This window comes from Podarcis gaigeae (genome assembly GCF_964106915.1).
Source record: "Podarcis gaigeae genome assembly, chromosome: 11".
Lineage (NCBI taxonomy): Eukaryota > Metazoa > Chordata > Lepidosauria > Squamata > Lacertidae > Podarcis > Podarcis gaigeae.
In genome coordinates, this window is record NC_139687.1 from 42,282,394 (window position 1) to 42,790,734 (window position 508,341).

The window sequence follows — 508,341 nt, forward strand, 5'->3', positions numbered from 1 at the left end:
CATAGAAGAGAATGCCACAACCTCCCTGTAGGAAGTTTCATAGAAGATAAAAAGTTGGGTCACTTCTCCAGAACTGCCACCTAGGTCTTCCATTCATCCTAAATGAATATGGTTTTCACTCATCACACTTAAATAGGGTAGGCACTGGATTGTGAAATGTAAGACATACACACTGTTAGCATTCATTGTGGATCCCCTAGAGAAGGAATGAGTCTTGGTTATATAATTTAGAAAAACAAACTATTAACATGAATTGTTTTTTGTTGTTTTTTTAGATCTGCCAATTTAAAACAGAAGCATCAAACTGTATCAGCATTTTTGCTCGCCTTGTTCTTTCGTTGTTCCCATTTTTTTGGTACTCCACTCACTCCAAAACTTTGAGTCATTATGAGCGCACCGAACGTCTACAGTATAGGTTGTACAATCCCACAGATTAGTGAGTTCAATTGTTGCGCTGTCTTCTTCCATGAAGTAATCTTTCTGGAAATTGGACAGAATAACAGTTTTCCTTCAAAGAACACAGCAAAAATCATAGGTGGCAAAATATAAATACCGTGGTCTCTCTTGCTATCACTTGCATCCGTATTCTTACATTCCTCACCCCCCACCCCAAGTGTGGCTCAGATGGTAAATTCTGCATGCCCAAAATTGGCATGCATTCTTGGCTCCTTCAATAAAATAACTGCTTACCAAAAGACAGCGCGCGTGCGCACACACACACTTATGGCAAGTTCATGGAGAATGGAGAATGTGGAAATGGAAAAGGTTCAGAAAAGGGCAACCCAATTTATTAAGTGGATGGATAAACTCTCCTTTGAGGAAAAGTTAAAGCATTTGGCAATTTATAGTTTAGAGAAAAGGCAAGTAAGAAGAGATGTGATGAAAGTGAATGTTCCAGCCAAAAGTTGGAAGATTCAAGACAGAGAAAAGGAAAGGGAAAGGGAAAGGGATAGGGATAAGGGAGGGGAGGGAAGGGTAGGAACTATGGAACTCGCTGCTACAGGCAGTATGTCTCAGAATATCTGTTGCTGTGATTCACAAGTAGGGAGGCATTCAAGTTCTGTTTTGGGACTTCCCATAGGCTTCTGGTTGACAGACTACTCTGAGAAGGAGGAGACTGGACTGGATGGGCCCCTTTGGCATCATCCAGCAGAGCCCCTCTCATGTTCTTAGCTATTCTTACTCTTCTCACAAAAACTGATTTATCTGCCTTTCACCTGGAACTCCAAGAAGGAATTATTCACCAGGAATCAGAATAACAAAATGTCACAAAGGACCTGGGGATGTGGCAGCCATGCCCTTGACTGACTTTGAAGCTGCGAGACACCAGACAAAATAGGGGCACAATTGACAGGTTAAGAATACAGTCAGAATGTCACCCAGATAAGGATGAGCATCTACATTCCACTACCTCGGTAAACTACTAGCTGATACTACGAGGATCAGACTGAGAAGATGAGGCCAACCTGGACAACAACAATAACCCCTGTGTGGTGGCCTTCCATGCTGTTTTTGAGATGAGTGTGGGAAGTGTTCTAACTGTGTGTGCAGAATGAGGCAAACAATTTTAGGATAGAATACATAAAAAGATTCATTAGAGGTCTTGCCCACTGCCTGTAGTCATATGAGCTGGAAAAATTGCTACTCACGATTCAACTCACCATGCCATTTTCCTTTATGGATTTATAACGAATTTGGCACCTCGTATTGTTCTCGGCACTTCGAGGCATTCGAGATTTTTTCCAATGAACTCTTAGCTTTGGCGGCATCCCTGGAACTGTTTCTATTTTAGTTATCTGAGGAGGATCAGACTTCACTGGAATTGAGAAAGAAAGCTCTCATGCTTTCAATACTAACAATTTTACAACCAATCCTACCGGCAGCAGCAAGAGAGATTCTGCTGGAATGGAGAGTGGGGTAGGCTGCACACTTGAACCCCATTGCAGAATTTATATTTCATTTCTAAACACAGCTATAAAAAGATAATTAAATTACTTCTGTTCACTGGAGGGGGACTGATGAACCAGATCAATGTCATGCAACACCACTGCCACACTTGGAATTAAACCCAGCTGGGTTAGAGGTAGAGGCAGATTATTGTTGTTGTGCAACACTAGTGTTTTCATTGAACGTTTTTATGCATATTGCTTGCGGAGACGTTCAACAGGCAGTCTTGTAGCTGATTAGCTGTAATATATTGAAATGAATAAAATGAAGCAGGGGGATTGGAAGTGTTTTTACCTTTGCTATTAAGATTATGGTGTTCTCTATTTGTTGTGGTTTTAAGCAGTTTTAAAAGTTGTAAGCACTGAACTGTGGCCAAAATAGGCAACACCTCATTTATGTGGGGTTTATGTTCTGGGCCTCTGCATCCGTCAGCAGAATGCACATAAATGGAGAGTCCTAGTGGCTTGCAAGGAGACTCTCTTCTGGCTCTGGGGAGGGTCTACTTGAGAGCCAGGAGGACTCTCCAGAGTGCTCCCCACTGCTGCGCTCCTGGCACCATGTGTGTGTGCGGTCACACAAAGATAGAGCACACACAAATGGGGCGTTGCTTGTACATCTAATACAAATATTGCCTCTCTGGGGTCTGAGGCAAAGGTCTTCTACATCATTTGCTACCTGATCCTTCTACAGGAGATCTGAAGGATCAAGCCTAGGAGCTGCACACCAAATTTAATGACTTTCCAAGACAAAACCATTTGACCTTCAACAAGCTGATACTCTAGTGTAAGATGTGCCATCACAAAATGTCACTAACCAAAGCCAGAGTACATATTGAACCCCTAATCCTAATAGCCATACAGGTATTGCATTCACCATGAGTTCTGAGGCTGTCCAATCACAGAGATCTCAGCCATCTGTCATGGATGCTTTAGCTGAGATTCCTGCATTGCAGGCGGTTGGACTAGATGACCCTTGGGTCCCTTCCAACTCTAAGATTCTATGAATGTTGGAATTTCCCACTCATTCAAGTTGGGGGGTTGGAATTGGCTTGACACTTTGATTGCGTAGCGGAAAACCTCATTAGTTTTCTGTGCCTTTCTACCTTCAGCCTCCCTCCTTGCATCCTACCCTCTAGCAGTTTTAAGAGCTGTTTGAAAGGCCTTGTGCATACATCAGAGCTGGACTACAAAACAGTTGTTTAATTCAGGAAAAGAATAACCACGCCAAGTAGACATGAAAGTGACAAGTAGGCTTGTCTCCTTCAAAAGGCAACTGATTTGTACTGCTAAGGGAAGAAGCGAGATAATGTGGAAATGTAGCTATGCATTATATTATGGCACTGCTTATGAGCCATATTGCAGGAAACTATGGACCACTTAGAAACAAAAAGCTGAATTTGTCCAAAGTGGTAATGCGTATAAATGAAAGCATGGAAAGGTTTCCAAGAGATGAAGCTTTTCAAAATCCGCATAGGAATGTAGATTTATGCAAAATAGAATTCTTCAGCAGGGTGCTGTCAGTGTACCAGAGAGATTGGGCTGGTACCCTAAATGTTCCTGGTAAATTAAGAGTATTAAAGTATTAATGCCTGCTGCCTCCTTCTCAAAGCCTAGGAAGCTTCTGCTCTGCTTATGGAGGGAGGTGCAATGCTCCAAGGGGGTCCAAGAGCCCTTCTACCATCTTCCCTAAGCCCACTTGGCTTTGGTAAGGAGGCAGCAGGGCTCCAGTATCCTGTCAGAGGCCTGGAAACTCCTTCCCAAAGCCCGGGAAGCTTCTTCCCAGCTTAGAAAGGGAGGCACAATGTTCATGCGCATGGCGTTGTCCTGTCCCAATCACACTTGGAAGCTGGCACCTTTGGCGCTAAATGTTATCCTACGAAAATCTTCACTGCATGCCACTGGAATTCTTTTATCTCTGCAGTAGCAAAAGATGTATTGCATAAGAACTGGTTGCTCAAACACAGTCTATGTTTCTCATATTTTAAACTGCTTATGAACTTACAAATTGTTGTAGAAATTATGCAAACAGGCTCTGAGGTTGCTTCCCCCAAGCTATTTCTTGCCGTCACCCGGACACGATATTCCCGAGCAGAAATTGGTTGATTGAATAATGTACACAAAGCACTTTTGGTTGAGCAGCTTAGTATCTCATCGCCTAATGTCGAAGCCCCTTTCGCTGAGCAGTTTTCTTCCTCATTCGGTGCTAACATCCTGTTTGTGAAAAATGCAGGCAGTGGGAAGAAGAAGAAAATTAGTAAATATTTTTTGGGGAAGAAGTGGTTAAGAAGCTCACATTTAGAATCAAATCCAGGACTGAAATATGTTGAGCACAATTTAGAAAAGAACAGTAAAAGGTGAATTATGCTTTTAATAATGACAACCGAAAGTTGAGAACATTCAAGTGCCACAGATTTCAACAGAAGAAATTTAAAGCATGGGTTTTCCCTCCCATAGAAATTAATAGGATGAAAATATCCTGCAGCCAACCAAGAAGCAGTACGAGATTCTTGATTAAGATCTTACATGCATATTTATTTTATTTTATTTTTAAAAATATCTTTGTATGCATTGGTAACCACACACAGCTACTTTGAAGATTAAAAAAAAAGTGTTCTGGGACAGTAAGTTAAACTTTTTCCTCTCTTACCCCTCTCCCACAGAGCTATTAGTTCTACAGGTGAAAAATCAGACATGGGTGGGAGTTAATTTAGATCAAAGAAAGGGCAAAGGAGAAAATGATAAACTTGCTCTCCATCTAAGGCTGCTAACCTGAGAGAAGGCATGCTAAAAAAGAAAAAGAAAACAACCCTATGGGAGATCTACATCACAGATGTCCCATGTATCGTCTGAAGTATTGTTAGGCCTGGGTCACCACCATAAAAGTGCTCAGCTGTATACCAGCCAGAAAACCCAACGTCCCTACCACTTACCCTGCTAAGGACATGGAGGTAGCTTGTGCTTAGCAGCTGGAGCTGAGTATTGCCTCTTACTGCATCTTCCTGACCACATATCCCCAATTAAAAACAAAAATTATTATTTGCATTGTCAGTGTGGAAACACTATGGATAGTAATAAAGTTCTAGGCTGGATATAGTCAAGGGTTTTTATAAGCAGTACAGGTGGCAAAGAGAGAAGCACAATTCCTTTTCCTATAGATATGAGTTAAGGCTGTACCACCATTGTCATTTGTCAAGCACATATGGCTGTTTTTGGAAGCATTATTAAAAAAACCCAACAACCTCAGAACAAAAGCTGACTGTGAGATACACATGGAACAAAATTATTTCTTTTCTACTCTGAAAAAAATGTTATTGCAGTGAATAGATATTGAAAAGAAGATGGCATACAGTGAATGCACATGGGTGAAGACTTTTTGTGGGCTGTATCCAACCTTTGTTATAATTACAGACCCATTGAATTTAATAGACATAAAAGGATAGATATATGACACATATGAGTGCAAAGAGGGGCAGAAAGTAAAACTTTATGGTACAGGCCACCCCCAAGCCCTGCCAAGCTTGTGCATGGGATTCCAAGGGTCTTGGTCCTCACCATGGGCTGTGCTCCTTTGGAGAATTGAATGTGTAGCAGAGACTGTCATAGCTTTAATAGATATGATTTATTCACATATTAACACCAGAGTTTGGAAGGAAGGAGTCCAGATCTTACAGCATGGTCATCTCAAGAAGGGTTTGTTTCCCTCAGCAGTGCAGCACTTGAGCCCAAGGCATCTCTCCCAGGCTGCTTTCAGCCAACCTGCCCAAGATGGATCTCAGTCTTTTTTTCTCACCATTCTTCTTCCCAGCACACCTTGCTCTTTTCCTGTCACCTCTCTCACACACAGTTACGCTGGCAACCTTTCTCTGCCCAGCCCAAGGATTCCTCTTAGATGGGCAGTCAACACTTTGCCATGTTAACAGTTTTGCTCTTCACTAGCTTGGCCAGGCTGATTGCATAAACCAGCATAGGAATTCTTTGTCTGACACAGTTCTGCAGCTTGTATTTTCATTCATATCCCAAATAATCAAAATCCTACCATTTATAGGGTTTACGGCAGTCCCCACCCAAACTTCCAGCTATATATAGATAGCTGTTGTAGAGTTATTTATTAGCAGGTTGTATGGCTTTATTCCTCTTAATCTCACTGTATTTCTGAAAATTTAACAACCCTGGAATTCATTTTTGGATAAAATGCATTTTGTGTTCTGCCACAGACCCCATGGAAGCCATTTTGTACTGTGCCACAGCATACCCACAGCAACCACTTCATGACTGGTACCCACACCCCTTTATATAATATTAGTAGCCAAACTCTTAGCACTTACTGTTTAGTGAGAGTATAGACTGTTTCAGGGTCCCTTTCATATGTCCAGACACAAGTAAGAGTTGAGGCACGTTTGTAATAAAATAAGCAGGCAATAATTTCAGGAGGCTGTGGAGGAGCTGCGAGCAAGAAAGGAAAAACAACAGATTTCTCAGGCATTTGAATGACCAGTTTCGTTTGGTAAAAAGACTTTAAACTATTTGGCATCAGTAAAATCTTACAATTTATATCTTTTAAAATATTACACCCACAAGGATCCCATTCTGTGTAAATATTGTCAAAAAATTTCAAGTATTATCTTCATCTATTTTTAAAGAAAAATAATTTAGATCAGATATACTAACAGCAAAACACAAAACAACACAGTAGTGATGAAAAAATGAACAAAGAAGGGTTCTACCTCGTCCCTTTAACAGATTCATGTGTTGTCTACCACCCCTCAGACTTGACATACACATTTTTTCTTTAAAAAGTAAGTTTTATTAAAGATTTTCTTGGTTTACAAAAGTATGTGCATTGTCTCTTTTTTCAGGTTGTAAAATCTTTTCTACAGATCAGTTACATTTGTTATGAGACATTAGTGTTGAGTACAGTATAAGGTCGGGGAAGAAGTGGGGGGGAGGGGTGATTGCGAAATTTATATTCTTTTATTATAGTGTATGTGTGGGGTTTTGTGTCAGCGTCAACTGGATAACATGTTTTAATTCCCCACATAGTTTTTCATAATATGGCATCTTGGACTTTTTGCCATTATACAACAACTTTGGAGCCAGTTTAGACTTCATACATTTGCCAGCTTTCTTTGTGCCACTCAGGGCCAAATTAGACTCAGCACTAAGCAAGTCAGTGTGTGTTTGCTTTTCGAAAAGCAGATATGGTTTTGAACTGTAGCACACAAGGAACGCAGGTTTAACTTTTCCACGCCCAGCTGTGGTATCAACAGCTGGCCAAAACCACCTCTTTAGCCCTAGGAGGAAGTTCTTATTTGGGATTTAGTCCAGTTAAATTAGATGTTTTAACCTGTTTATAGTGTATATAGATCGCCCGCCTTCATTCAAGTCAGCAGGAGGAAGTTGATACTACTGATTTCAATTTTAAAAAATGTCTGTAGGTTTAGGATTGCAATCTAATGATAAGTACAGAAAAGGTTCAACTTACCTAGGGAACAGAATCCATAAGGCATGATTAAGATCCAAAGTGAGGCTTGGAATATTTTATTTAGAATCATTGTGTGTGGGCAGAAAACGCTGTAACAAAATTAAGATTGTTTTCTCCGTTCAGGTCTGGAGCACTCCTGTATTATATAGTACAGGCATCATCCCCCCCACCCACTTACACATGTTGCACTCGCGCATGACCATGAGTCTGCACCGTGGAAAGAAAGAAAGAAAGAAAGAAAGAAAGAAAGAAAGAAAGAAAGAAAGAAAGAAAGAAAGAAAGAAAGAAAGAAAGAAAGAATAGATAGATCCATACCAGGAACTGGCAGGAGAGAGCTGGAGAGTCCTTGTGGTTTACAAGAAGACCCTCCCCAGAGCCCAAAGAAACACCAGTATGGGCGGGAGGAAGCCTTGAGCACTGAGGGCTTTGTTTAGGCTACCAGCTAGCAGTCAGCAGCCTCCAGCCGGAGACTCTAGATATTTTGGTCTGGATTGGAGAGAGGGTGGGGGAGAGAGCCTGGAGAACAGGGGGAAATAGGCATTTAGGGACTTTTTTAAAAAGTGCCCCCCACTTTATGTGATTTCACTTATGCACGTGGGGCCCCGGAATGTAACCCTTGCATAAGTGGTGGGTGGAATATACATGTATACGCTGTAGTGAAATTAAGATTTTTCTTCTCCAACAAGGTCAGAAATGCTCCTGTATGATATAGTATATATTTCTATCAGGTGAACAAACAGTATAGTTTATAATGAAAATAAAATTGTTTGACATATCTTCCCTCAGCTACATTTCCAAAGGAACCAGAAACCATCATTCTACTATTACTTCACACATTTCAGAGTTGACTCCTGAAAATAGATTTCAGGGCTGAATTTTTTGCTCTCTCTCTCTTTTTTAAGAGTCCTATTGCTGTAACACAGAACTTGTGAAGCAGGCTTCCTATTTATTGGGGTCAAACGATTTAGAAAAAACCTGCAAACCACAAAGCAGTATTGCCACCATTATTGCTACTCCCCACAATCCCAGTGCTCCTAGCCAGTTTTTCAACAGTAATGCATGTATGTATAGTATAGTCCCTGGGATCTTAGTGGTTATAATGATTATCCCCTCTCCTGTTGCTATTTAGCTGCCACATCCCATTGGCCCCTCCTGCTCAGTTGGTAGAACTTGAGACTCTGAATCTCAGGTCATGGGTTTGAGCCCCACGTTGGGCATAAGCTTTCTTTTTGCTCCCTCGGGAAACAATGGGGCAAGAAAAAAGTCTCCTCTGCCAACACTGCCCTACATTTGGCACCAGCATGGATGCAGGAGTTGCCAGGAGGAGGCATACAGCATGCCATCCTTAAGGACTCCACTCCAGATTTGTTAAATCCATTATGGGGAATGGAAAAATCAGGTTGCTACCTCCGAGTATAGGGCGGTATATAAATTCAATAAATAATAATATATATATTTTCAGCTCACTGTTAATTCATGAGTCAATTGCTTCCATTCTATGATGTTCATTATTTGTAGGAATAATGGAATCATAGAACTGTAGCGTTGGAAGGGATCCCGAGGTTCATCTTGTCCAATTCCCTGCAATGCAGGAATCTCAGCTAAAATGGCCATCCAAGCTCTGCTTAAGAACCTGCAAGGAAGGAGAGTCCACAACCTTCTGAGGGAGACTGCTCCAAAGTTGAACAGCTCTTACTGTCAGAAAGGTTTTCCTGAACCTTTGTCAGAATCTCCTTTCTTGTAACTTGTGGGATTTACATTTTTCTTTTCTTTTATACTATCTAATGCAAAAAACCCCAACCCTTTAGAATTAAAGAGTTCCCAATCCAGGATTAAAAACTGAATGAAGCTTACTTTTGGTTACTCCAAGCTTTGATCATGACCATCATGAGGTGGTGAAAGTCATCCTTTTGTTGCTGTTGTTAAAAAATCAGGAGTCAGGAACACTTCACCTACTGCAAAGCTTCGACAGACTTACCAGTAGAACTTGACCTACTATCTGCCTACTCCTGGTAGAAGACAAATTCCAGTGCGGAACAGGCTGCCTACACATCCCCCCCCCCCCAAGGCAACTTTGCTTTTTTAAGGGTTGCCGGGAACTGGGATAAATTTCAGTGCCCAAAATTCTTAGGTGGGAAGTAAGTTCTTCAAATGTACTTTAAAGGTATTGCACATCAACTTGAGAGTTATTGAAAGATAAACATGTGCACATGGGTCAGACCAAAGCCCTTTAAAGCCACACCTATCCAAAAGTTCTTAAAAGATAATTTATGTCCTGTTTTGAGGGTCTGGGGTCAGGAATCCAAAGTTGTGAAGAACGAATCGAAGCGTCTTCTCTACCATAGCTGTCAACGTTTCCCCTTTTTCAAGGGAAATTTCCTTAATAGGATTCCTCGCAAGAAAAAGGAAAAGTTGACAGCTATGTTCTCTACCCAATGGATCTTTCAAGTCCTCCACTGGAACTCTTAATATCAACAGCACAAAGCAAACAAAAAACCCCGCTGAGTTTGGGCACTATGAAAACAGCATTAGAAAGAAAGAAAGAAAGAAAGAAAGAAAGAAAGAAAGAAAGAAAGAAAGAAAGAAAGAAAGAAAGAAATCTGGGGAAGTGCAGGAGGCGGGGGTGGGAAGAAGTGTACAATGACGGGGAGTGGGAGAATGAAAAAGCAAATGTGGCGCTCAAAGCCAAAGGACTCTTGAGGGCGTAAGATGAGTAAGAAGCTGCCATTGCGCAATAAAAGATGCAGGAAAGGAAGGGAAGCGAGAGGAGCATCTTTTCGGTTTCAACAACTGCCTAGAAGCAAGGCGGGGAAGGGTCAGTCGAGCCAGGGAAAGGAGTGTGTGAAGAGGGGGAAACCTCGGGGCACAGTCCACTCACTGCTCCTGGGGCTCCCCTACCTCCTCAAGCTACAGCAGCCTGCCACATGGTCTCTGCCAGAGCCTGAGGCTGAGCTTTATATGTCTTCCCCGCCCACCATGTTCCTTCTCTCCCTCTAGGCAGGCCTCATCGGCCTCCAAACTGGGAGAATAGTTGTGGAGACTTCCAGTTCTAACCCACGCGGAGCTCTGCTGAAATGATTGAAAAGCATTAAAAATGTACTCAATGAACTGAGGTTCTGCTCCCCACCCCCACCCTGTAATGTCCTTCTTTTCGGGGAGATGAAAAGATGGGCTAGAATGCATTGCGACTAAAAGTGTAGCTACTTAAGGAAAGGAGAGCGAGGGAGGAACACCACCACATGCGCAGATGTGGAATTATTTTTAGTTATAAAGTAAGAGTTGTGCCCATCACCTCAGACAAAATGGAGTGGAAGGCCACGTAGACTGAACTTGTAACTACAGAGGACATGCCGATTAATTCTTGGTGGACTTATAAATGACGCTGCCTTCCCGTTTTGGGAGTTTATAAAAATATTAATTGCATAGCCTTGTTTTGTTTTTGGTGAATGTGCCTCTATTGCATTATATGTTTATTTTTAAATACGCTGTGAAGACTTTTCCCCTAATAAATTGTCGTCATCTAAAGAGGTGAATGATGCGACTGAGGCATTATTTACGGCTTTTTGCTGGCATGTTATTTCAGAAAGAGAAATTCATCCATAACAAAATTGCTATGTTGCTTCTTGTGAAAACAGTCCTGAAAGTCCTTCTTGTGAAAGTCCCGAGGGCTAGTCTTACTATTAGGCCAAGCGAGGCAACGACAAGACACATGAAAGGACCTCAAATTCTTAGTTATTATTGCATTTTTACTGTGAGGGGAAACATAGTTGTCTTTTGCACCAGCCTGGAATAAGAAGTGTGAAGAGCCATATCTGCCCATTTTTTAGAGCAGAAAGCAGTTCATTTCTTTATAGAGATGCTTTTCAGAGACAGGGCACTGCTCAACCAGGAACTTAAATATATTGTTGTGTGATAAATTTAGTTATATTCAGGGATGCCAACTTGAATAAAATATTGTGGGGGGGGGGAGCCCCACCCCACATAATCAAGCACAAGACATGGCACACGAACCCCATCTGAATGGCAATGCCGATCAACTTTTGGCTGGTGACCCCCTCACATATTTCAGCTGGGGTGAAGGGACCTCGGCCCCCTATGGTTACTTTGTTGGTTTTCTCTGATTTTAGTACCTTCTGAATAGGTTCTGAAGGGCTATTTTATGTACCGTATTTTTTGCTCTATAAGACTCACTTTTTCCCTCCTAAAAAGTAAGGGGAAATGTGTGTGAGTCTTATGGGGCGAATGCAGGCTGCGCAGCTATCCCAGAAGCCAGAACAGCAAGAGGAATTGCTGCTATCACTGCGCAGCGATCCCTCTTGCTGTTCTGGCTTCTGAGATTCAGAATATTTTTTTTCTTGTTTTCCTCCTCCAAAAACTAGGTGTGTCTTGGTGCGTCTTATAGAGCGAAAAATACGGTAGTTCTTACAACTTTCATAATGGCCCCCACAATAGTATTGGGGTGCATAAAATGACTAATGGATATGAAGTTGCTATGCAATTTACAGGCTTGCACAAGCATCTTACATGAGGTTAGCATTTGTTCATTCCACCGAGATTTGCTCAGGAAAACTTCAGTGTTGACTGTGCTAATTGTATGGATGGTTTGCTGCAATTCAGGAAAGCAAGCTGTATTTCCTTGGGGGCAGGGAAAAACAGAAGGAATTTAATTGTTTGCTTCTGTATTTTTAAAATGAGCAATCGTACCTTAGCTTGCAGTGTTTCCTATAAGAACCTTGGATGGTAAAAATGTTTTCCCAAGATACCAAGTAAACTGCGTATTTTCAGAAAAATGTCCTAGACATGACTACATGCAACAAAGCAGAAGTCTAGAGTTCATTTAAAGACTATAGGAAAGGCCAGGTGGTTGAGTAGGAGTGTTTGGTGCTGCTCTCTGAAGGCACTTGAACAGCACCTGCTCCCCTATAAATGAAAGTGGGGAAATGATTTGGGCCAAGAAATACCAACAGCCGTCTGGGGAGGAATCATGGCGGGTTAGAAGTTCCCTGTTGACAGCTCATCAGCAGAGATAATTATGTGGTGATTAATGATAGCCAAGCCATAAATCTTGGTTATCACATTATCTCTGGAGAAAAGAGCTTGCTTTTCCATGGCAGGGACTGAGAAACTTTCCAGGGACCCATACGTAGGGCGGTGAGTGACCAACAGCGGAAGAAAAACAATTTGTCTAAATGGTACATGCTAGTCCTAGGGTTCTTCCAAATCTATTATTATAGCAACAGTTGCAATTTATTCATTTTGGGGGGGTTACTGCAAAATGCAACTATTGACACATCATTCTGCTTTATTTAAGTAGTTTTATGAGTACAGTGGTGCCCCGCAAGACGAACGCCTCGCAAGACGAAAAACCCACTAGACGAAAGGGTTTTCCGTTTTGGAGGCGCTTCGCAAAACGAATTTCCCTATGGGCTTGCTTCGCAAGAAGAAAGCCCATAGGGAAATCTCCGGGGACCTCTTTTAAATGCTAGCGGTGGGGAGCAAAGCCTTTCCCCCCCCCTCCGGCCTTCAGAAGAGGTCCAGGAAGGCCGGCGGGGGCCGAAAGGCTTTGCTCCCCACCGCCAGCATTTTAAAAGCAGTCCGGGATAGCAGGGAAGCGCTTCCCGCTATCCCAGATGGCTTTTGAAGGCAGGCAGGGGGGAGCAAAGACTTTTGCCCCCCGCCCGCCTTCAGAAGAGGTCCTGGACCTCTTCTGAAGGCGGGCGGGGGGCAAAGGTCTTTGCTCCCCCCCTGCCTGCCTTCCGGGAGAGCGGAGAAACGCAGCGCTTTCTCCGCTTTCCCGGACGGCTTTTGAAGGCAGGTGGCGGGGGGGAGTAAAGACTTTCGCCCCCCACCGGCCTTCAGAAGAGGTCCAGGACCTCTTCTGAAGGCTGGTGGGGGGCGAAAGTCTTTGTCCCCCCTGCCTGCCTTCCCGGGGGCTTTTAAATCGCCCCGGGACAGCGGAGAATTCCTCCGCTGTCCCGGGGCGATTTTAAAATGCTGGCGGGCAGCAGCGCTGCCGCCCGCCAGCATTTTAAGATCACCCCAGACAGTGGAGAAATCCTCCACTGTCCCGGGGTTTTTTAAATGCTGGCGGGCGGCAGCGAAGGCTTCGCTGCCGCCCGCCAGCATTTTAAAATCGCCCCGGGAGCGGAGAAGTCTCCGCTGTCTGGGGTGATCTTAAAATGCTGGCGGGCGGCAGCGCTGCTGCCCGCGAAGCCTTCGCTGCCGCCCACCAGCATTTTAAAAACCCCGGGACAGCGGAGGACTTCTCCGCTGTCTGGGGTGATCTTAAAATGCTGGCGGGCGGCAGCGCTGCTGCCCGCCAGCATTTTAAAATCGACCCGGGAAGTCTCCGCTGTCCCGGGGGCTTTTAAAATGCTGGGGGACGGCAGCGAACGCTTCGCTGCCGCCCGCCAGCATTTTAAGACCGCCCCGGGACAGCGGAGAAGTCTCCGCTGTCCCGGGAAGGCAGGCGGGGGGGGGGGGCAAAGACTTTCGCCCCCCACCGGCCTTCAGAAGAGGTCGGGGGACAGACTGTCCCCGGACCTGGTCTGAAGGCGGTTTCCATAGGAACGCATTAATTGATTTTTAATGCATTCCTATGGGAAACCGTGCTTCGCAAGACGAAAAACTCACAAGACGAAAAGACTTGCGGAACGAATTAATTTCGTCTTGCGAGGCACCACTGTATTAAAGAAAAATGGGTGAACATCAAGAACTGAACTTAACTTCAGCTTATAGCCACTCTGACCATTACTGAATTTCAAGCAAGTTTCTTTTTTGACATCCTCAATCATGGTCAGTGTTTGCTGCTGAAAGTGTTACCAATGCACTTTCAGGCTGTATTTTTCATGCACTTTCAGGCTGTATTTACCAATGCACTTTCAGGCTGTATTTTTCATTAGATACAATTACTGAAAATGTCAAAATCTTTGTCAAGCTCACCTATATGTTCTCACATCCAAGTGTGACAAAACCATACAAGTTTTTTGAAACTTTTGTCCTGGGCACCAGCTCAATCTGCTAAGGAAACAGGGTGATGTGTATTGCAATGTCATCAAAAGGAAACGCCTGCACAGTAGCAGCTGCAGTTGTGTACAGTACTAGATGAAAGTTTTAATTCCAATGTACTTTCAATGTAAGAGGGGGGAAAGAACACTGTGCAGCAGGGGAGAACAGAAAATACAGGGTGTATTGCCAACATTGACACCAATGTACAAAAGTCCACTTTGACCATGAATATTGTTTGCAGTCAATTTGTAACCGTCATACAAGCCATGGTGGTACTATTTTTTTGAAAGGTTTGAGGGAATTTGGGAAAAGCAGGAAGTGTTAAGCTTTCTCTTTGCCTTAATACCTGCATGTCAAAAAGCACAGGGCGGTGTGATTATTATGTACTGCACAGAACATGATCCTAAGTTTTTATTTAGTGTTTTTACAATAATTTACAACAGTTCCTTGTGGCAAACTGGTGTTATTTCACACAACCATTGAACAGATCAGTAAAATAAGTAATTCAAAAACAAATTAAAACTCCTGTATGTTTATCCCAATCACCTTTCCTGAACAACAGGGAGCAGAACATTAACAATTTCTTGAACATTTTAAAGTCACAATCCTAAGCACATTTACTTAGAAGCAAGTCGCACTGAAATCACAGGGATTTAATAAAATAAATGTGTTTAGAAACCAGCCAGTTTCACACATAACCATTTTGTTCGGAAGATTTAGCATGGTAAATTAAGAACGTTGTTCCATGACAGATGGTAGCCTCAATCCCATGACTCATCAGGTGCACTTATATTTGATGCTGTAAATCCTCCACCTCCTCCGCTGTAGTGATTCTCTTTGCCATGGTAAACCTACATTAAATCAAAGTTGAGCAGATTTTCAAAAGTATATATTGCAATGAGAAGGTATGCAACATGATTACTTTTCTTCTTGAAGTACCTGCCAGATTCTGGCTGCCCAGAGATCAGAAAACTTATAGCCATCAGTAATGAACACAAAATATTCTGAAATAAATAAGCTCTATACATTTGTGGTCTGAAGGACCTGAAGGACCAGGTGGGCAGCCTGGGAGTCATTTTGGACTTGCATCCATGGAGGCGCAGGTTAATTCTGTGTCCAGGGTGGCTGTCTACCAGCTCCTTCTGGGACGCAGGCTGAGATCCTACCTGCCTGCAGACTGTCTTGCCAGAGTGGTGCATGCTCTAGTTATCTCCCGCTTGGACTACTGCAATGCGCTCTACGTGGGGCTACCTTTGAAGGTGACCCAGAACCTGCAATTAATCCAGAATGCGGCAGCTAGACTGGTGACTGGGAGTGGCCGCCAGGGCCATATAACACCGGTCCTGAGAGATCTGCATTGGCTCTCAGTACGTTTCCAAGCACAATTCAAAGTGCTGGTCTGACCTTTAAAGCCTTAAACGGCCTTGGCCTTGTATACCTGAAGGAGAGTCTCCATCCCCATCGTTCAGCCTGGACACTGAGATCCAACGCCGAGGGCCTTCTGGCAGTTCCCTCATTGAGAGAAGTGAGGTTACAGGGAACCAGACAGAGGGCCTTCTTGGTAGTGGCGCCCGCTCTGTGGAACGCCCTCCCATCAGATGTCAAGGAAATAAGCGGCTATCCTATTTTTAAAAGACATCTGAAGGCCGCCCTGTTTAGGGAAGTTTATAATATTTAATGCTGTATTGGTTTTTAACACTTGATTGGGAGCCGCCCAGAGTGGCTGGGGAAACTCAGCCAGATGGGTGGGGTATAAATAATAAGTTATGATGATGACGATGTTCACAATTTATCTGTTTAATCTGTATTCAGAGATATACTACATTATAAACTGGTCTTGTGCACAATAGCCCTAAGAAAATGACAAACTATACCACAACTCAACCAATACCAGTGCCATTGATACTTTCATTTGGTAAGTTGTCAGATACAAATTTACTTACTATACTTGCAAATACTTGTTACCCTCTTGATTGATGTAACTGCAGCATGTTTATGTCTATAGAGAACCTGAACCTATGGACCATTGCCATTGCACAGACTGCTCATATCATATCACCAAGAGAGTCCTGTAACAATATGAAGGCTCTCTATGCTCCACTCAAGATATTACATTACTGCTGAGAGACTGAAAATGGCAACACAGGCTTTCTGCGGTAGCTGCCACAGAGAAATCTTAATGCAAAACTAGTTTTTAACACCACATTAAAGGGAGTTAATTCCTGTTCCCACTGCTAGTTTTAGCATCTCTACGCAAGGCAGCACCTTGTTTAAACTTACATTATTAAACCAGAGCCATGAGAAAATAGCATCTGTATACAGAAAACCCCTAAGCCCCTGCCCCACTCTGGCAAATGTGATGAGCTCCCACCCACCCCTGATCTAGAACCTGAAGTGGTAACAGTGGATTGCTTCTAACCTCACAGGAAACAGCAGAAAAGCACTGTCTGCTTGCTTTTGCTGCATATGCATATTCCCTGGGAAGAGGTGTCTGCAGAGAAAGCAAACAGATGTCTTTTTCCCCTGAATCCCCGGGGTAGAAGAATCGCTTAAGGAAGGCTGATCCTTGGAAAATGGGTTATTTCCCCCCTCCCCCTGGAAGCACATGCTGAGCAGGGGTTAAGCTTGGCTCAGGTTTGCTGAATGCAGCTCTCACAGGGGATAAAAAAGCAAGTTTTTGAAAGGATGAGCTTTTCTGTTTTCCCTCTTTTCTAGGAAGCACCACTTACTTGTGCAGCAGCTGAAGCAACCTTTAACAGAGGGGCCCTTCAGAGAGCAGTTTGGCAAACTGTTCTCTTTTGCGCCTCCCACTCACCATATAACCTCCCTGGGGCTACCTTTAACAGAGGTGCTGCTGCAGAGAGTGGCTGGGTAAACTGCTCTCTGAAGCACTCCTCCCCCCCTTTATTAAAGCTTTCTGGAGTGAGATGTTAAGATGGGGAGAGGGGGCTGAGGTGCTTCAGAGAGCAGCTTGTTTAAAAGTGTTCCTCAAGACTCTAAAAACTTTCAAGATTACCCATTATCCAAAATAAAGTTTTCAGTGGTTCTGCTTAAGATTTACCTTTCGAGAGTCAACAGATGCAAACATGTTTCCCCTTGGACTGCTAAAGCCAATTCCACCAGAAGTACAAGCAATCTCTTCTAGCCACACTGGTACTTCTTGCTGAGCCTTCAAAGAAACGTGATAGTGTGTCATTTGTTTTGTGACTTTCAGTTAAGTAGTAATAATAAAAGCAAATTTGCAGAACAAAAAAACTTACATCTGCAAGCACTTTGACTAGAGGCTGTGCAATAGGACTGTCTGAATTAGCATCAAAGAAAGAAGTTGCTTTGCCAATATTACCACAACGCCCAGTTCGTCCAATCCTATGAACATATTCATCAATTGTGGAAGGTAGATCAAAATTTATGACATGTTGAACATTTTCAATATCCAGACCTCTTGCTGCCACTGATGTAGCAACAAGAACAGGGCATTTTCCAGAACGAAAATAATAAAGAGCTTCTTCTCGCTCTCTCTGTTCCCGATCACTGTAAATAGAAAAATAATTACATCTCTTTCAAACGTGAGTGAAGTTCAGTGATTCTAATACACAAGTAAACACCAGCAATATTCTTATTCAAATGCATATTTGCCAAGTTAAACATGTAACTAAAAGCTATTATGTAATGATAAATGGCAGGAGAGGCCAACTTTGCAGATATTTAGGGTCATTCAAAGTTAGCAGCGTATACGGCATGGCAAAACACATTTCATTTGTTCTGAGCATAAGTTAACGTATATTCTATTACAATTTTATTATTACAAAACTTTACAGCTAATGGCTTTTGGGGGGGCATTTCTTACTGTTTATCATAAAGTATAATTCTTGTCTCAAACAGTTGTGTGTTTCTACAGAGCTCAGAGAAATAAAGCAGTATATGAAAAGAGGAAAAATCTAAAGAGTGTCTATCAGCTCCTATCATGACTAGTTCAAAAGTCATTTCATGAAATATTTATTCCAACTTTTAGAATCCCCTATACGGTAAGTTCCAGCTTGTAAGAGGCTGGGAAACAAGTACATGAAACTTACTCTTCAGCTGTAGTTACCATAAACATATTGACAGTTATTAACAATGTACAATAGTTATTTAATTAAACAAAAGCATATCTCATCTTTCAAAAAACAATGTTTTATTGACTTTGTATCAAAATACACAAATAAAATAAAAGTTAAAACCATTTAGAAGATTGTAATCACTTTAATTCACAGACAAGCCAAGATTTATACTCCAAACATCCCTATGCATTCTCTGATGCTTTGGAGGCCTTTGTGTACAAGAGCAATCCTCCAGACTCTTCACTAGCTTCAAACTGGGTGGGGAGCTGTGGCACTCCTCTCGTGTCAAGCTGTCAACAACTGGAAATATTCAGGGCAGCAAGAACCTCACTACCTTTAGAATTTTGGAGAAGCTAAAAACATTATTCCGGGGGGGGGGGGGGGGGGAGGAGAACACCTACCCTTTTCCAAGCTCAAAAGTGTATGAACCTCCACTAGGTTTGAAAGTGGTAAATGTGTATTAATATGCATGTAACCTGCTGGTGATTTTGCTTCATGTACCAAGCTGGGAGCAAAGAGTACATTGTAAAAAAGCAGCTGAAGTCCAGTATCATGCCACGCTTTTGAGTTTCGGCTCAGATACAGTACAAACCACTGTTGCTTGTCCACTTGTGGCAATGTTGCCTTACAAGAAAAACAGGCATGCACAACTGTTTAACAAGTCTTTTGCTACCAACCTTTATGCATGGGAAGTAGCCATACATCCAAAATAAAACAGGAAGTAAATTCAGGAAGAAAGAAATGAAACCAACTGAGAACGTAGGTTTGGATTAGTATAAAGACCATAGAGTTAAAAGTCCAGATCCGACTGCAATCTAAAATGTTGAAAGCAATAGGGAGAGAAACAGGAAAAACAAACAGTTGTAAAGAAGATACCTTGTGTAAGTTGCTTGTGTCATGTGTTCTAGCCTACATACTGTTGAAAAGATTTCCTTTGCGTCTCTGGGCTGGTTTGGTACATAATACCCATAGAAGTTTGGCCAATACTCTTGGCAAACATTCAGGGTTTGTTCTTGGGTTTGCTTTTGCAATCTGTGTCTACTCTATATTCATTTTTTGCGGGTAGGGGGAAGCAAAACCTCCTCAGAGCAAGTCTTTCACATAGGAGAAAAGGAGAATAGTACCCACAGTGTGACATCCACTCCAACAATATTTGATTAAGCGAGGCATTCTATCCATGTCACATGTACCAATGACTTATGATATGGTGCTATATGGATGAGCCTTAACTAGCTTCCCTCCCCTTCCACAACCAGGAGGTGGCATACTGTTGAAATAAGTTTCACTTTAAATAAACTCATTTCAGTATTATGTTCAAACCAGAGATGACAGTTCTGTAACTCATGGCATGAAGCTTGTTTTAAACAAGCACCTCTGATGGGAGCATAATTCTAAGCTAAATTACTTAAAAAGTAAAAATAATATCAGAAGCCCTTCTCCTTACTGTATGGGAGGAAGTGGAAGTGTGCACGTCAGACTTTTTTTGCTCAGGGTTTTGAGCACATAGCTGTCAACTTTCAGATTTGAAAATAAGGGATCAGCAGCCTCACCTGTCCCAGGGACAGTCTACGGGATGTCTAACAATCCGGGATAGCAGCGGGAAACGGAGTTGGAATAAGGGAATTTCCCATAAAAAAGGGAAGGTTGACAGCTATGGATGAGCACACTCCAATAAACCATGTTATGGTACAAGGTGCAAATGCAGTTTTCAAGTCATCTAGATACAAAGAAAATTCTGCATTGCATCCTACTATGGAATGGTGCACTTACCAAGTTATGCAAGCCCAGACGTTTGAAACAATGCCTGAATGTTTTTCTGTGTTTGAAAAAGACCACTTTAGAATTGACAAAGAAATGATATGTCAGGATACCTTTTTATTGTATGGAATAGCACACTAGTTGTACTGATAAATTTATCCTTGTATGTTTACCGTGAAGCTGAGAAAGAACACTATTCCAAATAAGCTGAAGCCACCAGTCTCATACCTTACAAAGCTCCTCCTGAACATAAAAAAGCTACCTCAAGTGCAATAAAGACATGCTGCTACTTCATTAAGACAGCATACTTCTGAATCCAATACTTTTATATGGTGTGCTGAGGCTATACTGAACTGGCATCTCCTTACTAAAGAACGGTAGGATAGATTGAAAATAAGGGCAAAGTAATATACACTGCAGGCAATGAAAAGGGCAAATTGATGGTTAGGATAATTAAGAACAGACATACCATATAATGGGGCAAGTAAAGAAGCATCTTGCCCCCGTGGAAGGAAAGAACTTTCTCTCTCTTTTTAAAAAAATCAATGCAGTTAGCTATTTGAATGTCACCAGCTTATAGGGTGCTTTAAAAGTAATTGAATCATGATTTACTATGAATATATACTTACCCATGGATACTTGTTGTTGCTATGTTTTCTTGGCAAAGGAATGTTGCAATAAAGTCTGCTTTTTTCTTAGTTTCCACAAACACCATGGTTCGCTTATCACCTTTACAAAGGCAGACATAATGTTAAGATATATCTATTCAAATAAAATAGTAAATCAATAGTTTTCAAGTGCCAGTAGTAATTCTGATGCCCATTTTAGTAAGATTGTTAAAAATCTAGTTTCTTTGCTTTTCAGTATTTTACGTTAAGCTACTAGACATTTACTCATCCCAGCTTTTCTCAAGTAACCCTCCTTAAAATATCATCTTTAGCTTCAGATTGAGAGGACTGCTTTATTTTTAGCTTTCTGGAGAATGTTTAGTAATTTTAGGCATTTTATGAGTAACAGTTATTAATAGTACTTTACCATATAACTTTCTACCATTTAGCACAGAGTATGCTTGGAATGAAGCCAGTAGTTTCAGTAATTCCCACCATACTATATTTAGGAAAGTCGAGCTGGATCTGGTTAAGGGTCCATCTAGTCCAGCATCTCAGAGGCCAACCAGATTACTCTGGGAAGCCAAGCAATCCATGAAGGCACATACACTCTCTCTCTCTCTCCTGTTCTGGCTCCCTAGCAACTGGTACTGAGAAGCATGCTGCCTCTGAAATCTTCAGACAGTAACTACTAGTCATGGTAAGATGCAAAAGCAAGACTTGTAGCCTATACAAATAGGTTTTAAGGGACACACAGCAACAATCTTAAACGTTAACCAGTATAAAGTCAAATAAAAGCATAGAAAAAAATACAAAATTCCAAATTGCACTTCCAATTAATTCTGTAATAGCTAGACAGAGAATGGATATTAGAATGACTGGCAGTATTTAAGGAAAGGACAATATTTTTGTCTGAGATCAAGGTGTTGCGAAACCCTAAAACCCAAGGCCAATTTGAAAATTAAAAGACCTCTCTCGTTAACTTCCTAAATACAGCAATCTGGATTAAGCAACATTACACTTTTTTTTTTTAACTACAATCCATAAATAAAGGTATATAGCTCATGGTTCTGCTCTCATAGAGTTGTATCGAACATTAGACATACTCCAATTAATAGTTTTCCATACATAGCATTTCAGATTCCTAAGTATTTTAGGGAGAAGGATACAACTTGCACAAATCTATTCCAAATAAAAATAAGTTATTTTACTGATGAATAGGAAAATTTATACTTTTAGCCCTGATTTCACACTGGTCCAAAAAAGTTTGGTTTGACCAAGAAGCAGGCTATCCTTATCTCTCTAATGATCTCATCTACACATTCCACATAGTACATTAAAAAAACAACACTATATTGCCCAGTTCCACAACTTTTTTGTTTTAAGGGGCTTAAGAGCTGACAACTAAAGTGTAACAAAATTCTGGGTTGATTGGTTACATTTCATTATCTTTCTAAGAGAAGAGACCAGTTACATGGTAGTTACCTGTGCCATTGAGAATCTCAACAAGCTTCTCTCTCTTGTCATACTGATTCACTTTAAGTATTGTCTGCTGAACATCACTGCAGGCTCCACCTACTTGTCCAACAACAACAAATAAGTACTCTGCCTTCAAGAATTCTCCAGCTAGCCTTTAAAATGAACAAATAAATCAAGTTAACTTGGAAGTAACAGTTAAGTTGAGGAGAATCAGAGAAATAGCTTGGATAGTAAGGTGTATATGCAAGAAAGTGTATATGCAAGAAGTGTATATGCAAGAAAGCAAAAGTTAACTATCAGTCAGCTAGTTCTACAAAACACATTCATATGTTCATATTATATATAGTGCATGCATTTTCCAATACTATGTTCCAAAACATAACCAACCTGCACAATTGACAGTGACTCTTCATATGTGTAACAGTCAGATAAATAAATGCCTCTCGTATTAAATGTGCAGGTGTGGACCTTTTGGAAAAACTCATGTTGAAATGTTCTCACTCTTATTAGTGATTTAAAGTTTAGGATTCATGTTTTTAAAATGAACATACCCACTGGCAGAGGAAGAGGAGCGCGGGGGGAGCGCACCACCCCCAGCAGCGCAATCCCAGTAGGGTGCCATTGCGGCTCCCCCCCACCGCCATGTGCTCCACCCCCCAGTGCTAGAGCATGAAGCTCCGCCACTGAACATACCTCTGGATTTCTTCAGGGAAAGTGGCACTAAACATTAGTGTTTGCCGGTTTTCCTTTGATGGCATGCCTGGAGATGAAATTAATTTCTTCATATCTGGGCCAAATCCCATATCCAGCATACGGTCTGCTTCATCTAACACCAAATATTGTAGCTTCCTCAGCCCAATCTAAAGAAATTTAAAGTTAACCCAAAAATGAAGAAAAACTGACTTCCATTGTATGCGACAACTATACAAACATAACATGGTACAGTATTTTTTTAAAAAACTGCAACACTTTTCATCCTACTCCCTTCGCTATAATGCTCAGCATAATTAAACTCCAGATGAAAGTATACATTAACTTCTACAACATGGTTGCCACCTAGCGGCAGCAGTAGATTCCAGGTGTCAGGCTGCTACATTTAGACAGGAACTGGTTCACTTCACACACAGTACAGCTACATCAGTGTTACCCACAGAAAACTCCACTAGTTACTCCACTAGAGTTCTACGACAGCAGGTGCTTCTGCAACAGCATATTGACTCAAGAGATTACAGCTAACACATGCACATTTCAGCAGTAACCTTGGTAAGCATTTTATTTTATCACAGGTATCTGAGTTGCAAACAGCATCTGTATACTGTACACTGCCAACATAGATAATACAGTAAGAGCACAGCACTTGTTCTTCTGCCTAGGTCAGTGCTAGGCCACACTTAACAAAATATTTCATATTTGTTTTGTGTCCATATGTCTGAGCAATTGTAGTAAACCAGTGCCATAAAGGCAATTAAAATGTATTTCCATATTACTTAGTTGATGGGTCCCCAATTTTAAATTTTCCGTGTTTTGTTCTAAGTATTACTATAAACCACTTGGTTTTTTTAATTATATAGTGGATTATCAATATTTGTTGTAATGAGAAAACACTTCAATTTATGGGGGGGAAAACATTAGCACACAGATCTCACCTTTTCTCTGCCTATGAAATCCAAAAGCCTTCCAGGGGTAGCACACAATATATTACAACCTTGCATTATCTGACGAAGTGAATGACCTGTTTGTGTTCCTCCATAAGTCACAACTGGTCTTATACAAGTTCTAGGCACAAGAAAATATATTGCATTCCTCATTTAGTGATAATAGTGAACACATTTCAATGTCTCAATACCCACTTACATATTGACATAACACCATGGCCTTAACAAAGCTGCATTATCTTTCTTTGTATTTTATATTAATTGTTATCTCCTGTACTACAGATTTAATTCAAATATAAAATCCACTGAACAACCACATGCCCTTTGTGCATTTTAACAGGGCTTGAATTGCACATGATGAGGGAAACTCACTGAAAATGCATGGAGACTGTACTGCAGGAGTGTTTGATGGATTGAACCCAAAGTTACATAATCACATTTTAAACACCCCCTGAATTTGCAAAAAGCATTTTGCTAATCTGATTTTGGAATCAAGCAGGCTATTTACTCTTTTAAAAACATAGCTATCAATATTTGAACACTATTCAATTTTAACAGAGACTGTCAAATCATTTCTGAAAAAAACAAATATAAGAAAATACAACACAATGGCTGTTCCGTCAAGATTGAACTCCAGAAGAGCATTAAGATATATTGCATGGTAAAGATAACACTGTCACTCTAATAAGATGTTAACCATTTTAAGTACTGCTTATAGAACAGGGGTTTGACTATATAGGAATTGAATCTGGGATATCTAAAGATATCCAATATTAATTTATACTGGAGTCGGTGATACTTCTCTCCAACTCAATTTCCTGAAGGTATGAATTAAGAGTTCCTGAATGGCTATTACTTTTACACATCAGTATGATGTAGCTGCTGTGGGGTCACCTGTGGTTTGTTTGGGAGAAACAAACCACAAGGTCTGGTGTGCACATCAGTGCTAAGCCAATGCTCTGCTTCGTTTTTCTCTATACCAGAGGAGGGTTCCACGAATGAGCAGTATGCATCAGCATATATCTGCAATAAAACAGACCATGACTTTCCTACAGATCATGCCTCAATGCTTTCAATACTACTTTATTTCTGATAGGAAGTTTCAGGTGTTTACATTGCCTTCCATAGACCAATGCAAACAGACCTAGTAAGTGCATTCTTATAGGGTCAGATCCATCATTTAACATGCAGCTTGTGGAAGCTATTCACTATGATGTTTAAACTTCAAGAACATATTCAGAGTCATGCAAAGCTGGTAATAGGCCCAGGCTAAATGGGAAATGTAGGTCCCATTTAACCAAAGCCCCCCACCCCATTGCCTCTACCAGGGGTACTCGGGAGTAGGCCTCCTCAAAATCATGGGCCTATGCCAACCGGCCCACCTACCTCCCCCTCTGGTTTTTGCCCTCACATGTTTATCATCAAATTCCCCTTTTCAGTACAGTATACGTATTTATGAAGCAAGCATTTTGCTCATGTCAGAGTAATAGAAGTCAGAATACATTTGGCAATTTCCTTCACCAAACAGGTTCACATTTCACCACACCAACTTTGCAGGGGTTCCTTAATTACACAAACAGCACTTTTACAACCAAAATTCACTTACTAAACACACACTACTATCTTTGAGATTTAGCTTGTTCAAACACTTACCCATGTGCAAATTTTCTTGATTCCAGAAAGATCTGGTTTATCAGTTCTCTAGTTGGAGCTACAATTATACATTCTGGTTGTTGCTGTTGTTCAAATTGAGTGGCAGTAACTCCATCACGCATCATATGAGCCAAAATTGGTATAAGAAAAGCTGCCTAAAGGGCAAATATATTATAGTTGACAAGTTTCTCACCCCCCAAAAAAGGAAAAAACCAGGATGTGTTCTCTAATCTCAGTGTAAAGAAGCCCACAGAAAGGAAAATTAGCAGAACACGTTCAAAAATAACTATGTGACTATGGTCCATCATCTTTCTTTTCCCTCCTTCCTATCAATAAATAAATACATTTCTGAGAGGCAAATTTAGGATAATTCTTGCTTGAATGAGTAGATCAAAGCACAATACACTAATACGCCAAAAGATGAGGCTGTTTATTCACTTCAGATGGAACTAAAGTATAGACCTAACTAAAGGCAGCAGCAGCAAAAGAGATGTATTAAAATGTTCAACCAGTATACCAAATATGCACATTTTGACAACAAATTAAGATATTCACAGAGCACCTGTACTGGGAAATATGAACCATTGCACCAGTGGACATGACAGGATTCCCCCTTATTTTCCTTCTCCTAACGCTCCAGAACAGATTTTGGGAGGGAAGCAGAGAGTAAGAGTACCGGTAAGTGCTATGTGCCCATGCAAGGCACCACAACTGAATACTGTCCATTATGTATTTTTTAATGCTATCTGTAACATGCTTAAAGTAGGAAAAACCCAATTTAGCCTGATAAAGTGTTTATTAAGTGAAAGCAACTCTTTTCACAATGAATATAGTTTCTAGTATTTCTAGAAAGTGACACTTATTTTCTTATGTTTGTACGAAGTGAACTTTTTTCTAATAGTTTTTCATAATATAAATTAAGATGAGTTATAGGCACTTCAAAAATATGTTTTTCAAAGACAAAACCAAAATGGGATTTTGGTTGGGACCCAAACATAACATTCACAGAGAACTTATTTTTGTTGACCCACCATTTAAGACTCCCACAGTTCATTACTGGATCCCTACCAGTGATTCAGAAATCACCACTTCAAGTCCATCTTGGGAATGGATTGAAATGCCAAGACAGACTCACCCACTGGGCAAAGTAAATAACCTGGAAATTAAATGCTTAAAAACCAAGTGTCAGATTATTATTGCAGCCCCAAATCCTCCACCTCAAATAGCAGAATCTATCATTTTATACTTACTGTTTTTCCAGATCCTGTCTGGGCACATGCCATTAAATCACGCCCTGCCATTATAACAGGAATACTGTATTTCTGCACTGGAGTAAGTTTAAGATATCCAGTTCTAGCAATGTTCTTCATTAATGTTGGACATAGATTAGCTTCTTCAAAGGTCTAAGAACAGAATGGACATGTTAATAGCAAATAAAATTGAGAAAGCTAAGCAAATCAATACTAGCATCAAAAAAGGACAAAAAGAACATAAAGTAGCATTTTCTTGTTATCCCTAGCAACAAATGAGTTGAAATTAAGTGAATCAGTAGGTCCTTAAGTACTGTCCTTGAAGTACAGAAATATTTTTAAAATAAAAAGGCAATTCAAGTTTTGCACTGTCTCTGGAATAGCAAGGCAGATGCTAAAAAACATCTTTTCTAGGAGAAAGAGTACCATAACCTAGGGGTTACCACTAGCTCTCCTTATGTGCTCTTATTTTAACACAACCTGCAACCTCAAAACTGAGCAGGTGGCCAGACTTAATGATACCTCTAAACCAAAGACTTTTCGATGAATCCATTCTTTCTTAAAATAGCAAATCATTTGTAAACTGTAACCATTCACTGCAGATTGCAAGACAGGAGGCCTCCTGCAGATAACATCTCTCCAGGAGGTCCATTCTGTATTATGTAGGAAACAGAACTTTAGCAGGGCAGCACAAACTCTTTGGAACTCTTCCTTGTTATACACAACAGCTGCAGTCTCAATGCCTACTGAAGACCTCCCTTTTTCAACAAGCCTTTTCAGTGAAAAAGTCTATCCCAGTCTCTATCAGCTTTGAAATGGCTTACATATGCCTTATTGTTTATGTTTTTATTGTTCAGATGTTTTGGAGCATTTCATAGGATGTAATTCATAAATAAAACAAAATAAATTTAAAGTGTGTTATTGAGGGCTTCCCTAAGCATCTTTTGTATCTACACAGTCCAGAGAGCAATATAAATGTAGGTTGAGCTAATCAGTTACAGGAACTAATTTTAACACTCTAGGTCTTACAGATTCTTTTTTGTATAACTATTTTTGAAGCTTATAGGATCATGTGGGGCTGGGCAGAGTAGGACACAGATCCACTTTTTTTAAATAAAACAAAATCAATTATTTCACTATATTTCTCAAATCAGCAAAGGAGAAAACAAGTTGCTGGTACATGAAATTTCTCCTCAAATCTGCAGAGTCTGGCAAAAAGAGCACTGTACACACAAAGTGGTTTCTTTATATGGCATCGCTGGCATTTAAAAATGACATGACAGAAAACTGTAAATACAGCACAGGACACACTAGTAGTTACCAATTCTTTCTTTTAACCTTGTAACATAAAATCAACTGCGAGTACAGCTGATACCAATCAACAGCATTCAGTCTGAAAGGTACCTTACAATGGACTTTCTCCACATTAATATGAGGTGAAAGGATTACTGTTCTAAAGGAGTTCAAGAAGAAAATCTTGACCTGCTAACTTTTTTAAGATCAGGAAAAGCAAAAGTCAAGTTGAATTGATGAGTTTTTTAGAAGGCAAAGCAGCAAGTGAGCCTATGACCATAGTCCAATATTTTAAGTATATGGGTATCAAACAACCCAAAACTTTGGTGACTTTGCACAACTGTTCAGTCTCTTGAGACTAACAAAGTTACTTGTTAGAAATATTTAAAGCAGCAGCACTAACCAGTATTGCTGGTGGGGGGTCATGTCCTGAAACTTCCACAAGAATGTTATCATATTTGTCAAAGTTTATCCCTGTCTGGTAATGTGCAAAGATGGCTTCTTCTTCTTCTGGTGGTGGTGGTGGTACGTATGTCACCTTTGGACCTGTAAACACAAGAGTACAAGTTAGATTTAATCCTTAAGAAGCAAGTGTGCTAGCTATACAAAATTTCTCCATTTCGTTATGTTTTGGGCAACATTCACCAATGTCTGCTTGCTTGGTGCACCGGAAATCTGCTTGCAGAATGCAACTTCCAGTTTCAATTCTCCCCCTTCAACCCCCACACTCTGCTCTAAGAGTGTCTCCCAAACTCTGGAACAGATTTTGGGGGCACATTATGAGCTGCAGGGAGATGAAGGATAAGCCCCACTGTGCCAGTACATGTCTGCAAGCATTAGGTTGGATGCCACCATCTGAGCACAGAATTTCTAGTAACATACATTTTGGGTACAACACAACCATACCTTCATTTTCACAACCACCACAATCATTTTGTGACAATGCTTTTCAGACTGTTTTACTTTCATCACTAAAAAACCTTAGTGACAAAATCAAGATTGAGTTTTTTTCTAAAATAAAATAGCTAGTGGATTCCTTGAATCCTATGAGCTTCTGGAAAGAAACAATATGGATAACAACATGTACTAGTACACTCTAGTATTCTTCCTTTTATAATACATACATCTCCAATTATATGCACTATTTTAAATGTTTGCATGACAAGGAAACAGTATTGAATACTGGCTGTAATAGTAAAACTAATCAGGAAAGAGTGGGAATAATTGGTGATTTGAGAATGGACACAACTAAGTAATTAAATATATTATCATTTTTGAAAGTACTATTATATTTAAAAACTTATTCTGTGAAAAAGCAATAGCCACCTGAAGTGTGACATCTGGATGTAATCGTGACCATTTAATTTTTATTCCCAAAAGGTAGGTAGAAATGCTCTAGATATTTCAGTCATAATGTGCCATTAGGTATTTTAAAAGTTAAAAGCGGGAGCTGTCTTTACGTTCATGAACATCAGTAATCAATCAATTTTCTTAATATCTCTTGCCACTTAATTTGCTCTAATTCAACGTACCAGCACCATCACCTGCTTCTGAATCACCATCCGATTTCCACATACCTTAAGCGAAATGAATGTTTGAAAGAAAACACTATCAGTAATAATAATAATAATAATAATAATAATAATAATAATAATACATTTTTATTTATACCCTGCCCTACCTGGTTCAGAAAACCGGGCTCAGGGCAACTAACAACAAATTTAAAACACTTAATTGATGCAACAAAAAGCAGCATAAAATACAGTATAAAACGTGAATAACAATAAATTCAGGATTCAAAAATCAATTTAGGGGGAAATCCATCCAATAAACATTAGATGATCACCAGGGCTAGCTGGCTAAATTAGTCCTACTTGGGCCAGTGAGGAGACCAGGGGAGAATTAGCTGTGGGATCCCAGAGCGGGTAATCTTTATAAAAAGGGGAGGGGGAGGGAAGGAAGGGGAATATGTGGAATAGCTCTGTCTTATAGGCCCTGCGGAAGGAAGTTAAATCCTGCAGGGCACTGGTCTCATGGGACAGAGCATTCCACCAGGTCAGAGCCATCACTGAGAAGGCCCTGGCCCTGGTGGAGGATAATCTGACTTCCTTAGGGCCTGGGACCTCTAAACTATGATTATTCATGGACCTTAAGAGGCGGTCCCGTAAATACGAGGGCCCTAAGCCACAAAGGGCTTTAAAGGTCAAAACCAGCACCTTAAACCTGACCCGATACACCACTGGGTGACAGTGCAACTGGTAAAGCACTGGGTGAAATTGCTCCCAAGGCAAGGGTAGCCCCAAGTAGAGTGAATTACAGTAGTCAAGGCTGGAGGTGGCCGTCGCATGGATCACTGTGGCCAGATTGGGGCGGGAGAGGTAAGGGACCAACTGCTTAATGCGGCGAAGGTGGAGGAAGGAAACAGCCAGATATTTTTTTAAGTTGCTTATATCTAAATAATTATTTATTATTGCAACGTGCATACTGTTTTTCATTCAGAGAATACAGAACACGTTACACAACAATTAAAAAGTACAACACAAACAATTAATATTCCAGAAACCCATTACCACTAAATTCAAAACTGAAGAACTAGCATTAGCAGCTAGGAAAATACCACAGCGAAGAGTCTTTAATCGTTAGTGAAAGCATGTAACTGTTTATTGCCACCTCTCCACAGGGAATAGGTAGTTGCTGCCACAGGGAATTCCTGCTGATATAAAGCAGGTCATAGCACAGCCAACAGGCCATCTCCATAGACCTTAGTGACCAGATGGGAAAAAGTAATTTGAGTAACCTAGTCCTGAGCTGAACCTGTTAAAAGGAAATCCCACACAATACATTACACTAGTTCAATCATCCAGTTACCAATCCATGGATCACGCTATTTCTGTTCAGTAACTGGGCACAGTGATCAAAACCAGTAGCTGCTCTTATTTACTGAGGTCACCTGGGCCTCTAGTGACAATGATGTTGCAAGGACCATCCCTAGAATGCAGGCCTCTCCCTTCTTTCCCATCCAAAACAAACAAGTTCCCCACTTGCTCACAGGGTCTCCATCTTATCAGGATTCCCTTTGAGTTTATTGGCCCTCATCCAGGTACCAGCTCATGTACCAGCATGGCTTCTCTAAACTCAGATGTGATAGAGAAATAGAGCTGTGTCTCATTAGCCTACTGGTGCTCAAATCTCCTCAAATTCACTTTCAATGACTTTATATAGATGTTAAATAGCATTGGAGACAATGTAGTATCTTGTTACCCCCACCCCCATATTACTTTCTGGAACCCAACATGCAGGAAGGAGATGAACCACTAATACAGTACAGTGACTCCAACATCCCATTATCACAGTCAGTCATGGACGATACCATGGCTGAAGGTCTCAAAAGCTGCAGAGAAAATCAAAAGTAGATGATCCAGTAGCTAAGGAATCAGGAACCTAATAGGAGAGCCAGAAGAGGGAATGGCCTGCACACATGTATACCCTCTACACTTACAGTGACCTCCTTCAAGCACCATATATTTCTTTGCCCATGGTGACTGTAACAGGGACATCATAACCATTCTCTCCCTGCTCTCCTTGCCCAGGTATATCCCAATCCAGACTCCCAGTCTGTGAACACCCAACCACACACACCAACAATGCTACACTTAACACACCCATATACCCAAAACTCAATCGCACCAGACACATACCTCTTCCAAAACCTCCAATTACTTCTTCGTTGCTTCCTCTGTAGCCACCTGTTTAAAATGTTGAAAGGAATTGTTAAAGATAAAAGCAGTTTTAACAATACCATTAGAAAGGATTGGGCAATTATATTGCAGATCCTTATGCTAGGAATTCAAAGTGAACAGATATGGGACTTGGCTGGATCGAGACAGATTATCAGGCACCAAGGTTAGTAATAAACAAAATAGTTATGCTTAGAGACAAAAAAAGTCAAAATAGAAATGTTTTATGTGAACAATGGATTCTTACCTCTGCCTCCTCTGCCTCTGTTTTCAGAGTCACCTGAAAAACAAATGCATAATTGGAAGAATGTGGTTACAAATGAAGCGCAATATAAAACCAATCACCAGTCAATTTATTGGTTTCTAGATTGTGCATGTCTATAAGCTACCATTTTAGTCACATCAACTGCCAACAATTCCATGCAATTTTCAAATCAATACCACCACAGAGACAAAGGGAATAAAGCCAACTATATATATCAAATTTCACTTTTAATTCTTACCAGTTGAAGCACCAAACCCTCCTCTTTTGGAACCAAATCCACCAAAAGTCTGTCTTCTATCTTGTTTCTCTGTTTCATCATCTGTTATAATTGAACCCAAACATAAGGATTTCTTCTGTTTTACAAGTTGAAAAGGTTTTCATGCAATGGTAGAATATAAACATTTTAAATGTTAAAAGCAACTTTTCTAAAATAGCACTCTCCAGCCCACATAAACTACTAGTATTTAAAAAACAACTACTGTATTAGCATTAAAAAATACATCTTACCTAGTAAAAGAATTATAATATAGACTGATTAAATGAATAAAAACTGAAATCATACCTAATTCACTCAAATCCTGAAAAAGTGTATTTTTGAATGTTTTGTGTTCATAGCTCACCTTACATTAATTACCAGGGATAGATCAATTTGAAATAAACTTGTACTGTGGTTCTTTTCTTTTATTCTTATAAAATGCATGGGTTTAAGTTATTAAGAAACACTGCCACATTTTCTTCATACCACTCATTTGTAGGTGAGTTCTCTCCTAGATGTGCACTGACATATTTTCCCCTATATCTTATGCTCATTTCACCATGTAATCCTTATCTTCTTCTGGTCCAACATTACAATTTTAAAAGTTTATATACATCTGGGAGAAAAACAAATATTGGTCTTAATCTGTTGGTAACTAATGACTCTTCAAGACAGTGAGTCCATGTAAAGGTTTTTTTCCTCCCCAAATAAGAGTATTTGTGTAAGGTATATATAAAAAAAATCTTAACCACAAAACCCATCTGACATATTTTCATTTCTAGACTCTCCAGGCTAGACTGAATAATTACATTTTACTTGGTTACTAACACAATTAAAAACTATAGAGCTTACTTCCAAATCGCCCAAATCCTCCTCTGCCAGATCCTCTTCCACCCCTATTGCCACCAGCAATCATTCCTTGAGAACAAAAATACAACAGTATTTGATCAATAGTTTTCTGATCTTAAAAGAACTTATGTTCCAAAACCAGCAAGGAAGAAAAAGCAAGCATGGGAATTCTAAGCTTTGTTGTTTTTAGGGCTTTACCTCCTCTCCTAGGAACTTCTCTGTTTGACTGGCTTTCTTGATCATCATCAACTGCTTCTATGACAAAAATAAAATAAGCAATAAAAAATTATCAGTTCTGCAGGTACTTAAAAGTTATCTTAAGGATGTAAGCAAAGCTCACATTTATCTTTCAATTTATTAAAAAACAGGTATTTTTTATTATTAAATTCATACACCGCCCTTCATCAGACAATCACAACTTATTTCTCTATACCAAACATGTGCAAATATTATTGTACTATTGCTGGGGTTATATATTTCCTCACAAAAGCGACAGCACGCTGAGGTCCTAAGCTGTATAATGCTATATGGTCAAAACTAGCACTTTGAACTGAGCCTGGAAACTGATAGGCAAGCAGGCATGTCAGAATTGCTATTTTATGTTCAGACCCTCCTGCCACAATCAACAATCTGGCCAAATTCTGCATTTTCCAAACCATCTTCAAGGGCAGCCCCATGTATAATACTGTACATTGAGGCTGCATTTTGATATTTAAAGGTTCAATATTTTAGTGTTGTACTTTAATCTTGTTTTTTTTAAGTCGTATTTGTTCAACTTGTTTTTATTATTGATTCTTAGCTGCCCTGAGCCCGGCCTTGGCTGGGGAGGGCAGGGTAATAATAATAATAATAACAATAACAATAATAATACTAACAACAACAACAACATTGCAGTAATCCAACCTAGGTTTCCAGAGCTTAGCCATCCAGAAAAGTATCACGGTCAATTTTATCAAAAGTTACTGAAAACTCAAGCAGAAATAACAGGGGCACACTTCTCCTGTCCCTCTCCCAACAGAGGTAATAATACCAGGCAACCAAGGCAGTTTCCATGGTAAAACAGGGGCTATACAGTACATTGGAACTGTATTGCTTTGTATTTAGTCTAGAAAATATATTTTAATGAGATTTTAAAGTATATCAACAGATAGAGGACTCTGGGGAGGTTTGAAACTGTACCTCTCTCAAAGCTTGAAAACTTCCTTTCTTCAAATCTATTTCCAGATGTAGCTATAGAAAGCAAGAGAAAGCCATGTGTTCTACAAGTCCATTCACTCACATTTCAAAGCACACATGAACATTTTAAGTAGCCCTGAGGAACATTAGCATTTATTCCCAGAATTTCTATCCCTCACTAGTGCCTGTCCTTCCCTCTTCTTGGCCCACTGTCTCCACTGGCTGCCTATAATTCATACATATTTAATATGGCAGAGAAACAGGTAAAGTCACATGACTATATTGCATGCCAAAAGTAAACTGCTTATTTTCTACTTTTTGATACATTTTTAGCACAATCCAAAGGACATCAACTTAGAAGTATGCCTTACTGGATTCAGTGAGGCAACTCCCCAGGTAAATGTCCATAGGGCTATAACCTCAAATTGATATTTCACTCCCTCTCCCCTGCAAAAAAACCCTACAATACAAAGCAATGGTTCCCAAAATGTGGTCCATAGACCACTAGAGGCCTGGTGATCTGCAGCATGTCTGCAATAAATATTTATGTTGATTTTAACTGTATCTTTGTTTTTATTGTATTACAAGAAATAAAAGCAGCAATAAAAATTAAATTAAATGCAATTAATTTGACACAATGTATTACAATTGCTACAACTGGCAGAAAAATCATTAAGTGGTTCAACAAGACCCTCAGCAATTTTCCACCAGTCCATAGAGGTAAAGGTTTGGAACCACAGGTAAAAGATATATAGACACACGTTTCAGTTGAACCAGAATGAATACTCAAAGCATCCTCATATTAAACATTACACTGATTTCAATTATCATGATTTACATTTACCATTAAGAATATCTTTTTATCAAATTACACTATCAGCTCTCTCATGAAATGCCTTAATTTTTATCAAATAACTTTATGCACACTAGAGCTTTTTCAAAGTTCAAATGTTGACCAAGTTAGTTCAACATTTAAAAGCGTGGTTAGGATTAAGATAAAACTGCAGAAGCCAGCAACAACCAACATCCGCATGTGATAAACACAAGTTTGACCAATCAATCTACCTCGGTTTCCAAAAGTCCTTCCACTTCCAAATCCACCTGTTGGTTTGTCTTCTCCATTTGGTTTTCCACCAACACCTGACAAATGTTAAAAGATTTGTTTACCACAGAGGATTACTTTCTCTACTTTGTTTAGATATACAGTGGTACTTTGATTTAGGAACAACCCTGTTTACCAACTATTCGGTTTACGAACTCTAAAAAACCGGAAGTAGTGTCCTGGTTTGCGAACTTTACCTCGGTCTAAGAATGGAAGCCGAATGGTAGAAGGGCACTGGTGGCAGGAGGCCTTATTAGGGAAAGCACACCTAGGTTTAAGAACGGTTTCGGTTTAAGAACGGACTTCTGGATTGGATTAAGTTCGTAGACTGTTCAGTATGAACTAGTTTGCATAAGATGGTAAACCAATGTGCAGGCTCCCAGAGGGCCCTGCAGTCACTTTGCTCTTCAGTTGTCATTTTCACTGTCAAGCTGTGTTGAACTGAACTAAGACAAGGTTTACAGCTTGTGGTTAGCAAGAAGAGAACTATGAACTCTAGCTTTAAGCTCAACACAGTGCAGCAGTAAGGACTAGTGAAGGGCAACGCTGCTACAATCTCCTATGGGAGTCCAGACATTGGTGTGGCCTCAACAAGGAATAGTTTGGCCTACTGTGTGTTGCAAGCCTGCTCTATGGCTCAGTTCAGACATTGATGCAAAACAATTACCGTACTCACATCACTGCAATGCTTCCTTATTACAACATATCGCTAAACTTCGATCTAGTACTAATAGCAGAGATTAGCACCCAACTTGTGTGCCGGTCTACCCTTGCACTGCCCAAATACTTCAATCCTTTGCTTAGTGGGAAACTTGCTTGTACTTCTGACAATTATTTAATGTTATTTCTGAATGTAGCCAATGGCTGCATTTAGTTGGGTCTTATCTTGATTTAATACAGCCATTTTTCTCCTCCCTTTACATAACCCAGAAATATTTTTTTACAGCTAACACTGCAATCCTAATGTTTGCCTACCCAGAATGCCTACTGAATTGCAATGGGGCTTACCCACAGGTATATGGAGCTAGGATTGCAGCCCAGGTTTCCCTTCAAACTATGATGAATGGCTTCCAAACAAGCCAAACTATGAAGCCAGAGCATAAAACTGGCTTTATATTCTTGCTTGTTTGAAGTAAGGAATAGTGAGCTTCCAAATTAACTAATGCCTTCTTGGCTCATACATGCAGTTTTTCAAAGGTATATGTGTGCATACCTGGCTCACAACACAATGAAAGAACTCACTAAGTGATGTTAGCCACCCTGAGCCAGGTCTTGGCTGGGGAGGGTGGGGTATAAATAAAAATTTACTTACTTACTAAGTATCTCCTATGCCCTTTCCCATACAAAGCTGTCTATGTAAATTCTCTGACCCACATACCAAAGGGATCTCATCTCCCCATCTGGCCAGCAGTCATTCTCTCAACAGCCAAAATTAGGCTTCATAAAACTCACCTAATACAGCTGATCAGAGGCTTTTTTCTAAACTAAACACTGGGCAGCCATTTCAGGGGAAGGGTCACAGTTGAGATGGTGATGGATGAAAAGGTTTCACTCTGTACTGTGACTTCTGTCTCCCCAAAATAGGCACCCCTGTTAAGCTTGTATTGGCTCCAATAAAAACACCTTTTCCTAGCCTAATTGTAGCAGAAAAGGGAGATTAATGTGCAATACTGAATGTGTGCATGCATGCATGCTATGTGTGTTTGCATGTGTAGCACAATATAGGGTGGCCCCACCCATGTTAATTTAGACCATGCCACCACTGGCATATGGCCCCCAGAAAGCTGGCCATTGGGGAATTTCAGGCTGAAAAAGGCTCCCCACCCCTCCAACAGGCAAAAAGAATGTTTAATTTTAAAGTGTTCAGTGAAGTATCATAGCATCACTCATGGCCACAATTGTTTTCCAAAACCACCATACATGCAGTGAAGACACATACCAACATTAAGTTACATTACTGTGCCCAATGAAAAGCAAAAGGTGCGCATGCACAACATTAAGAGACATATTTAGAGAGCCCGATATGATTTATATTTCCTAGAACACAAATGGGAATATACAGATATATTTACCTCCAAACGTACGACCCCAAGGAGCTGCATTTTCAGTGGAACCACGTCCTAAAAAGAAGTTATTATGTTGGACATTTTGAAGATGTTCATAAGGTACATGTTCAGAAGTATGGTTAAATATTAACAGATCTGCTGAAAACTCAAATACTTATGAAAAGGTAAGCATAAAACTATTAACAAGTTGGCAGTGGTTCAATGCACAAACTTTCAAATGACAAAACTTAATAAATTATACTGATGATAGAACCTTCTGGCTTCACATACTAAGTTATCTTAAAGCATAAATACCCAACAAAACATCTATTTATCTTTAACCACTTTGCCAATATTCTTGGGGGTTTAATTTAGCTATTACCTGTATTCTTCTATTGTGCTGAGTATTTAAATATTAAATATTCATGCAATTAAACATCTTGGGAACTAAATTCACATTGGCTGCAATAAACACAAGTAATTATCCATAAACTGACATAATGGGGGAAGGAGGGAATCCAAGAATTACTCAGCATTCTCGACAAAAGGTAGAAATATCTGACTCTCCATTCAAGGAAAAAATCCTAGATGAATGGACTTTTTAGGACCAACAAAAAAATCAAAGCAATGTGCAGACTACTTCACAAAGCCCGTTTGTTCTCCAGGTGCAGTCTAACTTCGTATGCAGCACACTTCTATACATGTTTCCTTAGAAGTATTCAATGAAGCTTTGGACTGTAGCTCAAGTCCACAAACTATCTCTACATTGTTTAAATGTGCCAATTCATGTAAAAGGTAAAGGTAAAGGTACCCCTGCCCGTCAGGTCCAGTCGTGACTGACTCTAGGGTTGCGCGCTCATCTCGCTCAAGAGGCCGTGAGCCAGCGCTGTCCGAAGACACTTCCGGGTCACGTGGCCAGCGTGACGAAGCTGCATCTGGCGAGCCAGCACCAGCGCAGCACACGGAAACGCCGTTTACCTTCCCGCTAGAAAGCAGTCCCTATTTATCTACTTGCACTGCAAGGTGCTTTCACGGTGATTCGAACCACCGACCTTCCGATCGGCAAGTCCTAGGCACTGTGGTTTAACCCACAGCGCCACCCGCGGTCCCTGCCAATTCATGTAACATTGTGCAAATAGGGGCTAGTACTAAATAAATAACAATAACTCACTTCTTACAGAACAGAAGAGGGACAAAACTGAGTTTTAAGTAAGATTTTTTAAAGAAGCAAACATAATTTATTCAAAACTTAAGTTTCATCAATCTAGATCAGGCATAGGCAAACTCCGGCCCTCCAGATGTTTTGGAACTACAATTCCCATTATCCCTAGCTTACAGGACCAGTGGTCTGGGATGATGGGGATTGTAGTCCCAAACATCTGGAGGGCCAGTGTTTGCCTATGCCTGGTCTAGATGGTAGCACTGATTGTAGATAGCTGGCTACAGTATTCCAGATTAATCAGACAGTAGTTCTTAATTACTATTTTTCTCCTTAATGGAAACCGTCAAAGTAATATAGGTAGCAGACTTGGTACTGCAGAAGAGGAATTAATTTACCCTTTCTCACAGCAGGAAAATTGCCTCCAATATATTTCCTGCTGCAAATAAGTTTTCTGTCTTAAAAAGTAAAAGATTTTCTTCACCATTACTGTTTTATTCAATTGCAAATTTATGCAGACCAATTCAAAAGGATCAACTTATATTTAGCCCAATTCACTCTACAGCCCAGCTGTAGGGCTTTCAAACCCCTCAGGTGAACTTAATTTCAACAATACCATAATTAAACTCATAGCTGATCTCATACAAGACTTCATAGTCAACCCACTTTAGCAGGCTTCAACTGTTAGGAACACTTGACTACAAAGTTTTTGGTACCAGCTTTTTCTAGACAGAATATTCCTTTTTAAAGTCTTTATCACATACCTGGCGGGGTTGCATTCTGATTGAAATTGCATGAGGTTTCATTTGCTCCTGTAGACAAGCTGCCCTACAATAAAATAAAAATAATTTTATTATTTGTACCTCGCCCATTTGACTGGGTTGCGTGAAGAGTGAAGACCATGCTGCAACTACTATACCAACCATTCCCCCCCCCCGCCCCAAGTATAGTCTACTAGAGCCTTGTTTTTAACTACTCAACTGATCACCAGAGGATTTCAGAGTCACATTTTTAAAAAAATTGGTAGAAGGATGGAGTGTCCAAGCCTTACTCAAGCAACCCATAATGTGTCTATGTTTGGCATGGAGAAAGACACTTTTCCTACTCCCTGCTTAATATAGCAGCGATGGAAAACTTCTGTAGAAAGGGATGGAGCATTTGATGCCTCCAGCTGTATATTGTCTTTTTATATTTTTAGATTTCTTTAATCAATTGATATCCCACTCTTCCTCCTAATGGAGTCCGAAGTGGTAAGACTCCTCATAAGCATCCAGCAGGCAAACCTTCTACATGTATAGCAGAAAAACAAGGCATGCTAGTAAAGATGGGGCAAAGCCATCTGTGCATTTGACACCAACCTAAGCATCTATGCTAGAAGCATGCAAGGTACAGCAGCCCCCTGCACATCCAGCCCAAGTACAAGCAGAATGACTTGCAGCAGAGACACAAATCACATCATTTCTCCACTGCACTTCTACACTGCACATGTAGAAAAATGAGGCCTCTTCCTGCATGCTCAGCATATAAACATAGAAGAGCTGCTCACATGGATAGTATAGTACTGGATCAAATATGAAAAAATATCCCCTTCTATTCCATGAACGTTCAAGCCACCATCCACATAACAGATGCTTGGGGCAGGGGGAGAGAGAAGAGGAAGAAAATAAACCAAGGTGACAGCGAAGTTCAGTGACAAAATAAGGCAATAGCTCAATCCTCTGCATGCTTGCTTCTAACAAGGTCAAAATCAAATAAAAGTGTCGCATTCTTAAGTTAACTCTGTATAGAAGTGCATCCTAAAGCTACATCCAAAGAGCAGCTTCCGATCGTGATTATTGCTCAAAAAAGCAAAGCGAAAGTACCTAAGAATTAGGCTTTGTCTACATATGTGTAGCATGAAGTAGGACTGAAGTACAAAAGTAGAATAGCCTGTGCCACTTAAAAAACAAAACAAAAAACCCTTTCCAGCAAATAAGATGATAACTAGGCCAGAATAGCTCTCCTTAATGTACACTAGTTTACTTCCAGGGGAGATCAGTTCATATTACAGTCAAGCAGTATCTAAATGTTATCAAAACAAAACCAAGAAATAAAAACACGGCACTCTCAAGTGGGTCTTAAAAAGTCCTGGAGCTCAATCAATAGAGTTGCCACACGTCCAGAATTTCCCAGAAATAGCCAGCAATCGGCTGTTGGAAGCAGTGTCCGGGCCCAATTCGCTGAAACCTCTGGGAAAATCTGCATGTATGATCACCAATGTCGACAGTGTCATTTTTGGCAATTTTTCTTTAAAATTTAAAATATCTCAAAAACTTCAAAAAATAAAATAAAAAGCTCAAAAACTTTTCTGCCTGGATTTTCACTTTTTGAAATATGGCAACCCAATGGAATCTCCCCTCCCATTTTTCCACCAACCCACTCACACCCAAAGAGACACATTTACAGAACTACAAAGCAATGAGGAATGAGGAGGAACCTCTTCACTCATCCTGATTTGTGGATTCCCTGGGCAACCCACCAGCTTTTCGAAGCTGAGCTGAAAGTGGGGCAAAGCACTCCTGCCACCTCCGCTCGTGGTACTGCTCCTGTTGTCATCTGTGATCTCCTCGTCCCAGTCTTCCTCCTCCATAGTGGTACCCTCAGATATAACCTACTCCGAATCGGCCCTGTGATTTGGGAGAGGGGGGGGGAACCATGAACACGTGAAACAAGAACAGCGGAAGAAGCGGCCTCTCTTGAACCCCAACGCCACGTTCGCATCACCTCAGACTGAACTACTGGCTGCAGTCCCGTCCCCCCCATGGGCGTAGTCAAGGGGGGCGAGTGCCCCCCGGAATACTTAATTAACCAATTACATCGGTCCTGCTACGTCCATACCCACCCCGTCCAAAGCCTGCCCCACCCCGCAGTTCTCCTCCCCACACCTGTCCCAGGCCAACGCCCCTTTTCTCTGCCTTCTCACTCCGGCTTCAAGCAGCCCGCCACGAGGCGGGGCCCGGGCGACGGACCTGTTCCCGCCCAAAGCTCGGCTCACTGTCTACCGCTACCCGTCTTCTCCCCGTCGGAAGGGGAGAAGGGAGGCCGGACCGTTAACCCCGCCCAGCCAGCGCCGGCCCGCGCGACGGCTCTATTAACGCCTCCCCTGACGCGAACGGAACGCCTCGTCACCTACCAACCAGGCAGCACGTGCCGCAGCTGCCGCCGACGCCGACGCGGCTCTCGCTGCTTACCCTCCTCAGCCCCTCCCCCCTCCGTACGCGCGCACTCGCCCTCGCCGCTGCTCCAGCCCCTTGCCGGGGCTCCGGTCACGTGCCGCTTTCGCCTTCGCTGCCTTCCTCACCTCCCCGCAACACCCCCACCAATAAGCAGGGCCGCTGGGGCTCAGGAGAGCTGCTCAAGGCGCGGGAGAGGGGAGGTTAGGGCAGTAGCGTAAAAAAAAAAAAAACGGAGCTCCCAGCCTGCGCTTCTGACGTAGCGCACCTCACCCCCGTTCCTTTTTTTTTTCCTGCGAGAGTTGCGGTTTGTCGCCGCCGCGGCGCGCGCGCGCACATTCAGGGGGGGGGAAAGACGAAGACTTTGCCCTCAGGGCGTTTCCTAGCAAACTTTGTGAAGAGTTTTGTTTTTTGTTTGCTTGCTTGCCTACGAATGCAATCGACGCAGTGTGCTTTATTTGGAAATCTAGCCCCGTCGAGTTAAGTGGGACTTGGTGCATCCGCTCTTAGTTAAGTGTCCATAGCACGGCAAAGCCTTTGTACTTTTGCCAGCTTTCATGCTACTGCTGGTGGTTTTGGTTTCGTTTCTTTTATTCCTGGAAAAACGAAAGTCTCGCTGTGTCTGAAGTTTCGTTACTTCGTTACTCCCCACAGGCTTCTGGTTCATGCTATAAAAACTTGGGAGTTCATTCCGCCCCACTGAAGGAAGGGCGTGCGTGGCCGTCTGAGGCAACAGGAGGGGACAGCTTGGTGCTAGTTAATTATTTCTAAGACTCTGAAAAGTTCCAACTTTCTTGCCTTCAGTTCTACTTTACCTTAAAAAAACACAAAAAACCCAAACCTGCTGCCACAATAGGGCTTGTTTGTTTTAATTTTTGGAACCTGCCAGGTGGTATCAGTCGACGTCTCCTCAGAAGTAAGTCCCTCTTGAGTTGCTCCCAAGTTACGCACAGGATGGTAGCTTCAACAAGATAAGACCTGCTGAGAAGTGAAGTGGGAGACATAGTGTGCTATTGAAGACAAGCTGGGCTCAGCTACATCCGGTACAGTATTCCCAAATGGACCCCAAAGTTGTGAAAGGCACATTTGTTACAGGAATTCTAAGGTCTTCTATTTATATATATAAAATAAATGTTCATAAATGTACAAGGCAAACACATACATAAGTATATAAACCATAGTATAGAAATAGTACAGGAGAACAATCCTGAAGCCATTTTGACTCTCCCAAATTGACCTCAAATATTTTTCTGCAAGGAGGAAGGAAATGGGAAAAGCTTTCCAATTATATTTGGATTGTAGGGGCTTACACCTCCCTGTAAATACAGTCGGGCAAATATCTGTTAAGATGAGCACACTATCAATATGCGTAACAGATTCAGGAACTAAGTACCGGTATTTACCATCTCAAAGGAATGGCCAGGATGCCCAGAAAAGGCAATCAGATAAGGCATTATCAGGTATCCTGGCAGACAGGAAAGAAGCAACATACTCATTTCTGCTGGGGACTACCTCTTCCTGTGATGTATGTATGATGTTTTGGGGGATGGTCTTGATCTACAGGGTAGGCAATTTCAAAAGTCTATATAAGAGTGGGGGACCCTGTCTCAACAGTTTAATAAAGATCATGCTTACTAGCTGCTTTGCTTCTCAATATTCTCTGGTTGGCATCTGTTATTTTCTCCTACCGATAGAAAACCTACATAAGGACTCTATACGGCCTCTTGGATACCCATAAGGGATAAAGGAGCAGTTTTTCCTTATAACGCACTAAAACCACAGTTTAAAGCAGAGACAGAGGAAACAGCGGGAGCAAACGTGAAAAAAGTTAAAATATAAAAAGGACCAATGTGCCAGATCTGGTCTACTGTATAACAGGGAAGGCTCATGAGTGTGCTTGTACACCACCGCTTCCTGCTCTGAAGGCATGTCTCGCTGCAGACATGTAAAGTCACTATGCCAATAAACACAACTTCTGGTGAAGGGAACAAGATAAGTTGCTACTAGGTGCAAAAATGAGATGTTCCTTTGTCCTAGCAACCCTCAGCACAACCTGAAATAGTTTGGGAGCTGGGCCTAAGGCTGCCAGACACCTGCCTGCACTCCATTAATAATACAAACTATAAATGTTGGAACTTTGACATCATGCCCAGGTTTCCATCTCCTCCCTCTTTGTTTACCTATAATGTAGGTAGATAGGAGGTCTGGAGCATTCAAAAGCTTGCTATTTTGTGATACTTTGGTTGAACCTAATGAAGGTATTGCTTTACAATGGTTTTTTAATTATTTCTACTGGACTAGCACAACTCTCGATTCTCCTCCATCCCCCTTGCTAAGGAATTTTTACCTGTCTGACACAAAAGCCAGATGCACTACAGGGCCATATTTTGCCAGTACTGTAATAAAGGCGCTGGCCACTTTTGTTGGCAGACTGAGCATGTGCCTTGGAACTGCAACTGCTTTGCTAAGGAAGATGAGTAAGTTATATTTTGGGAAGGTTTGTCTTCTATAAGTTCTAAGCAACCTCAGTTCCCCAGAACTCAGTTTAAAGAAGTTTGTATAAACTTCTGTGAAACACCCTGAAATCTTGTGATGAAGGGCGGCATGTAAATTAATTAAATAAAATTATTAATAACAATACTAATAAATTTACTATATAAATAATACAGGGGTGAAAGTATACCTAGAGCATTTATTGTTAGGAGTGCCACCTTCAGGTAGGAGAGCATTTAACAGATTGGATGCAGAAATTCAAACTACTTTGTATAAAAAGTTCTGCTGGTTAAGCATTTATTTTACTTTTAGTACATGTTCAAAGGCATATGAATAATTCCAGGGAAATGTGACAATCCCCTCTATGCCTATTGAGATGACAGCTTTTTCCAGCTGGACTCCCAGGAAGTATTTTCTAGTTAAGTTCTTCAGCAGGAAAAACTTCACCTCACAGACTGCCACTGAAGGGGTGAGATTCCTGCCAATAAAAAGATTGGTAAGTCTAGGGCTAAAATGGGTGGGGTGCCTGTGGTTATAGCCTCAATCAACCTTTGTCAAACATGTGAGAGTTCATATATTGAGGGAGGATATGTGTCATGATAATGTCCCTGGACTGATGTTGCAAAAGATTGCGGAAAATAATTTTGCAGTGTTAAGAGTCTTTTACTGTAACACATGACACATTTAAGAATTGCTGACACGGATGTAATTTCCTCCTAATCACAAAAACATGTTCAGAATTATAGTTAGCATTGCAGACTCTAGCAAGTGGAGCCCTAGAGCCTAGAACAGTGGTTCCCAAAGTGGTCTGGGAACCATGGTTTGTGAGCTTCAGTCAGGTAATCTGTAAATAACATTTACAATTTTGAATTATATGGAATTCAAAGTATACTACAATAAAATGCAATTTAAAAAAATAAAAGAAGCAATTAAAATGATAATGCATCTAACACAGGCATAGGCAAACTCTGGCCCTCCAGGTGTTTTGAGACTACAATTCCCATAATCTCTGACCACTGGTCCTGTTAGCTAGGGATGATGGGAATTGTAGTTCCAAAAAAAACGGAAGGGCCAGAGTTTGCCTATGCCTGATCTAGCACATTGAATTACAATTGCTACAACAGGAGAAAAACTGTTTGGTGGTCTGCCAAGTGGCCCAGATCAGTGGTTATCAAACTCCACCCCCACCCCCCACACTTGAAAATTGTTGAGAGTTTTAGCAGACTATTTCATGATATTTTCCTGTTTGTTGTAATGTGCTGTGCTTGATGCTATATGATTTTTATTCATATTTTTACACACAATTTTGTGGTTTAAGCTACTAATGAATATGCAGTCTTAATCACCACCATCCTGATTATAGTTGGTTTCAGCCAGACAGCAGAAGTTGATGACTTCCATAGAATTCAAAGCACAATTATACAAAGCTCAAATTAAATATTAAATGACCCAAGGTAAACTATTCAGTTCTGATATCTGACAAACCTGTTCTTTATAAAATGCTAAAAAAATGTCTGGCTTTGCAGGAATGGCTGTATATATGTGTGGTATGGCTCTCTTCAGCAGATCAATACTCTCTTGGACTACTTTGTCTCTGGCCATCTGCTGCTTTTACTCGCTTTTGGTTCTGACTGCCTCCTTTTGCCAGCTGATTGGCAGGAAACAATTCAGCTGGCTAAGGTAGCAGTACTGTGATGAGAAAGCATGCACTGTTGAATTTCTGCCAGGCATGCAAAACTTAAAGCTGGAGGTGATGATGTACACATAAACACCTACTGCTTATATGCCAAAATGGCTTCTAAGCAGTTTACAACAATAAAATCAGATACTCAGGTTGGGGGTGTTATTATTTATTGCATTTATATACCAACTTTCTGCCAAGCTGATGTACAGTTTTGTACTAAAACAAAACATGTATCAATATAGCCTGGGGCTAATGGTCTTTACCTTTCTGCCTCACTCTCTTCTACTTACATTGGAAGCATATTTGTATGTGGAACCCAGCAAAAAACCACACATGACTGCTTCTTGCACACAGCGAAAAGTGCTCTTCACCAATAAGGATTGTGCCTCATTTGAAAAAATGATTGGTTGCATAACAGATTCACCATGGCAATTCTCCACAAGTAGCAAAAGCAATGTGCAAGTTTGTTTTTCAGCTCTTAAATCTGAAGTACGGTATATACTAGAGTGTGTACTTTTAGTGTATTCAAGTGTCAGCTCAGCTGAATGGTGGCGGTAAGTATATAAAAAACATATATGTGTATGAGTTTTTGTGCTGCATAATTTATTGATTTATTAAATTTGTATACTGCCCTTTATCTACAGATCTCAGGGTAGCTGGCAATATAAAACTACAAAATACATGATAAAAGCAAGAATTAAAACAACAACCAATAACCAATAACCTCCTCTCCTGCATCCTACGTTTAAAATGGGTATCGGATAGTAATCAGCCAAAGGCCTGGCTGAAGAAGAATGCTTTCAATTGACATCTAAAGGTACCGTATTTTTCGTCCCATAGGACGCTCCGTCCCATAGGACGCACCAACTTTTTTGGGGGGGAAATAAAGGGAAAAATTTTTTCCTTTATTTCCCCCCCAAAACCAGGTCGGGGAACAGTGGGATGGCGGTGCTGCGCCTCCCCGCTGTCCCCCGAGCTTGTGGGGCTGGCCCATGTCTGCCTGGCACGAGGGGCGCTCTGCTTCAGGGCCCCCCGCGCGTTGGGCGGCAGGCTACAGTCCGCAGCATGGGGAACCCTCTGTTTCAGGGCGCCCCACGCGCCCCCCGGGTGCGCAAGGCTTGCCAACACCAGCGCGGAGCACGGGGCGTCCTCCAAAGGGCGCCCCGTGCTCCCCGCTGCAGGCTGCTGCCCGCAAGCCTTGCGCTCCCGGGGGGGGGGATCCCCCGGGTGCGCAAGACTTGCCAACACCAGCGCGGAGCACGGGGTGGCCTCCGAAGGGCGCCCCGTGATCCGTGCTGCCAGCTGCCGCCCGCAAGCCTTGCGCTCCTGGGGGGAGATCCCCCGGGTGCCCAAGGCTGGCCAACACCAGCGCGGAGCACGGGGCGGCCTCCAAAGGGCGCCCCGTGCTCTGTGCTGCCGGCTTCCGCCCGCAAGCCTTGCGCTCTCGGGGGGAGATCCCCCGGGTGCGCAAGGCTAGCGGACACCTGCGCGAAGCACTGGGCGTCCTCCAAAGGGCGCCCCGTGCTCCCGGCTGCCGCCCGCAAGTCTTGCGCTCACGGGGGGGGATCCCCCGGGTGCGCAAGGCTTGCCGACACCAGCGTGGAGCACAGGGCATCCTCTGGAGGGTGCCCCGTGCTCCGCACTGCAGGCTGCCGCCCGCAAGCCTTGCGCGCCCGGGGGGAGATCCCGGGGGGCGTGCAAGGCTTGCGGATAGCTTCCTGGAGCCTGGAGAGCGAGAGACGTCGGTGCGCACCGACGCCTCTCACTCTCCAGGCTTCAGCGAAAGCCTGCATTCGCCCCATAGGACGCACACACATTTTCCCTTCATTTTGGGAGGGGGAAAAGTGCGTCTTATAGGGCGAAAAATACGGTATATAATGAAAGTGTCAGCCAAACATTCCTGGGGAGAGCATTCCACAAGTGGGGTGCCACTGCAGAAAAGGCCTGGTCTCATGTTGCTACCCTCCAGAACTCTTGTGGAGGCATATGAAGAAGGGCCTCAGAATATGATCTGCAGGGTCTGGGTTGGTTCACCTGGAGAAATGCAGTCCTGAGCCATTTAAGGCTTTATAGGTCAAAACCTGCACTTTGAACTGGACCCAGAAGCTAATTGCCAGCCAGTCAATTATAAAATGCATGTTGCTGTTACAAATGAATCAAATAAAATTAATTAAACTGAAAACAACAAAACGGCAGAGAAGACATCGTAGTGGTGGCGTGGTTCACCAAGCACTAATCCAGACTAGCTGCCTGGGGCCGTGTGTGGGCTCCTGGAGAGGTACCGTACCTTCAGCTGATTTGTTTTCTTCTCCCTGGTCTTTTTAAAAAATAAACCTTGGCTTAGCTTGGTGTGGTTGCAGGTACAAAAAGGTCCAGGGAGAAACAAAACAGCCATGAGTTCCTTCCTGGGAGCTCACAGGTTCACATAGTTCCAGTAAGTCAAAGTTTAACTTGCCTTCTTGTACAAAACAGTTCAGTACAGTATAGCTCTTCCTTTCCGGTGTTGGTCGCTGCCTGCGGAGATGTGCGAAAATGGCACCTCGTAAGGGCAAGGAAAAGAAGGAAGAACAGGTTATCAGTCTGGGACCACAGGTGGCTGAAGGAGAGAATGTGTCCATGTAACTGACCTGTCTGGCAAGGAAACAATCTGCCAAGTAACTGGTGGCATGAAAGTGAAGGATGAGTCTTCTTATGCTGCTATGTTGGCTGCCCAGGATGTAGCTCAGAGATGCAAGGAGCTGGGAATCACTGCAGGTGGAAATAGAAGAAAGACTCTAGGGCCTGGAGCCCAGTCAGCCCTCAGAGCTCTGGCTCCATCTGGCATGAAGATAGGGCGCATTGAGGATGTCACCCCGTCCCTTCAGACAGCACTCGCGGAAAGGGTGGTCGCCATGGTCACTATCTGTAAACAGTAGCAGTTATTTTTCATCTTTAAAGCTTTCCAATAATAATAATAAAAACAAGCCAGCCACTACATATAAAAAAAGATTAAAATACAGAAACCCCAAAGCCAGAAATAACATTGAAAGCTAGTATAATTATTTTTGTAATTTAGAAACTTAACAGGAATCCCTAATGTGATAACATGGGGAAAGCTTTGCAGAACATCTAATAAAACAGACTGATGTGCTGACAATTATAAATCCACCACTAATGCGCTATTAATGTATCAATGACATGTTGCAGAATACACCAGCTAAAGCAAAATAAACGGTCTGGAGGGATCCTGTGTAGAAATCCAGGAAAATTTTATTGCAGTTATTTGCAAGGAGCATATTTACCCACAGACTCCTCAAAAAGTAGAAGCAAAGCAGAAGTCTGCTTGTGTGGGGAAAAGGTGAAGTTTTAAAGTTATTTTAATTTGTGAATGCTTCCTGTGCTAAAAGGTCGGTGGGGGAGCTTTAATATTATTGTTCCATATTTCAAATTGGGGGTGTGGCTGAGATATATCCCTTGCCCTTAAAGGTAAAGGTAAAGGTACACCTGACCATCAGGTCCAGTCGTGGCCAACCATATACAGTCCTTAAGTAGGTTCTTTATTAGTAGGAGAAAATAACAGAGGCCAACCAGAGAATATTGAGAAGCAAATCAGCTAGTAAACATAATCTTTATTAAACTGTTGCAACAGGGTCCCCTGCTCACCCCACACAGGGAGGGAGGAGAGGAACCTAGAACAATGGTATGAAAGCTCTTATATAAACATTTGAAAATTGCCTCCCCTGTAGCTCAAGACCACCCCCCAAAACATACATACATATACCACTGATGTCTACAGCAAAAAACCTGTCTGCCAGGATACCTAGTAATGGTCACTGATTGCTTTTACCTGGACATCCTGGCCATTCCTTTGAGATGGTAAATACTTAGTTCCGGAATCCCTTACGCATATTGATAGTGTGCTCAGCTTAACAGATACTTGCCAGACTGTATTTACAGGGAGGTGTAAGCCCCTACAATCCAAAGACAATTGGAAAGCTTTTCCCATTTCCTTCCTCCTTGCGGAGAAATATTTGAGGTCAATTTGGGAGAGTCAAAATGGCTTCAGGATTGTTTTCCTGTATGTACTATTTCAGACACATGGTTTATATATGAGACCTTAGAATTCCTATAACAATATTATGCCTATATCGCAAGGGTGGGAATTAACAGTGGCATATAAAAACCCTGCAACATAGTTTGGCATTGTCATCTCCTTATTGCAAGCTGAATGGGGTGGATGCTGTGTCACATAAGAATAACCTTGAAATATTCCAGTTTCTATCTTAATTTCTAAGATGGTGGGGCACTGACAATAGCTGCTTACATTAAATACCTGTTAATGTAACAGAGTTTTTAATATCTTAGTGAAGATTGGGAGAAGGGATGCAACCATCTAGTATGGGGGGGGGGGGCTGAAGTTGATAAGCTGACTACTTAGGGTGGGGTGGGGGTGGGGAGAGTCTTTTCAGAAATGTCCGACCTTTATAGGTGAAATACATCTCCGAAACCGGTCTCCAGTACAACCCTGCACATTTCCCACGTTATCAGGATTTCTTTCAGAGCTGTAGATGCATTTGAGAGCCTTGTGGCACCTAACAGATTTCCTTGCGCAAGCTTTCGAGGATATTGCAGGCCACTTCCGTGGTGATGTCCCAACCTGTGTGTGTATGTCCGCAAACAAACTTGGGTCTTTGATCCGGGTAAAATAAAGCCTAGCTTCGCCCCTGTCTCCTGAAATCACTGCACACCGGAGAACACGTCAGAAGAGGATATTATTATTATTATTATTATTATTATTATTATTATTATTATTATTATTTTGCTGGTTGAAAAGGATAGAATACATTCAATTTTACAGTATATTAAACTTCATCTAACTTGAACATAGGAACGGACCAGGCAAAATAAATGACCAATTTCTGAAGCAGAAATTACAATTTGGCTGGTGCCATTATGAAACTGCTGGCATTTTATCATGTTCTTAACATAACATTGCCTGTCTATTAATGTCAGAAGAGATTCTGTTCCAAAACAACTCCAGATGGCACATCTGGCAAGTCACCTTTGTGAGGAAAGGACTGGAAAATGCTAATCACTGTATCTGCCATCTGCCTCTCAAAATGAACGGGTTGCACCCACTTCGCTCCTTACACAGGCGCGCCGTCCTGCGCTTCCACCCCTCTTAGCAGTGGGAAATAACGAGACCTTAAACTCGAAAAGGGAAGCCGGCGTGTGTCACTCTTGAGATGTTACATCTCTGCAGCTGGCTTAGCTCTATGGCCGCAGCGTGGGAGCCGCTCTATGTCGACATCTCTATGGTGGATCCCATGCTTCGGATTCCGTTCGTTTGGATGGCGGATGTGCCGATGGAGGACTGAAGGAGTCCGCTCTATCGGTGCTGAGAGCAGCAAAAGTTCTTCCTGTTTACAGCTTTCGACTGGAAATGACTCAAGCGAGGCAGCAGCCTCGTACCGGTGAATGGTGGCAGACTGAGATCAGGCGGAGCGGAGTCCAGGTACAGAATCTGCATCAGATTTCATTTAAACTTGCGTTAAATATATATATAATAATAATAATAACACACACACACACACACACACACACACACACACACACACACACACCACCCGCCCCCCGATCACCAGCTTTTAGACTGCAGTCCCTGTGCCTCCTTACCTAGGAGCAAGGTCCGCGGAACTCAGCGAGACCTGCTACTGAGTAAGAGCGCGAAGGGGTCAGTTGCTCGTGTGGTCAAGTGCCTGCTCTAATATAGCTGACATTTGCAAATAAATGTGTTATCGGTTGTTAGAAGAAGGCAACGGCTTATTTAGCTAGAGAAAACAGGAGTCCGTCTCTTTCTTGCTCTCTCCTCAGATCTCAAGTTGAAAGAGATCTGCGGGATTTTGGTAGCGCAACAGAGGTTTTTTTTTTAAAAGCGCTCCTTTATTTGTGTGGGTGAAGGAAAAGAATCCAAGTTTGAAATCTCAAGTTCTGTTTGTGGTGTAGCCAGAAGTAAAGAATCTTTAAGTCTCACTAATTTCGGGAGAATGTTAAATATATCCCACACTGCCCCATTGAAATAAATGGAACTTAAGCATGCTTCATCTTTTGTTTGGATAATCGTCCTTTAACAAGGCTGGTTTGATTCTTATCGCTGCCAGTTCCATAGCTGCATTACCCCACTGCAGGGTCTTTGTACCCAGAAATAAGCTTTGGGCACCCCCAGATCTTCAACTGCTGCCGCTCTGCATGTTTTGGGGAACAAAACTCTGTATGAGTTCATGCCTGAAATGCATTGTAAGGAATAGGTTTTAAAAGCTTTGACATGCATGTTCAGACAGCATTACGACATCTCCCTCTGTCAGTAGGATATGGTTTGAGGTAGCTCAAAACGGGTGGGGTGTGGGGTGGCCAAGAGCCCATTTCCTTATTTGTAAGTGGATAGACAAGGATAGGCAAAAAGGAAGCTTTGGAGCAGATGGTAGAATTCTGGAAGGGATAGCAGAAGTGTATGATTTGTGTGGGCCAGGGCTTATCTTGGGGTGTAAAGGCTTAATTCCTATGAGCTGGCTTGATGGCACAGGGTAAAAGTGTCCCTCTGCCCATCCCCCCTCAAAAAAGCTGGGAGATCTTTTAGGGACAGTCTTCCAGCCAAGCGAATATATGATCTGGGCAGGGGTGAGCATTTATTTTTGGTCAAAGGCTACATTATATCAAGAGTAATCTGGCTCCTACAGATTAGAATGTCTGATTCGATGCCCTATTGTGCTTGATGAGGTTACCCTCAAGTATACAGATAATTTTGTTTAAAATATATACAAAAAAGCAGAGCAGCTACTGTTCTGGAAATCAAGTAAAAATAATTCCATGTTGTCTTTAGTGTGTTGCACATACAAATTATTCATTTATGAAAATAATTATGAATCACCTTTCACTCCAGAAGGGGGCACCAAGGTAATTTAAAATTTACAGAAGCCTACCAATTTGTTTTCAGACACCTATTGGTTTGGAGGGATATTTCTCCCAAAGCCATACAACTATGGAAATAGAGTTTTTAAAATATTTTAATCAAATAAAATACTGTTGTTTCCAATTGTTCTGAAGCTATATAGAAAGAGAGCGAAAGCACTGTTAAGTATAAAATTACAGGGGAAACAGACAGACAAGTCTTTGATGGGGTGGGAAGCATGGGGCAGTTTTAGATGGCATCAGGGTCGCCAGCCTGTGATTTAGGGTGTTCCAAAGCTTATTTTGAAGAGCAGATATTTGCAAACGTGTTTATTCAGTTTGCTTACACACATCCAGTGTTGAACCAAGCAGCAACTTCCTCTTTATTTGAAACAACTGAGATTTTGAGATTTTTCCAACTCAGATGTTGACCTCAGTTTTATGGATTATGTCAGTTAAACTTTCAGATGCTATTGTGAAGATTATGTACTAACATACTTAACATAGTAGAGGATTAGAATTTATTCAAAGTGAACATTATTAAATGCAAATCAGGAAGGGGTGTAATAAAAAACAGACCTACAGGATATTGCAGCTAACAAGCTTTGAACTTGCAACTCCAAAATAACTCTACGCCTCCTCTCAAGGAGATTTCCCAGAAAAAACGACTACTATACATTTTTATAGCTTTATACAATCAGCTTAAGATCAGGTAGCTTCCTCAATTCTGTGACCGTTAAACATCAGCACCAGTATTTGCATTGTTATCTTTTAACTCCGAATCCCATGACTCCGATTTTTCTACTCATTGAATCAGCTAGTTTCTGGGGGAGGGGTTTCTTATCAGTTAAAAATATGCTGGACCTTCTGTGGAAAATGGATTTCTATTTCCAGTCTTCCACTTCTCCTGTAGAAACAATACACTGAGACCTAACCTCTCCTGATAGTATGTTAAATTTTCCACACTGTTTTTCGGTCATTGTCCCACTTGAACATTTTACTACTTAGGCTACGATCCTGTGCACTCTTACCTGGGTGCCATTGATCTCCATGTGACCTACTTCTGTGTAATCATTCACAGCATTGTTCGTCCAGAACTCTTGTGGTTTAATTTTTGAATGAAAAACAAACCAGTGTATTTTAAAGCCCTGCCAATGGGGAACAATCATATAAATTGTTCATTTAAAGCAGGCATGGGGAATCTCAGGCCTTCTAGTTGTTGCTGGACTTCCAGTTTACATCAGCCCCAGGCAGCCCAGCCAATGGTCGGGATAATGGGGTTTGTAATCGAACACCTTCTGGTGGACCACAGTTTCTCCACCCCGATTTAAACCATTTTGCCAAAGAAATGTCAAAACATAAATCTTAGATGCTTATTGAAAGGTTATCTATGCTACAGTGAGGCAATTTTAGACTCAGAGCTTAATAAACTTAAGGGAGGTCCTGTCTTCCTGAAGAAATAATATTTGAGGAAATGCAGTGATGATCACTTGCAATAACTTACTTATTTCACTTTCTTTAAGGTTTTAATAATTTACTGCATTTGGTAGAAGATCATTCTCCAGATATGGAAGAAGATACTAGTCCTCTTCTGGTCCCTGTTGGAGGTGATGAAAATGACATTGGGGCCCTCAATATTCAGTTTAACCCTGAAGACTTTAAGTACAAAAGGTGAGAGGAAATAAATACCGTAGTTTTCGCTCCAAAACACGCACTTTTTTGCTCCTAGAAAGTAAGGGAAAATGCCTGTGCGTGTTAAGGAGCGAATGCACGGATCGGAGCCATGGCTGCCGTCAGTCAAGCAGAGCGGAGCCGCTTACACACTCTACGAGGCTCTCTCGCTTTGCTTGCTTTAAAGCGACCTGGAGCCGGGGAGGAGGGAGGGAAGGAGAGCCATGGCAGCAAAGCGGGCAGCAGCCGCTTACACGGGAGGAGGGACAGACGCTAGCAAAGGTCCGTGCGCTCTCTAAACAGAGCAATGAGGCTGCAGAGGGACGGCAGGAAAGATAAAATTTAAGCAACCAGCAGCAAAATAAAACCAACCTCGAGCTCTGAGCCACGCAGTGAAAACCAGGAAGTTAAAGAAAAAAGGCTGGGGATGAGGGAGAGGGGAAAACTTCGCAAATCCCCGCGTCTCAGCTGATCCGCTGGGAGGGAGCAGCTTGTTTTCAGGCAGGATAGATTCGAGCATTGTCTGGGTCCTAGTGCCCCTATCACTTTTTTTGTGCTCCATTCTATTGCTGCTGGTGGCTGCTTATCACTCAGGCTGCAAGGAGGAGCGCTTTTACACAGCTAATGGTGAATCCCCTGCAATCCAAGTCCTCCTCACTTGCTCAAATCTATTCTGCCTCAAAACAAGGAGCGGAAGGAAAGGGCTTCAAACTGTTAAATGGAAAAAAACCCAGGCACAGGGCAAGTACCTTAAGTATACCTTTAAAGCAACAGTGCTCTTTCCCTCCCTCCTCCCCGCTCAGCTCACCGAAAAGCTCCTTCTCCACGCGTGCTCCTTGTCCCTTGAGTGCTTTTCCTTCCCTCCCCACTTAAAACGTGGTTACAAAGCACGGGTCCACATGGATCCTCAGGATTTTTGCATTGGGCTACCCCAAACTCACCATCAGATCACATGTCTGTGGCCACAGCATGAACCATAAAAATCATGCACCCACTGTTTTGTTCAGAATATTTTTTTCTTGTTTTCCTCCTCTAAAAACTACGTGCGTGTTATGGTCAGATGCGTGTTATAGAGCGAAAAATACGGTACTTAAGATCTCTTTTACTGCTATTCATTAGTATTTTTGGTCTGGCTTCATATTTTCTTCATTTTGATGCTAGTTCCAGCAATTTATCCTCCAGCTCAGTAACCTCTTAACTTGAATGTTACTTGTAGAATGGCTATAACAGTTGTGTTGCATCAGGATATCTGCTGGATTTAGGTACAATGTATTATGATTTGAACTGAATAGGTGTCTTGCTGCTGTCCCCTGGAATCTAAAGGAGTTCCTGAGTTTCCCACATACCATAGCAGTAGCATTGATTGGGAAAAAGTCGAAAGGCATGTTTGAGTATTTGCCTGAAGACACAAATGCTAAACTTGTCCATAGAGACGGGGGCAAGCTCCATCTTCCATTACAATAAACTTTATTGTCACTGTCCCATACAGAACAATGAAATTGAAAACAATCTATATCAGACATTCAAAACCCAACAAGCCTGCTATCCCAGCTATCCCAGCCTGGTTAGCCCCCTAAAAACTCTGATACCCCATAATTAAATACAATATACTCCCATAGAGACTACCTTACACTGCGTTTAAAACAAAAATCACATTTGGATAGAAACTGTTTGTCAGGCGGCTAGTCCTAGTCTTTATAACCCTGTACCTTCTTCCAGAAGGCAGAAGCTGAAAGAGATCGTTTTCCTGGTATACCGGCATGTTTCCTGACTGCTCTATTGGGCAGGAGTACTTTGAGCAGGAGAGGTCTACAGGTTTTTTTTTTACTCTCATTCACCTGAACATGAGTAAAACCCTTTGTGTTATCAGTGACCCTGACAAAGCAGGCTCCCCTGATCTACTCACATTCAAGCAAACTCCCCCATGGACCTATATTGCTCAACACAGACAAGGTCAGGAGATGGGGCTTGCATGCATTTCCCCACCCCCAACGCCACCCCCCTTACACAGATTCAGGCAAACACACCTAAAGCTTAGGAGCATTGAACATGCCTTTAAGTTAAGTGGCATTGTGTTCTGTTCCAATCACAGCTTGCAGATGCAATTTGCAAAGTGCAATATCAAGGCTTGTTGACCCTTCACAGGGTCAAGCTCCACAAAGAAGACTTTGTGATCAGCTGTGATTTGGGGTGGCTTGATGCAAAGAGAAGGCAGTGCTCCTGCATCTTTAATCGCTACGCAGAAGAGGGAATTTAGGCGGGTGTAGCTTGTCACAAGACCTGATAAATTATGTGTGTGAATCAGCTCTAAAGAGCAGCAGAGGTGGGGAATATAATTTTGCAGTAATAATTAGCAGTGTGTTTTTGGAAAGTTAGGAAGCTTGTGGCCCACCAGCTGATACTTTTTGAGAATACTTGTTCTTGTAGCCTTAGATTGACGTGTGCTTGGGGGGTAATTTGCTATACGTCAAAAGAGCATACAGTCGAAGTGGGCGGGTGGGTAATAGAAGTCTGCTTGGGAGCCACTTAGTGCTGCCTCAGTTTGGGAGGTCTTCAAGGTAATGTTTAATCCATATTGTTCAAATGTTGATACTGTTCCCTTGGTTTCCTTAAGTAGAAGCTGCTTGAGTATATGTAAATTGCTATTTTGGGGGACAGTTTCATTGGTATTTAGTTAGCTGGAGTGACACTGTTGTGGCTAAAAGAAAAAAAAGTGTTTGGCTTTTGTGGTTCTTTCCTTCCATAATTGATACCATCTTTGTGGTTATGATGTGGTTCCATGCAACAAATGATTCAGAGCAAGTGAGATTGTATCTTTTCAAATAAGCTAACTGATTTATAAAGATATGAGTCAACTCTTTGTGTCTTTTAAAAAACTATTATAATTTTGAATTTGATTTGTAAGCAATGTTGAGGTTTTCAGTCAGTGTTGCTGTCTTTTAGGCAGGCTTCAAGCCTAGCCACCTCCCTGACATTTTTCTGTATAGAGGAAATTTTTTCAAGCAGAGCCTGTGAAAGCTTAAAGGTAAATTTGTTAGGTGCTACAGAACTCTATTATATTTGTATGAAGGGAATATTCAGCCATGTGAACACCATTCTGCATTCCCTCTAAATAAGCAGGTGGCTGAGAGTCCACCTGGATCCAGCATTGCTGCTGGAGGTGTAAATGACCCCTGCAGCTAAGAGTGTACTTTACTAGCTTTTACACTTGAGAGCCAGTGTGGTGTAGTGGTTAAGAGCAGTAGACTCGTAATCTGGTGAACCAGGTTCGCGTCCCCGCTCCTCCACATGCAGCTGCTGGGTGACCTTGGGCTAGTCACACTTCTTTGAAGTCGCTCAGCCCCACTAACCTCACAGAGTGCTTGTTGTGGGGGAGGAAGGGAAAGGAGAATGTTAGCCGCTTTGAGACTCCTTCAGGTGGTAATAAAGCGGGATATCAAATCCAAACTCCTCTTCTTCTTTAGCTGGTACACCAGATGTAGTCATTAAAGTCCATGGATAATCTGGCTATAATGACTCATGCATTGGATTACTGCAATATGCTGTATGAGGGGCTGCCCTCAAAGCTGCTTTGGAAGTTGCAGCTAGTGCAGAATGTGGCAGCTAGATTGCTGAGCAGAGAGAATTTGCAGTAGGAGAGTGTTTCATGATCATACAACATCAATTTTGATGGGGCTGCCTGTGTGCTGGCAAGCAAAATTCAAGGTGTTTTTGTTAACCTAAAAGGGTCCATTCAGCTTTAAGCAACTACTCTCCCAAACAGACCTGCTCACAAATTGAGATCTTCAGCAGAGGCCCTCCTGGTGGTACAGCAGCCAGCTAAGGTTCATTATGGCATCAGCCTGAGCTTTCTTTGTGATGACACCTAAATTGTGCTTCCAGTATTAAAGGCAGTGTACTGGGGGACATAAGCAAGAAAATGCTACTTTACTCATGTCTGACTCATAGGCTTTTGATAAGGATCTGGTTGGACATTGTGGGAACCAAATGCTGGACTCTTTTGTTTCATTATCAACCTCTAATGTTAGTCTTCTGTTGATTATGGCTTTAAAGACTATTACGTTTTTTTATTTCTCTTCCAGGCCATTCCATATAGAACCTACAAATATTGTTACTGTGAATGATGATACGCAGAGAATTACAGATGAAGCTTCAGCAATGAATAAGCGGATTCATTACTACAGCAGGCTTGCGTCGCCCTCAGATAGAGCACTGGTATGCAAAAGACAAGTTATTGCAAAACTCCCATGTGTGGGAGCGCCAAACAAACTATCAGGTGTAACCAAGGTTTGCCCGGCTTACCACTCATGGCTTGTTTGGCCAAGACAAGCCCCAAGTTCAGGTTCACATAAAATACTAAGCTGGACTAAGTCCCAGTACTTAGTCCCTAGCAGTGCAGCAGGATGGGGAGAGAAGCAAAGAGGCAGCAGCTTTTGTAACTGTACATCAGCCCACTTACTCATTCACACTTAACCATGGTTTGGCTTATCACTGGGCTGATTAACACCATCCATTCAAAGCACATGGCGCCCTCCCCCAAAAATAATTATGGGGACTGTAGTTCAAGACTGCTGTGAATTGTAGTTCTGTGAGGGGGTAAACTACAGTACCCAAGCTGCTTTAGGAGAAACCATGTGCCTTAATTGTATAATATGGGAATGAGTCAATTGTCTTATTAAATATTATAGCTTGGGCTACCATATTATGGACGCTCAACTAGGACTAAACTCCATTTAATTCATTTGGATTTACAGTACTTTTAGGATTGTAAGTGTTGGACTGCAGACATGGGCACTTAACATTTCTCTCTTTTTTTCATTCTTTTACTTTTGCCAGGTTTTTTCCCCTTTCAGTTTTTAAAAGCTCCCCTCCCACACAACACATAAGCTCAAATATTAAATAACATTGGCACATTTCAAGTAATGTCTGTTGAACTCAATGGGCAGAACTTGCTTAATACTGGGATTGGAGTGCCTTCTTGAATTCTTCAAATGCAGGAGTACTGTATTGCAACACCAGAGACTTACACTGTCACTAAGACCTTGTGTTCTCATCTTTTGTTAGGTGGCTCCTGATCACGTACTTCCTGCTCCAGAAGAAATCTACGTGTATAGTCCATTAGGAACGGCTTACAAAATAGATGGCTGTACGGATGGTTACGGCAAAAACTCAAGCATAGTAACTATGTATGTGAAATGCTTTCCAAGCATGGTAGATATGAAGTACATTATTCGTCACAAATTCATAATATGTAGAAAAAGCTTCTGCAATCAGTTTTAGTTTCTCATATTTTTACGTGTGCATGTTTTCGTCCCTCAGATTTATGATCTGGAATACAATGATGGGTACATCTATATTAAGTATTCCCTGGGGAATAAAACAGGTAAGGCAACTTACAGGTGTGTCAAGGTCAATCTTAATGCAGCAGTGTGTGGGTGTAATTTAATTTGCACCAATGTCACAATTTGCTAATGCTTTCTCTTTTTTTTCATTTTAAAAAACAGGCTGGATTTACCTCTGGAATAGTTATTATTTTGTTAATGGGAGTATTGACACTTTACTGTTGCTACAGAGTTGTGAAATCGAGGACAATGATACGTAAGTATGAGTTTCAGTTGTATTTATTTGTGTGATTGTGGTGTTCTGCTACAGGGACTTATTTCCACATTGACTTTTGCAGTGTAGGCAGTGGGACGTGTTCTATAGCACATGCTCAGTTCTCATGATGCACCCCGATCCTAGAGCAATTTCACCTAGGTGTGTATACCTGAAAGTGTGCATTAAAACACCCAATTCCATTGTGGCTGTACATAGCCAGGGAATACTGCTCACTGCTTCTAGTGCTCTTTCAATAAGGAAAACATTCCTGATATCCTGGAGTAGCTCTTAAACAGGCCTGGCATTGGCACATGACCCTCTTGGGCAGCTGCTGGCTTCTCAGCAGGGCCCACCATCAATGCACTAGAACCTGCCCTTGGTATCTTCTCTGGGAGCCACCATCTTAATGTATTGCTGCGCCCAGGAGTTGAGGACATTACAATACTTGTACTTACAGGACCGCCTCTCCTGGTATGTCCCGCAGAGGACCCTAAGATCATTGAATAATAATAGCTTAAAGGTCCCGGTCCCTAAGGAAGCCAACTATCCTCCAACAGGGCCAGGGCTTTTTCAGTGACGGCTCCGACCTGGTGGAATGCTCTGTCCCACGAGACTAGGGCCCTGCAGGACTTGATCTCCTTCCGCAGGGCCTGTAAGATCCTTTTCCGCCTGGCCTTCAGTTTGAATTAGCCGGATCCTCTATTCCCTTTTCCCTTTCCTCTTCTATGAAGAAACCCTTTCTGAGATCCCACATTTAAATTCTTCCCCGGTCTCCTTGCTGGTCCTAGTAGGACCAACTTGGCCAGTTAGCTCTGGTGATCATTTGATGTCTACTAACTGGGGTTTTTTTCCTCCCCAAAATGACCCCTGAATTTTTGAATTTTATTGATATTGATGCTGCATTTTATGTTGTATTTTATGCTGTTTTTAAGTTGCATTTTAATCAATGTTTTATATTTGCTGTTAGCCTCCCTGAGCCCCGTTTTTAAACCAGGAAGGGCGGGGTATTTTATATATATATATATATATATATATATATATATATATATATAGTGACCCTAAGCTGTTCCTGCCTGTTGTAGGATGGGTTCCATCAGACAGAGATTACCGAGAACTCCTTTTCATCAGGAGCAGTTCAAGCTGAATCTGCTTGATAATGGAACACTTGCTCTGTGCAATGCCACTTTGTTCTGAAAGCAAGCTATTAACCTTTTGCTATAAATGGCAATGAATAAGGGCTACTGTACGTGGGTAGGCTGTGTGGCAGGGACGTAGGAGTCCAATGCAACAGTGAGGAACCTTTGGTGCTCTAGGTGTTGCTGGACTCCAATTCCCATCAACACCAGCCAGCATTGTCAATAATAATAATAATAATAATAATAATTTGTACCCCGCCCATCTGGCTGGGTTCCCCCAGCCACTCTTGGTGGCTTCCATAGAAACCAAAAATACAGTAAAATATCACACATTAAAAACTTCCCTGAACAGGGCTGCCTTAAGATGTCTTCTGAATGTCAGGTAGTTATTTATCGCTTTGACATCTGATGGGAGGGCGTTCCAGAGGGTGGGTGCCACTACCGAGAAGGCCCTCTGCCTGGTTCCCTGTAGCTTTGCTTCTCGCAATGAGGGAACCGCCAGAAGGCCCTCGGTGCTGGACCTCAGCGTCAGGGCAGAACGATGGGGGAGGAGACGCTCCTTCAGGTATACTGGACCGAGGCCCTTTAGGGTTTTAAAGGTCAACACCAGCACTTTGAATTGTGCTCGGAAACGTACTGGGAGCCAATGTAGGTCTTTCAAGACCAGTGTTATGTGGTCTCGGCGGCCACCCCCAGGCTAGGGTTGATGGGAATTGTAGTCCAGCAATGTTTGGAAGCCCACAGGTTCCCCAATTGTGGTTTCGTAGACCTACACAGAGTCACATTTCCTGTAGTGCTGGCCAAAGGATTTTGGTTTCCCTTATCTTGCCACATACTGCAGTGACAGGAAAAGCCACAACTGATCTCACTGTTGTATCTTGCCCCCGTATTTCTGTTAGTTCCTTTGTTACTTTGTAAAGGTATCGCCTCCCTCTTGTGCGTGGGTGCACCGTTTTTACTACAAAAGGATCCCCATTTAGTGAATTAGGGTTGTATCCATGAGTAACTTAGGTCCATTAATTCCAGTACTATGCCTGCTCATCAGTTGGATACAATCCCTGAGTTTGCTATTGATACATAGCTTTAACTTAATGCAATGTTTACTAGGTCTCTGGCTCTTAATAATTATTAACTTAGCAAAAATCTGATTTCATGTTTTTCTGTGCCATTCCTGCAACCTTCACTTGGCAATCCTATGCGCAGTCCACCCAATATCTTAAAATCAAATTTATAAATCCCAACTGTACACAAGGTTCAGTTCAGTGCTGTGCCTTTTCTGGACAAAATTCTCCCACCAGAGGAACCAATTAAGAACAATAAACATCTAGTCTGGCATCTATTCTCACCATGGGCAAACAGATGCTTGTGGGAAGCCCTCAAACTGACCATGAGCACAACAGTGCACTGCCCACCTGCGATTTCCAGCAGCTGGTACTGGGAGGGACATTACTCATCTCCCTTGTTTTTAGAAGGCAAGTGAAAACATGCCTTCTAATACATCAGCAACCCTTCTTCTGTTTGCTGCTTGGTCGTTGCTTTAAATGCTATAATTTTATTTTAGATATTTTTGTTGCTATTTTAAAAACGTAAGCTACCTTTATTTTTGCAAATAACTTTAAAAGCAGTAGGCTTTTATTTCACTTTGTTAGGATGTTCAGCATCATTTGTTGAGAATCTGTGATATCTTAATGTTTAGGAATCTTCAGAATGCAAAGTATGTGTAAGCAGTAATGATGAGATTATTGAATTCTAGTATTAACTCTATGCTTGATGTGTTTCCCCCAGCTTTAATAGATACCTCAACTTGGGAATTCCCAGATGTTTGCAAGTATTACTTTGGATCATTCGGTCAATGGTCTAGCCTTTTGTTTTCGTTGGTATCCCTTATTGGAGCCATGGTGGTTTACTGGGTCCTCATGTCCAATTTCCTTTACAACACGGGGATATTTATTTATAGTAAGTGTGAACTTTTCTTTTAATTCCTTGCAGCTGGGCCTTGGTTTTTCCTCTTCAACATTGTACATTGTGGTGCCCTGGAACTAATTTAAATGTTATGAAAACATGCAGGTCCTTATATTTTTTGGCCATCTTTTGAGATCTGAGCATCATTCTCATGTGACCTCCCCCCACCTAGTGCTCTCCAGATGTTTTGGGTTATAGACTGACTTGGGTTACACTCCAAAACATCTGAAGGGCAGCAGTTTGGGGAGGCTGTTCAATGTTAACATTTTAATTTAACTATATCTTACATATATGCATTTATATACATCTTAAATATGTTTCCATACTATCTCAGATGCATCATAGGAGTATATTTTAGAAGGCTGTTTAAATTGGTTTGGCGTTTGCACTAATCCTAAACATGTAAGCAAGTCTTAATTTGCCTTTTAGTAAATCAGAGTAGGCATAATTGGCCTATGTTTTAAAGTGGGCCACAGTCTTTCTTCATTGCAGCAACAGCAGGTGTTTTAAGCTATTTATCCAGCAGATGGCAATGTAGTTCACTAAGAAAAGTTAGAGAAAGCTAAGATGCAGAATCACAGGGCTTTCTTTAAAAAATCCTCCTTGGACTCTTGTAAGTATCTTTAAATAGATTACGCTGTTGTTGTTTTTTTAAAAGTTCTTGCTACCTAATGATTGCAGGGATATACTTGACAAAGTAATGACAAAAACACAAAAGGGTTTGGAACAAGCTTGCAAGTGAGCAAAGGTCTAGACATAACCAGAGCCAGCACTGCAGCGAGATCAGGCTGCTGTCCAGGGCCCACTGATCTAGTGCAAACCTGATAGAAATTCCTTACTGCTTTCCTGAAACTTGGGAGACAAGCAAGGAAGGATGAATTGAGGGTAATGGAACCGAAGCAAATGACATATTCTTACGAGGGAAAGAGGCTCATTGCCTGGACACAATTTTACTCTGCAAAATTTCTGGATCTGGTATTTTCAGAGTTCTTGTAAGCATTAATTCTTTGGCTAGTTTATAATTTAAAAGTTGTATTTGATGTGAGACTTTAATGTGGTATTACAGTATAAGGTTAGGGGAGAAGAGGTGGGGAGAGAGAAGGAGGGGTAGTAAACTTGCTACCGTATTTTTTGCTCTATAGGATGCACCCAACCATAAGACGCACCTAGTTTTAGAGGGGGAGAACAAGGAAAAAAATTTCCCTCCCTCTCTGCGCAGCGTCCCTTGAGCTAAGCGGCAGGAGAAGCGGAGCCCCTTCCATTTCTCCTCCTGCTTCACTGAAGGGGCAATGCGCAGAGAGGGAAAGCTGTGCAGAGCCTCTCCAGCGAAGCGAAGCCAGGAGAACAAGAGGGATCGGTGTGCACCCATCCCTCTTGCTCTCCTGGCTTCAGCGAAAGTGACGCGAAGCCTCCGGAGTGCAGCGGGAGCTCCCACTGCGCTCCGGAGGCTTCAGGCAGCTATCCCTGAAGCCAGGAGAGGAAGGGAGTCGGTGTGCTGCGCTCTGGAGGCTTCACGTTGCTTTCCCTGAAGCCATGGAGCCTGCATTTGCTCCATTAAGATGTACACACATTTCCCCTTAATTTTTGGAGGGGGGAAAGTGTGTCTTATGGAGCGAAAATACGGTAGTTTCCATTGGCATTGAGAGAGGTTGGGGAGTCCCAGGGCATGGCTGGTTGCCTTCAGTGGACTGCAGTGAGTTTTGTTTGCTTTTCATCACTCCACCCCACTGGCTTGCAATCCCAGGTCTAACCTGGGTGCCCTTTTTCCTGACCTGGAAGCTCCCTCTCCCAATTATTTCGTTGTGCTTACACAGAAGCAAGGGGGAATTGCTGTGCATGTGGACCTCTCACTTCATATGTCCAAGGGCATTGTAAACAAGGTCCAGTGGTGGTGGTGGTGGTGAACATTGGCACAAATTCAGTGTTGTAGATCAGGGATGGGGAACCCGGTGCCCTCCAGATGTTGTTGAATTGATTGGGCTTGATGGGAGTTGGGAGTTTAACAACATCTGGAGGAGTAGAACAGAACTGTGGGAAGGTTGTGTTTTTTTTTTGTTAAAACCTAAAACGACACTGCAGCTTCAGAAATAGTAGTCCTCTGCATGTTGCTTTCAGCATGCATCCTGTTTGTTCCAAAATACACCTCGGAAGAAACTAGCTGCAGGGCTGAGATGTTCCTAAGTTGTTTGTCTTCCTTCCCCTCTTTAGATTATGCTCATCATATTAATGTAACGGATATTGTTCCTGGCACAAATGGGAGCACTAAAGGTAAGTTTCCAATCCCCCTTCCCTAATTCTCTCTCTCTCTCTCTCTTTCAATAAATAGTATTTATACTGACATTCAAAGCATCTTTCAATATTTAAAAAACATTATTTTAGAATATAAAGTAATGAAAGCAAACTGCTTCAAAGTGATAGATAAAATACAATAAAATACTTTTAGAATCAGAGGGATGCATCTCCAAGAGATTTTATGCAGTAGTTAGGTCTATCCTGAATGACTAACATTCACCAAAAATAAAATTGGCTGAATATAGTAAAATATTGCAGAAGTTTCTTTACCAGGCTTATTTAAAAACCACATTAATAACAATCCTGATTGCAAATAGTAACTTCCAAAAACATAATTTATAAGGTTCTGTGTTTGCATCAAAACCTGTGTGAAAAATAATAATCAGTTTGTCACTCCCTTCCCCCTCAATCCAGAAAAGAGTTTCATGTCAATTACTGCAGTACTGTCAACTTTCTCTCAAAACAGTAACTATTATGCAGACAATGGAGAGCAAACAGACTTGCAAAAATAACGCTGATGACTCGCTCGTGTCCATTGGCTTTTCTGAAACATGACCAACTGCTTTGTGCTTAAGGGCATTGTAACCGGCTTGGCATGCAGCCAGTGTGGGATGAAAAGATTTGCTCTAGGAAAATTCCACAGAATACTTAGTTAGACCATGCTCTGCACATAAATCACAGCTGTTTACTAATGACAGCTGCTTGCCTCAGACCCCAGAAATGGTAATCTTGTACTTCACAGATCACTGACTAAGGTCACATGACAATAGCAAGTTAGAGTGCTTTAACCTGAATCTGAATCAATCACATCTAAAGTGGGTGGGGACAGATTGAATGAATAAAAGGAATGTGCAGGTGAGCCGTACTGAAAATCCCTCCTTGCTGTTTACTTCTCTATTGTTGGCATCCTTCTGTTTAAAGAGAGGGGTGTGCCTCTGGGGGAGAAGTCAAACCGCTGCATTAGCAGCACTGATGTGACCTCCCTGGGCATAGCCTCACATAAAGCACAACCTGTTCAGGGTGTCTGTTGGGCCAGCATCTTAATTAAAAAAAGGCCCTTAAACTGTGTGTTGGCTGCTTTGTTTGGCATGTTCTCATGTCAGCAACCCATAGTCCAGGAAGAAATTACACTGACATGTGAACGCTGTATACCAATAGTTGCCAACTTTTTTTGGGTCCAGGGGCACATGTGGAATTTTGAGAAAGGCTGATGTCAGGGGTGTAGCTTAATGCAGTGGCATGTGGTCAGTGGGCTAGGGGGACCAGGCTATTTCCCTAAATGTTCCTGGTAAATTAGAGCAGGGGTCAGCAAGCTTTTTCAGCAGGGGGCTGGTCCACTGTCCCTCAGGCCTTGTAGGGGGCTGGACTATATTTTGAAATAAAAATAAAAATGAACAAATTCCTATGCCCCACAAATAACCCAGAGATGCATTTTAAATAAAAGCACACATTCTACTCATGTAAAAACACGCTGCTTCCCGGACCGTCTGCGGGCTGGATTTAGAAGGCGTTGGGCCAGATCCGGCCCCTGGGTCTTAGTTTGCCTACCCATGAATCAAAGTATTAAAGCCTCATTCTCAAAGCCCAGGTAGCTTCTGCTGGCTTAGGGAGGCAGATGCGATGCTCACGTGCTCAACTTTGGAATATCGCAATGTCACACATGTGACGTCGCCCCACCCCAATTGCCATCTCAAGTTAGCACCTCTGGCCCTAACTGTTCCCTTATGAAAAAAATCACTGCATGCCACTGGTTTAATGCAAAATGGCTGCCCACTGCAGAAGAGCACACTTTCCTCTTGTCTTCTTAAGAGAAGCAAATTCCATAGATATTCCTTATATTGTTTTCTGCAAAGGGTTGTGGGTGAGTGTGAAGAGACAACATACAGGTATTCAGCAGCCAAAACAGCCATCTGTTCCCCTAAATTACGGATGTGGAATCTGACTCTCTAAATCTTGTTGGACTGAAGTTCCCATCAGCCCCAGGTAGCATAACCAGTGGTCTGGGATGATGGGAACTGCAGTCCCAAGATCTGGAGAGCCACTGGCTGCCTTAAATGGAGAACCCAAGTGTGTTGTTCTATTTGTCCCTAAGTCACACCACAGTAGGCATCTTACTCATTTTGATGTTTAGGCTCTGGTTTCCCCTCCTTGTTATGCTTTCCTTGAAGTAAACCACTGCTTGTTTCCCTTTTGGTTCTACAGTAATCTGCCCAGGTGATGCAGGCAAGGAAGTACCAGGAAACAGAACCTGGATGCTTTCTTCTACCGATGATTCAGGATTTGAGGAATTTGAACGGCTATGGAGCAAATCGAAAACGGTCCCTCTTTACTTGGGCATCCTTGTTCTGCTATTGAATTTCAAGTCTCCCTCTTTCTTTGCCAAATTCAATGTCTTAGGTAGGCCATGATTTAACTGGAGAATGTACAGTATGTGTTGGGGCAGAATGCCTCACAGTTACCACAAGACCTGAAATGTTTCCCCATTGAATATCCACTGTTTTCACTTAATCGGTTAGTCAATATTGCATCATTTTCCCTGAACTCAGGGCCAGACTACACTTTACACAACAGATCTGTGATCAGAGCTCTCCCAATGTCTTTTGTAAAGCTTAAAACGTGGGTGGGCAGTCTTTTTTCTGTTGAGGGCTGCTTTCTGTCAGGGATTGCATACTCATGGTGGGCAAGACTGAAGCCAGCAGTGGGCGGAGCCAGTGCCAAAAGAAGGCGGAGTCACTCTTTCTCTTCGACCTGCCCTGCTAAATAGGCTGTTGGAAGAGGGGCACATCACTCTTCCAGTACCTTTTTAATGCAAGAAGCTTGTGTTTAAAGGCAACCAATTCTTTTTATTTATCCTTTGCTCTTCAGGAAATTCATTTCCCAGAACTTCAGGGTTTATAAATTTCATTCAGGAATTCTGTTATTTTCTCTCCCTCTTTCCCCCACCCTTTTACAAATTTCTTAGATTTAGAGCAGCCAATAATAATAATAATTTATTTATACCCCGCCCATCTGGCTGGGCTTCCCCAGCCACTCTGGGCAGCTTCCAACAAAATATTAAAATACAGTAATGCATCAAACATTAAAAGCTTCCTTAAACAGGGCTGCCTTTAGATGTCTTCTAAAAGTCTGGTAGCTGTTGTTCTCTTTGACATCAAGTAAACATGCATTAACATGATTTTCTGACCCCCTCTCCATGTGTTCTCTTGTTCAAACCTGGCTGAATAAGATGCAAAATAATTTTATCTCGGTTGCATTAATCTCAAAGCTGATTTGCAAGTGAAAAACAAAACACAGAAAAGGGCAAGTGGAGAGGGAAGGATCAGAGGCAGGGGAGCTCTTTTGGGTTGGTCCAAGCTAGAGATCGAAAAACAACACTTCTGCTCCTACTTAATTTAAATGTATCTGAGTGACTTGTGGTTTCCTCCCTTCCCTTATTGCAGGTACCGTTTCAGTCATTTACCTAGTTATCCTCGTTACTGTGAAAGCTGCTCTCTTGGGATTCCATTTAGAATTTGACTGGTTTAAATCAACCACATATTTTGTACCAGGTAAACTTTTTTTAATATATAAAACAGCCATCAGTATTGACTTTAAAACACTCCATTTTAATCATTTGATAAGATGAAAGTGGTTTCGAATGTATTCTTCAGCCCCTGTATATAATTCCTTTTGAATTGGTTACCAGTACAGTGCAGGCTACTATATCACTTTTGGAATTAATTGCAACAAACGTAGATTGAGTTGGAACAACAGGGTGTAGGTGACCATTTATGCACTGGTCATTTGCAATTTATAAGAGCCATTAACCAAGGAGCAAAATGCTCAAGCATGTCATGTAGTTTAAATATTTTAAATGAGGCCTTTAAAGAAAATGGGGATGCTTGGAGTGTTGTTGGACTCCAACTCCCAACACTCAGGCCCTTGGCCATAGTGGCTGGAGCTGATGGGAATTGGGAGTGCAGCAGTAGCTAGGGGACCACAGCTTCCCCATCCCTGATTATAATTTATTGGACCCAATATCATCTCAATAATAACAGTAGTACTTAAGAAAAGAAATAACCCCTTTTTTTTGCTCCATAAGACACACTTTTCCCCTCCTAAAAGTAAGGGAAAATGTGTGTGCGTCTTATGGAGAGAAAGCAGGTGGGAGGCTCTGCTCAGCGCTCCCTTTAAAGAGCCGCGCCTAACGTTTGTGTGGCTCTTGGGGGCTTTTCCGCGAGGTGGGAGAAGGGACTGACAGGCTGCCCTCTGTCCCTTCCCACACCTCCCAGAAAAGCCAGCAAGAGCCGCTGCCAGGCTCTGCTCAGCACTCCCTTGTAAGAGCTCCCTTTCGTCGCTCCTCCCGCTTTGCTGGGAAGCCAGCAGAACAAGAGGCGCTGTGCAGCTATCGCTCTTGCTCTGCTGGCTTCAACGAGAGCTGTGCAGTTTGCTCTGCTGGCTTCTCAGTGAAGCTGGAGGAGTGACGGAAGGGTTTAAAGCAAGGAAAGCGAGAGCCGCTTACATGCTCTGCGCAGAATAGGTGCGTCTTATGGTCAGGTGCGTCTTATGGAGCGAAAAATATGGTACATCAGTACCTAGTGCAATTCTTGCTGCATAATCCTTACAACAAGCCTGCCAGGAGGGCTGATATGATCACCCTCTATTACAGGTGCAACAATTTTAGTGTAAGCAATTGAGGTTTGACTAAGGCCACAAAGCAAGTTTCATGACTGAACTGATTTACCCTCCCACCATCAAGTGCTCTTTCATTTATGCTCTTAAGCACTTTGCTAGCACCAGCCCTGCAAACATCAGGCCACCAGAACTCCCCCACACACCAGGGTCTCTTCTGCTTTGCTCTCACACCTGCATCCGTATATGGCTTTTCCTCTCCTTCAGCTTCTCAGTTCTGCCAAAGAGATGGAGGGGAGAGGAATTGACTACTGTATTTGAATGGGTAGAGAATTCCTTTCCTCATTTGACACAGTCTCAATTCAGGAAGGGCATCAGGTGGAACAAGGGCTGTCCTCTCCCCTCTTTTCTGTGATCAGGCCTCTAGCTGTGTGGGATCAACTAGCCCTATTAACCTTCTTGCCCATAGTGATGCCTAGGAGGATCAGTGTGGGGAGGAAGGAGAAGAGCTCCATCCAAGACTTGGCAACACTTTCAGGGTCTCCCCCATGCAGCTGAATCTACTCGGATGTGGGGAAAAGGTTGCATAAGAAGCACACCCAGGTCTGACCATTCCAGAGTGATTTCAGCACTGCATGAAGGTTGGGTTTTCTGGCCAGAGGCTGTGGGTGGGTTGACTTTTCCAGCTTGCTAGCACCTGGAGCTTGCATTGGCACTAGTCAAAATGCTCTTGAGGCCATTAGCCTCTTTTTCTTCCTCCAGAAGGCTTGTAATGAGGCATCAGGGACCTTCACTAGGAGTCTCATTCTGCTGCCAAAAAAGAGCTCTGAAGAACTTGCTTTCTTCATGTGGTGTCTGATTAGAATTAGGTACCCTTTTCGCCTGGGGAATCATTATGTCAGTTGCTAACATTTAATTAATTCTTGCTAGGGGCAGTAGAAAAACCCTTTCTGCCCACTCCCCAGTGAATTTCAGAGGGGTTCAGCCCCACCCTACCCTGGTAATACATTTGCTTTAGAGAACAGTTCAGCTGTTCTCCAAGTCACAATAGATCAGTCATCATAAACCCAAAGAGAACTTCTGGCGACTGTTCCCAACACAGCTTTCCTCCACAGAAAAACACATGTGGAAAATATTGTACAGTGGTACCTCTGGTTACATACTTAATTGGTTCTGGAGGTCTGTTCTTAACCTGAAACTGTTCTTAACCTGAGACACCACTTTAGCTAATGGGGCCTCCTGCTGCCGCCGCGCCGCCAGAGCACGATTTCTGTTCTCATCCTGAAGCAAAGTTCTTAACCCGAGGTACTATTTCTGGGTTAGCGGAGTCTGTAACCTGAAGCGTCTGTAACCTGAAGCGTATGTAACCCGAGGTACTACTGTATAAGTAGTCCATGTTCATGTTCTAGTGAATGGAACTAATTCCATTCCAACATCGTCTTCCCGCAAATGCCATTGTCATCAGTTTGTTTATCTGTAAAACTTGCATCCTGTACTTCTGTCAGAAAACCCCAGAACACCTGCTGCAAATACATACATAAAGCACAACAATAATAAAGCATCACATAGGTTGTCCTTTCACTACAGAGGCTAATATTGCCGTCTTAAAAGCCTGCACAAAAAGCTGGTCTTCAGGGAGCGCCAAAACACAGTGAAGGGAAGGGCCATAGCTCAGTGAGAGAGAGCATCTGCTTTGAATGCAGAAGGTCCCTGGTTGAGTCCATGGCATTTCCAGGTAGGGATAGGAATGTCCCCTATCTGAAACCGTGGAAAGCTGCTGCTAGTTAGTGTAGACCAGGCTTCCTCAACCTTGGTCCTCCAGATATTTTGAGACTACAATTCCCAGCATCCCTGACCGCTGGTCCTCCTAGCTAGGGATCGTGGGAATTGTAGGCCAAAAAAACATCTGGAGGGCCGAGGTTGAGGAAGCCTAGACATTACTAAACTACATGGACCAGTCATCTGCCTTGGTTTGAGGAAGCTGATGCCCTTGTAGTCTTCAGAGGAAGGGCATACCACAAATGGGGTGATCTTGCTAAGAAGGCTATCTGATGGGCAGTTGATCTTGAAATTTCACTTGAGGAACTAAGGAACATAAGGAACTACCAGCAGGATATCAAGTCATGGGTTAGATTATGTGTTTGGTTGAGGGGGGTGCATTTCTATAGATTTGAGGGGTGTCCCCCCCTTACAGTTAGCAGTATTTTATGAGGTAAATAGCAGAGTTCCTCTAGGGAAGGAAGGAAAAGAGCTATGTTAAATTGAAAGGTATTACAGGAAGAACGGGACGCAGGTGGCGCTATGGGTTAAAGCCTCAGTGCCTAGGACTTGCCGATTGAAAGGTCGGCGGTTCGAATCCCTGCGGCGGGGTGCGCTCCCGCTGCTCGGTCCCAGCGCCTGCCAACCTAGCAGTTCGAAAGCACCTCTGGGTGCAAGTAGATAAATAGGGACCGCTTACCAGCGGGAAGGTAAACGGCGTTTCCGTGTGCGGCTCTGGCTCGCCAGAGCAGCGATGTCACGCTGGCCACGTGACCCGGAAGTGTCTCCGGACAGCGCTGGCCCCTGGCCTCTTAAGTGAGATGGGCGCACAACCCCAGAGTCTGTCAAGACTGGCCCGTACGGGCAGGGGTACCTTTACCTTTTACCTATTACAGGAAGAAATGTTTTAAACTGGGCCACTCGGGGAAACCAGCCTGTAGGTGCGGCTGGCTGTGAGCAAGGAGAGTTTCTTTCTCATCTTCTTAAGTGTGTGCCTCACACAAAACACCACATGAAATCTAGTCTCGAGATAGAAAACTGTATCTATCCATCAGCTATCTCCTCCTCCTACCTGTTTGTAGTTATTCAATAATTTAGATTTTTGTCCTGTTCTTCTACCAAGGAACTCAGGGTGGCATATATGGTTCCCCTAACCCTAACCCCCCCATGCCTTTTTATCCTCAAAACAAACCTTCAAGGTAGGTTAGTCTGACAGATGATGACTGGCCCACGCTCACCTGGTAGGCTTCATGGCTGAGTGGGAATTTGAAGTTTTTTCCTCTGGTCCTATAATCCACTACTCTGCCCAATCTAGTCAGTATACTACGCTGGGTCTCTCAGCTGGCTTGCCCCATAACAACGTTGGCAGGAAGTGGATAGGAGAAAAGCCCTTTTCCCCTTCAACCCACTCTGTGATGGGACGGAATACGTGAGGGAAATAATTCTCTTATATTCCCAGGTTAATTTCTCTTATCTATCTCACACATATACATTATTATTAACTATTTCAGTGTTCTAAAGAGGGTTGAAATTAGTATATGAACATGTTCCACAAGTTATTTTTCTGGAGTCCTCCCACTCAGTTTACTTGGAGAGTGAGCCAGGACAGAAGCAGACTAGCCCAACTCCCTGAAGGCCACAGGGCTGCAGCTGTTGCGGAGAGAGAGGAAGCACTGCATGCCTTTGTTCTATTATGTATAAACTTTAGCGCAGTTAAAATACTATTTAACAAATGCCTTCTCTAATCTACTTTCAGTATTCTTGTTTCCCGCCTTTCTCTCTTGTGTGTCTCTCTCAGTATAGGAAGGAATGCTAAGGGGCTGTCTTCATGGAGGCAGTTGCCCCATGGTGGCCAATTCAGAGGCAACCGTGTGCACATAGCAAGGTTAAATATATGACATTTATTATCCCACCAATACAACCCCCTCCTTTTTGTGGTTTCAGTTGATAGGGAGGCAGCGTTGAAATGCAAGAAAGCTGGCTTGTGCCGTTGTCTGTCACAATCGTTGTCTGTTAGGCTTGCACTTGCAAGAGCTGATGTAATTTAGTGACCACATAATGTGATCTCCCAGCTCAAATGCTATGAACTCGCTAAGCAACTTGCTCTCTTTCAGCCCCTCCCAGTGAAATGGAAAGTTAAACTTCCAGTTTATGATGAACTGCTTCCCCCCCTTTGCGAAGCTCAGGGTGCAGCATAAATTAACCTGTCAAAAATACTTTCTCCTTTTCAGGAGAAACTTGAAATACCGATTTGTTGAGCTTACCATGTAGAAAAAAGGAGTTACAGTGACCCATTTTTTTTTGTCAGTCATGTTCTGCTTTATAATTTAAGTTGTACAATTTTGTAACATACCACCATTTAGAGAAATAGAGTATTACAAAACTGGGCCAGATTTATTACTGCCCCATATAACGGTGAGTGCCTCAGTTTTAAGTGCTTCAATACAGATGGCAGAACCTAATATGGTTCTGTATTCCTTTTTTTGTATATTTTTTATAGGCGATGGACAAAATTCATAAAACTAAGGTCATTTCTCATTAAAAGCAAAAAGAGTTGCTGCTTGCTATAATGCAAAACATATGTAACTTTGACAAATTTGTAAGGAGTCCACACCGAGATTCCGGATTTGCGGTTTGGAAAATGTTTCTCCCCTCTTCTCCCATCCCCTATAATAGTGTAAATAATGACGCTAAAAAGGTTTCCTAGTCAATGGCTGACCTTTGCGGTAAACATCATTTCCCATCCAAACAATGAAATATGGAGTGATTGAACTTTAGTTTGACAGCAGGGATAGGAAAAACCATTTGCGCTGCTAGAGAGATGCGCACTCCTCTTAGTCCTCTTTGGTAAAGATCCAAATAGAAAATATGCCTCTGGGACAAAACAGATAACAAGAACAGCCGCAGACAAATAGCTTGTGTGGGCCACAGTGGCATACAAACTCCATGGAGATGGTCCAGTTTGTGCCATATGCATATTCATACCTGAGAGAGTTCATTTTACCTGTGACTGCAGTTGCATCGATTTCAGCTTAGCTTGATTTAGCATGCAGCAGAGAGCTGTTCCCTGACAGCCCTCCAGATGTCCTTCGTCAGAAAACACTGCTCAGATTTTGCTGTTTACTGGCACACTTAATCTGTGAATGTTTATAGTCTGCATGGTTATCCAAACAGAGCAGGGTAGTGGGTGGAGGGAAGAGGGCTGGAGAATGATGCGGCTTTGATGAATTGTTTGTGAATTGGAACAGATGTCAAGCCAAGCAAACTGCCTTTTGGTGAATCCAGATTTTTTTTAACTTTAATCAGACCAGTCCTACAAACTTTGCAAGTTCACCCCTGGCATTCTGTTAGATCGTGGGTGGGCAAGGTGGCTCATCTTTCAACATCCATCCCTGAATCTGAAGCAGGCAGGGCAGTTACCCCATGTTTCTACCCATTTTTATGAAACGGAAAGAGCACACTGGACACAATCTGCACAGCCACTAGGCTAGGGCAACAGTAAAAAGAAAAGGGTGGTGGTGGTTAGAATAGTAGTCTTGGTGGCAGATTGGTGCATTATTCTGCATAAATTTCCTAGGTTGTTGTTGTTGTTTTCCAAAATACAGGCATTTTGTCAGTCTTTTAAAAATCGTTTTTCTGGGTTGTTGTTTTTAAAAAAATATTATATTAAACCATTTATTTATTTAAATAACCCTGTAACCCATGGTACATCATTTTCACAATACAAATGTAGGGGGAGAACAATCTTTGTTCATTTCATGAGTAGAAAAATAATGCCTCTTATTTATCCCAGCAGGATCAGTCCACAGAGTCCTATGTGTGTATGGTGGAATCCCACAGCCACCTTGTCCATTGAATAAATGTATACCATTGAGCTGCAAAATCGTCCTCATACTGAGCCATTCTCAAAGCTTGGGATTGTTTAGTTAGTATTTCTGCCAAAATGGTTTGCCAGATGTAATAACACTCCCCCCACCACCTACAAAAACCAAGTCTGCAAAATGGTTGTGGCATTTGTTGAAGGAGCTAGATGAGCACTCCAGCGCCCAACTGGTACAGCAAGGAAACGTTTAGCCACAAAATTACATTTCTGTTACTCAACAGTAAAAAACATAATTTTTAAAAGGTACATAATATGAATTGGGTAGTGAGAAGAAGAAACAAGTTGGTGTTTTTGGCTGTTAAATGAGAAATGGAAAGGTGGCACTCACCAAGAAGTACAAAAAAACCGGGGATTAAGATTATTGATGGTTAAAACATGAAACAGAACTTCTGAACGTTAAAAATCCTTGTTTAAAAATACATGTGCAAGTTGGGTGGGTTTTTTTTTAAAAAAAGTTGATTAATTTGTGGCTGTTCAAATGTTTATAAAGCAGGGGTCAGCAAACTTTTTCAGTGGGGGGCAGTCCACTGCCCCTCAGACCTTGTGGAGTGCTGGACTATATTTGGGGGGCGAGGAATGAACGAATTTCTATGCCCCACAAATAATCCAGAGATGCATTTTAAATAAAAGGACACATTCTACTCATGTAAAAACACGCTGATTCCCGGAATGTCCGCAGACCGGAGTTAGAAGGTGATTGATAAACTTGCCTGTTGGGGAATAGATAGAAGGCTCCTGTGGCTTATCTCCCAACTTCATGTCGGGTCCGTGGCCAGGGTGAGATTATCCCCTGCTAGAGACCTGACTAACCCAGTGCCAGTAAATAAAGGTGTACGCCAGGGTTGTATTTTAGTGCCTCTTCTTTTTAACTTATTTATCAGTGATATGAGGAACCCATTAGCCGTCTCACAAAAATTTATCCATACCCCTCGTATAGCAGATTACCGTTGTCCTTTACTTCTCTACGCAGATGATGCGGTACTACTCTCTTACTCCAGAGTGGGTTTAAGGAGGGCACTAAAGATTTTTGCGACATATTGCCATTCTAATCATCTGTCTATCAACCACACCAAGTCCAAAGTACTGATATTTTCAAGGAGTCGAAAACTTTATTCATGGAAACTGGAGGGCACAAAAATCGAACAAGTACATAAATTTAAATATTTAGGAATTTATTTTCAATATAATTTAGGGTGGAAAGCGCACGTTGAATATCTTCAAAACAAGACAAAAGCCCTATCACACTCCCTCCTCCGTTTTTTCTACTCTGAGGGGGCCTTATTCATCCCTGCGGCCTTGAAAGTGTATAGCATCAAAGTGATGGCCACAATGGCCTATGTTGCACCTTTATGGGCTGCCTTTGCAAACCTCTCACCTTTAGAGTCACTTCAAAGCCAATTCTTACGCCGACTTCTAAAATTACCAACATGCGTAAGTAATGCGGCTATTCGCTTAGAAATGAAGATCCCCTCAGTGGAGTTAGTTATATGGAGGAGAGTTTTGATTTATTGGATATCCCTATGGCATAAACTCCTGAACCACTATCTCATTCAATGCATGTGGCGAGATGACTTCACAAATTTGTGGTCAGGAAAAATCCATGCCAAATTGCTGTCCTATGAGATTTCGCCCATGGAATTGCTCAAACTGGATCTAAATGTGGCAAAAAGGTGTATAAATCAAAGGCTGGATGATGCGGAGCTATTCCAAAATTTCGTAGCTGGTGGTGGAGCCTGCTCGCCGTTAACTTTCGGCATAACCCCTATCTACCGCGCTCCATCCTACTTAACATCGCTTATGGCCGCGTCTCACCGATATGCCTTCATTAGAGCTAGGTTCAATGTCTTTCCAACAAACGTGCTGAGACATAGATTCACTAAGGGCCAAGTCCCTTCAATGTGTGCATGTGAAATGAAAACATCTGAATCTCTACATCATGTTATGTTTATCTGCCCTTTGTACAGTTCAGTCCGTGCTAGTATACTAAACTCCATAATTCAGCCTATGGCTGACAAACCAGTAGACCTACAGCTTGCCTGGGTTCTTCAAGATGTGGATCCTTATATTACCCTACAGGTTGCTAAATTCCCAACAGCCGTCCTCTCGTACAAGAGACGGAATGGAATGTTAGCTGATTATTGATAGTTATAAGAATTTTCTATAATGACATCAGATATCGATTTTAGTGTAGTGCCTAAAATTTTTAATCTAAATCTTAAATTTTTCTTATGAATGGCTAACATCTGTCCTTGTGAGTTGTGAACTGTGTTATACTACTTGTGGTTTGTACGAGTCCGCTGTTTTATTTGATTTGTTTTGTTGTGTTGTGTTTCATGATGGGTGTAAAGCCGAATAAACATTTTGATCGATTGAGAAGGTGATTGGGCCGAATCCTGCCCCCAGGCCTTAGCTTGCCTACCCATGGCTTAAGGTTTAGTAAACCTGTTGACGTCTTTTCTCCGTTGATCAGCATCCCCCTCTCAAAGCTTGCATTGGCTGTCACTAACCACTATGCCTGACACTAATGCAGTCAAATTTCAAATAACAACCATAACCATATTTTTCCAACATGCAAACTGGGTTTTCTTGGGGGAAAGCTATTTCCTTTTGATAGAAGTGCTTTGTTAAAAAAAGAAAAAAGAATTGTGCAGCAACTACATAATAATTTTGTTCCACCCATCCTCCATAGAGACCCTTACACTCAGGGTTAGTGTTTTGCTGTTGCCTATCAATTTCTGAACTTCAAAATTCCCATGCCTGAATTAGTGTCATTTTGCAGGCGGTGGAGTGGGGAGGAATAATATGACGCAGACCATAATGAGCGGTTACAAATCCATTTGGATGATTCTTACTTTTAGGACAGAAAAGTTGAATTTAAAGTAGGCTAAACGAAACGTGTTTTTCCCATGCATGTGTTTGTTGGTAATCAAGAAGGGAAAACTTCCAAGGGCAATTAGGAATACAGTATCCTGGAGACAGATGTGCATTGTATTGTCTTAAGAGGAGCCATCTCCTTACAGTAATAAGTGCCAGGACAGAGCTTTATCGCATTTGTGCAAGGGCAGAGAAACAGCAGGAACTCTGAAAGAAATGACCTCCTGCAGCTGACATCAAAAGCAGCAAGCTAATCCAATATAGAGCACAAATGCTTATTGGAAGGCATTTCTCTGGCTCCTCTCCCATTTGCCAAAACTGATTATATCCCACCCTGAACCCATTTGTTCCATCATGTAGATTGAACGGTGTGTTCAGAGTGGTAAATAGAACAGAGACAGTTAAAGGGAGTTATACTGAATATATGCTTTTTAAAAAATGCTGCCTTGGACCCCCATATTGGAGGAAGAATGTAAGTTAGACATTCTGCTAATAAAAGGAATACAGGCTTTATATTTAATATATACAAGGTGTCAGGTCCATAAGTAATTCCCCATTTCCCGTCACTAATTTCATAGAATCATAGACTTGTAGAGCTGGAAGGGACCACGATCCTTAGATTAAGAGTCTCATGTTGTACGGACTATGCTATCAGTTTGATGTTAATTACCAACACGTTGTTGCAATGTGAGTCGGTGGTATTCAGACGGGGGGGGGGGGTGGATATTAAACACAAAAGTTCCTCCCTCCTCTGCCCAAGATCAGGAATTGACGTTGGTTCAATGCATTCTCTCCTCATTCATGTTCCCTTCATAACATACAGAAGTGTTTCCCAGAGTTTTTGAAAGTAACCCAGGATATCAAATCACTTTTCTCTAGTGGTTTCAATATTCAGAAGGACATGTGAGAAAACATGTGTAGCCAAGGACCATTCTTGATCTCGTGGCACAGGATTAAAGAATTCAGTTTTCTGACATCCTTCAAGCCTTTGTTGCAATTCCTGAAAGAAGTTTTGAACAGTACATTCTAAAAATTAGAACGCTTTCAAGACTTTCTGCCAATACTGCTGCTTCTTTTTTTGTAACATCTGAGCAGTATACCCAATAAAAACAGTCATGTTGGAGCATTGGTATTGCACATGTGCTATACTACACACACACACACACCATTCATAAAATTTTGTGAGACCTGACAATAAGCTTTCAAGTTATATTGAAAAGAAGTGCTTTAATCCCTGCTTCAATAGTTCCTTATTTACTTCCTGCGCTACTGAATTTGGTGTTTCATTTTTCACTATAGATAACTTTATTTTAGATTTTCTCGACAGTCAGAGCAGATTCAGGCCTTGCTCAGATGCAACAACAAAACAAGGTTTATTTTGAGCCTTAAGGATGCATGCTTCCTTCCCTACCCCTAAAATAATTAAAGTACAGACGTACCTTGGAAGTTGAACAGAATCCGTTCTGTTGAACAGAACAGAATGGAAGTCCATTCAACTTCCAAAACGGTCAATGTCCAAGGCGTGGCTTCTGATTGGCTGCAGGACCATCCTGCAGCCAAACGGAAGCTGCGCCGGATGTGTGGCTTCTGAAAATTGTTTGAAAACTGGCACAATCACTTCCGTTTTTTTATCGTTCAGGAGCCAAAACGTTCAAGACGTACAGGCATCTGGCTTCTAAGTTTACACTGTATTCATTTCTGCCAATGAGCTGCATCAGCCCTCAGCAAATGGGTGGTTTGCTCAAATTTGTTAACAAAGCAATTTGTCAAGCTGCTTGTTTGATATGTGTTTGGCTATTACTGTTCCTTTTCCTTTTACCATGCTTCCCCCTTCAAGAGATTATTGAAGTTTCTCCTATATGGCACAGCTGGAGCCTTAAAATTGGCCACAGAACCAGGTCCAGGAATCAGTAAAGTGAGAGAGCAGTGGTACCTATTATAGTGGTGTTGGCAGCCATTTTGTTAATTATAATTTATTTTTGTTTCTCCAGAGTTCAGGACTCTGTTTCCTCAGCTTACAGGGGTGCTGACTCTGGCCTTCTTTATTCATAATTGTGTAATTACACTGCTTAAGAACAACAAGAACCAGGAAAGCAATGTAAGTACAGCACGAGGGATTTGTATCTACATATAATGAACCACTCTTGTCTGAGCTGCTTTTGCATACTAGATATGATGTGCACAGATAAAAGAACTCGCATTCTTGGTCCTTTCCCCAAGATTCTGCCCTGCTCCTTTATGTTGCATTGCTTGTGCGTATCTTAACCGTTGGCTGGGTGAATTGGTGGGGAGGTACATGCAGGAACAACCTGTGCATACAGCAATTGGCTACTGTTGGGGTTAGATCCACATCTGAATCCTGAAGTTAGGAGCCATAAGACAGGGAGTAGCAGCATGCATATTATGTAGGTGAACGGAATGCCTCAAAAGAATTTGAAATGTAGATGGAATGTGTTTTCTTTTCGCATGTTCTCTCGAATAGACAAAATGGCAGCCCCCAGACTGAAATTCATGAACTAAAATGGGTTGCAAACCTTTGCCAGAGTTTAACATGGGTGGCCGACTTATTTTGCTCTGAGGGCTTCTCTTAATTTGTTCATTTGCATGAAACAAAGACATCCTGCATATCCTTTTCCTGGGCATGCTAGATAACTAATCTCCCCTAATGCGTGTGCAGTCTTCTCATTCTGAAATTATCATCCATCAAATCTGGGAAAGTTAGTATCACTTCTAAAGATAAGTTGATATAAACAGCCAAAGAGTTGAAAAAAATCATTAGGAAATGGGGCTTTACTGCGCTGGCCTTTTCCATACTTCAAGCGTATTTGTCATTACAACTCTAAGCTAGCTTGAGGTTGTTATGAAGGCAGCAAAAGATATTAGCTGAGATAAGTGTGGAGCATTTACTGATCAGGCAGGGTTCTTTTTCGCCCGTGATGAAGTATGTTTGGTTTTTATTATTTATATTCTGAGCCAGCACCTGTTCTGATAAGTTAATTATGACTCTGGTTCCATTTGTTTTTGGTAGTGCCCAATTCACTTCCCCGCAAAAAATAGCATGTTGGGGAAATGGCTAGGTTTCTTCTCTTGGACATCTTTGTGTAAGAATTATATTTTTTTAGTTGTATGAAGAAGTACTCAATTGCATGAGTCCCCACCTGAAGTCTTAAGTGGTAAAGTCAGATCACTTATTCTATTGTTTGCAAGAACTAGGCTGTTAGATGTGTCCATCCCACACCCCACACCCCTGGTAACATGTTTAAACCATGTCTTTGACACAGATAAAATCTCTACCATGTTATCCAAGGTCTCATATGGAGGGTTTATTTAGCAAACTGAGCCATAAGATAGCCCTTCTTCATCACCCTTCTCTGTGTGGGGTGAGTGGGGAAAGATTCATCAATATAACAACCAGAAGAGTATCCCGTTAATATGCTGCAGGTTTGATAAAATCAAACCTATTGTGAAAATCATAGTTGTGCTCTGAGGTTGCACTTTTATACAGTTTCATACAAGAGGATTTTATAACAATGATTTTGCTCTGTGCCAGTTTCTATGACATCATAATGCCTCTTGAGGACTGGAACTGGAAAAATGATTGAACTGAGCAACAAAAATAAGCAGGAGTATAGAATGCTTTCCATACGTGGAGAAGCAAAAAACCACTGGGGTCCTTGAACTTAGAAAATGAATGACTAAGAAGGGATTTGATAGAAGCATATAAACCCACAAATAGGTTGAAATGGATAAATAGGGAATGCAAGAGTTTGGTTTTGTTTGTTTTTTCTTTGCTTTGCTTCATACTAGAATTAAAAGGCACCAAATGAGATTTATATGCCGCCAGTTCCAACTTCTCCATGCTTTGACCACACTGGCTCTTCTAACACTTTCATAAACTAATACTAACAATCAAATGACACAGTTCATAATCTGTGACACAGTTCTAATTAAGCTAGTGTGGGACAATGGTGAGAGTTTTGGAATAAGACTAGTGAGACCCAGGTTCAGATCCAGCAATGAAGATTACTGGGTGACCTTGATGAAGCGTTCTGGGTGACTTGGTGTAATCTGCTTCAAAGGGTTGTTTCGAAGATTAAATTAGATAGGAGCATGCCATATATTCTGACTTCTCCTGCCTTCCCTCCATGGAGTTCATAAATATAATAAAACAAGCAAGCAGGCCCAAGCCTGTTTCCTCTGTCTGTTCCTTACATTCTTTCATACTCTTTAGTGATTTTGGCCAAATCCTGGAAGTCGTTGGTTTACATCTAGTCTGTGAAGCTATCCTGGTCAGAGTTTCTGACTGCGTCCACCTCTGAGGAAAACCTGTGTGGCTCTTGCCAATTTCCCTCAGTTGTACTTGTCATGGGGATTACAAACAGTGACTCACAGACCTTTACCAGCAACTTATTTCTTCTCCTCCTCCTCCTTCCTTAATAATATATTCTCCATCTTATATCAAGATGATACCTTCACGCTCCCTCGTCCTGCCAGGCCCAAGAGCCCTGTTTGTGGGTAAGGCATTAGGAGAACGTGTTCCAAAACCACTGCAGGGATTAAGTGGGAATCCTGCGTTTTAAGGCTGCCTATGTATTCTTCACATTTTTATTCTCTTCCCCCTTCCCTTTCTTCCCTTGATTCCATCTCCCAAGGAATGCTTACACAATGTATTGGGCCACAGCCAGCGTTTTATGATGTGTTTGTACAGTTCTTTGCATGGTGGGCTGCTGATCTGTGTCTGGCGTTCTAGACGGTGACACAATACATTGTAATAACAGCAGTCAAGGTCTGGTCACTCGGCAGGTTGACTCCTGTATCCTCCATCAGCCTTGTAATTTTAAACAGTTGCCTGTGGCGAAGAACAACGGCCTCCAGGCAACAAGGCACAGGCGCTCTTGCTTTCTCCACCCTGCCTCACTTTTCCCACCTGCATTTCCTTCTTGTTTCTCCCACTGTTCAGCTGGAAATGCAATGCTTGGGTGGCTTCAAGAGAGGTTTGGACAAATTCATGGAGGATAAGGGCTATCAATGGCCGCTAGCCCCAACGGTGATGCTTTGTCAGAGGCAGTACAGTGGTACCTCTGGTTATGAACTTAATTTGTTCCTGAGGTCTGTTCTTAACCTGAAACCATTCTTAACCTAAGGTACCACTTTAGCTAATGGGGCCTCCTGCTGCCATCGCCATGTGATTTCTGCTCTCATCCTGAGGTAAAGCTCTTAACCCAAGGTACTACTTCTGGGTTAGCGGAGTCTGTAACCTGAAGTGTTCATAACCCGAGGTGTTTGTAAGCCGAGGTACCACTATAATGCTTCTGAGTACCAGTTGCTGGAAACCACAAGAGGGAAGAGTGCTCTTGCACTCAGATCTCGCTTTTGAGGGTTTCCCATAGGCAGCTAAGTGGTCACTGTAAGAACAGGATGCTGGACTAAATAGGTCATTGGCCTGATCTTGTTGTGTTCTTAATGTCAAGAGAGGAAAAGAATGCTCTGGGATTAGATATGTGCAGATTTTATTTTTTTAAAAAATCAATTTCAGTTTATAATGTATATATTTTCATTACTGTTGATCTTATTCATACTTCTTCTTTTTTAAAAAAAATATATGCTTATTTTAGCCTTGACCTTTATTAACTACCGTATTTTTCGCCCCATAGGACACACTGGCCCATAGGACGCACCTAGTTTTTTTGGGGAGTAATAAAGAAAAAAAATATTCCCCCCCCCAGGTGCGGGGCTGGGGCGGGGGAAGCCCGAGCTTCCCCCGACCCCAGCCCCCAGAACAGGCTGCTATCAACTAGCTGTGGGAGAGCCGCGCGACTTCGCACGGCTCTCCCATGGCTAGCGGAGCGCTGCGAGAAGCCCGAAGCTTGGGGCTCTCCGCTAACCGTGGGAGAGCCGCACGACTTCGCTGCGTCTCCCACGGCTAGCAGATAGCTTCCTGAAGCCTGGAGAGTGAGAGGCGTCGGTGCGCACCGACCCCCCTCGCTCTCCAGGCTTCAGCGAAAGCCTGCATTCTCTCCATAGGACGCACACACACATTTCCCCTTCATTTTTGGAGGGGAAAAAGTGCGTCATAGGGCGAAAAATATGGTATTTAATGGGTATTTTAAATGTTTTGTAAATTCTGGTAAAACAAATGTTTTATGACCCATCCTGTTCTTCTGAATTGTTTTTTAGCTAATTTTAATATTGTATTTTTGTATTGTTTTGACCAGCCCATAGTGAAGGGTGGATAAGAAATCCAATGAATAGTAGGAATAATATTTAGTAGAGCTGGTGGTAGGCAATCATACCTCTGAAAATATATTCACTAAGCAGGAAATGTACTGTGATTGTCTTGTCAAGAGTGCAGGCCCATAGCTTCAGCTCTGCGTTCAGAAGGACTGAGGTGTCTCTAGTTAAAGGAACATTGGACAATATCAGGCTAAATGAACTTGGTCTAAGCCCGCTTCACTTACGTCCATAAACATGCTTACATAGTCAGGGCTGCTAACTGAAAAACGTGTCTGAGGGTGAACTTCGACAGAATTTGACAGCTTTTACCAGACACTAACAGACCCTGCTATCTTGTTTGATCTTTTGTTTAGTTTCTAGCCCTCATCATTGCAGAGGTATATTTAAAAACATGTAGGTGATGTTTAAAAAGGCATTTCTGTTTGGGGTTTTGAGGATGTATGCCATCTGTGGCTGTATATGTTTGTTCCTTGCTCACAGCCGCTAGTCAGTTTTTCCTAACTGTATGCCATATTTTTCGCACTAGATTTTGGGAGGGGGAAATAAAGGTAAAAAAATTTATTTTTTTCCCCCGCGCGGGGCTGAGGCGAGCTTCACCCTCCCCAGAACGGGACTCAGAGCCATGCCGAAGCTGCGCGCAGCTTTGGCATCGCTCTGGGAGCTTGCGGGGCTGGGGGAGGAGGAAGCCCTCCGCCAACCTCCAAACCATGTCAGGAGAGAGCGGGAGGGCGCGCTGCGCCTCTCCTGCTGTCCCCCGAGTTTGCGGGGCTGGCGACGGGGAGGAGCAGGCTTCTCCCCCCGCCAACCTTCTAACCAAGTCGGGCGACAGCGGGATGGCGGCGTTCCGCCTCCCCGCTGTCCCCCGAGCTTGTGTGGCTGGCGGTGGGGCTCTCCTGAAGCCTGGAGAGCGAGAGGGGTCAGTGCGCACCAACCCCTCTCGCTTTCCAGGCTTCAGCGAAAGCCTGCATTCGCACCATAGGACGCACACACATTTCCCCTTCATTTTTGGAGGGGAAAAAGTGTGTCCTATAGTGCGAAAAATACGGTACTCCTCTTCCCCATTACTGATCTGCGTTTTCTCTTGCTACTACCCATTGCTACAATAGCAAAATCCACAATAAATGAAGCATTGAATACAGTTGGACTCGACTTCCAATTAAACATGCATAGGATTGTGGCCTCTGTATGTATCCATCTCTATTTGCTGCTATGAGGGTAGTTTTTTAAAAAATTATTAAAATGCACTATTTGACTCCATCCAAAGAGGTTTTTGTGGCAAGATCTGTTTGTGTGGTGGGTGCTTTTAAGTTATTTTGTTTTGTTTCCTGCACAGCAACTCTCTTGTGCTCCTTGTACAACTGGGGAGCTCTCTCTCTCTGTGTTTTAGTGTTAGAAGCAGCTTCCAATAGGTTTAATATAAAAGTACAGACTTTTTTTTTTTTTACTTTCAATACAACTCCTCCCATCATGATTTAATTATTCTGTTAACATTTACCATTTCTTGTGGAGCTGTGTTCCTATTCTACATATTACTGGAAAATGTTCTTTTCTCAAAGTACTGTCATTGCATTGTATCCTCATAATACTTAAAATTAAGATGGAAAACAATAAGTTCTGGTCTCATTTACCCAAATGGAAATGGGGATATTCAAATCATATGCTTTCATTAACTTTGGTGGTGGTGGGGATAGTTAATTTGAGAAAGGAGCTTCATAAGACTAAAGTTCTGCCAAATTACGCAGTTTTGTCTTGGCTGATTCCCCCCCCCCCTGCTTTGTTTTTTTAAACTGCAGGTCAGAGATCTTTCCATTGCCTATTTTCTGGTGGGTTTAACTTACCTCTATGTTGGGATATTAATCTTTGCTGCCTTTCCATCTCCACCATTATCTAAAGAATGCATAGAACAGGTAAGGAGGAACTTTATTGTATACTGACCATGTTGTGAGGTGCATAGAATCAATATTGCTGCTTTCCTTGTTCTTTTTAGTTCCCTCTCTTTTCAATTGATTCCAATCTCCTTAGCATAAACACTGTACACATTTGATGGCACTAAGCCAGAATTGTGGACAAGGGCACACATAAAGCAACACTGGGTTTGTCTAGCAAAGGCTGTGCTGATTTGGTGGGAAAACACGTTTGTGCGGAAACAACGCTGGATTAGTTTCTTAAACTGTGAACTGATTCTGGTGATTACATCTTGGCTTAAGAAGCTGATATGTGAACAAGCCTTTTCCTGGCGTGCAGTTAGTTACCAGCTTCAGAGAAGCCACAATCTTTTTTTCTTCTATTTTTTAGTTATTTTTTTCTTTGGTTTTTAAACAACAAAAACAAACTTCAGAACAGACATTCAATATTTTACTCTGATTAGCCTGCCAAAAATCCAGATTATAGCCCACATTCTAGGCAAGCCAGGAACTTAAACCACAGTCTGAAGTTTGTTTAAGTTCCCAGTTCAGATGAAATGGGACAGCATGGCACATTAAGACCTTTGGTTTAATTGTGGCCCATGGGAGGGGGAGGCAAGCATGGGCAAAATATTCATTACATATCTCTGCCTGTTCAGGTGAGATACGATTGTCCAAACTGGCTCACTGTCTAAAGTGAGACAACAGTTCCTAGCAGTAGGTCGAGTTTTATATGGGCACCTGCAGCTGCAAATCCAGGAACAAATCAAATTCGTAGGTACCACAAGGGTTGTCTAGTCCAACCACCTGCAATGCAGGAATCCATAGGAATACTGTATCTGAAACTGAAAAAAGTCAACAGAGGAAATATTAAGGGGAAGTTCAAAATAGGAGGACTATTGCTAGTCACTATGTGATTTGCCTCAGCCAAGAAAATCCCTCCTCCTTCCTCTAAATCAAGTGTAAGACCTGAAGTCTGCAGCCTGCAGAAAATAAAGAGACCAAAATTCACATGCATGGAGTTAGCATAATCTAGCCAGACATTGTTGGACTCCAGCTCCCTTTAGCCCCAGCCAGCATGGCCAGTGGCCAAGGATGATGGTACTTGTAGTCCAAAATGTTTGAATGGCAAACTGATCTAGGGTTGCGGAATACTGGTCTAGCCATATCCATAGGTATGGCTTCAAACAAATATCTGAGGTGGTCAAGAATGGTTGGTTTGCTTTGGCATGGCTGCTGTTGTGTAAGCAAGACCATAACTTTCTGGCTTGTACTACATTTACAAGAAATTTCAAAGCAGGCAATAGATAAGGATCTTGCCTCTTGTTTTGAGTTAGAACAGCCTATTCTCACTAACACTCGCGGTGCCAAACAAATGGTCCCCAAAATAGCTATTTATTTGAATTCCCCTGCCATCTAGAAAAAAAATAAAGCGGCAATTTTCACTTTGTTTTTATTCATATGAAGTTGCGATGCATGTATAGAGAAGATGCAAGAAGATACATTGGAATGGTTTTGTCAATCTATATATGCTGTTTCTAATTCGATCCTAATTTGTGTATTGGGAGCTAAAATGGCAACACCACTACATATCTAAGTGCACTACATATGCCTCTTTAGCAGTTTAGTCATGCCAGCCACATGACCCAGAAAACTGGACAGATGCCAGCTCCTTCGGCCTGAAAAGCAAGATGAGTGCCGCACCCCATAATTGCCTTTGACTGGACTTAACCATCCAGGGGTCCTTTACTTTTTTTTTTTTTTAAAAAAGTACATATGTACTGCTAGCATAGCGTATGATACACCACTAGGACATCTATGGGCCTCGGAGTATAAGAATTTGCCCCAGGTAGTAACTGGATATTATGACCTTCTTATATATGGGCTCTATATTCACTTTTTAAATTCAGGGAACTAAACTACTGTGACTAATTGGGTTATGTTTGGGGTGTATATGTATGTGTAAGGACGCGGGTGGCGCTGTGGGTTAAACCACAGAGCCTAGGACTTGCCGATCAGAAGGTCGCGGTTCAAATCCCTGCGACGGGGTGAGCTCCCGTTGTTCTGACCCAGCTCCTGCCCACCTAGCAGTTCAAAAGCACGTCAAAGTGCAAGTAGATAAATAGGTGCCGCTCCGGCGGGAAGGTAAACGGCGTTTCCGTGCGCTGCTCTGGTCTGCCAGAAGCAGCTTAGTCATTCTGGCCACATGACCCAGAAGCTGTCTGTGGACAAACACCGGCTCCCTCGGCCTATAGAGCGAGATGAGCGCGCAACCCCAGTCGGCCACGACTGGACCTAATGGTCAGGGGTACCTTTACCTTTTTATATTCACTTTTTAAATTCAGGGAACTAAACTACTGTGCCTAACTGGGTTATGTTTGGGGTGTATGTGAGTTCTGTTTGAGAGAGAGGGTTTTAGCTGGGGCATAAGCATCTCCAGTACAGGAAACCTAACAAATATGGATGACGATTGTAGCATAGCCTGTACAAATTGTATACATGAGAATGACTGCTGTTGATTTAGAAAATCCGCATGTGCATAATTGTGGAAGCAGAAGAAGGTACACACCATAACTGTCATTGTTGCTATCTCATTAGCCATTTCTTCTGTCAGAATTTTTTAGACAACTTCCCCAGTAATGACATCATGTCATTTCTGGCAAGAATATTCCTGCTGTTCCAGATGGTGACTGTGTATCCACTGCTTGGATACTTGGCACGAGTTCAGCTATTTGGACACCTCTTTGGAAATGTTTACCCGAGGTAAAGACCGCTCTTTTTGCATGCATCTGCCTTCTGCCTGACCACGATCACTGCCGTTCCTGGACACATCGCTGCTTCTCACTTGCATCCGTCCAGGCAGTCATTTGGTATTGAGTAATAGTAGCTTCCCACTTGCAATCCTTCTGCAGCCCAGGGTGCGGGTGGCTCTGTGGGTTAAACCACAGAGCCTAGGGCTTGCTGATCAGAAGGTCAGCAGTTTGAATCCCCGCAACGGGGTGAGCTTCCATTGCTTGGTTGCTTGGTCCCTGCTCCTGCCAACCTAGCAGTTCGAAAGCATGAAGTGCAAGTAGATAAATAGGTACCACTCTGGCGGGAAGGTAAACTCTGCTCTGGTTCGCCAGAAGCAGCTTAGTCATGCTGGCCACATGACCCGGAAGCTCCCTCGGCCAGTAAAGCGAGATGAGCGCCGCAACCCCAGAGTCGTCCGCGACTGGACCTAACGCTCAGGGCTCCCTTTACCTTTACCTAATAGCAGCTTCCTACTTGAAATCCTTCTGCAGCCCAGGAGCTGCATCATGTTATTCAGGAATTGAAAAGAGGTAATCCAGTACCTATTTAACATATCAATGGCTGCTTTTGAGCCACCCTTCAGACACTTTAAGAGTGTCAAGTGACTGGCATCTAAACCTCCCTGGTACAATAAGATGAAGTTCCCTCTTTCAAAAACTGAAGCTGTTCAGTGTGGGACGGTCCTTGGTCCTACCCTACCCTGTCTGCCAAGTCTGCTTTAAAATGATGCACCCATCTTCAGACTTCATTTGCTTGCCTTCAATGTTATGTCATGCAATGAACTCCGTTGTACATTTTCTTATCTTCATCTTTGAACTCCAGCATACTTCCTGCAGGACAGTCTGCCCTGATTTTCATAGTCTTTGCAATTCAGAACCAACGTTTTCTTTTAAGTCCCAGAACTTGCAGATGTGGAAACTGCTGTTTTATAGCTCCTGGCAACAGAACTCCAGAAAAGATGTATAAAAACCAGATAGCTACAATTTTGGAGTGAAAATGCAGTTTTTTAACTACCCCTATTTGGCAATAAGTTCAGAACCCATCTTAGTTATATCTAAGGAAGAATTAAGCAGTTTATCCACTGCTCAGTAACACATTACTGACAACTTAGTTTTGTTTAGAAACACATTGTTCCTGGTCTGATTCCTAAGTGGGGTCTGTCAGCTGTCCAAAAGTTTCAGCTTTATCGGATGCCAAATATAAGTGTGTACTTCCTGATGGGGATGGGATAACTGGAGTATATTACACCCATGTTTTGGCATCTATACAGGCATCGTAATGGTCTTCAGACTCAACTTAGACTAATGGGTAGGGAGGCTTTAATGACTTGAGCTCAGCTTTTCCTCCTCTACGTCCTAACCTAAATGCTAAGGTCTACCTAGTGTATGCTTACAACCAGGCATTCCAAAGGTGCCCCAGTCCCCTACTGTAGCGTAATAAGTACCGTATTTTTCGCTCTATAACACGCACCTGACCATAACACGCACATCGTTTTTAGAGGAGGAAAACAAGGGAAAAAACATTCTGAATGAAACAGTGGATGTATCATTTTTGTGCTTCATGCTGTGGCCATAGACATGTGATCTGATGGTGAATTTGGAGTGACCCAATGCAAAGATCCTGAGGATCCATGTGGATCCATGCTTTTTAACCACGTTTTTGCACCATTGCAGCCCCAGGCAACAGTGGGTGCATGATTTTTTTGGTGCAGGCTGTAGCCATGGACATGCTATGTGATCTGATGGTGAATTTGGGGTGACCCAATGCAAAGATCCTGAGGATCCATGTGGATCCATGCTTTTTAACCATGTTTTTGCACCATTGCAGCCCCAGGCAACAGTGGGTGCGTGATTTTGGGGGGGCAGGCTGTAGCCATGGACATGCTATGTGATCTGATGGTGAATTTGGGGTGACCCAATGCAAAGATCCTGAGGATCCATGTGGATCTATGCTTTGTAACCACATTTTAAGTGGGGAGCGAAGGAAAAACAAAGAAGGGACATGAGAGGGGTGTGCAGAGAAGCAGCTGGCTAAGAATGCAGGAGAGGGATTTAACGGGAGGGAGGAAAGAAAGGCAAAAGTTTCCCCCCACCCAAGCCAGCCACCTCTCTCTCTCTCCCTCTCCCTCTCCCTCTCCCTCTCCCTCTCCCTCTCTCTCTCTCCCTCCCCCCCCTCTCTCCCTCTCTCCCAGCAGCACCGGAACACAGAGAGGAATTAGAAGGAACGACACTCTGCTTTCCCCTCTGCTTGCCTGGAGGGGAGGGGCTTTCCCTGCTCTTTGTTCCGTTTCAGCAAACACAGCAACGAAACAGAGGAGGGTGGGCAGTAAGACCCTGAGGCAGAATGCAGAAAAGCAGCCGCTTCCTCTTTTCAGGTTTCCCTTCTCCGTGAAGCGCGATTTGATTTTTGCCTGATTTTTCGGCTCCAGGGACCACACATTCGCTCAGTAACACGCACAGACATTTCCCCTTCCTTTTTAGGAGAAAAAATCTGTGTGTTATAGAGGGAAAAATACGGTAACTCACAATTAGCTACCCTTACATGGCACCCAATATCTGTTGCTCGAAGCAGTCACAGTCTATGATGTGGTGCTATGGTTGGAGTGTAGGGCAGTATTTATCTAAATAGTTGCGCTACTGCAAGGATTAGGGCTAGTGCAATAGGATGTCCCCCTCTTCCTCTGCGCTCACCCCACACCACCTCCCAAGAACCAGAGACTACCTTTGCATTTTAAGATGGGAACAGGGGAGGGAGTCTGATTCTTTCTAAGTCTTAATACATTGCAATATTCCAAAAAAGTGAAATTAACACCTTGGGAGGAAAGGTTTTTAAAGGATATGTTTCTCATGTTCTGAATTTGCAGAGACTTACGAAGCAACCTAGTAGATTGTATATATAAAGGTTTTTATCTTTTATTTAAATATCAAAACATACCATTTTTAAGCACATGTCGTTCTAGGTTTCCTAGAAGTTTCTGAATCAGTATTTCAAACAAGTTCATTGCTTTGCTTGCATTCAGAGATTGGTCTTTTTGAGAATGTGAAAATTCTTTCTAGTTAGGAAAAAAATATATCTTTCCAGTTAGAGAATTCAGAGGAGTACAATAAACCTTCCCATTTGTACCATAAGAGATCTAGTTTAATGAACATTGTTCCTAGTCATGAACCTTGAAAAGCCAAACATTTATTTAATCTAAGAAAAAATGCTCAAGATTTGCTTGTGTAGATGCATTTAGTGTAATGCTTTCCACTCTTCCGAAGATTCTTCCTCTGGTACTCATTAGTCTGCTTGCTCAGCTCAAATCATTTCCTGGATCGAAAGCACTGCTTTTCATGTGGGAGTTCTGTTCTAGAGTCTTTGGGTTTGGAGTAGTTGCGGGGATTGTTTTCATGTTTTGCTTTTTTTTAATATAAAAAAACCTGCGTTCAAAAAAAAAAAAACAAAAACCCCACCACCGAACCCTTGGGGTGCTGCATACTCCACAAGCTACATTGTTTTCAGAAGAATTGCCAAATCATACATACCCTATTTGGGAATGAGCTGGCAAGTCCAAGCATTCAAGAGAACTTTTTAGGATCTGGCACTCGGTGGCTTCAGTAGATGTCAGGCTTGCTGCGGGTAAAATTAATTGCCTTTAGCATATGAGTCATAGAAATGGAAAGACTTTCACAAGCTTACTGAAGCGAGTAAAGAATGTTGTTTTTGCAGCAACACACAATGTAGATGACTTGATTTTCCTCTTCTCTTGCAGTTTCCTACACGTGCTGGTTTTGAATATAGCCATGGTAGGAGTTGGAGTCGCGATGGCTGTGTTTTACCCAAACATAGGAGGAATCATAAGGTACTCCTGTATTTTGCGTTTGGTCATTATGCCATACAAATGGCTTCCTGAAGGCAGGTACAGACTGCTGGTCAAAGTGCAGATTGTAAATTTGTAATAGCAGAAGGCAAAGTCAGCATTTGTTCAGGGAAGCCTAAGAAAACAAAGAATCATCATGTCCTGTTGACAAATGCAGTAGAACGAGAAGGCAGAATTTTCAAGTACTAGAGTAAACTGTACAATTTCAGCCCATTGGGGGATGGGGGTGCCACTTTTAATGCTCCCTATCATGAAATAAATAGTGCATTAGAGTGTCGGGGAGGGATGAAGCTTCTGTCCTTGCCAACTCCCGGTTGTGCTAATTTTCTACTTGCAAGGAGCTTTCCACATGCAGTAATTTTCAAAAGCCTGATTCGGCTGCCTGCAGTCAGACATGATACAGAGTCCAGGGGTCAGCAAACTTTTTCAGCAGGGGGCCGGTCCACTGTCCCTCAGACCTTGTGGGAACTGATTTTGAGGGGGGGGGGGAATGAACGAATTCCTATGCCTCACCAATAATCCAGAGATGCATTTTAAATAAAACACGCTGATTCCCGGACAGCCCACAGGCCGGATTTAAAAGGCAATTGGGCCAAATCCGGCCCCTGGGCCTTAATTTGCCTACTCATGGTACAGACCATTCTGTCACCTCAGAACTCCATTTTCTCATTCCTCCCTAATTCAGCTGCATGCATAGACGAAGCATCACATTGCAACCATCACATAGAAGAGATTTACCATGAAGCCCGTAAAGACAACCATACTAGCTGGATCCGGGAAACTCTTTTGCCCTGGTATAGTTGGGTCAGCTGCATCATTCTCCCAAGTGGCCAGGGGGCTTTTGCCACACATCTGCTTCAGCTGTATAGTAAAATATATGATAGGATGTGTGATGAAATGGTAGTCTGCATGTAACTGGGCGGCCCGTTGGCACACTAGCATCAGTAGGTGAGGAGAGTCTCCCAAAAATTAGTACAGTAAGCCTGCAACATATGTGGGGGTTGTGTTCCAGGGATGGTGCCTAAACTGAATGCACACAAGTTACAAGAGCTTCCTGTTCTTCGTAGCTTATTTCCTTAGATCTTGGCCAAGCCCTTACAGAATCACTATTGAATAAAATGGAGTTTGCACAAGTAGAGTTACAGTTCAAAACCAGCTGCCCTTTTCACATTTTTCCAATTGCATAAGGCAGGGGTGGGGAACTGCAGGCCTTGGAGCCAAATGCAGCCCTCTAGGCCAGTGGCAGAGCAAGCTGATAGGGTGCCTGGGGCAGGGCCAGCCAGGACAGGACGCTCTGCAGGGCCTGTGAGGAGTCTGCCTGCCTCCTCCCACTCAACCACCCTATAGCTGAGGGGGAGGCAGCGGACGGACTGTTTGGGGCAGCACGGAGCCTGTGGGTGCCCAAGCCACCTCGTCTCCTAGGAGAGCCGCGTGGCTCAAGTGTGCTGCAGGCCCTGCAGTGAGTGCTGCCTGGCATTTTGTCACCCCCCTCAGTGGTGACATCCGGGATGGCCTACCCCCACCACACACCCCTTCCTCTGTTCCTTCTGTAGGCCTCTGCTTGCCCTTGGCTCACCCCAGATCACACCCCTCACTGACCCTGCTCAGCACTCCCTCCCTGAGTGTTTTTGCCTGGCTGGAATGTGTCCCTTAACTCTGATAATGTCTCTTCCTAGTTGGAATGGACTGTGTCGAAACTAGCCTACCGTACAAAGGTACAATTTTACATTTATTGTCCCACCCATTTTTGGCTCTAGCTTGGCCCACCACTGGCATCTGGCCCTCGGATGATTTCATAGGGGTGAATGTGGCCCTCTGTCTGAAAAATGTTCCTCACCCCTGCTGCAAGGGAAGATAGGGGCAGCTGATAAGACGAAACTGAAAGGATTTTGCTATATTGCTCTGCCCATAGCAGCCATTTAATATTTAGCCATACTTCAACTGCTTCTCCTCTCATTGTGGACTGAGGGCTGGGTTTTTTCCCTACAATAAAATTTCTAAGGCAGAAATCCTATGCCCACTTACATGGGAATAAACCCCCGTAAACTGAGGGGGATTTACCTCTGAATAGATTTCTAAGGAGTTGCACTATAAAAAGGTTAAGATCAAACTTTTGGTTTCCCCACCCCTCCTCAGGTATTCTGGAGCAGCTTGCGGCTTGGCCTTTGTATTTGTGTATCCATCACTCATCTACATGATCTCTTTGCATCGGGAAAATCGACTGACGTGGTTGGCTATAGTTGTCCATAGTACGATAATCCTTCTGGGAGTGGCTAACTTAATTGCACAGTTCCTAATGTGAACCTAAATCTTAAGGTCAGTTTCTTTTTCAAGAGAAGATTCAATAGGTTACCTTGAGCAACAGCATTGTAAAAACTGTGGACTGCCTATCTGTGGGGGCCGAATTCTTCCAAAGAAAAGCTGTACTTTAAAACAAAACGTCTCTTCAAGAAATGGATGGTATACATTGGAACACATAGTACAGCGTGGCAAACTGAACAGCCCCAGTGAATTTCTGATGAAACATCAAGTAGAAGTGCAATTGGGATTAATTAAGCTTAAGTTCTTAGGTAAATGCATATATTTTTTTTCAAAGGGAAAAAGGCACATGATAAACTTTATATATAGAAACGGTTGGTTGACTTTTCTTGCAGCATATTTCACACAGTGGTGACATCAGTATTATATGTCAAAACAAGTGGTTTGAAATCCTTTGCAAGTGAAATGTAGCACAGATCAAATTGAAGAACATAACTTTTTTAAAAGCTGTAACCGTTGCCTTTTAGAAAATGTAATGTACATGGTTCTTGAAAATGGACTGTTGCTGTACTATACCTGGATATGCATAAGAATTCTTTTTTTTTGATGTTTCAAGGCAAGTAGAAATATGTTTTACCTTTCCAACATGGAAGGGATTATTTGTAAAACTCTAGTGTTTGTGATTAGTACTTGAAGGCCGTTTCTAGGAAGGTTTCTGGGAGGGGATGGTAAGATTGGCATGCATGCATGCATGCATGCACAAAGATTGGTCACAATGCTCTTCATACATTTTTAGAGTACTGATTTGACTTTTTAAAAACCTGTGCAATCCAATAGTTACCATACACTGAATCAAGAGATCTGCTGGCAGAATGGCCACGGCACCCCCAGTTTGCTCAGCCCAGTAGGGGAGGAAGTAAATACAGAAGAAGAATCTATATGAAAACAATGGAAAGTGGCATACACAGCTGTACCAATCCCAGAAGCTTAACTGCAGCCTACACCACCACTTGCATGCTGCCTATACTCAGAAGCTGCCAAAGAACCTGCATGATCAGGGTGGATGCCATCAGCCTGCCTCCCAGCATCACAGCACTCAACACCAGAAGGCACCTACTCCAGTAGCCCTAGTGACTCATTGCTGAGGCACGGGTTTGGGAAGCAGGAGATGGGAGTTTGAGCCTCAACAGGAGCTGACATTCCCCTGTTCACCTCTTGCACACCTGGGGTGGGGGGGAGAACCAAAGCAAATGTCAGGGGCAAAAGAGAGGGAGCTGTTGTGCAAGGAGCTGGGCACTCCGCTCACCCTTCAAATAGTGGCTAACGGGGAGGGAGCCCCACACATCTGCTGCACAGTTCAGCCACTGGATTCCTCTGCCAAAGTGTCCCAAGAAGCTTATGCACCTTGCCTTGCTGTCCAGGGCAGCAGATGATCAGCCCAGGGAGCTCACCCTTCTAATAGTGGCTAATGGCGAGGGAGCCCCACACAGCTGCTGCACAGTCCAGCTACTGGATTCCTCTGCCGAAGTGCCCAAAGAAGCTTATGCACCTTGCCCTGCTGTCCAGGGCAGCAGATGATCAGCCCAGGGAGCTCACAGAGAAGTGGGCAGGCTCCTAGGAGCCAGAGCAAAGAGGCACATTTTTTGCACCACCTAGACCTGCACCCTCGGTGGAGGCCAATCTAACCAACCCCTGCTTGGGGACAACCCTATTCTAGGAAGGGGGAAAAGGCCTAGCCTACCGTATCTCAACCAATCACCAAGAGTGTTGCATGAGCCAATAGCCTGCTCCTAGATGGGCCAACCAGCCTTTCTAGCCCACCCTCAGCAAGCCATGTGACTAATCCACTCTCAACACATGATGGCTGAATAGGAAAGCCATGCCAGGTAACATCCCAGCAGGACTCTTCCTCTTCATACAAAGTTTGGGGAATGAGAGAGTCTCTACCCCAATAGCCCATCAAGTTCCCTGCCCTCCCCAAGTCCCAGCCTGAGACCAGCTGATGCCAGGGTGAATTGCATCCTAAATAGGGTCTCTTCCCCCCCTCTATCTGTATGAGGCTCTTCCATATTGACAGACTGTGAGAGGGGAAGGGTAGGTGTGCCTGGCAACCAACCGGAAAGGACCTTGTACTTTTCTCTCTGTTCCTCTGCTGTGGGGCAGAATGGCTGGCAGCCGACACACAACCTTCACTGCCAAGAAGAGATGCTGATGAAGGCCACTAACGACAGATCGCTTTAGGAAGGGATACAAATTAATGGAGAGAGAGGGGTTCTTTGTCATGATGACTACATTCAACTTTCAGGTTAACTGCTGGAGGGTAGGAGCAGGAGAGAACTGTTGGAGTCATGTTCTGCTCATGGGGCTCCAAGAGGCCCCTGATGTGGACAAATTGGGGAACAGAATGCTGATGATCTTTTGGTTCTGATCCAACGACTCTGTTTATGATTATCTTATACTCTTAACAGCAGCAAGGTATGCTCAAAGTAACAAGAGTTGGCTGCAGTTATACTTCATATCTAGATTCCTCTTTCACAAAATCCATTATTTAAAGGACTCTGCTGGCGGAGGCCTTGTTAGTTTCAATAGAGACTACACCAGTGTCATGTTTTCAGGGTCCACATGCCTGTCTTCTGGAGTAAATGTCAATGTGATTGCTTTTTTCATAAGATCCGGACTTTTTAAAGTGTGCTTATGTTGGACACTTGTTGTGACATGATAGCATTGATGCACATCCTGGAAAAGTTCCAAGATTTCCTAGATCAGGAAATTCCCTAAAGTTGGGAAACTGCTTTTGTCACCACTCTATCCTCTATCTATGCATTCTATTTAAACATAATAGAACTCACATATACGTAGGTGGAAACTAGGGACAGAAGGTGTCTGAAGAAGTGCCAGGGTTTTTTTTACTGGCACAATCTGTTGCGCTGCGCACAGGAGGCAGTTGCTGCAACCTGGGACCTGATTTTCCTCTAGTCCTCAAGGAGGCCTTCAATTGAAGCAGGGAGCAAATTAGCCAGTTTATTGCATAGCCTTGTATGCACTAATCCAGGATTCTTAGGCAGTGCCAGCAGATGGGGACAAACTCCCTAGTGCAGGCATCCCCAAACTCTGCCCTCCCAGCTGTTTTGGGACTACAATTCCCATCATCCCTGACCACTGGTCCTGTTAGCTAGGGGTGATGGGAATTGTCCCAAAACATCTGGGGGGGGCAAGTTTGGGAATGCCTGCCCTAGTGCCACTGCCATTTGGTTCCTTGGTTTGGCATTGGTGTCTCTTCAAAGAAATGACATGAAACAAGAATATGAGAAACTGTAAAGAAACAGACAATAAAATAAACTGGTGCTATTTTAATGGTTTAAAAGTGTACTTTTATCTTGCATGCAGAATACAGTTTTGATTTTTGTCATGTAGAATGGAAGATGGATAACTTGCACCCTGTTGTTACATGTGCCAGCAAAAGATAAGAATACTTGGGTGGTCATGTGTACTTGGCCATTGTTGGAACACATTTTACACACTTGCGTTTTGAGAAGTTTGGTTTGCTAAGCTACAAAAATTAATAATGAGGTTCTGTCTCTTGAGAACTGTACTGAAGTCTCAGCACAGCTGGGACAAACCATAATTAAAGGTTATTAGATTTTGGAGGATGCTCTTTCCATTTAAGTTAACGGCTGCTGAGTCGTTTTAGTGGGAGGGGGAAATGCCCTCAAACTTTGCCTTTGTCTCCCACCCAAAGCTCTTAATAATTACCCTATTATAATTCCCTGAAAGGGGCATTTATTGCAAGTAATTAAACAGCAACCTCTAGGTTATAGATGTAAGCAAGCTGAGCAAAAAAAACACCATTGATGCTATTCCAGCCAGTCCTTTTACTGCAGCTTCTTTGTGATAGAGCTAAATGCTTTGCATCTTAATTTGACTGGGATAACCAAATCAGTTGTACTTTGGGCTTAAGAATATGATATACTGCCTGTTTTGTTTAAGAGGTTCCATCTGCTGCTAAAATCATGTGTCTTTTGTGCCCTTTTCTGATTCTCTCAATGACTGGTGTTTCCTCAAAATTTGACAAATACATGAATGTGGGAGAAGGCGATCTACTGTATATTTGGGGAAGTTGTTCGCTATACATCTGGAGACCTCTTAAGATAATTATAACCAAGCGTGAATGGCTCCTCCCAAGACTGAAGAGCAGGTTTTTGTCTGTTTGGTTAACGTTGGATGCCACTTCGAATCAAGATGGCAAACTGAGTCCTTCAAAACTGCACTGCATTTTGTTGGTTTCTTAAAATTGCTGTTGTACACAATGCTGCTGGCTGACTAAAAACTGAAGCATAATGCTGTTTGCTTCTTATGCTGTATGTGTGCACACGTATATAGTATCGTAACAAAATTTGCAGCCAGGATTGGGTATGCTGGAGAAGCAATGCATCTGGTCTTTCAGGGGTGGAGTCTGTCCCTCTGGTCATTATTGTAGCATATATGATAGATTTGAGCGCATGCATATATATATATATATATATATATATATATATATATTGAACAAAATAAAGTAAATCAAAAGTGCATAAAGAGAAAAAAGTATAAAAAACCCTAGGTTTATTATATCACAAACAAATGCAATTCCATATATGTTTGTCTAGTATATGGTTATACAAGTGTTATTATCATCCCAATACATATATGGTTATTTATAACCTACTTTTTAAAAAAAAAATATCACATTCCAAATATAGTCGTACCTTGGAAGTCGAACAAAATGAAATCCGTTCTGGAAGTCAGTTCGACCTCCAAAACGTTCGGAAACCAAAACGCAGCTTCTGGCCGCAGAAGCCCCATTGGACATTTGGCATCCAAAAGAACGTTAAAAAACCTGAACACTTCCGGGTTTTGATTGTTTGGGATCCAATTTGTTTGGGAGCCAAGACGTTGTATCATCATACTTCTCAACTGTTGAGTCTACGACTGTAAGCAATCTGTTCATAAGTTGCAAGTGTTGTCGTATCTTCAACCTGTTGACTGAAGAGGGCCATAGATTTATCTTTCCAGTGCATTAATACCAGTCTTTTGGCTGCAGTAAAAGCACAAAGGATCCATTTACGTTGTACCGTTGTCAGATCCTATGTAGTAGGTACGTAAGAGAGAGATGTGAAGTGGGAGGAGCAGAGACAGCTGCACCGGCAGAGTCTCATATTGCTTGAGAAGGACACGGGAGATAAGAAGGCTTAGGCAGCTGTAGGAAGCTGGGAACCTTCAGTTCCAACTGTCATAGGAGCAAGACCTGTGCTTCTTAGGCCTGGCACTACCGAGCAGCCTTGTTTCTTCTAATAAAGAGTTCACTTGCTCCGTGTGATTTATTTCTGACCCCCTCCTGGCACCAATATTGCAGGATCAGGACTGTGTCTGAGAAAACGTGAGCGATGCCAGCCTTGCAAAGCAGCTGCATGTTATATTCCTTTTTTCTGGGGAGAGAGGTGAGTTATCATAGTATATGACAATCTTTAGTTTAAAAAGTTCCTTGATGAATGATGGCTTATCTGCTAATCAGCATTGTTAGTTTCCTTAGCCTTACTCCACCCTTCACCGAAGCCCATTTTCTTCCTTTCTTTTCCTGAACTTAACTTTTCCTTGGGCAGCTCCAGTGGATCGTGTCCCAGCTTGTCTTCTAGCAACATGTCACACGGGTTATTTAGTTGGAGGGTGTTTTTCCCCTGAGAACCAAATTACTGCCTTATTTTTAAACATAAGCCTACAGAAAAAGTAGAGCACTTGCACTGAAAAAAAAGAAAATATCTTGAAAATCATATGCATATAGGGCAGCCGAATGCTCCCATCAGATGCAAACGCCTGCTAACTAATGCAGGTTACTTTGGCCTTATGAAAACAAACAGAACAAGAATGGGCCCAGAGCTGATGTGACATTTTCATTGTAAGTGGGGTTTGGCATAATTAAGAAAATGGTGGTGATTAGAAGCTTTCTTGGCAGTGAGCTCCTGCTTCTTGCCATGTCAGAAGCCTTCAAAGTGCTAATAGTTAAACAGAAAATGTCTGTAGTGAGGTATTTATATCTGCATGTTATTTCTTATTTATATCTGTATGTTACTTCTTGGCTATGCACAGGGAAAAAAGCATACACTTCATGCACACAATGGCCTAATTCAGTAAAATAAAAATGTGTAACAGATTGCTCAGTTTGCTCAAGAAAAGCTTTGAGACAGCTGCTGCAATGAAGAGGTTTAAGTAACACTGCTGTCTGTTTTTTAATTTGACAAGCCCTAAAGGGGTGCATAAACAAACCTGTCCCTTTATTTTTGCAGTTTCCTCCAGATACCCATGGAAAGTCTACAGCCAGTGGTATCTCTCTCAGCAACAAACCTCCATGTCTGAGAGAGTGCAGGACAGCTGGGAATTTTTTGAACAGGTAGTGACACAGGGTTGGTTTGGGAAATCAGTGATTCTTTAAACCTGGAAGCACCTGGATTGTGGTGTTCATAGCACCTTGGCTTAACCTGCCTATAGTTCCCTCAACCCACCAGTCCCAAAGAGATGGAGCCAGTGCCTGACTCAACAATGCTCAAATTTTTGAACGCCGTGACCTGCAACACATATGCATAACTGGATCAAGGTGACCAGGTTTAGATAATTAACTTAAAACCTATCACAAGGTCTTCAAATGTGCATGTTTCAGAGCTGATTGTTCTAGGATAGAAAACAGTTTATACTTGATAAAGCAGTGTGAATTTGCATTCTCCCTATATCAAAGGGGTAAATGAGAGACAATGTGCCCACTCATTGGAGAATGATGGTCAATCTCTCCCCTAGCCTCCTAGAAATACCAGCTGCTAGTGCAGGACTTACTGTACTTATTGCACACCTTAGCAGCCTGGCTTGCACACAGTTCTCTTGAGTATAGAATAATTAAGCATGTTTTTGGGATGGTGCACATAGCTGTTTGTGAGTTATGGGCAGGGAGACCAAATCCCAATGCATTCATAAAGCTCACTGTGTAATATTGGGCCAGTCACACACCACCTCAGCCTAACCTACCTCATAGGCTTGTTGTGAAGATAAAGTAGGCAAGAGCTATGCACACCATCTTGAGTTCCTTGAAGGACAGGTAGGGCGTACATGTAAAAATGTATTTTAAAAAATTACAGAGAGCAGCAGACCAGGCAAAGCAGCATCCTTGCAGTTTCACATAAGCCCTGTGCCAGCAGCCCAATACAATAAGACACATTCCGTCATTTCATATTGTTGGAGCAGGGAGAAGAGCTGCCAATACAGGTTTTCTGTACCTCCATTTCTGAGTGGGATATACTGGCTGACAGGTGAGAGCTTTGGATTTCAGCAACAGTAAACTTCAGGTTTTGCAACCATTCTTTAAAAAAATGATTTTAAACTCTTAAAAGCAATGTCCAGGTTAAGTGCCTTCTTGACCATAACTCTTGGCCACCGTATGCCCTTCAACAACAGGCTCAAGCCATGCATCCATCCACTTTGCAACAGATGATAATGATGGATTTCACAGAGTTAAAAGCAGACAGCTGTTGCGAAACGCATTTATAACTAATTTATTGCAGTCGCAACGATGTGGACAAATTTAAAATGTTTCAAGCAGTGGGACTGAAAGCAATACATGTGATTCAGCTATGGTTTTGGTTTGGAACAAGAGATGGGATTTAATCCTTTATTGTCTGTGTGTGTCCCCCCCCCCCCCCCCGGCCAATCCTCTTGTCAAATATTATTTTGCCTGATCAAAATATCCAGAATAGGGTGTATTTTGAAGCTGTAGTACAGGGGTACCTCGCAAGACGAAATTAATTTGTTCTGCAAGTTTTTTCATCTTGCGAATTTTTCGTCTTGCGAAGCACGGATTCCCATAGGAATGCATTGAAAAACAAACTTGCAAGACGTTTTCGTCTTGCAAAGCAAGCCCATAGGGAAATTCGTCTTGCGAAGCAACTCAAAAAACGAAAAACTCTTTCGTCTTGCGAGTTTTTCATCTTACGAGGCATTCGTCTTGTGAGGTACCACTGTATCTGAAATACAAAACAACCATGATATTTGGTGAAACTCTGAACTTGCTTCGCCAACCAGGTGCTCTCCAGATGTTGACATGGCCATGCTGACTAGGGCTGATAGGAGTGGTGTAATCTAAAACATCTGGAGGTCACCAGTTTGGTGAAGGGTAAAGTTCTAGGATCAAGGATATCATAGTAAAATAAGGGACATGTGCCTAACGTGCAAGTTATTCTCTGGACTGCTATGTCCTTTTATGATTTTTTTAAAAGAACAATTTACAGCTTTTGGGAAGAACAAGTAGTTCCACCAATTAATGAACTCTCTGCCTGTTTTTTATTAACACAATGGGCTGCAAACTAGGTGACTAGTGGTAGATTTTTAATAATAATAATAATAATACAAAATACCAGTCTTGTTAAGCCCAGAGCGAAGGAGGAGGAAATGGATCCAAACATAGTTGGAAATCCAAGGAAAGGAAAAATGCCATCAATAATACACCCTTAAAAGAAGACCACCTCAGCTTCTGTCCTAAGGGTAAGTGACCCTGCATGTAAGTGACTTTATTCCTCCTTTTTACAGGCATATCAGCCTCTCTAGAGAGGCAGGCAGTTTGCTGCTATTCCCTTTTACAGCATACAAAAGATACTCCTCTCTCATGGCCAGAGCTGAAATAAGGGCATCCAGGAGCAGTTTTGTACTCTCATTGGCTTACCCCCCATCTTCTAGTTGTGTGACGGGGGGAGTAAGGATTGCCATTTAACCAGAAGAAAGACCCTGGATCTTGGACAGGTTTTGTTTAGGCCAATTTTCAGAAATGTAAGGCTGAGTTCTCATTTACCAGTCATTTTATTTTCTTAAAGCTGTATATACTGTAGAGATTGTAGCTTCTGAATTGGACTTTACACCTAAACCCACCTGAAACTGTTAGGCTCTGCTTCCTGGCCCTAGCCTGGTGTTAGGTTGACTGATGTCATCTGCTAGCAGTCCCAGGACTAGTGATGGTGATACAGGTTTAGTTCATGGGGAAGCAGTTTGCACAATCAAATCGGATGCATAAAAGCATTTGGGCTCTGATTTTTTTCTTTTAATTCTTGGCGTAAGTTAATCCATATGCAAATATCCCCTCGATAGCCAGCTGACTAATTGTTAAGATGCTTTGTTTTGCTACTATCTGTTTTGTGTTTCCGTTAGGACAATCCCTTAATACTAGTCAATGAGCAATTTAAAATGTGTAATGGCCTTAAATTAATTGGCATAAGCCCATGATCAACACCCACCCTGAAGAAGGAGATATCACAAGCTGATTAATTTACTCTGCAAATTGGCTCAAAAGCAACTAGATCTCCTTCTTCCTAGTTTTTATTCTCAATGTTTCATCTCTTCCCCCACCTTCCAGTCAGCATCAAATGCCACACACTGTTCCAAGTTTCCCTTCTATAAGCTGCAGCCATTTACAGAAAAGCAAGGGAGAAAATAAGTGATTCTTTAAATATGCTATATATTTTGCTTCTGTCGACCAAAGATGCAACATCTGAAGCCAGCATGAAGTGCTGTAAGCCTTGGAAGCAATGTTGGGAGGCCAAGGACCATGTGGACATGGAACTGTTTCTTTCTCCAAGAGCCACAGATGTGGAGCCTGCTAGACAGATGGGAGAGGGATGTGTTGTTGAACATTTATCTACTCACACAAAAGTCCCAAGGCAACACAGGCACTTGGGATCATAATGAGGATTTGGAAAAATTGTTGGAATACTTGGATTGCATGAAAGGGGGGGGGGGAATAGTTTGACAGTTAGCAACATACACAATCCAGCACTAGTTCCAAGAGAGAGAAAATTGGCTTTGCAAAGAGTCGGTCCCACTGAGCCAAGATCCTTCCTGCATCCACAACTGCTGCTGCTCTAGCCAGACTATATATAAAGGCTTAAAATCCCTAGTTTGAGTTTTTAGGAAATTTCTTCAGATGTAACCATCAGCAACCACCATTCTTTATGGCTTTGTAATTCTCATGAGGCACAGGTGTGCCTGAGATGGCTGCTTGCAAAATTAAGTTCATATTGCACAAGGAATGCTTTATCTATAAACTACGATAAGACGCAGGTCATTGTATATGGGAAGTGCCCTAAAAAGCATTTTTGGCACCTGAATGAACACATCATAAACCAAGTAAATGGTATCTGAAGAATGAACACATCATAAACCAAGTAAATGGTATCTGAAGAAGTGTGCATGCACACGAAAGCTCATACCAAGAACTAACTTAGTTGGTCTTTAAGGTGCTACTGAAAGGATTTTTTTTTGTTTTGACTATGGCAGACCAACACGGCTACCTATGTGTAACAAGTAAATATGTTTAAATATCTGGGATTGATTTATTCAGAAACGGCATCTTGGAATACACAGCTATCCAATAATAAATTGCAAGCCTTTTCTCTCTTTTTCGGTTGGGGAAACCTCTCCTTGTTTTCTCCCCACGGCGACACTATGCCTGCTAGTAAACGCTACAGGGACCCAAAGGATGTAGCTCTCTCACGGGTTTCCAAACAATCTAAAATAGAGGACTTTTTAAACAAATCTGCTTTATAGTTCCAACAAAAAAGGTTTTCTCCCCTTGAAGATGATTGTGAGTGTGAGAAGAGTATTCAAGGTGAGAGCGTGGTACTGGATCCAGCAATAGGGCAAGTTGATCCTGTGCTGCTAAGAGATGAAGGAATAACAAGTAGGGAGAGCACCCAATTAACTCTAATTGCAAGAACGGTTGAGCATATCTTCCAACAAATTAGAGGTATTGCCTCTCAAATAACACAATTATCCAAAGAGGTCCACAGTTTATCAGTTAATAACAAGCAGGCATTAACAGAACACCATAGTACCAAAGTGAATTGGCAACAACCAGAGCAGACCCCTAAGCTTGACATAGAATGTGCAGAGGCTCTTAAAACAAACTCTTTTTATTTAACCTTCCAACCAAAAAAGATCTGCATGACAATTTGTGGAAGGCCAGATCAAACTCCTAACTGGAAAGGCGCCCAAACGACATTTATCAGACTTACTTGGCATTGGACTTACAGAGATCGACTTAGTTAGGACTGAACCCTTGAATACCACAAATCAAATCCAAAAAATTATGTTAACTTTTTCCTCTACTAGACTGCCCTCACTGATTCACAAGCTAAAATTCAGATTGTCAAGCAGAGGAGTTTTTCCAACCTGGGTATTTCGCAAATCTATTGTTGCACCCTTATGTAAGATGAGGACTGGTGCTTCAGAGGGGTCCACAAAAACAAAGCCTGGATCCCCAATGGAAGTAATGACATCACACAAAAAACTTGACAGGTGGGGAGGAAACAGACATGCCTGAGTTGAATTCGCAGGATCATGCCCAACATCAAAATAATCAGGTGAGCCAAAAGGAACAGCCGATCCCTCTAGACAATCATCTTCAGGAATCTGAGCACTCTGTAAATCCTTTGGAAGAGGATTTTCTCAGCTCATATATGTTATATGTTATATGTTGCATGTTGTCGACATGCAAATGGCTTGGTTACAATCTACTGTTTCTAGGGCAGCAAGGCAGGAAATCGCCACACAGATGCTACAGGAAAGGGCATCACCAACAAGTTTCTCTAACACACTTGCAAAGGTGCCATTTAATAGCCCTTCACATTGTCCGCTGTTGCCAACAGCAGTCAGGCACATACGGTGAGGACATAGCTACTTGCTACATGAGGTAAGAGCATCTGAATGTCACAGCTTTTTCGGAGGTGAGGAAATCTCCACAAGGATCCTGCTTTGGGCAAGGGTAGCACGTACATCAGCTTTGTGTTCTGTTGCATTCAGCAGGGCTTCCTTCTGAGTACATCTGTGTTGGATCAGGGTGTAATTTCAAAAGCAGAAAAAAATGCATGCCAAAAACTCATTTTGCAGCCAAGATTCGTAAGGTATAGATTTCCTATCTTTGCAACTTCTAAGGTGGCCAGATGCAAACGAGAGCAGGGCTCCTGTACTTTAAAGAGTTGTGCAGAAGAGAGGATTTCAGAATCTGTCAATGGCAAGTGTCACCTGCTGATAAAGGTGCAGGGACCCTCTAACCTTTTGCATCTTACTTCCATTGCACTTCAGACTGTACCTTTCATTCTCCCACAGGCAAACTCCCTATGGTGACTCTAAAACTAATGCAGCAACAACAGCTGCCTGTTAAAAACTAGCATAGATGAACACAAGGGGTCTTTTCTACGTGGAGGCATTATGGCATAGGAACTGGCTGTCATGTCTGGAAGGCTCTCAGGGCCAAGCTACACTCCTGTTAAAACATCCGCCTTCTGAGGCTCAACACTTGGTAAGTGGAGGAAAGGCAAAGTCCTGCATGCTATGTCTGCTGAAATTCTCTCTTCTACACAGCACTTAAAGGTGCAGGAGCACAGTTCTCTTTTGCACCTGGGCATGCTATACAGAAGGCACACAATCCAGCATCTAATCAGAGGCAGATTTAGGGCAGTGCTACCGGTTCTGCCTTTTGAACTATGGTGCTGGAGGAGACTCTTGAGAGTCCCATGGACTGCAAGAAGATCAAACCTATCCATTCTGAACGAAATCAGCCCTGAGTGCTCACTGGAAGGACAGATCCTGAAGCTGAGGCTCCAATACTTTGGCCACCTCATGAGAAGAGAAGACTCCCTGGAAAAGACCCTAATGCTGGGAAGGATTGAGGGCACAAGGAGAAGGGGACGACAGAGGATGAGATGGTGGGACAGTGTTCTCAAAGCCACCAGCATGAGTTTGACCAAACTGTGGGAGGCAGTACCTGGCGTGCTCTGGTCCATGGGGTCACAAAGAGTCGAACACGACTAAACAACAACAATCGGTTCTGCTGCACTGGGTGCCGAGCCGAGGGGGCGCTGCAGGGCATCATAACTATGGCATAGTGAATTGAATTGAATAGAATAGAATGCCAGAGGTGAGGGGCACCAAATTATGGCCTTGCACAGGGTGCCACAAATATTTGGAAGACCAAAGTCTGCCCCTGATCTGTATTTCCAGGTGGAAACGGACCTCTGTCCAAGGGATTTTGTCTGAGCAATAATGCAAAGCAGCAGCTGATGATTCCTGTCTTCTGCTAGAGAGAGTTCAGTGTGGAAAGCAAGGAACTTGGCTGCTGAAAGGTGACATGTAGTGTTTGGGAGCAAGTCCAGCAATGACTTTTTCGTGGTGAACTTGGATTAGTTGAGTGGAGGTGTTAAGAACATGAGGCTAAGGCAAAAAAATTCAATGAGCTAGTGTTAGGGTTGCCACCTTTTTTATTTTTCTGGCAAGGTTTCTGTGTCTTTGAACAGCTGCATGGACAGGAAAGAATTCAACATGGACTGTTTCCCCCCACACCCAGCATGGAGAGGCCGAATTGAGCTTTTTTAATTATTATTATTCATTAATTACATGCTGGTGTCAAACAGAGTCAAACAACGTCTGAAAAGCCACAGGTTCCTCATCCCCTCTCTTAGGTGAAGGGCTGTAGCTGAGTGACAGAGGACATGTTTGAGTAATTCCATGAATTCGTCAACCTACAGATCTATTTTTCATTTTCATATATATATAGTTAACATGTTTTACGTCATTTTAAAGATAATTTTTCAACATTTTGTGATCTAGCAACAGTTTTTCAAAATGGAATTTTAGACCAAAAGCATGATATGCAAGATGATTCAGAATTTCTGCATTTCCCACCCCACTAAAGTTCTGTTTAAGACTTCTCCAAAAAATAGACAAAAGGTTAATGACTTTTGTTGCATTGATCATTTTGCTTTCTCATTTGATGAACTGACAAAATAGGGTAGGAACAAAATCAGATGAGCTCACCTTGGCTGATTATGTAACATTGCTCACAAACCACACACAAATGAAAAATCTATATATTTTTAACTCCATTCTCTTATTTGATGGTCTTAGCATTAAGAAAATGTGATGTTACCTGAAATGTGTTTTACTGGCAACATTTCTTCTAAACTATTTTACATAGCATCAATGTGCTGTGTCATGTGTGCCATTTCAATCTCTTGCTAGCTGGGGCTGTCATAATTCATTCCTGAGAATGTTGTGATTCTTAGGCCCATTATTTGTACCATACCATCAGATGTAGGGTATTTTATGCAGTTTTACAAAAATAAATAGGTGTGAGCCATCAAGAGGCCTAAAAGATGACTAAACCAAATAAGGGTAAGGCTGTACAGTATGTAGCAACTAGCTGCATTGACTACTGTATACTCTGCCTTCACAGTCAGAGACAGTATATATGCTTCTGAATTCCAAGTTGATAAAAATCACAGAAAGGGAGAGTGCTGTTGTGCTCAGATCCTACTTGCAGGCTTCTCATGGGTGAGAACAGGATGTCTGGACTAGATGGGCCATTGGCCTGATCCATCAGGATTCTTCTTCTATTTTTATGTTCTGTAAGAACTAAAGTACAGTACTGTCCTTTGCTTCTTTTGTTTAGGTTTTGAACTTCACATGCTTTCACGATAACATAAGGTATGCTAACATCTTCAGTATAGTTCTGCTCCCAATTAGCAAGAAAATCCAGTACAGCAATACAGCCAGGATTCCGCCCACTTCTCAGCTCATCAGGTTTGTTTCAGTTATGCTGAATGTAATATAAAGACAAGTACTGCAGTGCAGACTATGGGTACCTAAGCTTTCAGGACCAATTCAAAAGGCAATTTACAAAACTGATTTACAGAAATGGCTTAAGCATTCATCCTTATTGCCAACGGATGCGCAAAAGAGATCAAGTTATTGTAAGGCAAATGTAATATTTCTGTGCCACCTTATGCGACATTGCATATGTAGTGCAACTGGCAAGGAAATGAAGATTGCAGCTCAAGATTAAGGTCTTCAGGAAGAGGCTGGATGGCCATCTGTTGGGGACAGTAGCATCCTTGCGATGGGGCAGAGCTGCCCTCCTCATACTGGCAATGCTACAGCTTGCCTGGATGTGGCAGGGTAGAACAAGGTTGATGAATGGGTGCACCGAAGGGAGTACCAGATTGTCTCAGCCAACTCACCCACTCAGCTTTGACGTCCTGCCCTGCCCCACCTATGTATGCTGCAGTCACTTTGGTGTCATGAAGACATCTCCGCCCCACTCCACAGCCTGCTACCTGTTTTGGAGTGCTCTCACATTGGATATGAGTGGGAGGTTGGGTTAGGTGACCCACAAGGCACCCTCCAACTTCTATCTAAGTCCCAGTGGGGGAAGTTCCTGATCCCAAGAGGAGCTTCATATGCTCAGTGATTCACATCCTCAGTGTGATTGTGTAGGCTGGTTCCCACAATAACTACATTTGGCTGAAAGTGGATTTGCGCTTTTTTTTTATGTAAATGCTTTGGCATATGACCCTTAAAGCAGTTTCCGAACAAACCACAGTGGCTGATACAACAGAGGACTGTGAGAATCACATTGTGAAATCTGTTTTTAACTTAATCTTGTGGGTTTCCTCCTCACTGCATCACGTGACGTCAATTATTATTTTGATATTGTAACAAAATTCAGCGAGTGCTGGGAGTTGTATGTCCACATATGAGAAGTTTGAGTTTGGTCCAATGGACTTTTATTAGTGTTTTAAAATGAAAATGGTTGTGAACTAATGAGTTCCCTTGGTACAGCTGGCAATGGAAAAAAATATTCTTATGTTTATGGGTCAACACAAAGCCTTGCTGACCTCTGTGAGCACAGATGAATAGTATTATTAGAAGCTCTGAAAATCCTGCCCTACAGAGATGCTTCTCATAAATTTTAAGGCTATATTTATCAAAGCATGGTATATGCTGCATCCATGCTTGTTGCAGTTCTCTAGGATCTTACAGATGCTGGGTTGCGTTTGTTTTGCAGATATACATATGCTAATTCAGTGAGTGTAATCCAGATGTCATCTTTTCCATAAATATTTCCACTCCAGAAGAATGGCAGTTTCCCAGCACCAAATGTTTGCGGGAAACAATGGACCATATTCAACTATACAGTTTTGCTAGTGGGAGCCTGTGCAAGAAGTTCCACTAGGGCAACTTGCGCTTTTTTCTCTCCTTCTCCCAGGTACACCCCCCCCCCATCTCTGTGGGGTTGGGAGATTCCCCCAGAGCAGTGTCAGAGAGGAGGAAAAGCGAGATTGTGAAAATACTTGCGCTGGTGGAGCAGATGCGATACTGCGACATTGAATCTCACCTACAGATTCTTGCTATGGGAAACACAACAAAATTGTGAGTATTGAAGCAGTGGAATAGCACTTGTGTTCATAGCCTCCTGTTAGGCAGTGCCTCAGACATCACTGCAAGAAGCATCATAAGCCTACCTCCAGGAGCCATTTTAAAAAACGCATCATCATTTCAGAACACATTTTTGCTTCCCCCTCGCTACTCTTACCACTCAAGGATCTGTGCCTAGAGTTTAGACCTATCTTTTATGCAGGTTTAGAAGCCCCTCTCAAAGTTATTTCTTGTTTTGCCTTATGAGCAGTGTAATTTTAAAAGCTTTTAATTATTTGAATCTGTTATAACTTGTAACTGAGTAGAGTATTAGACTGTCCTATATTCTTTAAAAAAATGTTTTGTAATATTTGTATTATTTACTCTTTTGTAAGTAGTCTTGGGAATGTCAAGTGGCCCTTGAAGGGTGAGATATAAATGTCAGAAATAACTAAAGTGTGATTAGACTAATCTGCCTGGAACTAAGTGTAGTTACCCAGAACTCATGAATCGAAATAAAGATTGCAAGCACTTAATAGTTTAACTCCAGCGATCTTATTGTCGTAATAGTATGCACATTGCATAAACTTCTTAATTATTATTTTTTACAATCCAAAGTGATTCTTGTAATGTCCACTAGATTGTATGCCATGATACTGACTCATTATCTGAGTGCCTGTATAGCTAAAACATCCTTGCACAAGAGTGGACGTATCAGCAGGTTTATTAAAATGGAGAAGTGGAGGGGAATGGTAATGGAATGACTGGTTTAGTTGGATGCAGGAACAGGAGCTCTCCGCATTGCAACATTTTGTTCTACGGCCCACTAGTGACTAGTCATTTAGATATCACATATAAGGAAAGGCAGAAGAGAAATTCGGCTTTGTAGAAAGTGCTTGAACAATCATTTCTGTAATTTTATTTGCATTTATTTATTTGTTTGTTTGTTTGTTTGTTTGTTTGCATGGAGACCTGTAGTTGTTGTTAAATTATTTTTACTGTTAATCCATTTCTCTATTGTGTCATCCTAGTTACCACTTTGCCAACTGAGCTCCATTTTCACAGCGCATGAGGCCATTTTCACTTAAACCAGATTCCCCCCACATATAATTCAGCTGCAAAATGTTGGTTATTGCTAGAATGCAATTTCAGTCATGTAATATTGTAAATTTTTTTGCTTTCTATGCCTTGCTAACAATATTAACAAGTAGCATATTCCAGACTAAAAAGCGTTCTTAATGACATACTATGGAAAATGTCCTGAACCTGAACTTGAAGGATCAGGAAACAATACAAGGAATCTTTAATGTTTATAATTCGAGAAGTTGTCAGTCTGCTAAATCCTGTTTGACATTGCTCTGTTGCCTTGTAGGTTGACAATCTATTGCTCAACTATTTCTTGTAAGTGTCGGTGAGGTTGTAAGGTGAAATAGTTTGGACATGATGCTTGAATGCTGAGAATGTTGCATTGATTAGTTTTGTTGTAGCACAGGGGTCAGCAAAGTACAGCCCGTGGGCTGGATCAGGCCCGCAAGGGTCGTTAACTCGGTCCGGCCGCTGTCTGAGCTCCTTGGAAAAAAAATACAAAAAAGAGCGAAGCTGATGTGCGTTTTTGCGCAAAGTCCTCCTTCAGGAGGTGCAGGAGGAGGAAAAGGAGGCAGAGTTGCCCCTGGTGGGAAAAGAGGCACCATCCAGGGTGGGGGAGGAGGCGAGAAATTTATGGGGGGAGGGAAAAGAGAGAGGGTGGGGAGAACAGGCTGTGTGGCAGCGATCTGGCCTCCACTGCTGGCGGGAGGGCCCCCATCCCACCCCCAAAGCGTGGAAGAGGTGCTGCAAGCAGGAGGCCCAGCAGGCCACAACACAGCACCAAACCCAGGCAAGGACCCCCCCATCCAAACAATGACTATCATCAGTGCAGGTAAGAATTATTATTTTTTTAAAATTTTGATCATCTACAATACTGTCTGGCCTGCCTGGTGCTCTTGCATGGAATGTGTCCTTTTAAAATGCATCTGTGGGTTATTTGTGGGGCCTGTCTGGTGAGCATAGTGTGCATAATAATTTGTTCATCCCCCCCCCCCCGCCAAATATAATCCAGCCCCCCCACAAGGTCTGAGGGACAGTGGACTGGCCCCCTGCTGAAAAAGTTTGCTGACTCGTGTTTTAGCATCAAAGGACTAAGTGGTAGTTTTGAAATGCCTGTAATAAATACATACTCAGAAATATAGAATAATGGAAAAATTTGAGGAGATTATTATTATTATTAAGAATTTTATTGAAAATTTTAAAACCAGTTACCAAATACAGTGCTGTCTTCCAGTACAAATACATATTCAGATGTTATGCAGTCAATTCTATATGTTACATAACCATATTCTATATAACAATTGCAGTCGAAGTTTCAGCTGGGCAAGGGGGTAAAATTTCTGTGGCAAAATATCATTTTTTTATGTTGACAACAACCACAGCAACAACACCCTTCCTTAGAGAAAAACATAGTTCCCCTGATATGGTCATTGAATTGGTGTGTATGGAACAGCCTTCCTTTCAGCTAAAATGCAGTATTTCCAGATTGTACAGTGTTAGGTCTGTTATTATCAGTGAGTGAATCACTGATCTCTTGGTTTTATAACTGATTTGCATACTACAATCTCTTGCATTCAAAACAGATAATTAAGATGACAAGGCATGGATTGCAAAACATTTTAATAAGGGTAATCAACTTATTTCCACATCCCACGCACTTTTCCAATAAGATTTTAGACAATAAAATCAGAGAGCCAACACTTCCTGGAATTTGAAAGCACATTTGAAATAGAATTCCTCTTGCTATATATAAAAAATTCAGAGTTGCATACACATTTCGGACTCTTCTGCTGTCCCACTATGTCAGTGGAGTAATTTATGTATTTTATATCTCAACAAACCTTATTACAATATAGATTGAGATATAAAAGTTCAGCTAGTAAGTTCCAGGGCTTTACAGTGATTCAGAGTCAACGTTTCTGACCAAGACCCATCGCAATCCATTGCAGCTGGGACTCCCCAGTACGTGTTGGGTTTTATTTAATGCAAGTGTAGCTATATAGACAGATGTAATGGAAAACACGTGTCCAATCTCCCCCTTGCATACTTTTATTAAACTTAAACTACCCCCCTGAATTTTATTTTATTTTTAAAAAATACTTCTTTCATTTGTATTTTTAAGAACTGACAGACAGGGCGAGGCGGGGGGGAGTGATAACAAAAATCACATCTCCTCCTCCTAATGCCCGTGACCGCTTCCGGCAAACTGTGAGGAGAAAAAGTGCGCGCGCGCGTACCCATCAGGAGCGTAGGGGGCGGGAAATGAATGGCGATTGCCAGCCTCCTGCTGGGCGGCGCGGCCTGGAGAAACGTACCTGAAACGTCGGAAAGAGAGCTCTGATTGGCCGCGTCGGAAATCAACGAAAAAGAAAGGCAAGAACGACTGGGCGGGGCAAAGATGATGGGCATGACGGGGGTGGGAGAGAATCGCTCGGCGGCGGCGGCGTCGCGAGCCGGAGCACGCCGGCGGTGTGGGCGGAGCCTGCGCGAACCCCGCCTCCCCTCCCTTCCCTTAAAGCACCAGCCCGTCCTCCGCGAGGGCCGCATAATAGTGGCGGCACCTCAGGAGGCGCTTTGTGGTGCCGTTGGGGGGAGAGAGGGAGCGTGCTCCGCGACACCCGCCACCCCCTCCTCCTCCTCGTTTCCTCCCTCGTCGCCTCAGCTGGCCCTGTGGCTGGATGCGGCTGAGCTCCCAGCCTCCGCGCCCCTGCCGCTGTTCGTGAGCCCGGCGCGGTCCAGACGGAGTCCCGGGCGCCGCCGCGATGTTTGACAAGACGAGGCTCCCTTATGTGGCGCTGGATTTGGTGTGCCTGATACTGGGTACGTCTCGGCCGGCCGGCCGCCCTGAGGGGAAAGGGGAGGAGGGAGGCGGCTGCGGGGAAAGGGAGGCTTGACGCCGGGGATGCTCCTTCGCTACGCGCTTCTTTTCCCTCTCCCGTCCCCCCCCCCTTCACACAACACCCTTGTTTCGCGGGGCGGGCGCTGCTTTTTTGCGAGCTGTTTCGCGAACTACGCCTGAGAGCAGCATTCGCATATGTACATATATATCCCGTACCTATATTGATATCCGGTGTGTGGAGTTTCACATGCGGTAGGAAAAAAACTCGCGTTTAATACGCGCTTGAAATATGGGTGCGTGTGTACATACATACATATGCGATACGTGTGTCCGGGTCTGCTTGGCTTCCATTGCATGTCAAGGGGCTAAACTTAGCTTTTTCCCACCTCCCGCCGCCAAGGCTGTGAGGAAGGCTTGGAAAAAGAGGGCGGTGGGGCAGTGGGCTGCAAACACCGTACTTGCTTCCCCCATGTGCTCTGCCATCTTCCCCGCTTGCCATCACATTTTATTGTCACTGCTCTTTTCTCTGTGCTTCTTCCATCCCTAAACTCACCTAAATTCGGAAGTCAACCCCCAATTGTCTCACCTGAAGAAACTTGGTCACTGCAGCTTCTTCTGTCCATAGCAGGATTGTGTAGAGTGGACTGATGTAAGAATTGGTTTGAATCACTAGTGCACACCGAAAATTAAGAAACCTGCCTCTGTACACTGATAGTAGGTAGGACAGCGCTGGTAGAGTTTGTTGTCATGAAGCTGAAGTTTACTGGAAAACTGATGATATCATTTCCCTCCTATCTGGACAGGCTTGTATTTTTTTTAAAAAAAGGAATAGTGAACAGTTGTCTATAGCTGCTGTTTGTCATCCTTACAAGCTGTGAAGAAATAGGTCTTCCCATTTCGGTCACAAGATGTGAACACTCATTTCTAGGCTTTATTTTCTGAATATTATTTTCCCTTTTTCTGATCAAATGAGGAAATGAATATCTATTAGAGCTAACTGGAAAAAAGTGAGTAGTGTACAGGTTTTCTTTTCTCAAGAATCGTAAGATTTCTTACCATTTTGTATTAGGCAGTTTTATGTTGTGTGGCCTTAGACAGCCTTGTTATGATAAAGATTGTGACTTAAATGTAATTTTGGTACTAAATGATCAATTGCCTTCATAGCTAAATGTTTAGAGACTTTACCGTACCTTGGCGAGTGGTACTCTTAGTTTGCTAGACACTCATCATTTAATTACTAGGAATGATGACATATCTATAGTTGATGAGTACTGGCAGTTTGACCAATTCTAAACATACAGATTAAACTACAGTAGTTGAAAATTTGTCACAATGCAAGAAGAGAGAGTGAGGGAACTTCTTGCTGTGTCTATTCTGGCATTTTAATTGAAAGAATGAGGGAATTTCTGTGCAATTGTCTTCTGTCACAGTTAACATAAGATCTTGAGCTATGTCTTACCTTATCTATTTGAAATCCTTTCCAATTCTGACAGCAGGCAGCAAAGAGGTAACAGGCCAATTTCAGTGTGACCATTTTTCTGCATGGGAGAATATATGAGAAAAGTCTGTACCTCTGAATACTGTAAAGGAAAAACCTGCAAAGAGGAGTGAACAGGAAACTAGTATCCTGTTTGTGGCATGCTGTTATAAAATCCATGCAGGTTTCTTTCTTTTGCTAATAAATTATATTGCTAGTGGTTATGCATTTGAAAGGCCTTGGTTTTTACCATGAACCCAGTAGCTGGTTTAAGGCTAGTTTGTACGCCGCTTAGGGAGTGGTTTATAAATCTTCTAAATAAAAATTCAATCTCAGATCTCCATCTTTTTTTATATTGACCGACCTTACAGGGTTACTGTAATACTTTCAAGTTCATGTATATGTGAAGCTTCTTGAATTAAGTGCTATACAAATGCTTTATAATAATAATGATATACATTTCTCCCAATGGAGAAAAGTTTCTGGAACTGGTTTTATATCTGCCAGCTAATGCATCTGAATAAAAAAAGGATGCATACAGCATCTTTTTTTCTTTTTCTTTTTCTTTTTTTTTAGTACATGCTCCTTACTTGAATGCAGTGTATAATTCATGGATGACCATTTAACTGAAAAAGGGAGAGTTAATGTGTGGTTTTCTTCAGGTTCAGTGGCGTTCAACATTTGGATGAAATAGTTGATAATACTTCCAGAAGCTCAATTCAGATATGTTAAGCCATGTTTAAGCAAGTTGAACAATTGTTGGCAGGGCATAAGCAATGGCTTCTGATGAGCTAGCAAACCAGAACTGGAAAACATGGTTTAAAGTGGGTACATGAACCAGGGTTTGTGATAACGAAGATTGCATTCCCCCAGCAGCAAAGAGTGGGCAGAAGGTAATACAGTAGTTCTTTGCAAGCTGCAAACCTGAGATTCCAAGGGATTATATTGCAACAAAATTAATAATTTACCCATGTATACTTGAGGTTACGATGGGCGATATGATAATTATATCTCAAGTGGTGATGTCAGTTGTATCTTGCATAATTCTGTTTCAAGCATCAAAGGTGGTTACAGTGCTGTAGATTATCTCTCATGTCTTACGAAGTGAAATGGTAGCTCTTGTTGGGTGGCACCATTATACAGGTGACACCCAGCTGTATTTCTTCTTGTCATCAGAATCAGGTGAGGTCATGTAGGTGCTGGACTAGTAGTCTCTGATCACTGTAGTGGGTTGGTTGAGGGTGTATAAATTAAAAGGGAATCCTGATAATACAGATGCTTTAGTTTGGTGGTTCCTGGCTCCAGGAATTATGTGAATGACCTGTTCTTGACAGTGCTGCTCTCTGCTTGAAAGAACAAGTGTGTAGGTTGGGAGTGTGTGTGCTCGCGCACTGTTGGATTCTACAATGTGACACTACATTGCAGCAGCAGCATGGAATGCTTTCCACCAGCTATGGCTGTTTCTGCATAGGGATACTCTGGCCACAGTAATCCCTGCTATTAATAATGTCTCATTTGGATTACTATAATGCTGTCTACTTGGGGCTGTTCTTGAAGATGACCTGGAAACTCCAAGTAGTGCAAAATGAAGTGGCTTGGCTTCTGAGTGGAGTTCCCACATCTGTTTTTAAAAGATTTGCACAGGCTGCCAATACATTCCCAGTCTCAATTTTAAGGTGTTACAGATGACTCATAAAGCCCTGAATGGTTTGGTATCTAAATACTTGAAAAAGAACTTCTCCCTATATAGTCCTAATTTAGCAGGGTTGCTCTCCTTATCGTCCTGCTTGTGGGAGCTTTATAACTGGAGCTGACGAGATGGTTCCCCTGCCTTGGAACTCTTTGCTTTATGAAATCTTGCTAGAATATTCATTGCTGTTATTTCAGTCTGAGCTTAAAACCTGATATATTTGGATTTCTGATCTTTAAAAAATGAATTTTTACCTTCTTTTGTGATTTTAGTGATGCTGATAGGGTTATTTGGCTGAATTTGGTGTTACCCTGCCCTGAGATATTCAGATTAAGGGCTGGATATAAATAGCCTAGCTATGGGTCTAATACCTGACCTGCTTCTTACATTACTTAATTTCAGAGACATGAAATAGCAGGATACCTATTTCTGTGTGCTCAAGAATACTGAATGGTTTTTTGTTGTTGTTGTTTTACAAGAGTGGTTATGATGTTAATTCAAGAGAGTGGTAAGAGACAAAGAGCATAATAACATAAGAAGTGTTCATTGAATCAGACCAAAGACCTACCTCATCCTACATCCTGGTCCTCATAGTTGCCAGTCGCCCTGTGGCATGGCTTTCATGTAGTAGCTTGTAGGTGTGCATGAAATTCTTGTTGCTTGTCTGCCAGGCTCTTTATATTTTGGCTGCTGCCAGCAGGAATCTGATAGGGTGAAACCAGTGGGAGATCTGTGGTTGGTTTCTGTTGGAGTGCTTTGCACAGCAGTCCAAAAGGAAAGATTTTTAAAGACCGGATTGGTTAAATTACTTGGGGATTTTTGCGTTCTACAGGTTTGGAGTTCACTTTTGTGTTAACCTCAGTCTTTAAACATTGATGATATTTTGTATTGCAATCTCAGATTTTAAGTGTACTCTTACCTTTGGTAAGTAGAAGTAATGTAGTGTAGGCTCCACCAGGAATTACTCCAATTATGGTAGGATTGCTTTTATTTTGTCTAGTTCTCAGCTAAAGGAGACCTTTGGCCAAAAAATATTCTGGTGGGTTGTGCTCCATGTTCATATTCTGTCATCCAACACCCAATCACAATATATTTTCCTTTCTGGAGATTTCCCCCCCAAATATGCCTTAGTTGTTTGAGCTTGTTCCCTGGGTCAGGGACTGGCAGATTTCAGGTTTGCAGGATGTGCTGTGTCTGTGTCTTTCTTGTCTGTGTGCCTGTTTGTTTTTACTAGAACTTTCAAGATCCACCAACCACAGCCAAGCGCTAGGTAATAGGTTGTGTTGTGTTGTGTTGTGTGTGTGGACATATATTTATGGGAGAAAGCCCTTTAGTTGTTGTGGGTGGTTTTTTAAATAAAAAATAATACTGGGATTCAGAAACCCTTAGATCTACCAGTACATGCTGAACTGCCTATTGATTACCGCTGGTCTGAGTAAAAAAAAATAATTGATGCTGCTTATTCTGATCGATGCTGTTTATTCTGTGTTTTTAAATGGTATGTTCTTAATTGGAACATGTGGAAGTGGCTAATAACATTTGTGTGGATATCACCCATTAGGGCCATGTGTTAGGAAAGCTGTTTGATCAGCTTCAGTATCTCTACCTTGAAGTCTGGCCCTTTGGAGTATTCAAAGTGCATGCAAAGTGCTGCGTTGTGGGACAGCTTTGGGAGAAGAAAAGGCTAAGAGTAAACTCTACAGAAATCCGGAGTAGAGTTTTTAAGGCAGTTGGATGTCTTGTACGCCTCCTTCCAGCAACTCCTGCAGCCAAGCTGGTTCCAAATGTTATTGCTTTGCTTTGTTTTGGACCACATCAGCAAGGCTGAGAGGGGGGGGGGCATCTTGGTGTCTGGGTAACCTAAGACTTCCATACACACAGCCCAGGCCTCTGCTTCACAGAGGAGATGCACTCCATTGTCTCTCAAGACAGACAGGTGCCAACAACAGTGTGAAGTGTCTTGAACATTCAAAATGCTAAGAATTATAAGCTCTTAATTTATTGCTGAAAGACCATATTTATTTGTAGCTGAAGTCCCATGTTACATATGTTGTTCAGTAGGGAAGTTATGAATCCAGTATTTTGAAGGATACAAGTAGAATAATTCTATGTGCCATTTTCTAGAAAACACAAAGACTCACACTGTATTTAGCAATTGGGGCTATAGTTCTACCCTATAGAAACACTTGGCTCTAGATGCAATGAGGAAATACATTTTTCCTATTTCCTGTCAATGACTCTAAATTACTGCTTTCCTAATGCAGCTGATGAAACAATTCTGGTGTTTAATTTACATTTGGCTTTAATTATGATGTTTGCTTCCAAAGCTGCGAGTAATTTAAGTTCCACTGCACTTCAGGTTTGCTTGCCTACTTTCTGTAAAAATGCTGCTGCAGGGTGACTAAGGCTGCGGTCCTATACCCATTCACCTGGAATTAAGCCATACTGAGATCAATGGGACTTCTGAGTAGACATGTCTCGTGTTTTATTGTGGAATACTGCTGATGGGGCCCAAAAAACAGGTTGTGTGTTACGGCTGCCTGATTATCCTTTCAGGGGGTATAGTAAAGGAGAAGCAGTGGGGAGGGGCATCTAATCCTTTTCCAGCTAGTTGTTTCCCTTATTCTGCCTCCCGCCCCCCGTAACATCTCCCATAGTGTGTTAAGTGTGTAAAGTGTGTATGCCCCTTCCCATTTAAAATTGTGGCAAGAAAACAGGAGGTAGCAAAAAATTTAGTTTCCCACACTTTCCGCTGCATTTCCACTCCCCAGCACTGCAACAAAAAGTGATTTTCTTTCTTCATCTAAACAAGAGCAATGTGCAGTTTATGTCTCTGACATAAACATTACTTTTAGGTAGTTTGATCCTCCAGTCATTTGACTTCTTTTCTTTGTAGTTAGAAGGTTACAGCATCAATACAGATTGCTCCAGTTCTCTGTGCTCCTGCCAATGTAGCAGTCTGAAAGCATACCAGTGCATGTAGATAAATAGGTACTGCTGCGGTGGGAAGGTAAATGGTGTTCCCGTGCACTCTGGCACTCATCACAGTGTCCCACTGTGCCAGAAGTAGTTTAGTCATGATGGCCACATGACCCAGAAAGCTGTCTGCGGATAAATGTCCACTCCTTTGACCTGGAACGAGATGAGTGCCACACCCCATAGCTGCTTTTGACTGGACTTAACTGTCCAAGGGTCCTTTACCTTTTTACATTGACCAGTTCTCTGTGGGGCTGTAGACCAGTCTGCATTTGTTCACTGTGAGTCCCAAGGTTCTGTGTAATACCACCTATCATACCATCACAGGGATAATAGACTTCTGAGGCAGAAAATGTTGCTTTCTTTTCTTTCTGAGCCTTTATAGGTACATCGGATGACAGAACTCTAGATGTCTAATGGTAGAACTTTAGATGTCTAGGTGTACAAGCTGATGGCAGTGCCAGCAGTTCCTAAGGCTTCTAAGAAGTTCTCTCTTTTGGGTCAGAAAGCAGAGCATAAATGGGCCGTATAAAAGGTTGACATTTATCTTCTGACAGGATTTCTTCTAACAGATGCGCAACACAGAGAAATGCTACATTTAAATGTTGGGGAAAACGACAGCACTTAAGACATTAGGTGCATGCCTAATAAAGGCGGCGACCTAATTGTGCTGTTGCCCATGTGCCTTGTCATTCTTCTGCTGTCTTATCCTTTAGGCAGCCATTGTTTGTAGGATGCATTCTTGATACAGAAGATATCATAAAGATGCTTTCAATGGACTGAAATCAATGGGAAATCTTCTTGGTAAATGTGTTGGTGATTGCTGTACAGTTTTTTAAGATGGGGGGTGATCTTAAATTGGAAAGGCTTACTTTCAAAATATTGTTGTAAATATTCCCTAAGTTCCCCAAGGTATTAAAAGATCACATTTTATTGTGGAACAAAGCAGAAAGGCTTAAATTGCAAACATGCCCCCCCCCTTCTTGGTCTGGCATAGTTTCTCAGTGGTTGGTCATGCCTGTGATACTCTTGCTGCCAAGAACAGCACTGGGGAGCGCTATCATTGTGTAGCATAATGGCAGTCTACCTTACCCAGACCCAGAGGCAGTTAACCTTCATCATAATTCTCTATTTGCTGCAGAGGAAGTGAAAAAAAACCAAACGATGGTTTTACTAAGCCAGAGTTGGTTTTAAGCATCACACTAGTTGTTTTCTTTTGAAAGCAGGGCAGTATGACAGTTTAGCCTGAAGTCATCAAAGCCTATTTTACAATCACCTATTAATTATAAGTTTTCTATCTAATAGGAAGTTGTACATTTTGACCAAGCTATACTTGAGGGGTTTGTAACTTTTATTCCCATCTGTTACTCATGCATTAAATTGTTAAGGACTTAACAACTGGGGCTTCTGTTCTGGCTTTTTGTGTAGATACTCAGATTGCTGTGCTAGGCAGTCCAGTTGTTCTATAGACAAATTTGCCCCTTTTATGGAGAAACAGCCCATAAACATGGCTTGGAGAAGAGCTGGAGGTAAGGGCAACTGAAACATATTCTCAGAATTGTTGATGAGAGGCACTTTTACAATTGGTTGACTAAAGAACATATTTTCAATTGGCTTGACCATGTGGGAAGTATAGAAATTGCTTTGCCTCTTGCATAGTTTTATATACCCAAATCTGTTATTATGCAGTCTGGATTTTTCTCTTGACAGCAATTACTTCAACCATATGAAACTTTCTTTGTATTTGCGTATGTGTTAAAAAGTGTAAAACAATAAATAAATAGCAACAAAACCAATGATATTTCCCGCATCCCCCAATTTTTCCCATATGGACCAAATCTGATGATGCCAGAACATATTGGTGGAATAAACTTTGAATATGTAGTGAACATTTAAAACCCAGTAACTAATGTTGTATGTTTACAAGTAAAACCAAATGGGCGTTTTAAACCAATTTAAACAATGACCATCAAGTGATGTGACAAACTGATGAATTGTGTGATAGAACACTTTCTGTTGGTTGATTTAGTTTAGTGCAATCAAACTGGCATTTGACAGTTAAGTGGTATGTTTGGGTCTGTGAATTAGGAGACGGTAAATAAGAAATACTATGGAACAATTTTGTCTGCTTTGCATAGTCTTCTTAGTATATGCTCTTAAAATATGAATAAAATCAGAAATAGCTTGTGCCTATTCCAAATTTCAGTGGTTTAAAGAGAACTGTAATTTAAATCGTTCTCTGATAAGCCTAATGCCATGCTTTGTATTCACGTGTGTCTAATAAGACCTCACAAACTGGTTGCTTCTGTTATGTTTTCTTGTAATACTGATAGTCCATCCTTGGACCATCTGGGAATCTCCTGACTTTACCTTGGAAGCAACAACTTTTGTCATCTTTGTATTTAGTGGGTGCATCTCTTCTTGGGAATGATTGAATGAGTCTCAAGGTGGTATCACTGTGAAAAAAATAAAACTCCAGAATGCCCCTTGGCTCTTTAATTGACCTATAAGTGATAGGATTTTCTGCATGAGCAGGCCTGTAGTAGTTTAGCTACATGTGTTGCCAAATGGCTGCAGTTAACTCTCATAAAATAAAGTTGTGCTGTCACGAGCAGAGTCCTTATGATTCTGTAATACTAGTATTTGCTGCTACATTAGATCAATTAGATACACTGAGAGCAAAGATTGACAGTAATCCCTCATCTATGCATCAAGCCCAGTTCCAAGGGTTATGCATATACATGAAAATCATATATAATCAAACCTTTGAAGCTACCCTGCAGTTAGCAGGTGTGTGGGGTGGGGGAGAGAAAGAGCATCCCTAGCACGCCCAGATCCAGTGCACTGAGTGGGCCTGTGAATGGGCTTTTAGAAAAGAGAAAACCTGGACGAAGTCTCCATCTTCCACACTTGTTGCAAAAATTAAAGAGTACTTTAACTGGCATAGTCAAATGTTTTGGGGGGAATTTTCCATACTCCATGAAATGATGGTTTGGATTGTTGCATAGGAACTTATTGCTTAGCGTATATTCACACTTACAGCATAACTTCAAAAATGAAGCTTCTGAAGGAGAATTGCCGAGTCCTTTAAAATACAGAAAGATTTTTATTCTACAGGAGATGGTTCTCCCTTCAAGAGTTCCTTGCATTTGCTTTGGCCAGAGCTGTGGCTTTTTTAAAAAAGAAAATTTTATAATGGTTATTCTCACATTTTGCTGGAAAGGATGAAGGGTTAGTTTTCCACCCAAGAAAAATCCCAAACTGCCCTTCACATTTGTTAAAACGCGCGCGTGCACAGACAGACAGACAGACACACACACACACACACACATTTTAGGATGCCCATTACTGGAGCTCTTTGCTACCTTAGAAATATGAGCACCTATATATATTCTATTAAAATATTTTACTACTTAAAACATACATTGCAATTTGGTTTATGTCCCACAATATAAAAATGACATGGTTTTAAAGTAAGTTCTGGAAATGTTTCCAGTCTTGCATGCTATGGAAACTCCACTGTGCCAAGGGAAGGGATGGTTCCCATTATATCCAGAAGGGCTTTATGTTTAGTACTTTTGTTTCACGGTGCGCTTCATGTAGTACGAGGTGATAGTCTAGTCTAGTTCAGTATTGTGCCAACTCTGGCTTATGATATACAATAATGTGGTTATGAAATGGCTATTAGTTTGTCTGTCCCCAGTTACCCACTCCCATAGGCTTATTGAAAGGAGAAGCCTATACTGGAAGGAGAAGTATTTGAATGTTCTTCCTGTTACTCAGACCTTGTGTACAAAGTTCATGGTCATTCACTCCCTTTTACTTCTGCTTACGCAAAAGTGACAGTAGTGTAATACTTTCCATTAGGTACCATCAAAATGTTACAAAGTAGTGCACAAGCTTTCAAGTTCAGCTTTTCAGTAGTTGCTCAGTATTTCATGATTTTTGTGGTGCTTTAAAAGATACTACACTCCTGTTTGGATTTTCTATGGTGGACTGGGACAGCTACCAGTTTCTTTTTCTTTTTCATTCAGTGTGTGTGCACCAGTTTAGGGTGGAGACATGTTTTAAATTGGCTGATTTTACAGGCTTTATTTAGAATAGAAAAATACTAGATGATAAAAATAAATCTTTCTCATGTGAGAAAGTATGCCTAATACTTGCTTGTCAACATAAAGTGTTGCTTAATAAACCTAGTGACAATCCGTTAAACTTTCCAGTGTGAAGATTAAATTGTCCAGCATAAAATGAATTATGCTTTTTAAAAGGCCTCATTTATAGCTGTACCATGATGTGTGACTGACTCTGAAGTGCTTTGTAAAGGGGCGTTCTCCTCCTCCAGTATTTGTAAAAAAATATTTCCCCACTCCACTGTATCTTGAATTCTCTGATTTTTGCATTGGGTTTTCTTCCATGGGATGTTCTGCCATAGAATGTTCTATATAATCTAGAGGCAGCCTTCTCTGAAGCTGCCTTATGAAGCTTTGTTTTACCATCCTGCCTTTTTATTTATTTTCTTTGCACAGTTGATAAGACTTTAAATAGCCATGGTCAAAGTATACAAGATCAAAGTAATTTTAAGCAAACAGACCTGTGATCGTTGGAATAGGGGAGGAAGTGGGCTGACCCTCTGAGTTATTGCATTGAGAGGGTGGCTTGGACAGGGCTGACATGTAAGTCCTAGGTTCATCATCTATCATCTTGAAGTAAAAGGTGTCTGGTTGAAGAGTAAGGAAGAGTTGCTTTCTGTGAACTTTGAGACCTGCTGCAAAGCTTGGTAGATAATACTGGACTGAATAGACTAGTGGTCTGATGTTTTATAAAGGCAAAAACTTCTGTTCCAGGTGTGGGGAACCTTTGGCATTGCACTGTTGCTGTATTACAAATCCTGTCAATCCCAGCAAACATAGCCAGTGGTCAAGGGTGTTGGGAGTTGTAGTTCACCAACATGTGGAAGACCAGAGGTCCCCCATACTTGTTTTTTTTTTGTTTGCTTGTTTTATTCCCACAGTACTTAGGTAGCAACATATTTCTTTGCACTGGGGCCCAATCCAAGGGTTGTATCCAATGCTGTCAGTCCGCTGACTCAAAGGCCCTTGTGCTAGTGATGGATTCCTGTGTTGCACAGCATTGAGAAATAAACCAACACAATAGGTCTGCTGGTGAAACCAATGATTTGATTAATTTATGTTCCATATACTGTAGTACTTAATAAAAGCAATCTAAGTGGTTTGCAAAGAAACTTACAGAGATACCCAATAAATATTTAATCAAAGAACCATGTAATTCAACCAAATTAGAATGTGAAATAATTAAAATTGCACTAGTGGAAAGGGCTCATCACCCTTGGGAAGGTAGCTTATCTAGGAGAAGGAAACCTCTGCTGCTGGAAGAAGTGCTAAGGAGTAAACCCTAGACAAATCTGGAGTGGAGTCCCTAAGATGGTTGGGTGGTGCCTTGTATGCCTCCTTTTGGCAACTTCGGCAAATTTCTTGCTCTGCTTTTCTTGGACCACATCAGTGAGGCCAAGCGGGGATTCTTGTCGCCTGGGCAGCCCAGGACCTCTATACACACTGCCCAGGCTTGTGCCCCGGGGATGTCACTTCAGTGCAGCTAACACAGCAGTTTGACTTCACCCTTGGAGATGTACTCCATTGTCTCTGCCAACTACTACTACTACTAGTGGAAATATTGTGAAACTACTTTTTATTTTAGTGCCCTTATACATGCAAATGCAATATTTTTAGAGAAGTCCTGTTGTGCAGTTGGGAAACAATGCTAAGATTGTATCTTTATTATTATTTCACAGTGTTTATGTACCATGTGATAAACTGAACTATAATTCAGGATTGCTATTTTAACCTTCAGATAAAACAATTAAACACTTAGGAATTAAAATTTTGTGAAGGATAGCTTTAATTGATGGTACTGAGAACACACATGAATATTATTTTTGATTATTATTATTTTGTTTCTGGTCTGTTATATCTGAGAATGAAAGAAAATATGAAAGATGGCTTTATTAACATTACTATGTGCATGCTTCAGTATGTTAAAAAAAAAAAACCTTTATTAAGAAAGCTGCAATATGCAATTTATTTAAATCCAACAATTAATTAGCTGCGATCACCTTTTTTTAAAAAAAATATCTGTTCACAACCTTCTTATGTTTGGTTTTTGATTGCCTCTGCTGTGCTGCTGCTGTAATCTAACTTCTTGCTTCCTTTAGTGATTTGAGCTACAGAATACTGTTTACCAGGAAAATATTTCTGAAACCAAAGCTCTCTTTGTATCTATTCAAAACAAAAGAAAATGCTTGAATCTGTGAGCAAAGTTGGAGGGGGCTCTGTTGCTAGAGCCTGATGCTGTTCCTGCCAGATAGTATTTATGGCTTCTGTCTGTGTTCTGCAGTAGCTCTTTTCTATGGCAAAGGATACCAAGCTTCCTGCTAGAAAGCCACATAGCTGCATGCAAATTCTCTTAAATTCAGGAATACTCCCTGTGCACCCTTTGTACTTTCCTCTGTGGTTAAAAGCGGAAATGTGAGCTGATTTCACCATTGAAATGCCAACTGTTAATCAGTATCATGACAGAAAAAATATAGCATGGATCAATGTGGTGGTTTCAGCTATGAAGTTGGCTTTTGTATTTGCTGCATATGCAAGAGATCGTTGAGGGACATCATGTTATGTTAACAGAACATCTTGTTATGCTAATCGGGCATGGTTGGGCTATTTTTGCTGTGTGTGGTGCTTTTCCAGGGCTTATAAAAACTTCAATCTTAGCTGGAATATTTTCCTAATGTAAACCGATTAATTAAAAAGCCAGGCATATTTTTGCCAAGGGAAGCACATTTTTCACCTTTGGATATTAACATGTTGGCACTCCTTTTCCTGTGGACTTTAACTTTCAGAACTGAGGATTTCCTTTTGGTTCCCCCGCCCTGCTTGTGTTTCCTTCCCTAAAGGCTTCTAAGCCAGGACAATTGTGTCCAATTCTCCGAACTGAAATGCTTGGCTTTTTGGCTAGCGGATGCTGTGGTTAGATAAACTGGTGTTAATTGACCAAAAGTTCATATTTGTGTTGGATATAATTCCAAAAGTTTTAATTCTGTAATTTATTTTTAATCTTGTCATTTGGTGTTTTGAAAAGGATTATGATAATTTTTATTTATGTTTATTAAGGTATTTTTATAGGGCTTTTCAGGACTGTGTGACACTCTCAGGGTGATTCACTTAATAAAATAATAAAACACAAATATGTAGACATAACTCAGGCTAAAAATCAGCAGGAAAATAGATCTCCCCATATAGCAGTAGTGATTAAATTACTTTTTAAAGCCTGGACCAGCCTCAAATAGGTTAAAAGTGAATGTAATGCAGCCAATTTCTTTAAAAGTCACTAATGAAAGAGCAAAGAGCACTTCCTGCGGGAGGGAGTTCCATAATGAGGATAACAAATGCCCCAAAATTAGGCTGGAAAACAGATTAGAATTGAACTAAACAATCAGTATCCTGGAGAAACACCTGGAACCATGAAACCACCCTTCCCAGTATCTTATTGAAGAGTGGAATGTGAGATATTGGCTAATAGTTATTAAAAGCCAGAGGGTCCACATTTCCATTTTTGGGAACAGGTGTCTAACCATTGCTTCTCTGAGATCAGTAAGCATTGCACTCTCTTTCAGAGAAGCATGAGTTGCCACCAAGGTAAAGGTGATAAGCCCTAACCTGGCAGATTTTAATAATTAGGTAGAGTAAGGATCCATAGGCAAATGATAGACCTTAATTCTCAACTCTCCAATACATTTGTCCACATCACCAACTGGCATAAGCTGAAAAGCAGCCAGCACCACCTCTGAGACTCCCTCTGTAAAGCTCAGACAAGGAAATTGTTACTCAGCAGGGCAGGTGGTACAGCAGCAGAATCCAAGGCTTATCTCTAGTCCTTGACACCATGTAGAGAGACTGAGAGCTGTCTGGACACATATTTGCTTTCCAGCCATGTTTCAGTAATGCAGCAAGAAGTTAACAACTTCCCATTAGTTGATCTAACATTCACAAAAAGCACCTTGAAATTGTGGGTGCCTACAGAATGGAGAGGGAGCACAGATATCTGGCTCCCTTTCATCTACCACGTCTACCTTTCACATGCCATAGCATCCTCTGCTCCTTAAAATCCAAATGGTGGCCTCATCCTCCTGCCCCCAATTCATTCCTTATCCCTAAATTCATTTTAGCTCCAACCGACTTAAAATTCATTGATAGAACAGAGCCACCAATTCCAATTAAATATAATTATGTCGTTAATGTATGTGAGAAGAGAAATATTTTCTTTGGCTTTGTGGACGAAAAATGATAAAGTTGGTGCACCATCTTGCATTTGTGATTCTTCTCTCTTGTTGAGTGCCGGAGTGGTTAAGATACAGCACTCCACCTAGCCAGGGTATAGTCCCTTTAACCCAGAGCCTTCCAAACTGTGTGTTGCAATACAGTGTGTAGGTGTGTCGCATGAACACTTCCTGCACGCCTTCCAGGGCTAGAAAGGGGTTAGTTTAACCTCTGGTTTGCTATTAAAATTGAATTACGGTACTTGTTCCACAAAATGATGCATGTCTAAAAACTGTGCCACCAACATGAAAAGTTTGGAAAGCTCTGCTTTGACCCAATCATTTTTGACTGACAGCAGTTGGTTAGGGTTTACTTATCCTATGAGTTGGGGATGACAAGGTGAAGACCTTCCTGAATCCAGAAAGTATGCCATATAATAGGAATCTTGTCTTAGTTTAGACAAGATGAATCATGAGCCTGATGAAAATAGGTAGCAGCTTCCTTGTCCTTTCATTTGTCAGGTTTAATCAGACCACAAGGTTTAATCTGTACCTCAAGGCTTGTGACTTCTAGTCTCAGAACTGATGCTTGTAATTTGGTTGTGAGCATTATTGACGTCTCCCCTATAGGTTGTGTCTCCATTCCTGAGAAATCAACACAATTGCCTCCTTCTCCATCACTGTTGAGATTGTTCATGAGCATTAGTGGCTGTGTCATAGAATGGTAGCTGTGAATCGCAGACGAGCTACAGTTGTCCTTACTGAATGTCTACACAATATTTGATGTATTTTAAAATATTGTATTTATGCCCCCTCTCCTCATAAAGGCTGCTTGAGGCAAATGCAGGGTTGTTGATGTTTTTTAAATTCTGGTTTCCATGATTAGTACGGTACTTCCTGCTGTATCACATAAGTAAGGGGCGTGAAACCTTTTTCAGTCTGAGGACTACATTCCCTTACTGGCAACCTTCCAGAGGCCACATGCGTAGTGGGTGGACAAGTGGATGTAAATTTTACCTTCATACAATAGGCTGATTTCTACGCGCTGTCTCACACCCCTCTCTATTTTATATCCAGGCAAAGAAGATTTAATACCACTTCAAGGACAAATTCCAGCCAGACAAAAACACTCAGAGGCCTAGCTCCACAACCTCCTTTAAAGAGTGTGACCTGCGGAGAGTCCAAAGGGCCAGACAGAAAGGCCTGGAGGGCCACATTAGCTTCCCCTTTCTTAAGTGATATTGTATCTTTCCTTTTTTAAAAATGGTAAACGAGGTCAAGATTCATTCTCTCCCTGATCAATATTCTCTTGTTTCCAGTACCTCATATGGTCTTTATTTTTTAATAGCTCCACAGCCACTCCCAGTTCATATTTCTGAAATGTTATGAATGCTAATATAGGACACACTAGAACTTGCAGTGACTTGTTTGTAATTGCTGCTGCTTCTAGTTGCATATTGTTGAAAGTGAGCAATGTTCAATTTATAGGACCTGTCTCACCAAGCTCCTTTAGCAGTTCTATTTTCCTAATGTAAGATAGGCTTTTTATTTGGTAATTTAGGAGGGGCAAATAAGGCGCACCTTCTAGTAATTCATTGGCTTGCATCCAGAGATGTTTTCTGATAGTCGAAAGGCACTTCCATGTGCACAAAACAGCCCTGCTGAATTCTCCTGATTCCCCATCCCATTGTGGCTCTTCATGTCACATCAACACCTGTTCCAGATGGTCCCTCAGGCTTCTGAAGTGGCTTTTTGGGGAGGCCCACAGTGTGTAGTGGAAGAGGTCAGCAAGGCCCTCTTGTGCAAATGGAGTTTCACTCATCCAGCTCTGGCTCCAACACTTTATATGAAGTCTATTTTACAGTTCCCCCCCTCTGATTTAGTCCGTTTTGTCTTGCTCAAGATCACAGAGTATGTGAGCAAGCTGGGGTTTCAAACTTGAAATTGCACTTGCTGCTTGAATGGAGCTCTGTTCACATAGGATTTCCCTTTCCTTTTCACCTCACTGTACCCCCCCTCCAAATCTGCTCTGAAGAATCCCTCAGCCCTCTGGAATAGTTGTTGAGGGTGGGTGCAGGGCTTTAGGGGAGAGGAGGAAGTTCCATTGTCCAAGTGGAAGTCTGTTACATGAGCGGAATGGTAGTGTTGGATACCACTTTACATCTTGCACAGATCAACCATTCAGTCTGTTGGACTAGCTCTTATGGTACTCCAACAATCTATAACTTAAAGTTAATTAATTTTGTCCGTAAACTTTTAAACTTCTTTAAAAATCTAATACAATTTTTAAAATCATGGATTTTTAGAGAAAACCTAAGAAGAAAAAATTAAGCATAGGGATATGGAGTAAAGAGCTGTTGAGTTGCCTTACTTAAGGTCATTAAGGTCATACATGCCACTTCAGAGCACTTCTGCAGGTATGTATTTATGTCTTGCCCTTCTGTTAAAATGTAATCAAAGGAGCTTACAGTAAAGGTAAAAGAAAAAAGTAGCAGCAGTTTTAAAACAACACATGAAAGCTGACAAGGAGAGGGAAACCCCTGAAAGTTCAGCAAAAGGAAATCAACTGAGTGTATCAGTGTTTTCAAAAGGCATTTGTGCACACCATCATCGGAGTGTGAACTGGTATTTTAAGGTTTTTGAACGGGCATGGAACAGTAGAGGTGCAAATGACAATACTAGTTGCCTGCTAAGTAGGTAATGTAGAGAGGCTGCAGTATGCAGTGCTTCAGTTCACGCATCACACCAGCTATGGTTCTGCAACCAACAGTTACGGACTTGCAGATGTATAGGAGGTAAACTATGGTTTAGGCCTGTTTGTTTGTTTTCATTTCTTATCTGCTGAGCACTCCAGGCTCACTCTCATCTTCATGGTTCAGTCCCCACATTGGCAGGAAAGTTTGCCTCAGAACCTGAGGGACACTCTATTCCATACCCTCCAACATTTCTCTGATGAAAATTAGGGACACCCCATTCCATAATGATGATTTTACTAAAAAAAAATTAAAAAAATCCTTCCAGTAGCACCTTAAAGACCAACTATGTTGTTCTAGGTATGAGCTTTCGTGTGCATGCACACTTATTCAGATACACTGAAACAGAAGTCACCAGACCTTTCTATATAGTGAGAAGGTGGGGAGGGGTATTACTCAGAAGGGTGGTGGGAATGGGTGATTGGCAGATAGCTGTGATGAGCCTGTTGACGACGCTGTTGATTTTGCTATTTATACCCCACACATCTTACTGGATTGCCCCAGCCACTTTGGGCAGCTTCCAACATATATAAAAACCACAATAAAACATTAAAAAACTTCCCTATACAGGATTGCCTTCAGGCACCATACCCTCCGACATTGCTCCAAAGAAAATAGGGACATCCGAAGGAAAACTGGGACATTCTGGGATCAAATCATAAACTGGGACAGCTTCTCTAAATCAGGGATGTCCCTGGAAAATAGGGACACTTGGAGGCTCTGCTGTTCATATTTCTCCCAACATTTCCTCCTTCCATTTACGGGGTGGGGTGGGGGGAAGGAAAAACATAATAAAATAGTTCTCTTGAGGTGTATGTTTTATTTGTATTTTCTTTTCTTTTTGTGTGTTGCCCTGGAAGCTGTGCTGAAGGGTAGTATAGAAATCTTTTAAACAATTAACAAACAATTCCCATGGGCCTTGACGTATTTGCAGTAATCTGTTAAAATTGAAGGTGTGTCTGAGTCCCATGGAAATTAATGGGACACAAGCACACTGTTAAACACTTAAATCCAGTGACTTCAATAGAGCTTTTGTTACACCTGAGAAGAACAATCTAGCTGGATCAAATATCCTTCAGTCATCATTTGGTTTCCATTAGGGAGCTAGCTAATCACATAGAGATCACAAACAGAACATAAAGATGATAACCAGCACTCTTTGACCCAGTATGTAGCATTGCTAAGAGAAGCATATTGTTTTGCTATATGAAGGTTTCATTTAGCTGTCATGGTTAATTGCTTTTGATGGTTTTATAGCCAATAAAGCTAGTGGCCATCATCATATCTTGCGGCAGTGAATTCCGCAAGTTAATATATCTGTCAGTATGTTTTTATATGCAGGAGCCTACTTACAGAATTGGTATAATTATTCTCTCCTGAGTGAATCTTTCTCTGTGACTGTCAACGACCCTGGTTTCTATTCTGTAATTTAGCCAAATATGAAGGGGGAACTTTCCAAGGCTGCTAAAAATGAAAGTACAAGAGAAGGGGTTACCCTTGAGAAGGAACATTGCAAGGCAAAATACTCCTGATAAAGGCTTACCGCTAACCATAAAATGAGTGAGTGTAGTAAAAACAAAAATGTTTTAATACTACCCAAGTTAGAATTGTTATCTTGCACAGACTTGAATGGTAGCCAGAGTCTTGTCCCTCCTTTGTCACCTTGGCATTATTTCTTTTCTGAATTGCCTTGGGGGAATCAAGTTCTCCTCCCTATCTAATTTTATAGACTACTGTTAAGATTTCTAAACTTGCCATGTATGCTTAATAGAAACCAGACATCCTCATTACTGAGTTTTTGCTGTTGTAGCAGAAAGTACTTTTTTGCCCTTGGAAGACAGTGGAAAAAATGGTTGCGAAAAGCTAGGAACCCTGGCAGGGGCAGTTTGGCAAGGAGTGTTGGGACATCATTCAACAGAACTTTGAGTTGACTGGTAAGGGTGTTGTGGAAATTAAATGTGGGGCATCTGTGGAGCAGTTGGCATAGTGAGAGGCTGAGTATACATATTCAAAAACGGTGCCATGTTTTGAATAAACCTGTAACAATTTATGTGCAGGTCCATCAAATAGCAAATTCAGGTTGTTCACTTTTCCCTGTATGAACACTGACTATACTAACCCATAAGGCAATTAAAATGGAGCATTTGCAGATAAGCCAAGTTAGTGGCACTGTATGCATTCATGGGGCTGCAGTCCTATGTTCACATGAGAAGTAAGCCCCATCTAAGCCTGTCGGAACTCCTTCTGAGTAAATATAAGCAGGTTCAGGTTGTAAATCTGCAGAAGTCATTCAGCAAAAATAGTGTTAAATCTAAGCTTGGATTAGAGTGTGAATCATGCTGCCAGATCCTGTACTTCTAGGTAGTTACAGCTATAATTAGAGTAGCTTTGAACCAATGCTTGAAAGGGCACAGAGAACATTTTATTTTTTTAACTATCCAGGAATTGGTGTAGGTGAAGATTCATATTCTAAAGCAAGGTAAAATAACAAACACTTGTGTAAGATTATTTCTTTTACTAACTTGGTTCTCTCTCCACCCCTCAAAAACTGCTAAATAAGTTGCTGGATAAAATGAGATACCATTATGCTTAAGACTTGACATGGGCTGCTTTCCATGTTAATGTTATGAGAATTGCTTTGAGTTTGCCACATTCACGACTTTCCGTTCTTAAAGTTCTGATAAGCTGCAGGTTTGCCTCTGTTCATTTCATCCACACAGCTTTGGCACCCTGATCTGTCTTCTTTTACTCTTAGACCCTTTATCCCTCCACTCTGTTCGCAGAAATGGTTATCTAGGATTATTATTTTTTAAAAAAGGTTGGTGTTTCGATCAAAAATGTACAGTTGCATAAGCAGAAGGCTATTTTATTATTTTTACTCATTAAATTTGTATACTGCCCTTTACCCGCAGTTCTCAGGGTGTTTACAACATAAAATCACAATATAAAACACCAAATGCACAATAAAATTGAAAACCAAAATAACCCAATAACCCCCATTCCCTTTCTGCTAGTGCAACACCCCGCACTGTATTCCTTACTATTCTGTAGCCTGCCCAACTAATTATAACCAGGGGTAATCTAATCTCATTATAATCAGGGGTAATCAGTAGTTTTACTCTTAGGAGTAATACTCCCCATATATTACACTGCAAGGTGCTGAAGGGCTGCGAGAATTTATTTACCCTTTTCTTTCAAGGGAGTGTATGTGGTTTCTCCACCCAAATTCTACCTTTAAGAATAGCCCTGTCAGGTAAATAAAGATGAAAGATAGTGACTAACCCGAGGTCACTCAGTGAGCCTTCATGGCTGAGTGTGGAGAACTTGGGTCTCCCTGGTCTTAGTTCAGCACTCTAACCACCGTACCACACTGGCTTTCGTGGGTCATGTAGGCTTTTGACGTAATCTTGAACCAAAAAGCAAGAATGGTTTTTATTTCTGTGGTTAGTATGACATTTGCAGTAGTGCTAATCCTGGGATTCTGTCTCTGGATAATGAATGGTAAGCAGCTTTGCTGCGGAAGTGATGGTTTCACTGTGGTATCCTGTAAATGTGTGGTTGTGATTGTGGGGAAGGGGGATGGGGAGAGCAAAGAGACTGAAGAAGTAATGTCCTATGGAGAGAGGGTTTTACCTCACTTACCTCACTAGTATTCACACTTTTTAAAAAAATGTTGGTTAGGGTCATTCCTCACTTTTAAAAAAAGTTGGAGGAGACCTTTTTGTACATCTCTTTTTGCTTTGGGCCCTTTGGTAAATTCTTTTTCTCATTTTGGAATTTACCTTGAGATTAGAGTCTGGTTCAAGCAGTCATCAAATGATGATAATACAGACATCAAATGTTAAATTGCATTTGGATAATAAATAGCAGAGGCTGACGTGAACACAATACATAACAGCACAGGCTGATCCTCTAACTCAGTCTAGGACATTTACACATTCAGTTATGAGAGCCAGGAGGGCTTGGGGGTTAGTGCCTCTACATCCTGAGGCGTGCTGTACATTTGAGTTGTTAGAAGTTAAAATACTACAAGGTATGGCACAAAAAAATACTGGGAGAGGGGGAGGAATAATCCTCAGTGTAACAAATATAGGGACCCCTTTCATGTTTTTAACCTGGAAATTCTAAAAGGCATAATGAATGATAAGAGGTGCGTTAAACTTCTCAAGCTGAGCTTCACTAACCAGGCAAATCTGCCGTGGAATGAGGTGAGCAGTGGGCCTACCAAGGTCTGGGTTTCTCCAAGCAGTCTTCCTTAGTGTGACAAATATATTAAGAATGACACAGACACCATGCTTCTATTCCTGTGCCTCCAGCTCTGCCTTCTTGAGAGTCACAGCTACTGTCACTGCTGAGAGGAGCCTTGACCACCCTTTCATTGTCAAAGCTATAGGCCAAATAGGGGCCTAAAATAGGTCTCTAATTACCTCTTCTTAAAAGTTACAACTCAAACATCAGTGATCATAGGGCTGCAAACTATCAGAAGAGCTGAGTACCATCTTCCAACACTTGATCCCTCAAGACTAGATTTTTCACACTACATCCCCATCCAGACAATTTTAAAACAACAATTTATTTAAGGTTGCCACATGTCTCCTTTTTCTGGGACATGTTCTCATTTTCATGAGTAGGTTAAATGACAGTCCATAGTTAAAAGTCAGCAAATGTGTCCTCTTTTTTTGCTCTTCAAAAAAGACTGAGGGTAGGCAGATTTAAAACTACAGAGGAGTTTGGGTACTAACCAGCATAATCCACATTTCAGCATATTATAAAAATCTCTATGTAGGTGGACATGAAGGTGTACAGTCTGTGTGTGCTTGGGGCTGAGGGTTGTTCTTCCTTGAAATACGCATGTTGGGATGAATGTAATATTTAAATTGGAGAGTATATATGAGTCCCATCTCAATATGGGAAAGTGAAGGGGGGAAAACAATCCACAGTGTCTATCTCCCTGTAAAATATTTCACTGGGATACGACAATGTTTTGTTTTGGTCTTTTTTAGTTGTAGCAGTTGCTGATGTCAAGGAGTAAGCCATAAAAATAAGAAGAACCCATGAAACCCTATGCCCCCTCAGAGAACCGCTAAGGTGTAGTGCAACTATAAAGAGGATTCCCTCTTCCTTCCAGCTTGCTATACTTGGGATGTAGGGTGCTCATCATGTGTGATAACTGGCTAGGATACTACAGTGATTCAATAGACACAGTTAGTTCAAATTGTCCTTCTACTCTGTAACTTCATTAATAACCAGTGTTCTTCATCAAGCTTTCAGAAAATTCTTCTCTTTTTTCCTGGCTTCAAAAAACATTGTCTCATAAAAATAAGCCCTACATTCCTTGCAGTCATTCCAGTTCTTATTTATATTCTGTCCAAGTTTCAAATTATTTCCCTTTTGATTATTTCCATTCCCACGTTATCAATCCAAATAAACATAGCAGCTAAATAATTTGCCTCATAACTTGCCTTATGTGGAAAGCATCATTCTGGTGTCTGAACTCTGCGCTATTCTCACTTCTGCAGTTGGCAGGCCTGGTTGCTGGTATCTATGGGACAGATAGGTAAATGGGGCTTTGAAGTCTAGGCAGTTTGTGTGCACTGCATGATACTGAATACGCTACACTCTTGAGTTTTGCATGTTGCTTAGTAGTTTCGTCCATGCTTGATAATACGTATAGATAAATATTTAACTGTGTATCTTTTTTTCCCTTCCCCCAACAGCTGGCTTACCCCTTGCTGTTCTAAACTTGGCAAAAATAAAGCCGTATCAGAGGGGCTTTTTCTGTAATGATGACAGCATCAAGTATCCGTTCCATGACAGTACCATCACATCCACTGTCCTCTACGCAGTGGGGTTCACACTGCCCATTTCCTCTGTAAGTAGCTGGCAGCTGTGTGGGGAGAGTCTGAAATGTGTGCTGAGAGCTCATTATTTGACCAAGTCTTTGAGAAAAGAAAAGGAAAAGGCTTGGCTTAAATGTACTTGGCTGACTAAACATTTGTAGTAACAGAACGAGAAGCCTCTGTGAAACGCATTAATAAAGCAGGGATGGTGAGCCTGCCCCATCGCCCCATTTCAACTCTCATTAGCCCCAGTCAGGGATGATTGGAGCTGTATTCCAAAACTTCTGAAGGACACCAGGTTGGGGAAGTTGCTCTATTTAGTTGTAAGGTAAAGGTAAAGGAACCTGTGACCATTAGGTCCAGTTGTGGCAGACACTGGGGTTGCGCACTCCTCTCACTTTATTGGCCGAGGGAGCTGGCATACAGCTTCCGGGTCATGTGGCCAGCATGACTAAGCCGCTTCTGGCGAACCAGAGCAGCACACAGAAACACCGTTTACCTTCCCGCCGGAGTAGTACCTATTTATCTACTTGCACTTTGACGTGCTTTCAAACTGCTAGGTTGGCAGGAGCAGGGACCAAGCAATGGGAGCTCACCCTGTTGCGGGGATTCGAACCGCCGACCTTCTGATCGGCAAGTCCTAGGCTCTGTGGTTTAACCCACAGTGCCACCCGCGTCCCCTATTTAGTTGAAAACCATTATAATTGTTGGCACAATTAGTGTGCACTGTTAATATGTATGCTTCCTTGGGAAATGTGTGCATTTCAAAATGGGAAGCCACTTTAATCGCTTATTTGAATATTGTTGGGAAATTTAAATTGGTTATATTATTTAAATTTATCTTAATTGTCTTGATTTAAAGCAATTCACCTTGGAACCAATTAAGAATTTCTGCTTTGGTGTTGAAGGGACTGCTGGGTGAATGAATGAAGTGAGTTTAGAAAAATGTGTTCAATTAAATAGGTAGGCTTGTCTTTGTATTTAAAATTATGCTGAATTAAGAATGTCTGTATGAGGTACGCTCAGTTAAAATGACCATTTGAGAGCCTCAACACTTCCTTAATTTAAATGTAAGATGTTTAGCATGACCCCTTTGATATAAGATTCACTGAATTAAGTTGTGTTTACTCCTAAATAACTGTATATGGGATTTTATGCTTGGGATCATGGGGGTGTTTGTGAGAGATCCAAATCCATTTTTTACTCATGCACAACCTTTTATCGTTGAAATACTGAGCTACATCTATTGGAATTGCTCATTAAAGGCTCTTGCAAATATAGCGAAATGTGTTTTAAGAGTCTTGCTGTTAAAATAAAATGAGGACCACCATTGAAATACCTTGAGCAGTTGAAATATGCCTAACTGCTAAGATCACACTAATTTGTTATAGTAAAGCTCTTCTTGGAAGTAATATTTCATTTTCAGTCTACACTACCCAAAGTCAATAGTGCTCATATGTTTGCTCTTTACTTCAGACACATAACATTACAGTGTTAATACTCCAGATCTCTCTAAAAGCAAATAAAATTCTTGCCTCTTAAGCTTGTACATGCTGCTGACACTTAATGCCCAAATAGTTTACTTCAGCTGAAAAATGCTGTTGGGATATAGGAATGTCATTTGCTTTTTTGTATAAAGAAAGCCACTTCGGTATAAACTGTACATTAATGTACAGTCTTGCCAACATTATTGTGTGTAAATACACACCTCTTGTCATATGTAAACCTAGAAAGTAAGAAAATGATTTCATCTTTGTCAAGAACATAGAAAATACCATTTAGTTTCAGTACAGCATATTTGGAAAACAACATTATGCGCTGAAAGAATTATGTGCTGTGAGGAGAAATACTATGCAATGTCATGTATGGGTCATTCCATGTCATGTCAACATGGTCATGTCACCCACCATCTTGGATTTTGATGAAACTTGGTGTACACCCTTCCCTTATGGTTGAAAGAAACCCCCTTAAATTTCCCCCCTTTATCTCAAATGGTTTTAATTTTATAGCACTTCAAAGTTTCATGAAATCTGAGTTGTCTGACCCTCTTGAGACCCTTGGCACATGTACATTTTATGTTTTTTCTCCATAAACAATGATCAGATCTCTCCGAAATTTTACAGAGAGCTCAATAAGAGGATGAGGATTTCAGGAAAAAATACACCAGCACTCAAAAGATTTTACAAATGCCTAATTTTTAAATATATATAAATGTACTTTTTTTAGTGGAAAACCTCGGTTTAGAAAACCTCAATTTTCAGCTTGTGGGCATGATGGAACCCCAAGTTTTTGATGTTAAAAATTATTGCACAAACATGCTCTTTCTTGACAAAGAATGAAATTTATGGGTTTTTTATTCCTTGTAATGAAAATTTTATTTTTTTTTGGACATTGTGGGGAAAAATGGCTACTGGGTACAACTTTTCTACAACCCATAGTTGTAATAGGAAAAAAATGAAACCAAATTGTTCATTATAAAAATTAACATAATATTGGTTATTATAAGGTTTTTTTTAAAAAACCCTTGTTTTTTGCGTTGATTTGATGTGGAATGACCCCATGGATAAATTTGCTACATTATGTAGTGTAATAGAAAATGGATCTAAATTATGCAATTCAAGGATTCTGAGAAGATAAAACTTAGCTAAAAACATCAGCAGCTGTCCTCCTTCAAAATATTAGCAAGTGTCTCTAGGTTCTGGATAGGCTTGAGCTCTGAAACAGAAGGCTTTCTGCAGTGGTTTACATTATAGTTGCTTTAACTTCTGAATGAGAATCGATATCGTTCAGCTCTTCACCTAATCTAAGGTATTATCCAAACCAAATATTTAAAGCACTCTTATACCACTTCAACAGATATGTCTTCCCCCAAAGGACTCTGGGAACTGCAGTTTACCCCTCACAGAACTGCAGTTCTGAGCACTCTTAGCTACTTTGTGACATAAGATCCCCCCACCTCTTCCAAGGTAATGGAGAATAACTTCTGTGAATGTGTGGTTATGGTTTCTTAGTAATTCAGTTTAGAAAACAACACCAATGAGTGACTTGGATAACACAACATGTTTCAGATACTCGCCTATACCCCATGGTTAATAACTTTGCCTTGTTCAAGAGCACCGTTAACTTTTCCCAAAGGGTAGCCAACTTGGTCTGTTGTAGCAAAAAACAAGAGTCAAGAGCCATAAGAAATGGGTTAGTCTTTAAGGTGCCATAGGATTTTTGTTTCTTTTACCATCTTTAAGCTAATCTGACGTTGTGGGTTAGGTTTTCCATCAAGGCTAATCTCCAAACACGATCATACCAGTTAGTTACTGTAAATGCCAGGGACATTTTCCATCCTCCCGCTACTGTCATTCTGGCAGCTACTAATAAAAGAATAATGAAGTCTTTATAGAGCACTTTGGAAAGGGAGGGTAAGGCTAAAGAAGGATATCTGGGCACAGTGTGATTCGTGAATGTTGGAAAGGTGATTCAATCTTGGATCCCAAAACCAAGCTACATGAAGACCATGCTACCACGTGTGAACATAAGAGCCCTGAACAGAGCAACTGCTCCAACAGTTAGGAGACAGAGTTTGATTCATATAATTTAATCCTACTGTGAAAATCCAGTAGTGCACCATCTTTAATGTTGCCTCCCGTCCTGTGGCTGAGATGGCTTTAAAGGGAGGGGAGGACCACAGAGAGTACCATATCAAGTCTACAATGGGTTCACCAATATCTGCTTCCCAGGCTACTTTTAATCTTTGAAATTTTCCATATTTGATTCCCAGTAACATAAATTAAAGAGCAGAAACTACTCCCTTGCACTGATTGTGTTTCCTGAGCCTGTGGTCAAGGGGGTTGAGAATACAAAAGTTAACAACAAACTCAGGCACTCGGCTCTAACTCAGATTAACAGCTGTTTAATGAATGATAGAGATCGGCAGCAGCACTCAATTTTTTAAAAGCAAGGCTTGCTATGTACTTTTAAGTTCTTGAGGCCACTGCCTTTCAGGGTCTGGCAATGAGGCAAGAAGCTGCACAGGTGTTTTAAATTTCCCATTAACAAATAAGTCATACAGATTAACAAACCTTGCCTCTTCCCAGACCCCACCGTGACCGTAACACTTTGGGCAGGAAAATTTTTGGATAATCTAGGTAGGGGTGTAGGGGGGGGGGAGCATTGGAGCTAAAGCCTGCTGTCATCTCCACACATACAGCCTGGTAAGAAGAAAGGGATTTTCAAGACTTTGGAAGGCAAGTTGAGAAAGGGTACCAAAGGGCAGAGTTTAAAATCTTGGGGACACATGGGAGTAGTCCATTGACCCAGGAGACATCTTTGCTATGGTTAATAATGGGTAACAATTGCCTGAGTTGGCAAGGTTTCCAATACAGGCGTAGATTGGGGACCCCTATACCTCAGTTCTTAGCTTTCTTTTATTTTCTTTTAAAAGACAAGTTTATGAATACATAATCTTTCCCTGTGGTGAAATAAACCTATAGAGAGACGGGGAGAATAATAGGAAGTGTATGAAACCACAGTGGCCATGGTTTAATAATAATAGCTGACACACAACCAAGCTAAGAGAGTAGTAAAGGATGCCAAGAGATAACATCTTGCTTAAAAAGCTTCAACAGAGGATCATAATTGTTCCTTCAGAGTTGGGCTAGGTCTTTGGTTACCGGAATTCCCAAATATTTGAAAAATGTTTCCTGAAGTGTAAGATTGGACTTTTGTGCAAGAGAGACGTCATCAGAGACCTCATCAAACCTTGGGATGTGAAGGCACATAAATTGGGATTTTGTATAATTCACTTCTAAGCCATATTTGTTTGTCACTCAAGCAATGCAACTTGTAGGCAGTTTCTTTGCATGTTTGATGAGGGGTCAGTCCTGGTGTGTTGATTGAGGGTTACTCTTAGAAAGTGTGCATAGGGCTGCAGAATTGGATATTTGTGGGGAAAAATATCAATCGGGTATCCTGATTAAGCTAGAAATGAATAAAGATCAAATAGCAAAATTAGTCTCTGTGTTAAATCAAGAAACTTGGCATCTGCCTATTGAGCCATTGGCCAGTCTTTTTCACTATTCTGCCAGCTTTGATTGTAAGGCCATTCTCAGGTGCTGCTGAACCAGAATCTCTGATGCTGAACAACTTGGAAAGCTCTTGATTATTGTTTAGTTAATACCTTGAGGCCTGGGTTTAGAATGCACTGCACATGAAAGTACATTCTTCAAAAAGGGGGGGAAGCATGGCGAAAGGGAAGGGAAGGATCAGTGGTTTCCCTGGGGCTGCTCCTCTTTTGACTCTTGTACAATTCAAAATGAGTCACTTTGCTATTATTCATTAAGAATTTGAACAGCTGAAACCATCTGTTTAAAATGCACAAACATGGAGCATTAAATTGCATGTTGTGAGCCAGTATAACTTGATGTTGATGTCTAGATGAGCCCATTTGAAGGCTGTGGAATAAACGCCCTCCTGAGCTAACTATGTCTTTATGTTGAACTAACCTTTACATTAGACACACAATAGTGTGTGTAAATGATTAAAGGTACATGTAGCATTTTTTCCCTATAGCAACCTGGCAAGAACAAAGCTGAACAAATATAATATCCTACCATTTTGCTGCTTCTTCTTTTTTTAAAGTTACTTCATAAAAAGAAGGCCTTTGTAAAACTTTAAGGGTGTAATCTGTATATTGGGTGTATTCTTGTCTTGTTCTTTATTTTGTTCATTATTATTCATCTGTGTATAATGAAAGGTTTTACGTTCTGAGGCTAAAACAGCTTCAGGGGAATGACTGTATGTTTGGGAAGGGCTATTCCCCTCCGGGCCCCATGCTTGTGGTCCTAATCCTCCTTCCTGCCTAAGATCAATAGTGCCTTCACCTTCATGTGTTAATTCCTTACACACAAGTAACATGTCTAGTTGCTGTCTATGTTCAGTGCTAAGATAACTAATTCCAGGGACAGTACTTGTACATGTGTGACCTGCAGTAAAATGTAATAGAGTGTACGTTTGCACCATAAGAGGACTGCCTCTCCCTTAGCAGGCATCCCATCCCTCCTGATTCCTCCCCCCACCCCCATAGGAATGTTGACCGTTGCAGGTCTAGGATCAGGTTGAAACTAGGAAAGTAGCTTATGGTAACCCTGCAATGTTATCTGGTGCTTTTATCCCCTTCGGAGGCTGAGCCAAGTGAGTAGTATACAGCAGCCTTCACCAACCTGGTTGTCTCCCGACGGTTTGGACTACAACTCTCATCAACCCCTGCCAGCGTGGCTATGCTGACCAGGGCTTATGGGAGTTGTAGTCCAAACCATTTGGAGGGCATCAGGGTGGCAAAGACTAGTATAGGGCAACCCTCTGCATTGTAGTTTGCTGTTATGCAGCTATTGTTCATTGGGCTGTGCTGAGACAGTAGCTGTTAGCCCTGCCCCTGATCTCCAGTATTAACTATGGAATACATTTGAGTGCTGCCGAGTATTCCATATACAGATAGGTAGCCGTGTTGGTCTGCCATAGTCAAAACAAAAAAAAATTCCTTCCAGTAGCACCTTAAAGACCAACTAAGTCAGTTCTTGGTATGAGCTTTCGTGTGCATGCACACTTCTTCAGATCCCTTCTTCAGATCCCACTTCTTCAGTATTCCATAGTTATTACTGGAGATCAGGGGCAGGCCTAACACTGGTTCAGAATCACAGTCAAAGCTCCCTCATGCCTCGCAGTTTGCAGCAAGTCAAATTTACTTAAATTGCCCTCTCAGATTTTTTAGCATGCCAAATCCAGCACTCAGTTGTGTGCAGAAGCCTCACCCATCAATGACTTACAAGCAGACTAATTGCAGTTTTAATGTCCCAAAACGAAACATACAATAATTTTTTTTGCACATGAAGTAGAATCTGAGTTAGAGCAGAGTGCCTGAGTTTGTTGTTAACTTTTGTTTTCTCAACCCCCTCAACCACAGGCTCAGGAAACACACACATCGCAGATACACTGCAACGTTTTGTTGCAAGACCGCACTTGTATATACTAAAAATAAACTCATTCCCACAGTGCCTGCCCTTATGTGGCAAAATTGCACCACCCATGAATAGGAGGGAGGCATTGACATGTGTGGGTGAACCCCAAGGTTTGCAGAGGTACGAAAAATCTTTAGAAAAAACTCAAAAGGGGGCTGCCTCCTCCCATGGTTCAGCAGTGATTGATTTCTCTCCCTCCCTCTTAAAGAGTAATTACATTTGCTCTGCCTGTGGCAATAAAGATGTCTACTATTCTGGGACTTGCTTTAATTTATGAACTCTCATTCCTGTATATAAGATGTATGCTCACAAAATTGAATGTGCACATTACAAACCTCCCTTGTGCAGCCTTTTCCTAAGGAATTTAGGCTGTGCCTTTAGAACCTGTTTCAGGGCTGTGCCAGGATGTAAACATTACTGCAAGTGGAAGTAGACTGGGTTTCACAGGTGTAAGAGCAGGTTTTGTGGGAGTGGTGAAAACAAGCTGCATCTTGGTAACATGCCTGGCTTAAAAAAAATTACCTCTATTTTTTATTCCTTTGAGTAACTTCCTGTTGTTGTTGACCATAATGAGCTTGTGGCAGGCAGTGTAGCCCAATGCATAGAATAATGGTCTTGGATCTGAAATATTTGTTCATATTTTAATTGAGCTGTAATCTGCCTTGTATTAGTAATACGTATCTTTCTTTTCCTCCCCATCTCCCCCCACCCCAAAGCTTTTAACATCTTTAAAGTATCAAATAGGATTTAAGGCTGCTCCACAGATTGCAAAGTGTGAATTCGGTACATATGGGTGATATCCAACTAAGTTATACTTGGAGTAGACCCGCTGCAATCAATAAATTTAAATAACTTATTCAGCTATGACTAATGCATCTGGGAGCAAGGATTGGCTTTAGCTCCCTCACTAGGTGTCAAACCCACGTTTGCCTTTAATGTGTGAAGCTGTTATTATTGTAAGGATAGTCCAGACAAGATTGTGTTTTGGCACATTATTTATTTTTCATTTTAAAAGTGCTATATAAATGATCTCAAAGCAGGCCTTGAAACACTTGTTTAGGCAGCAATGTTGAAAAACAAGTTTGAGAAGTTTAGATAATTAATGTGGTTAGCCAGATGGGCAGTATTGTGCACTTGTTATTGTTGGGTTTGCATGTGACACACAAACCTAGGTTTAAACTCCTGCCTCCCGTTCATGAGTGACCATACTTGAGTGTCTTTAGGTAAGTTACAATCATTAAGCCTAACCTTCACCATAGGCTTGTTTGTGAGGCTAAAACACTGCCTTGAGCAGAGAGTGGAGTGCAAATGCAAAAAATAAATCTTCTAACATTTCCTGTCAAAACATTTCTTAATTAAGGAGTAAAGACTAATGCAAACAGACTTAAGCCTTACGTTTGTGCTCCCTTTAAAATCTTTGCCAAACTAATTCAGTTACTGATTTGATCAGCCTGATCCTCAAAAGGGCTTGTTCAAATAGAGCTTGTTGAAGATGGAGCATGCACAAAACATTGAAGTGCAAATAGAAAATGAATTTGAAAGAGGCTGGAGGTACATTTGCCATGCTGAGTATTCCAGTACTACTTCTGAACTAGTTTATTTTGTTCTATGCTATCTGCACATGGGATTTTTAATTCATTCTACTACTCCCTCCTCCATGATGAATGCAATAAAGTTTTCTATATCTAGGGTCTGGAAAATTATGCAGAGATCACAGAAAATATCAGTTTGTAATTGAGTGCAAAGTTTGGCATGAAAATCTAAACTCTAATTTAAAACAAACAAACAAACAAACAAACAAACAAACAAACAGGAAAGATAAGTTTTAAAGTGTATGAACAATGTACTTTAAACTAGGTGGTCACTGTAAGATTGGCAGTGATCAGGATGGGTAGGTTTTGCATAGCACTTTTTCTTATCCACCCCCATGCGTGGCTGCATCACAAAGCTGCTTCTGAGAATTTCATGAGTAGTTTTCATTGTGCCGTGTGTATGTATGTGGGTGCTGTGCATTCTTAGACAAATCTTAGCGCAAAACTATATAAGGAATTAACATTACTTCATCTCTTTCCTTCTGTTCTTCATAATGTCTAAATCTATCAACATAGAATTAACATATGTGATAGGATTATTTATTTTGTGGTTTTATATTCTGATTTTACACTGTGAACCACCCTGAGACCTGCGGGGTTAGGACACTATATAAATTCCATAAATAAATTCATAAATAAATAAAAATCGGATGTGATTTGACATTGTGTGTCTTGCTCTGTCTCATTGACTGGTGGGACAGTGTCTGATAGGGTGTTGCCATGTCATGCATTGGCTTGAATTTAGGCATTTTGAGGGAGTCTCATCTAACTCCTTGTTCTTCCATAAGATCTTCCTGGGTAATGGCTATTGAGAAGTTACTGACAAATTTCTACCCTGGGTAGATTGATTAATTCCTTCCATCCTCAATGGCAGGCCAGCTTTCAGCATTTTGGACAGAGGGAACATGAGTAAAATAACATTTATTGGAAAATTTGGTAGCATGCTGGAATATTTTCAGTGTTAGATTAGAACTGGAAATGTGCAAATCTTTTTTAAAGGCATACTGATTAAAAACTGTGTGACTATGCCTGGAAAAATTAGAAACAAATGACCTTGTTGCCAAGTTCTTGGGTGTTCAGTTGAAATATGCAGATTATGATAGGACACAAGAAAGAGATAACAGCAAAAAGAGCAGACGGTTCTTAGACTGCGAAGCTCCTCAATGTAAATTTGCAGAGCTCCTATTTGTATTAGTGAAGTTTACTTACTGCTTGGACTTTGTGCATGCCATACCACACAGAGTTTGGCATGCAACATGGAATTGTCTTTCTGAGACTGTTTTAGTTTTATAAAACTGTAGAAAAATTATAATCTTAAGAAACATGGAACGGTTTGAAATCTCTGTACATTGTTTGCTGAACTGCTATGATTGATATAGTGGTGTGTGCAAGGGAGGCAGCAGGTTTAGTCTTCTGTGCCTACTTGTCTCTCTATCCTCCAGTAGCATTATAAATGGGAAGATTCCCTGATATAATGATTAAAGTAGATTAAAAGTGTTAGGCTTCCATGGCAGAGATTTTTGTTGTAGAATACATATATGTACCTCGGCTCATTGTTTTATCTGTTTACATTTGAGCTCTGTACTTTGTTTGCTAGGGACAGTTGATATTGGGCAGATTTCCTTCATTGGCAACCTTTTAATGTTTATTTTTTTGTTGATGAACAAAATAGGTTTCAGCCACTAATTAGGACCTTTTTTTATCAATTTACCCCACCCTCTTTACTGAGGTGTTTAAAAAGTCCTGTTGAATAGGAGCCATAACCTCCAGCATTCCTGAAAGGACATATATTAATCCCTATATATTTCTGACCACCATAGAATTTTGCAATTGAGGGTTTCTGAGGGCTGATCTGACACTTAATTATGGAACGACACTTACTTCTCTACGAAAATTTTACTTTTTGACATGTGTATCATAATGGGCACATTCTAATATTTGGGTTACTTACATGGTCAATGAACCAATGTTTTCCTGATGTTTGTGCAAACAAAATTTTAAGGATCACAAGTGGAACTCTGTAGTCTTGGATTCCAGTAAAGCAGAATATTCCATGGGGTTATGTCTTTGAAGTAATGTTTATGTTATTAACTGGCTTCTGTAGTTAAGTGTTCACCATTTTCAGATTTTGTCATTTTTTTATTATCTAAGAAAAATACAAGTGTAGTTCTTAGCAGATTTAATTTTGATGTTCATGCTGAGCACTTGGTGCTAAGATATATTTCTTGTAGTTTGCTGATAAGCTGAACTCCTACCACTTTTTCTTGCAGTATATCTCCTGTTCTTTAGGTTTGCTAACTTCACATGTTAATTTGCTCATAGTACTCCTAATTCTGGAATTAGTTTTGTCCAGTTCTTTTTTTCTAAAAAAAAGTTTAGTGGTACTCTCATTTTCCTACTCGTATTGAAATACTGCCCCTCAATGAGGCCAAACTTAGATTCAAAAAATGTTTAGGGCTATGCGTACTCCTGCACCCCCTCCCAAAAAAGCACTGATTTTATCCAATCTCATCGCATTACATTCATCTAGAAATAAGTTGCAAGCCTAGATGTACATAACTGACTATGTGGTCTTACCTGCCAGCTTCATGGCAAATTATACCACCTCTGAGGTAGTATCTGTAGGATGAGCAGGTCAGAATGTGCTTCTCATCACTACCCCTCCCTCAGATTCCAGCTGCAGCAATGAAGTATAGAGCATCCCAAAGTTTATAAGATTAAGGGACCAGGAGGAGTTGAAGCCTGTGTGTCCTTTTCATTCCTACATCTCTTTTGCTTATCATTCCTACAATCATTGTCTTCTGATCTATTGTTTGGATTAAAACCTGAGTTTGCTTACTTACCGGTACATTACTTACATCATTTGACAGTCCTGAGCCTGCCTCAACTAAAAATAAGTTAAAATGTATTCTAGCTTAGGCTTTGAAATTCTGCTTTATTTTCATTGATGGATATTTATGGATGCTTATGATGAAGATATTTTCATATAAGGTGAGTGTGTAGAAGGTAGAGTTTGAGGCAGAAGTCAGTGATAATGCTGGATGCTTTACAGAACAAGCAGTGACCAAGTTATACCAGGTTCCTCTACATTGTCTCCTCCTGCTTTGGCATCACTTATCATCCATTTCACAAGTGTCTCTGTGTAGAAAAGCTGTTTTGGGATGAAGTTGCAAATCTGGTCTGCTTATGGGCAACAAGCTAACACTGAGGGCACTGGAGTTGCCATAAAACTATCTTGAAGAGCATAAATTTTACAAATTGAATGTGCACTCGCCACACTTGTGTGGGTGGAAAGATGCTGGAAAGCTCTTCCTGTTCCCTTTGTAAAAAAATTATTCTGCTAAAAGCCTTTAATGCATCCATTAAATCAGCATGTAAAGGTGAAGTGGTACTATTTGCTGCATGTCTCCTTCACGCTCTTGCTTACTGCTCTGGATGGAAAGTGCTTGGGGTTAAACCTTTTTGAAATACCCTGTGTAAAATAATTATCTTATTCTTTTTGCTAGTTGGCTTGCCTTTTGCAATTCTGACTGCGAGGAATACTCCCTTCAAACGAGGAGTGTTCTGTAATGATGAATCCATCCAGTATCCTTACAAAGAAGACACCATTTCATATGAATTATTAGCGGGGATAATTGTCCCCTTGGATTTAATTGTTGTAAGTTTACAGCTCATTTTCCTCCATTACATTGCATTTTGAAAAGTTGTCATACCTTGTTTGCTATTGGATAACATGATGTCAAAGGAGAGCACTCTTCCTGACCTGGAAGAAAGAAGTTACAATTCTTAGTGAAAGCGAAACTGAGCAATAATACTGTAATGACATCGCTCCATGGCTAAGCATTTATTTAGAAAAAATTGCCTAATGTTAAGGTGGATTGACATTCATCTTCAGACATTGAAAAACAATGTTTATTAATGCTTTTTATCTTACTCATTTGCATGTAAAGCCTGCTCCATTCTAAAACCTCAGAGCAGCTAATGCAATATTTAAGCACCCTCTCACATATAGATACATACACTATCTACTTTAGACTCCAAATGGAAGAATTGAAAATCAGGACCCACTGCTTGCTCTTAAAAGCCAGCTGAAATAGGATACCGTAATCCTGCTGTGTTTTCAAAGCATGGGTAAGGGAAGAAGTTCTAAAGTTCTGGGACATCTGGGGAAACACAAACAGCCTCATGATAAGAACATGTTAAAACTGGATCCAACTAAAGAGAACAAAAATGAACCTTGAATATTTTGCTCTTTATTTAATATTTGATTGGTAGTCTTGAACTTGATACAAACATTTTTTATCTATGCAGCTGTCCACCCTAATTCCATAACATTTCCATTAACTAATATATCCATCCCAACCTATCATCCTATGGCTCCACACAGGGCTACAGAGCAATAAGACAATTAAGATAAGGTGGACTTTCTGCAGGAACCTAGATGATATACAGTGGTACCTTGGGTTACATACGCTTCAGGTTACAGACTCTGCTAACCCAGAAATAGTACCTCGGGTTAAGAACTTTGCTTCAGGATGAGAACAGAAATCGTGCTCCACCGGCGCGGCAGCAGCAGGAGGCCCCATTAGCTAAAGTGGTGCTTCAGGTTAAGAACAGTTTCAGGTTAAGAACGGACCTCCGGAACAAATTAAGTACTTAACCCGAGGTACCACTGTAGGTGCCTTCTTTCTGGGGCACCTCAATTTTACATGGTATGGATTTACCTTGTATGCTCTCCCACAGCTCCGTCCCCCCCCCCCCCCACTCAAAAGGCCAGTTTGCCCACGGCTGGGGGTGTCAAGCCTTCTGTTGACAGGCTGCTTTCCTGATCTAAATCACTACCCAAAGCTGCTGTTCCCACTGCAGATGAAAAAATGCAGGGATAGCACTTCAACTCGTGTTCTCTACATCCCTGTAAAGCTAATACTGTTCGTGTGATTTTATTTCAGGAAAAATGGCATAGAGGAAGGGTTAAACACGCCCCCCAAGCATTTCATGAGGGTCCTCATGGTTGCCTTTAAAAATAAAATAAAAATAAATGGACATCTTATCACATTTTTTACATGCCATATATGTTTGCTATAGACCAAGCTATTTCTAGTGAAGTTTTTCCTTTACTGGGAAATTGATTGTGCTATAGTTAGCTAGAATGTGGTCATTTGCTCAGGTGTACTGAGCAGTCAGTGCTAACTTGTAAAAGTAGAGCCAAAGTTGCTATTTAGACAAATTGCTAGCTTGGTTGCAACACAGATGAGAAGGTGAGTTTGTAATTCTTATTTTTCTCTCTCCCTCTCTCTCCCTGCCCCTCAGTTCAAGCAAAAATAAACTTGTCTGCTGCCTTCTTTGTTCAGAGAACTCATTTCCTTCCAGTGTCTCTAGTTATTTTTAATGCTCCCTGTTCTAAAAGCAGTTTCAACACGTTTCAGCCAAGGATGATCCTCAGTGCTCCATGGGCATGATCAAGAGTAAAGGCAGTGTCTGGTTATTTCTTGCTTATGCTAGAAACAAACCTGATGGATTTCTAGCCTTTTTTTGAAAAAAATTATGAAGCTTGAAATGTGTCACGCCCTGATGACTTGCTTTGATCCACATGTGTTGGAGATTGAAAACCCAGAGAGAGAATATTCTATCCAGCTCTTCATTGCAAGCAATTTCAGAGCCGGTGAAAAATTAAAAACCTAAAACACCTGCATAAAGCACTATAACAACAGAGCCAAGCAAATAATAGCCAAAATCATTTTTGGATGGAGGTGTGCAGCTGGTTCTGGATAGAGCTACACTCCCCCTGAAGAGTGAAGTACACCACCTGGGACTTCTCCCAGACTCACTGCCTTCTATTTAAGAAACTACAGGTGACATTGGTGGCCAGAAGTACTTCTTACAAGCTTACTGCTGCACCTGTCAAATCCATGGATTTAGCCGCAGTGACATACGTCTTGGTTATGCCCAGGCTAGATTGCTGCAATGAACTCTTGAATACTGTTTGGAAATAGCACAGAATGTGGGAGCCAAGTGTTTGGATTATATTACACCAATTCTGTTCTGATTACAATATGAGGTAGCTTTGACTCATTCAATTGGCTGCATCTTTCAGGTATTCTAGAATGAATGATACAACTGCTAGGGCTTGCGTATACTTCACAGGCAGGTTTAGTCGTTGTTTGAGGACTATCCCTGCCTCTGGGTCTGGTCTTGACCAGACGGATACTGGAATCAGCAAGAGATACCCACATGACCTGAAGGTGCTGCTGTGCAATGCCAGGTATGATTCATAAGTCCACTGCCATACATGACTTGATTGTGGATGGAGGACTTGACCTGGCATGTGTAACAGAGACTTGGTTGGATGAAGCAGATGGGCCTGTCTTTGCCACTGCTTGTCCACCAGGTTTCTCTTAACGCACAGCAAGCCAGGCCTTGTGGGCGGGGAGGGGGGTTTGCAGTGATTCTTAGGAAGTCATTAGTTTGCACCAGGCATCCTATCGAGAAGACCCAGTTCTCTGAGTGCATGTTCTGAAAGTTGGGCAATAGGGGCAGTACAGGATTCCTTTTGGTGTACCGACCTCCCCGCTGCACCAAGGATTCCCTGCCCGAGCTGCTTCAGGTTGTGGCGGATGTTCTCCTGGAGACACCTAGTTTGGTTGTCCTAGGGGATTTTAACATCCATGCCGACACAACCTTACAAGGGGTCGCTCGGGACTTTGTGGAAAGTATGGCCTCCATGGGGCTGTCCCTGAATAGGTCTGGCCCAACTCATAGCCGCGGACATGCCTTAGACCTGGTGTTCACCTCTATGGATGTTGGTGATCTGACACTAAGTAAAAGCGAAACTAAAGAAGTGCCATGGTCAGATCACTTCCTTGTGCAAGTGGATTTCTCCATGACCCTTCCCCTCTGCAGGGAGGTGGGACTGATTTGGATGGTCTGCCCCCGCCACTTAATGGATCCAAATGGTTTCCAGAGAGTGGTAGGGGATGCTTTATCCCATGTTGATGGCCTTTCAACTGATTCCCTGGTGGCCTGCTGGAATGTGGAGTTAACCAGGGCTATTGACTGTTTGGCTCTGAAGCGGTCTCTCCAATTGCATGGAACCTGGACAACCCTGTGGTTTTCCACAGATCTGAGGGCAATGAAACAATTGCTGAGACGGCTAGAATGCCGGTGGCGGATAACTCATTCTGAATCTGACCGGACACGGGTTAGAGCTCAATGTCGAGCTCAATGTCGAACCAGGAAGAGGGCCTTCTCGGTAGTGGCACCCACCCTGTGGAACGCCCTCCCACCAGATGTCAAAGAGAAAAACAACTACCACATTTTTAGAAGACATCTGAAGGCAGACCTGTTTAAGGAAGCTTTCAGTATTTAATAGACTATTGCATTTTAATATTCTGTTGGAAGCCACTCAGAGTGGCTGGGGAAACCCAGCCAGATGGGCGGGGTATAAATAATAAATTATTATTATTATTCACATAATCTCTGTAGCAGACGTTGCCAACGTAATGCCTACAAATGCCAGTGTGCTCGCCAGTACCTTCTGTGATGCCTGCAAAAGGTCTTCGTAAATATCTCCCAAACACTTTACAATGCATGACTGTGAATTCAGTTCCTGTTTGTGCTTGCTCAGTCTCTCCTGCATTGAACATGTCTTTTTAAACATGTCCACATTTTATTACATACCACCAGCTGTTTTGTCCTATGTGATGTCCCTTCAGCAGCCATTTTCTTAATGGTGCCCAGGACACTTTATCAAAATTCCAAATGGGCTTACTGGCACAAAAAGTTGGCAACCGGTATCTCACAGCCTGCTATTAAAAACTGAGAACATGAAAACATTAAGGCACCTGGCATCTTAAAGCTTTTAAGAACTGAGGCTCCAATTCTGTAGAGTCACCATTATCATTAGTATAACTTGTTGCCTTTTAAGTCCAGTATAATTAGGCTTGCCATTGGGGCTGACCTTACCATTGGGTGGAGTGAGGCAACTGCCTGGGGTGGCAGGGAGTGGCGGTGAGATGTTGGAGGACAGGTGTGTGGGCCACATTCATTGTCTTCTGTTGCCTAAGCTAACCTGCTGCATTCAAGTATCATCATCACTGTTGGAGTAAAATTCAACAACCACTGGTTATTTTCTGTATATGGAACTTGCCAGGGTGCCATCCAGTCCCTGAGACAGCAAAAATACAGTGGAACCTTGGTTGTCGAACGTAATCTATTCCGGAAGACCGTTTGACTTCCGAAATGATTGGCAATTTCAATGGAGAAAATTGAGAAATGTGCCTCGGAAGCTGTTCAACTTCCAAGGCGTGTTCGAAAATGGAAGCAATTACTTTCGGGTTTGTAACCTGAGGCATTTATAACTTGAGGTACCACTTTTTTTACTAGGATTTATTTTAGAAAAGCTAGATCTCTGACTACCTCCTTTTTCCTTTAACAAAAGTGACATTAATACACTTTGTGTTGAGAAATGTACCAGTCCCATGGTATGTGCCTTTACCAAGCAAATATTTGCTGGTTTGACATTTGTTTTCAGCCCATGACTTTAGCTTCCTTAAATCCACTAACCTACCTGAACTGCAGCAGGGTATGAGCCAAATATATTAGGGAATCTGCCTGGTAAGGAGGCAAAGCTCAGAAGCCCCCTAAGATTTGAAAATAGCTATTGGTGACCACAGTATGTGGAAGGGTAGAGATTTAACTCTTGTCATAAGTCTGCATAATTACATTGAAATTAAATGTTTATACACTACAAAACAATGGAGTGGCTCTGGTGTTAACAATTAGATAAGCACCTGCCCTGAAACTCTCTCAAGGTGGTAACCAAGCAACACCCAATAAATGTGACCAAGCACCTGAAATGAATCTCAGGTCAAGCACCTTGCCAGCTGCATTAAAGTCAGTGAGGTCATTGTATGTCATCAGTTTGAGAGGAGGCATCACCCAAGATCACATTGAAATTTATTGGAGCAAATGTCCTAGGGCACCTCCTAAACCAGCTTCCAAGAATTCTGTCTCGGATGACTGGTATGCATGTTACTGGAAGGTCTGTATACAAATGACTTACCCTGTGGGGCTGATGGAAGCACAGAAAGCAGCCATGCTCAAATATATAACTGTTCTCAGGTGGGTTGTCTGGCATGTTACATAGCATATCACACCATGTTTTGCATAAATTTATCACTGAGAATTCGGACGCAGGTGGCGCTGTGGGTTAAAGCCTCAGCGCCTAGGACTTGCCGATCGAAAGGTCGGCGGTTCGAATCCCTGCGGCGGGGTGCGCTCCCGCTGCTCGGTCCCAGCGCCTGCCAACCTAGCAGTTCGAAAGCACCTCCGGGTGCAAGTAGATAAATAGGGACCGCTTACCAGCGGGAAGGTAAACGGCGTTTCCGTGTGCGGCTCTGGCTCGCCAGAGCAGCGATGTCACGCTGGCCACGTGACCCGGAAGTGTCTCCGGACAGCGCTGGCCCCTGGCCTCTTGAGTGAGATGGGCGCACAACCCCAGAGTCTGTCAAGACTGGCCCGTACGGGCAGGGGTACCTTTACCTTTACCTTTTTATCACTGAGAATGCTGATCCTGACTATTTTGTAAAGACTCTGGGAGGCCTGAGGGGCTGCATTCTCACTGCATCAGTCAGTTTTTCTCAGTGTTGTTGTGGTTACCTTCTTGTATGAGGCCTGGAATAAGTGCTTCCATTGCCCACCCATCCCTCCGAAAGAAAGGAAAGCAAAACTGGTGAATAGCCCTGCCTTTACAGAGCCTATGGTATTCATCCAGGTCCTAGTTACACATGTAAAGTCTGTAGGATGCTCCATGTTGATGACTGAATGTGAATTCGGAGAGATCTTTTAGCCATTGGGTTTTGTGGAAAGGCTTCTTATTAACGCTAGAATCCACAGAGATTTAAGTACAAATGGAAAACATATCTTCCAGTTTATGCCCTTATAAATGCAATAAATGCTATTCTTGGGCGGTGGTGGTGTCTCCTGATACTTAAAATCAAATTCTGTGGGACAGAGGTGCAATGTGGACAACATTCTGGATGTTGGTGTATAACCCACTGTTCCCTATATTCTGTTTGAGGCTCCTAAATATTTATTTAATCATATGCTATCTGCAAGCTTTTGGATATCTTAAAGGCCTAGTAAACATTTGTGATCCTATTGTATATGATGCCCTACTGATTCACTTGCAGCATATTGATATGTTAGTGATGGATGGCTAACCAATATGCATATCCAACATTGCCACAGTAGGAATTGTATTCATTTTTGTAGAAGTAGATTTTTGTCATTTAGCCTTGGCTGGAGATTTTCATTAAGGGGAAAATCTAACCACCTTAACTTCAGTCAGCTACTTATAGTCTATGTTGTTAGCCTCCAATTCACATAATCTCTGACACTGGCTGGGGCTATTGGGAATTGCAGTTGAATTCCCACAGTTTCCCCATCCCTGCCTTAACTGGAAATTACCCACTCTTGTGATTCTCTAACCTTGCTTGTGGACCAACTACTGTTTAGAATTGTTTCCTATTCTGTTGTGCACAGACTTCTATTTTAAGAGGAGAAACTAAAATTAGTCCCAGTTATGAAACAACAAGCATGAATGCTTCTCATGCAACCAACATGCTTAAATTTGAACATCACCTCCCCCATAACAGTCAAGTTACAAAGCTGTATCTTCCTGTAGATTTCCAAATCTAGCACTTTTATTATTGTTTCAGTAAAGCTTCACATCCTGAAGGAAGGATGCTTTTTCAAAATATTCCATTTTGCTGAAACATGGGAGATTCCCATGTTAAAATCTGGCCTTTAGGAACCCTGGCAACTGTGCTCTCGTCTAACCCTTTAACTTGGTTCATGAGTTTCCAGAATGATCACGTTCTTGGCAAAGAAACTATTTCTTTTGAGTAGAAGGTTAAGAATGAGTGGAAACTTGATGAGGAATAAAATGTGCTGTGTGCTGTGGTGCTACTACTGGGTCTTTTGTGAAGTAGTGTGGGAAAGGTTGTTATCGCTGGAAAAAAAGGTGAAGGGTTGCCTTCCATTCATTCATTAAACCTTTGCTTCATAATCACATGAGAAAAAAACAGAGGTTCCTGTTTACTTCAGTGATTTTTGGCTCAGCCATTCGAGACATCCTAATGATTTCCAGAAATTATTTGTTCTTTTTATTATTACTTAAAATTCACATAGCCAAAAATCAGATTTACCTATCCTGAAAATCAATAAAATGAACTAAGAAACCCCGCCATATTTACCCATGTACGGAGCAACTTTTATATCAGATAAAACATTTTAATGGTGTTTCTTTAACTCATGTCTTTCTGGTTTCTTTTTTTCTATTTCAGATAATCATAGGAGAGGCACTTTCTGTGTATTACAACCGCTTGCACTCCAATTCATTTGTGCGGAACAACTATATTGCCGCTCTTTACAAAGCCATTGGGACATTCATTTTTGGCGCAGCTATTAGCCAGTCTCTTACGGACATTGCCAAATACTCTATAGGTAGATTGAGGCCTCACTTTCTGGCCATATGTGTACCAGATTGGCCACGGATCAACTGCAGTGCTGGTTACATTGAAAACTTCAAATGCCTTGGAAACAAAGCAAAGATTAATGAGGCGAGGTGAGTCTGTTAATTTAAGATATTTTGGCATGAAGACTTGTATGATGAAATTTCCTGGCAGAAGTGGAAATTCTAACTACTTTCTAAGTGGGGTACTGATCCCAGCAGAAGTGAGTTTTGTGGTGATGATGTACTTGAAGTATAGCTCAGTTTATGAACTCATATTTGTCTACTGTCAGCACGCAGAATGTATTGCTGAGGTAAGTGCTTCCATGAACGAAAAACACATTTTCCTGAATTCATTATGTTAATTGATTTCAAATAATTACAAGCTGCTGTAGTTGCTGTTAGTCCACATATTAAGATTTCAGTGATGCAGCACTCTCAGCTGTACAAAGAGTGGGAAGTAAATCTTGTAACATTATTAAGGCTTGCATCAGTATTTTGGTCACAAGTTGTCCCTTTTGATGTAATGGCATCATCAAGAGCAGGAGGGCACAGGTAAGTATAGGATAAGCTGTTACAGATCCTGATGAAGGACACTGAAGAATCATGCAGATGTTTTCATGTATCCAAGAGAACGTTTTGAGTCATTTGTAGACCAGCACTGTTGTCCTCCACACTCCTTGTGCCATGTGGCAAAACAAGTTTGAAAAATGAGAGGACAGAAGTTTGGGCAGAAGATTTGTGCCAAAAGTACTTCTTTGGATTACAGTTCTTGAAACTAGAATGGAGTTGGTTATATTAAACCTGGACAATTAGGAGGTGATATGATAGCCAAATGATATGATAGCCATATTTAAATGTTTGAAGAGGTGTCATGTAGATTGTGGAACTTTTTTTTCTTTAGCAGGCTTAAATGAGTAGAAAGGGGATTTTTACTAAGCCTCAGGAAGACTAAAGCAGTTTGACTGTGGAAAATCATCAGAAGGTGGTGTCTACTCTTTCATTAGCAATTTTTAAGCAGAGGCTGGAAAGCCACCTATAAGTGATGCTTTGCAGCAGTTTTTTGCATTAACAAAGGGGGTATATGATCTTTGAGGTGCATTCCAACTGTATGGGAGATTTCCACCATTAGTTAAAGTTGGCCTATTGAAAGCAATAGACTTAACTTAAAAGATTGGTTTACATTAGGTAAGGCTTTGCAGTCCACAAGTCTCTGGATCCTTAGGAGGCTGTAGTCAACAACTGTAATGTCTTAGTAAATAAAGATCAGCATAATTTTTAATAATAAATATTGGCTGTTGTGCTTGCCAGTAAAATGAAGTTCATTCTAAAACAGGCAAGGGTTTCATGGTATAAAACTGAATTGAAATGGTGGCAGCACATCAGTAGGGGGTTGGCAACCTGCAGGATAGCTGTGCTTGTGGGAACTGTTGGTTTCCTGTTAAACCCCAGCCAGCAGCCAAGGCATTTAAGTAGTAAAAACTTATCATTGTGTTAAATGTTTTCTTCAGGTTAGACATATAATTAAATTAGTGGAACTATATGATTAGAAAGGTATGTGTACTCATGTGCCATTAGAAAATTGAGTTTGGATTTGGAAGAATATTCTTTGACTTAACTCTCTGTCTGAATTTTAAGGATATCTCTCTGTCACACACACACACAAACACACTGAAGGGAGCATGACTGGTTTGCCTGCACATGGCACCAAGTTTTGAGGGCACTGCAAGAATGACTTAGAACAGAAGGCAAGTGGTGGGGTGTGTGCTGAATACCACTGGTGAAGTTTGAAATCCCAGAGTCCACTGCTGCACCTAATGCATACTGGCTGCAACCATTTTGTGCAGGGGTTCCGTTCCTGGCCCCCACACGCACAATCTCATTCTGCCCTGTTACGCCCCCGGTACATTCTGTCCCGTTCTGCCCTCTTCTGGGTCCAAAAGGACCCACACATTGGTGGTTGTGTGTCAGTTGGATGCACGCTGCCTGTATATATTTCATTTGATGTGAGTGTGTTATAATTAGGATTTTCAGGGAATCTGAACTGAGAGACGTAATGAGCCTTTAGAATCTTGTCTTTCTAAGGGACCTTTTGTAGCAATATTTTATATTTTAAGGGCATCATACCAGAGGAAGACTTTGAACTGATAGCTCACCTATTAACAGCAGCTTAAAAGGTGATTTGTCAAAACTGGAAAAGCTCTATGTCACCTTCAATCTTATCTAATTTGGGAGATAATTATATTGGGTCTTTTTTGGACTAGTGGACATATATTTTGAGTGTTGTGTGCCCTAGTCACACAATGGCTGCTATTGTGGAGAAGGGATGTACTGGCAGAAAACAAAATTAGAGTGCATTCATTGTTCTCCACCCCCCCATCCCTGGGCAACCTCAGGTTTACCACAGGAAGTCAGCAGTTAAAACTAACAACACTGTTTTTGCCAACGCCAATCCTAAGCCAAAGGTTAGGCTGCCATCTTGTACAAAGACATTTATGAAGTAGCTATGTTTACCATTGCACTGTAAGTAACTATGCAGTTAATTCTTAATGAATACCTAGACATCAGCTCCTGTACAATAGGAGACATGTCCCAACTTCTTTGCAAAATTTTCGCGGTGGCCATTTGAGGAGAGGGTTCCTTCACATTCATCCATGCTTACTGTGTAAGTAGTTTCCTCTGCAGTGGAAAAACACATTTCCCCCAGCTTTATAAAAACACATGAGATCCAAATGGCATTCTTACACATGAAGGAAGCAGCTTTGCAGTGTACAATAGGGGATGTGAACCAAATGCTATTGGCTTCCAACTCTCATTAGCCCCAGCCGTCAGGGCCAGTTCACAGAAGATGGAATTTGTAGTCCATCAACACCACAGGTTCCTCATCACTTTAAATCAGTTACATATAGGGCACTCACTACAGCTACAGAGATTAGCATAAACTAAATCACATTCTCTTTTTAAAAAGAAAGAAAAAGAAGAGGTTAATTAATGAGTATCTGGAAAGAGAATCATAAAACCAAGTGATCAACCTGTAAAAGGTTCTGTGATTTCTCTTATCCAGGCAAGATAGTCCTCTGTGAGAAGAGTATAGATACCAGGGTAGCGTTGATTTCCACATTCTGATTTAGCACATTCTAATTTGGCATCCAATTCACTTGACAAGAAAGATATTTAGAAAGATAAGTATAAAATTATTTTTTTGCCCCCAGAATATTCACATTCCATTTAAAAGTACCTTCAAAAGCAACGTCTTTTCATTATATTGTGGGTGACCATATCTTCCAATAATTTTAATGCGTTGTTGTTGTTGTTGTTGTTGTTGTTGTTGTTGTTGTTTTCCAGTTAGTGAATGAGCACCAAGAAAAACTATTCCTTGTGGAATTGATTTTTTTCTTTCTTTTCTGAAAAGATAAAAAAAATTAAAGATTTGGTCAACATTTGCTTCTAGCAAGTGCATTAATATTTGTTTTGCACTCTCCTTTGCCTTTCACAATATTCTTGAGTCTGTGTTGTCATACAGTACATTTCACACTCTGCATACTGCATACTTAGGCTGCAGTCTGAAACATACTTACTTAGGAGTAAGTCCCACTAGACACAATGGCCCTTCTGAATAAACGTGTAAGATTTTGCTGTTTTTTTATCCATTTTGAACTTAATCATCTATATAAATAGTACAGGATATAGTACCCCATTGTTTACTGTGTGGTTGAGAAGCCAAAGTCTACTGGGCATTGCACAGAAAGGTATGAATGGAAAGCCAGTGTCTGTTTCCTGATACGGAAGACGTCGTAATATCTGAAAGACTGCCTCCTTCCCAACAGATGCCCTTGGCTGTTAAGATCAGCAGAGATTCCTCTTAGTAGTGCTGCTGCCCATGGAAGTTCAGCGGATGGCAGCCCAAAAAATAGGGTCTCCAAAAGGAGACCCTAAGCCAGAGGTTTTCAACCTTTTTGAGTACACGGCTCCCTTCACCAACTACATTCTTTCTTCGGCATCCCTGTGGGGCTCAGGAGCCCAGTTATGTCACCCCTTGCCTGCAGAGCTGGCAGCCTCTCATCCTTTTTTCAAACACACTCCCTTGTGGAGTGTTTCCTCAGCCTCCTCCTCCCCTCTCCTTGGGAGTCCTCTGGGCAGCCACAGTTGCCGCCCCTGGTCTCTTAGCTGCTGCCCCCTGCCCCAAAGGTAGCTGCCTCCTGACACTGCCCCATAGGGGCCTGGGAAGCGCTTCCTGGCCAGCCCCACAGGCATCATTCACTGGGGGAGCTTGTAGCCAGGGCTGCTGCAATGATCAGCTGTGCAAGCCTTTGGGAGGCAGGGATGCAAGAGGGCATCAGAGGAGGAAGCGAAGGAAAGAGGGACAGAAGCCAGTGTTGCCCACAGCAGCCCTGGCCATCATTCAAGGCACCCCAGGATGCCACAGCACACTGGTTGAAAACCACTGCCCTAAGCTGTGGAATTCCCCCTCAAACAGAGGTGCATCTGACTCCTTCATTGAATAGCTTTGGCCTTTGAATTGACCCGAAAAGATTTTTCACCTGGGGCCCTCTTGGAATATCCTGGCCCCCCCCGGGGGGCATATGGTCCCCATTTGGAAACATTCTCTACACCTATCAAGTTAAGACTTCTAGAAGTTAAAAACAGCTACATTCACTCAATATTTTTATAAAGTAGTTCATTAAATCTTCTCCACTATTACAACACTATGAACTTGGGTCCATAAAAGGTTCTGTTCCCCCGTCCTTGAAATCAAGCTTGAGGAACTCTGGAGAAGTTATTTGCAGGAGTTTGCTGGCTGATAAAACATCTTCACCACTTCTCTTGTAAAATAGCTGCCACAGCTTTGTACCAGTAAATTACCTACAGGTTTCAGTATATTGACTAGCACAGTAACCAAGCTGTGGGTGTGTGTCACATTTCTACTGGAATCATCTTCATCTTCCATCATAATGAAGTGTTGACTTGCACATGTGATATGAGCCATTACAGATTAAACATCACAGATAAAGCGTACACATTGAGCTATGAGTGATCAAGTTACTCTTTCAAGCACTGGAAAATCAAATTTATGTGCATGCCTTTGTGAATCAGCCACAAATACTAAGTAGTCAAGGGACATGCAATTGTGTGTCCTTTGTAAAAGTGTTAACTTCATAATAACCTGCACTGCTTTGAACTTGGGACCACAAAATGAAATGTTACCCAGATTTTCAACCAGCACTGCAATATCACATTGCATTTAAGTCACGAATCCATGATTTACTGCAGAGTGGCTAACGACCTGTGGCCTTTTGGATGTTGCTGGATTACAACTCCCATCATTACTGACTATACTGGCCATGCTGGCTGAGGCTGATGAAAGTTGAAGTCCTGCAACATCTAGTCTTGAGTACCACAAGTTACACAACCCTGATCTACTGGATTTTCTTGCCATTCTCATTTTCTTGGATCTTACAGCAGGCAGCTGCTACTAGCAGCTCACACTAGGAGGCAAAGGCTGTGACCTGACAGAATAACAACTAAAGGGCTTGCCTAAAGGGCCATGCAAAACTATACCAGGAAGAACTTTGAAGAATAGACATACTTCTCTATACTTACGGAAAACAATGAGCTGCTGTTAACACCCAGTTCCTTTTAATCAAAGTACCTCCACATAAGGATGTGTTACCTTCAACACGTATAATGAGGGCAGCCATATAAGGTCTTGAGTGTGGAACTGATTCTTTGCCCCCAATTATATCTGTAGATTGACCTAAGTAGAAATAAGACACACTAATCAAATTGTGTTATATATGCTGTGCTTCAGATTAAAGGTTAATGTAATTGTGTTAAAGCACATGCTGATAGGCACATCAATGGAATTTTATGTCGATTCAATGACATGCTGGATATTAGGACATCAGTTAATGCTCCTGAAGCCTAATTCAAACACTTTTGGCATAGTCGCCGCTCAAAACTGCAATGGTGTGATTGCATGGGCATGCAAACATTTAAATGCTGTTCCCACAAAAGTTGATGACAGATAGCCTGCAACGTTTATGAGCCTGCATCACATCCATGCAGCAGCCCAGAAGTAATCACTCCTGTGGGATTGGGAGACCCACAATTGTAGTCAACCAACTGTTACTCAGGATAGACCCATTGGGATTAAGTGACTGAAGTTAATTGCCATTAATTTCAATGGATCTTCTCTTGAGTAAAAACCTCAGCATGGAAAAGGGTTTTATTTTTCATCCCAACTACATGAGACTTTGGCCATATGATTGAAAATAGAATATTGACATAGAACTGATAATTCTTTTCTGTGGTGTTATACTTTCCAGATGCTATAAACAAAATGTTGGGTGGGCCCAAGTCCCATTAAAATAACAGAAATTTAGTAAATAGTAAGTACCTAAATAGCAATAGTTCACATGGAATTTATGTATGCCTTGTTCAGTCTGCTTTTTTCCTTGTTGTCTTTTTGTCTAGCTTTACAGATGCAGCAGAATGAAGTGGGGAAAAGTGGATAATCTGTAACATTTCAGATGGAAGAGGTGATCACATTTTTTTAAATCCCTCTGACATACTGTACTTTAAAAGCTCCCTGTAAGTAGAAAGCTAGCAGGGCAGAGGTAGTGCTGGGCTAAAACCTCTCTACCTGATGTGCTTATTTTCTTCTTGCAGGGTAGGTTTTTCAGATAACCCCCATCCCCCAGCAATTGGAAGTAGCTCTGTCCCTTCTGTCTTGAATTTATTATAGTCAATTTAATACAGGTGCCAGGCAAAAAAAAAAAATCCATTTTCCAAGGCTTTAAGAACTGCTAATTTTTAATTTAGAATAATTATGTGTTTGCAGTCTAATTGAATTGACTCTTCCAGTTTTCCTTTGTATCCTTTATTTCATTTTTTTAAAAAGTATTGCACATTCTATTATGCTACTTCATTAGCTGCCCTGGAAACACATTTCTGCTGCAAGTGTGGGATATAAATTATGTAGAGAAGCAAAATAAAGTTTTGCCCTGGCAGAGCAGTCCTAACTAGTGGCTTGAAGGTGCCTCCTGCCAGCCACAGTGTAAGGTGGGCAGCTTCTGCAATTTTTTTTTTAATTATTTTTTGGCTGTACTAGCTCCAGAGGTGCCCAGATCAGACATTCTCCAGAAGCTGGATCCATGGCTGGCTCTCACCCAGCTGCCATGACATCCCTTTTTGGGGCACACTGTTGGCAGTAGCATTGCCTCTGCTGCAACACTTTCTGTGGCCATATTTGCCCCTTTCAATGCATGTTCTGAACTTACCAACATGCCAACTTATCTCCCTGAATTTGAAATCTTTTAACAGCAGCAAAGATTCTACCTACTTGCCATTAGCAATCAGTGGTAACTCCTTCAAATGGGGAATGGCTGGACAGCCAGGTTTTGCAAACTTGACAAGAGGGAGGTTGGGTGGGTATCGAGGGATATCAGAAATCCCATGAATCTGAAGCCAGACCTGTTTTCCTTACGCTGAATGTGTTGGGGAGGGAAGACAAAACAGATGTAGAACTAACTTACCAGTCTGAATTTTGAAGAGAAAATAAGCCACTGAGAAGGACAAAACCAAGAAAAGCCCCATGGTAGTGGTAGCTGCTTTGAGTCCCATTCAGAACATGTGCCTGCTATATACAGGTTGACCATCTGAAGGAAGTGAGCTGTCGGTTTTTTTCTTTCTTTCTCCTTGCCTTTCCCCCCTCAAATTATTTTACCTTTTGCCCCTCCCCTAGCCAAGATCAATAATGGCAAAAGTATCGTGCACAGGTGTGTGTGTGCGACATTGTCCCCTGGGTTATATGGACAAATAGAGAAATTTGAGAAGGTTAAGGGAAAGGCAGACAAAAATATTATAAATTAACTGGAAAAACGGAGTCTGTTTTTCCTCTACTGGAGTAACAAAGTACAAAGTATATGCTAGGGGACATATCGCAATATTTGTTGATAATATAAATAAACAACTTTTATTACTCATGTTCCAATAAGGTGTTTATATTTCTGTGGCCCAAAATAGCATTTATAAATAATGACATAATATTCACATATACAGTTCTGTAAATTTTGTTTGATGTTATATTTGTGTATCCAATTACCTTATATCTGCATTTTGTTTGATTTTTTTCAATTGTTCGTAGCATTATTTGTAATATAGAAACATTTAATAATAACAAAATGGGGGAAATGGGAGGTTTCCAAGTGTAAGGGGGAAAGCAGTGGGGATTCTTTCCCTGTGAGTGCCACATCCATTCTGAGCATCTTAACTAAATCTTACTTATATTAAAAGCAGTACAAGTGTACAGCTAGCAATTGAAATGCCATGCCAATTAAGACAAATATGTGACTTGCTGCTGTGAGTCTCAGCAGCTGTTAATTTTAGAAGTGTTTGTCCTGTGTTGCTTCACATAAACATGGGAAGGGGGGGGGGGGACAGCAAAGCACCTGGGTTTTTGCAGTGCCACATACTTCTACTCCTCCATCCCTCTAGACTTGGCTCCCCATTAAAGTCCTGTGAACAAGAGCTGGTTGACATCTGTTGTTGGTGAGAAGCTCATTGAAAGGTGCTAAGGGCTTTGCAAGTGTGATTTTAACGTTTTGCAACAGATGCCAAAATATCCAAGACCAGCACTGGCACTCTGCTACCGTGAACATGTGCATATGCTCACAGATGTCCAGGTAAATGAAACTTAACAGATGCTGGCGCTTTAATGATTGCATTAGTTCTTCACGGACTCTGGTTCATAAGTGGTGTATGTGTTTTTTATAAGATTATATTTACACATTATTTACAGTTGAGTTTGTCCCTAATGCAACTGTGGCGATCACACAGGGTCCCTGGACGTTTAATGGTTTATTGATCCCTCTGCCACCACTGTGCTCGTTTCCCCGCTGCCATCAACCAGTTACTCTCTGGTAAAACACTGAGTCCAGACAGTTGTTAAAAGTGAACCAAAAAACCCCCAAGTTTATTTTACAGACATTAACTAGTTTATGGTTTCTCTGATAATATTCCTTTCAGTATCTTAACTTTAGTTTATTTACCAGCCTATACCTTCCTAATACCTTCTGACTGATTATCTCAACTGTTTGACTGACTCCTCTTAACAAATTCTCTCACTCTGTCACACCAGACTAGCCCAACCCACAGACTTATCTTATCTTATCTGTCTCTTCTAACTCCAGGCTGTCTTCTCCACCCTAACACTAACTCTCCCCCCCAACCCCCCCTCTGTGCTTAAACCTTATACAGTGGTACCTCGGGATGCAAAAGGGATCTGTTCCGGAGCCCCATTCGCATCCTGAACATAACGTAAGACGCGACAGCACATCTGCCCATGCGTGGGTCGCGTTGTGCCGCTTCCATGCATGCACGTGACATCATTTTGACCGTCTGCGCATGCGTGAGCAGCGAAAACCGGAAGTAACACACTCTGTTACTTCCGGGTTGCCATGGAGCGCAACCCGAACGTGCTCAACCTGAAGCGTATTTATCCCGAGGTATGACTGTACACAGTTAATTCTGCCCCCTGGGTTCCCATTGGTTAGTCGTTTTACAATTAGTTAACCCTTTCCCTAAGAACCCAGTATGATGTCACACAACTAGGAGGGCAAACGCCACAGCAACCTTCAAAGCCGTTTCCCTCAAAGAGCCTTATCCAATGAAAGTTAAGTTAAGGTCCAGTTTTCTGTTAATAGGATAGATTTGCAGCATGGTCTGAAGCATCTTTGGCCAACACTGAGTCCTGTTCGGTAGAATTTACTCTCTAGAAAGTGCATAGGATTAGAACCACATTTTTAATTCTTGTTCACTGAAATCAATGCGGAGAGCGCTTAACTGGCTGGATTGTGTCCAGAGTTACGATTCCTATGGGAGAAGCTGGATTGCTCTGTAAAAGTGAGAAGTTTTATTTGGGCTGTTTGCTTGTGCTGTTTCAGCAGCAGCTTTATGAGCACGTTGAGTGGCCAAAATATCTTAAAATTGTTACTTAAAGTAAGAAGCTGTTTTTATATGTCCATATAACACCAACTAAATGTTGGTATCAGTTTCCATTTTACTCAAATCATTGGTCTATATATTTTTTTTAAGTCACTGTGCTAACATGAGCTGTCTTACTGCAATTAACATACAACTTTAAACCTTACTGAAAGAGTGATTCCCACAACTGCACATAAATATGCACATCTAAATTTAAATTGCCTTTGTCTGGCCTAAGGAAGGGCACTTGGTATTTTTAAACTAAAAAAAAAAGCATCTAGGGAGCAAAGTAAGGTTATTTTGAAATCAGCCTTCAACAAATGTGTCAGTAAAATATAAATAGATTACATGTTAATAACATTTCCCCAGGGTTGCAGTTTACCTGATCTAAAGAAAAATAACTGTGTTGCTACCTTCAGATTCAGAACAAGTTGTCTAGTTTTTGTCTGTGCACAAGCTGCATTTAACTCCCTATTAACCCGCAAGAGGTTCCTTTAAGCTGGTTTCTCATCTGGTGTATATCTCAATGTAATAAAAAATAATTTGTCATTCAAAGTGGCACTATAGTTGCTTTCATTCTAACAGTAAGAGCAGATGGCTGAATCCAACAGTGATTGGATGAACTGTATATTTGCCTCTCTTCAATGGATCTTCCACAATACTGATAGCCTTGTCTTTTTTTAAAAAAAAGTATTTTGGTTTGTTACTTTTTAATAGGGCATGTGCTGTACTTTCAAATTGGAGAAAGGCAATGTTAAAGCAATGTATGGTAATATTTGTTAAATCATACACTGCCTTATATTTCAGAGATGCCATTGCTTTTCTCAAAGTCACTTTCCAGGAGGAAAGGCAGCGTATAACATATATTCAAATTAAAGCACCAAATAGTTAATTTACTAAAATATTTAAATGGCTGAAATCTCTAATAAGGGTGCACCACTAAAACAGCCACTTATTTTAGCCATAGCACGATACACCCATTTGGGCTGGTGGTGCATGATGGCTGTGCTTTTTCTTTCTTTCCCTATTTTTTCTCTGTACCCATGGCAGGGAAGGGTCATGGGTGAAATGGCCATAAGCAAATGCAGGTATAAACATATATTTTTAGCATGAGGTGCCCATCTGTTCATAATGTGTCTTTTAAGTTATTACAGGAGGTAGAGCAACAAAAGTTTAACTAGGGGAAAACTTTTCTATTTGTAGGTGAGGTTAGAGTGCTAACATCAAAACTGGAAGGAAGCTAAAATAACTCTGGCGTACGTGCTACATACACTTTAAAATATTTTTAGGATTTAATATGGGATTTGTATTGCCAATTGTATACGTTTTCATAGTGGAAAATGATATGCCCCAGTTCTTTTGTAGAAAGGTCAGGTATATTAAGATGAGCATTCCTTGCTGATCCAACTTCTCAGCATAGTAACTATAACACTGAAGGAAGGCAGAGCAGCAGCACTAGACTTGACCTTGTGTACTTGTTTTTACCATGAATAGTCATAGCTGGCAAACAAAAGAGCTCTGTGTGAGGGGGCACTAGTTGAAATTTACCCTACTTTTTTCTTATTTTTCTTGTCGCACATGCTTCCTAAGAAACAAACAAAAAAATCACTGGGTGACATTCAAATGTGTCAGCCCATTTGCACAATGGAATTCGGCCTGTGCCAATGACATTTCCCCTTCCATTCCTTTCCCCTGCTGCCCCTCCCCTCAAAAAACCCTTCATTAAAATATGTCAATTCCTTCACATAAGGACACAGGAATCTACCTTATACTGAGTCAGGCAGTTGGTTCATCTAGTTCAGTTTTGTCTACACTAGGGGTAGCCAACATGGTTGTATCCAACATGGTTTTAATCCAGAAGTTGTGGACTTCAACTCCCATCAGCCCCAGCCTACATGGCTATGACCAGTAATGATGGGAGTTGTAGTTGTCATTGGCCTTTATTGGCATAAATTTAAACAACAAAATCATAAAATCATACAAATACATTAATAATCCAAACACATACAATATATAAAAGGCTAGATAGCCTCAATTGAGTAAATCAGGCAACCTTAGATTTAGCTTTAAAAATCTCAGCTAAATACAATCTTGGTAGTTTTGGGAGTATCATCCCTCAGCAAATATTGGATTACAGACTCTTTGTAAATCAATATTTTAAGCTGTAAGTGAGTCACTAGGAGATCTCTGCAAAGGATGTCAAGAAGAGGGCAATCCAAAATTATGTGATGTATTGTATTTGGTGTTTTCTTATTACAGGAGCAGGATCTGTTCTGGAAGGGGATTTTTTGTAGTTCCATAACATCTGGACACAATCATGTCTACTACTTGTATCTCTGGTTTACATGGATGGTTTTTCAGACTGGAGTCTTTACCAAGCCCTATCTGGAGTAGTCAAGGGTTGAACTGGGACCTTCTGCATTCAAAGTTTCTGTTCTACCAGTGAATTATGGACTCTCCTACTTCACAGCTAACTCTTCAGTAACAAATGTTTGCTGACAGTTTCACAGGGATTCTAGCATTTTGGAAGGCTTTTATGCCACATATCTCAAAACTATCCTCTTAGATGCATGTACTTAACTTTTTGCAGGATGAAACACTGAGATTCCAAAGGATTATATTACAACAAATTTAATAACTTACCCATGCAGACTTGAAGTTACAGTGAGTAACTTGATTATGGTAAATCAAGTGGTAATGTCAGTTGCTGTATCTTACAGTGTCCTGTTCTGGGTGTCATGGACGGTTAAAGTGGTATAGATTGTCTCTCGGTTCTCAGAAGTGAAATAGTAGTGCACCTCCCCACCTCAGAAGGAGGATGAGGAATCCCCAACATAGAAGCATATTACAATGCCAACCAAATACGCCATATAATCCCATATATACTAGAAGATGAGACAAAACAATGGGTACACCTAGAGAGGGACACAATTGAAAACACCTGCACCACAACATACCCACTCCTCCCAAACAAACTAAAGAAAATTCCCACAACACTTAACAGGTACACACAGACCATGCTCAAAGCATGGAAAACACAAATAGGCAAACTATCCCCAACCCTATCCCCACTAATCCCCCTGGCATACCACCCATTATTCTACCATGCAGCACAAAACCTCCAGACAAAAACCTGGTGAACCAAAGGCTTATATCACCTAATAGACTTTTATAAAAATAACAAACCCTTGTCAACACAAGAAATACAAGACAAACTAGAAGACACCCAAATGACCTGGTTAACACAACACCAACTACATGCCTTCTTAAACAACCCAACAGTAAAATCAGCAGCAACTAGGCCCCTGACAACCTTCGAAAACCTCCTCCTAACAACAAAGGGAAACGGTAAAGGGACGGTATCCGCAATATACAAAATACTACTCCAAAATCCCGCAAATCCCCTAGACACAATCAAAAAACAATGGGAGAATGACATAGGCTATGAGATTAACCCCACTCAATGGACCAGAATGTGGTCTAAACCCCCCTTTAAATCCATATCAACAAAAAGAAAAGAACTCACACTGAAACTCACCTACAGGTGGTACCTAACACCAAGGAAACTAGCGCTAATACACCCAGGAACCTCACCAAAATGCTGGAGAGGGTGCACCTCCTCAGGCACATACCTCCACATGTGGTGGGAGTGTCCCAAAATTCAACTATTCTGGACAACAGCCATACAAGAAATAGGTAAAATAACTAAGCAAGTAATAGACATCACCCCAGAATTGGCCCTACTAAACATCTTCCAAGACAACAATGCCCATTTACACCACAAAAAACTCATAACCCACCTGCTCTCAGCAGCCAGAAACATCATAACCAGACACTGGAGAGACCTGTCAGGAGTAAGCATGGACCAATGGTACCAAATAGTATGGGAAACGGCCCTACTAGAAAAATTAACTAATAAACTGAAACTGACACGGGGACAAACAGAAGAAGATGCCTTCACCCCGGTATGGCTCCCCTTTATCATATACACAGCCCAACAGGACAATGACAATAATCCACCAACAGCATACAAATCAATATGGCTAACCTGATCCAAAACACCCACCCATCTCACTCACACACAAAAACAAAGATCACCACAGCCAATCACAAGCAAACAATCACACCCTAAGCCAACCCCAACCTCTCTCACCACCAAAGGAACACAAGTGAACAACACAAGCAACGCTGACACCAAACTCTACATACATTAAACATAATAGAAACACCGCCACCCGACCCCACCCCCATCCATCCTCCCTCTCCCCACCCCCCCTTTCTTTTTTCTTTCTGTTTTCTTCTCCCCCTAATGCCTCAACAAATGAAACGGATTTGTAAAAACGTTACATGGAAGAAGAAGAAGAAGAAAAAAATACAAGGCACTACACTTCTGTAAAACAAGAAAATCCTTAATAAAAAATATTTTTAAAAAAGAAGAAGTGAAATGGTAGGTTAATAACTGTCACAATTGTCAGGCACGCATATATGCTACCAAATTTGGTAGGATATTGGGTGCTACCACTATACTGATGACACCCTGCTCTATTTCTTGTCATCTTAATCGGGTGAGGTCATGCACATTCTGGTCCAGTGTCTGGTTGGACGTGGGTGTCTAAATTCAAAACTGAATCCTGATAATACAGATGCTGTGTTATCCTGGGTCCAGGAATTAAGTGTTCTTGACAGGGTTGCATTATGCCTGAAATAACATGCATATCTGGGGGGGGGCAAGAAATACACCTTTTGACTGAAACCCTTGTGTCATAAATGGCAAGGCATGCTTATCCCCAACTATGGTTGCTGTTGGACAGAGATAGTCTGGGCACAGTAACCCATTCTCAAATAACTTTTTATTTAAATCCATTCCAATCCGTCTTCAGGCCTGGCCGTGGGACTGAGAGTGAGACAGGGTGTATGTTGCCTAGCTGCTGCTGCTGCTGCTTCTTGATCTCTCTGCAGATTTCAATACCATATTATCCTTCTGGAAATTGGGCACACTATGCTACAGTTGTTCTGGTCCTACCTAACCCACAGGCCCTTAACAGCTAGGACCAGTTTACTTGCAGGATCACCTTATCTCATTTGACTGCTTTGATCTGCGGACCTGGCACTGTTCCAGGGGCCACATGTGCCACATAAAACGACTTCAGTTGTAAGAAATTGATCTTATAGTGTGGGAGCAGCACCATTTTGGAACTTCCTTAGCTATTGACACTAGGCAGACACCTTTTTTCAGCACCTGCTTAAAACATTTTTGTTCAGGCAAGCTTCTCCAGACATATACATGTTGACGTGTTGTAATTTTTTACTGTGAATTTTATTTTATTTTAATTTAATCTTTTAAATCTTTTAAATTACTTGTTTTAAAACGATAATTTAATATCTCTTGCAAACTACTTGGAGGTTTTATTACAGTCCGTGTGTGTGTGTGTGTGTGTGTGTGTGTGTAGTTGAAATAAAATGCTGTATATTATAGAATAATATGTATCATTAACATTTAAAGGAGTAATGTAAATAGGAGAGGAATATGAAGGAAGAGGAGAGAGGAGAGGATTAACGAAAATTGAGGGGTAGGTTAGAGGTTTATTGGAAAAGAGGAAGAGCATGATGAATAGGGTGAGGAAGAACATTTCAAGTGGTGTGGAAGAAGAGCTGGGGCAGTGGGGAATGAAGAAATCCTGGGGTTTGACAAGTAGGAAAAAATAGCAGGAATGGAATGTGCTCTCTCTCTCTCTCTCTCTCTGTGTGTGTGTGTGTGTGTGTGTGTGTGTGTGTGTGTGTAAAATCTTCTCCTGAGTCTTATATACCTGAATAACTCAAAATGTAATTCTGGAGGTTTTCAGAAAAAGAAGCTGGGGTATGGCTAGGGCCCTATCAAACTAGGCAGCCAGGGAGTCCTTTGGAGCCAGGGAACTGAGCTGTGCTGGGAAGCCTGGGTGGGGGCCAGCATTCAGCAGGCAGCTGGAGTCAGCCAGGAGTTTCATTGCTCAGCCATGTTCTCTCTGGCTCTGCTCCCCGGCCTGATTGCCAATCTCTGCAATGACCTTTGCTCGTGTGCTGCTTACACGCCAGTGTGTGCTAATGCTGCAGTTTGGTTTCCAGCTTGGAACCACTTGTGCTGCTTGCACGAAATGCCTCTGCTACTTCATTGTTTAAGAGGGATGATCTTGTCCAGCCTCCTTGAACTGCACAAGAGATTAACTCTCCTTTTGGTTTAAATCCAAGTCTCTTCTGGGGGAAAATGTGTTTGATTATCCATCTCTTCATCGAGTTAGGAAAATGTCCTTTTCCATTAAGTCTCTTGCCTCATTTTGGCTAGTTTGACTATTCTTAGGTCTCTCCTAATCCCCTCCCCCCAAATCATTCAAAGCTGTCTTTCTTGCTTTTAATTCCAACTAATGTTACTTTTAGTAATTACTTATGGGTTAAAACTCCATTTACAAAGAACAGTTTGAGATTATTTAAATTAAAGCTGAACTCTAACAATTTGCAAACTGACTGATGATAGATAAATAGATAGATAGATAGATGCTTCTACGTGTGTGTGTGTGTGTGTGTGTGTGTGTGATGCTTCTACCTATGTGCATTATTGCTGTTGCTGCTGTCCCACCTTTTAAATCTAAATTTCAGCTTAAATTCATTTGGATGTTTTTATTTATTTAGGGTGATTAATGTTAAACTGACTGTTCCAGTTTTAAACATGGACAAAATGTACATATTCAAAATAAGATTAACATGTAGTTGCATATATGGAAAAAGTGCTCCAAAGGGAGGCTTTGCTACTTCAGACAAGTTACAATTAAAGCATCCCCCCACTTTTTGTTTTGTTTTCTAGAACGCATTTTTGAAGTTGGCTGTAGAGTAATGATACATTTCCTTCCCCTAATTTAATTGTCGTCACCCAGATATTTATTTTTCCAGCTTTGTTCAACAATGTATCTACCTCACTTGAGGTCTTATTTATTTATTTAATAATATATCAAATTTAAAAATAACCTACTTTTCTAAACATGTTATATATAACTCAATATAGTTCCCAATTTAAAAACTTGATAAAAGGAAACACAGTGCAACTTTAAAAGATTATTATTTTCAACTAACAGAAGAGTAAATTTCTCTCCTCTAATAGTATTCCAGCTGGGTATGTGAATATATAGCACTCTTCATAGTGGCAATACATCCTGTGCAACATATTTAAAAACAACATATTTTCAAAAGATGAAAGAGTTAAAAAGGACACAGATTTCTAAGATGCATAAAGATTTGTTAACTTATTTAATTTTATTATTTTTTTCTTTCCTTTTATATTGTTCAATAGAACCATTTAAGACTTAGAAAGACTGAAATTGTTTTGAATATCGTGTACTGTCAGTCCATCAATTCAAAAGCAAACCTTGTGCGGTAGGTTAAGAATCAATAACTGGCCCAAGGTCACCCAGTGAGCTTCATAACTGGGTGGGGACTGGAACCCTGGTCCCCCAGTTCTTAGTCCAGCACTTGAACCATTCCACTGCACTGGCTGTCTTGGATTACTTTATTTAAAGCAAACTGCTACTTTAAGTTCTCCACATTGTCTGTGACTTTAGTAGTGGTCTTGAATGAGAGTGATATCCATGCTGACATTTTCTCAGAAATTGTAACAGAAATCTTGGCTCCTACCAGCAGGAATTGCTGAACGCCCACTCTCCTATAATATGCCAAAGTTCCACTTGAACTTGTGGAATGGTTTCAACCAGCACCTTGCAGATTTGATTCATGGTTGAATTTTGTGTATGGGAGTCTTTGAGGTGAGCGATGCATATTCATATATACCATGAGTGGAAGTTAGTATCGTTTGTGCAGGATACAATTTCACGGCCTACAATAGAAGGGAGCTCTGTCTTTCTCATCAAATGAACCCTGCAAAGGTTTTGCTATTGAGGTAATACATCTCTGTATTTTGGAAACTATTTTCAGGCGCAAGCCAGGATAGGGATAGAGTTTCTCTTTATACAGAGCACTGAAATTAGATCTTCAGATGTTTTCAAATTTGCTGTCTTTGAGTTGGAGAACAGAAAACACCGCTTCAGTTTTTAGGTTATATATGTTCAAAAGCAAAACAATCTGAGTAGTGGGAGGCTTGATTAATTGGCTTCTTTGCATTTAGTGCAATTGAGGCAGCACTTGGCAATCAAGCATAAAAATGGAGTTTACAATCCTGATCCAGCCTGACAGACTCTTAATTGCAGCATGCATCAAAAAGTTTCTCCAGAGATAGCTCTGCAGAGTTGTTTAACCAGGTGTTTGGGTCAGTTTTGACTAGGAAGATGAATTGGAGGGTAGCTCATAACATTTTGCAAATATTTCAATTTGATAAAGGGTTTGCCTGTAACTTCAGAGGACTTGCTGCATGGGAAATGGTGCCTTCAGAAGCATGAAGGGTGGTTTTCTTCCAGCTCTTCTGGAATCACAAATGACAGGAATGGAACGCAAGTTTTTGAAACTGATGTTTTTAATAGAGGGGAACTCATATTGGTTACAGGAAGCAGCCAGTGCTGTATACCTGTTGCTTTGAGGCCCAAGTAAGAAATTTTGAATGATCACCAGTAACATTCCCATTGAGGGTGGCAATATTGTCAAAGTCAATTCTGAATAATAGAATCATAGAATTGTGGAGTTGGAAAGGACGCTGAGGATCATCCAGTCTAAATGCTTTTCCCCCCTGCCCAATTTCAGCTGCTGGATTGCATGTCCTAAAACTGAAAAGACATTGCAATGGTCATTAGTGTGATATGGAATGTTGTGATGCCCTATATATTGTAGATGGCTTTTAAGAAATAATAGGCCATTTGCCAGTGTCTGCTGAAGGCAGGAGTGCTGGGCTAGATAGATTGTGGGCTGATCCATCAGATATGGTCATTACTCAGAGCAAGCTGTTGTTTAATGCTGGCTCTTTAAAACAGAAACAGAAAAATGCTCACTTAAGTCAGCTTTCTGAAATAATGCTTTTTTGGGGGGGAATCCATACTTTGTGTCTTCTGTTAGCTTGGATTGTGGTTATAGTTCTGGGATTAGAACTACAGGCTTGCTCTAATATTCATGTAGTAGATTTCTTATGAGCAAAAGCACTCTTTAAGCTATCATGCACATGCTCAGAGGTGCTCTTTGTAGCAGAAATGTCATTTTAAAATAGATTCCACATGAGCTGTGGTTCAAATGTAAACCTTGGAAAGAGTACAAACTTCTCATATTTAGTAGTTCCATTGTTGATAAGCCACAGTACTTCCGTTTTATTTTAGCAGCTAATGGCAGTTGTGCCAAAATGAGTGCATGATGTACACTGAATTATAAACCCCTTGGGTTCTTAAAAATACCAATTAATCTTACTTTTACTGGGAAAATGTGAAAATAGCTTTATGCTTAGCAGGTTAGCACATTACTGAGAAAATTAGCATTTGCAGTCCAGCAGACCCCTGGCCACCAGCTGAACACAGCTTCTGGATGTGGTTGACAGAGGAATCTTAAGGGGAATCCCACTGATGGGCATTTGTAGGAGCTCCATACTGCTGAAGCAAAATGTTCTGAAATGCTGTGACCAAATACTTAAACTGTGCTTAAACAGTCCATGTTGCATATAAACAGTCCCGTTAATGCAATCTGTAAGTTTTGTAAGAATTCTGTCTTCTGGATCCAGTTACCTATATTCTTCCTTTTCTCATTGAGGGTGAGGTGGGGAACTCTGTTAGAAAGCTATTTATTGAAAGAAAACAAACTCTGTTGGCCATGTTTGCATAGGACATTAAACCAGACTTTCTGCTTTGTTATGATTTATTGAGAACAAGGAGCATGCAAGTACAATTGTTCCCACTTCACTCCTCCCTTAACGTGAGGAGCAGAAACAAACCAGGATGCATGGGCTTCATGTTACCTCCTAACCAGGGATTGTATTTTGTTGTTCCCTAACAAGCTACAATCAGCAACACAAGAACAAACCATTGCTCCACGTTGGCTAGCAATCTTGACTTGCTAGGGAGAAACAAACCATGATCCTGGTTCAGATGTAACTTCCTGGGATTTTTGATTGTTTGCTTGTTTTGCTCAAGGGAAGATCATTGCTTGATGTCAGTAAACTATGATAAGCCAGAAAGGCTGACTTCTCATTTATGTTTGATACGACCATTGTGTTCTAACCTTTGCTTCATTGTAGTCTCTGTGTCCTTGGAAAAGTTATTTCTGCATTAAGACACAGAGGAGGATGGGAAGTCTATTTTCCACCCCAGAAAAGAATTGGCAATGTTTTCTCTTGTATCATGTATTGCTCTGATAAAAGTCACTACATCTGGAGATAGTGGGTTTGTTTTCTCTTAATGGATCTTAGAATACAGTTATAGAGAAACACTCTCTTTTTTTGTACACAAACAGCAATTGCAAATCTTGAACTCGCTGTGATACTCTGGTTATTTACAAATGTAAGTCAATACACAGAACATGAATTGAGAGTGGTTGCTATAGCTCTTCTCAGGAATCTGCACTTGTACTTTGAGCATAAGATGGCCTGTCCTAATGATTTAAGAAGAGAATATGCTGTGCACTTTGTTCTTTTTAAGAATGCATAACTATTTAAATCATGTTGTGACTCTGAAAACCTGAAGAATAAGAAACACGCATCTTTCATGTTTGGCTTCCAGTAAGTTGCAGAGTAAGTTGCAGAGATAGTCTGTCCAGTAAATTGCAGAGATAATCTGTCTCAACATAAGGACAACAATAATCCCAAGAGGCATAGTAAGCAGTGAACGAAACAATAGTTGTGTTGGTTAAGTTTCAGGAAGGATTACATTTTGGCCTGTATGTTATGGCAACTAGATCTGGTGGGGCCACTAAGAGGTCACAGGGTTGTGGCCAAGTTCTGGTCCCGTCCCCCCCCTGCAAAGATGCTATAGTAGACATTTAAGCAGAGCTATTTTACAAACAGTCAACACCTTACTAAACTGGAAATAAATGTTTTATTTTGGTTCAGAAGGGGTCCCTGCTGCCACAATTACGTCTCTGCTGGGATTAAAAAAACCAAGGTTCTTTTTCGCCTGTTCTGGTTGTTTTCCTATCCTACTCCTTTGTAAAGAAATAGTGGACACTTAAACATTGCAATTCTGTGACTACTTAGTACTAAGGGTCTGTCTTCAGAAGGAGTCCTTGCTTTCACAATTTGTAGTGTGTATTCATGCCACAATAACTGTACATTACTCAGAGGGTAAGGCCCTCTGAATTCCATGGGGATTCAGTCCCCCCTGGTAAGTATATACAGGATTGCAGCCCTAATGAGTTAATCTTAAAGGTACCACAGGACTGGTAATAAGGGACTCCAGGCTATGGAATAATATCCAGGAATATTAAGTGGACTAGGAACTGGTACTAGCAGTGAGGGTTATCAATTGAACATTCAGGATAAAAGGAAGTACTTATTCACACAGTAAATGGACTTTGCTATTATTAGGATGTAGAAATGGTTGCCAATTTAGATTGCTTTAAAAGTGGATTAGACAAGATCATGATGAGATGGCCCTCATTAGCTGCTTATCATCAGTATCAGAGGCAGCATGCTTCTGAATACCAGTTTCTGGGGATCATGAGTTGGAGATTACTGGATAGCTCAGTTGGTTAGAGTGTGGTGCTGATAACTCCCAAGGTTGCAGGTTCAATCCCCATAGGGGACAGCTGCATATTGCTGCAGGAAGTTGGACTAGGGTCCCTTCCAATTCTATGATTCTATTAAAAACTGTTTTTCACATGCCCTACCTATGGACTTTTCATATACATCTGTTTGGCTACCGTGACATGGAATGTTCATTTGTGGCAAACGTAGATATATAGCAGCATAATATGCCAGGTGGTCACTTGCTCACCTGCCCCATCTCACTATTCTGGAAACAGCTTGGAAGATCCACCAAAAATGTTTCCAGTGTTGTTCCATCTGTTCCAGCCCTCTCACTTTCATGCCCTTTCTCCCTGCCCTGGATTCAACCTCTGCTCTCTTCTAATTGTGTGAAATGTGAGTTTGTAGTAACAGGCTGAAATGCTTAACATAATTGGGTCACATTATTACTATGTGGAACGTAAAGCTGTCAAACTCAGGTTATTTAAACAGAAAGCACGTGACATTTATGAAATGTCTGCAGAGCTTCTTCAGGGGATACAGAGCTTTACAGTAAAAACGGACATACTCCAGAACTACAAAATCCAGTGTGCAGACTATGTCAAGGTATTAAAATCCTAACTTCCCACTGTCTTGATGGTGCTTTTCAGATGGATCCCATTAGATGCTTTTCAACATGTATATGTGCATGGGAAGAATCCATGCTAGATTATTTCCTGCTTAGTGGCCCCACAAATAGGTTTTGGTGCAAGTCATCCTTGTGTTAGAGGCTCTTTCACAGCCCTAAATAGCTTATTCTAAAAAGAAGTGTCAACATTGGACTTAATGAGCCAGAGTGAGAAGTAAAAATAAAATATGCACTCTTGGTTTGTATTATCTGACTTGTTGAAATAAACCCTTCCAAGAGAAAAATATGTGAAGCCAGTTGTCATGAAACAATAATATACATCCTGACAGCTCTGGAGGCCTGATGTATGGCTGCTACTGGGATGATTTAAGTCTTTTAAGAATGTGATGAAGGAGAGGGGAGAGAGACAATAAAGTAAGGGCTTGATGTTTCCACCAGTGGGGTACTTTCACTTTGGGGAATGCTTATTTATCCAGTGGTGGGGTTGGGGACTGGTGGGTGGGAAAGGTGGCAGGGTGGAGACCAAGGGAGTTTACGCTCACCAGCACTGGAGTGGAGTCTGGAACGAACGTTCAGGCTCTTGGCTGGCAGGGGAGACGGAATGTTCCGAGTCAGAGCTGCTTTTGGAAGAAGGGGGTTAGCTGCCTGCAAAGGAATGTTTAGCAGGCCTTTCTATTGTCTGTTTCTCCATCCCTCTGCCTCTCTCTGTTTAATGTATTAAAATTGTGGGGCAGGAGGAGGGAAAAGAGAAAACAAATGTGTGTGCAGCTGACAGGTTAATAAGTGGCAGATACTATTTCCAGCTGGGATCTGGATGGCGTAGTGGGTAACTTTTGCTGAAGCTGCACCGAGGGATATCGTTTTGGTCATAGTAGTCTGTGTGTCGGGACGAGCGTGATGTGTTTGTGATATGAATAAACTGAAGCACAAACACGGGAGCCCCTATAATGTAGTCAACACATGGATATTTATAAAGCAGAATGCTGTTTCTCAGTCGTGGCGAACTTGTATCCAAGAACAGAAAACTAATCAAGATAGTCCCCAATTTTAGGGTTAGCTCTGTCGTGAATTTTCCTAGGCAAGTTGTTTGCCCTCTGCCAATCCCACCCCACCCCTCCACCAGTATTGCAAGGATAGTAAGACCAAGCCTTACCACTGAGGTGGGGAACCTCCAGACCACAGGTCCAGTTTGGCCAGCCAGGGGTCCCAGTTTCTCCCATCAGGCTATTGCTAGGAAACCACACCCACCTGCTCCACACCTCTGGTCATATGTGGCATCATGTGTAGCGCAGGTACTAACGTGGCTTCAGAGGAAAAATTGGAAGTTTTAAATTGATATTTCCATGTTACAGGAACCATACTTTGGAGCTCCCACGTGGGCACATTCACTGAACTATTTTCTGTGCCTGCTAAAAACATTTACACCCAGCCTTTCTAAAAGCCTACTCAGATGTGTAAAATATTTCCATGTGTTTTTAATCTGCCATTAATTTTAATTATTTCTTCAATGCTTTATCAGTGTTTCTCAAACTTGGGTTCCCAGGTGTTGTTGGACTACAACTCCTATCATCCCTAGCTAGCAGCACCTAGTGGTCAGGGATGATGAGTCCAACAACACCTGGGGACCCAAGTTTGAGAAATGACCGCTTTAAATAGTTGTTTTTACTGATAACCTGATTGTTTCATTCTTTTTGGAAATTGACTTGAGGTGTTTTGTTTTAAACAGTCAAATAGTATATACATTTTAGGGGGAGGAAGTAAGAGTGAGTTTCCGACTATTCCTTTGCTGGAGAGTGGCACAATCCCACTGCCCACCAGTTTATCCTAATGGGCATTGAGAGCATGTCTTGCTCTAGGATCAGGAAAGGGCTTGCATTGAAACCCCTTTTTAAATGGTTCCTCAGTTGATGCAACCGGCAGAGAAATCATTAAACCACCATCCATTACCCTCAACAATTTTCAAGTGGTCTGTTGGGGGCGGGGGGGGGGGGAGTTTGGGAATCACTGGTGGAGACATACTGAGCTTCATGTACTAGTGCCCTAACTCAGTATAAAGGAGCTTCCTGTGTGAGCTTTGCTGAAGCTTTATTTTGCAAATCAAAGGTGAACTTTGTTATACAATTGCAGTGTGTCAAAATCTTAATGATGTATGTATAAATTGTAATAAGTATGTGGGCATTCTCTTGTTTTTCAGACTGTCGTTTTACTCTGGACATTCTTCGTTTTCCATGTATTGCTTGCTCTTCCTAGCAGTAAGTATACTTTTTAGCAGCCAGTTATGATGGATTGGTTTTTTTGTTTTGCTTAAAAAATCTGTTTATGTTGCATAGCATGAAGCTAAAACATTTGCTGCATCAGCATTTCATTTGGGCTGTTTGTGCAGAGGGAGCATTAAAATGAAAAAGACTGGGGTGGGGTGGATGTTTGCTCTGAGATCTTTTCATTTGACCACTGCATGTTAGGTAGGCTTATCCCTAAATTGTCCAGGGAATCTTTGTGTGAAGGCCAGTTCAAGCTTTTTTTTTGCTACCCAAGGTGGAAGTCTCGGAAAGTGCATCCCAGGACCACCTGTGACATTACAGAGGGTACCAGGACGCTTTCAGTTAGTGTCAGCTATCAGCCACACCAGCAGTGATTCAAGACCCGGGACTAATGCACAGCTTCTGATATGGAAGGCACCTTTGAAGTGTGACACCCTAGGCAGCTGTCTACTCTGCCTGTCTGGCTGAGCCTATCCTGAAAAGTGAGCAGCTCATAAAATGCAGCAGCCACCATTTACCTGAAGCTTAGGCACTTCAATAAGCAGCATGGCCAGGCTCGCTTTGCAGGGGGAGAGTCTCTTTTTCCCTTTCTACCTCTGGCAAACTAAGCTTGTCAGAAGCAGTAAGGACTCCTTCTAACTGATAGTCCTAGGCATTCTTTTTGTAACTTCATGCTTTGCTCTGGGTGATTTGGGTAGGCTTAGCATGAGGCAGGAGTGTGATGCAGATGATGGTCTATCCAGCGCAACCAGTCTCTACTTTAAGCAAACAAAGCAAGGAAGGAAGCAGGGGATGGGAATCCGCCCATCAAATGTTTTACAGGCTTCAGCAACATAAATACTAATTTATGAATGCCATCCAATCTTGATAAGCTACATTCTAGCTGTTTGTTGCTCTTTGCTTTTGGCCAGGAGAGAAGTAACTACCAAAGCAGATGGGACAATCTAGTCAAAATGGAGACTTTAGCTTTATGTCTGTGTATTTAAGCAAACAAAACGAATACAAAAAATGTCCACACTTTTTCTGTGGGGTGTGTAGGAATGAATATTGCAAGTTATTCCCAGCATGGCTCTGTGGACATGTAGACATCAGAACGTGAAAAACTAAAACTGTTAAAAGCAATGCTTTAAAATTTTGCGTAGAAATGTTTCTTGCTGTAGGATTGTTCTCAGGAGGAAAATATTTGTGTGTTTTTTTAAGAGCACTTAATTTGCAGCGTTTGTTTTATTATTTCTCTGAAGCATTTCAAAGCTGCTTCAACTCCTAACAGAATGAGAAGCCTGATCATCTAGCCTGTAGTGACATTAATAAAAATACCTCCTTTTTTTTTGGTTGGGAGCCATAGTTAAGCATTGACTGATTCTTTCCTGAAATCAGACCTCTTATTTTTGTTGTTGTTCTTGGAGCCTATAAATTGTAGGCTTCCAAGTCAACCTTCTTTACAGTATATGGAATAAAATTATCCAGTCATGGACAGTGGCAGTACTACTGACAGTGGTGTCTTAAAAGGCTCTGCTGGCTCTGACCGATTTGAGCCGTGCTATAGAACTGTCCTGTGTCCAGCTGCTCTGCCTGGCAGCTGCAGGGAAATTTTCTGGCACTGCTACTGAAAAATCCATCAGCTGGAGATGTTTGGTACTGAAACCAGAGCCTTATGCGTGCAACGCATGTGCTCCAACACTGACATTTCAATGCAAAGAACATTGATGCTTCAAATGCTTATATCTATCCAAGGGTGTATTAATTATTATTCAGTCTTAGTAAGTTGAGGAGTCAGCCCAAAATCAGAGGGATGAGTGACTCTCATCAATTTTGCATGGCAAAGTGAACAGGTTTCACACTTTTAGGAGACTTTGGTGTGCTGAGCTAGTCTTGCGAATGCCTCCATGCATGCCCAGATCACAACTAGCCACATAAAACATTCTACAGAAAAATAGGTTGAATTGAGATGTACTAAGCTGTGTGTGGTATGTGCTGGACAATTTTGAAGACTGGTTTAGTTGTTCAGCATAACAGAGAAGTCTATCTTAGCACATTGGCGGGGGAAATGCTACCTTTACAAGCAGACCAGTCTAATTCTTGACATCTTTATCATGTATTCTAGTGATGGTGTAGTAAATGGGTCTCTCCTACCCCACGAGTATTAACCAGGATGAGCTAAAGAGAGCCTTGAGAATTTATATGGAACTTCTCCCTGTTTGGAATGCTCTCAATCCTTAATGAGTTAGTGCCTATGTCTTGTGCAATAAGAAAGGGCTTACCCCAAGGCTGGTTCTGCCTATTATTGTAATTTGCTGCTTACAAGATACAGATGTGATCATCTTTCCCTCTACGTAGACATTTCACGGCTCCTAACTTTTCCATGCGGCAACACAGAGTTCTACCAGTGGCCCCATGTCAAGTCGTATGCATCTGATAACCTCCCCCCAAAAAAACGTACTTTGTGAGCAGCTTCAACTTGCCATTTGCATGCTTGACTCCAGCTGCAGTTGTGTGCTGCTCGTGACTCCCCAGTTCCTAACATGTGGCATTACTCACAGCCTGGGTTAATCATAACCAGACGCCTGAAATTTCAGCCTCCTGAGGGCTGGAGGAATCTGACTTATGTTAGTGTGACTGACCGAACACACACACACACACACACACACACACACACACACACACGAGAAAACAAAACCCAACCGAAAAGGCTATGACAGTACAGCCACCACATTGGCAGCTAGATTACAGCTCTGCCAGGATGACTGGAGGAACCAATAGAGTTTCCCCAGACTCTCCTCAGCCCATTGCCATTCACTTCAAACTATACCCCTTAACTTCTTCCAGATTGCAATACGTTGCAGCTTCTTTTCTGTGGGATTGTCTGCTCTGGCCTTCAGGTAAATCCCACAGTTTGTCAGTTACTTAAATCAGCTTGCTGAACCACAAGCCCAGGATTGTAACGGCCACAGTCTGTGTCAGAGTGTTAATTCCTTTTGCCCCTCCTTTTCCAGTAACACTGATGCTGCTGTAACAGGCAATTTAGATTTGAATTGTGGTCTTAGAAAAGCATTTAAGACCTTTTTTTTTTTACACCTGGAGGTGGTCATTAGGGTGATAGGTTTTGACAGCAACAGTGGGGACACACCCACACATCTCCCTTGCATGTTTGCTTACTTACCGTACTTCTACTCATTAGAAATATCTGGAGATGTGTCAGTTGAGCTGAAGAAGTTTCATTTTCTGTAGTGTCCCCTTTTCAAGGGAGGTGACATGCTAGGATAAATGTGCTCACAACTAGGAGTAATCTCTGTCTGGAGAGGCTGAGCTGTTTAATCCTCTGCTCTTGAGTCCCTTCCACTGCTGGCTGATATATTCAGAGTTATTTATGTGTGACCAAGCAACGCCACAGCTTGCTTAGCTGATGTACTTGTGTGTTTCTGTTAATTTGTACGTTTTCTAAAATGCTTTGGATGTTCACACTAGGAAAAAGATAAGAGTGGAGTCCTCCCTCCCTTAATTAATCAGTTAATTCAGTTGAGACTTGTAACCTTAATAATATATTGTGTGTGCAAATATCCATGGTTAGCAATATCCATAGCTCCAGTATTGTGGTTTCAGCAGTGAGTGTACCCATCTGTCAGTTTTCACATACACACATGTCACTCACTACTAACATTACTGCTTTGCAGGGGGTTGGACTAGATGGCTCTTGGGGTCCCTTCCAACTCTACAATTCTTTGATTCTATGATTCTAACAAAATTTGCTTGCTTTCTACATGAAAGTGACATTTTTGTAGCAACGTAGTCGTTTGCAAAGTAAGCCTTGGGAAGCGGGCCGTGGGGGGGGGGGAGAGAGGAGGGACAGAGGGAACTCAGAACAGCCCTCTCCTTTTCAACTCCCATAGGGTTTGGACTTGAGTCATTTTGAAAGAGTAAGCTCTTGCACAGCTCTCAGCCAGGTCAATCTGTTTGGCAGACTGGTGAGGAGCTAAGTGGCAAAGTGAGGGAACCAGCAAAGACGCTTATGGGCTGGTTTTTATTTTGGCTATTGAATGTTCGCAGATATTCTTTTATCAGTTATCTGGAAAAAAATTATAAAATCTCACGCTAGCATGCCTTGAGAATACTGAAGGCTGACAACTAATGAGTGAAGGTTGCTTTAACAGAGTGAGCTAATGATAGTCCATTTCCCTCCCCTTTGCTTCCTTACAGGGCACAACTGGCTGACAGCAAGGGGTTGCATCTATTTAGAGAGAACTGAATGAAGGGAATGATTCATGTTTATTCCCTTGTGGACAGTTGAGAGAATGTAGTCTATTCTTTGACTGGTATAATGGGGGCAACAACTGAAGAATAAAATGCAAAATTGACCAAAAAAAAAGATTTTTTTAAAAAATCTAATTTCTGAAGAAACGCTTTTAAAGGGCAAACATTAGCAAGATTTTAAGGTAAATAAAGTTGGTTTTATGATGTGGATTTTGATCCCTTCCCCGTTCTTGTTTGGAATCTAACTTCTGGTTAGCTGGGCAGCTGCCCTGAATTTTACTGGCTCAGGAGTGGAAAGATTTACTTGACGTGGAAATTGGACTTGTCCTTTGCCTATGAAAATGCAGCTGTTGTTGTGTTTTTTAGCATTTGCGTTTATTGAAAATGGCCTATCCCTCCCCCAACCCAGCCAAAGCGCGGAAAAATAAAAATCCTATATAGAGGTGATTCATGACTTGCTGTTCTTGTAGGGGTATCCCAGGAGACAGGGCTACATGGTCTTGTATAGTTCATGAAGAAGGTAGCAGTCAGCAAATAAACTGTACCTGGAATACGAGACTCATGTTGGACCAAATACGTTCATAGGCAGTTGTTTGCTGGGTTTTGGAGCAGATATTTACATGGGGCTTAACCGTAATCTGTGCCGTTTGCATTGTGTTGACACGATCCCTTTGCTACAGAATTGCTTACAGACTTAAATTACAGTATGTTTAAGTCTCCTTTAAACTGGTTGCCTAGCAATTTAAATAAATACTCCTATTACACACCCAATGGATACTATATGGCAGCATGTTATCAGGAAGGTTGGTAGATAACCCTGTTTTATCATTGAGATTGTTTATATATATGTCTTAAGATAAGCAAAACAACATTGCTCTGAGCTGCCATGAACCCTTAACTTACAAATAAAGCAATAAGAGAAAGGGGAGGGGATGCAAATCTCCCAGCTGCCCATGGAAGCCAGTAAGACAGAGCAAATGTGTTGCTGTCCCATGTCTTGCCAGGGTCTTGAAGATTTGGGCCATACATGCACCTTTTAGTTCAAAGGTTGCTATGCCATATTTTGTAGCTAGTCTTAACATACATACTGATGAAGTAATTTGCAGTATGTTAGCAGCCTGGGTGGGGGAACTGGGGAGAAGAAAAAAAGAACCCATTACCATACTTATCCACCCAAACCTCCCTCCTTTGCCTGACTGGCAGCAATTCTTGCTCTCCATAAGCTGCACACCAGGTCTGATCTTTTTTCAGACAGATACATCTGTTCTCTGTTGCTAACGGGACTCTGTAAACAGATCCTTGAAGTTAATTTGGGAGTTAACATGGAGGATACATGTTAGGAAAAGGTTGTCACTTTTATGTCCTACTTGCTGAATACACAGAAGCATCTGGCTGGCTGATGCTGGCAAGAGAATGTTGAACCAGGTAGGTCTTCAGTCTGACCCAGCGAAACATTTGTGGTTGGGGGTTGATCCATCATTTGGGCCTAGTGAGCAGTACTAATGCTTTCAACAATGCATGTTTTCTCTAAACTGAGGTCCTCTCCTGTCAACCACGTACACAAGACATGAGCTGAAATCTTTGGGGAGCATAAAACCAGCCAAAGTCTTTGGGATTATATGCCCTGATAAAGACTCCCTTTCCACTGTATTACTTTATTTATTTCATAAAATTTACATACTACTTGATTGTAAAAAACAACAACAACCTCAAAGCAGTTGGCAAATTGGAAGCAAGACAGGCCTACATTGTGCCTCCAGTCAATGAAGTTTAATTTCCGTGAAGTTAAAAAAAACGGATGAACGGGGATGAACTTCACGGCATGTAATGCTCTGAAGGAAAATGTAATGAAAATGATATATAGGTGGTACATGACCCCAGTTAAACTTGCCAAAATATGCCATGTGCCAGACAATAAATGTTGGAAATGTAAGGAAAATGAAGGAACATTCTTTCACCTCTGGTGGACTTGTCCCAGGGTGAAGGCCTTCTGGGAAATGATATATAATGAGCTGAAAAAGGTATTTAAGTATACCTTCCTTAAGAAACCAGAGGCCTTCCTCTTGGGCATTGTCGGCCAGATGGTGCCAAAGAAGGATCGAACATTCTTTTTGTACGCAACAGCAGCAGCAAGGATACTTATTGCTAAGAAGTGGAAAACTCAAGATCTACCCACGCTGGAAGAATGGCAGATGCAGCTGATGGACTATATGCAACTGGCAGAGATGACTGGCAGAATTCGAGACCTGGGAGAAGAGAGGGTTGAAGAAGATTGGAGGAAATTTAAGACTTATTTACAAAAATATTGTGATTTGGTGGAAAGTTAAGTAGGATGTTTGATCATAAATAATTGGCCACCACAAAATCGGATTGGAATGGGATGTAAAGCGAGACTAAGAGAAACAAATTTTCAGAGGACTATATTTAAATAAGCGGTTATAAAATTTGCAAACTAGATGATAAATTGCATGGAAAAAATTTATGATGATGAAAATGGCAGTGGGAGATGTGAGGAAGTCCAAAGAAGTTATGAAACTCTGTTGAGATAAAAGTAAGGTTGTTTATTGTCTTTGTACTCCATTCTGTAAAAAACCCTAATAAAAATTTTATTAAAAAAAAAATGAAGTTTAATTTCCCAGTACAGTGGTACCTCAGGTTAAGTACTTAATTCGTTCCGGAGGTCCGTTCTCCACCTGAAACTGTTCTTAACCTGAAGCACCACTTTAGCTAATGGGGCCTCCAGCTGCTGCCGTGCCGCCGGAGCACGATTTCTGCTCTCATCCTGAAGCAAAGTTCTTGACCCAAGGTAATATGTCTGGGCTAGCAGAGTCTGTAACCTGAAGCGTATGCAACCCGAGGTACCACTGTATCTGTTAAATGGGATGCTGGGTCTTTGTGCTCTTTCTTTGTTACTCCTCCACCAAATAGTTGCTCTAGACTCATGCAGGTGTAATTTCATGGGATTGCTAGGAGAAATCCCCTGGGATTTCCATTTGTGGCTTTCTGAGTTCCTTAGAGGAAGAGGAAGACTGTACTTGGAGCATACAATAAAGAGCAACCAGATTGCTGTATCAGAAGCAGCAATCTGTGAGTTGTTTAGGGTTGCCATACATCCAGAATTTCCTGGAAGACTGCAGTCGGAAGCAGTGTCCAGGCATAAATCGGCAAAATGCCCAGGAAAATCCAGATGTATGGCAACCCATCTGGGCAGTTTCTTTTTTAAAACAAAAGCTCAACAAGCTTTGTGTCCGGATTTTCACTTTTTGAAATATGGCAGGCAACCCTAAATTATTCAAATTTACATACATGGTGAATTTTAATAATTTTGTTTTTCCTGCACATGGGAGGGGGGGGGGAAATAAGCTCTATGGGGCACCAGTGCCTCATCTCCTGTTGTGTAATGATTCCTACTGGAATATTAGTAAATTAAAAAACTTAGCATTTTTGAACCATGTAGATAAAGTTGTGTGAAGGAGCCCAGTTTGCTCCCCCAACATGCATGGCATGTAAATCAGTGTTCTTAGAAAGAAGAAGCAGGACTGAGTAGAGAAATCTCTTCTCTTCTGAGAGCTAAAAAGGAAGTATATAAGGTTACACTGTGTGGCTTCTTTCCTTTTTTCACATGCTGCCCCCAAACTCAATATAAGTGGGACATGCAACAAAATGCCACAAGCTGCATCGAAAGTGTGCTTTCCCCTCAAGGTTCCCAGTATATTGAAGAGGAACAGAGGTGAAGCATTTGCTGAAATGAGCTGTTAGTGGATTTGATCTGCACAAGAGGCAAATGACATTTTTGATATAGGATGTGGCAATCTTTAATTTAATCCACGCATTCGTTGCAATTTTACACCGTTATCTATGGTTTTGTGCTTGTAACATGTGCCAAAATATTAACATGATGTTGGCAATCCAGGCACCCATTGTGTCCCTAGTTAGTGCAGAAAGAAGCCATCTTATTTGCTAATGGGGATTCCTCCCAAACCCAGAAGCAGCTCTGGTGTAATTCTGTCAATCTTTAGCTGCCCCTTCAATTTAGATGTTCGAAGACTCGTTTGCTATTAACCTGAAGGCATGGGAGTTGCCAAAGAGATAGATGGCCACATCTTTCTAGGCTGTCTAGATTTCTTTTTCCTTGAATGAAAGAATATATTTTCCCCATCCTGCTCAAAAGTAAGATGTAACAGTAGCTTGTGGGGCATTTTAAACAAAACTGAAAACCACCTCCCCAAGCACAACTTCTCTGAGTAAAATTGAGGCCCAAGCAGCTGCTTTTAAGTGTTCCTTTAAAAGAGAGAGATGCAATCATGGCTCTGCCGTGTCATGTCTCTTTTGGCCCTAAGTGAAACAGAGATCTGTATCTATTTCTGTACTGTAATCTTTGTCTAATGGTAATAACCATTACTTATTAGAGCCTATAAACCATGTTTTAGTCTTATTTGAAGTGCTTGAGGAGGCAACTCTGAATAATGATCATTTACTACTTCCACATGCATAAAATATATCACAGTGGTTACGTTCTGTCTAATTGCTGGTTCAAAGCCAATCACTGAGCAACACAAGACCTAGTTTTTGCACTGATTTATAAAGAGTACATAAATATTCTAGGTCTTCGTTTTCTGCATGATGACTTTTTAAAACAGAGCAGTACTTGTGTAGGAAAACCATGTACAAATTGTGCATGTAACTGCACATGTAACATTTTTGCTATCCTTTTCTTTGTGTGAGCACCAGGCGAAAACATTTTTCTATAGCCAGGCCTTTGGCTGATTGAATATTCTATGGCAGGGGTCAGCAAACTTTTTCAGCAGGGGGCCGGTCCACTGTCCCTCAGACCTTGTGGGGGTCGGACAATTTTTTGTTGTTGGGGGGGGGGGGATGAACAAATTCCTATGCCCCACAAATAACCCAGAGATGCATTTTAAATAAAAGCACATATTCTACTCATAGAAGACAGGAGTGCCTGGCGTGCTCTGGTCCATGGGGTCACGAAGAGTCAGACACGACTAAACGACTAAACAACAACAAATTCTACTCATATGAAAACACGCTGATTCCCGTACTGTCCGCGGGCCAGATTCAGAAAGCGATTGGGCCGAATCTGGCCCCTGGGCCTTAGTTTGCCTACCCATGTTCTATGGCCTTTTAAACGTGTTTGTGGGGAAGGGGGTTATTGGTTTGTGTTTGTGTTTTATTATTATATTTTATGTTCTCATCTTGTATTTTTATGTTGTGATCTGCTTTGTGATCTTCAGATAAAGGGTAGTATACAACTTAATAATAGTAATTGTTATTATAATTTGTTTTCATGTGTGACTGATGGACAGTGTACGGAAAGCTTTTACATTTCCTTGTTTGCACTTTCCCTAGCATAAAATAGCTTATGATGCTGTCCCATGGTGCCTTAGGAGTATGCCTTGTTTCAACTTGAAGGCCATAGTTTCCTAGTCACAGGAAGTAGAAGTTCTACTTGATTCTGCATCAGTCAGACATCCCCTGGAGTACTGTATCCAGTTCTGGGCCCTGCACTTTAAATATGGGATATTTCAATTAGGAATAGGTTCAGGAAATGCAACAAAGATATTCAGGGGTGTGGAAATGTTTAAGGAACTGGGCATGTTTTGTCTTGAGAAGGCTATGGAGTGGGGCTGTAGAAGACCCAAAGGGTTATCACATAGAATAGGTGCCCCCGATGGCAGGACTTGATCTAATAGGCTTAAGCCAGGCATGGCCAAACTTGGACCTCCAGCTGTTTTGGGACTACAATTTCCATCATCTCTGACCACTGGTTCTGTTAGCTAGGGATGATGGGAGTTGTAGTCCTAAAACAGCTGGAGGGCCAAGTTTGGCCATGCCTGGGCTTAAGCTACAGGAGCCGTTCAGTAGTGGAACCAGTTGCCTAGAGGGCTGTTGGGCTGCCCCTCACTCAAGGTCTTCAAGCAGAGGCTGGATAACTGTTGTAGTTCTGGATGTCCTGTGTCAATATAGGATGAACCTATTTTCTTCTGGAATTAGAAGTCTTGGTGCTGGAGGTGGAGAGCTGACCTGTTGCATTATTGTAACTGAAAGCAATTTTGGTGTGCTATATCCAGCTCTCTCCCAAAGAACTATGTGGTCTGACAGACACAGCCTCTTCATCTTTGCAGAAAATGCTCTTAAAACTACAGTTTTCTTGCTGTTAATAATTACAAATAAGAAACATAAGGCCACTTTTAATACCGCTTGCAGTCATTTTTGCGGTTTAAGGGAAAAGCACCCCACATGCATTTATTTCTACTCAGAGCTGAGGGAATGAAAGCCGAATGTTTTCCTTTTCAGGCAAGTTGGGAACCTTTTTCAAACACAGAGCTGTATTCCCTCATGGGAAGCTTTCTGTGGGCCAGAGGCAAAAGTGGGTGGAGCAGTGGTTATTTATTCACTACATTTATATCTCACCTTTCCTAAATCTGTCTACTCCGAGTAAAAGTCAGTTGAATACCTGTCATTGCAGCTATCTTTGATTTTAAAGAGAGAAGAGTGGGCAGCAGTTGCATATGCTCTCTTGGATGGGTGGATCTTGGCCTAAATATTTTAAACTCTTAAAAAACACGCTTATAAATACCTTTGCAACCCTGCTAGCAGCAGCTTTTCTCTTTTGGGAAAGACAAAACAGCTAACATTTTTGGTTCCTCCTTCTTTGGCCAATTGGCAGTGGCAAGCTTTTATTTTACTCAATTGCCCACATTATAATTTGAATTGCTCTATCTGCACAGCTTCCTAATAAAAGCATTTAGCAATTATGTTAATATTTTATTAGCTGCCCCAAGAGTTACTGTTACATGTAAGCATATAAATTGTAAAATAAACTAAATAAATATGTCATGTAAATGTAGGATGTTTTATATTAGAGCAAGAGAACAGTGTGTGAAAGATTCACTCACCTGCCCTATAGATCCCATCATCCTTGACCACTGTTATGCTGGCTGGGGCTGATGGGAATTGTAGTCCCAACAGCCTTTGGTGGGCCATAGGTTTCTACCCTTCTCCTAAAATGAGGTGAAGTATATGTAACTGACAATGAATACTCATCTTACTCTTCAAAGCAATAGCATGAAGCTCTTACATGCAGCTCTGCACTAAGTGTGTTTCTGGACCTAATTCATGAAGTGGCTTTGCATTATCTTTATCATTCTGCCTGGAGTGCCCCATGAGTTCTTTAGCACACTACAGTCTATATGCAGTGCTACAGCAGCTGCAGTTGGGTATACAGGCTGACAGTGACTGTGTACACACAATGCCTATTCATTTCAACACTATTTATACTTAAGTAAAATTACCTGCCATGGTTGTCATTGCAAAAGATGTGCTTATGAAATAACAACAACAACAACAACAACAACAACAACAACAACAACAACAACAAATAATAATAATAATAATAATAATAATAATAATAATAATAATAATAATAATAATAATTTATACCCTGCCCACTCTTGGCTGTTTCCAACAAAATATTAAAATACAATAGTCCTTCAGATATGAAAAGCTTCCCTAAAATATATGACCTCTTCAAGTTAAAAAATATATAAAGGATTAATGGTTCTCCAGAATCGTGGCTGTGAACAGCAGGCATGGTCTGACGCACTGTCTCCAGTAGTTCTGCTTTTGGTTTGTTTGTAACCCCTATGGTGCTATAGAGAAGGGCCTAAAACCACATTGGATTAATTCTTAAGAAAAGCTTGAAAGCTAAAACATTATCTTGTACACCCCTTAATCTGGGCCCAATCCCCTACATACATTCATTTTCTCCCCAAAGTTCTGCCTTTCACTCAATCCCTATCAGAAAAGAGTTCTGAAAAATCTAAACAAGCTATAAATGTTAAGTTCACACTGAGATCCAGTTTTATAAGCACAGATGATAAATTCCCCCCTTCCCTACCTTCATGTAAGAGACTCATGAGAACATATCTCATCAGTGTTTGTTCAAAATATTTGTATACCACCCTTCATCCTGTAGATTCCATAGATTAGCTTACTTTATTCCTGTACAATCAGACTGGATGAGATGCTAGAAAAATAGGGTCCCTAGCACAGGAGAGAAGGTACTTCCTTTGTGAATTAGATACATGTAGAGCAAAGGAATCGCTGGAGGCCAAGTCACCAGAATTTGCTGTAAGGCAGGGTTGGGTTGGGTTAGGTCTGTTGAGGGCAGTGGACATAGGTGGAGCCAAAATGGTGCAGGGCACCTCCTTTGCTATTGAACACTTCCTCCCTCTAGCTTTCCCCATTTCTTCTCCTTGTCACCCACATGAAATTACTGATTGCCCTCCGTCGGGTTGCATGGTGTAGACTGAACATTTGGGGAGGGGGAAATAACACTCCCCTCGTCATGGCTGGAAAGAATTACTTGCTTACTACTGTTCCTCTTGTGATCAGATCTTCTAGAGTATTAACAGTGACTCCCAAAATCCATTTGACTGCAACCTCTGCTTGCTGCAACATTTGTAAATGCCTTTCCAAAAGCAGTTCATTCTCTGCTTCCACTTGGGTCTGTGGCTTCTTCTAAAAGGTGGTGCATGTGGGAGAAGTGGAGCATTTCACCAGAGAGTGGGAGGAACACAGTGCTCAGGATGTATGTGGTGAAGAGGCTGTGTTTTCATTATGAGTGAAAGCTTAGCCACATTCTATAAACACATCTCGAAGGGAGCTGTGGGGGTATTCTAATTTAGCAAATTAAAGGCACTTTTAAGCAGAGACCACCAAAGGTAAAAGCATCTGATACCTAAGGAAACAGCAGCCTTCAGAGGACGACAAAAATGATAGTGGAGAAATTCAACTCCCATGCTGCTAATTTATGAATGTTCCTCCTTTTGCTCAGGGCCAGACTGCATGTTACAGGGGCCTTGGCATTTGCATCTCTATGGCAGGCACTGCTGTAAGCATTTTCCACATGTAATGATTTCTGTCATCACTTTTCTGCTAGCAGGCTAGAAATGCATCACATTATTACTTCAGTTCGTAAGGCAAGTGCTTCTTAGGCCAGGGGTGGGTGACCTTTTAGGCTCTGCTAGCCAGCACGCAGCAAGTGCCTCAACCCAGTGTGGGACCTTGTTAACTTCACAGGCTGGAGTTTCTCTTTGAAACTGGGATCGCCGGGCTTCAGTCCTGTTTGCTACAGCGGCTCTGCCGCTTCCAAGAATTTTCTTGCATCAAAGATATATGAAAATATATTATTATAGTATTGTACTTATTTTGATGATTCTGGAGTGCCACTTGTATGTACTACATGCCTTGTAATAGCGGGTACATTGTGACTAATACAATCCATTGTACTTTGCTTGCCATGCAGTCTCTTTGTATGCTGGCCTGGACCAGTTTTTTTCTATTTGTGTCTGTTGTTATACAGTGGGTTCCTTATTTTTGTGCTCAGTTGTCACCATGGCAACCTCAGATTAGAAGGCCCAATCTTTTTTCAGGCCTACTCTGAAGTAAGCCCCATGGGTTTTAAACCATTACTATTGAAGTACACAAATACTTTTTTTAGTACAACAAAGCAATGTAGCTTTTATTTTACTGAAAAGCAAGTATATTTACACATGCCCCACCAGTTTGTTCTGGGACTGTGGGAATGGGTTTTCTCATCTCCAAACCTAGGGAATAGGTTGCCCTATTCATATTGGGGCACTTACTGCTTGAAGTGGTGTCCATCCTGAAACTTCAGTCTGTTGGTTTAATGAATAGCTTGCCAGGGGGCAGGGGGAGGCAAAACGGGTGACTTAATGGAGGCTACAGAACTGTTTGTTGTTGTGTCAAAATGGGCACATAACTAGAACTAGTTAGCCGTCTTTATGACTTGAAGCTGCCAGATCACTTGTGCAAACAATAATAAAAGGAGAAAAGGGCTGCCAATTAATGAATTGGTAGCGTGCATGTCAGCCTCCATGCATAAGTGGGTGTTTGTTTCATAGAATGCAGGGAGGGAGCGGCTGCTGTTGCTCTTTGTGATGACAAGGTAGGGGCCAGCCAAGCTCAAGCTCTTTATCTAAATTCAGAGAAGGAAGCAGTTAACCTGTCCTATCAGCTAACAGGCATGTAAAATGAAAGTATGCATGTGCAACAAACAGCAGCAGCTGCTGCTCTTAAAGGGAAATCATCAGTTATTTGAAGTGACAGTGTTTGGTGTAGACGGCTCTGGAAGGCTCTTGCTGGCATTTGTCTGTCTCAAGAGACAATGGGGTGTGCCTCTGGGGGTGAAGTCAAAACTGCTGGAGAATCATAGCACCTGCTGTGACTGCAGAGACCAGTAATTGCATTAGCAGCAACAAAGTGATTTCTCTGGGGCTTCCCAGATAACAAGATACCCTCTCTCAGCCTCACTGATGTGGTCCAAAGGAAAGCAGAGCAATACATTTGGCACCAGCTTGGCTGTGGGAGTTGCTGGAAGGGGGCATACAAGACACCATCCAGCCGTCTTAGGGATTTGTGTAGGGTTTACTCCTTAGCCTTCTGAAGATGTCCCACAAGGCAGTGGGTATGGATTTCTACTCCGGGTTTACTCCTAGTCTCTCAAATGAGTATAGTCGTAAGGCAGTGGAAGTTTAGGATCAGTTTCCTTCTCCTCGATTGGCTACCTTCCCAGGTTGACAGGCTCCATCTGCCCCTCTCTTCCCTCTACAGTATATGCAGAAACTGCTTCCTGGCTATATAGAGTTACTAGTTCTTAGCCAGCTGCTTCATACAGCACTTGAGATTGACTGAGTTGCTTATACAACTTGAAAACCCACTGATCTAGACTGTCACCAGCATTGTCCAGAAGAGATGAGCATTTGGATCCTCTTTTTCTTTTGGACTTGTACATCAGCTGCTTTTATTGTTGGTAGAATGAACAGCCCAACCTGTGCCTCCTGTCTCATTGCAGCCTAGCTCCACATTTTAAATAGCTGTGGCCCAAGTAGCTACTTTCCTAAAGTCCATGAATAAACATTAAATCCGAGTTTCCTGTTTTGCCATCTCAGCCTAGTTTTGTAGATACATTTCTGTTTTGGGGACAGCATTTTAATCATCAGTTCAGTTTTGACAGCTTGGCAAATAGCACGAAATCCTACCACCTAGATTTGTGTCCCGGGCCCTCAAATCTCTTTGCTTATGGACCACAATCTTCTAAGGGACTGTCTTAGGTCCCACCTTCTCTCCCACTCATAACCACATATACCACCTTCCCTCTTATGTGTATAATGTTCCTCTGCCAACTATAGCAATTGCTTGCGTGTGGAAAAACCTTATTAGTAAAGGAATGCATTTTTCAATGTCTTCAGTGGAATTCCTAAGCTGGAAAGAAGGAAGTATGCCAGCTCTGTATTGCCAGCCTGCTCTTTTTAGACCACCAGCATGACTGCTGTCTCAAGTTCTCACTGGGACTAAATGATTTACATTGCTGTAGAAGTTAGTCTCAAAAACAAGCCTTGAGGAAGCACAGTATTAGCCTTGAAACTGTACTGTGTAATTTTGCTATGTTGGACTTCAGCAGCAGCAGCAGCAGCAGGAATTACCTACCTTTGCTGTTGATAGTGAGCACACATATATACATTTTTGAAAAATATGCCTGCAGACTGTCTTAGAAACTTCAGTTTTCTGTCAACAAAACATAGCTGGAATGCAACTTCGGTCTGTGGAAAAAGCTTTATCTGGTTTTCTAAACATTGCTCCATGCAGCTTTAAACTTTCAGCTTTTTTTTTACCAGCAGAATGAAAGATTTGGATGCCAAAACTATGATGTAATAGCTGCTTTGAAAAACCAATTAGGCATTCCCCAAATATTTAACTTTGGAAAGTAGCACCTACTGCTCACATAGAGCATGCTCTGTGTATATATTCATTCACACAACCATAATGGTTCTAACAGGTACAAGGAATGGTTGAAGTTGTCTATGGGAGTGCTAGCCACAACCTGCATCCCATCAAGTCCAGTTACTGCCTGTTTTAGAAAAGGTTATGCCTTTGTTACAGGTCAGTCTGTGGATTATCCAAAGCTTGTTCTAGTCTGGTTTCATGGATTTGTTTTGAGTTTCTTCAGCATGAGGCAATAGATAAGGTACTTGGCTAAGCGCAGCCTCCTGTCTGTATTGTGGCTCATAACATCAAGCAGGGAGGAATTGACCAGTTGAATCCAGGGTGTAGTTCTGCAGGTGTCATCAGTGTGGTGTCCTTCAGATATCCTCTACTTAACTCCCATCAACTGCAGCCAGCCTTGCCAGTGGTCAGGAGTGATGTGAAGACACCTCGGCCCTTCTCACCACCACCATCATCACCAGCTACAGCTGCTTCTTCTCTTCCACCTCACTGCCACCTGCTTGCTTGCCAAACAGGGAGCCAAAAAGGAAGCAGGCAGTGGCATTTGCTCCTCTGTTCTCTGGGCCAGAGCAAGAGGCAGGTGAACAGAAGGAGCAGGTCCACAGAGCTCTTGGCAGGGGGCTCCTTGCTAGACTATAGCCCTTTGGTAGATGCTAACCTGTGATGGTTCTGGAAATAATGAACTGGTGTCTGGCATTAGTAATGGACTGCAAGGGATAAAAACAAAACTCATTTCAGATCAGAGGGATATACTGTTGATCCCAGTGCTGATGGAACATTTGTCTGCCTGGGGAAATGATTTGAGCAGGCTGAGTTTGGGGATAAACTTGAGCGGCTTTGTCATACTAGTGGAGGCTGGTGTGCCAGCCGTGACTTGTCTCAGACAGACAGCTTGGCCATTGTTATCTATGCTCCAGTAACCTCCATTTTTGATGAATGCATTGTAAGTGGAGTTGCTTTCTAAGACTATGGAAACTTCTGTTAGTTCAAATTCAGCTGGTCTGTTGCTGACTGACAGCAGGCAATGGTAAGGTAATGCAAGTTCTTGAACAAGTGTACTGGCTCCCAGTGTATTTCTACCCACACCTTAGGAGGGCTGCTTCTTGCCCTCAGCGTCTCTGAGATCTTTCTTGGAGGCTTTCCTGAAGGAGTCTTGGCCATTGGAGATGAGGCAGTGGTGATTTGAGGGGCAAGGGGACTTCTCAGTGGAGGCACTGTGGTTGTGGAATTTTCTCTGGAGAGAGCATCAGCTTGTACCAATTCTACCACTTTGGCAGTAGACAAAGAACTTTTTTATTTTTCCAATCCTTTTAACTCCATTTCACCTGCTGGGGGTTTAGGCCATTCCTTTTATTCTGTATTTTACTTTGTATTTTTATTTGTAATCCACCTTGAACATTTTTATTGAAGGGAAAGTATACAAATTATTTAAATCTGAATTCATTTCCCATCTAGGCATTTGAATACCTGCCTGTGTTTAGCAAGGATCTCCCTACTCACAGCTACTATTGAAGTAATGAGTGGTTCCTTTAGTGCTATGCCTTACATGTTATGAAACATTGTGCAGCTTGAATCAAAAGGTGGATAATATGCAATACACAATATGATCCAATTTGCAAGCTCAATAGAAAGGGCATGTGTAAAATTAGGCCACAACTCAGCACAATGTTCATTATGGTACAAAAGTATTGCAGTTAACGTTGTCCCTAGCAAATCAACAGAATATCAAGTTAGAACTACTGTATTAAAAAAAGACCCATCCTATTTCTGCCCACCCTGTTAACTAGCTAGACTTCTGTACTTCTAAACTTTTGTCCCTTTGGTTTTAGCTTTATCTTCAGGCCAGAATGAAAGGCGATTGGGCAAGACTTGTGCGTCCTACGGCTCAGTTCGGTCTTATTGCAGCATCCATCTACGTGGGCCTCTCCCGTATTTCTGATTACAAACATCATTGGAGTGATGTGTTGACCGGACTTATCCAGGGAGCACTGGTAGCTATCCTTATTGTAAGTCCATGCAAAGTTACTCTACTATTTGATCAATATAGCTTTCTGTCAAAACTACTTTTGCTGACTTGATGATGAAACGGGGTGGAGGGAGGATGCCTGCACACTCCTGATGAGTTCAGTGCTGGCTTCCTGTAGTTTCCATGGGACAGTGATGAGATGGGGAAAAGATAGTATATTCACTACTCAACGTTTCTTTTTCCACTCCTCCTTTAGAAACCATGATGTACGGGTGGGTTAGGGTACACCTCTCTTCCCAAAACTACTTACAAAAGGAAAAGCTTTTCGAATTGGTACTAGCATGCATAGATTATTGGCACTTGCCCCACTTCCCTTTCTGACAACCAAGATGAAAGAAGCCTGAAGTGCTTTTAAACATGCTGCAGAAGTTAGGCATTAGGACTGGGCAATATGTGGTTTTCAACATCGTGATATATCAGCAGTTAAATACTGCAATATATTGTCAACATCATGATATATCAGCATATCTCAGCTGCTGCTTCCTCCCCCCTTAGGGGAGGAAGACTCAACCAAGATACATTGCCTAGAGTGCTGGGTGCCTCTGCGTGTATGGAGGCTTGATCAGCTGCGGGGTGGTATGTTACAATGTTGGAAAGGAGGCAGGGAGGAAAAAGGCAATTACCGGCCATGGAGACGATTATTGTCATGGTGTGCAGCTTCTGCCTCTTCCTGTCGGCATTGGATGGGAAAAACTTCTTTCTCCAACGCCTGGCGCCTGGAGAAAGGAGTCCTGGCTCCACCTGTGCAAAGGCGGCCCTGTGAACACTTGCCTTGGCAAGAGGTAGCCCACCCACACCCCTGTGCAAAGGCGGTTCAGATGCACAGCTTCTTTAAACTGCTCTGCTGAGGGAGCGCACAGCTGAGTCCCCACTCTGGCTTGTGGGGATGGTTTAAGGAAGCCTGCTTCTCAGCTGAATAAGCCATCCACCTCCAGCTCGTGGGAGTGTGGAGAAGTTTAAAAAAACTATCTGCTGTATGGTGGCAGAGGGACTCAGGAGCAGTGGCTGCTTCATACCACCAGGTGAAGCTACCATTGTGCTGTGGCCCTCAGCTCCCCAACCACCACAATGTATTGCCAGCTCAAAATGTCTGAAACTGGTATGGCAATCTGATTGCCATACCAGTTTCAGACAATTTATTGGTATACTGCCCAGACCTATTAAGCATATTTAAAGAATCATTTTGGTGTACTGTCTCTCTCTGACAGCTGTCTCACTGCCTAATGTGTTCAATTTGTTTATCCAGGTTGTGTATGTATCTGATTTCTTCAAAGACAGAGGTCGTACGTTTAAACAGAAGGAGGAAGAAGATTCACACACAACCTTACACGAAACACCTACCAGTGGAAATCACTATGGCAGTAATCACCAGCCATGATAAAGTCAACAGCTATTACCCTGTGGAATCTCCCTTTCTATAAAAAGAAAACGTCAAGCATTTCTGACCTATGTAAAGAAATAAATTAAATGCCTCTTGAAGGGACTGCTGCTGCTATACTTCTTGGATGCTCACTTTACATGTATATAGTAACACTTAGGTATCTAAACTTTAAATCTCTATTGGTTCAAGCTTTTGCTTTAAACACACAGTATTCTGGCTGTTTTTTTTAATTAAAAATAATGTGGTAACACTTATGTACAAACAGCAATGGTATGTAATATGCTTGCTAGCATGAGGCTTATGGTGAAATACATACAAGAATGTTAAGCATCTCTCCTGCTTGGGAAGGATTGGCAGATTCTGTCGCTAACTTTACACTTCTGCCTTTGAAGAATAGTGATGTTCAAACGCCGTGCCAGGACAATACTTATAGGTAAAGACTTGCAGCAAATACAATATCTCTCTTGATTTTGGTAATGCCTGTTAAGGGAAGAAAATAATATGATGTCATAAGAGTAGCTGTACCTATTGCTGATACTAGCAACAGGGGATACATTAACAATGCACCTGAGTTGAAGCTCAGTATCAATTTCAAATTGAGTATCATTTCCCCAGTTTCCATCTCAAATGTGTGTATAACTAGTTTGAGGGGGCTGTGGAGACATCAAGGGCTTTCCAGTTACCTGCACCATGAAAGAACTGGATCACAGCAGATAAAAGGATACATGGAACCTACCATTAATACATTAGGGACACTCTGACTTGTTTAAGAAATTTAAAATTGCCTGTGAAAAGACTCCACATTTCAAGATGCATGCAATTTATAAGAAGCTGAACATACAGACCTTCTGCAAATTTGTTTTCCAGTTCTGTGTTTCCAATGGCCTTTGCTGCTTGACACATCTGTCGAAGCAATTCTTCTAGCCGCCTCATACAGCGTATTATGCTCCCTGCATGGGGAAGAAAGGGCTTGCAGTAAAAGCAGACATTTTCTAATAAGGAATAGCAGATCCTTTTCTACCAGGTAGTTGTAAAGCTGTCTACTCAAGCAGGACTGAAACATCTCAGTCCTATAGTTTTCCCCAAACAGATAATCATAAGGTCATGAATATTAATTTTCCCAACTTGTGTTATCAGAAAGGATGGGTTCCAACTAACGTTATCACCTATACGTCAACCCAAGGCAATGGTTTTAACTTCTTCTTCTTGCACAGGCTTCTCATTGCAGCTCTCAGGCTACCCCATCATAAGAAGCAGGGTACCAAGCTTCCTTCTTCCTAACCTCCTGCATATTTTTGTAGTGTGTACATGAAGGAAATGAATGGCTTCATTTCAAAGATTATGGGATACATTTAGATACATGGTGGAGCAGGTATAAGGTGTGGAAATCTATAGGCTAGGAATGTGTGTTCTTCTCACTTTGTAAGTTAAAAAGAAATGAAATCGAAGTTTTATCAGCCAGTCTCAGCAAGAGATTAAATTTAATTATTTGATTCCGGATCCAGCAACTCTAGTAAAAAGCCACCTGGAGTCAATTACCAAAAAGACAGAAGTCTGAGCCAAAAGAAGCTGGGATATATCCTCCAAGGGTTTGCTGCATGCTGTATTCTGAGCAAACCATCACTTTGGTTGTATAGACTGACTTCTCTTACAGGGCTCATTATGAAAATGCAACCAAGAACACTTTTACATCCACAGAAGCATTCTTGTATGGTTAAAACAGAGGATGTGTGTATGGAGTAAAGGACATTTAAATATACTCCATCTGCCTTTCTGCTAGACATACTGAACTATATGAACTTTCTACTTTCCAGTTTCTCAACCACAACATGATGTACATGGCCACTGAAATTTCACTTAAGATGGACTTTGTCATGACAAAGAGAAAAAGTGCCTTTCTCTCAGTATTTACTCCTTCTTCTGTTAAAGGGATTGCTTATCTGCCATATGGAAACAAGAATGTGCCATTTACTCTGCGTTTGCAAAAATGGGTGTGATGGTGGTTTGGGGTTATGCTACTATGGTCAGTGCCTTGTCTGTGTTTTATATAATTTCTACCCTACCAATGAAAATTGCTACTGTGGGCAGCTTACAAAGCTTAATTATCCCACCCTGCCTGATGCTGCATGTCAGACTTGGCTCATCAAGCAAGTCTCCATCTCCAGCTAGCAGCAAAAAGTTCACTTATTGGGCAAGACTTACTGCTACTACCTATCTGCATGGGAAAGAAGGGTGGGGGACATTTTTATATGGCATTTGCAAATGCAACCATCCACAGAATTGATTGCCTGCTTCACTGCAACCAAATAAATTGTGTATATGACACAAGTGACTTCAAGCCTCTCTTATTCTTTACCCCCAATAACATTTCTGCTGCGTCCAAAGTGATGATTGCTACAGCACACAATCCATGCCATCATTGCAGAGATAGCAGAAATGGCTAGTGGCTGGGAAGCAATCAAAGCACCTGGGATAAGGTGCAACAACCTCTCATCCTCCCTCTTGTACCAACCACACAAGGTTAAAAGACAGCCTCAATCTTATGCATAGTTAACATTTGAGCAGACTTCACTGAATTCAGTGGAACCAAGGATCAGGCTGTCTACATTTGTGCACACTGAGAGATACAAAATACAAGGGTCACACTGGGGAGAAAGAATAGGAGCAGAAAGCATGCCATGGGGAGGAGAGACAAGAGAGAAAGATTCTCTCATAGGCTGCTGATTAGGAGGCCTCAGTGGAGGGGACTGTTGTCATGCAAACAACTGTACTATCCTAACATCCCACACCTCAGATGCATTAGTAGTAATACAAGTGCACGTACCTTCAAAGACATCTGTCATTTTGCATATGTGAGCAAACGTTGCTCCATTGGCCCATGTGTGCACGACATCCATCAAGTTCGGCCTAAACGAATTCAGGTAGTTTTCCTCGTCAATTTCCAATTTAGCTTCTGCCGACACTTTAGCAATTCTTTTTGCACATTCCTTTAAAGAGGATTTTGAAAATTCGAGACAAACCAAATGAAAGTTATCTTCCTGAAATATGCACGCCAGACAATTGACTGTTAACAAGCAGAGATTATTATTTTCAGTGGTGGCAGCAGCGCTAGATTTATATGGCCCGCTTGTTCCGTAGGTAGCTTACAAAAGAACAAGAAAATGCAATGTTCAAAAACAAGATTTAAAACATTTCTGATAAGGGAAAATACAACTGACAAGAAGCTCAATTTGAAAAATAAAACAACTTGCACAGAAAGCTAAGACTCTGTTGACACGTTAGTTGTATAAAAAGCCTGGAGAAATAACAAAGGTCTGGCGCTAAAAAGACCATAGAGCCAGGAGAGCTGCTCCATGAACTTCCCAGTCAGGGTGCCATGGGCAAGAAGTTGCACTTCCTAGCAGCCACCCACTTCACCTCATTTCCCAGGGCCACCTAGACCAAGGTCTCTGTCGAGTAACTTAAGGCCCATGCAGGTACATGAAGGGAAATAAGAAGAAGAAGAAGAGTTTGGATTTGATATCCTGCCTTTCACTCCCTTTAAGGAGTCTCAAAGCGGCCAACGTTCTCCTTTCCCTTCCTCCCCCACAACAAACACTCTGTGAGGTGAGTGGGGCTGAGAGACTTCAGAGAAGTGTGACTGGCCCAAGGTCACCCAGCAGCTGCATGTGGAGGAGCAGAGACGCGAACCCGGTTCCCCAGATTACGAGTCCACCGCTCTTAACCACTACACCACACTGGCACACTGATTGTGTTGCCTCATACATCCCTGCTTCACTCCTCCCTTCAAACAAGTAAGCAAGCCAGGAACACATCAGATAGTGATCATTTTCCTTTACATCTAAACCAGGAAGCTATGACTAACGGCATCCAAACAAGTCAGGACATTAAGACAAACTTAAACCACCTTGGTTTGTTCATTTATCATACCTTCCAGTTTGGATGTAATAGGAAACTAGTTAACTGGAGATTTCCTGGCTCCTGATGAGAGGAGCAGAGCAGCTGTGTGTGATATGTATGAGGGATAATTGTTTTGCAACATTTATAGACTGATTTCTGATTAAAAATGTCCAGGCAGTTTACAAAGCAGTATCTTGGTTTGTTAATCTAAATGCAGCCACTGAGGAAGTGGAGACTGCCAGGCAGATGTCTTCATGGGCCTTCATAAGTAAACACAGAAGAAAATGCTAGTTTAACAGGCTCATGTAGCTCACTGGTATGCAAAAACCATATTGGATAAGTCACTAGTATGCAAAAACCCTCATTGGATAAAATATTCCAAAAGCCCTCCTCTCACCCTCAAGCTATCTTAATAGTGTTAAAATTTAAAGACAAACTTTAAAAGATATCAAGAAAGATTTTGGATTATATCATCCCAAACACCCCATAAAATTTAATTTTTAAATGTACCAAGCTAGCACAATGTGTAGGCATGTCAAGAGCTGTGCTGGTGCAATATCTCAAATATATACTATGGTGTACGTTTAGGTTGCAGAGCAGGAAAGGGAAGGTAATTGACTTTTAATGGCTTGTAAAACCGTTTAGTAATGAATGCGGCATTTCCTATGCCAGAAAAATCTGCTGAAGTTTACCTGCATTTGGCGAAGGGGGCCTGCCAACTGTTCTGTTAGTTTGGGCATTTCACTAGACTGAAAAAAAGATGAAGAAAGCATCAATATCCATTCATTTGGCATTATTTAAATTAATTTATAATTTTTTCTCTAAAGACCACAAGTTATGTAGCTGGTGCACAAAGTCTGAAACAAGCAGAGAACATGTGGGATCAAATGTGTGGTGGATTGTGCTCATCAATCCTTTAACACTCCTAAGAAAGCTTCTTTTACAGAAAATAGACCAATAATAAGAGTAGTGCCAAACTTCAATCCAGAATATGGGCCTCTGGACTTCTTTTCAGTGAAACATTATCCCAATGCCAATATATTACAACACATCAACTTGGAACAAAAATAAACTTTGAGATTACCACTGAACCACAGAATTTCAAAAATGCTCTTTAGATATTTGACATAGGAGCCAGTGATTACAAATAATTTATCACTGAAAAATGCAACTGAATGACGAGGGGAAAGAAATACTGAACACTGGCCATGCAAAATTAGAACAGCCTTCACCTTCCTCTTCTATGCAGCCTGCCACATACCCTCAGTACCTGCTCCAGATGATTAGGGGACCCCTCAAGAGCAGATTCTGGGGGGTGCGTAGGGGGCTGGAGTGGGAGGAGAGGAAAGCGAAGTCACACACTGAGAGGAAGTCCACCTGCACAACAGCGGATTCCACCTAAGTTTCTGATACTTATTTATTTTCTGATAAATTTCTGAGTTTCTAAGTTTCTGATACTTATTTTTCATTTCCGTCTGTCAGAGAAATGTCTTTTTCCTCTTTACTGAATATATGCAATAAACTTTGGGTGTTTCATGTGCACACCCACTTCCGCTTATGCTCTTCAGAGGGGCAGGGTCTCCTTTGGCAGCAATATGGGATGCAATGCAGGACAACACAGTTTTAGGGTGTGGGGGAGAACAGAAACCAGAAACTTCTTTGTGAATGTACAGAACTGCTTTCTTCTCATCCGTAAAACTTTCTGGATCCTGACCAATGACACTTTTGGAATGCACTTTATAATATAGGAAAATTAAAATAAAAACAGCTAGGAAAATTAAAATAAAAACAACCGAGTTTTTAAAAATTCATTTTGAGACAAGGAACTCAGTAGAAGGAGATGCCTTGATTGTTGTGGGTGCCATTTAAACTCCTTTTTTCTCTGCTCTGGTTCTGTCTGCTTGACTGTCTGTTCCCAGCTTCCTCTGGTGTTACTTATCAGGAGTAAATCTCAAATCAGTGGAAGTCCAGGACTCTCTTGCCCCCCTGCACAGTAGTGTCTGATCCTGCATGTACCTGCCCATTTTTTTAACTTGAATCTAGGATTGTATATTAGTTTTTACAAATGATTTTTAGCCCTCTTTTCTGACTAGAAAGCAAGGTAGAACAAAACATTCATTTAGATATAAATTACGGCTGATCAAATTTAGGTTTTTCTGGTTATGCAAACTTAACTTACATTTTCTTGAAATACAAAGCAGCTTAGTAAAGCAGTTGCTTGTTCTGCAGATAAGTCATTGAAAAGTCCATTGAACATCATTTCCGTCAGCAACAGCTCATCAGCACTGGAAGAGGAAATGCAATCGACAGGGTTAGATATTTCTTCGTCCTTTTATACATTTGAAAGCAATTTTCTGGAAAACTGATCAGTAGCTTCTGTTCAAAAGGCAGAAGAATTAATAATAATAAAGACATTTAAGCCAGAAAGTGCCCTTCCACTCCCAATGAGAAAAAGAGAGGGAGCAAGCAAGCAAGTGAAGTATCTGGATGTCGCCATGACTTTTACAGGTGGCATACCAGAAAACTACAGGGGTCCTGAGAAACAAAATTTGGAAACAAAGGTCAAGATGGATTAGCATGTCATGTAGTGTTCAGAAGCTGAAAGTGGACTTGCTGGAGGAGATTAAGCAAGAAGAACAGAACCCACACTGCACTTTGGTGCCAGAACTATGGGGGTAAGGGTTTTGGCTTGCCAGATGGATTGATCCCCGCTTGCCTCCTCCCATGTGCTCTTCTGGAGATCTACCCAGCCACCCAGTCAACGTCTGGGGGGTGTTTGGGGGAAGAGGAGGGGGCCAGTGCATGAGCAGAAGCCCTGGTGCAGGGCCTCCACTAACAACTCACCAGCTGAATCCTGCCCAGCGTATTTTATGAGACTGAAGGGAATAAACAAACTTGGCTAAGCATGTTTATTTGGAGAGAAAGAAGAAAATTTAAAAAGGACCATATACCAAGGGTCCAAATAATTTTCTATGCTCTAATGGTTATTATTACAAATTCACAACATATACTGGGTTAATTCTGCCAAGCTAAACCAAGACACCTCTGATTTTCAGATGTAACATTAGCAAGTTAATATACAATCATAGAATGATAGAGTTGGAGGGGACCCAGAGGGTCATCTAGTCCCACCCCCTGCAATGTAGGAATCTCAGTGAAAGCATCCATGACAGACAGACACCCAAGCTCATCTTAAGAAGAGTCCACCTCCTGTAATGGAACACTCTGCAGAATGTAAACAATGAACACAAAGAAGTCGCATAAAGTTCCAGATTTCACATTCTTGTTCTGGGTTTGCAGCTTTTTTGTTACCAATTAATAGTGTTGAATATTCAAAATATGTTAAGGTGTTGCTATCAGAGAGTGAGTGCCACTCCTAGATGATTTACACAAACACCATAATATTTGTTTTATAAACTAATATAGGGATCTGAAGAGTAGATACCATGTATCTTTGACATCATATTTCAAAGTGGGATCCAGACAGTGGTTTGAGGTATGCTCACAAACTGGGCCCACCCAGTACAATTTTTGACTTTACTTCCTCTGAGCAGGAGATACCCAGTGCCACCCTGATAAATGGTGGGGTAAAAGTATTTCAAATAAACTGCTTCTGAAAGGACCTGCAATTTCCAAAGTAGTTTGCTTAAGTGGCTATGTGGGGGCTGCTGTTTAGAAGAACACAAACCAAAGCCCTGCTGGGTTCATGGTATTCTCCGGATCCCAGCCTCACTGTGCTTTTCTGTCCTTTAAATTTACTGTGTGTTTCACTTTCAATAACCTAGGATCACTTCAATACTGCCCCCCCCCTATATGTTTTAACATGAGATTTCTCCTTAGTGTCAGAATGTCCCACTGTATTACACAGAGGGAAATTGCATACAAACATCTGTTCGCCTGTCTTTTCTACAACAGTAACATATGTTACCTGCTGATTTCACAAGCGACTCGGCCTTTCATCTCTATGACATCTGAGGAGGTTGCAAAACCCAACCTTCTCAAAACACGTTTACGACACTTGAGCTCATCCATTTGTAAAACAGTCCTGGCTTTCTTCAGTTCTCGTTTTGCTGCTTTAATGTCTACAGCGATCTGAAGTTAAACACAAGCAAAGAGGTGTTACGAGAAATCAGGCATTAAGAGACTTTTGACCCTGCCTCCTGGAAAAAACCCCAAAGTTTTATTGTAGAACTTCAATCTCCATAGGCCACATATCCACCCATACATCTGCGAAGCAAAGGGAGAAACAGATTTGTGAGCAAGAAAACTTCAATGGGTGGCAAAATTACCTAAAGGGCCCCATGTGCCAATCTCAATCCCTGACAGAGTATGTAAAAAAGTCATAGAATCATAGAGTTGGAAGAGACCACAAGGGCCATCGAGTCCAACCCCCTGCGAAGCAGGAAACACCATCAGAGCACTCCTGACATATGGTTGTCAAGCCTCTGCTTAAAGACCTCCAAAGAAAAGTCGGTGGTCTTTCAGATATTTGGACCTAAGTTATTTAGGGCTTTGAACGCTGAAGTGAGCACTCTGAACTGGTCCCTGAAATAAACTGGTAACAAGCACAGCTGTTTTAAAGCAGGGGTTATATGAGCTCTAAATGATTATTTTGGACCAGTTAAAAGTTTCCAAGGGGAACCCTGTGTGGAATGTGTTGCAATAATCCAACCTGGAAGTTACCAGAGCATGGAGCAGAGTGACCAAGTCATTTCTGTTGAAAAGGGGGCATATAGCTGCTTGAGCCTCCAGTGATAATGCTGGATCCAGTAGTACCCCCAAGAGGTCCCTTTTAACACTGTCCAGAACAAGCCATCTCCCCACCTACCAGGGAACTCAGGACACATAACACCCATGTTGTATCAGGATTCAGCTTCTACTTATTGGCTCACAACCAGCACATCACTGCTTCTAAGCACTAGTCCACCCGACCCCCTCTCTCAATTCTGATGGGATGGAGCAAGAGATGTATGCTCAAGTATAAGACTATGATTTGAGAAAAAACAAAACAAACCCAGCGGGAATTCTTAGCCCTGTAAAGACTAAGTGACACTATCCAGACCACATGAGGCACTACACCAAGATGCCTGCAGACACACTTCCATCAAGGACAAGAGCCAAGTCGTGGGCCTTGTGGGAAAGTGAAAAAACAGTCACCACCAGCCCAAAAACCCTAAGCCTACCCAATTCTTTATGCCAATCTGATCTGGAAGAATATCAAATACAGCAATTTCTCAGAGCAGCTTTTATGATAATGTTTATACAACTGGTTCTTGTACTCAAATGCAATATTCACATACATGCTTGTAATTACCAAACATACACACAGACATAAATTGTGTCTTTTGCTTTTAATGTTACTCAGAGGTGGCATCGCCCTGCCTGCAAGCATTCTGAAGGAAAAAGTCATGGTGTAGACATGTGAGCACCCTTCATATTAGATGAGATGCATATGTTTTGCTCTCGTTTTAGAGTAAGACTACACAGTGAATCTGCCTTGAGCTTCTGGGTATGAAAGGAAAATCTACCATTTCCAAAAGTGCTTCAGCAATGTGTTTCTGAGAGATATTCCTTCCTCAAATTATCTGGAACTACCACCAATTTACCTGTGTACTTATGTGGCCCATTGCTTTAAGGCTAATGGAATGATTGACAGGACCGATAACCAGGACAGATTCTTTGACCACCTAGTGCAATATTATCTACTACCTGTCAGCAGATTGGCCAGATGTCTCTCTCTTCACCCACTACCTTTTTTAAACTGGAGATGCTGGGGATTGAATCTGTATGCAAAATGGGTACTCTTATCACCCAATTATTGTCCCTCCAAAATAAGATGCACTTTTCCTTACCTGTGCTTTTCTTTCACAAAGTTTGTACACCGTTTCTAAATTAGAATCATTGTGAAGTGGGTGAGAATACATCCTGTGCTCAAACGCTTCTATTTTTTGGATTACTTTCTTCAGACCTGGATCTTTAATGCCCATGTCATCAATAGGATCCAGCAAAGGAACGCCATCAGGGAACCGTTTCTGCACTTCCTTAAAAGAAAAGACAGATAAAAGCAAATGTTAGGATCTGATGCTTTTTTAAAAGTGTTTAAAAGTATGATCTCTATTGCATCATGGCATAAAGAAGATGTTTTCAGATCTCTGAGGGTTGATATCATGTATTGGTTAACAGACTGGGCTACAAATAATGAACAATCAAGTTTGAATCTCACCTGTGCCATGAACTTCACAGTGGCCTTAGGTATCTGATATGGGCATTAACAACACTGACTTATCTCACAATAAGGATAACAACTAGATCATGAATGTGAAGTACTTTGTTTTTGGAAAAGAAGTGCTATGCACTTTCAGCTTTTCAAAGTTATAGTACCTGTATTGACTTCAGTACGCTCTGCCTGTTATCAAGAGGCCTCAGGTCTTTGGGTATATATAGGCGAACACTGCTAATTGCTGACAGAAGATGCACCAAAACAGGAACAACCTATTGAAACATATGGTGATGGATGAACTAAAAATGCACATTAATCTATGATTGCTAAGCAGTTATATTGTTTTGTGCACAGCATACATTGAGCATAGCCTAGGCTTCTCTTACTTAATACACGTAGAGTTTTCAGAGATCATACTACACATGTGTATTTAAATGGTGCCTATTGCATGTGTTAAGAACTACAGCATTCATTTGAGCATTGATTTCCTACATAGTCTGTTCAATTGGCTTCACAAGTAGTTTTCCTGAAGAGGGGAGGGGGAGAGGCAAGCTCCAAAAATAATAAATTCTTTTTTAAGATATATTGGAAAATGATGACATCCAAATGATGATTTTATATTTGCAACTCTGCCTGACAAGAGAACGTCTCCTACTGACCCAAATGGAGTCACTACAATTATCTTCTAACAGTGCTCAGTGACAGAATGTGCCCAGCTTGGGGCCAACTGGAATAGTTTCATTATGGCAAAGACACTTTTTTTTTCCTCTTAAAGTCCACAAAATAAATTGTCAACTCTGTGTTGGAATGAAGTGAAGGGAAAATGTCTTTAATGTTTAATGGCTGCATGAAAAAGGGAACTTTTCTCCTGTCAAGCCAACAAATAGTTTAACAGACTCTCAGAGCCCGCCTAAAAATAAAAAATAAAAAGTCAACAGAATATTAAGGGGCAGATCTTGGGATTTACCACTGAAGCCTGCTATAAGCTTGAATAATCTTTTTTTTTTTTCAGGGCAGGGGGAGATGGGGGTTGAAGTAACTTTGCTTTAGCCGAAGAGTTCTAAATCACTGTTATGCATCCTCTGTTCTATGTAAACTCACTGTTATGCTGTCAGAGAATGGCTAAGGCACAGAAAAAGGAAGGAAGACAAGCTATGGATGTAAAATAATCCATCTAGCCACCTAATAGTTCAATATTTCTAAGCCTTGGGATAAAATACACAGACTATAAATTATAGGCCATTTCCCAATTTTTATGAATCACTTGAGAATATAGCTATGTACATTTGAAAGTTAACCCTAAATGATGGGGGGAAATTAATAAATGAAAATGCAACTGTTTTTCATTCCATCTTTGCAAATGTATTATTAGCCAAGCAAGGAATTGCATATAAGATTTGGGGGGGGGGGGAGAGTTTTTTTTATATAAAAAACCCCAAACAAAAACCAATGCATTACATAGCAGAATTGTATGATCAACTCAAATCTAGTTACCAACTGCCTCTTGGAGGGTTGGGGGACTGAATTTGGAATCAGAAGATTCTGTCAACACTTTTGTGCCATTTTATAGCATTGTTTTAACGTCTGCTACTTACTGCACATGGCCTTGAGCCGTTCTTTAGAAAGATGGCTGGGATATTTTCAGAGCAAGCTGAGCAGCTCAACCCTCATGGATAATAGCTGGGTTTATCTTAAGCTTTTTCAATTTGGTTGTACACCTATTGCATTTATTGTACACAGTCGCATTCCTTCCTACTTTAGGGACGACCCTTATAGTTATGTGAATAGCCTGATCACCCATCTACCCAGCAGGGAATGCTGCAAGATGCAATTTCATTGAGTTAGACTTTCACAACCCATAGACCACTGCACCATCTTTTACATCAAAACCACTTCTGTGATTTCCACTGAGAAGCAAACCACTCTTCAGCAAATGTTTGAGTCCACACTTATCCCCAGGCAGTGACATGGGACCTACTTGTTATTATCAATGTATGCCTATCGTTCTTCCATACTTAGGGTTGCCATATTTCAAAAAGTGAAAAGCCATACAATTGTTGTTTTAATTACTTTATGGGGGGGGGGATCTCACCTGCATCTCCCCTTTTTCATCGGGTTTTGCTGGTTTTGCAGCTTCAGTTGCAGAATTTTTTAAGCTTTCTTTGCTACAGTGCAGGAGGACTTCAGCAACATAGAGTGGGTCCAGCTCACCAGAGTTAGGCTACAGTGGTAGCAAGAAACCAAGTTAGTATGAATAAGGAGTTGTTCTTTAACACTAGTAAAAGAAGCGTGAGAAACAAGAATGTTTCCATTAGTTAAGTTCTAAATATTCTTTGACTAATATCAAATTATATAGCTCCACATGTTGTTATTCTATATAAACCTGAGAATATTGATATAAATCCACAATAGCTCCTTGGCCGAGGTGGACTATAAGGCTCTTGATCAAATGAAGTCAATCTTTGCTATGGCAGGTTGTTAAGAATTATTAGCTTTTGTTTGCGAGCCTCTTTCGATCCATAGCTACACAGATCACTCAGTCTATGGCTCTCTGCCATAATTTGACAGGAAATCTGAAGAGGGTCAAAACTCCAGAAAGCTTGAGGATTATTCAAAATCACAACAGAAGCTCAGTTAGTATACTGAAGATCATGAAATGGTCTAAAAGGATACTAGCATAGTTAAAGAACAGAGTCAAAGAAGCTCTTAGAGGCAAGAAGGTTTCCTTCATAAAACGTATAAAAGCTTAATGAATTATTTGCATCTTTCTTCACTGCGGAAATGGAGGGCAAATTATATAACTGCCAAAATGTTTTTCCCAAGAAGGGAATCTGAAGAACTGAGGATAGCAGTTTGTGATGAGAGCTGAAGTTCTAGAGCTAGAGCCTTATTGACAAACCTAAAACTGACAAATCACCAGGTCTAAATATTACCCATCCAGGAGTTTTTAAATATACAAAACTGCTTAACTTCTAAGAAAAATTATGGATGAGGAAGGACAAAATCCAGTAAAGCAGATTGTTTTAGCAAGCCTCATACGTAGCAATATTGCTGCTTCTCCTAAAGTGACCTGAGTTGTAGTTTTGGGCCAACTATTATTTGTGGTAACTGCTGATTTTTGCTTCCCCGACCCTCAAACTGACTGGCATGTGCAGAAGGCTCAAGAGAGGACCTGGCCTCTCTTCCCACACTGATTTTGAGGCACTCATGAACAGTAAGAACCTTTCACAGTATCTTGGAAGACCTCCTCCTTCCCCCAAGTTCTAATCCTAAGAACTTGAGAGATGGGCAACTGTTGTCTCTCTCAAGTCCCAACCAGCACAGTGTGAAGCCAATTCAGAGTTCTCCCTGATGCAAAGAAAACTTGGAAGAGGCAGGGTATTTCGCTTTATGCTGGGAGGCAACCAGGGGCAGGTATTTGCCAGAAAGGGATCTGTGGTTACCGTTGCTCACCTAGACCACAATTTAGTTGCCAATGGCTGCGTTTCAAGTATTTATATATAAAAGGCAGATACAGCAAAAGCCTGTTGGCAAAGGATCAAATCAGAAGGCAAGAAGTGAAACACCTCACCTCATCATACGGCATGCTATGGATATTTGTGTCTCACTTCCTTTTGAGAAAAGAGAAGAGGCTTTGCTTGACAGGGGATAGCATGTGAAAAGGACTATCAGAAGACACTGGAAGAATTTCACACTGTATCACAGATAACTTTAAAACGGCCAGTTGTAAACAGAAACACATGATTTGTTCCACTATTAGATTACCCAATAATCAAAGTATTTATTCATAAAGACAGTTGTGGATAATACCATCCTATTTCGTACAAAATATATTTACAGCAGCTGTTTTAATTTTGGTTTAAAGAGCTCTGTTTACTTGTGTCATCTGAACTGCATTTGAAAATGCAACCCATATGTGGAAAAGCAGCTTTAAGCCAACATGTTAAAACATGTGCTGTTTACTCAAACTTGGAACAGGCTGACTTATGCATAAAATACTCTAAGGGCACACAAAACAACCAATACCCGGTTACATCATCAGTGCTGGCTGCACTTTAAAACAGGTAGCCAAGTATGTCATGCAGAAAACTTCAAAAGGGAGTCTTTTTAAATTCTGCTGGTAACATACAGCATGCGTTACACAGGAGAAAAGAGAAAGATGCAAATACAATACTACACTATTGTAGTAACAATATTGTAGTACAATATTGTAGTAACAATTATTGTAACAATAATACAAAGTTAGCCTGTCACCATTAAAAAAAAAAAATCCAAATTATCTGGGTCCCATCAATATCTTAAAAATTAATCAAAACAGCAAGTGAGAGTAAGCAGCGCTAGGAAATCTGAGGACATTATTCCTATTTTAAAGTAACAAAGTTTTCATGGCATCTAAATATGAAAAGTTGTTCTAATACTGGGAATTAAAAAAAAGCACAGGGAAATACAGGATTCCTTGAGCAGATGGTAGCATATTAGTTATGAACTCTGGTGTCATTTTAAAATATGGCTTTTTTTCCAATCAGGTATATATTTATCTACCAGTGGAAGAAAAGGCCATCGGATATTGTTTTACCTTCACATTTGATTTCTTGGAGAAGTTCACCACCACGCCCCAGCCGAAGTCATCATCTTCATTTTTCACCTAAAATCAAAAACAAGCTTGTATATAAAGCTGCATCTGAAACAATAATTTATAACATATTCTGACCTTAAGGGAAATTACATCATTTGTAATACAGACGGTTGCAAATGATCACCAAGTCCAGAAGTGAATTTGGAAAGAAAGTTGGTAATTATATTGTTCACTTCAAGGACAGCTGAGAAATCTGTGAAAATTGCACCCGCCCACCCCTCTCCCCGCTCCAGCAGAAGCCCTTCTGTTTGTGGGGTGGCAAATGTGGATCCAAGCCAAGAAAATTAACAATCAATAAATGTAACAGCTACATGTGTAAACAGCTGCCAAACAGCAATATGCTGGTCACTCGGGCTGGATTCAAGTAACCAGTCCTGTTAGTGGAAGTCAGCTTCTATAACAGGGCTTTCCCTGTTTCTTTTCTCTGCCCCACAACCCATTTGGCTGTAGAGGGGTAGGATAATCCCACAAATAGTGGGCGGTTGGGTGGGATCATTTCATTATCACTTCTCAAGATATATCACATTAATCTCCTATGTAGTGCAATGCCTAGTATTAGAGAGGCAGCAATATGACCCATAATGGAGCTAGCTGTTCATGGGTGACAGTAGGAAGGTATTTCTTTATAAACAAGACTAGAATTGACTTTTCCAATTTCAGGGGGGAAATGACAAACTAAGATTTATAAATAATATTTTTTTCCTAATCATGCTAAATGTCCCGAAACAAACAGATAAAGCAAATACCACACATAAAGCAAAGCTCTCAGAAACATACTCCTAACAAAAGATACAATTTATATGAACGAGGGAAGGGGGAGGAAACTCTAGATAAAACCAAAACAAAACACAAATAAATACAAAATTTACAATGTGAACTTCGGAGATACCTCTTCTTTCCTGTGGATATTTTTCTCGGTATGATGATATGTTTTGATATTATTAATAATTTTATTATGCTGCACTGTTTCTGAAATGTTTCATTATATAGTAGTTATTACTATTACTTGTTGTTAATAAATTTCCTTGTGCATCTCATTAATGGAGTGTTAAGATCCACAGGTGCAAAACCCCAACATTATGATGGCATAGGAGCCTCGTAGAAGAACTGGATGGTAAAATGCTTGTGTTTCTACTTGAGCAGAATGCACATTACAAAAACATAGAAGTGGGGGAGGGAAACTACTTACTTTTACCAGCCTCCCTGGCTGTAAAAATGGCAAGCAGTACTTTGGCTTGTGAATGTACTCTTCTATTTCTTTACCCAGTTTAGCCAGCTGTTGTCTGATTTTATAGTAAATGACCACATTTTCCTCATTTGGAATTTCAATCTCATTGTACTGCTGTTCCAACTTACTGACCTCTGCAAATAAATATTGTAAAACAAACAGATTATATGAAGCGCACAAAATGGTAGCAAACCACGGGCAAGAGTACCTCAAGGAAACGCACTATCCATATGTAGAAGAATCCCCCCCCAGAGCATCTCGTTTCCCCTCCATCTCCTTCCTCTTCCTGGCAGGGGCCCTCAACACCCCAGGGTGTTACAGGAAATAACCTGGTGTAGTGCCAGCATGCCAACTGGGATGGGGGGACAGTGAAAGAGCATTCTTCTATCTCTATGAGGCTGCCTCTGGGAGTAGAACCCATGCAGAGGGTTATTTTGCTGGAGAATATTCGATGCTCACTTCCAAGTACTTCTTTATACAGTGGTGCCTCGCAAAACGAAAAGAATCCGTTCTGCGAGTCTCTTCGTCTAGCGGTTTTTTCGTCTTGCGAAGCAAGCCCAATGATGGCTTAGCGGATTAGCGCTATTAGCGGCTTATCGGATAAGCGGCTTAGAAAAGGGGGGGGAGGGGGAAAACCCGCAGGAACTCGCAATACATTTTCGTCTTGCGAAGCAAGCCCATAGGAAATTCGTTTTGCGAAGCACCTCCAAAACGGAAAACTCTTTCGTCTAGCGAGTTTTCCGTCTTGCGAGGCATTCATCTTGCGGGGCACCACTGTAATTTAAGTGCATGCTCAAGATATGCTAGAAAATATAATACACAAAGTGTGAATGCAACAGAATTGTGCCAGCAAACAGATGCACTGTATAGGGATGCTTGTCAGAAAGCTGCATTGGCAGCATTCAGCACTTGGTTTGTTAAAGACTTGAACATCTGAAACCTTTCTTCAGCTGTACTCAGTGGCTGGGGATTTGGCAAGCAGGCAACGAGTCCTGTATATCCAAGGAGACTTTGGGCTTGTGTTCTTTCAACAACAACCTCCTGCCTCCACCCACTCCAGATGCAAGATGGCAAATTCCTTTTGAAAGGGAGGTCATTTGCAAAAGCGGCTTATGATTTGGCAAGGGCATCTGTTATTAAAAGAAAATAAGACAGAAAAATCCACGGAACATTCCCAAACTTTTAGGATCCTGGCAACTGGGGCGAATAATGGTTCTTGTCAACTAAGTTCATATTCATTAGAAACAGGTCAACTGGCTCTGTGGCGAATACTGTGCAGGTAAGCCCATGGAATATAGATCACCATCGGCAAATTGACGAAACAATTAAATATTTCACATAACTTACTTTCAACTACTCCTGGAATAGCTCTGTAATGTTGGAATTGGTAAAATGATTTCTCTAACATGTATTCCGGGTTAATTTCTTCCACACGCAGCAGATTTAATACCATGTTGTATGTCAAATGGAAAGCACTGTTTAGAGGGTCAGCAGATCCCTAAAACAGAGAAATAAGATGAGCAAAAGCAGGCAGCATTCATGTTTAAAACATTTTATCTTGGGAATACAAATGGAAGCCTGACATTTCAAATCCCCAAATTATTCTTTGCAGTATGTTCACATGCAATTTATATATTGCAAGAATCATGCAAGTGTTCCAGGATGGTATTTCAAGGTAAGCCTTACAGAGAGACAGACAAACCTTGTGGATCTCTTTAACGCTTACCTGGGAATGGCAGGGAGTGTGTTGCCTATGGCGCAGCTGCCATTCCCAGAAATGGGAGAAATTCATGTGCAAAGAAATGTTACTGGACTAGGGCCTATGGCTGCAGTGTTCCTTTCGCACTTGAGAGATCATGTTAATCCATCTAAGAAAAGCTGAGAAAAGTCTCACAAAAAGTAAGAATGTCATCCTAACACATACAAGAGAAAACTACATCTGAACTTGAAGTCAGTCTTTCACTTGCATTATTTAATAATGAATCCACCCTCTTAAAATATCAGCTTAAATATTTGATATGTATCCAACTAAAAGAACAGAAAGGAACCATTTTGAATAATCTGGATAATCTCTAAGGAAATTAAAAAACACGCAATGCAAAGGTTGAATGTATAGCTTCAACTTTAAGTGACTGTATTCATTTTTTGAAGGCAGGGGGGAGACAACAAAATAGAAGAATGTAGGATTACGAACCAGGGAAGATTTAAAAAACAAAACAAATTTAAAAACTAACCCACCAATGACAGACACTTGCTATATTGGTATAAAAAGAAAATTTGAGTAGCTAGGTTAAGGCTAATTTAGCAGCTATTATAGATTATGAATGACCGGTTCAATGAACAACTTTTGATTTGAGGGACCAAACATTAAGCTTATTTCTGCTTCCAATAATGGCAGCTGTACAGAGAAGCTAACCAGTCCTTATGATGGAAAGCTGCTGCCACAAGGAGAAATTGTGAGCTTCTGCTCAGCATTACTTTTACCAAGAGGCATATTGTAAATGGATCAAGTGTAGAAGAGCTAGCAATATTGGCCCCACCCCCGACACAGGCAAAGGGCTCTTTAACCCACCGCTCCTCAGGGTGATCAGCAAAAGAGGCCTGGGAAGAGCTATCCCCTTACAAACTTCAATTGCCCCAGGGTACTGAGCTGCTGAAATGGTCTTTTATCGTTGCTTGCACTGTCTTGCATGCAATAACCTAGTTTGACCTTTCTGTGCTATCTGTAACTTCCCAGTTGTGAGTCTGGTACTGCAGAAATGGTGGTTTCACATCCTAGTTAAGAAACCAAGACTACAGTACAGTTCACATATTTGGAACTAACAGGAAACTGTGGTTTAAACAAACCATGATAGAAACAATGAACTTAAGCACACAAGGGAAAGAGAGAGGGGAGAAGATGAGGGCCAATGATAGCTCTCAGCTTCATAATGGTAAAAGTTGTTCTTTTCTTCCTTGAGGGTGAAAGACCTTCCCATTGATGTAGAATGGAATACCAATCACTGTCAGCTAGTTATTTTGTAATGCTCTAAGAAGGGTGTTTATTTTGAGGCAATTTATTTATTAAATCCCATCTTTCCTCAAGGCACTCAAGATGTTCACATTGTTCTCTCTTCTGTCTATCCTCACAGCAGGCCTATGACATACTGTACAATGAGAGTATAGGGCTGGCTCAAAGTCACCTAGCATCATTGCCAAGCAAGGATATCTGAACCTACATCCCCACAGTCCTATACTCCAACTATTCAACAAAGGTTGGACCATACGTTAAAGATTTGCTGGTACTCAACAAAAGACAAAGCTGGTTCAAGACATAAGTCAAGGGTGGCTGTGTTGGGATTGAGGTGGAAGAAGCCTCAAGCTTGTGTATCTACTCCTTCCCTCTAGGGTGGATATCATTCCAACCTCATAAAACTGTGGTTAAACTTCACTATGGTTTGTTTGAAACAAGTCCAACTTGTTTCATTTCATGGGTTATGAAGTTGGTTTGTTTGAAACAAACCATAGCCAAGATTAACCAAGGTTGAAATATAACACTAAATTGCAGTTAATAAAAAATGGAAGCAAAAGCCTCTCCTCACAATTGTGCTGGGGGCAGGAGAAGCAGGTGACACAAAGGCTTATTGCAACTTGTTTCTGTCATGATAAACCAGGAGGTTTACCATAAGGACTGAACTGGCCCAAGTTATCTCAAAACACATGTCCCACCCCCTTTGTAGGGCTGTAGGATGCCAATTACAAAGGGTTAGTGCAAATTGCAGGAGACGGATAGAATCAGATTGCCAGCTGTAGTTTGTGACTTCAAGGAACCTGTCAGTGAAGGAAGAAAAATAAAGACTTGAATTCAGGGCTTTGAGATGTGTTTTATTCAATGTGTGCATACTGCATTACACCTAAAACTGATGACAGCTTCCCAGGAAGTTTCCCATTTTCGCGCACACTACTTGTTGTTATGGCCTTAATGGCTAAAATAATAAACATTTAACTAACACTTTTACTTTAACATCCTTCCCACCCAGTTTTGTTTTCCTTTTTTTAAGTGAAAAGCACACCATAAAATACTGCACTATGACCAATTTGGCAAACACAAAGCAGTTGCCAAGGAACTTAATTTGGGCAATAAAGCAATCTGGCACCTGCAGAGTGGGCAAAGAAAAAGGGGAAATACTAACAGCTCAACATTTTCCAGAGATGGAAAAGCACATCAAACATAGCTATGTAGGCTTCAAACTGTATGACACAGGGTGGACCAACGTCTATCTTGCATGGTATGTTTTTTCTTCTTCTTTACAGGAATCCATGTATTTCGCTGCTGGGCTTTAAATTTTCAGAGGAAGAGTGAATGCTCAGGAACTCCAAACCTCCTCCCCACTGACCACTTGAAAATTGCTAGGGAACTTAATCCTGCCTGTTGTTCAGCAACTGTAATAAAATGTGCTAAAAGCTACAGTGCTTTTTAAAAGACAGATGGAATTCAAATACAGTAAGAAATAAAAGGAATAAAATACAATTAAAAACGAGTATGAATAGTACACAGGGACATGTGAGAAGAGCCTGCTGGATCAGGCCAATGGGCCATCCAGATCTCACAATGGCCAACCAGATGCCTGCAGCAAACCTGCAACCAGGGTCCAAACACAAGAGCACTCTCCCCTTCTGTGGCTTCCAGCAACTAGCATTCAGAAGCATACTGCCTCTGAGTGGGGAGGCAGAGCTTCTAACACGGAGGCAGAGAGGTTATTGCCCCCTCTCCACTCACCACAAGACTGTCCTAATGAGCAGACAATTTGCTTTGTCCTCATCATGAGGCTGGACAATGGTCGAAACCTCTGCACCCTGGTGGGAATGAAAACCACCCACTCCAAACACACCCAACTCAAGCATCTGATGAGCAGGAAGAGAGTAATGAGAAGTGCTTGGATACAGGGAAGGTGCTGAAGAAACCCCCAAGAAAACCAGATGCTGGCATAGCCACCCCTCAGGTTCCTTGGCACCACTGCTCATATCTGCTGCGTTCCAGACATTTCCTCCCACTGCAGCCACCTTCTCAATAAGACTTGGAGCCATCATGTGCTTCATTTGCCTCCCAGCCCTAATCCTCAGTGTGGAAGAGGACATAAGGACATGTGTGCACTTAAGCAGGCCTACTCAGACGTAAGTTCTCTGGGCACAGTGTTGTCACTGTACTGAAGCCCAGAACTGCATTTATTACCCACCCTCCCTCTTTTACTTCCAGACTCTTACAGGAACAGCTGGTTATCACCACTACAACACCTAACTGCAGTTTGTGTGAAAGGGAAGGCAGATACAACCTCTTTCGGTGCTGTTTCCCAGAAGGTGCAAATGGCAGCAGCTCTAGTAATGCTGGTTCTAGCACCTCAGCCAAATCCACTGTGATTAGCAAAATTGGGGGGGAGGGAGTGTGGCAGATCCAGCCCACCCTTTGCCACCACTGTTCTAGAAGCACTGCTGTCACTTCTTCTGTCTGAGGTGAACAACACTGCCTGATGTGTTTCTTTAGGGGCAACCCTGATTGCAAATAATCGTAAAAATTTGGTAACAAAAACAACTTATAAGATACCATTGTCAGAATGCATGTAATTCTACTAGATAGAGGAACTACATACAGATTTAAGGACGTGATACTGTAGTTTCCTGAAATGCAAGTCCGTGATATGCTGCCTGGTAGATTTAAGCCTAATGTAAAATAAGCCTCCCTGGAACAAACGTTTAAAAATGGGTTTGAATTGAAATTATTCTAGCTGCTGTGCTCTGAATAGCCAAGCACTGAACATACTGACTGCTGCTGAACTGCCCTGGCTATTCATCCATGCCAGGCTCTGGGCTGGCAGGTCACATCCCTTGGCAAACTGAGGTCAGTTAAGTTTTCAAAGCCTGCCCACACATGGAGATGCTTGGAAACATATGCGAATGAGCTTGATGCAAAACCAGACAAGCCTGCAATTAAGTCTGTGTGTTCAGCTGATGTTTACACATGGGCTCTACACAGCTGGACAGATTCCACTGGCAGCAGCTTGAAGGTTTGTGTCTCTGTCTTGTCATAAACACAGAGATCAGGAGACGATTTCCAACAAGAGATTAGCTTTGGGGGTCGACTGTAAAATATAGGCTCCTCCAGTAAGAAATAGTATGAAGGAAAACTGAATGGGAATGAATACAACAGAGCAGCAGGGGTGGCTAACCTGTGGACCTCCTGATGATGTGGGACTCCCAACTCCCTCCAGCCACTGCCAGAATAGCCAATAGCAAGGGCGGTGAGATATGTAGTTTCGCAACTGGTTAGTAACCCTGTGTTTGAGAGGTGCTTTTGTCATGAAGTATCCACAGTGTTTTTCACAAGGGCAGCCAGTTATTTAAGAGGGAGCATCTGGCAGACCGAAGCGTGGGAAGTGCCACAAGTTGTGAGCCAAAGAGGTCACAGAATCAAGTTCAACTCCCACAGGTTTCAACAGATTAAAAAGACATATGTTCAGGATTCCAGCCTAGGTAAATTATATTTCCAAATGAATTGTCATTTTATAAAACTAAGCTGCTACAAATGAAAAGCCTGCAAAAAAAACACAACCATGGGAAGGTTTACCAATTACTGCATGGAGTCAAGGCAGTGTTCAGTCATCTGCATGTGTACTAGAGCTCTTCAGGACTGCTCTTCTTACTTGTGTCCCCTGAAAAATCTCTCCTCAAGCTTAGGGGGGACTTTTGGGAGGACTGTTCAATGAGGCACGAGGCACCATGGCCTTCTGAAAAGCAGGATCTCCCACCCTTCATGGAAACGCTTTGCAGGCAGGCAGGCAGAGGCCTCTTGGGATCCCAGTCTATAAAATGAGCAATTTAGAGATCCAGGCTTTCTTTCATTTTGCCAAACTTCTTAGGACTCAAACCTGCATTGCAAATTAAGCTTTCCAGCTGAACTTTCTTGAAACAGTCTGTTAATTGAATGGAAGTAAGATAATACTGCTCTGTTTTCCCCAATCTGGAATACATTAGCCACAACTAAGATTAACCATAAAAGTTTGTTGTACTATAGGATAAAGTATTGGCCCTTAACACAGTTTGCTATCTAAACTAGCATACACATACAACTTGCTCAATTTTACTTAATGTACCGTATTTTTCCATCTATAAGATGCCCCCATGTATAAGACGCCCCCTATTTTGGGGACTCCGATGTAAGAAAATGGGAGGAGACGGCCCCCATGTATAAGATGCCCCTAAATATTGGACATTATTTTTAAGGGAAAAAACCTAGTCTTATACACAGAAAAATACGGTAGTTTAAATTTGGAATTACCCCCATAACCACCCCCTTCTTTGCTCACTGTCATGAAGCCTTTAGAAGCAATGTACCTCGTGGATTCAAAGGACAGGAGAAATGCCAATTTCTGACCGTTTCCCACTACAACGATAGTTCCAAATGGTGGTTTAAATCTGTTAGTTATTTTAAGCATGAGCATTACAGAGATTAATAGAACCGTATTACTGGCATCTTCCAATGAAAGGTGCTCATTTTCTGTCCTACAAGGAAGCACAAAATGCTGCAATTAACATGGGCCTGCCACCAAAGATGGCAAGCCAGCGTAAAGTTCCTCCTCCTTCATAACATGTAGTGCAGATTATTCCATTTCCCAGCATCTTACTATGAATTTCCTCACATCACACTTGCTGCCGTTGGTGTAGAAATACAGTGGACAAAGGGTGAGTTGTATTACAGATGTGGAACTGCAATGTGTACTGAGGTAATTGGGAAACTAACATTCTCTTTTGCGGAAGGCATTCTCCGCACCAGGGAGAACATTAAAAACCCAAAACCAAACACACACCACATTATGCACAAAATGGGCCACATCACTCTACTCTGAATTCACTCTTATCTCTAACAAGAAGTTACAAAACACCTGCTTTGCTTTCAAATCTGGAACCCTCCGGTTATGAAAAATGGAAGTCTAGTGCCAGCTTCCGATTCCCATAAAGATTACAGGTTAAGATCTGTACTTCAGCTGACTGGAGGATGGGGAACCAATGCAAAAACCAACCAACAGCATAACCTTGCACAACTATTATCCTGAATGAAATACAGGATTAATATATCACTACAGTAACTACTGTTGGAGGAAAGTTAAAATTAAAGAGCAGTATTTCACATTATGCTCTTTATACACCTTTAGCAATATTCTTGCCAGAGATCAAGATACCTTAAGAAGTTGTTTTCCAATTGTTGGGCTCATCTTTTCATCCACCATCAGAATAACTATTCCCCTATCATCCATGCCTCGACGTCCGGCACGACCAGACATCTGAATATATTCACCTGAGGTGATCTGAAAGAATAACAGAATTAGACAAATAGGCATATGTGCAAAAAGAAGTCAAGGCTTTCAGTCCAAATGGGAGGGCAGCTACATGAGGGATGAGGCAGGAGGAGGGGATACAAAGGCTGAGTAAGAAGCAGTATTTTTAAAACATTTTTTGCATATAGGAAGTGACTGCGCTAACAGTATTTCAGTATTCCAAAAGTAAGGTTACTAACAGAGAGAAGGGAGGCAACAATAGGAAAACTGAAGCAGACTGGTGAAACAAAGTGTGCGTATAAAAAAATAAACGGAAGGCAAAATCCAAGCAACAACATGTAAATGTTTGGAGACAATGTCTTTAGAATCAGCAACAAAGAAAACACTGAAATTAAGCTCAGAATGCTAAAGGTAGCTTTCTGTACTCACGACTGATGGGTCATAAACTTAAGTGACTTCAGCTATGTGTTGCAGCATTTTGCTTATCCAGCATGTTGTATCTGCTTACCCATCGGAAATCCTTCCCATCAAACTTTCGGGCACTTGTGAACAGCACTGTTCTTGCCGGCATGTTTATTCCCATAGCAAAAGTCTCAGTTGCAAATAAGGCCTATGGAAGCAAAGGAATGAATAAGAACAAAGTAACTCTGTTTTGGAACATGAGATGAAGAAGACTGAACTAAATTTCCTGCATTTGGATGGTCTATAACCCAAATTCAGAATAAAGCTAGGCAACTGAAGGCTCAGGGGCAACTGGCAACTGGTTTACTACCTGACCAACGAACTACCTCTGATCCCAAGGATATATCTTTATTAGCCATGCCCTTCTGTATGAGAACAGTAACGGGCAGAGGGCTCTTTAAGCTATTCTGTAGCATGGGCAACAAAGAAAGATAGAGGTGTCTGTTAGTTAGCAGCTGGCGTGAATGTGAGAAAGTCGCAAAAATTAAGTGAAAGGATCTGTCAAAAATTTTCTTGTTCCTCAAGTCAAGGAGGAAGTTGTAATAAAATAATAATAATAATAATAATAATAATAATAATAATAATAATAATAATAATAATACTTATTATTATTATTATTATTATTATTATTATTATTATTATTATTATTTATTTGTACCCCGCCCATCTGGCTGGGTTTCCCCAGCCACTCTGGGCGGCTTCCAACAAAGATGAAAGATACACTAAAATATCACATATTAAAAACTTCCCTGAGCAGGGCTGCCTTCAGATGTCTTCTGAATGTCAGGTAGATGTTTATCGCTTTGACATCTGATGAGAGGGTGTTCCACAGGGCGGGCGCCACTACCGAGAAGGCCCTCTGCCTGGTTCCCTGTAACTTGGCCTCTCGCAGTGAGGGAACCGCCAGAAGGCCCTCGGAGCTGGACCTCAGTGTCCGGGCAGAACGATGGGGGAGGAGACGCTCCTTCCGATATACTGGACTGAGGCCGTTTAGGGCTTTAAAGGTCAGCACCAACACTTTGAATTGTGCTCGGAAACATACTGGGAGCCAATGTAGGTCTTTCAAGACCGGTGTTATATGGTCTCGGCGGCCGCTCCCAGTCACCAGTCTAGCTGCCGCATTCTGAATTAGTTGTAGTTTCCGGGTCACCTTCAAAGGTAGCCCCACGTAGAGCGCATTGCAGTAGTCCAAGCGGGAGATAACCAGAGCATGTACCACTCTGGCGAGACAGTCTGCAGGCAGATAGGGTCTCAGCCTACATACCAGATGGAGCTCGTAAACAGCTGCCCTGGATACAAATTTGACCTGTGCCTCCATGGACAGCTGTGAGTCCAAAATGACTCCCAGGCTGCGCACCTGGTCCTTCAGGGGCACAGTTACCCCATTCAGGACCAGGGAATCCTCCACACCTGCCTGCCTCCTGTCCCCCAAAAACAGTACTTCTGTCTTGTCAGGATTCAACCTCAATCTGTTAGCCGCCATCCATCCTCCAACTGCTTCCAGACACTCACACAGGACCTTCACCGCCTTCACTGGTTCTGATTTAAAAGAGAGGTAGAGCTGGGTATCATCTGCATATTGATGGACACCCAGTCCAAACCTCCTGATGATCTCTCCCAGTGGCTGCATGTAAATGTTGAAAAGCATGGGGGAAGAGAACAGAACCCTGAGGCACCCCACAAGTGAGAGCCCAGGGGTCTGAACACTCATCCCCCACCACCACTTTCTGAACACGGCCCAGGAGGAAGGAGCGGAACCACTGTATGACAGTGCCCCCAGCTCCCAGACCCTCAAGACGGTCCAGAAGGATGTTATGGTCGATGGTATCAAATGCCGCTGAGAGATCCAGGAGAACTAGGAAACAGCTCTCACCTTTGTCCCTAGCCCGCCGGAGATCATCAACCAGTGCGACCAAGGCAGTTTCAGTCCCATGATGAGCCCTGAATCCCAACTGGAAGGGATCCAAATGGTCCGCTTCTTCCAGGCGTGCCTGGAGTTGTTCAGCAACCACTCGCTCAATCACCTTGCCCAAGAATGGAAAGTTTGATACTGGGCGATAATTGGCCATCGTGGCCGCATCTAAAGATGGTTTTTTAAGAAGCGGTTTAATAACCACCTCTTTCAGCAGGTCTGGGAAGGCTCCCTCACGGAGGGAAGCATTCACCACCCCACGAAGCCCATCGCCCAGTCCTTCCCGGCTAGCTTTTATAAGCCAGGATGGGCAAGGATCCAGGAGACAGGTGGTTGGCTTCACTCGTCCAAACAGCCTGTCCACATCCTCGGAGGTAACAGATTGGAATTGATCCCACACAACTTGACTAGACAAGACACTAGCACTCTCCCGCCCCGGCCCCGCTCCCACGGTGGAGTCTACTTCTTCCCGAATCTGAGCGATTTTATCTGCAAAAAAATTTGCAAAATCATTGCAGGAGAACATGTGGCCCGTACTGGGCCCCGATGTTGCAGGTGGTTCCGCTAAATTGTGAACCACCTGAAAAAGTCTCCTGCTGCTGTTTTCTGCAGATGCAATAGAGGCGGTGAAGAAAGTCTTCTTCGCCGTCGCTATCGCCACTTGGTAGGCTCGACGTTGAGCTCTAACCTGTGTCCGGTCAGATTCGGAATGAGTTATCCGCCACTGGCGCTCTAGCCGTCTCAACGATTGTTTCATTGCCCTCAGATCCGTGGAAAGCCACGGGGCTCTCCGGGCTCCATGCAATCGGAGAGGGCGCTTCGGAGCCAAACAGTCAATAGCCCTGGTTAACTCCACATTCCAGCGGGCCACCAGGGAATCGGTTGAAAGGCCATCAACATGGGATAAAGAATCCCCTACCACTCTCTGGAAACCATTTGGATCCATTAAGTGGTGGGGGCGGACCATCCTAATCGGTCCCACCTCCCTGCAGAGGAGATGGGTCGCAGAGAAGTCTAGTTGCACCAGGAAGTGATCTGACCATGGCACTTCTTTCGTTTCGCTTTTACTTAGTGTCACTAGTTGTAGAAAAACACTTGATTCTTACAGTGTTTGTCAGCAAGAATGTTCCTTCAGCTGTCACTCAACTCATGCCTTTGGCCCCTTTGCAATATTTGCTGCTGAGTAGGACCTTACAATATTGCACACATTGGTTTAGTTCAGAGATAAATGCCCTGTCCATATGACTGCATCACAAAACCCAGCAATTAACAGCTAAAAAGCTCCTAAGAAGCATTTTATGAAGGAATTTGCTGTGGTTTTTAATTTATAATCTGGTGTTTCATGGCGCATTCTGTGGTGACAAAGATCCAATGTGTAAGGACACTCATAAACTGAAGGAAATTACCAATATATGCCTAATAGTACATACCTTGATCAGTCCTTCAGAGAAAAGTATTTCTATGGTTTCCTTTAGAATAGGAAGCAACCCCCCATGGTGGATTCCAATGCCTCGCTTCAAAAGTGGAAGAACATGCTCAACCTGAGAACAAATATGGATCACATATTTCACCCACAAAAGTAGGGATCAAACCTAATTACATAGATTTATCAAGCTTGTAAGTAGTCACTTGCCTAACTGCTTGTTGTAAGTAAGTATTTTCTCCAGGCTAAATGAAAGGATTTACAAAGACTAGCTATTTGTTTTGAGTTCACAGATCACTAATTTAGGCATGTGTGGCTACATGAAATTTCAGTGAGCAAATGTATTCATGGATTTCCTTGTAAGTCTAAAAGAGAGCAAACTAAGAGTCAACTCTTACATCCACTGAACACATCATCAGAACGTTGCTTTCCAAGTTTTGTCTACATTGCCTAGGATTCCAGACAGGCCATTCAACATGATAGAGCGCTTTATTTTTCTAAACTCATTAATGAATGTTAAGATGGAAACAGATGTTGGACATTACTTTTTGGTGGCCATGTAGCATAAACTCACTTTAACATCCCACTTTCAAAATGCACAATAATGCCCTGAGAATTCTGAACAGTCTTAATTATCCTTAAGCACTCACTTGAGGAAGTTTTTTGTCTTCATCAGACAAACAGTCAATTGCATTATTAAACACTTCTTCAACCATCCTTTTTTCTTCATCTGAAAAAAGGAAAAATCTCTGCATAAACATTTTTGTTCTATATATAAAAAATCATGCTTGTAACCCAAAGGATACAAAAGTACCACCAAAAAGCCCTCTAAAAAAAGTCTATGTACAAAATAACTTGACTCATAAATAGTAATGGGGATGTGGGATAAATTGGTAAGATGTTTCTTTTGCCATGTTACACAGCTCAGAGGCTGCTCTGGGTTCCTTAAAGAACCCTCAACACCACACCCATTATAGAACTGTAAATACAGGCAACATAAATAAGTCAGATTCTGGCACTTTTAATAAGTTTATATAAGAATTCATTAAATGTTAATTATACGTAACAAGAACATACAAAAATTCTGGGATCGGCTATTTTTTTCATCTGTCAAACAATGAAATGTTGGAGAAATCGTTAAAGAATTGGCAGATTACTTTTGTCTTCTGCAGTCCAGCGTTTGGTGGCAAAAGAGCTCTCCGGGGAGCATGACACATAGAACTCTTACTGTGGAAAATTGGCTCAGCAGCAGTGTGCTCTTGCAATGCTCCAAGCACACAAAGATTCAAACTGTAATTAGTTTATTTAAATAAAATTTTATGAGTAAAGTGCAGAAATTAAAAAGACAATTTTATTTTGCAAACTGTACTACTGTGAAAACAGACACAGCATTCTTGCAAAAAACACTGTCACGCTGCGTGCCGAAATCCACAGTAACATGATCTGAACTCTGTGAGTCAAGGGGACTAGTTTCTGTCTTAAACAGCAGTTCCATATTCTACAAAGCAAACTGCTTTTGAATCAGAGGAAGTCTCAAAAGCCATGTTTTTGAAATAAAAAGTGTTAGCACACAACACTTGACTTGAGACGAAGTGTTGTGTGCAACTAAGTTATACTCAGAAGAGACCTATTGAAATGAAGGGACCTATGTTTATAATAGACATTCATTTTAATGAGTCCATTCTAAGAGGAATTTTCTAAGATGAATTGAGTTGAATACAACCATAAGCAGCTTAGATCTTGGTCGTTGTTAAGTAAACCATCTATTAGAAGTATATGTAGGAAGAGGTTAGTACACACCTGTATTGAAGTCCAGTTTTGTCATTTGAAGAGCATACGCTTCACAATCTTTCTTACTGAAACTGAATATAATTACTGGTTGAAAGTTTCTTTCCATTATCATCTTTACAATCTTAAAAACATTTGACGGACCTACGAAGACAGCACAGTCAGAAATAAGAATAAATGTTGTGGAAGGATGGGAGGCAGAATATATTAATTTTTACTGCTGTAAGTGCAGTAGCTGCTTATCTCACAACACATTTTACACTGGAATGTTAATACCCACCTTTTGTTCCTCCTTTTCTGCCTTTTTGGTCCCCTTTAGCTAAGTCACCTGCATCTCGAAGGACTTGCATGGCCGTGTTAAAATTATCTTCTCTAAAATCACCCTGGGGGAGGGAAAGTGAACTTTATTGACATGAAAACACCACCATCCAAATGCAAGAGAGGTGTCACCAGGTTCAGAGAAATCCCAAGGTTTGCAGAGGTACAAAAAAATCCACCACAGAAAAAAAGTCCATGAACAGGGGAACAACCCAAAACAGCCCAATGAGCACTGAGCATGTGCAGTAGCCACCATATCCCAAGAGGCTGTTGGAAGAGAAAGTTGGAAAACGTCATCCCAAAGAAACTAGAAAACCCTGTATTTTAAAAATCACAGCATAACTTACACAACAGCACAGCTCCCTAGAGCAGTGTTCCCCCACCTGTGAGTCATTAACTGCAAGCAGGATTCAGGCTTTATAAGGAAATCCAACATAATGACTGCTTTTAGTCCTTAATGTCCTTAAATGTCATGATGATACAACTTGGTTTTGATGGCACATTATAATGTAAAGTTGCTCTCTCACTGTGCGAGGGCCTTGTGGCAAACCAAGTTAGTTAATGGCTTAATCAAGGGTGATTTGAAGTTTGCTTAGTCAAAATTTGTCCAATGCTTTTCTGCGGAGAAGCTTGAGTGGGTGTGAAACCCATTTGTAACTGATGTTACAAAGTTGTCTTTATAAAAAGAACAACTCATTGAGCTGCCATGTGATAGGACCCTCAATTACCGTATTTTTTGCACCATAACACTCACTTTTTTCCTCCTAGAAAGTAAGGGGAAATGTCTGTGCGTGTTATGGAGGGAATGCCTACAGGTGGCATGCCTACGGATTTTCCTCCTCTAAAAACTACGTGCGTGTTATGGTTGGGTGCATGTTATAGAGCAAAAAATACGGTAATTTTTTTTAGATGTGAGGTAATAAATAAATAAATAAATAAATAAATAAACAAACAAACCATGCTCATCTGGCTGGGTTTCCCCAGCCACTCTGAGCAGCTGAATTATCTGAATTTTGGCTTCATGTTAACAAAACTACTGAATACCCTGATCTTGCTGATGGAGCAACACCTGTGATGCTGCCATTTGGTAGTGCATATCTTTGCAAAGCAGGGTTTCCAGCAATGACTGCTATGAAGATGAAATACAGTAGCAGGCTATGTGTTAATAATGATCTGAGGCTTTGTCTGACAATCATCTAACACCATATTGACCTAAAGGTAAAGGTAAAGGTACCCCTGCCCGTACGGGCCAGTCTTGACAGACTCTGGGGTTGTGCGCCCATCTCACTCAAGAGGCCAGGGGCCAGCGCTGTCCGGAGACACTTCCGGGTCATGTGGCCAGTGTGACATCGCTGCTCTGGTGAGCCAGAGCTGCACACGGAAACGCCGTTTACCTTCCCGCTGGTAAGCGGTCCCTATTTATCTACTTGCACCCGGAGGTGCTTTCGAACTGCTAGGTTGGCAGGCGCTGGGACCGAGCAGCGGGAGCGCACCCCGCCGCAGGGATTCGAACCGCCGACCTTTCGATCGGCAAGTCCTAGGCGCTGAGGCTTTAACCCACAGCGCCACCTGCGTCCCAAGCATTGACCTACTCATTGGCAAAATGCAAGCTCAGCCATCCTACTCATGCATGCCAAAATAGCCCATTCACAGTTTGTTATAACTAACGCTGTTTGTGAAACTCTTATGTTTTTGGAATAAAATTTTAATAGCTGATGCAATCAATGATTGGCGTTCCTACATTCCCATAAAAACTGTGATTGACTTTGCAAGTACTATCAATCTTTCAACAAATTTTCACATTAATATGGATGCTGAGTAAAGTTTTGCTTGTGTTACTCAAGTAATGGTTATAAAATAGGCAAGCTTGTCATTAAAATACATGAAACTGATGGTTGTCGAAGACCCTAGCTCCAAAATTCATGTGACTATAAATCAATGGGTCACTATTCCAAGTAAATTTGGACTTGTGGTCACCATGCTGAAAAGGTTCGGAACTGTTGCCCTAAAGACCCAGGGCAATTACAATGAAAATGTATCATACACTCAAGAGGCTGAAACACTATCATTATTATTATTATTATTTTAAAAAACCTTAACAAAGAATTCAGCCTAAATAAGAAAATATGATCTAATGTTTAAGGAGCCCCACACTGTAGGATTATTTGATACAAAAAAATTCAAAACTAAACCAAAGACTCTCTCTCTATAGCCTAATAGAGGAAGTCCTTTTCCTAGCACTGATCCCTACCAACCAGGCAGAAGAGGGAGTTATTAGCAAGCCTGGAGGAATCTCAAGATTTTCAGAACACAAAAATATTTTCAGCTTTCTGCTCTTCTATGCTGCATGGCAAATCATTTTGGAAACTAGGAGGGGTATTCAAAAGCAGACTTTGCTATGACACAAGGTTTATGTGCCATAGATGCACATATGACACGTTTATGCTTATGGCTCAATATCTGCTGTTCAATTTAAAAAGTATCAAATATCGTAGTGGGCTTTCACAAACCTTTGGATGTGCCTACTGGCCCTTATTCTTCACCCCACAACTTTTTTTGCATTTAACATTACAAGTACAGGCATCACCAAAATCAATTGAACAATTCCTTACATTTTCATCAACTACAAGATGGAGTCCATCTCCCCCTGCTGGGAAGATATAATGTTGCAGCGGAGTGGGTCGATAATCTGTGTAAATCACATGACAAGGCTGGAAGAGAGAAACCCATTATTTACAAAATGTATAGTGCCTTTATAAGCAGTACACAGTGTATTTGACATGTTCAACTTCTATATTACAACCAGTTGAGCTCGGTTACCAATACAGGCTTCTCAACAAGATGAATGACTCCCTTCCTGTGAAGGCAAGCTCAGTCACAGGATTTGCCCATTACTTGAAGTCAGGGACAATTCTTGGTTCAGACATTAAGTAAAAGTGAAATAAAAAGCTTCTGAACTCCTCCAAGGGGGCAGGGGGTGATGCATGCAAGCCAGGAGGAGGTTGGGCTCATTCACATAGCCCAAACCACAGTTTAACATCCAAATGAAGTCACTGAATTAACTAGAAACTTCTAAAGCATCATTCTCTAGAAATCACTGCCTTCTAATGCAGTATGATTCCAAAAGTTATTTCACATATAGAACTTTACCTGTTTGTGAAGATGGCATATCCATTCAGCAAACTGGCGTGCATTTGGAATAGTGGCAGAAAGGAACACATAGTGAACGTTGTCTGGGAGTAAAATGATGGTTTCCTCCCATACCACACCACGTTCTAGAAACAGAAAACCCACAGGAAACGTTGTAAAACAGCACACCATCACAGTATTTCCATCTGCTTTCTGCATGTATGAATCCATACACAATTAGCAAAAATGCAATACCTGAATCCCTCATGTAATGAATTTCATCAAATATAACCCAAGCAACTTCACGCATGACCTCAGAACCTCTGTAAAGCATACTTCTCAAAATCTAAAAAGAAAAAGAAATTTCAATTAGGAAAGAAGACTGTGACAAGGTCACTGCCATAATTCACCTTCAGCCCACAGAACAATGCATATAATGATTTATAAACAGAAATAAATACACTGGCCAAAATCTAAGCCCTATTTACAAATAACACTGTGATGCAAGATTTCTTTAAGGCCCAGGATCCAAAGTGAAATTTCATGAATCCTTTACTTATAAAGGATTGCAACTGCTGTGAGTGCTGGAAGAAAGCCTGCTCCCTCCTGCAAGTCCCATTTCCACCTGGTCTAGGAGGCGGGGCCCAGACTCACAGCCACTGGGACATTGCTGGAAAAACTCTTGGGTTGGGGCAACCGGCTAAAAAGGTTTACAATGTTTTAAAGGGTTCTAATTTTGGTTCCTATGTTTTGTTTTTGTCGGGTTGGGGTTGGTTAAATGTTTAGTTGGAGCTGAGGGTTATTTTAAGTTGGGTATAACTGTAAACTGTTATTATTGTTATCATCATAATCAGCTTTTATTGTGCTAGCCGTAGGCCATGGCATCATTCAGAAAAATAACAAAAGGAAAAACAGCAATAACCATAAAAATCATCAGGCACCACACATACAATATAAACCATGGTCACAACTACTAAGATTGTTTGTTGCATAAAATAGAATAGCAGAAGATTCTCTAGTAAAATGTGCCAAATTAAATATCCGAATCCCCTTTGCAGTTGACCGCAATTTTATCTAGTTCTTCCCTCCTGATCTTCTTAGCTGCCAACACATAGAGTGCTACTTTATAAGTTGCAAAGTCATCAGTATCCCTCAGCAGCCATTTCACCCTTTTCACCCTATTCAAGTGAGTTCCATTCGGAAATGGGTTTTATGAATCGGTCTCGTGGGTCTATATATAACGGGCACTGCAATAAATAGTGGCACAGGTCCTCCACACAGGGTTGCCCACACAGACAAAGTCTCTCTTCATAATGTACAGTAGTTAATTGTTATTATTATTGTTATTATTGGTTTCTATTGATTTGTTTGTTGCTTGTAAAGGATATTCTTTTTTTATGTTTTGTTGTATTTTTATATATGTTGTAAGTCGCCCAGAGTGGCTGGGGAAACCCAGCCGGATGGGCGGGATATAAATTTTAAAAATTATATTATTAATTATTACAGTGGAACCTTAGTTCTCAAATGGCTTAGTTGATGAACAAATCGGCTCCAGAACACCAAAAACCTGGAAGTAAGTGTTCCGGTTTTCGAAAGCTTTTCAGAAGCCGAATGTCTGATGAGGCTGTCGGCTATTGTTTTCAAGGTCCCTGTGCCAATCGGAAGCTGCACCTTGGTTTTCAAACATTTGGGGAGTCTCAGATTACATTCGAGAACCAAGATTCCATTGTATAATAAAAAAATAGTTGCTATATGGGAACCTAAGACTATAGACAAGGAAAGCTGCAATGACAGAGGGAAATTAAAATGGTTCAGCATAGTCTATTGACTTTTCATAGTTATTTTTGCTATAGACAACTATTTGTTTTATCTTCAATAACACAAATTGGGTATTGCACACTGCAATTCTAAACATGCTTACTAAAGAGTAAGCCCCATTGAACACAGTGGGACTGACTTCTTCGTAAACATAAATATGTGCCACCAACACTCCAGCAGAGAAAACCAGTGTCAAGACAGGATAACTCCTAGACAAACCTACCTCCGTTGTCATTACAAGACAAGATGCTGTCGGATTGATGGTGACATCCCCTGTCATCAGACCAACATCTTGAAATTCTTCATACATCTCACGATATTTTTGGTTACTGAGAGCTTTGATGGGACTAGTAAATATCACACGCTGTTTTTCCCTTAAAGCCAAAGCGATGGCATACCTGCAGGGCATATGCGATTCAGCATTCATTAAAAGCAAAGATACTTCAAAACACTTTTCATTGCTATTAGATCTATCAATAGATTTGTACAGGGGACACATTTAGAAACAAGCTACAGGCTGAAATCCAATAAATGCAAATAGTAGTCCAGTCAATGTAAAACAGGAGAGTGGATGAGAAAATCTCAAGCAGTCCAATTCCACACTCTTTGGTGTTCCTACAACCTGCTAGCAATCTGCCCCAAACACTTAACAGCCTAAGAGCTGCAGATCTATAAAAATAAACAAGCGACACAAAGGATGAGATCCAGACTTTACCATCCTGAACAGAAAGTCGTCTTCTGTCCTCAGAAAGCTTTTGACCCAGTAGAGGGATCCTGCTGGGGAATTCTGTGATCCCCCCTCCCTCTGCAACCTCCAATGCCACCCCAAGCCCTCCAAAACAGTGTGGGAGGTAATACTAGGGTCTGGCAAAAATCACTTTCCCCTCCCTTCTACTGGCAGCCTTTCAAGAAAAAATCTTTTTGAAAACCGAATTAAGCTTTTCCAAGTGGTACAGCAAAACTAGTCATGCAAATAAAGAGTCAAGACACGGCCAGCACCCAACCTCTCTAGAGACTCTCCTACATCCCGATTCTCCCACACCTATTCATGTAGAGAAAGAATGCAACTGTCAACACCGTGAGCGACAAAACTGGAGAGGTGATATACAGATTTAAAAAGAAGCCCAAGATCACCTGGTTATCTGCAAGTGATTTTTTACTTTCCATCACTGAGTATTTTGGAAAAACTTACAATAACCCCCCCCCTGCATTTATTTTTAAATTCATCTCAGAATTACTTACTCTGCACACACAGTTTTCCCTGCTGATGTATGAGCAGACACCAGCACAGACTGATTGTTATCCACACAGAGAATAGCTTCTCTTTGAAAAGCATCAAGAATGAATGGATATTCCTGGGGGGATAAAATCAACACGTATACCATAATTTTTGTCAAGTATCTTCGTAGAATGTAACTTTGTATTAAAATTTTAGAACAACTGATCATAAATCACTCCAATGTTTCTCCTGAATTCATTACAGAGTGGAGCCTTATTATTATTATTAGAATAGGCTTTTCGTGTATGTACTTCAAACTCCAAAACATAGGAAACTGCACCCCTGATACTAATCCCCACAAGCTGGCACATTTCTGCAAACTGTCTTGACATTAAAAACACTGTATATCTCTTGGGATACTGAAATAAATACAACTGCTAAACTATGGAAACTGATATCCCAATGTATGATGGAAATTACACTTAAAAGATCATTGTGAAGAGAGCTTTGCCATCTTGCTTGTCTACATGGAATTTATGACTAGTGCAAATTGAAAAATAGAACACTTTTGACAAACACATTATCGCTGCCTGAAAACCACCATCCTAAGACTTCTGTTGTCTGCTAACCTTCTTCTAAGAAGCTGCATTAATAGATTTTGCTATACTTCGTGTTAATGAAGAAACACACAACAAGAATGTGAATAAAAACCTTCACCCAACCCATAAGCAAAGGAAATATCCCAATGCTAGAATGAGATCAAGAGTCCGAGCTAATAATATTATTGCTATTCTCATTCCAGTGTTAAACTGAGCTTTCCAACCAACTTTAACAAAAAGGCTGGTCAAGTGAAAAGTCATAGGAAGCTGCCTTATACAGAGTAAGACCACTGCTCCATCTAGCTCCATACTGTCTACTCTGAATGGCAGCAGCTCTCCAGGGTTTCTTAGCCCTATTTGCAGATGCCAGAGATTGAAACAAGGACCTTTACAATGAACTCTGGATAATGCTTTTGTCCAAAGTGCCTTGAGCAAACAGAGTGATTCACTGCATCATCTTTCTGCAACACTCAAAGAGTATCAAACCAAATATATGTTTAAGGCCATACAAGCAATCCCCACAAGGAAACCTGGGGTGCAGTCATGTTATTAAATGTTAACCTGCTTGAACTACTTATATACCCAGCAGTTCCAGCCAGATATCCCTCCTGCATGCCCTGTAACTTTCAAAACACAAACCTTTGCAGCTTTTCCAGTTCTTGGCTTCAGGGCTATAAAATCTTCATCTGCAGGAAGAGCAACCTAAATAAAAAATGTTTTAACTATTTACACTAGTATATGAAATTTATTAATTTCCTGCACATTTGCTACCTTTCAAACCTGTACTCCTCTCCCACCACTGATCTTCTAAGACATTTTACAATTAGCAAAAAAAAAAAAAAAAGAACTGAGTGAAGACACTGCTAAAACATTGCTCAGAAAGTATGCTAGATTCTCCCTCAGTAACAAAGCTCCTAATGCCTTTGGGTTGTATCCAACCAAGTTGTTTAGTGCAATGAGAACTCCTCTCCAACTTCTCTCCCCACACCCCTCCCAAACAGAATAGAGAAGCACAGGAAGAGAAGATGAAGTCCCAGTGCGCAGGTGTAAGTCATTTTGCTAATGGGACAACTTTGTTGCATACAACCCTTTGTTTCAGAAACAAACCTGTCTCAAACAATTTCTTCATCAATAAATGCTACCACTAGCAATTGGCTCTATCCAATGCCAGTGCAATACCTCTTCTTTTTAAAAAAATAATAATTAACTTGTTATTTAACATCCTAGTTACTCCAGGTACATTTCAAATAAAAATGGTAACAATTATATTGTTTGAAGCTAAAATGTGACAACTGACTAATGGAGAGGTAGAGAGAAAACATTGAAATGTTGCATTTTTAGCCCTATGAAAATTGTCCTGTCAACTGGGGTTTGACAGATTTGCTGCAGCAAGTTAGTACAGTGAGATTTATGGGTGCATTTTTTAAAAGGGCAAGTGAGATAAAGCTTAAAAACTTTGCCCATTTTTTCCTGTTTAACTATTAATATCTAAAACAGCCCCCAACATCAATTATATGTATATCAACTATTTAACTATATAAGTCACTTTCTGCTCTCCAGCATATTCTAGTTTAGCCAATAAATGAAACGAGGGCACAAATATATAGATGAAGGCTGGGGGCTATGAAGACAAAGGGCAGCTCAATTGTTTTCATTTTCAGACACTTAACATCAAGGAGCACACATCACTGATACAAAGATGGCCCTCATTGCAAAGGCGTCCAACTATATCCTCCTTTAATTTTCCCCAACGTACATGAATGATTTGCTCCTACAGAGAAAAATGCAGTACTTCATTTTAAAATGTAACATCAAAACATTACTAAAAGCAGAGTTTTTAAAGTATCTACTATAAGAGCCAGGAAATTCAAACAAGTAGTAGCATATGCGACAAAATATAACAACCACCGACATTAAACTCACCTCATGTGTACAACCTTCAACAGTTTCAACTGCTTGTACCTTTATTTTTGGCATCAGGTCTGCCAAACTGAAAGGAAAAGTGCAAATTAATACTAGCAGTCATTAACAAAATTCCCCATATATTTATGGTTGTTGGTTTAATTATCATGATATCCTAACTAAGCACTATGATAAAACAATGCTTGTCAATCCCTTAGCTAATACAATCATTAATACACATTTCCCACAATATGCCAATTCCAGAACCAGCTTAAAAAACTGCAAGACAATTTGCTACTCATCTTGTCACCTGGGGCATGTAATGAATGCCTCAGGCTCAAAGCACCATAAAAAACTGTGCTACACGCCTGCATGTTCTCTGCTCTTCCCACCCCACCCCCCACTATCATCATAGTAGTATCTCAGTTATCTGCCCTAGCCTTTTAAAGATGGGTAAACATTTGTTAATTATTCCAATGTTCACCCTGTCCCTCAAACATTTTATCAGAAAGGCTAATCACATAATGTTAAGAACATTTAAACTTAAACAGTAAATCTTTAAAAGCAGCAAGAAGATCAAAATGTTCAGAATAAAGCAAACTAATCATCCTGGTCTTCAAGGAAACAACAATACAGAGTCTTACTCACATTCCTCTCATCTTTAAAGGACTGGGGTAACAGTCTAAGATATTTCAGGGAAGAGGAAATCCAAGAAGGGAAATGGGCAGATGCCCATGCAATAATTATTCATGGGGCTAACCTTAGGAGACTGGAAATTTAGTTGTGGTAAAGACTGCACAATAAGTAGCTTGTCTGCTTTAGATCAGCCAGGACAGGAGAACTCCCTTCAAATATTTACTAATGCAATTGATTCATTATTAGGAGGCTACATCATATATTCATTTACTTAGTTCAACTTTATCAGAAAACAATTATATTTATTTGGCACTTAAGGGGGGAAAATGATACATTTGAGTGTCAGCAACAAATTCTAATTCATGAGTACCTAGCCAAAATATTAAACAGACAAAGACAAAAGAAGCCTCGACCAGAGAACTTATCCCATCACAAGTTTGCAAGAAAGGTGATTATGTAAATGCAAGAGATAAAAACTCAATTAGTTAGTCAATAAAACAACAGAAAAAGTATATCATAGCACTCAACAGAAGCAGTTTCAACTCCAAAGTCCTAAAATTCCAATCTGTGTCTTTCCTTTAGGTTAAGCAAGGGGACAAGTATTCATGGCACAAAGTTTTCAAACATGCTTTGCTTCATATGATTATTTATGGCAGAATAATGTTATATAAGCAAATGTTTACAAAACACTTATGAAAGCTCAATTATGGTGCTTGTTGTAATCTTTGCTGGCCAGTTATCATGCAACCATTCAAGCCTCTAACATGATTACCTGAGATCTTCTGTGGCGGTATCTTCCAACTTTGGCTTCTTTTCAAAAACTGGAATGTCTGTGCTATCGACCTCTGCATCTCGTTTAGTTTTTGTTGGAAATTTAGTGGATGCTGCAGATTTGCCATCTGATTGTTTCCTGAAATACAAATCAACAAAAAAGGTAAGGTAAAGGTACCCCTGCCCATACGGGCCAGTCTTGCCAGACTCTGGGGTTGTGCACCCATCTCACTCAAGAGGCCAGGGGCCAGCGCTGTCCGAAGACACTTCCGGGTCACGTGGCCAGCGTGACATTGCTGCTCTGGTGAGCCAGAGCTGCACACGGAAACGCTGTTTACCTTCCCGCTAGAAAGCGGTCCCTATTTATCTACTTGCACCCGAGGGTGCTTTCGAACTGCTAGGTTGGCAGGCGCTGGGACTGAGCAACGGGAGCGCACCCCGCCGCGGGGATTCGAACCGCCGACCTTTCGATCGGCAAGCCCTAGGCGCTGAGGCTTTTACCCACAGCGCCACCCGTGTCCCAACAAAAAAGGTAATTGTTAGTAAACTCTCAAAATCTAAACAAAGCTCAACAGATTTCCAACAGGATATAAAATGTTACATTCCCATTTCTTTAAATGATGCTTCATGGTGAGATTCAGATATGAAGTTCCCTCTGTAATAACCACTGACTTTCGCAAATGGTAAAATTCATGTGGAAGGAAGCTGCCAGATGAGGCCATGAACTGGTGAGGTTTACATGCACTACTACCAGAACAAGCAGCAAAAACCCAGCATCTCCAAAGTTGGTTGGCTGTGGGCCCGTCACTTATCTGGCACTGTATACATCCTCTAACAATATTTGTCTAACAATTTTCCATATTTCCTCTCTCCTCCCCTGGACTTGGCCAGCTGTTATCACCTGTATCATCTCTACCAGAAGGAAATGTATCATCTGTTATCCCATACCGAGTTGATTGCATAAACCCTTCATTCCAAATTCATTCCAAATTTGCTGTTATTTGCTGCAGGCAACATAGTCTGAAATACTGTGGGGACAGGGAAGCTAACCCTGTAGGTGTCAAGCTTCAAGTGAGGCTTCAGAGAAGATTATTGTGGGGAAAAGGGAAAAGCTTCCACATATGGGAAGCTCCTCTGGCGCCATCAAATATCTTTAGGCAGCAGGCAAAAGCTTCCCTCTATAACCAGACTTGCGGCCTTTTAGAAATTTGTGGGATATTTTGAATGCATTTCTTCCCCCGCCCCGCCCCGGCTGTAATGTGGGGTTTGTTTCTAAGTCGCTTTGGGGTGATGTGCGGTGCTCCCAAAACTGTATCCAGTTTGCAAAGAAAGTTAGCGATCCCCTATCACGGAGAAACGTTTAACAGTAATAGGGAACTACAGCCTCCTCCTCTAGTTGTCCCTCGAGGCACTTCGAGGGCGACCCTTTGCCTGCGTCCAACAACCGGCCAAACGGCAGCCATCTCCATATGGACGGTCGAACTTCGCCTCTCCCTCTCAAGCTCTCCCCTGGGTCCTCACCCGGCCTTGCCTACAGCAGCGGCAGTCGCCTCAGCCGCCCCCTTCGCCTTCTTCGAGCCGGAAGCGGCGGCAGGGTCTTCTTCGAACACGCTGAACAGCTCGTCCCCAAAGGCGTCCGCCATCTTTCCCACTCTTCGGCAAACACACGCGAGAGGCACTCCCGCCACGCACCGCGCGCAGGACGATAGCGTCGCGCACCCTAGAGCGGCCTTTTAGGCTGAACTTCCGGCGGACGTTGAAAGGGCCCCCCTGATCCTCAGAGATAAAAAAAATTGAGACACGCAGGGCCGCTTGAAGGGAGCTGCGTTATTCTGTTACACCAAAAGCAAGAGAAAGGTCTTTTTTACGCCTTTTTATTTATACCTAAAGGGTATAAATAATAAAAGTATTATTATTTTTTTATTTGGCTACATTTGCACACATTCTTATCTCTAGCTGAACTGTCACCGTCTGCCCTTCTTGCCTAAAGTATACCTTTAAAGCACATTCCACACACAACCCTTGAAAGAATTATGGGCACTGCAGCTGAAAGGCTGGGAACTGTATTAAATGAAAGGTTGCCGAGAATTACAGCTCTATGAGGAGCAAGCAAGGGTACGCAGATACTTTTGAGCGAAAGAATGGGCTTCGAATATATGGTGGTGCTGAGCCTTATTCATTTTCCTTGCACGCCTCTGCTAACACCACAACCACCTTTAAATCCAGTGGGGATAGGATCACAACTACTTTAGAATGTCTCCATTTATTTCTAAAAGCAGCTCTCCCATTCCGCCTCGCGGGACATTTAAAAATATTACAGTATTCCCATAGCTGTCAACCTTCCATTTTTTTGCGGGAAATTCTCTTATTCCAGCGCCGTTTCCCACTGCTCCCCGCTGCTATCCTGGATTGTTAGATATCCCGTAGACTGTCCCCGGGACAGGTGAAGCTGCTGATCCCTTATTTTCGAGGCTGATGCTCCCTTATTTTCAAATCTGAAAGCTGACAGCTATGAAGCAGCTTGTTTGGCCGCTGTGAGGATTCTTTTTATGTCAAAGTTAACATCCACCTTTCTTCCCCAAAGGGATCCTAGTGCGGCTCCCAATAAGAACCACGTTACAAGAACTGCGGCACGTTGCACAAAACAGTTAAAAACCAGCTGAGAACCACTTTACAACGACTCTTCACTTTTTATGTCTCTGTGAGCGTAGAGACAGAAAAGTGTTGTTGGTGGGGTTTTTTTTTAAGCGGAAGAGGAGCTGGGAGGTGGGGAAGGAGAGCAACCGGAAGTTCTCTTAGAAAACGGCAGGAAGTGGCGTGCGCCTTTGGGCGGAAGTGCCCGTAAACACGAGTCGAAAGCTTAGGACGTGCCCGTAGCTGCCTGCGGCCCAATCAGAGCGGCTGTCCCTGCGGGAGGCTTGCCGAGCCCGGATGCCAGCGGAGCCGGCGCGAGGTCTTTGTGCGGGTTCCGCGGCGGAGAGGGGCGCGCGCGGGCGTCAGGCATGGGCGGCAAGAACAAAAAGCACAAGGGCGGCAGCGGCGCCGCGGGGGCTGGGGCGGTCCATCCCGCCGCGGTAGCCGCAGCCCGGGCCAAAGCGGTGGGCGCCGGCGCGACCGAGTCCGGAGCCGCCGGCGAAGCAGCCGGCAAGAGAACCTCGGCGCCCCGCCCGAGCCCCGCTGGCAAGGACCCGCGCCTGAAGCAAGGTACCGCCGGGGGAACAGCCTTCAGAGGGTGCAGGGATCTCCGCACGCCTACTCGGAAGCCAGCCCCATCGGTCTCTATAGGATTTACTCCCGCGTTGCGTGTCGTGTAGGATTTCAGTGGGCGCCCATTAAGCTTCCCCTCTGCACGTTTAAGGCAGAAATCCGACAGGTGAAGCGCTTTCCGTTGCTGCCTCTCTAGGCTGCAAAGAAGGTTGGGACGAGTCGCGATGGCTACTGTTCTACCTCCACTGCCTCTGAAGGCTGGTTGCTGGGAATCACAAATGGGGAGATTGCTGTGGGGCTTGGGTCCCGCCTGAGGGCTTCCCCAAAGAGCTTGTTTGGCCGCTGTGAGGATGATATGCTGGACCAGATCGGTCTTGAGCCTGATCATCTTACCGTATTGCTTCTTGTAACCTGATTTATGCTAAGGAGGCAGGCCATGTTTGAAAGCCCATATGTGTTTGGATTGCTGTCATGAGCTGTAGGTGGAGCTGCCACTGAAAAGTGCTCAGAAACTTCAGCAGGGCGCAAAGAGCAGGAGTCGGGTGGTTGATCCAGGCTGGTCCTAGGGAGCAGGTGGCTCCCTTCTTAACGACAGCACCACTATCTACGGGTCTGACTCCAGGCGCAGTTCAAAGTACCTATACAGCACCGAGGTCTGGGCTATCTGAAATACCACATTCCCACATACAAACCTGCCCAGGTTTTGAGATCTTTAGGGAAGGTCTTTCTCTCTGTCCCACCACCCACACAGGCACGCTTGGTAGGGTAATGGAAGAGGGCCTTCTTGGTAGATGCTCCCAGATTCTGGCTCCCTCTCTGTTATCCTTCCACCAGCAGGTGAAGACTTTTTTATTCCAACAGGCTTTGGGGAACTGACTGCTTTTAATAAAAGGGTTGGTGCTTTGCTGTTTTTATTATAATTATCTGTATGTTTTTAATCATATATATTAGTTTTACTTATATTAATGTTTTCTAATGATTCGTGGAAAAGGTGGAGTGTATATATATAACGATTATAGTAATTACCCGTGTAAGCTTTCCATATGTGATTCTAGCCATGTTTAAGCTTCATGTCTGCTAGACTATTCATGTGTTGTTGGCATGTCAGTGATATATCTGCCCATGCCATTGCTTGCTTGTGCTCTAACTCCAGCATGGTCTAGTATATGTAAAAGGCGTACACTGATAACAAACAAGTATTCCAGTTATTTATATCAGGAAAACAGTGTTTTGACTGTCAGTTTTGCCTCGGTATGATATTACTCAAATAATTTTTGTTTGGCTACACAGGTCCAAAAACCTACAGCTTTGGTTCATCATCTGACTCTGGTGCTTCCACAAATGCAGATAAATCTATTCTTAAGGTAAGGGCATCTGTTAGGAGGGAAAGACACGTGTTTTATTATGTTAAACTAATCTGAAGTGAAAATATTGTACATAAGTAATACTGAGCATTCCTTCACCTTTAAAGCATCACACGCTATTAAGTAATTTCCTTACATAGATGCATATTTAGTGCATCAATCTTTTTTTTTTGATTTAATATATATATGTATGTATTTATTTTAAAAACATTAGCCCGGGTTTGTTAAATGTGTTCAGTTTCATACATCAAACAGTGGCGTCCCCCCCCCCCCCCAGTGCATCAATCTTTTCATGTAGTAATCTGAACAATTCATGCCTTGGTGTATATTCTGTTTCAATGGGCTTGCATTTGTGCCCAGCTATTAATGCACTTGCAGCTAACAGTTTGCAAGAACTTGTTCTGGTTGTAACTATTTTTTGCCTTCACAGGTAGTGATTAACAGTAACTTGGAAAAAAGAATTATTGGTGTAATCAATGAGCACAAGAAACAAAGTGGTGAACAGGGAATGATTTCTAGAAGACTTACAGCAAAGAAATTACAGGTGAAATATGAGAAACAAATGTAGTAACAAATGTTTGGGAATGGGGGAGTCACTGAAAAGGTTTAATCATAATTCAAGTTAGTTTTATTTTTGTAATTTCATGTGTCTTTTTTTTAAAAAAATCTTCATTGAAATTGATAGTGAAGACTTATTCGTTGTATTCCACTTTGTTGACTATCCTACTGTTCATCAGCAAACAAGGAAAAAAGGAAACCAGCCTTAGCCATTGACCTATCTAGTTCAGTATTATGTACATTAATTGGCAGCAGTTCTCCAGGTTTTAGGTAGACACACACACCCCCAGCCCTACCTGGAAATGCTGAGCATTGAACCTGGCACTCCCTACATGCACTGAGCTATTGCTTTATTTTGAAAGATACATGCAAGAATGTATTTGTGGTTGAGCTCAGTTTCTTTCTCAAGCACACATTGCCAAACAATTTCCAACCTTAACCATGGACAATACAAACTAAGATTCTAAATCAGTTTTTGAAATCAGAATTTGAAGCTGGCTAGCAGGCCTTGCTTGAGAAGGGAACACAGTTAATGTTAACCATAGTTTCTCTGTGTTGGCATTGCCCTTAAGTCTGGTATGGGTAATTTGTGGTTGAGGGTAGAGGCGTGAGGGAAGGAGTACATGATCTCACAGTTAACTCCAATCCCTATACCATAATTAAAATGTTGGGTAGCATTGCCATGCGTCTGGAATTTCCCAGACATAGCTGGAATACGGCAGTTGGAAACAGTGTCTGGGTGGAAATAGCTAAAACGTCCAGAAAAATCATGACACATGGCAACAGAAGTCTAGATTTTGGAGAACTTCCTTAAAAATAGACCCAAAACTTCAAAGATCAACAACTTTGGGCAAAACTAAAAAAAAAAGCTCATCACCACCACCCCACCCAAAAAAAATTTGTATTCAGATTTCCACTTTCTGAAATATAGTAACCCTAATGTTGGGTTCCTCTGTAACATCTCAATACTAGCTGACTACCTCTTTGAACTGTTAACTTAGCATATTATCAAAACTTTTGGGACTGATCCCAAGGAACTCTTATTGACACATGTAGCTTCCAGTGAGTATAGATTTCCTCATGCCCTACACACTGGGAACAGTTTTATCCCACTGGAAGTGTAGTAAACAACTATGTAATAACAGTAAATGGAGATTGCTTTTTCAAGTGTTTCCAAAATAAAAAGGCTGGGGCAAGTAACCTCTGATTCCTTAACATACTGTTCTTTATAGGATGTGTACATGGCTTTGCAAGGATTTTCTTTTAAGACTGAAGATATTGAAGAAGCTATGAAAAATACTATTTTGTATGGTGGTGATCTGCATTCTGCACTAGACTGGCTGTGCTTAAACCTTTCTGATGGTAAATATATAGGAAAAATCTGGCTTTGAAGTTTAAGAGTGCTGCTTGCAACTGAAATTGACCTTTTCCTGTCTTTATGTATTACTCCTTTTACAGTTAGTTAAGAATGTTATAGAAGCTTGCATTCATGATAGTAACTTACTACTTGCTTACTACTTGGAACTACCATGGGAATTACTTTACTGCAGGCTTCCTCAACCTCGGCCCTCCAGATGTTTTGAGACTACAATTCCCATGATCCCTGACCAGTGGTTCTGCTAGCTAGGGATCATGGGAGTTGTGGGCCTAAAAATATGTGGAGGGCCGAGGTTGAGGAAGCCTGCTTTATTGTGTTGCACAGAGTTTAACTGCTAAATAAAAAATCAAGTAGATGTTACACATATTAAAACAGGCAGTTTCAAGATTCAGACAACATATATTTGCCCTCATTTAGTTGAAATAGTTAATATAGGGCATAGGTACAAAAGTTTTCATGAGTTGAGCAGGAGGAGAATAGTGAATATATATATTGGAGCTAAGTGTACTTACTTTGGGAGCAAACAATTAGTGTTGAAATTATTATTGGAGTAGAACTCAATGGAAATAATTAATGGGAGGGTTTAAACTCCTTTTTCTGTACTGGAGCATAGCAGTAGTTGCCCAATCATGAATTTTTTTTTAGCAGTTATTGTGACTGTACGCACATGTAAAGAACATGTGCGTAAGCATTATTTAAATTCCAACTTTTCTTTTAAAGATGCATTGCCTGAAGGTTTCAGTCAGCAGTTTGGGGAAGAACAACAGAAAACTAGAGCAAAATTCCATTCTCCTTTGCCTCGAAGTGAAACTCCCCAGGTACCAAACAATAAAAAGAAGGAAGACGACAATGAAAAAAAGGTACTTTATTGGATATGGAGAAACTGCATGAAAGGTTTTTTGAAGCCTTAAAAAATACAAAATCAGTGAATAAGGAAACTACTTGTCAGTTTTCATTTTTTATTGAGTGATTTATTGATTTTTTTTGCCCTAAATAGTAGTGTGAGAATGTTTTAAAATAATATATGGGAAAAATTATCTTGCAGGAATTAAATCAAGAGGTTCCCTTACAACTAATAAAATATTTTAGGTTTTATTATTACTTGTTGATATCTCAAACCCTTAGGCTAGCAATCCTAAACTCACTAATAAATAATCCCCGTTTCACACTGTGGAACTTCATTCTAATTAAATATGCCAAGGATTGCACCGCTTCACTCTAATCAATGGTCTGTTTTCGCTGACTGAAGTGGTAGAAACAGGTGTATCAGTATCAGCTGATCTTTAAAGAAAACCTCTCCATTCATAGATAGATTGAGAATAAAAAAAAGTAGGACTATCTCTTTATAGAGAGCACCTGTCTCATATCGAGAACGGCTAATTAGAGAGAGTGAATAATTAATGTATATCCTCCTTATCAAATTATTTTTACACTATCCAAAGGTAAACACAGGAAAACACAAGGATATCAGCATGAAGGAATGGATATTGCAGTATGCAGACCAACAGAGTGACGAGGAGAACAGTGAATCTGTGAAAAATTCGGAGGAAGAAAAATTTGATCCGGTAAGTTTATAAGCCATTTTATATAGATCTCTGCTCGCTGAAAAGCATGGGCAGTTTCAAATTTAACAGGCACCATGTTAGGTTAAATACTTCTTGATTTTAACCCAACCTTAGTATGTTTATATCTACTCAAGTATCCCATTAAAGTATGAGCCCTTTGTCATGTATATCAAGCAGCTTGTTAGATAATCACAGGCCTAAGAATACTGAAAATGCTTTTAATAGTTCTAGAACTCTACTGTGAGTGCTTAAGAGCAACTTTATTGAGTTGATGCTGTACAATATGCTTACCATCATCTTTCACTCTTTGTAAGTTAAAAGAGCTCTAAGAGCAAAGTCGCTTCTCAGCTGATGTTGTGGAGATGAGCAGAGATTAAAGATCAGAGTGAGATTGTCATGAAGAAACTCTGATCTTAGTGTGTTGTGGAGGGGGTGGAGATTGTAAATGCTTTTGTAAGCCTTCTTCCTCTTCCCATTTGAGATTGGAGGGGAAGCCATTTTGACAGGTGAGCATCCCCACCCAGCTGTCAATCATGCCTTGTCATACTGACACCGTGGGTAGGCCACCTGTTAGATTTGGCCCTACGAGGCCAATCCGGCTCATGGAGCCAAAACTGTCCCCCACTCCTGTTGTAGACTGTGTGCCATTTAATCTGCACTTGCATAATAACTAAGTAGCTCACCTGGAACAGAATGAAAGATATTTACACTTGGCTGGGAAACTTGTGGAAGCAAAAGAACAAGCAAGTTCTTCCAAGCAAGACAAAAACAAGCAAGGACAGAAGGTGGCGCAAGAGAAAATAAGGCGCATTCAACAGGGTAAGAGCACTCAAAATTCATTTATCTGTAGCACATTGGGAAAAATACACTATTGGTATTGAATGTGGAGAAGCATGTTTATTGATGGTGCTATACAAACATAATTGACTTTTTTATTTCCTTTATGAGATTGATCAAGTTGTGTGTGCAAAAGCGCAATTGCTCCCATTCCACTTGGTACAAAGGAAAGCTAAATAGGTTCCCTCATACTTGCAGGTTCAGAATCCAGAGCCTGGCCTTTCTGTGTTACACAAAGGCATATAGGGAAATTTTAAGAATGTGACTGGCAAGACCCGTGTCTCATGCCCACGGCACTTCTCAAACATTACTAACACACATAGGAATGAGAATTTTCTGATCTTCAACCCAAAAAGATATTCCCCCAAGCCATTTAAAGATATGCAATCCACTCCCTTCTCTTTATCCTTCCCACTATGGTAGCCAAGGTCTTACCTAACTTACGTTTCCTTCTTGGCAGAAATGGCAGGACTGGAAGAACACCCCGTGTTTAATCCTGCAATAAAAGTTACAAACCAACCAAGTGACAAGAAAAAGGTCCCTGTGCCTCTTGAAATGGGTGGTGCATTGAATTTGCGCATGCTTGAAAAACCTCAAGCTCCTCCTGAAGAACCAAAAGGTATGGAGCAGTTTGTTTAAAACAATATAAAACCTTTGTCAAGAATTATCTAGAATAAATTATCATCCTTGTGTAGAAATGCAAGGAAGAGAATGCCTAAAATGCCATGATGTGATTTTCTTAGGTAACAGGTTTTCTGACATAAGTCTGCAACATCTGTAAGACCTGTCATTTAGCCTCTTGTAGGTTTACTACCTTGAGCAGATCTGGGAAACTTTTAGGCCTCCAGATTTTGCTGAACTGCAACTCTTTTCGAAACCATGGCCAGGGTTGATAGAACTTGTAGTTCGGTGGCATCTGGAGTTCTCAGGATTACCAGACCTGATCTTGAGTGTGTAGTAAGATTCTGAAGCACTTTCTCTAGTGGCTTAGTCTCAAAGCACATCATTGCTTTGCCCTTGCTCCTGAAAGACAAACAACATGGGACTCAAATAATTGCACCTTTTTTGGGAAGGCATGTTGCATATCGTTTCACATTATAATAATCCATGTGAATTCACACATTCAAGTAAAGCAAAAGCCAGTATGGTTAGGTAATAGCTCCACATGGTTAGACAAGTCCTGACCTCTTTGGGAAAGGAAGAGCTAGAAGAACGAGTTTGGATTTGATATCCCACTTTATCACTACCCGAAGGAGTCTCAAAGCGGCTCACATTCTCCTTTCCCTTCCTCCCCCACAACAAACACTTTGTGAGGTAAGTGGGGCTGAGAGACTTCAGAGAAGTGTGACTAACCCAAGGTCACCCAGCTGCATGTGGGAGGAGCGGAGACGCGAACCTCGTTCACCAGATTACGAGTCTACCGCTCTTAACGACTACACCACACTGACTTTCCCACACAAGACCCTAAATACACGCTAGTCACTAGCTTTAATTTAACTGATTGCCCTGGTTTTTCATAAATGTGATATAGGACAGGATTCTACAATTTATATTCATCTGGATTCCTGCACAATGTGGCATCCTAGTGTTAATAGGATTATTAAGAAGTGGTGCTGGAGGTAATCACTGTGTTTTGTGTTCAGAATTAATTGTGCATTGTCCCGCAAGTACAAGCTTTCTCCACACCCTTTCCTTTGGGCTAAGGGAGATCCTTCCATATGCATGTGTTTAGAGGCTTAGCAGGGGGCTATATAGAAATCGTACCACAGTAAGAGCTGTGTGGAGACTGAATTAGTGGTCGGGATTGAACAGGTAACACAAGAATCAATCAATCAATCCTGTGCAGTATAAATCAATGCTGACTCGCATAGTTCTGTGTTTAAATCATTCATCCTTTACTTCTGGTAATGACTTCTGTGTTGTCATGCAAAATAATGAATGGTTTATTGATTGATGTTAGTGAAAAAGAAAGAACCTCAGGACGTGAGGAATTTTGATTATACGGCTCGAAGCTGGACTGGGAAATCTCCCAAACAGTTTTTGATTGACTGGTGCAGAAAACATTATCCCAAGTGCCCGAACCCATCTTTTGAAAAAGTTCCAGCAGGAAGATATTGGAAATGTAGGTATGTACTGATGTTAACTTTCCTTTTGACTTTGCTTGATAGTTTTTAATTCCTTTCCCATTAATTCTAGTATGGTTATGAGTGGATACCTAATGATTTGCTATATATCTACTGAATGCACATAAAATGCCCATCTTTAAAACAGATGGACTTAACGCTGGTCTCATTCATACAATAAGTATTTGAAAAAGGCTTATGTTTTTTCCAGTTGGAAAAACTGAGGCAGAGACAAAACTTTTTGCTTGAGGCTATAGTGAATCCATAGTGTGGAACAAAGTCTTTGCATATGCTTTTTTTGATAATGGTGATCCTGAGCAGCCTCTCACAGTCCCCAGCAAATAGCACAGAATGCTTCTGTTAGTGTTCCAAGTACTATGTTCATTCCACCCTCCCTTCAGTTTCAATTTTAATTCCTATCTACCCTCAGCCAGTCATCATTTGGTACAGATTAAGTAGTTTGATGGAGATGTTTTCTTTCTTTTAAGTATGGGCTGGATTAACACATATATGCCCTATCACAGTTGCATGAAATTCTGCTGATGGAGGCAGGTGAAGAGACAGTGTACCATTCTAAACATCACCACCTCAGCCGTCAGCATAGAATTTTATTAGGAAGGAGTTGCTAAGTGGAAACACACACCCCCATTATTATTTTTTAAATGAGGATGTTTGTTGAAACACAATAGAACAAACACATGACTATGTGGAGTATAAAGTGGGATGAGGGGTAACTGTGGTACCTTGGTTTTCAAACATAATCCATTCCGGAAGTCTGTTCGAGTTCCAAAACGTTTGAAAACCGAAAACTGAAGGCGGAAGCTTCAAAATGGAAGCCTCAATATGGAAAACTCAAAATGGAAGCCACATTTCCTGTTTGACTTCTGAGGCACGTATGAAAATCGAGGCATTTACTTCTAGGTTTTCAGTGTTCAACTTCCAAAACGTTTGACTATGGAGGCATTCAAAAACCGAGGTACCACTGTACCTCTGTGGTATCACTTACAATCCCAAATGTGTAGAAGGGTTAACTTTTCGAATCTTGCAGTTGAAAGCCATCCTTTATTCAAAGCAGATATGATTGCTGCATGACTTAAAATGAATTTATACACTTTGATTTAACTTCTTAAGGGTGAGAGTTATCAAGTCGGCTGATGAAACAATGACAGCAATTCCAACAATCCTTACGGAGGACAGGATGCAGGCTCAACATCTGGCTGCTACATTAGCACTTTACCAGTTAACCAAAGGACAGGTGAGGTTTTGTATATGATTGAACTCTGAAAACTGTTCCTAGTGTGGACAACATTTAAAATCGTTCAGTTGTATTTATTATTATTTACTAGATTTATATCCTGCCCTTCCTCCCAAAGGAACCCAGGGAAGTACACCTTACAGGAGTTGGTTCATACTTGCCAATTCACCATTTGGGTAGCTCATGTATATGAACAATGTAACCTTTGGAGGCTGGTGGATCAGTAAACATGCACACTGTAAACGTCCTGTTACCAGGTCCAGAGCATATTTTCCCTAGTTAAAGTGTTGTTTTTTTGTCTCTTCCACAGTCAGTCCATCAGTTACTTCCTCCCACATACAGGGAGGTTTGGCTAGAATGGAGTGACACTGAAAAGAAAAAGGAAGAAGAGAACAAGATGGAAACCAACAAACCCCGTGACCAGTTCATTGCTAAACTGCTAAACAAGCTGAAACAGCAACAGCCCCAGCAGCCCCTGGAAAGCAAGCCCCAAATATTGGAAGATGCAGAAGACTCTTGGGAGAACTTGGTTTCTGAAGAGGACTTTGGTGGCCTCTCTCTCGACAGCCCAGTTACAGATGACCTGGAACCTGCTAGGACCCTCTTTAAGAAACTGCAGAATACTCCTAGATACCAGAGGCTTTTAAAGGAGAGGGAGCAGTTACCTGTGTTCAGGTACCGACATGCCCTCATAGAGACTCTTAAAAAGCACCGAGTTGTGGTTGTGGCTGGTGAAACAGGCAGTGGGAAAAGTACCCAAGTTCCACATTTTTTGTTGGAGGACTTGTTGCATAACGAACGAAATCTGAATAAGTGCAATATTGTTTGCACCCAGCCCCGAAGGATCTCAGCAGTGAGTTTGGCAACCAGAGTATGTGAAGAGCTGGGCTGCGAAAGTGGACCTGGAGGAAGAGTAAGTTGCCTGTGGGAGGGTGGCCGTGTGCTCTGACTCAGGCCTTTTCAAATTATCAGTTTATAATGGGACCTCTTATCATAGGGATTTGAAGTAGAGCCCCTCCTTGCTGTGGATTTCGCTTGAAGCATCTCTCCTAATGACTGGCCTACTGCTATACTGTTCATATTCTGGTATTCTTTTGCAAAAATGATTAGTACTGCAGAGAGAAGCTATTGCATATCCTTTAAGAAAGCGTCACCAGGATAGACCAGCTGGGAGTCTGTATTTAGCACAGTAAACAAAAAAACCAAACCCTACTGAAAAACCATCTTGCATTGGCTATTTAGTGTTTAAGGAGACTAAGCCGAAGAGTGCTGTGTTTTTGTCAAATAGGTAGACTCTATAAAGCAATCATTTTAAAACTAGAGCCTTACAATTTTTTCCAGGAGTAAGACTTTTGATTCAAAATACAGCACAAAATCCAGACAGTAATAAGTTTACTACAGGCTCCCCATTTGTATACTAATCTGTTTTTCTTTCTTTTTAAATTAAGAATTCCATGTGTGGCTATCAAATCCGTATGGAATCCCGAACAGGCGAGGCCACTAGATTGCTTTACTGTACAACAGGAGTTCTTCTTCGAAAGCTGCAAGAAGATGTTCTTCTTTCTAACGTGTCTCATGTTATAGTAGATGAGGTTAGCAACACTTTCACAGTTACCTGCAGAAGACTGGAACAGTGCAAAGCAACATGTTTTATAGAAAGCCCTTGCTTTTGTCTCATTCATTAACTCGCTTTCCATTCTGTTTTTTTCAAGGTCCATGAAAGAAGTGTTCAATCAGATTTCTTGCTAATTATCCTAAGAGAGATCTTGCACAAGCGTTCAGACCTGCATCTAATTTTGATGAGTGCCACGGTAGACAGTGAGAAATTCTCCAGCTATTTCACTCACTGTCCCATACTAAGAATTTCAGGAAGAAGTTATCCTGTAGAGGTAAATATACAATTGCACTCATATCTTGGGTGTGCTATTAAAATCTAATTTTGCCAATTCTTGCAACAAGAGGCTATAATCCTGAGTCCTTATTTGAAAAGACTCTTTGTTTAAGAAATCTTCCTAGGAAGCCATGTGTTCTTATTTCTTTTATTCCTTCAATGAAATGCCATATAACGTTTTAAACTTATACCCGAACCAAGTAATGTATTTTTGATTTATTTTTGCTTAAACCCATGTTTTGAGGGGAGAAAATGTTTAACATGAGCTGCTCTTGTATAGTTTCACAGCACAACATGACAGAGGAGCCTTGTGCTAAAGTTTAAATTATCCATTTTTCAGATCAGCCTTTATAGGTACCTATTTGAACAACAACAACAAAAAGTTGGTCCCTTCCTTTCATAATACTCAAACCCCTGCTGAAGTTTGTTTAAAGTAACGTTCAAAGCATAATTCATTTTTTCACAACTCTAGGTTTTCCATGTTGAAGATGTGATAGAGGAAACTGGTTTTATCCTTGAGAAAGATTCTGAATACTGTCAGAAATTTTTGGAAGAAGAGGAGGAAATAACAATAAATGTTACTAGCAAAGGAGGAGGAGTTACAAAATACCAGGTGAGACATTTTCTCCACAGGGGATTCAATTTCCTTTCATGAACAGTATTTCAACATCGTACTGAAAACCCAGTGCAGAACAGATAGAAAGTGGATTCTGAACGTGCATTTTAAGAACCCCAAAATGTGCTTCTCTGAACTTGTTACGTAGAGGATGAGTGTGTATGATAACCATGCTACTGATACACTTGCATCCCATATTCTTTTAAAAGGGAAACATACATGAGGTTGCCCCCTATTTATCTTCATGAGGATCCTGTGTGGCAGGTTATTTGAGGGATAGTAATTAGCCCAAAGTCACCCAGTGAGATTCACGACTCATCAGGGATCTGAATCCAGGTTTCAGCAGTTCAAGTCCAAAATTCTATCAGCTGTTCAACACTGGCTCACTGGCTCCCTTACTAAACCCTTATAATAAAGTGTCTTTTGGGACTGCTAATGGTTTCAGTCACATTGTATCTGTGGAATGGCATGTTGGTCCTTCACCCACTGTGTAAGCCAAGGCAGATCAGGAGAGTTAAATCATGGGTAGGCAATCTTAAGGCCTGGGGGCTGGATCCAGCCCAATTGCCTTCTAAATCCGGCCTGCGGACGGTCCGGGAATCAGCGTGTTTTTACATGAGTAGAATGTGTCCTTTAATTTAAAATGCGTCTCTGGGTTATTTGTGAGGCCTGCCTGATGTTTTTACATGAGTAGAATGTGTGCTTTTATTTAAAAAGCATCTCTGGGTTATTTGTGGGGCATAGGAATTTATTCATATATTTTTTTCAAAACATAGTCCGGCCTCCCCCACAAGGTCTGAGGGACAGTGGACCGGCCCTCTGCTGAAAAAGTTTGCTGACCCCTGAATATCAAAGTAATTTGGAGGTTGTGCATTTTGACTTACCACAAATGTTTTTAACCAGAAGTATTATACCTGGCATTGCTTGGGAATTCTAAGAAACCAAAAAAAAGTAGTGCAGTTTTGAAAGATTCAGTCTGCCATTGTGATTCAAAATGGCATCCAACTGTATCCAAACATAGACCAAAACCTCCTTGATCTCAGGAATCATTGTGCAAAATTTGGTTGCATTATCCTAAGTGTCCAGTTGCATAGATAACAGACAAGCCACTTTCCAAAATCTAGCATAGATTAAATAATGTCTTTGAACAGTGTCATTTGACCTCAGTTTCTAGGTAAAGTATTTGTTTTATGTAGTAATCATAGTTAATATAGCATTAATTATACTATTTTTTCAATTCTACGTTTATGATTTTGTCATCCACGTTGCAGTATTATAAAACAAGCTATAAGCAAATACCCATTTTGTTAACCCATTTCAGAACTTCCATTTCCAGTGTTCTTTCTCACCCCCCCCCCCTTCCCTTTCTTAGGAACATGTCCCAGTTCAGTCTTCACCAGGTATTGATTTAGGACCTTACTACCAAAAATTTAGCAGTCGAACCCGTCAAGCCATTTTTTATATGAATCCCTACAAGATAAACTTTGACCTCATCTTGGAGTTGCTTGCATTCCTAGGTATGTCTTTTTGGAATTCTTTTTAAAGCTGTTAGAAAGTTACAGACCAAAATGTTTAATGCCATATATTAAGGCTGCTATCCTTTATACATGTCCTTGTGGGACATTTTTGAGGGGGAAGAGACTAAGGAGTAAACCTTACACAAATCTGGAGGTCTTGTTCTCTGGACATCCCAGGACCTCCATACAACAGTACTCAAGAAAGGTCACTTTGGTGCTGCCAACGCAGCAAAAATTGCAGTTATGAGTTACTGATCTCTGCAGCCACAGCAGGCGCTGTGATTCTCAGGTTTGACTTCACTCCCTGAGGCGCATACCATTGTCTCTTGAGACAGACCGATGCCAACTAGAATCCTATATATCAGGATTGGTGAACCTCACACCCGTTGGTCAAATGCAGCTCTCTAGATGTTTCTTTCTGGACCTTGGTCACACTTCCTCACTGGCCCTCCAGCAAGCTCTCCTTGAAGACACTTGCCTGCCATAATACCTTTTCTTGCCTGGATGGAAGGAGGGTGTGTGTGTGCGTGCGTGTGTGTGCGTGTTTGTGTGTGTGTAGCGTAGAAACCTTGGCTTTGCAATGCAGGAACACAGCTTGCTGTGCAAAGGGAACAGCCACATCCACCCCTCCACTAACGTAGAGATAAAACTGCTTAGAGGTTCTTGTAAAATGTCCTGACAAATTAGCAGTATGCAAATGCTCTTAAATAAAAAGGAATGTTTGCCTCTGACCACCTCACTGTTGCCATGTGGCCCCCAGGATAAAAACAAGGACCTTCTACCCCTGCCATACCCTCATCTGGACATAAGTCTCATTAAACTCCATGTGACTTCTGAGTTAACATACAGAAGATTGTTCTGTGTATGAATGGCCACCCTGGGCTCCTTTGGTGGGGAAGGGTGGGGTATAAATTTAATAAATAAAATAAATATGGTGTTGAATTGTTTGCTTTCCTTAATGGTAGAACAGTGGGTGTCTAACCATGGAGTATTGGCTTTTTAAAAAAACCCACAAATCTGAATGTGAATTGTTTTCTATTTTGTTTCCTCTATAGACAGAACTCCCCAGTTCAAAAATGTAGAAGGAGCTGTCTTGATTTTTCTGCCAGGCCTTGCTCATATCCAACAGTTGCATGACCTCATTTCAACTGACAGAAGGTTTAATCTAAGGGAGAGGTAAACTAATTATTCTTGGAAAAACACTGATCAGTTCGCATGGGAAATAGGTGCTGTGTGCATGTAATTTTAAATAGATTATGGAAAGGCTAAACGAATTTGCTAGCTGAAAATAGGAGCCTCACTTGTTTAATGGATAAATTTTTAAGTGCTGCACAAGTCAGGACCCAGAATTCCCCTCTCCAGAGAAGCCCCCTTTGCTATCATTTATTCGATGGACAAAAATATTCATGTTTCTGCAACACTTTAAGGAACTGCTAATGTAACCGTTGTTCACTTCAGGTGGGGGGAACCCTTGGCCGTCTAGATTGAGCTGCCACTGTTGAACTACAACTCCCATCATCCCTGGCCATTGCCCTTGCTTGCTAGGGCTTACAGGAGCTGTGGTTCAGCGATATCTGGAGGGCCAAAAATTCCCACCACCTGCTGCAGACAGTGCTGGATGAGTCGGGGAATGGCTTTGTGTGTTGGAGGAAGGTTGAAGGCGCTGAAAGAAATATAAGCCTGAAAATATTGTAAGCTGTATGTGCATGGGATTTTGCCTTCCCAAACTTTAAGAAGCCATCAGTTGGAGGGGGCAGCATTCAAGCTGTATTTTCTAAAATGCAGCCATGTGAGCCTTTCTTGAGTCTTAATGCTAAAATGGGTCCACATATGAACTAGCATAATGGCCATTGTTTACTTGTTACATGCATGCATGCAGTCTTAGAAATAAACACAATGTGTCATTCAGTGTTGTTGTTTTTTACACAATCCTTTCAGGCACCAGTTAATAGCACTGCATTCTGTTCTGTCCACCCAAGACCAAGCAGCTGCCTTTACGTTGCCCCCGTTTGGTGTTAGAAAGGTATGGTTTATACAACTCTCTACACTCTGTCTGTCTCCTATTGCGTTCCAGTTTGATGTTTCCTCCTGCCTTTATTGGCATAACAGACTGCCTTCACTTCACATCTTTCCAAACATGATTGATGCTGCCAAATTGTACATATGCTGCCCGCATCCCTTTTATGCTATAAAATCGTGTCTGCCTGTGCACAATGTGTGGGTAATAAGTAAGATCACTTTCTCAAAGGTGGCAAACTGGAGCTTAGTTCTGAATAAATATGCATACACTTTGATGGCAATTGGCATGCATAACTTTTCAGAAGTAAGGGATGATAGTTACTGGGCAAAGTAATGTTTCTCCAGGAGATGGAAAGTGGGTGTTCATACTGCTTTAGTAAAGTATTCAGAAATGAATAAATTTCATTGCTGAGAATGTAGAAGATCATCTATATTGATTCATGATGAAATACAGAGTGGCTTTACCTAGATTCTAGTGCATGATGGTTTGCTGGTCCCTAGACCCTAGTTTGAAAGCATCATAATAAATACATTAGCTGTTCTGACAAAACATTCATATGAAATATTAACATTCCATCCAATGTATAAAAAGCAGGACACACACACACACACACCCAATAACCATGGAAAACTTTGGCAGCACACTAACATGAAACACTTAACTTTTTTTTGTTTCTTTTACAGATTGTTTTGGCCACCAATATTGCTGAAACAGGTATTACTATACCTGATGTTGTTTTTGTAATTGACGCTGGAAGGACAAAGGAAAATAGGTAATACTCAGTGTTGACAATTGGTATTGAAGTTTTTTTGTAATGTGAGTACAGTGCTCAAAACTCCGATTGTTCTAGGCACATTTTGCGACAGGGAATTTCATTAGCGTGAGCAGTTTCTGTGCTATGGGTGCAGTACTGTGTCTAAGGTTTCAGATTAAAACTACAGAGTGGAAGGAAAGGAGGACCTTTTTCTGCCTGCCCACTTCCAGCTACTCTTTGAAGACTAGAGAAGAGACCCTCTTAAGAATATTAGAGATATTATTAGAGATAAGCAGTGTCCAGTGCACAGCGGAATGATGAAAAGTACGTGCCAACATGCTCTATATTAACTTTATTTACACTTCAAAGCTGGTAATTTACAGAAAAACATTTTCCCTCTGCCGGAGCAGAGAAAGGCATCCTCTCTCCTCTAAAACACGGAGAGAATCATACTGAACTGCAAAGAACAGTGAAAAACAGGAAACCAGTGTACGTCACATCCAGTCTCCTTTCCCGTGAGAAAACCCAACAGCACTTGACTGTGGAATGTAAACATTGTCTTGTGACAAGCACTTCGCTGCTCAGTGAAGGAAGCAGAAACCAACATCCTCCCCCTTTCTGTGAACATCACTGGGCAGCGTGTTCGTACAATATCAGTACAAACCCAACTTCTGCACATAGGTACAGTGTTGATCCCTTGATACAATCTTGGACAATACATCAGCAGGAATTTCATTACCTGGCATATAGGACACCGTTACGAGTCCCTTTTGAATACGTTCCCTAGCATGTTGCAACTTTAATTGCAAGTGCTTCGTGCTTTGCTTACAACCTTCAGAATTCAGCAAAGCCAAACATGCTTTGTTGTCCTGATAAACCTGGATTGGACATTTGACAGGAATTTTTATGTCTTTGCACAATTGTAACAACCATTCACAATCCTTAAGTGAATAAGACAGTGCATTCAGTTCAGCTTCACAAGTACTTAAGCTAACTGTTGTTTGCTTCTTGCATGACCAATCAAATAGACCCTGATTGTACTTATAGCAAACTCCAGACGTACTTTTCCTGTCTGTAGTGTCACTTCCAAAACTTGCATCTGCAAATATCTCAAGACCACCAGACTTCTGATTGTTAAATCTCAGTCTGTAATGCATAGTGCCTTTCAAATACCGCGCTATGCGTTTCAGAGCTTTCCAATCCTTAACAGTAGGATTGTTGACTTGTCTGCTTAGCAAATTACAGCTAACAGCAATGTCAGGTCTTGAACATCTGGCAATGAAGTTTAGCTTGCCTAGCACACTTCTGTACAGTGTAGTATCAGAAAATGCTTCTCCAGTGTCATCTACCTGATAACCTGTTGTCATCGGTGTGTCTACAGGGTTAGCATCCATCAGGTTTAGTTTGCTTAACACATCAGCAATTTTACGTGACTGGTGTACTAGAATGTTACCATCTTGATCTCTCTCTATTTCCAGAGATAGGTAGTTGTTTACCTCACCAAGATCTTTCATGTCAAAGTGCTCTTTCAATTAAGCTAGGGCATTATTGTACATTGTGATATCCTTCCAAAAGAATAAAAGATCATCAACATAAAACAAACAATACAGTTTCTTTTGCCCCTCCTCTTTGACAAATACACATGGATCAGCTTTCCCTTGCTTAAAACCTAGAGAAAACAATACTTCAGTGAGTTTTGTGTGCCAACACCGTGCACTTTGTTTGAGACCATAAAGGGACTTCTTCAGAGCACAAACAAATCCCTGTTTTACCTGTACGCCATCAGGTGGAAGCATATAAAGTGATTCATCTAGAGATCCGTACAGAAAAGCTGTATTCACATCATGGTGACTAATGTGTAGATTCTCTTCTGCAGCTAGCTTGAGCATAAGCCTAATGCTCTCATACCTCACGGTGGGTGAGTAGGTCTCGTGATAGTCTTCACCTGGCACCTGTGCAAAACCTCTGGCCACCAATCTGGCTTTGTGTCTGACTATCTTGCCATTTTGATCTGTCTTCGCTTTGAAGACCCATTTGCTTCCAAGCAGTTTCATTCCTGGAACTACTGGAACAAGGTCCCATGTTTTGTTCCTTACCAAGGAATCAAGCTCAGCCTTCATGGCATTTAACCATGGCTCAGCTTCCTTTGAATCCAAATCCTGGATTTCTTGGAAACTTGAAGGTTCAAACACCTTCTTGGTGCTTTTAACAGCTGTTACTGCTATCTTAGCAAACTCATCAGCAAATCTCTTTGGAGGTCTGCCTTTTGTTGCTCTCTGTGACCTGCGAATTAGCCTTAAGTCTTCAACACTCTCCTCTTCCTTCTTAGGAGAAAAGTGACCTATTGTGAACAATGGTTCCTCCAATTCTTGATCAGAGCTTTCAGAGGGTCGCATAGAGGCTTTCGCACTCTTGAAATCCTCTGAATCACCCGATTCAGTTTCAGACTCAGACTCAGAACCTTCATCAGTGGGTGTGGGTTGTTGCGGTTGCTTTTGACTATCCTCAGTTTCATCACTGTCATCAGGATAACATTGGAAAATTCCCACATTCTCCCCCCACTTGGCATTGTACTCAACACTTCTTGTGAGCTTAATTTCCTTAGAGTCAGTCATCATTATTCTGTAAGACCCTTTCTGATAACCTAGAAAGATACCATGCAATCCACGCTTGTCTAACTTGGAGTTTTGTGGTGAGTGAACCCACATGTCAGAACCAAAAATTTTCATGTGTTTGATGTATGGCTTCTTGCCAAACATCTTCTCATAGGGGGTACAACCAATCGCTGAAGATAACCTGCGATTATAACTGTAAGTGAAACATGAGAGAGCTTCGGCCCAATAACTCTCTGGAAGATTGGCATCATGCAGCAAGGTTTTTAACCCTTGAAGCAATGTCTGATTTGCTCGTTCCGCAAGTCCATTCTGCCATGGCGAGCGAGGACTAGACAAATCGTGTTGAATTCCTTTCTCAGTCAGAAAAGCTTCAAACTGCTGAGAAGTGAATTCTCCCCCGCGATCACTGAAAAGAGTCTTTACCTTCTTACCATGCACATTTCCCAACCAAGCACAGAATTCCTTGAACCTTGGAAAAGGCTTGAGATTGTACACATAAATATACCTGGAAAATGCATCAATGAGAACCATGAAGTACCTGTTTCCACCCAAAGAGGGCGCTAGTGGTCCAACCAAATCAGCATGAACAACCTGGTATGGTTCTGTAGCTTGCCTACTAGACACCTTACCTTTCGCAGCCATTTTTACCTTGTTTGCTGCGCATGCCTTGCACTTCATGTGGTACCTGCAGGGTTTAATAGTCATACCTTCAACCAAGGCAGGCATTTTAGATACTGCCTCAAAATGCAAATGACCAAATTTTCGATGAAAATCGTGAATACATTCTGCATGCAAACTTTTGTTAGAACCTGCAATGCAACAAGTGTCATCCTGCACAACATCATCAAAATACAAAACATACAAACGATCAACATATTCAGCATGCAATACATAATCATTTTTCTTTGTGATGATGCACCTTTTGTTCTTAAAGGAAACGTCAATTTTCCGCTCATTCAGCTGTCCAACGCTGAGCAGATTATGCTTGGCATCTGGCACATAAAGCACATCCTGTATCGATAAGTCCAAACTGTGAAGAACAACAGTTCCGTAGCCTTTACTGGGAATTGTGTGGTCATCCGCCTGGTGAATCGCACCTTCCTGCGGTGTAAAAGACACGAACAGTCGCTTATCGTTGCACATGTGGTGGGTCGCCGCTGAATCAACAACGAAGAAAGATCTAGACGTCTTCTGGACCTCTGCAACCTTTGGAGTGAAGCGTGAGACCATTGCCTTGTGCTGCGTTGTCCTGGACACCGGACCTTTGCCTTTGCCTCGGCCTTTTCCACGCGATGAGCTTTCGCTGCGCTGCTCTGTCTTGGCCCTGGGATATCTGCATTCCCTCTTCATATGGCCTAGACGTCCACACGTGTAGCATTTCACTGCCTTCAAAGCTTTGGCGCCATCTGGTGGTTCCACTGCACTAAGGGATGACGTCTGTGAAGTCTCCCCCTTGCCCATGCAGCTATCACCCTGGCGGTCCGCTTCATTCAATATCACGGCAGTAACATAGTCCACTGTTAGCTGAGCAGTTGGCTGTACAGCAATCTGAATCGCAACAGACTCCCAACCTGAACCCAAAGATTGTAGTATCATAAAGGAATACACTTCCTCTGGAAAGTTGAGTCCTCTCTGTTGCAGCTCATGTCTCAGATTCTGCATCTCCATCAGATGTATACGCACATCTCCACCTTCAGCAAGAGCCATATTATGCAGCTTGTTAAAGTAAAACATTGTGGACCCAGCTTCTGTCCTCAAGTGAGCCTCTCTCAAAGCGTCCCAAATTTCTCTGGCTGAGGTCTTATCACGCAACAGACAGAGCTCTTCTGGGGATACTATCAACGTAAGAGTTCCCCTTGCTTTGGAATCCATAGCTTTCCATTCATCTGTAACTGGAGCTGGGGGGGTCTCTGTAATAACTTTAAACAGACCCTCTTTCCGCAGAATAGCCTCTGCATAGAGAACCCAGTCCGCATAGTTCTTCCTATTGAGCTTAGGAATCCCACAAGCATCCTGAAGGGCCATCATGACTTTGGCATTAGCCTTTAGCGTCATCTTTGCTGCTTTAAATCAGGCTGCTTTATACATGCTGCGTCTGTGTACAGCTGCTTCAATCCAAAAGCAAATTCAAAACACAGCCTCTGCCTGTGAACCTGTGCCTTTCTGCTTAACTGCTTTGCTTATCTGCAGCTGCTTCAAACCGCATTCCAAAGGCAAGTTCAAAAGTGAAAGTTCTCTCTGCTGTCTTAAATTCATGCTGCGACACTGCTACAGCTGCTTTACTTTCGATTTCCCCCAGCATAGGAAAAATTTATCCTTCTAGCCTTTTGCCTGTGCCACGGCAAAACCGGCTATAAAAGTTCAAAGTCCAGCCATAAAGCCATTAATTAGAAGCTGGCAGGCTGCCCGGAGCTGTAGCACATACCTCATCAAATCATCTTGACGCGCAGAGATATCGTCCGATCCGGCCCTCTGCATTCCGATCCTTTGCCGGCACTCCAATTCTTTGCTCCTTTGTTCCTTTGCCAGGAGCCCGACTTCTGGAGTCCATTCTCAAAACACTGCGTTTTTCTGGGCCCATAACCAAATGTTGGAGATAAGCAGTGTCCAGTGCACAGCGGAATGATGAAAAGTACGTGCCAACATGCTCTATATTAACTTTATTTACACTTCAAAGCTGGTAATTTACAGAAAAACATTTTCCCTCTGCCGGAGCAGAGAAAGGCATCCTCTCTCCTCTAAAACACGGAGAGAATCATACTGAACTGCAAAGAACAGTGAAAAACAGGAAACCAGTGTACGTCACATCCAGTCTCCTTTCCCGTGAGAAAACCCAACAGCACTTGACTGTGGAATGTAAACATTGTCTTGTGACAAGCACTTCGCTGCTCAGTGAAGGAAGCAGAAACCAACAGTGGGCAGGGGAACGACTAGAGCATTTGAAAAATGAACATAATATTTTAGCTGCGGTTCATTCATTTTCAGCTTTGTATTCTTGTTATAAAAAAGTATGCCTAGCCATTCCATTGTTGCACCCATAACCTAGGTTAAAGGTGCCATTTAGCTCTTGGCTTTCATATCTCAATTTCTAATACTATGTGAGCAAGTACAGTGGTGCCTCGCAAGACGAAATTAATCCGTTCCCGATTTTCTTTGTCTAGCGGTTTTTTCGTCTTGTGAAGCAAGCCCATTGACACCTTAGCGCTATTAGCGGTCTAGCGGCTTTTAGCGATCAGCTGAGAAGCGGCTTATCAGCGGAACAGCTGATAAGCGGCTTAGCGCTTAGGGAAAGGGCGGAAAAAAGCGGGGGGGAAACGCGGGAACTCGCAAGATTTTTTCGTCTTGCGAAGCAACCCCATAGAGAAATTCGTTTAGCGAAGCGCCTCCAAAAACGGAAAACCCTTTCGTCTAGCGGGTTTTTCGTCTTGCGAGGCGTTCGTCTTGCGGGGCACCACTGTAGTATAAAGTGCCAGTTAACCTAAGAAACTCTTAATTCCTCGAGAGGCAACACGAGAACGGGCCTTTTCTGCAGTGGCTCTCCATTTGTGGAATGCTCTCCCCAGAAAGAGTCGGTGCCTTTGTTGCATATCTTTAGGCTCCAAGCAAAAGCATTCCTCTTCTCCCAGGCCTTTGGCTAATTAAATAATGTATGGCCTTTTAAATTTGTGGAGGGTATTGTTTTTATTGCTTGTTATGTTATATATTTCTCCGTTCTTGTATTCTAAAATGCCCTGTGATCCTTAGATGAAGGGCAGTCTAGAAATTTAGTAAATAAATAAATCTGATTAAAAGTGATTGGTAACTTGGAAAATGCACGATTATTTTCGTGGCAAGACTTGATTTCTGTAACCAGAACCATGCAGTAGTATGTTGTGTCTTGGGAAAGCAGTGGTTTTTGTTTTGCTGGTTGCATATTCTGTGGCATGGAGTTGTATGTAAGAAATACGGAGCTGTTTTGCAAGAAAATCAAGATTCTACAACTAGCATGCATAACGGATATTTGCATGGGCTCATTTTTGTTATACAATCCTCCCCCCCCCCTTTTGGTAAAAAAAATTCTTTGCTGATTGGGTAAGAAAAAAACTTGGTCCTGGAGGAAGGTAACAGGTGCCCAGATGATGGTGCTAAGGTAGGAACAAGGAACTATTTTGGTGAAATCCAGTATCCTGTCCACTATAAACTCTAATCTCAGTCCTCTAACAACCTATAGCAGAAACCGCCTCAATTCTTTTCAAGTTATTCTCTTTAATACTGAGTATTGTATTTGTTTGCTAAGGTTGTAGAGGAAAAGGTTGCAGGATTCTGAACAAGTTGCCATGTTCCTATACTAGAGTCCACAGCCAGTACTTCTGAACCCAATTGCAGCTATAGTGTGAGGTTGTCTAGGGCAATCATCAGGTATTTTCGAACTAAGGACCAACCATTTTTAAAATCCTAGTTTGCTACATTGGACCCATTAATATATATATATTAATACATTTCCTCTCCCTGCTGCCGCCTCCATCCAGCTTGCCTGGTCTCTCTGCTTCTCCATCCTATATCATACTGTCTTTCAGATCTTTTCTCTTGGGACTCTTCAATTAAAGACCAATGCTCTTGTTATCTTCACTGTTCACAGGAGCAGAAGTTTCTAAGCTACTTCGATTTCTCACAGTAATGTGAGTTTACATCCCAGAAAATTAAATCACGCCATGCATTTTAAAACACCATGCTCCATTTTGAGGTAGATTCTATGAAGGTCAATAGGCATCTGTAATTGCAACTGTTTTGATGTGACTGTAGAAATCTTCCACTTAGAATAAAAGGTGAAGCAGACCTTGTAGAATCTGCTTGCAGAGAAAGTTCTTAACATGGCTTTAATGCAGAAGCTTTAACGGAAATTTGTGTATCATTCCCTTTAACCCAGATACCACGAAAGCAGTCAAATGAGCTCATTGGAAGAGACGTTTGTCAGTAAAGCTAGCGCACTACAACGTCAAGGGAGAGCTGGTCGCGTGAGGGATGGATTTTGCTTCCGAATGTACACCAGAGATAGGTAAGGCTGTCTTGGCCTTCAAGATTTAGACGCTAAGCAAGTAGTACTGTGTTAGCTCAGAACTATCTATTTAAAGTACAGCACTGAGATTGGCTTAGGTTCATTGAATTTATGCATCTTTTCTCACAGCAAAAGTCCCGAAGCTCTTTACAATGAGAACAAATAATAATAATAAAAATATTTAAATATATTTAAAGCCTAATGATTGCAAATAGTCTGTTATGGTACTTCACTTGGCTGTTAAATGACTACATGTATTCTGCCCCCAAAATATTTCTCTTCATAGTACTTAAGTGAAAAAAGGCCCTTTCACCCACAATGAGTTTCACAATGGACATTGACGGGTGTTTGATAGAGCACAAACTAGTCAGATCTTGATTAGAACTAACTTGCCCTATTGTTTTGTTTTCCAGTATCCTCAGTCAATGAAATGGCCACCAGCTTAGTTAACACTGTGTTGCGCCTGTGTACACAGGCGTAAGATGGAAGATTTAGCAGTATGAACCACATCCTACTGCATCTCTCCTTTGTGTTTTTTGCAGATTTGAAAGTTTTGCAGACTACTCTGTTCCAGAAATATTGCGGGTGCCCTTGGAAGAACTGTGCCTTCACATCATGGTATGAGCTTTTCTGTTTCAGTTATTAATACGTCTGATTTATCGGGAAAGCATAAGAGGCTGGGTTTGATTTCTGAAGGCCTGCAGAAAAAAATTGAAAAGTTTATTTATGTCTTAAGCACCTATTTGATCCATGCAGGGAGAGGGCAGGAACAGATGTTGAAGTTTCATATTGCCGTGCCCATGAATGCAAGTACTGTAAAGATGAATATTTTTGAGCAAATGTGTATTTTGGTGGGGGACATATATCCATAAAGCTATACTTTATTATTATAGGATGCTATTAGATGCATTTATCTCTTCCTTGCTCTTGGGTCATCTACAGAAATGTAATCTTGGATCTCCTGAAGAGTTCCTCTCCAAGGCCTTAGACCCACCTCAGCCTCAAGTAGTTGGCAATGCCATGAACGTTCTGCGGAAGATTGGGGCTTGTGAATTAAGTGAGCCCAAACTGACTCCTTTAGGCCAACATCTTGCAGCATTACCAGTCAATGTAAAGATTGGTAAAATGTTGATATTTGGTGCTATTTTTGGCTGCTTGGAACCAGTGGTAAGTTGACCGCCATTACACTGACTGTTTTCTAAACTTTAGACAGTATCAGTGCTTGCAAAATAATTGTCAATATTGAGGACCTGTTATGGTCTTAGGCATATATCTATCTCTATATCTGTCTGTCTATACGCACTACTTTAGCTGTTTCAGGGCAAACTGGAATGAAATTTGTAACAATACCCAAATAGGATGAATTTTTCAATAATATATTTTCAATAATATATTTGAAACATTGCTCAATTAAGAGTCTGGTAGGATAAAGAAAATAGCTGTCTTCATCGTGCCTTACTTAGGAGGTTTCAGAAATTTCCAACTTGGCATTTTTTAAAAAACAGGTTGAATGAGATGGATCTGGGCAGCTTTTATGTGCCATTATCTGTGATCACATGTAATGCTAGCTCCTTGTTTTATTTTTCCACTGACGAATTATAGCTCAGCTGCTTAGAGCGTGGTGCTGATAGCACCAAGGCTGCAAGCTTGATCCCCATAACAGACGGCTGCATATTCCTGCATTGCCGGGGGGGGGGGGGGTTGGACTAGATGATCCTCAGGGTCCCTTCCAGCTCTTTGAATTCTTTGAATTGTGTAATAGAGTTCTGTGGTGGTGTCATCACTTTGGTTATTGTTTTCATGCAAGCTTAATGAAATAGATACTGGTGGGAATAAAGATGTAATTGCTATTGTATTTAATGTATCATATCTTACTATGGTTTGCAGGCCACTCTCGCTGCAGTAATGACAGAAAAATCTCCATTTACTACACCAATTGGAAGAAAAGATGAAGCAGACCTTGCGAAATCATCTCTGGCTTTGGCAAACTCAGACCACTTAACAATTTACCAGGCATATCTGGGGTAACTCAAGTATTCTTTCCTAAAGCATTTTGATCAAAAGAATGCATTCTGTGATAAACCTTTCGTTATTACTTATTATCCAGACTATACAAGGTGCTTAGGGTTAACTTAACTAGTCTGCCCTCCCATTACTGTCATAGTGCTATGCTACACTTTAGAAACTGGGGAAGTACGAAGTATACAGTGTTATGGCAGCCGAATTCTCCGCTCACTGTGTCTTCTGTTTCAGAAGAAACTGCCTTTAGTGCTAACAGAAATGGTCTATGTTGCAAATGCAGCTGCCATAGTGCTAACCTGGGAAAGGGGGGTGTTCCAGCCAAGGAACTGCAGCAGTGCTATAATACTGTACCCCCACAAAAGAGGGAAGGTATCAAGGAAGAACAAAAATTTGCAGAGCTACAAGAACATTTAGGGAAGGGAAAGGGGGACCCCAAAAACAGCCTCATGAGGACTAAGCCTGCTCCATTCTGAAGCACTACTTCCCATATTCCTTGACTGTGACTCTTTTGTGTTCTTGCATCATGAGTTTTTATATTATAATAATTAGGAGAGCTGGTTGTTGTTCTTTTGCCTAGATGGAAGAAAGCTCGTCATGAAGGAGGATACCGTGCTGAAATGACTTACTGCAGGAGAAATTTCCTCAACAGAACTTCGCTGTTAACTCTGGAGGTACCAGCAACAATTGTGCCATTTAAAACACTTCAGCCTTATTTAGGGATTTGTAAGTGGCTTAAATGAACACACAAGGTGGGGAGAACACCACATGTCCACACACATTATTATTATTATTATTGTTGTTATTATTATTATCCTGCCCTTTTCCCTGATAGGACTCGAGGCAGCTTACAGATAAAAACTAGAACTGCTAAAACCATTGACAAGCTCAAGTGGAATGGGGCCTTAATGTTCTCATCTAGCAACTAAAATGACCATAACCCTAAACATCATTGGAGAAAGTGATATCTGTTTTCATGCAAATAATGCAAAATAGATGGGGCTAAACTCCATTGTCTCTTTCTGATTGCTTTAGAACTCCTTTTGCAACCAAGGCCCTAAATTTCTGGAGTAATGCATGATATTTGGGCCCTGAACTTTATAGGCTAATAACTAAACTAATAATAGAAACACAATGCAGAAATAATAAATTTTATTATCTGTTTTTAATATATTTAGAAACTAAAATGAAATGCAATCACGTTTCTCACCTTTTATGTAAATGTCTTTAGTATCTTCATTAATCAAGTGTAGTTTAACTGATAAACTAAATGAAAATAGGCTGCCGTCGTTGGAAAATCTGTTGTTGAATAGTGATTGAATTGTTAAAATGTAGCCATTTGGATCTATTTCAGGACGTTAAAAAAGAGCTTATCAGGGTGGTGCGGACAGCAGGATTTGCAGCGCCCTCCTGTCACCATGAAGGGACACACTCCCTTTCGCTGCAAGAAATGGTCCTCCTTAAAGCTGTGCTGACTGCTGGGCTTTATGACAATGTGGGGAAGATAATGTACACCAAGTCAGTAGATATCACCGAGAAGCTGGCTTGCATAACAGAGACTGCTCAGGGTAAAGCCCAAGTGCACCCTTCCTCTGTGAACAGGGACCTGCAAACCTATGGGTGGTTGATATATCAAGAAAAGGTAAGGTCTGCAACATTGTGCCAAGCAGAGGAAATGGCGCGACAAAAGTTGAGTTAGATGTCTTGCAGTGCTAGGAAAACGATATGCTATTTAGGACCAGGATTTCTCGCCTTGGTTTAAGTGGGCATGACCTACAACATCTTAGATCTATGGTACTTTGTAAAACAGTGGTTTCCAAACTATGGTCCACAGACCACTAGAGATCTGCAAGCTTCATTCAGGTGGTCCACAGCATGTGTGCATTAAATATTCGTGTTGATTTTTAAATGTATTTTTATTGCTTATTTTATTGCAGTGTGAATTTTATGGAATTCAAATTGAATACAGTAAAATACACTATCAGAAGTAAAAGAAGCAATAAAAAAGCCAATTAAAAACCATACAGCATCTAGCATAGTGCTTTAGAATTGCCACAAGAGGAAGAACAATCATTAAGTGGTCTGCCCATGACTTTCATCAACTTTCACATCATCCGTGAGAGAAAAGGTTTGGGAACTGCCACTGTCAAATTTTCATTGTGACCCATGGCATTTGGCGTACAGCGGTACCTTGGTTTAAGTACTCAATTTGTTCCGGAGGTCTGTTCTTAACCTGAAACTGTTTTTAACCTGAAGCACCACTTTAGATGATGGGGCCTCTTGCTGCCGCCGGAGCACGATTTCTGTTCTCATCCTGAAGCAAAGTTCTTAACCCATGGTACTATTTCTGGGTTAGCAGAGTCTGTAACCTGAAGCGTATGTAACCCGAGGTACCACTGTAATTGTTCAACATGCTTTCAAAGGGTAGTGTGTAACAATTCCCTGTGGCAGAACAATGATATACTGCTTTATCAGAAGCGGCAGTTGAGTCAGGTAACATAATTATTTGAATTATTTGTGCTTTCATGCAGATAAGATACGCCAAGGTGTACTTGAAAGAAACTACTTTGATTTCCCCCTTCCCAATTTTACTTTTCGGCGGAGACATAGAAGTATTACATCGTGAACGGCTTTTGTCTGTTGATGGCTGGATCCATTTTCAGGTATGTTTAGTTCTTCTTTTATCCACCCAGCTTGTTGGGAGAAGACTTCCAGTTTGTTAAAACACAGTTTCCCATTACTTCTGAGCCAGGAAACCAGTTTAAATGCTTCTTATAAACCTGCTTTACAAATCAAATAAAATTATCCTGATTTTGGATATGGCAGGAAATTGATATAGCAAATCAGTTTTCTCTCACGCTAGGCCTGCAAAAGAAAGAGGAATGGGAAAGTTCCATCACTTGTTCTCACTCCAGCAAACCGTGGTTTGTTTTGAACAGCAGTTTCATGTCTGACAACATCTGACATAACTTGTATTTTTGTATGTGGGAAATGTATCTTTAAGATCTGATATGTTATTAACAAACTGTTCCGAAAGGGAAATGTAAGATTGAATATTCCTGTTATTCCAGGCTCCTGTCAAAATCGCAGTGATTTTCAAGCAACTGAGAGCACTCATCGAGTCTGTTTTAAAGCAAAAACTTGAAAACCCTAAAATGTCACTTGAAGGTAATTCCCCAACCCCAGCACAGCCATAAAAATATTGAACTCAGTATATGTAAAATTTGTGGAACAGCAAAACATATGCGTCATTCTCTTAGATTTTATGTATGATGGATGAATATCATATACCACTGGGGGTGGAAAGGTCACTATTTTGCACAGCTTTCTTCAACTGTGAGCACTTTCTTGGTGTAAGCTAGTGTGTTGCAGTATTTCAGTTATGTTTGGACGCAGGAGTCCCCATATATCCATGGACTTCTCCCTTTAGGATTCCTACATTGTTTTCAATAAAGGGGCCTATCTTTCATACACACAAAGGAATGTGTGCTCAGAAAGGGTCCATCTATTGAAACAAATACGTTGCAGCCTGTATGCCACAGAGATACAGGTAAACATTAGTGTGAACTTATTTTTGAATTTGGTATTGTCTTTCATTAAACATGAATAGAGTAGTCCTCTGTGGATAAGTCACCAAAATAAAATGCAAAACTGATTAAGGTAAACTCTTACTGAAACAAGATAACTATAAACCTTAAAAAAAAAACCCTTTATTATGCAGAATAGTGACTTAGCAGCTCAAATTTCCAGTGTCACAAGCACACTAGTGCCATTTCTGATTTTGCCCTAGTCACAATGAGTTTATTTTAGCATGAGACACACATAATGCATTGTGTGTGCATAGCATGGCTTCAGATATCAAGGCCTCTCATCAGTTCACTTTCTTTCATGTTCAACAGCTTAATGTGTCCAAATTCCTTGGCACGCTTTCTAAATTTTATGCAAGTTTTTCTTTCTGAGCAAAAACTGAGGGAGATCGGGCATCGTTACAAACAGTAAATAACCATAAAGGTAAAGGTAAAGGTACCCCTGCCCGTACGGGCCAGTCTTGACAGACTCTGGGGTTTTGAGTGCCCATCTCACTTAAGAGGCCAGGGGCCAGCGCTGTCCAGAGACACTTCCGGGTCACGTGGCCAGCGTGACAAAGCTGCATCTGGCGAGCCAGAGCTGCACACGGAAACGCCGTTTACCTTCCCGCTGGTAAGCGGTCCCTATTTATCTACTTGCACCCGGAGGTGCTTTCAAACTGCTAGGTTGGCAGGCGCTGGGACCGAGCAGCGGGAGCGCACCCCGCCGCAGGGATTCGAACCGCCGACCTTTCAATCGGCAAGTCCTAGGCGCTGAGGCTTTAACCCACAGCGCCACCTAAATAACCATAACAATAGCTTAACAATCTGAATGCACAAAATTGTTAGCACTGGCCGCTGCAGATGGTTATCTCTCAACTACTTGAGGCAAATACCTCAACATAGGAATCAAGTTGTGAATCAATGTGTGGCGGGATTTAAAATGCGGCATTTGGTGATTGATGCTAGAAAAATTAAATAGATGAACTCACTGTTAGAAATAAAAACATGATAACTCTCAGGAGTATATTCCAACCTATTCTTTTAAACACAAGAAGGGGCATTTATGGGTTTTTAAACCATAACCTGAGAACTCTACATCTATGGTCCATGTCTTTAATTGTGTGCACAGTTCTAATTTGAGAAAACTCAAGCGACCTCAGGTACATTGATATCCCAGATCTGAAGAGGCTGAACTTCACTTCCTTATCATTTCAGCTCTCATGATACTTTGTGCTGCTTTAAGCATGCAGGGTGCAGCATGACAATCTACAATAAATGATTATAATTCTTGATGGGGTTGGGAAATGCGGCTTGAATTTTCCATTCTTTGGCACTTACTGTTATTCTGTTCCCTAGATGATAAGATTTTGAACATCATCAAAGAACTGATAAAAACAGAAAACACTACCTGAAACAAGGATTTGGCTGCAACTACAGAACCACAATAATTGGAATAAGAAATTTATATCTAAAGTAAAGAACATGCTAACTGTAAAAGAACATAATACTATCATGTGGAAACTGCTTGGACTTTGCATATATTTTCTATCTCATTCTGTGAAGAATAGGAATGCATTGTAAAAATGACAATAAAATTGGGTGGCCCTTGTTGGAATGTTTTTAAACTGTGGCATCAACACAAATGGTTTCAGTGTTAATGTGATATATGTCAAGCAGAAAGTGCGAACTTATCTTGATTGTGTTTTCAAGAGCAGAATTTGAATTTATGGAATAGGTTTTAGTTCTCTTTAGGAATATGCAATTGGGGAGCAGGAGACTTTTCTTTGCCAAAGTATATGTGCTACATAATTATCAATAGGATTTTTATCTACATCATGGTAATTTGATGCAATACATTTTACAAAATTGCTGTTCTTTGATTATTACTCATGCAGTGAGTTTGAGAGAACAAATTACAAATCAGTATTTGTAGAAGCCATTAGTTCTGGAGTTCCATTAATCCTTTAGAACCCACTCTCTTTTGCATTGACATCATGTGCCTGAATTGAGTATGTACCAAACCTTGAGAGAAAAAATGTTAAAGGTCTTTTACAAATAAATATTTAGCATTGCACATCAAGAATTTAAAAGTACGTTCTTCAGAAGAAAAGATGTAATAAGGAAAAATAAAATAACCATTACTTTTTAATAAGCCTAAATCTTAGAGGAACTTCTCTCCTGCAGAGTCTTGCTCTTTCTAAGCATCCATTTGCCTTGTCTTATTTACAGAATTTGACTTCTCTTCCCACTTTTTAAATGTACTGCAGAAGCTACAAGAACTGTGTTCAGTCTTTAGATACCAGCGATGACTCTATAATCCAGCCAAATAAAATATTTTCCACTCATATTCAGCTGAGCTTTCAAATCATTGTTTTGGCTCAGACAGCATAACTGGGGGGAAAAATACGAATGTATTACATTTATCTGACCGGTATTGAAATATATAGGAAAGTTCCTGCTAAGATTGATCAAAGGAAAAGATAAACAAGGTTATATTGCTGCTGCATCATCACAACAATCCTGTGATGTTGATAAGGTTGTGAGAGTTATTTGCCCCAGGGTCACCACAATGTGGACTCAGATCTATGAAGGTTCAACACTGGATTGCAATTTATGTTCATATAAAATTAACAGCTGCATGACCTCCTTGTGCAATTTTCTATTCTTATTTTGAATGTGGTATTTTGCAATTTGAGATGTCGGTTTCATTTATTAGCTTTCAGTAGGATAAAATATTTTGTTGCACATACCATACGAAAAAGGCCTTTGGAAAACTTTTAAGAGATTGCAAAATGTGAGGTGTTTCCCTTTCACCAGCTGAAGCTTCCAGTTTTCTCATCTGGATAAGCCATTGGTGATGAACCCTGTTTTTTTTTTAATGAACCAGTCCTTGAAATGATTGAGATCTGTAATGTAGTTTGGAATGCAACAAATGAAGTTCATATGTTTTGTTCACACTTGATGTTAACAATTATTAACACTAAAGATTGACCTTCTAGATAAATTAAGGCACTGCATTTCATTTTCAGAGAGTTGCGATGAAACTCATTTGCAGCTACATATGTATACTATTTTGTTCTTATTGCTATGGTAGTTAATTGTTTGTTGCTGACAAGCTGTGGTTCTTGGTCAGTGCTTTACATATATTGAGGATTTGCCTTTGCCCCTTTAGTTTTATTGTTGTTTTTGGAACTGAGGCAGCTTAAAAAACAGTGTCAAGAGTCTGAGGGGAAAGAACAGATCAGGGTTCTGTTTGTTGTTACCTTCAAGTTTTAATTCTCTTGTGACAGAAACCAGTCTAAAAATATAAGAAATGTATCATTTTTCTGCATGAACACAAGATAGACTGGGAAGTAAGGTCTCTAGCACTGGTAATAGTTGCTTTCTCCTTTTTCTCATAAAAAATGCCTTTTAATAGGAATTGCAAAGTAGTAGTATGCTTAAAAATACAAGGTTGTTTGGTAAACAACATGCATCTTAAATTGAGGAGGTATAAGCTATGATTTACATATATTCTGGGAACCGAAGGAAGGAAGAGAAAGAAATTACTAAATTTACTGTAGAGGATTATATCACGCAACATACAAAACTAGTCTGATAGCTTGCTTCATGGATCCAGCAGAGGGAGCAATTTGCCTGAATAAATTGCTTTTCAGACATTAAGCTAAAGAAACTTCACATCATAGATGTGCTTTTTAAGTGACGGGCTGCAACCTAGCTTGTTTCTCTGTTCTATAGAGAGGCTTGCTTATGGGGGAAGTTTATGGTTTCAGCATAATGTCAAAACCACAACAACCTATAAGAGGTTGTAAGAAACTTTCCACTTTAGGATAGCTCTCTGAAGTATTTGTGACAAAAACACTTGTTTTCCATTTTGGAACTCTTCACCCCATTTTCCTGAGCTTTTCTACCTTGCAGGAGATCTCTTGGTACTCTTTTTAGAGAAGGTCTTGGTAGTGTTTGTAATTCTTCGTGTCTAATGGAAGTACCAGTTGGAACAGATACACACATCTGTCTGTTAGGGTCATAACACTGTTCTGTGATCAAGAAACAATTCAGCATTATGCAGCTAGTAGCAGTGTTGATACTTAATTACTAGAGTCACCTGGAGTAAAGAACAGTTTATGATTAGACGGCTAGGAGTAAGCTAGCTTTTTAAAGGTTGAGATCCCCAAGGGAAATAACAGATTTAGTCATTGCCCTCATAATATCCCCCTGCAATTTGAATTCCTTTACTAAATGGTTGCATTCATTCCTAGGAGTATGATGTAATATGGCAGAGGTTATTTTGAGGGGGACACCTTACATTTCAGTCGTAAGCAAGAAGAATATAATAGCGGGTCGTAGCAATGTTTGGGAGGGGTGCATAGAGAGTAGAAGATCTGGGGAGGTGTAAGACAAGGCAAGAACACCCCTAGTTTCAATAAACCCTCTTTCCCATGAAATTTAACGGACTTTTGAGTATTTGAATATATAAAAAGGAGTTCTCTCCATCCTGCTCCACTCTCCCAAAGCAATGAACAAGAAGCTGTCCAGAACAGGGCTATGCAGTTAAGAACACAACTTGATTTTTGATGTCTGGGGTCTTTAGGGCAGAGCTGATGCACATATATCAAATTATGATGGACTTGCAGTGCTCATACATGCAAGTTCATTGCACCATCCACATAACATTGTCCTCATCAAAATGCTACCCCAGATTTATCATTTTGTTTTGGAAAGTGATTCCACTTTACTTCCTACTTTAGTTGTGAGTTGCCTTTTACTCATATCCAAAAGAATGAAGTGCTGCATTTTGGGTACATTGTTGTGTTGAGGGCAATGTCTGCCCTGCACAACTACATCAGAAGACCAAGACCTGTGAAGAGTTGTTCCTGCCCGATCCTCCTTTTTACTTGTTTTAACAGATGGCAGATTGGTACATTATCTGGTCAATTTAATAACAGAGTGAGATCATTTTCTCAATACGACAGCTAGTGAAATTGTTAGATAACTACAACCCTGACATTTCAAATATTGTACGTGTGTAATCCAGGGCACTGTGTTTAGTAGAAAAAACCCTCTGAAAATAGGACATTGCTAGCTCTCAAAATGAGTTCAAAGTGTCATGGATAAGGTACTTCAAAGATACGCAACAAGTTGAAACGTGGTACACATGTAGTGCAAAGCACAGCAGAAAAGTCTCTCAAAACATGACATTTGTGCACCTAACAGTCAAAATATTGATAATGATTCCTCTTAATAGAAACTACTGTTCCAACATTCCAAGCAGCACATGTGATGGAATGATTAGAATGGTTTGGATTTGGGGGCAAGGTCTAGTAGCAATCAGAGTTGTACCGGTTGGATACAGGGTCTTGCACATTTCAGGTGAACCGTTGAACCCAATGAGACTTCCGAGTAGACATGGATAGTGTTACAGTGCCAGTTCCTATTGAAATCTATCAATCTTACTAACTTTTCAAGTTGACTTCAGTAGAACCTAACTGCAACTTAGTCTGGATCCAAACTTGCAGGAAGCTTCCTTGCCATTCTATTGAATAATGCCATAATCTACAGCATATCCAGACAACAAGAATCAGCATAGGACTATGTATTAGGGAACAAGACATTGCTGACTGCATCATCATCCATTTACTTTATTTCAGCCATGCGTTCCTGTGCTACTATTAAAGGTAAAATTAGAAGGAACTTTGTGAGGGTCTAATACACCAGTATTGGGTCCGTATAGTTAAAGCTATGGTTTTCCCAGTAGTGATGTATGGAAGTGAGAGCTGAACCATAAAGAAGGCTGATCACCGAAGAATTGATGCTTTTGAATTATGGTGCTGGAGGAGACTCTTGAGAGTCCCATGGACTGCAAGAAGATCAAACCTATCTATTCTTAAGGAATTCAGCCCTGAGTGCTCACTGGAAGGACAGATCCTGAAGCTGAGGCTCAAATACTTGAGACCTCATGAGAAGGTCTCCACCTCATGAGAAGAGAAGACTCCCTAGAAAAGACCCTGATGCTGGGAAAGATTGAGGGCACAAGGAGAAGGGGACAACAGAGGATGAGATGGTTGGACAGTGTTCTCTAAGCTACTAACATGAGTTTGACCAAACTGCGGGTGTCAGTGGAAGACAGGAGTGCCTGGCGTGCTCTGGTCCATGGGGTCACGAAGAGTTGGACACGACTAAATGACTAAACAACAACAATACACCAGTAACATATAAGCTGCCTGGAAATGCTTTGATGTGGCAGTACGGCTTACATGTAGCAGTGACTCTATCCTGGGGGGCACCTGAAATATAGAGGCACTTTCCTGAATTGCCTGGTATCTTTGCCACCACTGCACATTCCTTGTAGAATTTCCATGCCATTTTTGGGACCCAATTTGCTAAGCAACTATTTTAACAACGGCTGTCAACCAGTGAAAGTTTAAAATGGACTAATTAGGTACCGTATATTAAATCTAAAAACAAATAACACAAGAGCATTGTCTTGGGAGAGACATTCCCTTCTGTGTAAGGTGGGGAGATGCCTCTTCAAAGGTGGAATTTTCCATCAGCCGGCTTTATTAAAAAGGTCATCTGATTAACAGACTGCACACCTTTTTAGTGGATCAAAAAGTTTATCCCCCTGGTGTAAAGCACTTCAAGTCAGGCCTATTTTTGATGCAACTTTGGTAAGCCATCTTGAACTTTTAAATGGAAAAGGTGGCTTCAAGGTGGCCTGGAATAGACATCTAAGCCATATGGGACTGCCACCGCTTAGCAACCTTTCTGGTGGTTTTCATGTGGCAGATGGACCCTGGTGCGGGTACCAGTTCGTCTGAATGAACAGAGAATATAGCTTGTATCGTGGAGTGGGGATACTTGGCAGTTAGGTTCCGTGGCTGTGAGGGAAGATGGCGTCGTCCTTGTCACCTTTTTTCTTTTTTTGCTCGCAAGCGTTTGTGAAGGGACCTTCTCTTTTTTGCAGGCCAGGAAATCCCACCCGCTTGGCTGGGGGGCGGGGGGAGGGAGACAAGCCAAACGTGGGGAGCTGCTAAATAAACGAATTAAAAACACAAACCACCCTGTTTTGAAGTGTGTTATTGAATGTCTGTGCTTAAATCGTGACTATTTCGATGCCCATTTCGAATGGGGAGATCAGGCGAGTCCCCGGTGGGGGGTGGAAATAAATACCACAACAAAATGGCAGGCGCCTCCTCCACGGGGGACGGCGACACCACGGGGAAGTTTATTTGGAGGAAATAGGAGCTTCGCGAGAGGTGGAAGAAAGGCCCTCTTGGGTCCCCTCGGCGCTTGACGGGCGCCCCACACTCTTCCCCCGCCTCCAGGCTTGCAGCAGTTGGTTACACAAGCGGGAAAAAGGCGGCCCGCCGCCGAGGAACCGAGAGCGGTTCTTTCGCCGGGAAAGCCGTCGAAGTGGAGGGCCGGGGAAGCGCTGCCCTCGGCGGGCGGGACCAGGGGCGGGGCGTCGCTCCCTAACATATAGCCGGCCCCGCGCGCCTCTTGCTCCTCGGCGCTGCCCGGGAGGCGGCAATAAGCGCGGCAGCAGCAGCCGGAGCGGCAGCATGGTGACGACCCGCCCTGGCGAGGCTCCGGGCAGGCGGCGGAGCCCTCCGCTCAAGCGGCATCGGGCGGAGGACGTGACCCCCGAGGAGCGCCCCGAGGCCCCCGGCGCCGTCGAGGCCGGCCTCGGGCTCCGCGCGCCGGTCAAGAAGAGCAAGGCCCCCCCGGTGGGGCTCCTCTCCGGCCGGGCTGGGTCCCCGGGTCGCCGCCGCTGGGAGCCCATGCGAGCCCTGGAGAGGCAGACCTTCCGCGACTACGGGCAGAGCTGGTACCGCTTCCGAAAGGAGCTGGAGGGCAAGTTCCACCCGCTCGACCCGCTGGCCCAGCAGCCGCAAGTAAGCGGAGGGTGGGTGGAGGTGGCGGGGTTTTGCTTTTTTATCTCCCCCCAAACCCGAATGAAATACACAAAAGGGAATCGCGGGCAACTTTTGGCGAGGTTAGAAAGTGAGCATCTACTCATGTATTTTGTACACTCTTGTTCTCATCTCTCTCTGACACCGAATCCTGTAAACGTGGGAACAGAATTGTGTCCGCTCTGACTGGGCAAAGTCCCAGCTCCCGTGTACAGTCTTCTTGAGTACACTTAGTGCACAGGTAAGATATTTCATAGGTTGTTTTGGGGCGGAGACAAGAGGTGCGTTCCGGCTCTTCCCCATTATTCACATTCTGTGTGATGTATGAAGAGTCCTAGATTTCTTCTTTCTTTTCCTTCCTTCGTGTCCCCCACCCCCCTAACTTTTTTATGTAGGAAGCAGTATGAAACTGGGTAGATCGGCATCACAGATACACGTGTTTCAGTGTTTATCCATACACATGCTAGAGAAAGCTGCTTTCCAGCTGATCCTCACACAAATACCATGGGTGTAAATCAATAAAAATAACTAACTGAGGTTCTGCTGCCCTTAACATAAATCCTGGCTACACCAATAGATGTGGTCGTCACACAAGATGGTCAGTTTTCATGTGTTTTCTGTGAAGAAAACAGACCCCGAAGGCTTTCTCTTAGGCAAATTTGGGATGACAGAACCACATGATAAGATAAAGCTTAATGCTCCTGACAGGCTGTCCTTGAGAGACATTGGGAAGTTATGATCAGAGGTTATTGGGAAGAGCTGTCAGTGGAGTGGAACCTGAACTTAAAAGAAATTGGACATTTAGAGGGAGTCTCAGAGAGTACCAATTATACACTATGCTCTGGCTTGTATCTAGAAAATGCATTCTGGAATATATCTTTCATTTTCCACATCCAACATCACCATCTTTGTTACACGTACTGTAATTTTTTTGTATGTCTTTGTCATTTTTGGCAACTGCAAAGAATAGCATAATTATCTGCATATAGTTGTCTGGCATGCTGTGCTTCTGCTCTGCAGTCTCATTCTACCTCTGGCACGTTGCTTTCCTGTGAGCATCTTAAGCTGATGCTTAACATTTGTAAAGCATCCCACATGCTGCTTCGAATTTACTCAGTTCTCAGTCGTTTCCTGCTTTTCGACTCCAGTGAAGTCTGTGGAGGCTACTGCTGAAAAATAGAGTATGAGTGGCTTTATAACCTCATGAAAGCATTTTCACACACAAATATCTTTTCACACTTTACTGTATTTCCCTATACCTTTCACACACAATTTAACTACAAAGGAGGGTTAGGGGGAAAGTGTGCACCATGAAATGTGTGTGTCTATTGTTGCACGTAGGTATTGTACCAAAAAAATAGATGTTGGTACACCCATCACGTGAGCTGTGCAATGGAGTGGTGACAATAAAGGGCAACTATGGTGTAATTAAATATTAAATACTACCAATGTTAAATGACAACAATGGGTGTGGATTATAAGTCAGTCATAATAACTAGGGAAATGAAGTTCACAACAACTGCAAGCAAGAGATCATGAAATAGAAGTGGGCTTAAAAAGTAAAAGTGCATCTGAACACTTAGAGATGGTATGTGGAGAGATGAACCTAGGAAACCACCCAAATTGTTGAGCTTTTTCGGGGAAACCTCCCCCCAAAATAAGCTTTTGGAGCTGTTTCTGCTGCTTTCCCCATCGCGTTGCCATACATCTGGGTTTTCCCTGACATTTTGCCGCTTCGGCAAAATCCACCCCCCAAAAACCAGGACATGTCAGGAATTTTCCTGACATATGGCAAGCCTAGATGAACCCCATTACTAATTTTCACCCTCTACCCCAATATGTGCTTCATTGTTTCTATGTGGGAGACACTGAAGAAAGAGTAGTACATCTCCGTACATGCCTCCTCTTAGAATATATTTTCCCATTTTTGTGTACAGCAGTCTGCTTCCATTTGTGAAAAGGTTGTATGTCTACTTTCAGCATTTACGCAGTCCTTTATAACTCCTCTATTTGTGCATGTGGGACATAAGCTTTATGTTGTAGCCTTGTGCATGATGGTTTCTGCAGCCACCACAAAAATTGCAAAAATCTTGCTGCCTTAAAACAAATTTTAAAAAAAAACCTCCATCATGAAACCAGGCAGCTCTTTTGATAATCTGGTTTCTTTGATTCCTGTCACTGGTGTTCACAAAAATCATTACACATGGGAGAATAATTTTGTTATTGCAGTTGAAACTAATACATAGTACTTATTTACAAGGCAGGAGTAAGGAATTCCGTAAATGTCCTAAAACTTTGATGTAATATTTTGGTTCTCATTAATAAGAGTCTATAATACAGTAAATGGTTGCCTCTATATTTCATTATTGCCTCTTTTCCCATCGTAACCTTTTCTCTTCTCTGCTTCCCAGATTACTGCAGAGGCTCGGTGCAAACTGATCAGCTGGCTAATTCCAGTGCATAAACACTTTGGCTTTTCTTTTGAGTCCTTATGCCTGGCAGTAAACACTCTAGACCGCTTCCTTACCACCACCCCAGTGGCTGCTGACTGCTTCCAACTCCTAGGGGTCACCTCCCTCTTCATCTCTTGCAAACAGGTACAAAGACTTAGAGGCTCTCCCCTTTGTTTTTTATTATTATGATTAATTCAGTTTATATACTTCCCTTTATTAAAATATCTCAGGACCACGTACAACATTAGAAACACGTTACGAAACATCGATGATAAAAACTTAATAAAAAACATACTGACAGATTGCCTAATAGTAAAATAATCATCATCATAATAACAGCCCTCTCCTTTGTTTAGGTAGTATGGTTTGTTATTGCTATTGAATACATACTATAAGAACAGCATATAACAGAAGGGATCTCTGAACCATAGTGATTTAAGAGGCTCCAATAAGTTACATGAGGTTCCTGACTACAGTTGGGTCACTTGTAGGTTACATGGCTTTGTACTCTGATACTAAAGATCTGTTCATAAATTCAAATATCTCAACCCATTTCCATCCTAACAGATTCATTTTTATATGAAAGAATGTAAATAATATGGCAGACATGTAGCTCAGACTCTTAGGGCCTTTCCAGAAGGTATTTCACTGCTAACAGCTTGATATCCCTTGGATCCTAAGATCAGATAAGCTAACTTAAGGAAGTTCACAGAATGAAAGTTTCCTGTTCCCTCCTTCCTCCTTGCAGCCATCTGTGCCCCTCAAAAAGCCTATTGGAAAGATCAGGAGTCCTCCTACACAAAGTGAGAAGGAACATGTGGGGTGAGATCACCTGAACTCATGCTTGGATCATAAGATATCATAAGGATATTTATAGAAGGAAAGTTTCCCATCTCCTCCTTCCATAGGCAGCCCCTCAAACCCCCATCTCATTTAGTTCAGGAAAGACCCTTGACCCTCCAAGAGAGTTTTTTCTGTGGTCACAGGTAGCTGCAATTGGGAAGAGAGAACAGGAACTTTTAGTTCTGTGAAGTTAAACTAGCTTAACTTAGGATCTAAACCACTGTGTTCACCACATTTCTCCCAAACAGGGAAGGTGTGCACAGCAGTTGTAGAGATGAGCAACAACCTTAAAAAATATAATTGTGCAAAGTCAAATTGAGGCAATTTAATTCTCTTGTTTTGAATCAAAAGTAGGAAACTTTTTCTGTTAAGCACCATTTTTCCTCAGGAGTAATCTGTTGGCGGGGAAGGGTAGGCCAGAGGTTGATGGGGCTGGTGGCTGTAATAGGGAGAGTTAGAATCAAAAGTAGCTAGGATGCTCCTTTCTTTATTTCTGCTTCTGTCACCCCTCTGAGCATGTGTGTGCTTTCTCTCTCCACATTCCCTTTCTCCCTGTTTCTTCCTTCCTCATCAGGCACATGAAATTAGGCCACAAGGTTTCCGACATAATTTAGCTAGAAGAGAGTTAAGCTTATGTTGAACTGCCACCAGGCTGGAGGTGGGCAGTATATTAAAAGTGTTCCTGTTTAGTTGCATTGCATCTGACCTTGACTAAATTACAGGTGATAATGAGAAGTGCTTTACCTTTGGGAATATAATAGCAGTAACACATTTGTACCTGTTCTTAAATACCCACAGGCATTGTTTTCTTTTATATTTTGTGCTAATGGTGTGCACTCTTTCCTTTGCATGCCTTTCAGGTGGAAGTGCACCCACCCAAGGCGAAACAGCTCCTCGCTCTTTGCTGTGACACTTTCTCTCGCCAGCAGCTCTGCAACCTGGAGTGCATCATTCTGAACAAACTCCACTTCAACCTGGCAGCCCCCACCATCAGCTTCTTCCTGGAACACTTCACTCATATGCGGATGGAGGCTTGTGAAGTTGACGCCTGGGAGGCCGAGAATGCCAAAGCTCTGGCCAAAGGGGTGGCTGAACTTAGCCTGGCCGACTATGCTTTCAACAAATACATGCCTTCCTTGCTGGCTGTTTGTTGCTTGGGCCTGGCTGATCAGATGTTGCAGCATCAGAAACCGCTGGACTTGCAATTAAGTGACTATCCAGAGGGGGTTTTACAAGATTGCTTGGACAAGCTGCACTTACTGGTATCTTTGAATGAGGACTCTTTGCCTCTGGTGCTACCCCCTGAGATTTCAGATCAGTGTCTGCACTTAGAAAAATGAGCCGACCAAACAAAAATACTTGAAGACCGTGCATTTGAAAGTTTGTCCGATTTTTCAAATGCATGTACAGAAGGACCACTGATAGTTGCAATACCTCTAAAATAACAGTATTCTCTTTTTAAACTTTTGTTCAATAGTCTCTTCAATGAGTTTTACATGATATTTATTTGTAATGGAAGCTATGTTGTTGGTTTAGAACGTAATCTACTAAGCAATGGCTTCTCCAATCTTTTAAATGTAATTTCAAATTCTTATTTGCACAGTAAACCTGTCTTATATTGCACTTGCATTATTTTAAGTAACAAATTGAAGTTGTAAACAGTGTACATTATGCCGGCTTGTATTTATTGAGATGATAGTTCAGTGCTCAGCCATAGGAAAGACAACAGTACTGTAAAGGCATTTATCTAATAAAGCTTTTATCAGTAATTGTCTGTAATGGCATTGGCATGTCACCTTTTCTGTTTTATGTGGATTGAGGGTTACAGGGTGGAAGAATTCAGCAACACCCCCCCTGCCTACCACACTTCCACACATCCCTCAACCCACCCACCATGTGACTGTGTTTGGTGCAATCACCAGGTATTAAAAACGACTCAGTCCTCTATTGTGTCCCTTACAGCACAATACTGCGCATGTTTACTTTGAAGTAAGTCCCCTGTGCCCAAGGAAGCTTACCATCTAGTAAATGTGTTTAGAATTGCAGTTTTGGAGTTAGACCCATATCTTGGCATTAAATGTTGAAAATCAAGGATGTGGAATCTCAGGCCTCCAGTCCTCTCATCAGCTTTGCACCCTCCTGGCTGACCCCCCCCCCCCTCGATTGAATGTGTCCTTGAACTCTGATAGTACTTGTCACTTTCCTGGATGGAGGACAGAGATGGATGTGTGAGTGTGTGAAGAAACTAGACTATTGTAAAAGGTAAAGGGACTCCTAACCACTAGGTCTAGTCATGGACGACTCTGGGGTTGCAGCGCTCATCTCGCTTTACTGGCTGAGGGAGCCGGTGTAGAGCTTCCGGGTCATGTGGCCAGCATGACTAAGCCACTTTTAGTGAACCAGAGCAGCGCACAGAAACGCCGTTTACCTTCCCGCCGGAGCGGTACCTATTTATCTACTTGCACTGTGTGCTTTCAAACTGCTAGGTTGGCAGGAGCAGGGACCGAACAACGGTAGCTCACTCCATCGTGGGGATTCAAACCGCCAACCTTCTGATCAGCAAGCCCTAGGCTCTGTGGTTTAACCCACAGCTCTATCCGTGTCCCTTCTATTGTACAAAGCTACAATTCATATTTATTGCTCTGCTCACTTTTGTCCTCTGGCCCTGTCTACCATTTCCATGCAGTCTCTGGAAGGTTGTCCACAGGGGAGTGCTGAACATCTTCACCATGTTCTGCTTTCCCTCATTCATTCCCTCTCCTCGGCTGATTTTCTCCTACCCAGAGTTATTTCTGGCCATGAAACCTAACTGGGAGACTCTACTACTGTGTTTTGGTGCCACCTCCGTTCCAAAACAGGTCCGGCTTCGTAATGTGGAGTCTGACCCTTACACACTTGGTTCACCTTCCCTTTTATGTGCCATGTCCCCCCCAAAAAATGTATTTTACAATAAAAAAGACAAATGGGACTTGTTAGAAAATGTTACTGTGTGCCCCAACTCCAGTGAGGTGTGCTCCTGCTCAGGATTCCGTAGGTAGCCTGGAATGGGAACCTTGTTGCAGTGTGCAGAGCTATGCAGGCTCGTTGGGGAGGTGGATTTCCAATGCAGTCTTCCCACCCCCTGTAAGCTTTTGCTGTTCCAATGGATGAGATAGTAGGTGCCATGAAGATTCCCCTGCCTGAGACCCTGGAGAGCCAAAGAAGACAATACTATGAAGAACAAATAATCTGACCTGGTATAAGGCGACTCCCTATGTTCCTGTAGTGCCACAGGAGTCAGGGTTGGCACTTCCACCCCGGAGCCTAAGTTTTTTATACAGTAGAGACATACAATAGAGTAAGGAAGGCTTCTTTTTTCCTCCTGCCTCTGCAGGGAAGGTTCCCCCCACCCATCAAATTCATATAAGGCCAGTGCTAGGCAGAAAGCTGTCCTCCCTGTCTGCCTGTCTGCCTGCCTGCCTGCCCTCCCCTCCAAAGCAAGACCAGAGTTCAGATCCTTCTATTGTGTTTCACCACCCAACGTGAAAAGACAAGAACTCATTTCTAGGAGCTCAGGACAAGATAAAGCCAGCAGAAGAGAATCTGAATGATGCCAGTCCCAGAGGATGTTGTGTTTTGGCTCATTGATTTGCACCAAAGTGCAGCTGCAACAGCCATAATAGGATTCGTTACACTTCTTCCACAGGTCTGTATTAAATGAAAGAAACTACCATCACCTCCCCCCCTTTTTTTTTTACAAAAGGACACGGACCACCTGTTATGTAGTGCAAGGTTTCCTTGTAACAGATGCACCTGACAATCTTGGTTTATGGATGCCCTATGTCCCACCTTTGGCGATACCCATTTCAGCATACATTGACACACCCTGACGGATTCGTTTGCCATATGTCACAATGTACAATGTGAGTGGCAGCTTGCAAAGAAAACCTCTGTGCATGACTTTCCGCTGGAGATGCTCCTGCACTACCGAGTTTTAAATTGCTCTCTCCATACGTAGGCTGTGCACACATTACTGGCTTAAAGTACAGCGAGGACATTCTTTTTCTCAATTCCGATTTAAGGCAATTTACGAGGAAACACATGGAAGCACAGTATTTAATAAGAAATGACAGGGCAGATACGGATTGTGGTCAATGTGTGTACACCACTTCCTAAATTGGCAGCGGGAGTGCACTGGATTCAGAGAAAACAGGAGTGTGTATACAACCTAAACTATTGTATTTTGGCTCAAAAGAAACTTTGATCCATGCAGCTCCATGGAATCTAGCCCTGCAATACTTAATTTTAAAAAATGAAAAGACCTGGGGGCCCTAATCTTGCTGTAGCAACACATCAAACCATTGGAGCGGGAAGGCCTTCCAACTAACCAAGATACAGAGTGGACTTGTATCTTACACCCGGGGGTTACATTCCCTGCACAAGCAACCTTACCTTCTGGGGCCATCCGAGATCTTGCAATGGCCTCCAGAGCCTGGGAGAAAAGGTAAGCAAGGTGAAGAGCTTCCACACTCTTTCTGCCCTGATAAAACCAGATATGGGAAGAGCTTTTAGGCTCTCTGCCTTTCATGCATTTAATCTGTGCCATTTCAACTGGCCAGGCACCAAGTGCATAACGTTGGAGCAATATGGTAGTCATGGGAGACTTCAACTCCCTTGATACCTGTTGGAACTCAAACTCAATGATGTAAGGTTCAATCAACTCTTCAATTGTCTTGCAGTCTGCCCTATCCCCTTATCCTGCTGACTGTGTAGATCAGGTACCTGCAAGCCATCAAATCTCACCTAATCAAGCAATGCCCATGAGCACTTGAACCACCACAAGAGATGCTCAGTGATGCTTAAGGCACTGGTCCTGTGTGAGAACACTTAACTTGGGAATTGCTGGACCCCTAAGACTTACATCTGAGCAAACCTGCCTAGTTCTGGGTTGGGCTGAGTTGGGAAAGGTTCAGCCAGGGGCAACCAAAATGATCTATGAGATGGAGAGAGTCCCTTAAGGAAGAAGGGTTGGCATCCCGTGTTTTGTTAGGCCAAAAATGGAAAACGACCGAGGTCCCAACCAAAGAAGAATGGCAACTTAAGCTATGGAAATATGCGCGGTTTGCAGATCTAACTTATAAAATAAGAGCACAAGAAGAACATTCATTTAAAGAAGGTTGGAAAATGTTTATTGAATATATGGGGGGGAATTGTGTACACTTGAAAACGTTGGCAGCATTAAGATAAATTCAACAGTGTAAATAAGTTTTGATGGAAGTAATAATGGAATACTGAATGGTTTAGTTTATATAAAATATACAGCGATTTATGCTATACAAAATGAACCATGGAAAGAGAAGGGAAGCCATTGACTGAGGTTGTTTAAATGTATATTCTCAAGTGTAAAACAGAAAATTTAATAAAAAATATATTTTTAAAAAAGGAAGAAGGGTTGCAGAATTTGGGACTTTTCAGTTTAGAAAAAAGGCATGTAAGAAGTGACATGATAGATGTTTATAAAACTATGCATGGCACAGAAAAAGTGGGCTGGGAAACAGGTTTCTTTCTCCTTCATAGCACTAGAACTTGTAGGCGTCTAATGAAGCTGAATGTGGAAAGATTCAGGACAGATAAAAGAAAGTACTTCTTCATGCAGCGCATAGTCCAGCACACACTCCCCCAGGATCCAGGGATGGCCACCAACTTGGATGGCATTAAAAGAGGCTGAGACAAATTAATGCCCTCTTTAGGGAAGTTTTTAATGTCTGATGCTGTACTGTTCTTAATATTCAGTTGGAAGCCGTCCAGAGTGGCTGGGGAAACCCAGCCAGATGGGCGGGGTATAAATAATAAATTTATTATTATTATTATTATTATTATTATTATTATTATTATTATTATTATTATTATTATTATTGGAGGAGAGGGCTATCGATGCAATGCTATATCTCCACAGGTGGAAGTAGAAATGCTTCCAAATGCATTGCTGGAAACCACGAGAGGGTTTGTGCTCTGGTTGGCCACTGTGAGAATCGGCCATGTGCAGGATCCAGCAGCATAGGAGCCAACTCCTAGGGGCCCAGGTCCCTTCAGCTCTTCAGTAAAATATTTGAGGGGGCCGCCGTCTCCAAAGTTGATGGCCATTGCCATTCAAATTCTGTGTGCGCGTGCATGTGTGTGTGCTCGCCATGTCATGTGAGACGGAGCTTACCTGGGCTCCCCAATATTTTATCCCAGTTGGCACCCCTGACCAGCAGGCTGTTCTTGTGAAAATGGGTGGTGGTGGAGGGAATAGGTGTTTTGCACATGTTCAGAGGCACCCTCCAATCTCTAGGGCTGAGAGAACCAGAGCAGACTGAGCCATGGGGACAAGTGAATTCCCGATCGGCTCGCCTCCCGTCCCTGGAGAATTCTCCCGAAGCAACTCCCCGCTCGTCGGTTGGCCGCGGCGCCAATGCCTGGCGAAAGGGCGCACTTTGGCGCGTGGGCTCCGCGCGGCGGCGGCTGGGTCTAATCCCAGAGGGGAGAGGAGAGGAGGGGAGAGGGCTGGGCCGGACTCCCTTGTTGCCAGGCTGGAGCGTGCCAAGGCGAAGGCGCCACCTCTGGCGCTCAATCGGCCGCCGGCCCGCCTCCCCTCGGCTCTCTCCTCCCCAGAGAGGCGGCCAGGCTCCCCTCGAAGGGCGGCTCAGATCGAGCCCAGCCAGCCGGCCGAGCAAGTGCCATGCAAAGCCGCGGCGGCAGGCAGGCCTGCGGCAGCCTGTGCCCCAACAGGGTGCAGGATCTGGCCGAGCGGCTGGGCAAAAAGCCGGCCAGTAAAGCAGAGAGAAAGGTGCGTTGTTGGAAGGAGAAGGCGAGGCTGCGAAGCCCGACCGGCCAGCCTCTCGCCATCTGCTCTTGGCAGAAATAAACGCCGGGGAAACCTGTCTCCCTGCCTGCAGCAGCCGTTCTGCGGCGGGAGACAGCGTCGCCCAGCGGTTAGAGCAAGCGCATTTCCCCCGCCCCCGACCAAGAAAAAAGGCTATTCCAATATGCAACCACCGCTACAAGATGGGGACTAATAGCCGGGAAAGGAGTGTCTCTGAGCACGTGCAGAGCCCTCTGCCTGCAGAACAACCACCAGCTGCCATCTGAAGTTAGATGGAGGTGTTTCTACTGCAAAGGGTTTTGTTTTAGATGCCTTGTCCACATAAGGTTGCCCTTACAACACACTCCTAAGTACCGGTACTTTTACCCAGTAGTAAGGATTCAAAGGGCTATGCCGACCTAGCCCTCTGCATGTTTACTCGGAAGTAATTCCCCAGTGGCGCTTCACTTTCTCTAAAGTAAACGTGCCCAGGAGAGAAACCTTGAAACCTTAATGCTGTTGTTTGTGATTGTTTGCCGACAGGTGCCACGGAATATCAACCTCAGATGCAACCCAATAGCCATTTATAATGACCCACCTCCGGATTCTGTAGATCTAGGTGAGTGCGGTTTTTTTTAAAGAAAAGTCCATTCAACTACCCTCTTTCGTATTGCAGTTCGTGGTGTAACGCAGGAGAAACGCAAGAGAACACTGCTCGAAAATTGCCTCCCCTCCAGCAGGGAAAATGCTGGGGCATCATAATAATTAATGTGTGTGTGTGGGGGGGGAACCTTGTTCTGACACATGAATGAGGTGATAATAAGCATTTCATAATTGTGTCAGATTAGCAGAGGAAGTCAAGAGACGGAGGAAAATAATCAGGCAGAGGTTGCCTACTTCTTTCCTTTTCTTTGATGGCGTATCTGCTTAATGCTAGTCATTTAATGGTAACTCTTCTGTGCAAGGTTGTTTGCATTTTGAATTAAAAGCTAAAGATTTGTGTTTCAGCTGACTGTGTATCTTTGGTTGGAGCTCAGTGGGTGGTATTTCACCTGGTTTTCCTCAGAGTAGACTCACTGAAATGAATGGACATGACCCATTAATCCCAACAGTTCTTCTCGGAGTACCGGAGTGACTACCACCTATGCGATCGGAAGTAAGCATCCAGGGTTCAGTGGAAACTACCTGTAGGCTTGCAGCGACTATGATCCTAATAGATTAAACAGTATGCTTTGTACCCCTGTTGTACGTGCGTGGGTACAGAGACAGAGCTGTCTGCTTTTTTGAACTCTCTTGGGGGCGTGGCTAAGGGAGCCCTAATGACCTCCTGCACTTTAGATTTTACAGTTACCGCAGGTGCCTTGCTTGAGAAGAGACCACTACTAAGGTTACTCCTTTAGCAATTTGTATTTCATAGAATCGTAGAACTGGAAGGGACCGCCAAAGGTCATCTAGTCCCAGGAATCGACACAACCAGAGCACTGGTTAATCTGGAATGAAATACTGTAGTCCACACACACACACACAGGATTTGCGTTTCTATACTGACAAATCTAACATGATTTTCTTGCATTTTTTAAAACTTCCCAGGCTCTTGCCCTTTTAAATAAACACTGACCTGCCTCCCCCCCCTTTTTTTTAGCGTTGTCGACCATCGATTGGCAAGACTTAGCCGACTGCACGGGCGTCTTTCAGCAGGAAGTTTCTGCAACAACCCAGCAGGTAGTTGACAACCGTCGCCCCCTCATCCTCTTTGGTTTTTATTGACACGTTTCCCAGACCTGGGCCCGAAGCAGACGTGATGCCGTTCACCCCATTATGCGTGATGACACCTCCCCTTTTAAAGTCGAGGTTGATCCGGGTCGGGGCTATGATGGGGGAAAGAACTAGCAGCGCTGGCTCAAGACACTTTGCAAGGAGAAAATGCTCCCAGACCCAATTCCACACGAAGAAGCCAACCGGTCTGGCAGTGGCATCATCTCTGATAACGTCCTCTATGGCAGCAGGCCAGCCTGTGTAGCACTACCCCCTGACCCGCCCCAGGCAGCGTGTGCCACCCTAAGGGTGCCCCTTCACAGCAGTAGGGCACCAAACTTTCATGGTTCACACGACCAAAGGCGATCCTCCCTAGATTGCGCCTAAAGGGGTTCATTTGGGCGCAAGTACCTCTCTTCCTGTATGGTTCATGGATGAAAGCACACTAGAATTAGGATCTTTTTTAAAAAGAGAGAGAGAGAAGCGGGAAACCTCAGTTAACGGAAATGGCGCTGTTTATAGTGGGTCCGGGGTGTAGCTGAAGCGCATTCAAAGAACATGACTTGCCTCAAAGAATCCTGCGAACTGACGTTTTCCCTTCACAGAGCTGCAGTTCCCTGTCAAACTACAGTTCCCAGGATTCTTTGGGATGGGGGACCAATGTGCGTTGAATGTGCTTTAAGTGTATCTTGTGGATCTGCAGTGCAGTTGCTTCCCTTGTTTTCCAGTGCTTTGCAATAAATGCCGGTTGCAGCACAGGACTAGTCCGAGACATAAGCGCTGCCTTCCTTTGCAATGATGCTGCTGCTACCTTTGGCAAGGGACGCGGACGAAGTCACTCCCGCTCCGCATCATTAAAAAATTTTTTTTTTTTTTGGTGATAGGCTAGGAAGTAACGTCCCTTGAACACAGCTCTTTCCTTCTGAATAAACGCGAGCATGATTGCGCGGTTGGGCAGTTTTATCTGGGAAGAAATCTGAGCCCCGCCCCCCCGAAAATAGCCACCAGACTATGTAATGTTTCGAAGCACTTTGGATGCAGCCCACAAGAAAAACAGAAGCTAGCTCATCTCTTTTAATGAATGAATCTTTATTTGCATCAGCCACCAGCCATATCAATAAAACAAAATGCAGTATGCAGAGGATAAAGGTAAAAAGTTAAACTATTTACGATCGCAGCCCAGAAATCGGTTAAATCTGCGTGAGGACCTTTTGCAAAGCCAAATTGACTGTCGGTTTAAGCGGTTGATGGGTTCTTATACTGCTAGGAATCTTCTCCTCTTTGAACCCACGCAAGGGGCGTGGCTAGTACGTCCCACCTGAAAAACTATACAGTTCAGGGTTAATTTTTGTCCGGGATTTGCGGAATGCCCCGCTCAAATGAATCTGATTGGCTGGTGAGGCTAGCCAATGAGAGTGCTCTAAGAGACGTAAAGGGAAGCCCCGGTGGCGAAGCGTGCGCTTGGGTTTTCCAGCTTATTTCTTACTCTGAACATTTCAGCAGGGATTGCTGAGCTTGCATCTCCTCCTTTAGGTGCCGCTGAGTAGATAGCGCCTCTTGCTTTCTCCTTATGCCATGGCAGTACAAGCTTGCCGGCTCCACTGTTCAGCATGGCCGGTGGATTTTCAGGTGCGTTTTATTAAGTGCGTACACTGAAACTTGCCGAAGAATGCGCAGCGAGAAGAACCTGAGAATCAAGAAGGTGTTTTTTTCCCCTAACTGTCTCGTTCCTTCTGTATATTTCAGAGCCCGTGCTTGCAACCCGAGCCCGAGTTTGATTTCCAGGAGTTTCGCGATGCCGTGGATAACTTCATATCCGGCAAGTATTGAGTCCAGTTTAAAACTGCGCCTTTCAAAGAGGAAAGGGCAGTTTTAGGACGAACGCTTAGTGTGCGGACAGCTGCATTAAAAACCGGTTAAAACTTTTGGGTTTCTGCATCCTGCACGGGTCTGTTCAGAAGTAAACAGTGTATTTATTGGTGTGTTTTTTGTCTTTTTAAAACACTTTTACCCAGTTAATCTGGGAATCCTTCTTGATTGATAAATATCGTTAAATCAGCTAAGGACTATAACCCTATTTAGTTCACAAAATACTTTTGCTCATTGATTAGGCTAAGAGTTAAACTAGGCATGATGAGAGATCTGTGATTGGATATGTTTTGCCCTCTGATGAAATAGCAAATTTAGGACACTGGAGAAAATTTAATTAGGAAAATGGTGAGAGAGGGAAGAGACTAAACTTCACTTTCTCAGTACCATGTTTCCAGTCAGATCTCACATAACCTTTCACCTACTGGAAATTCAAAACAAATAAGATGGAGATCCAGTCATAGATCTCTCAATGCCACAGCTAGTTTGACCCTCAGGGTGGGTTTGTGTTTAAAGATTTTAAACCCCTAGGCTGTAAACCTATACATCTCCACCTTGAAGGAAACTCAGCTGAACACAATGGAACTTATTTCTGAGTAAATACGCATCAAATTTCTGTTAGACAGCATTTTTAGGTATTTATTTAGAAAAGCATTTCTATACCATCTTATCATAAAATATAAGGGTGCTATGTGGTGTTAAAACATAAAACACAATAAAAATTAAAATGCAAGTGATAATTAAGGTGACTGACTAATGAGATTTGCTTTAAAGCACAGGCAGGCAACCTTCAGCCTCCAATGAAAAAGGCTGCTCTTGTTTCCAAAGGTTCAACTAGATGAGATGTAGGGTATCCATATTCAGAATCTGCCACAATTTGTATCAAAGTTAAAAGCAGCTGCAGGGAGTATGGAGACTGATTTGGAACTGCAGCTTGTTCCCAGTCAAACCCCACCAAAGCTGCTATTTACTGTGGGAGGGAAGGACAGGTTAAGGGAAATAATTAAAGCCCTCAGCCCAGATCACCACTCTTCCATGCAAGGGTCCTAATTAGTCTTTCAAAAAGCAAAGCAGATCTTAAACTACTTCATGTTTTGTTTGCCGTTCATCTAAACTTCAAAGTCACCATTCATTGTGCCAGAAGCACCTTGTGTTTGACCTGTGCATGTCAAATAAGGAGTCAATCAGCTGTATCACTTGTTTCTTATTGGTCTCCCTAGATCCATCCTCTCTGATGCCACCTCTGCTGGAATGCGCTGATTTCTCTTTCCCTGTGGATGATGGAAGATCCTTCAGCCCTTGCTTTCGTCAGCCTGCAGAGGACGATTCTGCCTCTCAGATGAATGCAGAAAACATCTCTTCCACTGAGCAGTACTGGAAAGACTTAGCAAATCAGAACCAGAAAGCTCTAGGGGATGCACTTGTGGAAAACAACCAGGTATAAAAATAAAATGAATATGGGGGGAGAAAGTTACTCTGAAGCCAGCCTGACTGGTTTCTTAGCAGGAAGCCACTTAGGACAATGACATGGATTTAAGTTGGAACCGCACACTGAGATGAAACATACCTACTTAAATGAAAGCAAGTTGCATTGGTTTCAGTGACACTTGTGTCTAAAGAAAAACCTTAATAGGTCCTACTTGAATATGAATAGCTTTGTAAATGACTTGCAGACTGAGATGTCCATTTGTAATTCTTAAACTATTTTGGATTGGCCCTACTGCAGGGTTGCAAACTTACTTATGCTAGTAAATTTCATTCTACTCAGTGGACTGTCCTTTTGAGTAAAAACACATGGAGTTGTGGAATTTGTTCACAGAAGAAGGATCCAGGGTTTCCTTTAGCTTTCAATAAAATGTAAACAAATCCACCATCCATTATACCAAATGGAAGCAATGGTTGCTTTAATCACAGCTATTCCCAGTGAAGTGGACTTCACATCACAGATTCAAATTCTATGGAAAATGATTTTTCTGTTCACTTTGGCTGGGTTTTCCCCTCTGTAAAATTGCATTTTGCAGGACTTGCTAAGATGGTTGGAAATTATCACCTAAACACACTACAGTTGTGGCTTTTGAAATGTACTTGCAAAGTTAAATGAGTGGGGTGCTGTATAAGAATGAGAGGAGCATATTGACAAAAAATATACATTTAAACTTTCCTCTAAGGCAGTGGCCCACCAGAGGACTGATCAAGAAACCTTTTGACATCTGCTTGCCAGTACACAAACATTCCCCAGCAGCATTCCCTAACCTGGTGCCCTCCAGATGTTTTGGACTGCAATCCCCATTAGCCCCAGCCAGCATGGCCAATGATCAGGGATGGTGGGAGTTGTAATCCAACTTCTGGAGGGCACCAGATTGGGAGAAAGCAAATCACTCTTTGTACTCCAGTGACTTTCAGAACTTCATCTCCTATTTATCTCCCGACAGCTCCAAGTGACATTGTCTCAAAAGCAGGAGGAAATTGCCTCCCTGAAGGAAAGAAATATCCATCTGAAGGAACTGGCCAGCCAAGCGAAGCAGCTTGCCTCTGTGCTGGATGTAAGTACTGGAATGTCTTTCTCAATTTGGCATCTTTTCTGGCAGTTGTCTCTGCTGATCTGGAAATCCTGCTGATGTTGTATGGGGAGAGTGGAACCTCTGTCTCTCCACTTGCCCAAGGACACATTCATTTCACCACAAGGTACCAAATAAGGTTCAGGAGCTGAACCCTGGTCATTCTATGGTGCTGTAAATCCCAGTGGGTAACTATGTCAGATCCACAATCCTATATCCTTCAGGAGTATGAGGGTTTTCAGCAGTTTATTCTGTAGGGGGTGCTGTTGGTTTAAAAAACATTAGACTTGTTGATTTCCAACCCCCGCTTCCAGGTTGACATACACTCATGCATTGAATGACTTAGAGTGCTTGATATCTTTGTTTCTTGGCAGAAGCTGATGATCCCACAGTGCAAAGACAGCACAGACCTCTCCCTTGCCAATGGCCCCAACAAGAGGAGCCTCAAGCAGGTGACCATCGCTGAGCAAGAGGAGGAGGAGATGGAAGTGAACGAAATTTTGCGGGAAATATCTGACAGATGCAATGCAGCCTTGCAGTCTGCTGATGACAAGAGAAGCCCAAAGCGCCCTCGGGGAGAGAACGAAACAATCCACATGTATGGTGCTTTCCAGGGCTTGCAGACATGCAGCAGCCACAGTTCCCTGGACCTCCGAGGCAGTGAACTGGAGCAAGGGGTGTCCTTCACAACCGCCATCAATGAGCATTGTAACATTCGGACGCTGGCCTTCCCCCAAGGCAATGCATTTCTGGTCAGGACAGCCACTGGGGGTCACAAGTTTAGATGGGTTCCCAGGTGATGAAAGAAGGATGTAATCAGCCGACTACACTTGCCTCTCTTTCCAGTGACTTCCTGCCAAAGAACTGCTCACCTTCCTGTGTAGTGCTGCTTCCACCAAGGCATTTCAGGTGGAGTCTACTGCTGACAGCTGACTGATGTCAACCAGAGTTGCTAATATTTAGCTGGAAGTCCAGACATCTGTTTTAAATGGACAAACACAGAGCATTCTCTGTACACACCCACACATCCACACACACCCACACCCAACCCACACACACCTACCTTTAAGTAAGCTGATGCCAAACTTCTTGTTACTAATCATGTTTTCTGTTTTGGATTCCTGGCCCATGATTGCACTCCAGAGAGCCAATGTGGTGTAGTGGTTAAGAGCGGTGGACTCGTAATCTGGTGAACTGGGTTCGCGTCTCCGCTCCTCCACTTGCAGCTGCTGGGTGACCTTGGGCTAGTCACACTTCTGTGAAATTTCTCAGCCTCACTCACCTCACAGAGTGTTTGTTGTGGGGGAGGAAGGGAAAGGAGGTTGTTAGCTGCTTTGAGACTCCTTAGGGTAGTGATAAAGTGGGATATGAAATCCAGACTCCTCCTCCTCTTCTCCTCCATAATCGGAAACCATGTCCTGTAGACTTCTGTAACATATTCACTAATCCTTGTTTGATGACAGATGGGCCATCCAACCTCAGTGTAAAAACTTCCAGTTAAAGAGAATCCACCACCTTCCAAGGGAGCCCATTCCACTGTTTTGCTGTCAGAAAGTTCTTCTAAAGCTTAGCTGGAACCTCCTTTCTTGTAACTTGAATCCATTGGTTCCAGAGGGTAGGACCTGACGAGAGGGGACTGTTTGATGAGAGCTTGGAACGGACTCCCTTGGAAGGTGGTGAACTCTTTTTTATTGGAAGGCCATCTGTCATGAATGCTTTAGCTGAGATTCCTGCATAGCAGGGGGTTGGACTAGATGACCCTCAGGGTCCCTTCCAACTCTAAAATTCTATGATGGAATTTTGATGAGAATTCTACCCCCACTGCCGCCTGACCATCTACTAGTTGGGAATTGGTGGTTTAACAGGAGCCGCCTTGTTTCCTTTTAAAATAGTTGATTTAATGTAAAAAGATCTTCCTCTATTTTCAATGTTCAGGTGTGAGTGTCCTTACTTATATAGTCAAAACAATACCATCCATGCACAAGATGGAGATATCGGCAGGCTCTAGAGAACCCCAATGTCTGTAGAATGAAAAATGAAAATCATCCTATGCATGTTTAATCTACTCAGAAATGAGCCCCACTGAGCTCTATGGGACTTGCTTGTAGGAGAGTGTGTGTTTGGCAGGGTGGTCGTGGTTGTAGCTTCAAGGTAAGCAACCATGCTGCAGAGGTTGTAGAAACTGGAAAAGAGTTAGGTTCCTTCCTCTTGCCCCCTCCCCCCTTTCCCTCAGATGCCTACTGTGCCACAAATGGCTTGCTTTGGTGTGTATATATAGGCATGTAAGCAGAGATATTTCCCCCCCCCTTGTAAACTAGCCACATCAATAGACTTATTTGCAAGGCTGCTTGATGCCTGGCTCTGCTAGATGCTGCTTATAATGCACTGTAAGTTATTTTCTGTATATGTATATGCTGTAATGCTTGGGAGAATGATCTGCATGCACAATTTCCTTCTAAATTAACACCACAGCCAGAAGCATTGAAGTACATGGCCCCCTCCTCCATTTTCTTCTAAAGGTCCCTTGAGTAGACCCAGCAGCCTGTCTAAATTGGGGGGTAGGGTTTGAAGAAGCCAATTTCTGATTTAGAAAGGATGAGACTGCAGTGCTTCTATTGCTTTTGAGGTATGCAAGTAGAGGGTTGGGTGTCCTCAGGGAAATCTATGAAGGATCACTATACAAGAAGTTCTCCGGTGACTAGCAAAATGTGAAGGTTTCAATGGAGAAAACAGAGGAGGGATCTTTTTCAGTCTTGGTTACTAATACAGTCCATTGAGACTTCTAAACAGTCATGATAAGTTCTGTGGATCCAGTCTATATGCTTATTATTATTACTGTTATTGGAACAAATGTTCTTGGTTTAAGTGGCATCTTTCTAAAATTTTGCTACCCACATTATTTCAAACTTACCACTGAAAAATACTAAATCCAGGCATACCTTTTTCTTTTTGTGTGGAGCTAAGATGTTTGAATATAATTTTTATAATATCCAAAAGTTTACAAAACCAGGCTTTGTACATTGATATCTGTATAGTCTGCATCCCCCCCCCCCACCTAGAATTCCAGTGATGCTTTTGTGTCCATTATGGCTTTTGATTTCATTGTTTTTATTTCTGTGCAAGTGCTGGTGCTCATCTGAGCAAAGAGTGTAACTAGCCTGGTGACCCACTGCCTCTATACTTCCTCAGCTTGATTTGAACCAGGAATGATAAATATTTCTGAGTGGTATTCAGCTAAGTTTTATTCAGAGCAGACCTACTGAGATTAATTCACCTAATTTACACCTCATCTGCTCTAAACATGTATAGCAGTATCATACCCCTTTAAACAGTCATGGCTTCCCACAAAGAATCATGGGAAGTCTTCACCCCCGGAACAGAAGATTAGGGTGTCAGATTTTGCCATAAATCTGTGTGCACAAGTCGGTGGGTGCCAGTCTTCCGAGTGTTCATTCAAATATTTTATAAACAGGTACCATATGTCAGTAAAGTCGTCCGCATCGGATGTGTTGTTCAAGACATGTAACCTTTTTGTCAGTTTTTCAGATAAGGCAACAGTCCACACATTCTGTCACATATTGTGTGATATGCAGGTGCCCAAGTCCTTTCCAGTTCTGTGCTATAAGAAGTTGTGCCACCACCAGGAGGAAAGGGATGAGTTCCTTATAAAGTAAATTGAGCCGATCTACTTTAAATAGTGTTAATAAACCCAGACTTGGATTAACTCTACGATTCTATGCTGATTTGTAATGTTGCTCATTTCCACATGACCACCACAAACCAACTGCCTTATATCCTCTCCCACATGTTGGTGAAGAGATTTTGTCTGTGCAACCGAATCTTAAAGGTCTTAAATACCCTCCATAAATTAACTCCTCATCTCCGCTTTACATGGTTATTTTTATTACTAAAAACACTGCTGCAACACTCATATAGCTGTGCCAGAGTATGAAATGGCTCCCACTCAGTCCACTTTGCTTAAATAAATTGGGGCTGTTTTCTTCGCTTGCACTCTTTCCCATGGTGTCATATTGGTCCTGCTTTTGCAGTTAGACTATACGGCTTGTGTTTGCTTCCAAATCTAATCTATGGAGAAATAGCCAAAGTGGGAATATACAAACACAAACATGACCATTAACTTGCATTAGCCTTTAATGCTTTGTGGGAGGCTTGAGTGCAGCATTCCTCATAATGTTCTGTTACCCTTCAACTGTTGGATTTGGCTCTTTTCCTTAAGCTGATCACAAGTCACTGGCATCTCACTGACTTTTATTTCGCTACTTTCTCAGAAGTCTTATTTTTAAATGAAGAAGCAGGACACGTTCAGCCAACTTCTGAGAAAAGGCTCATACCATTTTGAGGTGACTTCATAACGTTAAAAGCAAGATCTCCCTTCATTTGGTCCACACATTGATTTAAACCTGGTCATGTGCCACTGTTTACATTTTCGGTACGTTTTTAGCAGGTAGCTGAAGGTAGGGAGGTCAAGAAGTGTAGCAGTTTTCTGCAAAGCTGTAGTAGGTGTACCAAAAACAGCCATCAGCTGTCCCTCCTCGCACCAGACACCTGTTCAAACTCTTGTCAGCTAATGCCTACTTATTTGCAATATTTACTTCACACTCTCTTAAACAAAATCTTGGGGGGAAATAAGAAACTGTAATTTCCCTCAAGTTTATTCACACAGCTGGATCCATTTAAAGAAATAATCAGCATTAACCTGGTGGCTTAGTTGTCATGAAGTTAGAAAATGTTTTTTTAAAAAAACCTTTAATCAGGAGCTCACTAAATTAAAATCTCTTTGGCGGTCTTTGACCCGGCTTTTTCTTCCTCAAGTCTGCTCAAACTGCTATTACTTTGGCTACTTGCATCCCCCCACAGCTGAATTACCTGGAAATATCTGGAAACTTACAATGGTAGCTGTCGAAAGCCCTGATGGTCCAAGGCCAACTGTGCCCATTTTAGTTTATTGCTTATTTCTTTATTATTACAGTTATATCACACTTCTCCCAACCTGCCCAAGAGCTCAAGGTGGAGTACGTGGTTCTCCCCATCTTATCCTCCCAACAACCCTGTGAGGTAGGTTAAGTTGAGGAACAGCAACTGGCCCAAGGTCACCCAGGGAGCTTGAAGGGTACGTTGGGGTTTCAACCCTGCTCTCCCAGATCCTAGTCCAGCCATTATGCTATTGTCCCCAAAGAGACCTTTTTTCTCCTATTCACAATGTAAAATATTAAGTGTCAGATTTCTAGCTCACCTCACATCCTTTGAACAACTTTGCATACAGTTAATAGGAACCACAGTTCCAAAACTGGTATATAAGCTAGCCAAAGTCAAGCCAAGTCCCAATGATTTCAACAGGAGCATTAGGCAGTCATTAGGGATGAGGAAGGGGGATGTGGGTGGTGGTGTGGTCTAAATCACAGAGCCTAGGGCTTGCTGATCAGAAAGTTGGCGGTTCGAATCCCCACAACGGGCTGAGCTCCCGTTGTTCAGTCCCAGCTCCTGCCCACCTAGCAGTTCGAAAGCACGTCAAAGTGCAAGTAGATGAATAGGTACCGCTCCGGCGGGAAGGTAAACGGCGTTTCCGTGCGCTGTTCTGGTTCGCCAGAAGCGGCTTAGTCATGCTGGCCACATGACCCAGAAGCTGTCTGTGGACAAATGCCAGCTCCTTCAGCCTATAGAGCGAGATGAGCGCCACAACCCCAGAATGGTCAGGGGTACCTTTACCTTTAGGGATAAGAAACCTTTTCACAGGTTAGTGGTGGGTGGGACCATGACCAGTGATAGGTGGGGATAAAGCCAGGAGTGGGCAGGGCTGGAACCCAAAAGGGCACCCTCTTTTCTCTCTGTTTTTCTGTCACCTTCTGTTATCGTTTTCTTTGTGACCACTTGCATGAAATGCTTTCATGATAATACTGTAAGTCCTATGAAACTTAATGAGTATGCATGTATAGGATTAAACTGTTAAGCAAACATTATCCTAAACTTTCTACTACATTTCCCCACCACTTTCCTTGTTGCAAAAAGTTTGATTGGGGGTGGGCGGGCAAGGACTGGCTTTGTTGTGCAAGTGCTCCACATCAACTTGAATTTCATGATCTTGAATATATGATTGGATGCCATCCCAAAATAGTGACTTTCTGGAAATGCCCTCAGTTTCTAACATAAATAAATGTGCTGCACATTTATGGGAAATTAAATTTGCTCCTTCACTGGCATATGAAAAATAAATTATTTACACATTTAAAATAAATATACCTATTAGGAGCCCTATAGAAACTGCAGGCTGATATTTTTGAGATGTCAAGGAAGATGAATGAGAGGTCACAGGACCAAAACAGCTGATTGCCTCCTCTCAACTATCAGTGACATTTCAGGTTAGTGGTGCTAGAGATGAAAGTGAGTCCACTGAGCAGAAAATAGAAGTGAGTGGGAGAAGTCTTTTTATTTTCATCAAATGAACTTTTGCATTCAAGACTGAGGGGTGCCATTCAGAGAAGGCAGTTCCTGCCCCTCGGACTTCCTCCCCCTCTAGGTTTCAAACCACTTACGATGATGATTAAATATGCATTGGTTGCTTAATAAAACAATTTTTTGTCTCAAAGCAACTTAATTTTTTTTAAAGCATACAATACCAAATTAAAATGCACCAAAATATTTTATTTCTTTTTAAAAAAAGATTTTAAAAACCAGAAGATTAAAAAGCATATGATTATTCCTCAAGAACTCTTTTATCTCGGCTTATTCTGGACTTAAAAAGCAGAATAACCACAACAGCTGTTCTTAAAAAGAGGGGGAACCCACCCAACGCTAGTCATAATCAGAATAGGCCCAGGTAAATTAATGTGCATGCCTAACTTGGATTCATTCATTTCAATGGGTGCATAAGTCCGTCACCCTCTCCGACTAAATTTTATAAAAGGAAGGATGCTTACTTAATTTTCACATAAATATATACATTGTCCGTTTCTATGTGCTGACAATCTTATGTTTTCTTTTTTTACAATCATTTTTATTAGTTTTACATATAATCACATTACGTAACATCATATCCTCTTATTATATCTCTTTGGCTCCACTGAGTCTAACGACTTCTCTCCCTCCCGCCTAATGGTTTACAAAATTTAATTTTAATTTCATCATTCTTTTTGCATTTCCCTTCCTTTCCTGTTCTTGTTATGACATTTCTTAAAATATTACATTACTCAACCCGAATAGGTAATAATTTCATTTTACAAATCTTCAGATAACCCTGCTAGTGATGTTAATTGCTTACAGTTGTCTTTCAAATATAATATAAATTTATTCCAGTCTTTTCGGAATGCTCGATCTCGCTGGTTCCAGATTCTTCCTGTCAGTTTCGCCAGTTCTGCAAAGTCCATGAGTTTCATCTGCCACTCTTCTTTTGTTGATAATTACTGTTGTCTCCATTTTGGGGCTAACAAAATTCTTGCCGCAGTTGTAGCATATAAGAACAATTTTTTATCTTGTGTCGGTATCTCTTTACCCACTATATCCAGTAGGAAAGCATCTGGATTTTTAACAAAAGTGTTTTTAAAGATTTTCTTTAACTCATTGTATATCATTTCCCAGAAAGCTTTTACCTCTTTACATGCCCACCACATGTGGTAAAAAAGTACCCTCCTTTTCCTTACATTTCCAGCATTCATTTTTTTGTTCTATATATTTTAGCCAATTTAACTGGTGTTAAATACCGTCTCTACATCATTTTCATAATATTTTCTTTAAATGTGTTGAATACAGTAAATTTAATACCTTGATTTCATAACCTCTCCCATTCTTCCAGTTGAATATTGTAGCCAATGTCTTTAGCCCAATGTATCATTACTGATTTTACCTCTGGCAATCTTCTGTTTTCAGTGCCTGCATTCAGGCTGCACAATTACAGCTGATTAGAAGGTTGTGCACCACCTTCTCCGTCAAGTGACCACACTTTTTGCTATACAGAAAGAGGGCAATGCACTGGAAAGTGTGGGAAAGCGCTGGCTTTGAGGCAATGTCATCTAACCTCCCTGCAAACAGATAAGAATGAATGTTCATTATACAGCCAACGTTGTCTAATCTCTCTGGAAACAAATCAGGATGAATGCTCAATAAACAGGTCACCTGGAAGTGACAAAGTGGCAACTGTGATGTCCTAGGCTATCTCAATCACTAAGTGGTTATATAAAACATAATCCTTTGCGGTAACTGAAGGTTTAGCCCACAACTAGAAAGGCTTTTGGCAAAAATAAATAGATATTCTTTTCAATTTATTGAACAATATACAGCTGTTTAAATAAAGAATATAAAAAAAACTCAGGTTACGGCCCTAAAACGGAGATTCAGCCAAGATTACATTGTTTACTGTACCTGAGACTCACCTACAATGGGCTGTTATACTGCTTAAAGTCCGTGGTTACCACATAAGCCCAGAAAGTTTATGAATGCAAATGAATGCAGTTCCAACAATGGCTGCATGCTTAATCAAAGCACTGACGTTTAAATTGCAACCTCTGGTATGCATGCAGTTCATAAACAAAAAGTTCATTTCATTTTTCTGTTTACTTTTCTTCCTGGATGAAATAGAAACACCTATAAAAATACAAAGGGATAATAGAATTGGATCTCAGTAGCAGAACTAGACCGTGCTTTTCAATGCCTTAAGGAAGCTGGCATTCCTTCTGCTGGTAGGCAAAGTGTGCAGGAAGGAGGATTCTCAATAGCTGAAACTGAGAAAATACATGTATTTTGGATAAGTAACGTTCTCCACAATTGCTCTTTGCTGAAGGAATGCTTCGATTGTGCAAATACATTTACAGCCCTGCATTTCACTGGAAGAATGGTTTATAAAACCAGGACATTCGTTTTGTTCGCTTCCATGGTGGTTTGCTGAGGCACTGATTTTCTTCAGTCAGCTGGAAGACAAGTGGAAACAGTGGTTCCATGTTGAACATTTTAACATTCCCTTTCATCTTTTGCCTTTTTAAGGTTCTGAATCTGAGGGCAGGGACTGTGGTGTTGTTGTCGTTTTATCTGCAAGTCATAAGAGGAGGAGGATGAGTTTGGATTTGATATCCCGCTTTATCACTACCCAAAGGAGTCTCAAAGCGGCTAACATTCTCCTTTCCCTTCCTCCCTCACAACAAACACTCTGTGAGGAGAGTGAGGCTGAGAGACTTCAGAGAAGTGTGACTGGCCCAAGGTCACCCAGCAGCTGCATGTGGAGGAGCGGAGACGCGAACCCAGTTCCCCAGATTACGAGTCCACCGCTCTGAACCACTACACCACACTGGCTCATAAGAAGAGGCTGCTGGATCAGGTCAATGGCCAATCTAGCCTAGCATTGTGTTCTCACAGTAGCCAACCAGATGATATGGGAGATCAAACTCCACCTATTTGTGGTTCCTAGTAACTAGTGTTAAGGGGCATTCTGCCTCTGACAGTGTCATGGCTAGTAGCCACTGATAGTCTTATCCTCCGTGAATTTGTCTAATCCTATTTTAAAGTCAGCCATCACTTATTCTTGTGGGAGCAAATTCCATGGTTTTAAGTGTTTAGTGTGTTGAAGAAAGGCCTTTTTTTTTTTTTTGCTTGCCCTGAATCTTCCAACATTCAGCTTCATTTTATGTCCCTGAGTTCTAATGAGAGAGAAGAAAAAGCTTTCCTCTTTTTCGTGTCTCTCTAGCAATCTTTCTGACTGAAGAACAGAGTATAAATGCTCTTAACAGCAACACTGGGTTGCCTGAATACTGTTCACAAGGATATTATTTTAGAATTTTAAAAATTCCAGTGGTGCTGTATGGCAATATGTTGTTTTTATTGCATCACTCACTTTCCAGAATTCTTCATTAGACTGGAATAATGTTACTTAGGACATATCTATTTTTTTTAATTAAAAACACACACTCCTAAATGCAATTCACTCCAGTGGGAGGGCATTAGGTTTAGCCATGAATTTCCCCTCTTAAAATAAATGAGACAAAGCACTTAACGTGGAAGTCCTGTTCTTGAAGAACTGCCAGTCAAAATTATAACAGAATGCTAATATAAGAGATAAAAACAAATGAAAAAACGATAGGTGTGTGACTAAAATTACAGCTCCTTACACATGCCTATTCCTATATCATTGATACCAATTAGTAAGCTGTATTCTGGTGCGTAGCTTCGTTAACGTTCTGCTATCCCACAGGGTCAAGCACGCAGATTATGAAACATTGAATACATTGTGTACAATTAACAGGGAAATCAAACATACCAATGGAGCAGTTGCAACTTGGAAATCCCCTTGGCTGTTGGGTCCTTGTCTACATTCCGAACAATTCCCACAAGTTAAGTCAAAAAATTATTATGAGGAAATATTGAATGGGTCTTTGATTCATAGCCATCATTGTAGTTAATGTCAACTTTTCATATATTTGATGCTGCTGCTGCTAATATACATCAAGCTGTCTTTGTTGGAGCAGTTTTTGGGTAATTACCACAAAAAATGTAGAGGAAATATCAATCTGCTATTTTTTCATTGACACCTAGGAAATGGTTGTGTCATGAAATTCTACTCAATATTAAGCCAATGTAGAGTAAAATGTAGCAGAGTAAAAACTTAAACACGTTGCAGGATTCCCAAAAAATATACCAGAGGCAATTAATATTTCATCCAGCAGAGCTTTACTGCTACTGAAGGCAAATGAGCATAATGGTCACAAATCCAACACATTCAGGATTGGCACTGTCCATAAGAAATCTAGTTGCAGCAGACTTAACCTAAACTTATAATAAGACTAAACCTTAACACTATACAGTATACAGAACACCACACCAAAAAGAAAAGAGATAGAAAGAGAAAGGGAAACCCAGGCTCCTTCTGGCCTTTTATAGTCAGCATGACCTTGACTAAAAGAGAAAACAGACCCGGTTTAAACCAGCTGTACTCAGCTTCTCTGAAGGAATAACCCAAACACCATGAACCTTCTGTTTGTTCCTTTCACACAGAGAAGCTTCCAGAACCCTCTTGAATTACCGTAATTAGATTAGGAAAGATCTCTATGCATCAGATCAATACTTTCTGTACTAAGAAATGCAAACCACCAGATGGCAGATCTATTACCCCATCTTTCTATAATGACAACGGGCTGATGAGCCAAGATGCTCTGATTTCATGGGAAATGAAGTTGTAACCCAACAAGCGTTACACTGCCAATGCAGATAAACTCCACCATCAGGATTGTACCCACATTGCAGCGGGGTTGTGGCTATGCCTGCTTTGTAAAGTAACCCAAATGTTGCTAAACCCTCCCCCCTCCTCAGCAGTGTAGTGTATGACAACTCTGAAATGTAGTTATCTTGGTGTGGCGGCTTTTCTCCTTCCAGGAAATGGAGTGGGAGGGAGGCTGTGTAGTTGATTGTTACAAAAGTGCAATTAGTTAAGGACTGGAGGAGATGAGGGCAGCCAGGGAAATAGCTGGAGGTTTCACTTGTAAGCGTAAAGAGGTTGTTGGGATGCTAGGCATGTAGAAGGGCAGCTGATCTACCCAATGAGAAACAATGCAGGTGTAGACCCACATCTATCAGAAATGGTAGATCTGCCTTCTGAGAAGCTATGTACTGTACATTTATCCATTTATTTGTAAATATAAATAAAACATATAAATATAAAGCATATTTACAGTACAGTGGCACCTCGGGTTAAGAACTTAATTCGTTCTGGAGGTCCGTTCTTAACCTGAAACTGTTCTTAACCTGAGGTACCACTTTAGCTAATGGGGCCTCCTGCCGCACGATTTCTGTTCTCATCCTGAAGCAAAGTTCTTAAGCTGAGGTACTATTTCTGGGTTAGTGGAGTCTGTAACCTGAAGTGTCTCCAGAGGTACTACTGTATACGCTTCCCCCAATCCCCCCCAAAAAGTACTGCAAAGACCCATGGGGGCAACTTTTCATTTCGGGGAAAGCTAAATACAGTACAAATGAAACCTCCCCCCTGCTGCAGACCCCTCCTCCTTTTCTGCCTTACACTCAGCCTTTGTCTCCACTTTTGGTCTAAATGTCCAGCACCTCGAGCCACTTAACATGGAGTATTTACCCTTATAGTTTAGTATCAGTTGTACCTTCCAGTGCTCTTAAATGCAAACATGTTCGCTTTAAAGGACAAAAGCAAGGAACCAGAGTGTTGCCTCCTTGGCTATTTATTGCAACACCTGCAAATCCTTATCGTTTGCTCTCCTATGACGGCTATTTTGGTAGCTGTCTCAAGCTTCATACTGCAGAAGTGGCAGTTCTGTAAAAGGGAGGGAGATGTAGCCTGTTGACTTTTTTTAAGAGTATAATCCTAAATGGAAGATATGCCAGTTGAGGGCCTATAGCTAATTACTGAGGACCCCCTATTTTTCAAAAGCCAAGCCATGGACCCCCTACTTTTGAAAATTTTGATAACTCTATGATAGTTTCCTTCTAAGCAAAGCAATTTTTTTGAACAAAATGTGGGTCAGACCCTAATAAGCCAAGGATTTTAGGTATACTAAAAAATAGACTAGGGCTGAGCGATATCTGGTTTTCAACATTGTGATATATCAGCAGCTAAACATTGGGATATTCTGATATAAGCTGCTACGCCTCAGTGCCAGGGGAAGATAGTGCCATGATGCCTTGTAGTGAGGGTGATCAGCTGCCCTGTTCTCCGTTCTGTGTGAGGGACTTAGCAGTGTGAAATATACGCGGAGTCCTGTAGTGATTTCATGCTCTTTATTGGAGCTTGTAAAACAATGATTAAATTGCCCCCCAAACCTCAGGCTTTTATATACACTATTTATACAATGAGTCCCATCTGACTGACTGATTCTGCTTCCCTCCTGGAGCCTGATTGATCTTTTCCTGCAGTTGTTGCAGGATCTTTTCCTGCAGTTGTTGCATTCTACGATCCTACCAGCCAAATAGGCTGATTAACTTCTTCCTGGAGCCTGATTGGTCTTCTCCTGCAAGCCAATCAGTTGTTGCATTCTAGGATCCTAGCAGCCAAATAGGCTGATTAACTTCTTCCTGGAGCCTGATTGGTCTTCTCCTGCAAGCCAATCAGTTGTTGCATTCTAGGATCCTACTTGCCTATTGTTCTAGGATCCAAGCTTAGTACACAACACAGTGTTATCGGCTAAGATCATTGGCTGAGATCATCATGTGATATTGACGGTGCCTTGAAATTGGCTGCCCTACTCTCCCTCGCACGAGGAGTGATATATTGCTGTGCATTGCTGGGTTAAAACTGTTATTGCGGTGTGAATTCAAAACTGATTCTGGCCAATATATTGAAAAACCACACAGCGCTAAAACAGACCATAAAATTTGTGATGGTATCATGCAAAAATTTAGTTGGGGGGGGGGAGTCAAGGGATGGGGCCACAGACCCCCTGGGTGTGTTCTGTGGACCTCCAGAGGTCCCCGAACCCCTAATTGGGAACCACTGGGCTATATGATTGGGCAGAATCTTCATTACATTACTGCAAAACCGGATCTGTTGCCACCAGGACAGATATAAGAACGTACTGTTAGAAGTTTGGAGGGCAAGGAACCCCTAAACTTCTAGGTGCAAGATTCTCCCCATAATTCCTGGATCATAGGAGGAACAAACCTAATAATTGCCAAGTTATTAAACCATTAAGAAGGCCATTAGCAGAGACCCTCTGGTTAGACATAAAACGGAGAAAGCCTCCTTCTGAGGTGAGAGATAGTTAGTGGAGACAAAAGGCCAGAGTTTCAGGAGGAAGGGGCAGAATTATATTTACAAGGATGGCTTCAGATTCTAAACTTACATGATGAGAGTGAGCCGCCCAGAGTGGCTGGGGGTGCAAATAATAAAATTATTATTATTATCATGCAGGAGAAAGGAAAAGAGTGAGAGCGAGGAAGAGGTGAAGTGTGAAGAGTTTGGCAGGAAGCCACAAGGTGTATTTTGCCCTGTTCAGTCTCAGACTGAGGGCAAGCAAGGTTTCTTACACGCAACAGCATGCATGTGCGCAGAGGGGGCAGTTTAAAGCTCATCCTGGGCAGCTGGAAGGCCAATGCTAAACTCTCCCCATTTCATTTCATCCTCATAACCACTGGGCCCAAGCACAGTGAACCTTCAAAGTTGGAAGTAAAAGTTTTCGGTTAAATATGTGGACAGGCAAAGGGCTCATCTTCTGCTCCAAACTGCCCCACTATGCTATACTTTCAATAAACCCTGCTTTAAAATAAATAAAAATAAAAATATTTTCTTTGGTTAAAAAAGTATGTGCATTGTCTCTTTTCAGGTTGTAGGGTTTTTTCTATGGATCAGTTACATTCAATGTGAGACATTAGTGTTGCATACAGTTCAGTGGTACCTTGGGTTACATACGCTTCAGGTTACAGACGCTTCAGGTTACAGACTCCGCTAACCCAGAAATAGTACCTTGGGTTAAGAACTTTGCTTCAGGATGAGAACAGAAATCGTGCTCTGACGGCGCGGCGGCAGTGGGAGGCCCCATTAGCTAAAGTGGTGCTTCAGGTTAAAAACAGTTTCAGGTTAAGAACGGACCTCTGGAACGAATTAAGTACTTAACCCGAGGTACCACTCTATAAGGTTGGGGGAGAAGGGGGCAGGAGAGTGGTAAGACTTAGTGTATGTGTGGGGTTTTTAACCCCCACTTTCTTGATATAGATTCACCTGAGTTAGTTCTGGTGCCCACAATGTCTAGTGTAGTTTTGACCCTAAATTTGTCTAAATGGTGTGCAGAGTCATGCTTAGAACAAACACGTTATCACTGCAGTCCCTCGTTAAAATGATAAGTACCCTATCAAACTGGACCTGAAGTGCTGTTAACACACGGCAGGCATTCGTTTTTATATTTCTAGGTAAGAAAGTGTGAACCAAGTTAAGAGATCTGCATGCCACAACCTGCAAGTGAGCTTTTGCACTATTTGCCTTTATTTACAATTGGTAGGGCTGTCTTGCGGACGGGGCACAATGCATGTGGAGTTGGGCAGATGGGAGCCAGGGTCCAATGACATCTTGAGAGCTACATGTCCCTCATTCCTGCCACAGTTCAGTCATAGTAGCTGGCTTGCAGGGTGGAAATGAAGAATGTTCGTTGCAGCCTCATAATGATCCCTTCCACCACTTGCCTACATCAGGTGCACATGAGAGCCATTGAATCAGCTGAGACACATAAGCTCCACAGTACAAAGCCATCAAAACTTCTCTTTGATTGCATGTATCTGAACACTGGGCAATTTTTCTCAAGACCGATAAATGTGTATTTTCCCAATAAAGGGATATTACTTTATGGTTGTTTTTTTTTAAAAAAAAGGTTTTATGTCGTGATTTGTGTGTGTGTGTTTTGAAGCTGTATTTCTTCTAGTTCTTTCCCCTCCCTTGGTTGGCAAACTGAACAAACAATTAAAAAAAGATTACTTTCCAATGGTATTGTTGTCTTCAATCGTTAGGCTGCTTTTAAATTGACGTGAAATGCCCACAGGCTGCGCTGCATTTGAAATCACCTGGGCGCACATGAATGACTCAGTAATAAGAAAAGTCAATTGTAAAAAAAACACTCCCTTCAGAGGTGAAAGATTAATGTTAATACTGTTAATCTGTAATAAACCACATTGCCCTCTGGCATTCCACCCCCTCTTCAACTTGATTTTATCCTATATTTGGATCATGGTAGACAATAAAAGTACTTAGGCAGAAAGGTTTATTTGCTTGCGCTTAATTTATTATATATTTATTTGTGTGTGTGTGTGTGTTTTTCTAATCCACTCTTCAATTCTGTCAGATTCCCAGCTATTAACAAGTATTTCTTTAATGCAAAGAGAAATACAGGGGAGCCAGCTTCATTGCCCTTGGTAACTATGAACACAAAACTAAGTCCATTCTCTACAAATCTTATACATTGGCAGGATGTATTAGATGGAAAACCACCTGCCATTCTTCCAAAACATTTCTCCAGATCATTCACTCTGGGGCGCTATTGTTGTTTATTTATATAAGTCTACCAAATGGTCTGAAGCTCAACATCAAAAAAACGAAGATCATGGCCACTGGGACCATCACCTCCTGGCAAATAGAAGGGGAAGAAATGGAGGCAGTGAGAGATTTTACTTTCTTGGGCTCCATGATCACTGCAGATGGTGACAGCAGTCACGAAATTAAAAGATGCCTGCTTCTTGGGAGAAAGGCAATGACAAAACTAGACAGCATCTTAAAAAGTAGAGACATCACCTTGCCAACAAAGGTCTGTATAGTAAAAGCTATGGTTTTCCCAGTAGTGATGTATGGAAGTGAGAGCTGAACAATAAAGAAGGCTGAAGAATTGATGCTTTTGAATTATGGTGCTGGAGGAGACTCTTGAGAGTCCCATGGACTGCAAGAAGATCAAACTTATCCATTCTTAAGGAAATCAGCCCTGAGTGCTCACTGGAAGGACAGATCGTGAAGCCGAGGCTCCAATACTTTGGCCACCTCATGAGAAGAGAAGACTCCCTGGAAAAGACCCTGATGTTGGGAAAGATGGAGGGCACAAGGAGAAGGGGATGACAGAGGACGAGATGGTTGGACAGTGTTCTCGAAGCTACCAGCATGAGTTTGACCAAACTGCGGGAGGCAGTGGAAGATAGGAGTGCCTGGCGTGCTCTGGTCCATGGGGTAACGAAGAGTCGGACATGACTAATCGACTAAACAACAACAACAACCAAATAGCATTGTTCTCTGGGTGGCTGACAAGCATAAAATGCAATTAAAATACAGTGTGATAAAGCATGCATATTCATAATGTTATGGGCAGAGTGGAAAGTTGTAAGTTGATTATTGTATGCAAACTACTGAACGAACACCTATTTGCATGCTAATAAGTATCCAAGCTCAGTTGTGATTTGGGCATCCTCACTTAATTCATACATTTGTTTGTTTGTTTGTCATGTCTGTATCTGATCTTGGATCTGAGTTTTTAAGGAGAGCCAATCAATATAACTTTATTGGTCTACCCAAAGGCAATGACAAACCCACAGCAACAGTACCAAAAAACTATAGAGATGACATCCATAATAATGAGCCAACATCCATGATATAAGACAGAGCTTGCCAGAGGCACAACAAGCTCAAATCCAGCTTGATTTCAAATTAAACCTTGGAAACACCACAACAATTTATAGCGATTTTATCTAACTCCTTCTTCCTCCTTTTTCCTTTTTAACTTGTATTTTTTTTTTTTTGCAGCCATTGCACTCTGTGTGCTACAACATTATAATTGTCACTTAAAAGAAACTGGAACATTTTTGCTGAGGTGTACCTACTTGCTTGTGTGAACAAAAGGTTTCAGAAAGCAATCTCTTGGGTCTCTGTTGAAGGGGCAGGCTAACAGATAATGAGTGATGTCTTCCACTTGAGAATGATAACAAATACAAAATCTGTTTGCATGCAGGACCTGGTTTTAGAGGCCATCCAAGACTGCAATGAACATCACTTGGAAATGCAGCTCAATGAAAGCATTTCTTAAGCTGGTGAGAGTTTGGACAGATAACTAGCTCTAAAATGCTCTGTCCTGAAGAGTGGATACCAAGGGGAAAATCTGGTGTTTCTAATTAGTTGCAGATCCTTTCTGGATTCTATCCAGGAGAGCCAATCCCTTAGTCAACACGTATTCAAGGTCAAAGCAGAACTCAGTTCTGGAAAATAGTAATAATCTAAAACATCTTGACAAGCTGCTTTGGAAAGTTGGTTATCACCCAATTATATATACTATTATAGCACAGAGCAGGAAAAGATCCAATAGGCATAGAAACATTTTTAAAAATATACTTTAAACTGAGCACAGTCTGCTCTTGCCTTAATTGTTGGCCAGCTGGATTCTGTACAAAGGACAGCAATAGGTCTGAGCTCCTGAAGTCCCTATCAGATTCAGTAGCTAAACAATTAAATGACATCTATCAATATTGGAACTTGAAGTCAGAGACCTACTTTTGAACCATTTTGAATGCTCAGGAGATGGACCTGGAGGAGTCATTTTCCATTCCTGACTCAACTCCTTCAGAGCCAAGGCTACCGATATGGATGAATATGCTGATAACCCAGTTGCTATCTTCCAAGGAAATGATCTTGGCTCATCACCTAAACAGAAGTCCACCAGATGATCTGCATGTGGCCATTCATAACTGGCCAGTGAAGAAATTCAGAGGAATAATGAAAACAGAATCTGAACTACAAGCAGGAATTCAAGCCTTTGTAGGGACTCCCCGGTATTAGAAAATGGTTTACATTGTTTAGGAGAATGTATATCATCTTTTCCTATTTTATTTCCACAACCACCTTGTGAGGTATGTTAGGGTGAGAAATAGTGACTAGTCCAAGATCCAACCACTAAGCTTCATGGCTAAATGAGGATTTGAATTTTGGTCTCTCTGGTCAACACAATATACCCTACAATGGTTCAGCTACAGTACTACTAAAATACTAGATTACCTCCAAGGATCCTTCAAACATTATAGGATTCTATTATCCTCTCTTTTGGACAATGCAAAAAAGCACCCACCCTATTCTGAGAGGTAAATTCCAGATTTTGCTTATTGAAAATAGTGCATGGAATTGAGTTTCATGATGAATAGTAGTTTTGGGGTAAAAAAGAATGGCTTGGGGATAGAGAGTTCAAATTGGCTTGCGCAGAGCTGCTCACATGGGTGGGTATGGATTGTGTGCATAAACTTCATTGAATGATAACTTGTGTGCATTTGCCGAAATCTGATTTATAAATGCTAACGATATATATAAATTAAATGAGCGAAAACCAAAAGCCTTTACAGCATAATAAAGTCAGAACAGCACCACTATAACAATTCAATAATGCAATGCAGGGAAAAAAAGCAAATCCATAAGAAGTCGAAACTTGGAACGCTCTAAAAAGAAATGAGGCAAGCTTGTCATAAAAGCACAAAATTTGTTAACTGCAGTCAAAGTTTCTGTTTGCATATTGACAGACTTGCTGAAGAACAACACACTCCCATTGGCATGTGAAACAAAGGACATTCAAGTATAAGGAACAGAAAGTTTGATGTTCTGTGTTAAGTATTCCTTCAATAATGCTAAAAGGCTCCTTTGGGGAACAATGTGTACGCATCACTGCTATTCACAACACCCAAAATTAAGGATTAAAAAAATACAATTGGCTGGATGACCACAGAAGTAATTCCTGCCTCTCTTTTCATAGAATCTTAGAGTAGGAAGAGACCCAAAGGGTCATCTAGCCCAACCCCCTGCAATGCAGGAATCTCAGCTGAAGCATCCATGACAGATGGCCATCCAACCTCTGTTTAAAAACCTCCAAGGAAGGAGAGTCCACAACCTCTTGTGGGAGTCTGTTCCACTGCTGAACAGCTCCTACTGTTAGAAAGTTTTTATGAACGTTTAGTTGGAATATCCTTTCTTCTAACTTGAAGCCACTGGTTCGAGTCCTGCCCTCCAGAGCAGGAGAAAACAAGCATGCTCCCTCTTCCATGTGACGGCCCTTAAGATATTTGAAGATGGCTATCATATTTCCTCTCAGGCTCCTCTTTTCCAGGCTAAACATACCCAGCTCCTTCAAGCGCTCCTCATTTGGTTTTAGTTTCCAGACCCTTTGCATATACTCCCATTTCCTTGTTTCCTTTAGGCTAGTAGTTAGCATCCATCTGCCTTGAGAGAAAATGGAGTACGCCTCAGTGGGGGTGGTGAAGTCAAATCAATGGAGAATCACAGCATCTGCTGTGGTTGCAAAAACTGGTAACATGAAATTGATGCCTCCCGTGCTGTTCTTGCTGCTGCTGCACCAGCAGCAGAATGACCTCTCTGGGGCATGGTGGCCTGGGCTGCCCAGATGACACAACCTTGCCGATGTGGTCCAAAGGAAAGAAGAGCAATACATCTGGTAGCAGCTTGGCTGCCAGAGTTACCGGAAGGAGGCGTACAAGGTGCCATCCAACCGTCTTACGGACTCCACTCTGGATTTGTGTAGCGTTTACTCCTTAGCCCTTTCTTCTCTTGAAGATATTCTGCAAGGCAGCAGATACATGCAATCCTGTGCTCTGTGAAGGAATGGCAGGATGCAAATGTGGTAAAGATTTGGCCAATGCTAGCATGGAGCAGAAGCTGAACACCTGCAATTTATTATTATTATTATTATTATTATTATTATTATTATTATTATTATTGCTGCTGCTATTTGCCATGGGTACAAACCAAAGCATTTGTAACAGTGGACCATTTACCATTCCTCCTCCAGATAAGTTATCTGGTGAAGCAGTATCTCTTTCCCACAACTGTTTGCACCTACTTAATGTAACATAGGTATTTAAGAGAGATGTTTCTTAAAATAGCACAATAGAGTATGGGGGTGGGGGGAAGAGTTCTAGGCTCAACACATGTCTGGGCAGCTGGCCACTTAAGCTGTAAACTCATCAGTTACTTCCATGGGAAAAACTGTGCTGATGTGATCAGGGAACTCTGTGCACACACCTCCAGCATATCTTGCTGGTTTGCTGCTGGGTCAGTTCAGGGAGAAACCATACAGGTAGTTTATGGGTTTGGGGCTTGTACAAGATAAACATTTTTGGCTGTAAGGTTGGACATCTCTAGATAAATAGATAGATAGACAGACAGATAGATAGATAGAGATAGGTAAAGGTAAAGGACCCCTGGATGGTTAAGTCCAGTCAAAGGCAACTATGGGGTTGCAGTGCTCATCTCGCTTTCAGGCTGAGGGAGCCGGCGTTGGTCCACAGACTGTTTTCCGGGTCATGTGGCCAGCATGATTAAACCGCTTCTGATGCATGGAGGACCATGACAAGAGCCAGAGTGCACAGAAATGCCTTTTACCTTCCCGCCACAGTGGTACCTATTTATCTACTTACACTGGCATGCTTTCGAACTGCTAGGTTGGCAGGAGCAGGGACAGAGCAACGGGAGCTCACCCCGTCATGGGGATTCAAGCAACTGACCTTCCGATCAGCAAGCCCAAGAGGATCCCTTTAAAGAAGCACACAAAAGCAACTAACCTAAGTTTGCTTTTTTACTAACGTCTCAAGAGGTTAGTAGGCTGCTTTTCTGCGCTGGCCACAGAGCAGCAAACAGCATGGAAAGATCCAAAGCATACATTTGAAGGGATGGCAATGGTGTGTTTCTGTGTGTTACAATTTCTATATTGTAATTTGCTGGATTGGGGAGGAGACGAGTCTCACACCAAATTCCCTTTCATTTACTGCAGTGCTCTTATCAAACACAAAGAATCAGCGCCACCTAGTGCCAAGCAGTGATACAAGCACAGTTCCAGAATCATGCTGTTTGTAGCCAGACGACAAAAAATTTCTGTTATGTCTTAGAGACTCAAGTGGTATGCACACTCCTGTTTATGCTGCACCCAGTGGACTCCCGCTGCTAGTTGGGAAAGCAGTGTGCACATGATGTTCGCCACAATTGTATCTATCTTGCAGTTTCTTATGAAATACTGCTTTTTCATGTGTTTCCCCCCAAACCAGCTTTGATCTGAACTGAGAAAGAGAACAATATTGTCAATGTTTTAAACTAGTAATGTGTACACAGCCTCAGTGTCAAACTACATATTAGATACTATAAATAAAAATCTAGACAGCTGTTTCTCGTAGTGAAAACTGGTTACGGGAGCGGACCAGAGAAACTGCAGGGTTCCAAAGAAAAGTTAACTTTTTCAAACACCTGCCCTGAGTCTTGTGGGGAGGGCAGGCTGGTGAAGGGGGAACTACAATGGAAAAGCCACCCCAAATTACAGCCTCCTTAATCACTATAAGAAACAGCTGTCAGAGACTGCATGCATCTGCTTGTGCCTAACATGTTTGGCCATCATACCTGTGACCCAGAAAACTGGGGTGAGCAGAAAGGCCTTGAAGAAGCTTCTCTGTTGACTTGGTTTGCATGTCCTGTAAAACCAACCCGTGGTTCAGTGTGAACGTGTGAGCTCTTGGAGACGAGATCATGGCCATTTTGCTGCTCCCCAGTCGTTTTGCTGCTGTGCGGAGCTGAGCTAAGCCATGGTTTGGCTTAGTCACTTAGTGTGTCATCTGAACCCAGGTTTGTGGTTTTGCTCTCCTGGACAAATGACCAGCTATAATCTATAGACCAAAGTTTCTGATACTGGAGGTAATCTAGGCTGCATCCCTGCAATAACGCGTCCTGGGAACTGTAGTTTGTAGAATGGTGCCATATCCTTCATTACATCCTGTGGTAGCCAATTCCATGGTTTAGCTATGTGCTGTGTGAAGAAGGTGTTAAGGTGTGGGTGGACATCTCAGATGACACAGCGATTCTTCCAACAGCTCTTGTTTATTCATAGGCCAGAACAGAACTGAACTGAAGGGTTCAGCCAACCTGCTTATATAGAGCTCCACTACAATGCAACTGTAACCATTTTCTGTACCTATCCAATCACTGAATGTCACTTTCAATTCCTTATTTGCATATGTGGACCTGAGTGAAAACTATCTACAGTATCCCCCTGCTGGCCCCGGGTGAGAACTTCAGTACGTAACAGAAGGACTTTCTTTCGTCTGCCCTGAATTCCCTCTACGTTTTTGGTGAGTAAAATGTAACAGTTGCTATCCAGTCAGAGCTTCTCTTCTTATCACCTGGGAAAAGAAAGGGCAAAAAGACTAAGGTGACACACCTGTTTGCCATTGCCAAAGGCAGAAAAGGAGCATGTACAAAGGCCACAGCTTGCCCTCAGGTCACTCTTTACACACCTGGACACACCTGGCAAAAAAGGGAGAACATTGAAAAGAGCAGCCACCCCTGTGGTTCTCTGTTAGCAAGGGCCAGTTCTATTGTATACAGTCTCTTAGCTGCCACTGTGTAAAACCACACTCCCCTGTTCCCCCACACCTCAAACTGTCACCACTTTGTTCCAAAAACCGGTTAAGATTCCTATAGTTCGTTGTCTCACAACACTTACAAAAAGTCAAGCACTTAAAACGCGGAAACGAGAACCTAAGGACATAATCAACTGTACACTACCCACATAATAAACAAAGGACAAAGCAGTGCATATTTCATCATTGTGCAAGAATCCTGACATTTCCATTATTATCTTTATAGTATTATTTGTTAGCAAGGGTGAGTCACTCATCATGGACTAATCCGTGGCACCTGAAGGGTCCCTAGTGTGATCAAGGTAACCTTCCACATTTGCAGTAATAAGCACATAAGGAGTTTGTCATTACAGGTGTGCCTTGTCAATTACCCTGTCCTTGTTCCCTATCATATTCCTAGGGCTTGGGGTGAGTTACGTGTGTGTGTGTGTGTGTGTGTGTGTGTGTGTACACACACACACACACACACACACACACACTGGTATACACACACACACACACACACACACACACACACACGTATATTAATGCAAACCACAGAGCCTTGGGTTAAAAACAAATTGTTTCTGGGAAGATGTTTGCTGATAACCCCATGAGACCCACTGACATTTCTCCATCAGTTTGGAAGCAAGCAGCCTTTGACTGAAGGGACCATCAGGGTTCCTTTTTCCAGCTTTTAGCTATATGTTTAGACTAGGTATTGAGGGCCACAGTCCCTTCCGGGAAATCTTTTAAGGTCCACATAATAGTGGTGGGCGAGGAGAGAGGCAAAGGTGGCTAGAGCAACAAACGTAAATTCTACCTTTGTACACTCATTAAAATACACACTACCCTGGGGTAGACCCAGTCTCCCAGCTTGTTTTGGGCATTTCTACTCTTAGGGCCCAGTAGAAGCATCTGATGCGCTGCTGTGAGAACAGCCAGGAGGAGCCCCATGAGAACAGCATATACATCATCATGAATTTCTATGATTCTTTAAAATAAAAGGGAGGAGTCAAGTGCAATTCTCTTCCCGTTTGTGACTGTGGGCTAAGGGCCTAGTTCTCATTGAGGTGGGTACCTTATGTTTGGATTATACCACCTCAGGCTACAGTGGGTGGATTCTTACAATACAGTACTGAATGCTCCTGCATACAGAGTATAGACCCCCTGCACATAGAGAACTAGAGATCAGGGAACAACTTCTAGTTTCTTTCTTTTTTTTTAAGTAAGTCTTCATTGGTTTAAAATACAAACGTAAAATGAAGGTAAGTATAGAAAAGTTAAATACAAAAAAAACCACATCAAGACATAAAAGAAAAAAATTAAAAAGACAAAAAAGAAAAAGAACCAAAAATTTATACAAAATTATGTCTATCAAATAAAAATTTCTGCATAAAACTTCCAACCGTTCTCATTATATGGTTTCTGTTGTCATGGTTTTATTGCACAAATTTACTTTATACCCTTTTTCATACATTCCACTAGAGTACAACTTCTGGTTTCTACGTGGGAAATTTTTAAATGTTTGATATGGAGCTCACCCTTGGGGGATTGCAGTCGTCCCCTTGATTCGCCCAGTCCTCCTGCTAATTTTTTAAATCTGAAACCAGCCTTGTGAATGTGAATTGAACCCTGCACCACAAACCTCAGTCTCCCCCCAACCTGCCTGCTTTCTTACAACCAGTCCAGGAGCTGGCACTGCCTGTCACCTTCCTCTTCCTTAGGACCCCTCTAAGGCCCCTCCCACAATTTATTGCACAATCATGATTATTTGGCCTCACGAGGCAATCGGGGGAGTTACATGCAATCACACTTTCAGTACTGCTTGTGCCTGGGGCAGTCACTCTGCTTCATTTCCAATCAGTGCATATTCCGTAACTGCCTGCTGAAATCCTATATATTTTTGTTTGTTGTGCTACAGCACTTCTCCAGAGAGCAAACACAGAACAAATCAATGAAGCAAAACTGGGCTTTATTTGACCCGGGTCACAGACACAGTTTGGCACCCCCTCATGCACATTTGCATGTACACATACACACACTCAGGCTGGGAATTTCAATGGTGTCCTCAGCTCTCTCCCCCCCCCCCCTATGGTTCTGCCACCACCAGTGGTTACAATGTCGGACTAGGATCTGGGAGACCTGAGTTCAAATCGCCACTCAGCCACAAAGCTCCTTGTGTGACCTTGTGGCAGTAACAGTCTCTCAGCCTGACCTACCCCACAGGTTGTTGTGAGGATAAAATGGGGAGGAGGAAAACGATGGAACCCCCTTGAGCTCCTTGGAGGAAAATGTGATATAGAAATGCAACAAAATAAAATATTTAATGCACCATTTCTGCTTTAAGAACACATTGCAGGCTACACCCACAATAAAACACCAGACTGGAGAGGCCCAAAGTCTCAGTGCTGTCCCTTGCACAACTCAGCCTGTGCCTCTCTTTGGTGCTCCGGTTGTGTGTTCATGTTTTTAAATTCAATGCTTGTATGTTTATTATTACGTTCAATAAAAATCTTGGAAAAGAAAAGAAGTAATAATTTGCTGCCCTTTTCAGACAACGCCCCCCCCCCCCAATCAGCCGCGGTGGGGGCTTGTTAGGATCGCGTCTCAAGTTACACCAGCCACCTCCAGGGGACCACAGCCTGGAAGGAATCTTCTCCCAGGAGATCGGTTGGGGAAGGGGGCGAGCCAGGCCCTTCCGCGCTTTTTTGCCCGCCGCCGCGCTCTTTGGCGCTGCTGTTACCTGCTCTACCCGCGCGGCCCCGCGGCAAACAATGGAGGAGTTTCCGCGTCGTGCAGCAGAAGCGGGGCTTTGCCCGGGATCGGAAGAAAAGACTGAAGGGAAAGAGGAGGAGGCGGGGGCCGCGCCGTCCGGGCGAACGTTGCGCGCCGCCGCATTCCAACGAAGGGAACCTCCTTGCGTCAGAACACCGGTTCAGCCAATCAGGCGTCGGGGCAAGGGATTCCCGCTCTACTTGCCGCTTGTTCCGTCTCTTTAAAGGGTTCCAACCGAGGAGAGACCTCAGTGGAGATTGGGAATAGGGTAACGCAGCAAAGGGGTTCTCTGCGGAGACAAGCAGCAGGTGGGCATAGACCGGAGGAGGGGGAGAATAAGGCAGCCTCGGGAGAGCCTCTTGAGAAGCAGCAGGCAAGATCAGAAACTCCTCTAGTTGTTTGGAAACATTCATTCCTCTAGCCTGGGGGTAGGGGGGGAGAGGATTCCAGCTAGTGGGGGCGGATCAGGAAAGAAGCGATTGTTCAGCTCCTGCTGAGCTAGCTAAGTAAGAAGCCAGCAAGTCCCTCTTCAGAGATGGAGTGGAAGTTAGAAAGATTCGCAGCCCGGAAGGTCAAGACGGATGAAAGTGTGTTGTGGGTAAATCTACGTCCTTCAGTCTCTCTCCGCACCCCCATCACTTTGTTGTTGCTATCTTTTATTTACTTTTTATCCTGCAAAATTTTAATTTCAACACTCAGTAGAGTGATCTGAATGCTCAGTGCATTAAGCACCGGCCAGCTTTGCAATCCTACCCGTGTCTGCTCAGAAGTAAGTCTTATTTGAATTCAGTGGAGCTTCCCCCCCCCCCCTCATGAGGTTAGGATTTCAGCCTTAATTAAAACTTCACCTATTAAGGGTGCAATCTTATGAACATATTTCTGAATACACCCACATTAGTTTATGATGTTAGGGGAAAACTATAGTGGGACTGACTTCTGAGCAAACACACATTAGATCACCGTGTTAGAAAACCTTTGGAGGCCAAGATGGGGGAAAATAAAGGTCAGTGCCTCTAATTATTATTAAGATGGGTCTGTTAGGGTATATGCGGCGTTCCTTAAAAATAAGGACCATCTAATTCTAATACAATAAATTGCAAGTTATGGAAGGCTACACAGCCACAAAGAAGTTCATTCTCTTTCCCAATCAAGATGTGCTTCCAGATTAGTTAGGATGGGTAGGTTTTTTTTATTTTTACAAAACCCTATACAGAAATGCTGTCCCCTGCACCATGAGATGTAGGGGAGGGTGTATGCGAAAGGTCACTAGGCCTGGGCAAATGCAGCATATGGTTTGCTACAAGTCACCAAGAATGTGAACTGAAGTCTGCACGGTTCAGACCTGATACCTAAAGGTTGAGCAGCGTTATTGTAACATCTCTGTACGTTTGCTTTCTAGGAGAAAATAATGAGAACTCTGGGGACAAACCTCCAACAGACCAGAAACCTAAGTTTGCAGATTCTGGCTAAGGTGAGTGTTTATAAAACTGCAGAACTGACTCTGCAAGCTTTTGATTGTCTGCTGCACTTTTGTGTCCTCCGGAAGAGAGTATGGAAAATGATAGGCATTGCCTAGTGGTTCTTTCCTCTGGCATAAGCTTATATGAATGTTCTAGGAGCCAAAACAGATGAATGTGTTAACAGTGAATAAATGTTGGTTGTGGCTATTTACTGTTGGGAATGTTTGGTGGTGGAAGCAGTGCTTTTTTCTGGGGGGACGCAGGGCTACGCACACCCCTAAACATTTTGTGAATCTTGGTACGTTTGTCCATTTATTGTATTTATTTCCCCCGATTTGAACTATAAAATGGTGATTTTCTTATGTCAAAATGAGAGAACCCCTACACATTTTTTTAAGAAAAAAAAGGAGCACTGGGTAGAAGCATTTCTGCATCGTAAGTGAGAAGGAGCAGACGCTGAATGTGAACACAGGAATGTACCGCTTTGGCAGTGCAGTACTAGCTGGCTGTTTTGGATACCTGTTGTTTTACAGCTGCTGGTTGCACTCCATACTGTTGCATTCCCAAACACCGTAAATGTAATGGGAGTGCGCCCCCTTGTGAACACTACTGGGATGCCCAGCTTTAAAATAGGTGCTTAAAATTCCAGATCTATTGCCTTGGCTCTGCAGTCAGAATCACTAAATCATTCTTTAACCAACTTGACAACAGGGTGGCTTTTTATTTTTATATTTTGGATGTCTTACCCACTCTTTATCATAGGGTCCTAAGGCAGCTGTCAATGATATAAATGTAGTAAAATCAGTTAAAATGATTCAGAAGAAAATGTTGCGTTCTAATCTATCTATATACATAAACAGACGTGTATAGTCAAAAGGCTGGGGTAAAGAGGTGTGTCGCCTGCATATGAAGAAAGCTATACAACGAGGGTGCCCGTTGCACCTCTGCCCAGCTTCCCTGTTGTCGGAGTGACCCTGCTGTGAAGCTGTCTCTCTCTGTGTGTGTGGTGGAATGGCAGTGTATTGTTAGCTGGATGAATATCTGAAAGGCACCAGCTGACATTCAGCTGCCAGCCTACGGCACATATTGTGATCATCGGACAACCGCAGGGGTTTGTATAGTAAGACCTTCGAAAATGTTCTGGCATTATTTGAGCACACTCATTAGCTGCTTTGCAGAGTTCTGAACGTCACAACAGTCTTCTTCAAGCATAGTTGTTCAGAGCAACAGTAAAATAAAGGAATAAAGTGATTTTTATGGATGGGTCTGGTCACCTTGAAGTGCTTGGCAGCTTCCGGGAACTAGGATATATCTAATCTTAATGAATGTAACTTACCCAATATCAATGGCTGCATTAAAAGTAAATCAATTTCCATATATGCAGGGCACTGGACACCTAATATTGATGCCCTCTACAATATTCCTTTCATTATCCCATTTTGTTTTACTTCTGCACTGGGCAGCCATAAAAAGGTTATTGTAAGCAGCCATTGACAACCTGGTGCCCTCTAGCTGTTTCAAACTACAACTTCCATCAGCTCCAGCCTCTGTGCTGGCTGGGTGTGATGGGAGTTGCAGTCCGAAACAGCTGGAAGGCACCAGGTTTACAAAGCCTGGTCTAAAAGCTTGCACTGTTTCCAAACAGCTGTTTATTTTAACAAGAGATGTTGTTTCATGTGGCATCTCTCATCTTGGAATATCCATTTGATTCTGTTTGACCTCTTTCTGTGTGTTTGTGTGTGATGGCTTGGCAGTGTACTATTAGTTAGCTGTTGTACCTATTCCAGCAACTAAATACACTTCCATATCATTGCATGACCATGCGTCATAGGCTAAATGCTTTCCATTTGTCTCTGATGGAAGAGGATCGTTAACGGCCACTGCTGCGGAAACCCACTAGTGCCTGCGGCGTTGTGAAAACTTGCAATAAGATAGTCTGTTTCTGATCAAACTGTCGGCTTTTATGAATTTGTTCCCTGCTCTTTCCAACTCTGGCCAGTTGCTTAACTCATCCCTTCCAGACTAACTTGTCTGCTGAAGTGAATATATTGCCATATGGTGAAAGTGAAGAAAGTAGAAATAACAGTGATGGCCAGGGTGGGGAACCTCAAGCTTCGGGGCCAAATGTCACTCTCCAGGCCTCTCGACTCCCCCAAGGCAGTGGTCCCTCCCCAGGCCCCACCCTTAATGGTCCTGTTCTGTGACGTCCTTGAATGTTTTGGCCCAGCTGGAATGTGTCCTTGAATTGCAATTATGCCTCTTGCTTGCATGGATGAATTGTATGTAAAATCCTCTGGCTTTTGCATGGCTGGAATATAGCCTACTCTACAAAGATTAAGAGGGACGCGGGTGGCGCTGTGGGTTAAGCCACAGAGCCTAGAACTTGCTGATCAGAAGGTCGGCGGTTCGAATCCCTGCGACGGGGTGAGCTCCCGTTGCTCGGTCCCTGCTCCTGCCCACCTAACAGTTCGAAAGCACGTCAAAGTGAAAGTAGATAAATAGGTACCGCTCCAGTGGGAAGGTAAATGGCGTTTCTGTGCGCTGCTCTGGTTCGCCAGAAGCGGCTTAGTCATGCTGGCCACATGACCCGGAAGCTGTACGCCGGCTCCCTCGGCCAATAAAACGAGATGAACCCTAACCCCAGAGTCGGCCACGACTGGACCTAATGGTCAGGGGTCCCTTTACCTTACAAAGATTAAGAGGCACACCTGTTGCTCCACCTACTGGCATGCATCCCCCAAAAGGCAATGTGGTCCTCAAATTGGGAAAAAAGTTTTCCATCTCTGTGCTGTGGCTTTGGGAGTCCAACACAGGAGATGGGGATCTTAACCTGAAACTGTTCTTAATCTGAGGTAACACTTTAGCTAATGGGGCCTCCCACTGCCGCCACGCGATTTCTGTTCTCATCCTGAGGTAAAGTTCTTAACCTGAGGTACTATTTCTGGGTTAGTGGAGTCTGTAACCTGAAGCATCTGTAACCTGAGGTACCACTGTATTAGGATGTGATATTGAGCAATTGCTAACTTCATCTGTTCAAACAGCATGGGGTGAAATGTTTGAACTGCTGAGTTTACCAAAAGCCCAAATAATTCTTATCTATACAGGACATGACTGACACCAAGCAGCACAGGAGACAAACATCACAGGTGGATGATCAATATTTCCCAATAACTGAGGTACGGATTCTTTTGTATGGGACTCCCAATATGAACTGTATTGGTAAGCTACCATTCTCCATGCAAAATAAAGTAGAGAAACAATTATTACACTTTTTAGTTTTTGGTTTTTTTGTAGTATTCAGAGGAGAACTTACTAATGGTTAAACTTGCTATGCTCTTACACTGGTATTTATGAATGGCCTGCCATGACCATGGGATGTGGAGGGGAGGGCATGCAGGATATCTGTCAGCAAAGGACTGTGTTAAGGAAGCTTTTGAAAGTCAGCATTTCTTATTGGAACTGTAGGGATAAAGGGTGTCCATTCATTTGTAAAGGTTCCTTTTTGGAGTGAATACTGGAGTAGAATCTGAAACTGCTCTCGTCACTTGGGCCCCCCAAATATTGACCACCAAACCAGTTCCTGTCCGTGTGGCCCCCAGAAGAATGTAAGATGAAACTTTTGCCAAGCTAAACACTGACGGGTGCCCCACCTCTCTTTTCACCAGAAGTCCTGCATCCTTTTAGGATCGCATTCCATAATTCTGTTTCTTGGTCGTGCTACAGCAGTGATGGGGAACCTTGGGTCAAATCTGGTGCTTCACGCCTATCAGTTTGGTTATCAGGAGTCTCCCTAGCTAGAAACCTACCTCCTCCCGCAAAAACTATTTGGGCGATTATTTCTGTAAACTCTGGAGTTCCTCCAAGCCTGCTGAGACCTCCCTCTTGTATGTGGATAGTGGTGCTTTGGTTTCATAAGTGTCCACACTCACAAGACTGAATTTGCTATTAGTATGTAGGAAAATTATCATTTCCCTCTCCCCCCCCCTTAAGCAGTATGCTCCAGTTTACTCTATAGTGCATCATGTAATAGAAAATTATTTTAGAAACCAGTGTATAGAAGAGAACACTCCAAACAGACTTGGCTTATTCTATCTCTTTTTTAAAAATAAAACTTCTTCATAAAAACTATTTACATTTTTTTTGTTACCCCCCCCCCTTCCACCTCACCCCACCCTCAATGGAGCATGCATTTCCTGCTGTTGTTGATAAAATGCTAGATTTTATCAGCTTTAAACAGAATGATTCAATGGCAGGACAATTTCTCACGCTGTACTTTCATTATTGGATTAAATAGTGTTACTTGAGTTATTTGGCAAACGGTGTTTTAAGCAACCTGCTGGGAAAGAAAGAATACCTTATTTTGATTCCTCTAGGACAGGGGTAGAGAACATGTGGTTCTCCAGATGGGACTACAATTCCCATTATCCATGACAATGGGCCAGATCCAGGGCTCAGTTGGGTGAAGTGCACAGCATCCTGACCCTTCTCTTTGCTCAGGTGGTTTAAGAGCTGCTCCTTAAACAGAAGAGTTTTCTTTCGAAAGCTACCAAAATTTTATCCAGTAAGAAAAACCACTGCTTGTCCAGCTTTTACCATTATTAAGCAGGAATGTACTAAGGGCCGAGGAGAGATGTTGCCCTGTGGAATCCAAAAGGCACACCCGCTTTGTCAGAGGTCTTCTCTTTTTTTCAAAATGATTTGCCTAACCAGAGCAGCTATATCTGGCTTGATGCTTTCTATGGGCTCTTCGGGTGTCCAGAACTTCACGACTTTCCCATCTGGGCTGATGAGATACTTCCAGAAATTCCACCGAGGCATAGCTTTGGAGGAATCTGCAAGAACAACACAAGATTAGTTTGTATTGCAAGCAGAAAGGGGCACCATTCAGATTTTTTAAAACAAAAACAAAACCCCCTTATAAGAACAGAAGAATGTTAGAATCCCAGAACTGTAGGGTTGGGCTCCAAGGGTCATCTAGCACAACCCCTTGCAATGCAGGAATCACAGCTAAAGAATCCCTGACAGAGGACAGAAGACCCAGCTGCTGGCTCAGGCCAGGGGTCCATCTTAGTCCAGCATCCTGTTCTCACAGCGGCCCACCACTGCCGTTTTCAGAAACTGGTATTCTGAAGCGTACTGCCTCCAAAAGATGCGTCAAAGTGCCACTGAGATCAATAGGAATGATGTGCTTAGCTCCTACTGATTCTCTGGACTGCCAAATTCTTCCTCCTGATGAATTACAGTAATATGAAACTAGGAGCTAATCATTATTGCTGATCAACACACGATCCATAGCTGCCTTTCCACATCTCTGCTCATCTCTCCTCTTTGCTCAATTCAGTGGGGTTAGGATTTCATCTTAAGGGCTAGAATCTTGGTGGTGGTTTTAAAAAAACAAGATTCTTGGGAAGCTGGGTTCTGTGTCCAGTACCACATTTTGTATGTTTTCTTGTCCACTTTCCCCCTAGAGGTAACACTGTACATGCTTACCTATTAGAAATTGAAATGCTGGCGATGCTTCACTTCCTAGAATCTTTATTTTCTTGAAAATGGGGAAAGTTACTCTGTAATTTGATTTTGCAAGATATTCAATCCGCTGGCTTGTGTCTGGCTCCGTTTCCCCATACTGATTACAGGGGAAGGCTAGCACTGTGAAGTGGTATGGTCCAAACTCCCTATGCAGTTCCTGCAGCATGATGTAATTTTTTTCTGTGTGCTGGCAGTAACTAGCCACGTTAACAACCAGAGACGCCTTCAGGGAGACAGAAAACAGGGCAGTGAGAAAGAGAGAGGATGAGAGACTGCTTATGCCGAGGTTAATAAAATGGCTTTACATTCTGACCATCTCAGTTATTTAAATGTAGGAAAAGTATACATGTTCAGCTTAGCTTCAATTGCAGAAAAACAGCCATCCATCTATTCAGCATTGTTTTAGCCACTGGCTGCCACAAAGTAAACTTCTTCAATTGCAGGAAGGAAAATATTAACCCCAGTGATTACTGCTTAGGACTGCTCTCCCCCACTTTGGAGAAATTGCAGGGTTTATGTAAACCATCAGCCAACTTCAATTCACTGAAATACATTGGCTAGATTATTCCTAATGTTAACAAAATCCAATTGTTGACAGTAACAGATGCATTTTTTAAAAAAAGAAATGGGACTATTAAAAAGTCCAAGAATCAAACTCATCAATTGTTTGCATTTCACAATAGTTAGCCATTGGATTCTGCAGACGTTTGCAGCTTCTGTAATAAAACAAGAGAATCATTTTGATGACTTACAAAAAAACAGGCCTGTTAGAGCAGACCAAGAGGCCAGCTGGATCAGACCCTTTGTTGACAACAACCAGATGACTCTGGAAGGCTCACAAGCAGCACAGGAAGGCACCAGTCTCTCCCCCCCCCCCCCCCGTAGATGCTAGATCAGGAACGGGAAACCTGTAGTTCAACAGGTGTTGCTTAACTACAGCTTCCATTTGCCCTGAACGTTGGCCGTGCAGGCTGGGGCTAATGGGAATTCAAGTCTAACAGATGCTGTTCTGTGTGCTAGATGTTCATTGCATCTGATATGAGGAGAAACCTTGCCGTTGCTGAAACTACTTTGTTGGAAGTTAGAACGTCTCCATTTACACCAGCAAATATTATGAACTGTTTCTTGTACTCGGGAGACTTGGATTCCCACTCCCAGTATTCTTCTAACTGCTAAAATAAATCTACATTCACAGTGTTGTTGTTTTTTACAACCAGCCTGCATCTCAAAGGACGTAAAATGTCATTATTATGCACGGAAAGGACAATCGCTCCATGCAAAGATTTCAGAAACAAAATACGTGTCACTTACTTTGCCTCTGTATTTCTCCAATGAAACGGCCCTGCCTTTCGGATCCATCACTTCAAAGGAATAAAAGTCTTTGACTTTGGGCTTTAAGTACTTTAGTTGCAGCAGTCCCAGTATGGCTGTGAACAAAACCATAGAGAAGAAAATGATGAAAATCCTGGTTTTCAGCCTCGAGCTTTTCAAAGGACACGCTGTCAGAGGCAGAGGCAGAGGCAGAGGCAGAGGCGGCTCCATTTTGGAGGATTTTGGGGGAAGTCTCAGCAGGCCTGGAATGTGAAGGAGGAGCTGAAACACAAAACTCGCAGCAGCTTGGGAAAGGAGGTGGAAGAGGGAGCCAGAAGGCAGGCAGTGTCCTGTCCCCCCCCCCCCCCGCCCACACTTTGCCTAAAGTTCTAGGCTGCAGGGCCTAGAAACTGGATTTTTTTTTTCTTTAGAAGAAATTTATTGACAGCAAGTCAGCATTTTAGATCCCCTTTTCCATTTAAATGCAATGCCTTCTGTTTTACAATTTGGCAACAAACCATATTTTCTTCTTGCTTCCCTTCTCCCCCACATTTTTCTCCCAGACTGTCATCTGATCTATGGTTATGCAGGGGATTAGAGTTGTTGTTGTTGTTGTTGTTGTTGTTGTTGTTGTTGTTGTTGTTGTTGTTGTTGTTCTTCTTCTTCTTCTTCTTCTTCTTCTTCTTCTTCTTCTTCTTCTTCTTCTTCTTCTATAGGAGTATAGCATCTAGATCAAGGGAAGTAATAGTGCCACTGTATTCTGCTCTGGTCAGACCTCACCTGGAGTACTGTGTCCAGTTCTGGGCACCACAGTTCAAGAAGGACACTGACAAACTGGAACGTGTCCAGAGGAGGGCAACCAAAATGGTCAAAGGCCTGGAAACAATGCCCTATGAGGAACGGCTAAGGGAGCTGGGCATGTTTAGCCTGGAGAAGAGGAGGTTAAGGGGTGATATGATAGCCATGTTCAAATATATAAAAGGATGTCACATAGAGGAGGGAGAAAGGTTGTTTTCTGCTGCTCCAGAGAAGCGGACACGGAGCAATGGATCCAAACTACAAGAAAGAAGATTCTACCTAAACATTAGGAAGAACTTCCTGACAGTAAGAGCTGTTTGACAGTGGAATTTGCTGCCAAGGAGTGTGGTGGAGTCTCCTTCTTTGGAGGTCTTTAAGCAGAGGCTTGACAACCATATGTCAGGAGTGCTCTGATGGTGTTTCCTGCTTGGCAGGGGGTTGGACTCGATGGCCCTTGTGGTCTCTTCCAACTCTATGATTCTATGATTCTATGATTCTTCTTCTTCTCTTGATTGGTTTCATTAGAAACTGGTCTACTCATCTTGCAAATGAACTAGTGGGCATAATCTGATTCTCAGAAATCGCTTTGTTAATGTTAATGAGAATGTATGTAAAGGACCTTGAACAGTTAGAAAGAGTAGGTTGGATCCAGGGTAAACAAACAAGCACAGGCATGTCTACTCAGAAGTAAGTCCCATCAAGTTCAAAGAGGCTTATCCTCAGGTTAGTAGATACAGGATTGCAACCAATGTTAGTTGCACTTAATTCCCACTGGGACAAATAAGGCTCTTATCCTGTCAGGCTTTACATTTTTATTTCACTGATACCTAAATGCCGCTAACTCACAGCACAGTTTCTATACCAGGCTAGTAAATCCCTCTGAGTTAAATTGGTCTTATTTCCAGGTAAGTGCAGACTTACTCTGGAACCAATCTATAAATAATAATAGCAACAACCATAACTATTGAAACAATATTTGACTGCACAAAACCTAATCCATTAATTTATAGTGTGCTTAATAAATATAAGCAACTTTATAAACTATTATGTATCACCATTGTTATCACTTTACTGCTTTTTGTTTTAAACAGACTCCAGGCAAGACTTCCTATTCACATTTTAAAAGTTCCCTTGTGAAGAAACTGGCATCTTCTCCAGTTGCTAGTAGCCCAATTTCCACAAGGTGGCAGCAGTCACGCAACAGAAACCAAGTGGAGCAAAGTTTTGCAGAGAGTCCCTCTACCTCAGATGATGGGCCTGATCTGATGAAAATCATGACAGTTCCAAGTCAGTGTACAGAGATGGGTGATTCCCTCAAAGTAAAGGGGTTATTCTAGTCATTACTCCATAACTCCAGATTAATAAATGCAAAAAACTTGAAAATGATATACAGGTGGTATTTTAATAAATACCTAATAAACTAGCCAAGATGTAGAAGACTATATCAAGTAAATGCTGGAAAGGCAAACAGTCTGAAGGATCATTTTTTCATATGTGGTGGACTTGTAGAAAAGCGACAGGCTTTTGGGAAATGATACATAATGAATAGAAGAATATGTTTAAAATTGTGATCCCCAAAAGTCTGACACATTTCTTTTGGGAATAATACAGGGCGGAGGTCCCAAAAAGTTGGTTAGATTGTTTATGTATGCTACCACAGCAGGCAGAATTCCGTAAGTGCAGAAATGGAAAGAAGAAGAGGTTCCAACAAAAGAGGAATGGACTTTAAAACTTTTGGACTGTATGGTGATGGCGAAACTGACGGCAAAAATAAGAGACCAAAAAAGGTGAAATGTTTGTGGAAGAGTGGAGATCCTTTTCAGACTCTGAGAAAATGCTATAGTCAAATGAAATCGCAGGAAGGACTGCAAATATAAGCAAAGGAATGATAAAGGAATGTAATGTAGGATATATGTTATAGAAATAAGTATTACATTTAAGGCGGTAGATAAAGGATTTAAACAGAAATGTCATGGAAGGATGGGAAGTCAAAATTTTAAGGGAATGTTGCATTGAAACTGAATTGAATTTGCTAAATTGTAGGAAAATAAATAACAATTTATGGATCAAACAATGCACAAAAAAGGACAGATCTCTGCTTTCGGTCTCTGTAAGCTGAGTTTGGTAACATGGGGAAACTGTTCAACAATGCAACTACAGCTGACAGTGAACAAAACAGGTGATTAAAGCCTAACATTGCTTTGGTGTAACCGAACAAATAGAACTCAACCAGCTTGGCACATCCTGATTAATATTATTACTAGTCTAACAGCAACAACAACAACAACAACAACCTTCCACATGTCTCAAGGTGATATTTAAAGACCAGGTTCCTGAAAACCTGCATCTTCATCTCCTGACAGTTTCCTGAAACTTGACACAAACATCCTTAAAACACAATTAGAAGTACCATACTTCTCCAGTTAATCTGTGCCAGGAAGCAAGTCCTTTGCACTTATGTGCACTGTCATAGCTGGAACAAGCTAAACTGTCATTTGCCAAAGGTGGGCTGGGTGGGTTTCTGAAGAGTCTGTATTCAAGATGAACCACAAAAGCCACTGAAAGCCAAGCGCCATGAGAAATGTGGGTGGAACTATGATTTGCGTATGAGATGGAATCGCCACAGAAAGGGGGGTGGGGAAACTTTCTCAGCCTCGGGGCTGCAGCCTGCTGTGGGCAACCTGCCGGGAGTTGCCTGGGACCAGATGCAAAAGCGTTCGGAACAATAGATGTGGCTCTTACTGTAGGCTACATTCCAGCCATATGGAAGTCAGAGGTCACTGCACACCCACCTGCGCTGTCTCTCCATCCAAGAAGGCCTTATCTGAGTTCATGGACACAGCCAGTGAGGCAAAAAGAGTTGAGGAGGACAAAGAGTGGGGCCAGTGAAAAGTGTGGCTGAGGAGAGGGGCCACTGTTAAGTTGTAGGTGAACATATCAGATGACACAGTGATTCTTCAATCAGCTCTTGTTTATTCACAGGCCAGAACAGAACTAAACTGAAGGGTTCAGCCAACCTGCTTATATAGAGCTCCACTACAACGCAGCAGTAACCACTTTCTGTAACTATCGAATCACTGAACGTCACTTTCAATCCCTTATTTGCATATGTGGACCTGAGTGAAAACTATCTACAGTATCCCCCTGCTGGCCCAGGGTGAGAACTTCAGTACATAACAGACATGGCCTACGGAGGGTCCTAAGAGCAAAGATGTAGAGGGTTGGAGGCAGGGCTGGCCTTAGACATTTTGGCACCTGAGGCAGACCCCAAAATGGTTCTTCTTCCCTGCTGAAGAAGAAAGGATGAGGGAAGATCTACCTCAGTAGTAAGAGAGGAAGAAAGATCTACCTTAGGAACAGCTGCCCCTGTGGATTTTGACGCCTGAGGCGGTTGACTCACTTAATCTTATGGGTGGGCTGGCCCTGAATAAAAATCTACATTGGGATCAGCTGCCGCTGTCACCTCACCTCACCTCATGGGTGGCTGGCCCTGGTATTTGGTCCCCAGGACTGAGGTTCACTGCCCCTACTCTTATACACACCAAACTGCCTGAGCACTGTTCTTGGTGGGTCTTCTTCTTCCGAAAGCGGTGCCTTTCCCTTCATAAGCTCCTAGGCACTGAGGGAGGACACAACCGCCCATCTTTCCTCCCTTACTGACCCTCCTCTTGCCACCCTCTTCTGTCTGCTATTGCCAGCAGCGCTGTAACTTTGCCCCCTTGGTAGTTGGAGACAGTAGGGCAGTTAAATAAATTTAGGCTCTGCTGTCTCCAGATGCCAAGATGTGGTCTGATAGGGCCCTGTTGTTAGATGGTAATGTTCATTATTGTGAGCCCTTGTGGTCTGTCTGCAGAGTGGGACCCTAAAGTCCTGGCACCACTTCTGGGAGAGGAGATGGGATGAAGGGACTACTGAAACAATGGTATGAGAGGCACAGGATTATACCCTCCCTTGCTGTTGCAGTGTTTTAAAGAGGTGAGTCGCCCAGTCTTTAGGGGACGACCCGACAAATACTAAGTCACTTTTTAAAAAAACGAATCAGCAAAGTTTGTCCTGTTACAAGTTATGGTGCTGGTTAAAAAACTAGAATCCATGGCTGAAAAGCTTTTGGTACCCCTCAGCTATGCTTGCAATAGTTCAGTTACAGGATTATGGTGCTTGCATCTAGAGGAGGACTGTTGGGCTGCAGTTCAACATACAGTGGTACATACGCTTCAGGTTACATACGCTTCAGGTTACAGACTCCGCTAACCCAGAAATAGTGCTTCAGGTTAAGAACTTTGCTTCAGGATGAGAACAGAAATTGTGCTCTGGCGGTGCAGCGGCAGCAGGAGGCCCCATTAGCTAAAGTGGTCTTCAGGTTAAGAACAGTTTCAGGTTAAGAACGGACCTCCGGAACGAATTAAGTACTTAACCTGAGGTACCACTGTATATTTTACTCAAAAGTAACTTCAACAGAAATCAAATGGGACTTAAAAACCAAGGCTTGTCCATTTCTCCACCTTCTTCTCGGATTATAATACAGAATTTACAAGCATTAAGCAAATCTGTACTGTTTTTCTCAAGGGAATATGGCATTTGCAACAAAATGTTGCAGTGTGGAGTGCTCCTGTTCAGGATTCTAGTCAGCCTGGAGACTCCATTTCAACATGGGGTTCGAACCCACAACTCTGAGATTAAGCGTCTCATTCTCTACTGACGGAGCTACCAAGGAGTTTTTGCTGGATCTGGGACCAGACAGGAAGCCAGTAGTCTCTTCCTGCTGCCTGTTTGAAGGGTTCCAGGAAGGCTGCGTCCAAGGGAGAATCAAACGGCCTTTGGTGAGCCAGTCTTTCAAGACAAAGCAAGGCTGTGGCTGAGGGATTCCTGACAAAGCATACCAGTGAGGAATATGTGTTTAAGTTGAAAGTTAAGTTCTCATATAAAATTCCCTTCATGCCACTACATGAGTTTCACATTTGCCTCAAGAAGCGTATCATGTGAACTGGGCATTCACAGTGCAGTGGCAATTCCCAATATTAGGGTGCCTGGGGAAAGTGTTGCCTTAATCATGGTATTTGCTGCTAATAAAGACTTTGATTTTTCCATTTGTGTTTATTTGAGTCCACATACTGTTAACTCACACAGTGACTCTCAATGTTAGTTTCGTTTTCTAGTTTGGTTTCTGCTGAGCTCAAATGCAGTGGGAACTTGTTATCTACAGATCTATGTGAAATGAAAATGGTGATCTGTTATCTTTTCCCCAATTTGGTTGAGTTTCTTCACAAGTCATGCATGGAAGGGTGAGGCGGTGGCAAAGTCAATGCGGTGCAAACCTTACAGTGAAGTTAATCTGTTGTTTCCTGCAGGTGTGTTTTCACTACACCATCTTGCCTCTTCCCCTTCTCAGTCCCACTAAGCAGAAGCAACTAGGCCAGAAGGATGCTCGATAAGTGGCCCAGAAATATTCCTCCCCAAATAGAGGCCAACTTTGTGTGGCCTTTATTGATTTAAAGGCCGCTTTTGACAGCATCCCCAGAGGATTACTTTGGGGAAAATTAGCCCGATGGGGAATAGACAAAAGACTTTTGTGGCTAATAACTAAATTGCATGACGGATCGGCCGCTAGGGTGAGAATCACTCCGGCAGGCGACCTCTCAAATTCAGTAACTATCAATAGAGGTGTTTGTCAAGGATGTATCCTTGCTCCGACCCTTTTTAATCTATTTATAAGTGATATGAGGGCGCCTCTGATAGATTCTCAAGAAACGATCCACGCCCCCCGTCTTGCCCAATACTGTTGCCCCCTTCTACTCTACGCAGACGACACAGTGATCCTATCCTTCTCAAGAGTTGGCCTTAGGAGGGCATTAAAATTTTTCGATGTTTACTGCAAATCAAATTTTCTTACAATTAACCATGTTAAGTCCAAAGTCCTAATTTTCACCAAGAGTCGAAAAACCTATAATTGGAGAATAGACGGAAAAGCTATTGACCAAGTCTTTAAATTTCAGTACTTGGGAGTCCTTCTCCAACACAACATGGGCTGGAAGGTCCATCTGGCATATGTATTAAATAGAGCTAAAGCCCTTTCCTTTGTGCTACTGCGTTTTTTCTTTTCAGATGGGGCTTTCCATATTCCATCAGTGTTAAAAGTTTTCAAGGCAAAGGTGATTGCAACAATAGCATATGCAATCCCAATATGGGGGTCTTTTGTTAATCTAACCCATTTGGAGGTAATCCAAAACCAGCTTCTAAGAAGGTTGCTAAAATTACCCAGGTGTGTAAGCAATACTGCTAAACGACTGGAACTAAATGTTACATCTCTAGAAACCACATTATGGAAATGCATCCTCTGTTACTGGTTGGCATTATGGCATAAACTTCCAAATCTCCACTTGATACAGTGTCTCTGGAGAGATGACTTCCCTAGCCCCTGGGCAAAAATAATACATGGGAAACTTGAGTCCCTAGGACTATCTCCATCTAAACTATTAAAATTGGATTTAATTTCTGCCAAGAGAATTATAACTCACAAATTAGAGGAGATGGATTTACAATTTAATATTGCGACAGGTGGTGGCACCTGTTCGCTGATAAACCTTGGCTTAACACCACCAACGAAACTTCCATCTTATTTAACTACCTTATCTGTGGTGACGCACAGGTATGCCTTTATAAAGGCTAGATTCAATGTTTTCCCATCAAACGTGTTCATAGGCGCCGACTCCATGGGGCCTGAGGGGGCCCGAGCCCCCTCAAAAATTCGTTTGGCGGGGCTGAGCCCCCCCAATAATTTAAGAAAATTATTACCGTAAATTTCGCTCTATAACACACAGATTTTTTCTCCTAAAAAGTAAGGGGAAATGTCTGTGCGTGTTATTGAGCGAATGTGTGGTCCCTGGAGCTGACTCGCTGGAGCGCAGGGGCAAAAATAGGCAAAAATCAGGCAAAAATAAGATTGGGTGGTCGGGCGGAGGGAAGGCGGAAGCTGCTGCTTTCCTGCATTCTGCCTCAGGGTCTTACTGCCCACCTGCTTCTGTTGCTGAGTTTGCTCAAACTCAACAAAGAGCAGGGAATCCCCTGCCCTCTTGGCAAGCAGAGGGTTAAGGAAAGGATCGAGTCCTTCCTTCTAATTCTTTCCTAGTCACACTGCGTGCAGGCTCCAGCCCACCGCCTCCTCCTCTCCGTGCTCTAGGGACTCGCAGGTGGGAGAGAGAGAGAGGGGGCTGGCTTGGGGGGGGACTTTTGCCTTCCTTTCCTCCCCCCCACCCCGTTAAACTCCTCCCCTGCATTCTTAGCCAGCTGCTTCTCCGCACACCCCTCTTGTGCTTCTTGTCCCTTCTGTGTTTTTCCTTCCCTCCCCATTTAAAACGTGGTGACAAAGCACGGATCCACATGGATCCTCAGGATTTTTGCATTGGGTCACTCCAAATTCACCATCAGATCACATTACATGTCCATGGCTACAGTCTGTACCAAAAAAATCACGCACCCACTGTTGCCTGGGGCTGCAATGGTGCAAAAACGTGGTTACAAAGCATGGATCCACAGGATCTTTGCACTGGGTCACCCCAAATTCACCATCAGATAACATAGCATGTCCATGGCTACAGCCTGCACCAAAAAAATCACGCACCCACTGTGGCCTGGGGCCACAATGGTGCAAAAACGTGGTTACAAAGCACGGATCCACATGGATCCTCAGAATTTTTGCATTGGGTCACCCCAAATTCACCATCAGATCATATAGCATGTCCATGGCTACATCTTGCACCAAAAAAATCACGCACCCACTGTTGCCTAGGGTCACAGTGGTGCAAAAACGTGGTTACAAAGCATGGATCCACATGGATCCTCAGGATTTTTGCATTGGGCTACTCCAAACTCACTGTCAGAGATTAAAAATCTTTATAAAATAGAGAATTAAATACATACAGAATGTTAAATTTTCAGTTTTGAAATATTAGTACTAGTTTAGTACTGTATTTCTATATTACTATAGTACTGTATTAGTTATTTTCAAATACTTAAATATTTTTAGGGTGTAAGACCCAATTAAAGCCCGTTATTTACATACAGTATTACAGTATTTACATACAGTATTAGGCATACTGTATTAACTTTATTAACTGTATTAAAGCATTAACTTTAAGATATTATATTTATTTAATGAACCCTCAGCCTTATTCAAAGTAAGCTTAAATTAGCTATTTCACTTATTAATCAAAGTGCTATTACTGTGCGACAGCAATATTTTATGTTTTATTCTTTTAATGATAGTTTAGGATTTATTTAAATATCATTTCAGTCTTTTCAGAGCTATATATTCACTGCTCTGTAATAGTCTATAAGCATAATTGTTACTGTAAATTAAATTAGCTTTTTACGAAAATACCGTGCGTGTTTATGTTTTGTTTCTTTTTTCAAAGCCAAAAAGTGTTTCAGGCTTGTCGAGTTTCCCGGAGTGTGGAGTTATAGAGAGTCGAGTTTTCGGGGTTCTAATGTTGATCATATGACTCTAAAATACTTTTAAAAAACTTTAAAACTCACTAATTTTCATCTAAAATTTAGAAAACTTCCCGGGGCAGGACCCCGGTATGGCCCCCCCCAATATTTTTTATAAGTCGGCGCCCCTGAACGTGTTGGGTAAGACTCTCCAACGGACAGATCTCACTCCTCTGTGACTGTAAAAGTGGATTTATAGAATCGTTATATCATATCTGTTGTCCATTACATTCGGCTTCACGGTCCAAGTTTCTGGCCCCATATTTATCGAGATTTGCTGACGGACCTCAGGAAGCCCAAATAATATACTTATTAAACGACGAAGATACAAGTAGATCCCTTGCAGTCGCTAGATACCTGATTAATGTTTTATTTCAAAAGAGGAGAAATGGATCACTGTATGACTCTGACAGCTTAGCTAAACTTAAGAACCATCAATAAGTGCCAGAACTAAGACGCATACCCCCCAAAATCTGATGGATTTTGTTATGTAGTGAAGTTTCACCCTGGGCCAGCAGGGGGATACTGTATATAGTTTTCACTCAGGTCTGTAGATAGTTTTCACTCAGGTCCGCGTCAGTTATTTTAGGCGGGAAACTCTGGGCTGTTGTTGCTACAATGTTGACAGCCGGCTGCCTATAAAAGCAGGCCGGCTGAGCTGTTTGCAGTCAGTTCTATTCCAGCTTACAAAATAAAGAGCTACTTGGAGAAATCGCTGTGCCGTCTGTTATGTCAACCCACAACTTAACACTGGCGACGAGGATGGGATTGATGGACATCAGAGCACAGCCAGATGCGGCCAGCCTCTGAACTGAGCTGAATCACTGAGTCACAGAGCGAAATCACTGAGTGAAATCACTGGACAGAACCAATTCAGAGCTGACTGTTCTGGCTAAGAGCACTGTGTTCCATCCATCGCCCTTCACGCCAGCATCAGAATCATGGCTTCACTTGTGCCGCTACCGCCGTTTGCGCCAGCCTCTGAATCATGGGACTCCTACCTCGCTCAGTTCGACTGCTACCTCCAAGCCAACGAGCTGACAGCAGTATCAAAGGATCGGAAGCGGGGCCTATTCCTCAGCCTCTGTGGGCCTGAGGTGTTTGAGACGGCCCGAGCATTGGTTGCGCCTGAAGCAGTCCAGGCAACACCATGGGACAGATCCAAGAAAAGCTCCGCAACCACTACGCACCAAAGCCGTCCAAGATTGCTGCCCGCCATGCATTCTACCACCGGAACCAGGCAGAGGGGGAGTCAATCAACAACTACACCACCGCCCTGCGACAGGCTGCAATGCACTGTGAGTTCCGAGACTTAGACGATGCCCTGATGGATCGAATCGTCTGTGGGGTCCGGGACATCCATCTGCAACAGCGTCTCCTCGCCAAGCCAGACCTCACGCTACAGAAAGCCATTGAGGAGGCTGTGGCCTCAGAAGCTGCTGAACGCTCCGCCCAGGAGATCCGCAAGTCCAGCAGCCTGCGTCTTGCTAGGGAGCCAGTTCCGGTGCATCATGAAGAGGCCAGCAGTGATGAGGCATCCTCCAGTGAAGACGATGATGTGCACCAGACAAAGCGGGAGCGCAGGAAGTTCCAACAGAAGTCCAAGGGCCAACCGGAATGTGCCGGCTGCGGAGGCAACCATTCCCGTGCCAAGTGTCGATTCAGAGACGCCATCTGTAGGAAGTGTTCCAGAAGGGGCCACATCGCTAAGGTCTGCCGATCGGCTCCGTCTGACACCCCCCCCTCATCGACTCGCAAGTCCAAGTCTTCACTCCAGTCTGCCAAGGAAAGTTGTTTCGCTCTCACCAACTGCCGCTGCCCGTCTGGAACCACGATTGGCCAAACCGACTCGCCTACGCGACGCAAGCTGAACGTCACGGTGCTCATTGAAGGAGCTCCATGTGACATGGAGATCGACACCGGGTCTGCCCTGTCCATCGTGTCATGGAGCACCATCAAAAGACTAGTACCCAGAGTGTCCAAAAGGCAACTCGACTCTCACCACGTACACCTGAGAGACTACCAGGGAAACGACATTCCCGTGGTAGGCGTTGGCCGGTTCCGGATCGCCTTCAAGGATTTTTCGGGCGTGCTCCGGTTGGTGGTTGTCGAAGGTCAGCGGCCAAGCCTCCTAGGGCTAGACTGGTTTGATGCCCTCGGCCTGGAAGTCACCGGCATCAACTGCATCTCTAACGCAGAGACTGAGGGTCTGGTCAAAGACTTTGCCGAGGTTTTTGACGGCACCTTGGGGCAATATACAGGTACGCCCATCTCCTTTAGCCTTGATCCACAAGTCGCCCCCATCAAGCTAAAGCCACGCCGGGTTCCCTTTGCTCTCAAGGCTAAGGTGGACGAACAACTGGACAAACTGATCGCCCAAGGAGTTTTGGAGCCGGTTGACCACGCCAAGTAGGAAACCCCCATCGTCACGCCTGTCAAGCCAGATGGGTCGGTGAGAATCTGCGCTGACTACAAGTGCACGATCAACAAGGCACTTCAGCAGCACGCTTATCCGGTTCCTGTTGTCCAACACCTGCTGCATTCCCTGGGTGAGGGTAAGGTCTTCGCTAAGCTGGACCTTGCCCAAGCCTATCAACAACTGCCCGTCGATGATGCCACTGCTGAAGCCCAGACGATCGTCACCCACCGGGGGGCATTCCGTTGCTGCCGGTTGCAGTTCGGGGTGAGTGTGGCTCCTGGCATCTTCCAAAGCCTTATGGAGCATCTCCTGCAAGGGCTTCCGGGCGTGGTACCATATTTTGATGACGTCTTGGTGTCTGCAGACTCACACCAGCAGCTGTTCGAGCGCCTCCGTGCCGTGCTGACCAGGTTCCAAGAGGCCGGGCTCAAGGTAAAGAGGGAAAAGTGCCAGATCGCCGTTCCACAGGTAGAGTTCCTGGGCTATCTTATCGATGCCTCCGGCCTTCACCCGACCACATCCAAGATCCGCGCTATCCAGCAGGCCCCCACCCCAAAGAACAAGACGGAGTTGCAGGCATTCCTGGGGCTGCTGAACTTTTATAACATGTTCCTGCCCCACAAAGCCACAGTGGCTGAGCCTCTTCACCGACTCCTTAGCACAAAGACGCCTTGGGCCTGGGGTCATCGGGAGACGGCGGCCTTCAACGCGGTCAAGGCTCTCCTTTCATCAGACAGTGTGCTGGTACAGTACAGTGAATCCAGGCCGCTGGTCCTTGCCTGCGACGCCTCACCTTTTGGCATCGGTGCTGTCTTTAGTCACCGTTTTCCAGACGGAAGAGAAGCACCGCTCGCCTACTTTTCCAGGACGCTATCTCCGACGGAACGGAATTACAGCCAGCTCGACAAGGAGGCACTGGCACTTGTGGCTGGGGTGAAGAAGTTCCATGAATACCTCTATGGCAGGACTTTTGACCTCATCACTGACCACAAGCCACTCCTGGGCCTCCTTGCCGGTGATCGTCCAACTCCACCGGTCCTCTCGCCACGCATGCTGCGATGGACTGTTTTCCTGGCTGCCTACCACTACCGGCTCATCCATCGCCCGGGGAAATCGATGGGCCATGCCGACGCCCTCAGCCGTTGCCCTCTTCCAGCATTTGTGGAAGACCCGGCTCCAGCTTCATCGCTCCTTCTGATTGAGGATCTTCCGGCAGCGCCTGTATCGGCTGCCACTGTGGCCTCCGCGTCTGCCCAGGATCGCACCATCAGCCGGGTGCTCAACTGGGTGTGGAGGGGGTGGCCACAAGGGCCTTTTGCATCGGAGTTCCAGCCCTTCGCAACCAGACAACATGAACTCTCAGCTCATCGCGGCTGTCTGCTGTGGGGAGACCGCGTCGTGATTCCCCAGGGACTCCGTCAGCGCGTCCTGGAGGCTCTGCATGTTGGCCACCCGGGAATTGTCAAAATGAAGGCATTGGCTCGGTGTTACGTCTGGTGGCCTAATATGGACGATGCCATCACTGCTTGGGTGTCCGCCTGTCAAGCGTGCCAAGAGTCGAGGCCTGCACCACCGGCAGCTAAGGGACACACCTGGGAGACGCCAAAGACACCCTGGTCGAGGGTGCACATCGATCTGGCTGGCCCCTTTCACGGCCGGACCTTTATGGTAGTGGTGGACGCCTATTCCAAATGGCTGGAGGTTGCCCTGATGCCCTCCACCACTACAGAAGCCGTCATCCGGGTGCTGCGAGGCCTGTTTGCAACGCATGGGTGTCCTGATGTCCTTGTCTCTGACAACGGACCGCAGTTCACGTCAGGCATGTTTGAGCGGTATCTTTTGGGACTGGGCATCCGCCATGCCCTAACGGCACCCTTTCATCCATCCAGCAACGGGCAAGCGGAAAGAATGGTGCGCTCGGCAAAAGAGGCACTGGCGCGCCTGGACCGGGGAGACTGGCATGAGCGGGTCGCCGAATACTTGTTCGTGCAACACATCACCTCTCATGCGGCCACAGGGCGGAGTCCTGCTGAACTGCTTATGGGCCGCTGCCTCAGGTCACCGCTCGACCGGCTACACCCGGACTTTGCCGTGGCTGAACCCCCAGGCTGTGCCAACGCGCCACGGTCATTTGTCCCAGGAAACCAGGTCTTTGCCCGGAACTATGTGGGGGACATTCCTTGGGTGCCAGCCACAGTAGTGGGAGTCACTGGACCTCGCTCATACCAGGTGGCACTCGAAGATGGACGCTTGTGGCGACGGCACATAGACCAGCTTAGGCGCAGGGTTGGGGACTTGGACACTACCGTGGTGCCCCCAACTGCGCTTGCGGCTCAAGAAGAGACACGTACAGATGGCGAGGCCCCACCTACACCTCCCTCGCAAACTGCCAGCGTGGAGCCGAACCAAGCCGCTTCAGAGGGTCTGCCAGACTTACCACAGACTCAGACCACTCCACTTGCGGAGGCTCCACCCACAGCAGCGGATCCAGGGGAGTTGGTTCCAACGCCACCTAGGGTCGCACCACAGCCTCAGCAAGAACTGGGTGGCCCTCCGGACTTGGCTACCAGTCCCCGGCAGTCTGGCAGAGTTTCTAAGCGCCCAACTTATTTAAAGGACTATGTTGTTGGACAGGTATCACTGTTGGTCTAAGTATGGGAAATGTAACCGATATGCTTTTGTGCCTAATTGAACCATTACGCGTAGTGCTGTATATAAGGAAACCATTACGATTGTAACTAACGCCTTATCTCGGTGGGGAGGGGTGTTATGTAGTGAAGTTTCACCCTGGGCTAGCAGGGGGATACTGTATATAGTTTTCACTCAGGTCTGTAGATAGTTTTCACTCAGGTCTGCGTCAGTTATTTTAGGTGGGAAACTCTGGGCTGTTGTTGCTACAATGTTGACAGCTGGCTGCCTATAAAAGCAGGCCGGCTGAGCTGTTTGCAGTCAGTTCTATTCCAGCTTACAAAATAAAGAGCTACTTGAAGAAATCGCTGTGCCGTCTGTTATGTCAACCCACAACTTAACAGATTTGAATTGCGGTTTACATAGGGGGAGCTTATTGTGTATAGTGTTTACTTAACTGAAGTAAAATTGGTTTCATATGGGTGTTTTAACTAGGAACTGTTTAAATTGTATTGTTTATGGATAAATTTTGATGTATTGTTTTCGATATGGGCCAATGGCCGCAATAAATCAATCTAATCTAATCTAAAGTGGCCCAGTCCCACCACACCATCTGCTACTGGATATAAATATGCCATGCAGGAAATCAGATTTGGCCGCACAATTGACATCACGGGCCTACTTCAGAGTGAGGGCAATGTCCTTGCTCTGAATTGGCTTTATGATGGTGCCACATAATCAATCAGCTTTGGCTGCATGAGGACATCACAACGCCCCTTGAAGCAAAAAGCACTAACTTTGCTCAGTATAGGTGAACACCAAAATCGGAGGCAGATTTTGGTCTTTCAAATTTCAGCGGCACCCTAAGCAAGGCCAAAATTTGCCCTCTAAATCTCACTTTCCATCCTGCTCAGTTCACTATGTCATAATTGCGGTGCCCTTCTTACATTATCTTTTGCTCTCTTTGTGTATAAATGTGGCAGAGAGGTATCCTATCTATCCCCAAGCTCTAATTTCATGCCTAGTCCAATGAGACCTCTGTATCTCCTGCCTATTAGCTCCTATTGAGGAAATGCCAGCACCTGAACTATTCACTTCTTTTGTCAAGCCCAACACTCTGGCTAGAAATTGACTTACAGTAAGGGTGGGGAACCTGCAACCTTCCAGATGTTGCTGTACTACAACTCCCATAATCCCTGGCCATTGGCCAAGTTGGCTGAGTCTGAAGAGAGTTGGAGTCCACCATATCTGGCCACAAGTCGCTCCCCCTGCCTTAGGGCTAAACCATAGTGGATGTTTCTGTCACAAATCATCATAGCAATCCCATATCAATATATGGTGGTCAACAGATGTATTGTACTTTTGGCAAATTAGACCCTGTTACACATGGTGGATTAGAAAATATCAGTCTTTTATCTCACATATTTATCTTCTGTTAAATGTTTGCCACAAAGGATTTTCCAGGGATCTAAAACATGTGGGGCACTTCATGAGTACAGTGGCTTCCCACTTCAGATGTTTGCCAAAGATGATGGCAATGGGAGACAGGGTTTGTGCCTCGTCCCTGTTTCCTCATCCCATTGCATGTTGACTTAACAGTAAAGAAGTTCTGAAGAGCCAGTCCCTTAGTTGACACTCACTGAAGGTCAAAGCAGAGCTCAGTTTTGGAAAGTAACAATAGTCTAAAACATTTTGACAAGCTTCTTTCCAGAGTTAAAAAGGTAAAGGGACCCCTGACCATTAGATCCAGTCGTAACCGACTCTGGGGTTGCGGTGCTCATCTCGCTTTATTGGCCGAGGGAGCCGGCGTACAGCTTCCGGGTCATGTGGCTAGCATGACTAAGCCGCTTCTGGCGAACAGAGCAGCGCACGGAAACGCTGTTTACCTTCCCGCCGGAGTGGTACCTATTTATCTACTTGCACTTTGATGTGCTTTCGAACTGCTAGGTTGGCAGGAACAGGGACGGAGCAACGGGCGCTTACCCCATCGCGGGGATTCGAACCGCCAACCTTCTGATTGGCAAGTCCTAGGCTCTGTAGTTTAACCCACAGCGCCACTAAGGATATAAATATGGATCACCTAGAGGCATACCACTCTAATACAAGAAGTCCCTTAAATTGTGACTCTCTGAAGTGCTAGGGTGGTAACAATACACCCAGGACCCCCTTCTTCCTTACAGAGAAGAAACTCACCACAGTTATGTACCAACATTTGCTTCTCTGATTTGCCCCTTATGAATTTCATATGTTTACAGTAGTCAGGTTAGGAGTGCAGTGGGTGAAGGAGGATAAGCAAACCCTCCTTTTGATTCTGCAAACAATGAGCTTGAACACGTGGATGACATCAAAGGCACAACTCCCATTCATTCAAATCTGGCCCCAAGTTTGCTTCCCATGACTGCGGCTGAATGCTTGTTGTTGTTGTTGTTGTTGCAATCAGGCTTATGATTTAGGCTGTTAATTTGACTCCAAGCTCAAGGTAATAGGTTGTATGTGGATGGTGAAATTCTCTGGGCCAGAGGCAAGAAAAACCCCTAATTATACGGACAGTAGACTGAAGATTGGAACTAGATTTTAGAAAGGGGAGTTCAGATCACAGATCAGCATTTAGATCCCACAGTTGGCTTTGGGTGCTGAGGTATCTGCTCCCCATCTGTTAAATGGGTGTTATAATTCAGCTACAGAGATGAGGAAGATGAGCATAAACTGAATCACCAGCAAACAAAGAAAAGCTTCATCAATATGTATAAAAAATGAGTATCATAAAATCATGTGCTCAGCTAGTGCCATTGTTCATGACTGTGTCTATCCAGGAGAGGTGGTTGGCTGTGAGTCGAGCATAGACGCCAGGGTATCGGTGACTTTCACATTTTCTAACAAATGAGAGGATTCCAGTTTGTTCCCCATGGCATATTAAAGGACCACCAGAGTCACCCTGGGGAAAAGAAAGGAAAGAAGAGATTGGATGTTACCATTAAGCAGAAGCTGATCTATATACCTCCCTACGGTCATAATATTCCAACAACAAATTCAGTTCTGCAATTAGTCATTTTAACAAAATATTTTAATTAAAACAGTGACTGCAATGCAGCACAATACAGTCTATGGCAGGCAAAGGCAGATGGCACATCCTATGAGTCCCAGAGTGTTTACCTGCTACTGACACCAGACTAATAATTATTATTATTGTTGATGCTGATGCTGATGATGCTAATACAATAATAACATCAAGCAGCATTAATCCAGATTGGTCCTCAGTCCCTAAGTTAACACGCTACATTTTAATAATGACTTCAACCAAGGAAGGATTTTGCCTAGCAAATCGGGATAAAATAAATAAAACTACACAGCTATAGCTTGATTCCCCAGGTCATACTGGATAAAACACTAAGCATTGTTAAGATTATGAACTGAAATCTTCATCAAAAGCTGCATGCCTTCTTCAGTATATTCAAAACTTTAAGCAGCTAAAGTTTTACTTCATAAACAGGCAGAGGCTCAATTCTTAATAAGTGAGGGCCATTTCATTTCATTTTACTTAAACTGATTTACAGACTGATTGATTACAGAAGTTTCTAAGTGGTGATTAATTGGTTTTAATTGCACGTTGAGGCTGTTTCATTCTGTCTTAAGCGACTTCTGGTATCTTACTATAGTAGAGTATGTATGTATGTATGTACGTATGTATGTATTTATTTATTTATTTATAAGAAGTGTTAAAGGTGAACATTCCTTCTAAAAATGAATCAAGTGGCTGTACTTCATTCAATGCCTCAGGTTTATTATTTTTTATTATTGAATATTTGGTATATAAAAAAAAATTTAACTGATTCCTCGGTCGATCAGTTGAAAGGCAAAAATTTCTTCATGGGGGGGGGCAAGCAGCTGTATGAGTGCATGAGTGCAGAATTAGTTGAATTAGTTGAAAGAAAGAAAGACTCTCTTACCATACACCTGTCCCCGCCACCTTTCTTTTCACCAGCACACAGCATATTCATTGTCAGAGGAGGGTGAGAATTATAGTGGTGTTTGTCATTGCAGACCTTTCTGCTAATGATGGTGACGTTGGCTCCATGCAGTATATCAAATCCGCTTCTTCTATTAATTGTTCCCCACCCAATTACGACACACTGGGTTCCACCCTTCATGTCATCATATGAGTGGGTAAGTGGAATGGTTTTTACAGGTGGCGGGTGGCCTTTTCCTGACTGAAACTGAAGGAATCATAAAAAGGATCTATAGTTGGGATCTACAGACAAGAAGAGGCCACAGATTTTCATGCAATCTACCTTAGGCTTCCTTCTAGCACAATATTAATAAATAATAATAATAATAATAATAATAATAATAATAATAATAATTCCTTTATGAATCGCTCTCCATGAGGCATCCTGAAACTATATATATATATATATATATATATATATATATGCTTTCGTAGATTTTCACGGGTACAGGAATGCAGGTTTTGGTGTCCTCGGGTGTCTTCCCGTGTAAAAGTTGGGGTGTCTAGGCGACGTTTCGACGAGGTCTCACTCGTCATCTTCAGGCTGGTGCTTTCGGCTTCTTGTTACTGGAACAGAGCGGGATCTCAATGTTTGAGTTCCTATAAATACTGTAGAGGGGGTGTGGTGTCTAGCCTCCAATGTTCTGGGCAGAGAGGAAGTTCCCAGGCTAGTGTGCCTTTTCTTCTTTTGTTCCTTAATTACTTGAGAGATACCTTGAGTGATTTCTTGAGTGATATCCTGAGTACCACTTAGGTGGGTCATTAGGTGTGGATTAGTTGCTAAAGTCTTTGTGTCTTGACCTCTTGAACTTTGTGAAGAGTTTTCCTGAGAAGATGGCTGTATTGCACTTAGTTGTGCTTTGGCTTGGCTTCGTGTATAGGGGCGAGCTGTGGTTTTGTGGCTTGTGTCAGCCAGATCTGTGTAGGGATTGCAGGGGGGTGCAGCATCCGGAGGTGCCACCATGGATTGGCTACTGGATGGTGTCAGTAATTCATCTGTGGAGAGGGTCTGGGTTTGGGTCTGGTGTGGTTGATTGGTGTTGGCGTTCTGTGTGCCTCTGGATCTGGTGTCAGTTTTTGTGGGGAGGGCTAATTTCCAGATGTCTGGCAAGCGGGATGTGTCGTCACGCTTGTTCATGTTGTGAGGGTGTTTCTCTATCTCGATGGCTTCCATGATTATTCTCTTGTGGTGATGTTCCGTGTTAAAGAGCAATTTGGAATCTGCAAAATTAATTTCATGTCCTGTTTCTTTCATGTGTTGGAAAAGAGAGGAAGTTTTTTCTTCTTTTTTGACGGCATTCTTGTGTTCTGCGATACGTGCATTTATTCGTCTGTTTGTTTGTCCAATGTACGTGGCTGGGCAGACTTTGCAGGGTATTTCATAGATCCCTTGGTACAACAACCAACTTCCCTTCCTTGACGTCCTAATCTACAAAAAACCTGATGGCTCCCTAGGACACACTATCTACCAGAAAAAAACACACACCAACCGCTACTTACATGCACAATCACACCACCACCCTGCACAAATAAACTCCGTAGCCAAGACTCTCATCTCCAGAACCAAACGCCTGGCTGACAAAGACCACTTGACAACTGAGTTACAGAATCTCTCAAATGTGTTAATTGCCAATGGATACCAGCAAAACAGGATTACGAAGCTAATCCAAAAGGAAACACCCCCCAAAAACCAAGACACAGAAGAAAACAATGGCATGGCCCTCCTTCCTTATATCAAGGGCACTACAGATAAAATTAGCAAAATCCTCCATAAACACAATATCAAAACAGCCTTTTGCACCAACCAAAAAATAGCCAATATCCTCAGAAACCCCAAGGATAAAATCCAGTTGGAAAACCAAGGGATCTATGAAATACCCTGCAAAGTCTGCCCAGCCACGTACATTGGACAAACAAACAGACGAATAAATGCACGTATCGCAGAACACAAGAATGCCGTCAAAAAAGAAGAAAAAACTTCCTCTCTTTTCCAACACATGAAAGAAACAGGACACGAAATTAATTTTGCAGATTCCAAATTGCTCTTTAACACGGAACATCACCACAAGAGAATAATCATGGAAGCCATCGAGATAGAGAAACACCCTCACAACATGAACAAGCGTGACGACACATCCCGCTTGCCAGACATCTGGAAATTAGCCCTCCCCACAAAAACTGACACCAGATCCAGAGGCACACAGAACGCCAACACCAATCAACCACACCAGACCCAAACCCAGACCCTCTCCACAAATGAATTACTGACACCATCCAGTAGCCAATCCATGGTGGCACCTCCGGATGCTGCACCCCCCTGCAATCCCTACACAGATCTGGCTGACACAAGCCACAAAACCACAGCTCGCCCCTATACACGAAGCCAAGCCAAAGCACAACTAAGTGCAATACAGCCATCTTCTCAGGAAAACTCTTCACAAAGTTCAAGAGGTCAAGACACAAAGACTTTAGCAACTAATCCACACCTAATGACCCACCTAAGTGGTACTCAGGATATCACTCAAGAAATCACTCAAGGTATCTCTCAAGTAATTAAGGAACAAAAGAAGAAAAGGCACACTAGCCTGGGAACTTCCTCTCTGCCCAGAACATTGGAGGCTAGACACCACACCCCCTCTACAGTATTTATAGGAACTCAAACATTGAGATCCCGCTCTGTTCCAGTAACAAGAAGCCGAAAGCACCAGCCTGAAGATGACGAGTGAGACCTCGTCGAAACGTCGCCTAGACACCCCAACTTTTACACGGGAAGACACCCGAGGACACCAAAACCTGCATATATATATATATATATATATATATGCTTTCGTAGATTTTCACGGGTACAGGAATGCAGGTTTTGGTGTCCTCGGGTGTCTTCCCGTGTAAAAGTTGGGGTGTCTAGGCGACGTTTCGACGAGGTCTCACTCGTCATCTTCAGGCTGGTGCTTTCGGCTTCTTGTTACTGGAACAGAGCGGGATCTCAATGTTTGAGTTCCTATAAATACTGTAGAGGGGGTGTGGTGTCTAGCCTCCAATGTTCTGGGCAGAGAGGAAGTTCCCAGGCTAGTGTGCCTTTTCTTCTTTTGTTCCTTAATTACTTGAGAGATACCTTGAGTGATTTCTTGAGTGATATCCTGAGTACCACTTAGGTGGGTCATTAGGTGTGGATTAGTTGCTAAAGTCTTTGTGTCTTGACCTCTTGAACTTTGTGAAGAGTTTTCCTGAGAAGATGGCTGTATTGCACTTAGTTGTGCTTTGGCTTGGCTTCGTGTATAGGGGCGAGCTGTGGTTTTGTGGCTTGTGTCAGCCAGATCTGTGTAGGGATTGCAGGGGGGTGCAGCATCCGGAGGTGCCACCATGGATTGGCTACTGGATGGTGTCAGTAATTCAAAAACTGACACCAGATCCAGAGGCACACAGAACGCCAACACCAATCAACCATACCAGACCCAAACCCAGACCCTCTCCACAGATGAATTACTGACACCATCCAGTAGCCAATCCATGGTGGCACCTCCGGATGCTGCACCCCCCTGCAATCCCTACACAGATCTGGCTGACACAAGCCACAAAACCACAGCTCGCCCCTATACACGAAGCCAAGCCAAAGCACAACTAAGTGCAATACAGCCATCTTCTCAGGAAAACTCTTCACAAAGTTCAAGAGGTCAAGACACAAAGACTTTAGCAACTAATCCACACCTAATGACCCACCTAAGTGGTACTCAGGATATCACTCAAGAAATCACTCAAGGTATCTCTCAAGTAATTAAGGAACAAAAGAAGAAAAGGCACACTAGCCTGGGAACTTCCTCTCTGCCCAGAACATTGGAGGCTAGACACCACACCCCCTCTACAGTATTTATAGGAACTCAAACATTGAGATCCCGCTCTGTTCCAGTAACAAGAAGCCGAAAGCACCAGCCTGAAGATGACGAGTGAGACCTCGTCGAAACGTCGCCTAGACACCCCAACTTTTACACGGGAAGACACCCGAGGACACCAAAACCTGCATATATATATATATATATATATATATATATGTATCAGCTACATATAAAGAAGTTAAAATAACTGTAAAATGCTTTTGAGGTTTTATTACAATCAAGCTGCTTGTAAATTTCGTTAAATGAACACATAAAACAATTGCATATAGAAACACACACACATGCAGTTTAAAATGGCGATAGCACTTACATAACCGACTTACCTGCAAAAGCATAATGTCATTTTCAAATGTCTTCGGATTAAATCCTGGGTAAGAAAATGTTTTGGTAATGTTAGCCTTGTGTTTTCCGTGCTCTATTTTAGTTCGTGAATAAGCTCCAAAAATCATGTATGTTTCTTCATCCCTGAAAAAGCGAGCCACTGATAAATTCACCACACTGATATTTGATTTTCACCATTCTGAGTGTTTGCATACTCTTCTTTATCCACATATGTATATATTTTGCTGCCTCAGACGGGTGAGCAGTCATTTGAAGCTCATCACATATTCAGTATTAACTCTGCAGCAGCTGCCATTTTATCACCTTGCTCATTCTTATTTGTGACCACTCTTTTATAGTCAGAAAGGGGTTTCAGCACTAATTAAAAGATTGATTAAAAAAAACTAATGTTATAAAATGGCGGCTGGCAGAAAGCTTCTGGCAAGTGTGTGCTGAGCTGCAAAAGGTTGACTTGTTTGACAGGTCACTGCCCATGTCAGAATCATGAAGGATTTATACACCTGTGGAGACTATGTTACTCTTCCATTCTTCTGGAAAAAGTTGGATTTGTGGAAAATACATTTATTTGCTTAATTTGTATCTTGTCCTTCCTCCCAAAGGAGCACAGGGCAGAAAACAAGAAGCGATAAAACAATGAAAACATCTTTAAAACAATTCCAGCACAGATGCAGACATGTTGAGAATGACTGGAGAACAGCGTCGTCTGGTTGCCTGTGAAAAATGAGTGAATAAAAATGGAAATTCCATACTAAAGGTGGAAACCAACGTAGCACGAAGGAAATTGTTCCATTTCTGCTTGCCCAATGGCATTATCTCTCTTCTCCCCACCAACTCACACTGCTCTGGGGAGTCTTCCAACTGTCCAGAGTGTACCAGCCAAGCATCTCTGGAGAGAACGGAACCAGAATGGAACTGATCTTCTCTCCTCATTGGACATGGGCACGTGCACCAGCCAATTTAACTAATGACCTTCGCCCTGTCACTTGTCACCACCCAGTTCATTTCTGCATACATTTTTGATACCCAATGTGTGTGTAAGGAGGTTCATATGAGGGTAGGCGCTTCCAGAGATTCTGATCCCAACCCAAGTAGAACTTTGGAGGTGACAGTCAACACCTAAATTGTACTCAGAAGCCAAGTGGATGCTAGTGAAGATCTTTTTAATACTGCAAAGATATGTTCTAAGCCAGGGGTCAGCAAACTTTTACAGCATGGGGCCTGTCCACCGTCCGTCAGGCCTTGTGGGGGGCTAGACTATATTTTGGAAAAAGAAGAAGAAGAATGAATTCCTATGCCCCACAAATAACCCAGAGATGCATTTTAAATAAAAGCACACATTCTACTCATGTAAAAACATGCTGATTCCAGGACTGTTTGCAGACCGGATTTAGAAGGCGATTGGGCCAGATCCAGCCCCCGGGCCTTAGATTGCCTACCCATGTTCTAAGCCGTTGTTATCCACATTTCAAGCCCACAGTTGGATATCCTTGTTCTCTTACCCTTCTTGAATTTACAAGCTGCTGCTGTAAGCAATGGATGTTATGAAGCAAATATTGCTACCTGACTTGAAAAGGTCCTTGAGAATTGATGCCAGGAAGAGGTTTCTACAAAGCATCAGTATTTCTCCAGACTTACGGAAAACAATGGGCTGCTGTTAACACCCAGTTCTCTTTGATCAAAGTTCCTCCACATGACACGCTATTTCCTTTGATGAGTGCAACCATATATGATCCTAAAGGCTGACCTTCTTCTATCCATTCAACTATATCTTGAGGTTGACCTGTAGGACATAAGTCATTTGATCAGCTTGGATTTGTAAAATGCGTTGAGGTTTTCCCCTCTTACAATCAAGTGGTATATATATTTTATGAAATAAGTAAGTACAGTGGTACCTCGGGTTAAGTACTTAATTCGTTCCAGAGGTCCGTACTTAACCTGAAACTGTTCTTAACCTGAACCACCACTTTAGCTAATGGGGCCTCCTGCTGCTGCCGCGCTGCCAGAGCACGATTTCTGTTCTCATCCTGAAGCAAAGTTCTTAACCCGAGGTACTATTTATGGGTTAGTGGAGTGTGTAACCTGAAGCGTATGTAACCTGAAGTGTATGTAACCCGAGGTACCACTGTATGTATGTAACCTGAAGTGTATGTAACCCGAGGTACCACTGTAAGTAAGTAAGTAAGTAAGTAAGTAAGTAAATGCAATGTGCTGCAGGCCAGTTCATGAGTTATGGGTGTGTGGGCATAACTCTCACCCTCTAGTTCCCAGGAGTCTGTGAGGAGGGGAATGTGCTTTAAATTTGTGTGGTGTGCCTGCAGCCTGAGTGAAACTGAAATTGACAGATGGGTCCATCTTTAGATGTACTCAACATATTCTGTTTCTTTGGCACGGTGGCTAGTTTAGTTCAGAATTCTACATAGCTCTAAGAATGTTTTAATACACCCCGCCCTGGCCCACAGCCTCTCTCCTCTGTCCTGCCGACCACCAAGGCAATTAGGCTAGCAGGGAAAAACTTGCACCAAATTACTTTTTGGCCATGTGGTTGTTCTATATACACCATGCTCTACATATATAGGAGGAGAAGAAGTGGGGTGTGGAGGAGACATATACAGCAGATATAGCAACACTGACTTACCTTTCTGAATTTTGAGGAAGAAAATGGTCATGGAAAAGCACAAAACAAAGACATGCCCCATTGTCTGCGGCCCCCCACAATGAGATGTCTAATATGTATTGAGCATAGGAAGGAAGTGAGATTTCATTTCGTCGTCTCAAGGGCATCCTTTTATAAGCTCGGAAATTTGAAACACCCACAATGAAGCCTCTGGGCTTTCTAGAGAGCTGTTATTTATAGGCATCAGAGAGAGTCTGGGGATCTCAGTATGTATATCAACAGTTATTCAGCTAAGAGGTACAAAGAGAGAGAGAGAGAGAGAAAATAATCATTGCTATAGCTGTTGCAGTTTTCAGGAAAAAGTACTTTAAAGTTGGCTGAAAACTACAATTCTGGCCAGACTGAAGAAAACACCTACCATTAGCTGGCATGATTATGACATCACCATTCAGTTCCTCCAGTGACTGATGTATGATGAGATAATAGTGCATCATTCTCTGACAATCATGCTCTGACAGATAACTAGCCAAAATCAATCTGTCTCAGCGACCTCCAGCTGTAAAATGGGACAGGTGTATTCTAGAATATTGTAGGAAATAGTATAAATGCTTACACCTCCTTGTGAGGTGGTCCGAAACAGTTTTGGGATAATAAATTGTGTCTGTGGATAGCCTTAGTTGGGTATCAAGAACAGATAATTATGCAAGAAAGACTGGGGAACACTGCCAAAGCTTTTCTCTGTCCACCTGTACAGAGGGGAGCCCAGCCAGCTGAAGCAACACTTGGCGGGTGCAAACCAGGTGCCCCCACACTGGTAACTCCAGAATGGCATGGCCCGGTGTGCTCTCTGCGAGCACTGTTTCCTCTGACACCAGGAGAGGAGCACCAGGCATCATTGTGCTGTGGGTGCCTGTTTTGCGCCCCCTCAAGAATCTGCGCCCAGGGGAATGGCCCCTCTGGCACTCCAACTGTATGCCCCTGAATGGACTCACTACCACCTCTTCCCACAGTTCAGAGATAACCTGCTTTTGTTCCATGTTATAGGCCTTTTTAATGCTCTGTGATGTGGTCTCAGCCATGGCCAGAGCATAGCATAGCATAGCATAGCATAGCATAGCATAGCATAGAGAAGTTGGTTATCCTCAGAGTCCCCTGTGGTTTTAATTTAAAGCAGGTGTAAAAAAAAACCACACCCTTCAATGTTGAATTCATAAATTACAAAGAAACAAGAAGTTCCGGATTCAGTTTCTGTTATGTGCATGAAAGTTGCTGTCACTGCTATATAAAAACCTTTAAATCAGTGGTTCTCAACCTGTGGGTCCCCAGATGTTGTTGGACTACAACTCCCATCATCCCTGAGCTCTGGCCTTGCTAGCTAGGGGTGATGGGAGTTGTAGTCCAACATGTGGGGTCCTACAGGTTGAGAAAGGTTGTTTTAAATGGTCATTAAAATGCAGATTGTCAGGAATTTGGCCCCCCAGAGCACACCGGGAGAGTCAGCCTCGGAAATTGAGCTGAGTGAGGAAGAGGTTGACTCTGTAGATGAGAACTGTCTGTTTGATTTTAGAGAGAGCAGCCCAGAGCCCCTCCTCTCCAGGGAAGAAGCGGTTAGCTCCCAAGGGGGGGGGGGAAAGAGTTGGAAGTCAGCCAAGGCGTTGCTAGGCAACCAGCAGATAAGACGGTGTCAGAGGCTGAGTCTTCTGAGGAAGAAGTAGATCAGCCCTGCAGTCCTAAAACGAGGAGATTAGAGAAGCTCTGAGAGCAATGGAAGGGAAGGAGACGAAAGGTGGGATTTTGGCGTTCTTCCTGTTGGGGGGAGGAATGATGACTCAGACTGAGCAACTAAGATTAATGAGAGCAGGCAGAACGCCATGCTCTGGATGTGTCTTTCCTTTAAATAAACTTGTATAAAACTGACGGAGAGCCTTCGTTGCTTATCAGGCTGCTCGCCTGCCAAAGATCATTATACAGATTGTGTCTCATATGTGGCAGGATCGGCCAGAACATAAGGCCAGACATCAGTTGGATGGAGCAATGAACTGAGAGTGCAGCTTCTGCTCTCTCAGTGAGACAATTAGACCTCCACTAGAACTCTAGGGTGGCAAGCTATGCCTTGCCAAAAAAAAGTATCATTCCCCCAAAAGACAACAACATATGGCAACAGTTTGCCCACATGCTGATTTTTATGTATAGAATAAATGAAACTTTAGAAATTATTACTATAAATGGGGCTCACTGTGGGCATGCCATTTCCAGGCCACACCCGCTCTGCAATCTTATGGCACTTTGGCACTTTCAACCAGACATGGCGACAACAGTCCTCCAAATGGAGGGTGGCCCTCTGTGAAGTATGCCACCTGGCCCACAACCCTGCTAGATCTCTGTGGCCTGGTTCACACATGCAGCTCAGCAAGGGAGCACCCTGAGGTGGTAGGCAGAGTGGGCTGTGTCATTTCAAAATGCTGTTTCTGAATGCTCTTCCTCTGCAAGTAAACCCACAAGCACATTATGAAAGATTCTTGTCAAATCTGCTCCCTGCTTCTCTGCTTGTAGAGTATTGATCGTATCAGAGGCACCAGCTTTCAAGGGCAATGGGGGGGCAAGGTCAGAATACTGGGAGGAGCTGGAGGCTGAGCCGAACACAGCGGCCGCATGGCTTCAATGGCTGGCAGCTCTTCCTCCGACTCCTCTTGGGGCCTCCCGAAATGATTCGTTGCAGTCTAGTACCTCAGAATTCTGCCGCTGCATCCCCACCTCATTCTGCTGCATGTGAATTTCATTTTCTTAATTGAGAGATGGTCCTAGTACATAACAGGCAAGGATGAATGGCATGCTGGAATCTGATCTGTCTCGAGAGAATGGAGTGTGCCTCTGGGAGGGAAATTGAACCGCTGTGTTAGCAGCACCTAAGTGACCAGGTTTCAAGTCTGGGCAGTGTGTATGGAGGTCCTGGGCTGCCCAAATTCCAAGGGGCCCTCTTGGCCTTGCTGATGTGGTCCAAAGGAAACCAGAGCAATACAAATGGGACCAGCTTGGCTGCAGGAGTTGCCAGAATGAGGCATATAAGGTGCTATCCAACAGTCTTAGGGATGCTGGATTTGTGTACGGCTTACTCCTTAGCCCACTGGTTTTCAACCAGTGTACCAATGCCCTCAGGGTACCCTGAGGTGCCCTGAATGATGGTCACGGGTGCCGCAGGCAACACTGGCCTCTGTCCCTCTTTCCTTCCCTCCCTCCTTTGATACTCTCTCACATCTCTGCCTCCCAAAGGCTTGCATAGCTGTTTGTTGCAGCAGCCCTGTCTACAAGCTCCCTGGGTGAATGGTGCCTCTGGGGCTGGCCAGGGGGCACTGGTTGCCAGGAGCTGAGGTGGCCTCAGAGTAAGCAAGCAAGCAGGCAAGGGTGCCCAGCCACCAGTCCGCCAGCCCTTGCTGTTGGGATTGGACAGACTCCCACACCCCTGTGGGGCAGTGGGAGGAGGAACCTCCCTTTGGGGCAGGGGGGGCAGCTCAGATACCAGGGGGCGGGAGCAGCGGCTGCCCGGAGGACTCCCAAGGAGAGGGGAGAGGAGACTGAGGAAACACTCCACAAGGGAGGGTGTTCGAAAAAGGGTGAGGGGCTGCCAGCTCTGCAGGCAAGGGGTGACATAACTGGGCTCCTGAGCCCCACAGGGGTGCTGCAGGGAGAATGTAGTTGGTCAAGGAAGCCATGGACTCAAAAAGATTGAAAACCTCCACCTTAGCATTTTCTTTTCCTGAAAATATGCTGCAAGGCAGTGCAGGCTTAGGACCAGAGTTTTCCTTCTCCCAGATGGGCTACCTGCCCAGGCGGACAAGCCCCATCTGCCCCTCACTTCCCTCTAGACCTCTAGACCACTATAGGTCTTGTCCATTCAATTTGCCAGAGCCTGTGTTTGCATGCAGGGAAAGTCATAGCTCAACGAGGGTTTGAGACCCATCGGCTACCCTCACCTGGTTTAGCCAGCCAGTTGAAGCCATTCCTGGGGTTTCTAGGAGGTGCAGGTGAGTGTTGAGTGCAGGGAGGGGGACCAAAGGTGGACAAACTATCCAAAAGCAGCACAACATGTCCCCCACCAGAGATACTACCTGGTGTATGAATGACCTGAACGACATACCCATGAAGTAAAGCAGCTAGCAAGGTTTTTGTTGTTGTTGTTGTTGTTTACATTTGATTTTATTAAAGGCAGATCAACAAGTATCTGGAGAGAGAATCACAAAATCAAACCAACCATCTATAGGTTGCCTCCAATTGTCTTTTGTATCCAGGAGATATGCTTCTTTGTGAGAAGAGTATAGACGCCAGGTTGACCTTTATCACCACATGCTGATTTTCCACCAAAGGATACAATGGCTTTTTGTTCCCCGTTACATATCAAAGGACCACCCGAGTCACCCTGGTGGGAAAAAGAAGAGAGAGCCTTGACAAGACTATTCCTTGTTGCTGATTCATATCTTTCCTTGCTCACACTCTCAAAATGATAGTAAAAGGAGACTTTTGACAAATTAAACACCTGCATTTCATGATTTCCCCACAGGACAGTCCTTCAACTGTTCTCCCACTATACAGTGGTACTTCGGGTTAAGTACTTAATTCGTTCCGGAGGTCTGTTCTTAACCTGAAACTGTTTTTAACCTGAAGCACCACTTTAGCTAATGGGGCCTCCTGCTGCCGCTGCGCGGCCGGAGCACAATTTCTGTTCTTATCCTGAAGCAAAGTTCTTAACCTGAAGCACTATTTCTGGGTTAGCAGAGTCTGTAACCTGCTTGCTCCGTTCACCAAGTCCCCTACCAAGTCCCCCCTTTCCACCCCAGCTTGCTTTTCACCTCCTCAACCCCATTTCTGAAACCACTTCTCTCTTTTATTCTACAGCCTGGCTTTGCAACCCTGTTTCACCTTTGCCCCAAGTCCACACTTCCTCCCTGCTCTTTTTCAGCAACCCTCCTGCACATAAATCACTCCCTAACCCTGGTAACCACCTGCATCTTCCTCCTCCCACACCTTACCAACTACTAAGCAGACTTGTGTGTTTATTTGTGTGTGATGGTAAGCTAATCAGGTGCCCATCATAGCTGTAACAAAATCAAGGTCTGATTAGGCATTGGCTTTTCTTTAGTTTATGCTGAAACTCTGCAGAAACATTTTTCTCAGACCTTGCCCAGACCTGTTGTTTTTAAGGGCAGGAAAGGCACTACAAAATAATTGCTGTTTCTCTCTAAACTGCTGTTTCCACCCTAATCTTCATTGGGATATTTAAATAATAATAATAATAATAATTGTCAGGGTTTCTGGGACAGAGAGCGAGGGGGAGGGGTCCCAGGGTGACGAGGAAGAGGACGACGATGACCCGAGGTTGTCAGTGAGTCCGTCAAGTGAATCCGAGGATTCCCAAAAGGGAGCCCCCCTGGTCAGGCCAAGGGGCAGTAGAGAGGGAAGCAGTCAGAAGCAGGGGAACGAAGAGGGAATCCCCAGTGGGGGTTGGAGATCGGGACCGGCCTCTCCGTCGGAACGGAGTGAAGGGGGTGGAGTTACCAGTGTGTCAGAAGGAGCAGAACAGGGAGCAGAGAGGGGAAGGAGTTCGGAGCAGAACGACCTGCAGGAAGGGGAGGAGTGTAGTACCGAGAGTAGCGTAACGGTCGAAAGGAAGGTCAGAAGCAACGTACGCGCGCCAAGTTCAAATGTGGAGGCGCGCGGAAATGAGGAGAGCCCTGAGGAGGAGCCTGGTCCCAAAGCACGAAGGAGGGGGGAGCAGGCGTCAGAAGACTCAGCCTCGGGGGAGTCCCGAAGGGAGGGAGCACAGGGGGGCAGGAAGACCCTGCGGAAAAGGAAGGAGAGGAAAAGGTGGAGCAGTACAAGCCTCTTAAGCTGGTGCAGGGGCGGGACTGACTCAGAGGGGACTTCAAACATCTAAGGGTAACAGATGCTGAGCCACGGAGCTTGGATGTAACGACAACAATGTTCTTCAATAAAACCTTTTGTATATAACTTGGACTGGATTTTGGTCTCTTGTAAGCTGGGACCTCGGGTGGCTCTGACAATAATAATAATTTATTTATACCTTGCTCATCTGGCTGAATCTCCCCAGCCACTCTGGGCGGCTCCCAATCAAATGTTAAGAACAATACAGCATTAAATATTAAAAACATCCCTAAACAGGGCTGCCTTCAGATGTCTTTTAAAGGTAGGATAGCTGCTTATTTCCTTCACATCTGAAGGGAGTGTGTTCCACAGGGTGGGCGCCACTACCGAGAAGGCCCTCTGTCTGGTTCCCTGTAACCTCACCTCTCGCAATGAGGGAACCGCCAGAAGGCCCACGGCGCTGGATCTCAGTGTCCAGGCAGAACGATGGGGGTGGAGACGCTCCTTCAGATATACAGGACCAAGGCTGTTTAAGGCTTTAAAGGTCAGCACCAGCACTTTGAATTGTGCTTTGAAACGTACTGGGAGCCAGTGCAGATCTCTCAGGACCGGCGGCTGCTCCCAGTCACCAGTCTAGCTGCCACATTCTGGATTAATTGCAGTTTCTGAGTCACCTTCAAAGGTAGCCCCATGTAGAGTGCATTGCAGTAGTCCAAGCGGGAGATAACCAGAGCATGCACCACTCTGGCGAGACAGTCATTTAATTCCCAGTTGGGGGAATTTCACCAAGGAAACACTGTATTTAAAAGTCTTGAGTAAACAGAGCTACTCTAAACAGAGCTAATTATTCTTCCTTATGTGCATCACACTACTGAACAAGGTGTCAGTCACAAGAGAGTTCATATTTGAGGACAGAAATGGTAAATAAACAAGCTTACCACACACGCATCCTTTCCTCCCTTCTTGTCTCCAGCGCACACCATATACATTGTCACAACAGGAGGATTATAGCCATCATTGCATTTTTTTCTGTCAATGACGGTGACGTCAACTTCGCGCAGGGTATCAGATGGCTTCTTCTGTCTGTTTTGAGTAATTCCCCATCCAGCTACTTGACACTTGGTTCCTGCCTTGAGATCAACGCCCTTTTTGGTAAGCTTAATGGTTCTCACATCTTTGTTAATCTTTGCTGTTCCATTAAGCTTAAAAGAGATGGAAGAGAGAGCGGGGTGTGGGTGTGTGTAGGGAAAACCAACACTTATTATTAGCAGGCAGTGTGGTGTAGTGGTTAGTGTGTCAGATTAAGACAAGGGAGAGCCAGGTTTGAAGCTCCATTCAGCCATGAAACTCTTTGCTGGGTCAGTCAGGCAAACCTACCTCACTAACAAAACTGCTAAAAATGTGCTGATTTTCATTTTGAAACATTTCACACTACCGTATTTTGTGAGCAACAGTGGGTTAAATAAGTTGAAGTTTAATGAATTTATAAATACACTTTTAAAAAAAGAAGTTTTCACAATGTTCTGTGCAGTAACAAAGAACACCAGCCAGACTTCACTTTTGAAATAACCAAGCAACCCATGATAAACTCAGGATGCTATCAGCAATTCAGTGCATCATATAGGTAGCTCTGAAGGGACACGGGTGGCGCTGTGGGTTAAACCACAGAGCCTAGGACTTGCCGATCAGAAGGTGGGCGGTTCAAATCTGTCCCTGCTCCTGCCAGCCTAGCAGTTCGAAAGCCCGTCAAAGTGCAAGTAGATAAATAGGTACCGCTCTGGCGGGAAGGTAAACGGTGTTTCTGTGTGCTGCTCTGGTTCGCCAGAAGCGGCTTAGTCATGCTGGCCACATGACCCAGAAGCTGTACGCCGGCTCCCTCGGCCAACAAAGCGAGATGAACACCGCAACCCCAGAGTCGGCCATGACTGGACCTAATGGTCAGAGGTCCCTTTACCTTTACCTTTACCTTTATCGGTAGCTCAGTTTACACCAGGTAATGTAAGGGAGAGTGGGGGGAAATCTTCAGGGTCCTCCTAAAAATACTGATTCCACTAACTCTCTAGTCAGCAGGTAATTTTATGGGGCCCTCCTCAAAATCACTTTGAGTAAGAAAATGGACCAACCCCAATTCCAGTGAACTGCTTGCTAATCTGTGTGTGGACAACTTGGTCCTCCAGATGTTGCTGAACTACAGCTTCCATCATTCCTTGCCTTTGGCCAGGCTTTCTAGGGCTGATGGGAGTTATAGTTCAGCAATAGCTGGAGGTTTAGAGGTTTCCCACTATAATAATAAGTCACTATACCAGGTGCACTCCATGGTCTCTTTTGACAGACAGATGCCAACACCACCACCTTGTATATGCCTCACTCTCTTGTGCAATTGGAGAATGGATTAATGTTCTTTACTGGAGGGAGATATGGCCCCTCCTGGCCTCCTATTACTGAATCCTACCATAACCCCCTCTGGATGCTGCCAGATCTTCCCTTACAGCCACCCCCTGCTAATTGGATCTGAGGAAATTAGTCATGCTCTACGCCCATTAAAATCAGTGTGGCAGATTAGCCAAAAAACCTCCCTAGATTCTGCCTCCTGGGCATGTAAATAGATCTCAGCAGGCCTAACAGCTTACCCTCTCCCCATCTCTCTGAACATCCAGGCTTATGGTTGGGAGGGGAGCATTTCCTATCACCCAGACAATGGCACTGTTATGCTCAATCTTTATGATTCCTTTTCTCTACCTTACGTCTTTAACTTCACTCCACCAGTGTTACCCCGTTGTCAAGGCAACCGGCATATCACTATCATAGAATTTCATAGAACTGGAAGGACGTCTAGTCCAACCCTGGCTCAGTTCAGAGATCATGCTTGGCCAAGTGTGCGCCTCTTGCAGCAGCTGTGAGGAGTCCACCTATCATGATGTTATCAGTGGGTGTCACTGTCAGCAAACTCCCAAAACTCCTCAGGGAAAAGAAGAAGAAGAGTAGAAGAAGAGTCTGGATTTGATATCCCGCTTTAACACTACCTGAAGGAGTCTCAAAGCGGCTAACGTTCTCCTTTTCCCTTCCTCCCCCACAACAAACACTTTGTGAGGTGAGTGAGGCTGAGAGACTTCAAATAAGTGTGACTGGCCCAAGGTCACTCAGCAGCTGCATGTGGAGGAGCGGAGACGCGAACCCGGTTCACCAGATTATGAGTCTACTGCTCTTAACCACTGCACCAGACTGGACACAACATGGTTGCTTCCCTTAGCACCTATATTAGAAGTATGTGCCATTTGGAGATATACCTGCAGAAGCATAAGGTCATGTTCTTTTGTCGTCTCATCATAGCATGGGTGAGCAATTTGTCTAGCAACCCTAAATATCTGCTTGGTATCCTCATGTTTAGCAAATGAATGAGCTCCAAGAACAACTGTGGGAGTTTTCTCCCTAAGAAGATAAAGAATATGGATAAGTTAAAGGAAGTCCAAAGTTCACTAGCTTATGTCAGTTTCACATACGGTATGTTCATTTACAAATCCATTCCCTTTCTGCATCAGTATGCATTTTTATTAAAAACCACACAAAATTTTACCTTTTTGAACTTACTTTGCACAAAATAAACAATTTAATACACTCTACCCCAATCTGCTCCCCAATGTATTTTATTATGAAACATGCATTTTTATACACATTTTAACCTCCAATATTCATTTTTATATGCATTTTCCTAGTTTTTTTTGAGCCAAGAACTATATTGCAAGATTTAGAGATATGTGCAACACCCAACGGATAGCTGTGCTCTGATATTAAGCTGGTAATTGCAAATCTCCTAGCATCCCTACATGGGCAGTATTAAGTTTGTGAACCACCACCACCAAAAACAGAAACAGAAACATTTCTTGAAACTTACAGACAATGGGCTGCTGTTAACACCCAGTTGGGTTTGATCAACGTTCCTCCACAGATCTGGCTTCCTTTGATTAAGGCCATATAAGGTCTTGAGTGTGGTTTCGATTCTTTCCCTCCAATTATATCTGCACATCGATCTGAGAAAGGGGTGGTGGTGTTAGTCATGCTAATAATCACAATGGGTGGCATATACTGCCATAATAATAATAATAGTAGAAAAAATAATAGAGGAAAATGAGTAATGAAGGAAAAGAATGTAATTCACTCCAGAAAGCCTGTGTAACTGATGGCCCATCAAACTGGAAAGTGCTCCCTGGCCATGTTATTCTGGTGGCCCAACCAGGTGATTGACAACCTGCCTCCTGTTTTTGCAATTCCAGGCAGTATTAAAACAGGCTTAGCGTGCCTTTGGTGAGCTGCCGTAAGTGGCTGGTGGGCTTGATGGATCACTCCTTGTGCTGACCTCCTGCAAAGGATGAAGACAGGTGCATACAGAGATTACTGGGTGCTCGCTTTGTGCTCAGCAGAAGCTGAGGGTGGTGCCAATTGTTAGATCAGGGGTGGCAAGTCTCAGGCCCAGGGGGTCAAACTCAGCCCTCCAAATCTGGCCCTGTGGACTCTCCCGAAGCCAGACCACCTACTCACTATACTGTGCCTTTATGATCATAGTGTGATCAGAGGCTGACCGAGATAGATCAGTTGGTAGAGTAGAAGGCTCTTAATCTCAGGGTTGTGGGTTCAAGCCCCACCTGATGGGGAAAGATTCCTGCATTGCAGGGGGGGTTGGACTAGATGACCCCTGGGGTCCCTTCTAACTCTACAATTCTACAGTTCTGTGATTCTAAATACCAGCTGCTGGGGATGGGGAAGGTGCTGGCCTTCTGTTCACCCTTCTGATCAGAGACACAATACAGTGGGAGCTGAAGCCATTTACATAGCCATCACACATGAGGCATTTGACAGAGCAGCAATGCTCTCAGAGGGAAGGAGAGCATTTCCCCAGCAGTCAATGCTGCCAGATGAGGTCTGTGATATAGCTCAGCCAAAAAGGTACAGTATCAGGCTCACCTTTCAACTTCAAGTGGACCAAACTGGTGTGCAGGTTCCCTTACTTTGTAAATACTGAAAGGAGCACACATGTTGTAAATCAATTGCCAGTTGCTTTAAATGGTTTTAATATGGCATTTTTAAATTGTTGCAACCCACCCTGGGACCTGATGATGAAGGGTGTGCAAGAAATCCAACTAATATATTTTAAGCTATTGAATAAATGATTGAACAAAAAGAATATTGCTTTGCTTAACCACTTGATTGCATTACATTGCAATCTCTCTCTCTCTCTCTCTCTCTCTCTCTCTCTCTCTCTCATATAAAGGGACACTTACCTCTTGGAATCCTGAAGAGAAAAATGGCACTGAAGAACCACAAGTCAAAGAAAACACCCATCGTTGCTGCTTTGTGTTCCCCCACATCAAAGTATCTGGTATATATACACAGTGAGGTTTTCTTCTTTTTTCTCTTTATAGATGTTCATTTAGAAACTGAAACACCCACAATGTGACCTCAGAAACATGTCGGTCATTTCCAGGCAAGAAAAGTTTGTGTCATTTAATGAACCAACATGACCAATGAATTGGGGAGGGAATGAGAGACAGGCTTACCCTGTGTTCTCAGGAGTGCTTTACTGATATTTCCTATCATACCTGAGGTTGCTGTGTAAAACTGGGTGACGACTATTGAACCTTGTGGAATGTTTTGGGTAGGCAATTGCTTCCTGCTGAGTCAAAAGAAGGTTTGAGAGAGAACGGACTTCCACAGACTTCTTCTGTGGAAAGGAGCTTATAACCTGTAATATTACTGTGATAAATGAGTAGATGATAATGTTAGTTCCATATTTGTGAGAAATTGACCTTTTATTGTGGAAGCATCTGACCTCTGGAACTCCCTGCCTATTGATATGAGAAAGGCACCTTAGTATTTTTGACACCTATTAGAAAACTTTTTCATTTATTGTTTATTTTTTTGTAGGCAAGCCTGTCCAGACACATAGTTTTATTACATATATTTGCTTTTAAGATCTATTGACGGGGTGAGTTCTGGTTGCTCGGTCCCTGCCCCTGCCAACCTAGCAGTTCGAAAGCCTGTCAAGTGCAAGTAGATAAATAGGTACCACTCCGGCGGGAAGATAAACAGCATTTCCGTGCGCTGCTCTGGTTTGCCAGAAGCGGCTTAATCATGCTGGCCACATGACCTGGAAGCTGTCTGCAGACAACCGCCGGCTCCCTCGGCCTATAGAGCAAGAGGAGTGCCGCAACCCCAGAGACATCCGCGACTGGACCTAATGGTCAAGGGTCCCTTTACCTTTACTATCCAGACATGTAGTTTTATTACATATATTTGCTTTTAAGATCTGTCAATTTGATCTATATTTTGATAATGTATCTACTGTTTTTAAAGCCTTATTGCTGTTCATTTTAAACATTTGATACCATTTGATATTGCAGGTAAAGATCTGGCCTATTGGACCAATGAGGCTTCTCACCCCCATATATGGCTTTCTTCTTTCTCAGTGTCCTTAATGGGGGGGGGGGGTCAGGTAAACCTCCGCCCATATCTAAAGGATGCATGAGGCAACATGGGCTGAAACGCTTCCTTGAGTTTACAAAAAAGGTATAAGAGCCTCAGTGACAAGATTTAAACATAGCCCTATTTACGAGAACATTATAAACCTTAAATGATTTTAAATGATTTCCAGCAAACTCAAGAGCAGGGCTGAAACGCTTCCCTGAGTTTACAAAAAAGGTATGAAAACCTCAATGACAAGTTTTAAACATAGCCCTATTTAAGAGAATCAAGAGGTAGTAACAAGAAATTGAGGACTCGGTTGTAAAAACTCTAGTATTGCTTTTACAAAACGGTTTTAAGAAAAACTTACAAAGGAATATGAGATGTTAAAGACTCATATTTCTGCCAGCTGCACATTTGGCAGGATTGAGAAGGGACTCTGTGCAGATCTTAGCACAAGTGCATAAACTCCCTCCACACAAAGATTTGTGTGCCATTTGATTCATCCACATGAAAAGAAATGCCTTTGAAACACTATAGGCGCCATGTGCCAATGTGCCAAAGAGGCAGCAGCAACTGAGATGGTGGAGAAAGATGCTCCTCAGAGACTTCTGTGAAGTTTACTTTTCCCCCACAGAAGTCCTAATATTTTTTATGTCCACCAGAGGGCTCTCAAACTCACATATACTGTATATTACCTTTAGTAATTTGTCTCTGGCTGAATGATTTGTTTCACCCTGCTAAAAAGCCTTGGTTTGCATGGGAACTGAACATAAAATACAATATGGGGGCGGGGGGTAGTCAGGAGGGCTTCTCTATATGATTGCAATGTATAATAGGGTTGCCATATTTTTAAAGGGGGAAAGTTGTTGAGGGGTTTGCAGGGTTTTTTTGCCAAGTTGTTCAGCTTTTTGAGGTATTTTAAAGAGAATTAGCCAAAATATAGACTTCCAACATGGACTGTGGTATGTCTAGATTTCCCCCAGACATTTCAGCGATTTTCACCCAGACACTGTTTCTATGTCTATCCATATTGTCCATAGTATTTGTTACATTACAAGTGAGATTAAAATCCTGCTAATGTTTTCATCTGCTTACAGTGGTCTCCTAAATAAATTATAAACTTTTCCCATTCTTTCTTGAATTTCTTGTCTTCTTGGTCTCTGAGTTTTCCAGTCAGTTTTGCCATTTCAGCATAGTCTAACCGCTTAGTTTGCCATTCCTCTCTGGTAGGGACTCTTTTTTTCTTTCCATCTCTGGGCTAGTAGCATCCCTAAGAAGCACCATTTCATCACCACTGTATGAAATTAAATTGGGCTGGTTGTTGGTAATTTATTGATAAACAGTTGTTTATTGATGTTGATATATGATATGACGTGGGTGGCGCTGTGGGTTAAACCACAGTGCCTAGGACTTGCCGATCAGAAGGTCAGTGGTTCGAATCCCCGCGATGGGGTGAGCTCCCATTGCTCGGTCCCAGCTCCTGCCAACCTTGCAGTTCGAAAGCACGACAAAGTGCAAGTAGATAAATAGGTACCGCTCTGGCAGGAAGGTAAACGGCGTTTCTGTTCGCTGCTCTGGTTTGCCAGAAGCGGCTTAGTCATGCTGGCCACATGATCCGGAAGCTGTACACCGGCTCCCTTGGCCAATAAAGCGAGATGAGCACCGCAACCCCAGAGTCAGTCACAACTGGACCTAACGGTCAGGGGTACCTTTACCTTTACCTATGTGCATTAACCAGGATAGTTTGCATGATTTAGCTGCCTTCTTGTTTCATTCCAGATTATTTTGTAATGCTGAGTACTATCTGTATGATATGTCCTCGCATAATGATAAATATGAATGTGACAAAGGAAATTTATCCCTTGCCTTGGCTGAAAATGCTGCAGAGCGCTACTTAAATCCCATTAATTCCAGTGGGATTTCAGCAGCCTAATTGTGGTCAGGACTGAAGTCCTTTTAAATAAGCTTCTAATGACTTTACCATTTACAAGGGAAATATGGGAATCAGCAGAGAGACAAGCTGGCATTAAATGTACACACAATATCCTGCACTTTATGAACAGGATGGTAATGAAATTCTCTCTCATTCTCTTTGTCACTGCATGAAGCCCATTTCATTCCATGCAGGATTTGTTTCCCTTTCTTTGTTGTTGTTGACAGCAATTCACATCTGGCTCTCAACAGACAATGTAGACATGACCACAAATGTTGTTTCCTGGAAGAGTGGTGTTTTGAGAATGGAACCTGTCCACTGCTGATGGGATAAATCTTTGGTTTATCTTCCAAGCAAAGGTCATTTATCCATGTAAAAGTGCCGTCGAAGGGTGCTTCCTCTTTAGTGACGTGATCTGAGGGTAGTAAGAGATGTTTACAGAGCAGAGCTGCAAGAACAAATGTTGCTGGGTTTTTAGATTATTTTATTCAGATTTACCCGTGGGATTATAAGAGGCAGTTGCAAATATATTTTAACAGGCCAGAAAACAGAGAGAAATTAAACAATAACATACATGCTATATTTCTATTTTGTTAAAAAATTAATTTTTATTAAAGATTTTCTTGGTTTTCCATACTGTATTTCTATTTAAATTATATGAATGATTTGCAAATTTGTCTCTGTATGTATAAGTTGACACATGCAAATCTGGGTTCTCTTTTGCCCCCCCTTTTAATGTATTAATTGCATTCTGCTTACCACCTTTTACCACCTAATGAGTTCAAGGGGGTGTGCATGTTCTCTCCTCCCACAACAACCCTGAGAGGTAGATTAAGCAGAGAGACTGGCCCAAGGTCACTTAGTGAGCTTCAGGGCTTAGTGGGGATTGCAGTGCTGGTGTGCTGGATTGTAGTCCAACATTCTGGCCCTCCTACTGCTATGTATCTTCCAGTCGTTTGTTTGTTTTCTAACAGGCAGAGCGATAGCTCCAGGCTCATTTTGGGCTGTGTGTCAGAGAAACAAAGCGGCTAGGAACCTTGCATGTCCACAGCTTCTCCGACATGCCTGCTCTGATGCTCACCACAAAGAAGCTGCAAAATTGATCCCATGCCCTCACCCCGGGCTCTGACTATGGACCATACGGCAGTTGCAAACCTCAGAATACACCAAAGTTGGCTGTGGAAGGTACAGCGTACGAAACAATTCCTGCCACACCCCAGAGGAGGAAGAGACGTGTGGTGGTGAGAGGTGACTCCCTTCTGAGGGGGACAGAGGCAGCAGTGTGCGGTGGTAACAGGATGTCCCGGGAGGTGTGCTGTCTCCCAAGTGAAGAGAGTCATGATGTGACGGAGAAATTGCCAAGTTGACCACAACCTCCTCCTTCTGACTCATGTGGGTACAAATGATACCGTCAGACACAGCCTTCGATGTATAGCAGTGGCCTATGACAAATGGCCTCGGTCCAGTATATCTGAAAGAGCGTCTCCTCCCCCATCGTTCTGCCCGGACACTGAGGTCCAGCTCCGAGGGCCTTCTGGCGGTTCCCTCACTCGAGAGGCCAAGTTACAGGGAACCAGGCAGAGGGCCTTCTCGGTAGTGGCGCCCGCCCTGTGGAACGCCCTCCCATCAGATGTCAAAGCGATAAACATCTACCTGACATTCAGAAGACATCTGAAGGCAGCCCTGTTCAGGGAAGTTTTTAATATGTGACATTTCAGTGTATCTTTTATCTTTGTTGGAAGCCGCCCGGGGCTGGGGAAACCCAACCAGATGGGCAGGGTACAAATAATAAATTATTATTATTATTATTATTATTATTATTATTATTATTATTATTATTATTATAAATCCCAGCTGTATTCAATGGGGCTTAGTTCCAGGAATTGGACTGTTATAGCATAAAGACTGTTATAGCATAAATCTTCTGTTCCTGCGGTCAGAGGCAACATGTCTCTTAATGTCAGTTCCTGGAAACTGCAGGTGGGGAAGGTTCTGTTGCATTTGGCTTGTGGACTTCTCGGGGCATTTGGTCAGCTGCTGTGAGTGCAGAATACTGGACTTTATGACCCTTTGGCCTGATCCAGCTAGGCTCTTCTTATGCAATTCGATGCACGTCAACCTGGGAACAAATCCCATTGAGCACAGTGGGACTTAAATATGAACAAACATTTATAGGACTGCCGGAGACCGACAGCATGAGAAAAAAGCTTGGGCTCTTCAAAAATTGCAACCGTTTTACCAAGCAGTGAAGCATCTTCGAATACATCTTTTCCTCTCTTTCTAATGTCTCGTTGTAAGTTATAGAGGTCAAGAAAACATAGCAGTGCAATCCTTTATGTTATGAGCTTGGTTTCAAAACTCCCTAGAGCTTGGGTAGATGAACTCTGGGGTTGCACAACTTATTTCCTGCCCCTGCCCTTTGAGCCTTAAAATCTCCTCCTTTGGGAATATTGACTTAGGTCTGTGTGAACAGGAATTCTGTGCCCAGATTTTTAGCCAGTTTCATGCAGTACAACTAAAGACAATTAAATACTTGTAGGGAAAGTGAGTTTTGCTTTCTCAAGTTGCCTAAAAACCATGACAATGGTGACTCATTTTGAATCAAACAGAGGCTAGTTTGCCCATCACTATTCCAAATGTGTATCTGGATGGATGATGATACTTGGGAGGAAGAGTGTGTGGGAAGGTTATATAGCACCGCAGCAAGCCATTATTATTCCACACTTTCCAGTGCATTTTCAAATCATTTTCCTTACCACAAAAATTCTTATGCTGCTTCTTTTTTTGGGAAGTGGGTTTGTTGTGCAAGACCCCCAACTCCACTTTCCCTGTGCAACTTGAATTTGACAGTGTATAATTGAATCCTGCCCGCAAAACAGCAACACTCTGGAAGCGGGCTCAAAAGTAACTTTAAAAATACGATAATATTCTGATTCAAGCCTTTGAACCTTGCTGGGATTCTTGACTTCTGAAATATCTACATCCCCTCCCACACACTACGAAAAACCAACCAAACCTTGAAATGGTACTGCTGTGGTCAAGAAAGCATCTAAATGCCCAAACCTCTCTTTTCCTCTTGCATCTATTTTTACCGAATAATCTTGAGCCGCAGTGTCACATGAAACAAAGCACAATTAGTAACTCTTTGAAAAGTCACAACAAGAGAAATAATACCAAAGGAGGGAATTGGGTGTTGTTGTTTTTTAGTCTTCTGTTCCTGGAATCTTCTTCTGGAATTAACAGAGTAGGTTTCCTAACTCTTGTTTCTTATACGTAGTATATTGTGCTTACAGCTTTGTACAAAAGAAGTGACAGGAAGGCTCAGCGAAGTCTGGAATGTGAAGAATGGTTTCTTCAAATGCACCTAAGTTTAGAAATCAACTAATATAGTTTTCAGATGTCCAAATGGCTACTATACATTATAACACACAGTGAAAACATTAAATATATACTGTATAATAAACAATAAATAAATAAATGATGTATGCATCAAAAATAATAATTTATCTTTTCAGGTTTGATGAAATGAGTAGAACCTACTCGGTTTTTTCGAGCGGGGGAGAGAAAAACCTCAGGCTCAAGGACTGGATGTGCCCCCCCATCTTTCTATTCATCCCACAGAATTCCCATGCCATTTTTTCCCAGGCTCCCAGCATCACCAGTCATTCCCAATACCCTCCTTGATAGCTTTTGCATGGCTGGAATGTGTGGTACCTGTGATAACACCTTTTGCTTGCCTCAATGGAGAGAGGGTGTTAGCAGGTGACCAAGGGCTTTCATGAATGAAGGAGAGTTTCTGTGGACCCTGTGCTTGGTTGAAAATGTTGCACCATTTTCTGACATCCTTTGATATTTGCACATCTACGAATTTTGCAATGTAGTTTGCCAGCAAAAGTAATGTGTACAAAATTGCACACATTAGGATAAAGTTTACGTAAAAATGCGTATTAGACAAAATAACATGAAATGCATTATATTCTGGGAAATGGTATACATAAATTTATGTACTAGGAGAAATTCACACTAAAATGCTGATGACTTTTCGTGATGACTCGTAAAAATAATGATAATTGCAAACTGATGTGGAAATGTGGAGAATTGAAGTTAAGACTGAAGAAATGAGAAACTGAGAGAAACTGAAATTGTGAGATTCAGGCACCCCCACCTTCAACTAAAGGTATCTTAACTTGTGTCTCCATTATTTCACCCAGCATAATTAACTGTACATATTACATTCTTTTATCTTGCTTTCTTTAACATAATTTGTGTTGAATAATAATATTTCTTTTGCTGCTTGTAATATGGGCAGCTTTTCATTCTACATACCACTGGATCTGTTCCAGAAGAGTTTGTGACTGAATTTGGTGGGCTGTTTGTTTGTTTGTTTTTTTTTAAAAAAGTTTCTCCTTTTTTGGGCCACATCTGTGTTAACACTTCTATTTTTATCACCTCGTTAGGATATTTTCCTCGAGGAAGCTCAAAAGTGCCAGCAATCTCTTTCATCCCATCAGATATTGTTTGGTATTTTACACAATGAGTACTTCCTAAATATATTTGCAGAAGACGCCAGGAGCAGCGCAGTCGTCCATAACAGAAAGACATTCTTGCACGGAAATGTGTGTGTGTGCATTTTACACACACACACACACACACACACACACACACACACACAGAGCATCAAACAGCATGTCATGCAAGCATGTCATTCAACTAATCTCTAAAATATTATATGGATTACAGTGGTACCTCGGATTACATATGCTTCAGGTTACAGACTCCGCTAACCCAGAAATAGTGCTTCAGGTTAAGAACTTTGCTTCAGGATGAGAACAGAAATCGTGCTCCAGCGGTGCAGTGGCAGCAGGAGGCCCCATTAGCTAAAGTGGTGCTTCAGGTTAAGAACAGTTTCAGGTTAAGTAAGGACCTCCGGAACAAATTAAGTCCTTAACCCGAGGTATCACTGTACTATGATTAACAAAACATAGTATTTTTTATTTATGTTGCAAAACATTTTGGCTTCCACCTGAATCAGCTGCTCAAAAAAAATAAAAATGAAATGACAGTGTTTCCAAGCAGGCAGTTACAGAGCTTTGAGGATGGAATGCTCAAAAGATCTTCATTTGCTGAACCTAAGCGATGCTGGTGCTCTCCTCCAAATTGAGCCCATGTGCAGGGGCGAAGGAAGGGGTCGTGACACCCGGGGCGGGCATCGCTACATAGGGTGCATGTGCGGCATCGCTACGTATGATGCATGCGCCGTACATGCGCTGTACATAGCGGTTTGCCACCGGCACCGGGATCCTCTGCTCGTGGCTGAATGGAGGATCTTTCACATGTGGCTGCGGCAGCACGATGGCTGCTCACGCTGCCCCAAGCCCCTGTGGGGTGGCTTCGTGTCACCCCTGCAGACATGGCACCTGGGGCGCACCCACCCATGTGATGCCACTGCCCATGTGGTGTTAGTGGTAGAGCATCTGTTGTTGCACATAGGAGCTCTCAGGTTCTATCCCTGGCAACTTCCAACATGACTGACATACATACATGCATACATCATTTCATTTGTATTCCACCTTTCCACAGTTCAAACCATGCTCAAGACGGCTTATAAGGTGAACAACATACATAAAAGCAACGTAACAGAAATAGTCACAAGCAATAAATAAAGCATTAAACAATACACAACCAAACTGAACGATTTCCACATAAATCACAAAATCTAAAATAAAATAAAGATACAAAAAAAGCCCAGCAGCAGCAGCAGCCCCAACACAACAACCCCTCACAAACAATGCTCCAGCCTGAGAGTCAATTCAGTAGCCTCAGCTTTTGTAGCTGGAGTCAGTCAGGGCCCCGCCCTCCCAGGCCTGGTGGATAAAGGCCTGTAAGGTCTCACAACCAAGAGGGTCTCTAGCCTCTTCAGCAGCCTCAGCTTCTGTAGCCGGAGTCAGTCAGGGCCCTGACCTCCTGGGGCAGGTGGGAAAAGGCCTGCAAGTCAGGGAGCAGGTCTTCTGGGACTCACAGTCAAGAGGGACTGAGAGAGACCCCTGCCTGAAATCCTGGAAAGCCAATACCAGTCAGTGCAGGCAATATTAAGCTATGCCGACCAATTTTCTGGTTCAGCGTAAGGTAGCTGCCTCTCTTCTTATGGCTTAGGATAGTCCAGGATCATGGTGAACCAAATTTCACCATGTGGAGTGGTTGTATAAATGCCCTCTTGATGTGACATCACTTTATACCTCTTGCTTCTTATCTACGGTGCTTTGGTAGCTTCTGCTCAGAAGCGGCTTATAAATTTGTAGTTAATTTTAAAATTAAAAATCAGTTGTCTTGACTCCAAACCACATATGTTTCGCACAAGGCAAAGCTGAAATCGACAGCCTAGGAAGTGCAGAAGTGCACATTCTGGGCTCGTAATAAAGGCTAGGAATAAAACCTGCTTTGTGTATATTCACTCAGTTTGGCATACTTTGCTCCGTGACAATAGTTCAATATTTTCAGAAGTTGTTGGCAAGGAGAAGGCCAAAAGAACAGAAGGAGAGGAAGGGTGTGGGCGCTGGGTGGGCCAGTTGGGTTGCCAGAGAAAAGGAGCAAAGGGAGGGGGGCGAGGTTCTGTGAGTCATCACCACCAACATTCCAACATTCCAAACTGGTTTCAAACGTCTTTGTATTTTCTTGGAAGCCACATTTGGGTAATAGCTTCTATTTTAAAAGAAAATAAATCACACCATGGATGCCACATTCTGGATGAGTTAGATGTTCTTGAATTTGCATAGCAAATCTGCAATCACTTGAAATACCCATGCCCAAAGAACCTCTGGTATGTTTGTGACTCTTAATGCTCCACATCCCCAAAGCCCTCTGTCATTCTTGTATTCAAGATATCCCCTGCAACGCAGGAATCTCAGCTAAAGCGTCCATGACCCTGCTTTAAAACCTCCAAGGAAGGAGAGCCCACGAGTTCTCAATGGAGACCATTCAACTGCCGGAAACCTCTTACTGTTAGAAAGTTTTTCCTGATCGGAATCTCCTTTCTTGTAACTTCAAACCATTGGTTCAAGTCCTATCCTCCAGAGCAGGGAAAAAAACAATCTTGTTCCCTGTTCCCTGTGACAGCCCTTGAGATATCTGAATATGGCTATCATATCTCCTCTCAGTCTCTTCTTTTCCAGAGGAAAAACATACCCAGCTCCTTCAACCGTACCTCATAAGGCTTGGTTTCCAGCCACTTGACCATCTTGGTTGACTTCCTCTGCACATGTTCCAGCTTGTCAACACCCTTCTTAAATTGTGGTGCCCAAAATTGGACACAGTACACCGGGTATGTTTTGACCAGTATTCCGGGTGTGGTTCTTATGTCCTGGAACATCCAAGGAGACTCTCAGGGTGGCTCATGATGACTCAAGAGAAGCAGCTGTTCCAAGGGTCTTGGCTTCCTTTTGTGAATTCCCCACCACTGTACAAAATGAAACTTTTACATCTCTCCTGGTGGAGTGTCCATTGCCGAGGATGGGGAGATTGTCTCTGAGACAGGCAGGAGCGAGGCAGTGAGAAGTGAACAGCACTTACATGTCATGCTCCTTCCCCACTGTTGTCATGTTTAAAATTGCTCTCAGTGGCACTGAATAATAGAAGCGTCAAAAGATTCAAATTACTAATTAGAAGTAAGAAAGGCCCATTGCCTTGCAAGATTTATTTCTCTTCAGCAATGATTCTCATGAGGAGAGTATCTCTGTCCTACCTCCTGAGTTTGAGCAGCTGTTCTATTGGCTCTTCTTTGCAATGGCTCCGAAAGCCTGAATGCCGTTTGAACAGAAAGAAATGTGAACATTTAGCCTTGGTTTTCTCCAATGGACAACCTGAAATTTCTCCCCCAGAGTCAATGGAGTTCAGGAGCAGGAGGTTGCGTTGTTTCAGCCTCACTTGGCAACCACTTGACACTGCCTGCATGCAGATCAGATGCTCTAACGCTCAGCAGCAGCCCTTCCCTGTGGCCTTAAGGTAACTTGGAGCCTGGGCAAAGAATCATGCCCATAAATTGGTCCTCTGCTCCTGGGAACAGCAAATCAGCCAAAAGATACTGAACTGATAACTGTCAGATATCTGAAGGTGAAAACACAAGACCTTGACACCTATCTTACTATGTTGTCTTTGGCATGTCTCTTTAAACTCAGTGCCTCGGTTAACTACCTAACCTAAATGTTGACAAGATTATTCTTTTTGTTCCAAATAAGGGTTTCCTTTAGCAGGTGTGCTACCTTTTTTTTTTAAGCGCCCTTCTCCAACCTGGCTTCCTCCAGATGTTGTTGGAGCACAACTCCCATCATCTGTGAACATTGGCCATGCTGACCGGGACTGATGGGACCCACCGTCCAAAACATCTGGAAGGCGCTAGGTCAGGGAAGGTTACTTTAACAAGACACCGCTTTATATTACCAAAGTTGGTAGCAGGGGTTTAGAAAATGAATTGACCATGGCATCTATGTAGTTAGTTATACGATCTCTCTTTCTGACTTCGGGAGCTGCATTTGTGAGTGAAAAGGGTGATTTGCAAGGGGATCGAGCCAATGTCATCCTGAAGGAAAGGTATGTAACCTACTACTGCTCTTCCTCCCCACCCCACCCCCGTGCACTTTTCTGGCAGACATCCTTGAGCATTTGAGACGGATATGAGAGTTTTCAGCCCTCACTGGAAAACAACCCAACTAAACATAACAGATTACATCAGCTCAGGCTTTTCAATTCCTGGATGGCAGCAGCGTGCTAATCCAACCTTCATCCTGGATTTCGCAAAGTAAAACAAGGGAGGCTGGCAAGAAGACAGCTTGAGGAAATTGACGACGGCAGGCCTGGTGAGCAGTAGGCTGTATAAAGGCTCAAAAAACTGCAAGCTGATCTCCCAGCTACTACTTCTGGTCCTTCACTGCTACGTCCCAGCAGCAGCAGAAGACCTCAGAGCTAAATTTCTCAACCTGCTCTTCTGCAGTGGAAACCGTGCACCTAGCACCAAAAGACATGAATCGTTTTTTGGTCTTCACTCTCTTTTTGGTACCCACGAATGCTGGACCTACCTGGAGTACCAAGTATGCTGTGGACTGCCCCGAGTCCTGCAACAGCAGCGAATGCAAAAGCCTGGTGCACTGTAAGAAGCAGGTGCTGGATGACTGCGGCTGTTGCAGAGTCTGTGCTGCAGCCCTGGGAGAGACGTGCTACCGGACCGTCGCAGGGATGGATGGCGTGAAATGCGGCCCCGGATTGAAGTGCCAGTTTTTTTCCGAAGAGGATGATTTTGGTGACGAGTTCGGTATCTGCAAAGGTAAAGGAGAGTCGCTGGATAAAACTGGTGATTTCATCCAGAAATACACAATTAGTACTCTTTATTTTAAAAGCAACAGCAACACCCATCCATATTAGAATTATCCTGGCATAGCAAAAGCCTCTCTGAGATGGAGACAGACACAAATGGTTATTTATTGCTAAATCAGTATTATGTCTAGTGCTTTCATTTCACAGTTTGGTAAGGTAGGTCACAATTTCTATGTTTTGCAAACGGAGGCTGAGGCAGGGTTGCTTGAGGCTGTCAGCGAAATCTATGGCTGAGGTAGGTCTTAAACCTAACCAACTCTTATGCTGCCCCCGTACCTTCCAGAAACAACCCAGGCCTTATCCATTTGGAAAAGGACACTTTTATCAGGAACAACATTTAGTGATTGACTGGGAGAGATGCACAGAGGGAAAAACTCTCAGGAGGGTGGTCCTAGGTGAAGATGTCCGACCAGGAGTATAGACGACCAAGAGAATGTAGTCTGCGCTCCACAACAGGAGTTGTGATACAAAAGATTTGTGGGGTGAGAACCCCACACCCAGCAGTGAAGATATAGGGTGATATTCAACGTTAGTCATACTCAGACCCGTTGAAATTAATGGGCACGACTAATTTAGGTCTATTAATACCAATGAGTCTACTCAGAATCAAATTGAATTGGATGCAATCTGTTTTCGTGAACCAGAAAAAGCTATCCCAGGTGTGCATAGCTTCCATAGCACCAAGATGGGTGCTGTGAGCCTTCATATCCCTGCAGGTGCCTCTTTCCCCCCCTCTCCTCCCCAGCACCTAACAGGTGTTTTGTACTGTCAGAGATACAGCCCTTATTGGCACCAACCTTGTTAGAAGCAGTGTACGTACTTTGTCAGATAAAGGTAATACAATTTTTGATTGTTCCGCTTCAGACTGCCCATGGGGTGTGCATGAACTTTTTTTTTAAAGAAATGCTGAGTGCTGTCTCATATTAAAATGTTAAACTTTTTTCTCTAATGAACTAGTCTGATACTAGTTTGACATATATGGGCAGAGTCTTTTTCCCCTATTTGTTTATTGTTTGTATATTCCATCCTTTTCTCCAAGGAGCTCAAAATAGCATACATGGTTCTTCCCCTCTTCTTTTAAACCCCACAACAGCCCTTTGAGGTAGGTTAGGCAGAGAGGCAGTGACTGGCCCAAGTGAGCTTCATGAAGAAATGTGGATCTGAACCCTGGTCTCTCAGTCCGACACTCTAACCACTATAACATACAAGGAGCTCATTTAAAAATTGCATTCTCCCATCTGCAGTCTGAAGTTGTATACACTAGTCCAATCTACCACTTTTACTCTGCTTAATACGTAACCTAATATACAGATTGTTAGGTGCCTGGAAATGTACAGAAGTATAGTCTTCTGATCAAGGGAAGTCATGGTACAGCTCTGTTCTGACTTGGCGAGATCACACCTGTGCCACAGTTTATGAAGGATATTGACAAGCTGGAACACGTGCAGAGGAGGGCAACCAAGATGACCAAGGGTCTGGAAACCAAGCCCTATGATGTATGGTTGAAGCAACTTGGTATATTTAGCATGGTAAGGGGAGATGTGATAACCATCTTCAAATAACTAAAAGCCTGTCACATGGAGGATGGAACAAGCTACGACCCAAACCAATGGCTTCAAGTTATAAGGAAGGAGACTCCAACTAAACATCTGGAAGAACTTTCCAATAGAAAGAGCTGTTCAAAAGTTGAACAGACTCCCATGGTGGATTCTCCTTCCTTTGAGGCTTTTAGGCAGAGATTGGATGGCCATTGACAGTTGAGATTCTTGCAGTGTTGGGGGTTTGGACTAGATGACTCTATAGGTCTTTTTCAATTCTATGATTCTATGAAAATGTACATGTCCTTATGGTTTCTGCCTAGGGGGCAATAGCTTTTGGAAGCTGGGTTTTGGATTCCTCAAAGTTGGCTACCAAAAAAGACATTGTTATTTATAGGATTCTGATGGCCTAAGTGATTTGAAACGCAGGTTAGCATGCTTGCACATGAGCCAATATAGACAGTGCAGGAAGGCAGGTCATTCCTAGGTAAGTATACTTAGGTTTGCAAGGACTGCATCCTTAAAGTCTAGACATATTCCCTGGGAGTTAATCTCATTTGATGTTCTCAGCACTCTCTTTGGACTAAAAGTGCACTCATTTAAAGCCTGTGGCTCTCCCTTAAAGACTTCTGGGAACTGTAGTTTGTTAAGGATGCTGTGAACTGTAGCTCTATGAGGGTGGAACTATATTCTCAGGAATGGTTCTTCGGGGAACCATTTGCTTTAAATGTGCATCGGTATGCTTTAAATGTATGCTGCAGATCGTAAGTCAGTGGAAACATGATCACTGATAGTGAACTTATGTTATAACTGGTGCTATCAGTATGCCAGACCAGGGATGCCAACTTGAATAAAATATTGTGGGGGCCCAGGTAAGCCCAACCTTGCAAAAGTGATCACATTATGCAGTGCACAAACACCATTTGAATGGGAATGCCCATCAACTTTGCAGGGGCCCATCCCCCTCAAATATTTTGTTGTGGGGGACCAAAAGCCTCATGGTCTCTAGGAGTGGTCTCTATGCACCAGAGGCTTGGGAGAATCCAAAGTTTGTAGAACTGCAACAACAACAACAACAACAACAACAACAACAACAACAACAACAACAACAAAATTTGACTACTGACTGAGGGGTGGGGGGAATGGAATGGCGTGTCTAGTAATCTGAATAGGATCACTGGGCATGACAACATTATGTTGAAGGTCCCATGCATTTACTTAGGTGCTTAGGCTTGCAGGCTTACGTTTTGATCCAATGGGGAACGAGAACCTTCCTGTAAAATAAGCTTCAAACCGGCTAATCACCTGTTTGAAAGAGGCTGGGAGTCAGAGGAGGTGCTGCAGTCAGTTTCCCACACTCTTTCCCAAGCAGCCTGATTACAGCTTACTAAAGAGCTACGCAAGAGCAGGTCTGGAATGGGTTGTGTGGGATCCTGAAAAGGTTCACATGCAAGAATTCCTCACCCATCTACGAAAGCATGTCCCTGTAGGTGATGAGTCCTAGTTGGAAGGAGGTACTTGAGTGGTTTCTTAGGCAAGGCTTAAATGACTTTTGAGGTTGCTTCCAGAGTCCAGACAGCCTGTTCACTGCACATTTCTCCTAATTTGTTTGCAGGGAGATTAGACAATCTTTGGAGATTTATTGAGCATTCATTTTGATATGTTTGCAGGGAGGCGTTGCATCAAGCACATGTTTTCTCATGCACTTCCATGCATTCCTGCCTTCATCACTTTTTTTTATAACAAATAGTTTGGGGTTTTTTGGGGTGGGGGGAATAGGGGGCAGCTATGTTGCGAAAGACCTCCCAACCAATTTGAATTGCATCACTGAATTTGCCAGTATTTGAATGAATCCCACTCAAAAATAGCAACAGCTTGGAAGCCCCCTGAGTCTCCCATGCACAATATATTTGGTGGTGCGGTCACTGCAAGTGGAGAGTATTTAGAAGAGATTCATAGGAGAACAATTCTTACGTGTGTTTTAGCCAATGGAGATTTTATGTTTGCATTTCAAATGGATGTAAATGAAAACCCGCTTCGTGGCCTGCTTTAATTTCAGGAGCGTGGAATTGCTTTCTGCTGCTGCGTCAAAGCAGAATCCAACATCTTGCAATGGGACTGGCTTTTAGTTGTCTTCCTGGCACATTATCAAGCTTTAAATATGTAGTGGTTAGTGTCAGACTTTGGCTGGGGTGTGGGGATATGGCTTCAGATCTCCACTCAGCTACAAAGCTCACTGGGTAACTTGGGGCCTTCACTATTTGTGGTAAGAAGGAAAGGCCATCTTGTAATATTTGCTTTTTCATTTCCTGTTCCATTCACACCAAAACAGCCTCTGTCAGTAAACCACGGCATCCAGCTTCGCTTGTTTAGTCCACTGCTTAAATGCTATAGTCCAGCATAGCAAATGGGAGAGGGCAGTGCGGTTCTGTGGCACTTACCATTTAAAACTCCCAAAAATCTTCAGTAGATAAAAACGCTAATGCAGATCATATAGAGGCAGTGGCGTAGCGTGTTGGGTGCAGGGAGGGCCCGGCCGCACCGGGCACAACATCTGGGGGTTAGGGTTAGGGGGCGCAAATCCACGGGTTAGGGGGCGCAAATTCACGGGTTAGGGGGCGCAAATTACTTGCCTTGCCCCGGGTGCTGACAACCCACGCTATGCCACTGTATAGAGGACTGTAGGCAATGTTCTGTATTATAATACAGAGAGAAAACCATACTGCTACAGGAATCCTGATCTGGTGGGTGATGGGGGAAAGCCCTAGACAGGGCTGCTGGACAAAGGCATTTTACCGCCTCAGGTAGAGCAGCAAAGAGCAACACCCTCCCAAAAAAGCCAAAATACAAGGGACCCAAACCTGGCAAATATTTTGGCAATTTAGGCAGAAAATCCCACAAGCACCTTTCCTTTGCCTTGGCAGCAACAATTCAATCACAACAAAGCTTGCTAACCTAATAAATCACGTAACAATTTGTTATTTCATGACACGGCAGAGATAACTGTTTAATTCCAACCAGTTCATCTCTAGCTAGCATCCTTTGTTCCTCCTGATTATATATATTTTAGAAGATTGAAATCTTTGTTTAGCCTTCAGGAAAGGCAAAGGAAACAATTTAACTAAACATATCTTTTGCAAGTAATAAAGTAATGTTATTAACATGCTTGCAACTGTGGAAAATATATGAAGAGATATGAACACACACATGTTGGCATTGTTGCTTTTTTGCTTCTCAAATTGCTTTCATATTGCTTTTCAAATTGTTTTATTATGAAGATCTTTGAATCGTTAAGGGGGGGGGGAGAAGTGAAGTTCAAGGTATATAATCAATGTCTTCCATAATTAGGAATCCATAGAATCATAGAATTGTAGAACTGAAAAGTCTCCAAAGGATCATCTTGTCCAACCCCCTGTGATTCACAATAGATTCACTGCTGTTTCTTTTTCTGTCTTACAGAGTGTCCATATGGGACCTATGGACTGGAGTGCCGAAGAACCTGCAACTGCCAGTCTGGCATATGTGACAGAGTAACTGGGAAATGCCTGAAATTTTCATTTTTCCAACTGGCTGCATCAAAGCCCCCCAGCAGACTAAAGCTAATTCCACATGCAGGTACGTGTTAATTTCTCAAAGCAGGAATGGGGAAACTGGTCCCTTCAGATGTTGTTGGACTCCACCTCTTGTCTGTTCCAGGCAGCATAGACAACAGCCAATAATGATGAGAGTTGTAGTGCAACCATGTCTGGAGGTTCCCATCCAAGCAATAGAGCATCCTCCTGTGCAAGTGTGTTGAATGAACAGGAGCTGTGCATGAGCACCATGGCACTATGCAGGGGAGCTTTCTGATAGGAGCATCTGAGCATAGAAAGCTGCCTTATACCGAGTCAGATCAATGGCCATCTATGTTGACCGGCAATAGTTCTCCAGGGTTTCAGACAGAAGACCCCTGCTGGAGAAACCAGGGAATGAACATGGGAGCCTTCTACATCTGTTGGGCGGCAGGACTCCTTACTGCCTTTGTCCCAAGAGATTAACATCATTGTGCTTTGGAGATCCATAACACCCAGTCATCAGACTACACAACCACATGCACCTCTCCAGGACTGCATGTGCAAGTAACTTATTCTGCATGCACAGCCTTTTTGAAGGGCATAGAATCATAGAGTCATTGAATTGTAGAGTTGGAAGGGACCCCTGAGGCAGATTGGTTAGATCAGTGCTTCCCAAACGTTGGTCTCCAGCTGTTTTTGGACTACAGCTCCCATCATCCCTGACCACTGGTCTTGCTAGCTAGGGATGATGGGAGTTGTAGTCCAAAAACAGCTGGAGACCCAAGTTTGGGTTAGATCTATGTATGGTAGTGGGAGATAATACACAGAATGATGTCCAGATGTATTGTTAAGCTGAAGACCAGAAGAGGATGGAGGGACAAGGTCTCCATGACTGTAGCCCTGATATTGAAATATCTTCTAGATCTGGTGTGCAGAACCCGTGGTCCTCCCCATATTGCTGAACTGCAGCTCCCATCATCCATCGCCATTGACCATGCTTGCTGGGGCAGATGGAGTTGTAGTTCAGCAACATCTGGAGGGCCAACGGTTCCCTGTTCTGGACGAAGACACAAAGGAATGGGGGGAAATTATTTAATAATCTTTCTCTATTTTAAACTTTCAGAGAATGATATGGGATCCGGTGATGGCAATTCTGTAAAAGAGGATTTTGTCAAAGAAAAAGCCATTAATTCCCCAATAACGAAATGGCTAAACCCTCGCTGATATTAGCCTATATGGGCAGGACTTTCAAAACTGATGTGCTTTCTTCACATTTATAATGAATGTTCAGCAATCTGCTCCAGCAAAGGAAATAGTAATGTGTAATAAACAAATAACCGAATCCAGTCTGTAACTTCAGGAAAAGAGTGTAAGACTGTGTACAGTGTACATGTTTTAAAGAACACATCTTAATTGTCATTAGAATACTAAAGTACATTATGAACTGTTGAATGTAAACTTTTTTGAAAGGACACATGAATCTAGAGTCATCTCAAATCTGCAAGCCCTACACAAAATATTCATTCATTTAAAACATAGGAATTGTATGGTGACAGAAGTCCACCAAAGTTAGGAAATGTAATTTTTATAGCTGATATCCTGATAGACTGATGAATGTAATAAAAGGGACTAAAATCAGTATTAATTTTGAATATGAAGACTACAGTTTTACGCATATTGACATGGAAGTAAGAGCCATGGAATTCAGTGAGACTTATTTTTGTGTAAGCATGCCTAGGATCAGGCTGCACTGCCACAATCCAAGACACAGCTAAACTTGCAGGCAGTTGAATCCTGTGTATGTTTACTTGGAGTTACACGCTACTATGCTCTCTGATAAGTGGGAATTGCTGCCTTTACCCAATTGAAAATGTGTCCATACCCTTAGGTGCCCTTCAGTGTTAAATGGTGGCTTAAAACCACATATTTTAGTGATATACTGTAAACCCCATCAAATTCAATGAGGGTAAACCTGCACTCTCATAGTTTTGTTAGTTTCCTTTTACACAGGAAAGACCACCAGCTAACTTTCCACAGCCCATAATACACATCTCAAGTGTGACAAACCCAGGCAGGTTTACAGCAGTTTTAAACAGTGATTCAGCTGCTACGTAGATTATATGAGCTACTGATTATGTAAAAACACTAGAGCAAATATTGTAAATAATGCATCTGTGGAAACAGAATGAAGGAAGCTGGAATTAAAATGAACTTTCTGTAGGAGACGTGGAGTTTTTATAAGAGCAAACTCTTACAAGTCATCAAAGTGTAAAAAATAAGTTAGGGGCAGCCCCTTAGGCCTCTTAATGTATTTATTGGTGCTGAACCAATTTTTCCCTGCTGCAGTAGACCAACATTTAGACTGGCTTCAATTTGTAAGGCTGAGTTGTCAGTCTGAAGACGGGAGTTCACAATGGAAGTGCCAACACAATCAGCAGTACAGAAAAGTGCAAACAATTCCTGTGTAAGTCAATGGATCATTTCGAAGCAAGTCAGATTTGAGGCTCCTCCGGGAAATTTTTTAGTCAAATAAATGTGGTTTGGCAGGCATAATGAGAGAGTTTATTTAAATAGTGCTGTGAATACTTTCATGAATTTAGTTCTTTTATTGTTGCTCTTTGTCAGATATTTGTGACTATGATGGATCTTTGAATGTGCATGTAATAAGCTCAATGTTTATAAGTGTATATGTGTATTATTGCCCAATAAATCAGATAGAAACATATTGCTTCCACATTCTCTTCATGATAGTTAGGGATGATGTGAGTTGTAGTCTGACAACATCTGGAAGGCCACATGTTAGCCATCCCTGCAATACCTGATGTCACAATATACTGTGATCCTTTAAACAACAACAACTAGAAGTGTCAGAGATTAAAACTGGGACTTTCAGCATGTAATCTAATTTTGAGTTATATTCCTTTTTCCATTTTTAAGACAGAGCAAAACAAGCTCAGTCAGTAAAGCATGAGACTCAGTCTCAGGGTTACAGGTTCAAGCGCCACATTGGACAAAAGATTCCTGTGTTACAGGGGGTGTGGTCCCTTAAAGGTAAAGGTAAAGGGACCCCTGACCATTAGGTCCAATCGGGACAGACTCTGGGGTTGCAGCGCTCATCTCACTTTATTGGCTGAGGGAGCCGGCGTACAGCTTCCGGGTCATGTGGCCAGCATGACTAAGCCGCCTCTGGCGAACCAGAGCAGCGCACGGAAACGCTGTTTACCTTCTCGCCGGAGCGGTACCTATTTATCTACTTGCACTTTGACGTGCTTTCGAACTGCTAGGTTGGCAGGGATTCGAACTGCCGACCTTCTGATTGACAAGTCCTAGGCTCTGTGGTTTAACCCACAGCACCACCCGCGTCCCTTACAACTCTACAATTCTATGGTTCTATACACTGGAAAATTGATTTATTTCACTTGAGGTCTAATTATTGGGGGCCCCTTTCACCTCAAACAGCTTCCTCTTTAGTGAGACAATCCTGGCTTCTATAGAGGTCATTGGATAAAGGAGTGTTCTTGAAGGTTGATCAATGTTATGCAACGGTGGCTGGAGGTATAATCCAAAATGCATTCTATAAAAGGTTCTGACACAATCAGTGACTAAGGATCACATACCCACAACAGAGAGCTGAATGAGGCTGGAATGCATTCTGAATCTTGTCATACTGAATAAAGGATAAAAAGACTCCATAAATTGATCAGTTTGCTGCCTTCCTTCTCTAAATTTACAGTATTTGCAAGCATGGTTCTATAGGTGAAATCCTATGCCATAGGAAAGTCTGTCAATTTCAGTTTATCATTTTTCCTGTTTTAAGATCAGTTGCCCAAATTTTGAGGTGTTTTTTTTAAAAAGCTCTCATAAAAAATCATCAGAATCTTAATGTGAATTTCTCCCAATAGAAATATTTTTGTATGCAATTTTGCCTAACATGCACATTTTTGCAAAGCATATTTCCCCCAATATTTATATTTTCCTTAATAGTATTTATTCTTGCATACTATTTCGCTGATATATGCATTTATATGCACACTTTCTCCTAGTATGTAAAGTTTTGCACACATTGCTTAAAAGGACAACTGTGTCATGTTTGCACACGGTTTTGGACAATGCAAATTAAGCAGCTTCATTTTAAAGGGGGACTGAATCAAAATTTTCTCCCCATCTCTAAGCGGACTTGGACAATGGGACTTCCTCTTCTCATGCCTGCAGTCCCACTGCTCTGGAGTGTCCCCCCAGCTCTTCAGAGACTGATCTTCCTTTTTATAACTCAGTGACATACACACTGTTGTTAATAAGTTTAAAAATAAATAAAGCTATTCTAATGACAATTTAAGGTTAGAAAATTGTAGCTAGTGTAGTTCAGGCTGAAACACAAATAGCTCAAAATTCATGGGCACGAGTATGAAAAACTGACTTCCTTATCACTGTCATCAGAAGATCAGCATGAATAGAACTTTTATAGGGTGCTAAAGAGCATGGATTAGTCCATCTCCGGGGTGCCAAAGCATATATTTTGAATGAAAATACCATTATTAACACCTGCACACAGCATCGGATGTCTTTAAATGGTCTGTTTTTGATCACCACAATGTTTTGAAAGTATTTCCTGACACCTGGGAATTTGGTAAATATTTCCTGTTTTTATTGTGTCTAGAGAAAACAGGAATTTTCCAAGTTGAAACTGGTTCATTGACAGGCTCTTAGAAGGCTTACAGTTGGGTATTTATGGATGTGCTTTGCTTGCCATAAGAGGTCAAAACAAAACTATCTGATTTTGGGGTTCCTCTGAAATAAATGATCTCTTGGAACATAATCGCAATTGAATGAAATGATTGTGCTAACGCTATATTAATTTTTATAGGTTTGGACATTATTCAAAATACTGACAAGCAGAGATCTGCAACCATGGAAACATATTTTTAATGTGCAATGCTTTGTCGGTAGCCCCTTAATGATTCACACAGGAAAACCACACGTGCAGACTTTCATACATCCCATTTATCTTTTCATTCTTTATGACTGTCATCCTAAATGCCAGAAGTTAGTTCTGTATCAACATGCATAGGAGTACACTGATAATGCAGAGTACTGAATGAATGAATGAAATCTTTATTGCTAAAAGCTATAAGCCATCACAATTGGTCACAATGCGTAAAATACAAATAATTAATTTAAAACTGAACAGCAACAACAGCAAAGCAAACATACAGAAATGCAAAATATCACACCTGCATAAGTTAAAGCACTCCGCTTCTCACACACACCCTTATGATACTTGTCTTGGTGCCTAGCTCTCAACTTACTTGCAGCCAAGGCAAATTTTGCAACCTGTTTGCAGTTATAAATATAGTACTTAATTGCCAGCCAGGAAAATAGAGATTTGCTCAAGGGGAGGTCAGTTGGAGAGAGAGAGCAAAGGATGTAATCGATGAAGTTTTGTCTAGGGGATGTATATAAAGGGCATTGTAGCAAAAAGGGTTGAATGTCCTCGACGTATCCCGACTCAAAGATGCATAGTCTTTGGTACACAGGAGTGTTATTAAATCTTCCCATTGGAGTAATATTATTTATTCATTAATCCTTCTTATACTCCACTCTTTTTCCTGCTATTGCTCAGGATGGCTAACAACAATTTTAAAACACGTTGAAAATATTCTAAAAATTAACCACAAATCAATACAACACAGAACAATCACATACACAGAACAAGAACACTGACATAGGCTGCAATCTTCTGAGCATTTAAGTGAAAGTTACCCTTAGGAAATACAGTGCGTATTAACTTTTGAGTAGCCACAGATAGAAGATGTGCATTTTACAGTCGGTCACTGTTGTGCTGATGATGCTTGTCTTTTCAGCTCACAGCACCTCTTTCTTCCTCCAGTAAGTCACAATACCTAAATTCTGCCTATTTTGCGTTTGTTCTTTGTACGCAATTGATTTCTTGTTTTTACACCAATGTACAAATGAAATGTTTATGGTAACACAAAACACACATTATCCTTATACTTGTATCTATCATTCCAAAACATGATGAAAAGCAACCAATGTTCCAAAAGCTTATTTGCTTTGCTCATTAGATGATCCTTCTGAAATATGTCCTCTTAACCATTACTATTTCAGAACAGATTTTAGCAAACATTCTGCTCCAGGTGGAGGGTTACTTTTCTTCCACTTTTTGGCTATGGAGATTTTCTGCTGCTGTCACTAAGTTAACTATTACTTCCAAGTCTATTTCTAGCGCAGAAATATGCTATTTTTACATAGCCTAAAAGCAAATGTTTTGAATCCAGGGATAACAAGTAACCTCTTATTTCATAGATTGTATTACAGATTGCAGTACTTCCACTGCTGGAGGCAGTGTACAGTGGTACCTCTGGTTACGTACTTAATTCATTCCGGTGGTCCGTTTTTAACCTGAAACCGTTCTTAACCTGAGGTACCAATTTAGCTAATGGGGCCTCCTGCTGCCGCCGCACGATTTCTGTTCTCATCCTGAGGTATTACTTCCGGGTTAGCAGAGTCTGTAACCCGAAGTGTTTGTAACCTGAGGTACCTGTTCAGTTGTGGGTGAAAATATCAGACGACACAGCGATTCTTCAAACAGCTCTTGTTTATTCACAGGCCAGAACAGAACTGAAGGGTTCAGCCAGCCTGTTTATATAGAGCTCCACTACAACGCAACAGTAACCACTTTCTGTAACTATCCAATCACTAAATGTCACTTTCAATCCCTTATTTGCATATGTGGACCTGAGTGAAAACTAGTTACAGTATCCCCCTGCTGGCCCAGGGTGAAAACTTCAGTACATAACAGTACCACTGTACTTCTGAATGCCAGTTTCTTGAAATCACAAGTGGGGAGAGTTATGTCCTGCTTTCAGTCTTCCCACAGGAATTTGGTTGGCCACTGTGAGAACAGGATGGTATTAGCCCATAGGGCTCTTCTTATGTTCTCAGAGCTGATGAGACCAATTTAGTGGGTCCAATGATCAAGAAGGCAGTTTCTGCATGTGCTGTAGAGGGAAGAGAGGGGCAGATGGGGCTCATCAACTGGTAGCCCATGTAGGAGAAGGAAAACTCTGATCCTAAACTTCCACTGCCTTGCAGGATAGTTTCGGGAGAAGAATAGTCCAAGGAGAAAACCCTACACAAATTGGGAGTGGAGCCCCTAAGACAGTTGAATGGCGCCTTGTTTGCCTCCTTCCGGCAACTCCTGCAGTCCAGCTGGTGCCAAACATGGTCAACAGCACCAGGACAGCAAACTGAGCAGCCACACAGCTCACCTGCTGACATGGATTGCATTTTCACTTAAATTGTAGTCACTATATCTAATTCTTCATCTATAAATAGACATCAGCATCTGCAACTTTTATGCAAATGTATTTTGTCGTCCCCCCCCCCTTTTTTTACAATGCATAAGTGACCCTTTCTGTTGAAGGTAACACTATCACAGTAAGATGATTGGGAAAAATTAACTTTAATTTCCTCTCTTATTTCCAAAACGATGTAAGTTCTGTGCTCTTCAAGCTCATAGGAAATGCACCTTTTAAAATGGACACATGGACTGAAACTCGTATCAAAGGATTCTGCCCTCTTGCATGCAAAAGGCCTATTTTGGAAGAGCAAACAAACAAACAAACAAACAAACAAACAAACAAACTGAAAAGCTATTGAAATCCAGAAACAATATTAGCATGTTCCTGAAGACTGAAGTACAATGGAAAAAGAGGAATGCAAGAGGGTCCCCACAGCTATGACACATTTTCCTCCTCGTTATTTTTAGTTTTCTATTCCTGATTTTTTATTTTGGATTTCACTTGGCTTCCCCTCCTGCATCCCCTCACTCATTTATAGCTCTTCCTTATAGAGTGCATTTCATACATTCTTTCCTTTCCTCTAAAGGAAACACAGGGACTCATTGCCAGCTTAAGGAGGACATGTTTGTCTTGGCAAAGTGAGATTCTTGCTTTAGTCTATTTAGGAAAACTGTTTATGCTTTTCAGCTTTCTAATATTCTGGGCTTCATAGAGATAAGGAGGCCTAGAGAACATTGATAAGCCAGGCTTGAAATTCTACATTGTTCTGATATTATCCCTTTGGCAGGGGGGAACAGATGAATTTTGGATGCTGGATGCCGCTTAGGGTGGTCATGTGTCCTACGTCATACTGTGCAACTGTCCCATTCTAAGTGGGACATCCCAGATTTACAAAAGCTACTCTGGCTTCTTATTCCATTCCCAAATGTCATTTTTTGGCTCCCACGCACTGTCCGCTCCTCTTCTTCCTTCCGGAAGCGGTGCCAGCATCCAGAGGTGTGGCGCTGACTTCCGGAAGTACATCAGCTGGAAAGCTGAGCCACTGTGGCCCTCAAGGTGGCAGCAACGGGGGCAAGGGCAGGCAGGCAAAGGTGCATAAGGGCTTGTCAATGGGAAGAAGCTGGGGGAGCAGGGTCTGAGTGAGAGGGGCCATCCATCAAGGTCGTGTCCCGATTTCCCTCACTGGGATGTTGCAGGGTGTGCTCCTTTATAGAGAACTATCCTGTATTTGGGATGCGGGTGGCGCTATGGGTTAAACCACAGAGCCTAAGACTTGCTGATCAGAAGGTTGGCGGTTCAAATCCCCGCGACAGGGTGAGCTCCCGTTGCTCGGTCCCTGCTCCTGCCCACCTAGCAGTTTGAAAGCATGGCAAAGTACAAGTAGATAAATAGGTACTGCTCCGGCGGGAAGGTAAACGGCGTTTCCATGTGCTGCTCTGGTTCGCCAGAAGCGGCTTAGTCATGCTGGCCACATGACCTGGAAGCTGCACGCCGGCTCCCTCAGCCAATAAAGCAAGATGAGCGCCGCAACCCCAAAGTCGGCCACGACTGGACCTAATAGTCAGGGGTCCCTTTACCTTTACTTTACCCTCTATTTAGAAGTAATCATTTTTCTGGAGAGCTGTCCAGTTTAAAGAAAATGAACCACCAGAACAGAGAGCCTTCAGCAAGTTACCCATCCACAGTTGGGTACCTGCAGATTGAGCAGGCACAAAAACCACCAGTTCACAGTTGCCCCCACTTTGACAAGTTGTGCTGTCTTTCTATTCAAACTGCAGTGATTTGCAACAATACATATCAACTATCATGTGCAAATTTTATGCAAATCTCTGTCCTCTTTTTTCTTTCACTTTAAGTGGTTGGCCTATCTATTCCTAATTTCCACCATGCAACAAAATTTTCCACCCTATCTATTCCTAACTCCACCCTCCAACAAAACATTTGGCATTTCCAAGTGGGGATAGTGTTTCACAGCGCTACTGTCAAAATTATACTGAAATGAAACTCCTATTCTATACAGGAATCTGCCTCATTCTACTTCGCTTCTTAGGTTGGCCTACGTACTCCATTTAGCTCACAGCTGTTACAATCCTTTAACCGTTTTGCAAAGAGAACATTTTCTTTTTCATCATTGTTAAGACTATCAATGGCAATTAGCCACTGCTGGAGGTGGTTTGCCACTAAATGCCAGTTGTAGAGAATTGCAGGAGGGGAGAGGGCTATTAAGCTCAGGTCCTGCTTGGCTGATGTGAGAGCAGGTTGCTGGACTGGATTGGCTTGATCCAGCAGAGTTCTTCTTATGTTCCTTGCAAGACACTTCTCTTTCCTGTCTTCTTCTTTGGTGATCACTCATAGCTGAGTAAGATTGTCTCCCATAAACACGGTTTTAACAGTGAGTCCGTGACTATGGAAGACAATTCTAGATCCACACATCCTTCCATGGTGGGGACATACGTTTCTGGGTGTGAGTTGATCATGGTGAGGGTTTGCCAAGAATGCCTTCTTCTTAGTGCGTTTCTCCTTTTCGTCCCAAGTTTCAGCGCATTCAAAACCCATGCAGAGGGACTCTAGTTCCTTAATGTGTTCTGGAAGTAGGTGACTCTCTGGTCACTATTTATTGATTCACACCTGCCAACATTCTCCTCCCATGAAAGTAGGGACGTCCTATTCCACCACTACCACCACCACCATTTTATTATTTATACCCCAACCATCTGACTGGGTTGCCCCAGCCACTTTGGGTGGCTTCCAACATATATGAAAACATAATAAAACACTAAACATTTTAAAACTTTCCTCTACAGAGCTGCCTTCAGATGTCTTCTAAATGTTGTATAGTTACTTATCTCCTTGGCTTGGGAGTTCGCATAACTCCGTACCCTCCAACATTTCTCCGTTGAAAATAGGGACGTCCTAAGGAAAAGCAGGACATTCCGGGATCAAATCAGAAACCAGGACGGCTTCTGTAAATCCAGGACTGTCCCTGGAAAATAGGGACACTTGGAGGGCCTGTTTATTAACTTTCCCCCTCAGTTTACCACTAAAGTGCTGATAGTGCTCAAACACACTGTTTCAACATTACATCAACCCTGTTAGGTTCAGAGAGTGAGTGGCCCAATGATCACTTAGTGAATTTCTTGGCTGTATAGGACTCAAACCCAGTTCTCCCCACTGCTAGTCTGGAACTCCTACTATACTAACTACAGTGGTACCTCGGGTTACATATGCTTCAGGTTACCTACGCTTCAGGTTACAGACTCCGCTAACCCAGAAATAGTACATCGGGTTAAGAACCTTGCTTCAGGATGAGAACAGAAATTGTGCTCCAGTGGCGCAGTGGCAGCAGGAGGTGCCATTAGCTAAAGTGGTGTTTCAGGTTAAGAACAGACCGCCGGAACAAATTACTTAACCTGGGGTACTTAACCTGAGGTACCACTGCATAATGAGCACAAATAATCATAAATGCACAATAAAAGGTTATCTGGAGGGGCCCTATTGACTGATGACTTGAACCCCTGTTGTGACTAAAATACATGATTTGTCAATAATGTTGTGCTGGGTGAAGTCTATTCTGTTCCCCACCCCACCCCCCTCGAAGTATGTTCTCCTCAGGAAAAGCGCAACTTCATCCACAATTGGTGTAAACAATGTGACCTTCAGATAGAATGGAGCCAAAGGTCCTATGAATAGCCTTCCTTGTGAGGAAGACGGCAGAAGTACTGTTCGTTAAGACATGAAAATGACCTGAGGCTGCAAGCCTGATAAACATTTCTGCTTACTTTTTTCACTTAATACATTCAGGAAGCGTCACAGAATAAAATAAAGCAGAATGAATCTGCCGCTAGGGCAAATATTATTGTGCCAAGCGCATGTTGCAGAATACACCTGCAATAAGACACCATTCTGGCGTATTCATATGCACAACCTTATTCTGGAGCACTCTCAGCTAGGAACATAAAAGTTGCCATATATGAAGTCATACCACTTGTCCCTCTTACTCAGTTCTGTCAGCACTGACTGGCAGGAGATCTCCAGGATTTTAGATGGGGGTCTCTGCCAGTCCTACTTGCATGCAAAGCAGATACTCTATGGCTGACCTCCAGGCTATGGGATTTTGAGCACTGCAATCAAAACAATAATAAAAACATGCACATTTATTTTTAAACCCTGACATAATATAGTGCGGAATTCAGTGGCCAGAATTAAAACTATTTTGTTAAGACACCCAACCATGGGCTCCATTCCTGTGATTAATGGAATGTGCTAGTTTATTTTTCCCTTGAGAATCCAAAAGGCTTAAAAAAGGATCAGAACTGAACAAAAGCCATATCAATAACAGGAAGCTGTTGGTGAGAAATACCCCGATCTTCCTGTAAATTCACGTCACCACGCTCCTCAGGGACAAAGGTGCATGAACAGCATGGTAAATAATTATGATTTAATATGGGCTTTGCAATGTTGTTTACTGCACAACAACAAAAAAGAATTGTTTCTCAGGGTGCAAAGAAAAGGCAAATAATAGAAACCCGTATCAATCTAATCAGGAAACAATGATGTTATGTCTGGGTCAGCTGCTGAAAACAGATTGTAACCCATCAGGGTATCAACTAGATAGCTATACATGGACCCAAGTAAAAATATCAGTGGTAGAAAGTCTTAATGTTAAAAGGGAAGTAAGTTGGTGGTCAGGGGGTGGGGTGGGGGGGAGGTTGAGGGTCGACTTCCTTTTGAGTGCTGAGATTGCACACAAGCACAAATAGTACGGACAAGATTGCAGCACTTCCACGAAAGGCATTTACCATATAGGTTTGGCATTTGGAGGACTAGTTTTTCAATAACCATCTTGAACTTTTGCCCAGTGCAGTAGAGGAATGTTGTGGTTTGATTGCTGGAGAAACGGTGGGAGGCAAAGAGTAAATGGTTACGCAGCTTCTGGGTCAAGGGGTCTGGACTGAGCGGGAGGTTCTGCATAAATGCAAAGCTTTGAGGATACAGTTCCTTGTCAGTATTCCTGTTCAGGGTCCCAGACAGCTCTTTTTACTCTCCTGACATTTCTTCTTCAATTGTCAAACTACATTTTGTGGGCTACTGAACATATTCGGTCCTCAATGCATTTTTTTTTGGGGGGGGGAGAAACTTTATTGCTTTCAAGCGTCTTTTTGTACAAAACCTCAGAGTTAAATGAGCAACAGACACCACCCTCTTCTTTCTGTGGCCCCATTTGGCTACAGTCTTCTGCCAGAGTTTGCCACTGGAAAGAAGGATGGTTTGATTGGCAACTGGGAACACTGGACCTGTGAGAACCTAGCCTCAAATCCTTCCCCAGGGGATGATTTTAGGGACAAACAAGAAGTGGCAGGTTTGTTGGCTTAAACCCAAATCTTTCCCGCATGCCTACAACTATGGTGCATGTGTGTCTAGTTTTTACAGTGAAAAGGGCAAATGGGTGAGGATGTTAAACTCTCCCTTTCCTGCAGCACACTAAATACGATTGCGTGCATATTTTAACTTGTTTTTGCTGTTTAATTTACAGATGCAGGACATGTAAAAACAATAAATGGAAAAATAACACAGAACTGGAAAGGACTTGAGCATCTCCACATCACACGATGACGACTGAATGTATAGACAACTGCCTTATCTGAAAAACTAACAAAAAACATGCTTGCCCTGAACAGTGAAAGTGATGTGGATAATTTTGTCGAAATATGGTACTCTTTTGTAAGCTATTCAAATGAACATTCTCACCAAACTTGCAAACAAACTTATGGCAAAATCTGATAAGCCAATCTTTTGCTCCTGGGTAGGTGGGGAAGTGTGGAGAAATCTATTTTTTTGTTTATATTTTGTTGCAAAAATCAATAGCAATTTGTTTTAGAAAAGAAAGAAAGCTGCATTTTACCAGCTAAACAAAAATACGCTGCTGAGATCTGCTAAGATGTAAGGCGTGTGGTCCACTTTGTAGTGCATACACGACTTTCTTTCATTTCTTCAGCAGTGAGTGATGAAACCTTAATACATGGTTAAATTGTTGTATTACTTAAATTTAGTAATTAAATGCACTTTCAAACATTGTGCTCTGTCACTTTGTTCTCACAAACTGCATACCAAAAAGAAGAAAGAAAAGCATTAAAAAAAAATCTGTGGGGTCTTGCATCACTGCTTTATCCAGCTTCTTTCCCAAAATATTTTGGAGATAATCACGCAAGCAGTTATGTAAAGGCCACTTAGAACAATGCAGTCTTTGTGAAGAAGTCTGGGAAAAAAATAACTTGTGCAGAAAATAATCCTAGCCTGGTCTGTCAGATTGTAAAGCTTAAGTCTGTTCAGGTCAGCATCAGTTTTAGGATGAGAGGTTTTTATCCACAGGTTTTGAAGGAAAAAAATCCACAATGAATTTCCCACCCAGTGTCACTATTGCAGAAATGAGTTAACATTCTATGAAATAATGCTAAGTATTAGCATCTGAAAAACAAATTTTCACTGAAGAGGTTTTGACTGAAGATTTATGATATACATGAAGGAGCGTCTCCACCCCCACCATTCAGCCTGGACATTGAGATCCAATGGATGCATTGTGAGAATTGGACACGAAGGAACATCTGGATTTGCTATAGCTAGGGATGGGGAGAAATTTGGTTCAGTTCATATTTTACCCAGTTGTCACTTCCCAAAACGATACATGAACTGAAACGCAGCTAACTTTTGAAATTCACATTTCTCTTAATGTAGTTCTCCAACAAAAAATATGTACCAAAATGCATATATTAGTGGACAGCGTGCATAGAAATGCATACATTGATGAAAATAACAGTAAAATGCATTGTATGAAAATGCACTGTATAAAGTTGAAAAACTTGAAATAGAAACTTGATTCAGCAAATGTAGAGCTGTTCAAAAGACAGAGGAAATGTCTACACTTCCTGTCAGGCTTATTAGCGGTGGTCTTGTGGTGGGCTAGAAAGACCACTAGTCAACTAGAAAGCAGCTTCTGACATCAACTGACACGCTGAAGAAACACGTAGGTAGGGTTGTGGTACGATGTTCTGAAATAGCTAGCAGGCTTGCTAAAAGTCACAGCTGTCCATTGAATCTGCACAACAAGTTTCGATGTTCAAATATTTCTGTAGTGTCCTCGAGATTTGGCAGCATGCACACTCAGGTTTGTTTATACAGTATGTCATGAAGACTTCAAAATCCATAATACATGGCAACAGTGATTAATCATACTCCAATAATTCCAGGGTGACATTCATGAAGTTCACTGGGTAACCTTGGGCTAGTCACCATCTCAGCCAACATACCTCACAGGATTGTTGTGAGCATTAAAAAAGGGGAGAACAATACATGTTACTTTCAGCTCCATGGAAGGAAGGTGGGTTGTGAGTGTAATTTTATTGATTAGAACAGTGGTTCCCAAAGTGGAGTCAGGATCGTCACATTTCTTCACTGGAAACACATGCTTCCACCAGTCTCTGAGGAAAGCAATGAAACAAATTCACTTCACATGCCCTCCACTCTGCCTCACTAGGAACTAAATTTTCTTTCACAACCATTTTTCTGCCAAATGCAATTTATTCCTTCCAACTGAAAGCTCTTTTAATAGGATGAAGCAGAAATGCCTATTATAATGAAATAAAGGCTAAATGCCTGTTATAATGAAATGAAAACCCACGCAAATTAGATTCAGGAAACTGCAGCTATTAGCTTTAATATTTCCCCTCCGAGACAACACAAAGCAAAAATATTGGTGCAGTCCATAAGAAACACACAGAGCACATAGCAGCTGTAGGGTTTTTTAAAAAATAAAATAACACCAGCATTTCTATATGACTGCATAACAATTATAACACCAGAGAATGAATATATTTGTCATGCTGAGCATTAAAACCACAGTGCTATTTCACTGCAACAGAAAATGCTTATTTAAAGTACTTGTTTGAATGTTATGAGCAGTTTGTTTCAGACACAGAATCTCCAACATACTAGTATCCACTGACCTCCTATGCCCATGAGGGTTTTCCCATTCATTCTGGCGAAGGAAGATTATCCATGTTTCACTGAGTACATATACAGTATGCTCCCTCCATTGCAATGAATGGGAAGACAAATGTGCTAAAAATCAAGGGATGGGATTCAACAAAGTTTCACTCGGAGCAGATACACTGACATTAACGATGATGGATAAGTAAGGCCATTAAATTTAATGGAACTCATATGAGTAAATCGTAGTTGACTGCTGCTCCATATATTGTGGCACCCCACACAAATCTCTGAACAGTGTGAGATTCCAGGGGTTACCCAGGGTTTGTGTTTCCATTTGCGACTGAGGCACAAGCAGAGAATGTGGTGTCTTTATGATATATGGCATATTGTAGAATTAATTATATATATATTATATAATAGTGTAGAATTTATCAACCACAGAACCTTCATTGCATAATAATAATAATAATAATAATAATAATAATACAAAGGAGTTTAAAGGAGAGTTCCAAAAGCAGCAGAAATCTCTATACCAACAAAATATATCTACTTGAGAGAAAACAGACGGAATATGGCTCTTTTTCAAAACTGTTGGACACTTTTCACTTATGAAGATGGAAAATGGATATTCCTAAGTGCAAGGTAAAGGTACGGTAATTAAGTCCAGTTGCGAATGACTCTGGGGTTGCGGCGCTCATCTTGCTTTACAGGCCGAGTGAGCCAGCGTTTGTCCGCTTCTGCAGGCAGTTTTTCCGTGTCATGTGGCCAGCATGACTAAGCTGCTTTTGGCAAAACCAGAGCAGCACACGGAAACGCCATTTACTTTCCCGCTGGAGCGGTACGTACCTATTTATCTACTTGCACTGCGTTCTTTCGAACTGTTAGATGGGTAGGAGCTGAGACCGAACAACAGGAGCTCACCCTGTCGCGGGAAATCAAACTGCTGACCTTACAACTGGCAAGCCCAAGATGCACAGTGGTTTAACCCACAGTGCCACCTGCATCCCTCATTGCTAAGTGTAGGAATTTTCAGATGTTTTTAATTGAGCTAACTGTAAATGGCATTGGATTGGTATATAAAAAGGTGAAAGGTAAAGGACCCCTGGACAGTTAAGTACAGTCAAAGGCGACTATGGGATGTGGCGTTCATCTTGCTTTCAGACTGAGGGAGCTGGTGTTTGTCTGCAGACAGCTTTCCAGCATGACTAAACTGCTTCTGGTGCAATGGAACACCACGATGGAAACCAGAATACACGGAAACGCCGTTTACCTTCCCACTACAGCAGTACCTATTTATCTACTTGCATTGGCATGCTTTCGAACTGCTAGGTTGGCAGGAGCTAGGACAGAGAAACAGGAGCTCACCCCGTCATGGGGATTCAAACTGCCGACCTTCTGATCAGCAAGCCCAAGAGGCCCAGTGGTTTAGACCACAGCACCACCTGGGCTCAAAAGAAAGGAACTGGTATTTATGACTTTGATGCCAACTTAGGTGCTTTAAAATGACTAGCCATGAAGGCATGTTTCATCTCCATCGCTGGAGACAGTGTTCCTCTGAAAGCCAGTGTTGGGAATTGCAACTGGGCAGAGTGCTGTTGTGCTGTGCTCAGGTCTTGCTTGTGGGCTTCCCAGAAGCATCTGTTGGGCCACTGCAGGAACAGGATGCTGGACTAGGTCACAAAATTACAGAGCTGGAAGGGACCCCAACGGTAGTCCAATCCCTGCAATGCAGGAAACCTGCCCACAGCCATCCCAGGGTGGGATCGAAACAGCCAGATGCACTAACCCATTGTGCCACAGGATACATCCTTCCTTTTTATTACATTGTTTGGAATTATGTTATTTATTATATTTATCGTGAAACATTCTTAGTTATAAATTTGCTTGGTGTAATGTTGTAATGTTTGATGCTTATTTTAAGGTTTACTTCTCTCCCCCCCCCCCCCCAGCAAAGTGCATTTAATTTAATTGAGATGAATATCTGCCTGGGCTCAAGGATGCTATTTTAGAAGTTCACTATTATCCAACAGGACAAAACTGAAATGCAATGTTATGCAACAAGTAAGTTGTTATGAACACACTTTTCATAACACTTTTTGCTTTGTTTTGTTACAGACACACTATTCTATCTGCTTTAAAAAGAAGAAAAGTATTGTTTTATACTACTACATCATGGTTTTCAGCCTTGGATCGCCCTCCAGTGGTAATAGTGCCCATATCACAACGATGGGGTTTTAACTTCAGATAGAAATCTGCTACTGCAGAACGTTTGTGTGTAGCATAACTGAACAGGATGTCAAGCAGAAATAAATCCCTCTCCATGGCAACTGCTCCTCATTGAAAAAGAAAAGACTTAGAAAGTATACCATGGATATTTCAGTAATTGCCAGTGTTGTCTTAAAGGTAAAGGTAAAGGGACCCCTGACAGTTAGGTCCAGTTGTGGAAGACTCTGGGATTGCGTGCTCATCTCAGTTTATTGGCCGAGGGAGCCAGCGTACAGCTTCCGGGTCATGCAGTTAGCATGACTAAACTGCTTCTGGCAAACCAGAGCAGCGCACAATAACACTTTTTAAGGTACCTATTCATCTACTTGCACTTTGACGTGCTTTCAAACTGCTAGGTTGGCAGGAGCAGGGACTGAGCAATGGGAGCTCACCCCATTGCGGGGATTCAAACCGCCGACCTTCTGATTGGCAAGCCCTAGGCTCAGTGGTTTAGACCACAGCACCACCCACGTCCCTAGTGTTGTCTTAGGGAGGCCTACTTTCCACTTTTGAGAACCGTGAATATAATGTATAACATGCAAATACTTTTCAGAATTTGCAAATCATTATTTGTATATAAAAACTACGAAGAGCCCTGTGGTACCTTAAAGACCAAGAAGTCTATTATGGCATAAGCTTTCATGGACTAGAGTCTCTCCATCATCAGATGTATGAAGTGTCATCCTGAGCTACCACTATAGAGGGTTTGCATGTGTGTGGATAGATCTATCTATAGGTGAACATGAATCTCTTCTCATTTTTATACATATACCTGTAAGTCAGGGTTAATACTTCATGCATCTGACAAACAGGATAATAGTTAATGTAAGTTAATGTAATGTAATTAATGTCATAATTTTGTTAAGTCTTTAAAGTGCCACAAGACACTGTTGTATTTGCAAAAACAGGCTAGCAGGGCTGCCCCTCTGGAAATTGCTGTTTGTAGACACTAAACCACTGTTTGCTTCAGTTCAATGGGCTCAGACAGTCATCAAATCTAAACCACAGAAAAGAGTGTTTGCTCATTTTATATTGGCTCCTGGAAGATATATTAATGTCAGAGACACTGAACTGAATCAAGTATAGCTCAGTAAAGAGTGACCAATTCACACAGTTGTTGTCCTGCTCTACAAAGAACAAACGCGATTTATGAGATTATAGTTAGAACCAGTGAAACGTCACAGATTAATTGAAAGCAGAGTATAATCCCACAAATAGCTATGAGCAAATGAGCTTTAAAAAAGGAATCCAGTACTAAGCCTGACACTTGAGGGATGCTTGTCGCACAATAGCATTAATTTGAGCTAAAACATGTAGGCTGCAATCCTATAGACCAAGGGTGCCAATTTGAACAAAATATTGGAGGGGCCCAGGTAAGCTCCACCTCACATAACTGATCACATTATGTGGTGCACACACACCATTTGAATGGCAATGCCTATAAACTCTGTGGGGACCCAGTCCCCTCAAGTAATTTATTGGGTGGTGGGCTGGGAGTTGGCTCCTATTATGTGGTGCTTATTTCTGAGCAGAAATACATCAGAATGCAGCAACAAATTGGTTAGACTGATTTTTTTAAAAATGTTGATTTTTAAAAATTGAATTATTTTTAATGCACATACTTATGAAAAACATGGGGGGTGGTTATCACAGAAGAGGCATCTGGCTGCCCCCACCCGAGTTCACCTTCTCCTTCAGAATTATTTTGTATCCACAAGAAATCTTACGTCAATTTAATAGGTTGTTAAATGATTAATCAGTTAAAAACCTGGGCAACTGATGGACTGAGAAGTATTTAATCAGGTGACAGCTTTAGCATGAAAATTCAAAGGTGGAAGGTGTATAACGATGGGAGATTCTTCATGAATTGTGAGAAATGCAATTGTATAAAGATAAATGACACTGGCTGCTTTGAACCACCTGAATTCGAAGATCTATTATTATTATTATTATTATTATTATTATTATTATTATGGCCCCTTACAGTCTGTCACATATTTTTGAGCAGGGACAGGAAGATGATCAACAGTGGTTTACCAATGGACTACATTTAGCTGTCTAGTGCAGAGGTTTTCAACCTTTTTGATTCCACGGCTCTCTTGACAAACTACAGTGGTAACTCGGTTTAAGAACAGCCCTGTTTATGAACGATTTGGTTTAAGAACTCTGCAAAACCAGAAGTAGTGTCCTGGTTTGCCAACTTTACCTTGGTCTAAGAACGGAATCTGAACGGTGGAAGGGCACCGGGAGGCCTCATTAGGGAAAGCGCACTTCGGTTTAAGGACAGTTTCGGTTTAAGAACGGACTTCTGGAACGGATTAAGTTTGTAAACCGAGGTACCACTGTACATTCTTTCTGCGGCACCCCTGTGGGGCTCAGGAGCCCAGTTATGTCACCCCTTGCCTGCAGAGCTAGCAGCCTCTCACCCTGTTTTGAAGACCCTTCTTTGTGGAGTGTTCCCTCAGCCTCCTCTCCTTGGAAGTCCTCTGGGCAGCTACTGCTGCCACCCCTGGTCTCTGAGCTTCCTCGCTACCACAAAGAGAGGTGCCTCCTTCCACTGCCCCACAGGGGTGTGGGACTGGACGTGCTGTTGGGAATGGACAGACAACAGCAAGGGCTGGCGGACTGGTGGCTAGGCTCCCTCGCCTGCTTGCTTACTCCGAGGCCACCTCAGCTCCTGTCAACCAGCGCCCCCTGGCCAGCCCCCGAGGCACCATTCACCCAGGGCGCTTGTAGCCAGGGCTGCTGCAACAAACAACTGTGCAAGCCCTTTGGAAGGCAGAGATGCAAGAGGGCATCAGAGGAGAGAGGGAAGGAAAGAAGGAAGGAGGCCCAGAGGCCAGTGTTGCCCATGGAACCTCTGAGCAAGTTGAAAACCACTGATCTAGTGAACAACCCACAGCTGAGGCTGTAACTTTGCAACCTGTTGCTCTCCCAGTAACCCTCTGTCCAGCCATGCTGTAGTGTTTTATTATAAGAGGACGATGATGATAACAATAACAACAACAGGATGCCGCGTCCTTTGACTTCGCTCCCTTTAGAACCAGGCTTGCCCTTACAAGAAGAAAAGGTTCCGGGGCTGAGCCCAGGCCCAAAGGCAGTCCAGAAGTGTAGCCAAGTTGTTCTGGGAAAGACCTGGCGAGGAGCACCATCTCTGCACCGCCCGCCCGGCCCGCTCTCCCCCTCTCCTCGCCCCTCTGCTGTGTAACCTGACCTGAGCAACAAGCCCGCCAGCAGCAGAGGCGGCAGCTGTCGGCGGGCGGAGCTCCCACTCCCTGGCGCTGCAAGCGGGCGCCGCTCCCGGGGGCCTCCCGTCGCCTGCTCCCCTTTCCCCGGAGACGGGGCGGCATGGCCCCGGGCTGGGCTTCAGGGAGCGCCCTGTTGTTGTTGCTGCTGCTGCTCTCCCTTAGCCGAGAGGCGCTGGCAGGTAGGGTAAGAAACCACGCTGCCTGGGTGGGGGTGTCCGCGACACCCCCTTTCTCCGCCGTCGCAAAAAAAAGTCCGGGGACGAGGAGAGGGAGGTGGGGGCTGCGCGGGCGGATCTGGGCCGCGCGGCTTCTACGGGCTTGCAGAGCTACCTTTGCCGAGGGCTCGCTCGGCTCCACCCTTTGACTCTGCGTTCCCACCCGTCGGCCTCTGCGAGCGATTGACCAGTCCCGGTTGCATTTTGCAAGAATGCAGCGCATGGCGCAGGCTGGCCCTCGAGGGCTGCGGCTCGTGCCCGCTGTAGCCTGGCAGCGGACACTTTGCTGGGAGGAGGCGGGAGGGAAGGCGCGCACGAAATGATAGTTTGGGGGCACGATGCGTGCCTGTTGTGGCGCGCGAGCCTGGTGCCAGGTGCCCAGGCTTGTAATCGAAGCTAAAAGAAAACAAAAGAAAACGCATGTCTCTCCTGGGAGCTTCAACAAGTTTTACAACCAAACCAATCTGCAGCTCGGCTGTATAGTATTGTTAATGTCAATAGTTTGGATGCAAAACTTCTTACTAAAATGGGAGATTGGATAAATAGACACACACACCGGTGCGGAAGCAAAACTTGATTTGTAAACCGGGACCTTAATCTCAGGTATTTAGGAGCAAGCCTAGGTATTTAGGAGGAAGCCTAGTAGTGGGAAGTTGCACTCTGCACGTGTTCAGATGCCTTGCATTGCTTCTCGTGCTCAAAGACTAAGACCTGACATAATAACTAATTTCTGGAGTAGAATCCTGCTAAAACCTGAGAAATAATCCGCTGAGCCAAAGAGTGGACAGAGATGGCGAGTGCTCTTTTCCCCCCTCCCCCATTCTGGTACTTTGGTTGCCTTTTGACAACCAAGGATGATATCAATGTCATCAGCAGTGGAATGCAATGAAGTGACTACCAACTTTTTGCAGTGTACCAGCATCTAGCACAGTGCTTTTGGAAACCCATGTACCAGGCGATATGTTGACATCGAGTTTCTCCTGCATCACACTATACCTGCCCCCCCCCCCCCGTCAGTGCCCTTTTATTGGACAAGTTGTGTTAGCAAGATTAGCAAGTATTTGAGTTTCACAGGACTCTACCTAATGGATAACTTTGTGCGACTTCAAGCTTATTTACCTTGCCAGGTAAGTATCTTAAAAGCCATACTTTGAAGCAATCTGAGGCTTTTGGAATTACTTCAGAGTAGTCTTCAACAGGATGACATCAGGCTTAAGGCAAGTGCTCTGTTCAAACTGGTTTGCAGGCTGAGCTGTTCATCTTGCAGTTCTCCATTCCAGGAAAAGAACTTGCAGGATCAGATTTCTGAATAATTAGATTCTAAATTAATTCATGCTGAGCCTTACAGTATGATAGATGAGGCTTTAGCTATTTGACCATAAAGGACAGAAGATGTATTGCCTCTTTGATCTTTAGTATTTATGCTGCATTTTTTTTAAAAAATCACACATCATTAAAAGGTTTTGGAAGCAAATCAAAACACTTGAAATCAATAGTAGTTTTTTTCATTGACAGTAATAGGATTTAGATTGCACCCTTTGGACGTGATTCAGAGGTACATGCCTGTAGCACATCAAATATATTTTCTGCTTTTCCCAATCAGTCAGAAGCTTTCTCCCCAGCCCTATACCTCAAATTGGCTTTTAAAACATCACTGAAAAAAGAGCATTGTGGATTTCTATTATGAGAGTTGCTGATAGGAAAAGTGGCTGTAGTAAATTGGCAAGTTACTGTTTTATTAATTCACACTAAACGATCAAGTGCTTATGTGGCTCCTGTATTAGTGCCAATTCTGCTGATCAAAGCAGTCAAATGGGTACACGTAGGTCAGGCGATCTCGTGGGTGAACTGCTCCCAAGTTGTTAAGGGCATTATATACTAATAATAACATCTTGGGGATGCAGGTGGCGCTGTGGGATAAACCACAGAGCCTAGGACTTGCCGATCAGAAGGTCGGTGGTTCGAATCCCCGTGACGGGGTGAGCTCCCGTTGCTCCTGCCAACCTAGCAGTTCGAAAGCACGAAGTACAAGTAGATAAATAGGTACTGCTCCAGCGGGAAGGTAAACGGCGTTTCTGTGCGCTGCTCTGGTTCGCCAGAAGTGGCTTAGTCATGCTGGCCACATGACCCAGAAACTGTACGCCGGCTCCCTCGGCCAATAAAGTGAGATGAGCGCCGCAACCCCAGAGACGGTCATGACTGGACCTAACGGTCAGGGGTCCCTTTACCTTACCTAACACCTTGAGCGCAATCTGGTAGCAAATGGGCAGATTTCTGAGCACAGGTGTTCTATACGCTACAAGACCTCACTCCCGTTAGCTATCGTGCTGCATCATTCTGCACTAACTGCAGCTTCTGGATGAAGCGTGAGGGAAGCCCCACATAAAGCACATTGCAGTAATCCCTTCTGGAAGCAAACCAACACATGAACTACTGTGACAAGGCTTTCCCGCTCCAATGGCCATAGCTATCAAGCCACGCTCAGTTGGTAAAAGGCACTTCTAGCCATTGAGGCTACCTGAGCCTCTCTGGTGACACACCTGGAGCCAGAAACACCCCCAAACTGCGAACCTGTTCCTTCAGGGTGTGCACAATCCTATCCAGAGTAGGCAACTGGCCAATTTTCTTCAGCCAAATTGATACCTTGTGTTAGAACGTCTTAGCATTAAAACGAACCAAAAATGTCACAAGTAGGGATGTAAGATAGCATAGTTTTTCTCCACCCTATATTAATTGTATGTTACAAGGCATTTGCAACCCTGTGAAAACAGTTGCTGAGGTTTAAGACCCACTGAATTTTCCTGGACCCTATTTTTGGATAGGCACCCCCAGGATTACTTTGTAAACATTTTCTTTTGAGTATTTTAGACTTTTTTATTTCTGCTTTGCTGTTATGTACTTTAAAACATGCTAGAATGATGCTTGAAGTCCACTTTGGGTGTGCAGGAGGACCAGGCAGGTAGAACTGAGACAGCTTAGTAGGATGTGTCACTGTAGGGCTGAGAGTGCCTTTCGTCTCCTCAAGCCCAGCCAGGGGAACTGGATTTGTGACACACAACTCCCAGAGCTGTTGTTTTCATATATGGAGACCACTTTCAGCTCTTCTTTGTGTTGCAACCAAAACAGCAGAGAGGCTTCCTGTGGCACCTTACAGACTAACATGAGCCAGGTGCACATTGTATGCACACAGGTACAAATCTGGGCAGGCTTCAAGCTTGAGGGGCCCTTGGCCTAGTTCCCTCGTAACCTGGGCCAGTCCTCTGTGGGCTGTAATGTAATATAAGCCTGTAATAGATGCTGGGGAACCACCATTTTTATTTCCTTCAATGCCCCTGACATTTTTCCACTGGAGGAAAACAGCTGCAGGTGGCAGGCAACCTCTCTCTCTCGAAGCGCTGATTACTGTTATTATGGTAGTGTTTTGGAGATTTGCAAATGCCATTCATTTGCAACGTACTCACTAGAGGGTTTTATTATCCTGGTTGCTGTTATGCAGTAAAAAAAATCCGTTCAGAGCTATAAGGTGCAGCTACATCGTTAACCATTCTCCTAACAAACTGCTTTTGTGAGAGCTATAAAACAAGTAAACTAACCGAGGCATGATTATTTAGGAGACCACCTTTCGCCACATACTTGCAATCTCCTCTGTCTTCTGTGAGAGAAAATGAAATAGCACAGAAAAGAAATGGTTGTAAAGCGCTTTGCACATATAAAGGCCGCATCATATACGATAAAAAATAAATTGCTGCCCATATTTCAAATGCGTTGTATTTCAAAACCTACCTGCTTGGCTTTCAGACAGTCTTTGGGAGAGTTAAATCAGCAACAGATGGGGAAATGAGATTGGTGGGGTTTATTTTGTTTTTCTGAGGTTATTTGACCCAAGTCTTTGGGGTGGCTGGTTGATAAATAAAATTCATTAAAAACATGATGCATTATGCCTATATATATTTGACTAAAAGAAGAAACAATTTATTTCCTTTTAACTCATGTAACCAGATGTGAGCTGTGGCCAAGCAGATTTCTTTTTTGTTTGTCTAAGTACAACATAGCAGTAGAGACTGAACCATGGTTACAGTTCAGAAGTAATGGGAAATTGTGGTTCTGCAAACCTGTTGTCTTGCAGTGAATCCAAGGACTGAGCTCCACATTCTGGAAAAGGACCATTTCTGAATGCCAGTGGTGGTGTGCATGGATTAACCACATCTCCTTGTTCATGGGAAGCTATTATGGCAAGGAGAATACTAATCTAGATTTCTTCTAATCTCCTCTGCTAATCTCCTCTGTGCTGGTAGAGGGGCCCTACGCACTTCTGAAGCCTCTTTCTATTCTTCCTTGTTTGACAAAAGCTGCCACTCTAGAAATTGTCACTCCTCAAGCCTGTCAGGATTAGGGAGCTCACCTCATCACAACCTATGCTGTTAATGGTGGTAGAATGTGGAACACAAACTCATACTAAACATCATGCAAGCCATAAAGCTTGTGGACTGGGAGGAAGAATGAATTCTGCACATTTTTACTGCTAGGTGTACCATCTGCATATAATGTGTGGAATCCATTATTTATAGGCAAGCGTGCAATAACGTTCTCTTCTGATCTTTGCTTTTTAGTATCATTTTACGGCGAAAGCTATGTGCATTTAAACATTGCCGAATCGTCCTCAACAACTTCACTGAAATTACGTTTTCAAACAAGCAGACCAGACGGGTTACTTTTTCTCGCTGCAGGAAAAGACATTTATTTTTTGGTGGAACTACATTCCGGAAATGTGCAGGTAAGATTCTATGCGAACAAAGGTGTCTTATGAGCCAGACAATTTGCCTTTCTAACTAAGCACTGCCAATTTTGAAGGAACGGAAGGTCCTCCGTGACAAAAATTACATATGCCAGCACTGGTAAAACAAAAAACGACCCGAACTTTCCATTTCATTTTGATTGTGGCTCATTTGCTTTGGTTTTGGCAGTGGCTCTCCAAGGTCTGAGGCAGGGACATTCTCCAGCAAGACCACCAGGAGGAGCTGTTGTTGGAGGTGCAGTGCTGTGGAACTACCCTCCCAACGCTGGCATTGCTGCTTCTTACCTGGACTATGTGGGAAGGAGGCAAGGTATCAGCAGGGTCCAGGCTATACATGAGTGCTGGATTGATTCTGCAAAGCGGGCCATGCAGCCTGACCTTGCCATAGCTCTGCTTTGCCCGCACACTATTCAGGTAAGCAGCAATGGTGCTGGCAGCAGTTGGGTGGCTCCATGGCACCGCCTTACCAGTTTGGCCATTCCTGAAGGGCATTGAGATCCTTTTTACTTGGCAATGCCAGGCACTGAACCTGAGGCTTTGAGCACAGAAAGCATGAGTTCTGGACCTTCCAGCATTAGGTTATACAGGCTCCATTTGATTGAAATTAAAGGAGCAGATTCTATGGTGCATTTATATCTCAATATTAGGACCAAATGGGACGCGGGTGGCGCTGTGGGTTAAACCACAGAGCCTAGGACTTGCTGATCAGAAGGTTGGTGGTTCGAATCCCCGTGACAGGGTGAGCTCCCGTTGCTCGGTCCCTGCTCCTGCCAACCTAGCAGTTCGAAAGCACATCAAAGTGCAAGTAGATAAATAGGTACCGTTCCGGCGGGAAGGTAAACGGCATTCCCGTGCGCTGCTCTGGTTTGCCAGAAGCAGCTTAGTCATGCTGGCCACATGACCCGGAAGCTGTACGCCGGCTCCCTCGGCCAATAAAGCGAGATGAGCGCCGCAACCCCAGAGTTGGCCACGACTGGACCTAATGGTCAGGGGTCCCTTTACCTTTACCTATTAGGACCAAGGCACAAAAGACTTCTTATGCCCTTGACATTTCACACGAGCGCTAGATACGTATACTGGAGCAACTATTGACACCTTTCCTTCTCATCATGAAGCGGAATGCTGTTTCTATGACCTTTCAACTATAAGCCATCTGTTCTTCTAGAATAAGAGTGTTGTTTCATGGAACAGACAGGGATGCTTTGAAAGTGGTTAGGACCTACAGTCATTCACATAAGGCCATGGCTGCTTGGGTGAGGTGGTGCCAGTTGAATGACTGCAGGAGGTTTTGGAGGGGAAAATGTAGATGGCACATTTTATGATTCATTTGTACGGCGTCAACTGACTTTGCGGAGTTTTCAGAGCTGCATTACGTATTACGTCCTGATCCAAAGGACTTTGCATTCTAAAGTTCTGTGGCTACTCTTTTTCAAATGGCAACCCAAAAAGAAAATGGGAAGATAAGGTCATCTTGAGCTTTACCAGCGCTAATTCATACAGTTCATGTGACAAGGATAAAATGCCATGAACATGGATGACATTATATTTGTAAATGCATAAATAATACAGAAAGCACGGTTTAAATTGCAGTTAAGTGATCAGGGCTAAGATTGCATCATGCACTTGAAATGCTTATCGATTGATCTGAAATATTTATTTACCACCTTTCTACTTTGTTTTAAAGTGCTTAAGGCAAGTTATTTCCTTTCTTATCCTAGTCTGATTCAGATGCAATGCTAAACTATGACTTAGTGTAGGGGGTAGGCAACTTTGAAGATCTGTTTCTTTTAAAGGCAAGGTGTCTGCACTGATCCCAAGAGTTGCCTCGTATCTATATCTATGTTTCATGCATGCACTTAGTTTAAGCTGCAATCTTAAGTGCACCTACCTAGGAGTAAGACCCATTGAACCCAGTAGGCCTACTCCTGATTAGAAATTGTTGTGCTTATGCTGTTTGTTAGCTTTTCCTTAATGCATTTCCTAACTCACTGGAATAATTAAAACTATATCCTTTTTTCTGTAGGTGAGAATCAATCTTGGAGCAGGAGAACAAGTCCTCCGTTCCCAAGGAAGTTCCCAGCTGAATGATTTAACGCGGCACCTTATAGAAGTCCATTGTGAAAGAGATAACGTTATACTGGTGACTAACAAAAATGATCAAGCTGCCACAAAATTGCCCGGTGTCCTGTTTGAACTAAACTTTCAGCACGGCCTCTATGTTGGCGGAAGTGGTGACCTTGATGTTCCTTACCTCGATGGCGCACAAACAAATTTCCGAGGATGCATTGAAGATGTGATATTTAACCAGCATGACATCCTGTCATCCCTGAGACCTTCTCCTAGGTTTAAAAATGTCCACGAAGTGTCACTGGGCTGCAGCGATGAATTTTTTGCAGGCGAAGAGGAACCTATTAGTTTCTTTAGCTCGAAGTCGTATGTTTCTTTTCCACTTTGGAACACCCAAACTGAAAGGGTCTTTGAGTGTACAGTGCAGACCACAGCTCAGAGAGGCTTGCTGCTGTACAGTTCCGGTCCAGCAGGAGACTTCATTGGGATGGAAATTGAAAATGGTCTAATTAAAGCTCATCTTGGAAAGGGAAAGAACAGATTTCAGCTTTCTTCCCTTAGCCCTGTCAATGATAGCCAGTGGCACTCTGTCAAACTGAAAATCTCCGCAAAATATATTGAACTCATGCTAGGCAAGGAAACAGTGAAAAAATCATTACCCTCGCACACTAAGCTTCCTGTCCTCAAGGAGGCCTTTTATATAGGTGGAGTGAATGATATTGTCCGTGCCAGAGTGCTGAAGCTGGGGTTAACCTCACTTTCTGGGAGATATGCTCAAGGGGGATCATTCAGAGGCTGCTTGAGAGATTTGAAAATTAACTCGGAAAGGAAATCCTTGAAGGATGTTCTTGTGACTAAGGATATTTCACCAGGATGCAAAACCAAGAGCGCCATTAGTACAAATCCACTTGTAGCGCCTGAAAAACAACCCATTGGAACAGCAGCTTCCATGTCTGCTGTCAGTGCTGTAGCATCCAAACTCCACGGGAAAGAGAGTCACGACCACTTTGTAGTTGTAAACAACTTGATTGTTCCAGAGGGTGGGCAAGCAGCACTTGAATCTAAGCACATTAAAGTCAACGTCGAATTCAAGAAATTAGGGATTCGGCAGTCGCAAATCCTTTTTAAAGTTAAAGACCAGCCATCTCATGGCTATTTGAGGTTGGATGTTGAGCCAGAGCAGGAAGAGTCTACGTTCACCATGCTAGATTTATGGCAAGGCAGAGTTCTGTACGTCCACGATGGCTCTGAGGAAAGCTATGATTATTTTACTTTCTCAGTTTCTACGAGCAGTAAAAAAGAGATGCCTCCATATTTGCAAGGAAACAAGAACTACATGTTCACCATTACAGTGAAGCCAATAAATGATGCTCCGGAGCTCACACTCCCCAATGGAAACTTGTTTCTTCTTTTTGAGCACTCAAAGAAATGCCTGGGTGTAGATGCAATAAATATTTTGGATGATGATACAAGTGCTGCAGATCTCAGTATTACAGTCCTGAATGCAGATGCTGGATTTCTAGAAAATTCCAAGATGCCTGGGAAGGCCATTACTGCCTTTCCTTACAGAGACTTACAAAATGGTAATGTTTTCTTTGTCCACACTGGAGCCAAGAACTCCAGGATTGTTCTGCGAGCGAGTGATGGGGGGAAAGTCAGCAACACGGTTGTGTTGCGTGTCATGGCAGTTCCCTTGGAGTATAAGTTGGTCAACAACACGGGGGTGGATACGCTACAAGGCGAAGCAGCCTTGATCAGACCCAGCAATCTGGCCATCGAAACAAATGCCTTCCAACAAGAGCTGGATATACGATACGAGATCACAGAGCCGCCCCGTTATGGAGAAATTCAGAGACAGCAAGCTGGTGGAGAATGGAAAGAGGCAAACTCTTTTTCTCAACGCTCCATTGAACGTGGCCGTGTGAGATATGCTTCTACCGTCAAAGAAATTCTGCAAGATAATCCCCTTGAACACTTTAAATTCAAAGTTAGCATTGGCAGCAAAAGAAGCGAAGAGTTTCTGTTCCCGGTCATGGTGAAATGGTTGAGGTACAATTTATTGAGACATGTGCCACTAGTAATTGACAAATCAAAGAGGGAGTACCTTAGTTCAGATCATCTTCTTGCTGTGATAGGAAAAGTAGAAGTGCCAGGAAATGAACTTTATTACAAGTTGCAGTCCTTGCCTGAGAAAGGAAACCTTCTGCTTTATAACACACCTTTGCAAATAAATTCAACATTTAGCCAGCAGGACATTTCTGATTATAACATAGAATATCAGTTAACCGAGTGGCCCCGCGAAGAAACGGAAGACTCGTTTCAATTCTTAATTTCTACAAAATATGTGGAATCAAATATCTATGATTTCAGAATCAGCATTAAAGCAGACCCACGAAACATTCTTTTGACAAACAATGGCCTCAGTGTTACTGAGGGTGAAGGGAAACTGATCACGAAATCAGAATTATTTGCACAAACCTTCTCCAATAAGACCTTCCAGTATAAAGTTACAAAGAGTCCGCGTCACGGAAAGTTGATGCTTATTAATCTTTCAGATTCCCAGGAAAGTAACAATAACATTAGCAGTTTCACAGATCTGGATATAGTTGGTAGATATCTCATGTATGTACATGATGATTCTGAGACGCAATATGATGAAATCCATATCACAGCAACTGCCAAGGAGTCGGAGGAAAAGGTGAGCTCAGGCTCAGAAATGGAACCCCCTTTATCGGCAGAGATCAAATTTAACATTTCTGTCCAGCTGAAAAATGATGAGAAACCACTTCGTGTCATAGATAAGGTATTTCATGTTGTTAAGAATGGAAGGAAACTGCTGACCTTGGCTGACCTTTGCTACCATGATCCCGATACTGATTTTGATGATAATCAGTTACTGTACACCAGGCGTGGCATTCCTAATGGAGACTTGGTTTTCGTCAATGAAACGTCTCGTAGGCTGTATCAGTTTAAGCAAGAGGACCTGGCACAAAGGCGAGTCCTGTTTATGCATCGTGGGGCAGACTACGGTCGCTTTGTGCTGTTTGTAACTGATGGGAAGCACTATACTTCCTCACTTCTCGAAGTAAGTGCTTCCGACCCTTACGTCTGTCTAGCAAACAACACTGGGTTATTGATCCAGAAAGGACGAGAGGGAGTGATCACCACAGCTAACTTGAGCGCTGCCACGAACCAAGATATTAGAAGTGAACACGAAATTACGTTTGAGGTCTCTTTACCTCCAAAGTATGGACAGGTCTTGGTAAATGATTTAGCAGTGGGCACTTTCACTCAGCACGACCTCAAAGTAAGGCACGTGACGTATAGACATGATGATAGTAACAATTTGGTTGACACGTTTAACTTTACAGTTTATGCTAAAGGTGCCCACTTGGATGCCGAAATGAACATCCGCATATTCTTGGAAAGTCATCAGCGTCCACCAGTGATCGTAAATAACGTCAGACTTTTGGTTGAGGAAGGGAAACCAGTCAAGATCACTAAAGGGAAATTGCTGGTAAGCGGAAGTTGTCTAATCATTTTAACAATATACAGTGGTACCTCGGGTTACATACGCTTCAGGTTACATATGCTTCAGGTTACAGACTCCGCTAACCCAGAAATAGTACCTCAGGTTAAGAACTTTACCTCAGGATGAGAACAGAAATCACGCGGTGGCAGCGGGAGGCCCCATTAGCTAAAGTGGTGCTTCAGGTTAAGAACAGTTTCAGGTTAAGAACGGACCTCCAGAACGAATTAAGTACTTAACCCGAGGTACCACTGTATTTTGAAGCCCAGTGTCAGGTGGTAAAGGAACCATCTCCCTACAGCAGGTTGCCAGGAACAGATAAGACAAGGAAAAGTCCTTACCGGCTGCTTTTTATCCAATATTTACAGAGAGATGTTTGCAATGCAGCCTCTTGGAGTAATACTGTTGTCCCAAGTGACTCTCCACCCCCTTTTTCTTCCACTTCCTCATTTGTGACCTTCTCCCCTACGGGTGGCCCTGAGGGCCCTTTGCTTTCCCACTTTCAAGGCTCACCTGGTTCTTGGAGATGGGGGTGGTCTGGAATGCTTTCTACTGTGTCCATCAGCTGTTGCCCTCATGGTTCTTCCTATTCCTCCTCTCCCATTATTTCCCAGCTTTTCCCCTCATCTGCCTCTGATCTGTGACCCTCCCTCAAACCCGTGTTGTAATTCTGAACTGTCTCCTTCTTCTCTGGAAGGGTCAGGCTGGGGAGGTGGTCTCCCCCATTCCTTCTCTGCCGAGTCCCTGACACCCAGAGGAAAAGCCAAGCGGAAATGTGACCCATGAGCTGAAAAAAAAAGGTTCCTGTCCCTGTTATTAGTAGGCGTGATGCTTCTTGTATTACTGCTCACTATTTTGCAAGCATTGGTGTTTGAGCTCGAGTGAAAGATTGTATGGTCCATTTTTAAAATACTTTGGGGTTGTTGTTGTTTTTTAAAGGGCAGGGCAAGCATAGTTCAGTGGCTGAATACACAGTATTCGGATATCGCATAGCAGTGCTGGAGAAAGGAGCCTAGAAAGGAAACCCTCAGAGTGGACAGCACTGGGCTACAGGGACCAAAAGTCTGACTCCGTATAAGTCAGCTTCATACATTTGTATTCTGTGCCAGAATGTAGATTATATGCATGCATAGTTTAGCAACAGCTGCCCAAATGGTGCTGTGTCTCTACCCTACCAACTCTCCACCAGCAAGCAGCTTTTACAAAAAGCCTTGGACAGACTCAGTGAATGATCTTATAGACGGAGGAGTGTTGTGTTGTACTTTCTAAGGATTAAATGTGAAAACTGTTTTAAAATAAAGAAGGGTATTCTATGTTTTTAATGCACTGTACATGTACTTTTCAAGGTCATGCATGAAAACAGTTTGCCATCAGAGATAGAGTTCAAAGTAAGGTCATCTCCAATGTATGGGTACCTTCGGAAGTTTGCATCAGAGGAAGGCTACCTCGGAGCAGAAGAAAATCCAGTTTTGTCCTTCAACCAGGAAGATATCAATGATGGTAACATCCAATATGTGCAGACTGTCTCCGGCCAACTCCAAGACTGGCTTTCCTTGGACGTGACCAATGGAATTCGGGGACTCAGTGGAATAGAAATTGCTGTGGACATCATTCCAAAAGTGATCCCATTAGAAGTACACAACTTCACAGTCACCGAAGGGGGTTCGAAAGTCTTGGATGAAGGTGTTATAAAAATCCCTAATAGCCATTTTGCAGGGCTCAAATGTGAATTTGGTTTGATTGAGCCACCAAAACATGGGCGGATTGCAAACTCTAACTTTCCTGGAATGGCACTGGCTCAATTTACCAGAAAACAGGTGAGATTACTGAAAACGCAATACTGTTTTAAATTATTCTTTAAAAAGCAGTTCAGATTATTATTTGGGAACTGTATAACTGGGAGTGGTCAATATTCCATTGATCTCAACAGTATGTTGCTTCTGACAATGAGAAACCTCCCACATTTTAAAGAAACATATTGTCTTCCATTATTGTATATTGTATTGTTTATTGCATATAAAACAGGACAAGAATGATGTGAAAAGTAACATGACAGTTACTTAGGACATGTAGTGGTTGAATCCTTGCAGTTTCATTTTTGGAACAGGCTAGATTCTTAATTTGGTTACTCTCCCTTTTCAGCTAGAACAAGGATTCATCTTCTATATTCATGATGACAGCGAACAGCTACTTGACAATTTCACCATCATAGCAAACAGCACAGAACTGTGGAAGCAAAGCTTGCCTCAAATCGTATTTGTGACTATTTCACCAGTAAATGATGAACCCCCTGTTATAAGACGAAACAAAATACTTCGGGTAAGACCTGCATTATTTCCAAAGTTTTTCATCTGGGTTAATTGTGCCTTATTTCTGTAAAAGACAGCATGCACAGCTAGAACTGAAAAGGTCATCCTAAATTCTGTAGAATTACCTTACATGCATGAGAAACATTGGCTAGTATCCAGTTAAGTTTTATTCAGAGTGGAGCCATTGAAATTAAGGAACCTAATTTAGGCCCCCATCTGCGCTACACATCTAAAGCCATTTCATACCACTTTAAACAGTCATGGCTGCCCCTAAAGAACCATGGGAATTGCAGTTTGCTAAGGGGGGTGAGAGTTGTTAAGAGACCCCACAGAACTATTATTCCCAGACTAACCTGGAAAGAGGGATTGAGTCTTAAATCATGCTATGCTTTAAAATGCTTCTTCATATTTAATACCCCAACCCTCTGGTATTCAATAGATTTGTCCTTTTATCCCTTCACAACCTTTGTAACCCTCCCCTGAGTTATTTCCAATTTGTGCAATGTGCTGTTAGATATTCTGAAGGAGTGGTTAGTTCAGCAACGATCAGTCATTTTGACAATTTACCATTTGAAACTTTCTTCACCTTTTCCTTTTTGGAGGAATAATCCATCTGAGTGAATGATTCACAAGCCCTTTTTAATCAAAAGATTAATTACATGATTGGCCTCTTGGGGAGTGATATACAGTATGTGGCTTCTGTTTTGGATTATTAAGCCTTTGAATATATTCTAAGCAGAATTGGTCTCCTATATCCTGCCTGGTCTCCTATATCCTGCCTCTTTCAAGTTAGCAGGAATGCAATTTTATCTAGATGCCATCAACTTGGATCCTCACTATCCTTTCATGAGTGCAAGGCCTCCTTCCATTTCTGAAGGAAACTGGGACCCTGTTTCTCGGCTAGAGAAACCAGGGGTAGTGCAACATTTTTCACTGATCCCCCCTTCCCCATTCAGATCGTCTGCTTTGTGTGCAGAATATCCCAGGTTAAATCCCTGGCATCTGCAGGTAAGGCAGGGAATATTCCTTTCCTGAAAATCTTAGAGAGCTGCTGCCATTCAGGGAGACAGTACTGAGGTAGTTGGACCAATGGTCTGTCTGGGAGCCAGTGCGGTGTAGTGGTTAAGAGCGGTAGTCTCGTAATCTGGGGAACCGGGTTCGATTCCCCGCTCCTCCACATGCAGCTGCTGGGTGACCTTGGGCCAGTCACACTTCTCTGAAGTCTCTCAGCCCCACTCACCTCACAGAGTGTTTGTTGTGGGGGAGGAAGGGAAAGGAGAATGTTAGCAGCTTTGAGACTCTTTCGGGTAGTGATAAAGCGGGATATCAAATCCAGACTCTTCTTCTTCTTCTGCCCCAGTATAAGAGAGCTTCCTATGCTCTTATGTCACACACTACTCCAGAAAGTTCCCCAACCTTCCAGAACAGATTTTCAAGAAGCCACAGGAAGCAGAGGGGAGGGAAGATCTGCTGCTTCCCATTCACTTAGTTAGGATCTAAGGTGGCCATCATTTCAAGCATAGGCACAGAAGTTCATCAGTAGTACAGTAGTATATCTGTATAACCACAAGGGGGCCATGTTTTCATTTTTGTGGAAGCTTCTCCAGTCATCAGAAAACAGAATCATAGAATTGTAATGTGAGAAGGTGCCCTGACGATGGTTCATACCATTTTAGTATTTAATTTAATTGTACAGCAGTGAGGCTTAAACACCCCCACCTCGTTCTAGAAACATCCCCATTGAAGCAGATTCAGTTCAAAGCAGGTGACTTTTTTAGAGTAATGTTTAGAATTTAGAGAATAAATAGACAGAATTAAATGATTGTGGATACATTTTGAGCTTTGGATATCCATGAACTCCAACAATCCCTTATATGGTGGCATAATTTATACTCCCTCCCTCAGATCCACTCAAGTAAAAAAAAAAAAAAAAGAGAAAAGAATCTGGTATTATATTTGTAGAATGTGTTGAGACAAAACTAGGAAAACAGATAATGATCCTTTTTTGGAATGCCCTGAAGTTTATGGGCTGGGCCATGAGGAAGGTAGTAATGTAAAGATTGGGAATCCATGGCAGTCCACAAGTTGTTGGGCTCCCCCACTCCCAGAAGGCATGGACAGTTACAGCCCCACAAACTCTGGAGGGTCACACATTCGCCAGCCCTGCTTTAAACCCGTTGAAATCAGGACTCAGTCATAAAAAACATGTCCCATTGATTTACTCAGAACAGACCTGTTGAAATTAATGCACCTAACTTAGCCATTAATTTCCATGGGTCTCCTGGTTATAAAGGGGCATATATATATATATATATATATATATATATATATATATATATATTGGATTCAGGGACATCTGGCATTTCTTAACCAGTTATGTTTGATTGGTAACCACTGTAATACTGTAGTAACACCTTTCCAGGATTTGGGGAGATGGTAAACACCCACTGTGCTCCCAGAGTTACATTACAACAATAGAAAAATTCAATATTAAAATCATTTCATCATTTTGAAGACATTGAGGTTTTTAAATTTTCTCTGGGCACAGGAAAGCAGGAAGCTGGAGAGTTAATTTTAATTTTGCTATACTGGATCATTTCTTATGGCAAGGGGTTCCTATTTGCTTCCCGTCGAGAAGGGTTGCAACTAGACATTTCTGCACAATAATCTACATTCTTTTTTCTTTCCCTTTTTGAGGCAGGGGCTACTTTACTGTCTCACTCTAGACACACATTCGGGTGATCCCATTTCACAATTAAAGTATCTGTTTTCCCTTAGCAGAGGCATCATCAGGTATCGTTTGATGTGGTGGCGGTGTTTCTATTGAATTCAACATGAGAATGAATTTTGTCAAAGATTGCTGTGGTTCTTTTAAATATTACATGAAACCTTATTGCCCAACAGCAGCTTAACATCTGACGCGTTCCTTCGTGATGAGGAAGGGGCTACAATAAAATGTGAAATTATAATTATGTACAAAGGATAAAAGACAAAAGAGGGAGACATTAGCCTTTTCATGAAACAGTGATAATCCTGTGTCAACATGTGAGCAGATCCACATCGATTAGTTCTGCCTCTGACATCATGGAAGCCAGATTACCTCTCACCCAATATCTGTACATCTAATGTGAATGTCGGGTGGGGCAAGCCTGCTTGCATGATATAACTCCCACTCACCCATTGATTCAGCCCAGGAGCATTTCTTGTGAATGGTGCTATTGGGCGTAGGGTGTCTTTTCTCAGCCGTTAGCTTCATTCATTTTCTTTTGCAATGCTTGCATTTGTTCTGAAATGTTGTGGCCAGGGTACAAGTAACTGTGAGTGCAGGGGCAGCCGTTTGCACTTCTCAAATCGCGGTCCCTGTTTCCATCCGAGGCCACCACCACCAGTGATGGGAATTTCCGAAACAGTTTGTGATAACAACATACTGATGGGACAGTCAATCCCCAGGTGTCTCTTCCGGGTTTATCCTTATATATTTATAACCAGAGCAACAATATTTAGTTAATTGATCAGAGTAATTGATTAAAAACAACTTGAGGGGATTGTGCAGAAGTGGAGACTTTGATACTGTGCCAGGAGAAGATTATCTTGGAGGTCCAGAATTAGGTGTGAGCAAGACCCCCTAGCATGAAGCAAGTTTCCGTGACTGTTTTACCAGTGACGTGGAAGAGACTGGGGGTCGGGGAGGTGGTGAAGAGCTGGAAATCTGTGTTGCAAGCAGTACTGAGGACCATAGCAAGCCTGTTATTGTGCCAGAAAGAAGACCTACTGAATAGGGAAGCCAAGGTCTACTTTGGGAGATATTTAGCTCTTTGAGGCATTGCAGAAATGCTAAGTTGGCTCAGAGTAGTCTTATAAGAAAGGGAGTTCCCCTCACGTTTTTAATGAACTAAAAATATGGCCCTGATTATACAGTCATACCTCGGGTTGAATGTGCTTCGGGTTGAGTGCGTTTGAGTTGCGCTCCGCGGCAACCCGGAAGTAACGGAGCGCGTTACTTCCGGGTTTCGCCACTTGCGCATGCGCAGACGCTCAAAATGACGTCATGCGCAGAAGTGGCGAAAAGCGACGCACGCAGACGTGCCATCGCTAGTTACGTTTGCTTCTAGATGCGAACGGGGCTCTGGAACGGATCCTGTTCGTATCTAGAGGTACCACTGTAATAGGGCAGCAGATTGTATTTTATCTTTTAAAGTAATTTTTACTGTGAGTACGTATAAAGATGTTTAGATGTTGAATGGGGGACGTATTGTTTCCTGTGCATGAGAAAAGGGGGAACTGGCCTTCAAAGGTGATTTGATTTATTAAATCTGCATAAATTTTTGCATTAGAAAAATAATAGTTTTAAAGAAGAAAACCATACTTTGCTGTTAGATGATGCACACAGAAGACATCAACTTAGAAGAAGCATTCTCCCATCTTTCTCACACAGAATGGAACACCTCTTCAGGAATGACATACATATATGCAGATAGGTAGCCGTGTTGGTCTGCCATAGTCAAAACAAAAAAAATTCCTTCCAGTAGCACCTTAAAGACCAACTAAGTCAGTTCTTGGTATGAGCTTTCGTGTGCATGCACACTTCTTCAGATACCTTCTTTATACATATATGCAGTTTAAAAAGTTAATTAAAATCTGCTGCCCCCATTTTTTTCCCCAGTCAGTCAAAAGTAACATCTCCAAAGAGCCATCACGAGCTGACTTGTCAAACAGTAATGAGGTGGCCTTTCTTTTAAGCCAGCTTTGTTATTTGCTCTTTGATGTTGCAGACACTTTTCCATAATTGTCACACAGCTGCTGCTAGATGGAGCCAGCTTCATTGTGTGGCAGGGGGGAAAATGCCGCAAACTGGAGAACAGAGCAGCCTCCGAAAAAAACAGAAATTATTCATGTCTGATGAGTATGCATTTATGACAAGGCTTAGCAGATTGTCTAAAGAGCAGTTTGGGAATGGGTCAAGAGAGCTTGCAGAACAACAGGCAAACCCTGGCCCAGAGGGGTAACTTCTTTTAATCCCTTGCATCAAGAACAACAAAATGTTGTGGCACCTTAAAGACTAACAGATTTATTGCCGCATCAGCATGTGTGTATGTTTCTTTCCCCCTTTTCCCTTTTACTATCTTGCGGCCATGTGCACATTGCAAGCGGATATTCAAGGTATTATTGCTTCTGGCATTCTTCCAAGCCATTTTCTCCTGGCGCCTTTCTTTTGACCCAGACTGTGAGGTGCAGAGCATCAGCATTAGCCCATCTATTTCCCTGTTTGTTTCAGTCATAGATTGGCCTGCAGTTCTAGACTTCAATGAAACACTGCTGCTGTTGAGATAGGTATCGAGACAGAGTGAGTCACGCAGACTATCTTTGTAAGCATTCAGCTGCTCTCAGGCTATATACAATTCCTTCTCCTACTGGTTCAATATCTTATTTAAATCTTTGTAGTTTGAAATGATTTTAATGGTGGACCTTCCTAGGTCTTGCCAACCTGCTTTAGTTGCAAAGCTGTACATTTAACCACTTGGGATAACCGGAATCAATTTGTGTAATTATTTCCTGTTTTTCTCTTGTGTGTGTGTGTGTGTGGTTTTTTTTAAAGGTCTGGGTGGGATCAGTCACTGAAATAACTGTGAATGACCTCTGTGCAGAAGATAAAGATTCTTCTTCCGCAGAACTCTTGTACTCTATTTCTCCTCCAAGCAATGGTCACTTGGCACTCAAGTCTTCTCCAAACAAAAGTACCCTTAATTTTACCCAAGCTCATATTGAGGAAGGACAGTTAGTGTTTGTCCATAATGGTATGTCATGTTCATGTATCAGCTGTTGAGTGTTGTGATTTATTTTTTGGATATATCTCTTACATTTTAATTCATTTAAGGATGCCGGTATAACCCAACATAATAATATAGGACAGCCTTGGCAAATCTGGTGCCCTCCAGATGTTTCAAACTACAGCTCCCATCAGCCCAAGCCAGCATTGATGTCAGATGGAAATACAGACTAACAACTCAGAAATCAGGAAGCTAAATTTTAAGACAAGTAAAACCCCCATGGAAATTATTCTGTCCATATTCCATTGATACTGTAATGGTTATATGGGGTTGCTCGTGCGTAAGTTGCCGCCACTCCTGGCTAGGTAGCCTGGTTAAACCTTTCCTGGCTGGACAGCCCTTCACTTCGTGGCTGTTCAGTCGCTAGCAGAATCCGTCAGTGGGCGTTTCTTGAACTTCTTCCAGCAAAGAAGTTCTTTGACGCCAAGTCTACGCCTACTTTCCCTGCGCGGAAGTCTTCTGCGCAGGGTGGGTGTGGGCAGCGGAGGACCTGTGCTCTCCCCGCTGGTCTCCAGCGAAGAGTCTTGGAGCCCCCTCTCCGATTCCCCCATCCGCCCCCCTTTATCCCTGGTGTTACGCTGATTTCCTTCCCCAGCCGATGAGTCCCCTCTCTCCCTGCTTGGCCCTTCTCCGGCATCGCTTGGGAGCCCTGCCTCCACTTCTGGCTCCGATGTCAGTTCCCTGACAGTTATGAAAGTGGGATATGGGAGGAGCAATGGTATACTATATGACACTTCTCAATCACCTTACAAAGATTGCTCAAATTTTCTTTTTTCTTTTGCAAGCCTAACAATTCCAGAAGAATAAGGGTGCTGAATGAAAAGTGTAATCGTGACTTGCTACCACCCGAGTCGTGCAAACCAGACCTCTACCACCCATCCCAGTTTGCATATAAGTGCTAAGCCAAACCATGGCATAGTGTGGCCGTGTGAGTGTGAAAGGTTTTGGAGAGGACATCCCTTCTACTTTGCTCTGCTTCCAGATCTGGTACTGGTGTGAAGCTGTGAGCTAAGCTATAGGTTGGCTTAGCTTGTGGCCTCAACTCAAGCTCATGGTTGGTCTCCTCCAGACAAAACAAGATCGATAGGCAAGGCTTGTTTTTTGTTTCCAGCTTGCAGTTTGACTGGAAGAGACCAACTACAAGCCTGGGTTTGGATGACAGACGAAGGCAAGCCTGGCTTCTCTTTCTGCAGTCCATCACGATGAGCAAACTTGCCATGATCTCTTCAGAAGCCCACATTCTTGTTCATATGTGCTAAGCTATGGTTTGGCTTAGCAGTACGTGCAAACTGAGCCATTGTCTGTCCCTTTTCCATTGGATCTCTTTTGAATTCTGAAAACCTCTGGTGCATTACGAACTAATCCCACCTTCTGTAGATAATGCCACAATAATTTGTCTTGTTTACTCCACTGAGTAGTAAGTAGAGTCCATCACCCACTCAGATCTTTCACGTCCATTTGGACACCAGAACATAGGGACCCAGTCCACGTGTCATGGTAAACCATAGTTAATAAAACACAAAAAATACATTTCCTGGACTGTATGTCTCCCTCTGCTAATATGTGGAGAAAACAAACTGCGTTCCCTGGCTTATCATTATGACCAAAGAAGGCATTTTGGTTTGGTTTGCTTGCAACAAATGACAACCAGCGAGTCAAGAACAAACCTTAGCTACTTATCATGGTTTGTTGATGGTAAAACAAACCACAATTCATGGTTCAGATAACGATTAGCTGGAGATCGTGGTTTGTTTCATCGGTATGCTAGCAGGGAGGAACAAACATACCAGAAAGGAGCAATTGTGGTAAACCTTCAATTATGGCTTACCATGATATGTGAACAAATCTGCTGACTGAAAATACTGAAGTTCAGATTTTTTAAAAAGAATAAAAAGAATTCCATTGTCCAAGGTCCACTTGTAGGTACAAAGGTTGTCTGTACATAGAAACCTATCATAGTCATTCCAGATTTATATATTTTTTCTTAGTTACTTAGTTTTACTTTCAGAAGTTTCTGCATAATTTTTGTTGTTATAAGAGTCTATCCATCTTCCCTCAGGGGCCATGTCTGGAGGCTTCAATTTTCAAGTGACAGACGGTCTGAACTTTGCACCTCGACAAATTTTTAGCATCACAGCTCGAACTCTGGTTATTCGCTTAGAAAATAACAATGGACTGGCTGTCTTTCCAGGTGAGACTTTATATTTTCATTTTTAAATATCCAGGAAATAATAATAAACTCTGGGGCTATGAAATGTCTAACCCAATATTCAGTGTTTAGCTCTTACTTTATGAGAAAGGAAAAAGGGTTTTGGGTGTTGCAAACATGGAGCTCCCACACCATGTTATAAAACAGGAAGCTGCTTTGCATCAAACCAGCCCATTGGTCCAACCTGTTCAGTATTGCTTGCTCTGATTGGCAGTAGCTCACAAGAGTTTCAGAAAGGAGTGTTTACCAGCTGCACCTGGAAATGGCAGGGATTGGACCTGGGGCCCTTTATATGCAAAGCATGTGCTTCACTGAGCTGTAGCCCGCCCCTAAGCTGGGGGTTGAGGGCCTGTGGTCCTCCAGATGTTGATGGACTACAACTCCCATAATCCCTTACCATTGACCATGTCGACTGGAGCTGCTGGGAGCTGGAACCCAAGAACCTTTGGAGCATCACATGTTTCCCATTCCTGCCTTTCCCAACCTAGTGTCCTCCAGAAATTGGACTCCCAACTCTCATCAACCCCAGCCAGCTTAGGCAATGGTCAGATATAATGGGAGTTGTAGTTCAATGGGAGTTGTAGTTCAAGTTGTAGTTGACTTTAGGTCAACAATAATTAATATCTGGTAATAGTCATAAGCACATTCACTCAAGTCACGTATGAACTCTCTCAAAGACTATATATTGTCAGACCCTATAGGTGGATGCTGCTAACATGAGACATTCTGTATGTTTCCCATTATGAATCTTAAATCTTGGAAGCAGAGGAATATATGAAATTCTCTCTCACACACACACAAATTTACTTAATTTGCGTAATTCAGTATGCTTACAACATTTGGGTTTTACTTTGGTTCAGCATATTTTTATTTATATATTTATTTTATTTACAACATTTGCACAATTCACAATAACTTAATGTTCTCTGGGTGCTGAACAGTAAAAACTACCAACCATGAAAATAAAATGCAGAGCTGCTCATAATGAGCTGATTTAACAAAAGAAGCAAAGCATGAGACTTGGGTTTCAGTCTGAATAAATGTGATCGTATTAAGCTGCATGGGTAAGGCTTTTAAAATCTAAACCCCTGTCCCCGCAGTTGCTTTTGGTCTTCCGAGATAGCTCCAGGCATTAGCTTTTATAGGGGTTTTTATGGTAAGCCAAAGATAATTATAAGCAAACTATTCCTGGTGCAGTTTTGAAGGAGCCGTTCCACTATTCCACTTTCCCCATGTGAGAAAAGTAATGGATCTCTCCATATATTCAGCTCTGCTCTGCTAGGGCTGCAATAACTGCCAAGATTTTCTCTTGAGCACTTTTTGAGTTAGAAAAGTGCTCATATAAATTAAACACAGCTTTGGCTACTTGGATTCACCTCTCAGTTGTCCTGCATTTCTTAGACCAGGCTCTGCCAAGATGGCGCCTTCTATATGTTTTGGACTACAACTCCCATCACCTCCTGCCTGCTCGCTCTTGGTTGTTGTAGTCCAAAAGTTGACAAAAGATGTCTTAGGCTTTTTTGCAGTCTTCCTTCCCCCCTGTTTTTGCTCAATTGTTATTAAACAAATGAAAATCTCTCAAATATTGAAACAAAAAAATGTGCTGTGCTTCTATCTTAATTCAGGTTCACTTTTAAAGTCTACTTTATATATTCATCTGGATATCGATCCTGCAAGTTATATATGGAGCTGTGTCTGCTTGTTGGCATTAGATTGGTATTCAGTCTTCAATCCATGTTGCTTCCACCTCCAGAACAGTCAAAGATAGGGCCTTTTTCGTGGTAACTCCACATTTTTGAACGCTATCCCAAATGAGAACAGTTCCATAAAATTGGGCCCACATTACTGGGCACACGCTTCCTCGTGAACATGAGCCGTGGATCTTAGCCACAGGGAACCAGTAACAGTGACCTCCTGAAAACCTCAGTGATTGGGCAAGAATATCAGGGATCAGGCAGTCCTTGATATGTCCTGGACCCAAGTTGTAAAGGGCCTTGTAGGTTAATGCAAGAACCTTGAACCTGACTGGTAGCATAAATCATTTTGCAGCAGCTGGAGGCTCCAGTGGTAGTCCCACATAGCAAAGTTCATTGCAATAATTGAGTCTATGGCACAGCTAGCCACTGGGGCTACCTGAGCCTCCAGTGATAAAGATGGATCTAGGAGCACCCCTAGACTCCAAACCTGTTCTTTTGGAGTGAGTGCAGTCCCATCCAGAACAAGCAATGGGCCAATCTCTCGGACACAAGAGCCACCCCACCCAAAGTCTCTCCGTCCAGAGTTCAAGCTCAGATTATCAGCCCTCATCCAGTCCATGTTTTCACTCAAGCAACAGTCTCTAGATCACGCAGCCTCTCCTAACTCAGATATTATGGAGAAGTTGTGTGTCATGAGTATGCTGATGACACTTTGCTCCAGAACTCCTAATGACCACATCCAGTGGCTTCAGATGTAGGGAACAAGATGGTACCCTGCAGTACAACATAACCCAAGGACCGTGTTGGTTAGGCTGGTCCTTTTTTAAAAAATCCTGTCCTTTTTCTAAGTAGTTGAGGCTGGCATATGTAGTATCCCTTCCTTTTATCTTCATGATAACCCTAGGAGGTGGCCTTGGTTAAGTTGAGAGAAGGCTACCAGTCCAAGGTCTTCCAGTGGCTATTATGGCTGAGTAAAACAAAGTTAACTGAACAACATCCCAAAGCACTGCCTGTTTCAAGACACTAAAATCATATACAGTGGTACCTTGGGTTACATACGCTTCAGGTTACATACAGTTCAGGTTACAGACTCCGCTAAGTTAAGAACTTTGCTTCAGGATGAGAACAGAAATTGTGCTCTGGTGGGGCGGTGGCAGCAGGAGGCCCCATTAGCTAAAGTGGTGCTTCAGGTTAAGAACAGTTTCAGGTTAAGTATGGACCTCCTGAACGAATTAAGTACGTAACCCGAGGTACCACTGTACTTACATCTATGATTCTAAAATACATGATTCTGTGATACTGCCAATTTCAAGACAATTAAATGATTTGCAGCTCATTTCTTATACTTGAGAAAGACTGAACTAGTTTAAAAGTTGTTGTTTTTTTAAAAAAAGGTTTCTTTATTCTTACTGTCCTTTCTGTAAGTTTGGTTGAGTTCCTGCTTGGCCTCTTTGACCCATTATATAATAGCCATCTGTTGAGTGCATGATGTAGCAACAAAAAACATTAACCACATAAGCATGGACGTTATTATTGGTGAAATACATCATTGTGGATTGCAGACAATATTTTGCTGGAGCGATGTATCAGTTTTGTTTTAATTACCTTGATTTCTCCATCCCAATATTGCATTTCTAGATTTCAGTTTAATGCTTTATAATTTTCGGTAGAAATAAAACAAGTTACTTAGTACTTCTCCTGCTGATCAATTTCCGCTTAAACTTTGCTGCAGTGAGCTTCTACAAATGAAGAGAGAACCTGTTCTGAACAGTAACAAAGAGCTGATTCAAACATGCAGAAATTATGGGTGGTATTCAGTTAAATTATGGGTGGTATTCAGCTAAGTTTTACCAAGAAGACACCCACTGAAATTAATGAACTTATTCATGTTCATTCATTGCAGTGGGTTTACTCTGAGTAAAACTTCGTTGACTACCACCCTAGAAGTTGAACAGTTCTTCCTAGACCATACTACTTCAGACTGGGAGTTCAGTTGGCTTTTGTACATTAAATTGGGAGGGACCACTGCCTTGTCCTTGGGCGGCAAAATGTCTTGAGCCAGCCAATTACAATTGCACGTTAAGCAATTTATATGCTAAAAAGTGCTCAGTGCAATATTAATATACTGCTTATAATTATTCAGGTTCTAAGAAACCCATTACATCTCACCATCTAAAAGCTGTCACCAATGAAGTAGCTGAGTCGGAAAACAGAACTATACTATTTACTGTTGCAAAATCCCCGAAACTTGGAAGACTCATCAGTGTCTCTGGTAATAGCACACAGGATATTACAAGTTTTACGCAATCCATGGTAAGAGTCCGTTTTACTATGGGTGTTGGCAATATGGCTTTGTTACAAATACTTCTCTGCTGTCCGTTATGTTTACACACTTATTCGAGGGGAATTAGACAATATTTTCACAGAAAAATTCCTACCCTTTTCATTTGATCAATATGGGAAGAAGCTTGTTAGGGACAATATTATGCAGCAGGGATTCCCAAAGCGTGAGCCATGGAATTCAGATGGTCTGTGTGGCTTGCCTGTACAAATACAATTAAATATCACACAGTTGCTACAGCAGCCAGAAGAATTACTAAGTGTTCCACCAAGACCCACAACAATTTATGAATAGTTTGGGGGTTGGGGGCATTTGGGAACCACTGTTTATATGGTGTGCTAAGTTTAATGTGAAGGGTCAACATTTACTAAACCTATGTAAGAAAAGGGAGTGGAAGATTATGGCAATATATATATATATCCTCAACGTTATAGAAACCAAGTTTGCATTTGTTATGGGGAAACCTTATAAATTTGAGGGAGTGCAGTGTATAGTTGCTAAGAGGCTGAACTACAGGAAGTTTCTAGTTCAAATATTGCCTCTGCTGTAAACTGATTAGCAGAACAGTTTCAAACAAATTTATTCAGAAGTAATAACCTTTTTTTTTTTTTTAAGAGGGCTTTACTACCTGCTAATTTAAAAGTATGATTGCATCCCAAGTGACTTCGGGCAGGTTACTCTCTCCTGAGCTAAAATGTGCATATGAGAAAAGTTGCTCTAAAGAAATAAAACAGACTTTGTTTCTTGGTAATATGATGCAACAGGCACTATCTTAGAAGAAAGAGGGTTTCCCCACACTATCGTCTTACACAGGAGGAAATGCGTGTTTTAAGTCAGCACTTGCCACCTGTAGTTTTCATAAGTGCTTGTGTTAGTTTTAAAACAAGTAAAATTCTGCTGATTGTCTGAAGGTTCCTTAGATCAGAGTTAATAAAAATATTTAAATGAATTAATCAGCTAAATGTTGTCACCCTAAGAATACGCTTACAAGATTGCTGTAAAGGGGTGTGGATCCGAACCCCACATTGGGCAAAAGATTCTTACATCGGAGGAGCTTGGACTAGTAGATGAACCTTGAGGTCCCTTCCAATTCTACAATCGCAGTAATGGCCTGGCTGGGACGTACCTTTCTCATCTGATTGACCACAGTTTCCTGGTTCAGACATAATGAGAAACTATGGTTAGTTAGGTCAAATCCCATTTAGAATAAAGCAGGGAAGAGGCAATGCAAGGACAGCACACAGGGACAAGGCTTGAGCCTGTCTCAGTTTATGAAGCTGAGATATATACAGCCAAACCATGTCAACAAATGTGATGTGTTTAAAATATTCTAAAGCACAATATTACTGACTCTAAATTCTGATTATTGACTTCAGTTTTAATTAAGACAGTTTTGTCTTCTTGTCGATCCTTCCTTTACTTTTCTGAAAGCAGCACGTTTCCATAGTCATGTTGCAGGCAGCAGAAGCAATAGTGCTGCCAGGTTGTGAGGTGGTTTGGGGCGCCAGCATCATTTACTTTACCCCCCAGCCCCCTCATGCTGCCCAAGTTGCTCCTTCCACCCTGCTTTCCAAGTAGCGGGAAGGTAACACACTGGCTGGATGTTTGTTCCTTTCGTTTTGGAGTGGGGAGGGGATAAAGGAAAAATAATCTGCTTGTTACCTTCCTGCTAGCAGGATGGTAAGAGGAAGGGGGGGGGGAGAATGGGTCGGCTTTTCCTTCTTTCCCCCAAAACAGAACAAAGAAAAAGGGGCATATTCTTCCACCACTCCTTACCTGCCATGTGGGGAGTGAACAGTGTTAGCATTTCACTCCTCCGTTGCTGGATGTGGGATTGTTACATCACATGTCTGTGTTTCCTTTCTAGGCTTGGAAAGTGTGAGAACGGAAGCTAGTCTTATCTCTTCTACTCTATTGTACTGTCGTACTTTCTTTCTTTCTCTCTCTCTCTTGGAGAAGAAAGAGGAGAGACGCCATGATTGCTTTTTGCTGTATATGTTGTTGTTGTTGTTTAGTGGTTTAGTGGTTTAGTCGTGTCTGACTCTTCGTGACCCCATGGACCAGAGCACGCCAGGCACTCCTGTCTTCCACTGCCTCCCGCAGTTTAGTCAAACTCATGCTGGTAGCTTTGAGGACACCGTCCAACCATCTCGTCCTCTGTCGTCCCCTTCTCCTTGTGCCCTCCATCTTTCCCAACATTAGGGTCTTTTCCAGGGAGTCTTCTCTTCTCATGAGGTGGCCAAAGTATTGGAGCCTCAGCTTCAGGATCTGTCCTTCCAATGAGCACTCAGGGCTGATTTCTTTAAAAATGGGTCGATTTGATCTTCTTGCAGTCCATGGGACTCTCAAGAGTCTCCTCCAGCACCATAATTCAAAAGCATCAATTCTTCGGCAATCAGCCTTCTTTATGGTTCAGCTCTCACTTCCATACATCACTACTGGGAAAACCATAGCTTTAATTATATGGACCTTTGTTGGCAAGGTGATGTCTCTGCTTTTTAGGATGCTGTCTAGGTTTGTCTGTCTAGGTTTGTGCTGTATATATCGCTTAATAAATACTTAGAATGCACACACCAACGCTCCACTTTGTTTCTGCTAAACTCTCCTGAGTGAGCGTGCACATAGTTTTCTGATATGTGTCGCTGGAAGCGTGCTGGGACTGAAGATTTATGGACGTCCCAAGCTGCACTTCATAAGGAAGATGCCCGGAGAGGTTTGTCTCATTCCGGGGGCTGCGTGTGCCCCCCCGGCGTGTTTCGACAAACAGATCACTTTTTCTAATATTGCTTTCAGTGCTTTAGGTAGAGATGGTTAGTGCACCAGCTTTGCAGAATTAAAGATGTCAGGCATGACTGTCTGCAGCATCACTCAGACGTCTTTATTGCCTGCTCTGTGAAATGTTTTTTTTATGGGGGGGGGAAGGCTGTTCAGGGACTGTCACTAGTCTGACCCTAGTGGTGCCACTGAGAGGAAGGAAGCTCGCTTGTGTGCTAATGTGCCTGCCTGTTCTTCTTGCTGTTGCAGTTTACAGTGGTACCTCGGGTTAAGTACTTAATTTGTTCCAAAGGTCCGTTCTTAACCTGAAACTGTTCTTAACCTGAAGCACCACTTTAGCTAATGGGGCCTCCTGCTGCCGCCGCGCCGCCGGAGCATGATTTTTGTTCTCATCTGGAAGCAAAGTTCTTAACCTGAAGCACTATTTCTGGGTTAGCAGAGTCTGTAACCTGAGGCGTATTTAACCTGAAGCGTATGTAACCTGAGGTACCATTGTATATTGTACCATATGAAGTATTCAAACATGAAGACACCCAATAAAACCACAATATAAAAATTAAAAATGCACTCCCTTATGGGTTTTCACCTTCCCTCACAGTATTCTTAGGTAAGGGATTCTGGATTCGAAGGCATTCTTCCTTTCACTTGTGAAAGCACCAGGGTCTCCCACTGAGCACTCGTTGCCATGAACCAGTGGATTTGTCAGCCAGCTTGAGGGTAAACCTTTTGTATTACACATAGAATTAAGGTTTTGCGGTCATGGAGTTCCCACAGCACTTTCACAGGATTATAGGTTTTAACTCTGAGGTTTGGCCCAATTCCACATGTGAAGTAATTCTTTTCTGTAGGCCAAAGAATTAGCTGGAAACTTGTTTTGGACCAGTTCTGCTGTCTTACCTGCATGTTCCAGTAATTTGTTTTTCCTCTCTCCTCTGGACAGGTAGATGAAGGGATGCTCATCTATGAGCATGCAAATAAGGAGGCAGTTTATTGGAATGCACAGGATCATTTTACCTTTACAGTCTCCTCCCCACCAGCAGCTCTGGATCCTCAGGTGTTTCTCATTAATATTTCTTACGAAATTAAAGGACATAATCGGACCACTCAGCTACTTGCAAATACAGGTAAAACCAGTATATTCTTTTCAATCACATTTGTATGATTGAGGAGCTCACGACACCTCACATGAAGTTCTCTCTCATAAAACTAGAATCTCGGAAGCTGAAAGTTTGACAGTGAGTAAAGTACTTCTTCACACAGTGCATAATTAAACTATAGGCCGCGGGTGGCACTGTGGGCTTGCCGATCAGAAGGTTGGTGGTTTGAATCCCTGCAACGGGGTGAGTTTCCGTTGTTCTGTCCACTGTGGCGGGAAGATTAATAGCGTTTCCGTGTGCTCTGGCTTCCTTCACGGTCCTCCTCCGTGCACCAGTAGCACTTTATTCATGCTGGCCACATGACCCAGAAAGCTGTCTGTGGACAAACGGCGGTTCCCTCAGCCTGAAAGCGAGATGAGCACCATAACCCCATAGTCGCCTTTGACTAGACTTAACCACCCAGGTTCCTTTTTTTTTAGTTAAACTATGGAATTTGCTTGCATAAGATTTAGCCACCTGCCTAGATGGCTTTAAATGAGGATTAGACAAACTCATGGAAGATGAGAAACAATGACTTGCTCTACTGCCAATGTCTATATATCTGGTTGCTGGGAATCTTTAGTGGGGAGAGTATTCATGTACCCAGGTCCTCAATGCGGGCTTCCCACAGGTATGTGGTTGGGCACTGTGAGAACTGGAGGCTAGACAAGATGGGCCTTTGGCCTGATTTAGTGGGAGTCTTTCTATGGTCTTAGGTTCTTTTTATCTTCACAACTACTCAGTGAAGTAAGAGGAATGAGTGGCTCAAGGTCATTTCATGTATGTGCAGGGACTAGAGCTCATGTTTTGCTGACAAAGTCGAACACTTATCTTACTCCGCACTGGGTCTCCTATTTATTTTGGCTAGTTAGAGCAACTCCTCTGCGCAAATTGTTAAAAGTATAATTTGTTTCCTTCCATTCCAATGGCAAACTTAAGTAAACGGCTACTTCTTTCCCAGCATTTCCTAAACTTGTTCTCCCCCTACATCTCCTTTTTTAGTCTTTTGTCTAGTTCCTGTTTTGGAAATTATAGATCCTGCCTCAGATAGAAAGAACTTCAGAGAGAAGTTTGTGTTTCCCTACTCATTAAAATATTATAATCTATCATAGCCCTCTAAATCATGATTTCTTGCTACTGTGAATTCAAACTACTTTTTCTTTCTTTGAAAAAACAATAGGTGCTGTTGTCCATGAAGGAGGCAAGGTTTCAATTGACAAAACTAACCTAGATGGTTCAAATTTGCTCTATAAATTACCCGAGACACAACGTTCTGCATATGAAGTATGGTATCAAGTGATATCATTGCCACAGCATGGCAGAATTGTGGTGGGAGAAAGAAACATTACTAGGGAGAAACCCAATTTCTCCCAATACATCCTTAACAAATTTGGAATCACCTATATACATGATGACTCTGAATCACTCATGGACCAATTTATTTTTGCTGTGTGGCTAAACCAGAAAGGCAAGTCTGCAGTGAAACCCAATTCTGGTGTTTTAGAAGAGACATTTAATATCACTGTTGTGCCTGTGAATGACCACACTCCAGAGCTTAAGACAAAGCAGCTACATTTGAATGTTTTACAAGGAGATACAGCAGTTCTAGGACCAGAAAACCTAAAAGTGGAAGACTTGGATAACACCCCGGAAGAGATCAAATACACTATCATAAGCAATCCCCCAAACGGCTACCTAGCATTGCAGACGCATCTCAACGAATCCATCAAGGATTTTACACAAGCTGATGTCGATGGTGGCAGAGTTTGGTTTGTGCAAGATGGAACTTCTTCCTCTGGGGTCTTCTACTTTAGCGTGTCAGATGGAAAACACCGTCCACTGTACAAGCTTTTTAACCTTGAGGTGACACCCATGTCCGTCACCTTGGTCAACCTAACAGAGGTGGTGCTTTCACAGGGGCAGAGCAGTGCTGCTATTACGAACGTACACCTTTCGGCGACCACAAATGGGAGAAACACTGAGATCAGTTTTGAAGTAACAGAACCCCCCAGATACGGGCATTTATTGATCGGCAACGAGCGCGTCACCAAGTTTTACCAAGCCGATTTATATGCAAGTAGACTAGTGTATTGTATGACGGACCTCACCGCAACTGGAGATAGGCTGGGATTCACGGTGCTCACATTGGATAGTAATCTAACAGGACAAGCTATGAACATCACGATCCAGCCTCTTGTGCGAACGGCACTTGGCTTGAACATTCCAAATAGGGCGGATTACCAGCTAAAAGCCAGAGACCTGGATGCTTCGCAGCTGGCAAACCTGACAAACAGCAACCCCAAGTTTGAAGTGATGGTGCCTCCAGCTTATGGGAAAGTGCTAAGGAGGTCATTAAGCAATTCTAAAAGTGAAGCTGCATTCACACAGAGCGACATCGACAAGGGTGCTATATTCCTTGAGGCAGATGCCAATATGACAGGGGTTGATGTATTAAATGATTCCTTCACATTTATACTTAGAGCAGACAAAGTGCAGCCTGCCATGGGCCAGTTTCACTATGCCATAGTGCCGCATGATCCCTCGCTGATTCAGATGTTTACACCGGAAGTGCCTCTCTTAACCACTAGCGCAAACATTTTAAAGACTTACACCGTTACAAAAAACGAACCTGTGATTTTCCCAGAGGGTGACGGGCACACTGAAGCACCAAGCCACACTCCGTGGCATAACCAAAATCACCAGGGGCATAAAAACAATAAAGAGGCATGGTTTAATGAGGAGGTTGCAAGAGGCAGATCTGCCTGGACCGAGACCACCATCAAAACAAGCTCCAGAAGCACCTGGGTTCAGCCCCCTCATAGCAGCAACAGACTGCTCATCATTGTACCGCTCGCCGCTGTGGCAGTTCTGTTCATTGCGAGTGCGGTGGCCGTTTGCGTCTTCCTAATGTGTCACAATCCCCAAAAGACCAAGCCTCTCGTTGCAGGCCAGCCGCCAGCAGCTCTCAGCAGCCCAGGCTTTTGCCAGGAAAGGCGTTTGACTGTCCCCGTGGTCACAATGACACCCCTGCTAGAAGGCGCAGGCAAAACAACCACCTTACCGTTCATGGCAGTCAGACGGGAGCATCTTCATCCTGTGCCAGTTGCCCCAGCTCCAGCCAAAGAAAGTCTTCTGCAAAGCAGCTGGTCTAGACTTGACCCGGAAATGATCCAGCACTGTCGGAAAACCAACCCAACTTTGAAGCGCAACCAGTATTGGGTCTAGTGTGCCATTGCATCAACTGAGGAACATGTGGGCTTCTGCCATTTTGACACTGGGTTGCTTTTGATTGTGTGTATTTATTTTAGGTTAAAATATGCATTCCCTGGTTGCCTTATTAGAAGCCTTGGCAGGTCAAGTGAATATCTTAGTGGGCTTTCAGCTAGATCGGGGTTGGAGAACCTCAGACCCTGGGGCTGAATGTGGCTATCCAGGCAACTTTACCTGGCTTCTGGGACTCTCCCCAATCACCCTCCTCCCTGAGTCTGTTTGCCTAGCTAGAATGGGTCCTTGAACTCTGAAAAGTTGTCTGGATGGAGGGCAGAGAGGGATGTGTGAGGATGTGTAGAAACAAACATAGGACTCAGCTACGTTCGTAGATATAAAGCGCTTTATATGTGTTAACAACACTGTGACGCCAGATGGCACTGTGGAGTCCCGTCTTTCGCCAACGGGATTTCCCTGTATGAAGTTTACAGCGTGTTTAACCGAATTGCTTCTTTGATGTGTCTAGATCCAGCCCTAGAGAAGTAAAATTAGCATGCCTTCTTCCACCCACGTCCATTCCTGGCTCCCGGCCACCACTGGCATGCAGCCCAGAAGGGAAGGTAGCTTTTTTAAAAAAGGTAACCCACCCCTGAACTAGATACTTAAGGTCCAATCTTGTTGGTCAGTGCACAAGCAAAAAACCCCCCAGAAAGAGGCACAGGGGCCACTTCATCCCACTTTGGGTGGCTTGGCAGTATTGGGGGAATATCTAAGATGATGTGCCTACTTCCCAACATGCCTCAGTGCTATTCTGCTTGGAGCAGCTGGTATTTCCAGAGTTAGTGCATGCAAAAGCTCTTGCATCAGGGTGAGGAGCCTTTATTCTGTTGAGTACTGCATTCTCTCAGGGGTTAACCACCACATGCTAGGGGTAGTTTGGGCTTGAGCCAGAAGTGGGCAGAGTCAGACCTGAAATGAGTGAACCTCTCCCTTTCTCTCTCTCTGCCACCTTTTCTTTTGGTTTCTGCCCCCCTTCTCTCAATCCCTTTCCCTCTTGCTACCCACCAAGACTTAAGCAGAGGGCCACATCCCTGTAGAAATAGCTGGGGACAGAAGTGTCCTAAAGGCAAAGGTAGTTTAGAGGCTGAGGTTAGGGCTTAACTCAGCAGTTCTCAACCTGTGAGCCCCCAGATTTTGTTGGACTACAACTCCCATCACCCCTGAGCTGTGGCCTTGCTAGCTAGGGGTGATGGGAGTTGTAGTTCAACAACATCTGGGGACCCACAGGTTGAGAAAGGCTAGCTTAACTGGTGAACTGCAAGGAGGGTGTATTTTGGGGTCTTAGAGCTACCCTAAATCACAGCAGGGAATTGGTGCAACATTCTGATAAGCACTGTGAAGCTTCCAGATTGGCCAGGCTTTTGCCTTGTCAACAGATGTTGGAACAAAGATGGAGCCTTGATATCTAACGTGACTTGCAGGGTTTGTACCTGCCATAGTTTGCTGGTTTGGATGTAATGGCAAGTTATAGTTTGCCCCAGACCAGGAAGTTACGGATCAAGTGGAGCACACGGGGGAGAAGGGCGTGTGCAAACACAGGGCTTTTTCAAGTATTGCCAAGCTATGGTTTGGTGTGACAGCCAAACCATAAATATCTTATCAATCACATAATACTTTGTATCCTTCTATGCACATTTGTAGACTTAGGGTTTCATGGGTAAAATATGCAATTTTTGACTCGAGAGTCTCTATTTTCAGAAAAGTGTCCATTTTGTTACTTTTGCATACAGCTGAGGAATGTGTGCAAAAACAACAACAATTTTAAAAAATCAAACTTGATATCAGCAGTTTTGCACCCTCTCTCGTATACTGAGCCTACTTGCTTTCAAAAAGATGTGGATATTCTCCTCCCCCACCAAAATAATGGGCATGGTGCTAATCTCTATCACATCCTTCTGACCTTGGCACAATCAGAAGACACAATTGGAAGACAAAACAGTGTCATGGTGATTTTGAAAGGTATTTGTTTAGGTCTGTGAGCAAGGAAGCCACAATTCTCTTGAGCAGATGAAATGGATGGCATAGGGCATGTGCTGTCGTGAGCCTTCACTTCTTTGTGTGTTTTTCGTTACAAATGCTGAATGTAGTTAAAAAATACATGCTTCACCTCTCATCCGTATAGCAAATCTGCATGGCCGTCGGCCAGTCTGCAGCATTATCTTTATGTTTATGCCTTAGTCTAGAGCAATATATCCTCTTGTATATTGCCAAGCCTGGGCCAAAATTCTGTCTCGAGTCGCACAAAATAAGAACTGATTTAGCTTGAAACAGGTTCAGTAAGAACTCTGTATTAGAACAGCAGAAATGAAGCTGTTTTGTTGTATCACAGAATGTGTTATTCAGCCTACTATATGAAGTTGAAACAGAAATACACTGTAAAACACAGAAACACTTACAAGTCTGTAGAGTCAAGCGTGAGCCACCCGTCACATACTATGGTCTTCCAGGGACTTGACGTCCAGTTTCTCTTGTCCTAGGTTGCCAACAAGATATACCTGTTGGTCTGTGTTCTGCTGTTGCGTTATGCGCTGTGGGCCACTCTGAAAATTTCAGTTTCTCATTTTTCCGATCTTCAGTTTCCCACATTTCCTAATCAGTTTGTGAATTTTCTTGTGAATTTTATTTTTAGTCTTCATGAAAATTCGCCAGCCCTTTAGTGCGAATATCTCCCAATATGCTTAGTTTTATAAAGCAATTTCCCTCAGTATAATGCATTTTTGTTTGTTATTTTCACAAATACATGCTTTTCTATGCGACCTAGTGCATGCACCCCCTTACTTGACAGGTGAACTGCACTGAAAAGAATTAGAGAAATGTGAATTTCAAAGGATGGCTGAGTTTTAGTTCACATATTGTTTTGGAAAGCGAGAATTAGGTTTGCCTATAAAGGAAAACTGGATCAAATTTCTCCGCCACCCCTAGTTGTGGGGGCCTGATGCCATTCATTCTTAAATACCACAGAAGACTGCTGCACAGTCAGTGCGTTATTTTATTCTTGTTTGGTTGAAATTGCATTGCTGCAAGTTACAGATAGGTAGCCGTGTTGGTCTGCCATAGTCAAAACAAAAAAAATTCCTTCCAGTAGCACCTTAAAGACCAACTAAGTTAGTTCTTGGTATGAGCTTTCGTGTGCATGCACACTTCTTCAGATACACTGAAACAGAAGTTTCCAGACCCTTCTATATAGTGAGAAGGTGGGGAGGGGTATTACTCAGAAGGCTGGTGGGAATGGGTGATTGGCAGATTGGGTGATTGCTGCAAGCTTCCAGTTATCATTTCTAAGGAAAATACGCTTTAAAAAAAAATTCGGGTAAGCTTTATTTGAAATGTTAAGGAGAGTATTTCTTCTAGAAATCATGGCTTAAAGCTTGCAACAGTGCGATTTAGCTACCAAAGGGTCCAACCTTTCCCTCTACTTTAGATATTGACAAAATGTGTGCTGGTTTCAAAAGGGCAGAAATGAGAGGGGACTATACGTATGTGTGAGTGTGTGTGTGTGTGTGTGTGTGTGTGAGAGAGAGAGAGAGAGTACTTAATAATACATCAGAATATGTAAAAAGACAAATTAGCTTTGGGACAGTCAGCTGGTTAGTTAATGACATTTCTCATTTCAAAAAGTAACTATTCTCATCCCAAGATGTACGTGTCTAGACCCACACATGGCACTGAGCTGTTTTAAAAGAAAAGCAGCCTGCATTGTTGCAAGACACAGCTTGCCATACACCGGAACTGCTGTTGCATTGAGAAATCTTACCAGTCTGCTATGTGCTGTTGGTACAATGCCACAAAAGTCGAACACTTTTAGGCTCCACTGATTGCAAGCGGAAAAAGGAAAACAAATGAAATGAATGAAATGGGAAAATGTTGCATTCTGGCTGGATTTCATTTTTTTAACCTTGTAATACTGCAGCCATAAAAGTGGAGGAGGGAGAAATTAAGACTAATCAATCCCCTCCCACATCCAGTACTTTGCTGGTTTTGCACTGGCAGTGGGGAAGTGAAAGTAGAGTAGCACACTTCAGCTCCCCTGTCCTCTTACATTTTGATTGGATTTACTGAATTCTGCCATACGAGCTTTGCTGCTGGTGTAGTTTCCTTCCTGAATTGTTTTTTGGGGAAGACTTGGGATCCTTGGGATTCATGCTTTCCCCAGATCTGTCCCCAACACATACTCCCTGTTAGTTTCTATCAGCATTGGTGTTGTGATTTCAGGGAAGGCAAGGGTTGTGAAAGTTTCTTTGGTAATGGGTAACAGGATATATGGGGTTGGGCCTCGCTATGTGAAGGCAAGCTTCTCTCTTTGCCCTCAGAGGAGGAAACCCACCCTATCCTATGGTCCAGGTAGACATCTTCCCATGAATTGCAAGATAAATTGTTCCTTGTCCCCTGCTGTTTTTTGTAACACTGGGATTTGAGAATAGCGTTTGATTTCCAAATACCTGCCAAAATCACAAAGCTGAATTGTGATAAATTGGCTTTTATACAGAAAGTATATTTTATACAAGGAAAACGTCTGTTGCAAAATAATTTATGAAAAATTGAAACTGTAATGTAGAAATGCAATATGGTTTTATTCCGCTGCAAATAAAATCTAATGTCAAGTTCCTTTGTCTTTTTGTAATTTGTAGCACATACAGTGGTACCTCAGTTTACATACGCTTCAGGTTACAGACTCCACTAACCCAGAAATAGTGCTTCAGGTTAAGAACTTTGCTTCAGGATGAGAACAAAAATTGTGCTCCGGCAGCGCAGCGGCAGCAGGAGGCCCCATTAGCTAAAGTGGTGCTTCAGGTTAAGTACAGTTTCAGGTTAAGTACGGACCTCCGGAACGAATTAAGTACTTAACCCGAGGTACCACTGTACTGAAATCTTGGTAGGTTTTGCCATATATTATGTGCAGTACATTACACCCATGCTACTGGAGGTGGCTCATATTATAGCCATGTCTTCCATTGATCCCGGGGCGAGGACACATGTATATATTATTGAGGCTCCAGTTACCCCTTGCATCTGTTCTGCTGTCTTATTTATTGCTGTACAGTGGTACCTCAGGTTACATACACTTCAGGTTACATACGCTTCAGGTTACAGACTCCGCTAACCCAGAAATAGTGCTTCAGGTTAAGAACTTTGCTTCAGGATGAGAACAGAAATCGTGTGGCGGTGGCGTAGCAGCAGTGGGAGGCCCATTAGCTAAAGTGGTGCTTCAGGTTAAGAACACTTTCAGCTTAAGAACGGACCTCCGGAACGAATTAAGTACTTAACCCGAGGTACCACTGTACTGTCAAATTAGGGGTGCCAACAATTCATTTGCTGTCAGAATGGGGCCATGATAGGGCAGTGTGCCCCTTTGAGGCAACATGAATCCTTATCCACATGAATCCTAGTCCAAACGAACATAATTCTGAGCCATCTTATCTGATGAGTTGCAGATCCCTGTGATGTGGATCTGCTGGAAGGTGCCACAACTGAGCTGAATCCATTCCCTTCTGAGGTTGTGTCAGGACACTGACAACTAGGAAAGACAGGTTGCAAATCAAAGAGGGGCATAATTTAGCATCCTAAGATGTGTAGTTCTTCTTTGAACAAAGCACACACTCTCCCCAAACATCCCTCACCCGTATGAAATCCGAGCAGCCCAAGCAGAGTTGCTTCTTGCTGAAAATAATTGTCACGACAAACACAATGGATTCTGTATTAATCAAAAACTTGGTTCAAAATGAAATGAAATAGGCAGCTCTTGCCAAAACTCCCCATAAAAGTTCAGTTTCAGCACAAAGCTTTCATTCATTGCAGTCGGTGGAACCCCTGGCTATAGAACTGTTTGTGGGGGAAAGACTTTGTGGCAAAGTCTTCACCGTGTTCCTTTTCTCCACTTCTAGAGCTGCTTCCTTGTTCCTCGTTCCTTTGTTGCAGACGTTATACCTACTGTGTGTGTGTGCAAATCCCACTAACCGCTGATTAGGCTGTTTGTTTGCGAGTTGAAAGGTTTAAGCTGAGTAATGTTTCCTTGACCTCATGCGGCATGAGAGACGTAAGTCTCATGCGAGGCTGGAGGGAAGGAGACGGGAAGATGAAGTGCTGGAATGGCGCTTTTGCTGGTTGTTTTTCAAACTTCTTGGAAAGGAAACAAGTGGCTGAAGGGCTACGTGAAATGCACGGAATTTGTTGCAGATGATTGATGTTAAACCCCATGTATGCTGCAGAGTAATCCCAGCATGATTTGTGTATAACATGCCGTGTAAAATACTTAGAACATTAAAAGAGAGACAGAGAGAGAATGAGATAGAGAAGCAATGCAGAGAAATTTGAAGCACACCATGTTTAGTGAACAAAAGGTGAAGAAAGGGCTGCATTCAGAGGAGTAGATTATCATAGATTCATAGAGTTTGAAGGGACCCCAAGGGTCATCTAGTCCAACCCCCCCAGATTGTGGCAGCATGGTGTAGCAGTGGTTGGAGTGTTGGTCTGGGACCCAGGAGACCTGGAGGTGAGCAACCTTTCTCCAGCCTGAGGACAGCAATCCATTCTGGGCAGCCTTCTGAGGGCCACATGCTAGAGGTTGATGGGGCCAGAAGCAGTTGTGGGTAGAGAAGTGAATGGAGATTGTCTCTTTATACAGTAGGCTAGTTTCTTTACACTTGCCTCTTTATTCTCCATTCAGACTTGGAAGAGGATCCGGTTCATATTCCAGCCAGGAAAATAATTTTCAGGGAAGGTGTGAGACAAGGTCAGTGTGGGGTGTGTGACATGGGGAAAGTCCCAAGGGCCACACAAGGAAACCGAGAGGGCCACATTTGTCCTCCAGGCTTGAGGTTCCACACCCTTGAAGCATTGCCAGGTTCTGCACTCAACCATGGAGTTTACTGGCTGATTTTGGGATAGTCATTATCTCCCAGACTAACATACTTCACAGGGTTGTTGTGATGATAAAATAGAAGAGGGAAGATCCAAGTATTCTGCTTGGAAACTCCTTGAAGGTAAGGTGGGATGCAGATGTATTCATTAATATTAATATGTGATTTCTTTAGTTTCCAATGGACAGTGGAGCCAAAGAGACGGAAATGAGTGCATTTGCACTACAAATTTAAACTGGTTTCGAAATTGCTTAATCCTCATAGCTTTTACCCCACCTACCCTGAACTCTGTGAACTGTGATTTGGGAAGTTTGCTAATTGACAGAAAAAGAAAAAGAGGGAGAGAGAGAGAGAGAGAGAGAGAGAGAGATAGAGATTGAGATTTAAATCATGTAGGAGTTGCTATTCCTTCCTTAACAGATACTGCTTATCAACACACTTCCTCTTTCCAGTTAAATGTTAAGACCCTAAAGGGAAATGTATCAAAGGTTAAAAAAGGCAGTTGAGTATTCTACTCAGAAACTAGAGGAGAAATAAACAATGTTCACTAATCAGTCAAAGTTAATCACTTTAAACACTGCAGCTATAAGCACTCACTGCAAAGTATGTCCCAAAGGCATATCTTCTGAGTATACTGCATTAAAAAAAGACTGCAAGTCCTATTGTTTTCAGTTAAATTCAGGCATTAACACTGACATTGAAATACTGTAAATGAGATATAAAAGTGTTTTAAGTTTGTATCTTGCCCAGTATCCTTCACATTGGTACATAGTTCGTTTCGCATTACTTAGATAACACAATAGCTGGCAGTGCCAAGAATAACAGACCTCAGAAGGAGATGTTAAACAAACATGGAAGAAGTCGCAGCAATTGCTCACTAATGATATGTGACTGCAGGATATTAGCATTCCTTTCTGACATGCTCTCTCCCTTATATGCTACCATACAATGAAGCTAGTTGCAATATGTGCTAGGTAGGGAAATAAATGAATGTGGCAAACCCACATAATCTCTGTTGACTGACTGCGTTATGTAGTTGGTGAGATGGGGCTGGGTTCACCACAATCCTATATACATAGCTGTCAACTTTTCCCTTTTCTTGCGAGAAATCCTATTCGGAATGGAATTTTCCGTTAAAAAAGGGGAAAGTTGACAGCTATGCCTATATATTCACAGCTCTTAATTTTATGCTTAGCCAACCTGATTCTTATTTTTCTGCAGGCCCATAAATTTGCACAATGTCTGGTCACATGACACAAAGATCAATATTACTTGAATTAAGGATTGTAATGTGTGGGGTAGGCAGGTAGTTCTTTCTGTGGTAACATGGAATTTTCATACGGCTATAAACTTGGCTTCAGGTCATCAAAAACAACCCTGTTAAAATATAAAAGTACATTAAACCAGATGGAGAGAGACTTCTCAAGAATGAGGAGAAGGTGTCACAGGGCTTTGCAGTGAAGATGGTTAAAAATCATTAAGGATGCAAAGGTAAGACTGGGTAAGCAAGGCCTGACTCTGCAAGGTGCTGGGTGTGATCTACCCCAGCGCCTAGCGGATCGGGCCTTTGGATGTTGCTGAGGGGAGCAGGGCCCATAAGCGTCAGCCCAGCTCCGCAAGGCGTTGGGTGAAACCCACCCCAGCACCTAGCCGAGTGGGGTCTTCTGGTGCTGCTGACTTGCATCTAGTAAATAACTTAAGTGCCTACTCAAAAGAAAGCCGCACTGAGTTCATTGGGCCTTACTCCCAGGTAAGGGTGTGTGGGGCCACAGTGTTTTATCTAGGCAGCCAGGGCTCCTCCAGATGACAAGATGTTTTTGGACCTAGTCAATGAGGACCACTTGCTTTTTAAATTTCTCCCATATATACAGAACTCCCCATGCACCTTTGGGACTGTATCTGTAGGTTTCCCCCTCTGTGTCAAATAACTGATGACAAATAAGGGTTGTTTACTTTTTATAATACATGGAAGATGGATCTCCCTCAGAAGGTTCTGGACTCTCCTTCCTTGGATGTTTTTTAGCAGAGGTTGGATGGCCATCTCTCAGGGATGTTATAGCATTCCATTAGGTCCCTGTCATTTTATGTAATTGTATTTTGTATAAATTATAAAAATTATAAATAAAACATGTTCTACTTACATACAAAACATTCAAATAGCTACCAGTACCTTTCTACCAGCAGGATAGGGGTCAGGGGCATGGATGTAGTCACGATTTTTGCTAGGCTTTTGTTAGGGAGGGCAGAACCTCAGATTTGTATTGATTTTTACTTATTGGGGGGGGAGTTGCTCCCATGGGGGGCACAGGAAGGAAACAAGGTCGGAAGGGGGCCATAGTAGGAAAAAGGTTGGGAAACAGTGCTGTAGACTAGCTAGGGAATTAATTAACATTCCACTGGCTTTTGAAGATGCAGCTGTTTACCCAAATGTTCCCTTGATCTCTCAACCTGAGTCTCCTGTTTTAATTGCTGTGTTTGCTTTAATGGGATTGTATTTGTCGCTTATTTAAAGCAGCAATGTTCATATTCCAGTGCTATTAGGGGATTGTTTTCTTTTGTATTTTAATTATGGAGGTTTATGTTTTAATGTGTGTGTAATTGGTTTTTCATACTTCGCTGAACTAATTAGAAGCCTGTTTTGTCATCAAGCTGCATATCCATTAATTTATTAATTCATTCATAATTAATAATGATTTAATTGGCTGAGTTCAGGTCTGAGCTGGATTTTGGGGGCAACTCCCTAGATGCTGGGCGAAGGTGAGGCAGCCATCACAAGCTATCTAATCTATCCACTCAAGGCATCATGCACACAAATGAAAGTAGGTACCACTCAGTCTAGGACCAATCTTGTATCCGCCCCCCGTGTTGAATGTATAAATGCCAGGGTTCTGAGATCACAGAATTTTAGAGATGGAAAGGACCCTGAGGGTCATCTAGTCCAACCCTCTGCAATGATAATAATAATAATAATAATAATAATAATAATAATAATAATAATAATAATAATTTATTTGTACCCCGCCCATCTGGCTGAGTTTCCCCAGCCACTCTGGGCAGCTTCCACAAAGACCAAAAATACGCTAAGATGTCACACATTAAAAGCTTCCCTGAACAGGGCTGCCTTAAGATGTCTTCTGAATGTCAGGTAGTTGTTTATCTCTTTGACATGTGATGGAAGGGCGTTCCACAGGGCGGGTGCCACTACCGAGAAAGCCCTCTGCCTGGTTCCCTGTAGCTTTGCTTCTCGCAATGAGGGAACCGCCAGAAGGCCCTCGCTGCTGGACCTCAGTGTCTGGGCAGAACTATGGGGGTGGAGACGCTCCTTCAGGTATACTGGGCCGAGGCCGTTTAGGGCTTTAAAGGTCAACACCAACACTTTGAATTGTGCTTGGAAATGTACTGGGAGCCAATGTAGGTCTTTCAAGACTGGTGTTATGTGGTCTCGGCGGCCGCTCCCGGTCACCAGTCTAGCTGCTGCATTCTGGATTAGTTGTAGTTTCCGTGTCCCCTTCAAAGGTAGCCCCACGTAGAGCGCATTGCAGTAGTCCAAGTGGGAGATAACTAGAGCAATGCAGGAATCTCAACTAGATCATACATGACAGATGGCCATCCAACCTCTGGTTAAAAACCTTCAAGGAAGGGGAGTCCACCACCTCTCGTGAGAGTTTGTTCCATTATTGAATAGCTCTTACTGTCAGAAAGTTCTTCCTAGCAACTGTTACTCAGAAGCAATGCTAGAGGCGTGACATATGTAGTTATCAGGGTAGTGGCCTGGATTGGAAGCTATGACTGCATGCATTGATTCCTGAAAGCTGTTCCAGCTTTGATACTGAACTATTGCCATTTTTTCCTTAGCAAATCTTCCCTCAAAAATGGATACAGGCCAGTTGCACATATCTTTATAAAATTCAACATCTGAAAGCTTTTGTTCCTTGGATTCCTGGCTCATGCACAATCAGTTTGTAACTGGAGAAAAGAATGGTTAAAAGTGCTGCGCAGATCTTTTTCACGCCTATAAAAGCTGCCCCAAATTAGCCTGAATTTAGTTAGCTTCCCTGGAGTCTGCAGACAATGACTAAGGCTCAGGCTTCCTTTCTCAGCGGTTGGATGGTGCAAGCGTTTCGAGGTTGTATTTGCCTCCTCCTTCCTTAAAGACATATGTCTGGTTGTGCAATTCAGACTTCCACTGTACAGTCTGATGGTATTAAGTGACAGATTGTTGAAATTTATAGCTGAAACACACAGTTTAGAATTTCCGGTCTCATATTGCAATGCCTTTCTCCACACTCTTATCGTAATGGAGGGAAAGAAGAAACATTTGAGAAGGATGGAAGGAAGAATAGTTTTTTAAAATAAGACAGACCAAACTGGGGAAAGGTTATGTGAATGTGAGGGATGATTGCAACAGGGATAATTACTCTTTCGAGATTGCATAAACTCTTCTGTTAAACTTTTATGCTAGTGGGCGGCCTGCCTGCAGCAGAAAGGCCACAAATGGCTCTGGCCTGTTGCCCTCCAGAACTTGATGAACTGCAGCTCCCATCATACCTGGGCATGGGCCATGCTTGGAGAGGCTGATGGGAGTTGGAGTCCCACAACAACTAAAGGGCCACAAGGTGCCCACCGCTGTCTAGGCAATGGCATGTCTGGAAAGGAGCCTTTGGCATAGAGTCAAATCTCATAATCTAGTGACATTATCTCGTACGTTAGATTTATGCTGTGGCACACCTGCCAAAATATTTGCCACCACTGATTTAGATGATTTTCTGCAGCCAGGGCAATAACGTATAAACCCATTCTCCTTTGAATTGTAATGCTATTCTCCCAGACGTCTCCCACCTCACAAGAGAGGCCAGAGAAGACAGTGCCAATCACTCAAGATCTGGAGGGCCTGGAACAAGACAACCATTATGGGTCCCCATCCCTCCTTGCTGCAGGAGGCTTTTGTCAGTGGACCCCCTTTTGGCACATGGGCCCCTGGCTGATGACCAATCATGCCAACTCTTGATGCCAACCCTAGCGCCAACCTGCCTTGACAATTTGGCCCAGACCAATGTTTAAAACAGATTTTTCAGGCATTAGGTAGGTGTAAAAATGCATTAAACAGGAATCCAGGCTCTTTGGACATTTGGCAATGACATCCGAGTTCCTTTCAACTGGAAGACTTGCCACAGCCAAGAATACTACCAGCTGCACTGGCTCCCGGTGGAGTATAGGATCAGGTTTAAGGTGCTGGTTTTAACCTTTAAAGCCCTATACGGCCTAGGACCCTCGTACCTACGGGACCGCCTCTCCTGGTATGTCCCACAGAGAAATTTACGGTCTGCAAATAAAAACATCCTGAAGATCCCAGGCCACAGAGAGGTTAGGCTGGCCTCAACGAGAGCCAGGGCTTTCTCGGCCGCGGCTCCAATCTGGTGGAACGCTCTGTCACAAGAGACTAGGGCCCTGCGGGACCTGACATCTTTCCGCAGGGCCTGCAAGACAGAGCTGTTCCACCAGGCCTTTGGTCAGGGCACAGCCTGACCCCCTCCTCTGGCAATCTGCACAGAATTTTGCTTGATGGTTGCCATCAATTTGATTTTAATTTGATTTTAATTAATTTTATAATGAATGTTTTTAGAATGTTGGATTATTTTGATTGTTGTTAGCCGCCCTGAGCCCAGCTTCGGCTGGGGAGGGCGGGATATAAATAAAATTTATTATTATTATTATTATTATTATTATTGTTACTGTCTGGAAGACATGTGGTGGGAGGGAGAGACATGGAGGAGCCTTACATCATTGGTCCATGTAGCTCAGTATTGTCTCCGCTGAGTGGTAATTGCAGCTCTGTGAGTGGTACAGTTCCCATGATTCTTTGGGGGAAGCTTTAAATGCATGGTGTGCCTGCGAAGTAAAATGTGGATTAATTTGCTTTTGTACTATGTTATTCCCATAAAATGCAAATAAACCTCATTTTCAATTAACTTTTTGTCTGCCTTCTCTGCTTCCAACAGCCAGTTTTACCACATAAGCCATTTCCCATACTTAAACTAGCCATGAATCAGGAGATGGTGGGATGGCCTTTTCCCATTTTTTGACACAGTCATAAAGAAGGGGAGGAATGGCATCCTTCCAAGGCACCGAAAGGTCGTTCTCTTTTGGGATCATTCCCCATGGCATCAATTTAGAAGAATGGGAATTAGGCTTGGGTGGATATTAGGAATGGGTGGTATATAGCAGGAGGAGTCTGTGTCATTCAGAATAATGGGCACTGTATAAAAACAAAAAAACCCCAGCCATATTGAAACGCTTGACTACAATGAGTCAAAGAGAATAAACCTACTGACTGTACAGCATTCTAATGAATATTCAGCTAAGCAGAAGTCAGTCTTCAGTACAATGCCCAGAGCAGCTCAAATATTAGGCTAGAGATCTAATAGGGAGGGTCACAAAGACCCACACATAAAAGGAACAAAAAAGAAATTAAAATACAGTGGTACCTCAGGTTAAGAACTTAATTCGTTCTGGAGGTCCATTCTTAGCCTGAAACTGTTCTTAACCTGAGGTACCACTTTAGCTAATGGGACATCCCGCCGCACCATTTCTGTTCTCATCCTGAAGCAAAGTTCTTAACCCGAGGTACTATTTCTGGGTTAGCGGAGTCTGTAACCTGAAGCGTCTGTAACCCAAGGTTACAAGGTTGTAGATGTCTTTTGCACACTCGTCATAATATTACTTAGCATTTATGCAGCATTTCTGAGCATTCAAAGCTAGCTCTTATGGATATGTTCCCCTGGACACCGGTTGTGGGAAACCACAGGAGGGAAGAGTACTGTTGCACTCAGGACCTGCTTGCAGGCTTTCCACAAGCATCTGGTTGGCCACTGTGAGAACAGGATGCTGGACTAGATGGGCCATCGGGCTCTTCTTATATTCTTTCTTCATATACATTGTCTTGTAACCTATGCAACAGTCCTGTAAGGTAAAGGTAAAGGACCCCTGACAGTTAAGTCCAGTCGCAAACGACTCTGGGGTTGCGGCGCTCATCTTGCTTTAGTGGCCGAGGGAGCCAACGTTTGTCCACAGACAGTATTTCCGGGTCATGTGGCCAGCATGACTAAACCGCTTCTGGCGAAACCAGAGCAGCACACGGAAATGCCGTTTACCTTCCCGCCGGAGCAATACCTATTTATCTACTTGCACTGGCGTGCTTTCAAACTGCTAGGTTGGCAGGAGCAGGGACCGAGCAACAGGAGCTCACCCTGTCGCGGGGATTCAAACCGCCAACCTTCTGATCGGCAAGCCCTAGGCTCAGTGGTTTAGACCACAGCTATGCAGATAGGAGGACTGAGGTTCCATGAAAAGCTCTAAATCACTCTTTCAAGATTATCATTTGGAGAAACAGCAGTGGGATGGAAATGCTGACCCCACCCTGATAACAGGTGCCCCACTGGACCCATTCCCTTCAACATGCGCATGTCTGGCATGGGAATCTGCAAGGGGGCATGCAGCTACATGTGGAGCACCTTTAGCTAGGTGTGTTTACATGTCTTCTCTTTGCAGATGTTTATGCTCAATTTGCGGGCACTGGGCACAGGCTCAGCAGGGTGTGTATTTTGGGCACCAGGGCCAGCAAAGTTGGCTCACACCTTTTCCTCAAACAGAAGTAAACAGGGATAGAAAAGCTGCCCTAAAGCCACCTAGTAAGTTCGTGACAGATATAAGATTTGAAGTGGGGACTTCCTTCCTCACAATTCACTCTCTTAACCACTACGCTACCTTTGGTTCAGAAAGCGAAGATGGAATAGTTACTGAGTAATTGAACTGGAGGCACAGGCACAGAGTTGTGCCCAACATAGTGGGGGCTGCACGTGATGACTGTCGCACCAGAAGAGGCTGACTAGGCCTCCTCCCAACATTTGTGTGCCAGGCTGTGTTGGTCGGCCCAGGGTGACTTCCCTTCAGGCTGCATGGCGTCCAGAGACAACAGAGTGACACCCCATCAGGCCATGCAGCGTCCAGAGATGCCAAGGGCCTGGGGCGACATCCTGGCAGGCCATGTCATGTCGGGGCGACATCCCACCAGGCCTCTCTCCCTCCTCAAGATTGGGGGGGGGGTTGAGCCCTGTGTGATAGGACATGGTGGGGCTGAAGAGGCCTCAGCCCCATAGAGTTGGTGTGCTTGACTAGAGGAAAGTGAAGCTAACTCATATTACCCTTTGGTTTTATGAATGATGTAGGCTACAAGTTTAGCCCATGTGATGCCCTCCCATCACCCCTAGTCAGGATGGCCAGTGATCAAGGCTGATGGGAGTTGCAGTCCAGCAATATCTGAAGGATATGGAAGGAACACTGAACGAATAAAGAGGCTTGTATCACTTTTGACCCACTGCACATCACAGTCAACTGGTATCACCGCAATGCATCATCGTTTTCCATTGTCGCACAGGTCACACAGATATATTTCATAGCAGCAACTTTAACACACGCACACACGTATGTTATGGCTTCAGCACCTGCTGTGCTGTCTGTTGATGGTCTTCTCAGCCTCTTCTCAGGAATGTTTTTCTCACTCTTATCATCAACACAAGCTCCAAGGTCTCACACAGACTGTTACTTTGGTTCATCAAAATTCCACAGCCTCACACGGAGTTGGACTTTTCCATTGCTGTATTCCATTTGGGCTTAGGAGGCCTAGATTAACAGAACCAATTGCAATTGCATGACATCCTTTTAAAACCATGTGTAGCCATGTGGCCATCAAACAACAACAATAAAAACATCAGCAGTAAAAACAACATCAGATATGTCACATATACACCCTGGGCTCCCTGAAAAAGGAATTATTAATTGTCTTCTGTGTGAACAGGTTCTTCCTGTCATCACATGTGTCACCACTAAACATGGTTAAATTGCTTCCTGAAAGGTGGGTTACCTATTCAGCACTGGCAATGCTTTCCGTAAAATGACCAGTGGCTACATTTGCAGCGCAGAGGTTGACTGACTCTGCAGAGAATGTTGCAGAGCAAATATAAGCCGCGCTGTGGTTCTGGGTTGTGGCCAGGCTGATGTCATTTCTGCTAAAGACAACAATGGAAGCTTAGAAACCGCCTGACGATAGCTGCACAGCCACAAAGACTGGGTGGCTGTGAGGAAAGGGAGACACATCATTGCAGCACATAAATTGTGTGCTGAAATTTTCTACCATAAAAGGATCTCACGTATGGGTGTTAACCAAGACATATTGTGTTCCCTGCTATATTAAAGATGTGCATCATTATTCATATATATTTGCATTTGTTTTCTGATCAAGTACAAATGGGAAAATTCTGTAACCTCTCACATCACATTCTGGGCTTCCCCCCTGATACAATAATACAGAGACACGGGGCACATTCACATTTAAAACACATGACTTCCCCCAAAGAGTCATGGGAACTGTAGTTTGTGAGGGGAGACTGTAGTCCAAAACATTTGAAGGACACTGAGTTGTGGGAAATTTAAATGGTAGCTCCTAGACCACCCACTGGGGGCCACCTAGTATTGCGGGGGGAGCACTTGAAAAATGGCTAAAGAATTCGAGGGTAGGCGTTATCTGTGGGTCCTGCTAGTTTCTGACAGCTACTAAAGATACTATCAATGGCTACAGGCCACAATGTCAGTGACTACTAGGCATGATGGCTCTGTTCTACCTCCCCATAGGCCTCTGACTACCAGTTGCTGGAAATCGAAAATGGGGAGAGTGTTGTTGCACTCAGGCCCTGCTAATGTCTTCCTATAGGCATCTGACTTGCCACAATGAGAACAAGATGTTCTTAAGGATAGCACATGCTGATACTGGGCTTACTAGTGAGCAGTCTAGAACTGTTTGTGCTAAGCCCTTAGACTAGAAAGGAATAGGTGCTTTCAACATCCCTCTCTTTGAAACTGATAGGCAACAGGGAGCTTCTGGATTGGACAGGCCTTGTATAAATGCTATGAGGCCAACTTTTTTTGCTTTTTGCTGGCCAAAAGGACAAGGCAGTCCTTATCAGCTCTGCTGTTCATGCTAAACAAAACACAGTTTTCTGCTTATTTATCAATAAAGAATTGTAGCAATGCCACAAAAAAATCCTTTTGTTTCCTTCCATCCCAATATTTTCTGAATACAGTCATTTGTTCATGGATGATTATGATTCTCAGTAGAAACAGACTTGCTCTGCTTCAGTTGCCCTTCAGTTCCAGGAATCCTTCTCACAGCATAGCTGTGGCTGTCACTGCACAAACACTTTGAAAACGGGGAAAACATCTGACCAAAAAATGTAAAGTGCCTGTGGATTAAGTGCTGTTAAAAATCCATTTCCCCACTGCTGAGCTAGTTAACTGGAGCAGACAGGAAGCTCTTCCAAGCCTGAAATAATAAACAAAATAATAAAGAAGTAATAAGCGCTGCTGAGAAGAAATGTAAATAATTTGATTGTGCCAATTGTCATATAGGTGGAATTAAGCGAGAGGAAGAAAGAGATCATGGTGTCAAATGGGGTTGCAAACCTGAGCAGAATTGCATTCCTGAAATTCTGAAAATCCCAACAGGATTCCAACTTCATTTTCATTCATTCATTCATTCATTCATTTATTATATTTCTATGTCGCTTTTCACCCACATGTGAGTCTCAAAACGTCTTACATACAATAAATAAGAACATCACAATTGCAACATAAATCATATAAAACAATTATCAAATCTTCAGTAAAACAACCACTTTCTATAAAACACTATTAACAAAACAACTTTTTAAAAATAGCCTTAAACAGCACAACTACAAGAAAAGTCATACAGTGGTACCTCTGGTTGTGAACGGGATCTGTTCCGGAGGCCCGTCCACAACATGAAAAGGACGCAACCCGAACCGGCGCGTCTGCGCACACGCGGGGTGTGATTGCCGCTTCTGCGCATGCATGTCACCTCGTTTTGCGTGTCTGCGCAGGCGCGAGCGGTGAAACCCGGAAGTAACCCTTTCTGGTACTTCCGGGTCTCTGCGGGACGCAACTTGAAAAAACATAACATGAAGCAAAAGTAACATGAGGTATGACTGTATTGTCAAACAACATGCAGGATTGTGGTCCAGGTTAGGACACTTGAAATCTTGGAAAGCTTTCGTTTTTAAAACTTACGTCAGGATCCAATGGAGCTCATGTGCTGGAGTTCATGTGCTGGCCATGTGTTGCAACTACAACCCCATGTGCTTACCTTTAAAAGCAGCTTCAGAAATAGGCAGGGGACTCTCCAGTGTGGGATTCAATGTGATGCCAAGGAGTGCAGGCCAAAGGGGGTCATTGCCACTTCCTCCACGCAAATGTTGGAAGATTCAGGACAGACAAAAGGAAGCATGGTATACAATTCACATGGTACAGTGGTACCTCTAGTTACGAACTTAATTTGTTCCGGAGGTCCATTCTTAACCTGAAACTGTTCTTAACTAGAGGCATACTTTCGCCAATGGGGCCTCTTGCTGGCACTGCGCCGGCGGCACATGATTTCCGTTCTCATCCTGGGGCAAAGTTCTCAACTCGAGGTAACTCTTCTAGGTTAGCAGAGTTTGTAACCTGAAGTGTTTGTAACCTGAGGCGTTTGTACCACTGTATAGAGTTCTATCCCATAAGAGGCAGTGATGGCAACCAATGTGGGTAGGTTTAAAAGACAATTCGACAAATTCATGGAAGATAAGGCTTTTCATTGCTCCCAACCTTGACAGATATGTCCTAGCCTCCATGGTTGGAGGCCATATGTTTCTGAATGCTAGTTGCTGGAAACCACACAAGGGGAAAGTGCTGTTGTTCTCAGGTGCTGCTTTGGTGTTCCTAACCTTCTTGTAAGCTTCCTAGGTGTATGTAGCTGGTCATGGCCACTGATGGGAAATGTGAAAAGGGCTCAAATAATGGACTGGGTCAGAGGTGGGAAACCTCAGGCCTAGGGACCCACCCACCCTTCTCTGTGTCTTCCATGGCTGGAATGTGTCCCTTGAACTGTGAAAATGGCTCTTCTTTCTGGAGCCAGTGTGGTGTAGTGGTTAAGTGCGGTTGTCTCGTAATCTGGGGAACCGGGTTTGCGTCCCTGCTCCTCCACATGCAGCTGCTGGGTGACCTTGAGCTAGTCACACTTCTCTGAAGTCTCTCAGCCTCACTCACCTCACAGAGTGTTTGTTGTGGGGGAGGAAGGGAAAGGAGATTGTTAGCCGCTTTGAGACTCCTTCGGGTAGTGATAAAGCGGGATATCATATACAAACTCTTCTTCTTCTTCTCTTCTTCTGGTATGGGTGTGTGTGTGGGTGGGTGTAAGTAAACCTCTGACTTTTTGTGGCTAGAATGTAGCCTACTGAGGGCCTTCTTGGTAGTTGTGCCCTCCCTGTGGAACACCCTCCTTGAGAAACAGTTTCTATCCAAATGTGATTTTGTTTTTAAACACAGTGTAAGGTAGTGCTTGGTCCCAGCGCCTGCCAACCTAGCAGTTCGAAAGCACCCCCGGGTGCAAGTAGATAAATAGGGACTGCTTACTAGCGGGAAGGTAAACGGCGTTTCCGTGTGCAGCTCTGGCTCGCCAGAGCAGCGATGTCACGCTGGCCACGTGACCCGGAAGTGTCTCCGGACAGCGCTGGCCCCTGGCCTCTTGAGTGAGATGGGCGCACAACCCCAGAGTCTGTCAAGACTGGCCCGTACGGGCAGGGGTACCTTTACCTTTTTAAGGTAGTCTCTATGGGAGTATACAATGATATCATATCATATTGTATTGTAAGATGTCAAGGAGATAAAAAACTATGTGACTTTTAGAAGACATCCGAAGGCAGCACTGCATAGTGAAGTTTTTAATGTTTGATGCATGCTTTTCTGTGTAGTAGCAGTAGTAGTAGTAGTAATAATTTATACCCTGCCCATCTGGCTGGGTTTATTTTGGGGGCAAGCTGCCCAGAGTTGCTGGGGCAACCAAGTCAGATGAGCGGGGTACACATAATAAAATTATTATTATTACTATTACTACTACTCTACAAAGAGGCATAGCTCTGCCCCCCTTTTCCCTGGCATCACTCACCTGCCTGTGGCTCCCATTACGTTGCCCTTTCATCACATCCAGCAGGACTCACTGAAACTAATTCTAGAAAGAAAAAAAAAAACTTTGAATCTTATCTGTATACACATTGGAGTCAAACTGGCAGGCCTCTCCGCCTTCTGCAATTCTAACTGAACCAAGCATAAATATTTGAGTCTTTGCCACCACACCTCAGTGATATTTAAGTTAAACGGCTAGGGGGAACTGTCAAAAAAAATGGTTGCAAAATGAAAGATAATCTCATGTTTTTTTTGAAAAGGATTCTACAAGGAGAGAGTATAAATTCCAAGAAACATACAGCACATGAGAAGAATTTTGCTTGTTCTTTGCTTTTGGATGACCTTTAGAAACACTGTATACTTTGGAACATTAATAAAACAATTATTATAAAGAGTTTCAGCGTGTTGCAATATGGATCATATTTTACTGCATCAATTTTGTATGTTGCTTCCTGCTGCCCCTTGCTTTGAAAAAACATTGCTCTCTGCATAATTTCCCTATTAAAAACAAATACATTGATATTCTCTATTGTATGTCTCACATGATTTATTAGCCCATGGAAATAAAAGAAACACGAGTATACCAGCCACTGTTTAGCAATCTAAGTCATTTGTGACCCATCAACACATTTAAAAGGAAAGAGAACGAGAATCACTTCAGCTTTACAAAAACTTCCTTACCAACTTGGTTGTCTAAAGGTAATACCTGCTTGTCATAGGCAAGTGGCTATTTACAAGCCACTTTTCCCCTCAGTGTATTTCAAAGGCATGTTTACCTTGCAAACAGGGGTCTGGAGAGCCACACTAGGGTAAAATGCTTGGGTGTGTGGAAGTTTCAGAGAGAAAGCAATGATAGGGAAAGAATTAAGCCCTCCCCTCCCATTCTTTCTCTGATGCAAAGCACCTTCAAGGGCAATTAACATCCAACTGCAATTGTCATGTGTGGTTTGCACCAGGTCTCTGTCCAAAGAACGTATTTGCTCACAGCAGCTACCATGCCCCACTGTCTCCTGTTCCCCTGTTTACCAGCACTACACTCTCCTTATGCTGTATCCATCCTTTCCCTTGAGGTGTGGAGGCAGCTTGCCTAGTGGTGCATGTAGGAAGAAGAGTTTGAATTTGATATCCTGCTTTATCCCTACTCGAAGGAGTCTCAAAGTGGCTAACATTCTCCTTTCCCTTCCTCCCCCACAACAAACACTCTGTGAGGTGAGTGGGGCTGAGAGACTTCAGAGAAGTGTGACTGGCCCAAGGTCACCCAGCAGCTGCATGTGGAGGAGCAGGGACGTGAACCCAGTTCCCCAGATTACGAGACAACCGCTCTTAACCTCTACACCACACTGGCTCTCAGGCTGAAATTTCTCAGAAGATAATTTTCTCAGAATTGTCTCTTTTGGCCTCTTCCCAATGCTTGGAGAATTCTGCTTTCCCAGAGAATATTCAGTGAAGACCATCAGCATAATCACTATTTCGCCATCTGCAACTGAGAGGGAGAATTTTAGGGGCCACTTTCACCCAGCCCTAACATACTGAAATACAGTAAAGCATTACATCTTACCGAAGAGAGATTGCTGGTCAGGCATGGTTCTCCACTGCCCTTCCCCCCTGGAATCGTACAGTTATTCAGATGGTGATGATGACGATGATTAGTCAGTCTTGAACAGGTGCTTCCCATACCATGTTCCCTTATTTAGGCCATGTTCTTAGAAGGCCAGAAACTTACTATTTTATATCAAAGAGGTTCATTCCTGGAAGCCAGCCAAAATCTTAGAAGTATCAAGCATAACAAAGACAGGAAGCAGACAGCTCAAGCGCCAAAAATTCCAAAGCTTGCCAAGATATGCATTTGAATGTGTGTGTTTCTTGGGGGTGGTGAGGAAGGAATGGAAGAAGAGAGTGCTACAGACAGCAAGGTAAAATCAGCCTTAAGTATTGAGTACAAAAAGGTCATTCTCAACAGATGTTTAAACTGCTTTTGAAAAGAAGAAATGGTAAACGAAAGTGTATCCAGGTGTTCTGGGTTTTGTATTTCCAGATTGGGTTTGTATAACGAAATAGAAAAAGAATAGTGGCTGAATTATTTTAGTGTTTGTGACTGAGCTGGTATACTCAAGGTGGGCTATGTGTTTGCATTAGCTCTTAGCTCTTGCCTTGTTAACTTGGTTTGTTGTACCTTTTGGACTTACACCAGAGAGATGTAGATCATGGGTGTACCCAGTATTGTCTTTTGGGAAAGAAAACATGGAGGCTGCGTTCTATCCATGCAAAAGCCAGAGGTTTCTACATTCCTCACCCCACCCCATTCTTTACCCAGGCAAGCTTGAAGCACTATCACAGTTCAAAGACACATTTCAGCCAGTGCTCAGAGAGGTTGTGGAGCAGGGTGAAAGAGGGTATGTGTGGTCTGGAGGGAGTCTTGAGAGGTGGAGAAAGAAAGAGGCCTGCAGGTCTGCATTCAGCATGTGGGCTGGAGGTTCCCTATCCCTAGTTGCTGATTTACCTACTGCTTTTGGAATTTTAACAAAAGAAAATGAAAAGCTAGCAGTTGCTCTGTTCTTTCTCCAGCATTGGGAGGAACACACAGGTTCTTTGTGAGGAGCTCAGCAGAGGCTAAATTGTTCATCTAGTGCTTGGAAGACCTGCAGCTCAAAATCCTATAGGCACATAGGACTCTGCCCTATAATAGTCCATCTAGATCAGTATTGTCTACACTGACTGGGAATGACTCTCCAGGATATTGAGGATATTGTGGTGGGGTCTGCATGGCCTGCCCTCACTATTAAACACTGTGTGTTCAGGTGAATGTCTGAACACAGCTTGTGAAACCAGCTGATGAGTAAAAAGATTAGCAGCAAAAGGCCATGTCTTTAAGCTCTGCAAAGGGTTGGTAAACCGACTTCCACTCTCTTTAATTGATGCCATTTCCCCTTCTTGCCTTAGGACCATGAAAGACCACAGCAGATCAAAAAAACAAAGACCTTAGGCATCAGTTAAAGCTAGAATTACTTAAGTATCTCCAGTTTTAACCAGATGCTGGAAGCTTACTAATGATGTAGCCATTGGCACCTCCAGCAGGAGAGTTCCAAAGCCAGGACACTACTACAAAGAAGGCCCTGTCTTATGTCTCCTTGTAATGTACCACATCCCCTGTCAATCTCAGAGCCTAGACTACTCTATATAGCAACAGGTGTTCTGGACAAGTACCTGGGCCATTCAAAACTTTGTAAGTCAAAACTACTGCATTGACTTGGACCTGATGAGATATAAGCAGCCGGGGCCAATCCCACAGAATAGGTGTCACATTCTTTCATGCAGAAGTATCTGTCAGTACTCTGGTGATGGCATTCTGCACTAGCTGGAGTTTCTGGACTGTCTTAAAGAGAAGCTCCATTTAGAGTGCACTACAGTAATCAAGACATAAGTTGGAGTTCAACAACATCTGGAGGACATTGGCTTGGAGAAGGCTGTTGGTCTTAGACGGTGAGTTGAGGTACAACAGAATGCCGAACCTTCACAACCTCATGATGTTTTTCTGAAGATAAATAACTCCCATGTAATGCTGCTTTGAACTTCTTGTAGGAAAGATGTAATAAACACAACCAAAAAATCTTATTCATGATTATTTTTTTCAAGAGAGTTGCGTAACCCTTTCTCAAGACTTATTTTATTAAATTATTTGAAAGTTAATAAAGGAAAATGAAGGGATTGTGAATTACTTCCAGTTCCATAAATTTGGTTGTTGACAGAATGTAGAATATATCAGGATTAAGAGTGTCACCTTTCGGAGAAAAGTACAGCTTAATATTATATAGGGTAGTGATTTAATTTATCTCACTGTCAGATTTCTTTTACAGTGAGTGTGAGGTATGGGGATTTCAATAAAACCAGAAAGCATACAATATTTTATGGAAACCTGTTTCCTTGGCTGAGCCCACATCAGTGCAAACTCAGCATATGAAACGTATGTGTACACCAGACTTTCTTTTGAAAAAATATCCTGTGGGAGCCCACATCAGCAAATATTTGAAGGAGCTGATACATTTGCCAAGATTTAATGACTCGCATGTGTGGCTAGTGGCATGTGTGTCTAATGTATCACTGCTGTTTATTGTATGGCTTTTGATATATATAATGTCAGAATAAGAACAGGAAGAGCTGGTGTGATGTTTATTTCAGATTGCTCAGTAACTAAAATGCAATCTCCTGTGAATGAAGGGCCCTTCTGAATAGGAACATAGGAATCAGTATATCCACCTAGCTAGCTCAGTATTGTCCACACTGAATGGCTGTGGCTCTCCAGAGTTTCAGATGGAGGCCTCTTCCCGCCCTACCTGGACATTCCAGGAATTGATCCTCAGACCTCCTGCATGCAAACCAATTGCTAATACACTGAACTAACAGCACTTCTCCTCTTAATACCCCTGAGGAACCCAGTTCCTCCAGAGAATGAGACCGAACTCTTATCAAGTGGGGATGCAGGGCTGCTGTATCCCAGAAACTCAACAACAGAGCACCCTTGTTACAGAGACCAGTGAGACAGTCTGATCTGTACACTCCTATATGACATCAGGGAGGTCACAAGACCTACTTTGGTCTATTGTGAAAAGCCTTCCTTGCAAGTTTGGCTGCTTCTCTCCTTTGGCACACTTGACATTTCAGATTCAGGATCCACTGTCAGCTTGAGTATGAGCCACTTGTAAAATGTCTTGAGTTGCAAATCTCTTAACAGAAATGTTTTCCGCTGAACATGTATTTCAATCTTCAAGGTTGCCAGTACAGTGGTACCTCGGGTTAAGAACTTAATTCGTTCCGGAGGTCTGTTCTTAACCTGAAACTGTTCTTAACCTGAGGTACCACTTTAGCTAATGGGGCCTCCCGCTGCCGCCATGCCGCCACCGCCACACGATTTCTGTTCTCATCCTGAAGCAAAGTTCTTAACCCGAGGTACTATTTCTGGGCTAGCGGAGTCTGTAACCTGAAGCGTCTGTAACCCGAGGTATCACTGTATTAGGTTTGACTTACCAAAATTGCCACCTCAGCCTCATAGGCAACTGTGACACACATTTTCTTCTTTCCAGTCATTGATCTTCACAGCTTCCCAGAGGTAAAAAGTGGTTTCAAGAGAAGGCAGAACACCTCAGAGTAGCATATGAGGCAAGCCCAACTAGCCAACATGATTTGATTAGTTCTGAGCTTTAATTTGAACCTGCTTCAAAAGTAGAAAGTAGTTCTCAACTGCTCTGGTAGAGGCACCCTATGAAACAGAACCAGCATATTTATTGCTATTTTCTGTGGAGCTAGAACAGTTTACCAAAGCTGCTTAGAGGTAAATTTAATAAATGCTTGAAAACAAAACAAAACATTCTGATGCATTTAGTACACCAAATTAGATATTGGGCATTTGGACAACAATGGATATTTGGGTGTGGGTTTCCACTTTAGTTATATTTTTGAACCAGAATTAAGCTGTAGAACTATAGCAGAGACCAGGAACCTGTAGTTCTCTAGATGTTGCTGAAATACAACTCCCACCAGCCCTAACCATTGACTCTGCTGGCTGCAGCTGATGGAAGCTGGAGTCCAACTTCTGGAGGGCCACAAGATCCCCACCCCCGAACTAAAGGAGAATAGTTTCCATATTATGTCCCATATGGTATGCAAAATCAATCAATCAATCAATCAATCAATCCAGAAACATTCCAGAACTGTTGCTGATACAGTAAAATCCCAATATAAGTTGAAGAGCAAAGGCCATTTCAATATTTATTTCCAATATTATTCACTGAATTTCTGTCTGTCTCCCTCTTACTAGTCCCAGTATATAAACCCTGGCTAGAAAGATAATATACAGGTTGTCTTCATCAGAGCAATTTAGGTAACCTTACAGCATGACTCACCCCACAGGCTAGTCCTAATAGCTGCAGAGGAATTTGAATCCAATATGTTTTATTTATTACACCATGACTGCAATGCAAACAGATTGGCTTATTTACAGGCTGTCTTTGTTAGCATGTAGAGAAACTGAGGTGGCAATCCTATACATAGGGTGGGAGTTACTTCTGAGCCAACAGGCACAGAACTGTATGGTAATCAATTTATTATTTGAATATTGAAGTGTCACCAAGACAGTTTATAAGACACAAACCAGGCTTAGCTTGTGAGCCAGAGTGGTGTAGTGGTTAAGAGCGGTAGTCTCGTAATCTGGGAAACTGGGTTCGCGTCTCCGCTCCTCCACATGCAGCTGCTGGGTGACCTTGGGCCAGTCACACTTCTCTGAAGTCTCTCAGCCCCACTCACCTCACAGAGTGTTTGTTGTGGGGGAGGAAGGGAAAGGAGAATGTTAGCCGCTTTGAGACTCCTTAGGGTAGTGATAAAGCGGGATATCAAATCCAAACTCTTCTTCTTCTTAGAAAATTTTCCCTTACAAAGCAATTAAAGGCTGTCCAAACCAGCCTGGAGGTGGTAAGGAGCATGAAAGCCATTCCTATGACTAGCATGTCACTTTGATTCTGATAAATCCAGTTATAATTGGGCTCCTGAATCTGGGGAGAATCTGTCTATTTTGGTTCTATCCGTATCTCATTTTTCCAATCTTAACTTGTGTGTTGGTTTGTGATTTCCTTCCATTGAAAAAAAAGTTTGTCAGGATTTTAGTATATGTTCCTCCTAATCTGCACATTTTTGTATGAATTCTTGCCTAATATTTGTTGAATTCTATTTTCATTAATATATACATTTTATGTACTTTCCCTGCAATATACACATTTTTGCACACCATATTGTCCTGAACAACTGCATCACAAAATTAAGAAATGTGCAAATTTCAAAGGACAGCTATGTTTCAGTTTGTATATTGTTACAGGAAGTGAACATTATTGAAATTCTCCCCCAACTTTATCTAGCCCCTCATGTAGCCCATCATCTAACTATTTGCATGCCTCTTTTGGTGTGACAAGAATAGTGCATTCCTCAGACCTTTGATTGTCTCAAAAACTATTGCTTCTTGACTATTATTATTATTAATTCAGCTTATACACCACCCTATACCCAGAGGTCTCAGGGAGGTTCACAGCAAGACCACAACATATAAAATCAAACCAAAAGCAATAACCCAAAAACTCCCCCCTCAATGCTTCTGCTATGTGAGCATGGCCTTCTATAATTTACGGTGCAGAGAAAAGCTCCCTGACAACTGGTTTCAATCTTTTCCTCCTTTTGCCTTGCCATCTGCATCTAGTTGAAAGCCTTTCTGCAAGGTAACATTTATGTGTGCAAGCTGAGCTTGTCTTCTTAGCCCATAACTTTCGACCCACCATGATGGCATCTCGCCATCTTTTCCTCCTGTGATAATGGAAAGTTCTTATCTATCTGTGTTTCATCCATGGATAACCAAAAGCATGCCAATGGAGAAAGAGAGAAGGAGTAAGCCGAGCTACTTTGAAGCTATGTTATGTGGCTGGGATAGATTAGGGCTTTGCAGTATCTGGTCTTTGCATGACTACATGGTGGAAAAGACACAAACAGCAGGCAAAACCAGAACAAGGAAGAAACTCTTCAACTGCCCTTGAGATGCAAAGCATCCAAATGATAGGAACAAGCATAGCTTGCTTATGTGGCAGACAGTATGGTGATAGTGCTCATCTGATCTCCCAGCAGTGGACTTCCAGCTGTTTACCCTAGTAGTGGGTGGGGTGAGTCCAATGCTATGTAAACACACCGGCAAGAGTGCTGTCGTAGTTTTGCCAGTGTGTTTGCAAACTCCCCATAGCCTCATTCCTCCGGCTCTCCTTTCTGGTAAGCATCAGTGACTCAACCATCAGGAGGTCAATGGAGTGCTACCATCCCACCATGTCATCACTGTGCAAACCTGGGAGCATGCTCAACGGATCCTAACTTCTAAGTAAGCTTGCATAGGTGAGATGGTATATTACAGATCTTTCTTTCTTTCTTGAATTTATTTATTTATTTGGTTTTTCAAATTAAAGGTTTACAATCACATATCCAACATAGAAACAAGATTCCAAAGAATCTCCTGGACTTCCCTCCTCCCTTTTGTGGGTCCTATTGTTAATCATTTCCTCCTGCATCTTTTATGATAATCCAGATCTTTTCCATATCCATTATGCCCACAATTCACCATTAAACTACAAGTGTTAGTCCAATCCTATTAACAATTTTAGCTATTTACACTGGTTTTTGAGATAAATTTTCCCCATTCCTTAATTTTTCGACTTCCTGATTTCTGATACTTCTGGTCATTTTAGCCATTTCAGCATAATCCATCAATTTAATCAGCCATTCTTCTCTGGTAGGGACTTTATCTTCTTTTCATCTCTGGGCCAATAACATCCACGCAGCCGTGGTAACATATATAAATAGTCTTTTCTGCTCCCTTGGGATTTCGGCACCTAGAATTCCTAAAAGAAAGACTTCTGGTTTTTTAGAAAAAGTTACGTTCAACGTTTTTTTCAACTCATATATCATTTCCCAAAATTATTTTACTATCTTACATTTCACGGATCTTGTTTCTACTTTGGCTCAAGCCAAGGACACATGCAAACTGTTCTAAAATGATGGAACAGAAGACAGGAGTGTAGAGCAAAGTTTATCTGACACTGTGTAATTCTGACTGCAACCAATCTCAACATGGCTGCTGTTCAAGGCCTCTCATTTCTGGTGGTGTTTTCCAAAACTGCTCTCCCCGCCCCACTGCACTCACTCATGGAACACTTGGTTCCCACTTGCTATTGCATTTCGGCATCTAAAGAAAATATTTCTCTTCAGAATCAAGAAAGTCTCTTCCAGCTTTGTGGTCAAGGTCTTTTTGGAAAGACATGGAGACAGTTTTGGTTTTCTCCTTTGTTTGTTTAAAAGGTTTTATGTAAGAGAGCCAAGTCTTTAATTTGAGGCCAAACAGCTTCTAATACATCGCTCTATTCACATGTAACTCTGGGGCTGGAGTTCAGTAGAGGAGGTTTTGCTTCAGGTGGCAGATTCTGGAGGCAGCAGAGAGCTGTAGCAACAAGAAGTTGGAAGGAGAGAGCTGTGTAGGTCATATGCCCTGCCCCCCTCCATGCTAGCCTGCTGTCCTCAGGTGCAGAGGAAGACACTATTCTATGCCTAGTGTTAGAGTAAGGTTCATCTGCCAGTCTAGTCAGTTTTTGTACATGGAATTGGAGGGAGGCGCCATCTTTCACTTGCCCTCTGGAAGCAAAATGCCTTGAGTGATTCTCTAGCAACTCTCAGGTATGAAGCATAGCTGTCAAGTGTCCCTTATTTGAAGGGACAGTCCCTTATTCCAGCGCCATGTCCCAGTGCTGTCCCTTATTGATGGATGTCCCTTAAATGTCCCTTAAATGATGTCCCTTAAATTTCAAAGGAAGCAGCTCGTCTCCCTCCCTCCCTGCCGGCCAGGGAGGAGGGAGGCTCCAACTGTGTTGCTTGGCTGTGTTGCTCACCCAATAAGAAGTCTAAGAACGACTGGGGGGTGGAGCTTGCATGCCTTGTGTGTGGCTGGTTAATGCAAGCTAAGGGGTTTTTTGAATGCTGGACGCCATTTTGTTGCACGTGCTGCTGCAAAATTTGCAGTGCAAAGCCAGGCCGGGGAGCCATCTTAAGTTGAGGCTGCATAGGCCTTGTGGTGCATGTGATTCAGATTCTATTCAGTTGAACCTCTGGTTATAAAGTTGGTTGGACAGTGTTCTCGAAGCTACCCAGCATGAGTTTGACCAGACTGCAGGAGGACAGGAAGACTGGAGTGCCTGGAACAGGTGAGGCTGCAGGTCTCTTATTTTGGCTGCTGGTCCCTTATTTTCAAATCTGTAAGTTGACAGCTATGGTATGAAGTTCAGCATTTGCTCTTGTGCATTATTATTTTTTTTACCTCAGAAAGAGTGAATAGTGTGCTTCAGGGCTGCAGCAATTTTTTTACCTCAGAAAGAGTGAATAATGTGCTTCAGGGCTGCAGCAGGTTTTTTTACCTCAGAAAGAGTGAATAGTGTACTTCAGGGCTGCAGCAATTTTTTTACCTCAGAAAGAGTGAATAATGTGCTTCAGGGCTGCAGCGGGTTTTTTTTACCTCAGAAAGAGTGAATAGTGTGCTTCAGGGCTGCAGCAATTTTTTTACCTCAGAAAAAGTGAATAGTGTACTTCAGGGCTGCAGCAGTTTTTTACCACAGAAAGAGTGAACAGTGTGCTACAGAGCCGCAGCATAATTGTTTCCTAGAATGCTGTTTGAGAGGGAAGAGGTTTGGTACCTGACATCACTTTTCTGGGGGGTAAGGGTTAATAAAAGAAACCTGCCTCTGCCATAGCAAATGCCTGTTTCCCCTGAACCATCATAAAAAGTTTTTTGGGGAAGGGTGGCAGCTCTTCAGAAATTGTGCCCCCTGTTTCTCAGTGGACTGAAACAACCTGCTCCAAATTCAGTCCAAATATTTGTTTCAGTCACATTCTTTCCCCCCTTTTTTTGCTTTTTATTGAAATTTCCACAAAAAAACCAAAAGACATACAGTACAACAGAGGAAAAATAAACAAACAAAAATAAAAAAGAAAACACTCTTATTAATCAATTATAAGTATCATCCACTTATTTACACAACGTTAACACACGTCTTGACTTCCCTCCTATTTTCTTACATCTTTTCTTCTCCTGCAGTTTCTAACTCTGTGATTTACGCATAGCAAGGTTTATGTTAGGCCTACTGTAGTTTTTAATTTGTTACAATTACTTTCAATGTACTTCAAAAATTTACTCCATTCTTCAATAAACTTTGTTTCTTTTTGATGTCTAATTTTGTTTGTTATTCTTGCTAATTCTGCATATTCAAATAATTTTGTTTGCCAATCCATAATTGTGGGAGTCTCTGCTGATTTCCAATTTTGAGCTATCAGTATCCTGGCTGCTGTTGTCACATACTGAAATAAATTCTGGTCTTCTCTTTTAATTTCATCTCCAATTATTCCTAAGAGGAATGCCTCTGGTCTTTTAAGAAGGTGTACCTAAAGATTTTTTTTAGTTCATTATATATGAGCTCCCAAAATTTTTTAATTTTGTCACACGCCCACCACATATGGTAAAAATCGCCTTCCTTCTGCTTATATCTCCAACACATTTTATTTCCACTTTTATACATTTTATCTAATTTTACCGGTGTGATGTACCAACGATACATAATTTTTTCCAAATTTTATCTTAGCGTGACACATACTGTAAATTTCATTCCTCTGTTCCATAACCTCTCCCACTTGTCATATTCTATGTTGTGTCCAATGTCCATGGCCCATTTTATCATTACCTCCTTTACCAATTCCTCTTTTGTGTCCCATTCTAACAACAGATTATACATCTTTGCTAAGAGTTTAGTTTTTCCTTCTAACACTTCTATCTGATATCTAGATTTTTTCTCGTTCATCCCCAATTTTTTATCCTCATCCCAAAGTGCATTTATCTGATGATATTGCAGCCAACCTGTCAATCTATCTTTCAGTTCGTCATATGATTTAATCTTCCAACCTTGTGTTTCAGTCACATTCAAGACAATGCTATGCAGTTAGTGTATTAAAATCTGCTACCTGGAACAGCCGAGAGTGCCAGTTTGTAAATGCACCATTTTGTGATTATTAGTGAGAAGAAGCCCGTGCCACTCACCTACCAGAACTGGAAAGTTCAGTGTGCCAATGAAGAAACCAAGTGGGTTTGCATCTGTTTCTGCCCAGTGTAAACATCTTTTTGCCTTGAGACTTTATCTCCCTCTTATATTACACATTTTAACATAATGACTAGATTTGCCACTTTTTTTTGACATTCTTTCACATTTGCAGCAGGGCAGGCATTTATAGTTTTGGCTGATGCCAGTTTTATAGGAGGCATGGAAACCTTTTTATGTCTGTACTTTTTGACAGTGCTAAATCTAAGGCTGGCAATCTTTTAGCTGTTATAAAATGCATTTTCATTGTAGGGAATTCATTTGTTTCTCTACTGCTGCCAGACTTCTCAGTTGCTTTGTAACCACATCCTCCCCCTGCATATATATTCTCTGTGCACTCCAGAGTGAAATCTGCCTCCCTCAGTAATCTGGCTCTGAGTCTGCTTGACTTGATGCCACACATTATGCCAGAGTAGTCAATGTGGTGCTGCCCAGATGTTGTTGAACTACGACGACCATCATTTAAAAGATTATTGAGTTCATTATCTGAGGCCCTTCTTCATGTGCCTCCTCCCCGTGAGGTCCAGGGTGGGTGGGGGCACGCGACGACACAAGAACGGGCCTTTTCTGTAGTGGCTCCCATTTGTGGAATGCTCTCCCCATGAAGGTTCACTTGGCTCCTTCATTGTATATTTTTAGGCGTCTGGCAAAAATGTTCCTCTTCAGCTAGGCCTTTGGTTGATTAATATTCTACAGCTTTTTAAATGTGTCTGTGGGAAGAAGGGGGGTATTGCTTTGCTGTTTTTGCTTTAATTATTTACTTGTGTTTTTATCTTGTATTTTATTCTGTGAACTGCCCTGATATATTATGTTCAGGTAATTGCCTGGGTGAGGGGCCATTGGGAGAGAACAAAGGAAGGCTGATGGGCTATTAAGAAAACAAAGGAAAGGGGGCTCTGTGCTGGATAACAAATGGGTGGGGCTCCTTCTCCAGCTCTTAGATAGAGGTAGAAGGGCAAAGCTGGAGGTGCGGGCAGAGATTGCTGTGATGTGACCTGGAGGAAAAAAGCTGGAGGTTGGGAAGGCAGAGAGAGTGAGCGAGAGGCTAATTTCTGCTTGAATCCAAGGCTGTGGCTATGGGAGAAGCAGGGCCTTCTTGGGGTGTTAATGCTGTGAAGCCCTCCATCACAGGCTCAGGTTGTATATACATGTAAATAAACCATAAAGACACCATAGTCTCCACTGTGCTTCATTTTCAAAAGGAAACACTAGCCCTAGGTAAGTGCCTCAAACCCCTGGAATCTTGCACTGCTCAGAGATTGCAGTGGCATGGGACAGTACGTTGAATCATGTAAATGGGGAGATGGGTGTTGCATTATTTTGGTAGATGGTATAGCAGTGTGGTACAGTGTGCAACTTCCCTTTTAATTCAACTTCCATTTCCACCTCCTTGTGGAAGAGCTATATTCCATTCGTGCTAGTCGTCATGGCTATATATTATCTCCAGTATCAGAAATATTATGCTTCTGACTATCAGTTGATGGAAAACAAGAATTGGACAGTGCTTTTGCTTGTGGATCTCCTGCAGGCATCTGGTTGGCCTCTGTGGGAACATCATGTGGGACTAGATGGGCCTTTGATCTGATCCAGCAGGACTCTTTTATGTTCTTTCACTTAACTTTTGTGATCAAAAGGGTGCTAGCATGGAAAGAACTCTAAAAAACGGTGAATGAATTGCTCAGCTCATATATCTTTGATGCATGTGAAAATAAAACACCAACTTATTCTATTATCTATTTTGTCAAAGGGCGAGATCACAAAAGGAGCTTGCATTTCTCTAACCTGCCAGTGTTGGGAAATACTATGTAAAATAGATAGGCAAAGTGTGTCATTAATAATGCTGTATTATCATGCCCATCTGTCTTTAGTTTTGGAACCAAAGTGCTGTGTTACAGCAGCTGCTTCCCATTTTTCTCTAATAATTACTGTGATTAGATGATTTAATGTGGTACTGCATTTAACATTCCTGGTAGTAACACTGACTCTGATATCTGCTTATAAATATAGAATACTGAAGAGCAGAATAAGAAAGCATAGAACAAAGGATCTATAAACTCACATTAACGTAAGTCTGGTTATGATAAAGAGGTGCACTTTTCCTGAATGTATATCTCCTCCCAATATGTAGTTTATCTTCAACTAAGACACTGGGTAGTCTTTATTGCAGAAAGCTGTAAAGCTTTCAAATTGCAGACTGGGGTGGTTCCAGATGGGCATTTGTTGTGGGATTGGTGCTGTTCATCAAAATGCCAGCCCAGGGAAAAACTGGTAAGTTAAAAAACAAACAAAAGCAAAGCCTGTTGCTAGTGAACCGTTTGTAATATCTCAAGTCAACAACATGTTTACAATATTATGCTCTTGTCTAGAAGCACCCCGTGTTGGCAAAAGCATCAGATTTAAGACAATTGTTTAATTAAGACAGTTGCTAAGGCTGGAGTACATGTCATGTTAATTCTTGATGACTGCAATAAGTCCATAAGTCAATTCAAGCAACATTTCCAAATGGCTCTGAGTTGAAAGGCAGGACTATAGAGAAGGGCCAACGTAGATAATACTGAGCCAATGATTTGACACTGAACACAACCAATTAACCACGTCTTCTGTTCCATTCTAGGCCAAGTATCAGTCATGTTCCATTGTGCGAAATTTTCTTTTGGAGTACACTGGAAATCGCTGCTACTTCCAATTCAGAAAACAGATGTTACATATGACAAATGTAACGTTCTGAACTTTTGATATGGAAAATAAAGTTGCAGGATATGGTGCAGGCAGGACAACCATCCAGCCTGTTTTACCCAGATCTGGCCAGAATAGGAAGAGTTGATTTCGCATGCCTTTGGAATGCTGCCAGACTGTTCAATGATATTCATGAATCATCCGTCTCACTAGTTGTCTGTTTCACTGTGCAAAGCTGAAATTAATTAGATAAAAGATGAATGTTTTAAAAGAAATTAACTGATTGTATCACACCCTTAATATATCTAATCACTTCATTTCAAATATCTTTTTATAGTATTTTCATACCACTCTTCTTGGAAAACTACTGGGGCTGCAGTGCCTTTATGCCATTTAGTGCTTAACAGTTCTAGGGTTCAGCTGGATCAGACACACACACCATTCTCTGTCTTCTATCCAGGCAACCAATAAGTATTATCAGAGTTCAAGGTAGGGCCAGTCCAATTCATTTTGGCACCTTAGGCAAACCACAAAATGGCACCTCCCTCCCTGCTAGGGAAGAAGGGGTGAGTGTAGATAATCAGAAACATCAGGAACAAATGGGGAATAAAAATCTACATTGGGTCTGCCACCCCTGTGGATCCTGCTGCCTGAGGCTGTCACTTCACCTTGCCTCTTGGGTGGGCTGGCCCCAAGTAAAGGACATATTCTAGCTAGGCAAACACACTCATGGAGATTATAAAGTAAGGCTATTGGGGGGTGACCTGGGGAGAGTCCCAAGGGACCACACTTAGCCCCTGGGCCCGAGGTCTTGCAATCCTGGGGGAAGTTTGCCCATAGCTACTCTGTTAAGAGCCTCACTCTCTCTCCCATGTTCATATCCTTATCTGTAAAATAGCAATAATATTCACTTACCTTCCAGGGCAGGTGCGGAATGGTAGAGATAAGATCATAAGGCATTTCACACATCGGAAGTACTATAAAGAAATATACATAATGAAGTGTCACTGGGGATGGGCAACAACCAGGGGAGGAAATTACAGCCCCAGTGAAAAGTTTATTTACATTTTTTTCTGTTTAATCAAGAACAGAGCTCATATTATGCATGCTCAGGACTCCTTTGGGAGCAGTTCCAGCTAAGGTTCATTGGAAAAGGGGGAGTGTATTGTAGCAAAAGATAATATAATCAGGCTTAGACTCACTGAAGGAGAACTGTAAAAGTTTGGAGAAATGGCAAGCCGTAAGTCAGGGCAGCTGGCTTCATAAAAAGCAGCAGCTATTCATCCACCCTTGCCCTAAGAAGCAACTAAGTTATTTCAGTATGACTCGTAAAATAAATACAAATGTACCAGACACACAGTATTATTCCTAATTTAAAAATGGCACAATGCATAAATAAAAAGTAGCTATTTCAGACTGGGCTTTCTCCTACCCCCACTTTCCTTCCTTTTTTAAAAAAGAAAATCTCTTGTTGGTTTAACCATACGCTAGAATTATTTGACAGGAGAAATTGGAAAGAATGTTCTGGATCTATGTCTGATTAGTTAAAATAGAAGACTGGGTCACATAGACATACTCTTGGGATCCCAACAAGTTGCCGCTAAAAGCAGCTTTTTCCTGGTGTTCCAGCCCAAGACAGGGCTGGGAAAACCAGCTTTCCAAATGAACGGCAATGCTTTGTTGGCACAGTTGTTCCTCTACTTATGCCATGTAGATAATCCCATGTAATTATGGTACCATTCACTGTATGAGTTACATTCTTTGACCCTTGTGCAAATTCTGTTGGAGGAATGTTAAATGATGGCAATCAAACTCAGTGTTGCCACGTTCCAAAAACTTATTGGCAACTGCAGCAGTTTTCTCTTCCTGCTATGCATACATGAGTGTAAGTTGCATTTGAACTCCAGAATAAACCATGGTTCATTATACTGGAAATAAACCTAGGTAAGCCTAGGTCTTTCATCCTCCGCACTCTTCCTACCTACAATGTGGTCACACGGACTTTGGAATCTTTCACTTCTGCTTTTGATTAACTGTACCCTGTTGCCTTGTCTGAACCTGACAAGCTGTGGTTAATCATAACTATGGTTTGTTTGAAACAAACCTACTTCAAGTTTACACGAGTAAGGTTCGAATTCCTAGCTGCCTTGATGAATATTTGTGACCAAGAAATACCCATGCCGTTCATCCCTAGATTATTCTTAGGTTGACTCTGCTTAATTTGGCATTCTCAAGGATCAGTAGCTATAAACATCATCATGGGAACATTTTATTTACATTGTGTAAAAATGTGACCTCAGAATCACTGCAACCATCAGCCTTACTGATTTGAAGTGGCATTTCCCTGACAACAGTTTTCATGATAACCGCTTGTTCAAAGTGCAGCCAAATGACGATGTCAGCATTCAACTATGTCCAATGCAGTAATGGAAAACTAACAATATAGGGGCTATATCTGTACTTATGAGAATGAGTCAGCACAAGCATCACCTTAGCAAAGGGAAGTTTTTAATATTTTATTTTATTTTAAATATTTTGTTGTAAGCCGCCCAGAGTGGCTGGGGAACCCCAGCCAGATGGGTGGGGTAATTAATAATAATAATAATAATAATAATAATAATAATAATAATAATAATAATAATAATAACTAAAGCATATGCCCTACATAATGGTTAAGACAGTCTTGACATCTGTTCCTTCCTCCTAATAAGGAAGGGAAAACTCCTAGCAAGCAGGAGAAGATTACACCCATCCTTAGTTCTCTCTAAAATATAATTTGTAACATAATGCACCCAATAGTTATTATACTTAACAATGTACAGACAGACATTGTTGCTGTCTGCCTTTAATTAGGGAATTTGTTTCCCCCTGAAGACTCACCAAAGCTTGAGTTTGAACATCTTCTGGAAATGATGTAAGGCATCATTCAGTCTGGTTTTCACTTTCTAGAGATAGGGAGTGTGTGTTATTGTAATTTTTATGACTGACATATTGTTACCCGCTGAAATATTTGGGATGGGGTGATATAACAGGTTGTAAATAAAATAAATGAATCATATAAAACATTAGTTCTCATGTATCTATTTCAATTGACTGTTCTTTTAAAGCCAACATTTAAAATGTTCCTGGCTCCCATCCATTGTGGGAGGGTCCCTAGCAGAACTGTTCTGGGCTAAGCATATTCCAGAAAATTCTCACAGATACTGTTTTGAGGCATGTGAGAATTTGTTTGTTGCTATCTGTTTATTCCTTGGTAATTGTTAAAGGGGTGTTTATCTCCTGTTCTCACCCATGTCCTTTCCTAAAATGAAAACAATCCACTTTCATTCTCCATCAATACAATTCTGTACATTTTGCACTAGTTAATATGTGAATGCTCAGCTGCAGCTTATTACACTTTTCCTTTTCCTTGGCACACAATTCTCTTTACAGTTCTTGTAGCTACAGCCGTCTCCAATTTTTCCTCCCATGCATATAATCTGAGGCTGGTTGCCATGGACCTGCATCTCAGGCCAAGCTTTGTTCTGGGAAGAAGCCACACCCTAAAATCTCTTCCTAAAACCGATTTTAGGACATTTACTTATCACTTGCTTCCCATGCTGACTGTTTCCCTCACTTATACAGTCATTAGGGTTGCAAGTTTTACTCATTTGAATCCTGTTTACGCAGCAGTAAATTAAATGCAGCTTATTCAAAGAGAAAAAGAAAAAGTATGCACAGGACTGCAGGATGTCAAGGACTGGCAGGACTCTGACAAGTGTGTGACAGGTTAGGGGGCTGGAGGCTGACCCAGGAGAGGGGCCAGTGATTTATGGGTTTTAGTGCCACTTGAGAGGCAGGAGCCAGGGGGAAAGGGAAGGGTCTGAGCAATCAGAGACAAAGGTGGGGACACAGAATGTGTCAGAAGCAGACGAAAAGTCTATTCAGGCAAGGGGTGGGCTGGTCGAATCCCCGCCATACCCAGCCCACTGTCTCCTAGAACCAGGAGGGGCTTCAAGAGAGAAGCGCAACAGCAACTTCGATGCAGGAAGTCTCAGGTTGTGTATGCACACTCCATTGGACCGGGGGGGGGGGGAGAGCCCAGGGTGTGTGGGGAGGCTGCACCCAACTGCCTTGCCAGGCACAAACCTGGAAAAGTTAATGCCAGCTATGTAGATGCCAGAAGTGTGTGTGTTTGTATCCTTAGGTGTTGCTGTTAATGTGTACTTTCATCAATAAAGAACTAACTATCGGCCATTTGCCTTCCTTAGCTGGGTATGCACAGGACAGAGCCTTTCTCAGCTAAACTTTTAATTTCAAATTTGTTCCTCAGGTAATTGGTGGTCCTGATACAACATGGTGGCTTTGAGGGTGTGGAATCTGTCAGACAACTAAGAACATAATAATTTTCCTTGTGTGTATGTATGTGTGTATGTATGTATGTTTGTTTGTTTCCCACCCTTTACCAGGGCCCAAGGCAGGTTACAACAATTTTAAAATCCAATATAAAAATAGTTAAAACAATCAAGACAATAAGGTGGGTTCTAAAATATAGACTCAGGTGTCAAAGGTCGGGATATAAAGGTGCATCCTCAGCATATAATGAAAGCTACTCAGTGAAGGTGCCTGTCATAAGTCCTATGGATCTGTCATGGAGAGGTTGGTGAGATGATAAGGAGGAACGGGAAGAGTTTGAAGAATTGGAAGAGACTGGCCCAGGGAGAGAACTTGGGACTCCAAGAGGAGTCTGACCTCAGACCCAGCAGGTGTCCCAGAAAACCAGAACATCCCTTTTCCCCCCTGAGAGCGCAGCAGGCATTTTGGGTGCTGTGTTCTTGAGCAATTTTATGCAGAGATCTTGCCCTGGAAAAGGAAATTCGGGGGGCTGTGGTCTCAAATGGTACCCCAAAATATGAGTTTTCAGGCACCATGAGAGCACAGCCCCCTCGAGTGCTTTATTTACATGCAGTTTTGGGAACTGGGAGAGCACGACCCCGAAAAAGCATGTCTTTTGGCCTCCATGATCTCATACGGGTCACGCGACTTAGGCAGGAAGACAGACAAGAAGACATGCGTCCAGGTTTGGGGACTCAACATGTTAGAGGGTATGTGACTTGGGGAAAGTCACAGAGGATTGGGAGATAGAGCTCAGGAAGTGCCTACTGGCTTGCCAGAGGACAGGCCCACTTGTATGATATTGAACAACTGTGGAAGTGGCTCTGGCACCTTCCCCTGTCAATGAAGAGCCTCCCTCTTCATGGAGGCACCTGGGGATAGGTCTGGCTATGAGCTGGCCGAGTCATCTCTGCCTCCATCTGAAAGGATGTAGAGATGACAGTGCCTGTGTGAGTAGACCATGCATGCCCAACCACTATGGAGGAGTCCTCATTTGCTTGACTAGTCTTGAGGCTCATGAGTCAATCATGCCAAAAAGCTGTGCTTGTTCCACTCTTCGAAGGGAGAGTGCAGGGGGCCTGTCAAGTGTTGAATCAACATCTTAGCTATGCCTAGCCAGACGCAGGTGGCGCTGTGGGTTAAACCACAGAGCCTAGGACTTGCCGATCAGAAGGTCGGCAGTTCGAACCCCTGCGACGGGGTGAGCTCCCGTTGCTCAGTTCCAGCTCCTGCCAACCTAGCAATTCGAAAGCACGTCAAAGTGCAAGTAGATGAATAGGTACCGCTCCGGCGGGAAGGTAAAAGGCATTTCCATGTGCTGCTCTGGTTCGCCAGAAGCGGCTTAGTCATGCTGGTCACATGACCCGGAAACTGTCTGCGGACAAACGCCGGCTCCCTCGGCCTATAGAGCAAGATGAGCGCGCAACCCCAGAGTCGGTCACAACTGGACCTAATGGTCAGGGGTCCCTTTACCATTACCTTTACACATGCTGGGATGTTTACTGACTTCATCAATAAAACTTTGAAATCCTCCAGTTGTGGTAATGGTTCAAATTCTGAGTCCAAGTAGGTGTGCCAGGACAGTGCCACGTGCACCCCTGTAGAGAAGGAATTCTACAACTGAGGGGCTGCTACAGATAATTCCCTTTCCCTTCAAATGAATGCGGACAATGGAACTACCAAGGAGCACGCCCCCCCCCCCGCCAATCTAAACACACGAGTGTCTGAAGGGAATGAGACTTTTTCCAGATAATTAGGGCCCAAGTCATATGCAAAAACCATGAATTGGGCCCCCAAACAAACAGGCAACCAATGCAGCTGTTTCAAAACAGGATTTTGTGAGTTCTAAACGGAACCCCTGCCAGTAATTTGGCTGCTGCATTCTGGCAAAATCTTCCTGATTCAGTCATCACACATCCTTTTTCAGACTGAGTACAGAAATAGGATATAGATGTTCCTCAAAAATCCAGATGGCATAGCTGCGAGCAATACAGACAGTGTCTTTCAAGTGGTCAATAGGTGACAGATGTCAGACAATATTATAGATTTCTCAAGGGAACTACTTTTTTCTTTTTTCTTTTAAAATGGTGCCAGGAATAATACCCTTCCCTTGCTGGAAGATGGTGATGGCACAAGATAGAAACATTTATAATTAAAAGGTATGGGAATCCAGATATTTATAGGGAGAGGATATAAGGAAGCAGACTTTCTCTCCCAGCACCCTGACTTTTGAAATTCAGTGTGAACAAAGCTTATATTTTAATTTCCCCATTATTCTATTGATCAGGCTTTTCGGAAAACTTCTATTATTTTATAGATTAGTTTTTTAGGAAAACTTCTTAGGACTATTGGCAACAACAACAACTTTTAGGACTGATAGGGTGTATGCATTCTACTCCCTTTCTATACTGTAATGTCATCTGTCTCTTCTTGCTGTACTGTGAATATGCTTTGGATATGCTGATGACATTAAGCCAGTGTGGTGTAGTGGTTAGGCGCGGTAGACTCGTAATCTGGTGAACCGGATTTGCTTTCCCGCTCCTCCACATGCAGCTGCTGGGTGACCTTGGGCCAGTCACACTTCTCTGAAGTCTCTCAGCCCCACTCACCTCACAGAGTGTTTGTTGTGGGGGAGGAAGGGAAAGGAGAATGTTAGCCGCTTGGAGACTCCTTAGGGTAGTGATAAAGCGGGATATCAAATCCAGACTCTTCTTCTTCTTCTCTAGAGAGAGGGTCAGTGGATGCTGGGGGTAAAGGGGACTGAGGTTTTTGAGTTCTCTGAATACTGTATGGTGATATTCCGTATATTTTTTGTTTTCTGAATCTCTCTCTCTCTCTCTCTCTCTCTATATATATATATATATATATATATGGAGAAGCAAAACACTATCAACAGCGCTTCCCCACACCCCTCCAAAATCCCTCATGCCCATACCCGCCAACTTGCAAACTCTTTTTTTAAACAAAAAATTCAAATAATAAAAAAATAGGTTAGGGAGATGGTGAAAGCAAAAGTTATTTTGTGGGGTATAATACATGCACAGAAGATTTCTGTTGGCACCTGTCACATCCAAATGGTGTGACTCAGTATAAGACAGCTTCCTATAGTCCTATGTGCCTACGTAGCTGACACTGGTAAAAGGTCCTCTTGAGGCCACCTGGAGCTCAGTCACCAATGCTGGGCCTAGAAGCACCCCCATATTCCAAGCCTACTCCTTTAAGGGGGAATAAAACCTCTTTCAAAGCAAGTCGAACACCCCCTAACTGGGCAGAGAAACCACTTATAAATTGTACTTCTGTCTATGATTGGCCCTCATCCAGTCCATGACCATTAGTTTTACTAAATACTTCCTTCATAGTTCCCCTACCACAGAGTGTTGTCTCTTTGGCCACCAGCTACATACAGTAGCTACTCATTTTGGTTTAGATGTGGTAAGTCAGGAAATGTTGTCATGCTTCCCTTAAAAACCCTTTTCTTATAGGCCTGCATTTGTCAAACGTATAAAATAGCAAATCTGCCATGGTCTAATTATAGTAGCTTGTAGCATTTGCCAATGGTTTGCTCAGTCTTCCCCATTCGGTAAGCTAGGAAATAACTCTTGTAACCATGGGTTTCTTCCCAATGGAAAACATTGCTTTTCTTCTGGAAACTATTATTGCTGTGAGCAGAGTGCCAGTAAGATTCCATGGCTTTTATCCTAAAGTCCGGGGCTTAATTTGAGTGAGGGCTCACCAAGGTTCATTCTCAGGCTCCCTTTGAAATGCTGAGTCCCAGGCGACAACATAAAAAGTATCTGCTTTGAGCTTCCGTTTCTGCAGTGGTGCCACCAGGGAAGAAGCCCAGAGCCCCACTTGGTGAAATGAGTCAGAGGTCTTCAAGCAGGGCTGGCTTATCACACTATGAAAGAATACACACACTACCATCTAAAGTAGGAGAGAGGCAACGCCAGGCCAGAACATGACGTTTTGCTGGTGAACATAAAGAAGGTGCCCCTGTACAGTCAAATGTATACAGTTCAACACTTTCTCCCAAAACATAGTGAGACACTGTAAGAATATATGTTTCAAATAGGCATTATCCTTTATTACATCTTCAACGACAAGCTGCGTTAGACAGTCCTTTTATATGCAAACGCAATGGAGTCCAATAGATTCTAAATATTATTTCAAATGTGATTCGTGGTCTTGTGATAAGTTGCCTAGGTAGAGTCCTTTGGGTCAAACAGATGGGCCTGGGGGCACATTTGGTCCCTGGGCTTGAGATTTCTCACTCCTGCTATTTATTGACAGTGTCCACAAATCTATCAATAGCTGTTAGCCATAATAGTAAAATAGGACCTTCCTGTTCAGAGGCAGCAAACCTCTGCACACTATTCAGGTCCCAGCAAATCAGAAGGGTTTTTGTCTTCCTACCCTAGTTTTTGGACCCAGAAGTATCTGGCTGGCTAATGTTGGAAACAGCATTCTGAAGGAAGTAGCTGAATCCTCGATCCAATCTTGTGGGGCTCGTCTTATGTCCCCGTATACTCAGAGTAAAACCAAGCATGCAACACTTTCAGAGGTTTCGTCACAAGAAATTCAGCAGCTTCAAAGGCTTCAGATTACAAAGTTCCACAATCACCCTAAAGCTTCAGGGCTAATGTCTGGGAGGATCTCTTAATTCCTTGCTATGTATGTAATTCTCCCTTTTATCTAGTGTACAATTACGGGTCTTCCTGCGGAAAAAGAGAATCATCCACTCTTCAGCACAACCCTACTGTGGAGTTACAGCACCAATGAGATTAAATGTCAGAAGAAGATGAAAACGTTCTCAAAGCATTTCTACACATGCATGCAGGCAAAATTAATTAAGGGTTTAATTTTTATTGTATCATTCCACGCTCCCCTTCATTCCAACACTTCTACTAGCCTTTGACTTGTGGAGAACCACGTGGAAATGGTGGAAAGAGGAATACATTTGGCAAGCTAGGAGCTTCCCTCCCTGAGCCAAGGGAGGTCAACAAGGGATCAATGTCAGCTTCAAAGTGGAGCTGATTTTCACCAGGACTGCAGCACAAAGGGAAAGGCCTTTTCCATTTTATTGAAATAGTTTATTTTTTAATTAAGCGGCATATAAATCTTGCTAAAATTTTTTAAAAAGTGTCATAGAAAGACCCATTCCTACTTTCTGCGTGACCTTTGCAAGACAGCCACTGCAGATTTTAGGTGTTGAGGATATTTTAATAAGAGGGGATTCTGAAAGATCCAAATCCCAATTTATGGATACTTACAAAATTAAAAACGCTGGTGTGTTTTTAGAGCATCTGTGGCAATTGGAGACTTTAACAATATTTTGATTACAAGAAGCACTTAGATATTCAGTGGGCACAGAATGTCATCCCTGAACGTTAGAAGGAGAAGCCCAACAAATGTTAGTCTCCAATGCAGCTGAAAGAGCTATTTGCATCTCAGTGGCACCATAATAATTACCTTGCCAATTTGTTTAATGCTTAGAACTGGGTGTACCTCACAATCTTGATTAAAGCTGAGTGCAGATAATGGATTAATCAGCATAAGGGAGCTTAATGGAAATGGCCTCGGGAGAGCACCAGGCACTGTGTGTCCTTTCATGCACAGTGGCCTAACACTGCCCTGTCTATGTCTCACCATGCGTCGTGCATATCTATGTCACACGCAGCAATGTCACATCCCCCCTTGCTCACACCCACGCAGACAGGTGCATTGTTATGGGGCACAGGCAGGTTAAATACTTCCCCCCCCGGGGTCACATTATGCATGAATGCCACCCTGAATCATAATCACAGCCACAAACTCTACTCTTGTTCTGTTAATTACCAGCTGGGTTTTCTTTCCTGTCTTGCCTAAATATTACAGCACAATGTTGTTGCCAGTGTTAGTTCACCTCAGAGAACACCCGTTGAAAGTAATGGGAATATCAGGCACACTCATTTAATTTATTAATTTATGAAAATATATGTATATGCCACTGAATCATAAAAATATATCAAAGCAGTTTACAACATTCAAAAGATTAAAAAAACCTATACAATAAAAGCGTAAAAATTTAAAAACAGTTGAAAAGCAATTCTTTTTCAATAGGTTTAAGTCTGAGTAAAAACTGAATTACAACTCACTGTTTTGCTTTTTGCTTTTAAAAGGGCAAAATGTCTGAAATGGATTGGCTCAGTTCATTAAATGTTCCAGTTAATGTGAATCTTAACCTTTCACATACCATGAAAATAAGGGTTTCTAGAACTCTGTGTCAATATTTTATGTTTACATGGGCAGCAGCACCTGGGAAGTCTGATGCATTAGGTTGCAGTGGGCACTGCCCTACCAACCTCAGTCTGCCTTAGCCAGCTCCCACATGCCTGCTGTCTTTCTTACTACCAGCCAGGGGTTGTCTCTGCCTGACATTGCCTTTAATTCTGTCTACTGTTGGTCTCCCTGCCTTCTGTCTTATCAGTCCCAATGGGTACCTGCCACCGTTGAGAAGCTCCTGTGACAGGTTTTTCTCTTCCCAGCTGTATCATTTAGGGTTGCATCCAATGCTTGTCCTACTCAGCACAGACCCATTGAAATTAATCACGATGACTGACTTCTTTCCATTAATTTCAATGGGCCTACTCTGAGTAAAACTTAGGACACATTCCCACCATACGTTTAAATCACCGTGATGCCACTTTCAATAGTCATGGCTCCCCTAACAACTCTCAGCACCCTTCACAAACTACAGCCCCCCTAATTCTTGGGAGGGCTATAGTTTGTTAAGGGTGCTGAGAGTTGGTAAAGTTAAAGGTAAAGGGACCCCTGACCATTAGGTCCAGTTGTGGCTGACTCTAGGGTTGCAGCGCTCATCTTGCTTTATTGGCCGAGGGAACCGGCGTACAGCTTCCGGGTCATGTGGCCAGCATGACTAAGCTGCTTCTGGCAAACCAGAGCAGCACATGGAAATGTTGTTTACCTTCCTGCTGGAGCGGTACCTATTTATCTACTTGCACTTTGACGTGCTTTCAAACTGCTAGGTTGGCAGGAGCAGGGATCAAGCAACGGGAGCTTACCCTGTCGCGGGGATTCGAACCACCAACCTTCTGATCGGCAAGTCCTAGGCTCTGTGGTTTAACCCACAGCGCCACCCGCGTCCATCTGAGAGTTGTTAGGGGGGCCCTATTGCCCTCAAGGAGCTACAATTCCCAGAGTTTCCTGTGAAGAAAGATGGACTTAAACCATATTAGAAAGTTCTTCCTAATGTTTAGTTGGATTTTCCTGTTTAGTAAGTTGAATCTATTGGTTTGGGTCCTACCATCTGCTTGCTCCACCTTCCATGTGACAGCCCTTCAGATATTTGAAGACAGTCTTCCCCCAACCATTCCTAATAAGGCTTGATTTTCAGACCCTTTGCCAATTTGGTTGCTCTCCTTTGCACACATTCCAGCTTGTGGCCCTCCACTGAGCATGTGGCCCTGGCAAATGCCCACCTTGCCAACCTCAATGGCCAACCTTTTGTTCTCAAAACTCTTATTTTACAGAGCATCGCTTAAGGCAATTAAGAAACAGGAAAAACATAAGTAGCTCAGATAACAACCTTGCCTCAGTGCCAATTTAAAGTAGGCTTATTTTTGTTTGTTTGTTTGTTAATGGGCAGAGAGTGAAAAGTATATTAGAAAAAAAATCAAGAGGAGAGAATAATGCAGAGAAAAACAGGAAGATTTAGTTCACATTTTTTTGCTAAACATTGCACAAAAAAGCAACTGTGGAAGGAAATGGATTTCTTCTCTCTGTGTTATCTGTTTATATATGAAACAGTGTGAACATTTGTGACCTAGTGTCAGGGGAGGAAATGTCCATGATATACACTCTTAAGTTATTTTTGATTCTGCCAGTTCTAAAACCATAACAAACAGAACAAGGAGGAAAAATAAATCTAGGCAAAAGAAAATTCAGAGAAACCCATCATCCTTCCATTTCACACAGAACCGCAGGACTCAATCTGCAGTTTGGCTAAAGGCAGGCACTGGGTGAATAATGAACATGTTAACAAGGAATGAATCATTCATTTGATGAAAAAATGTCTGTATTGATTGGATAAATTATTCACAATGAATAATTCACCCATTACCTTAGTTGAAGCCCAGAGCCATTGCAGCAGAAGACGGTTTCAGAAAACCCATTTCTCAAGTCAATGTAAACAAAATAACCTTTTCATCTAATTATTATGCATCTAATACAACAGCTATTGGCTGCCTGGTACATCCCTGATGTTTTGGACTACAACTCCCATTAGCCCAACCAGCATGATCATGGCTGCGGCTGGAGTAAACGAAGGCTCTGCCCTACTGACTGGTGAAAATGGGCCAGCCAAAGTAAGAAATCAGATTTTGCAGAAACATTGAGGGTTTTTTTTTTTTGGGGGGGGGGTTGTTGTCTAATATTCCTCTAAGAAACCTGGCCCAATCCTAATCAAAGTCTCAAGAACAAATTCTGCATATTTCACAGGCCACAAGCTACTTTCAAATGCTATCTGCACAGCAGCAGTAGCATCACTGAAAGACTACTTTACCAGGGAAGAGTCAAACAATTGGTTAAATAACATAAGAACAACTTCCAGGATCAAGCAAATGGCCCATCTAGTCTAGCATTCTGTTGTCACAGTGGCCGCTCAGGTGACTATATGGGAAACCTGCAAGCAGGACCTGCTATCAGGCTTTGGGGAAGCGGCTTCCTCTTTCCCTTTGGCCATGGATAAGCAGAACAAAGCAAAAATAGTCTCTTACCATTTAAAGAGATTTTAATGATCACAGCAAAAGAACAAAGAGTCCATTCTTAGAGTAAAGATGCTCCCAATTAAGGTTGATACCCACTTTCCCCAAGTCACCTTCATCACTTCCTTGTCTTGCAACCTGATCTTGCAACCACTGTGCCTTCTGTGCAGCTACCTTATCTAATCTCCTTGACCTTGGACTGAGCGGCTGGACACTTTCCAGCAAACCAGAGTCTGTTAACTCTATCTCTCCCAGTTCTTCTTCTCCTAGCTGTTTACCACCCAGTTCTTCCCAACTTTTGTCTTCTGAACTATGCCCCTCTGCAAACCACTGTTCCAAATCTATACTGTCCCACTCTTTCTGGGAATATTCAGGATCCTGATCAGGAGCAGGGGGAGGGGGAGGTACCCACCATTTGTCATCTGTGCAGCCCTCCTCAGCACAGTCCCTGATATCTGAGCACAACAGCACTCACCCTCCCTGTGGTACCACAGTGGTATTCAGAAGCATTACTGCCCCCAACCATGGAGGAAGAGCATTGTTGTCATGGCCAGTAGCCATTGACAGCTTCATTCTCATTGATTTGTCCAATCCTCCTTTAAAGCCTTCCAAGTTGGTGGCCATCACTGCCTCCTGTAGGAGCCAGCTCATTATCTTATGATAATGGAATCATATTGTTAAACGTTCCAAATATCTGGTATATTTTTACTTTTAACCTTTACATGCATAAGAGTTCCCAACTTACAGAATAGCTAACACCCTTGAGTCATTACAGGTTGTGATCTGAAAAGCTTCTGGGGATGTATTTTAGAAATATTTAATACAGCACTGGGAGGCAAGTTGCAATTCTGCACAGCCGAAAGGGTTTTTTTTGTCACAGAGATCAATCTCAGTAGTTGAAGACTAAGCAGCAGACACTGAAAGAACCAACCCTAAAAGCTGCAGGGTGTCTCCCGAGATCAATGCCCAGGCCTCTAAGTGCTGTCTATGATACTTTCAGCAGATGGTAGAAACAGGTCAGCATGTTGAGAGGAAGAAAGGGTGGGGAAATAAGATCAATAATACGCATTCGACTGCTAAATGCAAGAAATGCCATCCAGTGTAGAGCTTGCGATTTTCTACCCTCGGAAAGAATTTAAATCTCATCCCTTCATTCATCTCAGAGGCTCTGATGGTTCTGTGTGGCCGCAACTCCAGTTTCCTGTTTATGCAGTGCGACTCGTTTCAATGAATCAGCATTTCATCCACTGCTTATTAGACTCAAGAGAATTACACAGCATGTGGCTTCTTTGGACATAATGTTTTTCACTAGCTGCTGGATGTGACCTGTTTCCCCCCTTCCCTCCTTAGGGGTTCATTCTGATCCTATGTTTGCTGCAGTTCTTAGCACAGGCATACTGTCTTTTATATCTACATGGGATGCTTTGTCAGGAGCTCACGTTGCATAAAAGCCCCATCTCCTTGCTTGGCAGAAGTGTAGCATGGGGCCCCCAAATGGAATACCAATTACCATACTGGCATCACTCTCCTAACCCTACTTTAAGATAGCTTTCAAAGTGGCTCACTCATAAATCTCTTATTCAGCTGCAATCTCTGACTTCACCCAAAGGCTATCCACACAACATTTTATAGATTAGCTGATCTCATGGCTAGATCACCTGAGACCCTTCTTAGTGATCTAACCATCTGCCTGAGTCACATGATAGTTTTGTAAGTCATCCTTACATGACTGCATCATGCAGTGTTCGCTTTCCCCCCACTTGTTTCAGATAGAGGGAAAGAAAAGATAAAATTATTGTGCTATGAGTAACTGGGAGAGAAGTTAAGAAAGTATAGTACTACTCAGACTATGAGTAACTGGGAGAGAAGTTAAGAAAGTATAGTACTACTCAGACTACCCTGGAGAGGGGAATTGTTTAATTTGCTATTAAAAATATACAATCCCTCATCTCTTCCGACCAAATGCTTTTAAATGCGTAGTGCTGTATTATGTCCATAACTCAGGCAGAAATCCTATGTACACTTAACTGTGAGTAAGCCCCATTGAACACAATGCAACTAGTGAGTAAACATGAAAGAATCACGCTGTCATTCTTTGACCCTGTCATGTCAAGCTGTTGCCTGTAATCTTGCCAGGTCCTGTAATACAAGATAGTCATGGTGAAACAGAAAACAAAACAAGTGGATGATGTAATGTAGAGACCAGTTCAGAAGTACATCCCGTCATGATTGTCACAGCCATGCCGCCTCACAACCACACATCTTCTAAGGTTATAAAACTTTCTAAGATTGTACAATATAATAAACTTATAATTATACAGCAATAGTAATTAGGGATGCATTGCAATGATCAATGTACATCCCCATGTGTTGCCTTTCAGCTATATCTACTATGGGCAAATGATTTGGAGTGCTCCAATATCTTATTCTGGAATGACTTAAGTTGTGCTTCCCCCTGAAGTTTCAATGAATGTGACAGAACATGCACACCATTCTCCTGAAAGTGAAACACCTTCAGGTATCTAAAGGGCTGTCACATGGAAGACAGAGCAAGCTTGTTTTCTCCTGTTCTGGAGGGTAGGACCTAAACCACTGGCTTCAAGTTACAAGAAAGGAGATTCCAACTAAACATTGGGAAGAACTTTTTGACAGTAAGAGCTGTTTGACAATGGAACGGACTCCCTCAGGAGGTGGTGGAGTCTCCTTCCTTGGAGGTTGATAAGCAGAGGTTGGATGGCCATCTGTCATGGATGCTTCACTTGAGATTCTCTTGCAGGGGGCTGGACTAAATGACCCTCAGGATCCCTTCCGACTCTACACTTCTGTTATTCTATCTTTGAAATCAGCTTCATCTATGTATTAGCCAGGGCACTGTATATGGGGTAACTTAATATGGTGGGTGGCCACCATGGATGGGAGCTGAGCTTGACTCCTCTTCAAAAGCAGCACTGACACCTACCACTAAAAAGTCTGGCTGGGTGGTGAATGACCGTGCAGACTTGTCTGCCCTGTAAGGGGTCCTTCTAATCCCCTGGGGCTCTTGGCTAATACCTAATCTGGCACCGGGCCTGCGCTCAGCATAAAATTTTGGACCCATTCACATGGTTGACGAAAGACTGCAGTTTGAGATGTAGCAGTCTTGACATTTGTGGAATCAGTCTGTGCTTGGAAAGTCTAGCATCCAAAGGAAAGTAGTTGCCTTGCTTCCAACACATTAGGGACATTCTTCAGCTGGAAAGGCAGCAGTGACGCAGCTGTGAAGCTCATCTATTGTTTCCCTGTAAAAAAAGAAAAGAAAGAAGAAGTAGTGAATACTTCTGTTCTGAACCAGCAATTCCTCATCAAGAAGAAAAGGGCAGTCAAAGTTAGTTACAGTTTTAATATCTTTGATATTAGTTTTACTTTCTACTGTGATCTGCATATGCAAAAGCATTGGCAAAATTACTAGTAGATAGACCTGGGGCTTGGAATGCCTTGGGCAGGGCTGGCTTCTGTTAAACTAACCAAACTTTTCATTTAGCAAATTCCCCACTGAGTTCAATGGGACTTGCTTCCAGATAATAATAGTACTTTATCCTTGAAGCACAATCCTGGCTACTTCTACTGAAAAGTAACTCCAATTGTTTGCTAACTATTGCAGCCTGAGGCTGCAGTTCTAACCCAATTCCCTAGGAGTAAACCACAGTGAATTCAGTGGGATTTACTTCCACATAGACATGGTTAGGATTGTGGCCTAAGTAAATCATAAATCTCGACCCATGGGATTGTCTCCCAAACCTAGAATATTTGTTAGGTTCTTTATTTATGTAAAACACTGAAGAAACCGACAACACTTTCTTTTGAAAAGAAAAAAGAAAAAACCAGGATGCAATCTATCGCTTAAATTATGTCATCATAAAAAAACCCCATAGTGTTAACAGGAATGTATGAAGGCAAAGATAAAGGTTTAGTGATTTAAAAGATTAATCTAGTTCTTCTAAGTATTGCAATTTTTCCTTCCTGATTCTGTAATCCTACATGGAATAGATCCTCTTTTTACATTCTTTTTGATATCACAAAGAACTCATTGTAGTGCAATATTTATATTCTCCCGAGAAGCTGAAAGCAAATCCTATTGTCTTTTAATGTTATCTCCAAGTGCAACAGAACTGTAATGAATTAATGTGCAGGAAAGGCAGGAAAGTGGTTGGTATTGATTGGTAGTCATCAGGCACAGACTGTTCTGTAGTTTTATTACTTAGCATGAGTACAGCACCTCTTTTCTGTCTCTCTGATATTGCAGATATTTGTACCTCATTTCCATGAGAGAACAGGGAGCATGGGATTTCATACCTGCAAATGATGCTGTACTTAAAAGTCTTTCCAAAGCATGTTTCCTAAAGGAAGTAAGTTTTGTGTCTGCAGTATAACCATGCTGGTCACACTTTATTTATTGTTAGAACCCTAAAGTCCATTAGTTGGAGCCAGGTGTAAATTAAGGGGTGTGTGCAGAAAAATACAGAATTAAGGAATATGCATCTCTGAACATTGTTTTTATGTCAGAACTTGAATGTGCACCATATTTACTTTCAGTAACATTCCTTAGGTCAGGGCCTTGTTTGTTTGTTTGTTTGTTTGTTTGTTTGTTTGTTTTTGCTGCTATAATCAGTGGTGTAGCTGAAGCTGGATCTAAGTTGGAGATAAGCAGTGTCCAGTGCACAGCGGAATGATGAAAAGTACGTGCCAACATGCTCTATATTGCTTTATTTACACTTCAAAGCTGGTAATTTACAGAAAAACATTTTCCCTCTGCCGGAGCAGAGAAAGGCATCCTCTCTCCTCTAAAGCACGGAGAGAATCAACACTGAACTGCAAAGAACAGTGAAAAACAGGAAACCAGTGTACGTCACATCCAGTCTCCTTTCCCGTGAGAAAACCCAACAGCACTTGACTGCGGAATGTAAACATTGTCTTGTGACAAGCACTTCGCTGCTCAGTGAAGGAAGCAGAAACCAACATCCTCCCCCTTTCTGTGAACATCACTGGGCAGCGTGTTCGTACAATATCAGTACAAACCCAACTTCTGCACATAGGTACAGTGTTGATCCCTTGATACAATCTTGGACAATACATCAGCAGGAATTTCATTACCTGGCATATAGGACACCGTTACGAGTCCTTTTTTAATACGTTCCTTAGCATGTTGCAACTTCAATTGCAAGTGCTTCGTGCTTTGCTTACAACCTTCAGAATTCAGCAAAGCCAAACATGCTTTGTTGTCCTGGTAAACCTGGATTGGACATTTGACAGGAATTTTCATGTCTTTGCACAATTGTAACAACCATTCACAATCCTTAAGTGAATAAGACAGTGCATTCAGTTCAGCTTCACAAGTACTTAAGCTAACTGTTGTTTGCTTCTTGCATGACCAATCAAATAGACCCTGATTGTACTTATAGCAAACTCCAGACGTACTTTTCCTGTCTGTAGTGTCACTTCCAAAACTTGCATCTGCAAATATCTCAAGACCACCAGACTTCTGATTGTTAAATCTCAGTCTGTAATGCATAGTGCCTTTCAAATACCGCGCTATGCGTTTCAGAGCTTTCCAATCCTTAACAGTAGGATTGTTGACTTGTCTGCTTAGCAAATTACAGCTAACAGCAATGTCTGGTCTTGAACATCTGGCAATGAAGTTTAGCTTGCCTAGCACACTTCTGTACAGTGTAGTATCAGAAAATGCTTCTTCAGTGTCATCTACCTGATAACCTGTTGTCATCGGTGTGTCTACAGGGTTAGCATCCATCAGGTTTAGTTTGCTTAACACATCAGCAATTTTACGTGACTGGTGTACTAGAATGTTACCATCTTGATCTCTCTCTATTTCCAGAGATAGGTAGTTGTTTACCTCACCAAGATCTTTCATGTCAAAGTGCTCTTTCAATTGAGCTAGGGCATTATTGTACATTGTGACATCTTCCCAAAAGAATAAAAGATCATCAACATAAAACAAACAATACAGTTTCTTTTGCCCCTCCTCTTTGACAAATACGCATGGATCAGCTTTCCCTTGCTTAAAACCTAGAGAAAACAATACTTCAGTGAGTTTTGTGTGCCAACACCGTGCACTTTGTTTGAGACCATAAAGGGACTTCTTCAGAGCACAAACAAATCCCTGTTTTACCTGTACGCCATCAGGTGGAAGCATATAAAGTGATTCATCTAGAGATCCGTACAGAAAAGCTGTATTCACATCATGGTGACTAATGTGTAGATTCTCTTCTGCAGCTAGCTTGAGCATAAGCCTAATGCTCTCATACCTCACGGTGGGTGAGTAGGTCTCGTGATAGTCTTCACCTGGTACCTGTGCATAACCTCTGGCTACCAATCTGGCTTTGTGCCTGACTATCTTGCCATTTTGATCTGTCTTCGCTTTGAAGACCCATTTGCTTCCAAGCAGTTTCATTCCTGGAACTACTGGAACAAGGTCCCATGTTTTGTTCCTTTCCAAGGAATCAAGCTCAGCCTTCATGGCATTTAACCATGGCTCAGCTTCCTTTGAATCCAAATCCTGGATTTCTTGGAAACTTGAAGGTTCAAATACCTTCTTGGAGCTTTTAACAGCTGTTACTGCTATCTTAGCAAACTCATCAGCAAATCTCTTTGGAGGTCTGCCTTTTGTTGCTCTCTGTGACCTGCGAATTAGCCTTAAGTCTTCAATACTCTCCTCTTCCTTCTTAGGAGAAAAGTGACCTATTGTGAACAATGGTTCCTCCAATTCTTGATCAGAGCTTTCAGAGGGTCGCATAGAGGCTTTCGCACTCTTGAAATCCTCTGAATCACCCGATTCAGTTTCAGACTCAGAATCAGAACCTTCATCAGTGGGTGTGGGTTGTTGCGGTTGCTTTTGACTATCCTCAGTCTCATCACTGTCATCAGGATAACATTGGAAAATTCCCACATTCTCCCCCCACTTGGCATTGTACTCAACACTTCTTGTGAGCTTAATTGTCTTAGAGTCAGTCATCATTATTCTGTAAGACCCTTTCTGATAACCTAGAAAGATACCATGCAATCCACGCTTGTCTAACTTGGAGTTTTGTGGTGAGTGAACCCACATGTCAGAACCAAAAATTTTCATGTGTTTGATGTATGGCTTCTTGCCAAACATCTTCTCATAGGGGGTACAACCAATCGCTGAAGATAACCTGCGATTATAACTGTAAGTGAAACATGAGAGAGCTTCGGCCCAATAACTCTCTGGAAGATTTGCATCATGCAGCAAGGTTTTTAACCCTTGAAGCAATGTCTGATTTGCTCGTTCCGCAAGTCCATTCTGCCATGGCGAGCGAGGACTAGACAAATCGTGTTGAATTCCTTTCTCAGTCAGAAAAGCTTCAAACTGCTGAGAAGTGAATTCTCCCCCGCGATCAGTGAAAAGAGTCTTTACCTTCTTACCATGCACATTTCCCAACCAAGCACAGAATTCCTTGAACCTTGGAAAAGCCTCTGATTTCTGCTTGAGATTGTACACATAAATATACCTGGAAAATGCATCAATGAGAACCATGAAGTACCTGTTTCCACCCAAAGAGGGCGCTAGTGGTCCAACCAAATCAGCATGAACAACCTGGTATGGTTCTGTAGCTTGCCTACTAGACACCTTACCTTTCGCAGCCATTTTCACTTTGTTTGCTGCGCATGCCTTGCACTTCATGTGGTACCTGCAGGGTTTAATAGTCATACCTTCAACCAAGGCAGGCATTTTAGATACTGCCTCAAAATGCAAATGACCAAATTTTCGATGAAAATCGTGAATACATTCTGCATGCAAACTTTTGTTAGAACCTGCAATGCAACAAGTGTCATCCTGCACAACATCATCAAAATACAAAACATACAAACGATCAACATATTCAGCATGCAATACATAATCATTTTTCTTTGTGATGATGCACCTTTTGTTCTTAAAGGAAACGTCAATTTTCCGCTCATTCAGCTGTCCAACGCTGAGCAGACTATGCTTGGCATCTGGCACATAAAGCACATCCTGTATCGATAAGTCCAAACTGTGAAGAACAACAGTTCCGTAGCCTTTACTGGGAATTGTGTGGTCATCCGCCTGGTGAATCGCACCTTCCTGCGGTGTAAAAGACACGAACAGTCGCTTATCATTGCACATGTGATGCGTTGCAGCCGAATCAACAACGAAGAAAGATCTAGATGTCTTCTGGACCTCTGCAACCTTTGGAGTGAAGCGTGAGACCATTGCCTTGTGCTGCGTTGTCCTGGACACCGGACCTTTGCCTTTGCCTCGGCCTTTTCCACGCGATGAGCTTTCGCTGCGCTGCTCTGTCTTGGCCCTGGGATATCTGCATTCCCTCTTCATATGGCCTAGACGTCCACACGAGTAGCATTTCACTGCCTTCAAAGCTTTGGCGCCATCTGGTGGTTCCACTGCACTATGGGATGACGTCTGTGAAGTCTCCCCCTTGCCCATGCAGCTATCACCCTGGCGGTCTGCTCCATTCTGAATCATGGCAGTATCACAGGCTACTGTGAGTTGAGCATTTGGCTGATTGGCATCAAATTCCCCACTTGCCTCATCCAGCCTTCTGCAGCTAGCCATCATGACTTTGGCATTAGCCTTCTGCGTCATCTCTGCTGCTTTAAATCAGGCTGCTTTATACATGCTGCGTCTGTGTACAGCTGCTTCAATCCAAAAGCAAATTCAAAACAGCCTCTCTGCCTGTGAACCTGTGCCTTTCTGCTTAACTGCTTTGCTTATCTGCAGCTGCTTCAAACCGCATTCCAAAGGCAAGTTCAAAAGTGAAAGTTCTCTCTGCTGTCTTAAATTCATGCTGCGACACTGCTGCAGCTGCTTTACTTTCGATTTCCCCCAGCATAGGAAAAATTTATCCTTCTAGCCTTTTGCCTGTGCCACGGCAAAACCGGCTATAAAAGTTCAAAGTCCAGCCATAAAGCCATTAATTAGAAGCTGGCAGGCTGCCTGGAGCAGTAGCACATACCTCATCAATCATCTTGACGCGCAGAGATATCGTCCGATCCGGCCCTCTGCATTCCGATCCTTTGCCGGCACTCCAATTCTTTGCTCCTTTGTTCCTTTGCCAGGAGCCCGACTTCTGGAGTCCATTCTCAAAACACTGCGTTTTTCTGGGCCCATAACCAAATGTTGGAGATAAGCAGTGTCCAGTGCACAGCGGAATGATGAAAAGTACGTGCCAACATGCTCTATATTGCTTTATTTACACTTCAAAGCTGGTAATTTACAGAAAAACATTTTCCCTCTGCCGGAGCAGAGAAAGGCATCCTCTCTCCTCTAAAGCACGGAGAGAATCAACACTGAACTGCAAAGAACAGTGAAAAACAGGAAACCAGTGTACGTCACATCCAGTCTCCTTTCCCGTGAGAAAACCCAACAGCACTTGACTGCGGAATGTAAACATTGTCTTGTGACAAGCACTTCGCTGCTCAGTGAAGGAAGCAGAAACCAACAGGCAGCCCTATCATTAGGCAGAATATGCCAGCTGCCTCAGGCATCAGATGCTAGGGGACAGGGAAGTGTTGAAAGAGTTGAAAGAGCAGTGTATGCTAGCTTGATTTCTCAGATATGGTGCAGGATGATGCCGCATCACCTGCCTTGAACTATGATTCCACTGCCAGGCCAATAGTCTTCTGAAGGGTGAGGCCATCATATTTCTGTTTTCCTTAGGCGGTACAGTGATTTGGAGTAGCCTTGGGGCTGAGGTATAGAACCCCCAAGCCCAGAGCCCCATCAGCTGGCTGTCGAGAGAGCAACAGATGATGGGGCAGTGACAAACAGATCCAGTGCCAGCATTTGAGGGCATGGGCCTTCAATGCTGATATTGGTCACTGCAGCATTCTTTCTTACTTACTGAAAAAAAAAAAAAACCTTCAGTGGCTGACTGGGCATGCACATAGTTACATATGGTGATCCTATGATCTTTTTACTTTAAACATATATTATCCTCCCCTACCACAAAATGGTGATCATTCCAAAGTCAATATCATCAAGGTAGCTGAAGCAAACTCCATCAGCAGTCATGATGGTGCAATGATTAATATTCCGAGTGTATTAAATATTCTCAGCATATAAATACTAAAATCACTTAAAGATGTGAAACTGCATGTGCTCAGTTGGAAAACTGGGTTTGTTTCTCTGTTTCATATCAGGAAGATAGATGCAGTTATAAAATATGGAATGATGGCAGCTGGAAGGGAGAAAATAAATGTTGATTGTGTGCTTCAAAACTGAAGGAATGTACGTGGCCACCTAAGGCATTAAATCCAGGGTCTAAATTTCCTTAGCAGCACAACTCACTATTGCTTATTATTTATTAAATTTATATCCTGCCCTTCCACTTGAAGGAGCCCAGGGTGGCAGACGCACCAAAGATAAAACAATTAAAACAGCTAAAAACAATTTCAGTATAGATGCAGGTGGGGAAAACAGCTACTTAAATGGCTTGTTGAAAAAAGAAGGTATGCACTAAGCAGTGAAAAGACAGCTGGGACAGTTCCTGTCTGATATTTAACAGGAGGGAATTTCAAAGGGCGGGTGCCTTGACACTAAAGGCTCAGTGCCTATATGGTGCAGAAGGAACATCCTTATGGGATGGTTTCTGCAGGAGGCCTTTTTTTTCTGCAGAGCACCGTGATTGGTTGGGTATATAAAGAGTGATATATTATTTTAGGTATCCCAGTCCCAAGCTGTCTAGGACTTTGTACACCAGAACCAACACCTTGAACTTAGCCAATAATAATAATAATAATAATAATAATAATAATAATACCCCACCCATCTGGCTGGGTTTCCCCAGCCACTCTGGGCAGCTTCCAACCGAATATTATAAACAATAGTGTCAGACATTAAAAACTTCCCTAAACAGGGCCACCTTCAGTTGTCTTTTAAAAGTAAAATAGTTGTTTATTGCCTTGACATCTGCTGGGAGGGCATTCCACAGGGCGGGCGCCACTACCAAGAAGGCCCTCTGCCTGGATCCCAGTAACCTCACTTCTCGCAGTGAGGGAACTGCCAGAAGACTCTCGGCACTGGACCTCAGTGTCTGGGCAGTGAAGCTAACTAGCAGCTGATGCAATTCTTGCAGTACTGGGATAACATGATGGCAGTGGCGTAGCGTGGGGGGTGCAGGGGGGGCCGGCCGCACTGGGCGCAACATCTGGGGGTTAGGGTTAGGGGGCGCAAATTACTTGCCTTGCCCCGGGTGCTGACAACCCACGCTATGCCACTGCATGATGGTGATATTTGGTTCTAGTGAGCAGTCAACTGGGAGTCAGAAACCATTGCCAATCTACTGCAAGTCACCCCCAGATCTACCTTCTGTCTGCCTTGGGATATGGGAACAGATGGAACAAATATCAAATGCATACAAGCATGTTCAGCTTTTCAAGCACCCAACCCACTATATTTACTTATATCTGCCCATAGCTGGCATCACCGTGGCTTCCACAGAGATTTGTAAGGAGCAGTTTTATACGAATGTCTGACTTTTCCAATCTGCATTTGAATATAGGATATCAAAAACCGATACAGATTGATGGAAGCTGTGAAATGTTTAGTGCTTAAAAAAACCCCTGCATATTCCTACATTAGTGGAGGTCAGCCCAGTAAAAAGCTGGGTCCTTGCCTACTTTAAATTACATCCTGTTTTTATTTTGTGGGAAAACACCAAAGTGTATTTGGGGAATATTTTTATGGCGTTGCTGAGATTATAACGCACACTGAGGCCCACCAGAAGCTGGGCACAAATGACTACATTAGATATTACATAGTAAATATGAGATTCCCAACAGCAGTTTTGCAGGTAGGTGGTGTTTCTTGTAGGGGATTGTCGCTCAGTTCTATTGAGATCAATATATACCTACACAATCCCAACCCCATTTACTTGGGAGTATGCCCTGCTGAAATCAACAGCAAGCACTTCTGAGCAGATGTGGTTTGGATTGCACTGTAACATACAGGGTGTGACCGAAAAGTTTGATGAATGGTCACAGAAATCGGAATATTTGAACATACATACCTTACAGGCCTTCAAAGTAGCCCCCCTCTGATACAATGCACCGTTGACAACGTTCGTAGAACTGTTGGAAACTTCTGGAAAAGTCCTCTTTTCACACTGCTTTCAGTTCCCTCGTCATAGCAGCTTGGACGTGTAATTTCAGTTTTGGAAGAAGAAAGAAATCCGGTGAGGCCAGATCGGGAGAATAAGGAGGGTGGGACAACTCAGTAACCTCAGTAACAATTTCATGCAGAATATGCTATTCTTCCGCCACCATTCGGATGTACAAATGCTGACCCCGCATCAATATCTCACAAACTCTGTTGACATTTGCTGCCGTTCTGCTCATCGACGGTCTGCCAGACCGAGTCATCTTTGATGGTTTGCCACCCTTCATGGAAATGCTTAAACCACTCATGCACTGTCTTTCGAGTTACAGCTTCATCTCTGTACACAGTTGTGAGCATTTCCTGTGTCTTCGATGCTGATTGCATGTTCAAATATTTCTCGCTGTCCGATTTTTGTGACCATTCACAAAACTTTCTGGTCACACCTTGTATTTAAGTCCCATTGATTTAAATGAGCTTTAGCCTCCCCCAGCTTTTATTGGATTGCCCACCATTGGCATTACAGTGTTTGTGAGCTTTACTGTGGCTCATATAATTTCTGAAGCATGAAATGCTGACCATGAATCAGGATGAGGAATGGAATCATTACTTTGGCACAGCAGGACCCCCATAAAGACACCAGAAACATCTCTATTGTTTCATTACATAAACCTGAACTCCCATGCAAACCCCATTAAAATCTAGTCTATAAAAGCAACATAAACATGGGCACACTCAAAGTTTTGAAACCTTCCCATAAGGCTGTGCTGTACATACTAATGCAATACAAAAAAACTATATGACTATTTACTTTGGCACAGGAATGAGGGCTTGGCTGATGTCTACATAGTGAATTCTCAGCAAGTTGGTGTTATTGCAAACACTTCCACAGCCTCGGCTGAAAAATGTGTGAGGCCTGGGATGATTGCTTTGTTAGAGCACATACACACTTGTCTAACCTCAATTAATTAACACATCAAAGTATTTAAACTGTGATTCTGGATCAACTTTATTTGTTGCACGGCAAAAGCCCCCAAATTTTCAGAGCAAACTGCTGCAATCCAATCAAAGTGTTCAGTTTTCTTTTTCACGTGGGAGGTTGAATTTGGAGAGGCGCCAACAGCAGGAATGCAGGAAACCAGACAGTGTGTTGTAAGAGTTGCTCTTTACTGCAAGGTTGGTGCTAACAAGGTTCCTGGTGCATGAGTAATCACAGGAGAACACAAAACCTTGTGTTCTCTTTAGTCATCAGAAAGTGTCAGCACAATTAAAAGATGTCTTAACAAAGGTCAGCTGTACGAGGCTTTAAGGGAACCACTGTAAAGTCACGTGCCCTGCTAGTTACATGAATCAGGGAGTGTTCAGATGGTTCTTAGAAGTCTGCCCTGGAAGGTCTCCAGCTTGCCAGGCATTTTTGTATCTTTGCTCCATTTTCCCACAGGCTCCTACTTTCCACAACTGCCAAGTATAACTCTTTCCATTTAATATTAGCTGAACTATTTTTTTTAGGTTTGGCTACTTCACCATTCCAAGAGATCAAGCTGGGTAACAATGCATTTAAAAGAAAACAAGGAGCAGACAATATTGCTATGGCCCAATCAAAACTACAATGAGACTGCAACCTTCCACTTGGGAGAGCGCTCAGGGTGGAAACTTCTGTTTAATGACAACAGTTCAAAATAATTAAGGTTGCAATCCTAAGCACATTGATTTGGGAGTAAGCTCCAGTAGGGTTTACTGTTGGACAAGCATACATAGGATTCAGCATTTCATTTTGTCCCACTAGTGCCATAAGGCTTGAATGGAAAACAGGATTTTTGTGTGCATTTTATTGCTACCAGGCAGGCACACCAACTCCTTGGTGCCCTAGTCCCAGTGATGGCATGTGGCCCCAGGCACCCACAGTCATAAGGGCAAGCTGTGGCTGCTGCTACCAGATACGGAGATGTCAAATTAAAGCACAAAGTGTGAAAAATTACAAAAACAAAAAAGACCAAAACAAACACAGCAATTTTGCCACTGCCGAAAAACAACCAGAAACTCCCAAAAGACAAAATCTGGAGTGAGCAAATGCTGCTCATTAACTTCTAGTTCACTGGCCATTGCTGCTGTGATGTCACAGATGTCCAAAGATCAGAGTAACTTTGGCTTTAGTGCCAGCGTGGTGTAGTGGTTAAGAGCAGTGGACTCGTAATCTGGTGAACCAGGTTCGCTTCCCCGCTTCTCCACAAGCAGCTGTTGGGTGACCTTGGGCTAGTCACACTTCTTTGAAGTCTCTCAGCCTCACTCACCTCATAGAATGTTTGTTGTGCGGGAGGAAGGGAAAGGAGATTATTAGCTGCTTTGAGACTCCTTAAGGGGAGTGAAAGGTGGGATATCAAATCCAAACTCTTCCTCCTCCTCCTCCTCTTCTTCTTCTTCTTAGTGTATTGAAACAAACCATAAATGTGTTTTAAATGTGCCCATCCATTTGAAGGAGAATGTTCCAAGATAAGACAGGGCAAAATGTGAGAATGATAACTGGTTTGGGGAGTATTTTTCTTTGGTCTTGTGGATTTGTTATTTACTGAGGAAAGTTCTTTAATTCTGATGTACAGGGAGTTCAGTTCCACTTGGTCACTATCTCCTGCCACCCCTGATTACATTAGAATAAAGATGTCTTCAGGGGTGTTCACATGTTACATCCAACAATCGTACAATCTGTGTACTGGTGTATACTGACATCTGAGCTATGCAATTGTAGTTATTCACATGTAAAATTTACCAAATGTACAGTTTGCGTACCTATGTACCCACCAGCTGATCTGTGAAAATCAACAAGCATATTCTCTTACACACAAACACTCATACATCTGTACAGATCGTACCTGTGTTCAGTGTAATGTGTGAACGAGTCTTCTGAAAGACTCAAAAGCTTGCTATAGCATTTTAGCAGGTCAGTCCACTAAAAAGATATAAACACAACTGTCTGGAATCCAGTCTGTTCCCTACCATAAGCTGTGGACACAGCACAACCATGCACTGAATTCAGCAAAGCAAATCGTAAAGGCACACTTCAGTGCACTTAAGAAGCCACATCTGTTCTTAGCCCGGTACAGTGGTACCTTGGGTTAAGAACTTAATTTGTTCTGGAGGTCCGTTCTTAACCTGAAACTGTTCTTAACCTGAGGTACCACTTTAGCTAATGGGGCCTCCCACTGCTGCTGCAGCGCAATTTCTGTTCTCATCCTGAAGCAAAGTTCTTAACCCGAGGTACTATTTCTGGGTTAGCGGAGTCTGTAACCTGAAGCGTCTGTAACCTGAGGTACCACTGTATCATTCAGTGTTTAGTGAGAGAAGCAGCTTAACATGAAAAGTTACCCATTTCCCATTAAAAGAAACAAGAAGTTCCGAGCAACAGTTAACTTGTGGTCACTGGCAATGGAAAACATTCCATTGAAAACAGTAACAAGTTGCGGAATGCAATCATATGAACAGTTATCCCTAAGCTAAGTTACATGTTCACTCCCCTTCCCTTGGGTTTTTAAAATCTGACTATCATCCTAAATTTGCTGGGAAGATCCAGTAACAACACTTACTAAAATGAAAGCCACAATGTTACTCAATGCCCCATATGCATACATAACTCATGGAACAATCTATTTGCTTGGCCTTCATCACAAGGAAAGTTCAAAGGAGAGTGGGGGAAAGCCCTGAGTTTTTATGCAGAGGGAATGCTGCTAAAGTCCCTTCAAACCTGTTCTTCAGGCCTCTTTCACTGTCTCTGCAGATCTCATGGAAGGAATCTCTTTTCAGCTAAAAGTAATGTGTTCCCACTTAAAGGACGGTGCAAACATGTCTGTCCTGGACACTGGAGAACGAAGCAGAGATTCTGAGGAATACTTCAAAAACCAAATGACCCTCAACGCTGCATAATTGTATACCAGTTTTAAAGAATTGCCATTTAAGGACTGGGTGTCTTTGTATCAGAATCTTTTCAGAGAACTTTTTCTCACAACTCAGTTAAATTATGAATTTTGCTTCCACAAGATGTAGAAGACAAATTCATTAATGGGTATGAGCCACAATTGCTATGCTCTACCTCCACTGTCAGAGGCAATATACTGTATACCAGTTGCTATGATTCCTAAGTGGGGAAGAGAGCTGTTGCTCTAAAGTTGCATGTGGCCCATAGGTATCTGACTAGTCAATTTGAGAAGAGGATGCTCAACAAGATAGACCTTTGGTCTGATCAAGCCGGGCTCTTATGTTTATTTTAGTCTCACCTATGTTTTATTATGCTTAAGGTTAAAGGGTTTTAGTGGCAGTTAATGCTGCTGCTACTGATGCCTTTACTAGCTTTGGTTGTTGATCTTATGATGTTTTTATAATGTTGAGTTGTGCCGAAAATGATGGCATATAAAATGGTTGTTATAAATAAAAATATACAGAGGTTGATTTGTGCACCATCTTCACACATCACAGCAACTTTAGCCTGCTCTGTGTAATGGCAGGCCTGCTAAACATCTGAAAGAAATGCACTCCTAGTAAACTAGATTGCCCCATAATCTGTTCGGGTGGGGGGGGGGGAGCAAGACTAAAGCTTTGGAGTCTGCACATCAGTTTAGCATTAGAAGTTAATTTTCTTCACCTTTTCCCTGTATCCGTGATGAATCAATGAAAAACAGTGATGAAATACGAACATAATATACGCTGGATAAGTGTCCAATAAAAGAGCCAGAAGCTGAAGGATTGTTGCATAAGGAACTAAAGAACCTTCCTCGGCAAATAAAAAATCCACAAGACCAAAGAAAAATGCCCCCCAAACCTAGCATGCATGCCTGAGCATGGTAGGTTCAAAGGCTGTGCTTCATGCTCAGCTTGTTGGTCACAGGAAAAATTCCTAGTAGTCAAGGTATCCTATGTACAGTAGGATGTACAATGTCACATAGATTTGTTTCAAGATACTCTAGCATAGTTTGGAAGTAAAAATATGATAAAGCACAATGCACAAATATTTATGGAAGTACTCACATTATTTCTTTACTTTAAATCATCAGACTTAGTAGGTAACCCCATTGTGTGATTAGATGGGGAATTTGTCTTTTGACTGCATTTTTCCTCTTCCTTGGTTAAAACCAGGAAATGAAACAACAAAACAGCGAAACCAGGAAGACTAGTGCCATGGAACAACTACTATCTCATCTTACAGCAAAACTTACAAGCTTGACTTTTGTTATGTCAACATGATGAATTACTCACTCTCTCTCTCCCTCTCCCCTTTATACAACATGCACATACATAAAAAGTAGTTAATAAGAGAAAGAACCTGGTAAATTTTCTTGTATGGGTGATATTGTTCCCACACCTGTGCTACTAGAGTTGCAAAGTTCCATATTAGCAGTTGCTTTAAAGCTGAAAGTAAGGTTGTCCTATGAATGTATGGGGCCACACAACCACAAGGATTTTTGTTTTCTTTTTTGTTTGCAGCAGACCTACTTTTAAAACTGATTAAAGGAGTTGCTGGTGTTTGTTTGTTTGTTTGTTTCAGTACAAGTGGTTGTTATTTAAGGAACTAAAATCCAAAGCCCCTTTGGCTTGCAGAGCCAGTTGGGTCCTTCTGTGGGTTAGTTAATTACATTAAAAGGAAACAGACCTATAGGATAAAGACAGTATTTCAAAATTATTGTTATTTGACTTAAGAAATTACAATTAGGGGAACTATTTTTTAAAAAAATTAATTGTGGGGCTTCGGTAAGTCCTTAGGCACACTACAAAGCCGCTGCTGATATTGCAGATGGCCAAGGCATATTATGCCACAAAGCACAGTCCTACAGAGGCAGTTATAGGATAGTGTGACTGGTGAAAGTTATGGACTATATGGGACTGGCAGAGATGACCAGCAGAATCCAAGACCATGGGAAGGAGATTGCGGAAGAGGATTGGAAGAAATTCAAAGATTATCTTAAGAAACATTATAAAATTGTTGAATGTTAAGATGATGTTGATTCTGAAATTAAGGGGTTGCTAGCTGTAATTATCACGTAATAAGGAAGGAAACTTTAAGAAATCTAATTAAAATTAAGGGAAGGATTTGTTGAAGGTAATAAATTAGAGAATGGAATGCAGTGTGGAAAGGTATGAGGAGGTCGGGAAAGATATTTTCATGAATATAAGGGAATGAAGTTATACATGTGATTATTGTTTGTTTTTTCGATTTTTTTCTTTTTTTCTTTTTATATATGTATTTTTGGATTTTACTTTTTGTGTCCTTTTTGTGTGATTTTTGTGTTCTATAAAACTTCTGAAAATGCTGGAGGCTAAGGCCCCGAAAAGACTCAATATGGAGGCCAAATGGCCGAAATATTGGGAAATAATAGAAAAAGATGGAGACAATTGGAGGTTGCAGAGTTTGGAGAAATTAAAGGGGAAAGTGCGAGATTGGTTACATTACGCTCAGATTAAAGAAGCTTTTAAGTCAGATAAAAAGTTAGGATTCCAGGTGGAAAAATCAAAGTTAGAAACAGAACTGTTAGAACCCAGCTCTAAGTTACTTTCAAGAATATATAAAAGGTAAAGGTAAAGGTACCCCTGCCCGTTCGGGCCAGTCTTGACAGACTCTGGGGTTGTGCGCCCATCTCACTCAAGAGGCCAGGGTCCAGCGCTGTCCGGAGACACTTCCGGGTCACGTGGCCAGCACACAGAAACGCCGTTTACCTTCCCGCTGGTAAGCGGTCCCTATTTATCTACTTGCACCTGGAGGTGCTTTCGAACTGCTAGGTTGGCAGGCGCTGGGACTGAGCAGTGGGAGCGCACCCCGCCGCAGGGATTCGAACCGCCGACCTTTCGATCGGCAAGTCCTAGGCGCTGAGGCTTTAACCCACAGCGCCACCTGCGTCCCTCAAGAATATATAACTTGCTGCTAAAATGGAACACACAGGATGAAACGGTCAAATCAGCTATGATAAAATGGGCACAGGACATAGGGCAGAACATTATGTTCGCGGACTGGGAAAAGTTATGGACCACAGGTTTGAGATTTACGGCATGTAATGCCTTGAAAGAAAACATTATGAAAATGATATATAGGTGGTACATAACTCCAGTCAAGCTTGCAAAGATATATCATGTGTCTGACAATAAATGTTGGAAGTGTAAAGAAGCTGAAGGAACATTCTTTCACCTCTGGTGGACTTGCCCTAGAGTGAAGGCTTTCTGGGAAATGATATATAATGAGCTGAAAAAGGTATTTAAGTATACCTTCCCTAAGAAACCAGAGGCCTTTCTTTTAGGCATTGTCGGCCAGAGTGTGCAAAAGAAGGATTGAACCTTTTTTATGTATGCTACAACAGCAGCAAGGATACTCATCGCCAAAAGCTGGAAACTCAAGATTTGCCCACACTGGAAGAATGGCAGATGCAACTGATGGACTATATGGAACTGGCGGAGATTACTAGCAGAATCCGAGATCTGGGAGAAGAACTGGTGGAGGAGGAATGGAAGAAATTTAAGGACTATCTACAAAAATATTGTAAATTGTATGAATGTTAAGAAAGATGTAAGATTAGCAATAGAATGGCTCCAACAAATTAGCTACAAGGAATACAAATCTAATTGTAATTGAAAGAAAAGACAAATTTTGGATAAATTGTTATAACTAAGTCTCCAAAAGAGTGATTTAAATTCTAAAATCTGAGATTTAATATTGGAAAAATATATTATATGAATTGAAACAAGTTAATAATTTGCTAGTAAAATTTATGAGTTTAGGATGCAGGAACAAGAGATGTGAGGAAGTCCAAAGATGAGAATGAAATGTGGATA

At 42.4% G+C, this 508,341-nt stretch overlaps 14 protein-coding genes, 3 long non-coding RNA genes and 2 pseudogenes across 34 annotated transcripts; 13 read left to right on the plus strand and 6 right to left on the minus strand.

Annotated features, from left to right (window-relative positions):
• Positions 1 to 253: 253 nt before the first annotated feature.
• On the minus strand, positions 254 to 10,546 carry LOC310827522 (interleukin-31 receptor subunit alpha-like). Of its 2 annotated transcripts, none has more exons than XM_083703717.1 (6): positions 10,327 to 10,546; positions 7,429 to 7,517; positions 6,272 to 6,389; positions 3,949 to 4,157; positions 1,662 to 1,816; positions 254 to 480 (listed from the first exon to the last, which is right to left on the minus strand). In XM_083703717.1, exons 2-6 carry the CDS (start codon positions 7,496 to 7,498, stop codon positions 310 to 312), a joined length of 723 nt encoding a protein of 240 aa, XP_083559843.1. In that variant the 5' UTR covers positions 7,499 to 7,517; positions 10,327 to 10,546; the 3' UTR covers positions 254 to 309. The 2 variants fall into 2 exon arrangements, with proteins under 2 accessions (XP_083559843.1, XP_083559842.1); XM_083703716.1 differs by lacking the exon at positions 10,327 to 10,546 and adding an exon at positions 9,283 to 9,683.
• A 4,288-nt stretch (positions 10,547 to 14,834) lies between these two features.
• On the minus strand, positions 14,835 to 42,593 carry DDX4 (DEAD-box helicase 4; the record flags this gene model as incomplete). 6 transcript variants are annotated; one of them, XM_083703531.1, is made up of 22 exons in its annotated part: positions 14,835 to 15,287; positions 17,498 to 17,605; positions 17,697 to 17,967; positions 20,924 to 21,023; positions 22,388 to 22,533; positions 23,075 to 23,241; positions 24,028 to 24,157; positions 25,690 to 25,844; positions 26,940 to 27,092; positions 28,636 to 28,778; positions 29,765 to 29,809; positions 31,931 to 31,978; positions 32,217 to 32,249; positions 32,473 to 32,553; positions 33,343 to 33,408; positions 33,538 to 33,594; positions 34,519 to 34,569; positions 35,581 to 35,655; positions 37,690 to 37,737; positions 39,586 to 39,649; positions 41,340 to 41,487; positions 42,162 to 42,593. In XM_083703531.1, the coding sequence occupies 21 exons, from the start codon at positions 41,448 to 41,450 to the stop codon at positions 15,198 to 15,200; spliced, it is 2,142 nt and encodes a 713-aa protein (XP_083559657.1). In that variant the 3' UTR covers positions 14,835 to 15,197. The 6 variants fall into 6 exon arrangements, with proteins under 6 accessions (XP_083559657.1, XP_083559655.1, XP_083559658.1 ...); XM_083703529.1 differs by having other exon boundaries at positions 41,298 to 41,487; positions 42,162 to 42,369; XM_083703532.1 differs by having other exon boundaries at positions 42,091 to 42,180.
• Positions 42,594 to 48,668: 6,075 nt separating this feature from the next.
• Positions 48,669 to 49,118, plus strand: LOC310827539 (small ribosomal subunit protein uS11 pseudogene; annotated as a pseudogene). The gene has a single exon. The product of its transcript is annotated as a small ribosomal subunit protein uS11 pseudogene (transcript).
• A 2,346-nt stretch (positions 49,119 to 51,464) lies between these two features.
• On the plus strand, positions 51,465 to 99,325 carry SLC38A9 (solute carrier family 38 member 9). Of its 4 annotated transcripts, none has more exons than XR_014556373.1 (16): positions 51,469 to 51,704; positions 54,661 to 54,808; positions 58,891 to 59,023; positions 59,873 to 59,994; positions 60,128 to 60,191; positions 60,313 to 60,406; positions 63,328 to 63,498; positions 65,713 to 65,772; positions 67,999 to 68,193; positions 69,237 to 69,344; positions 80,914 to 81,020; positions 86,950 to 87,063; positions 89,675 to 89,823; positions 93,605 to 93,694; positions 95,849 to 97,287; positions 97,434 to 99,325. XR_014556373.1 is itself a non-coding variant. In XM_083703581.1 (15 exons), the coding sequence occupies exons 2-15, from the start codon at positions 54,705 to 54,707 to the stop codon at positions 96,012 to 96,014; spliced, it is 1,677 nt and encodes a 558-aa protein (XP_083559707.1). In that variant the 5' UTR covers positions 51,469 to 51,704; positions 54,661 to 54,704; the 3' UTR covers positions 96,015 to 99,325. The 4 variants fall into 4 exon arrangements, 2 of the variants coding, with proteins under 2 accessions (XP_083559708.1, XP_083559707.1); XR_014556374.1 differs by having other exon boundaries at positions 95,849 to 97,271; positions 97,414 to 99,325; XM_083703581.1 differs by having other exon boundaries at positions 95,849 to 99,325.
• Positions 99,326 to 100,616: 1,291 nt separating this feature from the next.
• LOC310827287 lies at positions 100,617 to 111,959 on the plus strand. The gene is made up of 5 exons (XR_014556279.1): positions 100,617 to 102,362; positions 103,239 to 103,299; positions 104,404 to 104,527; positions 110,481 to 110,611; positions 111,876 to 111,959. It is a non-coding gene; the product is annotated as an uncharacterized lncRNA (long non-coding RNA).
• Positions 111,960 to 115,654: 3,695 nt separating this feature from the next.
• Positions 115,655 to 205,644, plus strand: PLPP1 (phospholipid phosphatase 1). 2 transcript variants are annotated; one of them, XM_083703679.1, is made up of 6 exons: positions 115,655 to 116,131; positions 139,093 to 139,247; positions 159,160 to 159,440; positions 183,762 to 183,819; positions 201,735 to 201,911; positions 203,178 to 205,644. In XM_083703679.1, exons 1-6 carry the CDS (start codon positions 116,074 to 116,076, stop codon positions 203,307 to 203,309), a joined length of 861 nt encoding a protein of 286 aa, XP_083559805.1. In that variant the 5' UTR covers positions 115,655 to 116,073; the 3' UTR covers positions 203,310 to 205,644. The 2 variants fall into 2 exon arrangements, with proteins under 2 accessions (XP_083559805.1, XP_083559806.1); XM_083703680.1 differs by lacking the exon at positions 139,093 to 139,247 and adding an exon at positions 151,321 to 151,472 and having other exon boundaries at positions 115,831 to 116,131.
• Positions 162,466 to 170,165, plus strand: LOC310827599. Its single transcript, XR_014556457.1, has 3 exons — positions 162,466 to 165,112; positions 166,720 to 168,149; positions 168,956 to 170,165. It is a non-coding gene; the product is annotated as an uncharacterized lncRNA (long non-coding RNA).
• On the minus strand, positions 203,524 to 245,304 carry MTREX (Mtr4 exosome RNA helicase). 2 transcript variants are annotated; one of them, XM_083703437.1, is made up of 27 exons: positions 245,104 to 245,304; positions 243,584 to 243,721; positions 242,197 to 242,263; positions 240,913 to 240,975; positions 239,698 to 239,810; positions 238,679 to 238,853; positions 236,893 to 236,983; positions 236,659 to 236,783; positions 236,121 to 236,219; positions 233,471 to 233,573; positions 233,203 to 233,334; positions 232,053 to 232,132; positions 231,410 to 231,520; positions 228,114 to 228,215; positions 227,510 to 227,635; positions 220,644 to 220,794; positions 219,258 to 219,430; positions 218,009 to 218,077; positions 215,525 to 215,653; positions 213,594 to 213,704; positions 213,065 to 213,253; positions 211,141 to 211,304; positions 209,392 to 209,497; positions 207,905 to 207,961; positions 206,137 to 206,299; positions 204,158 to 204,262; positions 203,524 to 203,792 (listed from the first exon to the last, which is right to left on the minus strand). In XM_083703437.1, the coding sequence occupies exons 1-27, from the start codon at positions 245,223 to 245,225 to the stop codon at positions 203,740 to 203,742; spliced, it is 3,117 nt and encodes a 1,038-aa protein (XP_083559563.1). In that variant the 5' UTR covers positions 245,226 to 245,304; the 3' UTR covers positions 203,524 to 203,739. The 2 variants fall into 2 exon arrangements, with proteins under 2 accessions (XP_083559563.1, XP_083559562.1); XM_083703436.1 differs by having other exon boundaries at positions 203,524 to 204,262; positions 245,104 to 245,264.
• A 1,105-nt stretch (positions 245,305 to 246,409) lies between these two features.
• DHX29 (DExH-box helicase 29) lies at positions 246,410 to 278,250 on the plus strand. Of its 2 annotated transcripts, none has more exons than XM_083703418.1 (27): positions 246,410 to 246,786; positions 248,080 to 248,153; positions 248,584 to 248,697; positions 249,944 to 250,073; positions 250,810 to 250,949; positions 251,532 to 251,654; positions 252,347 to 252,473; positions 252,952 to 253,110; positions 254,452 to 254,617; positions 255,746 to 255,869; positions 256,180 to 256,782; positions 257,318 to 257,461; positions 257,582 to 257,758; positions 258,233 to 258,373; positions 259,749 to 259,893; positions 260,949 to 261,069; positions 261,832 to 261,916; positions 262,597 to 262,685; positions 270,189 to 270,317; positions 270,860 to 270,935; positions 271,260 to 271,484; positions 272,205 to 272,341; positions 272,917 to 273,010; positions 273,691 to 273,978; positions 274,868 to 274,999; positions 275,408 to 275,504; positions 277,262 to 278,250. In XM_083703418.1, exons 1-27 carry the CDS (start codon positions 246,585 to 246,587, stop codon positions 277,315 to 277,317), a joined length of 4,098 nt encoding a protein of 1,365 aa, XP_083559544.1. In that variant the 5' UTR covers positions 246,410 to 246,584; the 3' UTR covers positions 277,318 to 278,250. The 2 variants fall into 2 exon arrangements, with proteins under 2 accessions (XP_083559544.1, XP_083559545.1); XM_083703419.1 differs by having other exon boundaries at positions 246,420 to 246,786; positions 248,080 to 248,304; positions 248,431 to 248,697.
• A 4,658-nt stretch (positions 278,251 to 282,908) lies between these two features.
• Positions 282,909 to 288,893, plus strand: CCNO (cyclin O). The gene is made up of 3 exons (XM_083703666.1): positions 282,909 to 283,800; positions 286,230 to 286,415; positions 287,975 to 288,893. Exons 1-3 carry the CDS (start codon positions 283,468 to 283,470, stop codon positions 288,452 to 288,454), a joined length of 999 nt encoding a protein of 332 aa, XP_083559792.1. The 5' UTR covers positions 282,909 to 283,467; the 3' UTR covers positions 288,455 to 288,893.
• A 4,787-nt stretch (positions 288,894 to 293,680) lies between these two features.
• Positions 293,681 to 295,704, plus strand: LOC310827626 (multicilin pseudogene; annotated as a pseudogene). The gene is made up of 3 exons (XR_014568572.1): positions 293,681 to 293,922; positions 294,481 to 294,556; positions 295,580 to 295,704. The product of XR_014568572.1 is annotated as a multicilin pseudogene (transcript).
• Positions 295,705 to 297,067: 1,363 nt separating this feature from the next.
• On the plus strand, positions 297,068 to 304,835 carry LOC310827512 (multicilin-like). Of its 2 annotated transcripts, none has more exons than XM_083703677.1 (5): positions 297,068 to 297,321; positions 297,439 to 297,511; positions 298,782 to 298,999; positions 299,994 to 300,104; positions 300,494 to 304,835. In XM_083703677.1, exons 1-5 carry the CDS (start codon positions 297,268 to 297,270, stop codon positions 300,917 to 300,919), a joined length of 882 nt encoding a protein of 293 aa, XP_083559803.1. In that variant the 5' UTR covers positions 297,068 to 297,267; the 3' UTR covers positions 300,920 to 304,835. The 2 variants fall into 2 exon arrangements, with proteins under 2 accessions (XP_083559803.1, XP_083559804.1); XM_083703678.1 differs by having other exon boundaries at positions 300,497 to 300,929.
• Positions 304,836 to 325,574: 20,739 nt separating this feature from the next.
• Positions 325,575 to 337,063, plus strand: CDC20B (cell division cycle 20B). 2 transcript variants are annotated; one of them, XM_083703746.1, is made up of 4 exons: positions 325,575 to 326,346; positions 327,148 to 327,219; positions 330,313 to 330,384; positions 335,938 to 337,063. In XM_083703746.1, the coding sequence occupies exons 1-4, from the start codon at positions 326,284 to 326,286 to the stop codon at positions 336,181 to 336,183; spliced, it is 453 nt and encodes a 150-aa protein (XP_083559872.1). In that variant the 5' UTR covers positions 325,575 to 326,283; the 3' UTR covers positions 336,184 to 337,063. The 2 variants fall into 2 exon arrangements, with proteins under 2 accessions (XP_083559872.1, XP_083559873.1); XM_083703747.1 differs by having other exon boundaries at positions 326,063 to 326,335.
• Positions 331,467 to 334,316, minus strand: GPX8 (glutathione peroxidase 8 (putative)). Its single transcript, XM_083703726.1, has 3 exons — positions 334,049 to 334,316; positions 332,699 to 332,960; positions 331,467 to 332,040 (listed from the first exon to the last, which is right to left on the minus strand). Exons 1-3 carry the CDS (start codon positions 334,277 to 334,279, stop codon positions 331,877 to 331,879), a joined length of 657 nt encoding a protein of 218 aa, XP_083559852.1. The 5' UTR covers positions 334,280 to 334,316; the 3' UTR covers positions 331,467 to 331,876.
• Positions 337,064 to 351,108: 14,045 nt separating the features above from the next.
• On the minus strand, positions 351,109 to 359,626 carry LOC310827268 (granzyme A-like). The gene is made up of 5 exons (XM_083703033.1): positions 359,254 to 359,626; positions 358,254 to 358,398; positions 356,600 to 356,741; positions 352,328 to 352,594; positions 351,109 to 351,315 (listed from the first exon to the last, which is right to left on the minus strand). Exons 1-5 carry the CDS (start codon positions 359,312 to 359,314, stop codon positions 351,157 to 351,159), a joined length of 774 nt encoding a protein of 257 aa, XP_083559159.1. The 5' UTR covers positions 359,315 to 359,626; the 3' UTR covers positions 351,109 to 351,156.
• A 3,766-nt stretch (positions 359,627 to 363,392) lies between these two features.
• On the minus strand, positions 363,393 to 370,625 carry LOC310827523 (granzyme A-like). Its single transcript, XM_083703718.1, has 5 exons — positions 370,386 to 370,625; positions 369,002 to 369,137; positions 368,397 to 368,538; positions 366,048 to 366,311; positions 363,393 to 363,646 (listed from the first exon to the last, which is right to left on the minus strand). Exons 1-5 carry the CDS (start codon positions 370,444 to 370,446, stop codon positions 363,485 to 363,487), a joined length of 765 nt encoding a protein of 254 aa, XP_083559844.1. The 5' UTR covers positions 370,447 to 370,625; the 3' UTR covers positions 363,393 to 363,484.
• Positions 370,626 to 382,230: 11,605 nt separating this feature from the next.
• On the plus strand, positions 382,231 to 390,679 carry ESM1 (endothelial cell specific molecule 1). Its single transcript, XM_083703737.1, has 3 exons — positions 382,231 to 382,814; positions 387,862 to 388,017; positions 389,080 to 390,679. The coding sequence occupies exons 1-3, from the start codon at positions 382,514 to 382,516 to the stop codon at positions 389,178 to 389,180; spliced, it is 558 nt and encodes a 185-aa protein (XP_083559863.1). The 5' UTR covers positions 382,231 to 382,513; the 3' UTR covers positions 389,181 to 390,679.
• Positions 390,680 to 408,464: 17,785 nt separating this feature from the next.
• LOC310827415 (chondroitin sulfate proteoglycan 4-like) lies at positions 408,465 to 445,546 on the plus strand. 2 transcript variants are annotated; one of them, XM_083703398.1, is made up of 12 exons: positions 408,465 to 408,956; positions 413,603 to 413,766; positions 415,811 to 419,371; positions 420,730 to 421,200; positions 421,526 to 421,702; positions 427,289 to 427,487; positions 429,580 to 429,711; positions 433,570 to 433,739; positions 437,483 to 437,666; positions 438,859 to 442,081; positions 442,130 to 443,968; positions 444,208 to 445,546. In XM_083703398.1, exons 1-10 carry the CDS (start codon positions 408,878 to 408,880, stop codon positions 440,901 to 440,903), a joined length of 7,182 nt encoding a protein of 2,393 aa, XP_083559524.1. In that variant the 5' UTR covers positions 408,465 to 408,877; the 3' UTR covers positions 440,904 to 442,081; positions 442,130 to 443,968; positions 444,208 to 445,546. The 2 variants fall into 2 exon arrangements, with proteins under 2 accessions (XP_083559524.1, XP_083559523.1); XM_083703397.1 differs by having other exon boundaries at positions 438,859 to 443,968.
• Positions 445,547 to 470,007: 24,461 nt separating this feature from the next.
• On the plus strand, positions 470,008 to 475,292 carry LOC310827561. The gene is made up of 3 exons (XR_014556414.1): positions 470,008 to 470,116; positions 474,586 to 474,643; positions 475,193 to 475,292. It is a non-coding gene; the product is annotated as an uncharacterized lncRNA (long non-coding RNA).
• The last annotated feature ends 33,049 nt before the right edge of the window (positions 475,293 to 508,341 follow it).

What these genes read in the sequence shown, in the direction of transcription:
- CDC20B (XM_083703746.1), top strand. Translation starts at nt 326,284, where the DNA reads ATGGAGTGGAAGTTAGAAAGATTCGCAGCCCGGAAGGTCAAGACGGAT. An exon ending in CGGATGAAAGTGTGTTGTGG is followed by an intron (nt 326,347 to 327,147) that starts GTAAATCTACGT and finishes TTTGCTTTCTAG; the next exon opens with GAGAAAATAATGAGAACTCT. An exon ending in GTTTGCAGATTCTGGCTAAG is followed by an intron (nt 327,220 to 330,312) that starts GTGAGTGTTTAT and finishes TTATCTATACAG; the next exon opens with GACATGACTGACACCAAGCA.
- LOC310827415 (XM_083703397.1), top strand. Translation starts at nt 408,878, where the DNA reads ATGGCCCCGGGCTGGGCTTCAGGGAGCGCCCTGTTGTTGTTGCTGCTG. An exon ending in GACGAAACAAAATACTTCGG is followed by an intron (nt 421,703 to 427,288) that starts GTAAGACCTGCA and finishes TTTTTTTTAAAG; the next exon opens with GTCTGGGTGGGATCAGTCAC. An exon ending in TCAGCTACTTGCAAATACAG is followed by an intron (nt 437,667 to 438,858) that starts GTAAAACCAGTA and finishes AAAAAACAATAG; the next exon opens with GTGCTGTTGTCCATGAAGGA.
- ESM1 (XM_083703737.1), top strand. Translation starts at nt 382,514, where the DNA reads ATGAATCGTTTTTTGGTCTTCACTCTCTTTTTGGTACCCACGAATGCT. An exon ending in CGAGTTCGGTATCTGCAAAG is followed by an intron (nt 382,815 to 387,861) that starts GTAAAGGAGAGT and finishes TCTGTCTTACAG; the next exon opens with AGTGTCCATATGGGACCTAT. An exon ending in AAAGCTAATTCCACATGCAG is followed by an intron (nt 388,018 to 389,079) that starts GTACGTGTTAAT and finishes TTAAACTTTCAG; the next exon opens with AGAATGATATGGGATCCGGT.
- GPX8 (XM_083703726.1), bottom strand. Translation starts at nt 334,279, where the DNA reads ATGGAGCCGCCTCTGCCTCTGCCTCTGCCTCTGCCTCTGACAGCGTGT. An exon ending in TGGAGAAATACAGAGGCAAA is followed by an intron (nt 332,961 to 334,048) that starts GTAAGTGACACG and finishes GTCTCCCTGAAG; the next exon opens with GCGTCTCTGGTTGTTAACGT. An exon ending in AGCATTTCAATTTCTAATAG is followed by an intron (nt 332,041 to 332,698) that starts GTAAGCATGTAC and finishes TTGTTCTTGCAG; the next exon opens with ATTCCTCCAAAGCTATGCCT.
- PLPP1 (XM_083703679.1), top strand. Translation starts at nt 116,074, where the DNA reads ATGTTTGACAAGACGAGGCTCCCTTATGTGGCGCTGGATTTGGTGTGC. An exon ending in TTTGGTGTGCCTGATACTGG is followed by an intron (nt 116,132 to 139,092) that starts GTACGTCTCGGC and finishes TTCCCCCAACAG; the next exon opens with CTGGCTTACCCCTTGCTGTT. An exon ending in CACTGGTAGCTATCCTTATT is followed by an intron (nt 201,912 to 203,177) that starts GTAAGTCCATGC and finishes TTGTTTATCCAG; the next exon opens with GTTGTGTATGTATCTGATTT.
- LOC310827268 (XM_083703033.1), bottom strand. Translation starts at nt 359,314, where the DNA reads ATGGGGCATGTCTTTGTTTTGTGCTTTTCCATGACCATTTTCTTCCTC. An exon ending in CTTCCTCAAAATTCAGAAAG is followed by an intron (nt 358,399 to 359,253) that starts GTAAGTCAGTGT and finishes TATGTCCTACAG; the next exon opens with GTCAACCTCAAGATATAGTT. An exon ending in GTGGCGGGGACAGGTGTATG is followed by an intron (nt 351,316 to 352,327) that starts GTAAGAGAGTCT and finishes TCTTTTCCCCAG; the next exon opens with GGTGACTCTGGTGGTCCTTT.
- SLC38A9 (XM_083703581.1), top strand. Translation starts at nt 54,705, where the DNA reads ATGGAAGAAGATACTAGTCCTCTTCTGGTCCCTGTTGGAGGTGATGAA. An exon ending in AACTCAAGCATAGTAACTAT is followed by an intron (nt 59,995 to 60,127) that starts GTATGTGAAATG and finishes TTCGTCCCTCAG; the next exon opens with ATTTATGATCTGGAATACAA. An exon ending in CTAAAGAATGCATAGAACAG is followed by an intron (nt 87,064 to 89,674) that starts GTAAGGAGGAAC and finishes TTCTTCTGTCAG; the next exon opens with AATTTTTTAGACAACTTCCC.
- LOC310827522 (XM_083703716.1), bottom strand. Translation starts at nt 9,317, where the DNA reads ATGATGGTCATGATCAAAGCTTGGAGTAACCAAAA. An exon ending in TTATGGATTCTGTTCCCTAG is followed by an intron (nt 6,390 to 7,428) that starts GTAAGTTGAACC and finishes TCTTGCTCGCAG; the next exon opens with CTCCTCCACAGCCTCCTGAA. An exon ending in CCATAAAGGAAAATGGCATG is followed by an intron (nt 481 to 1,661) that starts GTGAGTTGAATC and finishes TCCAATTTCCAG; the next exon opens with AAAGATTACTTCATGGAAGA.
- CCNO (XM_083703666.1), top strand. Translation starts at nt 283,468, where the DNA reads ATGGTGACGACCCGCCCTGGCGAGGCTCCGGGCAGGCGGCGGAGCCCT. An exon ending in CGCTGGCCCAGCAGCCGCAA is followed by an intron (nt 283,801 to 286,229) that starts GTAAGCGGAGGG and finishes TCTGCTTCCCAG; the next exon opens with ATTACTGCAGAGGCTCGGTG. An exon ending in TCTTCATCTCTTGCAAACAG is followed by an intron (nt 286,416 to 287,974) that starts GTACAAAGACTT and finishes CATGCCTTTCAG; the next exon opens with GTGGAAGTGCACCCACCCAA.
- LOC310827523 (XM_083703718.1), bottom strand. Translation starts at nt 370,446, where the DNA reads ATGGGTGTTTTCTTTGACTTGTGGTTCTTCAGTGCCATTTTTCTCTTC. An exon ending in ATGACCTTATGCTTCTGCAG is followed by an intron (nt 366,312 to 368,396) that starts GTATATCTCCAA and finishes ATCTCTTTTAAG; the next exon opens with CTTAATGGAACAGCAAAGAT. An exon ending in GAGGAAAGGATGCGTGTGTG is followed by an intron (nt 363,647 to 366,047) that starts GTAAGCTTGTTT and finishes TTTTCCCACCAG; the next exon opens with GGTGACTCGGGTGGTCCTTT.
- MTREX (XM_083703436.1), bottom strand. Translation starts at nt 245,225, where the DNA reads ATGGCGGACGCCTTTGGGGACGAGCTGTTCAGCGTGTTCGAAGAAGAC. An exon ending in TATGCCATCTTCACAAACAG is followed by an intron (nt 236,220 to 236,658) that starts GTAAAGTTCTAT and finishes TCTCTCTTCCAG; the next exon opens with CCTTGTCATGTGATTTACAC. An exon ending in GTCGCTTGTGAAATCAGCAG is followed by an intron (nt 209,498 to 211,140) that starts GTAACATATGTT and finishes TTCCTCTTCCAG; the next exon opens with TGCTGATGAGCTGTTGCTGA.
- LOC310827512 (XM_083703677.1), top strand. Translation starts at nt 297,268, where the DNA reads ATGGCAGTACAAGCTTGCCGGCTCCACTGTTCAGCATGGCCGGTGGAT. An exon ending in CATGGCCGGTGGATTTTCAG is followed by an intron (nt 297,322 to 297,438) that starts GTGCGTTTTATT and finishes TGTATATTTCAG; the next exon opens with AGCCCGTGCTTGCAACCCGA. An exon ending in AGCTTGCCTCTGTGCTGGAT is followed by an intron (nt 300,105 to 300,493) that starts GTAAGTACTGGA and finishes GTTTCTTGGCAG; the next exon opens with AAGCTGATGATCCCACAGTG.
- DHX29 (XM_083703418.1), top strand. Translation starts at nt 246,585, where the DNA reads ATGGGCGGCAAGAACAAAAAGCACAAGGGCGGCAGCGGCGCCGCGGGG. An exon ending in CTCATGTTATAGTAGATGAG is followed by an intron (nt 257,462 to 257,581) that starts GTTAGCAACACT and finishes GTTTTTTTCAAG; the next exon opens with GTCCATGAAAGAAGTGTTCA. An exon ending in GGTTGATATATCAAGAAAAG is followed by an intron (nt 273,979 to 274,867) that starts GTAAGGTCTGCA and finishes GCTTTCATGCAG; the next exon opens with ATAAGATACGCCAAGGTGTA.